At 48.1% G+C, this 543,042-nt stretch overlaps 3 protein-coding genes and 1 long non-coding RNA gene across 10 annotated transcripts; 3 read left to right on the forward strand and 1 right to left on the reverse strand.

The window, feature by feature from the left end:
• Nucleotides 1–416: 416 nt before the first annotated feature.
• Nucleotides 417–270,790, reverse strand: RPS24 (ribosomal protein S24). 4 transcript variants are annotated; one of them, XM_067710394.1, is made up of 7 exons: nt 270,699–270,790; nt 269,109–269,174; nt 268,810–269,019; nt 267,145–267,255; nt 266,480–266,497; nt 264,676–264,697; nt 264,227–264,313 (listed from the first exon to the last, which is right to left on the reverse strand). In XM_067710394.1, the coding sequence occupies exons 1-5, from the start codon at nt 270,699–270,701 to the stop codon at nt 266,492–266,494; spliced, it is 396 nt and encodes a 131-aa protein (XP_067566495.1). In that variant the 5' UTR covers nt 270,702–270,790; the 3' UTR covers nt 264,227–264,313; nt 264,676–264,697; nt 266,480–266,491. The 4 variants fall into 4 exon arrangements, with proteins under 4 accessions (XP_067566496.1, XP_067566495.1, XP_067566497.1 ...); XM_067710396.1 differs by lacking the exon at nt 266,480–266,497; XM_067710395.1 differs by lacking the exons at nt 264,227–264,313; nt 264,676–264,697; nt 266,480–266,497 and adding an exon at nt 417–429.
• A 1,709-nt stretch (nt 270,791–272,499) lies between these two features.
• On the forward strand, nt 272,500–324,050 carry POLR3A (RNA polymerase III subunit A). 2 transcript variants are annotated; one of them, XM_067710397.1, is made up of 32 exons: nt 272,500–272,722; nt 275,641–275,776; nt 276,044–276,181; nt 276,719–276,890; nt 277,023–277,177; nt 281,836–282,075; nt 282,394–282,556; nt 282,733–282,869; nt 284,320–284,423; nt 285,469–285,610; nt 288,025–288,165; nt 289,000–289,069; nt 289,469–289,596; nt 289,805–289,943; nt 291,512–291,676; nt 294,582–294,754; nt 302,219–302,330; nt 303,324–303,442; nt 304,991–305,128; nt 306,932–307,102; nt 308,021–308,134; nt 309,123–309,158; nt 312,707–312,793; nt 312,880–312,962; nt 313,846–314,016; nt 315,143–315,236; nt 315,431–315,523; nt 316,167–316,331; nt 316,834–316,998; nt 317,175–317,306; nt 318,903–319,035; nt 320,908–324,050. In XM_067710397.1, the coding sequence occupies exons 1-32, from the start codon at nt 272,679–272,681 to the stop codon at nt 321,054–321,056; spliced, it is 4,209 nt and encodes a 1,402-aa protein (XP_067566498.1). In that variant the 5' UTR covers nt 272,500–272,678; the 3' UTR covers nt 321,057–324,050. The 2 variants fall into 2 exon arrangements, with proteins under 2 accessions (XP_067566498.1, XP_067566499.1); XM_067710398.1 differs by lacking the exon at nt 309,123–309,158.
• A 33,693-nt stretch (nt 324,051–357,743) lies between these two features.
• DLG5 (discs large MAGUK scaffold protein 5) lies at nt 357,744–478,893 on the forward strand. Of its 3 annotated transcripts, none has more exons than XM_067710400.1 (32): nt 357,749–358,439; nt 403,951–404,019; nt 416,354–416,516; nt 418,336–418,479; nt 419,134–419,317; nt 437,742–438,001; nt 439,246–439,558; nt 443,451–443,635; nt 445,313–445,438; nt 447,819–447,951; nt 448,411–448,538; nt 449,536–449,711; nt 450,049–450,152; nt 451,805–451,897; nt 453,269–454,288; nt 455,107–455,230; nt 455,555–455,699; nt 457,001–457,113; nt 457,754–457,843; nt 458,094–458,244; nt 461,186–461,348; nt 461,467–461,600; nt 462,293–462,439; nt 463,838–464,021; nt 464,611–464,759; nt 465,663–465,833; nt 466,743–466,939; nt 472,903–473,046; nt 473,309–473,436; nt 474,734–474,843; nt 475,553–475,662; nt 477,153–478,893. In XM_067710400.1, the coding sequence occupies exons 1-32, from the start codon at nt 358,136–358,138 to the stop codon at nt 477,254–477,256; spliced, it is 5,766 nt and encodes a 1,921-aa protein (XP_067566501.1). In that variant the 5' UTR covers nt 357,749–358,135; the 3' UTR covers nt 477,257–478,893. The 3 variants fall into 3 exon arrangements, with proteins under 3 accessions (XP_067566500.1, XP_067566501.1, XP_067566502.1); XM_067710401.1 differs by lacking the exon at nt 357,749–358,439 and adding an exon at nt 359,086–359,158; XM_067710399.1 differs by lacking the exon at nt 462,293–462,439 and having other exon boundaries at nt 357,744–358,439.
• Nucleotides 478,894–495,525: 16,632 nt separating this feature from the next.
• On the forward strand, nt 495,526–496,928 carry LOC137208526 (uncharacterized). Its single transcript, XR_010935653.1, has 3 exons — nt 495,526–495,770; nt 496,077–496,243; nt 496,824–496,928. It is a non-coding gene; the product is annotated as an uncharacterized lncRNA (long non-coding RNA).
• Nucleotides 496,929–543,042: the final 46,114 nt, after the last annotated feature.

A 543,042-nucleotide genomic window follows, 5' to 3' on the forward strand; every position in this document is an offset into this window, starting at 1 on the left:
GGGACAACAGTCTCCGGATATGGCAGCTAGAATGGAAGAGGGGACAGTGAGGGGTCACTTCTAGGTCCACATTGCACCCTGGGAGGTTGGAAGCCAAGCCAGGAGGGGAAAAAGGACGTTCTGCCAGACAGAGGCCAGGTGCTGTTCTATTGGGGGACGGGGGCAGTCCCATCTGAGTGGGGACCGTATTTTCCGCATGACACTGGCCGTATTTCTGTAGGGGAGCCCCACGGTGGCCTCGTGATGGAAAAGTTAGGGCTCTGCTGTACTGATATGTCCATCAAATCTGCCCCTGAGGGGAGACATTGTGCCTTCCAGAGCAGAGAACAATGGACACCCAGCTGCGGGTGTGTGTGTGTACATGTGAGCGTTCTCCCAGACATCGTCAAAGGAAGAGATCAATTTAGAGAATTAGAGGCCAGCTCACTTTGCATGGCTTCTAGGAGGCTCGTATGGTAAATAAGGATTCAAGAAAAGAAATGTTGCATCATTCAATTAATTTCAGCCTTGAATCGCAGTGGCTGGGTGGGGATGGGGGGGTGGAATTGCGGGGGGAGTGTAATCAATACCAAGCATTCAGCTTGCTAACATGAAGCACATTTCATACAAAGCTGGACATTTTTCTCCTTGTCATAGAGAATTATCTTAATTATTGTTTCAAGGAACAGCCTTATATAGCATCATCTAGTAGTCCAGGAGGCGGCTCAGAAACTCGTCACTGGAATAATTTATGATTTTTCTTTCTAACATCTTGGTCTTGTTTGATATGCTTGCCATTTCTCCCTGACAGGGAGGTCGATTAAATCACATTTATATTGTAAACGTATGCATTGCTTTTTACCCAAGGCGCTGGATGAAGAGATACAGGGGCCCCGAGGGAGGGAGAAGCCAATCCACTTTCATATTGCAAATTTCTGCTGTTCGGAAGAAATGAATGGTTGCCAGGGAGAACTGGGAATTACTTGAGGATGCAAAATGTTATTTTAGAATCCTTTTGAGAGGGCTTTTTTCCCTCCCCCACCTCTTCCAGAATTTTCACTTCTCTGGCTGCTAATGGAGGTCAGGACCAGTCTCTGTGCAAACGCCGAAGGAATGCACTTCACCGGCATTCTTCAGGGGATCCGCCGGAGCCAAATTTCGTGCTGGCCAACCTTAAGCAGACTGCTTCTCGGCCTCAAAGGAGAGTGGGGGACACGTTTAGAAAAAAGGAGCTATTCACATTTTGCAAAGCACTTCATCCTCCCGTCTGGGCCTAAAGCTGGTTGGATGTGATGGAGGTTTTTGTAAATTACAGAAAGTGTTCAAAATCAAGAGGGGAAAGGTCATTAGCAGAGACCAGGAAGAAGGGACACTGCACCATCATTAACCTAACCGAACTAATTAGGAAACATTCAGGTTTTATAAATTATGCAAGACGCTCAATTTATACTTTTTCAAATTCCTACCATAACATAGATAATGAGGGAACATTTACAGTAACAGCGTAACCTAATCAAGAAACCCTTTCATTAGCATGAAATCTTCCAACACGGTGTTTGCGAGCACAACAAACGGAATTACAGATGTTGGGGGAGGCTGGGGGAGGTGCAGGCTGCGTGTAGGGAAGGTGAAAGGGGGCTGCTGATTTCACTTTTGGCCAGGCCTGTGGTTCTAAGAAACCTCCCCCACCCACCCCCAGCATGAAACAGATCTTCCCCAGGGCTCAGTCTTGCAAAAGGGCCAGAGAGATATATCTGGAAGGTCCCCGTGACTCCCCAGCAGCCCATCCTGGGATGTGAGTCAGCCGGTGGATGATTTATAAGGACCTCTGTCTTGACCCTCTAATCCTGGAAGAGTGATAACCAGGGAGCATGGCAAACCAGCCCTTTCTCCCAGTGGAAATACCCGCCCACCCCCAGAAGGCATGAGTCAGGCTCCTGTTGACAGTACTGTCTTCTGCAAATATTGGACAAACATCTTAAATGCAATTCACCAGGTGACTCTGCCTGGTACTTCTGAGATCACTGCCAGTGGACAGAAGGCAAAGAGCACACTCCAGGCACCAGGAGGAAATCCCAGGACGCAAAGGACATTTTCTGAGATCAAGAGAGCCAGTTGAATCCCTACGGTAAGAACTCACTACCTCCTAGCGAAGTACCTTCCATGTTAATAGTGGCAAAGCCTTTCAAAGGCTCTCATAGGCTGCATACCACGGACGGGGTAGCTTAAACAACAGAAGTTGATCCCTCCCAGTTAGGAGGCTGGGAATTCGAAGATCAAGGTGCCAGCAAGGCAGGTTTCATTCTGAGGCCTCTTCTTATGGCTTAGAGGCACCCACCATCTCACTGTGTGCACACATGACCTCTCTTTGTGTGGGCAGAGAGAGAGGGTGAGAGAGAGAGCAAGCTCTGGTGTGTCTTCTTATAAGGGCACAAATCCCCTCATGAGGGCCCCACTCTCATGACCTCATTTAGCCCTATTTCCGCTCCAAAGGCCCCATTTCCAAATACCATCACTTTAGGGGTTAGGACTTTAACATAGGGATTTGGGGGAGACACAAATATTCAGTCCATAATACCCCCAAAATGGTATGTCTACCCAGAACGTGTGAATGGGACCTTATTTGGACTAAAGGTCTTCCCAGACGTAATGAAATTAAGGATCTTAAGATATCACTCTGGTTCTAACCCTCCAGTGCCAGGGATAACAGCCTGCTCCCCATCCTGCCTTCAGAAACCTGAAGTCGGGGGTACTTTATGCTCACAGATAGAGACCCCTCCCCTCGTTCTTTCTACTGTTTCTTATACAACATGGTTGTATATGACTTCACGATTCTGGTAGCTATCTTTTGGGCAAACCAAGGCACAAACCATGAGATGAACATGGGTGCAATATAGTGGAGCTGTCACATCACTTATTCCAGAACCATTCATGTATTCACTCATCATTCATTCATGCATGTGTGCATTCATTCATTGAACAAGAAATTTTAAGGAACTCCTAAGCATGAGGGTCCATGCTTGGAGCTAAGGGTATGGTGGTGAAAAGACACAGTCCCTACTCTTAAGGAGTTTTCAGACTAGCTTGCACCCAACTTCTACCCACCCAGCCAGGACTCCATTGTGTGGGAAAGGGCCCAGTGGGGGCAAGCCCTGCCTTAGTTCTGAGTTCCTTGAGACCCAAGGGCCTTGTATGAGTCGAAGCCAAGGGCTCTCTGGTTCTGTCCTTCATCCAAGTCTGGCTTCCCCAGCCCTGCAGTCTTCCCAGTGCAGTGGGGATATTTCAAACACCGTCATGGAAATTAACTTTGCTATAACCATTCAGGGCATGAGCTTCAATTACCCAATCTCTGGTTCTCTGGTGCAGGGAAACCCACGACAGTGCAGGAAATGTTTTCCCCCATCATGACCCACATTTCTATATTCCCTCCAGTCATTTGCAAGCAGCAGACTGTAAATTCTGCCAGGAAGAGGCCAGAGGCGATGCTGTCCGCTTTACCTTCATAGCCGTGTGGGAGGGATGGTTCTCGGGCTTCTCCCCTCTGGTTTTACCACTTGCAAAGCAAAGAGAAAGGAGCAAATGTGTCCAAATTACTCCCAAATGTTCCTCTGAAAACCTTAGGCTGACCCTGGCTGCCAATGAATTAGTCGTAGGGTGACAATTTCGTTAGATCTTGGTCAGTGAGCATAAACCTCTGGTTGGAGGGTGGGGTGATGGTGACCCCAGTTTGGGCAAGCTCTCACGCAGATGTTCCCAAACGTCCAGCTGTTTGGCACCAGAATGGCGCATCTGGATAAGAAGCTAGAGGTTTCGTATCCAGCGGTTTGGGGGTCAGGCCAAGATAGTGCCAACGAGGGGCTGGGATAACTGCTTTCTAAAGGCGGTCGTTGGAAGAAGAGCCCGGGCAATCCACACCCAGCCGCAGCTCCCACTGCCCACAGACCCCGTTAGCGGAAAAAAACTTCTGTTTCACAGAGGAGGGAACCAAGGGCCCCAGAGGCCAAAGAAGAAAAGAGCTTAGAATTAACAGATTTGGGATAAGATTATTTTTGAGGCTAGATGGAATGATTCAAGCACCGGGCCTATCCAGTGAGGTCAGCAAGACACAATGACCATCTCCATCCTATGTCAGGGCAAATAGAGGCCAGAAGAGGTGAAGCCCGGGACTCAGGGTCCTGGTCAGTCAGGGTAGAACCAGGTAGGTATTCAGACTCCAGTCCGTTGCTCATACATATACCCCAGTAGCAGCCTCTTCCTACACCAGGCTAGACCGAGCTGGAATGTGTGCCTAGCTCCAAAGGAGATAAGAAAAGTCACACAGCCACATCTGGAAGTCATATCTTAGATATTTCGTGACCATAAGTAAAAATTCAAGGGGAAACATATGTTTTGATTACATCACTTTAGTACCTAAGATTTAATAAGAGGAAGAGGTGAGGGTGTGGAGTGACAGGGAGTATGAGGAAAGAAAGAGGAGAGCAGAGCCAACGTGTGGGGAGAGGCAGGAACATCAGAGAAGGAGGCTGCTCCCTGCAGCTCCATATTATATATAATCACCCTTTGGGCTCAATTCCCATGAGGCCCCACCGGGGTACAAGTCCTGTTTCTGGAGCTCCATGAAAGCCTGTATCCTTCAATAAGCCCCTTCTAAGAGCTGCTTGAGTGGGCCTCTATTCTTGGCAATTAAATGGACCCAACTGAAGGCGTCGGTGACCATCTCCCCTACCAGCCCTTGTCAATGCACAACTTTCATCCTTTCTTCCTCCCAGATGCACATGAGCATCAACCCTCCAATGGACAGCCCTCTCCACTGGGGCCTGTGCCCCGATCCACTCCTAAAGTCATTCGCTGCAGTGTTTTTTCGACAGTTACAACTAACTCGAGTCAAACTCCCCTGATGGTGAGATGCTAGTTGCTGCATCATGGTGGACATAATGCTGTGCTATTGAATTTTTGTTACAGGCCAGGGCTGCAAAGGTGAACAACATTGAAGATGGAACAGAGGGGCAAGCAGAGTCTATTGGTATCCAGAAGAGCTATCAGACAGGGGAGTCAAGGTGGCTTCCCGGAGGGGACGCCGCGGAGATGGACCTTGACGGAATGTCCACTTGTAGGAAGGGTGGGGAGAAGGTGGGAATGGCATAAGGTAAGGGCACAGGACCATGAATGCATCTAGCTCATTTGGAGGATGCTGATGTTTCTTTTCCTACTGACCTCAGCTGGTCTCATCAGCTATCAGCCATGGCCACTAATACCTCTGGGGCACGTGGGTGGTAGGGGACAGGGAGGAAACACAGACATATTTTCTTTCTAATTTCCTGCTTTGCTCCTATCAATTAAAGGCCAATGGTGTCACCAGATGTTATTACTACATGATGAGATATCCTGGGGATGGGGCTCCCTCCGAATTTCACAGATGAGGCTCAGAAAGGTGAAGCAATTTACCTGGTATCACCCAGCAAGATAATGAAATAGCCATAACAAGGATCCATTTTTGCTGACCCCAGACCCCTGGCATCCTCCACTGCACCCTTCTCAGGGCAGCCAGCTGTGAACATCTTTTGATTCTCTCCCCAGTGGACTCTATGGCAAGGGCTTCCAGGGCCTGGCCTTTCATTATTTTTAATGCTGTTTACATATGAGAGAGAGATAAGACACATGGGCAGTCAGAAGGTACAAAAGGGCACCCGGTCAAATTTAAAGCCCTGGGTGCCACAGTGCCCTTCTCTCCCCTCTCTACCTCTCCACCAAACCCCTCTGATGGTTAGGAAAATAACTGAGGCTGTCATATGACTCCCAGCTGAGGGGCTGAGGCTGGGTCAGGGAATTGATGGCCTCTCCTGGCAGTGATGGAGGGGCTGGAGTCAGCCAAGGTTAGAAATGCAATTTCACAGAGGAGTTGAAGATGCGATGGGGAGGGGGCGGGGCGGGAGAGGGGCAGAGAGGAGAGGAGACATCATGGTTGCAGGAGGAGGGAGAGATTCGTGTGGAGAGCTGTTGAGGGCTGGTGGCAGGCTTCCCCAGCCAAGCGTGGGGCTCCCCAGGGAGCCCGTGGGAATATGAACACTCTCTGTTGGTTTCTAGAGAGAGTTCCTTCTTAGGGGACTAGGTTTTCCCTCTTCTAAGTCTCTCTGCCCTTTAAGACTCAGCTCACCTCCCCCAGGAAGCCCCCTTGAGCTCCCTCAAGACTAAGCTCTAAATACCTTCTCTCCACAATCCCATATAATCCCTCTATCTCAGCCCTTATGGCTTGGTACCAGGAGTGTGTGTGTGTGTGTGTGTGTGTGTGTTTCTACATGTGTGTATGTGTCTACATACACATGTGTGTGTGCTGTGTGTTTGTGGGCATGTTATTGTATGTGTGTGTGTCCATGTATTTGTGCATGCCTGTATGTACACAGTAAAATCTCAACACGTGAATGCTGAATGAGTGAATGAATCCATTGAGTGGATGAACTAACAAATGGGCTGTCTCTGGGACACAGCTTGGAGGACGGGACCTGCCTCGCTGACTGTCCACCTCCCCCACTAGGATCTAGCCTCCTGGAGGGTAGGGACTTGGTCTGGACTGCACACCACTGGGAACCCAGAGTCCAGAGCAAGGTATCTCAGCCTCAGCACTACTGCCACTTGGGGCAGATAATTCTTTGCTGTGGGGGCTGTTTTGTGCCCTGCAGAATATTTAGCAGCATCTCCCGCCTCTACACACTTGATGCCAACAGCAGGCCCCGCCTCCCAGTTGTGACAATCAAAAATGTCTCCGACATTGCCAAATGTCCCCTAGAGGGCAAAGGAGCCCCCAGTTGAGAAACATAGAGGGATGGTTGGCACAGGGTCAGCACTAACTAGTATTGATGACTAACTAGCTGGCCTTTCTCAGCCTTGCAGCTACCTCTGGCTTGCCCAGGATGACTGCCAGCCCAGGGGCATGGACTCCTGGATCAGGGGTGAAATGCCAGAAGAGTGTGAGGGCAGGACTTCAGTCCCCGACCTGCAGGATCAGTGGGCAGCACTGCAACAGGATAGGCTGTGGACTCCGGGCTCACCGCTTTCCCCTTGCAGGCAGGAGCCGTCTTTAACATCCTCCCATCCTGGGCCTGGGATATTAAGGATGTCACTTCCTGCCCCAAGTGCTCAGCACCCATGTACCTAACAGGAACTGGATTCCAGCTCTTGAATAGAGAATAAACCATCCCTCACGACCTCTCCGTGGAGCCCACTTATCCAACAGTGCCGGAGGCAACACCCAGTTCCTGTGTGAGCTCAGTTAAACCAGGACAAATCTCTTGGCCTTTTTCCACAACGGCATCCGTCTGAGACCAACGTGGAAATGTCGTCTCATGAAGAGGCTATCAAATTCTCCAATCCCTATGCCACAGTAGGTAACAAGGACGTGACCTGGAGGTTTTTCACTGGTGGGAGAATTGTGATTGTGATTGTGTGTGTGTGTGTGTGTGTGTGTGTGTGTGTGTGTGTATGTACCATCTACCTTCCCCAGGGGGTTAGAAGATTGAGACCAGAGACTGGTGAAGGCAACCAGGACACTGTCCCACAGGTCTTGATGGGAGATGGGTGCAGGGAAACAGTTATTGGCCAAGACAGATAACTGCAGATATACAAGGTAGAATGAAGCTGGAGCATTTTGGAAATTGGACCACCCACCAAGAAAAGTGGAGAACAAGAGAAGTCTAGAGGGCTAAGGGGCTTTCATACATAGTTCCTGCACCAATTGGCATCAGCATGCTGGACACTCTTACTGGACCAAGAATATAAGAACAACGATAGTCATCATTATGGGGCTGAGACAGAGAGGACATTTGAGGACTCGCTCAACTGCATCTGCTGGGTTTTTTCCACTAACTACATTGTTAGTGTTTCAAGGGCAGGGACCAAGGGCCTTATGTTCCATTATCCTCCACAATGCCTTGCATATGGTGCAGAGTGCAGTAAGTATTGTGCATTTGTGGCTGATGGTTAAGATAACCGATGCACATTGACTTAGAAAAGTGGACTTTCAGATAAAACAGTTTGCTCCCTTTAGTTCTCTCACTCAAACCAGATCTGCCTGCTGGTTGCTGGGAGACAAAAACCAAGAGGCAGCTCTGACCATTCTTTCATTCAACAAATAATCCTGAGAACTCCCAGGCCACCTCAACCCTGGCCATACACATCCATGCTCTACAGGGCTCTGGGTGTAAATGATAATAAGACAGAGGGATTTCTTTCCCTCATGGAGCTAAACAAGACCCAGAGCCCTAGGGGCACAGCCACCATTTAGGAGAGAGGATGGATGGAAGAAGGGCCAAGAGGGTACCAGCCTAGCTACTGAGTAATAATCCTTTTGCACAGAATTGGTATACATGCTCATCCCTCTCACTTAAGCTCCCTAAAAGCCCAGGCTGCACACTGCTTCCCAGAACTTCTCCCAACCCTGCCTGCTGTGCTCACCATGCACACCCACCTGCAGAGTTTTCTCCAGCCTCTGGTGGACTAATTTGCCCATATCCCAGCTTGTCCTCAGCCTAACCCATGTGTATACCCAACCAGAAGTCCCCTGCTGTGGCACCAGGGACTCACCAGTGACCACAATCACCCATGGAGACTTGGGTCCCTGAGATTCCCTTAGGTGTGGAAGGGCCCACACCCAGAACAATATTCCCTCTATGGACAATCTGAATAGACCTATAACAAATGAAGAGTTTGAATCAGAAATTTTGAAACTATTTTACAAAGAAAACCTCAGTCCCTGATACCTTCACTGCTATATTCTAAGAATTAATACTAATTCTTCATAAATTCTTCCAAAAAATAAAAGAGGTGAGAATACTTCTCAACTCATTTTATAAAGCTGGTATTACCCTGATACCAAAATCAGACAAAGACATTACAAGAAAAGAAAATTACAGGTTAATACCTCTTACAAATATGGGCACAATAATCCTAAACAAAATACTAGCAAACTGAATCCAGAAAGATATAAAACATATATCCTGCAACATATAAAAAGAGTTATACACCATGACCAAGTGAGACTTATCCCAGTGAGGCAAGGTTGGCTTAACATTCAAAAATCAATTGATCATCATATCAATAGAATACAAATGAAAATCACATGATTATCTCAGCAGACGCAGAAAAAGCATTTGATAAAATCCAGCAGCTTTTCCAGTCAACAAACTAGAAACAGAAGAAAACTTCCTCAACCTGATAAAGGGCACCTATGAAAAATCCAAAAGCTAACATCATACTTAATAGTGAAAGACTTATCTTCCCCATAAGATCAGGAACAAGACAAAGATCTCCATACTCACCATCTGGATTGGAAAGGAAAGAGTAAAACTATTTCTATTTACAGATGAAATAACCTTGTATCTTAAAAAATCCTAATGAATTCACTAAAAAGCTGTTAAAACTAATAAAAAGTTCAGCAAGGTTGTAGGATCCAAGGTCAATATACAAAAGTCAATCCTTTATATACTCACAATGGACAATCCAAAAATGAAATCAAGAAAACAATTCCACTCACAATAGTATCAAAAAGCATAAAATACTTAGAAATAAATTTAACAAAAGAAGTACAAAATTTATACTCTGAAACTATAAAATACTGTTGAGAGAAGACAAATGCGGGGAAAAAAATCTCATGTTCTTAATTTTGTTAAGATGGCAATTTCCTTCAAACTGAGCTACAGATACAGCATAATCCTGATCAGAATTCCAGCTGACTTCTTTGTAGAGCTTGACAAGCTGATTCAAAAATTCATGTAGAATTGCCTGAGACTCAGAATAGCTAGAATAATCTTGAAAAAGAAAAACAAAGTTGGAGGACTCATATTTTTCAATTTCTAATCTTACTACAAAACAACAGTAATCAAGACAGTGTGGTATTGGCACAAGGACAGAGGTATAGATGAATGAAATGGAGAAGCCAGAAACAAACTCATATGTCTACAGTCACTGATTTTAAACAAGGGTGCCGAGACCATTTAATGGGGAAAAGATAGTCTTTTCCACAAATTATGTGTGGACAAGTGGTTAACTATATGCAAAAAATGTAGTTGTACCCCTACCTCATACCATAGACAAAAATTAACTCAAAATTGATCCAATACCTATGTAAGAGCAAAAACTAGAAAACTCTTAGAAGAAAACATAGGGATAAATCTTCATAACCTTGGATTTAGCAAAGAATTCTTAGATATGACACCCAAAGCACAGCAACAGAAGAAATATAGTAGAATTAGACTTTATCAAAATTAAAAAATTTTGTGCTTCAAAGGACACCATTAAGAAAGTGAAAGGACAACCCACACAATGGGGGGGAATATTTGCAAATCATATATATGATAAGGGTTTTTATCTAGAACATACAAAGAAGTCTTAAAACTCAATAATAATAATCTTTTTTTAAAAAACAAATAGCTCAATTGAAAAATGGGTGAAGGATCTGAATAGACACTTCTCCAAAGAGATATACAAATGGCCTATTGGCCTACTGACATGAAAAGATGCACAGTATCATTAGTCATCAAGGAAATGCAAATCCAAACCACAGTGAGATACAACTTCATACCCACTAGGATGGCTAAAATCAAAGTCAGATAGCAACAAGTGTTGACAAGGATGTGGCATAATTGAAGGCTTCATATACTGCTGGTGGGACTATAAAATGGTACAGCTACTTTGGGAAATGGTCTGGCAGTTCCTCAAAAGCTTAAACATAGAGTTATTATATGTCCCAGAAGTTCCACTTCTAGGTAGATACCCAAGAGAAATGAAAACCTATATCCACACAGAAACATGTACAGAAATGTTTATAACAGCATTATTCATAAAAGCCAAAAGGTGGAAACAACTCAAATGTCCATCAACAGCCAAATAGCTAAACAAAATGTGATATATACATATAGTGGAATACTATTCAGCCATAAAATGGAATGAAGAAGTATTGACACAAGGTACAACATGGTTGAACCTTGAAATCATTATGCTAAGTGAAAGAAGATGGTCACAAAAGACCACATTCTATAGGATTTCATTCACATGCAAGTCCAGAATAGGCAAATCTATATATAGAGAAAGTAGATTAGTGGTTTATTAGGGCTGGGGGTGAAGGCCAGGGGTGTGATAGCTAAAGAGTATGGGGTTTCTTTCTGAGGTGATGAAGATTTTCTAAAATTGATTATGACAATGGCTGCACATATTTGTGAGTATACCAAAACCACTGAAGTCTGCACTCTACATGGGTAAATTGTTTGGTACATGAATTATATCTCAAAGTGGGTTTTTTTTAAATCTTAAAAAAAAAAACCTATACGTCCTCTAAAACATTGGATTGGTTAGAATTTTAGAAAAGACATCCTCCAGGACCTGTAGATTATCATACTAAGTGAAGTAAGTCAGACAGAGAGAGACAAATATCATATGATATTACTTATATGCAGAATCTTAAAAAAATGATAAAAATGAACTTATTTACAAAACAGAAACAGACTTACAGACATAGAAAACAAACTTATGATTACAAAAGGGAAAAGATCGGGGGGAGGGATAAATTGGGAGTTTGGGATTGACATATACACACTACTATATTTAAAATAGATAATCAACAAGGACCTACTGTATAGCACAGGGAACTCTGCTCAATAATCTATAATAATCTAAATGGGAAAAGAATTTGAAAAAGAATAAATATATGTATAACTGAGTCACTTTGCTGTACACTTGAAACTAACACAACATTGTAAATCAACTATAGTGCAATTGAAAATAAAAAATAAAATAAAATAAACAAAAACAAAGAAAGAGGGACTTCCCTGGTGGCGCAGTGGTTAAGAATCCGCCTGCCAGGGCTTCCTTGGTGGTGCAGTGGTTGAGAGTCCGCCTGCCGATGCAGGGTACACGGGTTCGTGCCCCGGTTCGGGAAGAGCCCACATGCCGCGGAGCGGCTGGGCCCGTGAGCCATGGCCGCTGAGCCTGCGCGTCCGGAGCCTGTGCTCCACAACGGGAGAGGCCACAACAGTGAGAGGCCCGCATACCGCAAAAAAAAAAAAAAAAAAAAAAAAAGAATCCGCCTGCCAATGCAGGGGACACAGGTTCAATCTCTGGTCCAGGAAGACCCCACATGCCGTGGAGCAACTAAGCCCATGCGCCACAACTACTGAGCCTGTGCTCTAGAGCCCATGAGCCACAGCTACTGAGCCCATGTGCCACAACTACTGAAGCCCACACGCCTAGAGCCTGTGCTCCGCAACAAGAGAAGCCACGGCAACGAGAAGACCACTCACGGCAATGAAGAGTAGCCCCCGCTTGCCACAACTAGAGAAAGCCCGCGCGCAGCAATGAAGACCCAATGCAGGAAAAAAAGAAAGGGAGGGAGGGAGGGAGGAAAGAAAAAAAAAAAAAGACATCCTCCACTGTAACTCTCTCATTTTACAAATGTAGACACTCTGGCCCAGAAAGGGTTGTTAACCGTACCCAGGTCACAGAGCACGTAAGTGAGAGGGCCAGAACTAGAGCTGTGCTCCAACTGCCACAGATTGGAAGCTGCACTAAGCCTCTGACTCAATTTTTCCATTCTCAACCTGGGAGCTCCCCCTCATCCCTTATTCCCCAAACCCCAGCCCTAGTGCATAAGAGAAGAGGATGTGCATAATGGTTCAGGAATTCCAGGGGAGGAGGAACACTGCTCCCTGTAGCATGTTTTGGGAAGTCATTCTTATCTCTGGTGAATCTGATGGCCCCTGTCAGCCTGGGCCTCTGTCCTGGCTCTGCTAAGCCCCAGGATGAAAGCCCAGAGCCTGGGTCTTTCCATCAGCATCTCACAGACTCTCTGGGTTATTGCTTCTGGAGAATGGCTGTGATGGATTGGTGATGACTGGAAGCACTTTACAACCAGCGACGAATCATGCTTAATTCCTCTAGCGTTCATTAGTGTGACGTTAATCCTGATGGACTCATTTGGGGTATGAGGTGAGAGCACTATGCATGCTCAGTTCCCCTGAACAACTCAGGCTGCTGAGTTTCATTCTGGACTAGCTGGGACACTCTTTTCTAAGAGCCACCCAGAGTTCTTCCTCAGGGGGTGGGGATGTGATTGGAAAGATGCTAGTGTCTCATTGTCCCACTAGGGACAGAGTGGAGGAGAGAGGCTTAGGACCCCTAGGTGTGGGTGGGAAGCCAATGCTGTCTGCAGTGAGCTGGCCACAGTCTGGGAAGCCTGCGCATACTGGGGAGCTGCAGGGCTTTGGTGACGAGACACCAGCCTGGACTTAAGCCACAGTGTGGGCTGCAGGACCCACAGCTTCCTGCTTGTATGATGCCCAGGCCCCCAAGGCCTCACTGCCCTGCTCTGGGGTTTGCAGGGGCTCCCCACTATCCACACGGCCCTGTCCAAGCTCCTCCAAGAGCCCTGGACCAGGCAACACCAACCTGGGATGGAATCATGCTGCACCTCTAACCCTGTGTGTAGTTGGAGCAAATTATTTCCACTCCCGGCACCCTGATTCTCTCATTCTGAAAACTGAAATAGATGCTTGTTTGAGAGCAGGGACCAGGTAAGCAACGTAATGAGTGGAGTAGAGGGGACTGGGGAAACTGGGAAATGCAGGCTGTATCTAAAAGATTTTGAAAATTAACAAAATAATAATAATTAACACTCAATGGACCAAACAAAATATCCGCAATGTACATTACCTGGCCCGGGACCACAAACCACCTGGTGACCCCCACTCTAGACATTTCCCAAGGTCCCTTAAAACTCTGATGCTCTATGGTGCTAAAAACAATCTATCACACGAGCCTCCCCCCACCTCCTGCCTCACTCCCTCCCTCACTCCCCTGCCACAGGCTGACTTGTTCACCATGACCCTCTGCGCTAAGCTTGCCACCAACTCTGTTTTTGCACACGTTGTCCACACCCCTTCTCTCTACCAGCTCTCTCCAAACCCTCCCACCCTCCCAGTCCCCGGTCAAGGCTGATCTTGTCCTATTGACCTCCCATGGCCAGAGCAGCCTTTCCCCTTCCTGTTCCACACAGCTGTGCCCCTGCAGATATGGCCTCCAGGGGCTGATTCATCACTGAAGCCTTCTGATAGCACTTGTGTGGACTGCCAGCAATGTGACGGCAGGGACCACGTGCTGGGGCATGCACCAAGATGGCATTGAGGCCCAAGGTGCTGCCCATCACTGTGGCAAGGAAGAGGAAGGGGCACCAAACTCCCATCAGGCAGCTTCCCAGTGTGAGACACGGGTCTGTGTGATCATCTACGTGAGCCCCCTTCACCCTCACAACAGCGTCTGTTCCGTGACTCCCATTTTACTTATGAGAAGACCGAGATCCTAAGAAGACCTAACAGAGACCAAAGGGGATAGTGGTTTAGATCAATATTTGCCTCTGTTTTTTGGAAAAACAAAATGGTCACAAGCTCCTCTTCTCCACTAGAGTAGGGAAAGGGGTGGGAATGGAAGAACGGAATTCTCACTGGGGCAGCCAAAGTCATCAATATCCTGTTTAAGAGGGAAATATGGTTAACAAATTATGACATGTGAAAAAGGGAATGGAAACAACAGCATCCAACTCTCCTTAGCAATCCTTCTCCCACATCATCAAAACATTTTGGCATCTTTAAGATTAAGGCAGGAGACAGCCCCTGGCCTCTAATTGCTCTCAAAGACTGTAGCTAACATGTTATTAAATATGTAAATAATATGAAAGCCAGAAGAGAATTAATATTTCATATATAATGAAGTTAAGATGAATCCTCCTGTGTCTAATTTTCTGTTTTTAAATACATAATGCACTGTGGAGTCCAAAGTGATTCATCATATTTTATATTGGTTAAAGATGTTCAAGGTTTCTCTAAAGCAGCTTCCTAAATGATTAACCTGAATATTATTATGACAAATAGGATTTGTTTTTTAAAAAATTAATTCTATAGTTAATCAGAATGAAAAGCATGGAGTTCTTTGTTGGTGAGCCTACTTTAATGGGGAAAAGGAACTGAGATAGGGGTTACAAATACTAATGCCTACAGGGTCCTGGCAAGTAGATGAATGAGGCCAGCTGGGTGGCAACAGGGAGAGGTGGGGACTGCAGCAAACTGTGAGAGCCCAAGCCCCATCTAGAGGAAGAACCACAGTTGCCCATCAGAAATAGGAGCCAGAAGTTCAGATTTTTTATGTGAAACTTACTGATTTATCAAGTTGGTTCCTAATTCAAATATTTTTAAACATCATGGATTCAAAAGAAGATGATCTGGGGGCTACCAGACTGCCACCTCCAGACTGAGACATGTAGCTTGAGGGAAAGTTGCCACCAAATCCAGGTCCTTTAGGTTCAGTGGAAAGAGTTTGCTCTCACCTTGCCTAGACGGTGAACTAGTGAATATAAAACCTGATTAGCCAGGCTTTGGACAGGGCAATTTGGCAAGATGTGGAGAAAGAGTAAATCCTTCAACCTACCAGTTCTACTTCTAAGAATTCATCCTAAAGAAATAATTAAGAATTGGCCAAACAACAAGGTACTACTATATAGCACAGGGAACTACATTCAATATCTTGTAATAAACTACAATGGAAAAGAATATGAAAAAGAAATACATATATACATACACATATATGTATATAAATATATATATATACACATATATGTATAACTGAATCACTGCTTACACCAGAAACTAACACAACACTGTAAATAAACTATACATCAATTTTTTTAAAAAAGAATTGGCCAAAACTTCAACTATAATCATGTTCTTCATAGTACTGTTTATAATAGCAATGTTGTTGCTAAAAAAAAAAAAAGGAACCAAACTTAAGGTCCAACACTCATACGTGATTACTGAATTATATTATGGTGCACCTAAGAACATTACGTTACAAATATGCAGTCTTTGACAAATATGAACAGGTATTCAAAAACAAATTTTAAAAGCATGGATAAAATATATTTTAGTATAATCATAATATTGTTTTTTTAAATGGACATACATTTAATCTGCCCAGGGAAAAGGTGGGAAGGTGATAGACCATGCAATCATCTCTGGGTGGGTGGTGTAATTGCTAGGTGAATTCCATCTGTTTCTGTTTGCTTGTCTATATCTTGTGAATGATTTCAACTGAACGTTCAGTGCTTCTATATAAAATCAATAAAAGCAATAAACTCCGAATGACACGGTATGATGTAAAGAACACTGGCCTTTGGAAGTTCCCCCATCTATATCCCCATCTTCACTCTGTTGATGACTCTGTGTGGACCAATGAGGGCTTTCACTCCCTGAATGTTACAGTCCTTATCTATGTAATGAATGGTTGAGCTACATCATTTCCAAGGTCCCTCTATAATTTGAGACCACAGTCAAGGGACTTTGGGGACATGGCAGCTCACCTATCTATTTCTTCACAAGAATGATGGACTGCTAGATGGATGCCAAGACTCGGCCTGGGCTATGGACCTGACACTGTTTTCTATGAACACCCAGGTGGGAGGCAGACAGGTATAAGTAAGCATCACTCACCTGTACCTTACCACGCTGTGTTTATACACAGGATTGTATAGAAGCACAGAGGAGGGGCACCTACTTTTAGGACTAGTCAGAGAAGATTTCCCAAAAGAAATGATACTTGAGCTGAGTCATAAAAGATGAGCAGGAATTAGCCATTCAGATAAGGAGACAGAGAAAGGCCTTCCAGGTAAAAGAAAGAGTGCGTACAAAGGTAGAGGTGAGGGTGGGGTGCTGAGGTGGGGGAGAAGAGGCAGGGGCTGATCAAAAAGGTGCTCTGTTCCCTGCTTACGAGTTTGGATTTTAAACTGGGGTGAAGGGAGCCTTAAAGGTTTTAAGAATGAAGGAATTCAGGCTTCCCTGGTGGCTCAGTGGTTGAGAGTCCGCCTGCCGATGCAGGGGACACGGGTTCGTGCCCCGGTCCGGGAGGATCCCACAGGCCACGGAGAGGCCGGGCCCGTGAGCCACGACCACTGAGCCTGCGCGTCCGGAGCCTGTGCTCCGCAACGGGAGAGTCCACAACGGTGAGAGGCCCGCGTACCGCAAAAAAAAAAAAAGAATGAAGGAATTCATATGGCCAGATATTTAGAAATCCCCGTGGCAGCAGAAAGATGGATTGGAGGGAACAGGCACAAAAGAGCCTGTTGCAATGGTCTAGGCTGGAAACGGTGGTGATGGAAGGGTTAGATTTCAGGACCCACTGTGTCGGGGAGGCAGAGGAAAGAAGCTAAGATGACTCCCAGGCTTCTGGCTTTGATGGTTAGTGGATGGGTATGCCATTCACCTGGAAAGGAATTACTGGAGAGAATGCAAATTTGGGGGAAAATCCCACATTAAGTTGTAGGAGTTTATGAAACATCCAAGTGGATGTGTCAACTAGGCAAATGGATGAAAGTAGCTGGAATTCAAAAAAGGTCTAGCTTTGGGATTCATCAAAAGATTGGTTACAGTAAATATGAGGGATGACATGGCCTAAGAGGAGAGAAAAGTGAGCTGTGCCCAGAGCCCGGAAACCACAAGCACAGAGGGACCAGCTGGAGAAAGACGATGAAGATGAAGGAAGCTGAGAAGGAGGATTCAGAGAGGCCAGAGGAGAGTGTGGCAGCAAGGAAGCCCCAGGGGAAGATCATTCCAGGAAGAGGAAACGGGTGTCCAATGCTTCTGCAAGGTCACGTAAGATGAAGCCACTGATGGCTTAGGGGAGGAAGTGGCATCCATGGGGAAGGGAAGAAACTCTCCCAAGAAAACTGGAAGTGTGTGAGATGCGGTGGATGGGCAGGTGTGAGTAACAGGAGATAATGCATGTGCGAGCAACCAGCAAGGGCTGTGTGCCGCCCAGGGCCAGGCACAGAGCTGGGCTCCAGGAAAAGGGACTGGCTTTCTCCCTCTGCTGAGTTCCTACGTAAAAGCACACTCCTCTGTTTCCTGAAATTGTGCCACTGAATCGGGATCACAGGGCAGCAATTCCATCAGGATGCACTCGGGGGTCATGGAAGGAAAAGGGGCCGTGCTGCCAGTTTTCCAGCAGCCTGAGTAAGTGACCTCATCTGGCCCTTCAGGACACGCTTCCCAGCCTTCCAAGAGCACTCGCAGCTGGGAAGACAGCAACGGAAAAGGAGCCCTCCTACAAAACAGTGAAGGGTTTTCCATGCGTGGGAAAGTGGGTCAGGGAAAGTGAAGGACAGAAACCCAGGTCCTGAAAGCCAGTGGGGCACCAGCCCCCTCTCTCCTGCCCTCAGCACTCTCTGCCTCATCTTCTAAATTGGCTCTTACCACCCAGGGGCAGCTGGCTTCCCTGGCATCCTGTTTAGGTGGTCTCAGAACAAGACCTTCAGGAAATCTGAGACAGCTGCTGTTCCAGGCTTCTCCCTTTCTGTCCTGATGCTCCTTCAGCCTCTGCTGGAATAGGGCACCCCCGGAGCAGTGGGAAGAGCTCTCAACCTGGAGTTTCCTAGGCCGGAAATAAACCCACGGCTCCTGTATTGTAGCCAACAATGCTGTTCATCAAACACTTCCAGCTCTCCATCTTCCGGACACACACTAAGATCGCCCACCCTGGCCCCTGAGCTTGGCTGGGGTCAGGTAACCAATGAGTCAATGAGTTGTGAGCAGAAATAAGATGTGCAACTTCCAGGCCAAGCACTTCCTCTCCAGTGTGAGCCCCCCATGGAAGGTCTCTCTTCCCTCTGCCGTGGGAACCTGTAATGCATCAGATGATGGCTGCTTTGACAGCCTAGGTCCCAGAGCAAGCGTGACGAGAAAGCAGAGTCCCAGCCGACCCCAGATGGCTCTGTAACATGAGCATGAACTGAACCTTTGCTGTCTGGAGCCACAGCGGGGTGTTACAGCGGCAAAACCTAGCCTATCCTGATTGATACAGCTTGGCTCCAGGCAACCCTGGACAAGTGGCCTCCCCGCTCTGAGGCCGGCATCCTCACCTGCAAAACTGGGAAGTAACCACCAATCTCCCTGGGACATTGGTGAGGATTCGAGGAGGGGGAGCACACAGATGCACGTAGCAGGCCCTCATGCACGGTAGGTGCGCATTAAAGGAGCTCAACGCCTCCCTGACAGAACTCGGTGCCTCTGGAGCAAGCCAACTCCAGGATCCGTGGAATTCTGACAGCTACACAATCTGTCCTCAGGCTTCCCCTCAGCCCTCCCAGAACACGCTTGCTCTGTCTTCCTTCTGACAGCCATTCAGAGAATTGAGAAATGTGGGGTGCGTGTGTGTGTGTGTGTGTGTGTGTGTGTGTGAGAGAGAGAGAGAGAGAGAGAGAGAGACAGACAGACAGACAGACAGAGACAGAGAAAGACTCAGAGTTGGAGCTACCGTCTGTCAGGCTGTCACATTCCAGCGCCTGTGCTGGGACTTTCACACTCCTTATCAATCAATAACCCTCCTTCCGAGTGTGTGGTGGTCCCACTGCAGGGAAAGAGGAGTGCACTACTGATTGTTTGCCCCGCCTGCCCCATCCATTCGCCACCCTCCACTGCCCTGCTCTGGCCTGGGAGGTGGGCCCTACTGACTGCACCAGCCGCCCTGTGCCATCTGGAGGGAGTCTGGAGGGAGAGGAGAGAGGGTGGGTGTTTCTCCCCCACTCCCTTCTTGCTCAGGCCGCCTCCCGGCCATCACTCCAGGCAACCCTCCTCTGTGAGTCCAGCCCTCACAGCCCTCTGCTGGCACTGTCTCCCAACCCCCGGTCCCTTCAGCCTTGGGGACAGTCATGACGTCCGCTGTCACTAGTCGCTGAGAGCATCATCATCTCTCGTGTGTTCCCCTAACGCTGCCGACAGCACAGTTCTCTCTTCACTGGAACCATCTGGGGTGAATGCTCTGTTTCCTGACAGAGCCCTGAATTCACATCCAGGCCTCTAACACCAGGCCCTGACTCTCCTATGACCCCACCACACCTCTCGGAGCCCCTATGCCTCCCCTTGGCACTGACACCTCCCTGCACCCTTCTTCTGCACATCACAGTCTGGAGGCCCCTCACCTCCACCCCGCTCCCCCAGCATATCAAATGGGGAAGGAGGAGGCCCAGCAGCAGCCGGGGGCACAGCCTCTGCTCTGTGAACCCCCGCTGAGTTGCTCCTCCTGGCTCCCTCCCTGGCCCATGCCCAGACTGGCGAGGTGCCGTGGGGCGCTTCCTCCACTCCGGCTGACCTTGGTGCTCCGGGGTGCCAGGATGCCGGCCCGGCGGTGGCAGGCTGAGAAGGACCTGTGGACACAGATTTTTGGGAACCTCAGAGCCAAGACAGCCCAGGGCCAGGGCGCCCAGCCCTTCTCAGTTTGGGCTTCCTTTGTTTCACTCCGGTTTCTGCTGTGGCAAGTGTGTCAGATCCTTGTCACCCTTAAACCAACAGCGCTCATGGAGCGATGGCCCCCAGTGACCATCAATTACCACAGGCCTGTCACCTTTGAAAACATCGCCAGGCCGGCAGCATCTGCCCTGGTCACCTGCGCCCTGCAGCTGAGCAAACATGGAGTGACCAGAACTGGCCGGGGTCAGCCAGGAGTGGCTTCGTCTTCCTCCCCCTCCACGGCTGATCCCTAAACCAAGGCAACAGAAAGCTGGCCTCCTTGTGAGAAAGGCCTGAAACACTTCCAGGAAAGCAGGTCTCTGAGCAACTCTTGGAGTAAAGGAAACAGTTACTTCGGGAAGAGATTTCTGGGTCGGGCGGGTCTCTGTCACTGTCAGCCATGGGGTCCAGAGCAAGTCCCTCCACTTCCGAGACTTGTCCTCACCCCCATGTCACTGCTAAGGAAGGAAGTCCTGACTCTGAGGCTGGTATAAGGTACACATGCAATAAACAAAATAATGCAAACATTTCCGGAAAGCCTCCTGTGTGCCCAGCCCTGGGCTAAGCACTTTAATTCTACCATGTCATTCCTCTGCCATCCTATGAGGTTTCATGTAGTGATACCTCCATTGGGCAGGGGAAACCAAGGCTCAGTATGGTTAAGTAACTCATCCAAGGTTACACAGCTAAAAAGAATAAAGCTGAGATCCAAACCCTGGAATCTCTGATCCTAGAGCTCTCATGCTTTATTTTTTCATTTATTATTATTTTTTTAATTTTGGATCTCTATGGCTTTCCTTTTTAATTTTTAAGTATGGAAATTTTCAAACATACACAAAAGTAAAAAGAGTAATACAATGGAGCCCCATTGCCCATCACCCAGTTTCAACAATTATCAACATCCTGCTGTTTCTGGTTCACCTATCCCTAACCCCATAACTTGTTTTTTTTTCTTTTGGAGAATTTTAAAACAAATGCCAGGCATGGAATTTCATCAGTAAATAGCTGAGTGAACATCTGCAGAGCCCTTATTCCTCATCATCACTTGACCACCTTGATTACAACTTCGTAAAGGACAGTGAACAATTCAAAAGGCTGGGCTCTTTCTTGAAAGGCAGGGTAGACAGGGCAGGGGCCAAGTCAGACCTGGGCTCAAATCCCAGCCTTGTTACTGTGTCTCTGTAGACCTCTCTGACCATCCAACTCTTCTGTAAAATGGAGATTGTAATTGGAACTTCAGTGACTTGTCATCTAAATGAGATAATGACTGTTGGTGGCCAGGAAATGGGATGGGCTCAGAACACTGGGTTCCCCTACCTAGGCCCAACATATTCATTTCCTAAGGGTGCCACAACAAAGTACCACAAACTGGGTGCCTTAAAACAAGATTCATTCTCTCACAATTTGGAAGCTAGAAGTCCAAAGTCAAGGTACTGGCAGGGTCACGCTCTCACCGAAGGCTCTAGAGGAAGATTTATTACAAGCTTCTCTCTTAGCCTCTGGTGGTTGTTGGCAATCCTTGGCATTCCTTGGCTTGTGGCAGCATAATTTCAGGCTCTGTGTCCCTCTTCACATGGCCTTCCCCTCTGTGTGTGTGTCTGTATTCAAATTCCCCTTTTCCTTAAAGATGCTAGTCATTGGATTAGGGTCCACCCTACTACACTGTAACCTCATCTTAACCTGACCACATCTGCATATAAGGTCACATCTGCAGGTTCTGGGTGGCCGTGAGTGGGAGCGGCAGGGACACAGTGCAGCTCAGGACACTCGAGCTGCCGTCTGCTGCCCAGGGCTGGGCGTGGCTGCCCAGCAGGTCCAGGAAGCAGCTGCTTCTGCTGCTCACCTGAGGCTGAAGAAGTCGACTCCTGGGAAAGGAAAGAAGATTCTCCCTGATACCATTCGCCCTACACCAACCATCCTGGCTCCTAGTTGCTCAGAAAGCAAGCGCTGAGCCCTGGCACTTTGGAGAAGGAAACCCATCCTGCAGGATGTCCACCTGCCGCCTGCTTCCTGCTGCACGCAGAACAAAATCCTGCTCTCTGGCCCTGCCACCCTGGCTGGGCTCACCTCAGCCCGCCCTTTGCTCCCTGCCACCCACCTACGACCTTCCTCAGTCAGTGACCTTCCTTGGGTGCCTGAATGCACTAAGGATGTCTGCCTCTGCACACTCATTCATGCTCTCTGTCTCTGTGACCCTTTGCCTGGGTAATTCTGATCACACCTGGGTCTCATTTTCTCCATCAGCCCCCCATCCTGAAGGCTTCCTGACCCCTTGTGCTAGTCTCTCTTGCAGCGCCCTGCTCTTCCCCTCCAAAGCACTGAGAACAGTATATATTTATTTCATCGTCTGATTACTTGTGTCCTGACGAGATGTGTTTCATCTGCCTTTGTATCCCCAGGACTCAGCACAAAGTCTGCACCTAGCAGGTGCTCAATAAATACATGTTGACTAAATCAATAATGAGGCTACCTCTTCAGAACCATCTAATTGTGCAAGGAGAGAGTTCAGATCAAAGAGAGAGGGGCTTCTCCTCCTGACAAGATAGATCCTCCATCTGGAGGCCATTAACACTCCCTTGTTATAAAGCTCCACCTCCCTGTGGCCTCCACAAGGCTCTAAGCTTGACCTCCGGCATCACACGGAGCCCGCACGCCTCTGCCCATCTCCTCCTTTCCCTCAGGTGATACTGGCTCTCACGGTCCTCCACGTGGGTCTCCTCTTTCCCCAGCAGGGTGGCCCCATGCATCAGGGTCGAGGCCTCAGCCCCCTCTCCACTGCGCCATCTCATCCAAGCCCCTCCCCAGGTTCTACCTCCAGGTCTAAGACCTCACGGGGAGGCATTCCAGGCTGTCAAGGATGGGGGATGCCTCACCCTGAGCCACCACCCCCGGCTGGCCCGGCACTTATCTCAGGCTGGCCTCCCATTGCTGATGTGTAGGGTTCGTGGCTAGAAGCCCTGGATCCGAATCATGAAGTTAGCCGTAGGGTTGGCCCTAGACATGAAGATGAGTGGGAGATGCCCGTGGCCCATGCAGCCGAGGCGTGGGGGCCATGTCACACTGTGACCCGCCCGCACGCAGCATAGGACAGCCTTGCCTCCCCTGCACCCAGCGTTACACTCGATTGATGTTGCTGACTTGGCCGCCGCACAACACAAGGGCTCACGGGAACCATTAGCTAGAACCCTCAAGAGAGAAGGCAAAGAAGCGCCTATCCCTGAGGACAGACTCTGTCTTTTATGATCCAGGTTAGACCAGCAGGGCCTGGCCTGGGCCGAGTTCTACGTTCCTGGGGGAAAGGCCTGCACTCTGATGACTAGGAAGAACCTAGGGGTGTGATCACCCAAACTCAAGGCATGAAAGGGAACTGCCTGCTAGAAACCACGAGCTGGAAAACACAGGTAGCAACATTAGATGTAGCTACCTGCCGGCAGGCAAGTGAGGGATACTCCTGAGACTCCTGACACCTCGACTGGGGAATCGTCTTGGCCAAGTTTCCCAGCAAGGCAGGCTGAGAACCAGGTCTGGCGAGCCCTGGGCTAACTGGCCCCCTGCTCCTGCAGGAAAAGGCACCGGGATCCCACACCAAGCAGGAGGCAGGACAAGCAGAGGAACAGGCAGCACCTTGGTCACACCTGTGCTGCCTCCCTGGAAAGGGTCCCCACCTCCTCTAACCCGACAAGCCCACTTCCCCGTGCTCTGACAGCTGCCCCCGGTGCTCCTCTCTTCCAGCAAATGAAGGTGACCACTGCATGTTAAGAATCTAAAAATCCAAGGAAACAACAAAGAGATCCAGACTTTGGCCCATGCTTAAATAAACAGAACCAGACCTTGCATCCTGGCCTGCACTGTTTCCCTCTTCCCTGGTGACGGCATCTCCAGCCCAGCTCTCTTGCCTTGAGTGTGCCGTGGCTGGCACTGGAAAACCTGGGCTGTTTTGGAAAAGACCCAGCCCTCCCCAGCTGCACCCCTTGGGGCAGATGTGGACGAGTCAGAGCAGGCGTCATGGAAATGTCCCTTCCGCCAGCTGTGCCCCTCCTGCTCACCCCCACGCAGCAGGTCCCTTCTCCCCAGTGTCGCCTGTCTGAAATGGGAGGCCAGCCCTGGAACTTCTCAGTCAGAGAGAATTCTCACTGCTCCAGTGTTGTTTAATTTCTTCTTTCTCTCTCTGTCTCCACTATGAGTAATAACTGGCTCCGATGCCTGCATGAGTCAGCCTTGCTAGAGGCCCAATTAGCTCACCCACATGCACCCATTAACTCTCCCATGGACCCCGGCTATCAGGCAGCAGGCACCTCTCTTCATGAGCCTGGAGCCGGGCACATTCAGAGGCTCCTCCTTCTGTAGCCATACACATCCACTCCATCCCCCTCACCTCCTGCCACTTCCCAGATCCGGCCTCAACACCTCTCTGGACTTGTTCCCACCTTCTAACAGGTCTCCCTGCCTCTGAGAGCAGGTCTGTCCCCTCCCCAGCTGCTTGCAGGGTGACTGTCTGAAACCAGACCTACTCAGGTGACTACCATGCTCAAGAACCTTCCATGGCTCCCCATTGCCCTAAAAAGATAAAATTCACTCTCACTGGACTTGCACCTAATGCCTTCTCTAGAGTCTGGCCTCTTCACCCTCTACAGCCCTCCCCAGAGCTCTTCTTCCCTGAACTAAACACCTAGCCCCACCCCCAGGCTCTGCACTTTTGCTATGGCCAGTCTTCCTCCTGTGAATATACTCTCTTAACAGGTTAATCCAGCCCCTCCCTGCTCAGGCCTGGTTCCCACCCTCCCTCCTCCTGAAAGCCTCCCTCCACTGGCTCTTTCAAGGGCAACTCCGGTTCCTCCAGAAATTCTGTTTCATCTCTGTCACTCTGCCACAGGCACGTTCCAACTGCACTTTCATCTAACTATTTTTTATAGGCTTAATCGTCTTCTCAGCAACATTGTAACCTCTTAGAATAAACCTAAGTAACCAACAATGGGGGACTGTTTAAATAAATTACAGAATATCCACATGATAGACGACTAAGTAACCACTAAAAATAAGTGGCGGGAAGAAAGACTGATATGAAAAGATAATGATTATACATTAATCTTGGGGGAAAAGGGTTACAAAACCAGATGCACCCGGAGTGCCCATTTTTGTTTCCGACATACGCTTGCATAGGAAAATAATCTGAAAGGTTCTACCACAAAATGCTGCTCACTGTTTTTTTTTCACTTGCGTAGTGGGATTATGAGTAATTTTTATTTCTTCTTCTTACTTGTATTTTCAATAGTTAATGTGTATAACCGTATAATAAAAAAACAATAAAACATGTATTTTAAAGATTGGTTGGCTATATATTCTAAAGCATTTTGGAACGAGGCAGGCTAGTTCTTCACCGTTTTCTATGTTCATCACAGGACTGGCCTGCAGAGAACACACACAGTGTGTGTGTGTGTGTGCACGTGTGTGTGTGTGTGTGTGCGCGCGTGTGTGTGTGAGAAAGAGGATGAAAGGCTATGAAGATCTACATCTTTCCATGCTCATCACTCCCAACCCCTTCCTTCCCCACAGGAGGAAGCTGCTGCTGAGACTTCCTCGGGACACGGCCCTCTGCAGGGCGGCCTGCACCCCTAGTCCCAAATCCACACTGCTCAGTAGTGCCTCCTGGCTTTGGAAAAGCTACTTCCCTCCCCCACACTTTCCTTTAGGTTTTTCATCTGTAAAATGGGGGAAAGGACAGTACTAGCCTCTTTTCAGCATCAAAAGAAGCAGCACAAGCAAATTACAGCTCAGGACACAGTAAACATGCAATAAACGTTTGCTGTTGTTACTATAACATAGGCATGTGGCCATTACAATCCTGTAAGTAGGCACTATCACCACCCCCATGTCACACTTAAGGAAAGTAAGAGGATTGGAGAATTTCGCACACACACCCACACACCAACAACAAAACCCAAAAACCTGCTCAAGGCACCGTATCTAGGAGATGGAAGGGCAGAATTCAAATTTGGGTCTGTTCCCTCCATAGCCCCGTGCTTCCAACACTAACTGCTCTGATACTGAGGTATGACGTGACCCAAGGTCACACAACTAGTTGGGGCAGAGCTGGGATTAAAGCCAACATATACTTCAGAAAGTCATGGATCATCATACATCTTTTGTTTTTGTTTTGTTTTGTTTTTGTTTGTTTTTTTAATAGAACTTTATTGGAGTATAATTGCTTCACAATACTGTTAGTTTCTGTTGTACACCAAAGTAAATCAGCCATATGCGTACACATGTCCCCATATCCGCTCCCTCTTGAGCCTCCCTCCCATCTTCCCTATCCCACCCCTCTAGGTCATCGCAAAGCACCGGAGCCGATCACCCTGTGCTATGCTGCTGCTTCCCACTAGCTAGCTATTTTACATTCGGTAGTGTACATACGTTGATGCTACTCTCCTTTGCCCCAGCTTCCCCCTCCCACCCCGTGTCCTCAAGTCCATTCTCTATGTCTACCTCTTTATTCCTGCCCTGCAACTAGGTTCATCAGTACCATTTTTTTTTTAGATTCCATATATATGCATTAGCATACAGTATTTGTTTTTCTCTTTCTGACTTACTTCACTCTGTATGACAGACTCTAGGTCCATCCACCTCACTACAAATAATTCAGTTTCGTTCCTTTTTATGGCTGAGTAATATTCCATTGTATATATGTGCACATCTTCTTTATCCATTCATCTGTCAATGGACATTTAAGTTGATTCCATGTCCTGGCTATTGTAAATAGTGCTGCAATGAACATTGTGGTCCATGACTCTTTTTGAATTACGGTTTTCTCAGGGTATATGCCCAGTAGTCAGATTGCTGGGTCATATGGTAGTTCTATTTTTAGTTTTTTAAGGAAACTCCATACAGTTTTCCATGGTGGTTGTATAAATTTACATTCCCACCAACAGTACACGAGGGTTCCCTTTTCACCACACCCTTTCCAGCATTTATTGTTTCTAGATTTTTTGATAATGGCCATTCTGACCCACGTGAGGTGATACCTCATTGTAGTTTTGGTTTGCATTTCTCTAATAATTAGTGATGTTGAGCAGCTTTTCATGTGCCTCTTGGCCATCTGTATGTCTTCCTTGGTGAAATGTTTATTTAGGTCTTCCGCCCATTTTTTAATTGGACTGTTTGTTTTTTTGATATTGAGCTCCATGAGCTGTTTGTATATTTTGGAGATTAATCCTTTGTCTGTTGTTTCATTTGCAAATATTTTCTCCCATTCTGAGGGTTGTCTTTTTGTCTTGTTTATGGTTTCCTTTGCTGTGCAAATGCTTTTAAGTTTAATTAAGTCCCATTTGTTTATTTTTGGTTTTATTTCTGTTACTCTAGGAGGTGGGTCAAAAAAGATCTTGCTGTGATTTATGTCAAAGAGTGTTTTTCCTATGTTTTCCTCTAAGAGTTTTATAGTGTCTGGTCTTACATTTAGGTCTTTAATCCATCTGGAGTTTGTTTTTGTGTATGGTGTTAGGGAGTGTTCTAATTTCACTCTTTTACGTGTAGCTGTCCAGTTTTCCCAGCACCACTTATTGAAGAGGCTGTCTTTTCTCCATTGTATGTTCTTTCCTCTTGTCGTAATTAGGTAACCATATGTGCGTGGGTTTATCTCTGGGCATTCTATCCTGTACCATTGATCTATATTTCTGTTTTTGTGCCAGTACTATACTGTCTTGATTACTGTACCTTTGTGGTATAGTTTGAAGTTGGGGAGCCTGATTCCTCCAACTCCATTTTTCTTTCTCAAGATTACTTTGGCTATTTGGGGTCTTTTGTGTTTCCATACGAATGGCAAGATTTTTCTGTTCTAATTCTGTGAAGAATGCCATAGGTAGTTTGATAGGGATTGCATCGAATTTGTACATCGCTTTGGGTAGTACAGTCATTTTCACAATATTGATTCTTCCAATCCAAGAACATGGTATATCTCTCCATCTGTTTATGTCACCTTTGATTTCTTTCAACAGTGTTTTATAGTTTTCTGAATACAAGTCTTTCGCCTCCTTAGGCAGGTTTATTCCTAGGTATTTTATTCTTTCTGTTGCAGTGGTAAATGGGAGTGTTTCCTTAATTTCTCTTTCTGATTTTTCATTGTTGGTGTATAGGAATGCCAGAGATTTCTGTGCATTAATTTTGTATCTTGCAACCTTATCAAATTCATTGATTAGTTCTAGTAGTTTTCTGGTGGCATCTTTAGGATTTTCTATGTATAGTATCATGTCATCTGCAAACAGTGACAGTTTTACTTCTTTTCCAATTTGTATTCCTTTTATTTCTTTTTCTTCTCTGATTGCCATGGCTAGGACTTCCAAAACTATGTTGAATAATAGTGGCGAGAGTGGGCATCCTTGTCTTGTTCCTGATCTTAGTGGAAATGCTTTCAGTTTTTCACCATTGAGTATGATGTTTGCTATGGGTTTGTCATATATGGCCTTTATTATGTTGAGGTAGGTTCCCTCTATGCCCATTTTCTGGAGAGATTTATCATAAATTGGTTTTGAATTTTGTCAAAAGCTTTTTCTGCATCTATTGAGATGATCATATGGTTTTTATTCCTTAATTTGCTAATGTCACATATCACATTGATTGATTTGCGTGTATTGAAGAATGCTTGCATCCCTGGGATAAATCTCACTTGATCATGGTGTATGATCCTTTTAATGTGTTGTTGGATTCTGTTTGCTAGTATTTTGTTCAGGATTTTTGCATCTATGTTTATCAGTGATATTGGTCTATAATTTTCTTTTCTTGTGATATCTTTTTCTGGTTTTGGTATCAGGGTGATGGTGGCTTCATAGAATGAATTTGGGAGTGTTTCTCCCTCTGCAATTTTTTGGAAGAGTTTGAGGAGGATCGGTGTTAGGTCTTCTCTAAATGTTCGATAGAATTCACCTGTGAAGCCATCTGGTCCTGGACTTTTGTTTGTTGGAAGATTTTTAATTATGGTTTCAATTTCATTACTTGTGATAGGTCTGTTTATATTTTCTAATTCTTCCTGGTTCAGTCTTGGAAAATCGTATCTTTCCAAGAATTTGTCCATTTCTTCGTGGTTGTCCATTTTATTGGCATCTAGCTGTTTGTAGTAGTCTCTTATAATCCTTTGTATTTCTGCAGCGTCAGAAATATGTTGCATTAAGCCCAACATATACTTCAGAAAGTCATGGACCTTCATACATCTTTTAAAGCATTAACAAAATAATCATTGTCACCCTTTTTGTGGAAAGCTGCTCTTTCAAAAACATGGCTGCCAAGAGCTGATACTGGATTTTCCAGAAATGAGTTTGAACTGTGCCAGATCCCCAAGGGTTGGCTGAAAGGCTGGTGAGCACCATGCTTCAGATGGGGCTCAAGGAAGCACTCCTTTGGGAACCATGGAGCCAAGGGACAAGCAATGCCAGGGCTGGACTCTACAAGACACTGCAGGGGGTAGACACGCCCCCCCGCCCCGCAGTGCCACCTGTTTCTCAGGAGGTCTGCACACAGTTCAGGGTCCATGCAGCCTGCAGGAAGTAAGGAGCCCTCCATGTCAATGGGAAGTGCATGCAGGCTGCCTTTTCAGGCTGGTAGAGGGGCTACGTCTTTATTCAAGAGTCCATCAATGACCACCATGAGAGAACGGTCTTGCTCTGCCACAATGACCTACTCCTGCCCTCAGTTTCTGGCTGCATCAGTCATGGCCAGTCCAGGTTGGTTAGAACATCGGGTTGACTCTGCCGCTGGACCTTTTGGGGCAAGAGAAGGAGCAAATAAGATACCCCTGGGCTTCCCTGGTGGCACAGTGGTTGACAGTCCGCCTGCCGATGCAGGGGACACAGGTTCGTGCCCCGGTCCGGGAAGATCCCACGTGCCGCGGAGCAGCTAGGCCCGTGAGCCATGGTCGCTGAGCCTGCGCGTTCAGAGCCTGTGCTCCGCAACGGGAGAGGCCACAACAGTGAGAGGCCTAAGTACCGCAAAAAAAAGATAGATACCCCTGAGATCTCCTGTGTGAGAAACTGTGAAACAGTGAAATTTGCTTTCCAGCCCCCAGTCACTTCTTGGGACACAGCACTGTTCCCCCCTGCTGCCTACCCCTGCTCTGTCTCCCCAGCTCATTTCTGAAAACCACAGCACAATAGAGTCACACACACACTGTGTGAGCCCAGCCACCAGGGGTCCAGGTCCATGGCCTGGATCCACTCTTGAAGCTTTCTCTCTCACCATTTAACTGTAAGCCTGCCAAATAAATTTCACAGCAACCAGGAGGCGAATGGCTATATACAGTCACGTGTTCCTGAAATACTCTGCTGTCATTCAGGATGCTATACTAGGTATAGGGAAGAAACCTTTCATTTGTCAGACTTTGAGCACCTGATGCGTACAAGACACCAGGAGCAGCCATTCTCGTCCTGTCTGGAAACCTCACCAGGAGGAAGTCAGATGCCACCTCCATCAGTCTTGATACTTCTTGGAGCTACCCTCGGTTGTGAGAACAATGCCCACAGGGGTGTGAACTGCCCACACAACATTAAAGGTTCCCACTTATTAAAATAAAAACTGTGATTTGAGAAGTAAGCTTCGGCACACAGGACATGGGTAACACGTCTTACAATCTGATACACTCGGCATCTTTGCATCTCCTTCTGATGACCAAGTCACCACATTATCATCCTTTCCTGTTTCTCTCACGAAGACAGGAATGTCCTTGTGGGGCAAGTAATTGCTGTTCGCTCCACACTGAACAGCCCAGGGTGCCTGAGTTTCTTCTGTCTCCCCTCACAGTCTGACTCTGCTATTCTGACAGGTTTTCTGATGCCCCAAGAAGGAACCAAAGTACATAATCCCCGCCATCTTCTGGTCATACAAGTCCTATAGTCATCATTTACTCATTCATTCATTCATGCATTCATTCATTTACCAATTCAACAAAGGTTCTCTGATCACCTGCTCTGTACCAGGTTCTAAGGTCTCTGCATAAGAGGTCAGAAACGAATTAAGCCTGTCCCTACTTTCTTCCAGACATGTTTGCTGACCTGTGGAAAACCCACCTAACCTCTCAGACCCTCGGTCTCTTCTTCCACTAAGGTGAAGAATTAGGGTTGGAACAGTCTTTAGAGATGATCTAATTCAAGGGTCAGCAAAATACAGTCCTCTAGCCAAATCTAGCCTTCCATCTGTTTTTGTACAGACTGGAAGCTAAATATGGTTTTCACATTTTTAAATGGTTGAGGGAAAAAAGGAATGTTTCATGACACATGAAAATTGTATGAAATTCAAATTCCAGTGCCATGCTCATTCATTTACCTATCGTCTGTGGCTGCCTGCCTCGCTGCCACAGCAGAACTGAGGACTTGCAAGAGAAATCATATGGCTCACAAAGCCAAAATCACTTTCTTTATAGAAAAAGTTTGCTGGCCCTGCTCTAGTCTGGTGTTACACGATTCATCCAACTCCACCTCCTCCCAAAGCACCAGCTCACCCCAGAGGACCAAAGGTGCATCCCAGCAGGGAACTCTACTCGGTGCTCTGTGGTGACCTAAATGGGAAGGAAACCCAAAAAAGAGGGGATATATGTATACGTACAGCTGGTTCACTTTGCTGTACAGCAGAAACTGACACAGCAGTGTAAAGGAACTATATATGCCAATAAAAAAAAAAAAGGAAAGAAAGAAAGAAAGGAAAGGAAGGGAGGAAGGGAGGGAGGAAGGAAGGAAGGAAGGAAGGAAGGAAAAGAAAGAAACGGAAAGAAAGTAACGGCATCCCAACCCATTACATCAGGAATACCCTGGAGGGGGCTTATTTTATAATCTCATCAAGTAAGGAAACAGACCTCTACTCCCCAAAACACACTGGCCCAGAGTTGGAAGGGGGCTGGTGCATGAAACCACTGGAAGCACTGGCAGCACCCCAAAGTCCTATGCTTTTAGCCACCTACAGAGTAGACAGAAATCAAATAAATAAACTCCTGAATGGACAAGGTAGTTTCAGGTAGGGAAGTTCTGTGAAGGAAACAAGACATGTGGACATGGTTCTGTGGCAGAGAGTACGTTAGATTTGATCATCAGAGATGACGTTTGAGCAGAGAAGGAGCCAGCTTTGAGGACATCTGGAGAAACACCTGCAGACAGAGGGCGCAGCAAGTGCAAAGGCCCTGAGACAACATGGTGAATACTCAATACTCTATCTGGGGTCCCAGGGCCCACTTCCTTCCAGAGGACGTAAAGTGTCAGATATTTGCTCATCAGCCTCCCTTGCAGCCAGCACATGGCTCCTGGAGGCTCCTCAGTTGCATATACTGACCCCAGACTTTGAGTCAGAAATGAGTGACACACAGAAATGGGGGCTGGACAGAATGCAGGCTGGAAAGGGTGTCCCCAGTACAGTGGTCATACTGTCTCTAGCGGGGCAGCTGTGGTTATGGCTCTAGCGGCAGAATCCACATCCAGTGCCAGCACTGTTGGTGGGGGTGGCTGTGGGGCCTGTGCCCGGAAGCAGCCTCTCAGAGGTGCCCTGCAGCATGATTTGGGGCGTGATTTCTAGTTGCATACCCTCTGATCTTAGTTTTCTGGCCCTCCAGGAAATTCACTGCACTCCATAACATTGTTTTATTAAATTTCTTTTCTGCTTACAACACTGGAAGTCACCTTCTGTTGCTTGCTACTCAGAGCCGTGGCTGATACGGGCAAGTATGGCAGAGACAGTAGTGCCCACTGAATATCCACGTGCTCCATTCCACTGCCCAGCCTCCCTTCTGTTTATGTTGGGACGTGTGATTAGTTCTAGCCAACAGACTATGAGCACAGGTGACAAGTGTCATTTGGGAGTCTAATATATTTACCACCATGGCCACTTTGGAAGCTACCAGTTGAGACAGCAGCATCATGAAATGGGGGGAGCCTGGATCCCTGGGTCACCAGATGAAGAAAAGCCCTGCCAGCCCACGTCAGATATTGCATAAAGAAGAAACAGGTGCATAGGAGCTGAGCCACTGAGATTTCGGGGTTTATTTGTTACTGAATCACAGCCCAGTCCATCCTAACTAGTACAGCAAGTTTGAAGATCAGATAAAAAAAAAAAAGGCAGGTGGCATGAAGCATAATGAATGCTGGAAAGAGGAGAATAGGTGGGGAGAATGGTCTGAAATAACATTGAAGTTATTAATAATATGAGAAGTTTTTCATGATTTTATTCTAAGTGTGATGAAAAGGCACTGGAGGGTTTTAAGCAGAACCTGACATAGCCAAACACTGGGGCAGACTGCCTCTCCCACAGCTTTTTGTGGGAATGAGGAGCTTGAGGGGGGGGACGGGGTCTCAGAAGACATCTAATCAACCCTCAGCCACTGTCACACACTCCCCCACTTTGATGCTCTTAAGGAGATACCTGGCCTCTTCTTGCATATTTTCATTGACAGGAAACGCACTTCCTTCTAGGATTCTCATTTTATTCTGGGATTTCCCTGACTGTTTTCATTTTCCTGTAGCCTCTCTCTACTGGTAAACCCCAACAAGTCTGAACACACTCCCCATTCCTCAGAGGTCCCCTCAGAGCTTGCTGCCCTGGTCATGCTCTGCTGAACACACAGCCCCTGGACACTGGTCCCCCGAAGTTTGTCTGTAGGAGAACTGGATTCTGAAAGCGGAGTTAGAGTATGGGCTTATGGATCCAGGATCTCTGCACTGAGAGTATGATCAGCCCAGCAGGAGAGTAGGGCATGCCAGGAGTGGGTTCACACAATCTGTTACGTTCTCATCATGCTCCTCACATGTCCCCTAGAGAGAGCACAGGGAACATCTGAACCTCTGGGCCTGACTGCTTCTGCCTGCCCTTGTCTACATCCCCAGCCTAACCTTCAGCTCCATGAGCTGATGCAGCAGGAATTTATTTACAAGCTCATTATCCCTGTGAATCATGTCCAGCTTGAGTCGGGGCTTAACAAGGAGCTAAGGGGTGGTCCTTCAAACAGCTGTGCCCATGCAGCCTGGGGAGGGGATGGGCCAGGACAAGTAGGGCCTCACTGTGCCAAGAGCCAAGAGGGCAGATGGAAGCAGGGGATGGAAGATGGCTTGTGCCAGCCCTGGGGTTTGTTCTGGCTCCAGCAATTGTAGGGCTTTTCCAAACTCTGGCTTCATTCCAACACAGAGGTCCCAGATGGAAGATCTGGCTTGCAGTCATTCTTGACTTCTAAGTCCCAAAATGTACCAGCGTACTTGAGAGGGTAGAGAAGCAGCAACCCAACATCTTTCTGACTTCTATCTCATCAGGAGTGCCCCTGCTCCACCAGCCCCTAGAGTGGAAGGGTTTATACTATAGTGTTATTCAAATGCAAATGATGACCATTAACTTATCCAAACTTCTCTTACAACCAGCGTTTTATTTGATCACTGCACGTAAGTTTATCCATCTCCATTTGAGAGAAAAGGGTTCAAGGCTCTGAAAGGTGAAGAAAGTGGCCCAAGGTTGACTACAGTAAATGGTACAATCCAAGACTTAAAGCCAAATCCTTAACTCCACATCCACATTAATCCAAATCTTAATACCTGCCTCTGCTTTCTGATCGCCTTCTGAAGTACAGAATGATGCTATAACTGTCACACTTTACTCAGGGAAACAGAAACTCCCCAGATCTTCCGAGCAGAAAGGGATTTAGTTCAAGAAATAGATGCCATGGAAGATTGTTTCCAACACTGGCCATGATTATTCTCCTCCCTGTATCCAAATGATGTGGCTTTGAATTTGGGCTGGTCTTGCAGCTTAGTTTGGTCAACAGAATATGGCAGAAGTGATGCTGCTCCACTTTGAAGCCTAACCTTCAAGAAATCTTGCATTCTTGTACCTGCTTTCTTAGAACACTGCACAGTCACCATGCATACAAGAATGAGAGACCATGTGGAGTACAGACTAGTCATCCCAGTTAAGGTCACTCTGGACCAACCAGTCTGCAGACCACCTTGCACCTGACTTCAGATGCATGAGAGAGCCCAACCAAGACCAGAAGAACCACCCAGCTGAGCTAGCTCAAATCCTGATCCACAACTTTGTGAGCTAAATATATCATTGTTGCTTTAAATGACTAACTTTGGGGGCTACTTGTTATTCAGCAAAAGCCAACTGATACAATACTTACAAAACTTTTGGAACAGCTGAAAAATGAAGGTTATTGGATACTTAAAGAGTGAAGTTTCTCTCCGAGCTTTCAGAAGTAAAGAAGTTGCAGGATCTGCTGGAAGTACTACAGTGCTCACAGATGCTCCCAACATTGTTGACTCATAGGAAAATTCTGAGGTTGTTTTAAAACCTCACATCTGCCAAAGACCACCAATCTAACCACCACCGTTAGAGGACAATGATATGGCTTCTGCTTCTTTCCTTCTGAATCTCAATTACCTCTCATTGAAAGAACCTGGCAACTGTTTAGTACGTGTTCTCTGAAATGCAGTTCTCAGGCTTCCATCCCCTGGTATAGAAAAGAGAGTATGGAAGCAGAAAAGTGAAACTAGGTTGCTACTCTGCCTCAGACATTGCTTCTGAAGATACTTGATATCAGGAAGGACTTCTTTTTCCACTGCTCCCCATTGGCACTAGTTCTACCTTTGGCATCACACAGGCATTACTGGCTCATCATTTCATTCCCATTTAAGGTCTGCAATTAAGGAATGGCTGAATGTTCAGGTACCTGAAATTACAGAAGGATAAGTCCCTTCTGTAATGAAGACAATCCTCAACTTCCACAACTACCACTCTGATGACTCCATTCTTCTCGTGTCTACATCAGCAACTTTGGGATGGACGAAGGTGACAAAATCCACTTCTCCCTATTGTAGAGATGGGGAAACTGGTCCAGGAGCATTGACAAAGCCTAGCGATGACAAGGTAAGAGTAAAGAGCTTGGGACCCTGGGTTTTCTCTCTCTACCTCTAAGTCATTAAGTTATGCTGGGGCCTAATTATAACAGCCCATGTTTGAAACAGACAGAGAGGAAGGATTTGAGGGTTTCCTCCACAGGAAACAGTTCCTCTGAGAATTTGAATTTATGAGAATTTGAAATTCTAAGTGCCTGCAGAATCTCTGCTTTAGCAGGAGGACTCTCTTTCCTGCCTCCCCTCAGGGGTCAACCTCCCCAGGTTGCCTTGGTCTTGACCCTCTTTGAACAATCCCATTCACTCCTATGGATTCAATTTCCACTGAAATACTGATGGCTCCCTGATCTCAGTCTCCAAGCCCATACATCCAACCGCCTATTGACTACTGCTACTTGGACTGCCCACAGGGTCCTCCACCCTGTGGAGGTCCTTCCCTCTAACCCAGCACCAATCACCACCAATTCAGTTGGTGGCATCACCAAGTCACCCAAACCAAGAATTTCCCCATCTCCTAGTTTGATTTCCATAACCAGCTCCCTGCCTGGTCTCTTGGTCTCCAGTCTTGTGTCTCCTCAACCAATGAGTCCCACAGCTGCCAGAGGGAGCTTCCCAATCACACATCTGCCATGACACTTTCTAGATTGAAACACTTTATTAGCAACCTGTGACCTATAGGATAATATCCCAACTTCTTGGTCGGGGATTCAAGGCCTTCCCTGTGCTGATCCCTGCCAATATCTTCAACACTATCAATCTCACATTATCCCCCAGCCACACTGAATTGTCTGGGATACCCAAAGCTGTCAAGGACCCTCATGCCTTTAGTCTGCAACACTCTACCTCCATGCCCTTCTGTCCGGCTTGGTGCTCTTCCTGTGGGCTGTCACAGTACCAGGCTCTTAACATCCCTCTTTGTAATTACCTATTAACTGTATCTACCCCACAAGATTGGAAACTCCATGAAGGCTGAGGCCATACCACCAGATGCATCTTTATATCTCAGTCCCCATTGGGAGTGGACACCTGTAAATGATTGTTAAACAGATCCATGAGCTCCGCCAGAGGCTGTGAAGTTCACGGCAGAGAGCGTGTTCAATCCATCATAACATAATAACAACAGTAATAGCTAAATATTTTTAGCATTTACTTTGGACCGGAGAGTTTACAGGCATTATTAGCACATTTAATCCTCCTCGCAACCTCAAGAGATATTACTGTTATTATCCTGATTTGTAGATTAAAAAACTGAGATTTAAAGAGGTTAAATAACTTGCCCAAATCATTCAGCTAGCATGTGGTGAAATCAGACACTAGTTCTCCATTTGGGATCACACAGGCATTATTAGCTCATTTAATCCTCATTTAAACCCATCCGCAGGCTCCAGCCCTGGGTGATCCCTATGGAGAAAAGAAGATTTCACCTGTATGCCTGCACTTCTCTAGGCTTAAGAATAAAAGGAAGGGACAGAGGTCCTGGATGTGTTGGCTCAATGCTGTGCAATGGGATCTCCTCACACCCTCCCTCACCAGGCTAGCCTAGTGCTCACTCCAAGTCAGGTGGTCCACACCCTTGACCACTAGACATACGGCCTCTATGGTGTATCCCCTTCACAGTAAAGTGATCTCCATCATGACAGGGTGAGGGCCGGGGTGACATGGAATCCTGTCTCCCTCAGTCTCATTGTTAACAAGTACAGTCAGCCTCCATATCCATGGGCTTTGCATCTGCTGATTCAACCAATGGCAGATCGAATAACAGTCTGCAGAGCCCGTGTATATGGAGGGCCAAATGTATACCTTACTCTACAAATATCTGGGGGAAGTGCTTAGCTAATTAAAAAATCTTTCTTGCTGCAGGACTTACCAGAGGCTTTAATATGTCAGTGTACCTTAAACAAAAGATATGTAGCATTTCCTAAACCCACTGGACCACAGTGCTCTTCATTTCCTCAGGCATCTGCCAGGACTAGGGACCCATGGAACACATTTTGGCAGACGCTGATTCCGGGTTCCTATCCCTCCAGAGTCCTGGCTGCACTTGTCTTCATGAGATAAACCAGGTTCTTTCCAATGAATTTTCCCCCCTGCTGCAGTTAACTCAGGTCAGGTTCCATAACTTGCAACAATAGACCTTGACTGAGACACGCCCTCACTTGCTGGCAGAAAGGCCACACCTTGGGCGACTGCTGGGATTTATACTCAGAGGTGGAACATGAGAGAAGGATTTGGGGAGGCCCAAACGGTCAGATGTGGTCATGGCAGACTGCAACTGACACCCACCACTGACAGGTCATCCTCAGAAAAGCATGCTAAAGGGCTCCTAGCTCTTTTTTTGTTTTCCATTTCCTTCCTGATTAGAAATTTGCCATTTTTAAATAAAGAGAACTGTGACTTATGTTTTTGGATTCCTGTGGCTGAGTTCATGTACTTTTGATCTTTCTATCATGTTTCTGGCTGTTACAGAGTTGCCCTTCTTCCAGGATGTTGAGGTAGGGAGTCACAGGTCCCTTCCAATCTCCACTCACCCCAACTCTGATACATACACACACAAGCAACCTACTTCTACCTAATTTCTCCCAAGTCCACTCTCTGAGCTGAGGAAGGGTTTATGGGTAGAGACAGTGCCCATCCTTGACCAGTGAATGCTCCATATTGGTTTCTAGGAGAATCAGAAGCCCTGGCTTGCAGAATATCCCCCCTTCTCCTCACCATGCCCCAACCCCAGGTGAGCTGAAGCTGTGTTTTCTTAGCTGACAGAGCCCATTTAGAATGTGAATGGAGATGGGCTGGTTGCCACCAAAATGTCATCAAGAGTGGGCAGAATTGTACTAGGTTTCTCCAACTCTCCTCCTTTTTTTTTAGAAGAAAACTCTTAGAAGAAAGAGTTAGTGAGTGCTCCAGCTTTGTTCTCCTTTTTCAAGATTGTTTTGTCCATTTGGGGTGCCTTGAAATTCCATATGAATTTTGGGATGGATTATTCCATTTCTGCAAAACACATTCATTGGAATTTTGATACGGAATGACTTGAATCTGTGGATCATTTTGGTACTGTGAACATCTTAACAATATTAAGCTTTCCAATCCATGAACATGATATGTCTTTCCATGTAAGAGTTTTCATTCTTAAGTATTTTTATGCTATTATAAATAAAATTGTTTTTTAAATTTCCTTTTCTATTGTTCATTGTTAGTGTATAGAACCACAACTGATTTTTGTGTGTTGACTTTATTGAGTTTAGGTACTAGTTCTAACAGAATTTTGTGGGATCTTTAGTGTTTTCTACATATAATTCATATCATCTGTGAACAGATATTTTACTTCTTCCTGCTGATTTGGTTGTCTTTATTTTTCTTGCCTAATTGCAGTGACTAGAACTTCTAGTACTGTGTTGAAGAGAAATGGTAAAAGTGAGCCTCCTTACCTTGTTGCTAATCTTAGAGGAAATGCTTTCAGTTTTACACTATTGAGTATATGCTTACTGTGGGTTTTTCATATAAGGCTTTTATAATGTTGAGGTAGTTTTCCTCTATTCTGGTTTGATGAGTGTGTTTATCATAAAAGGGTGTTGAATTTTATCAAATGTTTTTTCTGTGTCAATCGAGATGGTCATGTAGGGTTTTTTACTCTTCATTCTGTTAATGTGGTGTATTACATTGATCCATTTTCATATATAGAACCATCCTTGCATTCCAGGAATAAATCCCACTTGGTCATAGTCTATAATCCTTTAAATATGCTGCTGAATTTAGTTTCTTAGTATTTTATCAAGGATTTTTGCTGCAGTGTTCATAAGGAAACCAGCACATTTTTTAATGAGCATCTCCAATTCTTTGGCATCTCTCCCTCACAAATGCTCTAAAAAAATTTTTAACCTCATAGAAGCCTATTTTCTCTTGATCCATCTACATTCTCCCAAACTATCCCCCTTTTGGCCTTATACTTTTCTCTACCCATTGAAGGCCCCAAGGTTCATTATTTTATCCATTCTCTTGTCAATATTGTTTACTTTTTAACTCTTCTCATTCCTAATAAAACCCCAACCCCATATATATTTTATTCTCTGATATTTTTCACTTCAACGCTTGGGGACACAGAGCATAACTAGAAAAAAATCATATACAACCATGACTGTGAGTGTCATTGTAAATTTGGGGGCTCTAAATTTGAGTGAGCCTCATTATCCTGGTTCTAGTCATTTATTTCTCCCTCTCCCTGCAACTCTCTATAAACTCTACCATGAGCCCTCTTGTGTAAGCAGAAGACCATAATTCCTTGAAAATCAGAAGCATCAGACATTCCCTTTCAGGCCCCATTCATTCCCACCTGAACGCACCCTTGCTTTTTTCCTCCCTCTTCCAATAAGAGAGGTGCTCATTCCTGACCAAAACTATTCCCACCCCTATGTTCTGGATTCTAACCTTGTTGGCCTTCACCAAAAAAACCCACTTTCTTGATGATCCTTTGTAGTAGCCAGACTTCAAAGATACGTCCCACCACCAATGAACTATTCCTTCTGGTATTCAGACCCTTATGCAGCCCCTGCCACACTAAATTTGTCCTGGCCACATATAACTAAGAATGCAATGAAAGTAACTCTACATGACTTCCAAGGCTAGGTCATAAGAACCTTGTGACTTTTGCCCTGAGCCCTTGGGACACTTGATCTTGGGAACCCTGAGCCACCATGTAAGAATTCTATTACTCTGAGACTACCATGCTGTTAGGAAACCCAAGTTAGCTACGTGAAGAGGCCACATGGAGAATAAGTGATGCTGGCTAGATTCCTGGCTGTTCCAGCCACCCCAGCCAAGATGTCAGACGTGAGTAAAGAAGCCATCTTACACATAGAGGACTGAGGTCCCACACAGCCCCAGCCATCTCCTGCTGCAAGTCTCCAAGCCTTTATCTAAATCCTTAATCTCTCTGTAGTATTCCATGCCATGAGCCACTCCGCCTTTCTTGAAATGTTCTCCTTGCCTGGCTCCTCCAGTGCCATTCTCTTCTAGCTTTCTAAGAATCTGACTGCTTGTTCTTAGTCTCCATCAGGGCCTCCTTATCTTCTGCCACCATCTTTGTTATTTTTGTGGGGGAGCATATAGAAGTAATATGTTTTGAACATTCAAAAGATGTAAAAGGGCTTCCCTGGTGGCACAGTGGTTGGGAGTCCACCTGCCAACGCAGGGAACACGGGTTTGTGCCCCGGTCCAGGAGGATCCCACATGCCGCAGAGCGGCTGGGCCCCTGAGCCATGGCCGCTGAGCCTGCGCGTCTGGAGCCTGTGCTCCACACGGGAGAGGCCACAACAGTGAGAGGCCCGCGTACCGCAAAAAAAAAAAAAAAAAAAAAAGATGTAAAAGTGTGTACAGTGAAAAGTTTTCTTGCTCACTCCTATCTCTCAACCACAAGATTCTTCTCCCTGGAGGCAATCAATGTTATCAGCTTTTCAAATATTTGTCCACAGACATATTAGGTATAAACATGCATGTATCTACAAATTCTCCCCCCACTACACACACACACCTTTTTTCCCCACAAGACCAGCAGCATTCTATATACAATAAAATACACCTTGCTTTCTTCACAACAATATATCTTAGAGGTCTTTCCATATCAGTACGTCACAAATGTCTTCATCCCGTCTATTATACCTACCTAGTATACTTTTGTATGCACGTACCTGATTTATCTCATCATCCCTCTTTTTGTGCCTGTTTGGGGTGCTTTCCATCTTTTGCTATTGCAAGCAATGTTGTAATAACTAATCTCATATGCATCATTTTCACATGTGGGAATCTTTCCATAGGATAAATTCTTAGAAGTGGTTAGGTCAAGAGCATTTGCAATGTCAGAAGATATTGCCAAATTTCCCTCCATTGAGCTGTACCATTTCCACTCGCATCACCAATGCATGAGCGACTGTTTCCCCATACAGTGTGTTATCAAACGTTTTGATCTTGGCCAAACTGAGAGATGAAATGATGCCTTAGTGAAACTTTAATTATATTTCTCCTATTATGAATAATGGGGCATCTTTTCTTAGGTGTCAGTAACTCTGTACACCTTGTCCATCTTTCTTCTGTGTTGTTGATCTGTTTTATATTGATTTGTGGAAATTCTTTATATAACAGGGAAATAAATTCTGTCAGTGGAGTTGCAAATACTTCCCAAGTTTGCCTTTTGACTTTGTGTATGTTGGGTTTTGCTGTATGAAAGTTTTGTTTTAATAGTTAAAATTATCAGTCTTTAGTTTTCTGGCTTCTGAGTTGTGTGTTGTGTTTAGAAAGTTTTAAAACTCATGTTTCTGGTACATTTAAGGTTTCATTTTGTTACATTTACACCTTTGTTTCATATGGAATTTATTCTACTATAAAGTATGAGGTATAGGTCCAACTTTTTTTCCAGATGGTACTCCAGTTGCCCCAACCTCATTTATTTGTTTTGTTTGTTTGTTTGTTTTTTGTTTTTTCTTTTTGCGGTACGCGGGCCTGTCACCGTTGTGGCCTCTCCCGTTGCGGAGCACAGGCTCCAGACGCGCAGGCTCAGCGGCCATGGCTCACGGGCCCAGCCACTCCGTGGCATGTGGGATCTTCCCAGACCAGGGCACGAACCCGCATCCCCTGCATCGGCAGGCGGACTCTCAACCACTGCGCCACCAGGGAAGCCCCCAACCCCATTTATTGAATAACACATCTTCCCACTCAATCTGAAATGCCATATTTACCTTAGACAGTATTCTCCTGTATAACTTCTGGAATTACATTTTGTTCCACTGAGCTGTCCGGTACTATGGTTTACTTAGTATCGCTTTATAATACACGTTAATTTCTGATAGGGCTCGTTATCCCTCTTTACTATTCTTTTCCAGAAATTTTGTGGCCATTGTTGCTGTCAAGGAACATGAAGAGTCTGAGGGAGCTTTTACTCTGCTTGCAAAGCCAACAAGTTAGCCTGCCCTGTTTCCTGGATGCTGGCAGAAGATGTGAGGCTTCTGGGTCAGAGACAGAGGACTTTATTACTCACGACAATAGCAACAGTCAGAGGATCAGCGTTTGTGACAGCCCCATGAGCCCCAGCTCTCACAGGGTGTCATGACAAAGTCCAGGTGATGCCTGCACATGCAGCGGGTTGTGTTACAGGAGAAGAAACTGGAGTTTAGGGAACCCAAATCTTCTATAATGGGCAGTAAGCCTGCCTGGGTTTTGCTCCAGAGGGAGACCTTATCTTTATTCTACTGGCCAGTAAGCAAATTTGCCCTGTTCTCCAGAGGGAGACACTACCTCTGCTTTCCAAGTGTGTTCACTACACAAACATCCCTGAAGAGACCGTCTGGAACAGAGGTAGTCACTGCTTCTGCTCACCCGGAAACATGAGAAGCCCGTGGAGAATTGTCTTTTCAACACTTGTTTATTTTTCCATATGAACTTGAGGATCAGTTTGTCTAAAAACAACAAAGGCTTCGTTTTTATGAAGAATCCTACTGAATTCTAAAATTATCTGAGGGAGAAAGGACAATTTTATGATGGGAGTTTTTCCTATCCAAAAACATTCAAATGCTTTTTTGTCCCTTGGAAGCATTTTAATGCTTTCTCCACTTAGATTTTGCACATTTCTTGTTATGTTTATTCCTAGGATTTTTAAATCTTTTTTTGTTGCTATTGTCAATGTTTTCAATTCCCATCTTGTCTCTAATGGGTTGTCATTAATTCCTGCTCTTTAAATGAATGGTTTTCCTCCAGGGTCCCTTCTTGAACTTCTTCTCTTCTTACTAAAAGACTTCCCTGGACAGTCTCATTCTCTCCCAAAACTTCAATGAGCACCTGTCAGCCGATGCCTCTCGTTCTGTCACCTCCAGCCCTGGTCACTTTCAGGAGCTCCTGACGCACATGCTGTGGATGCCCCCTGAGTACCTCACACCCAGCCAGTGGTGAGATTAAACTCCGCCTCCTTCTCCCCAAACCAGCTCCTCCTCTTTCACTCTAGCCTCAGTCAATGGCACCAGCATTCCTCCAGGTGTCTCCCAGCAGAAGGGGGAGGCTTTCCTTCCCCCTCTTTTCCAGTCAGTCGCCAAGTCCTGTCTACTCTTCCTCCTCAATTCCTCTTTAACCTGTGCCCTTACCTCCATCCTCACTGCCATGACCTGAGCTCCTCGCAAATGACTGGGGAGCCCACTAAGTGACCGCTTGATCTTGCATCTCCTCTCTGGTATCAACTCCTATCCTGCTGCAGGAGTGGCCCACAGTTTGGATCACGCCATCTGCCAGAGGTTCCAGGATAATATAGAGACCACCATCCCTCCCCGCCAGCTCGGCATCCCCTGGCCATTAGCGACCTGGCCCCTCCCACCTTCTTGAACTTCAAGTCTTCCATTCCCACGCTATCCTGCACCCATGCATTTGCACATCCCTGTGCCTTAGCCCCAGCCTTCACCTGGAATATCCTAACCCACCATGACCCTCTTTACCCGACTACCTCCTACCCCTCCCTAAGGTTTCAACTCAGACATCAGCTCCTCCAGACTTCCTGACACCCTCATCTGCATGAGATGCTTTCATTCATTCATTTATTTCCTCATTTCAGCAGGCATTTATTTGGTTCCCTACTTGCCAGCTCGGTGCCACAGATACCAAGATGAATTGAGAACACGTCACTGCCCTCTTGGAATTCGCTATCTCAGTTATTGTCATTCAGAATATGGTCTGGAATCAGCATACCAGGGAGCTCAGGCCCCATCTTAGACCTGCTGAAGGCAATCTGCATTTGGACAAGATCCCCAAGTGATTCATGTGCAAAATAATGTTAAGAAGCACTGATCCAGGTGACATCTAAACAGAGAAATACAATAAACACAATAAACGAGGTAAGTGTAACCTTAGAGCAATGCAGAAGGTGTTCTGAGAACATGAGGGGAGAAAACTAACTGAACATGGAGGGAGGGAGGGAGAGGGGGAGGGGCTGGAGAGGTGAGCTCAGGACGGAAAAGCAAGTTGGAGTTGGCAAGAGGGGTCTTCCAGGCAGAGGACACAGCTTGTGCAAAGGCATGGAGGGAGGGAAGTGTGTATGCTGGATTGGGAATGCAAGAACCATTGGGTGCTAAGTGCAAGGTCCTAACAGACTACTGAGAGAAAAAGCACACTCCAGCTTCACTTCCTAACACTCCACCCTAAACTCATGGCCCATCCCTTCAACCACCCACTGCTGGGGGCAGGGTGGGGGGGGCAGGGGTGTAGGTACCACTTCCTCAACTGCCAGGCCAAGGAGCTTAGGCATGCACTATTAAGTCCCTGCCAAATAAAACAGTTTGCATTTCAAAGGCACAATTTGCTGGATTTGAGTGTAAGGTGTCTTCAGCGGGGAACCTGATTAGGGATCACAGTTGTGCAGGCCAGCAGTGACACCAAACCAAACCCAGGCAGAGGCAATTTGAGTGGTGAGGAGAAAACAGATTCCAGAAAGATTTGAGAGGTCAAGTGGTAGGGATGGATGTGGGAACGATGCAAAGAAAGTAGCAGGTATAATTCTCATGACACAGGTTTGTGTTTATTAAAGTAAAAACCAACCAAGGCAGGGGCAATAGGAGAAAGAACCAGCATGGGAGCGAAGTTAATAAGTGCTGGTATTTACTGGTCCAGTGTTGAGCACCAAAATCAGTACTTTGCATGGATTTCCTCGCAGCAGGGACTATTACTGTCCTCAGTTTACTGAGGAGGAAACAGGCACAGAGAAGTTAAATTATTTGTCCAGAATCACACAGCAAGAAGTAGCGGAGCTGGGATCTGAGATCAGGCCATGACCACTTTGTCACCCTACTTTGTGGACTGGCTGCTGACGTGCTGGGAGCTAAGGGCTTGCAGACTTCCAGTGGGAGAAGGATGAGAGGGACAGAGGCTCAGGTGGGCTATCCGGTAGGGTGTCAACCCACAAAGGTTGCCAGATCCCTTGAGTGGATGGACAGGACGATGCAGGAAGTGGATGAGGCCGTGCTAGGGTTGGTGACAATGGGTGGGGCTCCACAACCACAAGGCTTCTCACTGTCCCTTGTGCTGTCATTCGCTGGTTTAGCCAGAACCCAGCATTACGCAGATAACCCAGGAAACTTAGGGACCATCCTCTCCTTCTGGGACCCAGGGCAGAAACTAGGGAGAGCAGGCGATCCTTATCAAAGAAGGGAGACAGACGAGCTGGGGCCAAGCAGGAGACGGGCTTCAGGGGTCAGAAAGCAGACATAATACTTCACAGGCCCTTCACCTCCCACCTCCCACCGCAGGGATTCCACAATAGTGGCACTCTGCCCCCACCCACCCCACCCCAGCTGTGTTGACAGCAAACCCTTTCTGTACTTTCTGACTCAGTAGTAATACTACCTCCAGACCATCATCTTCTCAACTGTAAGACAAAGGCTGTGACACCCTCCTCTCAGTAGGACCAAATGGTCCCTCCACAAAGAAGGTACTAGACAGATTGCAGGGAGTTTCCACATCACTGGCAGTACCCCCAACACCCCGCAGTGGGGAAGGTCTCTTCACTGTGGGTATCAGGGCCAAAGCTAGCCAGGAGAACCAAGGCCCCCGCACTCCCAGCTCAGGCCCCATTGGCTGGGCGTCCAGGCTGGGACTCCTGGCTAGCTGACAAGGGCTCCCCAGGGAGCCCCTGCCTCTCACCTTGGCTGGCAGCCTCAAATATTCATTGAGGGGGGCGGGACAGCTGAGGGGGGAGAGCACAGCCTGAAGGGGCCCCCGCGGTTCAGCCTCAGCCCATTACAGCCGACCTGAAACGGGCCTCAAATTGCCAGAGCTGCTGGTTTTGCAAAGGAAATGCAGAAATTCAAACCTCTATGTGAAATCACCAGGCTTTTAAACGTAGACAACTAATTTATAAATAGTGTAAACACTGGGGCGGCTAGTCTAGTCTAGATCATGTCTAGGATTTGAATTAGGTCTTACGCCACCTCAGCCTTTGGCAAGGACAAGGATGGCACCTGGCCGTGCCTCTGAGTGTGCACGGACACGGCCATGTGTGTTCCTGCATATGAGCATGTGAGCAGGGCATGGCAGCAGAGTCCACAGTGATGCGTGTGTCTCTGTGATCACACTGCAGAGATGTGTTATAGGTAAGCCCGTGAGTGAGCACGTGTGCTCGGTTCTCACGTGCGCATCTGTGAATCGCATGAACAAGCACAGGCTTAAAATGCGCGACAGCACGTGTGACCATGAGCTCCTGTGTTCGTGTGAGTGTGCACATGTGTGTTAATGCACTTGCACGTGCGCTCCAGAGTGGGCCCGTGTTTGCACACGTGAATGAGCCACTACCCCAGAGGGGAGCTGCGAGCACACGGGTGGCCACAGGAGCGCGCTCGGGGACGCGCGTGCGTGTTCGCGCGGCGGGGGCGGCGGCCTTGGCCTTGCGGAAAGCAGAGCCTCCCTCCTACCCCGCCCGGGTGTCCCGCGCCGGTCGGCCGAGAGGAGGGGAGGGGCGGCATGACAGCTGCGCCCCAGGCGCTGCGGGAGGGAGGAGCGCAGCGCGCAGCCGCGGCCATTAGTCACCAGATGTCACCTTCTGCTGCCAAGGCGGCGCCGGGCGCAGACAATGGCCTCGCGGGCCGAGGGGCGGGCCGGGCCGGCCCCCGACCGACCCCAAAGACGCGGCTCTGCTGACACCTACAGCCCCGTGAGCACCCTCGGCCTGCCCCTCTGCGTTCCGCGACGCCGGGCTGCCGCTGCCTAACCCCTTGGCTCTTTGCCTTACTGCCAACCACCTTCTCCACGTCCCCTCCCGTTGTCTGCTTTACGCCTCATTTTTCACGATTTTAGGACAGGTGTCACCTCCTCCAGGAAGCATTTCCTGGCCTGCCCCTCTCTAGTTCTCACAGCCCTCTCCCCCCGCCCCAGCCCCAACTTGGATACCAGTCTTGGGGCCAACGCTGTCCTCCCAGACTGGCTCTGTGAGGTCAGCACAGACTATCCTTTCTTCTCCTGTGTCTGGCACAGCGCCTGGCACTCATGGCTGAGTGCCTGGAGTGACATTTGGTGCCTTCTAATTTGCAGGGGAATCATGCGAGATGTTGAAGATCACTGCCATCCACGCATTGGTGCACTAGACCCTTCACCCCAGAAATCCAACCAGGGAATCACTGAGCTTTTCCCTGGGCACAGATACCCCCCGAAATTAAAGTGGTGGCGTGAGGCTACCTCCTTTGCAGCAGGGGCCTAAGCGGTGGCAGAATTTTGGGGGATCATTTTTAAATGCCCACCACTGCCACGGTCACGGCTTTTGGTACACAGCCTCTGCTCACTGCTGACATTGGGATAGCCAAGCGTGGAGGATGAGGATGCAGGCCCAAAGAATCCTCCTTGGACCTCAGGATCCTAGGCCAGAGGTGCTCAAACTTCCTCCATAAAGGGCCGGAAGGTAATTACGTGAAGACTTTGCCAGCCACTCTTTCTCTGTCACTTATTTTTCCTTATGTAAAAATCACTCTGAGCTCTGAAGCCCTACCAAAATAGGCTGCATTCTGAGTTCTGAGGTCCTACCAAAACAGGCTGCAGGCTGGAGCTGGCCCTAGCTTTGCGATCGTTTGCCGCAGCTGTCCTAGCCCTGCAGGATATCAGTTGCCAGGGAAGCGTGGTAGCATGGCAGAATGCTTGGGTCAGGATCAGGGCCAGACCAACCCAAACTGGGATCCCAGTTCTTACTCCTTGAGCGAATCCCTTCACTGGCCAAGCCTCAGGGGTAAATGAGAATGTCATTAGAACCGACCATGCAGGTTTGCTAGAAGGAGAGCATGGGTTCTAGCACGGTGCCTGGCACGTGGGTACCCGCCAACTGCTGCCCTCCCCCTCCCCTACTGCACTCACCCAGTACATGTGTGTGTGACTGTACACATGCGCGCACGCACGCACACACACACACACACACACACGGCCCTCTAGCAAGAAGAGGCTGACCCATGATCTCTGGAGATATTGCCACAAGGTGAGGATGTCATTCGAGCCAGACAGACTGGGGTTGGAATCCTGGCTGTGTGACCTCCAGCAAAATAGTGAACCTTTCTGAGCCACAGTTTCCCCATTTAAAACCAAGATAATATCAGTACCAACTTCCTGGCATTGTCATGGTGACTCGCTGAAGTTACCAGTAAAGGCACTCAACAGAGCCTGCCATAGGTTAAGCTGGACAAGTGCAACAGTATCATTGTGGCTACTGTGGTGTTCCCTGATGGGAAAGCAGCCTGCTTGAGAAGAGGTATGGATCCTCAGCCCCATGAACAGGGCAGGTGAGGGGCAATGACAAACCAGTCAGGGGAGGCTGCCTAGAGGAGGTGCCAGCACTACCTCAACCCTTGTCTTGGAGTCACCTGGTCTCCTTCAGTCAAAGGAGCAGTGACTGGATGGGAAGGATGGTTGATTTGTGGAGCCATTTATTTCCCTTGGGAAAAAGAAACCCCAGAAACAGTGATAGGGAAGAGGCCTCCATTTCTGATCAGTTGGGATCAGACTAGCTGAAGTGTGCGAGTTAAAAAGCCAGACAACTAGTAGAGTAGTTTTGGTTTGGTTTCTTTCTTTTTTCTTCATTACAAAAGTAATTCTTGTCCATTGCAGAAGATATAGATAAGCCAAAAGAAGAAAACAAGTAACACCCAGTCACACCATAAAGAGACACCATCATTAGAACCTTGCACCAAAGCTCCTCTTAGGCCAAGAAATGGGAAGAAGACCTCAATAGACATTTTTCCAAAGAAGACATACAGATGGCCAACAGGCACATGAAAAGATGCTCAACAGTGCTAATTATCAGAGAAATGCAAAGCAAAATTGTAATGAAGTACCACCTCATAGCGGTCAGAATGGCCATCATCAAAAAGTCTGCAAATAATAAATGCTGGAGACGGTGTGGAGAAAAGGGAACACTCCTACCCTGTTAATAGGACTGTAAATTGGTGCAGCCACTATGGAGAACAGTACAGAGGTTCCTTAAAAAACTAAAAATAGAGTTACCATATGATCCAGCAATCCCACTCCTGGGCATATATCCAGAAAAGACAAAAACTCTAATTCGAAAAGATACATGCACCCCAATGTTCATAGCAGCACTATTTACAATAGCAAAGACATGGAAGCACCCTAAGTGTCCATCAACAGATGAATGGATAAAGAAGATGCGGTGTGTGTATATGTCTCACAATGGAATATTACTCAGCCATAAAAAAGAGTGAAATAATGACATTTACAGCAACATGGATGGACCTAGAGATTATCACACTAAGTGAAGTAAGTCAGACAAAGACAAATATCACATGATATCACTTATATGTGGAATCTAAAAAAAGTTCACTCTGCCAGTGAACTTATTTACAAAACAGAAACAGACTCACAAACATAGAAAACAAACTTATGGTTACCAAAGAGGGAAGAGGAGAGGGATAAATGAGGAGTTTGGGATTAACAGATAAACACTACTATATATAAAATAGATAACCAACAAGGTCCTACTGTATAGCACAGGGAACTATATTCGATGCCTTGTAATAAACTATAATGGAAAAGAATCTGAAAAAGGATATATATATATGTAATATATATACATAGTATATATATATATACTATACATATAAAATATATATATATAAAACTGAATCACTTTGCTGTGTACCAGAAACACAACCTTGTAAATCAACTATACTTCAATTAAAAAAAAAAATGAAGGTTGGCAATAGTGAAAATAAATGATATTCCATTAAATCTAAAAATAAATTAAAATAAAAATGTAAAGTACTATAGCTAAAAAGTCAAATAATCATATTAAAATGGAATTTTGAAACAGTCCCTCTGACTCCTGGGTGGACTTCAGGGGAGAAGGGTGAGATCAGGGAGACCAGTTAGGAAGTCATTGACATAATCCAGGAAAGTGATAATGTTGGCTTGGACAAGGATGGAAGCACTGGAGGTGGTGAGAAACGTCAAGATTCTGGGTGTGTTCTGAAGGCAGAGCCGAAATGATTTCTAAATGGGTCGGATTTGTGGTGTGAGAGAAAGAGCCAAGGGTGACCCTAAGGCCTGTGATCTGAGCTATAGGGATGGAGTTACTTTTACTGCAATTCCAACAAAGGTTCTTCTCCTGCCCGCCCTCCCCACTCCTCTGTGGTATCTGAGAGCTGAAGCACCCCCTGTGCTTGGAAGCCGAGTAGGGCTGGAGGCCATGTGTGGAAGGAGAAGAGGACAAAGTCATATGCCATCCACAGTAGCCCTCACGTTGGATTGGGGAGGATGGGGCATATGTGCCTTTCAAGGTTCACGCCAGATCAAAAAAGTCATACTTTTGGCTTCTTCCATAAGGAATTCTTGGAGATGGGCCTTCTTCCAGCTTACAGAGCCCCACCCCCAAGAACTGCTTTCCAGTTGGGAAGTAATTGAGAATAACTGCTAATATTTCACAGAGATGGCAGAAGCCTCAGCCCCAGCCTCTGGTGAAACAAATTAGAGATGAAGACGAGGTTTAGCCCTGCTTCTCCCTAGCAATTGCAAATAAGATTACGGGGAAAATGTTTCTGCCATGAGGATGGTGTCTGCCTGGAAAAATTTAAATTCATTTTAGGGGCCAAGTGGAGACCCTGGAGCAGGATTCAGGAATCTGGGTCTAGAGTAAGGCTCTAGGATTGACTTGCCCCAAGTCACAGGGCAGCTTTGCCACAACCTGTCTGGGCCTCAGTTTCCAAGTCTGTTAATGGAAAGATGCTGCAGGACTCAGCTCTGGAGCTGGACAGTCATTTCTCTTCCATGTGAGATGCTTTTTGCAGCCAGACAGCCTGGGCCCACCAGCTCAGGCCCACAGAGCTGGGCCATGAGGAGGTGAGGAGAGAGCCGAGAGCACTGGCTGAGAGATCTACGCCTCGCCGCAGCCTTCCCCAGTCTGGCCTAGTTCCTGTATCCGCTTCCACCCCAAGTAGCAAAGGCTGACACTTATTGAGTGATGGGCACTGTTCTAAATTTTCTGTGTCCATTCATTTAACCCTCACAACAACCCTAAGAGGTAGGTACTACTGTTATTCCCATTTTACAGAGGAAGAAAGTGAGGCACAAAGAGGCCAACCGACTTGGCCAAGGCCACAGAGCAAAGCCTGTTGCAGAGCCAGGATAGTGAACCCAGTCTGACTTTCAAACCTGTGCCCCTAACCATCATACCATCCTGCCTTTCAAGGCTTGTGAGTCTCCTTAACTCTGCCCCAGACTTCCAGAGCTGAGGGGGTTTTGGCAGTTAGCCCATAAAAGGATCCCAGACTCTGACATCCCACAGACTTGGGTGTGAATCCGAACTCTACCACTGGTGGCTGCGTGACTGAGCCTGTCTTCACTTGTGTATGTTTTTAAATTGGTTATAGATTTGGCACAGATTTGCTCTAAGGAAGAAAGCAGGCCTGGGTATAAGATACCAGGCCCTGTCTGAGGGTCAGTTCCTCTCCCCTCCTCTGTAGCCCCATCTCCAGCCTGGGGCTAAGGGATGCTCAGGACTCCTTGAAACGCTCTCTCCCTCCTGGCTTCTCTATCGTTTTCCTGACCCAGCACCAAGGCCACCTCCTGCTGAGAAGCCCTCCTATTCCCACTCCTTTTGCCTGTGCATCGGTGCTCCTTCCTGGGCCTCTGTGGCTTCAAGTGTTGCCACCTGCGTGGCTCCCTTTTCCACCCAGAAATGCAGACCGTGGCTAGCTACTTGGTCCTTGGGGGTCCTCCCTTCCCTGTTGCCACTAAAAGTGGTGTTTGAGGAAGACCAAGTCCTTCAGCCTGGCATTCAAGACCTTCCCTACCCCTGCACTCTGGAATGCTGACCTCATTTTGGTAACCTCTCCAGGCTGCATTTTCCCTACACACACAAGAGCCTTTGTCCAAACTGTGCTCCCCCCAGCCCACACCCAGGGGCCAGGAGATGGGGTGGGGGTGGGGGTGAATTCTGAAATAAAGGATATTCTGGCCAGAGCTGCCCTGGGGACAGGCTGTGAAAGAGAGTCCTGAGGCCAAGGCAGAGGGGTCAGGTTACTGGAGAGATAATCTGATTATATCTAGTCAAGGGAGGAGGGGAATGGGGGTGGGGGAGATCCTTGAGCCTAGAAAAATGGAGAAAGAGACAAACCAGGATGCTGAAGCCAGAAGTGGGAGCGGAAAAACAAGAGGACAGAAGAGAACGCAGAAGGAACAAACGGTCCTGGGTTCCAATCCCAGCTCTACCACCTACCTCTACCTGCCAACTGGGTGACCCTGCAAAGGTCACCTAACGTCTCTGAGGCCTAGTGTCTTATTCTAAAGTCAGGCTAACCCACCCGGTGACCCAGGCTTGTTGGGGTGATTCCAAGAGAAAGCATAGGGAAAAAAGAGACCAGGGGCTGTGCTTTCTAAGTGTCTCTTCCCCTTGTCCCCCTCTCCATGCACAGAGCCTTCAAAGTGGGCCCACCCCACCCAGGGGGCTAGCAAGTACCCACACAGCGTCAGCTGGCAGCTGGCCTGTCAGCCTGAGTGAGAATCTGCCCCTGGGGAGGATCCTAATTTAATCAGCTTCACAAATCAGCTCGATGGGCTTAATTGATCTTTTTCACTCCTAATACTGTCACTGTCACTTTCGCGCTCAGCCAGCTGGAGAGGGAGAGGAAACACTGTGAGTACACAGCCGAGGGAGGGAGCTGGAGCACAGGAAGGTGAGAAGGGTGGGGTCGTGGGGAGGGTCAGGACTGACATCCCGAGCCAGAACCTCGTGGACCAACCACACCACACCACACCCACGGTGGCCGTGGTGGGAGTGCTGAGCAGAAGGGCTCCTAGTGAGTCATTGGCTGGAACCTCAGGAAAACCACTCTAGGGCCCCTCTGGGCCTCAGTTTCCTCATCTGTACAGATCAAAGCAATACTCTGCCCTTCACGATTTATTCATTCTGCAAGTGCTTATGGAACGCCTCCATGTCTCAGGCACGTGCTGGGTGTAAGGAACAATGGACGATGGCAAGCCAAAACAAACCTGTTCCGGCCCTCATGGGGTGCTCTAGACAGGCTGTTCTCCCCTGGGTGACTCCCCCCGTGGAGCACATAGACTAATGCGGGGGGCAACTGACATTGATTCAATAGCACATGAACCAATGTCAGATTGCAACAGGGAGGGTAAAAGCTGGAAGAGGAGGTCCATGGTGCCATGGAGGCAGATAACTGGGGGGCTCCCTGAGGAAGCCACGCTTGAGTTGAAATGCAAAGGATGAGGTAGAGTGAGCTCAATGAAGAGGCAGGAGGAATATTCCAGGAAAAAGCCCTGTGTCTTTGACTGAAAACTGAACGCACTTACAGCTGACCGCTGTGGCTAGGGGTGGAAAGCGAGGGGCGTGGGCAAGATGAGGCTAGACCAGGAGCTCCTAACCCAAGCTGGGCTTCCCGAGTTGTTGACATTGCCATAAGGAAAACGTTTTGCGTGGTGATCCGGACCACAGAACACACATGGGTGTACACATATATTACCTGCATATATCAATTTTTTTAAATTGGTTCAACAAAGTTTCTTTTGCCACATTAAATGTGATCCACTCTGAGAGTTTCTATTTCTATTCTCCTGTTCTACTTCTTTGACTTAAGAAATCGCAGGTCACCAACCACTACATTGATTTCCCAGCCCCCTAATGGGCCATGGCTTTAGGTGAAAAGACACTGTGCTTTGCAGGGCCTTGGGGGCTGCGTTCAGGAGCTCTATCTTTACTCCACAAGCAATGGGAAGTCCCAGTTCTCTTCTGCGGGGCAATCCAATGAGACTTGCATTTTGGAAAGGTCTCCCTGGGTGCTTCATGGGAGTCCATTGGAGGGGGCAGGAGTAGAGGCAGGGAGACCAGAGAGGAAGCTGCTAATAGCCAGGAGAGAGATGGCGGCGGCTTGGATTTGACAGTTTTCCAAAGCAAATAAGGTAATAAGTATGAAAATTTTTTGAGCCATTTTATAAAATGTTTCATGAAAAGTTGCACGATGAAACGGCAAAATCTCCAAATCTAGATCCAGGCAACCTGGGTACAAACAGCAGCTGCATCACTTCCCAGTTATATCATCTTGGGGGAATACTTTGCGCCAATGGGTCTCGGTTTGCTAACTGTAAAATGGATCCTAAGAGTCCCTGCCTGCTAGAGCCACTGCCAGGTTTGGATTCAACAGTGCGTATCCACAGCCAAATGCCTGACCTGTAGCAAGAACCCGATAAGTGAGTTATAAATATGAAGAAGAAAAAGCTAGAACTTACTCACTCATCGGTAATGCATCCAGTCCCTGTTCAGTGCTAGGCATGCGGGATATGCTGGGGAATAAAATCACACAGCACCTGCCCTGTGGGAACTCCTGGTCCAAGAGGAATTTCCAGAGCCATAACAGATTTATCAGGGTTGAAACTGATTTTGAATCTCTGACTGAGCTGCCAAGCTCACCTGGTCAAGCTCTCCCATTTACAGGTGAGCAAGCTGAGGCCCAGGCCAGCTAGAGTTCATTTTTAAACAGGTTATACCTTCAGATGAACAGTTATCTGGAGCCTATTACCTGAGCCCAGTTCACTTCTGCAGGGAATTGTGCCCGCCCTGGTATGTCTGGTGCACCTGTGTGGTATCTCTTAAATATACAGCTGCCCACTCATGCCCCAGTCTCCCTCTTGGGGCAGATTTAGGGACAGGCAAGAGCAACAGCAGGCTGTGCAGCCAGAAGCTGGCACAACCGGCTAGGCTGCCTGCTCCCTGCAAGCCAAACTCAAGCGAGTGGACGGGGAGGTGGCTGGGAACTCCCTGACGGTGAGCATCACCACCTCCCCTTACACTTCTGGGGCTCCATTGAATGGCCCTGGGCAGGAGGATACAGGTCTGTACTGCCCACCTTGGGCTGGGCTCTGAGCACCTGCCGGGCATGCAGAGAAAAGGAACAACTTCACCACAGCACCCTCTCGGCAGCCAAGACTCACTGGCCCTGAGCGAGCCATGTGGCCACTGAGCATCAGGCGACTCTAGCTGAGAGCCTGCCAGGTCTGCATCTGACTTTCTCTGCTCTTTGGCCCGATGCCTGGGACTAGAGGAGAGACACTCAGGTGTGTATGGCTGGCTCTGTCTCTCTCCCAATCCCACGGTCTTCACTCCTCCATAGCCATGTGTTAATGTCCCCTCTGTGTCTCTGCCTCCTTGGGTCTCTGAAAGCATCTCTCTGGCCTGTCTCTCTAAGTCCAGACAGATCTCTCGGGCTCTGTCTGTCTCGGGGTGTTTGTCTCTGGCTTGCATCTCTGTGGATGTTTGGGAACGACCCTCTCGGTTGTCCCTGGTGGCTCTCTGTGCATTCTGGATTGCCCTCAGCTTTCATTTTTGTGCTTTCTTGTCTCTGTATTTATCTCTTTCTTTGTGTGGCTGAGTGAGTCTCTCTGTCACCTACCTGGTGTGGGGGAGCGGGAGGTGCCTCTCTCCAGGTCTCAAAGCACCTGCATTTGAGTGAAGGGCTGTCTTTGGAATGAGCCAGTTAGACTGTAAAAGTCACTTCCCTGCCTGCCCATCTGGCCCTCCAGTCCCACCAACACACACCTGCTTCCCTAAGCTTTGTACCAGCAAAACGCCTGGGAGACACTGACTCTGCACTGCAATTCACCCCCCTCCACACTCCTCACAGTCAACGTGCTAATTCTACTGCTCTCAACCAGCCTCAGATGCTGCTCCCACACACCTCAGCTGTGTGACCTTGAGCAAGTTACTTAACCTCTCTGTGCCACCCCCCACCCCCCCAGAGGTTCTCTACACAGCATTATGCTGCCTTCTCAACTGACTCCTCATGTAGAGGATAATCAGCACTAATTACCCTTGGAAGGCCTCTTCATTAAAGGAGGAAAACCTAAATTTGCCACTGTGATCTCCTCTCCCCTCCCCAAGAGGAATCTCTGCACTGGGGCAGTAACAGCGCTCTCTGTATCAGGAGTGGGATCAACCACTTTACCTGGAGAAGAGCCTGGCTGTCTTTCACCTCTTTGCTAAACAAGAGAGAAAGACTTCTTCCTTAAGAAGCTGTTGCTCTGTGAAAAATAAAACTAAATAGAGCCACAGATAGCACACTGACAGTGGGAAAATCTTATTTGATCACCCCGATGCCATGCCTTTCCAAGGGCAGGAGCAAAATGGGAGCAGCCTTATCTGATGGTTTGTGTCTGCAGAGGGAGGAAAATGCCAGCTGGTAATAGGCCTCTACTTGTTTACAGACATCCCCGCAGATGCTCCCAGCATCCAGGAGAGGCCGTGGAGGGTGATGCACGTGGTCTGCGTGGGCAGGCTTTCTGGACCAGGGGGTCTGGGCTACTTGGTCAGCAGAGCTGCAGCGGGCATTTGCGGACACCATGCTCTGGACCAGGGGCTGCACTGAAGCCAAAGACAGACAAGGTCCCTGCCCCTGCCCATGACAGGGAAAGCTTTAGAGCACAGCCTGATACCAGGCACTTGACCTAGGATGCTTCGTTAGTGCTCACAACCTCTAACGACGTGAGAGTTTGTATTAGCCCCCGTTTTACAGATGGAGAAGAGGAGGCACAGCAAGGGTAAGAAACTGGCCAAGAGCCACCCAGTCACCCAGCTAGACTTGAACCCAGGCAGTCTGGTTCCAGAGTCTGTGCTCTCACCTACTGTGGAGTAAATACAGACTAGAAGGTACAGCAGAAAACTGAGCCAGTAAATTCACAGGGTGGGTGCAGGCACCTGTCAGGACTTCTTGGGGATAAAGGGAGGATCCTGCTATCCTCAGGTTTTGGCTCTCCTAATACAATGTCTTAAAATGTCAAAACAGGGTTACCAAAACTGTGGATGGTTTTAACTGTTTACATCTCACAAATTAATGCTTTTAGTCCTCGAAGTACGATGCAATGAAAATTAGACTCTTTCCCAGATAGTTACATTACCTGCAAAAATAATGTGATTTCACAGTGCACTACAAGCACCGTGGGCTGGTAAGGGGACAGAAGAAATTTGGGATGATCATTTCCCTTTGAGGTTGCTTTGAGGCCACTAGTTTGACCGCTTTAGGGGATAATATTGTAAATCCAATCTTGGAGGAATCAGCCCAATTTTGCTAGCTTTGAAGTTGGAGGAAGGCGGCCACGAGCCAGAAATCCAAGGAATGGATTTCTGATCTACCAAGAATGGAATGGGACACTGAAGTGGTAATGAGTTCCCCAGCACTGGAGGTATTTAAGCAGAAGCCAAGGGCCATCTGGCAAAGGTGTTGACAGGAGATTCAAACATCAGATAAGAGCTGGACTAGTTAATTTCTGAGTTTTCTTCCAGCCCTGAAAATCTCAGATACTATTTTGCCTTTGTATTAGAATAGATTCAAGATGTTGCCTTTGGGGGGAAAATAGTAATCAAAATGTAAATACCATGGGAATAATAGATTTGGCCTAATTATCAGCGATTACTCAGAGTTTGTCATTATTTCCGTACAATATATCCCAAAGTTCCGGAAAACAAATCAAAGAAAGTACCACGGGCCAATGCCATTAATAGAAGCAAAACACTTCAAGATGAGAATTTAATTTACTGGGTGAGTTCTTGAGGCACGTTTTTGTTGATGAATATTTATAAAAGTGGGTTAGGCTGGACTTGGTAAAGACTGCAAAAAATTTTAATGCTGTCCCCCTCATTAATTTACTTTTAATGAATGACTTGGTAAAGCGTAACCATTCGTACGTAATGATTTCATTAATGGCTATGGCATATGCAATCGTTTTTTCACACGTTTGAATGTCACTTGAATAAAATGATACCTTAAATTATACAGTATAATAAAGTATGTTTGTTGAAACATGACAAGCTTCTGCCTCTTTGTACTCAGCCTCCAAGGACTCCTTGCATTTGGAATGGCAACAGTTTAACGGAACTGGAGTGATGGATTTCTTCTTCCATATCTGAGGTTTCTCTCAAAACTAGACGCTGCGCTTCCGCCCTAAAAAAACCCTGTGCATGAAAACTTGGTGCCAGAAAGCGCAGTGAGTCCCTCATAACCCTGCAACACCACTCTCCTCGCCTCAGCCCGTAGGATTTGCTTAAAACCGCCCCTCCGAGCAGAGACTCAGCCAGACTATCCCATAAAAAGAGGGCATTTGTGGGCAGGACCCAGCTAGGGGCGGTGCCAGGCCTGGGGAGGGACCAGGTGAGGGGCGTGGTCTGGTGGGTGGAGTCTTGTCTATTGCTTGGTTAGGGAAGGAGCACAGGTGAGAGCTGACTTTCCAGCATTGGTCAAAAGGGCTGCCAGGCCAACATACTTCCTCAAGCTTTGTTGAAGCCAGTTTAGGAGAACAGAGAGGCCTCGTCCTATTTAAAATGGGTACCCTTGATAATTTCTTAGCTTAGTCCTGTGTCTGTTCCCTCAGAGTGCTGATCCAGTTTATAAGTATTTCGTTTAGCTGTTTATTTGTTTAGGGCAGGGACCATACCACTGTGTTCACTATTGAATCCCCACCCCTAGAACGTTAACAAGTGGTCAGAAAAAAAAAATTTTTTTAACATCTTTATTGGAGTATAACTGCTTTACAATAGTGTGTTAGTTTCTGCTTTATAACAAAGTGAATCAGCTATATGTATACATATATCCCCATATCCCCTCCCTCTTGAGCCTCCCTCCCACCCTCCCTATCCCACCCCTCTAGGTGGTCACAAAGCACTGAGCTGATCTCCCTGTGCTATGTGGCTGCTTCCCACTAGCTATCTATTTTACATCTGGTAGTGTATATATGTCCATGCCACTCTCTCACTTTGTCCCAGCTTACCCTTCCCCCTCCCCGTGTCAAGTCCATTCTCTACGTCTGCATCTTTATTCCTGTCCTGCCCCTAAGTTTATCAGAACCTTTTTTTTTTTTAGATTCCATATATATGTGTTAGCATATGGTATTTGTTTTTCTCTGACTTACTTCACTCTGTATGACAGACTCTAGGTCCATCCACCTCACTACAAATAACTCAGTTTTGTTCCTTTTTATGGCTGAGTAATATTCCATTGTATATATGTGCCACATCTTCTTTATTCATTCATCTGTTGATGGACACTTAAGTTGCTTCCATGTCATGGCTATTGTAAATAGAGCTGCAATGAACATTGTGGTACGACTCTTTTTGAATTATGGTTTTCTCAGGGTATATGCTCAGGAGTGGGATTGCTGGGTCATACAGTAGTTCTATTTTTAGTTTTTTAAGGAACCTCCATACTGTTCTCCATAGTGGCTGTATCAATTTACATGGCCACCAACAGTGCAAGAGGGTTCCCTTTTCTCTACACCCTCTCCAGCATTTATTGTTTGTAGATAGAAAATATTTCTTGGCAGAGAGAGAGAGAGAGAGGAAAGGAAGGAAGAAGAGAGCAGAAGAGGGAAGAGGAAGGAAGTGGGGGGAAGGAGTGAGGGAGGGGAAAGGAGGAAGAAAGGCTGACTGAATTAGATTAGAAGCATAAAGCAAAGCAAGCCACTGGCCAAAAAAAGAAATGTTGAGATCAATGTCACGGGCTCTGTGGAGCAGCTGTTTCCCTTCCTGCCACCCTCTGCCACTCCCCAGCAGGGCACAGGCCCCCGCCCCAGGTCTCATCAGCCTTGCTACCCACGATTATTTATTCCCTCCTGTCATGAAAGTGGTCCCAGAAAGGAATAAGGTGTTTGGACAGCAATGAAAACAATACTCTTCTGCAGGTGTACCATGGTATGTGGTTTTCAAAGTGTCTTCCTATCTTTGATCTCCTCAAATTCTTGCCAGTCCAGTCCATCCCACAGGGCTGTTTCATTATTCCCATTTTTTCCAGAGAGAATGGTCTCCATGGAATTAAATGCGGGCTCAAGGTCACAGAGCCAGGAAATGGCTGAACCAAGAAGACTTCACCTCATGTCCTGGATTATGTGGCTGAGCAGCTTTTAATGGTTCTCAGCAGTTTAATAAGTTACCTTTCCCAAGGGTGTTTGCATTTTAAAAGAAAACTAAAAAGATTGGAAAATGTATAATCCAAATGAATGAACTGTGAATAGTAAAATGTCCTATACAAAAGCATGTGTACAGGAAAGACTGACACTGGGGCCGGAGGGACGAGGTGGCCCCAGAAGATTCTCAACACGCAGGCTTTCAGGGTCAAACAGATCTGGGTTCAAATCTCTTACATTCCATTCACTAACCCAGTGATCTGGAACCAGCAGTTTCCATTTTCCGAGTCTCTTTCCTAATCTGTGAAATGAGGATGATAATCCTACCTCAAAAGGGTGACGTGAGACTGGCATGCATAGAAATTGGCACATAGTGGGAGGTCAGCAAAGATTGGCAGCCTTACATGGAGGGTCAGAGGAATAGAACCCATCCCAGTTGGCCTCCACAGGAATCAGGGTGCTGGGTGGAGGTGGGCCTCACTCCCCAGCTCCACAGGGGAAGGGGAAAGGAAGATAGGAGATGACGAGCCCAGGGCTGCTGCTCCAGGGCCATCTCTGTGCCCAGTGCCGGGCTAGACACACTAACCCTCACGCTAATTGCCCAGCTGTTAGGATCAAGCCGGGATAGGAAGGGCTGGGGTACCTACAGCTATGCTGCAGCCCTCATCTCTTCTGAATCCTCCCCCACCTCCTCGAAGAAGATTTATGGAAAGATTAAGGGGCCTTTTTTTTCAATATCTATTAATATTCATGGCAGTCTTCACAGCCATCTGCTTTTAACGATTTTGTTTGCAAAGACCTGAGATTAAAATATGGCCTGCTAGTGCTCTGAAGCATCTGAACTGAAGGCGATAAAACAAAGGCCTTTTCAGGAGCTCCTGATCTGGCCTGTCACTCTACCTGCAGCGGGGGGAGACTAATGACTAGTGGGTGGGAGGGGCAGCGGAGGGGGGTGCCCAGACCTGGCTGAGATTGGATCCAGGGCCAGTGCTCCCCATCAGGCCTGGCAGTGCTCACTGGGGGGGAGTGAACAGCCCCAGCTCCCTCCCCACCACCTTGCACAGGGCCCTGGGGATGAGGGGGCTTAGCTAGGGCAGGAGGAAGATGATGGCTAGAACGTCCAGGAGACTCGGGGCTTTGAGGACTCCCAAACCCTGGGATCAGCAACCTGGAGAGGGGGCTGTCCATACTGGAAATGTCCAGGGGTACAGAAAGGGCAGGGGGAGCCCCTCGCTGTGATGCTGTGCCCCAGACCCATCAGTGTCACACCACACCTCCTCTATACGTCAGTGCAACGCAATCCAAAGCCTGTGTCTCTGTCCGGACTTCAAAGTCAGTCACTTCAATCTGGCTCTGTCTTGGGTGGAACCCAATTTGCCCACCAATATCTTGGGATGCCCGTGGCCAAGCTGGTGTCCTTCTCTTTGCCTCCTCCTGGAGAGGAGTTTCAGTAAGCCGTTAGGGGGTGGCCTGGGGACAAGGGAGGGACCAGCAGTGGCACTCGGGCCAGCATGTGTGACAGTGCAGACTGTGCCCTGCACAACTCCAGGGGGCACCCTTCCTGGCCTCTGTGATGGTCCTGAATAGGCCTCTAGGACCCCACCCCGAGCGATGCCAGGGCTTTCTGCTTTATACTTCATATGTCGAAGCTCCACGCAGGGCTCATTTGACTGAAGGCTCCTGCTGCTTAGGAATGTTTGAAAACCAGCAGAATTCAAGTCACCTCTCTCGTTAGACAGGCACCTCTCCCCTTTGGCTCCTTCGATTCTAGGTTCCATGCTTCCAAAACATCCCCAGCGGGGTAAAGCCCGGTTCCTGGGCAGGCAGGTAGACAGACATGGTGGGTTTCCATGTGCCTGCCCAGCCCCTCCCCATGCCAACAGGGTCACCTCTTAGTCTAACCATCAACCTTCCTGTCCCAGGCTCCCAACCTCTAGGCGTGGAAAGTCACCGTCTTTGTCCGTCCACCTGCCTTTGTGAGCCAAGACCTGACCCACGAGTGCCAGGGAACACCCCCTGCTTCTCCTCACTGGAGAGGACCTCCCCCAGGGACCACATCAGGCCTAAGGGAACAGGTTCTGTTTTCCATCTCCCAAGTCTGGGAAATCCTCCTTGCATTCCCACTCCTGGCCAGCCTGCTTATGATTCTAGAGCAGGGCAGCCTTCCTAAAACACCGCGGATTCCACCTGCCCTGGGCCCCCTCCCCGTGGCCTTCCAACAGGAGTACTGCCTTCCCCAGCCCTCAATGCCCGAGCAATGGAGAGGCAGCTGCCAGCCATGCCCCCTCCTCCGAGCCCTGCTCGGCACCACAGTCCTGTGAGGGCTGAGACCCCACCACTTAGCCAGACCTGATTAGACCAGGCAGGCCCCATCAGGCTCTCTCCCCAGAGAACCCAGGAATGGGGCCAAAGAGCTCTGGGCGCTTGGTCCAGGTGGTGGCAAGCTGAGATCGGTGCCACTTCCAGCATCAGGAAGGAAGGAGAGCAAACCAGGGGTGACAGGTGGGACTCGTCCAGAGCAACCCAGAGGTGAGCCTGAGCGCAAGACTGGCCAGTACTGGTCCAGCTGCTCCTGATGGCCCACTGCCCCCAGCTCCCTGGGGCCCCGAAGACAGCCCATGGAGCCTTCCTGGACCTCCCTGCCCCCGATGGGGCCACTTGGGATGTGTCTCTGTTCCTTGAAGCTAAAGAAAACCAAGGTGGAGGCCTCCAAATATCCGCTCCAGGTCCCCCATTTCTCTGTGACAGTGAGACCCATCCCAGCCCACCCTAAGCCTCCTCTTGGTCTCTGGCTGTGCCCCCTGCCTGGAACACCCACCGTCCCTGCCCCCAAAGGCCTAGCCAGTCCTCACACACTGCCCCCTCCCCAAACAGAAAGCTACCTCCTCCTTGCCTGGCGCTTGGAGACCCCAGCATCTCTTCTGAGACAATCTCTGTACTCCAGGGCCCCCTACTCTCCTTGGAGGGCCAGGGTCAGGAGCGAGCAGGATGCCGACTTCCTGGTCTGTCTTCTAACTCAGGTTTAAATACCCTGAGGCTCCTGGCACTGGGTTTGGCACTCAGTAGACTTTCCTCCAAAAATGTTTCCTCTTTTTGCCTTGAAATGAGTGTGGGCATCTCTCTAGTGCACAATGTGTTGGTTTACCCTCGAGAAGGTCCTAGAATAATATCACTAGGCAGACCCTTGGAGAATGTGTTCAGCTCTCCCATTTTACAGCTGGAGAGACTAAGGCCAGAACCAGATGCCAGGTCTCCCGACCCCACCTGCCTAGGGCCATGACCAGCGCAGTCCTCTGCCTCCAAGGCGCCCCCTCAGGATCACACAGGAGCACACATCACAGAGCAAAGCCCTTGGAGGCTTATTTTGGCAGTTTCTGCCATTAGTCACATCTCTGCCAACCCACCGCCAGGTAATTAAGGAGTCAAGATCCACTGCAAAAAAAAATTAAAATTAAAAAAAAAAAAGAGCCACTGCAGAGAAATGAAATTGGACTTAAAATATTCATTTACATATTCGGTTTGGGAGACAAGAGTAAAAGAAAGTGTGTGTGTGTGTGTGTGTGTGCGCGCGCGTGTGTGTAACTAAGCATGTGTGCAGGTGTGTTCACATGTGACTGTGTATGAGTGACTGTATGTGTCGTGTGTGTGGGAGCACGTGTGTGGTGGGAGACCAGCCTCCTCTCTGGTTCTCCTGCCCTCAGGCCCACCCAGGCCGGCCCACCCTGCACCCTGATTGTCCCTGGCCTTCCTCTCTTCTGATGACATGACTCAGCTGCAGCCTCAGCTTCTACAGGGAAACCCACCCCTGAGAATGAAACACAGGGTCTGTCACCATCAGGACCTGCCTACCTTTCCAGAATCTTCTCCCACCCAAGCCTCACACTACACGTGCAGCATCCAATCACACCAAACATGCAGCATTCATGGGACGCACATGCCCACCGTGCCTCTAAACCTGTTCCCATGCTGTCTTCTCTGCCTGGGATGCGTTCTCCCTCTTTTCATCCAAACTTCAAGGCCCCAACCTCAAATATCACCTCCTCCATGAAGCCTCCCCCAAATGCCAGGCCACTTCCCTGCAGGTAGAGTCAGCCGCTCTGCATGACCCTAAATGACAGCTAGCATTTGGGCAACACTTTACCTGTATTACTGCATTCCATCCTCACAGGGCCCTGAACAAGATGTCCTATCCTCATCCCCAGTTTACAGGTAAGGACACTGCAGCACATAGAGGTTGAATGACTTGCCCGAGGTCACACAGCTATAACACAAGAGTGCCAGGATTCAAACCAGCCAGTCTGGCCCCAGAGCCTGAGCTCTTACGTCCTCCAGCACACTGTCCCCACACACCCACATCACACGGGACATCAGTGCAGTGCAACATGAGCACAAGCAGAAGACGGGCTATGGTCCGCCCACCTGTCTTCCCTGCTACACAGCACAGAACCACTTGCATGCCTGTTTCCCAGCATCCGGCACAGAGCCTGGCGCAATGTGGGGTGTGGAAGGCTTCTAAACAATCAAATGAAAGAAGGAAAACTCACCTGTGTGTGTGCGCGTGTGAGAGACATGTGTACAAGAGGGTGTGCATGGGTGGGAGTCTGTGAAAGAAAATGTGAGGCTACGAATGGGGCTGAGTTTGAGGGGTGTGTCATGGGGACTGAGTGTGAACATATGTGATGATGCTATGGGGCGACGTGTGGAGTGTGTGCTGTGTGTGTGTGTATGAGGGTAGAGGGGAGGGGATGCTTGTGGGGGGGGGCTTTGTGAGGTGGGTCGTGAGAGTGGCATGGACAGTGCGGGTGGAGTGTGAAGGAGTCTGTGCACAGGGCATCCTCAGACACCCTTGGGACCCCTCACGGACAGCTAGAGGCCCATCTCAGCTGCATGAATAGTTAAAGCCCTTAAACTGTGCCGCTTCATCACTGCTATTTTTACAAAGTTGTCACAGAGAAATATCATTTTTCTTCCTCCTTTATTTCATTTTCTTTGGGATATAGTAATTAACAAAAGCCGTTAAATGCCAGCAAAACTGTTTCTTTTGAAGTTTCTACATGGCTGTCACCCGGGAGATAAAGGCAGATTATTCAATCTTGACATTATAATTGTGGATGCCAGATAAAAGCCTGGATTAGACACTTCACAGCCCCACTCGGAGGGGAGGGCGGGAGGGCCGGCGGGAGGGGCGCCGCCAGCAGGGGGAGGGGACAGCTCGCCACGTGGTTGGCTTCTCTTCATTTTGAGTTGGACAGTCCCCAAGTCACACAATGTTAGGGGGGAAGGAAGCATGTTCCACAGCAAGGTGCAGCAGTCCAGGAGTCAGGGGCTGAGCTCCTGAGCCTGGCAGCTTTCCCCCCCGGGGCTCCCCGGGGTAGCCCGCCACACTTGCCTGGCAGGATGCTGCTCACCTGCCAGCCTCGGTGCCCAGCTCCTCGAAGGCGGGGCTGGGTCTTCTCAGTGAGGGTGTCTCCAGCCCTGGCACTGAGGGTGGCACATGGTAGGCACACCTCCTGCTGGAAGGAGCCCCGGGTTCTAGTCCTGACTCACACTCCCTCCCTTTGGCCTGGATTTCGGAGAAGGCAGGGGAGACAAGCGTGTGAGAAAGTCATCTGCCTGCTCCAAGGCCACCTGAGGCCCTCGCAGGCCACCCAAGAGCAGTGCCACCTGTTGCCAGGAGGGGGCGCCAACCAGGGAGAGGCTGGGCAGGGCAGAGCCAGAGGAGGCCCCAGCATGGAGAAGGAGAGGCCCGCTTTTTAGAGGAGGCGGAAGGGCCAGAATCCAGATGCCCCGGAGACTTTGCTCACTCTTAAGACTGGAAGCTTCTAAAGTGCAGGAACCAATATTGTCTGATTTCTCAGGTCAATCCTGAACCAAGATATGACCTTGAAATTCAGTTTATCCAAACTGGGGCTCCCCAGACTCCCTCCAGCCCACAGACGAGCCTTCACTGTGTTAAATAATGATAATGATAATAATAATAATAATATAATTTTTAACTGTTTCAGTCAGGGTCCAGCCAAGAACCAATCAACCACTCTAGGTATTTAAAGCAGAGGGAACTTAACTCAAGGACCGGTTACACAGGGGATGAAAGATGAGTGAGACAACCCAGAGGTTAGCAGCAGCTCTGGAGGAAGGAAGGCAGGAGGCAGGGTGACCAGGGCCCAGAGGCCACAATGACTTGGCTGACCTGGAACCCCGGTAGGTCACAGAGACACGAGCATTGCCAGAGATGGTGCCTGAGTCAGAGAGATGGGGGAGACACCCTGGCTTCTCCTACCTCCCACCCTCTCACCTTCCCATCTCCAACCAGAGCCTCTCACTGACTCCACGCAACCCACCCAGAAGCCTGAAGGAGCCAGTCCCCCAGCATACAGAGCAGAACAGGAGAACGGCGAGGAGGGGACCTGAGGGCAAATTAACCAATGGCCGGCACCCTTGCCAACATTTTTAAATCTTGAGCTGGATTTCCAGCGTCTCGTGAAAAAGAGCAACATCGGGTCTGTGTTCCCAAGTTCCCAGATGCAGCAAACATCTGGGGGTGATAGAGGCCTTCCCCTTCAGAAGGAGCATCCTCTTCTCCAGTCTTTCACAAATTCCATCAGGCCTGCCTTATTTGTTCATGGCACCTGGAGGTACTTCACTGTGCAACTCCTGTTCTAAATCAATGTTCCCATTGTGCAGAGGGAGAAACTGACGCCCAACCAAGGAGAAGTGATTTACCCATGTTTAACACGATGGAACAAGAGCAGAGGCAAGACCAGAGCTTAGACACCCTGGATTATATTTCCTAAGTGCTGAATTGATTAGCAAAGAGCGGAAAGCATTTGTGAAGTAACCGTGTCTGTCAACGGGGAAACGAGTGGCATTTACTGGACCAGCACTGGCAAAACAGCAGCGTAGCTGCTCGTGGTCCCCTGGTCAGTGAGCCTTGTCAGGAGGACGGCAGCAGAAACGCCAGCAGAGATGACCAGGACAGGATCCGGGCGGCAGAGGCTGTTCTGAGCCTGGCGCTGCCACTCAACTGCTGTGTGACCACAGCAAAGTCGCTCTTGGTGCTCTAAATACAAGGAGGAAGGACCAGACGCCCTCCTGGAGCCTTCCCCACTCCACCAGGCTGGGACTCCATTCCCTGAGCAGAGACGGGAGGAAACCATCCTGCTAGAGAAGCCAGCCAAGTGCATGAGGGTCCTTAAAAAGGAAGGTCGAGGGGAGACACTGGGAAACATAAATCTGCTGGCACCGCTCTCTCAGAAAGGGTTTTAATTAATTGTTTTTATACGACATAAGAGCAACTCATTACCGAACAGCTTTGATTTGTGACACCTGCATTATAGATGATTTTTAGATTAACATTTCCCCAATAAAAGGCGTCAGTAGAGAGCTGAGGACGCCCAGAGAAGTATAAAAGGATAATAATATGAAAATACAAATAAACACCAGTCCAGCCTAACAAAGGGGGCTGCTTAATCAATTTTACAATTAATTAAGGCTGCCTGGGGTAGCTGGGGCCCTGGAGGCAACTGGAGGTACTGGGTTGAGGTTCAGGCATCAAAAGCTAGGAAGAGGGGAAGTGTCTGAGGCTTAAGAGAGAGAGACACAAGGAAAATGAAAGATGCTGCCAGGCTTCCCCTTAAGGGGAGAGAAATACTCCTGAGTATTCTTTCTCCCTTTGTTCTCCTGGATTTATCATTTATTCATTCAGTAAGTATTTATAGAGCTCCGATGAGCCCAGGCAAAGGCACCAAGGTGAGAGAGAGTGAGTGGTTCCTTGGAGTTGCTGAGAGCCCCATAGGTCTGGACCAAAGAGTCCAGGGCAAAGCAGTCGAGAAGACTGGAAAGGTAGGCAGGGACTAGACTATAGAGGCCTCTGGAAAATATCAACCACATCTGGACTTATTTTCAGAAGCCGTTTGAAGAGTTTCAAGTATAAGAGACACAGGCTCAGATTTCCATTTTAGGTAGATGCAAGCGGATACTGCACTGGAAGGGTGGAGGGAAGAAAAAGAAGTCACCCAAAGTAAGTCAGACAGAGAAAGACACACACTGTATGATATCACTTACATATGAAATCTAAAAAATGCAACAAACTAGTGAATATAACGAAAAAGCAGCAGACTCACAGATACAGAGAACAACTAGTGGTTACCAGTGGGGAGAGGGAAGCAGGGAGGGGCAATATAGGGGCAGGGGAGTAAGAGGTACAGACTACTATGTATAAAATAAGCTACAAGGGTATATTGTACAGCGCAAGGAATATAGCCAATACTTTATAATAACTATAAATGGAGCATAACCTTTAAAAATTGTGAATCACACTATATTGTACACTTGTAACTTACATAATATAGTACATCAACTATACTTCAGTAAAAAGAGGAGAACACACCAATGTATCACAAAAAACTACTACCTCATAAATTACATTTTCATGAAAAATAACTATTTTCCCGAAAAAAAAGATCACGCAAGCAAGACATGCTGATGCACTGAGTTCAGAGGGAGGTGGCTGAGGTAGGAAACAGACCGATCCCCAGGGAGACCTCAAAGCTGGAGCCCACAGGATTTGCTCCTGGGGATCCAGCAGGAGAGAGGGGACGGGGGCGCGGAGGAGAATGCTGGGGAAGCAGCCATCCGCAGCACAAGGGCTAGGTCCCTGCCCGCGGGGGTCCTAGGTTCTGGTCAGGAGAAACGGGAAGAAGATGCACACAGGGCTGCAGAAAGGATTTCAGAGAGTGCCAGCGGGTGAAGGAAATGGAGCCCAGTGCCATGGTGGGACTCCTGGGGGAGCGCAGTTTGGGGCGGGGCGGTGGGGGAAGGCCTCTCTGAGGAGGTGTCATTTGAAGTAGACCTGAAGAATCAGGAGCCAGCCAGGCCAACGGTGGGGCAAAGGTGGTCCAGGGATCAGTTCAGTAGTTGCAAAGGCCCTGAGGCCGAGGGGGAGAAGGAAGAGGCACCAGGACCGCCCTCGCCCATCTACACCTGCTACTGCTCTCTCAGTTCTGTCTTTGCTTTCCCCCTGGTTGACCAAAGGAGCTGTGAAATTACTATATAAATGAGGACTGGTCTCCTCTATAGACAGAGGCCATGGAGCGTTGATAACCATTTCCCAGGCCTCATTCCAGGCCTTTACACTCTCCTGTGGAGGGATCTGACCCCTCCAGGGGAGTCAGTGGCCGTCTCCATGCCAATGACTTCCTATTTTTATGGATGCCCCAGAACTCATTCCTAAACCCCAGATCCACTTGGGTGTCTCTCAGATATCTCATAACACATCCATCCTCCTAAAGTCAGCTTTTCCCTCTGTGTCCCAATCTCAGTTAAAGACGCCACCATCCATCCAATTGCTCAAAACAGAGACTTAGGAATCGTCTTGTTACTCCCTCTCCCCCATATCCCAGTCCTGTTGGTTCTTCCTCCTTAAAGCTCTTGAGCACATCTTCCTCTTCTTCCACTGCATTCCATTCTACCTATCCTAGCCACCCACACGCCTTACCTAGGTGACTACAACTGCCCCCCTCTCCCCGATCCTCCTCTTATCAGTGCACCCTGCACCCAACAGCCAGAGGAATCCTTCTAAAATGAAAGCCCATCACATGTACCACTGTCCAGAAAGCTTCCAGAGCTTCTCATGCCCTCAGACTAAAGTCCAAACACTGTTACGATGCTCATCAAGGGCTCCTGGAGTCTAGTGTCCCCCTACCCCCTGTAGCACTACGTTGTCCCCTGCTCCCTCCATGCTTTGCTGTCCAGACACAGGGGTCTCCCTTCAGCTCCCAGACTAATGTTGCTCCTCTCATCCGTCTTCTTTCACACCCGTGGTCCCTCAGCCTGGAACATTCCAGGTGCTCTGCCCTGCATCACCCCACCTTACCATGGTCTGGCCACCTTCAACTCCATAGCCCAGGCTGCAATCTCATCAAATACTTCTGCAATTGTTTGCTGAATTGTGTAGATTCCCCCCAGTCTGTAAACTCCACAATCTCAGGGACTATTTCTGCCTTGTTGGCCCCTGTTTTCACAGCACCTGGTGGACCGACCATATTGCTGAATGAATTAATAGATGAATCGAATGATGTCACAGAACACAGTGTGCTATATTCTTACTAGAAGTTTAGATGTTCAATGAGACCAACAAGGAACAGCATCTTCAACATACATCTCACTGGCCAGTTTGCATCCTCACATGTCCCCAGATAAGGTCACTCTCCCAGGATGGGTATTGGTAGTGTGATAGAAGGAAGGGGCGGACCTCCACCTGAGATGCTGCATCGCCTGCTTCCATGAAGCCAGTGGGGGTCATGAGGCCTATAGATTGTCTGCATGGTCTGTGAGCCAGCTGGTTTCTGTCCTCTCCATATTGCCCCAGGCCCCAAGAGGACGTGGCTACCAACAGGGTCTCCTGGCTGGGGGATTTGGGTGCTTTAGCTCCCCTTTGCCTGGTAGGAATGTGAGATACCTGAGTCCTGCCAGGCTGGCCCCACAACAGAGCACCTCCAGCTCACAATTCCACACTGGACCCATTCATAGACCTCAGTGGTAGGGTTAGGGTTTCAGGGTTAGGGTTAGGGTTAGGGTCAGGGTTACAGAAGTGGTTATAGGGAGTCTGCGACCATCAAATCAGCAAGTAGGGGAAAAAGAATGGGGTGGAAGTCAAGGTCAAATACTTGGGTCTTTCAGAAAGGGTGAGATGGCCTGTGCCTGGAGGAATCCAGGAGGGCTTCCTGGAGGAGGCAGGCTTGAGCTGTGCCAGGAAGGATAGGGAGGGTCTGAAAGTAGGAGTTTCCTGATCAAGCTGCTGCTTCCTTCAGCTTCAAAACCTCCCACCAGGAGGAAGCACCTCTGAAGGACAGCTTTCTCCTTCTCATAAGTCCACTGGCAACATAATTACTGATTGTCAGGACAAGAATGGACCACAGTCCACCCATGCATTTTATAAATGAGGAACCTGAGGCCCAGAGAGAGAAGAAAAAAATCATCGTTTTCATTTGAACAAATGCACCCTTTGCATTAGAAATGGGTTTCTTCCAACACACCTGCACAACAGGTGTTATTCTCCTCCATTTAAAGATGAGGGGGCTGAGGTCCAGAGGGGTTACAGGGCTAGTGGAGGTCACATGGGATCTGATAGAACCAGGACTCAAACCCGGGCTGGTATGAGTCCACATCTAACACCCTTGGGTGAATGTTTCTGTCTTTGGTTCTGATTTTTCTGCAGCACAGAAAGAATAATTGGCAGTTGATGTCAAAAATATATGTAGCTATTTTGATTGACGGTACGAACTCAGTGATATACAAACACGGAATGATTCTAATGATTCTCAGTAGCTGCTATCAGCTTTGCTCTGCAAGCCCCAACCCCACAAGCTGGTAGTTGAGGGAGGGGAGGGAGGGATGGAAGAAAACAAACTTGCCAAATAATAGCATCTTCATCCTTGCTGATGATTTTCCTGGTCCCATTTAATATCTGTAGCAGTCACTTTCTAATGATTAAAGAGTATCACTGTCCAGTTCAAAGCCACCTCCTGCATAGCTTCCACGAGCCCCAGCAGCAAGAATGGGAGTGCCCTGCTTGTGAGTGACTGGCTGCCCCTTGGTGGGGAACTGGATACTACCTGCAGCATCCTGTGTAACTCTGGCCACTGGTGTCCTCATCCCAGCTGGCCTCCAGCACTGGGGGAGGCCAGCTGCCAGCTCCTTAGGTGACACTGTAACCCTCTCCACGGCCTCTGACATCAGGAACCTCTCAGTGCATGGCTGCTTCTGCTCCTGGCTCCTGGCAAGTTTGGGGAGAGCGGCATGGCTGTTTCCACTCAGCAAACTCTACTCTTCTCTTCGTACAGAGAAGGGGGCAGAGGACACCTTGCTTCTGCTAAAATGCCCCTCTCTTAGCAAAGCCTGGAGTGGATATTGTAGTGGGGATCACTCACTCTCCACCAAAATTCAATCTCCCCTGACAGAAACACGGCCAGGTCACCATCCAGACCAGGTGTGTCTGCACACTATGCCCCTCGGGCCAGATCAGACCACTGCCTATGTTTGAATGGCCCATGAGCTAAAAATGGTTTTTACATTTCTAAATGGTTGAAAAAAGAAAATATATTCATGACACATGAACATTATATGAAATTCAAATTTTACTGTCCATGAATAAAGTTTTATTGGGATATAGCCATGCCCATCCATTTGCATATTGCCAACGGCTGCTTTCAAGATACAAGGGCAGAGTCAGGTACTTGCAACACAGAGAATATGGCTCTCAAAGCTGAAAATATTTCCTATCTGGCCCTCTACAGAAAACATTTGCTGACCCCAGGTCAGGATTCCCTTTTCCAGCCTCCCTTGCAGCTGGGTGGGCCCATGTGCTAAGCTGTCACCAGTGGAAGTGGAATGGAAGTGATGTAAGATATCGGGGTGCCCCCTCCATGCTCTCTTCCACCTCCGGCTAGAGCCAGGCATGGCAGCCCCTGCCACCGAGACCACAAGAAGGCTCTCAGGGAGGGTGGGGCAGTGGGTCGGAGAACCCCAGTCCCTGAATGACTGGGTCAGAGCTGCCCTGCCAACCTGGGCCGTTCACCTTACACTGTAAGGTGAGAAAGGAAGGAACTTCAATCCTCCTTATGCCACTGCATTATCATGATAGAGCAGCCCGTCCTCACCCTGACCAGTACGGATGTTTATCTCCAGCTGAGCACTTTCTCCAGAGACCTTTACTTTAAAGTCCCAGTCATGTCATTTTAGGATATTGTCCTTGTGCAGGAGGAGATGCACACCATAGATGCGGTTGCGCCCCTCCTCGAATCATCAGTACCCTGTAAACCCGATAAAAGAATTCTTCATCTTAGAGTTCTCCTGTTTATGAGGAAAAGAGGGGCACTAGCTCAATAAGAGAGACTCAGGGAGAGAGACTAGTTCAGTATAAAGCAGGTCCTCACCAGGATCCCAAAACAGAAGGCCAGGAGCAACAAGCTCCATGGAAACCAGCACTGTGAGTCACCCGTCCAAGAGCAGGGGTCTCTTTCATCGCATCCACGCACCTCTCTGCCCTCCTTCTTGGCTGGCCAACTCCCTCCAGCCACTCACAGCTGGCGACCATGATTGGCCCCCAGTCCTAAGTGTAGCTCATCAGCTCTTCCCCCTCCCAGGCTCAGCCTCTTTCTGACACCTCCACCAGTTAGGAGTCAAATTGGCCCATCTTAGGCTTTTGAGTCATAAAACCCAAAGCATACAGTGTAGGGAAGCCTTTGCTTCAAGTGCCCACCTTGGATCAACCAGCTGAGGTCTGGAGGATACAGACACGTGACATAAACTCAGCTGCCACCCACGCAGCATGCATTGGGGGACAGAGGGTTCCCTAAGCCAGGAACTCGACCCCTCTAAGGGGCTGAAGAGTTCCATGACTAAGGGCTTGGACTTGGGGCTAGGATGCCGGGTTCAGCTCCACCTCCTTCTTAGGCAACAATGAGCAAGTTTAGTACATTCATTTTCGCTTCTACGAAATAGGAAACATAACTAAATCACCTGCCTCACAGGGTTGTCAAGAGGATAAAATAAATTAATCCATGTAAAGCACTTAGAACAGTACCTCCTGACACACAGTGAGCTTACAGGGAAGGTGAGTGATTGGAATTATTATTAACATTATCTCTAAAACAAGAAGGAAATAATAAGTCAAGGCTCTATTCCTTTGCTGTAAAACATCTCAGTGTTTGCTCAGTGAATGGTTCAAGTCAGCTTGAGAAAAGCACAATGATTGGGCCACAGGTGCACCTTCCTAAGGAGCCCAGGGTACATGGCCGTCATCTACTGAGGACTCACTCACTCACTCTATGCCCATCCTGTGCTCGGCCCTCTACACACATTAGCCCACTTGCTGGATGACATTCCAAGAGGGTCAATAAGTTGTCCAAATGCACACACTTCAGGCTTAATTCCACTCACTATGTATTTCCATCAGCATGGATAACCCAAAGGGTCCACTGCAGGCCAACTGCTGAGTCCTGCCCATTTGGAGATAAGCCTGCTAAAGACAGAGAAAGGGGTTCCAGGAGCAAGGAGATGGAAGGTAGAGTGATGTGGACAAAATGTGAGGAGGCCCAGAATTGGGAAAGGAAATGCAGCACCATCTTGGGGAAAGCGCCTCGGGCTTGGGGCAGGGGGAATAGGGGACATGGCTATGTGCATGGTCCAATCTCCCCCATCAAGCTATCCAAATGCATGCAGCAGAGTCCCCAGTTAGTAAACAGAGCCCTGGCCTGGAGCAAAGTCAGCAGCCCTGGTTGCCTGTCCCAGCTCTGCCTCCCTGTCTCTGTGTGACCTTGATAGTGAGGCCCCTCTCCCAGGCACAGTAGTCATATGTGGTAGACCAGACGACTCTAAGGCCCTCCTGACTCTGGTCCCACTATGGTGATTTTCTAGTTTCTGTTGTGTTCTTAGGGGCAAGCCGTGAGCACACACCATGCCATGACTTCCATCCCAACCTGGGATCATGGACTTTCACTCCAAAATTTATTGCGTGCTTAAGAGTCATGGGAAAAAAATAATACTATTATCCTCAAAACCCCAGCAGGTCTCTTAATGACTACTCTGCTAATTAGTAGCAGCTGTTAATGAAGTGTGCAGGTACAAGCCTAGCCTCATCAATTAATCCATACATGCTCCTGGGCTGCAGTAATATTTAAAGGAGAAATCAATACCTGGCAGCTGGGCCTGGGGAGGTCGGTCCAGGTGGGCAGGGAAGGTGTAGCATTTCAAGGCATTTGTAACTAAAACAGCTTACGCCTAGAGCACAGTGCAGGGGAGCAGAAACCAGGAGAGCCCTTAAGGGGCACAGGGATCCAGGAATGCCTGCAGAGTTGGGGGCAGAAGGGACGGGGTCGGCAGGGCGAGCTGGCACCTGCTCCCTCCATGGGAAGGTAGAGAGCTCCAGCCAGGCCAGCAGGGGTGTACAGAGGTAACCTCCCTCTCCAATTCATCATATCACAAAATCCACTTACTCCTGCAGGGTGTGGAGGCTAGGGGGCCTACTATTACCTCCTCTCGGCAGATGTAGGGATCAAGGCTCACTCCAAGAGAGACACCATCTTGTCCAAAGATGCAAAGCAAGTGAGAGTAACAATTGCTTTTGTGACCTGTGCTGTGCCAAACAGCCTACACGCATCATCTCATTTGATCCTTACATGTCTATGAGACAAGAACGACTACACCACTGCTTTGGAGATGTAAGTACTGCAGCTTTGAGAAGTTAAAGCCCTGCCTAACAAGGCTGGTCATTGGCAAAGCGGGTGTTCAAACCCAGGCAGCCTGACTTCAGAGCTCATAAACTTAGCACACGTGGGCTCCTGAGCAGCAATAAGCCTTCAGCCCTAGAGAACAAGATCCAAAAACTCCTTTGCGTGATCTACAGCATCTTGCACTCTGGCCCTCTGTATTAGTTTCCTATTGCTGCTATAACAAGGTACCACATACCTACTGGCTTAACACAACATAAATCTACTATCTTGCTGTTCTGGAGGTCAGAAGTCTGAAATGATTTTCACCGCGTTAAAGTCAAAGTGTTGGTGGGACTACATTCCTTCTGGAGGCTCTACGGAAGAATCTGTACTCTTGCCTTTTTCAGCATCTAGAGGCTGCTTGCATTCCTTGGTTAATGGCTTCTTCCACCCAGTCGAAGCCAGCAATCCAGTCACTCCAACCTCTGCTTCCATCACCACATCTCCCTCTCTGACTCTCTTCTTCTGCCCCTGTCTTATAAAGACCCTGTGTTTACATGAGGCCCACTGAAATACTCCAAAATACTTTCCTGAATAATCCTGGATAATAGAGTCCCTTTTGCTCTGTGAGGTAACATAGTCATAGGTTCCAGAGATTAGGACGTGGACACCTTTGGGGGGATACTAGTCTGTATACCATACCGTCTCATCGGCTACTCCTTCCCCTAGGGCCACCCGTGCTCTACCCTCCTCAAACACCTGTATCAGTCAGCATCCAGTCAGAGAGACAATACCATTCCTGGTATTTCAAACAGAGGGAATTTAATATTCCACAGATGATGGAAGAGCTGAAATGCCAAACAGGGGCTGTTGAAGCAACCAAGAAATCAGCAAGAAGCCTTTTCTCACCTTCTCCACTCCACTCACACAGCCACACGCAGCCAAGGTCAGTGGCACCCTCCTCCAAGCTACAGGGAGCTACGTGCCAACGAAACGGCTGAGATCCCTAAGCCTCTGTCTGATCCATGGCGCGTCCCAAGCAATGAGCCCAGAGCCTTGCACAGAACAGGTGCTCAGAGAAAGTCACCTGGGCCAGGGCTCCTCCCTCCACACCAGAGGTGAGAGCACAGCCACAGCCCAGGGCTCCCCAGAAGAGGTCATGGTGTAGGTGAGGCAGGCAAATAAAACGCAGCCACTCAGCAGCTGACTGTCAGCCCCTGAAACCAGGGACTCAGTGTTGAGTGCACTTTGCTGCCCATCACAGGCTCAGGCAACATGGGTCTTACCTTTTCGGAGAAAGCGCTGAGGGAAGAGACCTTGGGCCAGGGCGTGGGGTACATGCTCCGGAGGGCCTGGCAGGAATCTGTGATGCACAGGCTGCTTGAGGGGAGTACCGAGCTGGCTTTCAGCTAAGCCATGGAGTCCACCTTCTTCCCCTATAAGAGACATGGGAAGGCACCATGATTATAATCCTGGGTTAATAACCTTTCCCTGATTGGATGTTATTCCATGGCTCCTCTTCCCCAGCTGCTCATCCTAAGATGTCTGAGAAAGGGGAAAGGAGGAGATTGAAAGAATATGCCCGGGAGGAAGAAGGAAAGGGAGGGGCAGGAGCCGGGAACCAGCCTTTCCCAGTGAGCCTGCGTCAGGGCCGGAGGGGGACACGTACTCTACGATACGTAACTTCACCTCACATCCACCCAGGGGTGCAAGCATCCCCCTCCCTGGCCTGGGGATGATGTCTTACTCCAGGGACCCCTATCCTGGTGAATGACACCACGCGCTAGCACGTCCACCAGCTAGCAGACTACACCACTTGGGGTGGCAGGGAGACGGGCAGGGTCGGGGGGAGGGGGCCTCCGAGCCTCACTTCTCTCCCTAGGGCTCCTCCTTGCACTCTGGTCAGTCTCCAGGCCCTGGCCAGTCTACCTGTCCTCCATCCTGTCCTCAGTGCCACAGCCTTGGTCAGTCTCCTGCCATTCCCTCTGCTGGGTTCCTCCATCGGCCTCCTAACTAGTGTCCCTGTCTCCAGCCTCACCCCTAATCTATTCTTTACATGCTGCCAGGACTGTCTTTTCTGAAATACATCTGGTCATGTCACTCCCTTACCTCAACGCACGACTTCCCGCCACGTCAAGGGGATTCAAGGCCTTCACAGCCTGGCTCCCTCACCCCTCCTCTCCCACCTCCTTCCCTTCTGCCTCAGATCACCCTCCGGGAGACTATCTGTAGGTTCCCTCCCTCCCTCCCTCCCTCCCTCTCTCTCTCTCTCTCTCTCTCTCTCTCACACACACACACACACACACACACACACACACACACACACACACACACACACACACACACACACACACACACACACACACACACACACACACACACACACACACACACACACACACACGACCTATTTACATTTGCTGCTCTCTGTGCCTGGAATTCTCTCCTTCCCCCACCAAATTAGGAAGCTCACCAAATTAGGAATCTTTAAAATACTATTCCAGGGCTTCCCTGGTGGCGCAGTGGTTGAGAGTCTGCCTGCTGATGCAGGGGACACGGGTTCATGCCCCGGTCCGGGAAGATCCCACATGCCGCGGAGCGGCTGGGCCCGTGAGCCATGGCCGCTGAGCCTGCGCGTCCGGAGCCTGCGCGTCCGGAGCCTGCGCATCCAGAGCCTCCGCAACGGGAGAGGCCACGGCAGTGAGAGGCCCATGTACCGCAAAAAAAAAAAAAAAAAAAAAAAAAAATTCTATTCCAAATCTCGAGTCTTTGGAATCACCTTCAAGAGTCACCTCAGATCTGAAGATTCCCCTGTGCTGTCCCCACCCTGACGCCAGCCCCTCCTGCTGCCCCTGTCCTGCTTCTCCACGGGGTCTGTACCTGGTCCCGTCCACGTCAGCTGCACCACCTCCAGGTCTGGCATTTGGGGGAAAGATGGGCAAGGCAATCCCCTGAGAGTGCCCACAGGCATGGCAAGAGCAGGAAGTGGGCTAGGGCAGTGGATGTCCATTCATAACCACTGATTTCCGCTACATGTTCTATCAGGACCCTCCTTCCTTTACTATCCCTGGTCCCATGGGGACCCGAGTAACAGAGAGAAGACAGGAACCAGTCTGGCTGCTCACTGAAGATTAGGAAATGTTACTGATGTCATGATACCTACCAACACCGCGGGAAAACGATATACCCCTTTTCAACGCTATTTCAAAGGATTTCATTTGAACCAAGCCTGTGGATTAGTCAAAAACCCCTTCTCCCTTTGTGCCATTCAGTTCAGCCATGCCATCACCATAACGACTAGCACCCCATGACAAGCCAGGGTCACTGGGGGAGATGAGAGGAGTCAGCCTGCCAGTGTAGCCCTTAGCGTAACTTCAGGACCTATCGGCTCCTTGGAAGCTTGGAGCATCCTGTAATAGTCTCCACTCAGCCACGAGCGTCACACGATCTGCGATGAATCTGGGCTCGGCTGATTCACTCAGCATCTTGCCACTTCAATGTGCCCCATGTCAAGCGATCCAAGAATCATCGACCCAACTGCCACTCATTCAATGATTCTCCAAATATGCACTGAAAGCCTAACAGTTACAGCAGTCCTCCAAGGGCTGGGGGCACAGGAGCAAAGCAAACAGCCGCTCCGTGCCCCCACAGAGCTGGGACTGTAGTGTGGGGGGTCAAAAACGAAGCACTAGTCAACGTGGGGAAGACAGAGAGGTGTGCTCTGGAGAACGAAAAGGCAGAGAAGGCAACAGGAAGGCTTTCTTCTTATTTTGCAAGAAGAAAGGGCAGATTATTCCAAGACCAAGCAAATGGCAGTTTCCCCCATACTCAAGAGTTGAGAAAAAGTAAGATAATAGGGAACAGAGGCCTGTGTTAACAGTGTCCAGTCCTGGACAGTAAGGGAGAAGGAAGTATCACCCCAGGACTGCTGTTCTGTACGTGGAGACCCCAGGATAGGGCACCCCCAGCTCTCACGACACAGTGGTCCGAACAGGCCTCCCCCAGAGCGTGCACAGAAGCACCATCCTGCCCAGCATGCCCGCCCTCACGCACCCCCCGTACAGGCTTCCTTCTCCTCCTTCTCATCCCTCCCAAGCTCTGTGCATCTGTGCCTTTACTCAGGCTGTTCCCTGCCCCTGCAATGACCTTCCTCCCTTCTCCTTCAAATGCCGGCCCGCTCCAGGCTCAACTCAGCGCCAACCCATGAAACTGCTCTGGTCACACCTCTCGTTCCTCTGAGTCCCCAGACTACGGTGCCCTGGTCCCTCCTCTGTAGCGAAGCTATTTGTGAACACGCACCTGGCTGCCCCACCCCGGGGGCACACACACTTAGGACAGTGCATGCAGAGGAGGGAGAAGGGGACAGCATGCAGGGAGGCCCACACCCCACCAGGAACACCATCTCAGCTCATCCTCATGCCGGCAGCACAGGACAGGCAAGTACACGGCCACAGCCCAGCGGCCAGCAGCCATTTGTCCATGTCACACTTGAGTAAAAGGCTGAGCTGAGAGCAAACGGAGCTCTGACTGACTGCAGACCTTCTTCCACTCTGCCATGCTCCCTGATCCCAGGAAGCACTCAACAAATATCTGATGGGTGAACAAGTGTCTGAACAAAGGAACATCTGCCCTGTCCCCTCCCCAGTCCCAGTACCCTCCTCTGCCTCCCCCTAGACACACAGGCCACGCTGGGCTTTGAGTCTCCAGGAAGAGAAGCTCTTCTGGTGCCTTGAGCAGCATCATATCTTGAGGGAGGGCCTTTTTCCAACCACCGAGCTGGCTTCTTAACTCTGTCTCCTAGAGAACTTTCTAGACTCTTCCTCCAACATTGAAAACGGGAGCCTCGTTTTTATGAGGTTCTAAGGCTATACTCAGTGAGAGCCTGGCATCAGCAAGTATCAGACTCAAAAGCCCTTCCAGGTCTAATGGGCCAGCCGTTTGCTCTCACAGAAGGGAGGGGACTCCATCCCAAATACACAGCCAGCAGACAGACCTGACCAGGCCACCCTGCTCCCAGCCTCACACTCCTCCAGCCACGCCTGTGAACAGCTTCCCCCTCTCACTTCCAGTGCTGCTGGGTACACGGTGAGGGAAACTGGACTGTCTTCCTGACCTTGTCCTGTGGCTGGAAGGAAGCAGGCATTGTCTGCGGATCACACGGAAGGTACGGATGCGCAATGTTCATTTGTCAGTTAATACGAGGGAGCTTTTGTCACGCAGCCCAGGGCAGGCAGGCGGGGATGCTCCCTGAGCATAATCAGGCCAGGGCTGTCATTTCACAAGATACGGGGTCACGCTCATGTTAATGGGAGGCACACACATTTCTCACCTATCTGAAGGGAAGCCTGAGAAGGGAATTAATTCTCACAGTGGTGAGGCGTGTTTGATTGCTGCTGGTTCAGAGGAAACCAGCCCCAGCCTGGGGTGAGAGCCTCCCCGCTCCTTCCCACGCTCCTCTTCCCCTCACCACTCCTCAGAGCAGGGCTCAGCCCTCCCTCTGCAGAGCCACCAGAAAATGGGCAGAGAGGAAGCCAGCACAGTCCGGGGATGGAAGAGACAGCAAAATCTGCAAAACGCAGGGGAAGGAGGAGAGGAGGGAGGAGTGACAGGGGACCGCCCCCCACAAAGGGCATCTACATGCCACGTGCAGATCAAGGAAACACGGCTCCCCCACTCCTACACCCTTCTTCCCGACACCCTTCAGTCCAGAGCCCGTCAAACTGTCATCCCCGTCAGAAGTCGTACTTTATTGGGGCATGGCGGCAGAGGTCGGATGTGGGGCAGGAAGGGGTGACTTTTCGCTGCCACCTCTCCCTCATGGGGACTGAAGCCACCTCAGTGGGAGATACTGGGTGATGGTGAGTGCTTCCTGCAGACAACTAGGAATAATACCCCCACCCCTAGCCAAAACTACCCCCCCCCCAGAGGCCCTTAGAGACGAGCCACATGAAACAGAGCGAAATGGACCGGCCTCATGGGTTCCAGCACTAGTCTGCCGCAGAATTAGCAGATCTAGGTGCAAGGCAACATTGGAGGGAAGAAACCTCGTGAAAACGTACCACTCCACCGCCACCCCCAGAGGCAGAGCTGGCGCTGTGCCCCAACCCTGCACAGACTGCGGAAGGCAGCAGAGGAGGGGCAGGGAGGCTTAGGTCTGTTTCCAGGGCCCTGATCTCCAGTGCCCACTGCCAAACTCACCTGGGCCCTCCTGGTCCCAATAGCGCATTAATACAAAAATTCCACTGTAATCTGACTTCCCTTAATATCACCCATCTCAACTCCATCCAAACCAGAAACCCTTGACTCGGGGGCTCCTCCCTCCTGCTCACCCCTCACCCACCCCCCATTTAACACGTCCACTCAGTTAATATCGGGAACCTACTCGGCTGGGCGCTATTCTCACTGTTGGATACACTACCCAAGCCAGAAATGGCCCCTGCCCCCTGATGCTCACAGCCCCATGAGGGGCCCCAGTATAGGACCTGGCAGTGACCACACAGCCGTAAAGTGCTCTGATGAGGGAAAGGCAGAGCACTGCAAGTGTGCAGGAGACAGAAGGAGGGTGCCTCAGGTGGAGGTGGGAGAAGGGAGAAGAGTCTTCCAGGCAGAGGGGAGGGCATCGGCCAGATCCTGACGGTCAGAGCAGCTGAAAGTTTGGTATGGCCAGTGGTTAGCATTGGAGGTGGGGAGTCACGGGGGACAGGTGGCAGCCAGATAAGATATCCAGCCTCCTAAGCCACTCTGAGGAGTTTGGAATTTATCCCAAGAGCAGCGTAGAGTCTTCCAAGGCAGGGGCAGAATCAGATGTGTAATTGAGGGACACTTCTCCGGTGGTGGAGGAGAGCAGAGATTAGCAGGGCCACACAGAGTGGGCCAGATCAGGTCCAAGGTGTTGTCACAGGTGGAGGCAGAGACGGGAGCACGGAGGAGAGGATGGTGAACACAGAGAAGGGGCCCTGAGAAGGTAGAACCTATAGCATGTGGTCTTGAGCAGCCTTGGGGAACGGCAGAAAAGAGGAGTCAGAGATGCTTGCTGATAGTTTCTGAGCACATACTGTGCCAGCCACTGTGATAAGCCCTCATCACCTAATCATCACCATCGCATCTCATCCTACGACAGCTCTGTGAAGCAGACACTGCTATTATCCCCATTTTACACCTGTGGAAACTGAGGCTCGGGGAGATTATCCTCTCTGACTTACCCTAAGTCAAAGGCTAGCAAGTAGGAAGACCAGGATGATTCAGGGTTTGGGGGCAACCAGGTGGATGTGGGTGCTTTTGCCCTGAGAGGGGGCCAGAGGAGGAGCAATGGATCTGGAGAGGCAACAAGGGGTCAGCAATGGCATGCAGTCTGAGGACCTGGAGGGCATCAAGGTGCTGGTGTCTGGCGGGCAGTGGAATGTGTGGGTCTGAAGGTCAAGGGTGTGAGATATGGATTTGGGAGCCTCTGTTTAGAGAAACGAAGCCACAGGAATGGAGGAGGTCTTCCATGGCCCGTGTGTCATGGAAGGAAGTCAAGGACAGAGCCCTGGGAACACACACATGTGTGAGGTAGGCAGAGCAGTACTGGGGAGGAAAGAGTTAGCAGCAGGCCAATCTCAACCTTGACTGGGGAAGAAAAAAAGATGACCCAGTCATACGCCCTCATAATCACTAATGACACAGCCCCTGGCAAACACACTAATGATATTGGCTAGCAGAAGAGTTTTTATCTATGGAATGCTTTTAGCAAGATGTACCCTATCTGTCTAGCACTGCTTATGGTAAACAAACCTGGACCTTATGGATTTATGGGGTACGGCTCCTGGGAAATGTGCGAACTATGTAACTATCAGAGAATAAAATGGAGATATTGCGTGACTGAGATAGCTCCCTCTTTAGTAAGGGCTACCTCACATGTATCACAGATAGACCCCTTTTGATAAATCCGAGCCAGGGTACTTCCGAATGCGGCAAAAAAAAAAAAAAAAAGGTCCTGGGGAGCAGTGCTGGTGGTTCTACACCTCTTGCTTTACCTGTGCCTCACAATTATTCGTATCCTTGCAGTTATTAGTAGAGCTTAACACTGGGTAAGAACTCTGATTCTTAGGAAGCTGATTCTTCAGTCTGACCCCTTGTATTTTGTCTCAAGGACAGAAACTTGCTAAACTTGGCCATGATCTTTTGAATTTTCTGCCCAGCCCCAGGACTGAGCCAGGCTTGAGAAGTGACTACTTGATCTTGCCAATGAATGAACACCTGGGGACGGGACAGAAGCCATGAAGGGCTTTCTAGGCCAGGCTAAAGTGGCATGTTGTCCAAACAGAGGCAGCAAGACGCTACTTAAGGCCTGAATGTAGGGGAATGACAAGGTCAGACTCAAACTCTGGAAAGGCCCCTCGGTCACTGCAGAAACCGCAGAGGAGGAAGCAAGCTTGGGGGCAGAGAGCCCAGATAAGAGCTCAACCAGGAGAAAAATCACAGGGCCCTGGACAGGCCAGTGGCAATGGGAATGAAGAGCAACTGGTGAATTTAAGACCTATTTAGGAATTAGTGTACAGGACTTGGAAATCGATTGGGTCTTTGGCAAGGGGCCGTGAGGAAAGGGGAGCTGAGGTTTCTCACTTGGGTAACTGGGTGGCTAATGGTGCCAGGGATAGAGATGGGGAGCGTGGGGACAGGCAGGCTTGGAGAAGATGAGAGGTCCTGCTTTGAACGTTTCAAGTATCTTTGGAAAATCCTCACAGAGGTAGTTGGATAATGCGGTTCTGAAACTCAAGAGCAATGACTGGGCTGGAGACAGAAAGGTGGACCCCAGGTGGTAGCCGATGCCTTGAGCCAGATGAGATTTCAAAAGAAATGCAAATGGTGAAGAGTGAACAGGCTCAAGCCAAGGACCACCAATGATTGCAAAATGTAGTCCAAAGACCACATGCATCAGATGGCCAGGAGGGTTTGTAAAATGCAGATTCCTGAGCCTGCATGAAAAGCACAAAATCAAAATGTGTGGAGTGTAGGCTATTCTCTCAGTAAGTTTGGCTGTGAATGGAGACCAGGAGGAGAAGACAGAGCTGACAGTGGGGAGGGGTGGATGAAGCAGAAGAACCCCTTTGTGGATATGGAGAAGACAAACATACCTAAATGCTGATGGAATAGTTCAGTAAAGGGAGAGCATGAAGACAGAGCAACGAGGGGCCTTAAGACAGCAGAAAGTGGTGGCATTAGCCTTGGTTGAAAAAGGTCTGGAGAACAAAGACAGGATGGTGGACGATGTCTGAAAATTTAATTGCCACTGCCAGCTGACATCTTCTATTTTCTCTGCAAAGCAGGACATGGGATTAACTGCAAAGAGAGAGTGAGGTGGAGGTGATAGCAGAGATTTATGGAGGGAAAAAAGCAATAGAAGTGAGGCAATACAAATGATGTCCACGGTTCTGATAGTGAGCATACTTCGGCTCAAAATGTATTAAGCAGTTGAGATGATTTTGTCCAGATCAATAGAGCCTAGCCAGAGAAATGTTCTACTTTCTACAATCACCATACTTGTAAGCTTCTAAGTCACATAAAGTAATAGAGCCCATAGTGAATGGACTTTTGCTTCTCCGGTTAGCTCCTAGGAGGGCCCAGATGAGTGACACCACCCCGGATCCAGCAGTCTTAGGAGAGGGGCCAGAGGAGGACTCGCCGCTCCGGAGCACAGGAGTAGGGGTGCTTCTTCTGTACTCAGCCCTAGTCACTCAGAAATGCTTCAGAGAGACAACTCACAACCTCCACAGTTCCAGAAAGCCAAGTCACTGCAAACAGGGGTCATCCCAGCCAAATCCTGATGCACAGAGGATCATGGCAATGGCATCTACCGTAAGTCACGCCCGTTGTGGGGAGAAACGCCCAGATGGTACAACACCCAACTACGGGTCCAGAGGTGGAAGATTCGGAGGAGAGGCAGCTTCTGGCACATCCTTTCCCGCTCTGCTCACAGCTTCCAAATAGAGAGCTCATTTTTTCCTTCTCGAGCGCCTGGTACTGCGTGGTTAACTTCAGCAAAGCCTGCACAGGACCTTGGGCGAATTAAGATGGCTCTGTGGAAATCCCTCAAGTGAACCCAGAAGCCAACCAGCAGCACCAGTGTAGGGGTTCCATGGAGGCTGGACGTTCCGGTGGGTTCCAGTGGCCTGGAGCAGTGTGGTCACCGAGTCTGGCAGCCGGTCTCCCCTTCCTTATGCTTAGAGCCTCCCGAGGAGCTGTTTAATGGAAAGGCCTGCCCCACCCCAAACTCATCTATCAGAATCTCTGGTGTGGAGCCCACCGGTTACACTGATAACCTCCCAACCTTGAGAACCCTGGGCCAGGGCCTGACCCAGACCTGCAAACCAGAAATGCAGAGTCATCAGCATCCAGCCTCGACAGACTCCAGGATGCTGACTCACAGCTCCCAAGGATGAGGACCAAAACCCAAGCGCCAGTGCATTCATTTGCAGATGGCTCTGCTGTCTGACCAGCACATTCTCTCCCCAAGGACTGGCAACAGAGGGGAGCCAGGGGCACCAGGCTCTGATAAGGCCTTCTTCATGACAGAGGCCCAGTGCAGCCATCCCGGGCCCTCCAACATGTGCCCCGGGGACACCCTATTTCCTCTGTTCCTATGGGCTGATAAGGCTCCTTTCTGGAAGCACCACCTTCACACACAGGCAGTCAGTAATTTCCAAGCTTTCCTGGCCCACTGCCTCTTGAAAGGGAATCTGTGTCTTTGCTTTGCTCCATTTTATGGGTTAATGTCTTGGTTGAGTGGTCAGAGGGCCATTGTATCCCCCCGCGTTCAAATTCTTGGGAACACTTCACATGTTTAGAGTACTGCCTCATCCCCCTTCACAGGTAAGGGAACTGAGGCCACCCGAGGTAGGTGTCAAATGCTGCCGGCCACATCAAGGCCACACGGCTTCCTCCTGGGAAAGGTTGGGCTCAGTGACAGTGGAGACAGCCAAGTGGGGAGAGGCTGGAGCCACACTGAGGAGAGCAAGGAGGCCAGGCTTCTAGCTTGGAGACCGGGTGGGTGGAGTGATACTAAGGAGACGGGTGGGAGGAGGGTGTTCAGGTGACTGGGTGGTAGTGAGGAGGGCTGTGCTGCCCCTGGGTCAGCCGGACAATCAACACATTTCCTGAGGACCTTGCTAGGTGCTGCAAGAGGGGCGTGGATGGGGACAGGAATGGACGTGTGCCCGTTCTGACAAAGCTTTCAGAGTGTAACAGGCTTATGATGAACCCTGTTATAATTACCTGTTTTGTACCCGTTCTGGTGAGCATTCATCTGGGCTGTTCTTCCAGGACCATAAGGAGCTCACAGCTGACTAGGTAGTCTGCCTGCAGCTCAGACCTCCCTGTTGAGGGACCCACCCTGCCAGTATCAAGTAAACTATCAATCAAGACTGAGTTTCAGCATAAATCAGCTTAATCCAAAAAGAGAACGTGAGACTCAGATAGCAGAAAAGTCTACGAACAGTGTACTGACTTCAGGTCCGGCTGGATCCAGAAGGTCAGACCACACCCTCTGGACCTCTGTTTGCTCTCCTGCTCTTTGGTTCTCCCTCTGGTCTGTCTCTAGGCTTTGTTTTCCTCTGAGCTGTGTTCACTCTCAGGCACACTCTCTCTACATGTGAGATTCCAAAAGCTCCAGGTTGACAGCATCACAGCCCCAGATCCAGAAAGAGCGAGCTCTCCTCTCCACAACTCCACAAGAATGCCAACATTGGACTAACTTTGCCCTGGACCAATTACAGTGCCAGGGAGAACCTGATGCACTGATTTGCCAGGCCTAGGTCACATGCACACTCTGGAGTTATCACATCCATGCACATGGACTCAGTGGGGATGGAGTAGATTTCCAAGGAAAAGAGTGTTCTATTGCCAGCAGACAATAGATGCCTACTATTGTAATGAGCAGAGCTCCCTGTCTGGACCAAGGGGAGGCAGTGAGGACCAGAGGCCTTCTGGGTCCAGGCCACACCCCAGGAGCAACAGCCCATTCTCCTCCTTGTGGCTGAAGCTGCTTTGCTAGCACCTACAGAGTGCACTCTCCCCGCCAACAGAAGAGACCCCAAAGGTTTTCGGGGTTGGTGTTTGGGGGAGAAGAAAACATGGAAAGAGGAGAAAGATGGGAGAGAGCCACTCCCAGGGCTCTTGGTCCTATTAACAATTACAGCAAGAAGGAGCTGAGTTTGCCAGACATGGTCACGATCAGGAAGAGCCGCAGGTGGGTGGTCTGGGGCAAAGGAGAAAGGGGGTTGTGAGAAAGCAGGTCTGTAGGGAGCAGGACACAAATGGAAGGGAAAGAGGAGCCTTGGAGGAAGACAGAGAAGTGAGGCTGGGCTACGGCTGTGGCCCTTTCAGAATGAGGAAAACAGAAAACTGTTCATAGACCCCACTGCTGCGGAGGAGGGAACCACATGTCTCAGGTTTAGCCCCTGACTTTTAATAAACTTCCTTCCTGGCTAATTAATAGCAGAGTACAGGATGGGGAAAGAGACTGACAGCTAGAAAAAGCCAGGTTAGTGCTGTGACAGCTCAGACTTCCCTCGGGGCCAGCGAGCGCCCTCCTCCACGAAGCCTGCCCTGCACACACTCTCCCCCAGCTCTCGGGAGCCTCCCTCCTCTCAGCTACTAAGCCCACCCTATCTCATCTACTGCTCCTGTGGTTCACGGAAGATGATCTTGTCTCCTCGACTGCATCTTATACCAGTTCACAACACTGCACACATAGGTCAGAATCACCTAGGGCACATGTTAAAAAATGCAGACCCCGGGCCTATCTCGAAGATTCTGATTTGGAAGTCTGAGGGGGTCCCAGGCATCTGTGTTCTCGACAGGCTCCTTGGGGTATCCTGAAGCAGAGCTGAGTTGGAGAACCACAGTCAGAAATACAAGGGTTGCTAAAGCTGAAAGGGAGCTTCTCCTCCATGAAATGAGAGCAACCTACTAGAACAACTTTGATCTGAGGGCCCAGTCCAGGACATGCTGCTTGTTCTTATAAATAAAACTTTATTGAAACATGGCCAGAATCATTCATTCACATCTTGCCTATGGCTGCTTTCAGGTCTTGGCAGAGTTGAGTCCTTGTGGCAGAAACCATATGGCCCAGAAAGCCAAAAATAGTCACTGTCTAGCCCTTTCTGGGGAAAGTCTGCCAGCCCCTGAATTAGAAGGCAATCTCTGAGCTCCAGAAATATGTCTCTTGGTCACAGATTTAGAGACAGAAAGGCCTGCTTCTTCCTCTCTTTGTCTCGTGGTCATGCCACCTCCACTGTTTGGACTGTGTAATGGGCATCTGTTGTTCTACATACTCAGAATCCATTACCTCCTTCTGCAAACAACCTCTTACTTTGGGGAACCCCTTGCCCTGACTGGATGAAATCTTAATACAACTGTCAGTCAAAACACCCTACTTTCTCCTTGGGCATGTGACCCAAGCTGAGCCAATCCCACGCTCTCTCCCTGCAATTTGAACCTTGAGCTGAGAGGAGAACCACTGACAGCCTTTAGATCTCCTTCCACCCACGCATGGAGCCTAAAGAGACAGGCTGGGACCCTGCTCCCAGGTCCCCAGAGCTGCCCTGCTCTGCCCCATCAGGGCTGATTCTTCAGCCTTTTCTGTGGGTCTGTGGGTGGCCCTGACTCCTCCCAAATATTCCTTTTACCATAAGTTAGACGGCGTTTAAACCATATGCTAATACCCAAAAAAGCCCACTTGATGCCACATGCAGGGGTTGGACTAGGCGATGGGGTATGGATCTGCCCATTTCACAGATGGACGCCTGGCCTCTAGAAAGGAAAGGGAACATGGGGACAAGACTCTAGACGTCCTCTGTCCTCACATCTCCTCCTATCACAATGCTACCTACCCCTGCAATCAAAGTCAAGAGCATCAGACAGTGTCAATCCCAAAATCTTTTTAAGAAATTAATAAATACATAACAAGGAGCAGTCCTCACACAGAGAGCAATAATGACAACTCCACAGAAAGAACGAACCCCAACAAGAGCTGTGTGTGTGTGCCATGTAATATCAGGAATCAAAGAGCGTCAAAAGATCAAGTGGGAGGAACATGAAATATGAATGGGATGAAAGACACATTTCTACACACAGAATAATGACTCTAATGAGTTTCCTCACCAAAGTCCCGCATCATAAAGTACAAACGCAGGGAAGGGATTGAGGAGGGGAGCGGGGAGTGCAGGGGGAGGCTTGTGTGTCGAAACGAGATTAGCAGGTGGGTAGGGGAGGAAAAGGCAGAGCAGAAAGAACTGTCTGCGCAGGGCTGTGACCCCCACACCATCACCAGCTTCCCAGGAGGTGCCTCGTGGGCACAGGGGCAGCTGGCAGCCCCCAGGGTACCTGGAGTCCCACCACCCTGTAGCAGATGACCCAGGCCCACGCCAGCCCACCCAGACAGAAGCAGTGTAGGTCCCTCCCGGCCGGCAAAGCCCCTCTGCTGACGTTGGTCACCCAGGTGGGAGCCTGTGTTGGCATTTCCCGGACACTGTACTGTGGAGTTTCCCCAACAGGCCAGGAGCAACTATACATAGGATACATGGCATGCGCTTTAAAGGCAGACAGAGCATGGCCACCAGCCCTGGCGCTGTCACCTCCCGGTGTGGGACTCTGAGCAGGTGACTTGATATGCTCCAACTTCTTCAGCACTACTGGAGGGTTCAGTGGGACAACACACACAAGCCTCTCAGCCCAGTCAGAAACGTCTGCCTTTTTTTGCATCATCAGGCCAACATGCTGGGGAAATAGTAATAATGATAGCAAAACATAAATGGCATTTACTGTGAATCAAGGACTCCACATATACTAGCTCACTTAACCCTCCTGAAAACCTTACAAGATATATATTACTATTATCTCCATTTTACAGAAAAATAAACTGAGGCACAGAGAGGCTAAGCAACTTGTCCAAGGTCACAGAGCTAGTAAGTGGTGGAGGGGGGATTCAAACGCAGGTCGTCTGGTTCCAAAGTCCATGCTCCTAACCCCAAAGGACTGCATGGTACTAAATAAGCCTATCAGAGAAGGGGGCTGGTGAGAGGAAGCATGAGAGGTAGGGACTGGTAAGTCCCACCTAGAAAGAAAGCAGAGCGTGAAGTTGGAGGAGGCTTCTGTTTGCCGTCCTAGACATCACTGAGGAGAGGCAGGTCAGGGACTGGGGCTTCAGAAGATGACCAAGTCCTGGAACTTTTGTGACATCTCAGAGTTGTTCTTTCCCTTGTCCCCTAACTGTTCTGCAGTGATCAGCAACAATGCAGTTAAACTACAAAAGCCCGTGGCTTGTCCAGGAAAGAAGCCGTGGGGTCAGCTGGTGGGGTGGCCGTGGGGGGATGAAACGGACGTCCATACCGCACAGGAGCCAGGGCAGGATGGGCTGGGGCACCAGGCCGGGCTCAGAACTGGGGCAGGCGATCCAAGCCTGTTCTGCTATCAGCATCCCAGCTGCACTTAAATAATCTGGTTGTATAATTATTTGTTTAACTTCACCCAGCTGGCTCTAAGTGAGAAAGTAAACAGATGTACGTCCATCTTGTTTAACTCATGTCCCCAGGTCCTTGGCTTAGAGCCCGGTGCACAGTAGGTACTCAGTGAATATATATTTATTAAATGAATGAGCAAAGAGAATAAGTACAAGCCGGTGTTTCTCAGCCTCAGCACTACTGACATTTGGGGCTGGATAGTCCTTGCTGTAGGGGGCTGTCCTGTGCACTGTAGGATGTTTAGCAGCATCCCTGGCCTCAAACCACTACCTGCCAGTGTTATCTGCTCCCAGACGTAACAACTAAAAATGCCTTCCCACGATGTCTCCTGGGGGAAAAGGGTGCCCCATATTGGGAACCACTAACATATGCCAATATCCTTGGCTAGTGCCATTCACTGAACAAAGGAAGCCAAACTGAACCTACTCATCCAATGGGTAGGAGGAGATCTGAGTACCAGGAGCCAGAAAGGGCTGAGAGAAGGCGGCGTGAAATCAGGGCAACACACGGAACTCCCAGATGATTGGCAAGAACAGAGCCCAGTTTGCCTTTTCATTTGTGAGGCATGGGGGCGACTTGCACCTATTTGAACACACAGAATTGGGGCAGGTGGGGATGAGGAGGGTGGTCAGGTGGAGGAAGACGGACTGAGCCCAGACGCTGGAGTGAGGGCAGAAACAGTCCCCAGCTTGGGCCCGAGAACAGACTGGGCACAAGAAATCCCTACGCACTTCCCAACACAGGGACCTTTGACAGGTGGCCTTGCAGCAGAGACCCTCTCTTGTCTGCACTTTGAAGCCTGCCCTGTGAAATGCAGCCTCGCGCCCAGGAGGCCTGCGGATCAAGGCGGTCTCGGCAGATCTACTCGGAGGGATTAGCCGGTGACATTACAGCTACATGACAGCCTCGTTATTATTACACACACACTCTCCCTGTCTAAGCTTCTGCACCCTGATTTGTTTATTTCTGAAAACTGTTTCCACCAAGGCACCAAGCTGGGCTATGAGAGATAGCATTGACTCAGCCATTTCCCCATCCTCGGCATGAAAGGGTCTAAAAAGAATAATTTAAGCTCCTCTGGAGTGAGATCATTTAATGAATCTTCTCGATGCTAAGAGGTTTTATATGTCTTTTTAAAAACCCTTCCCCAAGCACGGGGCTATGATATTACCTTGGAGAGGGGAGAGATGAAGTGATACACGTATGCACAGCATACGGGGAGGAAGGAGGTGGTTTCCTTGGCAACAGCATCCATGTTCTGGCTTCCCTTGGCTAAATCGGAATACAGTGAAATATCTGCTTTGGGCACCTCTCTTGCGAAGGGAAATGAGTGGTTTTCTATTCAGGCACTCTCACAACCATGGGCCCACAGCTGGGGAGCCATGTTCTGTGAGTCTGACACATTTGATGAGGGCAAGGCAGTTAGCAAGCTGGCAAAAGTCCTCAGTCTTCGTTTGCAAAACCAAACCATCCTTTCCGGAGCCAAAGGATAATGAAAGCAGCAAATACAGGAGGTTCGACTGGCCCAACAGATAGGACTCCATCGCACATGACCTTTGTACATCCACTGTTCTACAACTTTCCAAACATACCCAGCTCAAGATATCAGACTCTGAAAGTCTACACACAACGTGCTTAAAACGAGAATGGCTCAAAGAAAAATGGAGAACTAGCAAAAAATGCCCTCAGCTGGTCTGCTCAAATCTTTGGCAATAAAGAGGTAGCTATGGACCGAAAGCACAGTGCCTGGCACACAGTAGGATGCCAACACCCACATTTGTGGACTTGGAGTCAGACAGACCTGGGTTTTTGCCCTGGCTTCACCGTTAATGTTCCACATGACTTAGTACAAGTTCCATAAGCCCTGGGGCCTCAGTCTGCTCATCTGTAAAGTGGAGATAGAATTGCTGGGAAGATTATATGTGGTGACCCATCAAATGCCTGGCACAAAGGAGGCATTCAGTCATGTTTTCTTCTCACCACCGAGAAACAAGTAGCATCCTGTTTCCTTAGGACAGTGAAATTTACAAAAAACCAGAGCAGTGTCTTAGGGAGCAGGGACAACTTCACCAAAGGAAATCATCTCTTTTCTGTTTGTATATCTTTGTTCCCAAGGTGCTTTTGCAGAGATGAGATGGCCCAGGCTGGGAAGGGTTTGGATAGGCAGTACAGAAGGACCAACTCAGGCCATACTGGAGAACAAGCTACAAGCCTGAGAGGATATAAATGGGCCAAAGAGACTGCAAGCACTGAGGTCCAGGCAGGCCAGTGGTGGACAGCACTGTGGATGCCAGCGGTGGCTGCCAACCAAAGCATCAGCCATCAGCACGGCCAGAGGTGGGGGGCTAAAAGAATGGGGAAGAGGACTGGTTCCTTTTGTCTGGGACATGGTCTTTATTTTATTTTTTTAATATTTATTTTTTAATTTTATTTATTTATTTTGGCTGCATTGGGTCTTAGTTGCAGCATGTGGGATCTTTCGTTGGGGAGCATGGGCTCCAGGGCACCTGGTCTCTGTAGTTGTGGCGTGCAGGTTCCAGAGTGCATGGGCTCTGTAGTTTGCGGCACGCAGGCTCTCTCGTTGAGGTGCACAAGCTCAGTAGTTGTGGCGTGTGGGCTTAGTTGCCCCGCCACATGTGGGATCTTATTTCCCCAACCAGGGATCGAACCCGCGTCCCCTGCATTGGAAGGCAGATTCTTTACCACTGGACCACCAGGGAAGTCCCAGGGGCATGGTCTTTAGAAGCAGATTCTCTATTTGAAGACCCTCACAGAAGATGCCCCATTATTTTTTGTTCTAATATCTCACACCCCTTATTCCTATGAAGGCCTTTCTGGAGGCTCAGTTAAAATCGTGCTTCGATTTAAACATACATATCAGGACCAAAGATTTCCCATTAGAAGCACAGACTTCAGTCCTGATTCCTAGATTGACGCTCTTTCTAGAGACGCTTCTGAATACAGAACTGCATTGTTGTACTGTTCTGATACTTACTGTGTGACCCTGGGCAAAACCTTTTTAAGCCTGTACTTGTGGTCTATGTAATGACCACCTATTCCTAAAGTCACAGGACTGCTATGAAGGTATATTTAACAGGCAGGCAGCACCGTGAGTGCAAATATACCATCTGTGTCTTTATATCTCCTGCTTTAATGTCTTCTGGCCATCTGTGAAACAAGGGTTTGCTACTTAGCTGAAGAATGTACAAGTAGGGGGCTTTTCCCCCAGGGGATGGTGAAAAGGAATTGAAATGCAATAATTTAGAAGTTCCTCTAAGCCAGTCATTTATAAATTTCTGAAAAAGAACATCATTAAAGGGATATTTGCACCATAGATATTAAAATGAATGCTAAACCTACAATAATTAAAACAGTGTGGTACCAGCAAAGAAACTGGCAGACAGAGCAATGAAACAGACTCAGCAGATTTGAAATTTTAATATACTTTTGAGACAGAATTCCATATGGTTGTGGAAAAATATGGAATATCCAGTAAATTATGGTTTGGGATATTGATCAACCCATCAGGGAACAAATTTAAATTCTATCCCTACCTCACACCATATTTCACAATAAATTCAAGATAGGTTAAACATTAAAATAAAAAATCAACCATATTAAGAGAAAATGCAGATTAATGCTTATATTATCTTTGGATTGTGTGCCAGACGTCTTTTATGCCCCTTCTCACATCCTCTCAGCCCACTTTTGCTCTGGCTATGGCTGTAGCAGCCACTATACTAGGTGCGGTGTGCCAACCCCTCACCTCAGCTACACCATCTCTCTCTCTCACTCTCTTGCCCTTGCTCTCTCTTTCTCTCCTCAGCTTCTCTGACACAGCCCTGGGGGGCCCTGGCATTAGCCCACTCAGCCATTCTGGTGTTGCACAAACCTGGAAGTGCAAGGGATTTAACACCCCCTAGGGCAACACCTGGCTTTGGGAGATAAAAGCCTCAGGGAGACAATTTTGGGGCACGTTGCACTCAGTTCCTATAGAGAACCAGCAGGACTGAACCTCCACTTCCCTTGTTTTGGCTTCCCCTCCTTCCCTGTTTCACTCTTTCCAGCCTCCCACTCCTCTTCCCTGGGATCATTTATCAAAATAAACTGCATGTGAACCCTGTCACAAGTTCTGCTTTTGGGCAACCCAGGCCAAGATGACTGGGTAAGGCCTACGCACAGCACTAAATTGAGAAAACATAAAGAAAATGGTCCAGAGATTCACTTTCTTTAAAACGTTAAACTTTTGTACATCAAAATATACCATGTAAACGCTTCCCTTCTCTTCCAGAACAACTTAGGCCAAAACCATTAGTGGGGTCAAGCAAGGTAGACATCCATACAAGGTGGGCAACGATGGGGTGTCAGGGGGCAACAAGGGGTCTCGAAGTCTGAACAGGGCAAAGGGGGCACGCCTGAGAGTGGGATGTGGCCCAGTGGGTGTGTCAGAGCTCACATGCAGTGAAGGGGGCATATGTGAGGGCAGGTGGCCTATGTGGGATGTCAGAGCCCAAGTGGGGTGAGGAGAGCATCTGAGGAGTGGGGGACAGCCCAGAATGGGTTATCACAGCCTGAGTAGAGTGAGGAGATAGCCATGCAGAGGGGTGGGCCACCATGTGGTGCTGTAGCCTCAACAGGATGAGAAGGGCATCTGCACTGAGAGGGAGGGGGGGGGTGTGGTAGGCAGTGACAGTGATGGGAAATTGGTTACATACAAAGTATTGATAAAACAACAAAACATATTGTAGATGATGGGATGGGAGCCAGGTTTCTCACGTCATAGAAGACAGTTACAACAATGGAGAGAGAGAAAGCTAGAATGTACCCCATGGTGTATAGTTGGAATCTGAGACCTTAAACTCATGGTTTTAGGAACATATATATGTTTTCAACATATGTAGATATATAGATATAAATATAGATATAACAACTGTAGATGTAAATGTGTGAATGTATGCTTACATGTTTATGTCCATGAAAGAAAACTGGGAGAAGTGACACCCCAGTGGTAATGAGCACACCTAGGACCCAGGTTTTGGCTTCCAAATACTATTCTCCACTAAAAGGTGCCAGGGTTCCTTCAAGAAATGGCTGATTCCAGGGCTGAGAAGGAACACCTTGGCTTGCCAGAAAACAAGGAAGTACTCAAAGAATGATGGGGACAAAATCAAAAAGACACAGAACCCACTTGAAGGGGCACCTACTGGCCAAGCCGAGGACAACTGGAGCATCAGAATAAACAATGACATTAATGGATTATAGACCATTGCATAAAACAGAAGCCCATGAGTTTATATGATAAAAATATACAAATGAATAAATTGAAAGTTTGAAGAACAAGATATTTACATAGTCTCAAAATATCTCCCCACAAAATATGTACTAATTACAAAGTGGAAAGGTAATTTTACAATGGGGAAACCTGGCAGACACCACCTTGATCAAGTGATCAAAGCTTCACTCTGTAATGAGACCAATCCAAATCATACGTGAGCTGATGGGATGCAGTGAGAACTCCGCATCACTTCTGATGTCCTGCCCAATATGCATAAGCCAGAGCAAACAAGAGGAAACATGAGAAAACGCACGTCGACGGATATTCAACAAAACAACTGGCCTGTGTTTTTCAACAGTGTGAAGGTCATGAAAGCCTAAGGAACTGAGAAGAATAAAGAGACACGACAACTAAGTGAAATACATGATTCTGAACTGGATCCTTCTGCTACAAACGACACTGGGACAATCAGCAAAAGTTGAACGATGTCTGAAGAATAGCTTGTACCCATGTACAAGGCCAGCTTCCTGATTTTGATGGTTGTATTGTGGTCGTGTAGGAGAATGTCCTTGTTGGTAGGGAATACGCACTAAAGTACCCAGGGATGATGGGCATCAGGTCAACAACTTACCCTCCAAAGGGTCTGGGGAAAAAAAGGTCTTTGTACTGCACTTGCAACTTTTCGATAAGCCTGAGAGTATTTCAAAATAAAAGTAAAAAACAAAAAAAAAAACATATAAAAATGTAAAAGACAAACTGGAAAAATGCAAATCATATGGTAGAAAAAGACATATCCTCAACATAAAAACAATCCTTCAAATTGCATTAGAAAAAATATGAATGCTCAGACAGAAAAAAAATGACAAAAGATGAACAAATAATGCCCCAAAATAAATGTCCAATAAACATGAAAAAGTTTACCTTCTCTGGAAACCAGAGAAATGCAAATGAAAATGAGACACTATGATTTTGGGCCCTTCAATTTGCAAAATATATTTTTATATAATAATATCTCATATTGGCAAGAGTGTAAGAAAACAGGTACTTTGATTTACGGCTGGTGGGAGTGTAAATTCACACAATCGTGGAGGACAGTTTAGCAATTTGTATCAAAAGCCTTAAAATTTTGCAAAGCCATTGCCCCAGTAAGTCTATTTCCAGGAATGTCTCCTTAGGAAATAATCACAAATGTTCACAAATATTTATTGCAGGGTTGCTTGTAAAGAGAAATAACTTAATTAAGGGAACAGATAAATTTGCCACAATACATCCAAACAATAGAATACTATGGCAACCATTCAAAATTATTCAATCAAATATTATTTAATGACCCCTGTGCATATAAATGTAGTTGTATTAGCATTAATATTCAAATCCTGGTGGCTCTGAGCTCCCACCTGCATAACTTCAAAGTGTTATCACCTCCCTCTGCAAACCTCCCCCAGTTGTTGCTGGGAGACACTGCAGGTGCCTCACCTGTCCTCAGGAGCAAACCTGACCCGCTCTCCTGCGGAGACTGCCCACCTTGGGAACTGCTCCCTGGCGGCATCCCACACTGCCACTCAGTTCTAGCACCACACTGACACTGTGTTGGACCTGACCCCAAAGCGGACCTCCTTGAGCTCTGAGTCTCACCACGACTTTTATTAATGCTTCTCAGTCAGCTTCTGCCCCATCCCCTCTCCCATCTGGGCCAAAACCCAATTCTTCAGGCCAGACAGGGGTCTCCCTTCTTGTCCCACCCACGTGCCACCCCTCTGGAAAAAAATCTCCAAAATCTCCTCCATTCAACTGCAAAGAAGTAAATTCCCTTCTGCATAGACAACTTCTGGGGGTGGGGAAGGGGAATCAGCAGGTCTACCCCCTGGTCCCAGCTCTGTCTCAGGATGGACACAGGTACAAGTACAGACAAGTGCATGAACAAACAAAAATAAGTAAATAAAAGCCCAGAATGTTACCTACAGAAAAAGGTTACCTGTGTTCATTGCCTTGGGGTGAAAAAAATGAGTGATTTATAATTTTTGTTTGTTTACCTAGATTTCATAAAATTGTCCCTTTAAATCTGTTATTTATTGGAATACAGAATAACTATTATAAAATATGTGTAAGTTTAAAATAGGAACACCCATAACGCAACCATATACCCATCACCCTCCAACTCACTCATATACTCACCCACGTACCCACCACCAGCTGAATGCACTGAACTGACCACACTTTTAGGCCCCTGTATCCCTCCATGATCCCTGTCCCTCCCCTCCCCACAGCAGTAATCACACAGCACCACCCAAAACTTGGCTCTTCTCATTCCTTCGCTCTTCTTTATAATTTTACTATAGTATATGTTTGTACCCCTAAACAGTAATTTTGCATTTGATTTAATTTCCTATAAATAAAATCACACTCCATGTATTCCTCTGAGACTTGCTCTTTTCACTCAACATTCTGTTCCTGAGATATAAACAGGTTGTCTGAAGCTGTGATCCACTCATTCTCCATGGTATGAACACAGGTAAGTTACTAGTCCATTCTACTGTGATGGGCATCTGGGTCATGTCTTTCTATTTTACTATCACTGGTAATGCTGTGTTGACATTCTCATCCACATCTCGCGGAATACATGGATGGCCACAAGATTTTCTAGGTTCTACTCCGAGGAACAGACTTGTGGGACACAGGGTGTGAGCTCCTCTGACTTTTATGGATGATGTCTAATTGCTTCCCATAATGATGGGCCAATTCACTCTCCCTCCACGCCCCAGCAGTATTTAAGTGACAAGACTGGGGTCTGTTTAGGAGGTTCAAAAATGAGGACTGTCTCCACCATGAAGCCCTCCTCAGGCACACCTTCCTTGGCTGCTGGAGTTGCTCTTAGGAACAAAAAGTGATCAAATGGCGCCTGTGTTTTAAAAACACAAGTGGCAATCACGTCCTGCTCTCCCAGCTCACCTTCATTTGTTCCTGGTCCTCTCTGGGCAATCTGAGCCATGTTCTTGGTGGAGTCCTTCGCCCTCCAGAGCCAAAGAAGCATCTCTGAAGTGCCCTGACAGGAGCCCTGGGGTGGGCCAGTCCCTGCCCCCACTCACCAGGTGGCCCTGGGCAGGTCACTTCTTCCTGGGGAGTGAGGCAAGGGGATCGGGCTAGACAGTCTCTGAGGCCCCTTCCACCTCCAAGATGCATGACTAAATCTTCCTGCTGCCTTTGCACCTGCCTGACAACATCAGCCATAAATGAGGCAACCGCTGGGGGCAACCACACTCCTCACCAATGCCCTCCCCCCAATACACCCTGCAAGTTGTGCAGTAGGAAGAGATGGTGATTTCCCAGGGTCACACCTCTGTCTTGCCTTGGCTCAGGGATGAAAGCTACAGGGACCCCCATAGCCCCATCACTCTACCCTGGTTCCCTGAGGTGCTTACTGCCGGGAGCCCCTAGATAGGAGTCCCAAATGAGAACCTTTGTGCCCACCTTCTCTCTTGTTTTCTTCCTTATTGTGTTAAAGAATGGAGTCATCAGACCTCCATCTGAGTCCTGGCTGACTTCTCGGCCTGTGTGATCTTGACCCGATCACTTAACTTCTCTGAACTTCAGTTTCCTCATGCATAAAACGATGACAACAAGGCCTAGTCCATAGCCCTGTTGCGAGGGCAATGATCTCACATATGAGATCACACGCTTGGAGCACTTAGCACAGTGCCTGGCACACAGAACGTGCTCAATACGTAAATAAATACTATTAAAATATGGCTCCCTTTGGACAGTATGGACCCCACCATGGCAAGGTTAACCTGAGCTGGGAGAATTCAGCTCTTCCCAATTTATTACAGAGAAGGATTTTTTGAAACTCCAGCCTGCTGCTCAGCATTGAAGCAAATGGAAAATGGTTTCAGCCTGTCCTTGAGAGGGGGACAGAGCAGCCTGAGGAGGCAGCAGCAAGGACCAAACGGTTGAGACCCACCTAGGGAGGCAGAGGCTCAGGCAGAAACATCCAAGCCCACACGCTTGTCCAAAGAAGCAATACTCCAACACCTCTTACGAAGGCTTTGGTGTTTCATTTAACTGGATTTGATGGAAGGTTTTTTTCTCAGAAATTCTCCTTGCACACTGTGTGTCTCTATCCTAGTACACTGACCACAGTCTGCATGCACAGACACGATGTGTGTGTGTGTGTGTGTGTGTGTGTGTGCGCGCGCGCGCGCACATGCCCATGCAGGAGCACACATGAGCACCCTGGTGGGTCCTCACCCCACCTTATGTAACCACCCTAGTGCAGGGATTGTGTTGGAATCATCCCTGGAGACTAGTCCAGAGGTTTACACATGAGCACACTCAACAAGCACATGTGTTTATCAAGAACCTTCAAGTATTGATTGAACACACACCTACCACGGGCCAGGGGCTTGGTAGGTGCTGGGCGAATAGATGCAACTATGCCTTAACTCCTGACCTCAGGGGCCTCACAATCCAGTGGGAAAGGCAAGCCAAGGTCAACGGTGGTAGCAGCCAAAGCGAGAAAATCCTAGGCAGAAGTAGAGCAAAGGCACGGAGGCCAGAGCTTGCTTCGTGTGTGCAGTGTGGTGAGTTGGCTGGAACCGCTGCAGCTTTGGTTACCCAGAGAGGCTTAACGTGATAGGACTTGAGAAACAGGCTGGGCCTGTAGGTCACCAAAAATAAGGGACTTCTTGAGGCAATATAGACCCATGGAAGGCTTCAATACAATGAACCTATGTTTTAGCACAATCACTCAGGGGCAATATGGAGAATAATTTGAAAATTAAGTGTATAAATAAACAACAAGTTCCTACTGGAGAACTTGTTCCTATAGCACAGAGAACTATATGCAATATCCTGTGATAAACCATAATGGAAAATAATATAGAAAGGAATATATATGTGTATAACTGAATCACTTTGCTGGACAGCAGAAATTAACACAACACTGTAAATCATTATACTTCAATAAAATTTTTTTAAAAATTAAATGTATAAGAGTGGTAAAACTCAATAAAATGATTGAAAGCTGAAGAGAGATTTCAAAAAAGAAGTCAAAAATACAAAGGGAAAAGGAAGAAAAAATGATAAAGCTAGAGGACCAATCCAGGAAGTCTAATATATATAATTATAAGAGTTCCCAGAAAGATAGAACCAAAGAAACAGAGGGAAGGAAGTCATCCAAGAAATAATTTGGGAAAAATTCCCAGAAATAGAGGGCATGAGTTTGTAAACTAAAAGTTCCATTAAGTGCTCAACACAATGGATAAAAATGGAACTTCAGCACAGTCTGAAGGTCAACTTTTAGACTTCTGGCGACAAGAAGGGCCCACAAGCTTTCTCAAGCTTTCACAAGGAAAAAAAAAGCAGGTAATATACTCAGAATTGTGAAGCAGAATGACATTGACTTCTTCACATCACTGGAAACCAAAAGATAATAGTGAAAATTTTCACATTTTAAAAAAAGGAGCCAACTCTCAATACCTAACAAGTGTGATTTTCCAAAAGGCAAAATTTTTGCCTCTCGTGGATTTTTTCTTAAAAGCTATTGGAGGATGTGCTCTGACAAAGCAAAGTTGTAAACTAAAATAGAGGGATACTGAAGATATAGGAAACTCTGACAAAGGAGAGATAGGAAGGGCATCCCTAGGATGGTAGTAAAGGAAGACCGCAAGATGAGGCGATGGCCAGGCATAGGGCACTGCCAGTTCTGAAGGCCCAGGTCAGAGAGTCTGGGTGACACTATTTCAGGACAATGAAATTGATAGAGTGTCTGATGCATGTGAAAGCCTGGGAGAAGGCACAGGCAGCAAAGACTTTGGAGTTGAATTAGTGATCATCACATATATAGGCAAGCCAGCAAAAGAACAAGATAGTTACTAGCTCTGGGGAAAACAAAAGGAAAAGTAAAGTATACTATACGGAAGTAGTTGCCTCCTTAAACAATAAACATACACGAATTTGACAAAATTTAAAAATGGAAACAGCTCACTTATTCAAATGTATACATCCGAATCCTCTTCCCCTCCTTCCTGCTTCACCAGAGTGCCCAGAATGGGCCAAGCCAAACTCAAATACCACCCTCTGTTCATTCCCAAGTAGGCAGTTTCCCTTTCAGGAACAGGAGTTATTTGGCCCCAGTTGGGGGAAAAAAACAAGAAAATAAATTTGAAAAGAGACCTGTAAGACTAAAAGGGAGAAACCTGGTAATTAGCGCTTCAGACAGATAATAAATTCTGAATCTCACAAATAAGGCTTTATGAGTTGAGTGTGCATAATTGATACCCCAGCCTGGAGAGCCTATCAGATCACCTTAATCCCACTTTTTGTCTTATGCATTTTAAATTATGCAGTTCTTTTGAAAACCAGAAATACTGCCTTTGTATAATCAGACAGCTCACTCCACAGGGTGCCAATTTAGGATCTCCACAGTGGGTTTGGCCAGAGATGTTTGCCTTGAAGTCTAGAGATGTGTATGCAGTCAAACCACGGTGATCAGTGCCGGGGCTCAAGTCTGCTCCATTCTGTCTGCATCTGCTGCCTACAGACCTCTCCAAGCCGGCGACTCCACTGGGAGACAGCCATCTGCGGGGCACCAGGCAGAGTGAGAATGGTGCCAAGACTAGGCAGGTGAAAGGCTCAGAATTCTCAGGCTGCTCAGATACTCCCCGAGGATCATGTCCAGCTCCAGCCACCCAGGTGCAGCAGGGAACACAAGCTGGTCACGTCTCAGTTCCACATGCTTCTCACTGCAGACCAGGTATAGGACTTGGCATTCCCCATTCACGATGCCATTTGATCCTAATAACAGCCCTGTGTAGTAGCTGATGCTATTAGACCCATTTCACAGATGAAGAAACTGAGGTTCAAAGAAGCACAGTGCTTTGCCTAAGACCCCACAACTAAGAGGCAGTAGAGCTGGGATTTGAATGCAAGTCTGTCTGACTACAAAGGCCACTTTATTATGCTACTCTCGAGGACATCCTCTGGGCCAGAACCAGGGCTGGGTCCTAGAGATTCAAAGAGAATTAAGATGAGGTCCCCACCCTCAAAAAGCACATCTCATGGGGGAGTCAGGCACATAAACAGTTCCAACATGATATAGGGTTCTCCTTATTAGAGGGCTGGTGAGCACAGGTCCAGAGGAGAATGACCTGGGTGTGACAGTGATGAGTAAGGGGCTGCCCTACCCTTTCCTTGCTGGGACTGACCTGAGAAAGAGTAGACTTGAGGGTGTAGAAATTTGTCTTCAAATCCCTGATAGGCATGGTCATTCTAAGCAACCCCCAAAATTCAACCTGACCCAGTGGGCAGAAATCACAGGAAGGCCAGCTGGCTGTGTGGGAAAAGAGCTGAGCTGGGAGGGGTCGCTTTGCAAGAGTGCAAGGTCCCTGGCATGGAGAAATCTTAGAGCTAAAGCCAGGCGTACTTTGTCAGGAATGTAGCTCAGAAGATTCTCAAGCTGGGAGAAGGGAGCGAGAGTGACTTGTTCTCTGTTCTGATCTATCTTCCCCTTCTCAGAACATCTATTACCACTTTCAGTCATCTGAAAAATTGGAATGATAATAGTCCCTGCCTCACCGAGTGGTTGGGAGGACTAAATGGGAAACTAGGGCTCAGAGCGATTAAGCAATTTGCCCAAAGTCACACTGCACAGGAGCAGGGGAGCAGGGTCCCTTTAACTGCATGGTTTTCCTTTTAAACCAGCAAGGTCATCCCTTCTTCCACAGTGGTCCCATCAGTGTTGCTACTGGTGCTCAAGGTGAGGGAGAAAAAGATTGGAGTTAGGACTCTCTAGCTGGCAACTGACCTATAATCACCATTCATAGATGCTGGCCCAGGCTTGAGCTCACCCTTAGTTTCAAAATTCTGTAGGCTGGTAAAGCAGGAAGACTTGAATCTCAGAAGATATGGTTCATGTCCCACATTTTCCACTTACAGGCTCTATGACTTCAGCCTCTGTTTTCCATCTGTAAAATGGGGATAATAATTCCCACTCTAAAAAAACTGCCAGGGTGAGCATACACTTCCAATGAACAACCTATGTGAAAGCCCTCTATTAACTAATACACTTGACAAATGGAGCGGGGTGGGAAGGGAACCAGTGCACACTGAAATCCTGCTATGTACCACATCACAAGCAGATCCTGAGATGAAGATTCCTGTGAAAGTGAGGTGTTACAAAATTTCTCCTGGGAGAAACCACTAAGGGAGTCGGGGAAGCAAGACAGGGAAGGGGAAGAAGCCACACACTGATATAATTACAGGTGAAGTCTCAGCACGGCCTGGTCCTGCAGGGAGCTCTAGAGGGTAGGTTATACCGCCAAGCTTGCTCGACCTCGAATCAAAGGAGTTAGGTTTCCATACTCCTGCCTCTGTTGGTCATTGCTTATAGGCCACTCTGAGTACACTTCCTGCTCTCAGCACCTCTTGGGTAAAGTTACTGCAATAGCCTAAAAGTGGTCTTCTCAAGAAGCTTGTAACTTTGAGATATTAGGAGAGAAGCCAACAGAAGCCGGGATGGACACACAGAACTCATAAAGGAGATCCAAGGGGATCCAAAGCAGAGAACTGATAGTGTCCACTAGACAGATCCTCAGTATACATGTTCTCCTTTAATAAGTACTCAACTCGGGCTTCCCTGGTGGCGCAGTGGTTGAGAGTCCGCCTGCCGATGCAGGGGACACGGGTTCATGCCCCGGTCTGGGAAGATCCCACATGCCGCGGAGCGGCTGGGCCCGTGAGCCATGGCCGCTGAGCCTCCACGTCCGGAGCTTGTGCTCCGCAACGGGAGAGGCCACAACGGTGAGAGGCCCGCGTACCGCAAAAAAATAAATAAATACTCAACTCAATGAGGAGGATATTATTACTCCACTTAACAGATGAGGACACTAAGACTCAGAAAAGTAACTCACTCAGGAGATCATCTGTAACTACCTCCAAAGCCAGGCTCTCACTGTATTGATTTTACTCTCCTTTCCCTCTGCTTCATCCTCCAGATCCCTCATGGCATTGGTCACCTTGGCCCTGCTCTCCTTCAGGGCGGCATTCAGTTTGCTTATTCCATCAACATCACCAAGGGTCAAGGTACTCATGGAAAGGGAAGAAATGGAGATAGCAGTGTTGATGGTAGAGATCACGACAGTGGTAATGATGAAAACAGTGGTAATTCTGATGGTGATAATACTGGCTGTGGGAGTAGAGGTATTGGGGTGGGGTGGTAGAGGTGGTGAGAGCAATGGAGATGGTGTTGGTGTTAGTGCAGTGGTTAGTAATGGTGGTGGCATAGTGGTAGGGGTGATGATGGTGGTGATGATAATCATGGTTGTGGCCATGGTAGTACCAACATGGTGGAGGTAGCAGAGGTGATGAGAGTGGTGGTGATAGAAGTGATGATGGTGGTGGTGGAGGTGGTGGTGGTAATAATAATGGCAATAATGGCAGTGATGTTATGATGGTGGATATACTGTTTGGGCAGTGATAGCACTGTTGTTATTAGTGATGCCTCGACTATCCAAAAAGATAGAAGACAACCCTTGCCTCCCTGGCTGCATTAGAAAATGGCACCAGTGGGTCCCCACCTGGTGGCCACAGGAAGGCAGAGAAGCCTTCTAAGGGATCGGGGCTAGAAGGAGAACACAGTCTGCCATGATGAGGCTAAGACTGTCCCCCTCAACAGAGCCAGAAGTCTGCGGAGGGGCAGAGGATGACAGAGCCAGCAAGACAGCACAGCAAGTCAGTCACATCATATTTCAGTAACAGCGTGTAACTGCTTGTTAGCAGAGATCTGCTTTCCAACGGCAAATAATAAAATTATGCTTTTTGTGCAGCTAATGAAATGCAAATTGAAGTTGGATGCACATTAATGCAAAGAGTTGAATATCCATTTAATCAGCTCCTCCCTGCAGGGGCCAATGATAAAAATGACAGAGGAATTGCATTGCTAATTCTGGCCTGTCACATCTTATACTCTCCTACCTTGTAAACCCACTACTCCTGTGGCCGACACCTGCCTGCAGGGCCCCAGGTCTATGGATCTGGGTTCTGGGAGCCTGGGAATCCCTTTGGGGGAAAGGGATTAGGCGATTTGATCCAGAGCGGGAGTAGGGAGGCCTGGGGGGGAGTACAATGAAATAGATGAGATCGCTCCTATATTCCCAAAATAAACTGCCACTATACTCGCCTCTGTCCGCCACCAGGCCAGCGTCTCTCCTATGGGGGTGGGTGGGATGATGGTCAGAGTATTTCTTCCTGTGGTAGTAATCAGACATCAATGGTATCATACTGACAGCTAACACGTATCAACTGTTCACTCTGTGCCAGCTACCATGCGTAATTTACATGCATCTGCTCATTCAGTCAGCACCCATAAGGTGGGTACAGTTACTCCTGTTTACAGACAAGGAAAATGAGACTCAGAGAAGTGAAGCGCCTTGCCAAAGGACACACAGCTAGTAAGGGATTTGAACCCAGACGCTATGACTCTGAAGGCCATATTCTTTACTATAGTATCCTGTTTCCTCTGAAGAAAGTGACACTGGGGAAAGAGTCCAGGGCAGACTGCCCGATGCTTGGTGTCCAACAATAGAGGAGCTTGGAGGAAGGAGAGGTGGTCAGGAGTGGAGCTGAAGGAGGTGAGACTAGTGCTGCGGAGTAAAGGACAGGAACAATCTACCTAAATTGAAAGAGGGCCTGGAGGCCATTTCTACCTGGCTCCGAGAGCTGCCCAAACCAGCGATTTCGGGGCAGATGAAGCGACCCAGCCTGTCTGGAGCTAGCAGAGAGGAATCAGGCCAGACGTGCATGCAAGTAAGCCCAGGAGAAGGGCAGTTGGCGCTGATCTGCGAGTCAATGATTCCAGGGACAGCGAGGAAGACAGGTTGGAGAGGACAGAAGGAGCAGTGAGGGCCTGCTACAACGGCAGAGGCCAGAGGTGGTGGGCTGGAGGTGAGGTCCATCTGGGCGCATCCTGTCTGGGCCTCGACTCTGTCATGCCGGAGGAGGGCAAGAAAACGTTCAGGCCTTGGAGTCCTCCCCCTGCCTCTTCCCCAGCACTGAGAACAGCTTTGGCGGGCTCTGAGGGGCTCCAGTGGACATGTGTAAGTGCACCCAAATGATGTTGTGACAAGGGGGTCCTTAACCTTCCTAGAGGCCCTGGAGGTAGGGGTGGGGGCAGGCATGCTGGGGAGCGACACACACTGCCTTCACAAGCCTCTGCCATGACAGCCTGTCTCCGGATCCTGACCGGGCCTGACAGGCTCCTTCCAACTGTCACACCGCTATTCCGGCAGGATTTACCCATAGTCTGGCCTGTGACAGGACACAGATGAGGAGGCGAGAGCTCCCAGCTCTGCTGTAAACAAGGACCGGAGTGAGCCCGCCCCACCAGCTAAAGGGGAGACGCCAGGTCCTCTGAGCCACCCTCCCAGCCCAACTCTGTCATGGCCACACTGATGCCACTCACCGTTCTTATTTCTGCCATTTATTGAGCACCTACTGTGTGCCGGACACTGTACACTCGGCACTCTGTTGCGTCATGACAACAGCAACCCTCTCAGAAAGGGATTCTTACTGAGCCCATTTTACGGTGTAGAAACACAGGCCACCAAATTCACCAAGAAGACGATTCCACTGATTCCAAAGGTCTGTGCTGTGTCATGCTGTGCTCAGCCCTGGGCCAGGCCCTGAGGGGAGCCACAGAAGAAGGATGCACAGTCCCTGCTCTCAGAGACCTTGTGGGTTCATCCGGGGTGACTGTCTTTCAAAAGAGTGAATATCTCCCACGTGCACAGCATCCTGTAGCTTGAAGCACAGCTCAGAAAACAATGCTCAGAGCCACGTGCTCACTATGCTACTGTTGGTGTAAAGCAGAGAGAAATGAATATACGCTTGTGTTTGCTTTAATGTAAACACATTAAAAAGAAACCCTCTGGGACATGAGAAATTGGCAGTGGTGTCTAGCTGGGAAAAAGGAATGCGCAGATGGGGGCAGGGGGGGCAGAGGAGGTTTTTACTCTACCATCCTTTCGTTTTATTTTTATTTTTGAATACACAAATATACCAGCTACGCAAACTTTCAAATAGAGTTTCTAACTGAAAAGGTTAAGCATCCTTTCACATATGTCCACAACAGGGCCGTGACGGGGGCATTCACAGCAAAGGAGCCCGAAGCTCAGAAAGGCTGGACTGTGGGTCAAGCAGCTGGTCAGCAGCCTCATTCCACAGGCACCTGGTCTTAGTGCCGTGCCCAGTGGGGCCAGGCACAGAGTAGTTCTCAGTAAAGAAGACATCATCCCTCTCCCCAGGACATCAGGTGGGAGGACCACGGTAAAGTAATCTTGCTCCCCTAAAAAAGCGCAAAGGTAAAAGAGCTGAACCTCAGAGCCTGCAAGGTTTGGCCAGAAGGGCCCTCGGTAGGAAGGGAGGCTGGGCCAGGGCACACAGACACCGCCACCTTGAGACCCAGCTTCCAGGGGGAGGTCTGACCTCGGCTCCCACTGCCTCCCCAAGAGACACCTCGGCCTCGCTTAGCACCAACGTAACTCCCCAAAAAGCCCCACTGAGGGCATGAAGGGCACCGAGACCAGGAGAGAGAGGTTCTGCTACTGGGAACTTGTTTCCAGGTATCCCATCCACATGCCTGCTGGCCTGTCCACCTTGGCCATGTCCTGACTGCCACCTGGCGTCCTCGCCAGCCCACCCACCAGGAACTGCCCTGACTCCCTGCTCCCAGGTCAGGCTTCTGAGGCTCGTCTCCAGGAAAAACGCACCAATCAGGGTCTGGGGTCCTGCCTGGGTGTGCCTTCCCCTCATAGGCCCACACCCACCCACCCCCTAATGCCAGGCGGTGACAAGTGCTAACTTACAGGAGTCACATGTGGGCAGTATGGGCAGGGCAGGGGTCACTCCCTCTGGGGACACAATGCCTTTGAGTCTGTAATTTATTTTCTTGGCCGTGCCACGTGGCTTGCGGGACCTCTGTTCCCCACCAGGGATTGAACCCGGGCCCACGACAGTGAAAGCATCAAGTCCTAACCACTGGACCTCCAGGGAACTCCCTTGAGTCTATCTTTGATGTGCCCACATGTGATAAGACAGACGTTGAGCTGGGGAACAAGGCAGATGAGAAGGGAGAACGGTTTTCACAGAAGTTTTGAGCTGGGACTTCTCCACCAACGTTCTAGATCCTGGCCTGTGACTGGGGCTCATGAAATAAATGAAACAGTGCTCCCCAGGGCTAGGGGAGACTGGAGTGAAAACGATACATGCAAAAGAGTGTCCTAAGTACATGAGAAGAGCAAGGGAGTGGTGACCACTGGGGATGTCAGGGGGATCTTCCTGAAGGAAGGACGAATAGAGGTGCATTCACCAGGCAGAATAGTGGGGAGGAAACCTCCAGACAAAGGAAACGCGCTTCCTTTCACTGTGATTGTCAAGACCAGGTCTGCACCAGAGAAGCAACACTGTCCACTGTTTATGCAGTGAAGATGTTCTGTATCTGTGCAGCCTAGCATGGTAGCCACTAGCTGTGTGCAGCTCTAGAGCACTTTAAACGTAGCTAGTACACCTGAGGAACTGAAGGTTTACACTTTTTAAGTTTTAATTCATTTAAATGTAAATAGCCACACTACTTAATGCCTAGTGGCTACCATATTGAACATCGAGGTTTTGAAGTTTCCAGAAGAATCAAGGCAAGAAAAGCTGCTGGTGCCCACTAGTCACTTGTTGGCTGTCACAAAAAGAAGAAATCTCTGAGAATTGAGGCTGTCAAGGAAAAGCCTAGTTAAGGAGAGAATGTGAGCATCAGTGAAGTTCTAGACGTCAAACCAAGGTTGGGGTCAAGCTCACCTCACACACGCAAGCCGAACGTGGGTCATCTGGTTTCCGTGAAGCCAAGGACAGTGGCTCTCCCTGAAACCATCAGTCAGCTGAGTTTGGGGTAGCCTGAATTGTCTTTGTTTGGGGCTGTTTGTTTTGAGTGGTGTCATTATTTTATTTTTAAATTACCTATAATGCACCCGTTAAAAATTCCCTAATTACAGATAGGATAAATACATAATTGCAGACTTTTTAAAAGCACGTATTATTTACTCAATGCTCCATAATTACGGTCTTTTCCATGAAAGGTATTATTTCCTGGATGGTCCGTAATCGCTTCTTTGAAGCCGGCTGTGGAAGGCCGAACTGTTCCTGAGATTCAGTTCACAGGTCACTGGTCCCCTTCCATCAGGCAATTTATGAGCCCCCAAGGCCAGCTGTCAGAGCCCAGCAGGCCTGCACCCCCAGGAAGGACTGTGCTCAGCTACTGCACCAGCAGATCGCTCCACCACAAGCACAGGCCAGGCTGAAGAGGGGTGGGGTTTGGGGCTTGAGGTTGAGGTCTCCTGTTTCTCTTTTGATTCTTCTGCTAACACGCAAGATGGTTAGTGGTCGTGAGCTCAGACTTAGGCTTAGGCCGGTAGCCTGGTGTGTCTCCCAGCTCATCACTGACTCACTCTGCAACTTGAGACAAGGGACCTAGTTCAGGTTATACGAAGCAGCCCCTGAGCTCAGGATTTGGGTGAGGTCATCCCAGGAAGTTCAGGTGAGGGAGTGGGAAAGTGTGACAGCAAAGAGGGAAAAACCATACGCGTGTGCATTTGTTCCTACTGTCATGCACACCTTGAGAGACTATAGAAGACACCTCAGAATTGTCCCCTGAGGGCCAAGGAAGCTGGGGTGTTTATCCACCAACTCTTGAGGGCTGTCACCAGGCACATTAACTTCCAGGCACTCCCAGGCTGCCCTGCACATAGGTAACTTGACACAGGAAGCTATTGGCATGTACAGCCACTGTCCACCAAGGCTGCAGGCAACCCTCAGGAAGGACCAAAGGGTTGTGGACAGGCCTGAAGAGTATCTGCTAAAACAAGTTACTTATCCTCTCTCTGCCTAGGCTTTCCCATCTGCCAATGCAAATCAAAATAGTACTTACCACTTAGGTTATGGGGGAGAAAAGGTAATAGGCTGGAAAGGAAAGGCTGGATAAATGGAAGTTACTACTGAATAAACAGAAGTTGCTATTATCGTGAGCGACTACGGACAAGGCTTTTGCTCGGTCCTGGCGTGCTTTCCCCAGGCCTCCATCTGAACTGCCCTTGGCAGCCTAGGGGGCAGCCAGCACCAACGCAGAGAGGCTTTCAGGACTAGGCAAAGACTCACCTCAGGGCCTGCAAAGCCGAACCTGGTGTGATGGCACATCCTTTGCCACACTGCTTTTTTTTTGTTTTTTGCGGTACGCGGACCTCTCACTGCTGTGGCCTCTCCCGTTGCGGAGCACAGGCTCCGGACGCGCAGGCTCAGCGGCCATGGCTCACAGGCCCAGCCGCTCCGTGGCATGTGGGATCCTCCCAGACCAGGGCACGAACCCGTCCCCTGCATCGGCAGGCAGACTCTCAACCACTGCGCCACCAGGGAAGCCTAAGTCAGACACTGTTGGCTAATTCATCATTCCACTCCCTCCTTTATCCCTATACACCCCCAGTTGGCCCAAGAATGAGTGGTTCAGAAAGCAGAATCTGGGTTAGGCTCAGCCAATCACAGTAATTCCATTCTCCTCTCCCCCAAGTGGTTAGTTTACTCATTTGATCCATTTCTAGCCAATGAGATACCAAGGAAGTCATTTGGGAAAACTTTCTTTTCTCTAAAAAAAAAAAAAAAAAAAAAAGATATTCTCTCTTCTGGTTCTGGATAGTGTTGTATGAGGAGTGATGCTTGATGCAGCTGCAGCCATCTCGCACCATGAGGCTACAAACCTGAGGACAAAGAAGTCAGAGGCAGAGTGACAATGGGAAAAATGACAGAATGACAATGGCAGAGCAGATAATAGAAAAATTCAATGCCTCCTCACGTCACTGCGTCCTCATATTGATGAGCCTCAGAACCACCCTAGCTCTGCCATAAACAACAATCAGTGCTTATGCACCACTTATCACGAGCCAGGAGCTGTTCTGATCACTTTGCCTTTATTAATCCATTTAATCCTCACAACAGCCCACTGAGGAAGGGACTACTGGTAGCATCATTTACAGAAGTGAAAACTGAGGCCCAGAAAGATTAAGTAACTAGTTCAAGGTCATAAAGCTAGCAATTATTCTTCCTTATGCAGTCTGGCTTTGGGCGCTGAACTCTTTCTGGTTACAGTAGATGCTGCTACCACTCTACTATTCTTGTAATGTCCAAAAATAAATTTCTGTATCCTTTAAGCCATCTTACTTGGTTCTCCTGTTAAATGCAGCTGAAAGTATCCTAATTGCTACATCTCATTGGGATGAGGAGAAAAAAAGAAAGAAAGAAAAAAAGAAAGAAAGAAAGAAACCCAAAATTTTAAATTAAAGGGGCCAGGATAAGTCTCTGATATGTTTATCAAGAAAGTGGTACCTGGGAGTTTATGTCTCATGCACTCCACTGGCAGGACCCTCCCTTTGTGATGGTAACATGAGTGACAAAGTACTATTGTCACTATGAGGTCAGCTTTGCTATGAGTCAAAATCTGGGCTCACCACTTACGTAGTTCATCTCATTTAATCCTCAAGATGACTCGGCAAGGCAGGTGCTACCACTCCAAGCTCACAAATTAGGAGGTCATAATAATACTACCTAGCATGTATTGAGTTCTTACTCTGTGCCAACCACCAGGCTCGGCACTTTCCAGACCTTTTCTCACTTAATCTTCTCAACAATCCAATAAAGCTATCATCATTTTACAAAGGAGGAAATCAAAGGCTCAGAGAAGCTAAGTATCATGTCCAAGGTCACAAGATGAGAGGGAAAGCTACAACTCATACTTGATCTCCCTCACTCTCAGCTAGGCAGGCTGGGGGTCTGCAACAGGGAGGAAAGGCATGGCCAGAGAACCAGCCACCACCAGCCGAGAAATGGTCAGGGAGCTCAGCCAGCAGGGGCCCAAGTGGCCCTGAGTCCAGAGTGATGGCCATCAGTTACAAGGAGGAAGGAAAGAGAACTTGGTATTAACTGGTACGGCCAACAATGAGGAGGGGTGAGCTCCCCATCGCCAGAAGTATTCAAATGAAGGCTGGGTAAGCATTTGTGCCAGGAGTAGGAGGGTCTCCAAGAGACAGGGATTTTAGCATTCTAGAATTCTGTCCATGTCCGATGTCCAAAGTCATAGAGACCTTGCAGCCTGTGTGTTTCCCGCTTATTCTAGAGGAAGGCCACAGAAGGAGCACTGAACCAGGAGTCCAGCAATCTGGGATTTGCCACTCTGACACTCCCTGGCTCAGGGTTTCCAGACCTCTTCGTGTTGCCTTACTGAGTGCCCATCTGGGCACAGTGCCAGGCATGGCTTTCTGCTGGTACAACAAAGTACAAGAATAAGCTCGAACCTCAAGGGGATTACCATTTAAACACCAGCCTGCAGGGTTTCCAGAGAAATCCATCTACTGTCTAGCAAGCCCTCCCAACCCTGTCTGGGTGTTCAGGCTTGTGAGGGCTGCTCAGGGGTAGAGAGCAGTCATCTTCACCTTGGCTACTCCTCAGGAGGAATCTGAGGCAATTCTCTGTTCCAGCCTCAGTCTTCTCCTCTGTAAAATGGGGGTGTAAACAAGAAGTTCCTAAGGTCATTTCCGGTTCTGCGGTGAAGGATGCCAGAGGTCTACACAGGGTTGCCATATGGTCCCAGACCTTGGGAGAGGGTGAGTACTTCCCTGGCTTCTAAGAGCACACTCTGGGGAGTGGAAAATCATGGGGTCCCCCTGGGCTTTGTCAATCCTTTGTACTCACAAATGGTCTCCAAGACTCACCCAGGAAAATAAGTTTTAAGGTGGTCAGGTTCACTCTTCAACTTCATCACTCTCTCTCTTAGGAAGGCAGCACAGACACAGAAGGACCCAGATTAAGGTCCCTGGCCCCAACCCTTCCTGGGTGTATAATCCTGGGCAAGTCTATGTAAGACAAAGGTAACTTTGGTTTCTCATCTTTGAAATGGGAATATAATATCACATTATCCCACTATTGGGAGGATGAAATGAAGTAAGGCATTAAAGGATCTGACACAGTACGCAAAGCACAGAGCTGGTACTCAGTAAATACCCATTTTCTGCCCACAGGCAAGGGCACAGCTCCCCCCTTCTCCCCATGGCGAAGGGCAGCTGGCCTATGGGCAGCTGCAGGGCCTGCTTTGATGCTGGCCAGGACGGAGGTGACATCCCTGCCCCCAGAGGCAGGACTCCCGCAGTGGGGGAGTCGACTGGGATGCGGCACGTTCTCAGGCCAGATAAAGGACAAAGGAGGGTCCAAGGCAGAGCTGCATCCGCAGTTAGGAAGGGCAGTGCTGTGACAGTGACACAGCACAGCCCACTCTTCTGAGCAATGCCCAAAACAAAAACACACTTGGCCAGAAGAGTGTGCACCACCTAACAATGAGCAAGAATGACTGCAAGGCCCCCAGACCTCTTCCTGACAAATCCTGGACTCCAAATCACAGGAAGATGAGGACAACTATGGAGAGAGGCACGGAGAAGGGACAGTGAAAGGGGGTGCTGGGGTTCATTCAACAGTGATGGAGGACCTGCTCTACTGAAAGAAACCTGCTCCTGGACTAGGAGCTCCCAGTCCAGGAGGGAAACAGGCATGAAAGCAAAGAATCCCAACTCAGGGTGACGAGAGGGAAGCCGGAGGCAAGCAGGAGGCCCAGGAGACAGCAGGCGCCTGGGACGAGGAAGGGCTTCCCAGAAGCATGGTGTCTGAGGGTGACTATGTGAAAAGGCCAAGAAGAAAGGGGAAGGAGAAAGAGAGAGCACGCCAGACGCATCGCAGCCAAGCCGTGAGCGAGCTGGCCTAGAGCCAGCCTCGGGATAAATCATGACTCAGTGCCTGGCTCCTACTATAAATCTGGGAGACAGGCGCACTCTGGAGGGCTGCTGCTCTCTGGGGAGGGCCCCAACTTTGTCACCAGCTAATAGGAAATGCAAACATGTCCGTTTGTGTGTGCAGAGATACGTAAGTCTTCACGCACACACACGCACACACACACGTACTCCAAAAAAGGGCACAGAGCAAAATGGCAATTCGCTGCCGACGGGTCTTTGTGATAAGAAGTCATGAACAGGAGGGGATTCATCTCTGTCTTCAAGGTAGGAATTTCAGGGAACAGACCTGCCCAGTCCAGGCCCAAAGCCACCTCTCTCAGCAACAAGGTACGTTTTGCCCTTGTTGCTTCTCTTAAAGGGAGAGATGAGAGTGTGGGAGAACAGGAGAGTGGAGGCTTGGGAGGCAGACCACTGGGCTTCCAGCCTCAGCTTTTCTAAACTGTTTAGGTGATCTCCCCTGTCTGGGCCTCAGTTTCTTCGTCTGTACATTAAGGATGTTAGTCTAGATCAGCAATGGCAAGGAGCTGTCATTTTACATACCAACCCTAATCAACTGGTAGTGGCTGCCTGGAGCACTCTGAGGAGAAGGATCTGGGGTTTAAGCAGAGACATGATTGATTAGTGATGCCTGCTGTAAGCACAGATAGGAGTAGAGGTGGCATGTGTGCTACTTTCCATCCCTTGCCTCTTAAGCCTTGACATACCGTGAGTCTCTGATCTGACTTAAACTGGGCTTAAATGGAGCTCCAACCTGTGATGGGCCAGAACTAGCTCATACCCAATCATAAGGGCCAACTGTGTATCTCTTCCCAACTCCACATTCAGTGACATCACATTGCTAACTTGAAATCAGCCAGGATGGGAGTATTTACACCGTGGAAACTGGGAAATTATACAAATCAAAGTGTTTTTACCCCCAGAGGACTTGTTGCTAAACATTTATTAGCACACCACTGGCTCTACCCCTCCCCACAGCCCTGGGCAGCTGTGGGGAAAAGAAAATCCAGGCAGTCCCTTCAGTTCTGAGAGCCGCGGATAACCCTTTTCCACTGGCGAGTGACTGGTACCTGCAAGTGCTAAAGTCCAGATCATTCTATCAGAGACTCACAAGTCCCACAATCCACCTTATTCATGATCCTTGTTACTGCTTGTCTCAGTCCACTGGAGCTGCTATAACTGAATACCGCAGGCTTAGTGGCTTACAAATAACATTTATTTCTCACAGTTGGGAGGCGTGGGAAGTCCAAGATCAAGGCACCAGCACATTCAGTGTCTGGTGAGGGCCTGCTTTCAGGTTCACAGACAGCAGTCTTCTCCCTGTGTCCTTGCATGATGGAATGAGTGAGAGAGCTCTCTGGGGTCTCTGTTATAAGGTATTAATCCCATTCATAAGGGCTCTGGTCCCATGATCTAGTCAACTCCCAAAGGCCCCACAAACATTCAGTCCATAGCACTGCTCTTGCTGTACACACCTCCATTCAAGGGTCCACCCCATCTCCCTTGAAAGCATCCAGGCTCTCCTCTTCCAGGAAGCCTTCTCAGACTACTTTAGTTTGCAGTGAGCCCCCCACTGCAAGCTCTCATTTCACTTTCTGTGTTTGTTAGTTCTGGGACGAAAACTACCTCTCTGGAAAAGCTCCTGGGTTCAAAGCCTATGTCTCCTCCTTCTTCAGCACCCACAGTCAATGCCTCATGTTGGTCTGGCCACGAAACAGACGCCCAGGGAGACACCAGCTGTGTCATCCCCTGCCTAAGACCGAGCCCTGAAAAGCCCATAGCCATCATCCCAATCAGACTCTCATTTTCCAAATAGAGAAACTGAGGCCCAGAACAGCACGTACTGCCTGTTGACATCCGAGGAAACTCAAGAACCGAGGTTTCCAGACTCCCCACCACACTGCCTGAGGAGTCCCATTTACAGAAGCAGAGACTGAGGCCCACACAGGGCAAGAGATATATCCAAGTTCACGGCGTGACCCAGTAGCAGAGCCAGGGTCCTAGGTCCCCAGCATCCCTGAGTGGGGCCATGCCCTCTACGCCAGTGCCCCCTGCCTCACCCTGCACTTGGCTCCCATCCTCCCTAACCAGGACTTGACATGTTCAAGGCAGGGCACTGGGGCCCACTCCCACCTCTCTCTCCACCTGCAGCCCTGGAACCCAGCAGAGAGCAAGGCCCCGTCTGGGGGCACAGGCTGCACTCGGGGCGTCTCCTCCCTGCTCTGTCTCCTCAAGCTGCTGCTTAACATGCACACGGGAACCTCAACACTGAGCGTATAGATTTCTCTTTGTCTTTGGTAGTAATTATTAGCTGTCTCGGCGGGTGAATGCAGGCAGAAACAAAGGCAGCAAGGGTTGTAAAACCTTTTATCTCGATCAAGCCGCATTATTTGATAAGGTGCTAAGCTAATAGCAACGCATGTCAAATTGTGTTTAGACAGATCGAGGGGCTGGGAATGGAGGGTATATTTGTCTCCGGAAACGTGCACCTGGAAGGATAAAAAGAAAGGCACACTGATATTCGCAGCCCATGCAGAATGCAGACAGCCCAGCCTCTGGGGCTCATGGCATACAGACTCCCTGGAAAGGGGGTGAAACCAGAGGCTGGGGAGGGAGAGAGCAGGCCCACGTTGTGCTCATTCCCATTCAAGCCCACCTCAGGGCCTCTGCCCTGAGGCCCACGGGCCCACCCCCAGGGGTCAACAGGCAAAGGTGGGATTTGAATCCGGGCTCCCTGGTTCCCAAGCCAGAGCTCTTACCACAAGCATTTATTAAACCCCAAGCACATAAATCTGTCCTGTGCATAACACTGACTCTCACAGACAGAACCTCTACCCACAGGATGTGGCTTGGACCATACAGGATTAGTACTGAATCGTGTGCCGCCTCCGGGGGAGGCTCACAAGGGATAGAAAAGACAAGAAAGGCTTCCTGGAGGACGTGGAGTTTCAGATAGGCCTTGCAGGATGAGAACGGTTTGGAACAAGAACCTGGGAAGAGGCACCCTAACCACCAAGCTCCAAACCCCTTACTGTGAACTCCCAGGTCAATATTTGTCTGTCTCCCTGGATCCTGCCAGGCACCTCCTCTAATCTGCCTTTCCCAGTCCCTACAAGAGACCCTCATCGACCTCAAGATCCCCTGAGCACACCCATTGCTGGCCCCTCTGGGCCCTTTGTGGGCTGCAAGGTGGTAATAGAGCAAGACAAGAAGGGGACAATACAGATGCCACAAATACTTCCCAAAGCCTTAGAAAAACGCTCGCCTTTGAACCAGTGTCTTTATGTCGAGGAATAGTCCCTAAAGAAATAATTAAGAATTGAGCTTCAAGGATGTCCACCACAGGATTGTTTACAATAGCAAAAAAGAAAAAAAAAGAAAAAAAAAGGATGGAAACAACCTTTAACATCCAACAATGCAGGGTGGGTTGGGTTGAGAAAAATACTCCGGACATTCACATGACGCCATTAAGAAGTAATCAATTATCAGAGTCTTAGTTAGGGTGTCTCCCTGGAGCAGACCCAGGACTCGAATGCAGGTACACCTGAATGCGTGGGAGGCGAAAGTAGAGAAGTGGGGAGGTGAGACATGGAAGGCAGTAATGAGGGGTGTGTTTGCAAACCAGCCACCACGGTGGACGGTGGGAGTCTAATTCCTCTGGGTAAACTCTGGGACCAACCTGAAACACTCACCTCAGAGGTGTCCTGCCCAAAGGGCGAGGGAGCCGGAGTATTTATATACCGGCTCCCTGCAAGTCATCGATCGAGGGCTGTTGGAGACAAAAGCATGCATTCCTGCCTGCCACAGGGCAGCTGAGCAGGCCCCTGCAGCTAGAGAAAGTCCTCAGGCCACAAAATGCAGGCGCCAGCAGGTGGAAGGAGGGCCAGCCCTGCACTGAAGTGGCAGGGCCAAGGAGATGTGGGGAGGGCACAATCTGTGTTTCTTACACCGCAGCCCTCAAATTGGGAGAAGCCATGCTAAATGAAGACAAACGTTTCTTTACTTCAGGACATCTCTTGACATACTAGTGTGCATTCGTGAATTTCCAAGAGCTCAACAATACACCTGCCCTGATTTTTTTCCTCCCCAGACACACCTATTAATGTCTCACTGGACTTTAGTGCTGTCCAGAACAGACTTTGGGAAGTGCTGTCACAGCTGCCTTCTTATTAACATGGAGAAGTGAAGAAGGCAAGTTCCTATGGCAGTTGGTCCAAGATGCTCCCATTTTCTTAATGTGTGTGAAAAGAGAGTGACCAGCAATTTCTCTTCTCAGCTTTGATCCTAGAAAAGTATTCTCACCTAGGGAGGCATGTTCAAGAGCATGGAAGGCAGCATTGCAATAGCAAAAAAAAAAAAAAGTGGAAGCAATCTAAAAGCCCATCACCAGGGGGATGGCTAAATAAACTCTGATGTATCTGTGCTAAGGAATTCTACCCAGCAGTTAGAACGAATGAGTTAGAGCTATAAGTAGTGACATGGAGAAAACTCCAAGACTAATAGTTAGGTGACAAAATCAAAGTGCAGAACAATACATACAGCATGATACCATTTCTGTTGAAGAAAAAAACATCTGAACACACTAAAAATAAAACCATGTATCTCTATATGTACAGATATAAATGCGTGTGTGCACTCAGAGAAAGATCAGGAACGATACACATCAAAATTATAACTGTGCCTCTGCGGGAAGGGAAGCTGGGAGGGAGGGGAGATGGTTAGTTTGGTCTGTATTGTGTGAATGTTTCTAACAAGAATGCATTCCTATATTTTATGTGTAATTAAAAATAAATGAAAACGTTTTAAAAAAGAAAAAGGGAAAGCCTGGCACTATATCCACCAAAATACCAAAATATTTACAGGGTTTATCTCTGAGTGCTAGGATTAGGGGTGTTTTTAATTTTCTTCTGTTTGCTTATCTGTATTTTTAAATTTTCTACAAAGAACATGCATGCTTTTGTAATAAGAGGAAAAAAACCTGAAGTAATGTTTAATTAAATACCTACTACACTAGCCTCCGGAGGGGAGAGCTGTCCCTGCCTCTGAGCAAGTTTTGTGTCTTCTTTGCTTGCACCCCTCCCAAGCCATTTTGGACTTCGATTCCAGGGTTCCTAGACATTACATTCTGTGCTGACACCCAAGACTGAGGTGCAGGCTCTCCTAAGGGCCAGCTCTTCCCTCTCTGTGCAACCTTGGGTCCCACGACACCCTCTCTGAGCCTCTGTTTCATCCCCTACCTAACAGGAGTCCTAAGACCCACCCTGCCTTCTCCACACTGCAGCCCAGGAGATGAGAGCTGGGCTCTTCTCGTTTAGAACCCTGTCTTTGTATGCAGGTCACCATTCCAATGGTTGGCAGAAGGAAGAATGACCTGACCAGAGCCATGACCGCCAAGTCCCAGGACCCTGGAGCCTGCCGAGCGGGCTGTGAGCCAGTTTCGGGGAGTCCACAGAATTGAAAGTCAGGTTGCCTGGAGAAACGTGAAGGATGCAAATCAGACACGTGAGCGAGGCCCGGCTGGAGGAACTGTGTCTCCCTCAAAGTGGGGCTCTGAGTGTCAGATTTTCCACTCTATTTCTCTGTAGCATGTTCTGCACATCCCAGCGCTAAAAATAACTGCAGCACATGAAGGGGTTGGGGGAGGCCCCAGAGTGGCTCCAAGAGCCGTTGGAGCTGGCTTAGCATGACAGCTCCCTTCATCTGGGCAGGCCCCCCGCTGCACAGACCCCTCCCCACGACCCTCTCCTCTCCCACCCTCACTCCCCAGACCCACAACTCCTTCCTCCCCTATGACGCCAGGGACCCTGGGAGCTGGCAGCCTGGAAATCACAGGGATGAAAACCCCCAAAGAGGTCATGTGTTTCCCCACCAGGAGGGGTGCAGCCACCCCTAAAGTCCCTAAGGACGACACAGAAGGTCCCCTAAGCCTAAGACTTGTCCCTGAACTCTAATCTGTCAAACGGCCCACAGTCTTCGCGAGCTGGAAAGCTATTCCTGAGTCCAGCTGGGGTCTCTGCTGCTCAGCTGAAGCCACTTCCTCTTGTTCCTATCTCTCCTAGGGATACATAAGGAGGGAAGTGCTGGTTCCAAGTTCAGCTCAAACTGAACATGGGACAGATGTATGGACCAGGGATGTGTACTGTCCCAAGTGCCTGGGACTCCGACACCGAGGCCAAGAGTGAGTTACCAGTCCCTCTGCACCTGAGCGTGAAACTCCAGCCATGTCAGCCAGTTGCGAGGTATCAAAATGCCTTTCCCTCCTCAGCTTTCCCAGTGCCCGCTGCCCACCAACCCAGCCACGAGGATGAACAGTGCATTGTCTGTGCTGGGCCTGGGAGGGCATCAGGAGACACTGCGGCCTGCCAGGCGTCTGTGTCTGCAAAGAGCTCGGGTTTAGTTCAGGGCGCAAGACTGATGCGTGAAAAAGCGACTAACACGGTATGTAACCCATCACAGAGGGAGGCACGGCCGTCACAGCCCACCCAGGGAGGTGAGCCCTGGCTGGGGGTGTCCCTGGAGGAGTGAGTGGAGAGGTCTGAGTAAAAACTGGGATGGGAGAGGCCACGGGTCCTGTGTAGACCAGGGAATGCCGAGGAGAAGGATTCTTTGGGATCCGAGAGAGAGAAAACTGAAAACAGGGTTGCATCCCAGCTACGCAGCCCTTCCTTTGAGTACCAAGGGTAGAGATTTGGACTTTACCGCTTAGGCCACGTTTCTTAAAGAATATTCCAAAAACACGTGTTAAAAAGTGATTTTGTGAAACAAAAGAAGGTGTGTGTGTGTGTGTGTGTGTGTGTGTGTGTGTGTGTTGCAGGGTGGGATGCTATGATTAAATTTGGCAAGCTTTGGCTTAAACCCGAGTGAACCCATCTGTTTACCAAGGATCCTCAGGGCCTTCCATTTATGACACACAGCGTGGGTCCTGAGAAGGGAGGGGTGAAGGAAGCCACGTTTCCCAGATCATTTGACCACAGAGCCCTTTCATCACCGAGCTTCTCGTGGGACTAGAGCTCCAGCAAGCACAGTTGGGAAACGCGGCAGGGCTTGGAAAGCCAGGAGCATAACGGGACCGTCATTTTGGGGTGCGGGTCTGGAAGCCTGTGCAGGCCTGCTGGAGGGAGAGAAGAGAGAGGGGGCAGCAGGCCATGCCTAGAGGAGTCAGAGCTGCAGTGAGGCCAGCCCTAGGGGACCTGGAGGAGCCGCATGACTTCTCCCGGCCTCAGTTTCCTCTCCTGTGGAAGGGGCAGCGGCCCCTCCCTGGGTGGCTGGGAGGACACGGGGGCCTGGGTGGCTGGGACAGTATGGGAAGCTGTGAAATGACTCCCGGCCCAGAGAAGTCTGGGGCTGGTCCCAACACCACTCCGGGAATAGGGGCTGTAATCAAAGTGGGGGGCTTGGGACAGAAGGGCCAGTGATGAATCAGGAGACAGTACGTGAATCTTGGCGTCCCAGGAGACACAACCTAGAACTTGAGATGGGACAATGTTTCCCTCGACTCCTCATCTTCCTATTGTTTCCTGCTCCCCAGCCCCTCTGAGCCTTCTCCTAACAACACAAAGCCTCCGAGGGGACAGAGTGGAGTTTGGAGGGGGAACGCTGGCGTTCCAGGCCCGGCTCTGGCATCTCCATGCTGTGCAGCCCTGGGCAATCCCTTAACTTCTCTGAGCCTCTATTTTCTCAGCTGAGGGGCAGCCAAGGATGACGATAGTGACAAGGACACCTCCGAGGCCTTGCTGTGTGCCAGGCCGTGTTCTGCATGCTGGATGGGGCGGGCTCTGGTATTATCCTCCTATTTTACAGATGTGCAAACTGAGATGCTGGGGAGCGAAGGGAGCTGCCCAAGGTCACACGGTGAGTGAGGAGGTGGGGAGAGCCCTGCCGCGGAAGGCTGCTCCAAGACCTGGATGCGGTGACAGAGAGCAGCGCTCTGGAGACCGGCACTGTCGTCCCCTTACGATGTCACTAGGATGCTGTGGCATCACTAGGATGCTACATTTTCAAAGATGCCCATATGCCACCATCACCAGCCCCCCGGGCTCACTGGCAATACCACCTTGCTCCCCTCCATGAAGAAGCGGGTTCTGTTTCTCTACCCTCTTGAACCAGGGTGGGCCACGACTGCTTTGTCCAGTAGAAAACGGAAACTGGCATGGCCAGTTCAAGGCACAGCCCTTGACTAGCCCAGCTGCCGCCACTTTCTGTACCCTGGAGCCAGCCTCCATGTTAAAATAAAATCTCTTGAAATGTGTGGAGAGAAAAACAAAAGAAAACAGAAACTGCAGGGAGTTGGCGGATTTGATTTTACGACTGTAGCACTGATCATCCGCTTCAGCCTGCTGGACTCTCCACACAGCCGTACATGCTTCAAACTTAGTATTTTATTTTGTAACTAGGACATTTAACGTTATATTATCGTCTCTAATGTGGATACTTTCGTTCAGATGCTCTGTTACGAAGTGCAGCTACCCTGAGCCCACCCTGCTGGGAGAGGCTCAAGTCATGTGGAGGGGCCTGGAGGAGGGGACACTGCCCAGACAGAGAGGCCAGGGACCCTGAGAAGCCGGGCATGGGAGGCAAGTGGCCGTGCCTCAGGTGACCTCCAGCCTGGCCACTACATAAGACCCCAGCTTAGCCCAGTCAACCCATGGAATTGGGCACAATAACAACCAACGGTTCCCAGACACTAAAGGTGGGGATGATGTTAAACTTCAGTAGATAACCAGAACAGATGGCTCCCCCTCCACTTTCAGCTGTAAGAGACAAGGTCACCACAGACATGAGGAAGAGGAGGGAGAGAGACAAGGGGAGGGAGTCAGGGTTACAAGGAGCTGTTCTGCCCTCAGGCCCCAGGCTTGGACTCAGCCTAGCTTAGTGCCCTCAGACACTGGCCTGGTCCTGACTTGGCCCTCGCCCCTCTAGGCTGCCTTCTCCCCTCCTTACATGAGGAGCTGAAATCATGACCCCTGAGGTCCCCTCCAGCTCTTGCATTTCGGATCTCCACCATGGGGGTCATTCCAGCCCTGGTTCTGTCCTGCAGACCCAGAGGCCCTTGGGATGCACCCCCAGCCACCCTGGGCCTCTAAGCCCCCTGGAGAGAGCAGCACTTCAAGCCTCTGGGCCCAGCAAGCCCAGCCCCGCCAGCCAGTGGAGCTGGACAGCAGGAGGCTGTGCCCTACTGACCCGCACACTGATGCACTGTGGCTCTGAGCCTTTGACGGTGCCCTGCCAGGCCCTTGACACAGATGATTCTATTTCATCCTCACAATCATCCAGAGATAGATATTATTATTATCTCATTTTTCAGATGAAGAATCTGAGACTCAGAGATGTTAGGGGACTAGGTCAAAATCACACAGCTATAAATGTGAAGCCAGAATTGAAACCTGGAGGCCTGAGTCCACGGCTCTCCCTCTCATCTACTACGCTAAACCGCCACCAGCGGGCATATGTGAAGACACAAATACCTCATCTGTGCTCCCCACACAACCCCACCGGTACACCTACATGCTCACACACTCGCAGCTACACACACGCATAGGCATAGACCCGTGGGCCCAACACTGACAGTTGCGCATGTATAGACTCCCCTCACACTGGTACACACTGAGCCGTGAAAACCCACATTCACATAGCTGCACACAAACACTCTTACACACACATCTCTACTACACATGTACACACGGACTCAGGCACACATGGCATGTGCTCACACACCGCTACACTTCCAGCCCCATTGGCTCATATGCAGACATCTGCATTCACACATACACACACGCACGCACACACACAAACACTGCACCTTGTTTAATGATGCCCGGGAAATGAGAGTCATTATTTTTATTTTTTTTTTTAAAAAGGGCTCTCAAATGCCAATCAGATTCCAGTGTTTTTTCAGTTCTGAAAGGTTTCACAAGCAAAAGTCGCCCAACAGTGCCACCTGCTGAAGGCCAGCAGTTCTCGTCCTCTCCCTTCTTGCCCCCCCACCCTCATCAGAGACCCTTCCTCAGTTTCCCCCAAAGTGCTCATGATTTGGGAGCTGGGTGGGGGAAGGTGGGGTGGACGCAGATGGGAGAAGACAGGAGGCGCGGAGGCGGGAGAACATGGAGGAGGGGAGAGGGAACTGGGCTTCAGGAACCAGGCAAGAAGAGGGAGATGGAGGGAGGGGTCCCAAGAGAGACAGAGGCAGGTAGAGCAGGTAGGAGGAGAGCCAGACCCAGAGAACGTGAGAGAGAGCACAGAAAAAACCACACCCGGAGGACAAGTCAGGCACGCAGGGAAAGTAGAGAGGGAGCGGGCCGGAGAGACAGGGAGAGAGAAAAAGGAGACGGAAGAAGATAGAGGGGCAGGGCATCAGGATGCGCAGGGCAGGCTGCGAGCAACCCCCAGGACCCACAGATGCAGCGAGCCTCCCTCCACGGGGCGGCAGGGACCTGAGGCTGCCGTCTGTCCTGGAGGCCTGGACACCCATGCCACCCCTGGCTCTCCAAAATGTTTGTGCACCAGCCCCTGCCCCAAAGGGGCTCAGGTCAGGGCGGGGTGACTCTCAACAGGGAAAATTTCTTATGTGAAATATCTGGTCTGGCGTCCAAGAGGCACAAAAACACTGCAGGGGGACTCGCCCAAGGCCACACAGCAGAGTAAGAAGAGTTGGCCTTGTAAGCTTCCAGGGCCTGGGTGCTACCCCACCCCCTTGTCATAGGAGGCCAGGGGGCTGCAGGGGTCCTTGCGCTCTTGTTTCTTGATCGAATCCCTGCAGAAAGAGGGAGCCTGGGATCGAAACCTCCTCTGAGTTGCTCCCAGTTTTCCCTCAGTGGCCCTGGGGACCCCAGCCCACAGCGGCTCTCCAGCACAGCTCACGGGCATACGAGGCCAGGGTGTTACCCTCAAGTCCCCTGTGAGGAGAACAGCCTGCAACACCATCCCGTCTCAGTGATCACCCGGCTGGGGCTCAGGAGGCAGTCAGCGCCGGCAGTCGGCAGAAAGCCACAGACACCCGACTCACCGCAGATCCCCCTTCGCCCTTCCTGAGGGGGACACCGAGCGCAGAGGAGTGGGGGGTGCAGAGGGGATGAGAACCCCGGGCTCCCAAGCCAGCCTGCCAGCTCATCAGCCTCCCCGAAGGAAACCACACCCCAGAAATCCTGAGTCCTGGGCTCCCTCCCGGTGGCAACTGTGGGGACTTCATCCTGCCCTTCTGGGGCCTAAACTCTGGTCCTTCGCTCTCCCAGTAAGACTCTCCCCTCTACAGAAGGACCCGTAGCAGGGAAAATCTCGGGGCAATTCTATTTTTTATGCAGCCTCATGAAGTGTCCCGTAGCTCAGCTACTTTTGTTCACCTTTGTTGAAATGCACAGGACCCTCCCTGCTGCAGAAAGCCAGCTGACAACACAATACAGAGCAGGTGCTGGCTTGCATCTCATTTGCATGTGGTTTGCATATGCATTCTGACTTCTCAAAATACCAGGAAACCCTCCTCCATCCTGTAACTTCTTGGCGTTCACAGTCCCTCCTGACTGACGAGGGCCATTTCAGAGCTGTGAACTTACATTTGCTTAGCTAGAAAAGGAGTTCAACCGTAAACCAGGCAGAACCTAGATTCCTAAATTCCTTAAAAGAGGAATCCTGGCTCCACCCTAGCTCCAAGCAGTCATGCTGCCAGGCCTGACGGCAGCACCCCTCACTGAAAATGCCCTGCTCCTCTGTGCAAGAGTCGGCTCTCTCCGCCTGGAATGCCCTCTCCTCTCCTCCTCTACCTGAAAAATTCCTACTGATCCTTCAAGGCCCAGTTCAAAACGGAACTTGTACAAAGCTTCTGCCTACCTTCTTCCCCCACCCAGCACCACTGAGCAGAACTATTGCCTCTCAGTGGGCCCCAGCACTTCAGCTTATTAACAGCCAACCACTAAAGGAGTGATTGACTACATCACAAAGTGATGGTATTTAGCACATGTCTTTCCTATTAGACTGTGAACTCGTTGAAGGCAGGGACCGTGGGGCATGCATCCATCACAGCACAGCCTACAGTTCCTCGCTTGGGAAAAACGGCTGTTTAATCAACTGTTTGATGAACAAATGAATCATTTATTAGTTTGCTCCAAGGGCCTTCCTGCTCAAACACACTGATTTTCCCCCCATAATGGCTCACCCAGATTAGTTAAATAGCGGTGCTATTCCACTCAATATTTTACAACATGAAACAGCACAGAACAGAGGGCCCTCAGGGATCCAGCTCTGTATAGATCCCCATCTACTTTTGAGCACCCAAGTCTTCACAGACAAAACCCCAAATCAGAGTCTACAATCCCAGGTAGGGCCTTGGGCCCAAACGCAAGTGAGGCAACAGGACCAAGGCTGCTGTTTAAGAAGCAAATAACCAAGGGGGGAAATTTACAGTCAGATAATTGGCAGCTCTGGTGCATAGTCAAAGGCAGTAAATTAAGTGTTTTCCTGTAAATCAAGTTTATGATTTGCACTGGAGATGTAATTGTTAAAACTGTTCATTTTACCCGCAAATAGCAGTTGAAAGAAACCAATTTAGGAGTGACAGATTGGTTTTGATTCTAAATGTAGTGCTAAAACAGTTAATTTTAATAACATCCATTGGACAGGAGTCTGCTTGTTACTTAATATCACAGTCAACAATTTGAAAACTGCACGTTCAGCCACTGCTGCTTCCGCTAAAAATTAATCCTATTTTTCCCCCGAATGGAGGCATTTCTCAGCAGGAAGTGGCATATCCAGGCAGGAGGGCTTTCCTCATTCATGAGGTTAATGGCCTTCCCACCCTGGAGAAGAGAGGCCACAAGAAGGTCAGCTGTGGGCTGGAACAAAAAGTAGGAGTGCCCTTGATGGTAAGCAGCGCCACGGTCAGCCGCTTCTGCCTACACACCCCCAGTGATGGAGAACACGCTCTCTTATTTGCCTCTTTTCTCCCTGGGGCATCTCGGAAGCTGCGGAGACGTCAACTCCATTATCAATGGTCCAGACCTCCAGTAAATGGAAGACAGTCTCCAGGTCTCTGCCTCTCCTCCTTATTCTCCAGGTTAAACACACCCGTGCCCGTGCCCACGGCAGTGTGGTGTGTGGGGAGCACCTTGGGGGCCAGTGGGTATCTATTGGGTAACTCTGAACAAACAGGACAAAGTCTCATCTTCCAGATTTTTCACCATCCCCCTTGTCATCTCAAGACACACCCTCCAGTCTTTCAAATATCCAACCTTGACTTGTGGTGTCCAACACTGAACCCACTATTTTTGTCATAAGCCAATTTGGGTCCTAAGCACACAGGGGACCTACAGCTTCCCAGGATTGGGAAATCTTTTCGCTAAAGGAACTTGTGAACTCTTTCAGTGGCTCGCCCTGATGTTTCACAGGCTCCCAGCTCTGCTCCCAAGAAGGCAGAGCATATTTTAGCATATGCATCAGAATCACCTGGAGGGCTGAGAAAACTGATCGCTGATCACTGGGCCCCACCCCCAGATTCCGATACAGCAAGTCTGGGCACAGCCAGAGAAACTGCATTTCTAGCAAGCTTCCAGGTGATGCTGATGCCGCCTGCCCGCAAACCTCACTCTGAGTAGCACCGATACAGGGGATTTGTATTACTGCCACCGCCTCTGCCCTGTTACAGATGCGGAAGCTGGAGGCCAGAGAAGATGCAAGAGGGAGGACAAACAGCCCCTGGACATCAACACAACATCAGCACCACACCTCCTGGGTCTTACCTCCTACTGTGGGAGAACCGTCCTACCCCAAGGCATTTCCAGGAGCTCCAGATTCCCAGCAAGGAAGGCACACAGATCAGCCCATTTACCCAGCTTTCGTTCAATAATTTCAGAAGGTATTTAAAAAGGAAAACTTTGGAAAAGAAGCAAAAGCCTGTTCATTTTCATGGCCACTGCTTGGAGGAATGGTTCTTCTGGAGCCTAGGAAATCGCTTGTAAGAGTCTATTATAAAGGGAAGCCTAAATCACATTTATGGCTCATACTGTAAGGCAAATGTAGGTATTAAAATTGTTCCTTTTAAATGATAAACACCCACTAAAATGGCGCAATAGAGCCGCATCAAAAACTGTTTTCACCCAAAACTAACTGACTCAGGAAAGGCAGTGAATACTGAATTTGACTGCAGTCCCATTACAGCTGTTGATACAAGGAGTGGGGAGGGACGGGGCGATGGGGCGGTGGAGAGAAATTAGCACATGGAGACCATGTTTGTTTTAGCAACATTCACCACCTTGCCTAGCCCAGCCTTCTCCAAGGTCTGAGAGGTAGAATTTCACCCCAAAAGGGACACTGGCTACTTGTTCTCTCTCCTGGTTTTAGATAGCAGGGCCTCCGTTTTACTGTGCATATCACAATCATTGCAGTTACTATTCTAAGGAAGTAATGGAAGAAATACTTAATCACTCATTCATAATCTCTTAAACATTATTTTTAAGCTGATAGTTGCAAAACAAAATGCAATCTTTCTAACATCTTCAAACAATTACTTGTCGTTTTCCCAGTTTCCATAATAAAAGGAAATGGGGAGAGTGGCAAACTCTGCCTTTGACTTTGGGGAAGATGAAGGACAGAGTTAAAGTAAATTCTGCCCAGAGTTTTCCCATCAAAAAGGAAGATGAGTGCCAAGCCAGAACAAGTGATGGGAAATGGGGACGGGGCTTCTCCTGGTCCACCCCACCCCACCCCCAAAGATAATGTAATGTGGGTCTAATTACCTGAGCTTTGTTAAGCAAATTTGCCTCTGCCCACCCCCTGGAGGAAATAGGGAGACATGCCTACTTTCCTCCCTGCCCCAAGAGACTCAGTAAATGAGGAATCACAGCCAGAAGCCAATTTAGCTCCTCTGAGCATCGTAGTGAGGGCTTAACTCATGATCGATGGATGGATGGATGGATGGATGGATGGATACATAGATGAATGAATGAAAATAGTTTCTTGAGACTTCCATGCCAAGGTAAGGCTCCCCAAATTCTCAGTGTGAAAGGACCACTTTTCATCTGCAATCAATTCATTCTCTAATCTGTTAAAGATACTTCTGTAAAATAAGTTATCATGGTAATGCCAAGCTGCTGTACCAGTGTCTAATTCTTACTCTCAGTTTCTGTAATAAACAGTGTGGAGATGGTGCTGGTCCCAGGGCCAGGCTTGGAGCAGGGCTGCCCTCAGGCTCAGCACTGGGCAAGTCACACACGTTAACCGCCTGTCCTCCAGGCCACTCTCGGAGATGGGTGCTTTCATACCTACTTTCCAGATGGGGAACCTGAGGCCCAGGGATGGTTAGTGAGTCACCAGATTCTAAAAGCTAATGGCTAGAGAGCAAAGCTTTACACCCAGATCTCTCGCACTCCAAGCCTTTGTCTTTTCTAACGCTGGGCTCCAAAGGTGGACTTAAAGGGTGGAGCAGAAGGATAATCTCCCTACTGGTCGGGAAAGGCTCCTCCAAGGACACGAACTCAGCTCAGGAGCGAGGAGAGGAGGGGGACTCTCAGCGGGAGGCAGGGCACCCAGGAATCCAGAGGCAGGAACGTGCTTGGTGTGGGGTGAGGAGGACCACAGAGGAGCCAGAGCAGGTGGGGACAGGAGACAGGGAGCCTGGCCCGTGGCTGGCCTGGTGGCTACCCGCCCTGGGCAGCCGGGCAGGCAACGGCCCTCAGCCCAGAGCAGGGAGTGAGGAAAGAAGTCGGCCCCTGGATCTCTCCCTGTCCCTTGATCCTCACCATGGAGCCCAGCTTTCCCATTTTGAAACCCGCGGAGCGGTAGTTGGCATTAAAAAAATGTAAATCTGACAGGAGACTCTCTCGTCAGGGTATTACTCCTTTACAAGAGTTTTAAGAGACTAGAGGGGTCAGAGCGACTCTCACTTCCCGCTGAGCTGCTTCTGTGAAGCTTTGAGCGCGGAGGACCAAGGGCATAGGGCTGGATGTTCAGAGAGGCCCAAAATGAAAGGAAGGATCAGAGAGTACGTGCCAGCTGCCCCAGCCTGGCTGAGCCGCTCTCTGTGGGCCCCAAGGGACGCAGCAGGGTTCGTTTGGGAAAACCAAGGGCTCCGGCAAAGCCCACGAACAAAATCAGGCCTGGGAAATGCAAGTTAAAATCTCACTACCCTCAGAGGGGAAGGGCCTCACCTCTCTTCTCCCGGACACCCACCCACCTCTGTCATTCAAAGATGCTTCAGGGAGGGGCCTCACAGACCCTGAAAGCAGGGCCTTCCATTCCCCCTGGCCCCCAGGAAACTGCCCTGATCAGAAAGTCCAGAATCTCCTCCCACTGTCTGATGTTACGGCACTTCACTAATACTGAGTGAGGTCCTCTAGGATCAGCCTCTCTGCTAAGGACGGAAATTCCAAGATGCAGGACACCCCACACCTACCCTCAGGATGCTCTCAATCCAAGGGCAGAACAAGTTGTACCACAGAAAGATGGGTGCCTTGTAGAAGGAAGCCCAAGGTTATGGGTAGCCAGAGGAGGGGCCCTAACCCAGCCAGGGAGGGTGGTCAGGGAAGGCTTCCCGGAGGAAGAAGGCATGCCTGAAGTGAGCCCTTCCTGAGCAAAGGAGGGAGGGTGGCATTCCAGGCAAATACATACACACAATAACAACAGCAACAGCTTTGAATAAAAGAGTCAGTTTTCCTTTCCTGATTATGAGAAAGAATTTTCATAGTTTCTTAGAGCGAGAGTTCAAGCTTTTTATTCCCCAGGTAAGGAAACTGAAGCTCAGAGAGGTAAGGCGCTGCACCCAAGGTCACACAGCAAGCTGGAGGTGGGATGGAGGGTCAGAGGCTCCCCAGACTCCCAGGCCAGCTCCTCTCTGACGACCATTTCTGTGACTTGAGCTGTGCTTTCCCCAGCCAGGCATTACCATGTAGAAAGTAGAGAGAAGGCCTCTGGAGGGAGCAGAGGTGCCACTCCCAGGAGCTCCCCTGAGAGAAAGGAACTCAAGGGAGCCAAGCAGTCCTGCTCGGTCCCCAGGGAGCATATCTGATGAGTAAGACATAGGGAGGCAGCACACAAGCAAGTCACAACATTAAGCCCCTCACAGCAAACAGGAGACTGTTGTTTCAACCTTACTGGCCACTCACCTGCCCCCTTCTCCAGAGCCACCCCCCGGAGGAGAGAAGGGCATTGCCAACTCCCCTGGAGAAATCCCAGCACATGCTCCATTCTTAAAATCTGGCTGCTGAGCCAGCCTCATAGGTGGGAGGGAGATAGGTGGGGGCAAACTGGCTGGACTTGGGTACCGGGTGACCCAGTCTAGCCAGGATACCCCACTTCCCTATTTGCTGTGTGGCCTTGGGAGACTTGATAACCACAGCGACAACAATAATAACAACAGCAGCTCACTCTTAGCCCTTAGGAGAAGCCACCTTCTGACAGCAGCTCCCATGACCTCCATGACAACCTGCCAGGCAGGTGCCATTAGCATCCCCATTGCACAGATGAGGACACTGAGGCTCAGAGACACAAGGTTTCTTGCCCCAGGCCACAGAGGTGGGGCGTGGCAGAGCTGGGAATTGAACCCTCTCTTGGCCTCAGTTCTCTGTCCCTGAAGAATGGGGCCGGTCACCTCCTGGGGCTGGAGAGGCAAGGGGCCTGGTCTAGGCACTCACTGGCCTCAGGGGAAGTGAAGCGGGGGAGAGACATGCAGGGGGCACAAAGACAGAGGGCAAGGCCCCTGGACTGGTGGGAGAGAGCACACAGGAGCCAGCAGAGAGGGCTTGCAACATAGGGCATGAGACCCTCAGGGGGCACCCAGAGGAAAAAGTATGCAGTCCGGAGGGATTCTGAGAAGCAAGGCAGGCCAGCAGGGCTGAGCCTCAAAGTGTGAGCAGGTGGGACTCTGATGCACAGGGGCTGCAGGGCGACATTGAGGGGCAAAGGAACAGCACATGCAAAGGCTTGGAGACGGGATGGTCCAGCCGCACAAAACGCTTTAATCTTTGGAGCTCCGGGTGCCAGGATGGGAGCAATGATGCTAGAAAGGTAATAAAAGCAATGGCCACACTTCCAGAACATTCTTACCTACTAGGCACTGTGCCGGGTGCCTGACATCATCTAGTCCTCACCGTAGATGAGAAGGAGATTAGATTACTTGCCCCATCTGACAGGGGCGGAGCCCGAGGTTCACAGAGGTGAGCAGGCTGCCCCAGCTCACGCCGCTGGTCAAGGTCTCTCTGTACCATCACACTGTCCCACCTCCCACTCCAAAAGCAGCGTTCAAGCACAGAGGTTAAAGAGGCAGAAACCGAGGCACAGAAAAGGGAAGGGACCGGCCCAAGGGCACACAGCCAACGTGTGCAGCATTGGGACTCACACCCTTGTCTCCCTTGAGTTCCCTTCTCTCAGGGCCTCTCACCTCGGGAAGAAGGCAGAGGGGGTCCTAGAGGCCCTGTTGCGGCCCACATGCCTGTTTGAGGGTTCGGTGAAGGTGTGTGGAGCAGGCTGGCTGCAACAGCTGAGAACACCATTAGTACCGTCCATGGGGGCCACGGTGAGTGATGGAACCAACCCAGGCAGTGGCTTGGAAAGACGGTCTCATTCCTGCAAATGTGAGAGCTGCCACACTCTCAGCCCGCCACCCCACTCCAGCCAGCACCGCTTGGTCTGGTAGGGAGGGAAGGGCGTCCCACAGAGGTAGGCTGGCCCAGAGCCCCATGTCAGGCAGGGTGACTACATTTCCTGAGGCTCTGCTCTTTGCTGGGCTGGGCCCACCAGCTATGCAGCCTAGTCTAAGCCCTTGCCCGCTCTGGTATTCATGAAAGGACTGGGCCAGATTATCTCATCAACGTCTGCATCCACCCATTCATACATTCACCAAGGGCAATACAGACCACAAGACCCAGACCCTGCTCTCAGATGCCTGTTTTAGTTTTCTAGGGCTGCGATGACAAAGTATTACAAACTGAGTGGTTTAAAACAAAAGAAATTTATTCTCTCACAGTTCTGAAGTCCAAAAGTCTGAAATCAAAGCGTCAGCAGGGCTCTGCTCCCCTCAAAGGCTCTACGGTAGAATCCCTCTTTGCCTCTTCTAGCTTCCGGTAGCTGCCAACAATCCTTGGCATTCCTTGGCTTGTGGCAGCATAACTCCAATCTATGCCTCCGTCTTCATATGGAATTCCTCCCTGTGTCTCCTCTGTGTCTTCAAATCTCTCTCTCTTTATAAAGCACCAGGCATTGGACTTAGGGTCCATCCTATTCCATATGGCCTCACCCTAACCCACTAGGAACTCATCCAAACTTGATTAAATCTGTAAAGACCCTATTTCTACATCGTCAGGTACTGGCGTTAGGACTTCAACATATCTTTTTTTGGAAGGGGTGGGGGGAAACAATTCAACAAACAACAATGCTCAGCCTCCCTCCCTGGAGTCCAGGTTTCCTGGTGCAATGGATAGAGCCCAGCCTGGGTAGGGGAAGGGGGCAGAGCCCTGGGTTCCTATTCTGGTTGTCCCTGACTTCCCAGGTGACCTTATTTATTCATGCATTCAACAGACATTTACTGCGTGCCTAGCCATGTACCTGACAATGTCCTAGGCCCTGGGGCATGCATTAGCCCACAGAACAGTCGCAGTTTCTGCCTTACTAGAGCTCATGGGAGTGGGGAGAGAGACTATAAAGAAATTAACAAGTAATCTGCCCTCCAAACTTTAATTTCCCAAACCTTATACTGAGATACTATCGGGTGGGACTGATCGAGCATGTACTACATAGCAGAACAAGATGACACCAGAAGTCAAGAGGAACTCTGTACCCCAAACTTGATGTGTGATCTTGGGCAAGTCACTTCACTTCTCTGTGCCTTGGATTTTTAATCTGGGAAATGGGGACACTGTGTTCTCATATCCACTAAAAAATATATCATCTATTCTCCATTCCCTGAGAACATGTATGAGCTTGAGTACATGAGGCCTGGGCCCCATCCACAAGCACATTTGAGAACCCTCAACCCTCCAGCCTCATCCCCAGCTCCTCCTCTGTGGCTCTGAAACCTGACCCTGCACTGCTCCCCATGATCTTTCCTGCCTCAGGACATTTGCACATGCTGGTTCTTCCACCCAGTAAACCATCCCCTGGCCCATTTCTTTGCCTGGGTGATTCTTTAAGGTCCAGCTCCACTATAGCCACTTCTGTTAACCTTCCCAGCTCCCACTTCACTCCAGACAGAAATAGCTTCCTCCTCTGCGATATATGTGTGCGTGCGTGTGTATTTAACTGAATTTGAAATAAAAGTTAAAAATGCCTTTGATAAAAATTTTGAACTTTTTTCTAAAGGTATAAAGTAAACAGGAAGTCTCACCTTAACATATGGATCTCCTGCCTTCAATACCCAAACTAGCCCCTGCTAACATTTTGTGTTACTTTCAGGGAAAAAAAAAATTATATAAGTATATACAGTAACAAAAATAGCTGATGAGGACTTACTCTGGTCCCCGCCCTGGTCATGCTTTATGTGTATGAAACACACTGAACCCTCACAACAGCCCTATGATTAGATGCTATTATTAGCTCTGTTGCACAGCCGAGGTGACTAAACCTAGAGAGGTTAAGTGACTTTCCCAAGTCACACAGCTGGTAAGCAGCAGAGCAGGAACTCACACCCCGGTAGGCTGTGTCAAAGGCCACGCTTTCAACAGTCCTTTTTTATAACACAAATGTATTCATATATACACTGCTCTGCTTCTGGCTGTATTTTGCTGAAAATGCAACTCTGAATCTCTCCATGTCAGCACAAAAACAGCTACAGTCTCTCTTGCAGCCACTTGGCATGGAAGCATCACATCTTATATACTCAGACCCCTGATGGACATTTTGGTGGCTTCTAGTTGCTGTTACAAACATTTATTAACACTCAGGCTTGCGTCTATATCTCAATGCACTTTTTCAAACACACATGTGGAATGTGGCCCTGGAACAGCTGGGCCAAAGGTCATGGGCTTTTCAAATTTTGAGAGATGTGGCCAAACCGCCCTCCAAGTGCTTGGGCAAGTTCGCGTTCTCACCAAGGCTGTTGTACCCATAGTGCTGTGTACCCACTTCTCCTAGGATACCAAGGGGAGGGTTAGTCCGTCAGGGTCCCTTCCTGATCTGAGCTCCCCGGGGGGAGGGACTTGTTCTCCTCTGGAACCCCAGAGCACTTGGACCGAGCTCTGGAAAGGTTTGAAAGAAGTCCAGGACCTGTTTAGGGAATCATCTAGAGTCAGTTTCATGTAACAAACAGCAAGAATTTCTTTGGCACCTTCCTTTGGTACAGGAAGCAGAGGCTGATTAAACCCGGGTTCTCAAAATCAAGTGCCTGCAGGCAGGCTGCCTAGAGGAGTGACACGGTCTAGATGAAGGTGATGCTAGGGCGGGCAGCCACAGCTCAGCACCAGCACCGGACACCTGGCAGGAACGCTGGGTCGTGAGCCAGATCTACGATTTTTACAGAAAGCCAGAAACCTGGATTTTTAGGTGAATTTATCCTGATACACAGCAGAACAGCTGGCACGTGAGGACTCCATATTTATTTAATGAATAAAGGAAAGAATGAATGACCCTGAAGCCCGTGTTCTTCCCTCAGCAGCTCAGTCTGGTAGAGGGACCCACCTCTCCAGTAAGAGATGCAAAGCCCTATACCCACTCTGCACAGGTGGGCAGGGCAAGGCCTAAGCTTCCTGCCCTCTGTGTCCCCAGCAGCAGCGGCTCCCAGAACAGGGCTCTCCGGAAGCCATTCCCCTCTCAGCCCAACACACACATACCCGCTATCAAGTAGGTATGTGTTTTCCTGGGGGCTGCAGGGGGAGGAGACAATTCCCTGTTTTGCAAGGTCACTTTGGGTTTAAAATCAGCCTTGTTCAGCAAATCCCACACCCTGATCTCCTCCCCTTCTGAATTCCTTCCCCACCCACCAGCAATTGCACAAGGACATAAATAAGGGAATTAAAAGAATCATCCTCTACAAGTTGAGGGACATTCATCCTGTCTCTCCTGTCAAGAAGGTAGTGATCCTATCTTACTCCAATTACGAATCAGTTGTGAAGACGAATGAATGGTCAGTATGTGGTCCTCATTCCCATGCTTATGTGTTTTGGGTGATCAGGACTGATAGGTGGTGGACAGTGGTGCTGTGGCCAGGGTAGCACCCCAGAAAGTATCAGCTCAGGGACAGAAACTAGGTGTGGCTCTGAGGTTTGCCTTTCAAAGGGACAGCAAGAAGCCCTCAGGGCTGAAGGCACAGAGGAGGTAGGTATGGTTTGGATGTCCTCCAAGAGAAAAACACCTGGCTCAGGAACAGGAGCATGGGGCACCCAGGCAACCTGGAACTCAGCCTCTGTGAAGCTCAGTGGCCCCAAGCAATGCTTCTCAGCTCTCTGGGCCCCAGTTTCCCCATCTATAGAGTAAAGGGCATATTTAGCAAGAGATATCATTTACCACACAAACCAGGCAACTTTTCTATGTTTTGATTAAACCATATGAAATTGCTATCTTATAGATCAAAAATAGTTGGATATTGGCAACCCCACATGATCCAATCTCAGAATAATTACTCCAGGACAATGGGCATAAAGCAGGGCTGTCCTGAGCAAACTGGAGCAAGCGGTCACCCATGGCTCAGGACCACACTGACTGCTTCTCCCCGTTACTTGCAATACAAAGCACCACCCCCTGCCCCCAGCCCCTCTGTCATTAGGCTGAGGTATAAAGATTAAGTTAATGGCGGGCAGAGAAAATCAGCTTTGTTGGCAAATTGTCCCTGATATTTATTTTGAACATTAAAACGAATCATTCCGACTAAAGAGGGCTGCAGTGCGCGGCCCATTAAAATGCATGCATTATGTATAACTCTCCCGGCTTCACCTCCAAGTATTATCAGCCTAAAAAGCAAACATGGTTTTCAAAGCCCCTTGTTTACGACATCCCGAGACAGCTGATTAATGGCCACAGTTTCCAGATCTGAAGGCTTAGTAACCCAAGCTAGAAAATTCAATCTTATTCTAATATAGCTGGGGGGGGGGGGGGGGCGGGGTGGACAGGGGGAGCACAGCAAAATAGGAACAGAGCAGAGCTCTTCAAAGGGACCCAAGCTGAGGGTTGTAGCCATCGGAGCAGCATCAGGAGTCTCTCACTGGGCACTGTATTAGTTTCCTAGGGCTGCTGCAGCTAATGGCCACAAACTTGATGGCTTAAAACAACAGAAATGCATTGTCCCACAGTTCTGAAGGCCAGAAGTCTGGAGCCAAGGTGTCAAGGCCACGCTCCCTCCGACTGCTCTAAAGGGAAATTCCCTTGGCCTCTTCCAGCTTCTGGTGGCTCCTGGAGTTCCCTGACTTGTGGCTGCATCACTCCCATCTCTGCCTCTGTCTTCACATCACCTTCTTCCTTGTGTTTCTGGATTTCTTCTGTCTCTTATGAGGACACCTGTCTTTGGACTTAGGGCCCAGTCCAATTCAGAATGATCTCAGCTTGAGATCCTTATCTTAACTACATCTGCTAAGACCCTTATTCCAAATAAGATCACATCCTGTGGTTCCAGGTAGACACATCTTTTGTGGTGGGGACACCATTCAACCCACTGCAGTTCTCCTTCCATCTCCCAGAGGACTCCCTCTGTTCTTAGGAAGGTCGTGGGACCAACCAGAGCAGCAGATCCTATCAGATCCTAGGAAGCTCTCTGATCTGTCCACATCTGTGCCCTCTCACTGCCATACCCTGGCTCGGGACTTCAGCCGGCCTCCTCACTGGTTCCCTGCTGCCATGCCTACCCCTACAGTGGGTTCCCCACCAGCAGCCGGAGCAGTCCCTCTAAAGAGCCCACCTGACCCTGTCACTCCTCCTCTTGGCCCTCCAAGTCTTCCCAGGGCCAATAACTCTCCTTATCACAGCCAAGAGGGCCTGCCAAGTCTGCCTTCTGACCATCCCGCCAACCATACTCACAGGGCGCATCCTTTACTGGGTCAGTTTGGGCCGCAATGTGCCATTGCCCAGTAGGAATGGTGCACCCCAGTGTCCCTACCTGGATGCCTTGAGATCTCACCTCAATGTCACTTCCTCTGATACAATCAAGTCCCCCACAATCACCACCAGACATCCTTTACTTCTCCTTCATAACATTCATCACACTTACATCATTTGTTAGTGGATTTGCTTAGTTTTCCAATACTTGAATAGGAGAATGTTGATGGGCCTGCCCAAAACCCTACTATAGCATTTACAGAAACTCGCACCACCTTGTCCTCACACAGCTCTGCATGATGGGTCCCACCTGCCTGCATCCTTTCCTCCCCCTGCCTCCCTGATCACTCACTGTCCAGCCATAGCAGCCTCCTCCTCTTCCTCCAGAATGCAAGCCCCTGCCTGCCTCAGGGCCTCTGCACATGCAGTTTGCTCCACCTGAAATGCTCTTCCTCCAGATCTTCCCCATCTGGCCCATTGGCACCAAGCAGGATTAGTTCAAATGGTATCTGTCAGGAGAGATCTTCCCTTAAACCCCCTGTCTAGAACATCCTCCAGACCGATCAATCTTACCCTCCTTTATTGTCTTCATACCAATTATCACTAAAATCATCTCACACCTCTGGTTTCAGGGGGCTTTTCTGCTTTCTGCTTTATTCTCTGTGCTACCCACCTAGTAAGCTACTGAGGACAGGGACCTTGACTGTTTCATTCGCTACTGTATCCCCATCTGTATCCCCAAAGACTTAGGATACTGCTGCCCCAATCCCACCAACATTCGTCGGATAAGTGAATGTTTATCCCAGAGTCTTGCACAGGTCCTAAGACACAGCAAGGCCTTACAAATTCCCTTCATGTAGCTCTCTTTGTTGTGGGTGAAGGAAATACCCTTCCTAGAATTCCTAAGGCCATCTACGTCTTAATCTAAAGTCAGCACTGCCAACTTCACACACACATATACGTACATAATGCTTGGACTCCCACATTCATTCATTTGTCCATTCATTCATTCTGCAAACATTTACTGAGCACTTGCTGTGAGCCAGGCATCGTTCTGGCCCCAGAGGTATGGTGGAGAGCAAGCTGGCCCATCTCTACCCTCTCTGAGATGACACCCCCATTCTGTCAGTGCCTAGCCTAAGCGATTTCCAGGAGGGGAGCAAAGCACTCTCTCTTTCTGAGTCTCAATTTTCTCATCAGCCCAATGGGAAGCAAGATCTGGCCCACTGGCCAGGAAGCCCCAGGGCTGAGCAGGGACAGGGAAACGACCTCTGGAAGGGCAAGGCCCCGGGATGTCCCTGGCCCGTTCCCTCCCCTGCCTCCCAGCTGCCTGCTGACCATGCCCACCCAGGACCTCCACCCAGGACCTGTGGTCCCCCTGGTCTGCACAGGAGCACAAGCCTAGGCCTTAGACACACCTGAGCTCAAACGCAGCTCTGTGAAGGAGCCTGGAAAATCACCTAACCTGGCGAAGCCCGAGTTCCCTCATCTGTAAAACGGGGATAATAACGTCTACAAACTCTGTTGGGGAGGATAGAATGGGACATGCTTCCTAGAGATCCTGTACTCCCCAGGCACTGGGGAATGTTGGTCATTCCCCTGGAATGTCCCCATTCTTCCCTGCTACCTGCCTAACCCCTGTCCATCTCCAAGGCACAGGCCAAGTGCCCCTCCCCAAGAACCCCAGCTACCGCCCTTCACCGTCTCTCCACACTGCTCAACCCTGTCAGCCAACCAATTCTCCTCCTGGGCACACGTTTGGGGCAATGAGCAGACCAGTCCTCAGCATCCCACACAGTGCCTGACACTGGTGGGCACACACTAGGGGCTCAGCGAGGATTTCCACTTATTGCTTGTTCACTGAGCATCTGTTCCTGCTGGGCCCTGTTCCATGTTCTGTGGACAGCAATGATGTGGTCCCCATGCCAGAGGCATCCACAGCCTGGGAAGGACACAGACAAGCTAGCAAATAAACCTCCTGTGCAGAGGTGTAAGCAGAGGCATGGCATATGGAGAAATCGGGGGCCTTCCTAGAGAAGCTGGGCCTTACAGGAGCCACCGTCTTGGCCGAGGGGAAACGTTCGCTTAGTAAGTGTATTCCTGGGAAAGGTCACAGGGATTAGCATTCCTGCTGGCATCTACGTCAGCCTACAGGTCCTAAATCCTGATTTATGATGACTTCTCTAATTGGCAAAGGCTGTTGTTCTGTTCCCAGTTCTTGGTCATGTAATTAAAGACCTGTGAACCAGCACACAAATGGGGTGGGATCACAGGGTCCATTTCAGGGACTCCTTGATGTGGGAAGGAGTGCTGCTGGCCTCAGTCATCCCCTCCTTAACTACGTTTGTTAAGACTAAAATTATACTGCCTCTAAATTTTCCAAAACATTCAAAAGACTCATGTCACATGAGTCTTGAAAGCTCTTTCTTACACAATATCAAAACATTTGGTCGCCTCAGTAGAAGTCATTTTCTCCGTTTGTTAGAGAGGATACTGAGGCCCAGAGAGAAATGCTGGACCCAAGGACCTCTGTGAATCAGGGCTGGGCCAGGACCAGAACTGGGGCTCCCGCGGCCCAGGACAGGATTCCACCCACCGCCTCCGGGGCTCACTCCTGGGCCCCGGAGGGGTTACCCTTGTTGTGAGCACGCACCTTAAACAACCTTAAACAACCTCTCGCCTTCCCCCCACCCGACAGGTGTGCCTTCTCCCCCGACCCAGCAGATGGGGGAGGGCATCCCTTCCACCTTCTGAAGGCCAGGGAGGAAGGCGAGGCGGCGCCAGGGGATAAAAGCCGGGCTCCCAGTGAGCTCTGAGAATTGACGGAGGGTCGGTGCCATGCTGCACTCTATGGAGGCAGTCATTTCACTTACTAACTGTGAATTTGGGACTGCAGCTAGTGCTGCCACTGTGCCTGGGACCCTGCAGGGAGACCACTGGGCTGAGATCTTAGCAGGGCCGCCCCCCCAGAATGCCCTTTGTGGCAAGAACGACAATTGCCTGCTTGTGCTGTCTGCTCTTATCTAGTCATCAAGCCGAGGTCCTACCAGTCATCTCACGGCATCTGTCTTGGAGTTCAGAGGATGGGGGGGAATGCATTTGCACCAACCCCTGCTGGTCCCTGCAGGCCCCAGAGTATGCATCATTAGGACATGTCGCAATACTGGCCAAACCCTGTGCACCTCCAGCTGTAGGGACTCACATGCAACCTGCCCACCGGCGGGAGAATGTCAGCAGCCAGGCCCTCAGACGGCACAAACTCTAACCTCCAGACTGGCGCTCAAGGCTCTATCATTCTCCAACCCCAGTCTGGCTTCCAGCAATCCTGGCTACTCTGTTCCCATTGTCTAAAATCCTATTCCCTTCCCTTCTCTATATATATCCAAGCCCTCTGGCAAATCCCATCCCAGAGTCCTCCTCTACCAAGAAGCTTTCCATGATTGCTGCAGCCCCCTGACCCAACCCAAGCCAGCTCTCTCCTATAAATGGCTGTAAGGTTCCTATCTCTCCCACCCACTTCACACTTATAGGTTTCTTATTCTGCTTTCATTAGTTATCTTTTCATGGAGGTTGATCGTGTGCTTACCTGAGCTATGAGCTCCTAGGGAGCAGGGGCTCTGTTTTACTAGTCTCTGAGTCCCTAGGGGATAGCAGACAGCTTATCACGAAGCGGTTCTCAATATGTATTTGTTGTTTGCCTCTAACTGGGCAGTCAGGCCTTGGTAATTTAGATTCAAAGGAGGAAGGCTGTCTGAATGCCACAGCTGAATTCCAGGATGTCTAAAAAAAAAATGCAGGTCATTCCTGTACATCAGGCCTCTGTCTAGAATTCCCTTCCCGCTCCTCCACCTGGAGAATTCCTGATCTGTCCTCAATGCCCAGTTTGAACATTACCCTCTCCAGAAGCCCCCCCTGAATCCTCTAGGCATACTCATCATGCCCTTCTCATGACTTCTAGACACACCTGGGTTTGAACTCTGTTACGCGTTGCATTACAACCCCTCAAAAAATGTTGGAGTCCTAGCCCCCAGTACCTGCGGATGTGACCTTATTTGGAAACAGGATCTTTGCAGATGATCAAGTGAAGGTGAGCTCATTGGCAAAATATACACACTATTATATGTAAAATAGATAACCAACAAGGACCTACTGTACAGCACAGGGAACTGTACTCAACATCATGTAATAACCTGTGATGGGAAAGAATCTAAAAAAGATATATCTATATAATATTCATATAACTGAATTACTGTGCTGTATACCTGAAACTAACACAATATTGTAAATCAACTATTTTTCAATTATAATTATATATCATGCCAAAAATATATATGTAATTAAAGATGAGGTCATTGGGGTGGGTCCTAATCCCATATGACTGGTGTCCTTATAAAAAGAGGAAATTTGGACACAGAGACAGACATGGACAGAGGGAAGACGATGTGAAGACCCAAAAAGAATGTTAGCCACAAGCCAAGGAGCACCTGGGGCTACCAGGAGCTAGGGGAGAGGCATGGATCAGATCCTCTCCCACGGCCCTCAGAAGAGGCCAACCCTGTGACAAAAAAAAAAAAGGTATGGGGCTTCCCTGGTGGCACAGTGGTTGAGAGTCCGCCTGCCGATGCAGGGGACGTGGGTTTGTGCCCCGGTCCAGGAGGATCCCACATGCCGCGGAGCGGCTGGGCCCGTGAGCCATGGCCGCTGAGCCTGTGCGTCCGGAGCCTGTGCTCCGCAGCGGGAGAGGCCACAGCAGTGAGAGGCCCGTGTACTGCAAAAAAAAAAAAAAAAAAGGTATGTCTCACCATTCTGGAGTCTGGCCTTGATTTCAGACATGTGAGATAGATAATAAATTTCTGTGGCTTAAGCCAGCCAGTTTGTGGTACTTGGCTATGACAGCCCTAGCAAACTCATACAGATTCTGGCTGTGCCTCTTACTGACTGGTTGACCTTAAGGCAATCTAGTTAAGTCCCTGAGTCTCAGTCTCTTTCTCTTTAAAATGGGAACAGCAAATCTACCGCAAACCCCTTTCTCTTTTCCCATCTTCATACATCCAACCAACATTCCCAGCGTCCCTTGATGGTAGGTGTGGCCAGGTGGCTGAGTCCTGGCCAGTGGACGGTGGGTGGAAGTGATATGCCCCAGCTGACCTGCTTCACACAGTCCTCCACACTGGCTCTCGTGTCCCCATCTGCCAGCAGAGAATGGTGAGGCCCTGGGAGGTGGCAGAGCTACAAGAGCCCCTGAGTGACTGCAAGGAGGCCCCACGTGTGGAACACTGCATTATACTAGTACAAGAAAGGCTGAGGTTGCTCACACAGTTACCATACCCTCACCAATAGAAATACTAGTCACGCAGTATTCTCATGAGGATTAGAAAGGTTATGGTTAGGCAGGCAGTTAATAGTAAGTTTCTGATATCACTGCTACTCTTTCTAACTGTCCTATCACCTAACACAGAACCTGGAATAAGTAAGGAAACAAAAAATTCCTAGCAAATTATTGTCAGTTAAAGAGCACCGGCATCACAGGCTCTTGGCTCTAGCCCCACCCCAACCCTTGAAAAAGGCTTAACCCTCTGGGCCTCAGGGTCCTTGCTTATAAAATGAAAGGGTCAAACAGGATTTAAAATTGCCTATATGCTACAGCTCACTAATCAATGAAAGCTTGCTTTCTCCTTGATCAAAGACTCCATCTCGGAATCCTTCTCAACACAGAGCCCTAGATAGCCTCTCCAAATTAATCTGAGTTGCCTCTCTAGGTGATATACATTAGCCATCTCTGACCACCTGAGACGTGATTATGGCACTGACCTGCTTTATTATCTATTCTGAGGACCAGAATCTCAGTCCCCAAACTCAAGCTTACAGGAAGAATCACATTTAGCCTTTTCTACAAATCATTTTAATTTTGAATTCTAGAGGCCTGATCCTGCTGTCTAGAAAAGTAACCCCAGTCACTCATGGCCAGGAGGCCTTCCTCCCAGGCAAAAATTATGCAAAGGTCCCTGGGTCTTAAACAAGGTGTAGGCTTGGGGAACACCTCCAGGCCTCAGCAGTTCTGCATGCTGCAGACACAACCACTGTCCCCAGTCTCAGTCCCTTCAGGTGTTCCACACTCTGCTTCTGTCCCACAGCGGGGTTGGAAACCTTCAGGGAGGCTGAACACCACACAGCCATTCCCCCTGGGCCCTCTGCAGAGAGAAGTGCAGCCCTACTACTGGCAGGCACTCTTTGCTCTGGTCTGGAGACTTCGGGGTTTAGGGTAGGGGGACAGTTTCTTTTCTCTCTTCTCCTGTTTCCCTCAGGGCTCTCCCATCCTCCACCTCCCAGCATCATTGCCTCAAGATAGCTTTAGAAAGAAAAGCCAGGGATGGAATTATCTTCCAGACAACTCTTTCCTCCTGGCCACAGCTACCCGTGAGGGCAGAAAGCCAGGTGCTACTGCCTGATTTGGGGAGAGTGAAAAATATATATATCTGGGACTAAAAAAAATACACAGCCTCAAGCTGAGAAATCTCCTTCCAGTAAAGGCGTCAAGTGTTTTCAGGGCACGAGGGTGCTGTGAAAGCACCGGCAGCTAAGTCCCCTCTGTGGAAGCTTCACCTCGTAGGCTAGGTCCACCTTCCCCTGGATGGTTGGGGTGGAGTCTGCACTGACCTTCAACTTCCCCCAAAACACCAGTGAGAGGTCGAACCGAACACGATGTATGGCAACGTCTTAGGCCACAAGCCCTGATGTCATATCACACCAGGTGTCCCACTCAGGTGGGAGGTGTGTCACGAGTCCTTTTATAATAAACGCCAACATTTGTAACAAGTCACCTCTTTCACAGATGTCACTCTCGCTCCCATTCTGGTATGTTCTCTCGAGGGGAAGCGGAAGCCTCGTCGCATTTTACAGCCACGCCCAGGAAGGTCCACAGGACCCACTGAGAGAGACCCAACAGCCTCAAAGTCAACTGTCTCCACAACAGGGCTGCTCAAATGTACCCCTTAGAGCCAGGGCAGGGACAGGCTCTAATTCGCCCCCAGGATGTCAGCCTACATCAGAACATTAAACATTCTCAGACTGTGGACAGCCACAGAGCTCTGCTTTCTCTCAGTTAAACCAGGTCCCAGATGAACCAGAGTTAACCCAACAGATCAGCTGTTCTAGTTAAAGTAACCGTCTTGGCCGTGCTGAGCCCACATCTTCACCTTTGAAACAGGGGCTAGATTTAGGTGCCATCTCAGTCTTTTCTGGGCCTGTCCCTCTGAGGCTCTCTGTAAGTGACTAGTCACTAAAAATGAGTCCTATGTGGCCCATTCTTCAGCTTGCAGAAGTCCTCCCCGTTTGGTCTGTACACGGCTTGCCAGCAGGCGACAATCTAAATAAGACTGGTATGGGAGACAATGTCCCTAGCCAGGGGCCAGCATGAGGCCACCATCTGCCCATTTCATGGACTAAGGGTCCCAGGACCCACAGGCTCCTGGAGAGCTAAGTGTAGGCTGGAGGCCAAAGGAGGAAGGGCTGGATTCACTGAGTGGTGCCCTGCCCCTGTTCTCATGGAATCACTGTGTCTCAGAGCCCGATAGATGACCCAGTCTGGGGGTCTGTAAATGGAGGAGCATGGAGCACCAGATGCTAGGCCAGGCCTCTTGCATCCACACCACCTGGGAGCTTACAAAGTGATTCTGATTCTATGGGCCTGGAATGGTGCCTGGGAATCTGATTTTTCAAACCCTCAGAGGGTTCTGATACAAGATCTTCACGCACCCTTCTCCAAGAGGAAATTTTCTGGCTTCAGCACACCCAGGGTGTTGGCAGCCTGTGCTTGGGCACCTCTCAGCCTGCCCAGACCTCTGCACTGTGCAGCGTCTTATTTTCTCTGCACATAAAAGCCCTTTCCCTTAGTAAGTGTTATATATAGTGTCATTACTTGGCTCAGAAAGGGTAAGCAAATTGCCCTGGGTTGCCCAGCAGAGTAGATGCAGAATCAGGACCCGAAGTGGGTCCTCCTGCCTCCCAGATCAGTGCCACCACAATTCAACCAGCAGGGCTGGCACGCCTGCTCTATGCCAGGGCCCCAGCCGCCCAGCCGGCTCTGCAGCGCAGGAGGCTGCTTATGTGAACTGACAGCTCTGATCTGCAAAGGCACCCGCTTCTAGCTCAGCCTCTAATAATAGCTCTTCCTCGGAATTCCTCCCGTCTTGGTGGGAGTGGAATATTTAGACATATCAAAGATTCTTTCCCCTTCTTTCATCGAGCCAACAGTGATATGAAAGGAGTACAATGAAAAGACGGGTCTCTGTGACAAGCTTCAGAGAGCAGCCAATTCCCTGACATCCCTCTAGACTCCAATTGACTCCATGCTTCTCTGACAGGAATCAGTGTGGTTACATAACAATAACACCTTCCATGTCTATGGTGCTATTGTGGGGCTTTCGCCAGAGTGCTTTCACAGGCATTAGCTTATTGAGTCCACAAAGCATGAGGGAGGCGGGCAGGGCAGGGATCCTTCTTCCAGTTTACAAATGAGAAAATTGCTGTGCAGAGAGGTTAAGTGACTTGCCTAAGGTCACACGGCAAGTTAGCTGCTAATCACGGAGTCCTCGCAGGCAGGGAGTCTGGACAGCACCGAATTCTACATGGTCTTCCCTGGAAGATGCAAAAGGGCCTTTGCTGGCTGGTGGGCCCCACCTGTCCCACCCACACCTCCTCTCTCCCTCACATTCCCTCCCTACCCTGCGCTCAAGTTACACAGAATTCCTTTCAGTGCCTCCAAACCTGTCATCCTTTTAATACTTCTGTGTCTTTACACATTTTGTTCCCCCCACTGGGCACACCCTCCCTGCTTCCGCTTCCCTGCCCTTATGACCAGCTCCCCCTCATCTTTCTGGACCTAGCTCCTGCACCACAGTCTCCTCCAGGGAGCCTGCCCTGATGCCCACCTGGCTGGGCCAGGTGCCACCCCCCTGCACACACCTGTATAGTGCTGTATCATCATCAGTGACCTCAGAGTCTCTCTCACCAAACTGTGAGCCCCCCTGCATTAGTTCGCTCAGGCTGACATTACAAAGTATCACAGACTGGATGGCTTAAACAATAGAAACTATTTTCTCATAATTCTGAAGGCTGGAAGTCCAAGATCAAGGTGCAGTCGGGGTTGGTTTCTGGTGAGAGCTCTCTTCCTGGCTTATAGCTGCCATTTCTCGCTTCTCACAGGGCCTCTTCTCTGTGTGCTCTTGGAGAGGGAGATCTCTGGTGTGTCCTCCTCTTCCTATAAAAACACCAGTCTTATGGGATTAGGGCCCCACTCTCATAACCTCAGTTAAACTTAACTACCATCTTAAAGGCCCCATCTCCAGATATTGTCACACTGGGGGTTAAAGCTTCAACATATGAATTGGGGGTGAGAGGGGCAACTCAATTCACTTTATAACAACCAGGTCTGGCTCTCTTTCAAGGAGACAGTGTCTAGCCAGGGCCTGGCCCACATGAGGGCTGGACACATGTCCCATGCAGAAGTCCCTGTTTACAAGTGCCTGACACGTCACCCAGCATCTGCTTGACACTCCCCGGATGGGAAGCTCACCATTTCATTCTTGTCAACTCTATCATGACTCTGCGGTAAAGCACAGGAAAGAATAGATAAGGAGATAACAGGTTAAAAAAGATAACACGTGCCCACAAAGCCCAGTTTTTCCTATTGAAGTCATCAAAAAAGTCTATTCCTCATTCCCATTATTTGAAAATAACATCATTCTACCCCTGAGTCTTGGCTCTTCTAGGCTTATCACCCCTAGGCTACCCAACTGCCCAGCAATAGTCTACTCTGACCATCCTCTGACCCACATCCCCCTCCCAGAGAAGTGCACAAGGCCTGGAGAGAACCAGACAGAAGCACCACCCCTCTGGAGCCCCTTCTTCCTCACTGCCAGGGATAAACAGCAGACACTCTTTGGCTCTTGAAGGTTAAAGCAAGGCCAGTCCTCAGAGATGATCTATCTGTTCCCTCATTCAGTGACAAACTGGTACAAAGATCAGCACAGACGCCTCCTCCTCCAGAAAGTGCTCCTGATTGCCTCTTCAATGCTCCTAGGACAGCAGTACTCCCTTCTCATATGTAGCACATATCCCACCTTAGTGTACCTTTTTCCAGTCATCTGTCCCACCACTGGAGGCCCATGAGAGCAGAGTCTGTGTCATGTTCATCTTTCTGCCTCCAGCACCCAGCCCAGCTGGGAGGTCTTCATGCCAAGACCCCAGGATCCACAGTTCCCACTGCAGGGTGCTGCCCCCTTGGCAAGGGTGTGGGCAGGACTGGCCCTTGGAGATGTCACATGGGCCACCTCCCTGTCTAGCCTCTCAAACCCAGGCCGAACCTGGGGCTTCACCACTTAGCCACGGCTGAATTTTGACAAACACTCCAAGAGGTAATGGTTAATTTCACAGAGCCATGAGCGGAGGCTGTTAAAATGTTAATATTATTTAAATTGTTTTACATTTTCGACAGTTTGAGCTGCAAATATAAATGTTTTCCATGCTTTCCACGGAGCTGAGCTCACAAAAATGATTGATGAGGCGTCGACTATGGAATTTCCCACTTTAAATTAAGAAATGCAACGTGAAGGCAATGAGAAAAGTAATACCTGCCATATGCAGCCCCCCTGTGGCTCCAGAGGCCAAATTCCTCTGCATGGGGCCCAGGCCAGGTCACTTGTTCCTCTGGCCCCTAGTGGGCGCCTCACTTCACCTCCCTGCGCCTAACGCCCTCGTCTGGAGCTGACAATAATATCTGCCAGCATGCCTTTCCAAAGATTCCATCGTGGGCTCACATTCAGGGGCGCTGGGTATTTCCTCTGCACTGTCACAGAAGCTCACCGCAATGACCAAGGGGGTGCTATTTTATTCCCATTCTATACAGCGTGTGCACAGTCACATACCCAGAACTGGAGATGCCTTCCTGACATTAAAGCCAGTGCTCTTAGCACCGAAGAGTAAAGTAAAATTAAAAGTGCCTGCATACAATAGTGATAACTAGCAAATGGTGGTCTGCTCCCCGCCCCACGTCCCACCTCCCTCACCTCCACATGGCAACATTCCAAATCCTCTCTGAGGGAGACCCCTCACTCCCTGGGCCTCCGCTTCACCACATCGTAAAACCTCAGTCTGCCAGTTCTAACTCTGGCTAAACCCAAAGGAGGGATGAGCAGCGAGGCAGCCTGCGGGCAGTGTGGGAAACTGCCAGGACTTGTGCTGCCCCCTCTTTCACGTTCCCTGTCAGTCCAGGCCTCAACATCCTCCTCACTGCATAGCCTAGACCCGCCAGCCCCACCTCCAGGTCTCAGAGAAGCTTCCAGCTTGGCCCTGGTCTTGTGCCCACGGGAGAAGCCTGGGTTCCCTGCTCAGACCCAGAGGGACCCCCCTTTTATCCTCTGCCAGGCCCAGCACGGAGTTCAGCGCTGCACAGGCATTGTGTCCCGGGTCTCTGCCGACAAGTCCCCAGCAAAGGAGTTATTATTATTTCTGTGTTGCACGTGAACAAACTGAGACTTGGAGAGGCTAAGCCCAAGGACACACAGCTTGTAAGCAGTGAGGTCTGGTTTTAAATCTCAGTGTTCAAACTCCAAAACACCACACTGCTTCCTCCTGCTGGGATGCCCCCTGGGTCTGAGCCTGTAACCCATGTCACACCTTCAGGGCCTCATCTTAGCCTTATCAGTCATCCTTTATTCATACATTCATCACATCAGTCGTTCATTCACGCAGTGCCTGTTGCAGAGCAGGCCCTGTGCTAAGCCCCGGGGGGGAACACTGGTGGTGGGGCACACTCACTACCTCCCTGCATGTGACGGTCAACAGAGGGTGACAAACAAGTAGGGAAGCAATTGGGGATAGTGTGGTTTGTGCCACGATAGAGGGAAGAACATAAAAAGGACCCTTTAGCCTAGTCTGGCGTATCAGGGAAGGCTCCCTGGAAGAAAATCCATCTAAGCTGGGGTCTGAATGATAAGTAGGAATTAGCCATGCATTGAGGCATGAGATGGTGCACCCACTGAAAGCAAAGCAGGAGCAGAGACCTCAGCATGAGCCGGAGGTACAGGCAGGGGCGAGGGGTAGGAGGGGCCTAGAGAGCTGAGCAGCCCTGCAAGTCAGGCCAAGTAAGGTGTGTGGGCTCTACCCCAAGGCGGGTTTGGATTTTTAAGCTGAGGAGTGAGTGAGCAGACGTGGGGTCCAGAACAGTCCCCCTGGCTACAGTGGGGAGAAGAAACAGAAGCTGGCAAGATGAGGCCAGGGGCAAGCAGGAGCTGCAGCAGTCCCCATGAGCAGCCGTGACATGGGAAAGGGGGCTGGGTTATGGATTCAAGAACAGTTAGCAGGGGGAGCTGAGAGACTGGGGACTGACTGAACTGGGGACCGAGGGGGAGGGAGGTGCCAGGAGGAGCCCGGCTCTGACTGGGGTAATTGGGTGGAGGGAGGGATGGGATCATCCCATGCTGGTGTCCTCAGACCTGCCGTGGCTGGTCTTCTACTGGGCACTGACCCCCAAGTGCACTCCGAGCCTCAGGCTCATCCTCCACCTCCCTGCTGAGCACCTGTCCTCCCAGCCCATCCCCAGGTAGAGAAGGGGGGAGGGGAGGTCCCGGACGTGCACACCTGGGCTGAGTGTGGCTCCAGCACCCTCACAGTGACCAAACCTTCCAATGTCAGGCTCCGCATCTATCGAAGGGCAATAATAACTGTACCTGTTGGTGATGGGGGAGTTCAGGGAGATAAACTACATAAGGCGCTCAGGTCTGCCCGGCACACTGAGCATTCAACAAATGGTGCTCTTGTTATGATCATGGCTCAGCCAACCCTGAAGCTCCTCCTAGGGCCCCTGTAAGGGGAAGGGGTGGCCACGGGCACCTGGCCATGGCCGTGTCCCCTCTCCCTCGCTCCACTTCCCACACACGGCAGTACAGGCTGAGGCCCCTCTCTGGGAGCAGGTCAGGAAGGCCGGCGGAGGGGGATGGCTGTGATGGATGGCTTTCAGCAGCTCTGTGATGCGTCAGATGTTTAACAGAAGTCAGCAGTGTGAGCCGGCCCTTCCCGCAGGGCGGGGTGCGGGTCTGGGGGCTTCCTCACCTTCCTCGCTGATGTTCCCTGATGTTCCGGGAGCGCAGAAGGCACTTAGGTGCTTTGCTGAGGAGGGAGGGAATACCAAATGAAGCTGAGACCTCCTTTCCTCTGCTCTGGCTCCAACAAGGATGCTTTCCTTCAGTAAAGGAGACGGGAGCTGGGCCAGGTGCCCTCAAAGGCAAGAAGGTAGAAAGGAGCTCCGATGCCAGACACCTAGGCCCCTCTTCCTGGCTAGGTGACCTCGGCTTCTTCATCTCTAAAACAGGGATGATAATAATAATAATCCCTACTTGACAGGGCTGTGGTAGGGTTAGATGTGGAAATACACACAACGAACTAGAACAGTACCTGGCTAGCTTTAATAATGGGAAAGAGGGCTTCCCTGGTGTCACAGTGGTTGAGAATCCGCCTGCCAATGCAGGGGACACGGATTCGATCCCTGGTCTGGGAAGATCCCACATGCCACAGAGCAACTAAGGCCGTGCGCCACAACTACTGAGCCTGCGTTCTAGAGCCTGCGAGCTACAGCTACTGAGCCCATGTGCTGCAACTACTGAAGCCCCAGTCTCTAGAGCCTGTGCTCCACAACAAGGGACGCCACTGCAATGAGAAGCCCATGCACCGCGACGAAGAGTAGCCCCCGCTCACCGCAACTAGAGAAAGCCTGCATGCAGCAACGAAGATGCAAAGCAGCCGTAAATAAATAAATAAATAAAAAATAGTGGGAAAGAAACAGGTATGAGGCACTCTAGGCCTCTGTCCTGCCCTACTGCTGACTTGCTGTGTGACCCTGAATAAGTGCCTTGCCCTCTCTGGGCCTGGGTTTCCTCACTCTAGACTGGGGGTGTTGGCCCCCCCAGGGTCCCTCCAGGGCTTTAAGGCTCCTCTCTGCACACAGGCAGGGCCATGCCTGCCTATGACAGACACGGACTCACGCACCTGGGCTCAGCGTGGCTCACCCAGAGAACCGTCTCAATTCTGGTCCCCTCTAAGGCAAACTCATCCTTTGATGAGCAATGATGCCCACATGGTGAAAAGCAACGAAGAAAGGAGGGGCTGCCTTCCATCACCCCCCACCCTTCTCTCCCCCTTTCCCCAGCACGTCCCCCTCCCCTCCCCGCAGGCTGGCTACCCCCAAGCCTTTTCTCTATGCTCCTTGTTCCTCCCATCCCCAAGTCCTTCCCACCCTTCAGGCCCAGTTCAACCCACACCTCCTCCAGGCAGTCTTCTAGCTCAAACTGACACTCCCCTTCCTGGACCCTCCCAGGACAGATGAAGTGGGGCAGGACAGGGCAGAACAGAGTGAGGCAAGGTGGGCTGGACCCACTGACCAGAAGTGACACACCAGAACCAGAGCAGTGGGTAGTGTCTGACAAGCCGTGCGTGGAGATGGGGCAATCCATTACAATATAATAATAGCCGTCCTGCGTGGGGCACAGTTGCCCCACCAGGCACTATCTCAGCCAGCCCTTACAACCCACTTGGATGGGTTAATGGGCAGAGGAGGAAACCTGAGGCTCTGGGGTAGTAAGTCGCACGCGGATTAGAAAGTTAGTAAGTGGCAGAACCAGGATTCCCACTGAGGCCATCACGTCCAGGGCCCACACGGCTAACCACAGTCACAGGCTCTCCAGCCTCCCCCCGCCAGAACCCATGAGGAGCCAAGGCAGGAAGCTCAGAAACACAGCTGGTCCTGGAGGCAGAACTGGTGAGCTCAAGCACAGGGCTTGGTCAAACCATGCCCGCCCTCCTTGATGGGCCCGTTCGTATGAGGGAAATTTTTTCCACTGGGTCTTAACAACCACTCCGCCTCTAACAAATACTGCTGGAGTGATGAACTTAGCAGGCGCTTGAAAATATGTTTCCAAAAGAGCGACGGGCAAGGCTTTGGGCTGCCAGGAAGCCCCCCGGGCACGGTGGTCACCACCCCACACTCCCTTCTCCTCCACCCGCAACAACCTAACCGAGCATCGCCCTGGCCCTAAGGTGGTCTTCTGAGAACCTAAAGACTCTCCCACCCGCGCCGTGGAGGCCCCCAGTGCGGGGGTGTGGGTCCACCCCCGAGCAGCTGATTTCTAACAGCCAACTTCAATTCTCCTTTCTCCCTCTCTGGCACCTCTCTTTCCCCCAGTAAATAGTCCTAAGCTGGCTGTCCTGATAAACTGGGGGCTTGGGTACTTTTTCAAGTGCCTTGGAAATGGAAGCATCTGAGGCCGACAGCTCTCAGTGTTCAATGAGATTATATTTCTTATTTAAATAGCTGATTGGAGGACTGGTCTCAAAGTAAGACGCCATATGCCCGTGGCCTCCTCTGGGCTCCTGGGGAGAAGTAATATTGTTTGGCATTGTACAGCGCAGGAGCCTCTCCTTCGAGCTCCCGCCGCCATTCAGATGCCTCCAGGATTGGAGTGGGGGGAGCCAGCGGGTGGGGGGTGGGGGTGATAAAAGCCTCCTGGTTTAGGGAGCCAGAGATTATGCCTTTCATTCGAGAGCGCCTTCTCTGGGGCTTCCCACCACGCTGGGTGCCGGTTGTCTCCCCTCTCAAAGCGACTGAGAGATAAAAGGCAATGCATTGGCTTCATCCCACGTCCGGGGAGAGCTCAAATCAGCCTTTTGTCAGCGGACGATAAGCGCCACCGTTTTAGGAAGGGTTGTTGTTCAGCTGCTCTGCTGGAAGGGTTCACGCAGGCTCTCCCCTACCTCCCCTGTGCTGTGGTTTCCCTGCCCCGTGTGAGGGCCTGGGGAAGCTGGTGCATGCTTTCTGACGGGGTGCCCGCACCCAGCCCCGAGAGGGAGGCATCATCGTGGGTAGCAGGCAACCCCTGGCCCGCAGGGAAGGGCAAGGTTTGCACTAGACCAAATTCTTCCTAAACTGTGCAGTGCAGACCCTGCGAGGGCCCGAGCTCTTGCTTAGAGCAAATCTGCAGTTAATTGTGTGTCAAAATAACGTATTAGAAACAGCAGCGTCTGGATCATGTGCAATTCTTCTCCTTTCAAGCCTTTGTCTGCCCGGGGCCGAAGGGGCTTGTCAGGGCATCTTTGAGACAGGCTGGTGGCCCCCTGTCAAACGCAGCCCCAGAATCTCAGTGACTGTCCCAGAGCCCCGGGCAAGATAAAAGGCCAGTAGTGGCCTTGAAGGATGCCTGGCTCTGTCCATGGGGCCAGGCGGGGCCGGTGATCTTCGTTACTGGCAGCTGTGGCGCTGAGCCAGGCAGTTTGGTATTCCAGGCACATCCAGCGCCTCGTGCATCCAGGGACCGCAATCAGGTAGCTTATGGGGATGCAAGTCACATCGCCTGGACCATTGCCGCAGTGAACTGATTCATGCTGCTACTCTAAGGCGGGGAGAAGGGACAGCAGGGCCCAGAGATGAACCAGCCTGGTTTTATTACACAGCTGCTGTTTTCAAGCTGGAATATTCCAGCCTCTCCTGCTCCCTCTCTTTCTGCCAAGCCGGCACTGGCTGCCTACCTGCAAAGACAGTGCTCATTCTGGCCCCTGGCTCTGGCTGAACAGTGGCATTATGCGATACATAAAGAGCACCCGGGCAACGGAGACAGGCACGGCTTAACTCGCTCAGTGCCCAGTGGCTTTTGAACACCCCTGCATTCAGCCTTTATCCCCAGCAGCCTGGGGCCTCCCTACCCTTTATTCCCCAGCCCTCCCCATCACAAGCTTCCCTTGGTTCCTACACAGGTCTGCAATGGAGCTGATAGCCATGAAATGAGGGGCACAAAGAAAAGGGGAGACAAGAGCGCTCTCAAACGGGGAAAGACTCCTGGTTGTGGGTAAGGAGACCTGGAATTTGGTCTCAGTTTTGCCATCAACTCACTGGTTGGCCTTGGCAAGTCCCTTCCCAGCTCTGAGTTCCAGGTCTGTGTCTACAAACAAGAGAGATGGGAACAAAGTTCCAGAAGGGCTTTTCCACCTCCGACATTCCATGATTTGGATTCACACAGCTCGATGGCTTCGTTCTGGCCTCACTTATTGATAACAAAGGGTCTTCCACTTTATCAATGATAGTCTCCTGGACTGTGACCTTAAGGCCAGGCCACAGGCCAGGGCAGTCAATGAGTGAAGCAAGTCAGGTGACACCCATGGCACACGGGTGCCCACCTGCCCTGTCTAGAGCAGCAGTCACTTCTTGGCTTTAGCTTGGAGCTGCCTTATAGGGAAAAAAGCCCAGCCTTATGAGGTCTTCCAATTTTTTTAAAAGAAACCAGAAATGTAAACTTTTATGCAAAGTCTCACAATTTTTAAATGTTAGCTCCACTTCTTGCAAACACTAGCCGCTCAGAAGAAGTCCCTATCAGGGACTTATCTGCTTGACAGGCTTTCAAATTGTAAAGTCAGGACCTGATAGGGCTACTGGGTATCTGAACTCCAGGGCCAGCATCATATAGAACCCTGGAGTTGTGCAATGCGGTATTCCTGGGACTGGACAAATTATATTGGGCAAGGATACCCCTTTATGTTTTAAGAAAAAAGAGAAGAGTGGAGAAGAGAAACCAAACTGGGCCCAGTACCTTCAGATCTCCTGCCATCTAACATCCAAGCTAACTCCAGACTGGCCCCTTCCCAGAAGTGAGGGAAATACTCCTATGAAGCCTGCTAAATCTCACCACGTCACTGCCCCTGCCACCCACCCAAGTAGGACCAGACGATGCACCTAGATTCCCAGCACCCACACCTCTGTGTAGCCAAGGAAATGATTCCACCACCTGAGCTCCTACGTGCCCATCCAGACACTGGCTCCCTGCACCTCAGGGCCTTAGTCTCTGAATTCCGCCTTCCTGATGTAAGCCCCCCTCCCAACAGGGGGCACCTCCAAGCAACGCCACATGAGGACCCCAGGACCTGAAAGGGACTGTAGGAGAATTTCAAGCAGACCTCTGCCCAGGGAATCCCAAACTGGCTGTGATGTCCCATCAACTCAGCATATAAAAATACATCCTGAGGAAGACATGCCACATCTTAGTAATATACCTCACGGTCTCTGAAGCCACAAGTTCATATTATTTCAACAAGTATTGAACAACTAATGTTTGCTGGCTGTGAGGAAGAATATTAGGTACAAGGAGCTCCTTGAGGGTCAGGAGAAAAGACAGACTCATACACATGTTCAGTTAGATAATAACCAGGGAGCAGGCAATCTGGGGCTAAAAGCAACCATCCTCTCTGTTGATAGTGGGAACACTATATCACAGCACCAGACATGCTGTCAAAAACGTCTTCACCAGACACAGCATTATCTGTAGGACAAGGATCTGACTGCCATGGGAGGTGAGAGGAGAAGGCGATGATATTTGATCTGTTCTCTAAACAGACACGTGGAGGTAGAGGTAGAGTGCCCCTCCCGACCAAAAAAAAAGAAAAAAGAAAGGCACCAGTGGGAGCCAAGATGGGGGGTGGTATGCAGAAAGTGGAAGGGCTTGGACAGTCCATTGGGTGAGTGGTCTCCAACTCCAGGGTCGCTCAGGCTGGTTGGAGCAGTGAGAACACGGAAGGAGAGTTCAAAAAAAGAAATGAGAGAGGTTGATTAGGGCCCAATCCCAATGGACCCTAGGCAAACAGAAGGGTTTGCATTTTATTCTGTAAGCAATAGGGAGCCAGTGAATGTTCATCGAAGGAAAGATTCCATCAGAACTGGGTTTCAGAACGAGTCTCCGCTAGCTACATGGAGAGCATATTGGAGGCTAGGAGAGTGGCCAGAAGATGAAAACAATAGGCCAGGGAAGAGGATGACAGCCTGAGCCAGGACAGGGATGATGGGATGGAGAAGAGGAGACCGATGTCATAACTGCTATAAAGAAAGAATCCAAATAGCTTGGTAGAGGTTGGACCTTGGGAATAACGATCAAAGATGCCTGCAGCGTCAGGGAGGATGATGGTGCCACCCTCAGAGGAGGAGGAAGAACAGGTTTGGGGGAGAGGAGGATGGTTTTAGACCCATGCTCTGGACAGAGGATTAGTCAAAGACCAATGAGCAATCTCAGGGCTTGGCTGTGTCGGTTGGAGGGTCCCAGAAGAAGAGGTCTGGAGCTGGGGGACACTGGGCAGCAGAATTCCCAAGGGGGCACCATGCGGGAGTCATCGTCCCACCAACACTCCCCATACCCCTGTCCACTGGGCCTGGAGCCAGGATGTGAGCTCCAGTCTCTGGGGACCTGCAAGGCCCTGAGCGCCAGATGGAGACTGTCAATATTTGTCTGACTAAGAGCCCCAACTGGAGACTTAGCAACAGCTCCTCCACGTGTGGTAATCGACATCTTTCGTGGAGGGCTTAGGAGGGGAAACCATCTCAAGTGATGCCACTTCACACACAGCACTTGACATTTCCGAGGCACTCCACAGGCATTAGCTAATTAATCCTTGAGTCTGTTTAGCCCCAAAAGAAATCCCAGAGGCTCCACTTGTACCCCATGGACGGGGAGTTTCACACCCTCCAAGGCTCAGGATACCCAGCATCGGGGAGACAGCCTTGCAGAGAGCCACTCGCCCGCTCCCTCGCTTGCTGGTGACTCCAATGGCTGCCAGGCAAACAGCAAGACAGCCTGAGAAAAGAGGTATTCACTGGGTCACATGCTTCCTGGGGAAGAGATAGGAAGCTGAAGAGAGGGTCGGGAGACCGGCATCTATTCAGCTCGGCCCCTACTAGGTACTCTCACTGTGCACTTTATTTTTCACCCAGCATATTTAGTGTCTGCTCATTCAACACTCAAAACGATCCTGTGAGAGAGATATGTCTTAGGTTGGATTCCCCTCAGGAGTCCCTGAGACAAGGATTCAAGTCCAAGCAGTTTCTTTGGGATGTGATCTCAGGAAGCACCCGTCTGGGAGAGGGAAAGAGAAACAAATAAGGGACAGAGGTCAACAGAGGGCATGCCGTGGAGCACAGCATCCCTGTGGGCAAGGGAGGCTGCATTCCACAGAGCACACCACAGTCGTCCCGCTGAGGGGCCAGGGAGCTAGGGGATTTATCCTCAACTCCCAGCAGTCATGGGTTGAGGGCTGCAACCAGCGAATTAACACCCGCTACACCTGGCCTGTGCCAGGTGTACACTCAAATCAACTCCTTAAGACATATACTCCCAGGAGCCTGCATCAGATGCAGCCAGGTCAGAGTGCACAGGGATGGTCACTGCCAAGAGACACGGACAAAACACCAGCAGCATCCGTTACAACACCACTATTCCTATTTTAATAGATGAGGAAACTGAGGCTCAGAAATGGGACCTACTTGGTCAAGGTCACACAATTAGAAACTGACGGAGCCTAAATTTGAACAAAGTCAGTTTGCCGCCAAAGTCTTGGTTCTTTCCACTGTCTTCCAAGTCTAGCTTTCCTCTTCTCACCCTCTTCCTCCCCATCCTGGAGACATAAAACAAGGGACAGTCCTGTCTGCTGACAATGTTCCCTCTCCCTGAACCAGCCTCTCAGACAACTGACTCTTTCAAGCAGCTTTCCCTGAGATAAAGGATTGATGACACATCTGCCTATTGACAAAGTCTGGAACCAAGCAGGGCACGCTTCCTCGGCAGCATCTATTTCTCCTTTAATTCATTGGATAATGTTGTGAAGTGCGGACCTGCAGGGTTTCAAGGAGCCGTAAATTCCCCATCCTGATGCCACAGCTCGTGCTGCTGGGCTTGTGCTCTGTTTTGCTTGCACAAACCAGTGGTGAGCATTGATCGCCGGCTGGAGGATTGAATTTGGCAGGAAAGATGTCCGTGCATTTGGGAGATTCATTTGCCAAGCACCAAGGACAGCAGTCAGGTGTTGAGGGCAGCAGGCAAACTGGCAACTGTGAGCCAAACCCTCTTTCATAGCTGGTTCACTCTAACCGTGAGAAGAAATACAGCATTTCTCTGCTTTCCACCCCAGAACACACTGTCTTCTCCTCCCCCAGTTAACACTGTCCCATCAGGGTCCGGCCCAGGAGGGAAGCTGGGAGTCAAGGAAGTGGTGGGGTGGCCAGAGGGAAAGAGGAAGGTACCAGGGACCAGGCATGTCCCCTAGGGTGGGGCACATACTTAGCCGGGTTACCAGTGTGGCAGTAGGTAAGGAAAGCCAGCACTGAGCGTCGGATAGGGCCAGCTACAGGTAATGGGCAAGAGGGTGACCAGAAGTCTCAGGCAGGGAAATAGGAAGAGCTCTGGCAGACAGACAGGCAGGCATACTAGCCATTCTCTTTCAAAGGGGTGCTGATGTGGCTTATACTGTTGTCAAAAGGCAGCTGTTAAACTTTCAGGACGTCTACCAGTAGTTGCTAAACACAATCATTAGTAAAAATCAAATTATATAAACTGTAATTAAATAAATTACATTAAGAACAAAGGTAAAAGGAACTCAAAGCTTATTACTTCCTAATTATTTTACTACATCTTACTATTATCTATACTGTTGAATTTATTTATATTTATTGTATCTGTATGATGGAAATTCTCTATCACAGTGGCTGCTGTGCTTCTCTTGAAATTAACCACGCTGGTGGTACTTACACCATGGAATTTGGCAAATAACAAAAGTGTGGGCTCTTTTTCTTTTCCTGAAAAGCCTGTGCGCGCTAGCATTTACCAGCACACTGCTGGTATTTCCAACCCTAAATCAAGCACTTCCTCCCTCCCTGGCACCATGCTAGACACCTCAGGTTTGTTACATGACAAGCTGGGCAGCACACACCTGTATGGCATGTGAGTTGTTACAATAGCAAATCAACTTCACTTTACTTGGTAAATAGCTGCTGTCCCAAGGCCCCTGTGTGTCCTCCTTCCATCCTAGCCATTAGCCCCTACCCCAGTGCCACTGAAGGTTAGCGCCTGAGCCTGCTCTAGCACTGGCTGATGGTCAGTGTTCATGCACTACAAGTTGGCAGTATTTTTACCATAACCTTTGTTTATAACTAACCTATAAGTTAGGTATTATTATCATCCCCATTCTATAGATGAGGAAACTGAGGACCTGAGGAAAAAAACCCAACTCGCCCAGAATCACACGGCTAGCACAAAGCAGAGCTGAGAGGAAGCCTAAATTTGCCAGAGCCCAGTCAGAGTTCCCAGCCACAAGAGCACGCCATTTCTGCATGGAGGTCTGGGGGCTGGTAGCCCAGGCTGGACTGTAAGCCCTGGGAGACAAATAGGGCAAGGTGAGGCTTCTGCTCAGGTCTGCTGCATACGGCCCTGGACTCAGAGGGACCAAGTTAGTGAAACAGTGGGGCTTGTCTCATGAACAAGGCAAACCCTAATTATTAGAATCACACGGCACACCAGAGAGGGCCCACTAGCAAGGGTGTTCTTCGGGTGAGAGCACAGCGATCCAGCCTAGAACTCCTGAGGTCTCATGACAAGACTTGCCTGTGAGGCCAGGGTGGTTCAAGAGGCCTCACAGCTGAGCCACTAGACACTCCTCCCTCCGCTCCCCTTCTCTTCCCTCCCGTCTGCTCTCCTTTCCCCTCCTCCCCTTCCCTTCTGCACCCAGTCTGAGTCCTTGAACAGTGAAGTATAAAATGCCATGACTGCCTTCAGGAAGCTTACACTCTGAGCTTAGGAAAAGCCGCTCATATATATGAGCAATATAAATACTAAATATTTGATGAACACAGCACAGGCGAGGTCACAAAGCCCGTGTTACAGCTGAGAGACAACAGGAAAGCTTCCAGAAGCCGAGGGCCAGATGCCCTCATCTGTTAGACATGTCATCCATTGGACAACACAAAGATTTTTCTATTACTTCAACTCTCAGACATAATGTGTACCATTGTAAGACTGAATCACCAAGTTAGCAGTTTTCTGAAGGAAAAATACTGCTGCGTTAAACATATGTGACAATTATAAGAGCCACCCTGATTTTGGAAATGGAGCATTGTAAGATAGAAAAATATATCCTCATGCTCCAAGGTCACTAGGACAAAGGATACATACAGCAAAGAGTGAATCCCCTCAAAGCTCCCCTTGAGGTTCAGTCATTCAGCCATTTGACAAATATTTACAGTAAGCCCAGTGCTGGAGACACCACACAGAGCAGTAAATGCAGACTTGCTCCCTGCAAGACCTCCCAGCCAAGTGGAGGAGACAGTCATCACATAGTAAAACAAGCATATAAAAATGCACTTATAGGGACTTCCCTGGTGGCGCAGTGGTTAAGAATCCGCCTGCCAATGCAGGCGACACGGGTTCGAGCCCTGGTCCGGGAAGATCCTACATGCCACGGAGCAACTAAGCCCATGCGCCACACTACTGAGCCTGTGCTCTAGAGCCCGCGAGCCACAACTACTGAAGCCCGTGCGCCTAGAGCCCATGCTCCGCAACAAGAGAAGCCACTGCAATGCGAAGCCCGCGCACCGCAATGAAGGGTAGCCCCCGCTCGCTGCAATTAGAGAAAGCCCACGTACAGCAACAAAGACCCAACTCAGCCATAAATAAATTAATATAAATTAATTATTAAAAAAGCATTTTTATGCACTTATAAATAGAAATATACTCTAAGAAAGTGCTGGATGCTATGAGAGAAGTTAAAAAGGAAGGACCCATTGAAATAGGTCATCAGGGAGGGTGGAGGGAGGGTGCTGCAGGGAGAGGGAAAGGCGAGGGGATGCCTTGTGGTGGAGTCTGGTACGCGCACAGTACTGAAAGAAGGTTAGTCCAGGGAGAGCAGAGTGTGGGAAGGAAGCGTATGCAGCACGGAACCAGATGAGAGAGGTCGGCAGAAGCCAGATCAGGCAGAGCTGAATAAGCCATGGCAAGGGGTTGTGATTTTAATCTGAGTGCAACTGGGAGAACTTAGATAAAAGTTTTATGCAGAAAAGTGACATATGCTGATGTAGGTCTTAGATGTACCCTCTGGGCGCTGGATTGAGAACAGACCCATTGGGGGTGGTGGGAAAGGGTGATACAGGGAAACCAGTGACAAGGCTATTGCAGTGACCCAGGTGAGCAGTGGTGGTGCCTGGGACTAGGGTCATGACCACAGAGGAGAAGCTTGATTCAAGATTTGGAGAGCGCCAAGAGTATGTTGTGATTGACTAGGCATGGGGGAGAGAGGGATGCTCTCATGGGCATTGCCCTTGGGTAGGTGGAGTTGCTGTTGACTAAAGAGATGCTGGTATGTACATATAATAGTACATGTGAGGGGAGGTGGAAAAACTGCCAGGACAAGAGTGGTGGAAGCCTTGTGAAGCATCAGGAGAGCCTGAGAGAGTAGGTACTGATGCTGGACTGAACACTTCTTATTTGTTTCCTAATCACAAGACACACAAAGATCTGAGTAGTAACATACAAAATAGATGTTACATGAGCATGTAAGATGAAACAACACAAGTCTGTTGTGGTCCTAGAAGGCTTCACGGAGCAGACAATTTCTCCCCTAGATCTAGAAGGACAAGTAGATTCTAAATAGGTGAGGCGGATTGGGAAGGCATGACCTGACAGAGGGGGCAGTGGAGCAGAGGTGGGCAAATGCAAAATAGGGAGACGTCAGAGCAGTAGTCCATTCCATCTCTCCCCCCTCCCCTGGACGGGACAGCTTTCTCGGGTTGCCTTACCTGGTCCAGGGGTTGCCGGTAGAGCTACACCCTCCCTTTCCTTGGGAAACAGCATGGTTAAGATACAACTGACATACAAGAAACTGCACGTAATTCAAGTACACACTTCAGTAAGTTTTGACATGTACAGACACCCAGGAAGCCATCACTGCAATCAAGATATGAGCATATCCATCCCCTCCAGAAATCTCCTCCTGCCTCTCACTGCCAGCCCCCTGCCCTCCTCCCCCAGCAACTACTGATCTGCTTTCCCTCACTATCAATTCATTTGCATTTGTAGAATTTTATTTAAATGGAATCATATAGTATTACACGTTTTTCCTGCCTTCTTTCACTCAGCATAACTATTTTGAAATCCATCCATGTTATATAGCATGTATCAATAGGTCATTCCTTTTTATTGCTGAGTAGTATTCCATTGTATGGATACACCACTCACGAATGGATATCCATTCATCTGCTGAAGGATATTTGGGTTGTTTCCAGTTGGGGGCCATTACAAACAAAGCTGCCATGAACATTTGTGTACAAGTCTTTGTGTGGACACGTGCTTTCTTTTCTCTTGGGTAAATAGCTAGCTGTGGACTGACTGGATCACATAGTAAGTGTCCGTTTAACTTTATAAGAAACCATCAAACTGTTTTCCAAAATGTTGCAGCATTTTATTTCCCACCAGCAGCATATGAGAGTTCCAGGTCCTTCACATCACCAACACCTGGTGTGATCAGTCTTTTTAATTTTAGCCCCTCTAACAGGATGTGTAGTAGGACCTCACTGTGGTTTTAATTTGCCATTCCTAATGACTAATGAGGCTGAGCATCTTTTCATGTGCTTCTTAGCCATTTGCGTTGTCTTCTTCAGTGAAATGTCTACTTAAATCTTTTGTCTGTTTTTAATTGGTTTGTCTTACTATAATTGAAAGCTCTTTATATGTTACGGATACAAGTCCTTCATCAGATATATGATTTGTATTTATTTTCTCTGTCTGGGGCTTGCCTTTTTAATTTTCTTAACAGTATCACTCAAAGAACAGAAGTTTTTATTTTTGATGAAATCCTATTTATTATTGTTTTTCTTTCATGGATTGTGCTTTCAGTGTCATATTTAAGACGTCTGCCTAAACAAAGGTCACAAAGATTTTCTTCTGCTTTCTTCTAGAAGTTCTATAGTTTTAGGTTTTACATTTATCATCCTAATATGTATATGGTGCAAGTTATGGGTCAAAGTTCATTTGCATATGGATATCCAATTGTACCAGCACCATTTGTTTAAAAAAAAAGACTAGTCTTTCTCCACTGAATTGTCTTTGCACCTCTGTCACCAATCAGTTGTCCATATATATGTAGAACCACTTCTGCACTCCCAATTCCGTTCCATTGATCTATTTGTCAGTCTCGATGCCCACAGCACGCTGTCTTGATTACTATAGCTTAATAATACGCCTTAAAATCAGGCAGTGTTAGTCCTCCAACTTTGCTCATTTTCAAAATTGTTTTGGTTATTCTAAGTCCTTTTCATTTCCATATGAATTGTAGAATCAGCTTGCCAATTTCTACAATTTCCATGCTGCTGCCCACCCCCTCTTTGTACTTGGACCATTTGACAAGTAAACAAATAGGGAAAATCTGAGCTGGGGGTTGGTACCGAAACTCTGAACAAAGCGAGGGCTCAGGAAGACTGAACTGAATGGAAGGAATGCTCTCCCCGTCACCAAGACAGAACAAGGGTGGTTTTGTGCTTCAAACAAAGCATCCCATGGTCAAAGGTGATGGACGCGTGAGCCCTCCACAGCCTGGCCCCTTCCTCTGGGCACGGGGCATTGCCTCTTATTCCTCCATTAGAACACTCTCTCTTCTGCTCTGGGCTTTCCTGGTTGTTTGGTGTAGCTTCTGGCCCTGAGGAGCTCCCAGGCTGTATGCTTCTACATCTGGGTAACCACAGAGTCCAGAACAGAAAAAAAAATGAGCCCTCAGTGGACGCCAAGGGGGAAAGATAGTAAGAAAAGGAAATGGGTATGTACGCTGGGAAATCCAAAGGAATATCAATTGCTGGGCATTGCTTTAGTAGCTATAAAGGCTGTTTGGGGAGTTTTCTAGAAATAGTAATGGCTACTACATAGAATATGCTATGCTCTGTGCTGAGCTTTGCTCTCCATAATTTTCTCATTCAGTCCTCAAAAGCATCCAATAGAGAGGAGTATAATTACATCTATTTTCCAGATGAATCGAGATATGCAGAGGTTGAATAACTTGCCTAAGTCATTGCTTGCAAGTAACAGAACAAGAATCCAGGTCTGTGTGATTCCAAAGCCCACACTCTAGACTGAACCCCAGGATGATTCTGCCTTTAGGGATGAGGAATGGAAAAGCCTCATAAATGTGTACAGTCAGATGAGCATGATTTAATGAGCTGCTACTATGAGCCAGGGTTGTACTCAGGACCATCTGACATAACCATATGTGACACAGCACACAGGGAAGATGACTGACTCTCCTCTAGCCAACTTGGGAAGTCACACCCTGACCAGAGAAGAAAGGCCTTCAGTGACGGATTTGAAAACAGAAAGGAAAGACCTGGGGGTACCAGTCTCTTTGGGAAGAGGGTCATCTGGCAGAATCTTCACCCCTGGAGGCTTCTCAAACCGACTTAAGCACAAAAGAGGATTCACGGTATCCGGCAAGCAGAGATGCTGTAGCTCTGGGCACAGTGGGAATCATTCTCAGCCGGTTCTTTCCAGGTGGCAGCCGTGTGGCCACCCACACCTCTAGGGTTCATTGCCCCTGCTCAGAAACCTCTCTTAAAGAGTTCCAGCAAAAATTCCAAGTCAGACTCTTATTGACTCAAGTAGACTCATTTAGAGCCCATCCATGAGACACTACTGAACCAGTTCTGAGTTCCACGACACTGCTGAGTCAGAGGATAGGAGCCCGCTCAGTCAAACTGCCCTGCCGGAGAGCAGGAGAGTGGAAAATCCCTGAAGGAAAGCAGAGGTACCATGCCAGAATGTGGTCAGCTCAGCAGGCAGAACAACAGATGTACACTCTGACTTCTCCCTGACTCAGACATCCACAGCAGTCCTGCCCAGCCCACAAGGCATCAACCGATAACACTGTGTTTGCTTGGCCGGGCTCTCCTTCCAGTATTGATCTTCACAAAAACATGTGTCTGCATCCAGTTGCTGGATCCTCCTTCCTTGTCCTCTTCCGGCCAATGAAGCCCAAGGTTTGGCACCTACAACTTTCAGAAGGCATGGGCTTCTTTCTACTTTAACAGTGATCCTATTTCAGATTTATATACTCCTGTCCTCCGTACACAGAAATTGTATGTTCTCTCCCAGAATCTGGGCCTGTATTGTGATATGCACCATTAGGGACAATGAGAAGGGCATTTGGAACTAGAAATGTCCCCAACACCTAGACTGAATGGTCACTGTACCCACTGTCCTCTACCGAGTAGCACGTACAGGAAGCCAGGAAGCAATGCTTGGGTTGGCAGCTCTTCATCCCTCGCCAGGTGCCCCTGCAGAGTCATGCCTTATCCCAGGTCCCAAAAGGTCCAAGGGGCTTCTCCAAAAGCTACTGTTGGCTCCAATTAACTGGACAATTTTACACAGGACAGATGAGACCGAGTGAATCTCCAGGACAGCCAGGATAAGGGACCAGGCCCCAAACTCCTAGGTCTTCCCTGGTCCACCACTGCCCAGCCTCCGGGGGCAAAGGAACCCCAAAAGGGGTAAGGCAGGCCCCTCCCTCCCATAAAGAACTGAGTATGTGAGATGTTTCACATGCAGCAGTAACAGCCACTACAGCAAGAAAGGCAAGTTCAAAGGTAACTGGACGAGGGGTTTTAAGCATGGCTGTTCCCGCAGCAAACTGTTTCATGAATACCCATCGGGATCTGTCCATATGGACAGCAGAAGGGCTCCTGCTGTTCTTTTGCTAATAAAAACTGTTGTGATTACATTTCCAGTCCTCTCGGAATGGGGCCTCCGTGGGACCGCAGCGTGGCGTGCTGAGCCGAGAATGTGTCTTCCCAGCTGATAGGCAGCACCCCTCCCTGCTGTGGAGACCAGCACCCTCAGGATGCGGAAGGAGGATCCTCAGGGGAGTTGGGGACGGAACAGGTGTGTGCATGTATCTGTAACTGTGTAGTCTCACACATGCTACGCACACACACAGGAAAATCTTAATTAATGGAACAACCTTCCATAAGTGGTTCCAGTTATTGGCATTTTCCAGTTAATTAGAGGCTAACCTGCGATCGCTTCTTTATTTCACTCTCCTTGTGGAAGTACATTAGTTTACTTTCACCCCTACCCTCATGTCTGAGCTCCAGCTAGCATCTTTGTTGAGAATGGCCTCCCCTACCCCTCCGTTCTCTATCAAAATCCTACCTGTCCTTCCTGCCCTGAGTCAATTTGAATGCTGTCTCCTCCATAAGCCTTTCTTAAATTCCTAGCCTTGGGGGGGGATTTTCCCTCCTGCTTTTTCCTACCCCTCAAAGACTCCTCTTATAAAGCACTTACCACATTCTTATCTTCTCTCCCCTAGGAAGCTCCAGGCTCCTGTAGGTCACTGTCAGGGCCTTGCCTCGGAAGCCCCAGTGCTAGCGACATAGGGTTTGGGATATAATAGGTGCACAATAACTTTTCATTAAATGAATGAACATTCGTTCTTTTTTTTTGCACACGTGAAACTAATATAACATTGTACATCAACTATAGATACAGTTGATGTACAATATTCAATTTGTATTGAACTATATTCAATAGAGTTCAATTTTTTTAAAAACTGAACATTCATTTTTACTGTAATCTGAAAGTTTAGGAGCCTGGGATCGATCAAAATTTAAGACCTCCATAATACTAAAAATTTTTTAGTTTCAAAAACAAATTCCTGCTTTCCATTATTCTCTTCATTCTCATAAAACGATTAAACCTTATTAAAAAGCTCAATTCATTGGGTATGTATTGATCAAGAACATATCCTCTGCACATTCATTCTCTTCCCTTGGATTCGACACACACAAGGTATTCAGAATAGACATACATACATACATAAGTACATACGTACACACAAGTAGATGGGGCATCACTAATTTTTTTAATCTCCAACATACAAAAATTCTTGTTTGCAAAACATATCAGCGAGAAAGCCACTATTCACCTTCTTAAAGAGTTTTTGTTTCACTTAAGGAGCCATCCTGGTGTCCCCGTCAGAGCGGGCTCTCCCACCACATCTGAGGGTTTGTTCATTAACATTAACTGCTTGACTACAAGGGTAAGGAAGCTTCCATTGGCTGTGGGTCTTTGAACTTCACTTGAGCATAATCAAAATGATGATGAAGCACCTCTGAGAGGACTGAGTAAGGCCAACAGGAAAATGAAGTTCTCTTTGCAAAAGCACATCCATTTACACACAGCTTGTTAAAGCAGAGGCTGTAAAGGAGGACTATGCCGCTAAACCAGCCATGTAAACTTACGCTTAGGACTTCACCTCTCTGGGCCTCGACTTCCCCATCTGTTGAGTGAGACCAAGAGGGTTGGTAAGGCAGCTGAGGGCTAGGGCAGGCATTTATCCCTAGAGCATAGTATAAATGGTGCTTCACCAAAAATACTTGGCTGAGTCTATGAAACATCAGTATCCTTGCACATTATTGCCACCAACGATCAGTCATCCCGAGTGCTCACTTTGCTGTGGAAACAACTCCAAAATCTCTGTGGCTCAATGAAACAAAGGTTTATTGCTGCTACTAGAGCCAACTTAAGTCTCAGGAGAGCTCTGCACCACAAAGTCACTCAGGAACTGTGGCTGACAGTCTCCTCTATGTTAGAGCTGCACTACCTAAATGTCTTAGCCTCCTCCATCACTGCAGCAGAGGGAGAGACAGCTGTAAGATCTCCCATGCTTCGGGACTTCCCTGGTGGTCCAGTGGTAAAGAATCCGCCTTGCAATGTAAGGGACGCGGGTTCGATCCCTGGTCAGGGAACTAAGATCCCACATGCCGCGGGGCAACCAAACCCGCATGCCATAACTACTGAGCTTGTGTGCCTCAATTAGAGCCCACAAATTACAGAGCCCACGTGCTCTGGTACCCGCGTGCCACAACTACAGAGACTAAGCACTCTGGAGCCTGCATGGCACAACTAGAGAAGAGAAAACCCGCACGCCACAACTAGAGAGAAGCCTGTGCACCACAATGAAGAGCCCACGTGCCCCAACAAAAGATCCCAAGTACTGCAACTAAGACCCAACGCACCCAAAAATAAATAAAATAAAAATAAAATAAAAGAAGATCTTCCATGCTTCATCCCAGAAGGGATCGCCCTCACTTCTGTTCATAGCCCATGGCCAGAGTAGTCACATGGTTCTAGAGAAGCAGATGGACTATTGGTGATGTGATAGCCTCAGTCTCTGCCACGTCCAAGGACGCTCCCCACTCCTGCTCCCCCCATCTACACAGTCAACTAAGTCACTCCTCCATCTCCTTAGAGTAAAGCCTGACTGTCCTCCATAAGATTGTTCTCCATAAGACAGCCAACGGGGCATCAGTGTCCCCAACCACAGGGCTAATGTCACTAGCGCTTGCCATTCAGTCAACAAAACCCTCCTCTATGGCAAAAAGTGCCTGGTTGGTGCCACTTCCAAACTAAGTCAACCCAGCCATCCCCAGACTTCAGAGCAACCCAACCCCCACTGCCATGGGGCCAACAGGACTGGTCCCCAGCTGCATACCACCTGGGTCTTCTCTACCTCTGGGCCAACGAAGTCACCCAATGACTACACCCACCACTACAAAGGGCTGTCCCAGCCAGACCCCTGCCTCCAGGTCCTATTATCCCTGCCAGTTGCCAGTCTCTGCCCACTGGGAGGCCCTGTGCCTCCCAGCACACACTGGCCATCCCCCTGCCTCAGATGGCAGCCTCCCATGGCAGGTCCTGCTCCCAGGCTACCAAAGTCCTCCCTCTGGTCTAGTCCCCAGTCCTCAGCCCACAGTCCTGGTGGGACAGGGAACAGCTGGAGAGGGGGGCCCATTCACAGCCCATCTGTCCTTTGCGGGATGTTTTTCATATAGTATGTTTTTATTCCTCTTACTTCCTGGTCCATCAGGCCACATTCATCAAGTTCACAATAAAAAGAGGCTGAAGGGAAATGACTGACCTCTCTATCAATAAAGCAGAGAAGTCCCCCCTTTCTATGGCCAGAGGACAGATCTGACCATGAGTCAGGGAAGACATGGGGTGGCTCCCACCTTTTTCCAGTGCCCTCAAGTGAGTCATATCAACTCTGAATGGGTAAGAGAACGAGAGAATGAATGAAAGAATGTCACATGACAGGTGCTTAGTGAATATCCGTTCATTTATTCTTCGTAATGTTGGCTGATGTAACATGTTAGCAGATCCTTGGTCCTGCCAACAGAATTAGACAAGATTGCTGAGAAAAGAACAAGAATCTCCTGTGATAAATATTTTTCAGCATTCATGATGCACCAGGCTGTGTAACACACAGGGTCTTTATTTGCATTAGAGCTTTTGGGCCTCACAACAACCTCGTGAGGTATACGATTCCTACATTCTGATTATTCCTCTAATTCCTATGAGATATTATTCCTATGATTATTCCTACATTACAGGTTGAGCAAACTGAGCTCTGGGGTTTGTTATGAGAACAGCCGAGGTCATCCAGCTAGCAAATGGCAGAGCCAGGCTGTGAGCTCAAGGATCTAAGTGATCTTTGGGGAATGCCCAGTTACAGAATTTGACTGGAATTAAATTCAGTCAGAACTTCTTAGGCTCCTACTGTGTGCTCATGCAGTCTACACTAGGTGAACGTGGAAATGGAGAATATGGAAACGATGAGTCACGATCCCTGCCCTAAAGGAGCTCGCGATCCAGCAGAAAGGATGGTGACAGTGATGCCTCATCCCACACCCACCTGGAAGACACCACAGGTGACAGCTGCAGAAGCACTGGGTAAACAGAAACACTGAACCAAAATGGAGCATCATAGTTGCTATGGCTACCCACAGGGTAACGAGGGGAGCCACATCCCAGCAGAAACCACTAGGGCTCAGAGGGAGGCAGACTGTCCCCTGCTGCCACCCCCACCTCAGAGAGCTGGAGCCAGAGGGTGAGTCAGGAGGGCCTGCCACTCCCGGGGGGCCCGCAGACAACAAACACAGCTTAGGCAGAGTGATGTGTGCCCTCCAACACCATGATGGCTAAAACCCAGAGACGTGGGAGGGACAGTGCGACGCAGCTGTGCCTCCTAAATATAGCCTGACTTCAGCTCCCACAGAGCGGGAGCCAGAGCCACCTTCCAGGGGTGGCTCTAAAAATAAAGATGCAAACAGGCCTAGCACTCCCCTGGGCTGCTCAGGGCCCACAAGTTGGCATCTTCACCTGAGGGGTTGGCAGAGAGGGTGGAAATGAAGCAGTGGACCACCAGCAGACTTCGTGGTCCCTGGGACCCTCATGAGGACACCTGGAACCTGTCTAAAGGACACCTGTCTAAAGAGCTCAACGGGTGAATGAATCAATGTCAGTGACTTCAGGAAGTTCACTAAGCATCTGGATTCATTATTCTCATTTTACAGATGAAGAAACTGAGGCTGCTCAGAGGGGAGACATGACTTGGCCAAGTCACACTAACAGTAAAGAGTAGAGCTGGAACATCATTGCATCTTCCTTGGCCAGACCTGCTGATTTTTACACCCCACAGCCTGTCTTCACCCTCTGCCTCCTCTCTCTTCACTGCCTCCATCAATTGCACCTGCCACCCCTTCACCTTCTCATCCCACCCCTACTAGAGCCCCACACCACCCTAGTCTTCCCCCAACAGGCATAGAAGAGATGTAGGCTGTTAAGCTCCATGAGGGAAGAGATCACGTCTATTTTATTCTTTACTATCCCCTCAGCCTCTAGAATAATGCCAGAATAGAGAAGGCATTCAATATTTGCTGAATAAATAACTCCTCTTCTTTCTCTCATATCAGATCCAATCCATTAAAATTCCCATAGGCTCGACCTTCAAAAAACACCCAGAACGTTTATTAGAATGGCTGAATTAAAAAGACTGACCACACCAAGTGTTGGTGGGGATATGGGGAATTGAAAGTCTCATACGGTGCTGGTGGGAAGGTAAAACAGTACAATCACTTTGGAAAATGGTCTGGCAGTTTCTTACAAAGTTAAATATATGCTTACCATATGATCCGGTTGGTCCACAGCTATTCACCCAAGAGAAAAGAAAGCACAGGTCCACACAAAGACTTGTACACAAATGTTCATAGCAGCTTTATTTGTGATCGCCAAAAACTGAAAACCACCCAAATGTTCATCGTCAGGAGAATGGGTAAACAAAGAGTGGTGTATCCATACAATGGAATGCTACTCAGGAATAAAAATGAATGAACATGCAACAACAACAGAAGGAATGATGCATGCAACAACATGGCTGCAACTCGAAATAATAATGCTGACAACACCACTAATTATTAGATAAATGCAAATCAAATGGACAAAGAACATGTGATATATATATCACAATGGAATATTACTCAGCCATAAAAATAAATGAAATATTGCCATTTGCAGCAACATGGATGGACCTAGATATTATCATACTAAGTGAAATAAGTCAGACAAAGACAAATACCACATGATATCACTTATATGTGGAACCTAAAAAAATAATACAAATGAACTTATTTACAAAATGGAAACAGACTCACAGACAGAAAACAAACTTACGGTTACCAAAGGGGAAAGTGTGGGGGAGGAATAAATTAGGAGTTTGGGATTAACAGATACCCACTACTATATACAAAATAGATAAACAACAAGGTCCTACTGTATAGCACAGGGAACTATTGATATATTCAGTATCTTGTAATAACCTGTAATGAAAAAGAATCTATGTATGTGTGTATGTGTATGTATGTACCTGTATAACTGAATAACTTTGCGGTACACCTGAAACTAACACAATACTGTAAATCAACTATACTTCAATAAAATAATAATAATAATAATGCTGAGTAAAAGAAGTAGAACAAAAAGTATATACTTTTTGTATGATTTCATTGACACAAAATTCTAGAAAATGCAAACTAACCGATAGTGACAGGAAGTTCAGTAGTCGTCTGGGACTTGACTGGTGCTGGGCAAGATGTGATGAGAATGAGCAGGGGGTGGGACGATACAAAGGGCACAATGAAAGTTTTTTAATTATAAATTCATCCATTATCTTGATTACTGTGATGACTTCATGAATATATACATATGTTAAGACATCAAATTGTACCCTATACATGCAGTTTATTGTATGTCAAATATATCTCAATAAAGCTGTTTTTCTTGAGGGTTTTCGGTTCTGTTTTTTTAATATCCAAAATCCAACCATTTCTCACCACCTCCACTGCTAGCCACTCTGATCCAAAGGCTATAGCCACCTGGATGCCTCACTCTGTATGCCCCAGCCCCGCTGAAATTTCTCCTGTACCAGAATATTCCATCCTCTCTGCGGCAGATGCTGTGGTTCCTGCTCACAGATCCACCCACCCACCCCCGGCTACTCTGCTGATTGGCTGATGACAATTCACAGCTGCCCCTCTTCCAGAGACTTGCTCTTGGCTGAGCCACGTCACCTTGCCCGGGAGGTTACAGTTCCATCCCAGGGACACCGACAGCCAATGACTACTTAATATAGGGATACAAAAGTCTAGCCCCCTTGCTCCAAGAGCAGATGATTCCTGCTGCAGAGCCCCACCACCAAGCATCAGGCCAAAGCTAGACTATTTGCAACCACATCCTTGCTCAGCTTCTTCTTTCCTATCCTAATTTACTCCCCACCCGACCCCAGGTTGTACTGAAGAGCACTCCCTGAATAAAGCACAGAAACCTGAATCCCTTCTCAGGCTCTGGGAACCCAGCCAAAGACAGGTGGTGCCAGGGGTGGACCTAGGAAGCAGATCTAAGGATGGGATTCTGGGGTGGATCACTCACGGCCCGGTGGCAGGTAAGAGCTGGGAGTCCAGGGCATGGGATAGCCTTGCACTTGCTGACTTTTGCCTGTGGTGACTGGGATGGGACACAGGTGGAGGGGGAAGCACAGACTCATGAAACATCTGTGGAGTTTCAGTGATACAGAAGAAAGGGTAAGTATATGGGCCATCCAATTGGCTGCTGCCGAACACTCAATGCTTTGAAGAGAGAAAATGGCAAGCTTGGGACAATCAGTCATTAATTTAAAGCAATTATGAGAGGCAGACACCTTCTTCAATGGCATTTAAAGAGTTAGAGAGACCCTCACCTCCTGCAGTTGGACAACAGAGCTAAGACTAGACCCAAGACACAACTGTAAGAGTAGCAGAACTTTGGAGAAAGTTGCTTTCTCAGGCCCAGCAATTCTCATACACCAAGTCAAGACCCTGAGAGGAAGAAGTGGGACCCTGAAATTTGGGATGGAGACATTTAAGTAGATACACTTGAACACCCTGACTCCCCATTTCCCCTGAACCCTGGGTCTGCTGAAAAGCCCTACTCCCCTCTGCTTTAAGTCTGTACAGAAGCCTCAGATGAGGCAGTTGGGACAATGCTAGCCCTCCTTAGGATGTGCCCCCACCTCCTTCCCTGGCCACCAGAGCCATACTAGGACCAAACTACAGCATGGTTCCCTGGGCAAGCGCTCAGTCTGTTGAGAGAGAGAGAGAGAGAGAGAGAGAGAGAGAGAGAGATTATACACCAAAGGAGCTATAAGACCCAGCTAACATGAACCAGCAGAAACCTGAAGAGTATATCTAGAAGTAGGATGCTGAAGAAGGAAAGCTGAATGTAAAGCTGGATTTAAAAGTTTATTATTGGGCTTCCCTGGTGGTGCAGTGGTTGAGAGTCCGCCTGCCGATGCAGGGGACACGGGATTGTGCCCCGGTCCAGGAAGATCCCACATGCCGCGGAGCGGCTGGGCCCATGAACCATGGCCACTGAGCCTGTGCGTCCGGAGCCTGTGCTCCGCAACTGGAGAGGCCACGGCAGTGAGAGGCCCGCGTACCGCAAAAAAAAAAAAAAAAAAAAAAAAAAAAACCAAAAGTTTATTGTTGCCATGGAGGCACTCCTATATCACAGGACTTAACACCCTGGCAAAGAGCCCTAGAGGGTGGTTCTGATGTGCTGCTGGTACGGCTCTTGGAAGCTGCTGTCACAGACTGTAGGGGAAGGGGTCCAAAGACTCAAATGGGACTACTATTTGACCAGCAATGGAGGACATATGTCCCTTAAAACCTAAACCATTTACTCTCTGGCCTTTATAGAAAAAAATTGCTGACCTCTGATGCACGGGGTTGGCTAATAATTATAACATACATAATGCTCCCAGAAGCTAACAAGGTTATTGTTTAATATGTAGAATCGAACTAGATGAAGAATGGATGAGCCCAAAGCCGAGATTAGATACTCCAGTGGAGATTTACATTCCCTTGCCCAGTTTCCAGACTTGAGCCAGTTCTCAGACCCAGAGCTCATTAACTGGTCCCCATAAGACAGATCTTGAAACATTATAGTAAATATATATGGTAGTCATTCCCCACTGGAACTATGATCATTTACTCAAGAGAAAGGAGAATTACAATGGAGAAACGGAATATCCAGACCATTTGGGGGATGTTAGATACAGGATCTAAGCTACCATGGGTATCTTGAGACCCAAAGTCCCATTATGGTTCCTTCATTTTAGTAGAAGCATTTGGGGGTCAGATAAAAAATGGAGTCATGGCCCAGGATCAGTGGTCATTTCTCAGTTCCCAAACATATAATTGGAATATATCTACATAGCAAAGATTCCTCGACAAGTAGAGTAAAAGCTCTTTTAGTACAAAAGGCCAAGTGGAAGTGTCGAAAGCTGCCCACATCCCTGGACCAAGATGGTAAATCAAAGCCATTATCACTTCCCAGGGGAATGGCAGAGATTAGTGTCATCCTCAAAGACTTAAAAATGCAGAGGAGATGGTCCCTATCATATTTCCCATTTAATACACTAGTCTGGCCTCTGTCATGGCAGATAACAGTGAACTACTCCAAGCTTAACCAAATAGTAGCCCCATTTGCAGCTTCGCTGGATGTGGTATCTTAACTAGAGCAAATTAGCATAGCTGCAGGTAAGTGGTAGGCAGCTTTTGATCTGACAAATGCTTTCTTTCCCATACCCAGCAGAAAGGAGGACACAAAACAATTCACATTCACATGGGATGAACAGCAGTATCCATCCACAGTTCTCTGTTCATCCTCTCACAGGACTCTGTTCATTCTCCTTCATTCTGTTATAATATATCCGAGGGGGCCTGAAACATCTAGATATTCCACAGAACATCACTGGCCCACTATATTTATGACATCATGGAAATCAAACCTTTATGAGTAAGCAGTAACAAGAATGATAACAAGTCAGATACAAGTGCCCGAGGTGGGTGCAAAATAAAGCCTACAAAGAATCAGAAATCTTCCAGTCGTTGTTTCTGGAATTTCATGGTCTTGGGGATGCTGGGACACTCATTCCAATATAAAGAGCTAGTTATTGTACCTTGCACCTTCTACCACCCAGAAAGAAGCACAACGCTTTGAAGGCAACATATTTCACACTTGGGAATAATGCTCCAACCCATCTGTCATGTGATACAGGAGGCTACTAGTTTTGAGTAGAGCCCAGAATAAGAAAGTCCCCTGCAGTAGGTTCAGGCTGTGATACAAACAGCACTTCTACCTGGGCCATATGATACAGCATACCTCAAGCAACCAGAGGTATGTGTGGTGGGAAAGACATCTTGAGGAATCTCTGGCAAGTCCTAACAGGAGAGTCACAGGCAGACTTATGGGATTTTGGAGCAAAAGCTTGCAATCTGCAGCAGAGAACTATATACCATTCCAGAACAACTCCTAGCACGCTAATTGGTCCTGGTAGAGACAAGAGTTTTTGATCATGGGACACCAAGGGGCCAGGAGTCTAGAACTATACATTGTGATCTGGGAATGTCAGCAATCCATCAGAAGTTGGAAGTAGTACATCCAGGATCAGGTTCAAACAGGTCCAAGGACAGAAGTAACTGGACAAACAGGAAGCCCATACTCCATGTCACCAAACATATTGGCACCAATGTCTCTCCCTTAGCTCACACCTATGGTCCTATGAGAGGTTCCCAAAGGCCAGGTGATGGAGGAATAAGGAGCCCAAGTTTGGTTCACAGATGTTGGTACAAGCAGAAAATGGACACTGTTGCACTACAGACCCACTCAGGGGACCCTAACAGACAATAGTGAGGAGAGATCCTCCCAATGAACAAAGCTTCAGGCAGGGCATCTGGTCATCCACTTTCTATGGACAAAGAAGTGCTCTGAGGTAAGGACATATGTAGACTGATGGGAAATGGTGAACAGCATGGCTTGTTGGTCAGGAGTCTGGAAGGAACAAGATTGAAGTTCAGGGACAAGGAAGTCTGAGGTAGAGGCAAGCAAATGGGCTTATTGGAGTGGACACAAGGTGTAAAGATCCTTGTGTCATATGTTAACACACACCAGAGATCAGCCCCTGTGAAAGATGAGACAGGATGACTTAGCCAGGCAATGTTAGCTAGCCTCGGTTCTTGACCACCACAAGTTTGCACAACGTGCTCATAAACAAAGTTACCATGGTGGCACAGACTGAGTTATGTATGAATGCAACAGCATAGGCTTCTTCTCACCCAGGTTGATTTAGCTACTATCACTGCTTCCTGGGTTCCTAGATCAGCAGGCACAGGAAGAGTTTCTATACTGTCTGGGGTCGCTGGCCCTCATCACCATAAGGAAGTGTGGCTTGCTTCCATATAAAGGGAGCATGGAGAAATGTGCTTGGAACTCACGTGATCCACTGGATTGTCTCTTGGCATTTCCATGCCTACTGTTATCTATAAGTAGCAGGTATACCAACCACAGCCTGAGGAAGGCATGGTAACCAGGTGCTCAGACCCCTTAGAGAAGAGTGGCTGGGCCACCCCACCTGGCAAGCCACCCAGACCAGCAAAAGTGCTAGCCAAGATAAGAAAAATCTAAAGTAGATAGAAGAGGAGGAAGATAACGATGATCAATTGTGGCCTTGAGACAAGCTACAGCAATAGGGACTGTAGCTTGTCCCACTAACCCCCCTCTTATAAGATTCCCCAGGAATTGTGACCACAGAATTCTGGAGAAGCTGGGACCAGGTGGACTGTACTGAATGTGAGAATCAAGAGGCTCTAAGTGGTGCAAGTGGTGGGCTGTGGTAGACATTGTCAGTGCCCAGCACAGATGCCCTTTACCTGGCCAGGATATGCATCTCCCAACTGCTGTGAATGTTGGCTACCAACAGTCACAGCTGCCCCCCTTCTCCAGAGAATTGTCCTTGGTTGGTGGGAGCTGCTTTGCCCAGAGATTACACAACCCCAGAATGCAGTCCATAGCCAAAGCCTGATTGAATCAGGAGTATAAAAGGTGCTCCTCTTATCTGAAGTGGGGACACTTTGCAGTACGGTTTACACTTCAGGGCCCCATCACCACCTTGTGGATCAGACCTAGGGAAGATTTGACCTCAACTTTTTCACTCCCTCCATTAAAGTATTTCCTAAGAACACTCCCTAATAAATCGCATGGACCTGAACCCCTGTTTCAGGCTCTGCTTCTAGGAAACAAGACCAAGACTTTCTTTTGTCTGTGTCTTATGCATCTTTGAAGCCTCATCACCCAGTATCATTATGCCTAGCAAAAAATAAATGCATGCATGAATGAATGGAACTGGTGCAGCTCAGAAGTCAAATGCTTGGCCGAGGTCACCCACATCTTAAGCAGCCAAGCCTTGAACTTGATTTGAACCTGAACTTCATCTTGATTTTTTGAGGCCAAACTCTGGCACAGTAGTACCTGAATGAATGAATGGCAGAAGGAATTCATGCTTAAACAAAAGTTGTCCTCTAGAAAAAACCATTCTCGGTTCCCATGACTGACCCACTGATACAAATGACTCAAAGTTTTGAAAGCTTTAGGGGGACAAAAACCAGTATTTCTGAACCCCTGCCATGTGCTGGGCACTTTACATGCATTGCATTATTTTATCTTAATAATAATTCTTTCCTAAAAAATTGATTTATAATGGCAAAGCAAATCAGTGCTTGCCTGGGGCTGGGGGTGGAAGGAGGGGATGGACTGCAAAGGGGACACAAGGAAACTCTGGGGTGATGAAAATGTTCTAGACTTTGATTATGCCGGTGGTTAGGTGGGTGGGGGTCACGTGGGTTACATTTGTCAAATCTCATCAATCTGTACACTTCAGATGGGTCTATTTTATTATATGTAAATTATCCATCACTAAAGTTGATTAAAAGAAAAATAATAATAATTCTTTTAGATAGATTTTATTAACATCCCCATCTTACAGATGTTCAACGGGTTGCCAGTAAAACAAAGATCTCAAATGCAAGTGCCTACAAGGACTGGGAAGGTATGAAATAAGCAAAGGGGCCCCAAAGGCCCTTCATTGCTCTGATCATCAGGACGGTACCAAGAGGCCTTCTCCTCCCCTGCCCCAGACAGGACCTCCTCCTACCCCACAATTTTCATGTCCACAAGCCTGGAGACATCCTCAAGGCTTTGGGGAGGACGGGAGGTTTTCTCACAGCTTCCCGAATCTAGTTTGCTTTCTCCAGGGACAGGGGGAAGAGCATTAGAGGCCAAAGAAGGAAAGAGTCCTACCCCCTGACATTGTCATCATTCCTCGTGCCTTTTGGACATCCACATGCTCTGATCTCTTTTATCCCTCAGCTTGGCAAGGTGGGTGTTACTACCTATCTGACAGGTGCAGAAGCCAAGGCTCAGAAAACTTCAATGGCTTGCCCAAGGTATCTCAACGATGTTGCCTGAGTTTCCTGAGACTTCTTCTGGAGCTCTTTTTACAAAGGCACACCGTGTAGAGCTGGAGAAGCCACATTCAGCCCTCCAGCCCAGGACGACCAGCCAGCATCGTATGCCACGTGTGCCTGGGAGCCACAGAGGTTCTGCAGGCCCTCCTGCCCTCACCGTGGGTCCTCGGGGAACCCCTCTAAACACAGCACTGCATGTGCCGGCTTCCACTGTGGCCCTGCTATCTGTCCCCAATCCCCAGCCTGTACTGACAGGTTCATTTGCCTCCTGAAAACCTTGGGCGTTGAAATGGCCGAGGAGGACTCTGTAATCACTGACTGCTGCTGTTGCTAAGAAACAGGCCCTTTAAATTCAATTTACAAAAAAGATAGAGCGAGCGAGCAAGTGAGCGAGAGCGAGAAAGAGATGCTTGAACATCTGGTTCTCCTCCCTGGCTGTCTCCGGTGACTGTGAAAATGAGATAAGTGCATTCCAAGATGGATGCTGGCCCTCTCCAAGCCATTTGCTGACTTTTCTCTAAGCTAATATTTCAGATGAGCTCTGAGTTTGATGGGTTGGAGTGTGGGGGAGTGCCTTTGTGGGAAACTTGGTGGGTCTGAAAGAATCCCAGTCACCTTGTCTCCTCCAGTAACGACTCAGATGCCCCAAGACACTGAACCAACCTGGTTCTTATATCTAGGCCCCCCCACCCCACTTCCACCTTCAGAATAATCATTCCACAGATTTGTATAATCCTCTTCAGCTCACTCAGGATTTTCACACATGTTATGTTAGCTATTGTGGAGGAAATATTATTTTCTGCATATCACAGATGAGGAGGGAAGTACGGCAGTTAGAAAATACACCTGTACCAGGAGTGGAGGGGGCATGAGTCCGATTCCCAGCTCTGCCAAGAACAGGCTCAGCTACTCACTTCCCTCTTTGGGCCTCAGATAACCCAGCTATAAGCTGCAAGGTAGGGTTAGATCATGATTTCCCATAGTGTGTGCTGCAGAGCAATGTTCCATGGGAGGTTACTGGGTGCTGGGTAAAAAAAGAATTCTCTGGTCAAACAAGTTTGGGAAACACTGTGTTTAAGTTAGATAGGTCTCACTGCAAGATTTCTCAGACCTTGAATGCTTTAATGTGCTGTAGCAATCTCCCAGAGCAGCTATCTTGGCTTGGGTTCCCCCAGAAGCAAGCTGAATACACCAGGATTTGAGTGAGAGCAGTTTATTTGGGAGGTGATCCCAGGGAACCCTGGCAGGGAAATAGAGACAGGCAGGGCAAGGAAGGCAGCCATGAAGGAGGAGTTAGCAAGCAAGTTACCTCCATGGGCAACAGGAGCTTCATCCCACTGGGGACCTCTGGAAGATGGTGTGGAACGCATGCCTCAGAGTTATCCCATCGGCAGCAAGGGAGCTGGGGTATTTACACATCAACTGTGGCCCGTCACTGGTTCAGGGCTGCTCCTGCTGGGCTGGGGAGGGGTGTCATTAATTGCCATTAAATGTCCAGTACTTCCTCTTGTTTCCCAGGCACAAGAAGAAAGACCTTAGACAGGGCTGCAGATGCTGGCAGCTGGAAGTCCAGCCCAGTGCCCTGGCTTGGCAGAACCTGGGAGAGACTTGTGGGACCCTGAGAGCAGCTACTGTGGGAGAGAGAGCTGCAGTTTCCAAGGCTGATTCAGTCACAAAACTCTGAGGAGAACAGTTCCCGGGACTCGTGTTCTGTGAACAGTCCATGGAAATATCAAGATAGGAGCTCTCCAAGGGGTGGGCTGCTCTACAAGTCTGAGGCAATAACCTTATAATGACCAAAGAGTCACATTTGCTCACCACCTCCCAAAAGCTGGACAGATGAATCCTCACAGACATGAGACAAGTTTGCCTCTGATCTGTTCCCAGTTCATCCTTCAGCACATTCCACCCAATTTCTGAGACCCTGCCCCCTGACCTAGGTCCTAGTCTGGAGCAGCCCAGCCTGACCACCCACCCATATAGTAAGCTCCTGCTACTATATGCAGGCTTATCATACCCCTACCCCCAGGAGTCACCATCTCTTCCTCGGTTCCTTAGGTCGGCTGGAAACAGGGAAACTATTTTAGAGTGCCCCCTCTACTCACCCCTCTCCTCCCACTGGCCAGCTGGACCGCAAGCCTGATTTTTGAAAACCAAATAACAATACTTATTCTAAGAGAGGTGGTAGCAGGGTGGTTAGGTGCACAGGTGCCCGGAGTCAAATTGTACCTCTACTACTTAACACCTGTGTGGCCTTGAGGAATTTACTTAATGTCTCTGTGCCTCAGCTTTCTCTAAAAGGAATGATAACAATACTTCCCACATAGAATTATTATTACAATGTGTTAGTTATTATTAGAATGTAATGTATGGTGCCCGGGGACAGTAAGTACTCAGGAATGATGTCACTAAGATAGCCATATGATAGCAGCTAATGTTTCTGAGCTCTTATCCCATGCCAGACACTGTGCTAAACACTTTATATGTATTAAATCATATAATCCCAACTATCTACCCACCCACCTATGCTATTATCCTCATTTTACTGATGTGGAAACAAGGTTCAGAATAGCCATGCTGCTGGTCCAAAGGCACTGCATGGGTAAGCAACCAAGAAAAATCTTTTATGTCTCCAGGAATAGTTGCCTGATGGTGGAATCCTGGGCAGTAAGAAGCAAGGGGTGGTGAAGGCTACTGGCGGTGACTTCTAGATGATCAGGGCATGGCCAGTCCTTTCTCTTCCCTCATCCCAGAAAGCTACAGAAAATGCATGGTTCTCCTTGGGCCCCAAGATAAATGCCTGATATTTGGAAGTAGAAGCTTTCCACCTCTGTCCTCTCTGCCTGCCAGAGCTTGGCCTGTGCCATAAGGCCCTCTTCTTCCAGGACGCCTTTTACGATCCTTCCCACACCCAACTGCAAGGTGTCTGCCTCCTTCCCTATTAGAGTACTACCTCAGTGTGACACTCCTTTGGTATATTAACCTCCTGACACCTTCCTTGTGTAAGTCTCTTTGCACTTTTGGTCTCATGAGCAGATACGGCTACCCCACACAGGCAGAGGCACTGCCTTAAGCCCTAGGCTACAATGCCTAGCCCAAGTGGTGTCCGTCAGAGGCACTCAGTAAAGAGTCAAGCATCCTAACACTGAGAGGGAGCTGAGAAATCATCTCTCCCTGCATTTTACAGCGCAGGACACCAACCTGTTTCACCCAGTCAGGAAGTGGAGGAACCAGACTTACACCCAGGACTCTTGACTCCCAGGCTACAGCTCTCACACTGAAGACCTGGAGGACTGTCTCCAGAATGATCTGGGACACTGAACTAATAGGTAATATATCCAACAAGGGACTCCACCCACACACCCACCCCCGACCACCACCATCCATCAGGACACTGAGTCTCCCTCTGGCCCGCTCACTCCTCTTCTCGTGATTTCTCTGCGATTACATCCCAGTAACTGTAGGTCTGCATCCCACCCATGAGACTGAAATGTCAGCCATTAGTCTCCATTCTCCACACTCTTAAATAAGAGAGCCAAGATTAATGAAGCATCGTCTCTCAATCAGAAAGACATTTCAGGCTGTGCCTTTTAAGCCCAGTGAGTTGTACAGATGAATTAATACTGTTTGACCTTTTTATTTTCCACGGGAAGATCTGTGGTGCTCCCCCTACCCCTACACTGTCTGAGCTACCCCTACACTTGCTCCCAGCTACTCTGTTCAGCAGCCGTGAGTGTGGTTCCAGAGGGAGCGTGTCACCTCTCAGCACTGTGGGCAAATTACTCCTGGGAGTAGCTGGGTGAGGGGAAGTAGGCTGATGTAGGTTCTAGGGGCTTCTCAAACTCAATACACCCACACCTAACAAAACACAAGAGACCCACCTCCCTCAACGGGCAGACAGAGGAGGGGCCCCAACAGGCAGGTTTTTCTGAGCCAAGTCCTTGATGTGCAGTGGAGGTCCCAGAGCTAAGTCTGGAGCTAAGCCAGGGAAACATTCAAAACAGCTAACAACAAAGTATGGCACGATCACTGACCAATCAGGGCAGACGCCCACCATGAACCACCATAAGGCCAGCCGGGCACACCCCAGGGGCTATCAGCTGTGGACAGAGCATTCGTTCTTCCCAAGAAATGAAGAAGGTTGGGGTGTTGATCCAGAGAGAGAGTAAGAGTGAACAAAGAGGGAAGAGGATCAGGTAACACAATGGACGGCTAGAAGCCAAGTCATGGAAACAGTCAAGGGACAGTAAATAAAAGAAAGAAACACCTAATCTTAAATTTTAAGTTGTCTGTGTTTTTGCAAAATATAAATCATTGCTTCACAACCCTTCAGTGAAGGCTTCTGCCCACACAAATACCTTGAGAGAATGGTGTGTCTGTCTGTGTGTGTGTGTGTGTCTGTGTGTGATGTAGCAGGGGTGGGAGGGGTATATGGGAAGGGGCTGAATTCTACATCTGATCTCCCACATTTCTGGACAGGAAGGCTTTCTAGAGGAGGGGGCATATGAGCTGGACCTTAAATGATGAGTAGGAGTTTTCTGGTGTGAAGGGCTCTCTCCCCTATGCTTCAGAAGCAAATCTGTTCCTATTTCTACTCAAGTATTAGCAAAGCTTTGTCACTATCTATATGCATCTTTCCCTTTAGGATGTGAGTTCCTTGTTGGAGGGGTCCTGCTTCTTTCATCTCTGTATCCTCAGCACCCAGTACGTGCTCGGCCCAGAATCACTGGCCTGTCTTTCCCACTAGGATATAAATGTATTCAACTAAGACAGTGCTAGAAGGTGAAAGAGAGGCTGATAATAATCATGGTGAGGGAGAGTCCATAAGCAAGATGATGCTGATGAAGGCTATGCTCAAGATAGAAAGTTCCAGAAGATGAAACTGTGGCTGTTGGGTGGTTGGCTAACAATTTCTGGTTCATTCTCTCTTACTTCCTGAGTGAAACTTGTAAATGCTCTGTGTCCATGTAGACCTCATGTCCACTGAATGGACCAGTGTCATCACACGTGCAGTTACACACACCCACAGACACACACACAAACCGATAACAATAATGAGGGTGATGATATGAGTAGATCGGCGTTTGTTACCAAGGTCAGAATCGTAATATTTGGGCTTAGTGGTACAAGTTTCAAAAGGAAGCCAGTACTTGCATTTTTGTTTATTCATTCAGCCAACAGAGCACCTCCTAGGTGCCAGCAGCTGTGCTAGGTGCCAGGATTAAATATATTCCCTTGACCTCAAGGAAAGAAAGCAGTCACTTCATACAGGAATCACATGAGATTTTTCTTGTTTGTGACATGTCATAGGAGCACAGAGAAGGAAAGCAGGAATTGTCAACTAGCTGAACCTGGAAGGAGAGTGGGATCTGGGCGGGAAAGGGAGCAGGGAGGGAGTCTTGGGCAGGGCAGGAGCACAAGTGATCGCCTGCTTTTCCTTGTACTTGGTACCGCTTTTATAACTTGTTAATAAATATTTTTCTGCTTAAAAATAAAAAGCAAATGGCATTTAGAGCCTGGATCAAGATAACGAAAGTTGTAGCGATAGATGAACCACAAAAAGGGGGTGCCCTGGGGAGGTGGCTATGCTTACTGCCTGCAGTGCCCTGTTAAGGAATCTGGACTTTATTCAGCATGAATCCATGGAGGGTTTCTAAGCTTGGTGAGGAGGGAACGGAGGCCAGAGTCAGGGAGCTGGCCATTTCTTTAAGGCTGGGAAGACCTGTTTCCAAGGTAAGCTCCATGGTCCACCCATTGTCCCCAGGGCACCGCCCTCCTGCGCAGACATTAGCGTTTGGGCTGTGTGAGGGCCAGGACACACTTCACTCACATAAAATCATCCTTCTCCTCATTGTTTCCCTTTTCCAATAAGAAACAAAAGCCTCTTGTCTCTACCCACGGTTGTGTCGCTCACGTGTGGCCATCCTAGTGAGACCAGTGCGCTGGGGTGGTCTCCACGTAGATGCCGTGTTAGTGCAGGGTGGAGGGGCAAAGCCGTCCCTACACCTGTCTGAACCCACACCTGGGCAAGCTTTGCATTTCCCAACAGGACAAGGTAGAGCACATCGTCGGGAATGAGTGGATCCACTCAGGAAAACTCCTAGCACTAAAGACAGAGTTAGAAAACCAACCAGCAGGAGGCAAAACCCATTCATAACATGAACAGAACCCAGCCACTCGCCATGCCCCTATGGCTCACTCACAACTGAAACACCCAGTCTAAATGTCTGTCTTATTTGGAGCCGCTTTTATAGCTTGTCAATAAATATTTTCTGTTTGAAAAAGATGTTTTGACTTCCTTACAGGAACGTGTACTCTCCTTATACCAAAAAACCTACAGCTTAATGATTAAATTTTTTAGCAAACTGATAGAAATCCAAAAGGGAAACATATTCTGAAATATGCAAAAACAAGCCTACACACACACGCGCACACACACACGCACACAAAACTCATAGCAGCACACAAGCAACTCCCCAGCTCATTCTCCAGAGCCCCAGAAAACCTCCTTGCCCTTGGCAGCCAGGCCATGGAGGGCCCCCCCAAATCCCCCACCATCTGGCATTTTTGTCTGCAAAGCACAGGCTCTTCTACCCTGGGCTGCCTGCCCACCCTGTGGATGAGGCCAGGCGCTGGCGAGGGCTGCCTGGGCTTTGCCTCCCTGCCATGGTAACCACACACACACACACACACACACACTCTCTCTCTCTCTCTCTCTCTCTCTCTCTCTCTCTCTCTCTCTCTCTCTCTCTCTCTCTCCCTCTCCCTCTCTCTCTCTTTCTCTCTCTTTCTCTCTCTCTCTCAGCCCTGCCTGCCTCCTGGCCCTGCCACAGTGGGCTCAGGCCAGGCCAGCCTTGCCTGTCAGCTCTGTCCTAACCCCACCTTCCCCACACACAAGCCAAAAAGGTACAAATGTAAGGGAGGGGGCCAGGGAGGGAAGACGAAGCCACAGGGCAGCAGCAGGACTGGACGGAGGAAGCAAGGCCCTGAGGGGGGTGTGCAGGCAGGTGGCAGAGAGGGCCTCATTTTCTGGACCATCTGTCCTGAGTGAAGGAAATGCAGCCAGCTCTGCAGGCCAGGGCCCTACTATACAAACACTCACACATGTACATACCCACACACACATATATACACAACTACATGCACACACATATAGACATCCACCCATGCACAAATACCCACAGAATCTTACACACACAAAGATACACTCACACACATCCTCTCCCACATATGCACACATAAATGTACACAAATGGCAACTGCACACACATACACAAACATGCATACCCACCTATATGTAGTCATATACTCACACACGTGCATACACCCAGGCACAGAGATAAACATAACCATATGCACACATGTGCTTAAACTAACACCCATATGTAGTCAAACATGCACAGACTTATGCACATCATCACATACTCCCACATGCCTACATTCTCTCTCACATGCACCCACACACCCGGGCACAAATACATCCAGAGCTCTTTCCCCAGTGTCATCCTGCCAGGCTTTGAGTCCTCTGCCCCCATTCTCTGTACCCCCTTCATACTCCATACCCCTTTCAACCACCCAGCAGTCCTTCAAGGTCACGCCAGACTGCCACTCTTGTCAAGAAAGCAAGGGGTGGCAAAGACTTGATGGGTAAGAGTTTAACACCATGGCGAGAAGTACTGATCACAGTCTTGTTCTGGGGATGCTTAAAATGGAGGGAGAAAGAGAAGGCAACTAACACAATCAAAGAGGGAAGGAGGGGACAAGACCAGTATTTCCAGCTACCTCCAAGGCCTGAGGCACTGTTAACACACTACTTGATTGTCGTAAGGAAGATGACAGGGTGCGCAGACTCAGGGCACTGAGCTGGTTTGAGTCTTGGCTGTACCACACCCTGGCTGCATGATCTTAGCGTCTTAGAATCTCTGAGCTAAGATGGGGATCACACGTTCCTCACCAAAGTATTGTGCAGTCTCATGAGACCACGCCTGGACTGTGGTCACCTGGTGCCTGGCACATGCTAAGAACTCAGTAAATCTTGACTATTTTAATCTCATTAACCATTATCCATATTTCAAAGATTTATTAAAGAACCATAATCCAGGTGAGGGCTCCAGGTTATTTCAAAGTATCTTCTGTTTTGAATGAACCAAAATGGTGTCCATGGGCTAGACTCTTCAATCAGTACTGCCTGGCGGTACTGAACATCCACTGTTACCTGATTATGTTCCCCACATGCAGCCCTGGAGGAGGAATAGCCTCTGTTCCCAGAAAGTTTAGTTTCCCCTAGAGAAGAAAGAGAAGTTTGGAAGCAAACACAATAAAAGGAAATAGATTAAAAATGAAGAAAACAGGGCTTCCCTGGTGGCACAGTGGTTGAGAGTCCGCCTGCCGATGCAGGAGACACGGGTTCGTGCCCCGGCCTGGGAGGATCCCACATGCCGCGGAGCGGCTGGGCCCATGAGCCATGGCCGCTGAGCCTGCGCGTCCGGAGCCTGTGCTCCGCAACGGGAGAGGCCACAACAGTGAGAGGTCCGCGAATCCAAAAAAAAAAAAAACAAACAACCCACAGCCATTTGCACATAAGGAAAATGAGTCTCGGAGAAGCAAAATGAAAATTTGCCCAAAGACACACAGCTCGATAAAGGGCAGAGCAGGGACTTGAGCTCAGGCTTGTCTTGGTGTCAAATCTCATGCTCTTTCCTCTGTACATAAGTGCTCAAGCGACTTCACTTTTAGAGCAAAATATAATCTCTGGCAGATTGGGTGGTGGGTTCCTAGCAAGCATGGTCTAAACCCCTCAGAGTGACTCAAACTTGATGAAAATAAAAAGTCATAGAGAATGGATAAAGAAAATAAAATGAGAAGTTTTAAATTTCTCATCCATAAACAAAGCAAAATACATAAACAACCCAGGAATGGCCCTCGCAGGAGATAACACTATGCATTTTTACAGAAGGACTTACAAGACCTGAATAAATGGGAAGATATGCCGTATTTCTATGTTTGAAGACTGACTATGAAGAAAGTGTTCATTTTTCCAACTTTACACAGAACTTTAACCAATTCTAATAAAAATCCTAAGGGAATTTTTTTTGAACTTGGAAAAATGAGTCTAAGTTTCATATGGAAGAATGAATAAAGTTGGGCAAGAAAATATTGAAAAAAGAAACATAGTGATGGAACTAGGCGTACTGGATATGAAAACTTATTTATACATCTATAAAATTTAAAACGTCAGTATTAGTGCAAGAACACACAGGTCAATAAAACAGTATATGTAGCCGGAAAGAGATATTGGTACATGCGAGAACTTAATATCAAATCAAGGATGCTTCACAAATCAGTGAGAACAGGATGGATGATTCAATAAACAGACCTGGGGAAATTGGATACCTGGGGGGAAATCCTGTTAAGTGTCTCACTTCACAGGGCTTCCCTGGTGGTACAGTGGTTGAGAATCTGCCTGCTAATGCAGGGGACACGGGTTTGAGCCCTGGTCTGGGAGGATCCCACATGCCGCGGAGCAACTAGGCCTGTGAGCCACAACTACTGAGTCTGCGTGTCTGGAGCCTGTGCTCCACCACAAGAGAGGCCGCGGTAGTGACAAGCCCGTGCACCGCGATGAAGAGTGGCCCCCGCTTGCCACAACTGGAGAAAGCCCTCGCACAGAAACGAAGACCCAAAACAGCAAAAATAAATAAATTAATTAATAAACTCCTACCCCCAACATCTTCTTTAAAAAAAAAAAAAAAAAGAGTCTCACTTCACAGCATATATTCAAAAAAGCAAACCTAGGAAGAAATATAACTGAATATTTATCTAACTCCTCTCTAAACACAACTACAAATATTGGGAGGAGCTACAGTAGAAAAGAACAAGATTTAACTATGTACAAATTTGAAACTTCTGAAAGACAAAAATCAACATAAGACAATGGCTGCAGCTGGATGATGTGTACAGGGAGGCGTTCAATATTCTATTCACTCTGCTTTTGTGTATGCTTGAAAATGACCATAGTTAAAAAGAAAGGTTTTTTAAAAACATAAATTTAAAAGGCAAACAACCACAGGGAAAAATACCTTTACCACCCGTATGGCATATAAACATCTTTAAGGTGTAAGGTGCTCTTCCAAAATGACTACCATAAGCATCAGCAGACAGGAAGTGATTGTTTGTGGATTATCTACCCTCTGAGCATCCAATCCCCCTTCCTTCTTCCTCACAGTCCTGGATTCCTATTGAAAATCCACAGGTTCTGGGGATGCTGACTCCATCCCCTGCCCTGAGGAGATCTTGTGACCTGGCTACACCAATCAATTCATCCCATTCCCCAGCCACTGTGATTGGCTTGGAAGGGGCATGTGACCAAGCCAGCCCCAACAGGATGAGCCTCAGGGCTTCTAATAGGAACAGGGACTGAGAAGTTTCTTCTCTCCTGCTGGACTTTAATGGAGCCTCAGAAGCTCTGGGAGAACCCTGGGTACTGGGAGTGGTGAGAAGTCTCTCTGAAATAAAGCCAACGCTGGGAAGCTGAGCCAAGAAGAGATGAGAGAGGGGAGGGCTCTGCGATATTTTTCTGACTCCTGGACCAAGTTTCACCTAAAGCTATACCTACTCCTATATAAATGCAAATGGACAAAAATTCCATTTTTTATGGGCTTCTATTACTTGTAACCAGAAGCAACCAAACTAAAATGAATGCGGTGAATGAGCCTGAATGTGTAGAGACCTCCAAGCGCCCCCCAGCAGGAGGCAGACGGCAGATGTGGCACGTGCTCCACAGGTGGGCAAGGAAGCTCAGCGAGCGCTGGTGTGGGTAGGCTTCCCCTCACTCGGAGGTTCGGGAGGTCTCACCTATGCTCTGGTTCCAGGCTCCCCACAGCGCCCTTCTCTCTCCCTCTCTCTGAGGGAGTAGACTCAGACCACTTGGGCCCCCGGAGTCACCGCAGCAGGCAGCCCTCCCTCAGTAATATAACTTGCTCTGCCCAGGAAGGTGGTGAAACATCTGGGGGCAGGTGCTCTTGGGCTATTTTACTAGGGATCCATAATATGCAATCTGAAGCTTCCTTCCCCTGCCCTGAGTTTGGAAGGCAGATCAGAGACTCTTCCAGAAGAATGCAGCTTCACTGGGGTGGTCAGCATTGCATGGGGGTGACCAAGAGCAGCGGCCAACTCTACCAGCCATCTGGGTGGGACGTCTTCAACTTTACAGGGCCAGAATGGAGCCTTCTCTATACACCCAGAGAGGACCAAACTCAGGGGCAGTTAAATCAAGACACCTGTTGGACAAACCCAGTGGCCAGGTGTGTTCATCCACGGTGGTGGACCTTCCTTTTTAGATCTGGAATGTTCAGGCCCATACGCAGGGTGCCTCCGGGCATCTCAGTCCCCGAAGTGGCCTAATGAGCATGATGTTGGGGCCAGTGAGGACGCTGATCCTCCCCCAGGCGTGGGGAGGCCTGATGGTGTGAACTGCCCCCTGCACAGGGTCTGTGCTGAGAGGCCAGAACCCTCAACGCCCCACCTTCTGTTCCAGGCCCCTGAACTCTGCCCCAAAGTGTATTTACCAAATTTGCTTCTAGAAAGCCCACTTTTTAAGACAGCTCTTTTCCATAATCACTCTTAACTTTTTTTATAATTATTTATTTTCCTAGTTGTTACTTTTGCACTCTTTCTAATTCCATTTTGAACATAATATTTGATAGAGACGAAAGAATCTAACAAATGTGTTAAAATGTATAGTATGAAAATGACCCCCCCACCTCACCACCAAACTTAGAAGCTAGACCATCACCAGTAAGGTGTAACCACCTATCCCATCCCCATACTCTCCCCAACCCAAAGCAGCCAAATCTTGATTTTTGTGTTTATCATTCATTTAAGTTTCGCGTAATTTTTTTCACATGAGAATGATTTATAAAATTGGAATCAAACTCTGTGTAGTCTTCTGTAGACTTGCTTACTTCACTTAATATGTTTCTAAGATGTATTCATGTTGTTCCAAATAGCTAAGGTTTGCTCGTTTTCATTGCTGCCTTCTATTCCTTTGTGTAAATGTCTTCTAATTTATATATCCATTCACCAGTCTACAGACATTTAAGATGTTTGAGTTGTTGGGGGTTTTGTGCTGTACCAAACATGCTCCTAGAAACATTCCTGCATGCATCTCATACAAGAAGCTCTCTGGGCATTGCTGGGTCAGTGTATATTCAAATGTTCAGTTTCACAAGATAAGGTCTAATTGCGTTCCCACATTCTCCCTTTAAGTGTGTGGTTACCTGTATTATTATTCCCCGTTACTCACTCCCCCACCGAAAAGGGGATTGATTATAAATCTCTTCTGATATCGGTGGCACGCAGTGTCTTGCTATAGAGGACACCTCCCTGCCAAGTGACTTGCATTGACTAATGGAACATGAGAAGAAGTGTCAAGTACCTTATCTAAGCAGGAACTCTAAGAGCCATCACAAGGTTCTGCCTTTGCTCTTTTTCCCTCTGCCATGAGATTCTCATGTCCCAGATGGGAGCTCTTCCATCAGTCTGGATCCTAAGATGAAGATACATGGAGCAGAGCTGCAACCAACATAAATGACAAAAGATTTTGAGAAATAAAACTTTGTTGTTATAAGCTGTCTGTTACTGTATCATAATACAGTAAACCTGACTGATACAAGATGTTCCACTAATATTTATTGAGCATTTCCCATATGTCAGGCACGTTCTGGGTTCTGTAAAAGCAATGATGCCCAAGAGAGACAACGTTCGTGGCCTCATGGAGTTCAACCTCTACCAACAAGCATCTGGTCCCAAAGGCTCTAGAGATTTCCTAGTATAACTCTCAGGGACAAACTCATTAGTTAGGCCTCTTTCCACCAGAAGCAACATGCTTGATAAAGAAACATGTTCACTGATTCTCAGAAAGTCCAGAAATTACACTGGAAGCTGGGACAGGACAGATCCAGAAGCAAATAATTTACTCAGGGCCCATTCTTTCTATTCTCTCTGTCTCTCAGCTCTGTTTTCCTCTGTGTTTGTCTTCATTCTCAGACAGCCTCTTCTCTCATGGTGGCAAGCTGGCCACCACTAGATCCAGGGCACTCCTTCATAGCTCTAAGACCACCAATTCAAACAAAGGTCCTGGGCCTGACTCCCAGAGCCAAACTGGGCCACAAGCCCATCCCTGAACCAATCAATGTCCAGGGAGATTAAAATACATTTATTGGCCCAGGCCTGGGTCATGTGCCACTCCTGGACCTGGATGGGATCACCCTACCCAAATTATGTAGGTCAAAAACATGGTAGGGGTGGATGCCCTCAGGAAAAATTAGGGCACTCTTACTAGAAGGGGAAACAGATGCTGGACAGGCAAACCACAAATTTCCCTAAGCAATTTCATTCCCCTTAACAATGGTACACTGGAACTACAGAACTTGGCTTATGAGAGACAGCTGTACATCCCTTCCAAACTCCATATTCAGTGGCATCACATTGGTGTGAAATCACCACCATGAACGTATTTACCTCATAGCAATAGACGAGCACTACACATCAGGGCTTTCATTTTCCCAGAGGTACTTACACATTTACTAACCCACCACTGCCCCAACCCTAAGCTTCCTATTGGTTATAGTTCCAGCTCTGCCCCTGTCACAGTGTCATTTGGACAAGTCCCTGGCCCTCTCTGGGACTTGATTTTTCCCAATTGTAAAGTGAAGAAGTTAAGCTCACTCCTTTTGAAGGTATTCTCCATCTTTGACATCTGTGAGACCCTGAAGTGTGTGCGGGTGTGTGTGTGCACGCGTGTGCGTGCGTGCACACATGCACGGAAGTTTCTATTTGCTTTCTCTGCATCATAAATCACAAATGCAGTCCTTGACTATAAACTCCAATATAATTTGGTGAGCTGTACCTCTTGACTTGGGCTATTAAATCATTTTCCCTCCAAAGGTACACATGTTGTGGCATAAGGAGCAAACTGCTGACAGATGGTGGAGAAAATTCGCAGGCCCATAATTGAGACTTATTTTCATACATACATGCCAGTTTGAAATCTAATTGCCAATAAAATAATACTGTGATACTGCCACATCTAATGCCTCTGCCACTCTCCAAAGTTACACTTGAATCCACTAGTAAATTCTAATCTCCCAGAGAAAAATACTTCCCCCTCTCCGTCGGAAAAGCAGTGCAATAAATCCACGTACGGTAGTTCATTTTCAAATGCGAGCCTCCTTTCCCTGGTCCCCAAACAGCCCTCACTTGGCTAATGTTAGTGCCTGCCTGAGAGCTGTAGATATTCTTTGTTTACTTGACAGAGCAGAGCACAGATGTGGCTTGGCGAGTCTGCAATGAGATCTTTAGCAGAGAAATGCTCTGATGGGCCAGGTTCCTCCCCCTTTTGGAATGACCCAGTACCATGCTTTGGAGATATTTTACCCCAACTGTGGGGAAGTGGCCAGAGACCTGGCACCACCTGCTGAGCAAGGGAAAGTGGAGGAGCCCCGATCTCCCCTCCCTGCTTTTCTATTTTCACCCTCCTGATGAAAAGGTTTGAGGATAGATCGATCCAGATCAATTGGGGCTGTAAATAAAAATGGGCTTTCAGTGGGATGAAGGTGCGCAGGGGCAGGGTTCATTTGTGTCTACTGAAAAACGCAACCTGTCGCCCAAACCACAAGCCTGCTGCTAATAGCAGTAATAGCCATCCTTCACACATCAGAGCTTTGCCTGGTTTACAGAGAAATCGGTATTGCGGGCTGAATCTATGCCAGGTCTGTGCCGGGCTCAGAAAGGGTGTGGTAAATACAGTGAATATGGTCCTTGCCTACACAGTCTTTCCATTAGCCCTGGCAGGTGGATTATTATTTTTCCCATTTTACAGACAGTAAACTGAGGCTCAGAGTGGCTAAGTAATTCTTCCTTCAAGATGCACAGTGATTAGCAGTGGTGAGATTCAAACTCAGACTGTCTGACTTAACTCCAAGTCCAGTTATTTTGTAACAAAGATTAAGTAAGACTAACTACGGAAGGTCTAAAAAGTTCAGTTCCCTTTCTCCCACCCCAGCCCTACCTCCACCTGTGGTCTTAGTTCTTCCACCTGAGAGCACATCTTTCCCACCTCCCACATACAGGTCTTTAAATATTTTGAAGCCTGTTATCACAGTCTCCTGAGGCTTCCTTTTCCCATGCAAAACACACTCAGTTTCTTCAGAAATTCCCCAAATCATCACCTGACATCTAGATCACTACTTCTCAAATGGTAGTGAGCACAGGAAGCATCTAGAGAATTTGCTGAAATGCAAATTTTGACTCAGGAGTTCTGGGTGGGGCCTGAACATCCACATCTCTAATCACCTCCCAGGGGATGCAGATGCTGTTGGTCCATGGACCACACTTTGAGTAGCATCCACAGGGTACAGACCTGCGCTGTACAATGTCGGCAGCCGCTGGCCACATGGGGATATTGAGCACTTGAAGTGTTGCTAGTGCAACGGAGGATCTCAATTTTTATTACACTTAATTTTAATTATTTAAATTTTAAATTTAAAAATAAAAGCAGTATGAAATATTTTCCCACTAAATACACACTTTTGTTTCGGTCTCACTTTGACCATTGAACATTTAGAGTCTGAACTGAGATGTGCTGGAAGTGTAAGGTACACACTGGATTTCAAAGACTTAGCACTTAAGGGGAAAAACAGAATAATATCCATTAATAATTTGCTTATATTGATTACATGCTGAAATGATAATGTTTTGGATAGGTTGGGTTATCTAAAATATAATACTGGCTACTAGAAAATTTTTAATTTTAGACAGATAGATAGACAGATAGACATGGCTTGCATTATATTTCTGTTGCACAGCCTGGTCTAAATCATTCCCCAGCCTGACCACTTTTTTTTTGGCTGAGCTCCATCTCACCAACATTCCACTGATACGTGGTCTAGACACTATACTCAAATTGATACCACCTGAGGTCTATTGGGTTGTTTTGTATGAGTTTGGGGGGCAACCACATCACACCAACCCCTGTGCCTTTTTGGCATGACCTGACATTCATCCAGCTCTCCTCTAGCCCCAACATCTATAGTCTAGATTTATCACTGTTAAGACAGTACAGTTTTCCCTAGTCAGTCTCTCCTGTTTGCTTCAGCCCATTCTTCCTGCCACTAAGGGTCTTCCTTGCATCTTGATTCCATTATTCAACATTTCCTTGTCAGCTTCACAGCTCCCTCATATTTGGTAAGTTTGCCTTCATGTCTTAAACCAGAGCAGCAATTAAATTGTTAAAGGAGAAAGGCCACATCTAGAGATTTATCTCAGACCCCCAGAGCCCTGCTTCCAGAACAACAGCAACCCATTCATCAACACCCTTTGGGTACCACACTTCACTCTACCGTCTGTGCTATCCCCTAAATCCTCTTCTTCCTCTATCTGTAGCAAGGTAAAAGAGCTTGTCCACAGTTCAGCTGCAATTCCATTTCCCAAAAACTTCCACAGGGAAATAACCATGGATGTATGAGAAAATACAGCCAAAAGGAAGTGTGTAACAGTGCTATTTATAATAGAAAATAGTAAGGAACAACTTCTATGATGTCTACAACAGGAATTGGTTAAAATAGAGTATGGTAAGTCCACCTACTGTAATGATCTGCATACATTTTAAAAATGATGTTATAGAAAAATATTTAACGACATGGAAAATTGTCCTCATTATATTTAAGTGCTAAAAGCATGTTACAGAACAGTATGTAAAGAACAATAGTATTTTTAAGTATGTATTTATATGAAGTTGGAAAAAGACTAGTGCAAAAATACATCAAAATGGTAAACATGGTTATCTCTCGATGATGGAATTGAAATCACTTTTATTTTCTATGCCAAGTGCTCTGCTTACATTATCTTGTTTAATACCTGCTGCAACTCTGTGGAACAGGTAAAATCATCTTCATTTTACAAGAAGACCAAAACCAAAGCTCATAGAAGTTATCCAGCCTGTTCCAGGCCCCTCCGGAGGGAGCACAGGGCCATTGGAGATCCAGTCCCTCTGGCTCAGTCCAAGGCTCTTCCCCAAGACCCACAGTCTCCCTCCTATGGGGTAGGGCCTGGAGGGTTCCGTAAGTATGGGATATACAGATTTCAGCCAAATGTCCGATTACAGCCATTACTTATATCTGTGCTTTAAATCTATTCCCCTCTCACCTACTTGAGGACATAGCTTTAGCCATCTTTCCCCTCTCTCCCATTTCATCATATGCCTCCTCACTACTGATCATTCAGTTCAGCATACAAACATGCTCTTATTATTTATTTGTTTATTCATTCATTCATTGGTTTATTTATTTAAAAAAAAAAAAAAAGCCTCTCCTAACCTCACTTTTCCCTCCAGGTACCACCTCATTTCTCTCCTTCCGTTTAGAGCAAAACTCCTTGAAAAGGAGCACAAGGGAGTATTCAACAAATGGTACCAATTTTTAGGAACCCCATCAAACATGGAAACGAGATGACAGGGTGGCCAGCTTTGCAAGACACAATTATCTCATTTGCTGCTCAGAGCCAACGACAGGACATTCTGCCATTTTACTGATGCCCATTTGCGAGGAATAGCTGAACTGGCAGAAGCAGCTTCAAACCCATGGCCCCTGGTTCCCAGAGGACATCTACAGAGAGAATATGAAGAGACTCCCAGGACCCAACCCCCAGAACATACCCCGCCTCTTTTAGAAGAGCAGCAGTGACGGCTCCTCCCCAGGATGAGTATCAAACCCAATCCAGCCTGTTGTGTAAATCATAAGAGTATCATCATTTCGTGCTTTCTGAGCACTTCTGTTACCTGCCTAATGTAAGCGCATAGTCTCTGGCGTCAGACAGATCTGCATTTGAACCCTAGCTCTGTTACTTACCATCTGTATGACCTCGGGAAAGTTTTCTAACCTCTGAACCTCCATTTCCTCAATTGTAAATAAATCGTCATGAATCAACAGAAAAGACAAAAGCACACTGAAAACTTGGTGCCTAGTACATAGATGTCCCTAAAACCGTACTGATTAACAGTAGCTATTGACCCCACAACAGCACTGCACTTCAGGGTAGTGTAGTGGTAGGGTCCCTTTCTGTGGGGACTGGCCCTCCAGACAAATGCCACATTCAATGAGATGTTTCCCTTTTGGTCACCAGCCTATCCCCTGTATAGGGTGAAGCCTCTGGTCTCAAGTCATACAGAAGAACACACAACTCTGTTAGAGTACACTGGGATTAATTCCCATGCAAAAGCTACCATGGGATTATAAGAGCACATTAGGATTGCAGTGACATAATTCAAAAGGATTCTAGCGGGTTGACTCTAATTCAAAAGGATTCTAGGGGGGTTGACTCCTAGGTACTCAAGCTTGTGAAGACTTGGTTATCTCCATAAGACCATGGCTACTCCCAGGTAGCCCCATAAAAGCGACTCCTCTCCAGGGCACACAGTGCTGTCTGAGATCCTGGTATTACACCCAGTGATAGAACTTCCCTCCTGGCCCGGAGCACACAAGGTGGACACAGAACTTGCTCTGCAGAGACCTTCCAGATCAGGCCCCACCATCACTGTGTGCCACACCCTGCCTGGAGGAGTAGGCCTAGTAATTCTTTGCTCTCCCTGGGGATGGGGCTCCTCCCCATCTTCCTCAGCTACATCTAAAGGGGCTATAGAATCTGCAGCAGTCCTCTGTGCTTGCTTTACTGACATCTGGGGAGGGTATATTCTCTGGGCGAGGGCCAACTTGGTTAGAGGAAAAAGGATCTGATCTTGGTTTCTCCTTTGGACTAAGAGAATCCTCTGACTCCATGCTTGAGAAGGAAGGGTCTACCCCTCAGTGCCCACAGCCACCTGCAGACCGCTGTCCCCCTACAAACTTTCAGGAAAGTCTCTTGCTCCTAGCATTCCCCAACCTCATCACCATCTACCATGTTTCCCAAATTGTGTTCCACAGATACTAATCCTACAAAATACTTCACTGACTAGAGGTTCCATGGTCCCATATGTTTGGGAATCACAAATCCTATACCTCCATCCTGCAGATTCATCAGATACAGAGGTCTGTTAAAAACTAGGAGAGGGCTTCCCTGGTGGCGCAGTGGTTGAGAGTCCGCCTGCCAATTCAGGGGACACGGGTTCGTGCCCTGGTCTGGGAAGATCCCACATGCTGCGGAGCGGCTGGGCCCGTGAGCCATGGCCGCTGAGCCTGTGCGTCCAGAGCCTGTGCTCCACAACAGGAGAGGCCACAGCAGTGGGAGGCCCGCGTACCAGGAAAAAAAAAAAAAAAAAAAAAAATTGAAAATCATGTGAGACTATAGAAAATTGATTACTTAATTAAAACTATTTTTAATAACCATCCTTTCTGTTGTCTAACCTCCAAATATTTTTTTAAAGACCTCTATACTTACCGCCTCCACTTTCCTCACCTATAACCCCATCACTCCTCCCCTTTTGCTTTCTGACTTTTCTCCACAACAGTCTCCTAAAGAGCCCCTCTGGAACATTGCCAAGCCAACTGGCACATTTCTGATCCTCTGCATCAGATAATACTGTTGATCACCATTCACTGTTTTAATGGAAAATTTTTAAGTGGTGATGATAGTATAATGAACTCCCATGAATCCATCCCCCAGCGTTGACCATTATCAACTCTCGGCCAATCTTGTTTTATCTATATCCCACTCACTTCTCCCTCCTGTTTTTTTTTTTTTTTACATGTTATATTACATACATCACATTTTCTTAAGTTTTCTAAAATAATTTTTTTCCAATTTGATGAGGAATAGACGCACATTGTGGAAAACATAGAAATTCAGAAAAGTAGCACAATTAGATAAGAATTCCTTAATTTTTTTTTTTTTAGCCCAGGATACCTGCAACCACTATGCCCAGTGGAGGGCCCTGAGTAGCATGACAGTCAAAAGCATGATTCCCTGCGGGATCTCCCGCTGGGTGACCCCTGGGCACAGAGCTTGGCCTCTCAGAGCCTGCTTCACTATTCCAGTAAGTATTCTTTTGGTTGTAAATAATAAAAACCCAGCTCAAATCAACTTAACTAGTTTATGGAATGAGGAAATCCAGAGTGCAATAGTTTCAGGCATGGCTGTTTCTAGGAATTCAAATAATGTCACCTGAGTCATATGTTTCAGGGTTTGGGGTGGGAAAAGTGGGGAAAAACAAGAACTCTGGCTGCACAGTCCACTACATAGAGCCAAAAGCAAAATGCTGGCTCATATTCCCATTACTCAAAATAATCATACTTGATGTTTTAGTATATTTGCTTCATCTCTTTTCCATGCACATTTTATCCTGCTTATCCATGCAAATTCTGAACCAGCCAAGTACTGCATCCTACAAGGTGCAATAAAGAACTGGATATTTTCAACAGCTTCATCACAAGAAGTAACCACTGCACGAATATGTTATTTGCGGTCATTGCAAGTGGATGTCCAGGAAAGCATGTTTGTAATGCCTGCCCTGGCTCTCTAGAGCTGCCATTCTACAGCAGCAGTGCTGCCAATAGAACTTTCTGCAATCACCCATACTGTACAATATGGTAACCATATAAATATTTTGTTCATTCTGATGCTATTATAAATAGAATTGTTTTCTTAATTTCATTTTCAGATTGTTCACTGCTAGTATTTTGTGTTTTGATCTCGTATCCTGTAATCTTGATAAACTGGTTTATTAGTTCTAATAGTTTTTATTAATTCTTTAAATTTTTCTATATATAAAATCATGTGGGGACTTCCCTGGTGGCGCGGTGGTTGAGAGTCCGCCTGCCGATGCAGGGGACACGGGTTTGTACCCCGGTCCGGGAGGATCCCACGTGCCGCAGAGCTGCTGGGCCCGTGAGCCATGGCCGCTGAGCCTGCGCGTCTGGAGCCTGTGCTCCGCAAGGGGAGAGGCCACGGCAGTGAAAGGCCCACGTACCGCAAAAAAAAAAAATCATGTGATCTGCAAATAGACATAGTTTTACTTCTTCCTTTACAAGCTACATTTCCTTTTATTTCTTTTTCTTGCCTAACTGTCCTGGCTAAAATACAAGTGATGAGAGCAGACATCCTTATGTTTTTCCTGATCTTAGAAGGAAAGTGTTCAGTTTTTCACCATTAGGTATGATGCTAGCGGTTGGTTTTTCATGAATGCAGTTTATTAGGTTGAGAGAGTCCCCTTCTGAATATAGCTGCCAAAACAAATTCCCACAAACTTGGTGGCTTAAAACAAAAGAAATGGGGGACTTCCCTGGTGGTCCAGTGGTTAAGACTCCACGCTCCCAATGCAGGGGGTCCGGGTTTGGTCCCTGGTCAGGGAACTAGATCCCACATGCAGGCCACAACTAAGAGTTCACGTGCCACAACTAAAGAGGCTGCCTGCCGCAACTAAGACCCAGTGGAACCAAATAAATAAATAAATAAAATATTTTTTAAAAAGAAAAAAATGTATTCTCTCACAGTTCTGGAGGCCAGAAGTCTGAAATGAAAGTGTCACAGGGCCGTGCTTCTTCCAAAGGCTCTAGAGGAGAATCCTTTGTCACCTCTTCAAGCGTTTGATGATTACAGGCATTCCTTGGCTTGTGGCTGCATCACTCCAATTTCTGCCTCCAACTTCACGTGGACTTCTTCCCTGTGTCTCTGTGTCTTTTCTGTCTCTTAGAAAGATACTCATCATTGGATTTAGGGCCCACTTGGGTAATCCAGAATCATCTCATCTCTAGATCCTCAACTTAATTACATGTACAAAGATACTTTTTCCAAATAAGGTGACATTCACAAATTCTGGGATCTGGACATTTGTGGGGTGGGAGGACCAGCCAACCACTACAGCTTCTATTCCTAATCTGAAATTATGTTTCAAATTCCTAGTATGAAAAAGTGCTGGATTTTGTCAAGTGCTTTTTCTGTGTCTACAGAGATGATCACATGGTTTTTGTCTTTTATTCTATATATTGATATATTACACTGATTGATTTTCAGATGTCAACCAATCTTGCAATCTGGGATAAATCCCACTTGATCATGGTGTATAATCCTTTTTATATGCTGCTGGATTTGATTTACCAGCATCTCGTTTGCATCTATATTCACAAAGGATACTGATCTGTAGTTTTATTTTCTTGTGTTGTCTTTTTCTGGTTTTGGTGTCTAGGTAATAAGGTATCCGGCATCATAGACTGTGTTGAGAAGTGTTCCCTCCTTTCTGCTCTTTGGACGAGTTTGTGATTGGTATTAGTTTCTCTTTAAATATTTGGTAGAATTCACCAGTGACACCATCTGGTCCTGGTATTTTCTTTGTCAGGAATTTAATCACCAATTCAATTTCTACTTGTTATAGGTCTATTCAGATTTTCTATTTCTCTTGAGTCAGTTTTGGTAGTTTGTGTCTTTCTAGGAATTTGTCCATTTCATCTAGATTATCTAATTTGTTGGCATACAGTTGTTCATAGTATTCCCTGACAATCCAGTTTATTTCTGTAAGATCAGTCACCAGCTCTCTTTTGGTTTTAGTCACCTGATTCTTCTCTCTTTCTTTCTTGGTCAGTCTAGTCAAAGGTTTATCAATATTGTTGATCTTTTCAAAGAACCAACTTGCAGTTTCATTGACTTTATTGTTTTTCTATTCTCTATACTAAGTTTACTAAGACTTGTTTCATGGTCCAGCATATAGTTTGAACTGGAAGATGTTCCATGTGTACTTAAGAAGAACATGTATCTTGTTTTTGTTGGATGGAGTGTTCTATAGATCTGTTAGGCCAAGGTGGTTTAGAGTATTGTTCAAACTTAATTTTGTTGATCTTCTGCCTCATATTATCCATTATTGAAAGTGGAGTACTGAAGACCCCCAACTATTATTGTTGAATTATCTATTTCTCACTCTAATTCTCCCAGGGTTTTTTTTTCCTTTCATGTTTTCAAAGTTCTCTTGTTAGGTGCATATATTTTTATACTTGTTATGTCTTCCTGATGGATTGACCTTTTTATCATTATAAAATGTCCTTCTTTGTCTCTAATAACAAGTTCTGTCTTAAAGTCTGCTTTGTCTGATAATAGTATAGCCACACCAGCTCTCTTTTGGTTATTGTTTGCATGGTATATATTTTCCATCCTTAACTTTCAACCTATTTGTATCTTTGAATCTTAAGTGTATCCCTTTTAGATATCCCACAAGTTTATTTTAAAGTAAATATCAGGACTTCTCTGGTGGTCCAGTGGTTAAGACTTTGCCTGCCAATGCAGGGAGTGCGGGTTCGATCCCTGGTCAGGGAGCTAAGATCCCACATGCCTCACGGCCAAAAAACCAAAACATAAAACACAAGCAATATTGTAACAAATTCAATAAAGACTTTAAAAATGGTCCACATCAAAAAAAAATCTTAAAGCAAATACCAAACACCATATCATTTCATCTATAAATCCTTCAGTATGTATCTCTAAAGGATTAGGACTTTAAAAAAAAAAAAAGACACAATATCATCACATCTAAAAAAAAGTTACGTAATTTCTTAATATCAACAAATACCCAATCAGTAATCAGCATTCATTCTTGAAATTCTCACCTCACAGGCTCCTAGACAGTGCTCTCCTGGTCTCCTGCTATATCACTGAGTGCTCTCCTCTTTCCATGGGCTACAATTCTAGCCTAAAACTTCAAAAGTTGTTGCTCTTCCCTAAAATCCTGTCCTCAGCACTCTGATCTGTCTCCACATTCTCTCAGGCATCTCATCCTTTCCTAGGGTAACAACAATCAGCTCAACACAGGAGACATCCAAGACTCCTGTCCTCTTGGTCACCTGCCTACTACCTCCCATAGGTGACAGTTCCCCTTGGCCAACACTACCTGCCTCTGCCAAGTCCTCTCCAATAGATCCTTGGGGTTTCATCTCTCTTAACGCCCCCTACCTGCAGGGAATCCTTGTCACCACATCTCATTATCAGCATGTTCTCAAAATCCTCCTCTCACAGTTCCTTAGGTTTGTACAAGGTTTGGCATCTTATTTGAGTCTTAAAATGTACATGAGGTAGTGGTGGACAACAGAAGTTAATTTAGTTACCAAAGGATGCACAGTTGGTGTAGTTGAGACCCCAATCAGGTCTACCCATCTTCGAGTTGTTCCATTCTGCTTATTAGCAGATGTGAAGTAATTCACCAGCCTTCTGGAGGAAACCAAGATGACTATGCCACAGTCCTTACCTTCCAGGAAATTTTGATGGGAGCCAAGAGGCAAATAGGACAAAAGTCTATTTTGTTAAACAGATTTAAAGCTCAGCAAAGGCAGCAGCAAAAGAAACAAGAGAGGGATTCTCCAGGCAGTTGACGGTGCCATTAGCTATAATACAGTTATCAACGTTGGGCCCTAGGGACTGCATTTAAAAGCTATTCCAATCAGCCATGAAGAAGCAGGACCAAGGGGATCAGCCTAGAAGGCATGGCTTGGATAGGGCAAGAGGGGGAGGAGTCTGAGGTAACAGGAGAAAAGGCTAGGTGAAAGACACTGCGGAGGGTTTGCGCTACCAGGATGATGACTTTGCACTTAATTTAGCAATGGCTGTGTTTCTATTTGTTTAGAAACTTCATGTGATAGAAGCTCGTAAGGCATACTGGTGCAGGGCCTGAGTTTGGCTAAGATCTGAAACTTACTGTTTAAGTTTCTCCACTAATAGACAACTCTTTGTGATGGGCCCTATTCTAAGCACCTCATATACAGTAACTCACTTAATTCTCAAAACTCTATAAGGTCAGTATTTTTATCTCCATATTATAGATGAGAAAAGAGACACAGTGAAGTTAAATATCTTTCTCAAGGTCCTATGGCTAGTAAGTGATGGAGCCAGGGTTCAAACCCAGGCCAGCTGGTCTCAGAGTCTATGCTCTAAACTAATATACTCTACCACTTCCCTACTAGGCCATTCATCCTTGGCCAGCTGCTATACCCATTCTAATTTTGGTTTCCTCATTTCAAACTGAGTCAGTATTCTCTAAAGTCCTTCTCAGGGCAGGAAGGCAGAAGCACATAGTCTGAACTTACTGTTCTTAATGGTAGACCAGCCCTCATCTCCCCTGCCTGATGAGATCCCTGTAAAATGACAGTGAGAGAATTTAAAAGGCATAAACCCAATACGACAAAGAGAACAGATGTGGGACATCAATGGAAAAGGAACTTCATGTATTTCTAGAATACAGACACTGCTGGAAATGGATGGAGTCCGACAGAAGCAGCAGCAGTCCAGAACACATGAGAATGTGGTTACAGACAATTAGGAGGCTGTCTTGCCACGTCCAACCGCAGAGAGGTTCAAGATTCAAGGTTACCAAGTAGGGAGGAGGGTGAGAAGGTAGATCAGGGAATGAACAGAGGGGGTTAACACGAAGCCTTTACAAGGCTCATTACCCCTCCTTTGCCACTCCATGTTCAGTGGGGTCCTACAGCAAAGCGTGCATTGCCCAGCGACAAGGAAGAACGCACTCTCGGGGGCTGGAATGAACTATCTGGGACGACCAAAGACAGCTCATGGGGGTGCTGCAGCCTACACCTATGGCACTCGGGCTCTTCCAGGGTAATAGCTTCCTGTTCACCTACCACAGGGGAACCCTGCAAGCCCTACGTTCTCAGAGCTCCCGAGCTGCTCCTTCTTAAACATGAATGGACAATTCAGAACTGCCAGACATTGAGGCAAGCTGCCAACATGAAAGCAAGAAACGAAGAAATACAGAAAAACAGACCCACAAGGCAACTATGATAATTCAACATAGAGAAGAGCAGAGAGATTCAAGAAGCTACTTCATTCATGAAGCAAGAAACATAAAACATGAAACAAGTACAAGATACAGTGAAAAACAGAGTAAGAAAGGGCTGTTGGAAATTTAAAATGAGATTATCAAAATAGAATTTTCCACAGGAAGGGTTGAAAGGTAAAGTCAAGGAAATTCTCCGTATAGAAAAACAGAGCATATGTACAAAAACAGGAGAAGGAGAGGGGCTTCCCTGGTGGCGCAGTGCTTAAGAATTCGCCTGCCAATGCAGGGGACACAGGTTCGAGCCCTGGTCCGGGAAGATCCCACATGCCGTGGAGCAATTAAGCCCGTGTGCCACAACTACTGAGCCCGCACTCTAGAGCCTACAAGCCACAACTACTGAGCCCACGTGCCGCAACTACTGAAGCCCACCTGCCACAACTACTAAAGCTCGTGCGCCTAGAGCCTGCGCTCTGCAACAAGAGAAGCCACCACAATGAGAAGCCTACGCACCACAACAGAGTAGCCCTCGCTCACCGCAACTAGAGAAAAACTGCAGGCAGCAACGAAGACCCAATGCAGCCAAAAAATTAATTAATTAATTAATTAATTTAAAAAAATACAGGAGAAGGAGAGAATACAGTGCTTAAGAGGTCCAACATTTGGCCAACAGGACTTTGAGAAAGAAAAACGAGAGAAGGACTTCTCCACAGAGGAGTCTTCTGATAGGGACCCAACAGGCATTCCAGGCACAGGGAACAGCACACACAAGACACAGAGGCCTGAGAGTATGAGCTGCTTCTGGAGCTGCAAGCAGTTCTGTGTGACAGAGGATAGAATACCCAAGAGGAAAGGCAGGGAGATGAGATCTCAGAGGTAGAACCTGAAAGGCCTTGAATACCACACAGGAAAGTTTGGTCTTTAACCTGCAGACTTTTGAGGACTTTTTAAGCAGAGAGGCAAGATGATCAGGTTTGCAGCAAGGAAAGATTAGCCTACAGTCCAAAATATGGGAGATGAACTATTCTAGATATCAATGGCTGTGTAACAAATAGCCCCAAACTCTGTGGCTTAAAACAATATTTGCTGGCAAATCTGTAATTTGGACAGGCCTCAGTGGGGACAATAGTCTCTGCTCCATGTGGCATCAGCTGGGGAGACTCAAATGCTGGAAGTGACCCGGTGGCTTGGGGGCTGGAATCACAAAATGGCTGCTGCAGCTCTTACCTCACATCCTTTGGGAAAAGTAAGAGAATGGCTTTCCCTAGATTCCCAACAAATGTCTCATCAAGTCTCATGGAATCTGACTGGGTCACAAATGTACATCCCTGAACCTATCACTGTGGCCCAGGCAATGCAGTACACTGATTGGCCCAGCTTTGGCTACATGCTCTCCCTCCCAACTTGAGCTGGAGAGGAGCCCCACCCTTGCTTGGCTTGAGAATGACAAAGGGGAGCATCTCCAAATGATAAAGCAGAGGAGGAAGGGAGATGGATGCTGGGAAGGCAAACATCAAGTTTGCATGCCTGTCTCCCTGTTCCTCCCCTCCCTGTCTTGCCTGCTCTTCGATAGAAGGAAGCTCCCTGTTCCCATGTCTTGCTGGATGGAAGGAATGCTAATTCCTCTACCTGGAGAGTTCTGTACCCAGAGGGCCATCTACACTCCGCTCAATACAACTGATGAAGCATAATCTAATTAATTCTTAGAGTGAGAGCATCCCTATCAGGTTTTTCCCAAATAGTAATGAATCATTATCAGCCCAAACCTTAACATCTGCTTATTCAATCAATCCATGGCTAGTCACATGCTATTAATGTCCTCTGCACTGTTGCCCCAGTACCAGGCCGCCTGCATCCCCAACCCCCAGAGTCTCATTAGCCTTTGTAGCCAGAGGACCTCAGGCCTGTGAGAGGAAGAGGACTTTATTATGGGCGCTGGGGTGCAGCTTGTTGCAGGGATGGCTGTGTGTGCTGTGAAACAATGACCTACTTCCAACTCTTATAATCAAAGTATCTTGGAACTGAACGGATCTTAAAGCCAAAAGGTCCTCCAGTCTCTTCTTACATACCACTGATGGTGGTGAGCTCATGACCTCACAAGGCAGCACATCTGTTAGAATTTCTAAACATGTGCCCCCATTAATTAGACAATTACACGCAAATTTGAGGCAGCTTGAATGAATATGTCCAATGCAAAGGGTTAAAATAAACAGCAAAGGGACAAAAGGGCAGGAAAAAAAATAAAGCAAGGGGTAAGATTAACATGCAGAAAGGTAGACCAGTCATTCTACAGAAGGCAGACCAGCCATTCTATAGAGCCACAAATTTGACATTAAGCTTCTTTGTGGCCAAAAGGAAGAGGGAACCATTATCAATTACAAATTTACATCAGTGAGAGAGAGAGAGAGAGATCCCAAAAATTGGTTGTTAAAACTACTTGTTATAGAAGCCTGTTTTTCCTCAAAGTGTTTGCTCATCCTGAACCAAAATCTGATTTCTAATTTCTACCTATCAATTCAACTCAAGAGACATTTAAGAAAGCCCCAGTGACTTTTTCACTCCACAAACTTCCAAAGTTTTTCTGTGATGGGAAAGACATTAGACTTTGGGCTCTGGGGGGGCTCATGTTCCCCAACTTCTACCATTTATTACCTGTGTGACTGTAAGCAAATCTCTTAATTCATGTGCCTCAGTTTCCTCATCATAACATGGAAACAACACTGGAGATGCAAATGGTATACAAGCCCCACTTTGCTCCAGGAGGAGTTAGTCCCTCTCTACCCTTCTAACCTTACTGTCAACCATGCCCTTCATAAACTCTCTGCTCAAGGTGAGTCTAGCTTCCTGGTACACCCTCAAATTTCAACTTCTCAGTTTTTCTTTGCAAAAGAAACACTTTTCTTGTGCCTTCCACCTGGAAGGCCTGCCTTCCTACTCCTACCCCCACCTCCACTCTCTAAACCCTGGGCACCCTTCACAGCTCAGCTCACATGGTAGCTCCTACAGGTAATCTACTGTGAGTTCTATGGCTGCGCATCACATTTGTCTTCCCCAAATCCTCAGCTTATATCTGCACCTCCCTCGAGACCAGCATAACCATGCAGAAATTCCTTCCTGTTACTTCTCAGGGAATTTAAATGCTTTTTCAAATCTCAACTCCAAGAAAAATCAAGCAAGAAAACAAGAAAAAAATAGCATAATTCTCCTGTGAAAATTAAAGTGTATCAATATAGAGACTTGACTTGTTCAAAGGAGTCCACCAATGTCAAGTCAGAACCAAGAACAGGAAATGCTGATACATAGAGTTGAAGGTCAGGGTTCACATGAGTCAGTATTGCTCATGGCTGTTGTCATGTTATCAGTGTTTGTTTGAGGCCCATTTTGCTAATGATGGTGAGTTACTCTTGCAAATAAAATAAATAAGTTTTTATGCATAGTATACTTTACATAAATCCTATGAGGGGTGTTCCAAGAAATAACAAGTTTTGGAAGACAAGTACTTCCTTAGTGCTGTCAGCCTTGCTAGGACATCCCAATGTTACATTATTCAAACACTACCCAATAATATTCACTGGCATTTTCCTGTGAAGCCATTATAGGCTGTAGTTCTATTCTACTAACTTAATAGTAAGGGAAGGAAGGGGAAGAGAGGGAGGGGGAGAAAAGAGGCAGGCTCACTTAATAGGTCACCTAGTGAGGAAACCAGCAGTCTCACAGCTCTCACTCATGGGAAGATGGAATAAGAAGTGGTGACCCATGTTTTTTCTTTTCTTCATAGGCATGGAACTAGTCTTCATAGGCATACACACTAGTCTGCAAGTTTGGGCCAAGTCAGACATTGGACTAGTCGGGACTCTTTCAATTGCAAGTGACAGGAATCCAGCTCAAAATGGCTTCATCAGGGCTTCCCTGGTGGCGCAGTGGTTGAGAGTCCGCCTGCCGATGTAGGGGACAGGGGTTCGTGCCGCGGTCCACGAAGATCCCACATGCCGCGGAGCGGTTGGGTCCATGAGCCATGGCCGCTGAGCCTGCGCGTCTGGAGCCTGTGCTCCACAACGGGAGAGGCCACAACAGTGAGAGGCCCGCGACCCGCAAAAAAAAAAAAAAAAAAAAAAGCCTTCATCAAAAACAAATAAATTTATTGTCCTCAGTGAAGTCCGGGATATCTCCTCTCTCTCACTCACTCTCGCTCTCTGTCTCTCCCCCTCTCCCTTTCCCCATCTCTCTTTAGCTCTCATCTCTGCTCCCCTCTTTTGAATTTACCCTCAGGGAGACCGTCTCCCCATGGTAACCTTTGCACGCTTTACCTCCCACCAGCTTAGCAAACACTAAAAAGAGAAATTTTGTAGGAGCAACAAACAAGCAGAAAATGAAAATTTTAAAAACCTTTTACAGTAGCATCACAAAATATAAAATATTTGGGGATGAACATAATGAAAGAGCTCTACACTGAGAATAATACAACATTGCTGAGAGATATGAAAGAAGAACTAAAAACATGGAGAGAGATATCATATTCTTGGATTAGAAGATTCAATATGGATAAGATGTCAACTTTTTCCAAATGGATCTATAGATTTAATGAGGTCCCAATCAAAATCCCAGCATGTTGTTTTTTGAAGAATTGGAAGTGTTATTCTAAAATTCACATGAAAATTCAAAGGACCTAAATAGCAATATATATATATATATATATATATATATATTTCAAAAGAACAAAATTAGAAAATTCATACTGCCTAACTTCAAGGCAGTATGTCAAGGCAGTGTGATATTGAATAAAGAATAGACAGATAAGTGGAACAGAATGAAAAGTCCAAAATGAAAAGTTCTAGAACAGGAAAAGTAACCTACTGTGATAAAAGTCAGACTAGTGATCACCTCTGCTGTGAGCACTGGGGAGTGAGTGGTATTGACTAGAAAGGGACAAGAGGACACTTTCTGGGATTGACTGGAAAAGAGCCTGAGGGACCCTCTTAGGGTGATGGAAATGATCTATACCTTTATTTGGGTGTTAGTTACACAAATGTGTATACAGCTGACCCTTGAACAATGCAGGGCTTAGGGGCACCCCACACAGTAAAAAATCCTTGGTAACTTTATAGCCCTCTGTATCCACAGTCCCACATCCACAGATTCAACAAACCGGAGATGGTGTAGTACTGTGGTACATATTTACTGAAAAAAATCCTTTTATAAGTGGACCTGTGTAGTTCAAACCCATGTTGTTCAAGGGTCAACTGTACATTTGTCAAAACTCTTCAAACCAAACACTGAAGATCTATGCAGTTCAATCTATATAAATTGTATCTCAATGTTAAAAAATTTAAAAGAGAGCTTCTCTATTCTAAGTTCTAATAAGTTCCCAGAGCTGTGTCTCAGTGCACAAATGTGGTCACATGTCCAACCCTGAACTAGTCCCCAGCCAGGGGAAGGGACTAACCTGGTCATCCAGGCCTGAATAATCTGTCCAACCCTGGAGTTTACGCATAGGGTCAGCACCCCAAACCACATGGCCTGGGGTGCTGTATTTCCCAAGTAAAAGTCAGGGTGTTCATCCCTTCACATTCAAGAGGTGGTGAGAAATAAAAGACGGATGGAGGAAGGGAGAGAGGAATTGAGGGGAAGCTGGCATTCAGGCCATTGTGTTCTACCTTTCCCTTCTAACTGCAGTCTCACCTTGAACAGATAAATTAGATAGGTTGAAGGGAAAGCCAAGACCATCCAAAGAAGTAAAGACCCACTTCCCATGTCTACTGGCAGGAGTCTGTAAACCTCCAGGAAAAGCCCCTCATAAGAGCATTCCGGCATGGCAGAGGGTGGTGGCACAGCAGGGTCTGCAGGAAATGGCCAGAGGAATGAGACTGAGGCAGCACCCCTGACTCTCCATCCAGGAGGCGAGCCAAAGAGGGCACACAGAAGTACTGAGAGGGCAGAGGCACAGGATCAAGAAAAAGAGGGCCCCATGGACAGGAACTTTGAGACCCGAGGACAAATGGCCAAAACCATAGACTCCACCAGTACATCACCCAGAAGGCTAGAAGTGACCAGTCATATCCTAGTGGCTAGCAGTCCAGGGGAAGAGCAGACCAGCTCCTGGATATGGAGGACACCTCTCCCCACTGCCATGGGAGCGCACTAAAGCCCTCAAATACCCGGGTGTCATCCTGGAGAGAAGCAAGGGAAGGAATGAAACGGAAAAATCAAGCATTGACTTGAAGAGCTATTCAGAAACCCACAGGGACTATTAAATCAGCTCTGAGAGCAAAATAAAAGGAAGAGTGGGGACATCTGCACTGAGAGGAGACTGAACAGAATGGGAGAGACTGTCACCTGCGTGTTGGGTTTTCCTATTCCCCTGCAGGAAAGGGGCTCGGCAAGAAGGTCAGGTCAATGAAAGCGGCTACCTTTTGGAGCATGCCAAAGTAAAGTGAGAAAAGCTGCAGGTTCCACCACACAGGTCTCATTGAATTTCAGCATCATAAAAGCAAAACTATGTGCCCAGTGTCACACAGATAGTAAAAGCCACAGCTGAGACCTGAAAGAGGTCTGTCATGTGCCAAAGACACATTCTTTCTGCTGCTTTATGCACCCTCCCTGCTTTGGTGCCTTCCGTTGTCTGTCCTGCTGTGTCTGGAATCCTCCCCCCCATCGTCTCCCCCAACCCCAGCCATGCCTTTGTCCTAAGGGATGTTCCTGCCTAAAGTAGCCCCTTCCTGTTTCCCACCTGTCTAGAGGACCGTGGCTCTATGGGCAGAAAGCCCCTGCTCTAAGGCTCGGGCGCAGCCCCAGAAACCGCAGCCTCCAGGCTTCCTAGTCCTCCCCAGCAGCACGCGAGACCTCACTGCAAATGGTCTCCCAGGGTCTGCAGGAACAAAGCCAAACTCCTCAGCCCGACATCCCAAACTAGCCCCCTTCTGGCTCCACGCTGCCTTTCCTCTCGCCCCCACTGTTCTTACACACTCTGGGTGACAACCAGATCTGCCTACTCTTGGTCCCCAAACTCTCACATCTCTGCATCTTCACTTGCCACGCTCCTTGCTCCATTACACCCTCTCTTCCCGCAGGCCCTCCTCAACTGTTCCACCTGAGACTGCCCCCCACCCTCCTCTAACTCCTCCAAAACCCATTCATGGGGAACTGCTGCTGGGTCCAGAGAGTTCTGCAAAACTGACAGAACTGGATTCAAATCTTGCCTGTTAGTTGCTTGACATTGGGCAAGTCACGTTATGTCTTGATACCTCCATTTGGCTCACCTGCAAAACTGGAATGGAAGTGCTTACCTTATAGAGTTGCCCAGTGAGTTAAATAAGATAATGCTTGCCAAGTATGTGGCACATGGCAGGTGTCCCAGAAACGGCAGGTCCCTTTTGCTACATCCTGAAGCTCCTTCTAATTTTACCCTCCTACCCACAAAGGGATAACTCAGTGTAAGTACGTCTCTCCTCGCCTACTTCAGAAGGGTCACTTACATCAGAATACTATGGCACAGGGAAACAAGTGTGGCTTTTAAAAGTATACTTGGAATCAGACAAATCTGAGTTCGAATTTTGGCTAGCCACTTGAGTTGTGTGCCACTAGACATGTTACTTAACCTCTCTGAGCCTCAGTTTGGTGATATGTAAAATGAAGGTAATAAGAATTACTACTTCAAAGGATCATTTCGAGGATTAAATGCATGGGTAGTTGGTTTAGTAGAGTCTGAATTAGTGGGTCACATAAAAAAATCACTTTATTTTCTAAGTACTGCCTTCATCCATGTCCTGATGAATCTAAATTTCCTATTTTGTAATGACATCTCAGGAAGAACCCCTCCCCATCTCCTTTCATTTTCAAAATCTAAATGGAATGTCCAGTGTGATTTAAATTCTCAGTTGCAATCTAATTTAGCTCTCACGTCCTCCCCTTCCTCCCATACTGCCAGGCAACAATCTGAGAGTCATGCCATGAGGGAGGGCACATGCTCTGCTCTTTCACCCATCTCCCCTTCCTGTCCTGGTGCCCTTTCTCCTCTGGAGCTTCTGGGCCACAAAAGGATAGAAAGGAAAAGGGGGACTGATGGACATTTGTGCTGGTAGATAAATATCCCCAGTTCTAACCCCAGGCACAGGGTAGGATTACACTTTCCTGTCCCCATGTGGCTCCCTTTAGCAAATGATATGTGAGCATGGATCCCCCTAGGATGAGTACAGATGGAGAATGGACAGGGAATATACTACATTGTCATAAAGCGCTAAGATTTGGGGCTGTTTGTTACTTAGCATAACCTAGCCTATCTAAATGATACAAGTGGTTAGTGGCTCTTTCACGGTCCAATCTTCACTGTTCTGGTAATAATCTATATGTGGCAGGTCCTAAACTGATCTTGGAATGCATGCATGAGCTCTTCAGGAAACCGTACAGGAAGGAGGGCTCTCCACTACACATCCCCAAGAGCTGCTCCAACCTGATCTCATCTGATCTTTCTCAACTGTCACCCTTGGTGGTCTACCCCAAAGCCTCTTGCTGCTAAACTCCTTTCCCCTGCATCTAGTCTCTTGGATGTGTCTTGGCAGAATGGCTCAAGCCTGGCTGTATTCCAAGATGTCCACTCAACTCTTGAACAACTCATGCAATTTTACTGTGCCAAAATGCTGTACCCTCTCTCCAACCCCATGTCTCTCTCTGTATTCATTTCCTATTGCTGTCATAACAAATTACCAGAAACAGTGACTTAAAACAACACAGAAACCTCACGGTTCTGTAGGTCAGAAGTCCAGCACAGATTTCACTGTGCTAAAATGCAGGTGTCAGCAGGGCTGTGTTCCTTTCTGGAGGCTCTAGGGTAGAATGTTTCCTTTCGTTCCCAGCTTCTAAAAGCCATCTTCATTGCCCGGATCATGGTCCTCTTTCTCCAACTTTAAAGCCAGCAATGGCAAGTCAAGTCCCTTTCATACGTCTAATTTTCTTGCCTCTTTTCCCATCATCCCAGTCATCCTCTCTCTCTCTGAGGACAGCCAGGAAAGGTTCTCCACTTTCAAGGATTCTTGTGATTAATTAGGCCCAGATGGATAATCCAGGATAATCTTGCTATCTCAAGGTCTTTAATCTTAATCAAATCTGCAAAGTCCCTTTTGCCATGTAAGGTAACATTTTCACAGGTTGCTGGAATTAGGACATAGACATATTTGGTGAGGGGGTGGATTTTTCTGTCTACCACACTCTCCAATTATCTTTTCCCCCTGTTCAAATCAGCAGAGGGAGCAGGTTAGCAATTCTCTTGCTAAGGAGAAGTTAAGCCAAGAAATAAGATTCCAATCTTCCTTCATCCAGCACCCCTCCATCTCTATTAGTGATGCTCTTAGAACCTCTTACAAACTCCCTTCTAGCCTCCCCCATAAGAAATGGGAGGGGAGAGCCACATCACCACCCTCCTAGTACTCCCTACCCCCATGAGATAAATTATTTGCATATATAAATATTTCTATTTCCAACAGAAATAAAATGTGAGACATATATATTTTTAGATTTCCTACTAGTCACATTAAAATAAGAAAAAAGAAACAGGTGAAATTAATTGTAATATAATATTTAATTTAACTCAATATATCCAAAATATTATTTCAACATCATATAAAAACTATTAATAAGCTACTTTACATCCTCTTATTGTATTAAACCTTTGCAATCCAGTGTGTAGTATACACTTACAGCACTTCTCAATCTGGACTGGCCACATTTCAAATGCTGAATAATTGCCACCTAGGGCTAGCGGCTACCATATTGAACAGCGCAAGATCTAGACTTTCGTTTGTATAGTTTGGGACAATGTGGGGCCCGGGGCCAGGCTACAGTGATGGATGGAGATAGAAGAGTCCACTTAGTAGCTTCTGGGGGGGTGGTGTACCTCTCTGTTTTTGGTGTTCTTTATAATACAGGTGTTTTCTGCCTCTTACCCCTACCTTTACTTCATCGTGGTCCATTCCCACACAATTCACCATGCTCTTAAACATGTGAAGTGTTTAGTTCAGTGCTTAGTACATAATCTATATTCATATATGTTACTATTATCCTATGTAATGCCAAGTGTAGGGACAGACACACAGTAGGTGCCGAAAAAAGAAGTTGATGAATGAATTGGCTTTTACATAGTCCCCAAGTAGAACTTCCTAACATCCACCAAGTTATACCAATACTAGGCTCAGGGCCAATCACAAAGTAGGACTCACTGAGCACTTCCCCCCTCACGTGTACACAGGGCACTGACCACAGAGGGTGCTCAACAAGAATGCACTTTCACTTCACAGAGAAGTTAGAAGGGAGCGCTACAATCTGGATATGGAAGTTAGATCGTCTTCCTCAAAGTATGAAGCCATAGCCAAGTGAGGAACTTAGAAAGTAGGTGACAGTGAGGACTGTCAAAGCTAAAATCAGTGGCATCTGAAAGGTCACCTCACCCAACTGCTCTGTTGTATAGGTTGGAAAGGTGAGACTTGGAAATAGAAAGGGACTTGCACATCCAGGGAGGCAACCCAAGTCCCCTGACCCGGAACCTAGGGCTCAGATCGGAAATAAAGACTCAGAAATGCTCCCCATGGGACTTCCCTGCTGGTGAGTGGTTAAGACTCCATGCTTCCACTGCAGGGGGTGAGGGTTCGATCCCTGCTCAGGGAAGTTCCACATGTCATTTAGTGTGGCCAAAATAAAGAAAAGAAAGAAAGGAAGGAAGGAAGGAAGGAAGAAAGAAAGAAAGAGAGAGAGAGATGGAGGGAGGGAGGGAGGGAGAAAGAAAGAAAGAAATGCTCCCCATGAATTTTAGTGCAGACAAAAATAAAAATTTCTGGCTTAGGAGGCAGAGGGGTCATGAGAAGTGGGTCTACAAGTTCTCATCTTGACTCTGCCTCCAACTCCCCATGTAATCTTGAGAAAGCCCCTTCCCTTTGGGGTCCCCATCAGGTTCAAGAGGACAAGGAGAAGAATCCAAGCAAATGAGATGCTGCTGAGCTTCTACCAAGCTCAGCCCAAGACCCACTTTTCAAATGGGAAAACTAAGGCCCAGAGATGGGAAGGGACTGATGCAAGATTACCCAGCAAATTAGTGGCAGATCCTCACTTAGGGCTCTTTCTGATATGCCAGGAAGTATCCCCCAGATTACAGCACTCACTTCCTCTTTACTTCTGAGCTCAAAAGCAGGGGCAAGCATCCCTTCTTTGGAAGGCAGAAGGGGCCTAAGTGGCATCTGGAGGACGGGTGGGCAGTCAGCTGACTTTTCTAAGCAGGGCTCTGACACGGGGGAAAAAAATGAAAGTTCAAGGGCCAGGCTGGGACGAGAGCTGGCAGCCAACAATCAGGCCTAGAGAAAAATGCAAATGAAATGCAGCCAAGGAGGAGAAATGTAGAAACCTAAGGCTGGTTCCACCAAGTACACACACACACACACACACACACACACACACACACACTCAGCCTCGCATCCCACGTCATTCAATTCCCCTGCGTGTTCTAAACCTAGATGATCAGATAATAAGAGGTTGAGTGGTATGCATAACATCAAGTTGATTAAATTTGTTTACTGATAATTCTTTCAGGTTCCCATGAATATCGTGTAATTTCCTTGCTGTATTTCAAACAGATTTGGGCTAATGCATTATTGACAGCACCCTTGCAGACCATCTCCACAATGTCATTCAGGATAATTATTTCACAACAGATTTCCAGAGCCCCTGGTTCCTGTTGGGATTCACTTGGGCATAAATTACAGAGCCGAATATTTAATCAGTGTCCCCATTAGAACCCCGTGGCTTATTTTTAGGAGTTGAGGAGGGAGAGGGGGTTGGGAGAGGGTATTTGTATTATTACAGCATGAATATATTTCTTCTGTTCTGGGTGGGGTTTTTTTTTCTCCAAAGCTCAACCAAGCTGAAAAGCAGCCTGAAGCATCCTTGCCTTTTTTAGAAATAAACACAAGCATTAATCTTTTGACTGCATTAAATTAAATATTAGTGTTAACGGATCACATAATGTGAAGTTAAAAAAACAATTAACATTTACACCACATTCTCTCTCTCCTAACCAGTCATTACACAAATTAGTCCCTCTCCTAACTAATAATACCTAACCAATGGCACCTTGGAAAGGTAAGACCAGGAGACAGGGGCTGGATGATTGTTTGGGGCATTTCTTAAGGAGAACTGGGGGAAAGGTGTCAATGGGCAGCCGCTGACCAGACCTGCCTCCCTCTCACGTAGTTCAGCCGTAACTGAGGTGTGATGTACTTGCTCCCTTGCAAGGAATAATCTCAGGGCTAATTAGCGATGCCAAGAGCTGTGCCAGGATCGGGCAGTGTTTACATTTCCAGCTATTTGTGTTGTTCAAGCAACAGAATCAATCAAGCAGCGAGCCTGTGCTGGGCGCCCACTCCCAGCCCACAAGTGATGCCTCGGCTGCCTGCTTTCCACTGCTGTCCAGCTTTGCCACCATCATGCCCAGAAAGCCATCACACCAGGCTGCAGCGGCCCCCTAACTGCCCGTTCCAGCCACCTCCCCAGAGCCCTGCACAGACGGACCTCCTCTGAAGCCTGTGAAGTTGGCCATCACCCCTTCGTTTTAAAAGGGTGTGCCCCTCCGTTTTTCAGACTTCCTTTGACCCCTCTTTTCATGTGAAATTATGTATTACCCACTGCCTGGCCCATCAGAAGCTACCAGACAACACAGGTCCTCTCCTGCCCCTCCTCCTCCTCCTCTGCCCTAACTGCTGATGCCAGCTCTGGCTGCCCTCTCCCACGATGCCTCCCCCACCGCCTAATTCAGACCTAGCCAGCATCCCAGACCCGCTGAGGGGCCTGGTTGTCCACGTCCAGGCTCTCCCTGTACCCCTGGGCTTCCCACCTTACCGCTGCCCGAGACCACAGGTTAATTCATCTCTACTGGCTCCAGGATAAAGTCTCCCACAGCCTTCAAAACCAGCCAACTCTGAGTCACTCACTGCCATACACCCTCTGCTCTAGCCATATTAGGTTCGTCATCATAAATGACTTCTGTCTGCAGGGAAATGAGGTCAGGAGACCTTTCCACCTTCACAAAACCTTACTGTGCACCTAGTTTGCCACAGGGTGGGTGATCTCAAGGAACCCAATCCTGCCCCCCTGCTCTGAGGAGGGAACCGACTGTCTCACTCTGCCTGGGGTTCCTGCTCTGTAAGAATAAAGAGATCTAGTGTACTGGGGGTGATCAGAGAATCTTCGTGGAGGATCAGCATTTGCGCTGGACCTTGGAGAAATAATAGGATTTCAATAGGCAGAGGATTTTCATTTTATTCATTCATCTGTCCTGATTGGCACTTGGCAACGAGAAGAGGCAGAACCTCTCGCAGGGTCCCAGAGGTATCTCACTCCTCTCTATGGAGCAGCAGCAACGGTCCCGGCATGAGGAAGTTGCTCAAGGTCAGCAGCTGCTTGTGACTCGTCTGCTTTACCAAATCTGATTCTTGAATCTGGGACCCTGAGGTCTTTCAGCCTGGGCCAGAAGAGGGTGACACCCATTCCCTGCCCAAGTAATCGGCAACCTCTTTCCACCATTCACTACATGGGATATGGAGCCAGTAAACTGAGTTCCAATCCCAGCTCAGCCATTTACCTGTGATGCCATCCTGGGCAGGGCCTTGGAACAAACAAGCCTCCACTTCTTCATGTGCAGATAGGGGTTCACAATACTCCCCCGTCACAGGCATGCAGACCACGCAGCAAGGAGGGCACAGTGAACCCAGAGCCCTGTGCTCCAGCATAGCCTCATGCCCCCGGCACCTCTGGGGTCCTGGGCTCTGGCATGCAAGGGCCTGGCTGGAGTCCATGGTGAGGCCAGTGCCCTGACTGCCTGGCAAGCACAGCTCTGTCCTCCAGAGCTTCCCTGCTTAGCTCACTCCACAGCCTACGAGCAGGGGCCCTCTGGGCCTCCACATCTCCCTCTCCTTTGCAAGGTGCAAACAGAGGCCTGGAGAGCTGGGCCATTTGCGAGCATGTAACGGTGAACTCCGCCAACACCTGCTGCCACATTCCCCCTCCTCCTCTCTCTCTGGGCACCACACGAGCCTTGCTCGTCTTTGACTTGCAGGCTTGGCTGCCACTACTCCAAGGACCAAAACACCAGAGGGCCAGACAGGCCTGTGGTCCTCTGTTGTTGCTGCTTTTTGCTGTGTTTTCACTTTTTGAGTAGTACATATATATGCTTTAAAAGCTCAAATGGTACCAAAGGGGATACAGTGACCAGTAAGTCCCACTCCCATCCACCTTCAACACCAGTACCTAAAATGCCCTTTCCAAGAGGCATCTCCTATAGCCAGAGATAGCTTACATATATTCACACATATTTATATCTTCTTCACACAAGCTTTAGCATATTATATATACAGTCCTCTACCTTGTTTTTTCACGTACTGTATCTGAGAGACTGGCCCGAATCAATACACACACCTTCTCCTCATTCTTTTGACAGTGCAGAATATGATTGCATGGATGCACCGTAATGTAGTTAACCAATGTCCTAGTTGTGGATCCATAGCTGTTTCCAGTCTGGTGCTTTAAAAAATCAGAGCTGCAGGAAGACCCCCTGCAAACACATCATGGCACACACCAGGTCCACAGTCGGCCCACAGAAGTCATCTATCCAGTCCATGCCCCAGGTACCGCCTCCTCCCATGAAGCCATTGAATACCTTTCCTTTGATGGATAAGTAAACTGTGCCCAGACTTTGTGACTTACCCAATGACGCTCAGCTAACTGATAACAGAGTGAGGAACCCAGGTTTTTCCATTCCAGGAATTATCTGATTTTGCAGTTTAAAAAATCATCCAAATTCTCCACTTTACTGATGGGGAAACCGAGGTCCTTCGGGAAGGAGAACATCTCCTCAGAATCCTAAGGCAGTGGTGCTCAAGCTCAAGCATGAGCATCCCCTTGAGGGCTTGCTGCAACGGTGCTGGGCCCCACCCCCCGAGTTTCTGATTCAGCGACTCTGGCGTGGGCTTTGAGAATCTGTGTTTTTAACATGTTTCCAGGTGACGCTGAAGCTGCTGACACAGAGGCAACTCTTTAAGGACCACTTTCCTAAGGCCTCATGGTGTTGTTTCAGGTGATGCAGGGAAGGCTATGTTCCAGGCCCCCACCCAAGCATCTACCCACCCCGGATCTGAAGAGAGCAACGCTACTTTTTTTATTTTTTATTTTTTTGGCTGTGCCACGTGGCTTGTGGGATCTTAGTTGCCCAACCAGGGACTGAACCTGCGCCCTCAGCAGTAAAAACGCAGAGTCCTAACCACTGGAACACCAGGGAGTTTCCGAATGCTACTTTTTTGTGGTGTGGATAAGATTCGCTTCCTTTTTTTAATTGGTGTTTGATTGCTTAAACGCTGTTCTGTGGAAACAACCAGAATATATCATAGAGAGGCCTTATCATTTGGTGACGGGAAGTTACCTGTCATTTCCCTGGAGCATGGTGGTCAGCCACTGTGTGGGATGGGGTTGGGGGTCAGGGGTGAAGCCCCAGGACATGAGTGATGCTGTCAGAGCAGGAAAAGGACATTTTCAGCCAGTCTCCTCCCTAGTGGACACCCTACATCATACAGAGTGGGGCCCGGTAAGGACGGGTGTCACACCCAAGTGTCTCCCCACAAAGGCAGCATGCATGGCAGTTCCCCACCATGGCTGCACTGCCGGCTCTCCCGCTGCCCTGCAACCTTGGCTCTGACTCACTGTCTCCCTAGAGAGCTGGACTCTGCCCATGGTCTGAACTTGTTGACCAGCTGCCTTAAAGGCAGGGATAGATCCAGCCATCACCGATTCCCTGCTCCCTCACCCACCCCAAGCTCCCAAGCAGACTGTCATCTGAAGATCTGGGCCTGGACTTCCAGGAGTCCAAGCCCCTTTCTCCATACAACAGGAGGACAGAAGCAGCAGTCAATGCAGAAATACACCAGAAATGTGCCAGGTAAGGTTTCAACATCACCATAGTCCACTGCATGGAGATTTTGAAGACCTCTAGCATTTGCCGTTGACATACACCACTTTATGGCTGCCCCACAACCAAGTCTTCTTGAGTCTTCAGGAGGCAGAGCCCTCCTCCCAGTTCAGAAAGCAATGAAGGCCTGACAGTCGTTTAATATTTCCCTACTCGACTGTGCAGCTGAAGTCCAGTATATCACCAAGGAAGAGTGGATCTGATACCCAGGACGTGTAGAGGCACAGAGAGGCAGGGTCAGGAGAGAACACCTGCCAGAGTACAGGCAGCTCCTGTGTCCCCAAGGTGTCAGTGTGTGGCCCCAGGCACATAGCCAGTGAGGTCAGAGGTCGCACAGCTCCACACCAAGCCTTCCCTGCAGCACAGTTCTGACTGTGGTCCTGGTGCCAGCCACCTTACCCTGGCTCCCCAGCTTTCTCTGAGATACCATATTCTTTCAAGAAATTCCTTTCCTACTTAAACCAGCCAGAGTCCATTTCTGTTGCTGGCAACAGTGAACTTGGACTAATGCTCACCCCAATGTCAGAATCCTCTGAAGCCAAGAGGAACATTTGTCCTGAACTTCCATGTCATCAGAACAAGCTAGCCATCCCTGGAGGATTCTGGGGCTTCTACTTAGCTTACTGGCAACAATAATCCCTGTGCTTAAGCACCAATGATATCCTCTTCAAAGCTGTGCCATCCACTATCCTGCCTCACTATCACGATGCACGGGTTGAGGTAGACATGGCAGGTCTTTGTTACTGGCAGGCGAGGTTGAAGGAGAACAAAGGATAGGAAAGCAGAGAGACTGGGACTTAGGGCACATGAGGACATTTTATTCTATTAGCACTACTATTAACGATAATAATAAAAACTGCCTTTCTGAAGAGCTGGCTATGTGCAAGCACTGTGCTAAACACTTCATATACATCATGCAACCCTATAAGGTAGATATTGTGATACGCATTCTGGGAATAAGAAATTAAGTTCAGCAAGGTTAGGTAATCTGCCTAAGGGCATCCAGCTGCTAACTACAGAACTTGGACTTGAATCCAGATCTGTCTAGCTCCAAAGCCAGAATTCTCAGCCATTATACTGAATAGCTTCCCACTGTCCTGCCACTGTCTCTGGACAAGCCATCTAAGCCCCTCTGGCCTCCAGGGTCACCAGCTATGGTAACTGCAACAATGAAGTTTAGATTCTCCAGGAGGAAACTGACTGTCGTTCAGACAAGGTTCTCATGAGCCAAGCTCTGGTGGGGGAAGGAATTTAATTAGAAGCCAGATGTCCTGAAACCCAGCACCTAAGCTTACTGGACAGGTCATATCCAGCCAACCACACAGCCCTGATGTTGCAGCCTCAGCATTAGTAAATCCTCTCTCCTGCTCTTTGGGCTGTCTTAAAGGCAAGATAGCTAGCCAGACAGATGGGTGCGGCCATATTAACTTGGATGCTGATTCACTCGGCCTCCTAATTGAGAAGGATACTAATTACAAAGCTTGGAAAGTGGCAAGTCCTGGTGGCTGGTGGGATCGGCCCATTAAGCTCCTTCCCTTGCCTTGCCCCGGGGGCAGTGTGGAAAGGCGGCACAGAGCACGGGAGTGCTGGCCAGCGAGGGCACATCTCTGCCAGCTGAGGGACGGGGTGGCAGGCACTGCTTGGTATGGAGGGGGCCTGGGTTCCAGGCAGCTCGGTTGGGGGCCCAAATAGCTGACTCGGCCTTTCATGGTGCTCAGAGGAAGTGGAGCCACACCCCACCCTCAGCCCAGTGAGGCCAATTAGAGCATTTACAGTAAAACAAGGGAGGGGATGTACCTCCATCTCCATCTTGCCGAGTTGGCTGAAGGAGCACCTGTGTCATTTCACAGATTAATACTCCACTGAGCAAATTAATCCTTGGGATTTCCCTCACTACCTATGGCTTATAAATTTTAATTGGCTCTAAACCACCACCTGAATTGACGCTAGAGTGTGGTGATGCAAGAAAAGACAACAGGGGCTTCCCTGGTGGCTCAGTGGTTAAGAATCTGCCTGCCTAGGCAGGGGACACGGGTTCAAGCTCTGGTTCAGGAAGATCCCACGTGCCGCGGAGCAACTAAGCCTGTGCGCCACAACTACTGAGCCTGTGCTCTAGAACCCGCAAGCCACAACTACTGAGCCCGTGTGCCGCAATTACTGAAGGCCACACGCCTAGAGCCTATGCTCCACAACAAGAAAAGCCATCGCAATGAGAAGCCTGCACACCACAACGAAGGGTAGCCCCCGCTCGCTGCAACTAGAGAAAGCCCGCGGACAGCAACGAAGAACCAATACAGCCAAAAATAAATAAATAAACAATAAAGTTAGTTTTTAAAAAATCAGAAACAGTGCCAACTACACGTGTAGCTTCTGGAAGAAGGAAGGAGGAAGCACAACATTCCAGGCGCCAAAAGGGTGAGGGAAGGAGGGAATGTCTTTCAGGTGCCCGCAACATTTCCATCTACATTCAAGGGGGCGAGAGGAAAGATGAAGAGGAAGCCCGTGGCCTCCTCTTTGCCTCTGCTTCCCTCATCTTGTCCATGGTTCAAATCCCATGCTCATTCAACACCTCAACAAGCTTTGACTGAGCACCTGGTATGTGCCACTTCCTGGGCTGGGTGGTGGGGAGTCTATGTGCTTAGAGATCACTGGGTTGTAAGAAAGGGAAACCTACTGAAACTCCCTTGATTGTGAAGACGCCCAGGTGTCACAGGGTGGGGAGAGGGCCTTGTGGGAAGTGACAGGGGATCAGACCCATACTCTCTCAGGCTCTGTTACTTTCAGGGGAGTGGGCCTCTCCCTTCCTCTCTACACACCTGCTATGCTCCTCTCTTGCCATAGACTGGCTTCTCATCTTCCAGCACGCAGTCTTCCTTGTAGCCTCCCAAACATGGCAGCCTCAGCTCCATCCCCTAAGCTAACGACCTTCCAACTCAGCTCCTGCAGTTAATGGGCTCAGTCACTGTGTCTCAACTCAAATATCCAGGAGAAAGGAACCAACTGGCCCAGGTTAAGTCTCCTGACCACCTCTGTTCTTGCTAGGTTCACCAATGGCTTCTACGTCTTGAAACTGTCCTTCTTGGCTTCTAGGACTGAGCTTGAGCCATCTTTCCTCTGACTCCTGACTACCCCTCTCCAGCCACTCCCATTGTTTCTACACTCTGCTAGTGGCCTCTGGGCATGGATTCCACTCCACCTATGTACTATCCTTGAAATTGCCATCTAGCACTTTCAGAGGGCTCCACTCTGGCCCTCCTCTGCCACACCCCTCTCTCCCTGTGGTGAGCAGTCCATGGATCCAAGGAGATGTGCCTACCCAGACATGGGGGTTCCCTTCCAGACTAGCACTGTCCAACAGAACATTCCACAGGAATGTTATATAGGCACTGGCCAACGGTAGCCACTAGCTACATGCGGCAAAAAAGCCCTGGAAACACGGCTACTACAGTTAAGGAACTGAAGCTTTTATTTTAATTAATTTTACCTCCCAACTAGTCTCCCAGCCCTGCCTGGCTTCTTTTCTAATCACTCTCCACTCAACAGCAGTCTCGAGTCACTCCCTCGACTATAAAATATCAAGTGACCTCTATCATCTGTATTTCAGAACAAAGTCTAGCTTTTCAGCCTAACAGTTTTTGTAATCCTGCTTCATCTCTCCCTCTTCCTTCCCACTCATTGCACAGTCACACAGCAATGTCTGCACTATGCTCTTCAACAATCCTTGCCTTTCTCACCTCTGTGCCTTGCAAAGACTGTTCCCTCTGCCCAAAGCGATTCTCTACCCTGCACTCACTCCAGTGCTAACAAACTCCTACTGACCCTTCAAGCCCCAGGTGCCCTGTCCCCTCAGCAGCTTCCCTGTGACCTGCCCTGACCCTCTTCTCCTCTCTCCAGCCTAACCATGCCCTCTTCAGTGCCCAGATCCCAAGCCCAGGCCTACATGAGCTTTGGGTAGACCTGGACCTGTGTAGATTTAACACTGAGATGATATCCATACCACTGCTATTTAAATATCAATTTCTCTCAAGGTCCCATATACATGTGAGCACCCCTGGAGACCTCTGCAAAGGAGTGTTTGTCATTTTGCACAAGTGTGTTTGAATCTCATTCTGGAAGGCTAGTGTGCAGGGGGAATTTCATGAGCCCAACTAGCCAGCTGACATTCATTTCTCAACACATACTGGTTATACTCTATTATTTATAAGGTAAAGTGACTTTTTTAACGGAAAAAACCCTTTATTCATGAAAAAAATGCCCCTCTCATCTGCCAGCCAAAAAAGCTCTATAATAGTGGTGTACATATATATTTAGATACAAATCAAGATGGTCTCGGGATTTAACCTCCTAAATCCCATGAGTCTCCTGCAGTGGTTCTCAGAGGGTAATCCCTGGACCAGAGCATCAGCAACACCTGGGAACTTGTTAGATATGCAAATTATCAGCCCTCCTTAGACCTGCTCAACCAGAAACTCTGAGGTGGGGCCCAGCACCTTGTGTTTTAACAAGCCTTCCAGGTGGTTCTGGTCTATTTATGTATTAGAAGAGCTCCTGAAGGTGGGAGCTCTGCCATCCTCAGCTCTCCAAGCCCAGCCCTTGGTCCAGTGCTCTAGAGTGATGGGCCTTCCATAGCTCGATATGTGCGCACTGAATGAACAAATGAATGCATGTGTAAGAGAATGAACAGAAAGTTAAAAACAAATAGAAAAGAAATTGAGCAACAAATGCAAAAAAAAACTAAGAGAATTTCTTGTTAGGTATCCATTCAGACTTTCTGATCCAGTGAGTAGAAAGATAAGTGTGAAAGGACAATGCAGGCATTGCAGACTCCCCCTCAGACCTTCTAGCTCTTCATCCCCATCCCTGCTGTACTGACATCTGAATGGCAACGCTTGGCCACTCCGCCTCTCCAACCCATGTCCCAGGTGAAAACTCCTGTCCAAACAACTTCCTCAAAAAAGAACCCCGGAAGCAAGGGAGCACTTGGTCCTAAATGACCTGTGCAGGACCCATAAATTACTTACTTAATATCATTTACAGAAGGCCAGTTGGTCTCAAGATGAACGGAGCTAATACTGTTCTTGGCACCGAACTTAAAGATTCAAGGCCGGAAATACAAAGGAAGGCCTCTTTCAACTTCCAGACTAGGCTGCTGAATAAAGCTGGAAGGGTGGGATGGGGGAAGAGGGGGCCTATTCGAAAGAGGAATAAAGGTTTCTTTGGTGAAGAAATATTAATCTCAATATTCACATGGTGTTAAAATATATGTTTGAGATCTCCAGAATGAGATGTTCATAAATAGATAAGCTCTAAGTGGATGATTTTTTAGCCTTGATTTTCCTTTACTGAAATATAATTAACACTTCCTGAAACCAGCTAGCTTGGAATAATTTAGTTCAATTGTAAGTATGCAAAACACTTAACAATTAGCTCCATGAAATGAGACCAGCCAGCACTGAGCCGACTTCATTAATGCCCTAAAGTGCATATGCCCTATTATAAGAGCTTTCAGAAATATTGTATAAATCTGAAATGTCCCCATAGAATGGAACGGGGAGGGAGTTTCTGATTATTTTCATTCACTTGAAATCTATGTCTCATAAACACAGCAGTCTGAAAGGTGACAGCAATTGGTTTTAATATTTTTACTGCTGCTTCCAAGGTGGTAAATGAAAAGAAACCAAGGTATTACAATGGGGTCTTTAAACCCAGCATGATTTAACCTGCCATAAAGAGGGGCAGCTTGGGAAGCAGGAAAAGCTCACGGGTTCTCAGAGTCGGGGGCCCTGGGTTCAGCTGTGCAGCCTGGCATACATCCTTCACCTGAGTTTTCCTCTGTAAAGTGGGGATAACAAGGGGTACTATTCAAACAGGTAAACATCAGTGCAGCACGAGGCATTACCAATCAGAATGGATGCTGGCAGTAAAGGATCAGGACTGTGGGCACAGTGGTACGGTCTGCATGCCCCGTACCCTCACCTGGTCACCCTGGTTGAACATCGGAGCAGAATAAGAATACCTCTCTCAGAAGGCTGTTGAAAGCATTACAGGAGATAATGAATGGGACAGGGCTTCAAAGGAGGAAGACTCTTCAAATACTGGAGATTTGAATACTTTTATATTTTTTCCTTCTTTTTCAGACACTGGCCGGAGGCAAAGCCTTCGAGAAGTTAAGATCAACTTAGGCTACTTCCATTTTTTGAAGCTCTGAGTAAAAAATGAAGAATTGCCAAAGCCAGAATTAAAAAAAAAAAAGGGAATTTTTAACATGTACATTTACCAAAATATTGTTTTCACCCATCAATACAAAACAAAATGCAATGCAATGTGATTTGGCTAGTCATAAAATGAAGCCTTTTTGAAGTCATAAAATGAGTTTTTTTATTGAAGTATAGCTGATTTACAATATTGTTCTAGTTTCCGGTGTACAGCAAAGTGATTCTGTTGTATTTTTTTCAGATTATTTTCCATTATAGGTTACTACAAGATATTGAATATAGTTCCCTGCACTATACAGTAAATCCTTGTTGCTTATCTATTTTATATATAGGAGTTTGTTAATCCCATACTTCTAGTTTATTCCTCCCCCCCACCTCTTTGGTAACCATAAGCTTGTTTTCTATGTCTGTGAGTCTGTTTCTGTTTTGTATATAAATTCATTTGCATTATTTTTTAGATTCCACATATAAATGATATATATTTGTCTTAGTCTGACTTACTTCACTTAGTATATTCTGTAGGTCCATCCATGTTGCTGCAAATGGCAATATTTCTTTCTTTTTTATGGCTGAGTAGTACAACATTGTGTGTGTGTGTGTACATTCCCACCAACAGTGTAGGAGGGTTCCGTGTTCTCCATACCCTTTCCAGCATTTATTATTTGTGGACTTTTTGATGATGACCATTCCGACCAGTGTGAGGCAAAGCCTCATTGCGGTTTGGGTTTGCATTTCTCTAATAATTAGTGATGCTGAGCATCTTTTCATTTGCTTGTTTGGCCATCTGTATGTCTTCTTTGTTGAAATGTCTATTTAGGTCTTCTGCCTTTTTTTTTTTTTTTTTGTGGTACGCGGGCCTCTCACTGTTGTGGCCTCTCCCGTTGCGGAGCACAGGCTCCGGACGCGCAGGCTCAGCGGCCATGGCTCACGGGCCCAGCGGCTCCGCGGCATGTGGGATCCTCCTGGACCGGGACACGAACCCGTGTCCCCTGCATCAGCAAGCAGACTCTCAACCACTGCACCACCAGGGAAGCCCCCATTTTTTGATTGGGTTGTTCAGTTTTTAAATATTGAGTTGTCTGAGCCGTTTGTATATTTTGGCTATTAACCCCTTGTTAGTCACATCATAAGCAAATATTTTCTCCCATAGGTTGTCTTTTTGTTTTGTTAATGGTTTCCTTTGCTGTCCAAAAGCTTGTACGTCTGATTAGGTCTCATTTGTTTATTTTTGCTTTTTGCCTTGGGAAACTGATCTAAGAAACTACTACTATGATTTATGTCTGAGAACGTTTTGCCTATGTTTTCAAGTTTTATGGTATCATGTCTTATATTTAGGTCTTTGAGCCATCTTGAGTTTATTTTTGTATATGGTGTGAAAGAGTGTTCTGCTTTCACTAACTTACATGGAGCTGTCCAGCTTTCCCAACACCACTTGCTGAAGAAACTGTCTTTTCTCCATTATACATAAGATGTTACGAAAAAACCCGAACGACTTTTTGGCCAACCCAATACACTCTTGCTTCCTTTGTCATAGATTAACTGACCATAACTGTGTGAGTTTATTTCTGGGCTCTCTATTTTGTTCCACTGATCTATACATGTTTTTGGCCAATACCACAACGAAGCCAGTATACTTGAGAAATATGGAGAACAACAGGTAGTGAAGGCCAGAACAGAGACACAAGTTCAAGACTACAAGATGCACATCTTTTTGTTTTTTTTCTTCAGTCCCACCAGTGGGCTCTGCAACTGTATATGTGACCCTATGGGGTGATGACAGCCAAAGTCCACATCTTAAGCCCTTCACAATTTGGCCTGAGCCAATGTCTCTCCCAGGCCCCTGTGGGACAGGGCCTGGGGGAAGGCAGTCAAAACACCTGGGTCCCCCCACAAACAAGGAAGGTAGCAAGGAGCTGGTTCTACCTCTGGAAAGTCCTGGCTAAAAGCGAATTCTTCCCCACTGCCTGGCCCTAACTCTGTCCATGGGACAGGTCACCTCTCCTCAGGAGAACCAAAAAAACATGAGGCACTGAACACGACCCCCACCAGACAAGAGGGTTCTCCTGGGGAAGAAGGATATGGTGCATCCAAGTCAGGCAGAAGGAGGCAGCGACATTAACTGGGTTAGAATCTACTGAGTGCTGGGCCCATGTCAAGTATTTCTCACGTGTTGAACCCTACTCTATAGATACGGAAACTGAGGCTCAGAGAGGTCAGGTGACTGGCCCAAGATCACATTGCTAATGAGCAGTAAAACTGGTATCCCTGCTCGCATCTTCTACATCAAAGCCCACACTCTCTGCACACACTCATCACACTGCTTATAGAAATGCATTTAAGTGGAAGTACCTAGCACAGTGCCTGGCCTGGAGGAGGTGCTTATCATTGCCTGTGAAATTTGAGTAGAAAATATTAAATAAGGATCTTTTACTGATTTTCTACTGCTGCTGTAACAAATTACCACAAACTTAGTGGCTTAAAACAATACCTATTACCTTACAGTTCTGTGGGTCACAAGTCCAGAATGTGTTGGCAGGGCTGCATGATATCTTGTGGAGGCCCTAAAGGAGAATGTTTCCTGGCCTTCTCCAGCTTCTAGAGGCTGCCCACATTCCTTGGCTCGTGGCTCCTTTCCCCATCTTCAGAGCTAGCAGCAAATCATCTTCAAATCTTTCTGTCTCTCTGAACTTTGCTTCCATCATCATACCTGCTTCTCAAACTCTGTCCCTCTTCCTTCCTTCTTATAAAGACCCTGTGCTGACATTGGGCCCACCCAGATAATCTATTAGATAACCTCCCCACCTCAAGAGCCTTAATTTAACCACTTCTACAAAACCTCTCTTGCCACATAAGGTAACATATTCACAGAGTCCAGATTTAGGATGTGGACATTTTGGGAGGTTCTTTATTCAGCCTACCATAGACTTTAATAAAAGAAATCATAATAGCCATTCCTTCTTTAGAAATTAGCCAAAAGCTTTAGCATATGGTTACAACAAACTTAATTCCAGAATTCCAGGATGAGACTCTATATCAAATATTGGCATTCCTAATCAATAATAATTTAGTGGCTACCACTTACATACTTGGTATTATAAGTGACTTCCAAGAATTGTCTCATTTCACCCCTAAAAAATGCCCTGTGATTTAGACATTTACTTTATTTATTTATGGCTGCATTGGGTCTTCGTTGCTGCGCACCGCTTTCTCTAGTTGCAGTGAGCGGGGGCTACTCTTTGTTGTGGTGCATGGGCTTCTCACTGCGGTGGCTTCTCTTGTTGCAGAGCACAGGCTCTAGGTGCACAGGCTTCAGTACTTGTGGCACATGGGCTCAGTAGTTGTGGCTCACGGGCTCTAGAGCACAAGCTCAGTAGTTGTGGTGAACGGGCTTAGTTGCTCTGTGGCATGTGGGATCTTCCCGGACAAGGGCTGCATTGGCAGGCGGATTCTTAACCACTGCGCCACCAGGGAAGCCTGGTTTAGACATTATTATCCTCAATTTACAAGAGAAACTGAGGCTTTAACAACTGTTTGACTTGGTCAAGGCCAGTCAGTAAATGGTGAAGCTGGGATTTGAACCTGGGCTGTCTGAAGTCGGACTGGCCATCCAGATTGTTGGTTCAGAAATTATGGTCACCAGATAGCCCGTGCATGGAAGAGAACGTGCTCTGGAAAATATAAAGAGAGCCTAATATACTGAAAGGAAGCACAAGGAATACTAAGGAAGCATTTGGGGCCGAATCCTGGTTGTGCCACTTTGAGCTTAATTTCCTCATCTGTAAAATTGGCTTAATAGCACTCCTCTCCTGGGGTTGGTGTGATTAAACAGAGATAATGCATGCAAAGCACTAGTGTTCCATATATGTTAGCTGGGCAAGGAGAAAGGCCAAGCGTTGTCCTAAGAGTCTCAGCACAAGGACTAATACTGGTCAACCTTGAGCCAGTGCGTTCTCCTGTCTGGACCCAAGTCTCCCCCAAGTGAAGTGAAAAAGATAGACTAAACTACTCTCCAAGGCCCTTCTTCCCTGATTTCCTGGGAGAAGACTGTATAGACATCCTCTGACTCCAGACCAAAGGGCTTTGGAGTGCAGCTTCCCAACGCTGCATTCTCATTTCTCAGTCCCAGGGCAGCCTCAGAATGGATGGGAATGTGTAAAAAAGTCTTATAGAATCTTGCTGAGAACCACTCTCCACAGGTACTCTTCAAGGCTCTTCCAGCAGAATCATTTATCAGGCATGTGGAAACATGGCTGTGACTACGGGGTCTGGAGCCTGGTCCCAAGCTGTGTTTTACATGGGCATTAATGACTAGTGTGATCAACCAGGAAAGCTGTTCAAGCTGGCTCTCACAGTTTGTTGATGATGTCATCTGGACAGCTCCTCTGTCCCTAGAAAGAGAAGCTCCACCCCTCACCATCTCACTCCCTTGCAGAGTCCCAAGGCCAAACACAGCAGCCAACAACAGGCAGAGCACTGAAACACATGCAACATAGAAAGAGGCCAAAGCCCTGCCCCAGGTCAAGCAGCAGACTTGCACATCTCATGACTGTCTGATAAGCCACTAATAGGCAATGGGACCTTGGGCAAGTCACTTACCCTCTCTGTGCCTCAATTTTATCAACTATAAAACACAGACAAGGACGTACCTATTCCATAGGGTTGTTGTGAACCTCAAATGAATTTAAAACCCATAAGGTGCTTAGAAAAGTACCCAGCCCACAATAAGCACTATGTTATGATGAGCTACTGTCTCTTTTTAAAACTTGGCTCCGAGCCTCCTAACTCCTATATTCATGCTCTTTCCATGACATCAAAGCACGTCCTTCTGCCAGGTCAGCTCTCTGACACCGCCACGTCTTCTCTCCTTAGCAACAGAGACCACAAGGTCTGCTTTCATTCTCCCAACTCATCCAAAATAGGACCATTCTTTCATCAGTGCTCTCCCTGATGGTTTCTGGGCTCGTTATAACATAAAGGAGTTAGTTATAACAGCCTAGGAGTTAAAAACTCCCAACCAGAAGCTCCTTCTCTATGTAGTGATGCAGGCAATCAGGCAGAGGGAGAAGGCCCTCAACACTTTCCAGAAAGCTGTCCGAGCCTGTTAGTGCCTGTTGGGTTTAAGTCTCCTGGATTCCCAGAGCCAGAGGGAAAGCTGTCCCTTGCTCCCCAGCCCCACCCGATTCTGGTTCACCTCCTTCAAGGAAGCAGGAGTCCTGTATAGATGCAGTAGGACCTGGTTGGCTGTTATGATAGCCAATTAAGGACAATCACCTTGTCATTGTGCCCATTAAAAGCCCTGATACTAAGGCCTTCTTTGATGTCTAACTCTCTCTCTCTCTCTCTCTCTCACACACACACACACACACACACACACAGCTTGCCTCTCCAGCGAAGACACGACCCTGACACAGGAGAGGTCCACAGGAGCGTGGGAGAAAAGGCTGGCAGGGGCAGCCACAGACAAACACAGCCCTGCACAGCCAGCTGGGCCATCAGAGCTCCCAGACACGAACACAGGGTCCTAGTCCATTCGAGCTACTATGGCAAAACACCACATTCCTCGAAGTTCTGGAGGCTGGAAGTCCAAGATCATGGCACTGGCAGTTGAATGAGGGCCATCTTCCCGGCTGCAGGCTTCTCATTCTGTCCTCACATGACAGAAGGGGTGAGGGAGCTCTCTCTGTCTCTAAGGATGTTAATCCCATCCATAAGGGCTCCACCCTCATGACCTAGACACTACCCAAAGGCCAAGCACCTTCTAAAAGCATCACCTTGGGGATTTTAACATATGAATGGGGGGAAGGGGAGTTGTTTGCAGACACACACCTTCAGACTGTAGCACACGGTACAACAACGCAGCCTACAAATAGGTCAAGAGTCTCTGTGACCTAGAATGGGGAACACCACGCAGGGAGGAGCAGGAAGGGGGCCAGGAAGCAGAAATGAAGCCCTCCCTGGGTATGAAAGAGGAAAGTGGGAGGGGCATATCCAGGAACCCCACTCCCCACCCCTCCTTCAAAAATTGAAGTAAGCAGCTGAAGCAAGGGCCACGAGAACATTATTTCCCAGGCACCCCTTGACCAGCGAAATCTGTTTTTCAGAATTTCCAAATTACATAAGAGGGCATTAGGCCTGGGTTCAAATTCAGATTGTGCCACTTACTGGCTGTGTGACCTTCTACAAGAACTTAACCTCTCTGGACTTCAATTTCCTTATCTATAAAATGAATTAAAAACAGAAATTCTCTCATTGGGCTGTCCTCAGGATTGAAAGGGACAAAATATATACCACCCCTTTCACCTGGTCTCTGGTCTACAGTTAGCTTTCAGGAATGGTGCCCAGCACAGCCCTAGCACTGTTAAGCACTCAATAAATACCCGATGAACAAATGCGTGTTTCTTCTTCACTTGTGTGATGGCAGTGACCAGGCCCACTTTTCCAGCCGAGTTCTGGGAATTAAATGAGATTGCACGGGTGAAGTGTTGAGCACAGTGCCAGTTACGTGGGAGCTGCTCGGGAAAGAGTATTACGAGATTCTTGATTAATGTGGATACGTGTCTCTCACCGTGCCCTCCCTTCCTCACGGGCTCAAAATGATGTGAACTCAGAGAGAAACCCACCAGTGAACTGTAGTCTTGTGGGCCTCCCCTGCTCAGAGCCTACAGAAGGCAACTGCCTACTTGGAGAAAACAAGAACACAAAAAAACTGAACCTGGTTCTGCTCTCCTGCCCATGGTCTGAGTGAGACAAATGGCTTCAGCTTGGCCCTCCACAGCAGATGTGTTCAGGCATACCTGCCCTGCCCACATCTCCAGCTGAAGAGGCAGCCCCAAGTGGCCATGTTTGCACCACATGTTCTGTTCTGAATGGACGAGAGATAGATACCTAAGGACATCTAAGTTCACTGGCTAATCAATGACCAATCAGATTTTTTTCTCTCAAGAATTTGGACCACGTTAGACAGTGATGGGCATTTGGGGTTGTGTAGAGTCAAGTTGGTCCTATAGCAAAACCAAGCAAGGAAGGCCAGAGAAGAGGGGTGTGCCAAGCAGAGAAACCATGAGTAAGCAGAGGAATCCTGCCTGCAGAGAGGAAGACAGGAGAGAGGCAAAAAGCAAAGCCCGAGAGATGGAAAACTTGAGACAGAGACAAGCTGCCTCACTCTTGGGGGGCCTCCCAGATCTGATTCCCATGAGCTGGCTGGGCTCACTTTCCACCTAAGAACTCTGTACTGCTCCAGTAATCATGCCCTGCCCTACTACTCCCAGTGTGTGGGCTGGCTCACGTGGACTGCGCTGCATGCAACCCCATGATCCCCACCTACAATAATGATGCCAAAGGGCATCCGCCAAGGAGCAAGGGTGCATCTTTCAGGAGCCTCTTGGCCCTGGTGTAAGGGACCAGACTCCATGGCTGTCTGAATGTCCTTCGCTCCACCCTTCCCAGGGGTCCAAGTCTCAAATGCCTGTAAAGACATTCCCGAGTTCCTGGGCAGTATGCAGATTAGGCAGCCACAGAATTCAGGGTGTTACAGCTCAGCTGTTTTTAGAGATAAGAGGAGATATCTGCAAAAATATTCCTCGAGTTACTGCCCTTCACTGAGAAAGCTTCAGTGCAGCCACAACATGATGGATTGTTTGTTTTGGTCTCCTGGAACTGAAAGAGTCTCCTCCACCAAATATAAATATAACCCTTCAAGGCCACTGCATCATTAGCCCAGCAAGCCACCTGGAGTCAAAACACTTGGATTCAAATTCTGGCTCTGCTACTTACTAACTCTGTGACTTGGAGCAAATAACTTAACCTCTCTGTCACTCAAATTTCTCATCTCCTGGGAGATAGTATCCTACTGGTATGGTTTGGAGAGGATTCAGCAAAATAAGGTATCTAATTAAAAATATTGTAAGAGGTTGTCTATCTGTCTGCCTTTCTTTGTGACTGGCAACAAGCAGGTATTGTCTGGACGGGCAGCTGCTTGGCTGACTGGTTTTAAGAAACCAATTAATGAAAGAAAAACCCACTGAAATGGGAGAAACTCAGGTAAAAGTGTGAATAATGTTTTACATTTTTGTAGGAGTTGATCTTTTAAAATATCGTCTCACAACTACTCTGGGATACAAAGGGAGGCAGAACTACTATCCTCAACTCACAGAAAGCACCTGACTTCCGCACTGCCTTTTCCATCCCTCACCAGGGTGACCCAATTCTGCTTTGTGCCCAGAGGGAACCGAGAGTAGACTCAGGTAGACCAGCTGTCCCTGTCTTGAGCACTGTCTCTTTTCCAAGTTCAAGACTACAGGGGTGTCCGAGAGGACTGGGGGTCTGTTGTTTTGTTTTGTTTTGTTTTGTTGCCCATGCCATGCCTTGTGGGATCTTAGTTCCCTGACCAGGGATAGAACCCGTGCCCCCTGCAGTAGAAGTGCGGAGTCCTAACCACTGTACCGCCAGGCAATTCCGTGGAGCTGCTTCCTTTTGTCCCTGGGCATTCAGAGGGACCCCTGGCTCTGTGGATCTCTGAAAGCCAGGATGGGGAGCCTCTGCCCAATGGAACAACAGATCACTTCTGCCAACCACAGAACCACGCTTAGGTGGACGCAGTTCAGCACCTTTCCCCACAAGTAGACTGGAAGCCACCAGGAATTAAGAGTGAGATCTCTACAAAAAATCTACAAACAATAAATGCTGGAGAGGGTATGGAGAAAAGGGAACCCTCTTGTACTGTTGGTGGGAATGTAAATTGATACAGCCATTATGGAGAACAGTATGAAAGTTCCTTAAAAAACTAAAAATACAACTACCATACACCCAGCAATCCCACTACTGGACATACACCCTGAGAAAACCATAATTCAAAAAGAAACATGTACCACAATGTTCATCGCAGCTCTATTTACAATAATAGCCAGGACATGGAAGCAACCTAAGTGTCCATCGACAGATGAATGGATAAAGAAGATGTGGCACATATATACATATAAATGCAATATTACTCAGCCATAAAAAGAAACGAAATTGAGTTATTTGTAGTGAGGTGGATGGACCTAGAGTCTGTCATACAGAGTGCAGTCAGTCAGAAAGAGAAAAACAAATACCATATGATAACACATACATATGAAATCTAAAAGAAAAAAAATGATTCTGAAGAACCTAGGGGCAGGAAAGGAATAAAGACACAGACGTACAGAATGGACTTGAGGACACGGGGAGGGGGAAGTATAAGCTGGGACGAAGTGAGAGAGTGGTATGGACATATATACACTACCAAATGTAAAACAGATAGCTAGTGGGAAGCAGCCGCATAGCACAGGGAGATCGGTTTGGTGCTTTGTGACCACCTAGAGGGGTGGGACAGGGAGGGTGGGAGGGAGATACAAGAGGGAGGAGATATGGGGATGTATGTATATGTATAGCTGATTCACTCTGTAATAAAGCAGAAACTAACACACCATTGTAAAGCAATTATACTCCAATAAAGCTGTTAAAAAAAAAAAGTAGAAATTAAAAAAAAACTTTTTTAAGACAGTGGGATCTCTAGAAATTGGCTGTCCAAATTCAAAGCCTGCCCCTGTGTGACCTTAGACACTTTGCTTACCCTCCCTAAGCATATTTCCTCCGCTGGAATAGTACTGATCTGATGAGGCAGTTGTGAGAATGAAGTGAAATAATTATTCAAGAAAGTTCAGCCCCGAGGCTGGTGCATGGTAAGGGCCTGACAAACATCGGCCCCCCTCATCCCATAGAGGTGGCTATCTGTGACACCAAGTGCCATTAAACATGCGCATCACATAACCCACTCTCCCAGCCTGCACCAAACTATGAACCCCTTGGGAGCAGGAGCCGTATTTTATTTGTCCTGCTATCCCCCGATTCCCTGCACAAGCTCTGACACAAATTGTAAGAAAGAAGCAACAAATGAATAGGTTCCTTATAGCACCTTCAGCTCTCAAATTGTTTGTCTCTGGTTATCATGAAAATGCATTCTGTGAGTCCACACCTGTCACCTGGGAAAGTCACGGGCCTATGCATGGCCTTGGGACTAGGACTTCTGTCCAACCAAAATGTAATACTCCCATCGTAGATAATGCACATGTAGAAGACTGGAGCCAGGGCAAGTGGGCAGGGACACCCAGCTTCCTCTGAGCCCCAGGAACAGATTCTCAGCTGGGACACTGGCTTCCTGCCAATCTCTCTCAACACAGACAGGAACAAACACGTATTCATATGCACACGCATACACAATCAGGCCAGGGAAGAAAGTCTCCAAGCTGACCTCACCTAGAAGACCCCAATCCTCCTGGACAGTTGGGTAGAGGCCAGGAGTTGTGGGAGTTGGGTCAGGCATGGATCTATAAGGATAACTTGGGGCCCACAGGTGGCTCCTTTTCTCTGAGGGTGTGTCCGGCCATGTGCAAAATGTCAATGCCAGCAGAGATGGATCTACCTAGGCTGCCTACTCAAGGGCTCAGATGGAATCTGGGAACCAGATTCTGAAACAAACTCAGAGGCCACAAAGAAAGCAAAGGGAAGTCACGAATCAAGGAGATTCGGAATTCAGACCAAGAACTGAGCCGAAAGGAAGGTCGTGGTGAGGGCCTTGGGATAGCTGCCTTATCCCAAATAGCTTCCCATCCTCAAATGGTTCCTCCAGGCCACCTCTCCCAGGAGAAGACATAACCATACTTACCTATTGGTGGCATAATGTCAAAGTAGGAAGATACCATGTGATCAGCCACCCCACTCCATCATTCATTCTATGGCGGGATGGATGGCAGTGGGTGAAGGCTTGTTGAAGAGGTGTCAGCCACAACTCTGCAGGAGGACCGGGAGGAGGAAGAGGCCAGGACAGAGACAGGAACCAGCCGGTCTCTTACCATGCCCTACCCTGCATATTAGACCCCAGGAACACAGAACTGTTCCAAGTTCTCAGCATATTCCATGCTATTCCGTGCCTCCATGCCTTTGTTCTTGCTATTCCCTTTCCCCAGGATGCCCTTCTTATATTTCTTACCCTGCTAGTTATTACAATTCAAGACTGAGCTCAAAGATCATTCCCTCCAGGAAGCCTTTCCTGAGTGCCCAAGTGCTTAGAGGTTAGTGAACTAACCTCTAAGACCTCTCCACCCACATCCCTTAGATCTTACCTTTTCATACCGAGATTCTCTCCCTTAGGTCTATGGCCCCCACTGGACCAAGAGCTCCTTGAGGGCAGGCACCATTTTTAGTCACCCTTGGATCCTCAGTACCTATCACAGGACTTGGTGTATAGCAGCTGCTTGATTAAGTGCTTGTTGAGCAAGTCCTCATGACAGAGAAAACACTGGTTTGGACTGTGGAGGTGAGAAGGGAAGGAGAGATGAGGAAGTTAAATACGAGCATAATGAAATCTGGTGGGATGTCCAAGTGGAGACAGAGCCACAGAGAGCTCAGGGCTGCTGACAGAAGCTTGGAGATCTCCCACATGGAAGTGATAATCAGAGGCATTGAAGCATTTGAGCTCTTTGGGTTGGGAGGTGTCTTGCAGGGTAGGAGAGAAGGATGGGAACCCTCATGATGTTCCTAAGATGGTTCCAGTCATACATAAACCCTCACTGTAAATGTGTGCAACAGGATGTCAGGGCCTCAGCTGCTCCTGTGAAGTCATGTGGAGATGCAAAGGAGAGATGAGCTGGAGCCCAAGGACATCCCAAGAAGCAGTGTCACACCTGGAAAGGAGATGTGGCGTGCACCACTCATGGGGCTGAAGGGAGGCCTGCTGCCTCTCTCTGGGGGAATCTTCAGTGATGGATGGTGCTGGCATGAGATGGACTCTGCCCCAAGGACGCCAGCCCCCATCTGTACACAGACCACCAGGTCAGCCATGGCAGCAAGCCAAAATAGAGATGCCTCCCACAACGCTGGCGACTGCTTCCCTAGGACAGCCTGCCTCCGCAGCCCATGGTCCCTGCCTGTGAATTTGAAGGAGTGAGACCCAAGGCTCTGGAGCTGGAGGAGGAATGAGAGAGCCAGCACCACCCCCTCCCCACTTCAATCATCTGAGAAGTGTCTGGCCTACTGCAGGCCAAGGGGAGGGGTTCAATTCAGAGATGAGCCAGTAGTTTTGAACCAGCCTGGACCATAAATGACCATAAAGCTATGGACTCCACTCGAGCTGATGTTAAGGGTAATTTGACATAGTTCAGCAGAAAGCAGTGCCTGGAGAAAAATAAACTCATTTCACTTCTCTATGCCACCAAGTTGACACCTGTCAATAAACCAGTTACACGGAGGCCAGTGTGAAAGCCCCTCTCTGGGCTGACGGGCAAAGGAAAGAGGGAAGAGGTGGAGAGTTCTCAGCTGCCACCTCTGTTTCTCAGTACAACAGAACTTAAGTCAAAACCTCCTCCGTCTTAATTACCAAACAAAAAAATAACCAGACAAGCCTCTCACTGTATGTCTTTATTTACACTGTCATCTGCTCCGGCATTTTAATATCCAAATTTCCGTTGGAAGACAGCTGCCTAGATGTTCACACCCCGTTCTAATGGTTTAATACCCTGGGTACGGGAGCACGGAGGGGGCTGCAAGAAACGAGGGGGGATGAAAGCCGCCACCACACTGAGCACAACTTTAGAACAAATGGGTTTGAATATTCATTAAACAACATTTAATTTAAACACCCAAACTCTGAAAGCAGCAGCATATGGCCTGTTTTATTTTACATAAACTGAATAGGAGGTTGGGCCATTAGCTTCTGCAGACACAATGTTCATCACCAATGAAGAATTCTTTCCTTTGGGGACGTCCCTGCACTGTGCTGGCCCCGCGCCCCACTGCCCCCGCGGGCTCTGAGAGCCAAAGCTGAGGGCTCCCTGGCAGCCCACTAGTGGTGGTACAGCAACAGCAACCAAATACCCATCACCCAACCCATTAGGGGACAGATCAGAGCTTCATCAAGCAAAGGAAGGTTCTGGAGGCCTCCTGGCCCCTTGGTTTACGCCTTGGGAAAGTGGGTTAGACAGAGTTCTGGTCCTCCTGGACTGGGCCTCCTGGGGGCTGGGTGGCAGGATCCAGATGGCATGAACCTGGCCTCTCCTGCCCTTGCAGCGACCATGCTAGGCCCTGAGGCTTCGGATTGTGCACGTTTATACAGAAGGCTCTGGGTACAAAGCTAGATGTGTGTGTCCACACGCTTGTGCATGTGAGCATGTGTAAGTGTGAGCATGTGTGTGCACTTCTGTGGGGGGGGTGTACACATGGCCCCAAGTGTCTGACTTGCATGTGTCCACGAGCACATATATACAGTGTCTCTCTGGGTGTGTCGGCAGCTGGGTATGTGTGTGCATGAACAACAGGTTCACCTGGGAAGTAGGAGGTGTCCTCCATAGCTCTTTGTGCAGGTATGAGGATCCCAGGTGTCTACATCTTCGTATGCACCTATATGCACACATTCTCATAATGTGTGTGCGTGTGTGTGTGTGTGTGTAAGGATTTTGGTTTGGTTTGGTTTTACTCAAGGGTTCTTAACTTGGGGCCCACAGACATCCCCCATGGGGTCCATGGATAGAACGCAGGGGACTGTAAACTTGAATGAGAAAAAATTACATCTTTATTTCACTATCTCTTTTTTAAATTATGAATGGAGACAACACCCCCCAGTAGTCCGATCAGATCCAGTGACTTTGCTACCAACAGAAAGCACAAATATTTTCAAAGAACATCATGGCTATTACAGGTATCCTGTTATGTCCTTTATGCTCACCATGACAACTCTGAATTATACAGTAGTTACTGGATCTGCCACAAGATACTCTTATTATTGCATTAACGAAGAAGCATATATGGGACTTCCCTGGTGGTCCAGTGGTTAAGACTCCGCACTTCCACTGCAGGGGGTGCGGATTCGATCCCTGGCCAGGGAACTAAGAGTCCACATACTGCATGGCGCAGTCAAATAAATTAAGGAAAAAAAAAAAAAAAAGCAGCAGCAGCATATATGGCACTTCATCACAATTTTTAAATATTTTGCTATATGTATTTGAACAGAATTGGTTTTCTTTGTAAGTTCATGTTTTTTATGCATTTATAAATATTCTAGGAAGGAGCCGTTGGTCACCAGCCTACCCAGGAGCGAAGAAAAGGTAAAGGCCCCGAATGCGGGGATGGCATGGAGTCACCTGTGGTCCAGCAAGCAAGCACTCCCAGCAACCCACATGGACGTGTGCATGGCTCACTTAGCAGAGGTGGGACTGGGGCCTTCCCCTCTGAGCAACACACCTCCACCAAGAGGGCACGTATCCACAGGGGAAGGCGGTTAAAAAGTCAGTGACTCTAAAAAGATAGATTTCTCTCCATGGTCCCAATACTGCTAAAAACCATACAGATAGCCCCAGCTTGCCCACTTTCAGGAAGAAAGAGCTCAGAGTGTCTCCTGGGCACTTTTCCTCAAGGCCTTGTGGGATAGAAGGCTTCTCAGAGGGACTCAGGCAGGGCTGTGGAGCATGCGTCCAGCAAAAGCCACACCTGGCTCTCATCATGTTCACTCATGCCTCCTCATCACTGTCTAGCACCTAATTAACAGTTAGGCTTTCTTCAACGACCAGGACAGAAAAGTCAACTCAAACTACCCTAAACTGTAGACAGCATGTGCTAGCCCCCATAACTGGGACAACAGGTGCTCCAGGTAGGTTTGAGCAGGGCTCTGGCTGTTTCCCTGCTAGGCTCCTGGCTCGCCCTGCTGTAAATCTCAACTCTGTCCTCAGGCTGGCTTCCCTCATGACAGCAGAAGGTCTGCAGCAGTTCCAAGCCTCATATTTGCATATCACACCACGTGGAGCAGGAGAGATCTCCTTCCAGCCATCAAACAGAAGCTTTCCAGCCAACTCCAAGTGGCCCAAACTCAATCAGTCACTTTGGCCAGGGGTGATTCCATACACTGATTGGCTTAGGTCTGGGTCACTGCCCATCACCAAGCTATCACTATGGCAGAAGTAGATGCCATACTTTTATTGGCTTAAGCCAGTCAAGACCCCGCCCCCCCACCAAGAAAAACAAGTGGAGAGAGTGGTAGGGGGATAGGATGCCTGGAGAGGCAACTGGAAGGCCCTCCAAGATCTGTCTTTTCATGAACTGCTACGCAGGCATCTCAACTTTCAACCTAACTGGTAGTGCCTGAGGCAGGAGCCATCTTATGCCCTTCTATTCATCAACCCCAAGGTGACCACTAAGAAAAGCATTTCGTACATGAACTCAGTCACCATGGCAGGCCCCCAACCTGCCATCAAGTACAACAGCAGCTGCTCTCAAGTCACTGCCACACAGCCCCCGAGGCTTCTCCTCTCTCCCCCAGAGACCAAAGTCCTTTAATAAGATGCTGTTGGGGAACAGGAAGGCTGCATTCTGTCCCTAACTTAGCGGGGAATTCTTTCGTGGGCCTCAATTTCCCCAAATGATCAAAGAAGGGATTAGACAAACTAAACCTAAAAGTTCTTCTCAGTTGACAGTTCATGCATCACAGCAAGGGGAGAGCTGCTAAACCTTGCCATTTGGTAGACCCAAGAACTCTGATCATCTCCTGTCTGAGATTCTGTCACAGCCTCCCGGCTGGTCTCCCCACTCCACCCCATTCCTGCTCCCCAGCCCAATGCACTCCCACACAGCCACCATTAGGTCGGTCAATCATTCTGACAGTATTTATTTACCCTGCTGAGCTCCAGGTACTGCTCTAGGTGCCAGGATAAAACAGCAATGAACAAATTAGACACACATATTTAAAAAAAGATCCCTGCCTTCATGAAGCTTCCTTTCTAGTAGGCAATCAATAAACAAACAAAAAATTAGAAGTAAATTCTGAGGGCTTCCCTGGTGGCGCAGTGGTTAAGAATCCGCCTGCCAATGCAGGGGACACGGGTTCAAGTCCTGGTCCAGGAAGATCCCATATGCCGCCGAGCAACTAAGCCGGTGCGCCACAACTACTGAGCCTGCACTCTAGAGCCCGCGAGCCACAACTACTGAAGCCCGCATGCCTAGAGCCCTTGCTCCGCAACAAGAGAAGCCACCGCAATGAGAAGCCTACACACTGCAACGAAGAGTATCCTCCACTCGCCATAACTAAAGAAGGCCCGCATGCAGCAACAAAGAGCCAACGCAGCCAAAAATAAATAAAAATCTGTATTAAAAAAAAAAACTAGTAAATGCTGAGAAGAAAATATTAAAGCCAGGAAGGAAATTTGAGGAAGGTTACAATCTTTGATAAGGAGGCCAGAGGAGTCTTGAGCGAAGACCAAAAGGAAGGGAGAGCATGACCTATGAGGTTTGCTGGGGGAAGAGTGGGCCAGGCAGAGGGAACACATGCAAAGGCCCCGGGGCAGGAGCAAGGCTGACAAGCTGGAAGAGCAGAACCAGCAGCTGCGAGGGGAATGATAGACCAGGTTTTGGGCCATGTGGATCATGGAGAGCCTTTTGGCGTCTCCCTGAGTGACATGTGCAGCCCCTAGAGGGTTCTGAACAGAAGGGTGACCTCATCTGACTCTGACTTTCACCTGTACTCCAGCTGCTGCGTGGAAAATAAATCGAAGGGACCAAGGTGTAATCGGAGTGCAACAACAGGATCAAGGCAGTAAAAAGGTAAGAAATGTGGGAGCTTGAACCAGAGGAGCCGTGGAGGTGGTGAAAAGCAGTCAGATCCTGGATATATTCTGAAGGAAGAGCCAAAAGACTTGTGGAGGGACTGGAGATGTGGAGGGTGAGAGAACGAGTCGAGGCCTTTTACCAGGTTTTCAGCCATAGCAAGCAGAGGACGAAGGTGCCATCCACAGGTGGGGAAGGCCAGCAAGGCACAGGGAAAGCTGGGAAAACCGGGGGCTCGGTTTCTAGCCAATGTCCTTTGTAAAAGAAACCATTCCTCTGCTTAACATCTTCCCGTGGCTTACTAGAGCTCCGGCACTACCCGGTCCTGCCCACCCCTCCGGCCTCATTTCCACACACTTCCCAATCCTGGCTCTTCTACCTTTCACAAACCCATCTGCTTTCTCTTGCCTCCAGGTCTTGGCACCTGCTCTTCTCTCACCAGGCTTGCAACTCCAAGCCCCAATTCCCTCATCTGCAAAAAGGTGACAAGGAGTATAGCATCAGATGATTTTCAAGGGACCTTCCAGCTGCAGTGGTCTCCAGTGTGTGGCCTTGGGTTTCTGTGCCCTCCTTGCCTGGTGCCAGGGAAGACTTAGCAGCACTCATAGTCCAGACAAGAGTGCCCCCACTGCAGACTGGGTCACTCGCCGAGGGCCAGCCTGACACAAAATGCCAAGGCCTAAAGAGAAAGCGCTTGGGAGGGATGGAGAAGCCAGATGCCTGTGAGACTCTGAACAGAGGTAGGAGTGACAAACAGCATGGTCTGGAGTAGACAAGAACCCCAAAGCCAATATGCCTTTGCCCAAGCAGAGCCCTTCACCTGGGGTCCTCTTCCCTTCATCCCTGCTCATCCTTCACAGCGGTTCCAGCAAACCTCTTCCCTGAGCTAGTCCACAGTCCCTCCTCTGCATGCCCAGGCTCTTTAGCCATCCATGCAAACAGCACTCAGCTCACAGGCTCAGAACCTCAAAGAGCACCCTAGGCAAGCCCTTTCCTGGGGAGAGTGAGCCCCGGGGGGGGCGGGGGGCGGCAGGCAAGAACTTGACCCACGTCACATGGCTAGTTGGTAGGAAAACCACTCAAACTCTGAGCTCCAGAATGTAAATCCAGGGTCCTCGCCAAGACTCTCCAAACTTTCCTCAAATCCCCTCCCTGAGGAAGCCCTCCTGCTGCCTCAGGCCCCTCCCCTCTGCCAGAAGTTAGTGGTGGACACATTGGTCTTCCCCCCTCACCTTGGGGCTCAAACTTCATCCACTCACCTCCATGCCCACCCATTCCCACTCCTGACTGAGCTGACCTGGAGCCATATGCACCATGGGTGTGTCTTAAACTTTTTATGGAATCAGATCACCAATATACTATTCCCAAGAGCTTCCTGCTGGGGAGACACACTCTTTACCCAGTAGGTTGTATGTGGGAGTTGGGGGGGGGAGCCTGAGGGTCTGTGATCCAGGCCACGCCCCCAGCCCCAGGCTGGCTCCTAAACTAGCCATCTCCTCTCACCTTCAGGATGTGAAGAAGTCAGAGACAGATTCCTTCTCCTCTCTGGCCCTCCCTCACTTTCTGCCCAGGGATGTTATGAGGATTAATGGGATAACAGATGAAGTGCCTCCAAGGAAACAGGCCAAAGTGTTGTTATTAAATTCCAAATTTAGCCCTCGGGATGAGTGAGGCATGACAGATCTGAGCTGGGAGCAATCTCGGCTGCATGGACAGGAAGTCCTGTAAAACCAGAAGCCATGACATATAAGCTTTGGGGGTCAAAGGAAAACTTAAAAAAATCCCACAGGCCTTCACCCAAAGAGCCTCTAGGACATTCCACAAAGTAAGCAGCTAGACTCTGCTTGTATAAAACCAGTGACAAGAAGCTCACGACTCCCCAAGGCAGCCCCTGCCACCTCCCATTAGCTCTGAGTTTTAAAAACTTCCTCCTGACCAGCCAAACCATTCTGCTGCATTTTCCACACTCTGGCACAAATCTCACCCTTTCTCTGCGTGATAGCCTTTCACCAACAGCACCTCTCTTGGCTCATTTCCAATTTAAATACCTCCAGACCTTTCAATTAGGCCTCACAGGCCATTATCTGAAGGCAGGCCACCATCCTGATACTCTTTTCTCAATGGGCTCTACTTCATGGCTTCCAAAAATAACATAACTCCCAGGAGTGGTCCAACAGGACAGGGCAGAACAGGACCCACGCAACATTCCTTCAGTCTAGCTGCCCACTTCTTACAGAGGCAGCTGGAGACAACAATTTGCTTTTTTTTTTAAACATCCAAAGCACACTGTGAAATCATATAATCTTACTCAGGTTTCAGGACATTCCTTGCCATACATATATCTGGCTAGTCATGGCCCCAAAGAACTCCAGAAATGACACCCAAGCTGGGTGGGACCTCCTGGGAACAGAGAACCACAGCATACGGCTGGGCTCAGCCCTTGGAGCCACACTGATCTAAGTTCAAGGCCCAGCTCCACCACGTTACTAAAGGACACCCTCAGCAAATGGCTGAAATGCTTAATTCCAATTTGCTTATCTCTGAGATGGGGATACTACTACTCACCTTGAGGAATTATCGTGAGGACAAGAGAGAATATATATAATGTGCCTAGCACTGCAAATAGTAGGTGTTCAATATGAGAAAGGCATTATTGTTTATATTCACAGTCTCATGGGAGCCCTGACAGCTGTTTCAAAGGACAGAAAATCCAGGAAGTGGCTACACAGAACACTGATTTTCCACAAAGGTGCCAATACAGTTCAGTGGGAAAGCACAGTCTCTTCAACAAGCAGTGCTAGGACAACTGAGAAGCCACATGCCAAAAGAATGAAGTCAGACCCATCCTAACACCAGCTACAAAAATTAACTCAAAATGGATCATAAAACTAAATGTTAGAGCTAAAACTATAAAACTTATAAAAGAAAACATATCCATCTTTGTGACTTTGGGTTAGGCAATGATTTCTTAGCTATAACATCAAAAACACAAGTAAAAGAAAAAAGAAGAGTTTGGAATTCATCAGAATGTAAAACTTTTGCCTTTTAAAGAACACAATCAAGAAAGTGAAAAGACAACCCAAAGAATGGAATACACGCAAAACATATATCTAATAAGAGACATATCTAGAATATATGAAGAATACCTATAACTCAACAAATTGCAGCAAAATGGATGGATCTAGAGAATATCATACTACATGAAGTTAGAGAAAGACAAATATTATACAGTATGACTTATATATGTAATCTAAAACATAATTCAAATGAATCCATATACAAAACAGACTCAAAGAGACAGAAAAAAAAACTTATGGTTACCAAAGCTTGTGGGCGGGGGTGTGCAGTGACGAATTAGGACTATGGGATTAACAGATACAATAAACTACACAGGACTTCCCTGGTGGCGCAGTGGTTAAGAATCCGCCTGCCAACGCAGGGGACATGGGTTCCAGCCCTGGTCCGGGAAGATCCCACATGCCGCGGAGCAACTAAGCCCAGGCACCACAGCTACTGAGCCTGCGCTCTAGAGCCCATGTGCCACAACTACTGAAGCCTGCGTGCCTATAACCTGTGCTCTGCAACAAGAGAAGCCACGACAACGAAAAGCCCGCACACCGCAACGAAGAGCAGCCCCTGCTCGCCGCAACTAGAGAAAGCCCGTGTGCAGCAACGAAGACCCAATGCAGCCTAAATTAATAAATTTATTAAAAAAATAAACTACGCATAAAACAGGTAAGTAACAAGGATTTACTGTACAGCACAGGGAACTATATTCAATATTTTATAATAATCTATAATGGAAATAGTCTGAAAGATAATATATATAACCGAATCACTCTGCTGTACACCTAACACAGTACTGTAAATCAATATTTCAATTTAAAAAAAAGGACAAATAACCCAATTCTAAAATGAGCAACACTAAACACTTTTCTAAACAAGACATACAAACAGCCAACAAGCACATGAAAAGATGCTCAGTGCCATTAATTTTTTTTTTTAATGCGGACCACTTTTAAAGTGTTTATTGAATTTGTTACAATACTGCTTCTGTTCTATGTCTTGGCTTTCTGGCCAGATGCACATGGGATCTCAGCTCCCTGACCAGGGATCAAACCCTCACCCCCTGCATTGGAAGACTCAACCAATGGACCACCAGGGAAGTCCCACCACTGATTATTATCAGATGCAAATCAAAACCTTAATGAGAAACTACTTCATACCCACTTGATGGCTAAAGTCAAAAGTACAGATAATAACAAGTACTGACAAGGATGTGAAGAAATGAGGACCCTCATACACTGCTGGTGGGAACATAAAATGGTGCTGCCTCTGTGGAAGATGGTTTGGCAGCACCTCGAAATGTTAAACACAGAGTTGCCATATGACCTAGGATTCTACTCCTAGGTATTATATATAATCCAAGAGAAAGAAAAGGATATGTCCACACAGAAACTTGCACATGAATGGTCATAGCAGAATTACTCATAAAGCAGAAAAACAGAAACAATTCAAATATCCATCAACTGATGAATGGATAAACAATATATGGTATACCCATACAACTGAATATTATTTGACAATTAAAAGGTATTAACTGTACTGCTGTGTGTCACTACACGGATGAACCTTAAAAACATTATACTAAGTAAAAGAAGCCAGACACAAATCATATAAATGGTATGATTTCATTTACATAAAATGTCCAGAACAGGCTAATCCACAGAGACTTAAAAGCAGATTAGTGGTTTTCAGGGGCCGGGAGGGGAGGAATAGGAGAGACTGCTAATGGTTAAGAGGTTTCTTTTCTGAAGTGATGAAAATGTTCTCAAATTAGATAGTGGTGAGTGTTGCACAACTCTGTGAATATACAAAAAACAACTGAGTTGCATACTTTAAACGGTGAATTTCATGGTCTGTGAATTATAACTCAATAAAGCTCTATTTTTTAAAGGAATGAAGTAACCATACATGCTAAAATATGGATGAAGCTTAAAAACATTAAGTGAAAGAATACAATCACAAAAAGACCACATTCTGTATAATTCCATTTATATGAAATGAGTATGTCCCAAATCGGCAAATCTATAGAGACAGGAAATAGCTTAGTGGTTGCCCAGGGTTAGGGGTAGAGGCTGGAGTAAATGGGGAGTGACTGCTAATAGGCACAGGGTTTCTCTCTAGCATGATGAGAATGTTTAAAAGTTAAGTGGTGATGACAGTTGCACACCTCTGCAAAAATCCTGAAGCCCACTGAATTGTACACTTTAAAAGGATAAAGAGGGCTTCCCTGGTGGCACAGTGGTTAAGAATCTGCCTGCCAACGCAGGTGACAAGGGTTTGAGCCCTGGTCCGGGAAGATCCCACATGCCGCGGAGCAACTAAGCCCGTGCACCACAACTACCGTGCACCACAACTACGGAGCCTGCGCTCTACAGCCCGCGAGCCACACAACTACTAAAGCCCCTCGCACCTAGAGCCCGTGCTCCACAACAAGAGAAGCCACCACAATGAGAAGCCCGTGCACCACAACGAAGAGCAGTTTCTCGCCGCAACTAGAGAAAGCCCACGTGAAGCAACAAAGACCCGATGCAGCCAAAAATAAAATAAAATTTTTAAAAAAAGGATAAATATTTTACCATGTGAATTATATCTCAATAAAGCTATTTTCTTTAATAAAGTTTTTAAAAATAAAGGCTTGGTTGGTTTTTTTTTATATGGTAACATGGTGGTCTGGGAGTGACAAGGAAAGCAAGTCTTAGCAACACGAGGGGCAGCTGCTGTGGACACACCAGCAGCCCCCTGTCTTCATTCCTTCTCAGCAAGTGCTCCCTCAGCCCTGGTTAAGTGGAAAGCGGGCTCCATGAGCTAGCAGGACCAGGAAGGGACCCTTCTCCCAGGCGAGGCCAGTCTCATTCTTGGGAAGTGACAAGTGGGATGCAGAGTCAAATTAATGTTGTTGGATGCTTGGAACGGGAGGGAATGGGAAGCTAGAATGGTAGCCATGGGAAAGAAAGAAGAGCAAAAGAAGCAGGCCTGCAAAGGAGTGGAGTAGACTCACAGAGGGAGAAGGGGGGAAGAGCTGATTTGTACTGCAACACTTTCCATTCCCACTCCCAAGGGGGCCACCAGGACCACCTACATTCTGGTTGTTAGACACCTCCAGCTTTCCAATAAATTCCCCCATTTCCTTGAGAGGCTTCTGTTCAAAGGGTCCCCATAAAGCATCCATTTTCTTCTTCCTTCCACGGCAAAGACTAGAAGATGTCCCCCCAAAGCACTCTCCTCGCCTCTCCCTGGGCTAGAGCTAGGCTACATTCCCCAGCCCCCTTGCAGCAGTGTGTCAGGAGACTAAGTCGCAGCCAATAGAGTAGGAATAGAATGATGTGGGTGACTTCTAGTCAGGCCTTTGTGGAGAATGGGTGCGTCTCCTCTACCTCTTTTTCCCACTCTGCTAGGCAGATGCAAGTGACCGTGAGGCCCTAAAGATGGCAAAGGCACAGGACAGAAGGAAGCTGTGTTCTTGAATTACCACATGCAAAGGAAAGCTTCCTGCTGACCAGGAATACCCTGCCTTCGACTTCTAGGAGAATTAGGAATACGTCTGTATTGTGTTTATGCCAATCACATTCTGCGGGCCTATTTGTTGCAGCAGTTTAGCCTACTCTAAGTAAAATGAGGCGGTGGGGGTTGGCGGGGGGCGGTGGCAGTCTGTCTCCCACCAACATGAAGGAGGGCAGGGTTAGCCCCAAGGGCCAGAACCAGGGTGAAGTACTCCTGGAGTCATAAAAGCGTTAACCCTGCATTACGCCAACCCTGAGTGAACACCTCCTTAGGTTTCACATCCCAAGTGTCTCACCACACCACCCTAGTCCCAGGCCTGTTAGCCCCAGTGGTACTTGGCAACCATCTTGCATAATGGAGCCAACACAGTGAGGAGCAAAGCAAAGAGAGAAATGTTTAGGTCCTGATGACACTGTTGAACCGCTGCATCTACATAAGAAGCCATCTAGATGCAAAGGGGCCTGCAACCTTGAAGGCCCTGTTGCATCTAGATGGCTTCTTATGTAAGCAAATAAATGTCTTAACTGTTCAAGGCAGTTTGAGTTCTCAGTTACCTGCAGATGAAGGCCACCTACCTAATATACCATCTAAACCAAAGACAAAGCTGGCTCAGGGAGCACCAGTAGGAGACATTTAAATTCTTGGCCTCGGGACTTCCCTGGTGGCACAGTGGTTAAGAATCTGCCTGCCAATACAGGGGACACGGGTTTGAGCCCTGGTCCACGAAGATCCCACATGCCGCGGAGCAACTAAGCCCACGCGCCACAACTACTGAGCTTGCGCTCTAGAGCACGTGAGCCACAACTCCTGAAGCCCGCACACCCAGAGCCCGCGCTCTGCAACACGAGAAGCCACTGCAATGAGAAGCCCGCACACCGCAACGAAGAGGAGACCCAGCCCGCCGCAACTAGAGAAAGCCCACGCACAGCAATGAAGACCCAATGCAGCCAAAAATAAATAAATAAATTTTAAAAAATTAAATTCTCAGCCTCTGAGGGAACACTTCTGTACCAGCGACACTCTGTGAGACAGAAAAGGGTAATGAGCTGGACAGCATGGAGAAGCACCCCAGACAACACTACAATGCTCTGTAACCATAAAAACAGAAGGAAAATGGTACTGGGAAAACTGGACAGCCACATGCAAAAGAATGTGGACCTCGTACACCCTACCCAAAAATCAACTCAAAATGGATTAAACACTTGAACAGAAGACCTAAAACCATAAAGCTCCTAGAAGAAAATACAGGCTGTTAAGCTCCTTGACATCAGTCTTGGCAATGATTTTTTTGGATTTGACACCAAAAGCAAAGGCAACAAAAGCAAAAATGAACAAGTGGGACTATATCAAATTAAAAAGCTTCTCCACAGCAAAGGAAACCATCAACAAAATGAAAAGGCAACCTACCGAAAAGGAGAAAGTATTTGCAAACCAAATATCATATAAGGGGTTAATATCCAAAGTATATTAAAAAACTCATGTAATAGCCAAAAAAAAAAAGGCAATCCAATTAAAAAATGGGCAGAGGAACTGAACATTTTTCTGAAAGAAGACACACAAATAACCAAAAGGTACATGAAAAGGTGCTCAACATCACTACTCATCAGGAAAATGCAAATCAAAAACCACAATGAGGTATCACCTCACACCTGTTAGAATGGTTGTCATCAAAATGACAGGAGATAACAAGTGTTGGCAAAAACGTGGAGAAACAGGAACCCTTGTGCATTGTTGGTGGGAATGTAAATTGGTGCAACCGCTACAGAAAATAGCATGGAGGTTCTTCAAAAAATTAAAAATGTAACTACCATATGATCCAGCAATTCCAAACATGGGTATATATCCAAAGGAAATGAAATCACTATCTCAAAGAGGTATCTGCCCTCCCATGTTCACTGCAGCATTATTTACAATAGTCAAGACATAGAAACAACTTAAGTGTCCATGACTGATTAAAAATGTGACACACACACACACACACACACACACACACACACGGAATATTATTCAGCCATAAAAACGGAAATCCTGCCATTTGTGACAATACAGATGGACTTGGGGGTAATATGCTAAGTGAAACAGGTCAGAGAGAAAGACAAACACTGTATGATCTCACTTATATGTGGCATCTAAAACAAACCAAACTCACAGAAACAGAACAGGTTGGTGGTTGCCAGAAGTAGGGGGTGGGTGAAAATGGGTGAAGGTGGTCAAAAGGAACAAACTTCCAGCTGTAAGTTCTGGGGATGTAATGTACAGCATGGTGACTACAGCTAATGATACTGTGTTATATATTTGAAAGTTGCTAAGAGAGTAAATCTTAAAAGTTCTCATCACAAGAAAAAAAATTTGTTAACTATGTGAGATGATAGATGTTAAATAGATTTATTGTGGTGATTTCACAAATATATAGACATATCAAACCATTATGCTGTATACCTGACACTAATACTGTGCTATATGTCAATTACATCTCAATAAAATGGGAAAAAACCCAAACACCTAAGGGTGGAATATTTTCTTTAAAAAAGAGGAGGAGAATATGGCACCTGAGTAGCAAATGGCTCACCTGCAGTCAGGAGGGGAGCCAGCTCAAGGTGAAGAGGCCTCAAAGTCAGTCCTCCCCCACACTGATGAGCTGCGGGACTTGGGAAAAGCCACCTGACCTATGCCTCAGTGGCCTCATCCAAAAACAAGAAAATGGAGCGTTATGTGCATGCAAAACAGAGGTGCCAGATCAACTGAAGAGCTTTCTTTCCTTCTCCAAGGGGGCCTGATGGAAAGAGGCATCTCGTTTAACAAGCTTCCTCCACCAAGGAGAACTGCAGCTTGACAGTGTTTGCCTATTGGGCTGGGCAATTTCTAACCAAGCTCTCTGAACATCGTCGTATAAAGGGGGAGCCAGCAAGAGAGCTGAACCAGACCCTCTCTTTAATTCCCTCTGGCTCTGAGATGAGCACATCTACAGCTCTCTGAAAACACAATTCCAGAAACTAAGTGCCCAGGCAGAGTAGCTCAGCTGGCTGAGCAGTCACCATGAGGTGCTGGACACCAATCCCTTGATTAATGAGGTGAATGCCAGAGCCCCCAACACTGTCACAGCCCCTCCTTCAGAGGCAATGTATTTTCAGAAGAAATACACGCTGCAGCTGAGAGGAGAATAAGGTGTATATCTCCCATTCTTCCAAGCATATGCAGAACAGAAATCTATAGAGGCAAATCCTTGCCTAAAGATCTGGACTTCTTTAAAAAAATCCAACTTGATAGGTTCCACCTTCTGCCTTGTACCAAGGACCTGACAAGGCTTACTTAAATGGATACAGGAGATGGATGTCATGCAGCAGGGCTTACAGCTGCCCTGCAATCCCAGCTCCTTGAGTAGGACAAGCCTATCTCCTCAACTCCCCACAGAAGCATTTTATATGTGGAAAGATGCTGAAAGCCACCTTCTCCGTACCACTCCCTTATCTAACACAAAAGAAAAATGAGGAAAAAAAAAAAGAAAGAAAAACGAGGCCCAAAGAAAAGGGACTTGCCTGAGATCACAAAGCATGGCTGGGGCAGAGCTAAGGCTTGAAGACAGGTTTTGTGACCCAGCACTCCACCCTACTCCCAAACTGTGAAAGAACCAGACAGAGGCGTCACCTAGAGGTAGCACAATGAACTAGAATCGGGCCGCTGGGGTTCAAGCGTTCTTTCTTCCAAAGAAACTGCAAGCCCCTTGGCTGGGGAGCTACAAGAGGAATGCTATTTGCACATGATCTGCAGAGACACTGCAGCACGGATGGGTAGACATTGCCATGCACGTGTGAACAGCAGAAAGCCCTGTAGGTTCAGCTTCCCTACAAGGGACGAATCCTATAAACAAGATTACCACCCCCATTAGACCTTTTCTGAGAAGAAAGAATGACCTCTCCAGTTGATGTGGCACCAGGCTTTTTTCACGCTTCCACCAGGGTAGCAGCCATGACAGCGTAACAGGCAGCATCCAAGTCTGTGCCCACAGTGCCCCCTTGTGGGAGTCTGCATGGCTCATGTGACCTCTCGATTCCACCAAAGGGAAGGGCAGTGATGGGCCAGTCTGCAACACTGCCCTTCCTGGTCTCCACGACTGTGCCCCCTGTAATGTCCTTCTCTACCCCCAACTCAGTGGTTCTCAAACTTCAACCTGCATCAGTACCTCCTAGAGGACATGTTAAAACACAGGTTGCTGGCCCCACAGTTTCAGATTCGGTGGGTCTGGGGTAGGGCCTGAGAAATTGCATTTCTAACAAGTTCCAGGGGGATGCAGATGCTGCCAGTGTCAGACCACATTTGGACAACTACTGCCTTAGCTAATCTCTCTGCACCCATCAAGACTCAGTGCAAATTTTAGCTCCTTACTGGGAAGTTCCACGAATGTCCCCAGGTGTACCACAGGCAGTCAAACCTGCATAACTTTGACCAAATGCACTAATCTCTTTGAGCCTCAATCTCTTCATCTGTAAAACAGGGATAAGAATACCTCCTTCATAGTGGTTATAAAAGGTAAATGAGAGAAATGAGTTCAATACCTGGCACATAGAAAACACTCAATAAATATTAGCTATTCTGTATTACTTTTATTAGCAGTAGTAACCGCAGTATTACTATTTACTTGCCAGCTTCTTAAGGACAGAGACCACATCTCCCTCAGAGACACAGAATTCTCAGAGGCAGAAGGGACATTAGAGACTTTTTAGTCCAGTTTCCCTAACCTAGCTCATCAGTAGCATCACCTGGAAGCTGTTAAAATGTCAGATGCTTCGGTGCCACCCAGAACTAGTAACTCTGGAAACTGGGACAAGAGACATGGGCATTTGCATTTTTAACAAGCCCCCAGGTACCATGCTTGGGACCCATGCATCCAGCCCTTGTATCTCACCTAAACACAGGGAAATGGAGGCCCAGGAAAGGGAAGCCCCCTTGCCCATCCAGGGCCCCAGCCAGCTGTCAGCTGACTAGGGATCAGAAACCAGGTCTCCCAATACCCAGTCTAGTCCTTTTCCCACTAAGCTAGACTGCTTGGATGCCATCTCAACAACCCCTAACCTCCTGCACAAATCCCCTCTCCAACATACATGAGCAGTCCAAGGGCTTAAGTACCCTCCATGCAAAGGAATTCACCATGACAAAGACAGTCAATCCACTGCTGAATATCTTATCTCTAAAGTTTTCTTTTATTCAACCAAAATACTGAACAAAATACATCCTTAGTCCAGCATATAAGGTTCCTCCCTGACCTGTTCCCTGCTGACCCCTCCAGCCTCATTTCCCACCAGAACCTCACTTGTCCCTAACTCCCAACCAGACCGTGGACACAGTTGTTCTGGGGGGTATCACTTCCACAGTGTCTAGCATACAGGAAAGGAAGTTCAAGGGTGAGTGGAAGGGGAAGGACAAATGAAATTGAGGTGTCTTTACTCCCTAGGCTCACACTATAGGGCTCCAAAACTCAGGAAAGCCTCTGCTTTGCCAGCATAAATAAATCAAGTGTCACTGATGAAAGAAATTAAAGATGATACAAACAGATGGAGAGATATACCATGTTCTTGGACTGGAAGAATCAACATTGTGAAAATGACTATACTACCCAAAGCAATCCCTATCAAACTACCAATGACATTTTTCACAGAACTAGAACAAAAAACTTCACAATTTATATAGAAACACAAAAGACCCTGAATAGCCAAAGCAATCTGAAGAAAAACAGACCTGGAGGAATCAAACTCCCTGACTTCAAACTATACTACAAAGCTACAGTAATCAAGGCAGTATGATACAGGCACAAAAACAGAAATACAGATCAATAGAACAGGATACAAAGCCCAGAGATAAACCCACGCACATATGGTCAGCTTATCTTTGATAAAGGAGGCAAGAATATACAATGGAGAAAGGCAGCCTCTTCAGTAAGTGGTGCTGGGAAAACTGAACAGCTACGTGTGAAAGAATGAAATTAGAACACTCCCTAACACCATACACAAAAATAAACTCAAAACGGATTCAAGGCCTAAATGTAAGGCCAGACACTATAAAACTCTTGGAGGAAAACACAGGCACAACACTCTATGACATAAATCACAGCAAGATCCTTTTCGACCCACCTCCTAGAGAAATGGAAATAAAAATAAACAAATGGGAACTAATGAAACTTAAAAGCTTTTGCACAGAAAAGGAAACCATAAACAAGATGAAAAGACAACCCTTAGAATGGGAGAAAATATTTGCAAACAAAGCAACAAAGGATTAATCTCCAAAATATATAAACAGCTCATGCAGCTCAATATCAAAACAACCAACCAAATCCAAAACTGGGCAGAAGACCTAAACATACATTTCTCCAAAGAAGATATACAGATTGCCAACAAACACATGAAAGGATGCTCAACATCACTAATCATTAGAGAAATGCAAATCAAACCTACAATGAGGAGCTTCCCTGGTGGCGCAGTGGTTAAGAATCCGCCTGCCAATGCAGGTAACACAGGTTCAAGCCCTGGTCCAGGAAGATCCCACATGCCGTGGAGCAGCTAAGCCTGCGCACTACAACTACTGAGCCTGTGCTCTAGAGCCTGCAAGCCACAACTACTGAGCCCACACGCCACAACTACCAAAGCCCACGCACCTAGAGCCCGTGCTCCATAACAAGAGAAGCCACCGCAATGGGAAGACCATACACCACGAGAGTAGCCCCCACTCATTTCAACTAGAGAAAGCCCACATGCAGTAATGAAGAACCAATGCAGCCAAAAATAAATAATTAAAAAAAAAAACTACAATGAGGATCACCTCACACCGGTTGGAACCAATGATATGATTAATACTTTTTCTTATAATCTTTAGGAAAATCTGAAACAATTTAGTCCTCAAAGTTACAGATTATCCCTCATTCTTTCTGTGTCCTGTTAAAAAGAAGTACAGTTCTGTATTTCAGTAAGAATTCCGAGATCCCAAATAATATTATTTAAAAAAAAAAAATCTACAAACAATAAGTGCTGGAGAGGGTGTGGAGAAAAGGGAACCCTCTTGCACTGTTGGTGGAAATGTAAATTGATACAGCCACTGTGGAGAACAGTATGGAGGTTCGTTATAAAACTGAAAATAGAACTACCATATGACCCAGAAATCCCACTACTGGGCATACACCCTGAGAAAACCGTAACGAGTCATAGGGGCTCCCGTGGTGGCGCAGTGGTTGAGGGTAAGCCTGCCGATGCAGGGGACACGGGTTCGTGCCCCAGTCCGGGAAGATCCCACATGCCGCGGAGCGGCTGGGCCCGTGAGCCATGGCCACTGAGCCTGCGCGTCCGGAGCCTGTACTCCAGAATGGGAGAGGCCCCAACAGTGAGAGGCCCACATACTGCAAAAAAAAAAAAAAGTCATGTACCACAATGTTCACTGCAGCTCTATTTACAATAGCCAAGACATAGAAGCAACCTAAGTGTCCATCGACAGATGAATGGATAAAGAAGATGTGGCACATATATACAATGGAATATTACTCAGCCATAAAAAGAAACAAAATTGAGTTATTTGTAGTGAGGTGGATGGACCTAGAGTCTGTCATACAGAGTGAAGTAAGTCAGAAAGAGAAAAACAAACACCGTATGCTAACACATGTATATGGAATCTTAAAGAAAAGAAAAAAAGGTTCTGAAGAACCTAGGGGCAGGAGAGGAATAAAGACACAGAGAATTGGACTTGAGGACACATGGAGGGGGAAGGGTAAGCTGGGACGAAGTGAGAGAGTGGCATGGACATATATACACTACCAAATGTAAAATCGATAGCTAGTGAGAAGCAGCTGTATCGCACAGCGAGATCAGCTCGGTGCTTTGCGACCACCTGGGGGTGGGATAGGGAGGGTGGAAGGGAGACGCGAGAGGGAGGGGATATGGGGATATATGTATACATATAGCTGATTCACTTTGTTATACAGCAGAAACTAACACACCATTGTAAAGCAATTATACTCCAATAAAGATGTTAAAAAATCAATCAATCAATCAATCGTCACACCTCTGTGCTCTTGCAGCCAACCTGAAGTCTATTTTTGAAATAGAATTTCTCTTACCAGAAATGCTTTGGGCAACACTCTGCTGGAAGCCACCAGTCACCACAGCGCCTTGCACCTCACTGAGGATGACAAAGCCTACCTGCACTCTGCTCCCACACTCTCCCACCTCATCTCCACTCTTCCCCTGCAGGATGACTGGTGCATCTCCATGTGATCCTTCTCTACTTTCATAGCCCCAGTGAGACACCTGCTCCCGTGTGCCCAGATCAGATCACATTTTACCCCAGTTAGTGTTACTCTTGGAAGACTTTCTCACCTCTGGATTCCCACCACCTAACTTAACATAATTACAGTCTGCTGCTTCATGGTAAGGAGCAGAAACCAGGCCATGAGACCCCGGACAAGGTGCTTAAGCCCCTCTGAGCACTGGGGGCAGGGACAGCTTCTTCACCCATCTCCCGAGCTACCAGAACAGGGACTAGTGCGCACAGCAGGTTCAGTAAATGGGGAATTCAGATGGTCATCTATGACTTGGTTCAGTAACACTACTGGCAACAGGCACCCTAACTACAAGGAGTTAGACAAATACAGTACATAGTAGGTATAGTCTTGCACACCATTATACACCCTGTGGAAGAAAGTTGCTCAATTAACATTTAACAATGGGTAAATGTACAACAAAGACTGCAGTCAGACAACTGCATTCTAATCCCACCCCACTACTTAGTTGCTTAACTGCTCTAAACCCTCTCCAACATGGGTCCAATGAGACCTGCCTCTTAGGATTATTGTACAGATTAAAGGAAGTAATTGTTTATACAGTAACTACCTCAGCTACAAGAGTATGGTGTATTTGTCAAGATGCTACCTTTAAGGAGAGCCCAGAATAATCAAATTGCCATTCAACCTCTTCTTTGGAGGGAAGAGAACAGAGCAGTTAAACGCTGGCTACCTGGGCACATGCAGCTACAAGTGGAACAAAGGGGTGCAGTTCTAAACTTCTCGCCAGACTCTTCCTTGCTACCCTCATGAAGCAACAGCCTCTCACAAGTGCCAAGTTGAGGGAAGGGATGTGCCCTCCCTGACTGTTGATGAGTAAAGTCAACTTTGCATTTCCACGGAGGCTCTTTCAAAGCCTGTTGACAGCAGTATGGTCTGGTTAATGTCAGGGCCGACAAAGTGCTGAATCTCCAATCCTAGAGTTCCACAGCACAACTGTGCACAACTGAACGCTAGTCCTTGCTTCCCGTCACACAGTTGCTCAGCACTTCAGTTTCCAAACTATTCTCACAGATGCTTTATCATCTGAGACTCAAAATAGCCTTGCGTCAGGTCAGCAGAGAAAGTACCCTTGGGGGCCCCAATTTAAAGAGAAGTTAACCCCATCAGGGGACCACGCAACTTGCCCAGACACCCAGCTGGACTAGATGGAAGTTAAGCGGCATGCAGAGGGGACACAAGACCAGAGGGCAGGTGGACAAGGGTGCAGGCTAGCTTGCAGGAGCAGAGGCCACGGGGGATGACAGAACAAACACCTACCCTGAGGCACACAGCCCACCCTCTAACCTTGCCAACTGTCACCATGCAGGAAGGTGGGCCTGCTGTTGATTCTTCTGATAACTCAAGATGCTAGGAATCTGGATCTTCATGTACGGTTTGTCCTATTTTGAAATGCTTTGCTTGTCCAACAAAGCTTACTGACAAGACTGCCAGTTCGTGACGTTTGTAATATCCTAGCCCAGGCAGTTCCCCTAGAAAAACAGGCTCAACCAGAGTTAATCACGATTCCCTTCAAAGAGACTACTGGCTGAATGACTGCAAACTTTGCCCTCCCCGAGCATATCCCAATGGAAAAGCTTACGGACCTTGTGACTTGGTTGCCAAACTTCACCTCATCAGGCTCCCTGCAGCTGTGCCCCGTCTTCACACCAACACCTAGTACCTCACTCTGAAAACCACCTCCTACCCTTCTGTTCTTGCTCCATTGCTTCTTTTAGCCCTGCTCCTGAACTTTGTGACTACAGGCCCCTGGGGTCACCCCCCACCCCCGCCCACCATTTCTCGGCTTCATCTCCTGTCCTGTCCTGAGCCATCCCAAATATAACCTCTCCCAGCATCTTCTGCTTCTTGCCCCTACATGCTGCTCACCAGCCCATCTCTGCACCTGCACAGGCTAGATCAGTCCTGGGGAACTGCATCTCCACCAGGCATGGATGATCTCTGGCCTCCACACACTGCTCATTTAAAAATGCCACTCGCCTCAAATCCCTTAGGGATTCCACACCACCCATTAGCCATTTTGGTGGAAACAGAAGCGTGCAGACCTAAATCCCCCACTCCTCCAAACTCTTCCTATACAAGTAGACCATCTAATCTTATTTCCTGGTCCTATTAAGGGAGCACAAAGCAGATTCCCTAGCAAGGGAACCCACAAGGCCATGGTTTCCACAAACCCAAGTATGCAGCCTCAGCAGAGCCACAAACGGAACTACACCCACCCCGCCCTCTGCACCCTGGGCCAGCAGGTTCAGGCCCCTCACTTACCTGGTCACATCCCTGCCCTCCCAGGCTATAGCTCCTTCTTCAAGTCAAGGCCTCTCACCATGCTCTCTGCAAAATATCCAACCACTCCTTTCTGCAACCCTCACATGCCTTCTGCTATCATGATTCTTGCTTTTTCCTGGTTCCCCTTTCAACCCAACCAGCTAAGCAGTCCTCTACTGCTTCCTGAGTTTTCTCTGAAGCTTTCCATCCACTGACACAGTTCTTAATAGCATTTATAAGCCTGACTCCTACATGGACCCACTTAAGATAGAAACCAATCACACACCAACCTCAGGGAAGAATGACATCCAAAACCCATGAACCATTAATGCCTCTTCTGTCCCCTCCCAAACACCCAAGCTCTCCTACTCATGTTTCTTATCCTCTCAAATGGCACCCCAACCCCCCAGCAACCTTCAAACAACCCCCTCCTCAAATCCCCCAACCCCACACAACTGACCAATAACCCACATTTCAGGTTCTCAACCTTGACGCCTAAAAAAGCCAGTGTGAGAATAAGCATCTGGCAAAGAAAAAGTAGCACTAGATAACCCTCAATGCTTCATAAAACCCACGCACAATCAGATTTACCAAGCAATTACACATTACACACAAATATTCACCACTCTAGAGCCTTTTTCAAATTCCCCACCCACAATAAACCACTCATTTATCACATAAGCACAAGCCCGCAACAGACAAATAACAATTTTGACAGACGCTGTTTACTTCAGGATAAATGATGAGAATGTAATCTAGTAACTTAATTTCTATCAAGGCCAGCAAATTTTTTTTCCGTAACAAAGACTAAGTGGGGTTCTAGTAAAACCAAAAAGGAATTCAGGTTTCAAGAGTCTCTTTCAGAGACTGACCAACTATAATACCAAGTATTAACATGAGCACACCAGACTGGCCCTACATGCTCCCACGCTGCCAATACTCTACACCCTGACATCTTTGTGCCATTAAAGGGAAGGACAAACACCACCCCAACATAGCAAGTTTTCACTGAATGCTTAATGGAACATGTGAACTTGGGCAGCACTCTAAATCTGTTAAACAGCAAACCAATTTTACAGCACTCCCAGTAAACTTCAAATATATTCCAAACAACCAGATATGTAAAAAGTCTTAGTTTATTAACTCTCTCATGAAAAATCTGCACAATCACCACAGACACAGTCACTGCAGAGTCTTTATTCCTTCTGTGAATTAAAGAAAAAGAAAAATTTAGTTAGCAACTGCCTTTAAAAATTAAAGTTCAAAGTCTTCAACAAACCCCAAAATTAATGACACTCATGCAGAACGAACATTAGTAACCTAGACCATATTAAGTTTGTGTGATCTTAAAACAATGTAAGCATCAAGATATAAAACTCACAAACATTCAAGTTAGGGATGAGACAAAAAACAAGTTTTGACAACAAAACCTTGCCACTGCTAGTTTTTAAGGGGCACAACTCTTGAGAGCATTTGTAAATATACTTCTAAATCATTTCACATGCTCTATTTTTAATGACTGTCAACCAAGGAGTCTAGCAATCTAAACGAAAAGCTTGAATTATACCTGTTGTCCAATCTCCAGCTCACTGAATCAGTGGCAGGGAAGGGGGAAAGGAGGGAAGAGGGAAAAGAAACATTTCATTAATAGTCCCTTTTCAAACTCCTAAATAATCTGCATGCAATCAGATACCTTAATGACTATTTTGTTCTTTGCAATTGTATAAAGAGCACTCCCTAGACACACTCACTGATTTTATTCCACCCAATTTTGAGAACAGCCTGCCTGATTACTATGGTTCGTAGGCTGCCACTGCCTACTTACACATGAAGGCGCCTCTGCTTTGCTCAGCAACACCGTGCTGGGCACGCTAGCACCATCAACAGACCTGAGAATCATCGCAGACTGAAGTCTAATTTAACCACAAGGGGAGAGCTCTAAATGATCAAGCAAGTCTTTTAAAACCTGTCTCAGTTCAGTACTTTAAAAGCCACCATTCACAATCAACACGAGTAGTGTGAATTAGTATTTAAAAAGGCAGAACTCAGCTGATGTAAAAAAATTTCAATTGCTCTTCAAACATGAGACTACTCCGTAATTTAAAACAACTCTATTATACCCGAAAGGTGCAACTCCAACATCTGGATTCCAACATCTAAGTTCAAAGGACATTACTATGCCTTTTTTTATTTGAGCCAAAGAATACACGTGCTCATTTATGCATTCCTTTTCCAGCCGCTTTTCAGAGCAGTGCTGGTGAAATGCACTAGTGCAACCTGAAGCAGGAATAGTGATAGCTCAGGTCCCCACAGGGCTAAACTCTGCACGTCGCCGCTGAGCACTAACACACGTAACTCAAAGGCTGAATGAAGAAAACAATGTGTAAAAAAGTTCTTCAGATCTAGATCAGAACACAAATATTGACTGTTTTTCAACTTCTGGAACTTCTGTCAACAAGTATACTAAGCCTCACAGAGGGAGCAGTTATTCTAACTAAGCAGCAAGCAGTTCCTCTGGCAGTCCATTACAACGCCATGGCACCCAGAAGTCAATGGGATTACAGCCCAGAGCAGGCACACCACCGTTTACGGCCTGGTCTGGCGGGGAGTCACGGTGAGAGGAAGCATGTCGGTGAGAGGAAGCATGTCGGTGAGAGGAAGCATGTCGAGCGGTGACCACCACTGTTTCAAAACCTTACTAGTCCCAACCCACTCTCAGCCCACTTTACACGTTACTGCTTTAGGCTGCTCAGATGTGCAAAAGTATTTAAGTACCTGTGGGAAAAGCGTATTTATCAAAGGCTTTGATGTGAATATTCAATTATCTTGGAAATTTTCCAATAAAAAAAAGGGCATCAGGTGGAAAGCTGGAGATCAACTAATAAAAAGCAATGGGACAGTAAAGGAGACAGTAAAAGGCAGCTTTCGGTGTGTGCTCCCGGGACAGAGGCTTTGCCAGATTTTCCGGACCAGTTTATCACCAAAGCTGCCAGAGAATCAACCAATCTCCAGAGTCCCCAAGGGAAAGACTGCTCATGACTGGATGAGTGAATCCTTCCCAAGCCCTGTGTTAAGTAAAGCCATTTCCTGGGTAGGTGGTACTCTGGAACACAGCATTTCCCAAGTGCCAGTTAAAAGCGGCTACCTTCCTCCACTGGGGCACTTCACAACTTAACATGCATTTTTGAGTTTCCAAAATAAACGTCATTTAAAGTTTTTCTCCTTTGCCCATAATATACTACTTTAAACCGCAGCAGTGGTGTTATAATAGACTATACTACAAAACTCTCTTCCGAAAGCCAACATGCAAAGCATCAAAGCAAACTTAGTGAAGGTGATGCATCCCCACACCGTGCTCACAATCTCAGTACCTGCTAGACACTTCATTTCTGATGAACAAGAATTCCAAGAAAGTAGAGGAAAAAGGCAAAAAAAAAAAAAAAAAAAGTTCACAGAACACTTGATTATTTGTTAATTTAACAACCCAACACCTTAATTCCATTCAACTACTTACAATTAGCTAGCAAAGCTGGTAAAAAGCTCATCATTAAAATCACTTAAGTCCTGACTAACTGGAGAGGAAAGCAATGGAGAACTGTGCTACCTCTCCAGCATGCCAGGAAAACATGGGCCACATTGATTCAGCTGCTTCTTCAATCAGTTGTCAATTTTAAGAAAATAAGTCTTGGGAAACTAGATCTGCTCCCCCTTTAACAATCTTTCTAATTAGCAGTAAAATGAAAACTTTCCTGATAGGACTTGCAAGGCACCCACCAGGATCACTCTACCGATCACCGAACCGATGTGGCCCCATGTTGTGCTAATCTGCGAGCTAACAAGGGGTGGGCAAAGCTACTCTACTGAGGTGTTAAGATACTACATTACGTGGCTTCTCAAAACAGGTTACCTTCTGTAATCCAGAAGAAGTCGGAAAAGAAGAAACATTAAGAAAGGTTATTAAGAAAACAAAACCCCACCTTTCTACAAACTAAAAACCTGGAATTGACATTTCTGTATTTCCCTTGATAAACTATACCTTTTTGCCAGCACCAACATTGGCCTTTGCAGTCCCCCTGACTTTCTTCATTCTGTTCTTGCGTTCCTTTCGCTGTTTTCTCGAGGTCTTTTTCTTCTCGTACAGGCCATGCTGAAAAAGAAAGGAATATATATACGTATACACACAGGTGACTTGCAAACATCAACGTCGTTACATACTAATCCGGTAGGGAAAGTGACCAGGCTGGAGCTCAAGAAATACAGCTTCAGAAGTCAACACTCTTCAAAGTACATTTAACAATACTTGTTTGTGCTAAAACAGAAACGGTCATTAAATTGAGATAGCACGAACAGAAAACAGCACGGGAGAAGTGTGCACTCAACGCTCCGTGCATGCTGTTATGGTTCGGAGCCTACAGTTCGCTAGGTCTCCACATTTTCAGGGTCTCTTCCATTTCAACTCCCTGTTTCCTACTCATAGCTGACAGAGGAATCTTTCCCAAGAACTCTACACCCCCCACGGAGACAGCATCCAGCTACTCATCTTCACTCTGCCCACTTCTGCATTTGCTCTTCCTACTGCCTACAGGAATGCTCCCCTATCTTTACAAGGAACTCGGCTTCACTTCACCTCAGCCAGGTCTCCCAGACCACCCAATTAAAAGAGTGCAGGGCTTCCCTGGTGGCGCAGTGTTTGAGAGTCCGCCTGCCGATGCAGGGGACACAGGCTCATGCCCCGGTCTGGGAAGCTCCCACATGCCGCGGAGCGGCTGGGCCCATGAGCCATGGCCGCTGAGCCTGCATGTCCGGAGCCTGTGCTCCACAACAGGAGAGGCCACAACAGTGAGAGGCCCGTGTACCGCAAAAAAAAAAAAAAAAAAAAAAAGAGTGCAGCATCTATCTACCACATACCTATTCAATGGAAAGATTTTACCTAATAGCAAGGAGGAATAAAAGTTAAAAGGGGGCAGACACAAGAACTATTTCAAAGTAACAATTCATTTGCTCATTCACAATTTAGTATATAAGCTAGGGAGTTTGCCCAGTCTACTGCTGTACAGTTGAGCCCTGAACAACTGCACAAATATGGGTGCCAACCCTCAACACAGTTGAATATCTGATTATACCTTACAGCTGGCCCTCCACATCCACACTTCCCTTCGCATCTGTGCAGTCAACCAACCTCGGATCGCTGTAATACAGATTTTACTACTGAAAAAAATCTGCGCGTAAGTGGACCTTCATAATTCTAACCCGTGTTGTTCAACGGTTAACTGTAGGTCATTGTGTAGTGCTTGGTACTCAAGAAGTGATCCAAAAGCTTTCATGGTTCCTGGCAACCTATGGAAGTTAAGCCCAAACTCAGATGTTTGGGAATAAAGATTTCACTTAATTTGGTGCCAACCTACCTGTCTAAACTCATCCCCCTACCTACTTCCAGTTCCTACCTCTAGGAGCACTGCTTTACCTGCTCTTCTAGACCCAGCTCAAATGTCACCTCCTCAAATCCTGCAGACCCCATTCTGAACTCCTGTTCAGAACTATCTGTGCATTTTATCAAAGAACCTTTTCTCTCAACCCCTTAAGAGTTCTTTAGTATGTTGTCCCCCTGCAGACTGCTTGCTTTTGCTCACTCCACTGCACGCACAACACAATGTTACTGAAAAAATGTCTTTAGCAGCTGTTGAACAGATAGGACACCTACTCTTGCAAGCCTGTGTTTGGGCTCATTCTTCTTTGCGTAATCCAAGGAATCGTAAATCATGCCAAAGCCAGTTGTCTTGCCACCACCAAAATGGGTTCGGAATCCGAACACAAAGATGACATCTGGTGTGGTCTTGTACATTTTGGCTAGTTTTTCCCGAATTTCTGTCTTAGGTACTGTTGCCTTCCCAGGATGAAGGACATCGATGACCTAAAAAGATCACCAAGTTTAGTGTTTATTATAATGAAATACATCTTCAAAACTGAATAACAACCAACTTTTGACGTACCCTTCCTTACCATTTGTTTCCGCTGAAGTAGTCGGTTGGTCATGAACTTCCTTGTGCGGATAGTTACCGTGTCGTTCTGAAAACATAACAACGCTCATTAATAAAACTATTCAACCTTTTCTTGACCCGCTGTGATTTTCCAAGAGCTAGAACTGCAATGTCCAAATCAGTAGACCCTGTGGCTATCCATCTGTGGATAATTAATTAAAAATAAACAACATTTAAAACGCAATTCCTCAGCTGCAGGAACCACATTTCAAATATTCAGGAGTCACATGGGTTAGTGGCAAAAAAGCTTCAATAAAAGAAAAAAAATGCACAAATTCCCATCTCCTAACCCACTTAGCACAGTGCCTAACTCACAGGTCACCCCATCACAAAAACAGCATCAAGAAAACACTCAACAGCCACATTCTGAATCTGTCAAGATTTTAAGTCTGGAAACGCCTTACTTCACTTCATTACAGAAATCACTCTGCAGCAAGGTTTCTCAAACCTCTGGTATTTTGGTCCAGAGGGGGGCACTGTCCAGTGCATTTTAGACTGTGGAGCAGCATCTTTGACCTCTAACCACTTGATGCCAGTAGCACCTGCGCTTCCCAGTTGTGACCAAGAATGTATCCAGATTTTGTCAACTGTCCCCTCAGAGGCAAAAAATCACCCCCAGTTAAAGCCTACTTCTCTGGAGTAAAGCTGTGACTCTATAAATGTTATTGTCCCGGCACCCTATTTATTGCATCCTGCACAGATGTGACAAGCATTGCACCACCTCCTTGTAAACTACCCTTCTTGAATGACCAACGCTACACCCCACCAAAAAAACTGTACCCCCTTCTGAATGGCCCCGTTGCTCTTTTACACTATGAGTGACTACCAAGGAATGTGGGCATTCAGCGTGCTTACACTAAAATAATTCACCAAAAAGAAGAGCTCTCATAGTAGATTGACTAATTTTCGACTGCAGTCTGAAAAACCATACCACACTAAGTTCACTTCAACAATATTCGATTCTTGAAAGTAAGGGTCAAGGGAAAAACAGCTCGCAGATAGAGTAGGGTTAAAAACAGGTGAACCTTCTAATGAGCTAATCATGACATGGCAAGCCTTAACGTGGCTCCTCTTCCCGGGGCCTGTTTCCCCCCTGTGAAACAAGAGAATCCATTCCGCTGACAATATTCTAGCTTACACGTGGGAACGGTTTCAGTCGTCGCAACACGCCCGGGCGCTGCCGACACCCTCTTCTCCTCCTGGGCTGCCTTCACCGGCGAACCGCCTACCCCAAATTAAGCGTTCAAGTGCGATGTGTCTCTCCTCACCCTACCCCACCCCACCCCACCCACTAGACTCCACGAAGCCGACAAACGCAGCAGCCGCTCCCGCAGTCCCCATTCCGAGGACTCCGAAGCCCGGCATGTCTGGGTCGACAGCGCAGCCCGGACTCCCCGCCGGCGGCTCCCCGGCCCTCGGCAACCGGCCTCCGTCAGACACAGCCAGGGAAGAGCAATCGGGCTTCGGGCGGCCGTAGTGCTAACGGCGGGACCAGGGGACGGAGGATGGCCCAGATATGCGTTGGATGATCCCTGGATCCGCAAAGACTCACCATAATGGCGGCTGATCTTCAAGCAGCCAGGAAGGAAAAGAGAACTATTTTCCGCCGGCCAATCATATCAACGCTCACGGAAGGACCCCGGGAGACGCCGGCGTGGGGGCGTGGCCAGACCACGAGGCCGACCGCGCTAATGCCTGATTGAAAGTGTATAAGACCTGCTTTCTTCGCTCTTTCGCCACACCCCCGGAACGTGAACGGCCAATCCGGAGGGGGAACAGTTTGGGCCGACCAGGTTTACGCAAGCACGTGTTCCACTTCAATTCGTTATCTTGAACTGTCTCTACTTAAAATTCCGGTAAACCGGATTAAAGTTAATTCCCTTCCAACCGCGTTAGAGGTTGGTAAAGCTCGAAGGCATCCTTGGAGGTCCTCTCGACCAGCCTCCTCATTTTACTGCTAGGGAAACTGCAGAAACCCGGACTCAAACTTTTATTTCAAGTACGCAAAACTGACCGTTTTAATTTATTGCTATTTAATTAATTTATTTTTTCTGAGCTTAGAGAATCTGATTTTCTAATTAAAAATAAAAAATTCTTTAATTTGTCTTTTTCTGAAAAATCTTAATCCCCACAAAAGTGAGCTTTTAATAAGTATCTGCTTGATAGAGAAATTTGTTAGTTTACAGTGAGACATACGTGTAACAATAAAGAACATAAGCATGCAGGTTCAGAGACCGACAAATCAGGTTGCAGGCTTTTGAGAGCGCTGCTATGTGTCTGTTACTTTCTGAGTACTTTTACCCTTATTTTGCCATTTAACCTTCCCACCAACTCTAAGAATTAGGGTACATATTACTTATCCCTTTTATAGATGGGGAAACTATGACAGCACGAGGTTAAGGAACTTTCCCAAGGTCGCTCAACTTTTAAGCAGTAGTGCCTAAACACCCATGGATACTGTGGTTCCAGAATCTTTGTTTTTAACTTCTAGATAATGAAAATCACTCACCAAATCTTCAAAGATATATTAACTGCTGAAATAGGAAAATCTGGTTTGCTTTGCTTTCTGTCTGTGACATGTTTTACTAGTGGGGATCCATAAAGTTTGAAGACAGCATCCCTTAAAATTCAAAAGTGTTGAACCACTTTATTGGTTTCTGTTTAGAGTTTCTCACAAATAGTAAAGAAGTAAGTTTCAGGTTCTGTAGCCCTGAGTCCTATGGTGGAATGGTTTTCTCTCTAGTATCATGCGCTAAGATGTCACACTAGGATCACCTCCCACAGGGTGTGAGGTGTGAGAAAAGAAATTTATTTCCTCAGTACATGAATAATCGCTTCCTATTCTCCCTTCATCTTGTTTCCCTAGCTCAGCATGGCTCACTTTTCACACTAAACCCACAGATTTTCATCTTCTGTTTTTGTAATCAATAATATAAGTTTAATTCTTCTTCTTTTTCAAAATAACTTTGTGAACTGGAGGTGTATGCATGGCCGTGTTTTCTGCCCTGTTTACTTCCTTTCTAGATAATCTAGATGAAGTCCTCTGTTCCTTAGGCAGGTTCATTTTAGCCTCCACCTTTCCTTAAATAATTAGAGGCTCTTAATTAAGATGGTATTGATGTTGATAAGACGATTTTCCATTGTATGCAATTTTTGGCTCTCTGGTTTTCTAAAAGTTTTGAGGCAGGGGGGTTGTAGTTTCTTTGCAGGTGTCAGGTGACAAGAAGAAATGGACCGGAAACCGGACCTTGAAAATACCATGAAGGTTTCGGTACAGTTTCAAGGAGGTGCCGCCAGATGGCAGTGTAGAGAGAAGGCGAAAAGCGGCGTGTTCGGAGCCTCTCTTAACAGACAGAAGCGCCGGCGAGTAGCGGAAGTGGAGGCGGGCACGTGGGGCGAGCTACGGTGGCCGAAAAAATGCCGGGGATGTGTTAGCAACCAGTCAAGAATTAGTCCCGGGCGGGTGCTGTGAGCATCGTATTTCTAATCTAGCTCAGCGAGTCTCGAGGAGGGAGCCCCGGCAGCCGTCACCATGGTGAAGGAGCAGTTCCGGGAGACGGATGTGGCCAAGAAAATGTAAGATGGAGCAAAACTCCCCGAAGAGCAGAGAAATTAGGGGCAGAGGGGTCCGAGGTCAGGGAAGGGTCAGAGGTGAGGTCGGTTGGAAGGGAAGGGCCAGGAATCAGTGGGAGGTGTGGGCACAGTTCAGGAGTATCAGGTTAGATTAATGGATATTGATCGGGCAGAGGGCTTTCACGACCTGGGGAACCCAGGCCAGGGGTGGTTCCTTGGGCGGAGAAGGGGGGATGTGGTGGGAACCTGGGGGATGTGGTGGGAACTTTGGCGATCCGTGCACCATGGGCCGAAGCTCGAGTTCTCCTGAGGTGAGACGATGACCCCTTTCAGCGAATCTTTGGTCATTGCAATGAATGGGAGCGACCTGGGGCGGGGACTCATTTTGCTGCAGAGCACATGACACGGAGGTAGTATTTGCTGACCAAAAGAATGGAGTTGCCAGCTAGAAAGCTGTATCACAGGCAGATGGATAGCAGTCTCAGAAATGAGGCTGTTATTCTGGACCTTCTTCAGAGCTAATTTAGTAGGCCACAACCTCTCCTTAGACCTTCCAGTAGAGAAACAAATCAATCATTCTTGTAGTAGATGCTTAGTGAGGAAGGTACTGTGTTCTGGCCCCGATGATAGACATGAAGATATGAGATGAGTAAGACCTTACTGCCTAGTCTAGCTGGAGAAGGTAGACAAGTCAACTTTGGATAGGACAAGTGCGAGGACAAGGGTAGGCATAGGGGGTTCTGACAGCACAGGTGGGCAAGGGGTTCAGGCAGAACAGCCTTCTTCCAGGAGCCTACAGGAGGGAGAAAGTATAGTGATGAGAAGGAAGTAGATTTGAAGCTTTGTTTCAGAGCCATCTTGAAGGCAGTGAGGAATCTTTTTTTTTCTTTAATTGAAGTGTAGTTGATTTACAATGTTGTGTTAGTTTCAGGTGTACAGTACAGTGATTCAATTATATATATATATTCTCTTTTAGATTCTTTTCCCTTATTGGCTATTACAAAATGTTGAGTATAGTTCCCTGTGCTATACAGTAGGTTCTTGTTGGTTATCTATTTTATATATAGAATGTGTATACTTTAATCTCAAACTCCTAATTTATCTCTTCCTCCCCCCTTTCCCTTTGGGAACCATAAGTTTGTTTTCCATGTCTGTGGGTCTACTTCTGTTTTGTTTTTTAAATATATTTATTTATTTATTTATTTTTGGCTGCATTGGGTCTTTGTTGCTGCACGAGGGCTTTCTCTAGTTGCGTCCACTAGGGGCTACTCTGTTGCGGTGCACGGGCTTCTCATGTTGCAGAGCACGGGCTCAAGGTGCACAAGCTTCAGTAGTTGCTGCACGCGGGCTCAGTAGTTGTGGCTCGTGAGCTCTAGAGCGCAGGCTCAGTTGTTGTGGCTCACGGGCTCTAGGCGCGCGGGCTTCAGTAGTTGGGGCTCGCGGGCTCTGGAGCACAGGCTCAGTAGTTGTGGCGCACGGGCTTAGTTGCTCCGCGGCATGTGGGATCTTCCCGGACCAGGACTCAAACCTGTGTCCCCTGCATTGGCAGGCGGATTCTTAACCAATGCCCCACCAGGAAAGTCCTATTTCTATTTGGTAAATAAGTTTATTTGTATCTTTTTTTCCCCCCACATATAAGCAGTATCATGTGATATTTGTCTTTCTCTGTCTGGCTTACTTCACTTAGGATAATCTCTAGATCCATCTGTGTTGCTGCAAATGGCATTATTTCTTTCATTTTTATGGCTAGTATTTCACTGTGTGGTTGTGTTTGTAAATATATATATATATGCATATATCTGTATATATCTACAGCACATCTTTATCCTTCATCTGTTGATGGACATTTAGGTTGCATCTATGTCTTGGCTATTGTAAATAGTGCTGCAACGAACATTGGGGTGCATGTAGCTTTTCAAATTATAGTTTTCTCGGGATATATGCCCAGGAGTGGGATGGCAGGATCATATGTAGCTCTATTTTTACTTTTTAAAGGAACCTCCATACTGTTCTCTACAGTGGCTGTACCAATTTACATTCCCACCAACAGTGTAGGAGGGTTCCTTTTTCTCCGCACCCTCTCCGGCATTTATTATTTGTAGACTTTTTGATGATGGCCATTCTCTCAGTTTGAGGGGTGTGAAATTGACAGGATTGGTAGGGATGGGTAAGGGAGAAATGAGATTGACACACAGAATTTCTTGGTTGGGCAGTCTTACAGCTGGCTCCCTCTTATTCAGAATTCAGCGGAAATGTCAATTTTCCAGACTTTCTGGCCACACGACATGGTCTCCTCAGACTCTCCTCTACCGCTTCACGTCATTTTCCTCCCCTGCATCTATTCACTTTTGTGTATCTATTTGTTTATTCTCTGTCTTGCCCTCCCTGAAATTGAGCCCCATGTTGTCAGGGAATTCCCTGTCTTATCTAATCTGTATCCTCAGCCCCTGAGGATGGTGCCTGGCACATCATACGTAAACCCCCAGTTTTTTTTGGAAAATGAACAAGGAACAGATTTGGGAGAGAAAGTTCCGGGCTTTGTTTTAGATGTGCTGAGTTTGAGGTGCCTGTTAACTGTCCAGAAGAAGTATCTGTATGGTCTCCAGCTGAGTGGAGATAGCTGGCCTGCAGAGAGAGATTAGACAGACACCACTCAGAAAGAATGTGTAGAATGAAAAAAGTTTGAGGGTTGTAACCCTAGGTAGGGAGAGATGCCAATATTCAAGAGAAGGCAGTAGAAGAGACCACAAAAGAAACTTAAGAGGGAACGAGTCAGCAGGATGAAGTGACATTTAATAATGAGAGAGCAGAGCCTATAGGGAGTTGGAAGGGCAAGGTTGCTTATGGTGGGTCATATGCATAAATGCTATTTTTGGTAAGTGGTTTTGATGTAACTGTTCCCCTATCTCTTTCCATCCCAGAAGCCACATCTGTTTTGGAATGAAGTCAGCTGAGGAGATGCGCCAGCAGGCTCACATCCAGGTTGTGAGTAAGAACCTGTATAGCCAGGACAACAACCATGCCCCACTGCTATATGGGGTGCTTGACCACAGGATGGTAAGACCCCTGCCCTTCCTGGTTCCATGTGTTTTCACTTGCTGATGAAACTGGTGACTTACCAAAGAGGAAGAAGCAAGGGCTTCCTTCCACCTCCCCCATTCCCCTGCGCCTCTCAGGGACGCCAGCCTCCTTTGGTCAGGCAGATGTGAATACCCTGCAGTTTCCCAGGTGATTCTGACTCTGAGTCCCCTGGTCACCTGTGAGGACTGGTCCCACTTTCCTGTCCACTGGTCTCCATTGATTATGGTGTGCTTTTATCCACAGGGTACGAGTGAGAAGGACCGTCCTTGTGAAACCTGTGGGAAGAACTTGGCTGACTGTCTGGGCCACTATGGGTACATTGACTTGGAATTGCCATGTTTTCATGTGGGGTACTTCCGAGCAGTCATAGGTATCTTACAGGTAAGCATGTATGTGTTCATCTCCAAGGTATAAACCTGGGAGTTATTGATCTAGGGACATTAGAGTGAGCTTGGGAATGATGAGTGGTGGGAGATACATGTAGAGAACATTTTTATACTAAAAACAATATTTCATCTTGCAATAAGCTAAATTGCTTAAAAACTCTTTTTCCTTGGTTTTCCTTGAGTAGGTGGTAGATAGGCATTGTAAAAATATTAGTAATTCAAGCAGTACAGAACAGCACAAAAAAGAAAAAATAGTTAACAAAAACGCCACCAGCTGGCTCTGACTATGGCCAGCATTCTGGTGAACATGGGCTGCCTTTGCGTGTCTTCATGTAGATCTGTACATTGTAGCTAAGTGTCCTGGGCAAGGGGTGGTGGTGGCTTTTTTAAAAAAAGAAGAGACTTAGAAAAAAATCTATTACTGGCCAAAGCTCAGGAGATCGTATCAAAAAAGTTTGTTTTAAAGGAATTGAAAGAAAAGACTCTGTCATCCTCTCTTATCCTTTTACCTGTTTTGTTTCATTTTAAAAAGATGATCTGTAAAACCTGCTGCCACATCATGCTGTCCCAGGAGGAGAAGAAGCAGTTTCTGGATTATCTAAAGAGGCCCGGCCTGACTTACCTCCAGAAGCGAGGGCTGAAGAAGAAAATCTCTGATAAATGCCGGAAGAAGAACACATGCCATCATTGTGGCGCCTTTAATGGTGAGTGGATGCACCTCTCATCTTTCGTTGTGGCAGCAGTTTCTGTAACTGCATTTCCTAGACCGCAGCCTCAGGCCAGCCTAACCAAGAACTGATTTTTCCAACCGTGGTAAAATAAATTAACTCTTACAGGTACTGTAAAGAAATGTGGGTTACTGAAGATAATCCATGAGAAATACAAGACCAACAAGAAAGTGGTGGATCCTATCGTGTCAAATTTCCTTCAGTCCTTCGAAACCGCCATCGAGCATAACAAAGAAGTAGAGCCTCTACTGGGGAGGGCACAGGTGAGCCTGGAACGCAAACCTGCCCCCCTCTGCATGGAATGTCCTCTCCCTCCCCCTCTGGGTGCACAGCTTCCTCCAGAATGAGAGGTCCCCTGGAGCTGGATCTCCGGGAGTACTCCACATGACAGCCATCCACCTGGCACTAAGTTCAATGTGCACCAGCCTCGTAACTAACACGTTTTTAATTGTACGGGTAACACGCGTTACATTTTCATTGTAGAAGATTGTAAAATTACAGCTGTGTAGGGCATACACCGAGCGATCCTGTTTCTCACATGCAAAATGACATAGAAGAATTTGTAGGTACTTTACCTGGCACAAACTTAATTAGTAGAATTTTATGAAGTGTCTTGTTCTGAGTTTGATTAGCACTTAAGTCACTTGGTACCTTCTAGAATTGATAGTATACCAAACTAAGAAATTAGTTGAGTGGCTGCTGAGTACCAAACTGTCAGACCTGCGGGGGAATGTCAGGAACTGCAAGGCAGTGGGTCTGTGCTCAGGGATCCCACGGTTTAAATGTGTCGTAGGTCACTAATCTGTGAAAACATAGCCAGTACCATGGGGCACAGTGCCAACTGTCACAGGAATGGCAAGGACAGTGAGTTCAGTGGGAAATCTGGAGGAATATGTCACTTTGGACTTGGTTAGGGGGGACTGTGAAGAAAGGTGTGGTTTGTTCTGGTCCTTAAACTTGAGTAGGGTTTAGAGAGTCAAGGGCAACGAGCTCAGCACGTCCAGGTGGCAGCGTTCAGGCTTGTTCTGAAGCTGAGGTTCTGTTTGAAAGTCCTGAAAGCACCTTGCATGTAGTGACTGCTTTTGCCTTCCAGCACTGTTCCAAGTTCTTTCCGTGGATTGCCTTGTATTTAATCCTCGCAGCAACCATGCGGCAGCGTCGCCCAAGATAACAGTGAGCGGTGGAGGGAGAGTCCTAGCCAAGGCCATCGGAGCATAGCCTGTGCTGTAGGAAGGACGAACAGCTGAGTCTGCTTTCCAGAGGGCATCCCACTCTTGGGGGATGTGGAGCCATTGAGATTTTGAGCAGGGAAGGGACGAGAATTAATAACGAAATTTTAGCAGAGCCTGACTGTTCATCAGAAGACACCATTACAAAAATGAAAAAGCAGGTCACATAGTGGGAGCAAATAGTCACACTTCATCTGTCTGATAAAGGACTCTCATGTCCAGAATATAGGACACAGTTCTTATAAATCAGTAAGGGGGGGAACCCGAATTTTTTTTTTTTTAATTTAATTTTATTTATTTATTTTTGGCTGCACCACACGGCATACAGGATCTTAGTTCCCTGACCAGGGATTGAACCCATTCCTCCAGCAGTGGAAGGGTGGAGTCTTAACCACTGGACCGCCAGGGAAGTCCCAGAAAACCCCGATTTTTGAAAGCAGAAGCAAGACTTGAATTGGCACTTCACAAGAGGTTATATTCAAATGGCCAATCAGTAGATGAAAAGTTCAATGTTGTCACTCATCAGGGAAATACTAATTAAAACTACACACACACAGACCCTCTCAGCAAAATTAAAATGTAAAACAACTGAAAACCGAGTGCTGGCAAGGATCTGAAGCAGCTGGCCCTCCTACATTGATGGTGGCCGTGTGAAACGTTTCCATCACTCCAAACAACAGTTTGGCAATTCCTTATAAAATAAAACCCACACTCACCCTGTGATCCAGCAGCTTTACTCTTAGGTGTATACCCAAGAGAGATGAGTACATATGTCCACAGAAATATCTGTACAAGTATGTTCATTACAGCTTTATTAATAAAAGCCAGAATTCGAAACAGCCCAGATGCCTGTCAACAGGAGAATGTAGAAATTGTCACAGATCTACACAATGGGATAGTATCCCGAAATGAAAGAAATGAGCTGACACACACAGCCTGGCTGAATCTCAGGATCCTGCTGAGAGGAGGCAGCTTTATACAAGAGTACAAAGCGTATGATTCCATTTAGATCAAGTCTAAGAACAGGCAAGACTGATCTGGGGTAAGGGCTTAGTACTGACTGGGAAAGGGGATATCAGGGTATTTTCTGGAGAGAGGGACATATTCTTTATTTGATTTGAATGGTGGTATATGTGTACCAGTGTATACATGTAAAAATTTATCAATCTCTTTAAGATTTGTGCAATTTTCTGTATTTAAATTATGCCTTGATTTGGGGGGTGGGGATGCAAAAAGAAAACAGATCCTGAACCTGGGTAGTGATAGTGGAGCCAGGGGCAGAGTCATCGTATGCAGTCAGAATGGACAGGAATTGATGACCAGCCACTGTAGCGCTGGGTGTGAGAGGGTGGTCAGAGGCGAGCGGGTGCCCATGCGCAAGCATCTGGAAACATGGAAGTTCTCCTGGAAATGGGGGAGGGCATCAGCAGTGCATTCCAGTGGAGGTGTCTTCAAGGCAGTTAGAACTAAGCTCCTGCAGAGGAAGTGAAGGTGCAGGCTGAGAAAGTGGATCTTGTCCTTCTACCGTCATGAGTGTAGAAGAATTCTACCTTCCAGGCTGATGGTTGTGTAGAAAGCAACCAGAAGCCTGGCTGGCAGCCTTGTCAGTGAGCCTGAGGGGTGTCCCAGCTCTCTGGGGTGTGGCCTTACTTGCAGCCTCCCCTGCTGCTCCGAGATCAACCTGCCTGACATCCACTACCACTTTCCCCTGCCAGCTCTCTGCCTGGACCCCTGCGGCCACTGTCCTTACTTGCTGGGGACCGCTTCTCTGCTCCACACACTCTGCAATAGAATTCTCCACTGGGGCCTGGGAGGCATCTTGTTTGGAAAAGTCTCCAAGTGACGAGGCCTAAATGGCTGGGCCCAGGAGGTGACCCCCTCCCACTTAGGAGTCACTTGTCTCACACGTCTAGATTGCCTCTCAGGGTGTCGCCCACTGCCACCCTCTCCCTGTCCGCCCCAGCTCACCTGACCCAGGCGACACCTTAGACGTGGTTTAGGGTGGTGGTTAAGAGCTTTGGCTTTGGGGTCAGACAGACCTGAGATTAGAGCCCAGCTCTGCCGCTTATTTATTCTGTGACCTTAGACATGCGACCCAACCTGGACTTGACAGAAACTCCGGACTCTATCCCCAGAAGACTAACATACATCCATCCCCAATTTTAATACAAATCCAGGGGGTGGTGGACCTGCAGGTAAGAGTGTCTCCATAGATGGCATCATCCCTGCAGACTGAGTGTTAGGCTGCCCTGGCTGATGTCTTTCTAGCCGTGTCATCTCACCACCGCCCGAGGCAGCCACGCTGCATTGCTAGAGAACTCAAGCTGTTAGGGTATTCCGCCGTGTACAAAGCTGAGCCCTGCTCTACCGTCCAGCAGTCCCTGACTCTGCTTCCTGGCACGTAACAGTAAGTCAGCCGCCTCTTCCACGTGCCTCTTGGGATGCAGTTGTTCTGTCACTCTCGGGTAGCTGCTCTTGCTGAGAACTGGTTTCCAGGCTCCTGCCAGTCCTCCTGCCTTCCTTGCCCTCCTGGACGGCCTCCAGCTCCATGACGTTCTCATCTAGGACTGACTGTGGTACTGCAGGTGACATCTGGCCTTCATGCCGTTCTAGAATTCTATTAGTTTTATACTTCCTCCCTGATTGCTTCTGGTGGCAGCGAGGTGCCCATCACTGGGAGACAGGGGTGCTGAGGAGGGGCATTCTTCTCTGGACAGGGACCCAGACCGGATAACCTCTGGAGGGATTCCTAGAAGAACCCAGCTGCACTGCCATCCTCCAGGGCGGGACCACAGAAACTTTTCATTGGCAGTGTTCTAAGAGCAGTAGCTGGCTGTTCAAACGTTTCTTTCTTAACTTTGTTCCCCTTCTCATTAAGTTATTGCATAGCAAATGCTGCTTATAACATATAGTCTCAGTTAAAACCTTTGATCCCAAGAAAATTTAATAACCAGCAACAACACAATCTGACCATTCTTAGCTTTGATGTTTGAATATCTATGATAATTTACATAGTTCTTTTGAGTAAGTTGTTAGAGCCTAGCACTTCTATTAAGTGAAGTTAATACAAAGACAATATAAGTTCACTACAGAAAGTTTAAATGTAAAAAAAGAAGCAAAAAGATGATCATTCCACTCATCTAAAGACAGCTCTGTTCACACCTTGGTAAACCCTTCCATTTCCTCTTTTCTGTATAGATGTACATTTTCCCCCAGATTAGATCACATCATAGACATACTTATCTCATTTACCAATATTTTGTGAACACCTTTCATGGCAGTAGCCACATTTCCGTAGCTTCTTTTTTGTTTTTAATAGCTTCATAGTTTTCCATGTATGGATGTACCATGATTTTATTGACTCAGTCACCTGTCAGGCTGTTTCCAGCTTTTCACCATTAAGAACAGCTTTAGTGAACATCCTTGTAGCTGAATCTTTCTGTTAATTTCTAAAATCATACCCTTTGGAATAATTACGAGGAGTGGAATTGTTGGCTTAAATTATTGGAATAAAAGGCATGAACATTTTTAGGGCCCTTGCAACGTAGCATGTTATCAGAAGTCTCTGTCATCACTTGGGCGTATTATCATTTAAGTGGCAGATAGGTTAGAGGACATGTAGAAGTAAACCTTTGCCTAAGCTGTGGAAAACTAACATGTATCTCCACTCCTTCCTTCCCTCCTTTCCATAGGAAAACTTGAATCCCTTAGTAGTTCTGAATTTATTTAAACGAATCCCAGCTGAAGATGTCCCTCTACTTCTGATGAATCCAGAAGCTGGAAAGCCCTCTGATTTGATTCTCACACGACTCTTAGTGCCTCCTCTGTGTATTAGACCCTCTGTCGTGAGCGATTTGAAGTCTGGCACCAACGAAGATGATCTGACGATGAAATTGACAGAAATCATTTTCCTAAATGATGTCATTAAAAAGGTCAGTGGGGCTTCCCTGGTGGCGCAGTGGTTGAGAGTCCGCCTGCCAATGCAGGGGACTCAGGTTCGTGCCCCGGTCTGGGAGGATCCCACATGCCGCGGAGCGGCTGGGCCCGTGGGCCATGGCCGCTGGGCCTGCGCGTCCGGAGCCTGTGCTCCACAATGGGAGAGGCCACAACAGTGAGAAGCCCGCGTACTGCAAAAAAAAAAAAAAAAAAAAAAAAGGTCAGTGCTTCCCATTAGCATGAAAACAGAAGTGTCTGATGGAGAAAGTCAAATGGACCAGGCTTGTTTCTGTTTATCCTCTGCTTATTCTTAGCATCGGATATCAGGAGCTAAGACCCAGATGATCATGGAAGACTGGGATTTCCTGCAGCTGCAGTGCGCCCTCTACATTAACAGTGAGCTCTCAGGCATTCCCCTCAACATGGCGCCCAAGAAATGGACCAGAGGGTTCGTCCAGCGCCTGAAGGGAAAACAGGGTACGTGTCCAAAGATGTGTGCAGGAGACGGTCTACTGCCTTTATTTCATTTTGGGGAACGTATGTCCAGCTTATCTAGTTGGAGGTCACGGACTCACCTTGGGCTTTCTGGTCACATTGCCCCCAACAGCACACGTTGTACCTTGGAGGCCTGTGATATATTTTTATTTATTTAGGTCGATTTAGAGGCAATCTCTCAGGAAAAAGAGTGGATTTTTCTGGCAGAACAGTCATCTCACCTGACCCCAACCTCCGAATTGATGAGGTAGCTGTGCCAGTTCACGTGGCCAAAATTCTAACTTTCCCTGAGAAGGTGGGTACATTGAGTTGCTCAATATTTTGTCTGAATCCAGTCTTTTGTGTCATGTTCTGAGATTCCAAACAACAGACAGTGGAAAATCCCCAGTAACCCACCTGACCCACAGTTTGGCATGTGTGTTTATCTTTCCAGTTTGCTTCATACATATGTCACCACGTGTAATATCTACAACACGTACAGCCACAGTTGTGTCTGCCTTTATGTATATATACTCAGATATACATTGAACAGACAAGTCTGCAACTTTTTTTTTTCCAAATAATATCATCTTTAACATCTGTCTTAGTTCATACCTCAGGTGTTAAAGTAACTTATGATAAACACAACACCAGTTAATTTTCTTGGGATAGTTATTATTTTTAAAACATTAGAATCAGTGAATCAAAGACTTTGAATATTTTAAGGCTATTGATGCATAACCAGAAAGGCTGTACTGCTTTACACTCAGTTCTTATTCATCATGAGTGTAAACTGGTATTTACAGTAGTTTTTTTTAACCGAGGTGTAGATAATCGAAAGGCCTGGTAACAGGAGGATATTGATTGCCCTTGGCTTTGCCCTTGAGCGTCATAATTAGCCCAAACCACAGAGGCTTCTGGTTAAGCTTGTGTAGAAAGTGTCCTCACTTGAGTTACTGATGATCCAGAATTTCCTTCTCTGAAGTGGTGTCCCATGAGACTGTTGTCCAAGAGGCTACAGGACATGGCCGTACAGACCAGGGCCTATGGTGCTGGTGTCACAACTTTTTTTTTTTTTTTTCCCCCCAGCAACTCTGGTAAACTCTTTTTTTTTTTCTTTTTCTTTTTTTTTTTTTTACATCTTTATTGGCGTATAATTGCTTTATAATGGTATGTTAGTTTCAGCTTCACAACAAAATGAATCAGTTATATATATACATATATTCCCATATCTCTTCCCGCTTGTGTCTCCCTCCCTCCCACCCTCCCTATCCCACCCCTCCAGGCGGTCACAAAGCACCGAGCTGATCTCCCTGTGCTATGCGGCTGCTTCCCACTAGCTATCTACCTTACATTTGGTAGGGTATATATGTCCATGCCTCTTTATCGCTTTGTCACAACTTTTAAACCTTAGAAGCCCATGGAAAATCATTGCAGATGAAGCTGCCACCTGTTTTTAGGATTACAGAATGCTGGAAGGTCCCTATAGATCATTCCAGTCCACTCGTTGAACCACTAGGGAAACCAAAGGCCGGTAAAGGCCTTGGCCCTGTCACCCAGCAAGTGAGTGACCAAGTTCAGACTTGAACCTGGTACCATCCCGTTGTTGTCCTTACACTCAAGACCCTGGCAGCAGGGTGCCTGCAGGTGCCTCTCTTTCTCCTAGGACGAGATAAGGAAAGTAACGACTGAGATCCAGTTCAGTATAGTGTGCTAGCTTCTAGAATTAACAGTGTCTCATTCTGCTTTATAATGTGGTCCGCCAGGTGAACAAGGCAAACATCAACTTTTTGAGGAAGCTGGTTCGAAATGGCCCTGAAGTTCACCCAGGAGCCAATTTCATTCAGCAGAGACACATGCAAATGAAAAGGTAATGCTTTCCCGATCTGGTTGCATGTAACTGTCTTCTCATGACCAAGCTTACTGTCACCATACTTAACACAGAATGCACTCCAAAGTACAATTGTTGTGATATTGTAGCACGTGGAAAATATCTATTTAAATTGCAGTGAGCCTAGGTACATTGCTCGTTTGCTCTGCTTGGCTTGTTGAATGTACGTACAGTGTTCATTTATTCCATAGCATTTAATGTTATTGGATCTAGAAAGACAGAATGCATTGGGATATGAAAGCAGATCATTTTCTATGTCACCTGGGCGCCCTGGGGTTACCTCAGTGTGCTCATGGCCCAGGAGACATGCATTTTGCCCGTTCTGGCTTTTCACAGCGAGATGAGCTGATCACCAGTGCCTTTTTTTTTTTTTTTTTTTTTTTTTGCGGTACGCGGGGCTCTCACTGTTGTGGCCTCTCCCATTGTGGAGCCCAGGCTCCGGACGCGCAGGCTCAGCGGCCATGGCTCACGGGCCCAGCCGCTCCGCGGCATGTGGGATCTTCCCGGACCGGGGCACGAACCCGTGTCCCCTGCATCGGCAGGCGGACTCTCAACCACTGCGCCACCAGGGAAGCCCACCAGTGCCTTTTTATCTCATGAGATTCAGACATATCACCAGGGCCGTGTGGGAGAAGCTGGTTTATTACTCTATTTCTGTGATTCCAAGACATGCTTTTATCATATCTTGACGTTTCTAAAATTAAGATAGATCTTACAAGCAGTTTGTTGTAGTTTAGGGAATTCCCTGCGGGTCCAGTGATTAGGGCTCAGCGCTTTCACTGCTGGGGGCCAGGGTTTGATCCCTGGTCAGGGAACTAAGATCCCACGAGCCATGCGGCTCAGCCAAAAAAATAAAATAAAATAAAATTTTATTGTTGTTGTTGTAGTTTAATTAATGGCGTATGGAGGCACCTTAAATACAATGAAAAGTGATCATTTTAGAGACTGATTCCTGATATGAAGAGGGAGAAACTTGCTGAGGAAACTTTGTTCTCACAGATTATGTCTATTATTGTATGTTAAGGTTTTTGAAATACGGAAACAGAGAAAAGATGGCTCAGGAGCTCAAGTATGGGGACATTGTGGAGAGACACCTCATAGATGGAGACGTGGTTCTGTTCAATCGGCAGCCTTCGCTGCACAAATTGAGCATTATGGCGCATCTGGTGAGCATGAGACTGGTTTTTATTTCTGTTGGGTGGAACTTTGCTGTGTGTGCCATGCTAAATTCCAGACTTCTAAAATTTAAGTTGCCAGTAATCTCAAATTTTCATAACTCTTGGTTTTCCTCTTCTCTCGTTTTTTAGTTTGAGTGAAACTCTTAAATTTCAAACTTCCCTTCAATGTTTTTAATAGTTGTAACATACTATTCATACAACAGTAAAACAGGAACTAATTGAAAATTAGTGTGAAAGTGACTACCGTGATTTCACTTGCAAACAACATATATACATATATGTGTGTGCACAAAGTTATGTAAAATAGATATGGCAGAAAATTGACTTGATTTAAAATAGCATATTAACTAAGGAGCTAAAATGCTTACAGGATTTCTCTTTGCAGTAGTCCTCCAACTAAGACCTTGAACCATATTTTTTGGGGTGGTTTACTTTTTGCAACAGCAGCAGTTCCTTTTTTGGAGATTTAAAATGGAAACAAGATGCAACTTTAATTTGTTGAATATTCATAAATTCTCCTGTCTGCAAAGCCATTAAATCCCTGAGCGTTTGCACACAGTGTTTAAACAGGCTCCTAAGGTAGTGTTTTTCTAGATTCCTTTTTTTAGTAGTTTGTGAAAACATTACATCAATCTTTTTGCTCAGTGGTAGAAATACCAAAGATGCAGTTTATGATTATGGAATTATGATTATTGAGATCTAGGAGGCACACAGAAGCCTTCCCTTTCTGGAAACTTTTGCTTGGCTTTGGGGCATTTTAGCATAGAAATATTTTTGTTTGAAAATTATCAAATATATACAAAAATAGAAAGAGTACTGTGATGAACTCACAGTCCCATCCTCTGTAGTAAGTAATTTTCAAGATTTCGCCACACTAGTTTTCTCTCTCTTTTTTCTTTGTGAACCCAGATGCCATGTCTTTTTTCCATGTGTATTCAGTTTACTTCTGCAAGACACACGTAATTATAGTGCCAGTGTCACACCTCACAAAATGAAGTCATTCCTTGGTGTTGTCTAGTACCCTGTCCATAGTCAGATTTCCCCAAGTGTCTCAGAATCTTTTTGCAACTAGTTTGTTCAAATCAAGATGCAAAGTCTACACATTACGTTTAGCTGATACATGTCTGAAGCCTCTATTGATCTGGTAATGTCCCACCTCCTTCTTTTAATTTCAGTGTCATTGTTGGAAAAAAACAGGTCATTTGTCCTGAAGAATGTCGCATGTTGTCTGTTTGTCTGCCTGTGTGTGGTGTAAGGGTTCCTTCATGCTTCATTTTATTCCTGTAGACTGGAAATTAGCTCTCAAAGGATGATCAGATTCAGGTTCAACTTTTTGGCCAAAATAACTCATAGGTGGTGCTGGCTACTTCCTCTTGCCATATTTCAAGAGACACATGTTGTCTGGCTGGCCCACTTTAGTTATGCTGAGAAGGTTAGGGATTCAGATGCTTCAGCCTGGTGCCTCTCTTGAAATGTCCCTCATTAGCCTTTTCTTTAATGATCTCTTCCATTTATGATCATTGCCTACATTATTTCATTGGGTCACAAAACAGTGATTTTCTAATTTAACATTCCTTTCACATTTAATACCTACCACTCTTGTAATTAATAATTTTCCCTTGTTAATTAGGGCTATTTACTTACCCAAAAAATAGAATTCATAAAGGAAAGGCAGAAGAAGCGTCTAATTCTTTTTCCTTTTTTGTCAGTTTAGGGCATAAAACTTCGGTGCTCAGTTTCTTCCAACTAGGTTGGTTTAGGGGTTTTGTTTGTTTTGGCTTTCCTTTTTTTCAGTGTCATCATGAGTTTTTATTTAGTCAGTGTGTTTTGTTCAATTTCTGCCATTAACCTTTTAATAGCAAATTGTGACATCATTGGCCAGTGGGAACCCCTTTCTCATGGCTTCTGTGTTGATGTTTGCCTCATAGTATTAAAGCAAATTCATTGTGTTGTTTTGATCTAATAAAGCTACTTGAATGAGACCACAAGTGACATGTTACTTGCCAGAACATACTGGAAATATACTTCCTTAAATGTAAAGTGTCCAGTTCTCCAGGAAGCCATTTTTTTTATGTTGAAACTAAGAAGCTTTTATTTTTATTTTTTTATTTTATTTGAATTTTATTTTATTTATTTTTTTATACAGCAGGTTCTTATTAGTTATCCATTTTATACATATTAGTGTATACATGTCAATCCCAATCTCCCAATTCATCACACCACCACCACCCTCCGCTTTCCCCCCTTGGTGTCCATACAGTGTCCATAAGTCAGAAAGAGAAAAACAAATATTGTATATTAACGCATATATGTGGAACCTAGAGAACAAACGTATGGGCACCAAGAAGGTTTTAGATAAAAGACTTAAGTCCTTCTCCTGGTTTGTTTTTTGTATTCCACAGGCCAGGGTCAAACCCCACCGCACCTTCAGATTTAATGAGTGTGTCTGTACACCCTACAACGCGGATTTTGATGGTGATGAAATGAACCTTCATCTTCCTCAAACAGAAGAAGCTAAAGCAGAAGCCCTTGTTCTCATGGGGGTACGTAGGGTGGTGCAGCCCAGCTTCTGAGGAAAAGCGCCTTAAAAGGAGGGAAAGGGGAGCCTGTCCTGTTTGCAAACACCCTGCAGTATATAAGGGAGTTAGTTTCTCTGATAGGTGGGGAGTTGAGCGGAGTGGGTGTCTTCTGACCTGTAATGTGGGTTCCTAAGAGAGTAGATATACATGAGCGCCAGTTATGAAAGGGTAAGAGAAGGGTATAGCAGAAACTTGACTGTTGGCTCTCGTGGTCAGTGACACCTCAGTTAAAAGATTTGAGCAAATGCACTTTGATGCACAGAACCTTCTTTAAATTGGTCAATAATGCACTGAACAAGTAGCACCCATTTTTGCCACTGTGGGCACTCACTACATTTTAATTAAAATCCTGTTGTTCAAACTTAATGTCTGACGCAAGAGAAATTCAACAATTCTGCCATCATTGTAGAGTGTGGAATTGACTGACTTCAGACATAACACAGTGCTACTCATCATTCATTCACAGAAGTAAATTTTCTTTGGAGGAGAGCATTTGTTAATTATAACAACTTATACCCAAAGTGTTCTTTATAGAAACTCAAAACTACTTCATGCAGTATTTGAGTGCAGGAACCTCTGAGGTCAGTCTCGCTGGTAATTTTTCTCTCCCCTTGACAGATTAAGGAATGGAAGTTAGTGACAAAGCTGCGGTTAAGGACCCTAGCTTCCAGCGCTCAGCCTCTTCTTCCTGCTACTCTTCATTTTTTCATAACAGTTCAGAGTCTTTGTGGTGCAGGTCTTTGGGGCTGCATCACGTATCCAAGGATGGCTAACTTACTGGGTTCCTTTTTCCTTCAGACTAAAGCAAATCTTGTAACCCCAAGGAATGGAGAACCACTAATTGCTGCTATTCAGGATTTTCTGACAGGTGGGTTTGTGGAATTCACTTGAAAGGAGACTTTGGAACACGAGGATTCTCATTCACCGTGTTCATGTGTCCACTTGAAAAGCTGTTTCATTGCCTGTGTTTAATTCTGTTGTTTGTTTACTAAGTGTGATTGTGAACCTACTTGAGATGTTTTGCATTGGTGGGTTATTTAGTGAACTCCTGCCATACGCAGGACATTTTTATTTTCTAAGTGCTGGGGCCATGGCGGCCAGTCAAACAAAGTCGCTTTCCCTGTGGAGGTTGGATTCTAGTTGGAGGAGAAAGCCAAGAAGCAGCTGTGTTTTACTGTTACCTCACTCTTTTAGTAATAGTCCACATTTATTTTAAAATTGAAACCTTACGATTTTTCTCACAATTTCGTCGCTTTTCTTTCCTCAGGTGCCTATCTCCTCACTCTTAAGGACACTTTCTTTGACCGAGCCAAGACTTGCCAGATCATTGCTTCAATACTGGTGGGCAAGGATGAGAAAATTAAAGTTCGCCTCCCACCCCCTACAATACTAAAGGTTTGTGCAGGAGCTGTGTGTGTACGCACACATGTGTGTGTGTGTGTGTGTGTGTGTGTGGCTGTATGGACGCACCAGGGGCCTTAGTGTACACATGCTGCTGCGGCTCGGTTGGTGTGTGACCACTGGACCATCTTGCCTCATTTGCATGAAGGGTGGTTGAGACCAGGCTCAGCCCTCCGATGCTCTGGCTTCTTTCCTCCTTCAGCCTGTCACCCTGTGGACGGGAAAGCAGATCTTCAGCGTCATCCTCAGACCCAGCGATGACAATCCAGTGAGGGCCAACCTCCGAACCAAGGGCAAGCAGTACTGTGGCAAAGGAGAAGACCTCTGCGTCAATGATTCCTGTGAGTTAAAGCAATGGGGTGGGGCCGGGGGTCAAGAAAGCAAGTGGCCAACAGTTACCTTCGCTTAGCCTGCAAATCCCAAGTTTCTCTATAGCCTTAGGCAGGAACTTTGTTCTTCAGGGAAATGCAGGTGGTGTTTCTCTAAAAGGTAGAGATCGTGTAGACACATGACCAACCCAAGGATTAGAATGTTCTTCTCGTGTTTTGTCTCAGTTGAGAGACTCTTTTCTACTAATTAATGCAAATTCTTTTCTCTTCCTTTTTTTGTTGTGTTTTTTTTGCCGTACAAAGGTCTCGTTATTTAAGGCATTTAATTTACTATTTTATATCCAAAAACATGTTCATTGCCTAAAAGTGTGACTAAAAAGTATAACTGAAGAGGCTAATTTTTTTAACCTGCCTCACCTGGTCAATGGATGTTTTGATAAAATGAAGATCAGGTGTAACAGTGAGAGGATTTATTTGTTTACTTATTTATTTTTTAATATCTTTATTGGAGTATAATTGCTTTACAATGTGTTAGTTTCTACTGTACAACAAAGTGAATCAGCTGAATGTATACATATATCCCCATAGCTCCTCCCTCTTGAGCCTCCCTCCAGCCCTCCCTATCCCACCCCTCTAGGTGGTCACAAAGCACTGAGCTGATCTCCCTGTGCTATGCAGCTGCTTCCCACTAGCTATCCATTTCACGTTTGGTAGTGTATATATGTTAATGGTACTCTCACAGTGAGAGAATTTAAATGTGAGCCATCTGAGTCCCCTAGACTGATTCAGCCCAAAGTGTGGTCCACACACCAATGCCGTTCAGGCAGCATTTACCTTCTGGGTCCCAGGCTGCTAACAGGCAGTTCCCCAGCAGGCTGCTTTGAGTAGCACTGATTTAGAATGGGTTTTGCTAGCAAGGCCTAGTGACGAGAAGTGGATCTGCAGAGCTCTGTGCTAAAGAACTGAACCGCAGAGTCTCTCTGAGGGTCAAGGGTTTTCTGCTGTCTCATGATGAAGAATAAATGTTTTGAAGGGCACTGATATTTTTTCCCCAGGTTTATAACCATTCTTTTGAAAATATACTCTCTGGTCTTTAATGTATTTTGGCTTCTTGTTTTAGATTATGTTTTGTTTGTTTCTAGATACAAATTTCATTTTGTTGTTTAGGCTTTTCATGATGGTGCCACTGTTAGTCTTCAGTGTCTTAGGTAAATACCAAAGTGCTTTATAAACAACACTTCGTTGAACATGATTGAGTTGATGCTCAAAACATCCCCATGACATCAAGATGGCAAGAGCTTGATACTGTCATCCACAGTTCACAGATAAGGACAATGAGTGTCAACTAGTACCTTTCAGAGTTAGAACTATAGGGTAACTAACTAGACCTTTCATGCTTTTCAGAAGTTCCCAGATTTCTCTTTTTTTCCCTCAAAAAAAATTTTCTTTAAGAGCCTATCTATTTGTTCTGCTTTAACTTTTAATGCGAGAACACATTTTCTCAACTGCCTCAAATTCCTTTTGGAATGAGGCAAAGTAATAATTGTCTGTGTAAGTCCGTGATCGTTGTTTCCTTGCAGACGTCACTATCCAGAACAGCGAGCTGATGACTGGCAGCATGGACAAAGGAACGCTGGGATCAGGATCCAAGAACAATATTTTTTACATTCTGCTGCGAGACTGGGGGCAGAACGAAGCTGCCGATGCGATGTCACGGCTCGCCAGGCTGGCCCCCGTCTACCTGTGTGAGTATCTCAGCATCCTCGTTTTATTGATAGGAGTTATTGGTGTTTCGGGGGTTTCTTTTACTGTTTCATCCCCCTGCCGCACACACATACACACACACAAAGGAAAGGATACTTGTTCCAGGAGAAACTATTTATGCTTTTCTTAATGAAATTAACTTGGTACTGACTAGTTTGGCTGCAGATTTGAATTTGCTTTGCAGTTCTCTTCTCAAAAGCTACAGTAGCTCCCTAACGCCCATCAGATAGGATTGTTACATAAAGGGCCCTTCATGGGCTGCTTCCAAGGTACCTGTGCAAGACTATCACCCTCTGGGTCTTCCACGGTTCAGCCCTACAGGGTTACTCAGTATTTCTCTACGATCCTTGCACTATTCTATTACCTTTGCTTGCTTATGCTTTGAACATACCACAGGCCAGGAGATTTTTTGCATGCCCAAAAACATCTTTAGTCTACTCTTATACTTGACTCTTTGGCTGGGTGTAGAATTCTAGACTGAAGATTATTTTCCCTGAGAATTTTGAAGGGATTGCTCTACTCTGTTGTAGCTTTAAGGGTTGCTGTAAAGTGTATTTCTGTTCTTATTCCCCAATTTTTATATTAGAATTGTCTTTTTTTTTTTAATTGAAGCAATAGTGGATTTACAACGTTGTGCCAGTCTCTGCTGTACAGCACAGTGACTCAGTTCTACACATCTATTTTTTTAACGTTCTTTTTCATTATGATTTATCACAGGATATTAAATATAGTTCCCTGTGCTAGACACATTAGAACCTTGTTGTTTATCCTGAATTGTCTTTTTATTCTGGAAGCTTTGAGACTCCTCTTTGTTTCTGGCATTCTGAAAGTTCACAATGACACAACCTTGTGATGGGTCTGTTGTCACTCATCGCGCTGAGCACTGTATAAGCTCTCTTAATCTGCAACTTGTGTCCTTCAGTTCTGGATATTTTCTTGTACTTTTTCTGATCATTTTCTCCCTTTTACTTTCTCTGTTCTTTCTTTTTTGAATTTCTGTTCATTATCTACTAGAGTTCTTGGACTGATTCTCTCATTTTCCCTGTTGTCCATTTCTTTGTTTCTGGATTCAATTTTATTTTAACAACTTTATTGATTTTTAAAAGTTTTTTTCACTACCATATATTTAATTTCCAACCCAACCATTGTTCTTATTTGCCAGTAGTTCTTTTTTCTTTTTTTGGCTGCATTGGGTCTTCATTGCTGCACATGGACTTTCTCTAGTTGTGGCGAGCAGGGGCTACTCTTCAATGCGGTGAACGGGCTTCTCATTGCAGTGGCTTCTCTTGTAGTGGAGCACGGGCTCTAGGCTCATGGGCTTCAGTAGTTGTGGCACGGGGGCTCAGTAGTTGTGGCTCACAGGCTCTAGAGCACAGGCTCAGTAGTTGTGGCGCACAGGCTTAGTTGCTCTGCAGCATGTGGGGTCTTCCCAGACCAGGGCTTGAACATTTGTCCCCTGCATTGGCAGGCGAATTCTTAACCACTGCGCCACCAGGGAAGTCCCTTGCTGGTAGTTCTTTTCTTTTTCTTTCCTTATTTTAATTTTTTTTTTAAGACTTCCTATTCTTGATCCCCAGATACACCTTCTCTATCACTCTGTCTCCCAGAGGCGTAAGGATCTGGGGCCTGTTTCTTGTAGGCAGACCTCAGAGACATTGCAGGTTCAGTTCCAGACCACCACGATAAAGCAAATACCACAATGAAGCAAGTCACATGAACTGTTTGGTTTCCCAGTGGTTACAGAAGTTGTTTACACTATACTATAGTCTGTTAAGTGTGCAATAGTATTGTGTCTTAAAAAACACTGTACAGGGCTTCCCTGGTGGCACAGTGGTTGAGAGTCCACCTGCCGATGCAGAGGATGCGGGTTCGTGCCCCAGTCCAGGAAGATCCCACATGCTGCGGAGTGGCTGGGCCCGTGAGCCATAGTGGCTGAGCCTGTGCATCCGGAGCCTGTGCTCCGCAACGGGAGAGGCCACAACAGTGAGAGGCCCGCGTACCGCAAAAAAAAAAAAGTACATACCTTAATTACAAATACTTTATCGCTAAAAAATGCTAATCATTTGAGCCTTCAGTGAGTCATAGTAGTCACAGTACAGATCACCATAAAAAATATAATAGTAATGAAAAAGTTTGAAATATTATGAGCATTACCGAAATTTGACACAGAGACACAAAGTAAGCAGATGCTGTTGGAAAAATTGTGCTTTTAGACTTGTTCAACACAAGGTTGCCACAAACCTTCAATTTTTTAAAAACCACAATATCTGTGAAGCACAATAAAACAAGGTATGCCTGTACAAACTTTCCACTGGGTTTCCCTGTTTCCAGCACCTATATTACCTCCCACAGAACCTGAGGATTTTGTTTCTGAGACTTTCCAGACTCATGGCCCTCCTTTCTGCAGCCACTTTTACGCATCCCCTTCCCCACCCTACTAAGCCAGTAACCTCTCATAGGCAGATATAAGGGTTAGGATTACTGTATAGTTCCATCAAAGGTGGAGTTTACATTTGTTTCTTAGTCTCTGTATTTCGGAATAATAATTTCTGAAAGAGAGAATCGGGGCAGAAAGGTCTCTGCGATGCTGAGAACCAGCAATCAGGTGGCCCACTTTCCATAGCTGGCTTTCTCAGGCACTCTTTACTATTTAATGGCTGTCTGCTTTATAGTGTAGTTAGTTGGGACATCACTGTAGGTTGTGAGGTCTCAGAGGAGTTAGTGAGTCTTAGTCATTGTTGTGTAACTCCCTAGAGACTGATACAGAAACATTTTGTTTAATTGGGTTGTAACAAGTTCTCTGAAGGTTTAAACTTGTTTCTGTGCAGCAGGTTGACTAACATCCGTGGCTCTCTCTTCCTGCTCTCCCGGGCAACTATTCTGCAGCTAACCGTGGATTCTCAATTGGGATTGGTGACGTCACACCTGGCCAAGGCCTGCTGAAGGCCAAGTATGAGTTGCTGAATGCTGGCTACAAAAAATGTGATGAGTACATTGAAGCCCTGAACACAGGCAAGCTGCAGCAGCAGCCTGGCTGCACTGCTGAGGAGACCCTGGAGGTGAGTCTGGCTCTTCTGGTCAGTTTAGCCACTTCATCACTGGGTGGCGCTGTAGGCCCTGAGGAGAAGGAGCAGAGGTGAGTGGGAAGGAAAGGCAGTGGCTTTAGCCCATCTCTGTGCTGTGCAGCTTGTGTGTGTTCTAAAGTGGTGAGGGCCTCCCGTTAGATCCATTGCATCTCTTCCAGCATTTCATGTTCTAGGTGGTGAAAACACGGCCGCCTGTTCATTTGGCCACATGGTGCTGCTCTTGCTCCAGCATCACGCTTGGGCCCCTTCTGTACCTGATACTTCAGTGCTTCTGCCCTTCCGGTTTCCAGCATCCTGTGGCTAGAGACTGACACCACAGTTCTTTGAATGGATGGTCTTTGAAAGAGACGTGGATAATTCCTGTCTGAGAGTCACATACCAGTGTGCTGCCCTCTCACATTTGGAGCTAGGTTAGCTGAGAACTGGACCAGCACATGTCACAGTCATAGTTGCCTGAGAGTCCTGCATATTCTCTGAAGCAGCCTGGCTCAGCAGTCTGCCTGCACCAGCGTTTTGCCTGGCTCTCTTCTGCCTCCCCAGTAGCCTGGGGCTCAGAGCTTTAACTCACCTAAGCAGAGAAGAAAGGTTTTTTGAACAGTAAGAAATTTTCTGATGAAATGAACTTTTTAAAGCAGACAGAAAGCAGCGTTGTGTGAGGTGTTCACAGTTAACTCATTCTTTTTGTTTTTTTTTGATTTGTATTGGAGTATAGTTGATTTACAATGTTGTGTCAGTTTCAGGTGTACAGCAGAGTGAATCGGTTATATATATATGTATACATCTCCACTCTTCTTTAGATTATTCTCCCATGCAGGCCACTACAGAGTACTGAGTAGTTCCCTGTGCTCTACAGTAGATCCTTATTAGTTATCTATTTTATACATACCTTTAGCTCATTGTTTTCTTTTCTTTTAAATTCGTTTTATTAGTTATCTGTTTTATACAAATTAGTGTATACATGTCAACCCTAATCTCCCAATTCATCCCACCTCCACCGCTCCCCACACTGCTTTCCCCCCTTGGTGTCCATACGTTTGTTCTCTGCATCTGTGTCTCTATTTCTGTCTTGCAAACTGGTTCATCTGTACCATCTTTCTAGATTCCACATATATGTGTTAACATACGATATTTTTCTCTTTCTGACTTACTTCACACTGTATTACAGTCTCTAGGTCCATCCATGTCTCTAAAAATGACCCAATTTCGTTCCTTTTAATGGCTGAGTAATATTCCATTGTATATATGTACCACATTTTTTTTAACGTCTTTATTAGAGTGTAATTGCTTTACAATAGTGTGTTAGTTTCTGCTTTATAACAAAGTGAATCAGGTATACGTATACATATATCCCCATATCCCCTCCCTCTTTCATCTCTCTCCCACCCTCCCTATCCCACCCCTCTAGGTGGTCACAAAGCCCCAAGCTGATCTCCCTGTGCTATGCGGCTGCTTCCCACTAGCTATCGGTTTTACATTTGGTAGTGTATATATATACATGCCACTCTCTCACTTTGTCCCAGCTTACCCTTCCCCCTCCCCGTGTCCTCAAGTCCATTCTCTAGTCGGTCTGCGTCTTTATTCCCGTCCTGTCCCTAGGTTCTTCATGACCATTTTTTTTTTTTTTTAGATTCCATATATATGTGTTAGCATACGATATTTGTTTTTCTCTTTCTGACTTACTTCACTCTGTATGACAGTCTCTAGGTCCAGCCACGTCTCTACAAATGACCAAATTTCTTTCCTTTTCATGGCTGAGTAATATTCCATTGTATATATGTACCATATCTTCTTTATCCATTCATCTGTCAGTGGACATTTAGGTTGCTTCCATGACCTGGCTAAGTAGTGCTGCAGTGAACATTGGGGTGCATGTGTCTTTTTGAATTATGGTTTTCTCAGGGTATATGCCCAGTAGTGGGATTGCTGGGTCATATGGTAATTCTATTTTTAATTTTTTGAGGAACCTCCATACTGTTCTCCATAGTGGCTGTATCAATTTACAATCCCATCAACAGTGCAAGAGGGTTCCCTTTTCTCTACACCCTCTCCAGCATTTGTTGTTTGTAGATTTTTTGATGATGGCCATTCTGACCAGTGTGAGGTGATACCTCATTGTAGTTTTGATTTGCATTTCTCTAATAATTAGTGATGGTGAGCAGCTTTTCATGTGCCTCTTGGCCATCTGTATGTCGTCTTTGGAGAAATGTCTATTTAGGTCTTCTGCCCATTTTTTCATTGGGTTGTTTGTTTTTTAATATTGAGCTGCATGAGCTGCTTATATATTTTGGAGATTAATCCTTTGTCAGCTTCTTTGTTTGCAAATATTTTCTCCCATTCTGAGGGTTGTCTTTTAGTCTTGTTTATGGTTTCCTTCGCTGTACAGAAGCTTTTAAGTTTCATTAGGTCCCATTTGTTTGTTTTTGTTTTTATTTCCATTACTCTAGGGGGTGGGTCAAAAAAGATCTTGCTGTGATTTATGTCATAGAGTGTTCTTCCTACATGTTCCTCTAAGAGTTTTATAGTGTCCGCTCTTACATTTAGGTCTTTAATCCATTCTGAGTTTATTTTTGTGTATGGTGTTAGGGAGTGTTCCTTTTTTTTTTTTTAATTTATTTATTTAATTTATTTATTTTTGGCTACATTGGGTCCTTGTTGCTGTGCGCATGCTTTCTTGAGTTGCATCGAGCAGGGGCTACTCTTCGTTGTGGTGTGTGGGCTTCTCATTGCAGTGGCTTCTCTTGTTGTGGAGCACGGTCTCTAGGCACACGGGCTTCAGTAGTTGCGGCAAAGTAGTTGTGGCTCGCGGGCTCTAGAGCACAGGCTCGGTAGTTGTGGCTCACGGGCTTAGTTGCTCTGTGGCATGTGGGATCTTCCCAGACCATATATTAACCCTGTGTCCCCTGCATTGGCAGGCAGATTCTTAACCACTGCGCCACTAGAGAAGTCCTAGGGAGTGTTCTAATTTCATTCTTTTACATGTAGCTGTCCAGTTTTCCCAGCAACACTTATTGAAGAGACTGTCTTTTCTCCATTGTATATCCTTACCTCCTTTGTCATAGATTAGTTGACCATAGGTGCGTGGGTTTATCTCTAGGCTTTCTATCCTGTTCCATTGATCTGTATTTCTGTTTTTGTGCCAGTACCATATCGTCTTGATTACTGTAACTTTGTAGTATAGTCTGAAGTCAGAGAGTCGGATTCCTCCAGCTCTGTTTTTTTCCCTCAAGACTGCTTTGGCTCTTCGGGGTCTTTTGTGTCTCCATACAAATTTTAAGATGATTTGTTCTAGTTCCGTAAAAAATGCCATTGGTAATTTGATAGGGATTGCATTGACTCTGTGGATTGCTTTGGGTAGTACAGTCATTTTCACAATATTGATTCTTCCAGTCCAAGAACATGGTATATCTTTCCATCTTTTTGTGTCATCTTTGATTTCTTTCATCAGTGTCTTATAGTTTTCTGAGTACAGGTCTTTTACCTCCTTAGGTAGGTTTATTCCTAGGTATTTTATTCTTTTTGTTGCAATGGTGAATGTGATTGTTTCCTTAATTTCTCTTTTTGATCTTTTGTTGTTAGTGTATAGGAATGCAAGGGATTTCTGTGCATTAATTTTGTATCCTACAACTTTACCAAATTCATTGATTAGTTCTAGCCGTTTTCCCGTGGCATCTTTAGGATTCTGTATGTATAGTATCATGTCATCTGCAAACAGTGACAGTTTTATTTCTTCTTTTCCAATTTGTATTCCTTTTATTTCTTTTTCTACTCTGATTGCCGTGGCTAGGACTTCCAAAACTATGTTGAAAAATAGTGGCGAGAGTGGACATCCTTCTCTTCTTCCTGATCTTAGAGGAAATGCTTTCAGTTTTTCAACATTGTGAATGATGTCTGCTGTGGGTTTGTCACACATGGCCTTTATTATGTTAAGGTAGGTTCCCTCTGTGCCCTGGAGAGTTTTTATCATAAATCGGTGTTGAATTTTGTCAAAAGCTTTTTCTGCATCTATTGATATGATCATATGGTTTTTATCCTTCAGTTTGTTAATATGGTGTATCACATTGATTGATTTGCATATATTGAAGAATCCTTGCATCCCTGGGGTAAATTCCACCTGATCGTGGTGTATGATCCTTTTAATATGTTGTTGGATACTGTTTGCTAGTATTTTGTTGAGGATTTTTGCATCTATATTCATCAATGATATTGGTCTGTAATTTTCTTTTTTTGTAGTATCTTTGTCTGGTTTTGGTATCAGGGTGATGGTGGCCTCATAGAATGAGTTTGGGAGTGCTCCTTCCTCTGCAATTCTTTGGAAGAGTTTGAGAAGGATGGGTGTTAGCTCTTCTCTAAATGTTTGATAGAATTCACCTGTGAAGCCGTCTGGTCCTGGACTTTTGCTTGTTGGAAGATTTTTAATCACAGTTTCAATTTCATTACTTGTGATTGGTCTGTTCATATTTTCTATTTCTTCCTGGTTCAGTCTTGGAAGGTTATACCTTTCTAAGAATTTGTCCGTTTCTTCCAGGTTGTCCATTTTATTGGCATAGAGTTGCTTGTAGTAGTCTCTTAGGATGCTTTGTATTTCTGCGGTGTCTGTTGTAACTTCTCCTTTTTCATTTCTAATTTTATTGATTTGAGTCCTCTCCCTCTTTTTCTTGATGAGTCTGGCTAAAGGTTTATCAATTTTGTTTATCTTCTCAAAGAACCAGCTTTTAGTTTTATTGATCTTTGCTATTGTTTTCTTTGTTTCTATTTCATTTATTTCTGCTCTGATCTTTATGATTATTTTCCTTCTGCTAACTTTGGGTTTTGTTTGTTCTTCTTTCTCTATTTCCTTTAGGTGTAAGGTTAGATTGTTTTTTTGAGATTCTTGTTTCTTGAGGTAGGATTGTATTGCCATAAACTTCCCTCTTAGAACCGCTTTTGCTGCATCCCATAGGTTTTGGGTTGTCGTGTTTTCCTTGTCATTTGTCTCTAGGTGTTTTTTGAATTCCTCTTTGATTTTTTCAGTGATCTCTTGGTCATTTAGTAGCGTACTGTTTAGCCTCCATCTGTTTGTGTTTTTTATGGTTTTTTCCCTGTAATGTATTTCTAATCTCATAGCGTTGTGGTCAGAAAAGATGCTTGATATGATTTCAGTTTTCTTAAACTTGCCGAGGCTTGATTTGTGACCCGAGATGTGATCTATCCTGGAGAATGTTCTGTGTGCACTTGAGAAGAAAGTGTATTCTGCTGTTTTCAGATGGAATGGCCTGTAAATATCAATTAAATCTGTCTGGTCTCTTGTATCATTTAAAGCTTGTGTTTCCTTAGTTTTCTGTCCATTGGTGCAAGTGAGGGGTTAAAGTCCCCCACTATTATTGTGTTACTGTCAATTTCCTCTTTTATAGCTGTTAGCATTTGCCTTATGTATTGAGGTGCTCCTCTGTTGGGTGCGTATATATTTATAATTGTTATATCTTCTTTTTTGATTGATCCCTTGATCATTATGTAGTGTCCTTCCTTGTCTCTTGTAACATTCTTCATTTTAAAGTCTATTTTATCTGATATGAGTATTGCTACTCCAGCTTTCTTTTGATTTCCATTTGCATGGAATATCTTTTTCCATCCCCTCACTTTCAGCGAGTTTTTGTTTCCATTCAGTGAGCCTGTGTCTTTTGCTTGGAGCATTTAATCCATTCACATTTAAAGTAATTATCAATATGTATGTTCCTGTTACCGTTTTCTTAATTGTTTTGGGTTTGTTTTTGTAGGTCCTTTTCTTCTCTTGTGTTTCCCACTTAGAGAAGTTCCTTTAGCATTTGTTGTAGAGCTGGTTGGTGGTGCTGAATTCTCTTAGCTTTTGCTTGTCTGTAAAGCTTTTGATTTCTCAGTTGAATCTGAATGAGATCCTTGCCGGGTAGAATAATCTTTGTTGTAGGTTCTTCCCTTTCATCACTTTAAGTATATCGTGCCACTGCCTTCCAGCTTGTAGAGTTTCTGCTGAGAAATCAACTGTTAACCTTATGGGAGTTCCCTTGTATATTTGTCATTTTTCCCTTGTTGCTTTCAATAATTTTTCTTTGTCTTTAATTTTTGTCAGTTTGATTCCTATGTGTCTCAATGTGTTTCTCCTTGGGTTTATCCTGCCTAGGACTCGCTGCGCTTCCTGGACTTGGATGGCTATTTCTTTTCCCATGTTAGGGAATTTTTCAACTGTAATCTCTTCAAATATTTTCTTGGGTCCTTTCTTTCTCTCTTCTCCTTCTGGGACCCCTATAATGTGAATGTTGGTGCATTTAATGTTGTCCCAGAGGTCTCTTAGGCTGTCTTCATTTCTTTTCATTCTTTACTCTGCTCCTTGGCAATTATTTCTACCATTTTGTCTTTCATTTCATTTATCCATTCTTCTGCCTCAGTTATTCTGCTATTGATTCCTTCTAGTTTATTTTTCATTTCAGTTATTGTATTGTTTATCTCTGTTTGTTTGTTCTTTAATTCTTCTAGGTCTTTGTTAAACATTTCTTGCATCTTTTCGATCTTTGCCTCCATTCTTTTTCCGAGGTCCTGGATCATCTTCACTATCATTATTCTGAATTCTTTTTCTGATAGGTTGCCTATCTCCACTTCATTTAGTTGTTTTTCTGGGGTTTTATCTTGTTCCTTCATTTGGTACATAGTCCTCTGCCTTTTCATTTTGTCTGTCTTTCTGTGAAAGTCATTTTTGTTCCACAGGCTGCAGGATTGTAGTTCTTGCTTCTGCTGTCTGCCCTCTGGTGGATGGCATTTAGCTCATTCTTTATCTCACTAACTCTTAAAGAAAAACAGAGAGAGAGAGAAATGGGTGTTTCTCACATAGAAAATTACCTGAGGCCTCAGCTGTACTCATTTTTAATGGAAGCATGACTCCTAACTGCTTCAGCATTGTAAGTTGTGAGTTGAGAGATGACAATCTGGGTGAGCTCATGGACTGGAATATTCCTATAGAGTCACCCCACAACATACTTAACTGGTGGTAATTCAGGTGTGTTCTTAGCAGAGAGACAAATTTTACAAATAGCACAAGCAATTCTCTTTTACTACATATTACATAATTTGTTATGAAGTATAAGATACTATACTTGTTTAGACACAGTATACACATGCATGAGTATGTACAGTAATTTATATATGGATACATTGCCGTATAGGGTACTGTACCCAAAGCCAAGCAAGCACATTGTACTTTATTGGCCATTTAAAGAATTGCCCAAGGATTGTTTTTTCCTTACATACCGATTATGGCAGCCTGTGGAAGATGTCAGTCTATAGAGACAGGGCATCTTGGTCTTCTAAGGCTCTGAAACCTTTTATCTGCTGGAAATCTGACATCTTGCTGAAATTCTTCACATTTCCTTAAACGTCTCATTGAACTTCGGTAATCACAGAGCCACCACGCATCTCCCTTTCTCCTGCCAGGCTTTGATCCTGAAGGAGCTGTCTGTGATCCGCGACCACGCGGGCAGCGCCTGCCTCCGGGAGCTGGATAAGAGCAACAGCCCCCTCACCATGGCTCTTTGCGGCTCTAAAGGTGAGTGCCCCCCTCCGGCCGCTGCTGTCACTGCACTGCATGTGGGCTGGCTGGTTGTGTTCTAGGAAATGCGAGTCAGAACTTCAGGCCTGGCAATTCCCTGGCGGTCCAGTGGTTAGGACTCTAGGCTTTCACTGCCAGGGCCCAGGTTCAATCCCTGGTCAGGGAACTAAGATCCCACAAGCTGCGCTTCAAAAAAAACAAACTTCAGGCCTTTTGTTTATAAAGGCCTGAAGTTTTTTAAATAATACATAGAGAAAGAGACTTAATTATTTGCATTTTTAGAAGTCCAACTCCTTTGGAGAAACATTGGTCATGTGTGTGGGTTTCTAAGTTTGAGGGTGCTTTGAGTAAACTTGACATTATTTTTTAAAGAAAAGAAAGAAAACCTGCGGATTTTTAAAATAATATGTTTGATGATAATTAAAAACACTTAAATGTCATAGTTAGCCATAACCTGAAAGCATTAGGTTTCATGATACTGCACTCAAATTCAGAACCTCCTGCTTTTCCTGTTTCTGTAAATTTTTGACAGAATAAAGTCCAGTCTCTTTCACCTTGCTGCCTTTCACCCCATATTCTCCTACTCCCTGCTCCTGGTACATACCCCACACTCCTATCCTGTGTCTTTGCTTCCCACTCTCCCACCCACTTTGGAATTCCTCCCCCACGTCTTCTATGTCTACGTCATAATGTCCTCCAGATGTCCAGCTGGTTGCCGCTGCCTTCTGGGAGACTCCTCTGAAAGTCTTTCCTCCAGCCCCAAAGTGCTCATTCGCCCCTGAGCAGCTCTAGCCCTGCTCGGCTTTTCTTGTGTTACTGATAGCTCTACCCTGTGTTGCTCTAGTTCTGACTTTTACTGTCCCTAGACTATGAACTTGTTGAGGATAGGGGGCTGTGCCACGTATTCCTGTTTTATCCCACAGATCTGCTTGCGCTTCATTTAATGTCGTTTTGGTAAATGAATGTTACATTCCTGACCTGCTTCCCCAGGTTCCTTCATTAACATATCACAGATGATTGCCTGTGTGGGACAGCAAGCCATCAGTGGCTCTCGAGTGCCAGATGGCTTTGAAAACAGGTCCTTGCCTCACTTTGAAAAACACTCAAAGGTAAGCAGTAGCGGATGAGGCAGAACTTTGAAGGACAACCTTCAGCAGTGCAGAAGAGAGTCACAGAAGCTCTGGGGCTGCCAACCAAGGGGCTCCTGGAGCTGGTGTATAAGGGTTGCGGCCGCTCGGGGTTATTCCCTCTGCAACCCAAACTTGAGTCCTGTAGAAGGAGCCTTGTTAAACTCAGAGCTGTATAACTTGAGTTTGGACCAAGAGGGTGGATTTCAGATTCCCATCCAACTTACCTTAAGTGTTCAAGTGTTCAAGTGTTCATACATGTGCATTCAATCTGTGTGCTCACTTGGGGGGCACTTACATAAAAGTATAAGGATTTTTAAACAGTGAACACGTAAAACGACCAGGAAATTCCAGGTTTCCCTCTCTGGAATTCTTAAACTCTGCTTGTAAATGACTTCTGGGTTCCATTGGCCCTCGTGGTCTAGACACTAGCGTCAGCAGAGCACAACTTAGAGCAGATTTGGTCACTTAGTAAATTCTGGATGGAGTCAGCTGTTATTTGCACTGAAGCAGAGATGCCCCAGCTGTACCTGCCCGGTGGAACTGTAGGATTTCTGTCCAGCCCCTCCTGGGGAGATAGGACTACTGTACTGAGAATGGACAGATACTCTCTGTATCGGGCGGCCTCAGGAACAACTCAGGTTCTCTGCCCAAGATCAGAAGTCACTAGGGGTCAGGCAACCAGCTGGTCACTGGAGTGGTACCTGACTATGCTCATCTGGCTCATAGTCAAAGCCTGACCAATTAGGAAGAAATACCAGGGATACCCAGTGCTAGCCTTCGGAGTAGATGGTGCCTGCCTAGAAATGCCAGCTGCCCCTTAAAAGAAATAGGGAAGCAGGAGGTTAGCCTGTTCATCTGAGTTGTCCTCCAAGGAACACAGACCTATCCAGATCAAAGGCCATTTGGCATTTCATATGGTGTTTTATATATGTGTGTTTCTTTTACAGGTTTTTTTTTTTTTGAGATACATTTCATTTATCATAATATTCACCCATTTAAAGTATAGAATTCAGCATCTTAGTATGTTCACAGAGTTGTATGATCATCATCACAGTCTAATTTTAGAATATTTTCAACAGCCCCAAAATGAATCCCCATAAACATTAGCAGCACACGGTTATGTTTTGGAGGTGGACAGGTCTGGCCCACAGGAAGGGTGTCTTGGGAGGAGTTGTTTTCCAGGGGAGGCGCAAGCTGTCACAGTCAGCAGGTTGCCCTCTGAGCCGAGGTTGGTAACTGCCTCCCTGGTCTAGGGGTAGCAGCCCAAGCTTTGGTTTCTCTCTCATGAGCCACCTGGCTGCCAGTGGCACCAGCACCAACCCTGGCTGGGGCCTCACCCTCCTTGTCTCTGGTAAGGATGGTCTGGGCTAAATTGTTTCTCCTTTAGGAAAGGACATAAAACGTGAGAGTGCATTGACTGGGTATTTCTAACCTGAAGTTGAGGCATTTTCTGATTTGAATGGGCTTTGGAATTGTGGACCTTGAACTTTTTTGTTAGATTTTTCTTTTTTTCCTACCTCTCTTTAGCTCCCAGCTGCCAAAGGCTTTGTGGCTAACAGCTTTTATTCAGGTTTGACACCAACCGAGTTTTTCTTCCACACGATGGCTGGCCGGGAAGGTCTGGTTGACACAGCCGTGAAGACAGCTGAAACAGGATACATGCAGGTAACCTGAAGAAATGTAGGCCATTAGCAGTGAAGCAGGATGGGGTCTGCAGATCTTGACTGCTGAGTGTTTGCTTATTCTGTACCTGAGCTCTAATTTATCCAGTCTTGGTATTTATAAGGAAAAATTGAGAGATGTATGGTACCCTAGAAATAAACAACCTACAAAGGTAGTATGTTCCAAATCACACAATGTCCTTCGAATGATGAAGACCAGGCCGGAACCACATGTACCAAAGCATTGCTGGAGGAGAGCTTGGACCCAAGTGCATCCCAGGGCACGTCATCGAACCTCACTGAGCCTCTGATTCCTAATACACGGAGGTGGGGTGACAGTACCTACCTCGGGCTCTGCTTCTCACTGTGCAACTATTTATATAACCCATTATTAATATCACTCCAAGGGACTCCAAGAACCTATTCCAGTGCCGCAGGAGGGCTTGGACACACTTGGAGGGCTGGCTTTTTCTCCATTGTATGTACAGGTGTAAGATTGTAGTCTCCGGGGACAGGGCTGAGCTAGACACTCCTCTCTGCCTGTGCTTCTCAGACTGCCGCAGAAGTACCCCTGATGGCAGAGGAGTGAAAACACATCCTACCTTGTTCTTCCATAAGACCACAAGGAAAGGATTTCTCTCCAGTGTCTAATTCTCATTTCTGCTCTGTACTCCATAATCTATGTTTGTTTGTTCTTGATTTTTTGATGTATTTATCTACTTACAACACATGATGAAGTGAACAATCCAAGTTGCTAGGCCATGAACTGCTGTGGCTTTGTGTCCCTTTTCTTCCTACCGTGGATTGAGAAGCACGGCCCTTTGTATACTGGGAAACCAGGACTGATAAACCAGAGATGCGAGTGAGTGAGCCAGAGCACACGAGGCTGATGAGGGCGAAATGGACCCGAGTCAGTACACACCTATTTCCATAACCTCGTCTGGACCTCCTGTAGCATCACTGATAACTGCTTCCCTTTCAATCATCTTTTGATGGGAAATTGCCCTTTAGCTTTGGAGTGTGCTGCTTTTGTCAGAAACCTAACAGCCTGTGAAATGCTTTTACCACTCTTGCCCAAATGTCTGTTGACTTTATTTTTTGTCTTTACCTTTTTTGAAGTGGAGAGTATGGCTTTCCCAGAGCAATGTGTTAGCCTAGAACAAATTAGTTGTGGCATGAGGGATTTTTGTTTTGAAGTTGCCTGGAGCAAGATTTCTTTCTTTTTAACTCCCTGAGCCCCCATCACATTGCTGGCTGGAGTGTTCTGCTGGTGGGAGGTTCTTCTCCCTAAGCAGACTTGAGAAATCACTGCTGCCTGCTGGTTCAAAAGCAATGCCATTCCTGTTCTCTCTTCTTCCCCCTCTGTCCCAGAAGGTGGCCTGCACCTGATCCTCTGTAATTCATATTGAAGTCCACAGGGGTCCTGGATTAAGTTGTGTTTAGAAATGCAAAGCAATTGCATTAATTTATACCTTAGGGAGACAGAGAGGGAAGGCGAAGCAGCCTAGGAAAACAGTGTTTGCAGAGTCCTTCGGGGGTGATGGGGTTTAAATTGCATGTATTCTAAAACACTGAAGTCCTGGAAGCTGGAGCATATTCTAAATCCCACTGCACAGGCTAATGAGGCCCCTGTGGGCCTGTTCTTACAGTCAGGGGACTCTTCTTAAGGGGTTTCTAATAAAATGTTTTTATGTGATTAAAGCGCTGGTAACCTTGAAACTCAGAGTTGCAAATCTCCACCTCTCTATGCGTGACTAGTCTTCTCACAGCAGCTGAGCTTTTGTCTCCTCTCCTCCTTTTCCTTTAGAGGAGGCTCGTAAAGTCCCTGGAAGATCTTTGCTCACAGTATGATCTGACAGTGCGAAGCTCTACAGGCGATATCATCCAGTTCATTTACGGGGGAGATGGCTTAGATCCTGCAGCCATGGAGGGAAAGGATGAACCCTTGGAGTTTAAAAGAGTTCTGGACAACATCAAAGTAAGATTTAGCATCATATCTGTCAGTGTTTTCAAGGCCAGTTCTGTAGAATGGAGGTGCCCTTTGGCATAGCACACAGTTAATGCTGTCATATCTACTCCACCACTGAGTTAATATTTTTCTGTTTGTGTTCCTTTGCATAATTTCCCCCAAGTATTAAAGGAAAAAGAGTTTCTCAATTTCAAAGTCTAGTTATTGGTAGTAATCAAATGCCAATAGAAGAGGGCTTTGTCTTCTTGTCTGTATCTAGTACAGTGTAATAGAGACGGTGTTAAAGCCATGGGTGTGGAGAAGCAGGCGCATTTCACACACTTTAACTGGGGGTATAATTTAGAACAATCTTTTTGAGAGAGAGCTGGACAACACTGATCTGAATTTAAATGTGGGTGCCTTTGACCAACATTTAAATTCCACTTATAGGAATTTGCCCTACAAAAATGATCTAAATGTGCCAAGAATGTCCTTCCAGAATTGTTTACAGCAGACACAGACCATCAGTGGAGGACAGGTCAAAAAATAATACAGACTGCTCCGTCCATTAGCGTGATGTGCAACCATTAAAATTTTAGGGGAAACCCCATGAGCTTGGAGGTGGGGGAATATTTTCACTCTTGAAATTTTGGGCTCTTTTTAAAAAACAACAATTTCTGATTTTAGTGCAAATCTGGGGTGGGGTGAAGGTTGGGGAGAAATGGCATGAAAACCACTGAATAGCCCACAAGCCTTTGTATAAGGTGGAGTATCAGTTTATCCCGTTTTCACCTTCATATTAAAGGTAGAGTCTACAATTTGTTTTGAAAGAAAAAAAACATCACAGGTTGCTAAAAGCTCACTCTGAGTGAGGTTGTTTTGTCTCTTGTAAATCCCTTCCTCCAATACTGCCCCCCACATCCCTCTTATTTCCTTTTGATACCCAAGGCAGTCTTCCCGTGCCAGAGCGAGCCTGCTCTCAGTAAGAATGAGCTGCTCCTGACCGCTGAGTCCATCACGAAGAAGAATGAGTTTCTCTGCTGCCAGGACAGCTTCCTGCAGGTGAGCTCCGTGGGGCCATGCACCCGGCTCTGCTGTCACCAAGGAATTGTTCACCAAGTGCCAGCAGTGCAGTTTATAAGCTGGGAGGGTGTTTATGTAAGAGTGTTTCTTGTTAAAAAATTTAAGACTGGCCCAGGCAGAGTCTCAGCAGTCAACATAAAGAATTTATCTCATGTCTTTCTTAGTTTGTCTTTTGCGCAAGTGTTTCCCTGGTAGAAGAAAAGCGCTTTAGTTAGAGAACTGATTTTTTTTTTAACCCTGTCCCTGTCAACCCCCTACAACCCACTTTTTCATCCTGTGGGCCATCTCCTTCCTCGGTTGTTCTGAATCCCAGTCATTTGTAATAGTAGTAGCATTGTTTTAATGCCATTTATTGTGTCTTATACAATAGATGATGTCATAGCATTTACTTAACACCCTTATCATTTTAAATTGTTTTTTTTTTTCTTACTGTAATGGGTTATAAATGCAGAGTCAGCCTCTTCCATTTTCTTCCAGGGACCTGTTACCTTGACATCCTCTTAAGGTTTTTTCAGTTCATTTTTATTTCACTGACCTGCTCCTTCCTGTTTATAATCATGGTTATGATCAAAAGCAGCGTGGCCAAAACAAAAAGCAAAAGGATACAGGAATCCGTACCTGGTTCCCTTTGTGTACTGATTGGTGATTCAAATATAGCACAAATGTATCCCTTGAAGTATATCAAAAACAAAAATAGTAAAACACGTAAATAAGAATGTTTTAGTTAAAAGCGCTTCACTCCATTCTTTAACATGACAAGATGTGAAAAGGTGAAAAAGAGACGCTTCCAAATCTTAATATATTTAAAATTAAGAGTCTGGCTAGGCTGAGTGCCTTTGTTTTGGTTTTGTTTCTTCACAGCTTTTCCTTTTCTTTTTTTTTTTTTCTTAAGTAACAAATGAGAAGTGTGATTTGATTTTTCTTCACGATTATATTTACTTCTTTATGTTTCTGTTTCTCCTTGAAGACCTTAACTGAGACAGGCTATGAGAAATATAACGAGGTAACGTGCTTACGTGCTGTGGCTGCCGAGCGTGGAGGAGTAGTTCTGCTGCACCCCAGCTGTCTGCCAGGCCCGGGGACCACAGATTTCTGTCCCGGTTCTGGCAAACAGGGCTTCCCTGTTCATCACCTTGGACTGGTCTTTTCTTGTCTTAGGCGTGGTTTGACAGTAACCCCCTGACCAGCAGCACTTGTGGGTTCAATGAGCACTTGTTCAGCCGTCCCCTTGTGCTGTACGCCCCACAGATCACAGGGACACAGAGGTGATTGAACATGTCCTCACCCTCCCGTGGCTCACAATCCGGGCTCAGATTTGCCAAGAGGGTCCGAAATCCACTGGCCAGAGCAGATTTTTCTGAGCTGCTGAAATGTTGTCCGGCCATGGCCCGTGTCAGAGCCGAGGAGACAGAGGCAGCTCCTGGGTGGCGCTGAGCCCTGGCCCTGCCAGAGGCCGACAGCTGTGCTCACAGACGCACTGTGGACTGAGTGTGAGAGTTAGCTGCTGGTCAGTTGTGTGATTAACTGCCTGCCAGCTGCCGTGTTCTGAGTTCCCTTAGTATGCATGGGTTGGTCCAGCTGAATTCTTAGTAGCTTATTTCAGTTTTCATTTCCAAAAAGTGAGCTTTTTTCCTTTTAACCTAACTTCCAGAATATCTGCCCTAACTCTTGTGTAAGGGAAGTCATTCCTTTCAGCAAAGCCACCAGAAGCATGTCCACGTGGGTGGCAGCTGAAAACTGTCCTTTCCAGCACCTGAGCTGGGGAATGGTTTGAGGTGTGTGCTCTTGACTGCTCACGTGTGCGGAGTTTCTCAGATGAAAACCCCCTGGTCTGCTTGGCCTTGGGCTCTGGCATTCGAACGGCAACATCTGGTTAGCCTGTGCCTTGAACACCTGGCAATTGAATGGCAACATCTGGTTCAAGAGGGCTTTCAGAAGTTCGCCCTAAAGGATACAACATAGGCTCAGGGAGGATATCACCCATTTAAAGGAGGTTCTTAATACTGAATAATACAGGGGAAAAATTAAGTGGAAGTGGGTATTATCGCTTTTGAAGATTCACAGTTTTAGGCAGAGCCACACCAGGAGAGACTATCCCACTGCCCTCTCCAGCTCTAATTTCCACCTGTGGTTTGTAATAACTAACTGTATCTGAAAACGTAGCCTCAAGCCTGTAATTAATAAGTAAGCCTGGAGAGTTTCTCTTTAAAGAGTCTCTTGAGAATTTTCAAGTTCTTGTAAATTAGTGAAAGTCCTTTCTTAAATAAAAGTCTTTTCTGCCTAGAATGATGGCTGAGCGGCATGGTAACCCTCCACGTAGTTCCACGCTTTGTCAATGAGGAGAGTTGACCGACAAGGACAGTCATGGGAAACCTGTGTTCATGAGCAAGGGGCAGCCAAGATGTGGTGGATTCCACCCACGTAGCCCCCTGATCACCTGGGCTCCTAGGAGACAGACTGAAATGCTCAGTGGGCAAAGATGACATTGCAGAAAACCCCTGCCCTGAGAGCAGACTGTGGAGAAGGCATTTGACTTTGCAGAGGGGCCTCTTGTCTTGACCAAGCCCCTGACCTTATTCAGCCCGAGTGGCCTCTGCTCTAGAGCAATGCGGCCAGTGCCCTGCCGCCCCACAGGGAGAGCTTGCCAGGCTGGGCAGCAGCTGACTAAGAAGAGCTTGTGGACATGGACCATGTGGACCTCAGAAGTTTTAGTGGTTTGCTTTCAGAAAAGATAGTAGCTAGAAATTGCTCGTTGGTCTAGGGGAGGCTAAAGAGATTTATTTTTGCAGTGTTAGGATAAAACCTGGCTAGTTAAGTGTTAAGCTCTGAGTAGGTCCCTTATGGCAGCAGTCCCCAACCTTTTCAGCACCAGGGAGCAGTTTCGTGGAAGACAGTTTTTCCATGGACGGGGGTGGGGAGGTTCAGGCAGTAATGCGAGCCATGGGGAGCGGCAGGGCAGATGAAGCTTCGCTCGCTCGCCTGCCCGCCCGCCGCTCACCTCCTGCTGTGCGGCCTGGTTCCTAACAGGCCGGGGACTGGTAGCGGTACGTGGCCCAAGGGTCGGGGACCCCTACATTAGAGGATTTTGTTTTTGCAAAAGTGGGCTTCTGTTCAGTCTGCTTTTTGAAACATTTGTTTCAGACAAAACTTGTGATGTTTTCAACTATGTGATATAGATTGAGCAGAGTCTGGGCAGGCGTGCTGGTCTTCCTGGGGCCCCCCAGCCGGCCTCGGAATCAAGGATCAAGACCTCGTGAGGCTTTGCAGCCACTACAGCTGCATCCAGTCCTCAGGCCCGCCTGCTGGTCCCTCCGGGTGTGTGGGTCCGCCCTCAGCCTGCCGCGCGGAGCAGCTGGCTGCCTGTAGTTGGCCAGAGCGCCCTCACAATCTGTCCAGAACCATTGAGGGGAATTATATTCCCTGGAGGGCTGCTGAGGGGAAGTGCGGTCTGTCCACCCTTTCCCACATTCTCAAACATGCCCCTGGATCGAACCAGAGCAGCTGATGAGCAGCCTCAGAAGGACGCTGCTACTGCGCGGGGTGTGCCATTAGCTCCCCTGAGAAGTGCTCTGAGGGTCAGTCCCGCGGTGCTGACCCCCTGGCAGCAGGACATGGATGGGTGTGGTTCATTAAAGCGCACCATACCCTCCGTGAGAACTCCCCGAGAGGAGATGCTAGCTGCTCCTGGTTCTAGGAGTGACCTTGAGGCTGGGTTTATGTCACAGACACACTATAGATTGTAAAGCAGATGGGTTTTCCCCTTAGAGCAGCTTCCAGAAAACTTAGGCCTGTCGTCCCTAGCCGTGCCCTATGGATCTTCCACATGAGGTACTTCTCACCTTTTTCTTGCTCCATTTTGTCATCGTCCCGGGGCGTAGAGTGCTGTTCTTAAATACAATGGGAACAGCAGATATGCCGATGTTTCATTTCCAGCTTTGAGAGTGGTTTCCTGGAGACTTACAAAGTTCTGACTGTGTGGGGGAAGGGAGCATGATGGGGGACCAATGCAGAGCTGGGGGTCAGAGACAAAGCTGGGACTTGGGAGTGTTTCCTTTGAAATGAAGGCAAGTGTTTGAAATGTACATAGTGTCTACAAAACCATACTTCGTAGTATTTAAATTGACCAGAACAACTGCAGAAGAAACCTCAAGAAGTTATCAGTCTAGAGACTAAAAGTACAAGTGGTTCAATTGTACTTACTCTGGGCTGCGTGAATGTGGGCAGCAGGGTGTGCCAGGGGAGAGACGAGAAGGTGGCAAGTGGGAAGGGCTATCCTGCCTTCACTGTATACATATGAAGCATCATCAGGGTAAAAAGGCCTTAGAAACACTAAACCAATGAACGATGTGTCCGGGGTGTGGATGGTGTGTCGTGTTCCTTGGAAAAACATTTTGTAATAGAACCTGTATCCATTTCGTACCCTTTACAGTGTCATGTTTAGCTGCCACTAAAATAGGACGGACTCGTCACGTTACTGAAGTTTACAAAACGAATCATGTAATCCAAATTGCTGAGAAGTATGTATCTGATGTTTGTTGTGTAATCTTTCAGGAGATAAAAAAATTCGTTAAGGAGGTTTCTGAGAAGATCAAGAAAACCCGAGATAAATATGGCATCAACGATAACGGCACAACAGAGGTAACGGCCCTCCCAGATGTGTCAGGACATAGAGGTATTTTCCATTGCTGCCAGCCCTGACTCATACTTGGATTTTTTCCTTCCAGCCCCGGGTGCTGTACCAGTTGGACCGGATCACCCCCACCCAAATAGAAAAGTTTCTGGAGACGTGTAGGGACAAGTACATGAGGTAAGGATGCTAACTGTCTTAGACTGCCAGGCGGTCACGTGGGTCTCTTGTATGCTTCCTGTTTCCCCAGGAAACAAAATCCTGCTCCCACACCGCTTACTAGTCAGTGGGTAGACAGGCTGGGTGCTCCAAGATGTGGAAATAACGGCGAAGAAATTTCCGACTGCCCTCTCCCCACAGAGAAACTACCGATGTGTTTGGCAATTGCCCGCTGCTCTGTCCACCTTCAGTACCATTTGTCAGCAGAGCTCTTAGATCTTCTCCAGTCATCCCACGCTGACCCGGTAGCCACACAGTATTCACTGTCATCATTGAACCCCTCCGAGCATCATGTCCCCTCATCTGCACCTGTAACTGATTTGTGCCAGGTTCTTCCTCTGTCACAAGCCTAGCCTGGGTCCTTGCCAATTCCTTCCTGGCCCTGATGGCATCCGTATTTTTTCTGTTGAAAGGAGATCATCAGAAGCCTCCCCAACAGTTTTTGGTTTTGTCTTTTTTGGCCCCTTTTTTTTTTACCCCCCTTGCATCGTGAGGCTTACAGGATCCTACTTCCAGTTCCCCAGCCAGGGATTGAACCTGGGCCCGCCCGGGCCCTGGCAGTGAAAGTTTGGAGTCCTAACCACTGGACTGCCAGGGAATTCCCTGGTTTTGTCTTTTTAATTGAAGTGTAGTTCATCTACAACACTGTGCAAGTTCCAGGTGCACAACATAGCGATTCGCTATTTCTATATATTGCAAAAGGGTCACCACGGTAAGCCTGGTTACCATCTGCCACCATACAAAGATGTGACATCATCATTGTCTGGATTTCCCACGCTGTGCATTTCATCCCCGTCTCCTTAGCAATTTTCCTGGACATTTCATCCCTACCTTGTCCTTTCAGGGCACAGATGGAGCCAGGTTCTGCCGTGGGCGCACTCTGTGCCCAGAGCATTGGCGAGCCGGGCACCCAGATGACCCTGAAGACTTTCCACTTCGCGGGCGTGGCCTCCATGAACATCACCCTGGGTGTGCCCCGCATCAAAGAGATCATCAACGCTTCCAAGGCCATCAGGTGCCCGCATCCGTGTCCCTCTTGTTCTCACACTCACCTGTCATGATCCTTGAGAAACAGTGTTTCTCTTGGGTGTGTGTGTGTGTGTGTGTGTGTGTGTGTGTGTGTGTGTGTGTGAGAGAGAGAGAGAGAGAAAGAGAGAGATGCTAGCGGGCAGTTTCTCAGACTCCGGAGTGAGGCGTGCTTGTGTTAATCATATCTTGCCTTTTACAAAACCCAAACTGGAAAAAAATAAGTCCAAACTGGATAGAGTCAAAATTGATGCAATGGTTCTTTATGGCCACAAGTCACATGAAAGAGAGAAACCTAAAAAAAATGCCTGGAAAACTTGGAACGATGTGTCAGTGTAGATTTCATCCTTTTGATGTCATTATTCCCAGCCTCACTAGGCCTGACTAACGTGTCTACCACTTGAGCTATGGTCATATTCTGTGACACACTCCCTGTCCGCCCACACCCCCGCCCTGGTGATTTCATGATAGGATTTGTGGGTGATGTGAGACTAGGAAAGACAGAAATACCTTATAGTGCATTCAGTGACAAAATCACGTTTCACCTCTGATCCAAGTCTAACGAAATGACAGTATAACATTAAATGAAAGAAAGCTGTACTTCGTTCTAGAACAGCACCTGTAGACGTCCAGGGTGGTAGGAGTTCTGCCTGCCTCCTCTACGTTGGTCAGATCTCCCAGGAATGTGCGTTCGGGGGATGCTGTCCAGGACAGCGAGGATGGAAGCTCCTAGCTGGTGGTTGGAGGAGGTGGAGGTGTCCTGAAGAGGAGATTGTAGGGGTGGCAGTGGAAGTGGAGGAAGCTGCAGTACACGAAGGGTCAGTTTACTCAGGGAGCAGAACTGAAATAACTACTCATTAGGACCAAAGAGGAAAAGGTAGGTTCGCTTGGCCAGGAAGAATGTTCTGAAAGTCACTCAGTGACTGATCGATTGGGCTGCCTCATGAGCACGTGTATGTGAAGCCCTCAGTGGCGTGCCTGACTCCAGTAAACGCTCAGTAAATTGCGGTTGCTGTTAACATTACAACTGCAAGTGGTACCCGGGCTTAACAAAGCGGTATTCTTCAAACAGCCTCATTCCTTGTGCTGTCATCATTTGCCCTTACTTCCCATAGCACTCCAATCATCACAGCACAGCTGGACAAGGACGACGATGCAGATTACGCTCGCCTCGTGAAAGGGAGAATTGAGAAAACCCTCTTGGGAGAGGTAAGAAGAAATCCCTCTTAATAATAAGAAAACTAAACCAGCAGCGTCGCCAGTAAGCGTAAGAACCACTTGTAGTGGATTTACTAGTCAGTGTGTCCACACTGCTCTGTATCCTTAAAAAAATAGAGTGAGCCTTGTATGCTCTGAGGGAAGGGAAAGTGACTGATGAACATTCTGATCTTTTGACACCACAGATTTCGGAGTATATTGAAGAAGTGTTTCTTCCTGACGATTGCTTTATTCTCGTCAAGCTCTCCCTGGAACGGATCAGACTTCTGAGGCTGGAAGTGAGTCACGTAATTAAATGCGTGGAGGAAGTCATCCTCTTTTAGCCCCAAGATAGGCGCTGATAAACTAGGTCAAGAGCTATGCAAGGCACAGGAAACCCTGCAGAGGCTTTCACTCAGTGTCTGTTCTGTGAGTCTGTTGTACCTTCATGTTTTCTCTCTACGCCTGACCCCAGCACAGACATTGCCACCCAGGGACACACAGGAAATTAGTGGAGGTTTTGTGCAGGCCATAATACCCATTTGCTGTGATAACAGCATTACAGCATCTGGAAGGACTGTAGTGCCAGCAGTGTCTTACTCACCTGTGGGCCCCCAGCACAGTACCTTGCTGGCTCAGAGATGTTTTTGGATGAGTGGATTGACCTGGCTTAATTATCGTTGGTGTTTATGTACAGGTAGCAATGGCAAAAAAAGGGTTGGGGGGTGGGGATCTACTCTTTAACGAATAAGGCAGAGGTATACATTACGGTACATAAATACACAGTATATCTCCAGTATTAAAATATCGTGGTGTGGAGAGAGATGGGGTAAAAATGACTGAAAAGGCTTAGAGGGGCAACGATGTAAAAAGACCAAGAAACACTGGAACCGCAGCCTCCAAACCCTGCTAGTAATGTCCTGGGCGTGCGGTCCCTCGCAGGTGAACGCTGAGACGGTGAGGTATTCCATCTGCATGTCCAAGCTCCGCGTGAAGCCTGGCGACGTGGCCGTGCATGGTGAGGCTGTGGTGTGTGTCACCCCCCGAGAGAACAGCAAGAGCTCCATGTACTACGTGCTGCAGTTTCTGAAAGAGGATCTCCCCAAGGTGAGACACAGGTCACCTCTCCAGGACCGCGTCTGGCCTAATACCTGGAGATGCATAAAGGGAGGGACCGCGCTTACCTCTAACCTGAAGAGTCAGGTGTCAGGAAGCCACAAGGGCGTTGTCACTGCTGAGACTGAGGGTGGCGCCCTGTTTCTTCGTTTCTTTGCTACACCCCTAAGGAGTCAGGCAGGTTCCGGTTTCCTTCTTAGCACTGCCTCACCAACTCTGCCTGTTCGGTTTCTCTTTGTTCTTTCATAAAACTGGTGGTGGAAGGGGGCATGGTCCCCTGAGCTTCTGCTTCCCCCCAACCACTAGAGCAGCACACAGGCACTCCCAAGTTTGGCATGTTGCTGACAATCACCACTGAAAATGAGGTGATCAAGGTCACAAACCCAGGCCATGACGTTCCCAGTTCTGACAGCCACTGTGGTTTCCCAGGCTCCTGGGTGGGTGGGGCCGCAGGCACTGCGGGGTCTGGAGCCTTATCTGTCTGTGAGTCCAGGTGGTGGTGCAGGGCATCCCGGAGGTGTCCCGAGCTGTCATCCACATCGACGAGCAGAGCGGAAAGGAGAAGTACAAGCTCCTGGTGGAGGGTGATAACCTGCGGGCAGTCATGGCCACCCACGGTGTGAAGGGCACCCGAACTACCTCTAACAACACGTATGAGGTACTGCTTACGGCCAGGGGCACCTTGCAGTCGTCCCGTCTCCCTCCTGGCACGCTCCTCCGACCCTGTCGTTTGCTCTTGGTCTGCACTCCCATCTCTGGGGAAGGGCACGGGGTGCCGGGAGCTGCAGGGTAGAGGAGGGCATGGCTGCCTCTGCTCATCCTAGCCCTCCGCAGGTGGAGAAAACCCTGGGCATCGAAGCTGCCCGGACGACTATCATCAACGAAATCCAGTACACGATGGTCAACCATGGCATGAGCATCGACCGGCGGCATGTGATGCTGCTCTCCGACCTCATGACCTACAAGGTTCGTGGGGGCCTGGCAGCCAGGCGTCGCAAACCCAGTTTCGGGAGCACAAAGCTTGTAGGACACATAGCGTGCCCAACTGTGATGACCACCGTTACCCCAAGACAGAAGTACAGTGGTCAGGTTTGGGTGTACTGGTAAAATTCCAGCGTGAAAATTTCAACCTCATGGCAAGAGACAGAGCATGGTTTTTGTCCTTTCTAGAAATTTTATCGTAAAAGAAAACTAGCCATTGCCAAAAGCCCAAGGATTCCATGGCAAACTGAGGTTTATTCCCTGTTAAACCCATTCATCACACTTCTTCTGTAGCCATTTCCAGGTTAAAGAACAAGTTAACATAACCTGAGGGGGGAACTGAGGTTGGTATTTTTGGCCATGCTGGGTCTTCGTTGCTGCGCGCAGCTTTCTCTAGTTGCGGCGAGCGGGGGCTACTCTTCGTTGTGGTGCGCGGACTTCTCATTGCGGTGGCTTCTCTTGTTGGGGAGCACAGGCTCTAGGTGTGCAGGCTTCAGTAGTTGTGGCACGTGGGCTCAGTAGTTGTGGCTCACGGGCTTAGTTGCTCCGCGGCATGTGGGATCTTCCCGGACCAGGGCTTGAACCCATGTCCCCTACATTGGCAAGCGGATTCTTAACCACTGCACCACCAGGGAGGTCCCGAGCATGTCATTTTTATTCTGACTTTTTTCTAACGTTATAAATGTTTTCCATGTTGTTACATAGTTTTATAAATACACTTTTTTAATGATGACATAACATACCTTTAAATGAAAGCATCTAAATTTACATAACTCTTTTTCTACCTTGAGGCTTTTAAATTATTTGAGTTTTGAGTTCTTTGAACCATAAGAAACATCTTCAGAAGTACTCTAACTTTTTTTTTTTTTGCGGTACACTGTTGTGGCCTCTCCTGTTGCGGAGCACAGGCTCCGGACGTGCAGGCTCAGCGGCCATGGCTCACGGGCCCAGCTGCTCTGCGGCATGTGGGATCTTCCCGGACCAGGGCACTAACCCGTGTCCCCTGCGTCGTCAGGCGAACTCTCAACCACTGCGCCACCAGGGAAGCGCAGAAATACTCTAACTTTTAAAAGTTAGATTCTTAATTTTACTTTTCAGGGATTTTTTTTTTTGGCTGCACCATATGGCTTGTGGGATTTTAGTTCCCCGACCAGGGATTGAACCCAGACCCTCAGCAGTGAGAGCGCAGAGTCCTAACCACTGGACCGCCAGGGAATTCCCTACTTTTCAGTTCTTTTATTAATTAATTTTTATTGGAGTATAGTTGATTTACAGTGTTGTGTTAGTTTCTGCTGTACAGCAAAGTGAGTCAGTTATACATACACATATATCCACTCTTGACTTCTCAGTTCTTAATTCTTTGCTCCAGTGGCACCCGGCTGTGAGTGTAGGGATCTGTGTTGTCAGTGGCTGATGGCCTCAGAGGGACACAGGTGGGACACACAGCTGTTAGGATCCTGTTTAAACCTGAGACTGTGACTTGCGGCCCTGCTGATTTTTGCTGCTTCTGTTGAGGGAAGGCGGGGCATGCGTTTTGTAAGTGGCACGAGTACCACTCTGGCTCTCTCTCCCGTGGCGCAGGGTGAAGTCCTGGGCATTACTAGGTTTGGCCTGGCCAAGATGAAGGAGAGCGTGCTGATGCTGGCCTCCTTTGAGAAGACCGCCGACCACCTCTTTGACGCCGCCTACTTCGGGCAGAAGGACTCCGTGTGTGGTAGGTTTGGTGTTCGTAGCAGCCTCCCCAGAGGCCTTTGTGGATGCAGCTTAGACCGTGGCTGGGGCTTCTCAGGAGGTGGAGAAACTGAGCAGGCAGAGCTTTTACCTAAGAATAAAGTCACAGATCATGGAATTGGGACTGACCTATCTTTTATCTCCAGAGCCTGACTGTGGCAGCCTGCATCCCTCACATTTGTAGAAGGCTTCTCTGTCAGTACAGGGAAAGGGTCACCGCTGGGCATGTAGGGATTTTCTAGTCCTCAGAATTACAGTCGGCCACTCCGATCCTGCGCCAGGCACCCGCTGTCCTGACTTCCTGAGCGAGGCAGCCAGCACGCCTGCGCCGGGCACCTTGTATGGCGTCTCAGCACATCAGTGAGGCGCAGGTATCGAACCCTTTCTCGGTGAGAAGACCGAGGGAACTGACTCGCTTGTGGTGAGCGTCTTGCCCTGCACTAGCCTCCTCTCCCACCACACAGCGCCTCTCTGACAGGCCTGGGGGAGAGGGAGCCCGAGGGGCGGCTGTCACAGCAGACCCTTGCCCACTCGGAGTGCCCACTTTGCTCTAGCCTTTCTCGTGCCGCAGCAAGACCCTGTGGCCTGAGGTGGGAGTTGGTGAGGGCCTGGGGCTCCAACAGCGATGCCAGGCCTGGCCTTCGTCCCCGCCGCCAGAGCTCTGCTTCCTAGTGGCCACTTCCCCTCTCACCTCCTTGTGTGGATTGGCCACCCAAGAGGCTGGTCAGGTGGGGCCCCAGTCGGTATACGCCTATTGTTTGCTCCTGAGATTAACTCTTTCTTTCCCAAGGGTCACAGGTTGCAAATAGAGAGAAAGAGAAATTACATAATTCTTTAAGATAATGAAAGGTAAAAGGAAAGAAAAGGGAGCAGAGATTGGGGCCGGAGAAGGGCAAGGCCAAGGCAAAATAAGAGCGAGTCTGCTTGACAGCAGGGCTAAGACCCAGCTCCCCAGCTCTACCACCAGGACGCTGGGCCTGGTCTTTGCTGCTGCCCTGCTGTGGCCCCGCCTGCCGCCCCTTCTCCACCACTGACCCCTCTGGGCACCTAGCGTGGTCACCCTACCCCAACTTTGAAATCTCCTGATCCTTTAAATGTTGTAGCTCAGTGTTGGCCCTTACTACGTGTTGGTTTTTAGTTTGGTTGTTGACCTCTCTGGTGCCCTGATAGCACAAAGCCCAGAACATAGCAGGTACACACTTGCTTATTGTAAAACCAGAAGCCTGACGCAGAGCCCAACATTTAGATCTTAAAAATCTGAAAAGGAGCTCGGAGAATCTGCACTGTCACCTTCCTCCTGTCACTCTGTGAGGGCCCTGCCTTCTGAGTGTCTCTTATTCAGGCTGTGGACTCCGAGGCTGGGGTTCTGTTAAGCCGCCCTGACCCCTGGGCACAGGGAACAAGTCTCTGCTGCTGTCTCCAGGGGGACTGGCATCTGCTTCCTATGATCCCATTTGCTTGTCTCCTGGGCCCTAAGTTAAGGAAGTGCTGGGTGGCAAACTTGGGCTTTCCTGAGCGTCATTCAGTATATCCTTGCTGTCTGAGTGTAGCGCTCATGAAGGTGAGGCCCACACGGTGCCTTTGGCTCAGATGGAGAGACCTCTGCGCCAGCAGTGGGGCTGTGAGTGGGCACTGCCCTTCGCTGGAATTCCCCCAACCCGTCCAGGAGCGCCACGCCACGCCTTCAGCGTCTATAGATGAGGCGTGAAGCGAGCAGCCCGGATTCAATCCGTCGATGTGTAGTGGGGCTGGGACTCCAAGCCCAGTTTCTGACTCCCAAGTCTGTAGTCTCTCTGTCCTGAAAACCTACCCGTGTGTCGAGAAGCCCTCTAACATCCTTTCTGGTTGGTTTCAGGGGTGTCTGAATGCATCATCATGGGGATCCCCATGAACATTGGCACCGGGCTCTTCAAGCTGCTCCACAAGGCTGACAGGGACCCAAGCCCTCCCAGGAGGCCCCTGATCTTCGACACAAACGAATTCCACATCCCCCTTGTCACATAGTCCAGGGAAGAGGGAATCGTTCCTGACCTCGGCTCCTTGTCGTCTGGGAAGGGGCTGGAGGCCAGCAGCTGACTCGTGAGCTTTGTGCTCCCCAGGACCGAGGCCCTGCCATCCCCACCATGCTGGCAGTCAGAGAAGCCCCGGCATCCTAGGAGCAACTCACCCAGTGACCCAGACCACAGCACAGTGCTTGCTGGGGAGAACCGGGATTTGTCTGTTTGTTTGAAACCTAATTAATCTAGGGACAGCTCAGCACCTCCTGCCCACTCCACCTCCCTGCACTTGAGGATCCCCCAGCCCAGAATCTTTGCTCGTTCCCACCTCACCTGTCCCTCTGTCCACTCAGAGAGATGTCCCACCCCGACCGGGAGCCAGGTCTAAGCCCCAGGGCCAGGGCACATTCTCAGTTCTTCCGTTCCCCAGTCATGCTGCAATCTCCAAGTGTGACATACTAATGTAAATATTGTTACTATTATTTATTTGTCCACTTTGAAGAATTTGGAATTTTTATTGTTATTTTAGTTTTCCTTTTGAAACCAAGAAGCTATAGAAACCAAGAAAGCCAGCTTTGAAGCGTCACTGGAAAAACTGGTTAAGCAAATGGGACTGTGTAGGATTTGTAACTGAGCTGAAACTGTCATGAGGCCACGCTGCTCTGAAACATCTTTTGCAGACCTCCCAGCTACCCTCTTTTTGTCTACTTCCGACCCCCATAGTTGGGGCTCAACCTCATGACGAGAGGCAAACCCATCCTTCATGGCCTGGAGACGCCTCGCTGGAGTGCAGGGCCTGCTGAGGTAGGCGCTGTCGTGTACACAGAGATGAAGAGTGAGGCTGGTCCAGACCCACACACCACCTGGGCAGCATCCACACCCTCCTGCGGAAACTGCATGTGTGCCCTGCCACCTGCGGCCGAAGAGCACGCAGCTCAGTTGCAGAGCTGGGGGCCTAGAAAGTGTCCCAGGGGAGTGGCGGGAGCGGGTCCTCCCAGAGGGTGCAAGCAGACACCAGCTCTCGGGGCTGAAATGGTCACCCAGACAGGAAGGGCGAAGGCCTGCACAGGGGTGGGTGCAAGCTAGGGTTGGGGACGCAGCCCAGGTGGCACAGCGGGCTCCTCAAAGAGGAGATCTGTGACAATAGAAAGCACATGTCGGGCTATGAGGAGAGAACCAACGGGGCATCCTGGGAAAACCTATGTTTAACTGCCTGCTTGGGCTTCTGCCAGTGACTGCACTATCACGGGTGGGTTTTTCAAGGCTTATGAGGGGGTTTTGTGCAACATGGGAAAGAAATGTGTGTAGCTTGTCTTCAGAGAGCACAGGGTTTTGCTTCTTCTGGAGACGGTGGTTCTTTGTGCTGAATTTGCTCCTGGGGATTGGCCCAGGGCCACGGAGAAGGAACTGCGGCAGCTGCAGATCTACTCCCTCTGGAGAACGCTCCATGGATCCTGTCCTCCTTCCTTCCCTGCCCAGAGCCAAGTTTTATCGCTCTGGCTCTTCCTTCCCTCCCATGAGGCCTTGGAAAACCAAGGCTGCTTGGTTGGAAGTGAGACAATAGTGAAAAGTGGGGCTTTGACCCTGCTTTCTGGCTCCGTGCACTTGAGAAGGAAGGTCTGCTTCTGAAATGACAGCCTGTTCATCTCCGTGTATCAAGCCACTGGAAGAAACAACAGCACAAACCAAAGAGATGGGCATCTGTTGAGCAAGAAGATGGTTTGGACGATTAAAGAGATGGATGTGGTAAAAGAAAAAGTAGAGGAGAGTCGAAGAATTCAAGCAGTGTAATGTACCTACCTTCTTTGGTCATTCCCTAGTCGACTCCCCAGGTTCTGAGTTAATGCCACTGAGGCACTTAGCGTAACCCTTGGTTCTTGGGTCTGTGTTTGGGATGAGTGCTTTCCCTCCCATACTGACGTGATTTTGAGTTAGGAATTTCTGACCTGAGTGACTTTTCGGCAATGCTCAGGCTTAAATTCTGTTAAAATTAGTTTGATCCCCACGCCCATGAGGTTAACCTACAGACTTCTCTTAGGGTGCCAGTGATGTGAAAAAAGGCCATTTTTCACATTCAGCCCCACCCACACACATCTCTGAACTAAGGTGGCCTGGTTGAAGACGAAGTGTTGAGTCTATTAAAACGCTCAGGGTTGCGCCATGAAGCCTCACCACGGACTCTGCTTCTCTCACCCAACCTGCCAAGAGCCACAGAGCCACACGGCTGGCTTCCTGAAAACTCACCTGGGAAGTAAGCCACAGGCCTGATCAGATCCAGGACTGCTGGAATCCACGTAAGGGCCAGGGAGGGTGGAATTGGGTGGCGGAAGAGAACACCAACGCCCACCTTGCTCTGTTTGACACATACGTGTAGTGGGGGGGGGGGGGCGCCATGGCATCCATGTGCTGCTGTGAGTAATAAAGGCGGTACTGGGACTTCCCTGGCCGTCCAGTGGTTAGGACTGCGCTTTCCATTGCAGGGGGCACGGGTTCCATCCCTGGTCGGGGAACTAAGATCCCGCATGCCACCCGTTGTGGGTGGCCAAAAAAATATTTTTAAATAAAAAAATAAAGGCAGCACCGCCAGGAGCCTCCTCCTGCCTCGGCGAGCACTCCCTGACTCCTGCATGAGACCTGTAATTGCAGTGGCTGCAGGCCCGGGGTCAGGTTCAGGCCAGCACGCGGTTCCGGGAAGGGGCACACCCCCAGTGAGGAGTGAGATACCCTCGTGGTGCTGCCAGCCCTGCTGGGCCCATAGGCAACGCTGACCAGTAAACCCTACTCCAGGTTCCCCACCGTGCATCCCAGGGGTGGGAGTTAAAATTGTCCCTAATGTGACCATCTGCCCTGCCCTGGCCTCGGGCTTTGTGCAAGCGCCGAACTCAAACACCAGGTAGCAGTGTGTTCTCGAGAGTGAGCTCAATAGAAGGTTAGGGTTTTATTCTGGCCTGTTTGGAAGAAATAAGAAAAACACATTTAAATTCCGTCTCATCCATTAACAGACACACGTTTCTGACGGGTGATCTGTCCAGTTCTTGACCCTTTTTCCATCCTACGTACCAGGGGATCGAAATAGCGATTGACTCAGTTACAGTCCCCACCCCATACCCCCCCATTCTCCCCGCTTTGTTCAGGCCTTTGGGGGCGGAAGAGACATTCTGGAGTCTTTCAGAGTCTGTGTCAGAGTTAAATAAATTACAGTGCTGTGTTTCTATTTCAGGGTTTATCCGTTTGTATTCCCATTGATTCATGTCTGATTGAATCTGACACTATGGAATGATTATTTTTCTTGAATTTTTGTTGTCTCTTGGCAGAACTCTCTTTTTCTACCAAAACTCAAAAGAAGAAAACTTGTTATACAAAAAAGTGTAGCAGTTCATCCCTGTGGGTTGTGAAACAGGGTGATTGGGATACATGTGAGCTGTAACTCCCAAGATAATTAATGTTCCCGCCACAAGCCAGCCTCTAGAGGTAAGCAGTGAGCACCCAGCGCCCCCCGCCCACAGTGTAGCTAATTCAAGCCCAGTGGGATGCAGCAAAGTGTCCCCCACACCCGTGGCCTGAAGATGCCACCTGGCCAGGATCAGGTGTCTAGCTTAACTGTTCTTTCATTCATTCGCCTAGTAAAGGCCTCCTGTGTCCACAGTCTTGTCATAGGTACAGCAGTAGACAAAACAGGTAAATCTGATACTAATGCATCTAAAAAGAATTCTTCAGCAGAAGGGGGTGGAGCAAACGATAAAAATGTGTCCAGCACAGGGTAGGGTTAAAGCTGCAAAATTCCATATGACCTAGCAACCCCACTACTGGGCATATATCTAGGGAAAACCATAGTTCAAAATGATATATGCTCCCCAATGTCCATTGCAGCACTATTTACAATAGCCAGGACATGGAAACAACCTAAATGTCCATCAACAGATGAATGGATAAAGAAAATGGGGTGCCCACACACAACGGAATATTACTCAGCCATAAAAATGAACGAAATTGTGCAATTTGCAGAGACGTGGATGGACCTAGAGACTGTCATACAGAGTGAAGTAAGAGAAAAATAGCGTATGTTAATGCATATATGCGGAATCTAGAAAAATGGTAAAGATCTTATTTGCAAAGCAGAAACAGATGTAGAGAAGGGGGTGTGGGATGAATTGGGAGATTGGGATTGACATATATACACTATTGATAACTACGTATAAAATAGATAATTAATGAGAATCTACTGTATAACACAGGGAACTCTACTCAATGCTCTGTGGTGACCTAAATGGGAAGGAAATCCAAAAAAGAGGATATAGATATAGATATATGGCTGATTCACTTTGCTGTACAGCAGAAACTGACACAGCAGTGTAAAGTAACTATACTCCAATTTAAAAAAAAATTTTTTTTTAAATGCAGAATTGAGGGCCTGGCTCCTTTGGGCAGGCTCAGTACATCAGGCCTCACCAGGGCGGAGAATGGTCCCTCTGAGCCAGCCCAGCCCTCAGGTTCCAGCCCTTTCATATAGGCCCTCCATGCCCCATCTGGCCTTCCTTGGGCCTGGATTTTGGAGGGTGTGCCCTGAGCAGAGGATGTGAGCCTGTAGTTACTGGGAAAGGATGCAGCTATCCTTATCCCACCCCCAACATAGAGTTAATAAGTGGATATTATGCTTTTGTTCTGTGCCAGGTGGTGTCCTGAGCCCTCAGAGAAAGTCCCTGCATGCATGGGGTTTACCATCTGATCAGGTTGTCAGGGTCATCTTGTGGTTAAGAACCTGGGTTCAGACTGTCGGAATTCAAATCAAAATTTCCCCTTTTTATCTGGTGGCCTTGGGCTAATGATTTAACCTCTTTGCCTCACTCATTTATAAGATAGGAATGCCATTTATTGGTACCTAACTGATAGGGTCATTGTGAGTTTCAACATGATTATGCATATAAGGTCTTAGTACAGTGCCTGGCACAGAATACATGCTCATTAAGTACGTTTGCAATTATGGTGACTATCACTATTTTTACTGAAAAATGATTTGCGAATTCACAAGTAAAACCCAGTCCTCTGACCCTTTTTAATTCACTCAGATGGAGCTGTCTTTTGCGGCCTTGGAAATAGGGTCTCTCTAGACATAACTCCTGCCTCACTCTCTGCTCAGTCAGATCCCAGGAAGTATTTCACACGAGGGACAAAGAAGGCTAGGGAAGGGAACAGACGTTTGGCAGTCATGTGGCTGAGGGCTTGAACATTTGCATTTAGGCCATGAAGTAAATGTGATCTCATTTGAAGGGTTGTGGGTAGTAAGACCAAAATAACTCAGACTTTTTATACAGAGATGTGGATATTGACATATTTATTTACATAGGTGTATTGTATAACAGGGTGTCCCTCTCTTTAAAAGAGAGGTTGCCATTGAAAAATCATCAGCAAAGAATATATTAAGAAATTGGTAATAATGGCCACCTTTGGGGATAGAAACTGGAAGACTGAAGGGTAGAGGCATGAGGGACTTACTTTCTGCTCCTTTCTACTGTTGTACTTAGGTACTTAAGTACTTAGGTATTGCCTTTTTTATTATTTTTTTTAATCGATATCTGATGGTAAAGGAATCAAGTCATCTCGGAGCAGACTTTGTTCTGGAAAGTGATGAGTGTCCTGTCCTGAAAATAGCTGAGTGATCCCTTCTAGTTATATAAACATAAATCAAGTAGGCACCAGATATTCAGGGAGGAGGACATCGTTATCAGGATAAGTTGACAGAAAAAATCTAAGTTAACACAGCCTTGGGACTTCTCTGGCGGTCTGGTGGTTAAGACTCTGCATTTCCACTGCAGGGGGTCGGGTTCCATCCCTGGTCAGGGAACTGAAATCCCACATGCCGTGAGGCGTGGCCAAAAAAAAAAAAAAAGTTAACACTGCCTTAAATACCTATGATTTTCTTTTCTGACATAAAAAGACCAGAGAGGGCGTTCCAGGATTGATAAAGCAGTTTCACAAAGCTGTGGGGGACCCAGGCCCCTCCCAACCTCCCCTTCCCCAGCCCTAGGATACGGCCCAGCCCTCATTCCTCATGGTCCAAGGTGGCTGCTTGAGCACCAGGCGTTAGAGCCAGAAGAAAGGGGGAAAGAAGCATAGCACTTCCCTTGAAGGAAAGTTCCCAGAAGTTAACTTGGCATTTCTGTTTACATCCCCTCAGCTGGAACTAGACAAACCAAGTTCCCAAGGAGGCTGGGAGATGGTCTTTGGGTTCTGCGTGGCCATGTAGGGGCTTCTGTTAGCAAAAAGCATGGAGAGGAGCAGAAGTGGGCAACAATTGTGTCTGCCTGTGGAGTATCAGGACTTTTTGTTTTTGTTTTTGTTTTTGCTTGACAAAAGTTGGGAAATTTCCCTAAACCCCTCAGAACTGGAATGTTGCTGGGGGGTGCAACCATGGAACCTCTTCCTTTTCAAAAGGGACTGAGACACCACCCCTACCCCCACTGTGCCGGCCCTTCACTCTCCCCTTTCTTTTCCCTTTCTTGCAAATTTTATGCCTGAGTTTTTGTTGTTTAATAATCTGACATTTAAGGGACTTCCCTGGTGGTCCAGTAGCTAAGACTGCACTCCCAATGCAGGGGGCCTAGGTTCGATTCTTGGTCAGGGAACTAGTCCCACATGCCGCAACTAAGAGTTCACATGCCACAACTAAAGATCCTGCACGTGGCAACAAAGATCCTGTGTGCTGCAACTAAGAACCGGGGCAACCAAATAAATAAATATTAAAAAAAAAAATCTGACATTTAAATTAGATCACATTCCTTAGCAGACTGTTCAAAATGTCTCTAGACTGATGGAAAATGTAATGGTCAAGCGTTCATTCAATAAATAACACTGTTTATTGCTCACCTGCTATGCCCTGGCCCCACTACCAGGTGCAGGGTATTGAGTGGTGAACACTTCCATGACTCCTTTCCTTACGGAATTAATGTTGTCACATCACTATCCAGCAGAAATATAATAGAAGCCACATATGTAAGTTAAAATTTTCTAGTATCCACATTTTTTTAATTGTGAACTTAATTTTAATAATCTACATAATTCAACATATCCACAATATTTCAACATGCAATCGATATAAAAATTATGAATGGGGCTTCCCTGGTGGCACAGTGGTTGAGAGTCCGCCTGCCGATGCAGGGGATGTGGGTTCGGGCCCCAGTCCGGGAGGATCCCACATGCCGCGGAGCGGCTGGGCCCGTGAGCCATGGCCGCTGAGCCTGCGTGTCCGGAGCCTGTGCTCCGCAGCGGGAGAGGCCACAACAGTGAGAGGCCTGCGTACTGCAAAAAAAAAAAAAAAAAAAAATGAATGAGGTATTTTACACTCTTCATACTAAGTTTTCAAAATCCAGTGTATGTTTTACTCTTAACAGCACATCTCAAATTTCAAGTTCTCAGAGCCCATATGTGGTTAGGGGATACTGTATTCAGATTGAAAAGCAGTCTGGATGAGACAGTAAACAAATGGACAATTACAAACCGCGCTAAGAATCGAGGAGACAGCTGCAGTGATGGAGAAGGAAGAGGAGGCCTCTGTGAGCAGTGACAAAGCGGATTCCTGAAGGATGAGCAGAGCAAGGGTATGAGCGTTTCCATGCAGAGGGGCCAGTGTGCAGGAAGGCCTGTGGAAGGAGGGAGCCTGGCCCCCCAAGGGCCGCCAGTGGGAGACCAGCCACTTCATCTCCAGGAGCTCTGACCTGGGGTCTGAGCCGAGGCCAGGCCCCAGAGAGTGCCCACGGCCTCCTGTCCCTCCTGAAGCTGCCCACTCAGCTCCTCTACTCACTGTCCGAGGAACTTGCAGTGAATACCTCTTGAGGCTTAAACTCGCCTGAAATCATCTTCTGTTGCCTCTGAACCTGGCCCCAAACCCAAGGCCTATTTTTTTTTTTTTTTTTTTGCCTCACCACACAGCTTATGGGATCTTAGTTCCCCAACCAGGAATTGAACCCGTGCCCTCAGCAGTGAAAGCACAGAGTCCTAATGACTGGACCGCCAGGGAATTGTTCCCAAGGCCTATTTAAAGGTGGATAATCTACGCTCAGAGAGAGGCTAGTGTAGAAGGACTCGTCTCACCGCCTCCTTAGGAAGCTTGTTGGCACAGAGTAACACTTGGTATGCACTCTGTACACTGTGTGCCTTGGACCTGTGCTTCCAAACTTCTCCATTTCCTTGAGGAGGGGAAGCCAGGAGTGAGAAGAATCACGCCACTGCGCCCTCCCGTCTGCACCACCGCTGAAGAACGAGCCGTCACATACCACTTGAGGTTGACATTAGAAATAAAATAAACCGGACTCCCCAGATAGACTCCACCAGTCTCCCAGGTGCTCAAGACAAGTGGTTTTTTCAGCTTTCTGTAAAACAGTACTCAGGGTAGGTATGAATTTGCAGGTTTGCCGATAAATCCATTGGTCCAGCAGAAATACTCCTGGACTCTCCAAGACTCAAGCTGTAGTCCTCACTCTGCCTGACATTAGCAGCACTGCCTTAGGCACGCTGCTTCCTCCTTTTGGTCTCAGTTTCCCAGTCTGTAAAATGGACATTAAACCCTCAGCCATGCCTGTCTGCTTTAATGCATCTTCTGAGGCATCCAGGAAACTGGAAGACTAAACTGTTAGCTGTGCTGCCAGAACACATGGAAGGAGCCGGTCACAACTGATGGAGCCTCCAGTCTTCACCACTTCTTCTCAAACCTCACTCTTAGTCCCTTGGGAGAATTGTCCCAAGACCGCTGTCCCAAGAGCTGGGCCCCAGGAGCCCCAGCCCTTGTGGCGGTGCATGCCACCGCTTATCCTGGCACTCCCTAACCCCTTTCCCTAACCCTGCGCTTAAACCACCGTTTAGCCTACAGAGTTAATTATTTTGCTAATTATATCTCCCCCAGTAGAATGTAAGCTCCAGAAGGACAGGTATTTTTGTTTGTTTTATTTGCTGCTGTAACCCCAATGCTTAGCACAGTACCTGGCATGTAGTAGGTGCTTTAAAAATATTGTGGGTTTTTTGTTGTTTTTTCCGTGCCGCTCAGCATGTGGGATCTTAGTTCCCCAACCAGGGCTAGAACCTGTGCCCCCAGTAGTGGAACTGCAGAGTCCTAACCACTGGACCACCAGGGAATTCCCTAAAAATATTCTTTGAATAAGTGGGGTGGATTCAATCTGAAATTCCCTCTCAGTAGAGTCAGGGAGTGAGGGCCTTGGAGCCCAGCAGGCGTGGACTTGAATCCCTGCTCTGTCACTTTCCAGCTTCCTCGCAGCTGCTCCTCGTCCTGAGCCCCCAGTCCCGTTAAGCATCTCCTGCTTACTGCAGGATCTATTCAGGGACTGCAGGAGCCTGACTGCTGCTTGTCCTTGCACCACTTCCCAAAGGCTCAAGTCCACCTTTGCCGAGGGAGGCCCCCTCGTAGCGCTAGAACCAAGGGCGAGGGGCCCGGACCACCGCCTCCTCCCCTCCTCCCATTTCTGCCTGCAGGCCTGGGCCCCAAGCCTGGCCCCAAACATAAGAGCCGGAGCCAAATGCTTCTAGCATATACCACCGTGGGTGATTTATTTAAGGGTCTCCAAATAATCACTTAAGTGTCACCATGGCAACCAGAAGAGTTGCCATGGAGATTGGAGCAGGAAACGTCCCCATGGAGACCCCTGGGAGACTCTCTAGGAAATCATTACCAGGTGGATGGGGCTTGGGAAAGGGGAGCTGGACAAATAAGGGAGCCCCACAGTTCTGTGTGCTGGCAGGAGAAGGGGGGGTGAAGGGCCAGGGTGGGAAAGACCAGCTTAAAAAGGCAGCAAGTTAATGATCTCCACCGACTCTAAGGGACCCGTGTGGTAAATAACTTCTATTGTATGCACAGAATATATCTGAAAGAAAAGACAGGAAACTAGTAAAAGTGGTGGCTCCCGAGAAGGGGGTGGAGGAGAGAGATTTTTCACTGTATGCTCTTTTGTATATTATTTGAATTTCTTTTATTATAGGTATGTAGATATTAAATATTCCAAAATTAGGGACTTCCCTGGTGGCGCACTGGTTAAGAATCCGCCTGCCAATGCAAGGGACATGGGTTCAAGCCCTCGTCCTGGAAGATCCCACATGCCGCAGAGGAATTAAGCCCGTGCACCACAACTACTGAGCCTGCACTCTAGAGCCCACGAGCCACAATTACTGAGCCCGTGCGCCTAGAGCCCATGCTCCACAACAAAAAGAAGCCACCGCAGTGAGAAGCCCGTGCTTCACAATGAAGAGTAGCCCCCGCTCGCCGCAACTAGAGAGAAAGCCTGCACGCAGCAACAAAGACCCAACACAGCCAAAAATAAATAAATTAATTAACAAAAAATAATGATAAAAGTTTGGTAATGATGTATAATAAAGTTAATCTCAAAAAAAATAAAAGTTCTCATCACAAGAAAGAAAATTGTAATGATGTAAGGTGATGGATGTTAACGAAACTTACTTTAAAAAAAAATTCCAAAATGAAATAAGTTATTTACAGAGCATTTACTATGTTAAATATTTTATATCCTCAAAACAACTCCATAAAGTAGGTATTATCCCCATTACATAGATGGGGAAACTGTGGTTCAGAAAGTGGCCCACAGTCACACAGATCAGCGGGAATCAAACCCAGGGCTCTCCAGCACCCCGAAGCAAGTCTGGATTCTCTGATCTGCCACTGACGTGCTGAGCCCCTTTAGGTAACTGTCACCCCTCTGGACCTCACTTTCCTCACCTATAAAATAGCTTGGCACTTTGGACTGGATGAAGGCAAACGTGATGCTACCTCTGGTATTCTGTGACCACAGCTCTTTAGGAGGATTTCTAAGCGCTCTTATCACAGCCTGTCTCTTCCTTTTCCTCTCCCTCACCCCACTCTCTAATCCCACCCACAGCAGTGGATCTTCAGGGTTCTAAAGGAAACACATAAAGAACTCAGAATGTCAAGCCAGAAGGACTTGGGTTTTTTTTTTTAATTTTTTAAAATTTATTTACTTTTTTTGGCCATGCTACACAGCATGGGGGATCTTAGTTCCCCGACCAGGGACTGAACCCACACCCGCTACAGTGGAAGCGCGGTGTCTTAACCACTGGACCACCAGGGAAATCCCCAGAAGGACTTTTTTTTTTTTTTTTACATCTTTATTGGAGTATAATTGCTTTACATTGGTGTCCCAGAAGGACTTTTGAAGAACCTCTAGATCCTGTCTTAGCAAAGGAGGAGGGTGTGGCTCAAGAGAGGGAAGGCGAGCCACCAGGAAAATGCAAACCCAAACTGAAATCCCTCCGCACACCCATTAAGATGACTGCAGTCAAAAAGACGAAGGGTAACAAGCGTTTGTGAAGCTGAGAAATTGGAACCTTCATACGCTGCTGGTGGGGAAATGGGAAACTTCATACACAGCTGTGTCTTAGCTTGAGCTGCTACAACAAAAACCCACAGGCTGTATGGCTTAGGCAACAGACATTCATTTCTCCCAGTTCTGGACACTGAGAAGTCCTAGATCAAGGTGCTAGCATATTCAGTTCCTCATAAGGGTTGTCATGCTGATTTGCAGACAACCACCTTCTTGCCGAGTCCTCACATGGTGGAGAGAGGAAGCTCTGGTGTCTACTCCTCTTCTTAAAAGGACAGTAATCCCATCATGGGGGCACCACCCTCATGATCTCATCTAAACCTAATTATGTCCCAAAGGCCCCACCTTCTAATATGTTAAGGCTTCGACATATGAATTGTGGGGGGCAGGCAAACATTCAGTCCATAACAAGCCACTTTGGAAAACAAGTCTGGTAGTTGCTCAAAAGGTTAAACATAGGTTTACCACATGACCCAGCAATTCCACACCTAGGTATATCCCCAAGAGAATTCAAAAATATTTTAACACAAAAACTTGTACATGAATGTTCATGGCAGCGTTATCCGTAATAGACAAAAAGTGGAAAGAACCCAGATGTCCATCAGTGGATGAACAGATAAACAAAATGTGACATACTCATAGTGGAGTGTTATTCTGCCACAAAAAGGAATGAAGTACTGACACATGGTACAATGTGGATGATCCTCAAAAACATTACGTGAAAGAAGCCTCTCACAAAGGATCACACACGACCACATATTAAATGATTCTATTTATATGGAATGTCCAGAATAGGGAAATCTATAAAGACAGAAAGTGAATCAGTGGTTGCCTAGGGCTGAGGGGGTAGGAAGGTTGGATGGTGACTGCTAATGGGTATGAGGTTTCTTTTTGGGGTGATGAAAATATTCTAAAATCGATTGCGGTGATAGATGCACAAGTCTGAGTATTCTAAAAGTCACTTCATTGTATACTTTACATGGGTAAATTGTAAGGTGTGTGAATGATATCTCAATAAAGCTGTTTTAAAGAAGAGAGTGAGATGGACTTCCCTGGCAGTCCAGTGGTTAGGACTCGGCGCTTTCACTGCTATGGCCCCGGGTTCAATCCCTGGTCGGGGAACTAAGATCCGGCAAGCTGCGTGGCACAGCTAAATAATAAATTAAAATAAATAAATAAATAAATAGAAGAGAGTGAGAGGGAAATTACTACCCCAAGGTCACACAGCCTTAGTGGCCACTCTAGGATCTGCCTCCTGGCCAGCCTCCTCTCACCCCTTCTGCTCTGTATAAGAGGGGCCAGCAGGGCCTCTAAGGCTGCTTCCGAAATGAGCAGGTGCAAAGTACTGGGGGCTTCATACTGTGCCCTCCTACCCCTGCCCACCAGCCACAGCAGCATTCTTTTTTTTTATTGAAATATAATTGACTTACAATGTATTCGTTTCAGGTGTACAACCTAATGATTCTATATTTTTATACATTATGAAATGATCACAATAAGTCTAATTACCATCTGTCAGCATCAGAGTAGCAGTCTTTAATAAATTGGACAGCCTCAAGATTTCATTTGGAGAAAGAGTTCCACAGCCAAAAGGAATAAAGAGTAAAATTTCAAAACCATCAATGAGAGAAGGTATTAAGGAGGGAAGGCAAAGTGATTAAGACCCTGAGCATCAGCCTTGTAGGAACCATCTCTTCTTATTCTGATGCTTTGACATCATGGGGCCTATGCTGACCCTGAAGAGACTGTGCTTCTCAGGAGTAGCCAATTCCGACAGACAGTAGAGGGCTCTCCAGTGAGTACACCTTCTATGTGCAAACTAGTCAATTCAGAGCCCATACACCAACCATCCTCTTTATCAAGACCTTACAAACTCTCACACTCTAGGTGACTATTTCCCTGTCCTAATCATCCCAGAGCCAGGTATCAGACAACTAGGGGTGGCCCTATGCCCCAGAGCCCACTGAAATTATTCAAACTAGTCAGTCCTATGCCTGTATATTTGTCTCACCTGTGTTTCCTGCAGAAACCACAATAAAGGCTCTTGCCCATGTTCCCTCCGCCATCCTGCCTCCTGACTGACTGACCCTGGTGCTGCCTGGCGTGACCCTGCATGGTGTGGCCCTTCCTCTTGGGAACTGTGAGTAACATACTATCTTTTCTTTCTTTTTTTTTAATTGAGGTTTAACTGACAGATAACATTATATTAGTTTCAGGTGTACAACATAATGATTCAATACTTGTATACAGTCTGCCCTCTGTATCCAAGGGTTCAGCAACCATGGAGTCAACCAACCATGGATCAAAAATATTCACACACAAAAAAATTCCAGAAAGGTCCAAAGAACAGGACTTGAATTTGCTGCACCAGCAATTATTTACATTGCATTTACATTGTATTTACGACTATTTACATGACATTTACATTGTATTAGGTATTATAAGTAATCTACAGATGATTTAAAGTATACGGGAGGGGCTTCCCTGGTGGTCCAGTGGTTGAGAATCTGCCTGCCAATGCAGGGGACACAGGTTCGAGCCTCAGTCCCGGAAGATCCCACATGCCGAGGAGCAACTAAGCCCGTGCACAACTCCTGAGCCTGTGCTCTAGAGCCCGCGAGCCACAACTACTGAGCCATGTGCCACAGCTACTGAAGCCTGCCTGCCTAGAGCCCACGCTCGGCAACAAGAGAAGCCACTGCAATGAGAAGTCTGTGCATGGCAATGGAGAGTAGCCCCCGCTCGCCACAGCTAGAGAAAGCCCGCGCACAGCAACGAAAACGCAACGCAGCCAAATAAATAAATAAATATTTTTTTAATAGATAAATAATAAAGTATACAGGAGGATATGTGTAGGTTATATACAAATGCTATGCCATTTTATATAAGGGACTTGAGCATCCGTGGATTTAGGTATCCTCAGGGGTCCTGGAACCAATCCCCAGGAAATATTGAGGGATGACTGTGTATGCAAAACGATCACCACAATAAGTCTGGTTAACATCTGTCACCATACATAGTTACCAAAAAAAATGTTTTTCTCGTGATGAGGACTATTAAGGTCTACTCCCTTAGCAACTTTTTTTTTTTTTTTTTTGGCCGCGCCACGCAGCTTGTGAGATCTTAATTCCCTGACCAGGGATCAAACCCGAACCCCCGGCAATGGAATCGTGGAGTCCTAACCACTGGACCGCCGGGGAATTCCCTCTTAGCAACTTTTAAGTATGCAATGCAGTATTATGAAGAATAGTCACCGTGCTGTACATGTACTATCTTTTCAATGACAATCGTCTCCTGATCTGCTGGCCTCATCATACCTAAATAAAGTCTACATTTTAAAGCAGGCCTCGTTCTGCTCTAAGCTTGCCTTGGCTCCCTATGACCTCAGGCAAACTCCTTCACCTCCATGCTTCACTTTCCTCATCCATAAACCCGGCTTACCCAGTTACCCACTGTACCTGCCTCAGGGCCCTCATATATAACTGTGTTGTATATATAATTGGCTGTGGTTCGCACAAGGGGGCCATGCTGAAGACCCAAGTGGACACTTCCATCTAGACCCTGCTCTGCTTGCCGATCTATGGATCTGCCAGGAAGAATGAGCATCTAGACCTAATTTGTAAAAAGGCCCAAATGGGTCAGCAGTGGTCCTTCTCCACCTTGCAGGGCTGCCATCAGTACTAAAAGAGGTAAGAGCTGTGAAGCACCTAGCACCTAGTACAGCACCTAGCACTCCAAAAATGGTGTCATTGTGGTCTCTGGAAGGCAGGAGGGGGCTCCTAGGTACTGTGACAACATCAAGGAAGGCGTCCATTCTTTTTTCTTTTAGGGGTGGAGGGCTGTAGGTGTACCTCAAGTTGACTTTATTTAAGTCTCAAAGGAAGATGATCTGAGTTGACACCCAGGCTATGAATTAACAGATATTTGTATGATCACATTCATAGCAGCTTTATTCACAATAGCCAAAAGGTGGAAGGGACCCAAGTGCCCAGTGATGGATGAATGGATAAAGGTGTGGTGTATCTATACAACGGAATACTGCTCATCCATAAAAAGAATGAAATCTTGCCATTTGCAACAACATAGATGGACCCAGCGGGTATTATGCTAAGTGAAATAATTCAAAGAAAGACAAATACTGTATGATTTCACTTACATGTGGAATCTAAAAACAGGGACTTCCTTGGTGGTCCAGTGGTTAAGACTTGGTTCTCCCAATGCAGGGGGCCCGAGTTTGATCCCTGGTCAGGGAACTAGTTCCCGAATGCCGCAACTAAAGATCCGGCATGCTGCAACGAAGATCCCACGTGCTGCACCTAAGACCAGGTGCAGGGAAATAAATAAATAAATATTAAAAAAATAAAAACAGAAACAAATGAACAAATGTAACAAAACAGAAATGGAGTCATAGATACAGAAAACAAATAGGTGGTTGCCAGAGGAGAGGGGGGTTGGGGGAGGAGAGAAAAAGGTGAGGGAAATGAAGAGGTACAAATTTCCAGTTACAAAATAAATGAGTCATGGGTATGAAGTGCACAGTGTAGGGAATACAGTCAATAACAATGTTATAACTTTGTATAGTGACAGAGGACAACTGGACATCATGGTGATCATTTTGAAATGCATGGAAATATGGAATCACTATGTTGTATACCAAGAACTAACATAGTGTTGTAGGTCAATTATGCTTCAAAAACAAACAAACAGGGCTTCCCTGGTGGCGCAGTGGTTGAGAGTCCGACTGCTGATGCAGGGGACGCGGGTTCGTGCCCCAGTCCGGGAAGATCCCACCTGCCGTGGAGCGGCTGGGCCAGTGAGCCATGGCCGCTGAGCCTGCGCGTCCGGAGCCTGTGCTCTGCAACGGGAGAGGCCACAACAGTGAGAGGCCCGCTTACTGCAAAAAACAAACAAACAAACAAACTCATAGAGAAAGAGATCAGACTTGTGGTTTTCAGAGGCAGAGCGTGGGGGAAAGAGAATTGGATGAAGGTGGTCAAAAGTTACAAACTTCCAGTTATAAGATAAATAAGTACTAGGGATGTCATGTACAACATGATAAAGATAATTAACACTGCTGTATGTTATATATGAAAGTTGTTAAGAGTAAATCCTGAGTTCTCATCACAAGGAAAATAATTTCTATTTCTTTAATTTTGTGTCTATATGAGATGATGGACGTTTACTAAACTTACAGAGGAAATCATTTCATCATGTGTGAATCATTTCATCAAGTCAAATCATTATTCTGTACACCTTAAACTTATACAGTGTTGTGTGTCCATTAAATCAATAAAACTGGAGAAAAAAAAGAGAAAGGAAATTCTGACATATGTCTCAACAGGGATGAACATTGAGAACATTATGCTAAGTGAAATAAGCCAGTCGCAATAAGACAAATACTGTATGATTTCTGCTTACAGGATGTACCTAGAGCAGTCAAATTCATAGAGACAGAAAGTACAATTACGGTAGTCAGGGCTTGAGGGGAGTGGGGAATGAGGAATTATTGTCTAATGGATGCAGAGTTTCAGTTTTGCAAGATGAAAGGGTTCTGGAGATCGGCCGCACAAACAACGTCAGTGTATGGAATGCCACTGAACTGTACCCTTAAAGATGGCTAAAATGGTAAATTTATGTTATGTATATTTTATCACAATTTTTTTAAAGGCACAGCCAAGTCGTACTTCCCAACAAATCCATGCACGTGGTAGTGATTACTGTTCCCCATCTTGTCCTATAGCAAAACTGCTCAAGGCAGTGGGAAGTGATCTTTAAAGTGTTTCTCCACTGGTGAGGTCACGACCCTTGTTTAGACTCCCTTGGGATGGTGGGCTAGCACTGTCTGTGACGTGGGTGGGACACTTTGCTCCCCTGCCCACAGCCGCTATAACACTTTTATTTTTGTTTTTCTGTTTTGTTTTGGGTTTTTTTTTTAAGATTTAGTTTTGTTTATTTTGGGCTGTATTGGGTCTTCGTTGCTGCACGTGGGCTTTCTCTAGTTGCGGCAAGCAGGGGCTACTCCACATTGCAGTGCACGGTCTTCCCATTGCGGTGGCTTCTCTTGTCTCGGAGCACAGGCTCTAGGTGCGCGGGCTTCAGTAGTTGTGACGCCTGGGCTTAGTTGCTCCGCAGCATGTGGGATCTTCCCGGACCAGGGATCAAACCCATGTCCCCTGCATTGGCAGGTGGATTCTTATCCACTGCACCACCAGGGAAGTCCCTATTACACTTTAATTACACACACACACACACACACACACACACACACACACACCCTTGTATGTAGGTGCATTTGCTAATAGGACAGGAGAAAACATCTATTTTAATTCGGAGTTCTTTGTCTTCTCCTGAGGCTCAACGTCTTGTTGACCATTTGTTTTCACTTTTCACAAGTTGCCTGTTCTTAACACATGAGATTAACCAGGAGAGCAGGTGGGACCACTTTGTTTCCTAGTCCCATTGGCGTTTCAAACTTCATTGCCCTTGTTTTGATAACTCGCTTTGCCTTAAACCTGAATAAATCAGGTTTATTCATCAGAGTTCCTGGTAACAAGAAATAGAAACCAAATCCTGCTAATGACGTGGAAAAGTTTTGTTTTGTTTTGTTTTTGGAAACATATCAGGCAGCTCACAGAATCATCACGAAGGCTGGAAACCCACAATGAGAAAATTGTGGCAAAGCCCAAGGGCGAATGGCAGCAGAGAGCCAGTTGGGTCTGATTAGGATCCGAGGCACTGTGCCAGTGGGTCTGGTGCTTCCTTAGTCCCTGCTGCCAAAATAAGGAGGGCATGCAGGAGCATGCAGTTGGTCATGACAGCCACCAGGGACCAGGGGACAGGGATAGTGAGGGTCTGTAAGTCCTGCCCTCAGGAATGGGAGGCAAGGAGAAGCCTTCACTCAATGGAGGAAGGGGGGATTTAGATGCTGGGCTGTCCAAAAGGTGATGCCCACCAAGTACTTAACAGGGTACAAAGCATCTTCATGTCCATAAAAATCATGGTCAGTGGTCACCATTTTCTTGAGCTTTGCTATGTAGGGAGCACCCTGCTGAACCTGTTAAATGCTATGTCTGTTAACTCTTGCAATGGTCGTCTGAGGTTGGTATCACTCTCGCTGTTTCATAAATGAAAAAAACAAGTTCTAGGAAAAAACAAAAACAGAAAAAAGAGAAAATGGAGTAGAAGAAATGATCAAATAAATACTTGAAGAAACTTTTCCAAAACTGAGGGACATGCACTTCCAAATTAAAAGGGCCCATTGAGCACCTGACATAATGGATGAAAATAAACGACCCATATCAAGACAAATCGTTATAATTCAGAACATGGAAGACAAAGAGATCTCACCAAAGGGAGAGGGATTAGGTCAGGAATTAAAGTGGCTTGAATGTCTCAACAGAAGCAGTGGAAGTAAGACACTTAAGCAATGCTTTCAAAATTCTGCAGGAATATTACCCACAACTTGGGACTTCCCTGGCGACCCATTGGTTGAAACTCTGCGCTTCTACTGCAGGGGGCACAGGTTTGATCCCTGGTCGGGGAACTAGGATCCCACATGCTGAGTGGCAAGGCCAAAAGAAAAAGAAAAAGAAAGAAAATTACCCACAACTTAAAATTTTATATCCAACCAAACTATCAATCAAGTTTGAAAGTTAAAAAAGAAAAAGTTTATGTCACTTAAATGATCTTTGATCAAAAAAATTTTTTTCATGTACTTTAGAGGCTACTGGAGGATGTGTTTCACCAAAATAAGTTTGTAAACCAAGCAAAAGGCTGAAAACAGGAAAGAGGAATCTGACTCAGGAGAGCGGGTGTAGAGAATCCCCCGGGATGTTGGCGAAGGGAGATTGCCAGATTAAAAACAATACAACAGGCCTAGAGGGCACCCAGCCTAAATCCAGTTAGGTCAGGAAGCTCCAGGAGAGATGGCTTCAAGAAAATGAAATTGGAAGAACATCATCTAAAGGTATTGAGGGGAGATTTCAACAACTGGAAGAGTTTGGCATTGAGTACAAAGAATACTAAGTGAGTTGGGGTGAGGGGGCATGGTTATTAACTCCAGGGAAAATAAAAACTTATGCATGAAAAGAAGAAATCATAGTACATCCCGTAGCTTATAGTGTAAATACATGGGAATAGTGTTTACCTGGAGGTAATAATGTAAACACTGACTGCTGGTCTAACCAAATTATTATATCGTTATATTGGGAGGATGGGGGCCAGGAGGGTGAGTGGGTTTTTGGAGTGGGGAAGACGATAATAAATAGTCCCTGAAACTGAAAAATCGTGAAGTAGTAATAAAACAATATTATCTAGGAAATTATGGCAGATGCCCAAAGAATGAGCCATAAAAATTGAAGGGGGAGGGCTTCCCTGGTGGCGCAGTGGTTGAGAGTCCGCCTGCCGATGCAGGGGACACGGGTTCGTGCCCCAGTCCGGGAAGATCCCACATGCCGCGGAGCGGCTGGGCCCTTGAGCCATGGCCGCTGAGCCTGCGCGTCCGGAGGCTGTGCTCCACAACGGGAGAGGCCACAACAGTGAGAGACCCGCGTACCGCGAAAAAAAAAATGAAATAAAATTGAAAGGGGAGAGCTCTGATGAGGGAGAGTTTTTCATAAATTTTGCACCACTATTTGACTCTTTGAGCTATGTGAATGAATAACTTTAATAAAAATTAAAACTGTGCCCTGATTTCTAACTTAGGATGTACAAGCTGAGGCAGGCAGACACAGGAAGCAATGGTAAAGAGATACAGACGAAGAATCCGGGATCCTAAAAGAAAATTTTAGCTGTAGACAGGGAAGGAAAGAGTACATACAGGTAAAAGGAACAGCAGTACTTCCAGAAACAAGCAGGCTCTGGCTAATATTGTCACCTCTGCAGACTCATCCAGCAAACTGGCACACAGAAGATGACCTTTGAACTTGACCTTCCAGGAGGCAGCCATGTTCTCCAGGGCAGGTAGCATGGGATGGAGGTCCCTGGAACGCAAAGCAGCCATGTCCCCACCCTTTCCTCTGCTCCTCTTCATCCTCTCCTCCTTCCTCCACCAGCCCCTGCTCAGGCCCCTCAGGAATCCTGCCTGGAGGTGAGAACTTTGTGCTCAGACTTGCAGAGATCAAACTGGCTGAAGGGATTAGGGTGCTCCTCAGAGCCAGCAGACAAACCTGGCTTTGCTTTTGCGCCCCACTCCCGCCCCCCACATCCTCTGTCCCCAGTCATGGTCATGTTTGCAGTATCTAGGCAGACAGCTCAGCTGACCCACCTGTGCAGCTTCCCCAGACATTCCTCACCCAGACAGTGGTGCCAGAAGTGAACCTGCAGAGAAAGGGAAGGTATTAGGGTAGAATTAAGGTGAGGAAGTGACTCAGTCCAGCATAAGCCTGCAGGCATCCGGAGAGCTCTCACAAGGCAGTGTGGCCGCTTGCTTCAGCCTTCAAGTCGGCCTGGGAGTGTTGCTGAAATGTGACTCTCCCTGCCCCACTGAGCACTGAGGGTGGGAGGGGAAAGTTGGCTGGGCTCCTGTTCCCTTCCTCCACCCCCAGAGCAGGGGAGGGGGTGGGGTGGGGATGGGCTTGGGGGTCCTTGGATTTTGCATGCTGCATGCCCGCGAGTTTCTTTCTCCTGGACTTGTTTGCTTTATGCAGAGTGGAGCCAGGTTGGAGAGGTGACCCTACGGAGGGGCTGCACCTCCCCCACCCTCAAGGAGCTGCCCACCAAGGGGACCAAGGGTGGGCCTTTGGGGCTTGGTAGGCAGGAACCATCTCCTTGGGGCTCAGAGGAGAGCCCCAGGGAGTGTTCTGTAGAGAGTGCACGTGTCTTGAAGTCAATTCAAATTCAGGTTCCTGACCTTCGTCGAGACACTGGTATACTAGAGACTGTTTCTCCATCAAACAAACCCTGGTAGCCAAGACGACCCCATTAGTTTGTGGTGAAGTCACTCATTCATTCACTCCACAAACACTCTGATATGCCAGAATCTGTGCTCATTTAGCAAGAATTTAAAAAATAAACCACCTCACACACATTAGAATGGCTCCCGTTTAAAAGAAATGTCAATTGACCCTTGAACAACGTGGGTTTGAACCGTGCGGGTCCACTTATATGCAAAAATTTTCAATGTTAAATACTACAGTTACTACACGGTCCATGGTTGGTTGAATCCGAGGATGTAGAGGAACCTGGGGTATGGAGGGCTGACTATAAATTACACAAGGATTAACCCTGTGTTGTTCGAGAGTCATTCTACTTCAATTAAAAATTATAAAAAGAAAAACCCAGAAAATAGCACGTGTTGGCAAGGATGTGGAAATGTGGGAACCCTCGTTCACTGTTGGTGGGGATGGAGAATGATGCAGCCACTGTGGAAAACAGTATCAGCGTTCCTCAAAATATTACACAGAGAATTACCCTATGATCCAGCAATTCTGCTTCTGGGTATATGCCCAAAAGAATTGAAAGCAGGTTCTCAAAGAGATATTTGTACCCCCATGTTCAAAGCAACATTATTCACAATAACCAAGAGGTGGAAACAACCCAAGTGTCCATCAACAGATGACTGGATAAACAAAAGTGGTAAATACATACAGCAGAATACTATCCAGCTGTATAAAGAAGGCAATCCTGTCACATGCTACGCCATGGATGAACCATGAGGACATTACACTGAGTGAAATAAGCCAATTACAAAGGGACAAATATGGTATGATTCCACTTACATGATGTAGTGTACCTGGAGTAGTCAAATTCACAGAGACAGAAGGTAGAATGGTGGTTGCCAGGGGCTGAGGGAAGAGGGGATTGGGAAGCTGTTCCTTAATGGGTGCAGTTTCAGTTTTGCAAGATGAAAAGAGTTGTGGAGATTGAGAGCACACCAATGTGAATATACTTAACACTACGGAACTGTATACTCAATAATGATTAAGATGATAATTTTTGTTATGAACGTTTTAAGCACAATTAAAATAACAATAATTTTAATTTTTTATTTTAGAAAAGAGACACAATTCCTCCACTAACATACTCAGATCTAGCTAGGTAGAGGGACAGGAGCACAGGCACACAACATAACACCTGGCACGTAACAGGTGCCCAGAGACAATTGGTTGAATACTTGGTAGAAAGTGCTGTAAACAAGAATGAACGTATTATAGGGAAGCACACAGGAAGCAGCATTTCATTTTGCTTGGGGTGGGGAGGGGTGGGTTACGGAGGAAAGGACATTTGAGCTGCATTCTCAAATACTGGGTTTGACCAGACCAGAGAATTCTGGTTATCACATCAGTTTTAGGACTTCGGGGAAATTCCCTTTGAGCCTCAGTTTCCTCATGTGTAAAAAGGCAAAAATACCAACACTGTAAGGGTGCAGTGAGGATTAAATGAGAGAATGTATGTCGATAGACTAACGGTAACTGGCACATAATGTACACTCATTTAATGGTAACCTCTAGTATCACTGTTTTTATTGTTCTTATCATCATTATTGCCATTATTGTATTTTGGCCATGTTGGACAATGGTTGTAAGTTAACGCTAAAAAGGTAGGTCCGGGTCAGATTATGAAGAGCCAAATAATCTGACGATTATTTGGGACGAGCCAAAAGTTTGGTCATATTTTTCTATCCATTAGAAGCCTTGGAAGGCTTTCGAGGCAGAGATTTTCTGGGATGTTAAAAACGGATTTGCTTGCGGTTAAGTTTACATATTTACCTTATTTACCTAGGCTGGAGGTGTGGGCTTCTAGGCCATCCCATCTGGGTTTCAATGCACTGTTTACGTGTCAAGGGGCTTTAAGTACCAGTTAATTAGGAGACGTCTGGGAGAAAAGCTCTAGCCTTAAAAAATCAGGAGGAGAGGACCCAGAGAGGAGAATGGCAAAATTATAACTAGAGAAAAAAAGTACTTTGAAACTAACCATGTGGGCATTACAGATAAGTGAACAGATAGTATAACTTGCAGTGTAGAAAGTGGCCTTGTTAAATATGTATTTTACTCTCCAATATTTTGTGTTGGTGGTTATGTCCGTGTGTGTATGTTTGTGTGGTGAGGGAATTAGGCAGATCTGCTTAGAAGTGCTCTTCTGAGCAAGGCCAATCTATGGCAGAGATTGTTCATTGTCCTACAAATCCATTCTCTCTTCGTCCTTAATGATGGAACCCACAGTTTCAGCTGGGCATATGGGCACCAAAAATAAAGACTATATATTTCCTAGTATCACTTGCAGTTAATTGTGTCCATGAGATTAAGTCTGGCCATTGGGAAATAAGAGGAAGTGGCTTGTGTGAATTTCTGAAAGTGTATTCAAAGAAAAGGGGTGAAACTTTCTTTTTCTTTCCTCCTTTTTGTTGGCTAGAATCTAGATGTAATGGCTGGAACTCAAGCAGCCGCCTGGGAGTTTAAGCAGCTCAAGCCCTGTGCAGAGGAGAGTGAGACAATGGAAGGAACGTATACCGTGGAGCACTACACCAGCCTGGTTAGTTGACTAGGGGTCTTCATTTACGTGGGAGAGGAATGCACTTCTATCCTGTTTAACCCACTGTTATTTTGGGGTTTCTGTCACTCACAGCAAAGCATAATCATAAGTGTCATAGTAGCCAATAAACCTTGGGTTTATTCCCTTCAGTGGCCTCTGAACCATTTTTTGCCTTCAGCTTCCCCCAAACTCTCAGCCTGATGAAGCCAGGAAAGTTCAACTGGTGTTACAGGTCTGTTTTAAAGAGACTACCCTGGGCTTCCCTGGTGGCGCAGTGGTTGAGAGTCCGCCTGCCGATGCAGGGGACACGGGTTCGTGCCCCGGTCTGGGAAGATCCCACATGCCGCGGAGGGACTAGGCCCGTGAGCCATGGCTACGGAGCCTGTGCTCCGCAACGGGAGAGGCCACAACAGTGAGAGGCCCGCGTACCGCAAAAAAATAAAAAAATAATAAAGAGACTACCCTGGCCCACTGAGTGGAATGAGCTCCACATGGGAATGCCTATACTTAGGTGCAACCATTTCAGAAAACAGGTATCACCTGGTAACGTTAAAAATCGCATACCCCCATGACTCAAGCAATTCCTCTTAAATATATTAAAGAGATTTGCGTACGCATGCCATAGTACTGTAGGAGGTACATACAGCAAAGACTGGACACAATCCTACTGACCATCAACACAAGAATAGCCAAGTAAATGGGGAGGGGGGTGGTGTTTCTACATTTTTTTTTTTTTTCCAGTACGCGGGCCTCTCACTGTGTGGCCTCTCCCGTTGCAGAGCACAGGCTCCGGACGCGCAGGCTCAGCGGCCATGGCTCAAGGGCCCAGCCGCTCCACGGCGTGTGGGATCTTCCCGGACCGGGGCACGAACCCGTGTCCCCTGCATCGGCAGGCGGACTCTCAACCACTGCGCCACCAGGGAAGCCCCTGGTGGGGGTGGTGTTTATACAATAGAATGGACTACATAGCAGTGAGGAGGAATGAACTACCACCGCAAGCAACAGCACAGGCAAAACTCCAAAAAATCATGTTGCGCAAAAGGAGCACGCCACAGAAGAAAATGTGCAGGTGTAGAAAACTCAAAACCAGGTAACTCTAGACTATGTGTTGTCCAGTGGTATATGCATTCGTGGCTCAACTATAAAGAAAAGCAAGAAACTGGTTCACACCAGATTCAGGACAGAGGTTGGAGGAGGGGAAGAGGCGGTGCGGGGGGGTGATGGTGGGGAACACAGGAGGCCCCTGGGGTTCTGGCAAGGTTCTATTTCATAATTACCCTGGGGAGCTGGAGAGTGGGTGACGATGCGGGTGTTTGCTTTGGAATTATTAAAACTGTACACAATACGTGTTCTGCTGTCTTCTGAATGCGGGAGAGACAGGAAGGGAGGAAGAGTTAAGGCTCTGTTTTGACAGTGCAGGGGAGAGAGGATGAATGCCTTTCCCCCTCTTCCTTCCCCGTCAGCAATAATGACTCATTCCACCACCATTTAGTACTTACTCCATTCTGCCTGAATTACTGTTAGCTGTTAACACGTCTGTCTCCCTCTGTCATTAATTTATTCATTCAGTTGACAATTACTGAAAGTCTCCAAAGTGTCAGCAGGAGGGAGGGGTGACAGGAGGGAGTTAACCAATAAAAATGAGCAAACCCGGCTTCTTTCCTCCCCGCAGCTTGGAGACTTTTCAGGGAGACAGACAAATCTCCAACAGCGTGGCCTCATTTGGTCCTGTGCCTTCGGGGTCTGGGTTCTGATAGAAGTGGCAGCACTGGAGCTGAGGGGGGTGACTATCTGAGGGCCAGAGGGGCCTGCCTGCAGCTCTGCAGGCTCTCTGCCCGCCCAGCACAGCAGCGAGGTGCTCAGGGAGTGTCGGCTGGGGCCGGCATGCTAGTCAGCGGGTAACACAAGTGGCGACGGCTACCCCTAGGAAGGGACTTCAGAGAGTCCCAGGTCTGGGTTCACTGTTTCCCAGACTACAGATGAGATTCACCTGGGGTGGGGTTAAAAATTCAGCACCTCTGCCCTGGAGGGCCTGGCCTTGCAGGTTCTGGGTGGGGTCCCAGGAAACTGGATGTCAAACTCACTTCTCTGGTGTCACATGTACTGGCTAGTGAAATGTACATTCTTCTCTCTTTTGAATGTAAGATGTGTTTCCCCATTTGGGAGGCCCTGAAAGTGACTGGTGGGGTGATTAGCAGGGCAGCCTGGTCATTCCCAGAAAAGTGCTAGACCTGAGGTGGACAGGGTCTTCATTTCTGTCCTCCTGGTATTTCTCTTGGGTTAACAAGTGTTTATGGAGCCAAAAGTAATAAATGAGAGAGAACCCAGCATTTCTCTGACATGTAAATGAATCTTGCTCCCAGCTTTGGAACACCCCAAAGATTCTTCTATGAGCATCTGTGTCCATCTGAAAACATTCAGAGGCAGTACAGCAAGGTGGTGCAGAGTTTACCTCCAGACCTGGGCCCTCATTGCTGCTCTCCTACTTGGTACTCGTGCGACCTTGGGCACATCGTTTGACTGCTCCGTGACTCAGTTTCCCCATTTGTGGTACCTACTTCAGAGGGTTGTTCTGAGGATTAATACAGTCCATACAGAATGGTAACTATTACTATTGTATTTTTCTGGCTTTTGTCTTGCGGTGAGAAGGTGGGGCTAGCCTCGGGTGGAGCCAACCTCAGGAAAGAAGGAATTCATCTGGAGCCAGCTGGCCTCCCGGAATAAAACAGGCTCTCGGAGAGGCTGGGTGGGGCACCCTGAAACCTAGGAGGAAAAACTCCCTGCAGAGGGCAGAGCTCTGTGTACAGGCCACGACTGGCCTTCCCTAGTTGGGAAGCTTCTGTGGCTCCTGGTAACTCACTACTGGGTGGCTTTTTGCCCTCTTTAGGCAGCTTCAGTTTCACCATAGGTATAAGCTGACACCTGTGGGGTTCCTGAACGGGCTCACGTGCTTGCTGTTGGAGTCTGGAAGTCAGAGGGGAGAAACTGAAGACCGAGACTGGTTTCTCAGAGACCTCCAGAGGAGAGGGCTTTGGGTAAGCAGGCACTTTTCCCACCTAGAAGAGGGCTTTGGGTAAGCAGGCACTTTTGCCACCTGGGCTTCGGGTTCTTCCCTTGAGAACAATGAAGGAACTGGACGTGTCGATGCACACACATATGCACAGAACAAGAGGGGAGTGGGTTACGTGGCTGCTGAATTGAGATGAGAGGTGACCCAGGGAGTGGGGGCCTTATCAGGAGGCTTCCCCACTATCTAAGGCAGTTTCCTCCCAAAAGATTCATGCCCCAAATTAGTATCCTATGTTTACAAGTAAGAAAACTGAGTCACAAAGCAATTCAATAATTAGGAGTTGTGGAAACACATGAAGATAACTCAAATGAGAATAAGCAAATGCTATCTACTCTGAGTTTGATGTAACAAGTGAGTCGGCCACCATTGCTTGCTTTTGGTGTGTAGAGAAGGGGTAAAATTTTATAGTGGAAGAAGGGGAAGACTTCAGGTATGCTCTGATTGGAGGCTGTTGGCATGGGGTGGATTAACTAGAAGTAGACATCCTACATGATTGGTTAGGGGGGCATATTTGGCTTGCTCCAGTTGGTCCTAAGTTGTAACTAGATGCAGAATTAGGGAAGCTGTCAGTTATTAAGTCCTGGCTGTTTGAGGCCCATTGCTACAGGGGTTGTTGTTTAGTTTCTGCAGACAGATTGGCTGGTTTTCTAAACTGTTGCTTCAGATTGTGGGTCAGAGTTCTATTTTTATATATGGTTTGGCCATTGTCCATTTGTATACTCAGTCTCTCAGAGGTCTCCATGGCCTTGCACTTAAGCAGCTACCTGTGCCGTGACCTGTTGCCACCAGTGCAGGAATGCCTTGTGAGACTATGCCTGCCTAAACAAGGCCCCCTGCGGAGGGCTTTCCCACCAAGGAACAACTCATAAAACTGCACAGAGCTGGTGGTTCCCAGCTGGAAACTGAAGGCCAGTGTTCCATCCTTTCTAACATGCTGTTTCTGGCATGGGTTCGTTCTCAACACCTTCAAGAGTCTTACCGGGCCATGGGTCCATTTGCATCTGATTTACATGTGTCTGCAGACAGGACAGCTGTTGATTTCTAGCTTATTCTGCAGCAGCTGGATTTCATTCCTCTGAAGGCAAGGTAGTTTTTTAAAAAATAATTTTATTGAAGTATACTTGATTATGTTGTGTTTAATTTCCTCTGTACAGCAAAGTGATTCAGTTACATATATTCATTTTCATGTTCTTTTCCATTATGGTTTATCACAGGATTTTTGTTTTGTTTTCCTTTTTTTTTTAAATAAATTATTTTTGGCTGTATTGGGTCTTTGTTGCTGCGCGCCGGCTTTCTGTAGTTGCAGCGAGCGGGGGCTACTCTTCGTTGCAGTGAGCGGGCCTCTCATTACGGTGGCTTCTTTTGTTGCGAAGCATGGGCTCTGGGTGAACTGGCTTCAGTAGTTGTGGCTTCAGTAGTTGTGGCTCACGGGCTTGAGCGCAGGCTCAGTAGTTGTGGTGCATGGGCTTAGTTGCTCTGCAGCATGTGGAATCTTCCTGGAGCAGGGTTCGAACCCGTGTCCCCTGCATTGGCACGCGGATTCTTTTTTTTTTTAATTATTTATTTATTATTTATTTTTGGCTGCATTGGGTCTTTGTTGCTGCGCACGGGCTTTCCCTAGTTGTGGCGAACAGTGGCTACTCTTCTTTGCGGTGCGTAGGCTTCTCATTGTGGTGGCTTCTCATTGTGGAGCATGAGCTCTAGGTGTGCGGGCTTCAGTCATTGTGGCACATGGGCTCAGTAGTTGCGGCTCACAGGCTCCAGAGCACACGCAGGCTCAGTATTTGTGGCTCACGGGCTTAGTCGCTCCACAGCATGTGGGATCTTCCTGGACCAGGGCTCGAACCCGTGTCCCCTGCATTGGCAGGCGGATTCCTAACCACTGCACCACCAGGGAAGTCCCTATCACAGGATATTGAATATAGTTCCCTGTTCTATACAGTAGGACCTTGTTGTTTATCCATCCTATATATAATAGTTTGCATCTGCTAATCCCAAACTCCCAACTTCCCTCCCCTTGGCAACCACAAGTCTGTTTTCTATGTCTGTGAGTCTCTTTCTGTTTCGTAGATATGTTCATCTGTATTGTATTTTAGGTTCCATATATGAGTGATGGTATGTGTCTTTCTCTTTCTGACTTACTTCACTTAGTATGATAATCGCTAGGTCTACCCATGTTGCTGCAAATGGCATCACTTCATTCTTTTTTAGGGCTGAGTAATATTCCATTGTATATATGTACCACATCTTCTTTATCCATTCATCTGTCAATGGACATTTAGGTTGTTTCCATGTCTTGGCTATTGTAAATAGTGCTGCTATGAACATAGGGGTGCATGTATCTTTTCAAAATATAGTTTTGTCTGGGTATATGCCCAGGAGTAGGATTGCTGGATCATATGGCAACTCTATTTTTATTTTTCTGAGGAACCTCCATACTGTTTTCCATAGTGGCTGCACCAACTTACATTCCCACCAACAGTGTAGGCTACTGTGTTGGCTATTGTAAACAGTGCTGCTATGAACATAGGGGTGCATGTATCTTTTTGAATTATACTTTTGTCCGGGTACATGCCCAGAAGTGGGATTGCAGGATCATATGGCAACTCTATTTTCAGTTTTTTGAGGACCCTCTATACTGTTTTTCATAGTGGCTATACCAATTTACCTTCTGGCAGGGGTGGTTTTGATGCACTGTCAAAAGCTCTTCTGAGGCTTCTCAGCCACTCTCTGACCCTAGAGGTTCTCTCTCCTGCAAGATGGCAGACACACACAGCTAGGAGGGCTAGGAGGGGCCTCAGGTCCCTCGTCTGTAACACAGAGCTGATCGTAGTACTCACTGCCCATAGGTGTAATGGAGAGGAATTGGGGACTGCAGGAGAAGCCTTCAGTATAGTGCCTGGTGTGTACTTAGCACTCAGAAAAGGGGAACAGTCATAGTTTTCTCTTTGACTGGGGTTGTAGTAACCCCAGAGACACTGGGCCTCTCAGACTACAGTCTCTGGTCTAGACCAGAAAGATGGAGGTGCTCCATTAGGGAGTTCCTGAGTGTGACACTGGGCACCAGGAGCAGATGGGCTCCTTTCTAAGGTTCTTAAATGCTTTGAATCTCTGATCTCACTCAGAATTTTGCCCTCTCCTGGTACTTTGGGCAAGCTTTATCACTAAGTATGAGCCTCTCTCAGATGTCTTATTTTAAAATCTTAGGGCATGGGACTTCCCTGGTGGCACAGTGGTTAAGAATCCGCCTGCCAATGCAGGGGACACGGGTTCGATCCCTGGTCCAGGAAGACCCCACATGCCGCGGAGCAACTAAGCCAGTGCACCACAACTACTGAGCCTGTGCTCTAGAGCCCGCGTGTCACAACTACTGAGCCCGTGTGCCACAACTACTGAGCCCGCGTGCCACAACTACTGAAGCCCACACGCCTAGAGCCCATGCTCCGCAACAAGAGAAGCCACCGCCATGAGAATCCCACGCACCGCAACGAAGAGTAGCCCCCGCTCACGGAAACTAGAGAAAGCCTGCATGCAGCAACGAAGACCCAACACAGCCAAAAATAAAAATAAATAAATACATTTAGTAAAAAAAAAAAAAATCTTAGGGCACTTGCCTCTGAGCTATTCCTGAACTAAGAACAAAAACAGTCTGGATGAAAAATGTCTTCATTATTTGAGAAGCTACCAAGAGCCAAGCTTAAGCCGATTTTTTCTCAACAGGTGTAGTTCATTTCATTGTCATAGCATCCTAAAGAGTTGTGTGAAAAGTGGCGTTTTCACAAACATTTCCATTTTCAGCATCCTGGGGGAGTTCATTCTTTTAAGGAACTCTCTAAGGAAGTCCTTTTAAATGTCACATCTCGGATGTTGGGCCACCTGCAATTTCCAGGGTGCAACAGTGAAAGGATCCTAGGAAGGCTTGCTTCTCCACTCACACACATCCAAATGTTGGTACTAGCGCAGTTTGTCCTCACAGACACCCACACTCATGCTGAAACAGCCCTACTCCTGCCCACAACACCTTCACCCTTGTTGTGCATGTGTGCACACGCAAGCTCTCATGTGCACACACTCACTCTTGAAGGCAATCTTGTTTGCCGCCAAAGGAGCCACACACGGGGAGCAGACACCAGGATCTGTTTCTTCTCCAGGGAGCAGCTGCTGCTTAAAGCCCAGGGTCAAGGCTTAAAGCCCAGGGTCAAGACATAAAGCCCAGGGTCAAGAGGCCCCTGGGACCCCAGCTCACTCAGCCTGCAGAGGAGGCCCAGTTTCTAGGTATTTTCCTTTGAAAGCTTTCCCTCCAATTGCTGATGGAGAACTGGGTTCTGTTTTCCAAAGATACCATAAATAATTACTCCCAAAGCAAGTCCTGGCGGAGGAGTAGGTTTCCATCGGTTCATACAACAGGGTTTCTTGGGTGCCTATCACGGGGCAGGCACTCTGGCAGGAACTGGGGGTTCAACAATGAACAGTTGATATTGTTTCTGTCCCTGAAGAGCTCATAGTCTTTGGGGATCTTTAGTCTTCTACTGCTGCCATAATAACATTTTCACAAACTTAGAGCTTTAAAACAACCTGCATTTAAGATCTCACAGCTCTGTAGGTCTGAGGTCCAGATGGCTGGACTGGTTTTCCCCACTCAGGGTCTTGCCAGGGTAAAATCAAGGTGTCGGCCATCTGGGCTCTAATCGGGAGGTTGTGGAAGAATCCAGGCTGGTTCAGATTGTTGGCAGAATCCAGTTCCTTGCTGTTGCAGGACTGCAGTCCCTTTTACTTTGCTAGCTGTTGGCTGGGGACTGCCTTTTGCTCCTTAGACCTTCTCTCTGCCCCCTTTGCATGTGGACTCCTACATCTCAGCTGGCAATGGCATGTCAAATCCTTCTTGTGCTTGGATATCTCTCCGACTTCCCCTTCTATTGCCTCCAGGCTGAGAAAATCCTCTGCTTTGAACGGTTTGTGTGATTAGATTGACCCACCTGGATGATCTAGGCTGCGATCCCCATTTCAAAGTCTGTAACTCTAATCACATCTGCACAGTCCCTTTAGCCGTGTAACATAACACATTTCATATTCAGAGCTTCTGGGGAGTAGGGCATGGACATCTTTGCGAGGGTGCATTCTGTGCACCAAGGGGTTAGAGAGAAGTAAACTGGCAACTTTAGGAATACACATTGATAAATGTTAGTAAAGGGGAGGTAAAACATCGCAGTGATAGCTAGGAGCAGAGGTATCTAGCCCTTTTGAGAGGAGATCAGGAAGGCATGTCTGGCTTCCTAAAGCAGGTAACATTTAAGTTGCAATGTGAAGAATGGGCTCTGTATCAAAGGGTTAAGGCTCCCGGCAGGATTGTGCTTGCAGAAACTGGGAGGGGGCCGTGACCTTCCTCAAGGCTACACTAAGCTGGGGAATGTATTTCTGAGCAGAGTCATCTTTAGTTGGGTCTGGTGGGCCAAGCTTGTAGCAGGGCAGGGCAAGGCAGGAAAGGGTGGGGGTCCTGCTGCTTAGCCCCCCAGGGGGTAGAGGCTTTGCCTGGAGCTCCCAGCCTGTCTCCCATGTGCAGGTGTGAACATCTCTCACGTTGCTTCTGATGCTGGTCCTTTTTCAGATGCTCCCCTTCCCCATCTTTCCATTTTTAGCAGATATTTTTGTGAAGCAGGGCTTCAGTGCAAAACTCTTTTGTTCATTCATTCATTCATTATGTTCGCTTCTTAATTAAAAAGTATCTGTTGAGCACCTACCACATGCCAGGCGTTGTGGGAGGGGAATACAGCAGAGAACAACATAGAAGGGGCCCCTGCCCTTACCTGTCGTCTGAATACAAGTGAAGTAGAAGTCTTTCAGCTGGAGCCCGCACCATTCTTTCAGGAGCCTAGAAACATCTGTCGAAAACCAGTTGCTACATGCTACGGGGAGTCTTTCCTCTCAGATGGATGAGACAATGGAAGCCAAAAGAACAGTGACACATGCCATTGATAGAGCACTAACTCCTCTGATATTATTCTTGATGATAATATCCCTATTTTACAGACAAGGAAACAGACACAGAAAGGTTTACCCAATGTTACCCAGCTAATAAGGGGCAAAGCTGTTATTTAAATCAGGCATTCTGACTGCAGCAGTTGCTCAAGCACTACATTATGCGGTTTATATGCCTGCCACATACTGGGCATTGAGCGAGTGCTTTGTATAAATCCTATCACTGAATCCTCCTAGTAACCCCACCAAAGGGTGATGCTTATTCCCAGTGTTGAGATGCAGAAATGGAGGCTCAGAAAAGTTAAGTAACTAGCTCAGGGATACCTAGGGAGTGAGTGTCAGCATTGGGATCTGAGCTCATGTCTGTCCTGCTCCAAAGTGATTACCCTTTAAAAGGGAGGGAGTGTGGGCGGAGAAGAGGGGTGAAGAGCCACTGTGGAGAGGAAGGAGCCAGTGGGGGAGAGAGAAGACGTTCTCAGGGTGGGGTGAAGCAGAGCAGGGTGGAAGACACTGGAGGAGGTGTGAAGGAAAGGCCTTGGGCTGGCAACAGGAGGTTTAAGGGAGGGGAAAGCAGTTTTCTAGGGGGAGTTGTTTTCGGAAGGCAGATTGCAAAGCACCAACCACGGGCTATGAGGTCCACAAGCATCTGGAGGTTCTGGTGCCAGGCACTGGTTCTTTCCTGAGGACATGAGAGAGGGAAAGGGGGCCTTTGAGAATGGGGAGATGCAGGCCTGTTTTTTGGCAAAGGGGACGGAGGCCTGAGCCATAGCACAGAGGGAGACCGTGTGTGTGTGTGTGTGTGTGTGTGTGTGTGTGTGTGTGTGGCTATGTACATGGAGGGGGTGCAAAGATTCTATCCATAGGACGGAGGGCTGTTCTGAAGGTGGAGAGGTGCTGTTTCTCTAAGATCGGAAGGAGGAAAGGTACGTAAATCTACAGAGAAATTCTTAGGCAGTAGAAGAGTGAGGTGACAGGGTGATTCGTAAAATGGGGACACCCGTCTTTGTCCATTGTGACGAGACTGTATTAGTTTCCTGGGGCTACCTTAACAAATTACCACAAACTGGGGCAGCTTAAAATGACAGAAACCTACTAGCTCACAGTTCTGGAGGCTGGAGGTCAGAAATTAGGGTGTTGGAAGAATTGGTTCCTTCTGGGAGGCTCTGTGGGAGAGTCTCTTCCAGGCCTCTTTCCCCAGCTTCTGGAGGTTGCTGGCAGTCCTTGGCGTTTCTTGGCCTGTAGATGCATCATTCCAACTTCTGTGCCTGTCTTCACAGGGTAGTCTCCCCTGTGTGTGTGTCTGTGTCCAAATTCCCCTCTTCTGTAAGGACACTAGATGTTGGATTAGGGCCCACCTAATCCAATATGACCTTGTTTTAATTTGATTGCATCTGCAAAGAACTTATTTCCAAATCAGGTCACGTTCACAGGTGCTGGGAGTCAGGGCTTGAACGTATCTTTTGGCAGGGACGCAATTCAACGTAGAACAGGGCACAAAGGAGATAGTATGAGAAAAGGTGCCCTGAAGGATATAAAATGGTACAGAAACACGAGGTCATATCAAGGTCACTGGCTAAAGGGCACTTAAGGTCGAATATGTTTATAAAGTAAACAATTTCCTCCAGAATTTATGTTTTGCATAAAACCCCAGAGTTTCCAATAAAGAGTTTGCTGAAAGTAGTCATCTATCAATCTGCAGCCCCTGAGAGAAAGCACTCTTAGCAAATGGACTTCCTCACTGCTTCCCAGGAAGGCTTCCCTGGGCAAAACATCCATGCTCCCCACCACTCTTTTAGGGGTCACTGGGAGATGACGCGTTCCTCCTGCCCTCTCCTATCTCAGGCACCATTTGGACCTAGGAGTTAGTCACAATTTGTTTTAACTACAAACCAAATTAGCCTCCAACTTCTCTTCCTTTCCACCTTCCTCCCACCCCTAGATTTCTAGTTAATCCAGTTAAGAACAGAGGTCCAAGTGCGTACTGAAGAGTGGATGCTTTTGTAGGTGATTTAGGATGTAGGGGAACAGGTGGCCAGAAGGGGGAACCATCTCTCAGGGGCAGGAGTGGGAGGGACAGCAAGGGAGCCTATCTAGACCCCTGGCACTGTGCAATAGCCAGCCTTCCCCTCCCCTAGAACCTCACTCAGCCACAGAAGCCCAGACTACCTAAGCAGGGAGATCTCTGAAAAAAGTTGAGTTCCACCATTTTGGAGTCCATTTTGGGTCATGGAGGCCTTAAAGAATTTGATTAAAGCTATGGACTTCCATCCCAGAAAAATACATACATGTCTACAGAAAAGTGCAGATAATTTCAAAAGCTTCACTGACACCCTCGAGCTTATTCATAACCCCTGGTGGAATACACTCTCCCCACCCTATTTTCCTGAGAAAACTGAGAACAGCCAGGGTAATTGATTTGTTCCCACATTGTGTAGCTATTTAAAGGGAAATCCAAACTGAAGTGCAAACTGCTACTTTTGTTCTAACCACTATATATAGAGATTGTTTCCACTAAATAAAAAAAAGACTCCTCCCCTTACAGAAGCAGACTCCAAGAAAACTTCTTTAGCGGGGAGGACTGGAAGTTGTGGGGTGGGAGTAACAGCAGAAAAGGCACCTGTGGTCCCCAGTGTTTGTAATTGAGCATCATTCAATGGAACGCAGGCATTTGCAATGGCCTTGGGATTTCCACTCTACACTGGCGAGGTGGGGTTATTGGGAGTCATCAGCTGGGATTCCAGCTTTTAAGGACCTCCTCCTGCAGTCAGGAGGTAAGTGGTTATGTGTCCACAAAGGGCTACAATGGAAGGCAGGAGGCATTCTTGGACTTGGAGCCCAACTGTAGATCCTCACTGAGGGTCTCAGGGGAGCAAGCCCATTGATTTACCTTCTCCTGAGACTAGAATGTGGGATGACATCTAGGGAGGACAGCACTTCTCTTGCCAAAAAAATGAACTGGCTCCACTGCAGACCCCACGGCTCTCTTCCTCCTCCAGTAACACATCCCCTCCCCCTCTCCCCAACATCCAAGCCTCTTTAGACACTGGGAACCAACCCATCTAAAATGGGGGTGAGGGGAAAGATCCTGATTAATCGAGTCTCGGGATTATACTGGGACATTTTCTATGTAATAGCTCCTTGGAGTGGGGAAATCTCACAGATTTGGGGGAGGTCTAAATTTGGAGATGGCCAAGTTTAGGGGATGTCCTCTCTATTGTCTCCAGGCCTGATTTTGGAGTTCTCAGATTAGAAGACCCTGGATGGGGGCGGGGCAGGGTTTTGTTTGAGAGGGTCTCCAATAGCTCGGGGTCTGGCCGTGTGCCTGGCCGAGAGGGCTGGGGGTGCGGGCTGCTTCCCGCGAGGCCCCTGACTCCGAATCCCCCACCGCCGGTTCCGCCTGGGCCTCGGAGACCCGGAGAGCCAGCGCGCGCGATGTCCCCGCCTCCGAGGCGGGCCCGGGGCGGGGAGGTGGGGACCCCTCCCCTTCGCCCATCCCCTCGGGGCCGGCCGCCCGGGCGCTTGAAAGGCCGGCCGGGGGAAGGGAGGGGAGGGGACAGAGAGGAGAGGAGAAGAGAAGAGGGCGGAGGGACAGACCGGCGGCGGCGACGCCGGGGCGCGGGCAAGGCGGAGCCGGCGGCGGCCGCGGGGCCCCAGTGAGCCGAGCCGGGGCGAGGCGGCTCCCGAGCCGTCGGGGGGCCTGGCGAAGACGGCCGGGCCACTTTCCTTTCCGAGTTGTAATCGTGTTCGGGGGGCGGCGCCGGGGCCGGCGTTTCGGGGAGAGTTTTCTCGCGGGGCGGGCGGGGGAGCGGCGCGCGCCGAGGGGGAGGGGAGGGGGAGCATGCCCGGCTGGAGCCGGGCCTCGGGGCGCGCCCCGGCCGCCGTCCCCACCTCCGCCTCCTCCTTCTCCTCCTCCGTCTCCTCCTCCTCCTCCTCTTCCAGTCCCGCCGCCGCCGCAACCAACATGGCTGCGCTACTGAGCCCAGGAAGCGGCCGCTGCTGAGCGCCGCTCGCCGCCCGGGCCCCCAGCCCGCCCAGGCCCCGGCCCATGGCCCCCGCGGCCTTGCGGCCCCCGGCGCTCTAGGGCTGCCGCCACCGCTCGCCGCCCCGAGGCGCCCGGGGCCCGTCGCCACCCGCCTGCCTGCCCGCCCGCCTGCGCGCCCGCCGGCCTCCGGGAGTCCGGTAGCCGTCCGGCGGGGCGGGGCGGCCGCCACCATGGAGCCCCAGCGCCGGGAGCTGCTCGCCCAGTGTCAGCAGAGCCTGGCCCAGGCCATGACAGAGGTGGAGGCGGTGCTCGGGCTGCTCGAGGCCGCAGGAGCGCTGAGCCCCGGCGAGCGGCGGCAGCTGGACGAGGAGGCGGGAGGCGCTAAGGCAGAGCTGCTGCTCAAGCTGCTCCTGGCCAAGGAGCGGGACCACTTCCAGGACCTGCGGGCGGCGCTGGAGAAGACGCAGCCTCACCTGCTGCCCATTCTCTACCTGAACGGCGTCGTCGGGCCGCCGCAGCCCGCCGAGGGCGCCGGTGAGTGTGAGACCCCCACCCGGCCTCTCGGATCCGCCTTCCACGACTTCTCTCTCCGGTTCTCCGAGGGGGAAGTCGCGAGGGCCATTCATCTACCTGGCGCCTGCCGCGAGGAGAACCTTCCTTCCTTCAGCCTGCCTGGGGAGGGCCCGGTGCGCGGACCCCCACTTCACACCTCCTCCCCCAATCCCACCCTTGCTGTGAACAATGCCCCGCACTGCAGGCCTTGATCCTCCAGGTACCGCGGCAGCGGGGCCCTCCCGAGACCGCCAGGTCTAGCCGCGGGGCGATCTCGGAGGGATGTTCGTCAGTCCCTTTTCTAAGACTCTTAACCATCCACCAGTCCTTTGAGAGCCTCTGCTAGCCTTCAACCAGTGATAAGGTCTAGAAGAATAGAACCTGGGCCAGGGCCGGTACTTCTGAATTTTGGTCCCTGGCACCCCGTTTCAGGACCACTGGTGCCTTTTCACTTTTTGATTTTCTCAGCTCCCTCTGCCCAAAGCTCAGTCTGTTTGTTCGCCCAGGCTTGTGGTTGATTATGCACAATGCCTGCTAGGTTTCTTTGGAAACTGTGGGCCGGGAAAAGTTGGGGAAGTTGCATTGCACCATGGGAAAATCCTGGTAGTAGCTGCTGGGGCTCAGTTCCCTCCCTAAGGGTGCCGAGCTGCCTGAGGAGGGAAGGCTGGTGACGGCTTCCCTTGGGTGGTGGTGATGGATTTGTGAGTATTCGTAGGCTTGATGTGGCCTGGTTGGGGAGTGTGGAAAGCCAGGCTTTTAGACAAGGAAGCTGAAGAAGAAGGCATAGCACTGAGGAAGGAAGAGCCAGCATTTATTGGGCACCTACTGTTGTGGCAGGCACTCTGCTATATCACGTTCGTTTACCACTCTCTGCGCTATTATTCCTACTTTGCCAGAGAGAAAACTCCAGCTTGGAGTGGTTAAATTGCTCAAAGTATTGGGCACCAGGAGTTTTCAATTATGACCCATTGTTTTATTTAACCCATTTGGAACCAGGAAGCAACAAGTGCTGCTTTTCTATGTCTTGTCCGTGTTTTAAAAGTGAACAGAGAGGGCTGATGAACTGCCTTTAACAACTTGTAGGCCACAGGCTGATGAAACGTGTTTATTTGGCCGTTAAAAGCCTCACTTATTAAGGAGATGATTTTATAAGCTCTTCCTGGTAACAGCTCCATTGGATATTGGCCACCTTTTTTTGGTAGTGAAGGCAACTGGCATACAGAGAGACTAAGCTGCTGGCCACACAGCATATCATTTCATTGATGGCCCTTCTGTCTCCACTTTGGGTTTCTGACTCTTCAGCATTTCTGTTCCTCAAACCTATGCTGTCCCCCAGTTATGATTGTATCTGAGTTGCTGGGCAGCCCAGTCCTCTCCTGGGATGATGCTAAGAGCTGTCAGATGTGGCCTTGAGGATAAGGTCAGAGGGAAATCTCTTCGGGGTAACTTTTTTTTCTTCTTAGTTGCCTTTTTGTCTACCTAGCTCTCTGTGCTTGAAGGAGGAGGTTGATCAAGGAAGCGCAGAAGTTGAGTGCAGACTTAAGTCTTCAATGGGATGTGTTTGAATCAGCACTAGCTTTAATCTCTGGAATAGATAGATGAATTGCCATTAATTAGGGCCCTCCCTTTTCCATGCTTGGTAGAGAAGGTGGGGCCTCACAGAGCTGAAGTTCTGGAAGCTGGTCCTGACATCTAAGGAAAAGATGAAATAGGGTTTGGATTTTATCCTCAAGGGCGGGATTTCAAATCCTAGTTTTACCACAATGCAGAGCTGTGTAGGTTTTCAAGGGAAGTTAAGTTCATTTTAGTTAATACTTTAGGAAAAAATTAGGATAGCATTTGGTCTGGCAAGATGCCATGTAGAGCTTCTGGGGATGAGGGGGTGACACGGTGTGCAAGGGAACCACAGAGCGTTGGGATGTTTTAAAGGATGAATTACTGTGCGGTGGTAGCCAGCTTTTTTTCTGTTAGCCAGGGAGCCCCTTTTATGGCACAAAGCTCAGTGACTAAAAGGACTGCTCAGGTTGAAGGAATGGAAGCACCCGTTTCATCCCTGAGGAGCCGAAGTCAGGGAAACTCAGCCCTGTGTCCTGGCCTTTGCTCTCCCAGCAGGTTCCACTCCGCACACAGGTGCACACCTCTGCCTGTAAGTCAGCCTTAGTGCAAGCGTCTTGTGGGAGCCCCAGAGAGGAACCGGTTGGCTTCCCAAGGATCCGTAGTCTCAAGGGGAGACCCCTTTGTCACTGTTTCTACATCGGAGGTGCTGCCATCGCCCAGTTAGGGGCTCCTTTGATGGATTCCACATCCCATGTGGGCCCCTGGTCTAGAATGCCCGTCCCATGGCTGGCACTTGTGTGCTGTGTGAGTTTGTTGTGCTGCACGCAGATGATGTCTGGCCGCTCCCCACGTGGGGCCTGGAACTGGGAGGAAACTGGCCTAGGTGGTACGGGGCAGTAAGCAAACCAAGCTCATCTGTTCTGCTCAGGCTCAGTTAGAGCCCCAGACGTGTATAACTCGCCATGCTCAGGCCTGGGGTATGAAGGTGAGTAAGAAGACACAGAGTTGTTTTATTTTGGGGGCAGGGGGACTTCTCTACCAGAATTGATAGTACATTGCTATTGAGCCTTTCTATCTTATTGCATACTTGAATATCTCACTTAGTTCTGCGGCACCTAGTGCCTTTTCTGCGTGACGCTGGGTTCCGTTCCCGCCATCTGTGAGCTCTGAGGACAGGCCAGGAGCTGCAGGGCAGAAAGGAGCTGGAGTCTGGCGAAGTGCAGTGCTCCTGATTCCATGTTGGGGGTGGTTTTTCCTGTTACCTGGTTGGGCCCTCCCATTACAGTTTTAGGCCGTTTCCTACATTGGGGAACTCGGGAATTTTGTAGCCTTTCCTTGTCCCAATACGTGCATCTGTAGGGAAGGAGTGAGCCCCTTTGTCCCCACTGGTGGTAGAGAGAGGAGAGAACTGTTCTCCTCTGACTGGCTCAGGTCTCTCGAGTTTCTTCCATGGTAGTACCAGGATCTTGTTTGTTCACTCGGAACCCACGAGGTCCTTTGTTTTTTCTCTTTGATTCAGTTGCTGACATCTGGGTTTTCTCACTTGCAGCTCCTCAACCGCCTGCCCCTGGAGTGAGGGGCCCCTTCCTGGCGCTGAGCCTCAGCGTCCTCATCTGTGAGATGGGGCTGGGGGTGCTGCATGGCCTGTCTCAGCCACTGGGAGGCAAAATGAGATTGGGGAGGCCTGAGGTGCCTGGTCCTGTTCTTGGTGCACGTGGGGCCGGGGTGCGTAGGATGTAATTCCAGCCTGCAGCTGCCTAGTTGGGGGAATGGGACACTCAGGAGAGTGACATTATGAGACAGATCAATTGAGTGATACAAATACAAACAGGCTTTTTCCTCCTTTTGAAGCTCTACTACATGCTTTCCGCAAATACTCTCATCCACCCCTAGTGGCTCTAAGTACCATCTAAGTGTGGAGGGCTCCCCAGACCATTTTCACAACAGGCCTCTCTCGTGGAGCAGAAGTGGCAGAACATGGTGACTGCTGGTGGCACTCTCTACTGCGTGCTCAGAGCTGAGTTTCTCCTCCTCGTCCCCTCTGTGCCTCCTCTTTAGTTTCCTGGAGAGCTGGCTGACTTGGCTTCGCTACAGTTAAGAGGATGGAGACAGTAGTGTTTGCTGGAGAAGCCAAGGAAGGCTTCGAGGAGGGACTGGGGCTTGAGCTGGGTGTTGAAGGGGTACTCTGAGTGTGCAGAGGAAAAGGAGGATGTTCTGGGTGGGAGATGCAAGAACAAACTCCTAGCTGTGAGAGGAGCAGTGTGTTTTCAGGTTGCAGAAATTAGACCAGCCTGAGTGAGCAGGGCATTGGCTCTGGGTGGGTGGAGATGCAGAGGCAATCTGAAGGACCATGATGGCTAGGCGGAGCAAGGGGTTTATACACCACCTGGGGCTGAACTTGTCAGAAGTTAAAGCTGGAGGAATTTTTAAAAAAGAATAACCCCAGGCGTTTCCGGTGGGATGAGTTCAGTTGGCTGCTGATCGTCAGGTGTGGATTATCTATTATTCATTAGAGGTTACCTGGGCCTTTTGTTCTCTCCCTGCTCTCTTCAGGTACCAGCCACCTTTTCTTCATCCACTCTGTCCTTGGTGGTCATAAGTAAAATCTTCAACCATGGTGGTTTTTCTTTTGGTTCTGTTAATTGTGTTGAGAAGGAAGCAGTGGAGGAACTTGAAAGTGATGGTTGAAAAGAGGTTTCTAAGAGAAAGGCAGATTTTATTTATCCCTCTGTGTATTAGTTCAGGCACCCTTATTGCAGGTGACAGAAACTTAGCTCAAACTGTATTAGTCAGAAAAGAGAAACTTATTGTATAATATTCCAAAACCTTGGGATGAATTGGAGTAACTGGCCTTGGGATGATTGATCCTGAATGCTGCGGGCTTTTCCCGTGGGCCTGGAACATGACCTCAGGCCCCTCTTGGCTTCATCTCCACAGCCCCTGACCAGAGAATAAAGGGAGCCGTATCCAGAAAACCAGGCCGAAGAATCTCATGGGAGGATTCTGATTGGCCTGACTAGGGTCACATGTCCGTGTGAGACCCAGTCACCGTGGCTGGGGCTAAAGGACTAAGATGGGCCCAGCAGTGGACCCAACCAATAGGGTAGGGTGATTGGCAGCTCGTACCAGTACCATGTGGTTCTTTAGAATGGGGAGAAGCAGTTCTCCAAAAAAAGAAGAGCAGAAAGGATGTCGTGCAGGTAAAGCAGCAGGTGAATGTCCAGGATGTGGTCTCATCTTGGTGTGATGATGCAGTTAGCAGATGAGGTCATTGCTGGAGTGGGGTGGTTGGAGGTTGTCAGATTTCACTAGGTTTTAGACCTTGAGCAAGGCATTTAACCTTTCTGAACTTATCTCCCTCTCTACAAAATAATGAAAACAGTAACTACTTCACTCTGCTATTTGACGATGCATGGTAGGAGAAAAGGAGCATTTATTAGTGTGGTGAGTAATGCAGCCTGGAACCAGCCTTAGGACCAGAAGCCTGGGATTCTCCTGGTCTGAGGGTTATGGGAGAGCTCCTGGTGAACTGTGCTGAACAGATGTCAGGGTTGCTTTTACTGTGGCTGTGGGTCATCAAGAGTAGAATGTAGTCTCCATGAGCCAAATTCGCTGTTGTATTCCCGATGCCTAGAATGGAGCCTGCCCCAACATGGGCGTTCAGTAAATTTCTTTTGGATGGATGACTAGTCAGCTGTGTGGCGAATGAGTGGTGTGTCCCTGCGTAAGTCCAGATTCTCTTCAGAAATAAGTGCAGATTCTTAAGTGGTGACTTCACAGTGACAGAAGGCTGTGGGAGTGCAGGAAGGCTAGGGTGAGTTCCAGCGGCACACACGGATGTCCCCACCCGCAGTATGTCTGTGATGGAAGCAGGTGGTGTCTGAAGTCTCCATGGTCACCCCTCAGGTACCAGCATTGTGAGACTGGCTGCCAGGAGCCACGCGGAGCGACCACACTGCCTGTGTAGGATTGGAGAGCCCTTCACTTTTTGCACTTAGAATTTGAAAGTCAGCTTGGTGTCCTCGAAAGAGTTTTGGATGGGGATCTGCTCCTAACTGTACAACATCTTGACCTTGGATGAGCCTCTTAACTACCTGGGGCTTGTTTTTTTCCAAGTAGAAGGCTGGAAGAAGTAAAGCTGGAAGAAGTGCAGTGTTGACTGAGGACTTCCTCAGTCCTGTAGGGTTCTCAGTACTTGCAGGGTGGCCTTAGGTCCAAGGAAGCTTGGTGATGGGGTTGGAGTAGATTTCTAAGACATTTCTTCCAGGTCTCTACCATGATTACTATTTTTTAAAATGAATTAACTAATTTATTTTGGGCTGCGTTGGGTCTTCGTTGCTACGTGTGGGCTTTCTCTAGTTGCGGCGAGCGGGGGCTACTCTTCGTTGCGGTGCGCGGGCTTCTCATTGCGGTGGCTTCTCTTGTTGCGGAGCATGGGCTCTAGGCACAAGGGCTCAGTAGTTGTGGCTCGTGGGCTCTAGAGTGCAGGCTCAGTAGTTGTGGCACACGGGTTTAGTTGCTCTGCGGCACGTGGGATCTTCCCAGAGCAGGGCTCGAACCCGTGTCCCCTGCATTGGTAGGCGGATTCTTAACCACGGCGCCACCAGGGAAGTCATGATTACTATTTTTTGATTTAGTGTTAAGTGATTTTCGTACTCTGGCTTTCAATTTCCTGAAAAAGTAAGCAACGTAGGAGTTGTCTTAATTTTTTGTTCCACCTTATTCCAACCACCTATACATTCTGCAGGCCATTTCGAGGGGGTTCTTTATTAATTTCCTGTAGCCTTGGGAAGATGGGAGCCACGGAAGTAGTGGGCATAAAGCAAGAGGACTGAACTCCCTATCAGTCTGTGCAGTAGGGATGCCGAACATGTTCAGCAGAGAAGAATTTTAAACGGGATTGAGTTGGGGAGATACTGCATTTTTTTTTCACCTTTTCCCTGGGGCAGATTGCATATCTCTGAGTTGTGTGTGTCTGTTGATCTTTTTGAGACAGAGCTCCACGAAAGTGCTACAGAACTATTTTAAATTAAATAGATGTTTGGAGTGTTCCATGTTGGCCGTCCAGTTCTAAACCCTTGGTGGGTAATTGTGAGGTGACTGTTGACCTTGATGTTGCTTTTTTTAATACTGTGGTAAGATATACATAGCATAACATTTACCATTTGAACAATTTTTTTCTATTTTTTTAATTGTGGTAAAATATGCATAACATTACAATTACTGTTTTATTTATTTTTAAGTGTACAGTTCAGTGGTATTAAGTACATTCACACTGTTGTGCAACCATCCCTACTATCCATCTCTAGAACTTTTTCTTTTTTTTTTTTTTTTTTTTTTGGCTACGCTGGGTCTTCGTTGCTGCACTCGGGCTTTCTCTAGTTGCGGTGAGCTGGGGCTACTCTTCGTTGCAGCGCACGGGCTTCTCATTGCAGTGGCCTCTACTGTTGGGGAGCACAGACCCCAGAGCGCACGGGCTTCAGTAGTTGTGGCTCGCAGGCTCTAGAGCTCAGGCTCGGTAGTTGTGGCGCACGTGGGCTTAGTTGTCCTGTAGCATGTGGGATCTTCCCGGACCAGGGATCGAACCCGTGTCCCCTGCACTGGCAGGCGGATTCTTAACCACTGGACCACCAGGGAAGTCCCTCTAGAACTTTTTCATCTTTCGAACCTGAAACTCTACCAATTAAACAATAACTCTCCATTTTCCCCTCCCCCCACCCCCTAGCAACCACCATTCTACTTTCTGTCTCTGTGAATTTGACTGCTCTAGGTATCGCATATAAAAATGGAGTCATATAGTATTTGTTATTTTGTGACTGGCTTGTCTTCACTCGGCATAATGTCTTTATGGTTCATCCATGTTATAGCATGTGTCAAAATTTCCTTCCTTTATTTAAAAATTTTTAATTGTAGTAAAGAACACAAAATATAAAATTCACCATCTTAACCATTTTAAGTGTACAGTTCAGTAGTGCTAAGTATATTCACATTGTTGTGTAAGAGATCTCCAGAGCTTTTTCATCTTGCAAAACCAAAACTCTGTCTCCATTAAACAATAACTCCTCATTCCTCCCTCCCCCACCTCTGGGAACCACCATTCTCCTTTCTGTTTCTATGAATTTGTTTACTTTAGATGTCCCGTATAAGTGGAATCACACAGTAGTTGTCTTCTTGTGACTGACTTATTTCACGTAGGGTAATGTGCTCAAGGTTTATCCGTGTTGTGGCATGTGACAGGATTTCTTTCCTTTTTAAGGCTGAATAATATTCCAGTGTATGTATGTACCACATTTTGTTTATCCACTCATCCACCAGTGTACTTTTGGGTTCCTTTCATCTCTTGGCTATTGTGAATAAAACTGCTATGAACATTGGTGCAGAAATATCTCTTTGAGGCCCTACTTTCAGTTCTTTTGATTATATATCCAGGAGTAGAATTACGGATCATGTGGTAATCCTGTGTTTATTTTCTGAGGAATTTCCATACTGTTTGCTTTGAGTTTTAATTAAGGAAATCCCTACTGTCCACAGCACCTTGACTCAGGGGTGAGTGGCCTGGCTGGAGTCCTAGTTCAACATTTTATTGTTTTCTTCTAAAAATTGTGTATTTTTCCCCCAGACTCATTTTGGAAAGCCTTAGCACAATTCCTTTGGACCAGAAATGAAGATTTTAGTTTCAGTAGTCATCTGTGGCTCTTTTGAGGGCAGAAGTTGTTGACCATGGAATCCCAGCAGCATTCATATCTGGCAGCCAGGGGGTGTTCACACATTTTCTTCGTGTTTGCAGTAGTACTAGTATCTCCATCCCCAAAGGCCTCCAAGTATGTTAGTTATTTCCGCTTTGTAGACACTCGCTCCTTACCCCATTCAGGGTTGGTTTGGTTACATAGACTTGAATCCAGGGTTAACTGGCTATCAAGATTTTCTTTAGAAAAACCTAGATCAGCATTTCCCAAGGAAATATCTTCTAAACAGTAGTTTGGTGGGATGTCAATGGTGTTATCTGTAAAAAGGTTCTCTGGTCAAGTACATTTGAGCAGTGTTGGTTTGAGCAGGTCACACAGGCTCCTTTACTGGGAGCCTCTCAAGCACCAGTAAGCCAGTGTGCTTTGGGACTTTACTGGAGGGGTTCACTATGCAGTGTTTCCCAAACTGATTTGACCACAAAACCCTTTTTCGCTGGGCATCTTGCAACATCAGGGTTCTGAGAGGTGTGCTCTTGGGAAACTTCAGCATTAGTGCAGGGAACTGGAACATCAATGTATACCATCGTTTCTCGAATTTTCCCCCAGCTCTTTCATTCAAGGAACCAAAACGTTAAACGTTGCCATTCTTTTGAATTCTGATACCAGCTGAAATGGGCATATGTGATTCTGGGGCTGGTAGATTTTTTTGGATGTGTTGACAATTCAGATGTGTAGTGGATTCTGGGACCAGTAGATGTTTTTGGTGTGTGATCTTGCACAAGATGTTTGACCTCTCTGGGCCTCAGTTTCCCCAGTGTGGCTTAACAAGAATGAAGTCTTGTTCGTGATGGTTATTCTTTGAGATGGTTAAACCTCTTGCGGTCTTCTCTAGAGCTGGGCTTTGGTCCACAGTTGGGGTTTCCAGGGGCACCTTGGAAGGATGTATAGAGACCTGTTCAGGGGTTTGGTGACTGCGGGTCCAGGACAGGTTAGCTCTTGGACAGATCTTTTCTGAGCCCTGGGGAGTTGTTGGGCTGGAGAGCTGGAAGATGGCCTGGAGAGTGATAAGTTATTTCTGGGAAGGTAGGTGATACAGATGGACGACCCGGGTGGCCTGAGCATCATCGCTGTGCTTTGGAGCCCGGGAGTAAGGACACAGAGAGAGAGCTGAGTGTCATGAACCCAGACTTGGGGACCCCCACAACTTTAAATCTTGGCTCTTTAATCTTAGTCTGTGTGACTGTAACAAGGCACTTAACCTCTCTGGGTTTTCTTTTTCGTTATCTATAAAAGGGCTAATATTCTCCTCCTAGGGCTTTGGTGAGGATCGAGGTGATTAATGTGAGGCGAGGGCAAGCTGTTGCTACTGCTTCTGCTCTTGGGGGTAGCCTGCCCTTGAGTAGAGAGCCAATCCCCTTCTCGTCCTTGGAATCAGGAGGTGTCACAGGATACAGAGAGATGCTCAAGGGAGAGTCGAGAGTGTGCATGGACCAGGAAGCCCACATTCCTGAGGCTGCTCAGAACACACTTTCACAGTGCTCTGGTCCTGGAGCCTGCCATTAAGGAGGGCACCACCGTGAGCTGTGAGGAGTTCCGCTCCAAAAGGACCTTGGGAGGAGTTATTTTAAAGGAAAGGAGACTTAGAGGGGCTTGGATGCTTGTTTTCAGATGGACATGGGCAGGTGATGAGACCTGATTCTTTCTGACCCCAGAGAGATGACTGGTAGAAGATACTGGGAGGTAGAATTGAGCTCAAGATAAGGAAGAGGGCTTCCCTGGTGGCGCAGGGGTTAAGAATCCGCCTGCCACTGCAGGGGACACGGGTTCGAGCCCTAGTCTGGGAAATTCCCACCTGCCGCGGAGCAGCTAAGCCCGTGCACCACCACTACTGAGCCTGCGCTCTAGAGCCCGCGAGCCACAACTACCGAAGCCCGCGCGCCTAGAGCCCGTGCTCCACAACAGGAGAGGCCACCGCAGTGAGAAGCCTGCGCACCGCAAGAGTAGCCCCCGCTCAATGCAACTAGAGAAAGCCGCGCGCAGCAACAAAGTCCCTACGCAGCCAAAAATAAATAGTAAATAAATATATTTAAAAAAAGATAAGGAAGAACCGTTCTCCCTTCCTCCTTGCCTTAATTTTATACTATATATTATAAAAAATTTAAACATACGCAGAGATGGAGAGGATAATATAATGAATACCCAGCTCTCCTAATAACTGTTTTCTGTAATTTTTTTTAAAATTATTTGTTTATTTTTGGCTGCGTTGGGTCTTCGTTGCTGCACGAGCTTTCTCTAGTCGTGGCAAGCGGGACCTAGTCTTCGTTGCGGTGCACGGGCTTCTCATTGCGGTGGCTTCTCGTTGCGGAGCACGGGCTCTAGGCACACAGGCTTCAGCAGTTGTGGCACGCAGGCTCAGGAGTTGTGGCTCGCGGACTGTAGAGCGCAGGCTCAGTAGTTGTGGCGCACGGGCTTAGTTGCTCTGTGGCATGTGGGATCTTCCCGGACCACGGCTCGAACCCATGTCCCCTGCGTTAGCAGGCAGATTCTTAACCACTGCGCCACCAGGGAAGTCCCATTTTCTGTAATATTTTGAAACAAATCCCAGACAGCCTATCACTTCCTCCATAAATACTTGAGGAGGTATCTCTAAGAGATAAGGCCTTTAGAAAAAAAATATAACCGGAAGACCAGTTTTACACCCAACAATCTTTTTTTTTTTAACATCTTTATTGGAGTATAATTGCTTTACAACGTTGTGTTACTTTCTGCTGTATAACAAAGTGAATCAGCTATACATATACATATATCCCCATATCCCCTCCCTCTTGCCTCTCCCTCCCACCCTTCCTATCCCAACAACCAACAATATTAATAATTTCTTAATGTCATCTCATATCCAGTTGATACTCAGTTTTCCTTGTTGCAGAAATGCCTCTTTATAGATGGTTTGTTCAAATCAGGATTTTCATAAGGTCCACACGTTGCCTTTAGTTGATGCTGCTTTCTGAGTCTCTTTTAGAATCCCCAGCAGCCCCCGCTTCCCTGGGCCTTTTGTTTAATGTAGAACTTGTTTTAATGGTCTGTGCTATCCAGCTATGGAGTGGACTGTTGTAGGTGGTGACGTCCCTTCCCCGAGAGTCCACATAGATGGTGGGTGAGCATGGGATGGTTACGTTAGAGAATGGGTTGTGGAGTCTGATCGTAAACCCCTTTAGCCTCAGTTTTCTCACAGGGCTGTTGGGAACGATTAAATGAAATAACATATGTGAAATGTAACTGTTCTTTATGAGTTAAATTTTTTTATTTTTGCCTTTTTTTTTTTTTTTTTAAGCTGTGGGATTCTTTTCATTAACCGGACTCTTACATGAAAGCCAGATATATAAGATAGACATGTGCTGTGGTGAACAGGTATGGAGGCCTGGAGCTTGCCCTTTTCCCCATGGACTCCCTGCGGTGCCTCCGCACAGTTCCCTCGGGTTCTCCAGAGTTCTGTGGAACAGGGTTTGAAAACCAGTGTGCTTGGATGCTTTTGTTTTAAGATGCTCTCCATGAAGAGGGAGGTGAAGAGCTACCCAAAGCCTCACCTTCCTTTGCCTGAGCTGAGCTGGGTTGGTGAGTCACAGCTGGACCCAGAGGCTGCTGCCAGTGGCAGCTGTGCTTCCACCAGATACTCTTGTCTTTGTCTGCTTCCTCTGTTTACCTTTGTAGGTTTCCTTTCAGGATAAACCATGCTGTCAAAAATGACAAGTGACCACAGTGCAGCTAATAAAAAAACCATTCTCTGCTACACAAGACAGTGATTGGGAAGGAGCAGAGTGAAATCCCATCAGATGGGGTCAGGTGGGAAGTGGTTACCTTTTCTGAAAACTTCTTCTATTTTTTTTTTTTTTAATAATATCACTGACTGGCCCTACCCCTACATTGCATAAGAGAATTGTTAGTTGTTGTTGCATAGATAAGCCCCTTCCGATATGCAGCCTGCAGGTGGGATTTGTGGAGCTGCCTGTGTGGGAAGCCAGCAGAGATGATCGCTTGTGACTCTGAGCTGCAGCCTCGGTGGCCGTCTCAAGCCAGGGTGTGTTTTTTCTACCCACAGTGTTTTTCTAGGTATGGCCTGTCTCTCCCAGGTGGCTCTCAGGCCTCTTTCTGAGTCAACTTCAGGTTACTTGTCTGGATGGTAACCGTCAGACTCCTTAAGATGGCCTGGGACTCCCAAACGAATGTTCTTGTGTATCATTTTGACCACTGCAAATCTGCTGTCCGAATGTGGTGAAAAATCTGTCCAGCCAATAGTGAGTGATGGGATAACAAACACGTGGGAAGAGACTTAATTGCATTTTTGTTTTTATTTTTTTATTTTTTTATTTTTTTCTTAATTGTGTTTTTATATTCTGATGTAAGAAGTCATACTTTAAAGAAGTATAATGACCTTTTCAATACTCACGATAACCTCTATTCGTCTTGCTCAGGGTAACCTCTCTTTCTTCTCATCTGGCCAGAATTTTCATTTCCTGTTTATGTTTCTTAAGCAGCTTAAGATTGTCGAGTATTGGGGCTGGAAGGGATCTGAGAGACCACTTTGCCCAGACCGCTGATTTTATAAATGAGAAATAGCAGAGTCCAAAGACACAAAGGGACTCCACCAGGCTCTCATAGCATGCCTCGGTGCAGCTGGACGCAGGATCCAGGTTTCTTCCCAGGCCGGGGCTCCTTCCAAGGCATCTACACCAGCCACAGACTGGGCGGGGAGTCTCAGGAGCCTTGACTGGTTTTTCCTGATCCAGGCCTGGCTTTGCAGGCACCAGCCTTTCCAGCATGTAACAGGGCATCGCAGTTCATGGAGTTGTGCTGTAGCTCTCCTTCCTGACCATTGAGAAAAAATCTTTTATCAGACCATGCAGTTGGTATTTATGTTCCACAAATGGGCAGAGTAGACCAAGAGAGGTTTGTCACCTTGCTCAGGGCCTCCAGCTGCTGAGAGGCTGGGCAGGCTTTGGAGTCTTGGTCAGTTTCTTTACAGAATCTGCATTTGTTCTGTATTCTGGGCCATCCTGTGAAGGTCCCCAGTGACATTTCTGTGTCCTGAGCCTTGGACACCCCTCCTCTTCTTCGTGACAGGGTTCATTCATTGAGCAGACATGTTCTGAGCACCTGTCACACAGGGGGTACTCTCTGAATGCAAACATAGGACGTGACGTCTAAATTTAGTGCTGAGTCAGAGAATGGGTGTGATGTTGGCAGGAGGTACCTCCTTGTCTCATTCTTTTTATGACACAGCAAAAACTTCTAGGACTGACTGTGTGGTTTCTTATTGCTTAGTCACGGGACAGAGTTCAAAAAGCAAAATGACGCCACTGAGCCTCTTGCCCCAGAGGAAAAAACCTTTAATAAAGATAAGAGGGTAAAGGCCCTGTGGACACTGAGCCGGCCACCCCCATGGCCAGCCTCGGTGGGAACTGGATCCAGGAAAAAGCAAGAGAATAACAAACCGAAAATGTGCTTGCTCTGGGTCCTTCTCCTGGAAAAAATATAGCTGAACCTGAAGCAGCTTAGAATTTCGGGCCCGTGTGTGAGAGTTTATTATATACGACCGTCTCCTCCGTAAGATGTTAGGGAAAAACCCGAATGAGCTTTTTGGCCAATCCAACATTAAGACTTCCCATGTGAAAATTCAGCAGAGGTGGTCACTGTCTTCTTGCATGAGATCACTCAGCCTTTAGGGTGGAGACCAGGCTGAGTCGGGTCCAAGTTTTATCTGGCCAACTGCCTGTCCGTCTGCCCATCCATCATCCATCCAGTGTGAACCTGGTCAGTGCTCCGACCAGGCGCTGCTGAGTGCTGAGCACGCAGAGGTGAGAAAGACATTAGCCTCGCTCATGAACGACGCCACAGTCCCGTACTGGGCGCCCCGACTTGGGTTTGCTCTTTTAGATGGAAGGTATATCCTATTCTTCCTCAAAGGTTTTCAGTTTTGGTTGCGCTGCCTATTCTGGAGCTTTTAGAAATGCTGGAAGGTCATCAGCTTAGCTTATAGACTTGCTTCTCCTCACCTTCCATTTTGTGGTTTATAGCAGATGACAAGTGTATTTGCAGAAATCTGTAAGATTCTCAAAAGGGTGACAAAGAAGATGACTCCTGCCCACCAGGAGTTTATTGTTTCATTGGAAAGTCCAAGCCCGAGGGAGCAGGTGTCCAGCAGAACAGGTCATGCAGCACAGAGGAGGCCATCTAAAGATCAGTGCACTGTGAGCTGGGTGAGGGTGGGCGGCTGGCAGGCTGGGTGGGCGCTGGACGGGGACAAGGAGGAAGGCAGGCCTGATGAGACAGCGTGCAGAGCAGGGGCAGGAGGCTTGGGAGAAAATCCATTCTGTGAATAGTGGGTCTTCACAGGAATTTGGGGCTTCTGTTTAGGGCATGTACTCAGCAGGCCCTGGGAAAATAGGGTGAGGCCAGCCAGCCCCCGGAAGGCCCAGGGCAAGCCTGGCTGTTGGCGTCCAGTCATTCTCCCTGCATCGGTTCTCTGTGAGGCTGCTTCAGCCCGAGCCTGCCTAGAGGAATAGGCGGGGTTGGCATGGGCTAGAGGGTGGTCGGTAGAATGTGGGAGAGGGCACTGTGGCCAGAGGAGGGTGGTGTAAGGGGGTGTAGACAGACTAGCCTTCTCGGAATCCCCAGAGGTGCCTCGTTGGCTTTCTTTGAGCCCTTAGATGGATTGGAAGGCCTTCTTTTTTCTCCTAAGTTTCAAGTCTGAGAATTACAGCTGGGGTGTTTAGAAATCAGGGTCCCTGAGTCCTCCAGGGAACTTGAAGCCCATTCCCATCTGCTGGCCTTCTCTTTGGGGAGGAGAAGGGAGCAGTTGAGGAGTGAGGTGGCTGAGGAGAAATAAGTGACCATTGCCCTCTAGCTGTGTCCCCATGGCCACCTCACGTAGCCTCACCAAGCCTTATCCTTCTCTCTGTGATGGGACCTGTGACGCCACTGCCTTCCGAGCTGGCGTGAAAGTAGGTGGATGGTGCAGGGAGATGGTGCCATGCACGTAGATCGCTGTGCACTGTGCAGATGGTAGGTGTTTTTATTGCACAGGGTACTTTGTCTGTTACTTTTGTATTTCCTCATTTGACCTCAGCAACCCTTTGGGGGTCCTTACTCCACCTTACAGTGAGGGAACAGGTGGGGAGGGGTCAGGTCACTCAGGAATCCGCTTAGTCGAGGGGTTAAGAGCCTGCGTCCGAGTCAAGAACTGGGTTCAAATCTTGGATCTGCTACTTACTGTGACCGTGGGCAAGTCACTCTCCTTCTGTGCCTTGGTTTCCTCATCTGTGAAATGAGAATAATAGTAAGACCTTGTCTTGTAAGGGTTAAAGGAGTTACTAGTTTTGCAGTGTTGAGAGCAGCCCCTGGCACCCAGGGAGCACTGCGGGAGCATCGGCTAATATTCGTATCATCATTACAATGAAGCGCCACCTTACGCTGTGCCTTCCAGGGCAGGGTGGTTGGTTTGTTCCCCGCTTTGTCCCACACTCGGTGTGGTCTACAAACCAGCGCTGGTCTGCAGACTCTGGGCTCCTGATCCGTGATGAAGTTAGCACAGAGACTGGAATCAGCGTTTAGCAATCTTTAGAGCAATTTGACCTTGCTGGGACGCATTGAACAGGTAAAGACTGCTTCAGGTGCTGTCAGATCACATGGGGCGTCACATGTGGTATGAGCTTCGCATAATAGTCCTTGGTGGTGGCGCTGTGTGATTGCACATAAAGAAGCGAAGTCGGCTGAGAGCCCATCGCTGCCCATTCCTGAGCAGTCGGCTTCCTTGGGAGGCTCCTCCACTGACCACAGCAGGCGGGATCCAGGGCATTTTGCAAGGTGGTTCGTGGTGTTTGTGCTCTAGCAGTCTGTGACAGCTCCAGGGAGTGAGGTTTCCCAGTGGAGATTTTTATTAATGAGCAATTGTTTCCATCAGCGCTACTGACGCTTACTGTGGCAGATGCCTTTCTCGCTGCTCTCCTAGGAGGCATGGTTCTGGCAGGTTTGGTAAGAATCCACAGTGAACCCTCTCCTTTCCCACCTCCTAGGCTGGCAGAAACTAGAAAGCTAGATGATGTCCGTGGACAGCGGGGTGTGGGGATGTGGGAACTCACCCCTGCTGGTGCAGTCGTCCTGGAGCCTCTGGCAGGGCAGCCGCCAAGCCCTGACCCTGCAGCCCCTCTCCTGAGTGTGAATGCCCCAGGCTCCCTCACAAGTTCCCGGAGGGAGGTGAAGGTTCACTGCAGTGCTCCGTGGGTGGCATCCATCCCTGGGAGAGCTGACAGTGCAGTGGTTCCAAGTGACTGATGAGACACACACATGGCAATGGGATGGAGCTTAAAGCATGGTGCTCCTTGAAAAAGTAAGAAGTAGAGTGAGATGGATACTGCAGCGCTGTTATGTAAGTTAACAATACAAAACAATGCCCATTTTTCAAGAACACACACAAAAAGATAGACAAAACAATGGTCGCCTAAGTGCCTGGGGGAGTAGAATTGGAAGGGAAATGGGAATAAAAGGGAATAAATAAGAGAGGGAGGAAAGAAGCATCACTTTTCTGTGGGCTGCTGTCCTTGAGGGAAGGGGCTTCTGCCTGCTCCCGATGGCCGGCTTCTGGTGGTGTGGCGTCTGTGTGTCTTGGCTGAGCTAGCAACCTCAGGCAGATTGCTCACCTGCCAAAAATGGTCTTGGTGAAGAGTTGCCCATGCTGTCGTGGGGCTGTCGCAGTCACCAGCGGGGGAGGGCCAGCTGTAGTGTGTGGAACAGCTGACTCAGTAGGGATGTTTGTAATACTCATCTAGGTGATTGTGGGGGGGTGACCAGCACTCTGTTTAAACATGGCATTGGGAACACGCGTCAGCAGTGCCTGCCAAAACCCGCATTGACATCTTGGCTGTAGTGGGCAGATACGGGTAGTCACCCTTTAAGTCAGTTGATTAGAAAAATAGCTCTGTTCTGTGTATTTATTGAACTTTTGATGTCATGTGCTGCAAGAGAGATGGGGATTTTAGCTTCAGGAAGGTAGAGTCGTGCTCAGACTAAGGAGCAACTTTTTAATTGCCAGCAACCACTGCTTTAGGAAAGGAAATGAGCTCCTGACTGCTGGAAGTATTCAAGCAGAACCTCGGGCGTGGCAGGGAAGGTGTTCCTTCTGTCACGTTCATGGTTGAACTGGATGCCACCTGCAGTCCTTCCTCCTCCAGTTGAACTGGGCTTCATGCTTTAGATCTGATGCCAGTAATTAAAACAAAATGATTCCTTGGTTTTAACATGTAATTCACCATGCTTACGGTAGAGAGTTTAAAAAATGCAGGCGATCAAAAGAATAAGTTGCAGGTGCTTTTACTAACGGGCGGTAACTACTAGGAAGCGTTTTTTAAAAGAGTGAACAAAGGAATCACTTTTTATGGGTGTACAGTATTGCCATGTCAAGATGTATGTCACCGGTTCCCCTTGATTGGAGATTTAGAAATGTCCCACTTTTCAGTATAAGTCATGTCGCGAGGATCTGTGTACTTCTTCATCTCCTCGGGATAAATACCTGGAAGTGGGGCTACTGGGTCAAAGGGTATGGACGATTTTAAGGCTGGTGTTACAAATTGGCAGGCAGATGGCTTTGATTCTGAGTCACTCCTAGGTCTCTCCAGGTGTAGTTTTTGGATCCTTGTCTTCAGAATCCCCTGGGAAGCTTCTGAAAAGTGAAGACTCCCCGCCCCCTCCCTAGGTCTCCTGAAACAGAACCTGGGTGTGGGCTGGTCTCATCTGCAGTTTTACCAGCAGCCGGAAGAGCCTTCGACTCGCTGCCTGGTGCTTCCTCAGGGTCCGAGCCTGCCCAGGGAAGGGAAGCAGAGGAGCTTGTGTGTTCTGTCTCACTTGAGGGAGAGCTGTGATGTACTTGCGGGTCAGGGGGGCAGCAGAGTGGGGAGAGCGCTGTTTAGGGACCTACCTCTAGGTGCCGTTTTCCTTGTCTGTGAAGTGGGAGTCTCAGTGGTGGTTTTTTTTTAGATTTATTTTTTGGCTGTGTTGGGTATTCGTTGCTGCGCCTGGGCTTTCTCTAGTTGTGGCGAGTGGGGGCTACTCTTCATTGTGGTGTGCGGGCCCCCCATTGCGGTGGCTTCCCCCGTTGCGGAGCACGGGCTTCTAGGCACGCAGGCTTCAGTAGTTGCAGCACGTGGGCTTCAGTAGTTGTGGCTCACGGGCTCTAGAGCGCAGCCTCAGTAGTTGTGGCACATGGGCTTAGTTGCTCCGCGGCGTGTGGGATCTTCCCGGACCAGGGATTGAACCCGTGTCCTCTGCATCGGCAGGCGGATTCTTAACCACTGCGCCACCAGGGAAGCCCCGACTCAGTGGTTTTGATGAGCTGAAAGTCTTCTGTCTATGACTACGTATGTGAGTGTTTCTCTCACTGACGTCACAAGGTGAGAAGGAACTCGCAGGGCCGGGCCGGGTCTGGGAAGGGAGCTCTGGGAAAAGTGGGTCAGGACGGAGAGCTCATCTTTCCTTCTCTTCCCCACGGCGACCCAGGGCTGATAAACTGTTGGAGCGGGGTGCTGTTGGCCGAGGCCCCCTCCAGGCCCAGGCGTCTTTCTGTCCAGGTCAGCAAGAGGCGCTGCTTCTGCCCCTGGATTGCTGCTTCCTGTGTGTAGGAGTGAGCCCTGTGTGGGGCTCCCTGCCAGTGTGGGGGCGTGGAGAAGGCCCAGATGTCCCTCCTCAGCACTGTGGCTCCCAGAAGTCACCGATGCTGCCTTTTGCCACAGCTTCACCGTTTGGATGTGCTGCTTCCTAATGGTGGAGTTGGTAGTCCCGACGAACTTGCTCAGGTGTACCCACCCGAGGAGGAGCTCTTTGCCAGGTGTAACCTCCAGGAGGCTACTCTAGGTGGGCTGTTTACCACTTGTCCCTGCAAAGGTCAGGGCTCTGACTATCCTCTGTTTCCTGGTCTGTAAGTCTAGAAGGGACATCATTCATTCACGTATTCAAGCAAACACACTGAGCTGTGGTGGTATCAAGATGAGTGATGTACGTTAGCGAGCAGACAGCAGCGCTGCTGGCTTGGGGACTGGTAAGTCATGCTCTAATGTGGGTAGAGACAAAGTGCCTGGGAAGCACGTCCAAGGAAGGGATTGGTTTTGTCTCATGGAAGGGGGAGCTGGGCTGAGGGTTGGTCTCATGGAGGAGGAAACTTGAGGGCTTTGCGGGTTGAGTAGAAGTCGTCAGGTGATGGGTAGGTAAGTTCCAGGCAGGGGGAGAGAAGCCTGGGGAAGAGCAGCGAGGCAGGAGGCGAGCGTGCTGGGTGACTGTGGGCCCTGTGGTGGCTGGATGGTGGTGTGGTCAGGGAGGGACTGGAGCAGAAGAGCAGGAGAACGAAGCAGGAGCTGGGCCATGGACCTGGCCTCCAGGTCTGCTTTTGGTGCTTCTGAGCCACATGGCTTAGGCGAGGCTTAATGTTTTGGAACCTCGCCTTCCTCCCCTGTGAGATGCAGTAATAAGACCAGCCTTAGAGGGAGTTTTTAAGAGGTGTAATACATATAAAGTATGTAGCCGAGACCTTGGCACAGAATCGGGTACACAGCAAGCGCTGAGTACCTGATTTCCTTCTTTTCAATGCTGGGGTGAGGCTTTTTGACTTGATCCTAATAGGCCGAAGGGAGCCATGGAAGGTTGTAGAGCATGGAATTGACAAGATTATATCTGTTTGCTCAGGTGTCTGTGTGTTTTTAAGGCAGCTTTGGTGATCTGGTGGGGATACTTTTGGGGGTCTGTGGTGGTGAGGCTAGAGACTTGGGCCAAGACTAGGAGGGGTGAGGAGAATCCTCCCTGTCATGGTCTGTTTCCTGCTGCATTTCTTGTGTGCTGGCTCCACCGGGCTGCTAGGATGGCCTGCCTGAGCTCTGGGCAGAGGTTTTGGGGGAGGGGCTAGGGTTTGAAATGTGTCCCCTGAGACAGCTACCCCTAAGGGAGGCTGTTGAACTGGACACTTGCCAAGCGCAAGTCTGGCCTTGAGAAAGTGGGCTGAGTGTCAGGAGAGGGACGGAGCCTGGGCCGGGACAGAGCTTGTGGAAACAGGCCTGCTACAGCAGTGTGGTAGATGGTAGGGATTGCAGATGTTTATTGGCCACTTACAGTGTGTGCCAGGGAGCTTACATGGGTGTCTCATGGGTCATCCCAGCAACCCGAAGGTGAGGGGTTTTTATTTTCCCCATTTTACAGATGAGGGGACTGAGGCCCAGAGAGGGCAAGCTACTTGCCCAGAGTCCCAGCTGATGAGTCAGGATTTCACTTCTGGTGGTTGGGATCCAGAGGGCACACACACTGAGCTGCGGTGGGAAATGGGAGCAGCCTTTGGGGCCGCTAGATTTGTGTGGCGTTTTGGCTGCCAGTTCCTGGTGGCAGATTTCAGTTGCCCACAAGGAAGAGCACTGCGCACGGAGAGCCGGTCCGCGATGGGACGGCTGCCTTAGGAGGTGGTGCGCCCGAGGCTGGGAGGGCCTGCAGGGGTACCTGTCAGGTGCTGCCGGAGCTGGAGGAGACGTGCTGTGTGCCACCCGGCCCTGCCGGCCTTGAGACTTCTTGGCTGGTGCCCAGCGCCCCACATCTTCTCCCCTCACACCCCCGGGAGCTGCGGTTTTGAACTGGGGCTGGAGGTGCGGATGGGATTTGGATGTTCGCAGAGGCAGGCGCCGATACAGCCCCTGGCGTGGAGGCGGGGACAAGCCCACTGCGTCTCAGAGAACGTTGCTTCTGTATCCTGGGTGACTGCAGGGGCCTCAGACATCAGCCCTGGAGGTGGGCACGTAACTGCAGGCTGGTCCACGCGTCGTCAGAGTGCGCGGCGTGGAGCAGGCCGGCGCTCACTTGCTCACTTGCCTCGCTCATCTGCCCAGCATGCTGTGCTTGCCCAGGGCCACAGAATTCCTCTCGCCCAGAATTCCAGGCAGCCTGCCACAGCCAGTTGAGCTGTTCCTGAGCTGCAAATCTCTTTGCCACATCTGGGTAGAAGGAAGATCCTAGGGTTGCTGCCTCTTCCTGGCATGATGCCAGCCTGCCCAGTGACTTGGGGCCAGTGACTTCCCTTCTCAGGTCTTTGCATTTGGTGATTCTGCCCGGCACGGCAGCTTTCTCCACGTCCTCAGCTGCTGCCTCGCCCTCCTAGGCGTGCGCTGGCCTGTCGGGAGCCAGGCCTCGGTGGGGCAGGGGCCTGCGCTTCCTGGGGATCACAGGGCAAGTCCCAGCCTGAAGGGACAGACCGGGGCCAGCCTCATGACTCGTGTGCCCTCAGAAGCTGCTCCTGTGCTGGTGCCAGATGGTGTCATCCGGGGATTGGATTAAAAGGTAACTCTGTTGGCAGGAAGAGCGGCCCTTTCCTGGCTTTAGTAAGCAGGCCGGTGGTGGGCTCTGTGCAGGTCTCCTAGCCCCCGCTCTTGGGTGCCTCTGCCTCTCCTCTCGCTCCCCTCCGGTCCTCTTTCTCCCCCTGCCGGGACAGCCCTCCTCAGATGCGCCTGCACCTCTGTCTCCCTCACTTTGTCGCCAGCCTCCCCTCTCTGGACAGGTTTCAGGATCTTAATGAGCAATTCAGCAGGGTTTGCTTTGCCTTTTCTTCCCCGTCTCTGACAACAGGTCACTCCCTGGCGTGGAAGTGTGGTGGGGCAGGGGGAGATCAGGAGACCGAGCCCAGGCCTTTGGGGAGGTCAAGTGGATGTGGGGAGTGCAGGGCCACCTTGGCCGAAGCGTGGGGGCCGGCTGTGAGCCGTGTGTCTTTTAGAACTGATGGAGGGGCCGTTCTGGTGCCTCGAGGAGACACGAGTCCTGGGAAGAAGGTGCTGTTTTGAAGCTGGCGGGGTCATGGGTGTTTTGGGGGTTGGGGGTGGCAGTCCCACACTCCTGGACCTGCGTAGGCAATCACAGGACTTTTGAGGACCTCTGGGGAACCCCAGAGGGCTGTACTATCTGTGGGTAGTGGAGATGGTGGGAGAGCCCTGCCTGAAAGTTCTACCACCATCAGCTGACCCAGAGGCAAGGGGTTCAGAATATTTTGGTAGAATATTTCTCAGACTTCGTCCCCATGTCTCCCTATCTTCGGACAGGCCCTCGTTTTGGGAATCACATACTTAAAAAAGTTCCTTCTACTGTTAAGAAATGGTACAGTAGACTTTCTCCTTTATTATTCTTTATTTGCCTAAAGTATTAGTTTATTAAGAGACAAAAAATCCTTTTAGAGTATTTTCCCCCTTGGGTAGAATTACAGCATTATATATGCACACATACAGCATCACTCACCTATTTTTAAATCAGCAGCTAAACAGCAATCATTTAGAAAAATTATTTAGGCAGTGGGATTATGAGCCATTTTATCTTTCTTCAAGCTTTTCTGTTTTAAACAAATTTCAAATGGTACTATTTTTTTTTCTGATATTCTGTTTTGTAAATGTTCAGGTATACAAAAAAGTTGAAAGATTAGTACATTAAACATTTGTGTAGTCTTCACCTAGTTTCACCACTGAGTAACAGCCTGGCATGTTTGTTTTCTTTTCATTGTCACTCCATATTTAATTCACGAGATATTTTTCCTGATTCATTTGGAAAAAGTGGTGGATATCGGAAAACTTCACCCCTCAACACTGAAGCGTGCATCACCTGTGAACCAGAACATGCCCCTACATAACTCACCATCATTATCACACCCAGGAATTCAGTGCTGATACAGTAACATTATCTAAGAGGCAGTGCATTTCAGTCTCCCTGATTGTCCTACATATACTTTTTTTTTTTTTTTTTGCGGTACGCGGGCCTCTCACTGTTGTGGCCTCTCCCGTTGCGGAGCACAGGCTCCGGACGCGCAGGCTCGGCGGCCATGGCTCACGGTCCCAGCCGCTCTGCAGCATGTGGGATCTTCCCGGACCGGGGCATGAACCCGTGTCCCGTGCATCAGCAGGCGGATTCTCAACCACTGAGCCACCAGGGAAGCCCCTACATATACTTCTTATAGATTTTTAAATTCTAATAGACGTGTGTTTGGTTGTTATGCTCATGCTCTTTAAAAAAAAACTTGGATTATAAGCTTGATTATCAGCGACTGTCACACCTTTGTTAGAACACATTGTTATAATATAGACGAGTGTACACACACTATGATTGATATCCCTTAGGCAATCTTGGAGTTCTTTTATCTTGGGAGGGGCTTGGGAGATCTGTTCTTTTCTCTTTACAGAATCTGTGGTCTGAACAGTTGAGAGACCTTTCCGGTGTCCCAGTGTGGAGGTCTGCATATGTGTTCTGAAGTTCTTTGGTTTATGAAATCTGACACGTCCAAGTCTGGACATTTTAAACTGTCCTGCTAAATTCTTCTAAGTACCCAGGGCTCAAATGTACCGTTGCCTGGGGTGTTGTAGATAATTCGACATAAAACAGAAAAACCAGAGGCATCTTGTACAGAGCTCAAAACCCCCCGTGGGGTCACTGGCGTCCTCAGCTCTGGGCACCCTCAGAAGGTCTGACTGCTGCAGTGGGGCTGCTGAGGACCAAAGCCCAGCCAGCGGAGAGGAAGGAGGAGAGGTGTGAGCAGTGGGAGGCGAAGGGCAGGGGGAGGTGCCGCAGGGGCCAGTGCAGTTCTGCCCCGTGGAGCCAGGCCGCTCAGCTGGCCCTGGGGTCTGTTGGCTGAGGGCCTGCCTGTACCTCCCGTGGGAAGCAGCTCTGTATTGAGAATGAGCCCTGGAATGGAGCTGGTCAGATGGGCTTTCATCCAGCTGCAGGACTGGCTCATTACTTCCCGTCCCTGAACCCCTGGCCCACTCGTGGGGTTGGAGTGAGGAACCAAGAAGAGAGGTCTGGCGAGTGCTTTGAAATTGTAGAGCAAGCAGGTGGCCCAGCCCTCAAGGTCGTCCGTCTGGGGGGTTGGCAGGCTTCTCACCACTGGGACTGTCACATTGGCACGAGGCAGGCTGGCTCTGGGGTGGGCAAGCTCCGGATGGGGAGGGTGAAAGGAAAGGTGATGTTCCCAAGGAGGAAGGTTGCAGTGTGGGCCCACAGGGAGGGCTTCTTGGACGAGGTCAGGCTTGAGTCCTACTGGATGGGCAGGGTGGAGAACAGGCATAGCACAGGTCAGGGAGCAGAAGAGTCTGGGGCCGCTCTGGCCAGTAGGGGTTCCCTGCCCCAAAGGGGATCTCCCATAACAGACCGGCAGTGAGAGGGCTGCTACAGTTCTGCGTGTTTGGAGGAAAGTGTGACTTAGGATACTGAGTTGTTCTTCCTACCTTATCTCAAAAAAACAAAAACAAAAACTTTATTCTTTGCTGATAGTAAAGCATGTACATTCATGTAGAATATTCAGTTAATGAAGAAGAAAAAAGAAAAGCACACAAAAAATCCCAGAGGCAACCCTGTTAACATTGTGCTGGGGGAAGATGGAGCTTTTATTGTATGCCAAGTATTGTGCCAGATGTTATCTCATTTCATCCTCACAAAAACCCTGGGAGGTGGGTACTTTTATTATCGTTCTTTTATGGGTGAGGCAAGCAAGGCACAGAGAGGTTAAGGAAGGTGCCCTGAGTCACACAGAATGTGTATGAGCTCGGATTCCCAGCAGGCAGGCGGGCTCCAGAGCTCATACGGGTAACGCCTCTGGGATACTGATCGCCCTCGCAGATATCTGACGCGTCTGTATGCACACAGAGACTAGGATTCAGCCTCTGAGTGGGAGATAGAGACCCCAGCCGCCATGCAGTTGGTACGGATAGACATGGCGGTCCTGCACATCTTCTTCCCCAGAGCTCCCTGTATGAAAGCCGCAGTCAGTGGCCTCGGGTTTAGAAACAGGTTTTGTCTACTTGCTCTGGTTACCTGAGGAATAGAGAGGTCAGCCCATCTGCGGGAGGGACCCAAGATAGCCATGTTGGGAAGAGGAGACAGTGGGGAGTGGAGGACGGGATGTTCCAGCTCAGGTCCAGGGGGGCAGGTGGGGCCTGAAACTGCCCTCCCGCTCCCTCCATCTGCCGTTAACCATGTTTCCTCCAGGGAGAATCGGAAAACTAGGTAATGGTGTCTGTAGTGACTTCTAGGCCATAGGCTATGGGTATTTTTTTGGTTATTTCTTACTTGGTCATCTGGGCTGCCTTGGACTTCTGTCCAAGGCATGCAACAGTCTACAGCTGATGCTTCCCTGTGGCATCCAGGGACTGGCTGTGGACTTAGCAGGTCACAGATAGGAGTTGCTGCCCAGCTAGATATGGGATTGGCGGGGGTTGCTGTCTGAGGGGCAGGCACTCCTGGAACCCTTTCTTGCCCCCGCCCTGGCCCGGGGCAGTTATCAGAGCCCTAGCGAGCACCTGGGTTTTCAGGGGGCACTGCAAGAGCTGGCACGGCCTCTCGGGACCTTGTTTTCCCATCCGTACAGCGGGGTTGATGGTGTCTGTTCTCGCTGGGGAGAATAAGTGTTAGGGTTAGGGGAGAATAAGTGGGCTGGTGGCTGAGGGAGATGTGGGTTATTGGGGATCTCTGTTCCACTCGTGTGTTGTGTTCAGTCCCTTCTTGCTCAGATACTGGCAGGTAGGCAAGGTGAGATTTCTTTGTTCTCCAGCTGAAAAGGGCAGAAACCGAGGTTCAGAGAGGGCAGCTCCTGTGGTCACGTGGCCTGCACGCCTGTGTCAGAGGCAGGGCTGAAAACAGGTCTGACCCCCAGGCCGGTATCCTAGCCTGGCAGCGTACAGCATACGGGTCTTGCCATTCTCGTGTTCCTTCACTCAGTTATGCAGCACCGACTGCATTCACTCTGAGAAAAGAGCAGGAAGGTGGCGACACAGGAAGCCAGGTCTCCAGATTCAGCTTTGTTTGCCCTGACTGTGTGGCTTCAGGATGTCTCTGTGGGTCTTTTGTTTGTTCAGCAGTTGTTTATTGAGTACGTATGGTTGCCAGGCCCTGTGAGAGATGCTGGAATTACAGAGGTGGAAGAGGTAACACCGTGGTCTCAGGGAACTCACAGTGGGGTGTGGGAGGTGGCTTGTGAACAGCTAGTGCTAATACAGTGCACAGGTGCAGTGTCCAAGTGGAGCATGGTGGGGCTCTACGAGCTCAGAGGTAGGCAGTCCTGACCCTGCTGGAGCCTCAGTTTCCTCATCTGTCAAATGGGTGTGTTGGATTACTTGATCTTTGGGCTTCCCTTGTGTCTTTTTTTTTTTTTTTTAATTGAAGTATAGTTGATTTACAGTGTTGTTAGTTTCTGGTGTACAGCAGTGATTCGGTTATACATATATATATTTTTCATGTTCTTTTTCATTATAGGTTAATACAAGATACTGAATATAGTTCCCTGTGTTATATAGTAGCACCTTATTGTTTATCTGCCTTCTGTCTTTTACATTCTGTGATTCTTCATGAAAACAGTGTTATCTTGAGGGCTAAAACACACCTAGCGTCAACCGAAATTTTATGTTTAAAGTGGTCCCGGGTCAGACGGAGAGGGAGGAGTCTGTTGTGTTCTGTATCTGTCTTTTCACAAATGATTATTCGTTCTCTGATGTGTCAGATACGTTTGTATGGCCCGGGAGTGCTTTTCGCACAAGCTGGCTTGGCTTATGGCTGTGTGCCAGTGCCAGCAGGCTTCTTATGGGTCACGGGATAGGGGGTGGATTGAGGGCACGTGTCAGATGTGCTCCTGCAGATCTGAGCCAGTACTGAGTGTGAGTCCATTAGCTTGGCGGGGGTGGGGTGGGGTGTGTCCCTTCCCTGAGGAAGTGGCTGCCATCCCTGTTCCCTAAGGCCACGTCTGGCCTGCGGGTGTGTCTGGTGTCTTCCTGAGTCCGGTGCTTGTGGGCACCACAAATACGGACTGTGAGAGGGGGTAAAGTGATCACCGCGGGGCCCTAGCCACCCAGCCAGGCTGCAGAAAGGGGCGGGGCTGGAGCCAGGTCTGAAGGAGGGGCAGGGAGGGGGTGGGGAAGGCTGGAGAGGGCCTGTCCACAAGTCCCCCTTTCCGGGCCTCATGGGCAAGGTTGTACAGGCAGTGAGTGGCAGAGCCGGGATGACTCGTGAATCAGTGTCCTGCATCTTAAAGCTCTGCAGGGAGTGAGCTGTTCAGCAAACCCGTGTGTCATTAAGATGCTGCATTTTAAGGACTTTTTTCATGGTGTCCTGTGGAGTGCTGTGTAGTGGGGACAGGAGGGGAGTGTGGGTGTTGGGCATGATCTGAGGTGGATTGCAGCTCCGTGCTCTGTCCTGTGTGTGAGCGTGGTGGTGGTGGGGAAGGAAGGAAGGGAGAAAGGTGAGCCCCTCACATATGGACGAATCGCCCGAGGTGGCAGACACCCCTAGACTCTCACCTCCTTTCCTCCTCCTGTGAGTCCCTGCTGTGTAACAGGCCCCACTGCGCACTGCTGCAGGGAATGCAGAGATAAATAAAAGCCTCTTCCTTGGGGAGTTCTCAGCAGGACTGGATACTTCATGTGCAGCCCAGTGCACAGTGAAAATGCAGGACCCCTGGCTCGTAAATCATTAACAGATTTAAGACGACAACAGCAGAGCATGAAGCCACGCTCAGGGCCTTGTGACTGTGCAAACCACGCACCTGTGATGGCCAGCCCTGGGCCCCAGTCTCACAGGTACAGCCAGGCCTGCTAGATGTTGGTTAGAACCATAAGGAGGTATAAGCAGGCTGATAGCAGAACAGGTAGTTTCCAGGTGGAGGGATCTGGGAAGGCTCCTTGGAGAGGTCCCACTTAAAGCTGGGCCTGGAGAGATGGCTAGGACCTTGGTACAGGTGGTGGTGATGGTGGAAGTGGGAATGTGTGGGCATAGGCAGGGAGTGATGAGCACATGGCCCATTAGCCTGGCCAGAGGCCTGCATGGTGGGGAGAGCAATGGGAGGGGGGTGCAGACAGGCTGGGCCTAGCCCTTGAGAAACACCCTTGAATGCCAGCCTCAAGGCAGGCTTTCTTCTGTAGCCAGGGATTCCTGGGAGCTTGGAGATGGTGCAGAGCTGGGCCCTGGGAAACGCTCTCGGGAGGTGGTGCTCGCTGGTTTTCCAGTAGCTCGGAATGACTCTGATGTTAAGACACTTGACATTTGTTATTCACTTAATCCTCCCGAACCATTGTGGGTGAGGAAGCGAGGTACAGAGAGGTATCATGTACCTCCTCCATAGTGGCAGGTGGCAGAGCTGGGACCCTGGAGACTCAAGGTGAGTCGGGAGGTGGAAGAAGCAGTTGAGCTGGGAGAGGTGTCCCCAGGATGGTGGCAGTAGCAAGAAGTGACTGGTGAGGGGTTGTGGAGGTAGGTCAGGTGGACATGGGCACCTGAGTGGGTCTCATAGTCAAGAGTGTCCACCAGCCGAAGACATCTGTAGTCCTGGTGGGTGGCCATCCTGCTGCAGCTCAGTGTCAGCAGTGATGGGAGCACCCCACTCTAAGAAGCTGCTTGCCTTTTCTATGGGTAAATCCAGCCACTTTGTACCTTTTGGTGTTTTGGCCTTAAACGGTCTCTGAGTTTTCCCTTTTTCTCATCATCACCGTTTGGCCATGTAAAGATGGTAGTCTGTTCCTCCAGACCTTGTACTGCTTCCTTCTTGCAACTCTTGGTTCTTTCCCACCTCCCTCATTTGTTGTGGTTTTCTGCCAAATACCGTGGTTCAGGTATGGTTAGAACAGCCAAGATAGATGGAACCGACTTTCAGCGTGTCTAGTGGATGCTATTGGGTTTTGGATTTTCCTGCACTTTTAAGATGTTCGTTATCTTTGGCCCCCACCCAGTGGCGGTCAGTAGTGCCCCTCCCCATCGTATGTCCACTGAACCATGTTCCCAGATTTACAAATACCTCCTTGGAGGGCTGTCTTCCTGTATCCTGTGCTCTAAGACCTCATGTGACAAGTTCTAAATTCCTTGTGACCACCTTTCTTCTCCCGCCCCCCACCCCCCGGGGTCAGAGGAAACAATGCTTAGTTTCTGTCCCTCCATTTTTCTAGAGGGACAGAAACGGAGATGAATTAGGCTGCAGCTGACCCTGCTTGACCCCTTCCTGGGTCTGCAAGCCGAATCCTACAGTCTCCCAGCCTGGTAGATGACCTGCCAGAACTTGGTAACTCAACACTACCTTGCTAATTGTCTGCTGAGGTCAGAGCAGCCCTTGTCATCACCCATCCACCAGAACCACAGTCCGCGACTGGGCCAACTGGTTGAGCCACTGTTCTGGGCACTCATGGGAAACAAGTGGCCTTTGTGGTGAGCCAGTGGACAGAGTGGCCATCAGTATGGGGGAGGTGGCTGCACACGCAGGCTACAGGGCTGGGCGGGGCCCTGAGCTGGGAGGCCTACAACAGGCTCCAGTTCTCTTTTTTCTTTTTCTTTTTCTTTTTGCAGTACGCGGGCCTCTCACTGTTGTGGCCTCTCCCGTTGCGGAGCACAGGCTCAGCGGCCACGGCTCTCGGGCCCAGAAGCTCCGGGGCACGAACCCGTGTCCCCTGCATCAGCAGGCGGACTCTCAACCACTGCGCCATCAGGGAAGCCCGGCTCCAGTTTTCTTGATGGTGCAGGGGGCGGAGTTGCAGGGACTGCTTCTCTCCCTTTCTGGTTGCTGTTAAAGGCAGTGTTTCCTGGTGTTTTTATCGTGCCTGTATCAAGAGCCTTCACTGATTCTTCTGCCTGGCCTAGGCCCAGGCCCAGGAGGTCATGATCCTTGAGGGGTTGTGATCCTTCTTCTTGGCTAGGTTTTCATCCTGTCTCCTTGAGATGCAAACACAGAGGGGACACGAGACTTTGGAAGATTGAAATATTTCAATTTTGGCAATTCTTCCTCAGTTATCTTGAGGGAATCTCTCCAGCACTCCCCACCAAACACAAACCCCAAACACACATCTCAGAGGAACTTGGTCAGTATTAGGTGACTTGGTTTAATGAGGTTTAGTGCATCAAACTTGAGAGGAAGATGATTTAGTAACAGGGGCTGGAATGGTTCTTACAGATGTCCTCGCCTCAGAATTTCATCTGCTTGAAGCACACCGATGGTGTAAAGGTGGATTTGGGCACAAGCCTGTCGTTTGAGAGTATTTAAGGAGGCTCCAGTGAATGATCTCAGAATGAAAAAGCTACTGGCTCTTTAAAGTCGTTCCAGAAGAATCGTTAACTAAAACTGTGTCCAACAGCTTTGCCCATGAGTATTAGTAATACTTTTAACCCACTCATCTGATCCTATTCATATGGGAATATGGGAATTGTGCTTTCACTGTTGGCATAGGGGCCCTCCACTGCACATTTTTTTTTTCTTTTGCATATTCTGTCATGTCATTTCCCTCTCCACGACCTTGTAGATCATCTGGAGGGAAACTGCTAACGCTGACTGGGGCATCTACGCAGGAGCTGCAGAAGGGGGGAGCGCTCTTCCCACGTGGACCCAGCCCTGTCATTTGTCTGTGATTGACAGCCAGGGGCAGAGCGAAGAGGCTCTTGCTGCATTTCACCTGCTGGTAATGCAGTTGGCTCTTCCTGCACTTTGTATGTGCTCTGTTATCTGGTGCCCCCGACAGCCCTCCCCACCCGCCTCGCTCATCTTTGATGTTGTTGCCATGGACCAAAAGCTTGGAAAATGAAAGAACAGGTTGTGGACCCAGAATGTTTGCCCCCAAGGAAAGCGCATGTTTGCACAAAATCCTGTCTGACAGTTTCCATTTAAACTAAGAAGTTGGGGGCCCAGCAGGCCCTTGGAAATATGAAAATTGGCACTTTGTTGGGCTGCACGCTGATGGTAGCTCTGTATCTGAGCTCCATCTGTCACTGGAGATTCGCATTTTTCAGATGAAGATCGCTGGCTGGCCACAGGCGACCTCGCCGCTGCCGTAAGCGTGCGTGCTGCGTGTCGCTTCGGAGCCTGCTTGTCTGCCCCTCAAGGTCTCCTCTTTGTTTTTCTGAAATGTGATGAAACGGAACATGCCTTTAAAAATAGATATTTTCTGGAGATGGCCTGACTGGGATTATTGGCCGTGGCGGTCTTATTTCTGCCCCATGAGTCCCTTATCTCATCTTGGCTGATGGGACGCTGGCAAGGGCTGCTTGCATTTTTTTTTTTTCTTTTTATTCTTAATTGTGTTTCCAAAGATATCCCTTTTGATAATTCATTTATTTGTGCACAGGCAAATGAATTCTATAGAATTCATTAACTTAACTTTTAAAGAATTTTTTTTCTGAGTATCAAAGCAGTACTCATTTAAAAAAGAAAAAGAAAGAAAAGATTCCAAAAGTATTCATGGTAGAAAGTGGAGTTCCCTTAAGTATCTGCTGGAGGCCTGAGGGTGGGGAGGAAGGCGGTGGTCTCACACAGTGGTCCTCCGGAGGGTCAGGGACACTCGGGTCATACTGGGGCTGCTGAGTGGGTGGGGGACAGGCAGAGGGAACAGGGTTCGGCTTAGAGGCAGCTCAGGGGGTAGTTAAAGGTCTCAGAGGGCTCAGAGGTCGGTACATCTGGTTCCAAGTCTGGCTGAATAATCTAGGGCGAGTTCCTTCATCTTTCTGAGCTTCAGGGTCCTTGTCTGTAAATTGAGACTGGTAGCAGTACCTCTTTCCTGGAGTGCTGTGAATTTTAAGTAGGATAGCATATTCATTTGACGGTTTTCCACGGCTCTCACTGTGGATGATGTCTGTATTGGAAAGGGCTGTACAGAGCCTGGCACGGTAGCAACTGGATTAGTGTGGTAGGGCTGCCGTAACGAAGTACCACAGACTGGGGGGCTCAACTGACAGCCATCTATTGTCTCACCGTCCTGGAGGCTAGAAGTCCCTGATCAAGGTGTCGGCAGGGTTGGTTTCTCCTGAGACCTGTCTCTCTCCTTGGTTTGTAGATGGCTGTCTTCTCTCTGTGTCCTCACAGGGTCTCTGTGTGTGTGTGCCTGTCTGTGTCCAAATTGGCTCTTCTTAGAAGGATTAGGGCCCACCCTACTGACCTCGTATTAATTTATTAATTACCTCTTTGAAGACCCTTTCTCCAAATACAGTCACATGCTGAGATTCTGGGGGGTTGGGACTTCGACATGTGAATTTTGGAGAGGACACGGTTCAGCCCTTCACAGCAATTATCTCTATTATGCACGGTTCTGTAGTGATGAGGGGCCCTGAAGCTGGCCTTGGCACTGTCTTCAGCTTGCCACGTGACCTGGCTCGGCGTGTCTCCTCTGGACATCTGCAGAACATCAAGGCTGGGCAGTATAGGGGCCCCGTAAGCTCTGAGGAGTCTGGAGTGTAACTGAAAACGGGGATCCAGTACTTACTCTTCAAGCTTTAACTAAGCACGGGCCTTGTGCACGGCAGGTACAGTGATACCGGTGCCGGGGTTTCCTGTGGACGGGAGGACACTGGGCGTGTGCGCTGTCAGGGCTACCTGCAGATGGCCAGTGCTCCAGGAGCTGGTGCGCTTTGCTTTCGTTTGCTACACTCTGTGATTAGGGATGTGGATTTTATTTTTTTTTTTCTCCTTGAACAAAATAGTGAACTATCTTCTCTTGTTATCAAGATCAACTTTCTCTCCTGAGGAATGCCTGTGTGTGAAAGATAGCCCGCATTTGTGCATTTGAAATACTTCTCTGATCGTCTCCCGCATTTCCCGGGGCTGAGTGGGAACAATTTGAAGACAGTGTGTGACCAGATTTTGCCTGAGATGGGGTGTGAGGGAGAGCTCTTCTTTCTGCATTTGAGGGAAGAGTGGCCGTGGGCCCGTTTTCTGAGCGGTGGAGTAGACGACTGGTTATGCACTCAAGCTTAAGGGAAGTGTGAGCACTGGATTTGCTGAAAGAATAGGTGTGAAACTGAAACATGGTGGACGGCTCTGTTGTGGGGGGTTTAGCGAGAAGGATGCTGGCGATGTTTCGTCTTTATCTGGTGGGGTAGGGTGGCTGGCAAAAGGAACACTCACTGCTTGAGTGTGTTGGTGCAGTGGGTCTGTTGCCCAAGGCCCTCCCTCGTGCTCTGGGTGTGACAGCATTTGATACCTGAGTGGATTTCTGCAGGTGAGTGCGTGCAGCTGTCCTTTCTGTAAAACACTGTAAAAGGTGCCTGTGATTTCAGGAATGGACTCTTTTTCACCGGCTTCTGAAGGTCACCTTTTCAAAATCCACAAAAGCATTGTGTAAATAAGGTTGAACCCTTCTGGTGATGTCACCTTATCCAAGAGGAAGGGTGCATAAAAGTGTCCCAGGGCTCTTCTTGGTTGGGAAAATTATCTGCTTGGGGCTGGGCCTCTGAGAGCCTCCCTGAAGGGCCAAACTCTTCTTTACACTGTCTTTCTCAGGGCCTCAGAAGAAGAATAGATGGGAAGAGATCACTGTCTTTTTATTTTTCGTGAGGGCCCTTCTGGTCCTGCCTGTTTAAAGAATGTTAGAGAAACCGGTTGGGTTTTAGAGTTAGTTCTGATCAGTAATCAGTTACAGTAAGCTTGCCAAGGGCTGGGCGCCGTGAAATAGTGCTTCTGTCGGTGGGCTGGCCCTCAGGAGCCACCCAGACCAGGAGTGATGCATGCCTCCTCGTCTTGCCCTCGGCACACATCGCTGGTCCATCCTGGGCTCCCTTCCTGGTGAGCACAGGTGTGGCCTCACACTCCTTAAACACAGCAGGCAGTTGTCACTAGACATAGCAGTCCATTCATGCTGAACCTCTTTCCTTTCCTGGTCTAATCCAAGCCCTGCAATTCTGGTGGAGAAATGACAGCCAATCAATGGCCTTACTTAATTAGCAGAGCATCACTGACTTTTGCCTTCTGTGTCCTGTTGCAGCATTTGGTGTGGCAGAACAGCCCCTCTGACCACTCTCTACCCCATTGCCTTCTAGAAGACTTAATTCTCTTATTCCTCCTGTCTCCCTGAGTGGGCTTTGTGTGTCTCTTGCTGAAATTCGTATTCCTTCTCCTGTCCTCACAGGTCGCACGTCCTAGGATTTTATCCTGTATATGCTTAGAGCAATACTTACTGCGTGGGTGCTGTTCAGGAAGTCCTAGATCTGGCCCTCCCCTTCCCCTCACCTTTTTCTTACCCATGGGCTTCACATTGCCAGTGAGCCGCTCTGGGCTTGTCACTCACATCCTCCAGGCTCTGTGGGGTGAAGTCCCAAGTGGACTGGGTTAGCCTGAACCTTGCTCCCTAGCTCCAGACTCCAGTTTCCGACCGTCAGCAGGCCACCTGCCCAGAGATATCCTTTAGCACCTTCAGCCTGAGCCTCAGCAGTGTCTCCTAATTTCTCTTCAGCAGCCTTCTTCAGTTCTGCACCTCCTTAACTGCAGTACCTTCCGCACACCCCAACCCAGCATCCTCCTCCCGTCCTCCCCACCCCTGCTGTCTCTTGTGTCACCGCTCAGCTTGCACCCCTGACCACTGGTTCAGGGGAGCCCTTGTGGGAGCATCCCAACTGTTTTCTTTACTTCCAGGTCTTCCCTCTTTCCACCTTTCCTATTCACATGCTGGAGACAGTTCCCTGAAGCTCATGCCTGCTCTCTTATTCCTGTGCTCAAAAATCCCAGGCATTTCTGAGTCCCAGGGCTCAGGAGCTGGGGCTTTACGTGATCAAAGTCGTTGTAGGATTGTGTGAAGCTCGGTGAGGTTTGGATCACTCTGAAGGCCCAAAGATTTTGGATTACTTTAATGGCAAGAGGGAGGGAGATAAAGCCCTTGCCTCTCCTCCCACTGCCCCACTGTTGGGTATTTTTTTCCCTCCCAATTGTTTTTTGTGGTAAAATAAACATAAAATTTACCATCTTAACCTTTTTTTTTTTTTTTTTTTTTAGTCCTGCCACATGGTTTGTGGGATCTTAGTTCCCCGACCAGGGATCGAACCCGGGATCTGGCAGTGAAAAAGCTGAGTCCTAACCACTGGACCACCAGGGAAGTCCCAGTCTTAACCATTTTGAGTATACAGTTCAGTGGTTTTAAAAACATTCATAGTGTGCTACCATCACCAGCATCCATCTCCAGAACTCTTTTCATCTTGCAAAACTGAAACTATACCCGTTAAATGGTAACTCCCCATCTCCCCTCCCCACTCCAGCTTCTGGCAACCACTCTTCTACTTTCTCTCTCTAGGATTTTGTCTGCTCTAAGTACGTCATGTAAATGGAATCAAACAGTTTTTGTGTCTCTGTGACTGGCTTATTTCACTTAACATAATGTCTTCAAAATTCATCCACGTTACAGATACATGTCCAAATTTCCTACCGTTTTAAGGCTGAATAATATTTTATTGTATGTAGATATCACATTTTGCTTATCTTTTCATCTATCAGTGGACAGCTGTGTTACTTGTACATTTTAGATATTGTGAATGATGCTGCTAAGAACATGGGTATAGGATTATCTCTTTGAGACCCTCCTTTCAGTTTCTTGGGGTATATGCCCAGAAGTGGATGTATTGGATCGTATAGTAATGCTGTTTTTGATTTTTTGAGAAACTGCTGTACTAGTTTCCACGGTGGCTGTACCATTTTACATTCCCACCAGTAGTGCCCAAGGGTTCCAATTTTTCCACGTCCTCACCAACACTTAACTATTTTCTGGCTTTTTGACAGTAGCCATTCCTGAGTGGTATGAGGTAGCATCTTGTGGGTTTTTTAAAATTTAATTTATTTATTTTATTTATTTTATTTTTGGCTGCATTGGGTCTTCATTGCTGTGTGTGGGCTTTCTCTAGTTGTGGAGAGCAGGGGGCTACTTTTTGTTGTGGTGCACGGGCTTCTCATTGCAGTGGCTTCTCTTGTTGTGGAGCATGGGCTCAGTAGTTGGGGCACATGGGCTCAGTAGTTGTGGCTCATGGGCTCTAGAGCACAGGCTCAGTAGTTGTGGCACAAGGGCTTAGTTGCTCTGTGGCATGTGGGATCTTCCCGGACCAGGGCTCGAACCCGTGTCCCCTGCATTGGCAGGCGGATTCTTAACCACTGCGCTACCAGGGAAGCCCCTTATTGTGGTTTTGATTTGTATTTCCCTAATGACTAGTGATATTGAGCATCTTTTCAGGTGCTTATTGGCTCTTTGTATCTCTTCTCTGGAGAAGCCTCTCAAGTCATGCCTATTTGTGAATCAGGTTTTTTTCCTTGTTGAGTTTTAGGAGTTCTCTATACTGATGTTAATTTCTTATCAGATACACGATTTGCAAATATTATCTGATTCTGTGGGTTGCCTTTTTACTCTGTTGACAGTGTCTTTCCGTGCACAAATTTAACAATTTTCATGAAGTCCAGTATGTCTGTTTTTTTCTTTGGTTGCTGTGTCTCTGATGTCATATCCAAGAAGTCATTGCCAAATTCAATGTCGAAGCTTTGCTCTGTATTTTCTTCTAAGAGTTCTATAGTTTTATTTTTTAAATTAATTAATTCATTCATTTTGGGCTGCGTTGGGTCTTCGTTGCTGCGCGCCGGCTTTCTCTGGTTGCGGCGCGCGGGCTTCTCATTGCGGTGGCTTCTCTTGTTGCGGAGCACAGGCTCTAGGCGCGCAGGCTTCAGTTGTGGCTCGCAGGCTCTAGAGAGCAGGCTTAGTAGCTGTGGTGCACGGGCTTAGTTGCTCTGTGGCATGCGGAATCTTCCCGGACCAGGGATCGAACCTGTGTCCCCTGCATTGGCAGGCGGATTCTTAACCACTGTGCCACCAGGGAAGTCCAGTTCTGTAGTTATAGCTTTTATCTTTAAGACTTTGATTCCTTTTGAGTTAATTTTTGTATGTGGTGTTAGATAAGTGTCCAAATACATCCTTTTGCATGTGGATATCTGCTTTTCCTAGCACAATTTCTTGAAAAGACTGTTCTTTCCTCATTGGATAGTCTTAGCACCTGTCAAAAATTATTTGGCCATTATGCAAAGGTTTGTTTCTGGGCTCTCTGTTCTGTTCCTTTGGTCTTATGTCTGCCTTTAAGCCAGTACCACACTGTTTTGATTAGTGCAGCTTTGTCACCAGTCAGGAAGTATGAGTCCTCCAGCTTTATTCTTCTTTTCCAAGATTGTTTTGGCTATTTGGAGTTCCTTAGTATGTGGCCAGACGAGGGAGAGCCCAGGCCCATCCAGTTTCTGATCCCGTGCCCTTTCACTGTACAGTCACTTTGTACCTCCCACCCCTTGGCAGGGGTCTTAGTAGGTTTAAACTCGGCACGGATATTGGGGCGGGGGAGGTAAGCGGTTCTCTGTGACCTCAGAGTCCTGGGGACACAGACTGAGTTGCCTTGGTGGTGAGTAATAGTCAAGACACCACACGGACCATGTAAGGGGGCGGTGCTGCTGCTGTTGAGGGAAGAGGGGGCAGAACAGCAGCATATTGCTGATGAAGGCAAGACCTCTCCTTTGCAGTGGCCCTCTTTGGCCTTTGTGGACTGGATGTCCCCGTCCTGTCCAGCCTGGGGTGTCACGTCCTCGCCTACTTTCCGGTCTGACCCCGGGGCCTTTGCACTTGCTGTTTTTCTGCCTGGAACAGTCCTCCTCCAGCACTTTGCTTCCTCCAGACTCCTTCAGGTCTCTCTTCAGATGTGGCCTACCAGAGAGACCTCCCCTGGCCCTTGTAGCACAGTAGCCACCTCTCCACCCCGCCCCACTCACCCTGCATTTTACTCGGCTGTAGTGTTCTTCACAGCACTTACTACCTGATGCATTTTGCATTTGTGTATTGGTTTATTTCTCTCCCACCTGCACTCCTCTGAGCTCCATGAGGGCAGGGACTCTGTCTTGTTCTCTGCTGCATCCCTAGTTTGTTCACTAAGCATTTGGTGGCGGAATGGGCTTTGTGTTCCCAGGGCAGACGTGCCTACCAAGGGGTGGTGTCTTGTGCAGAGCGCTGTCAACTTCATCTTTCTTGAAGGGCTGACCCATGCCCATGTTATGTGCAGGTGGCAGTGAGGGTCATGAGAGGGTTGGGGCGTGGCCTGGTGTTATCCCAGCACACAGTGAGCACTCTGGCTTGTTCTGTTTGAATCAGAGAACAAGAGACCCGGAAGAGAGGTGGGCTGAGTTGGAATTGGCCGTGGCCAGGCAGAATGGTGGAAGGGGAGGGGAGGCCTCCCTATCCTGAGTGGAAGAAAACAAAGGCATAGCAAGGCTGGATTCAGGTATTGGGCAGGGACACTCATGGTTGAGGGTCAGATAACAAGAACAAGAGCTAGCGTTTATGGAGCGCTTGTCCGTGTGCCTGGCTCGGTCCTCATTCAGTCCTCATAGCCCACCCTTCCTATTTCATAGACCAGGAAATGAGGCGCAGAAAGTGGAAGCAACTTGCTCAAGGTCACGCAGCTGTTGGTGGCAGGCCTGAGCCCGGGTGGTGTGGCCCAGAGCCTGCACTGGTACCAACACCTGTGATGGTGGAGGGCAGCACATGCTGCTTGGTCACAGTCCGTGCAGGAGGAGGTAGCCTTTTCTCCCTTTACTGAGTCGTGGAGAGGGAGTCCAGATGGAGAGCAGGAGGGAGCCGGTCTGCTGTGACTCCTGGTGCTGGTCAGAAGTTTGTTCCAGGGCACATGCGCCCACCGGGGGATGTCTGGCTGCAGGATTAATGGAAGCGTGGCTGCCTGTGCTGCGCTGTTTCTGTCCCATCTCGGTGTGTCCTCTTTGCTGCTGTGCTTGCGTCATGAGCTCTCGTGAGGGTAGCAGGGCAGTGACACTGCGGCCGGTCCCTCCTGCACTGTCATCTGTTTTGGGGGTGCCTGTCAGGTGTGGCTGTGTTCATTGATGATGAACATGCCCCCCTACATCATTGCATATTAGTAGGAGACTCTTGAAGTCTGTCCCAGTCTCCTCCCCACCCTCTAGGGCATACATGATGGCCGCCCAGCCTCCCTCCCGTGGAGCCCTACAGACCCTGCTTCGGGCTACCTCCTGGGCCTTCTAGGGCAGGTGACAACTGTCCCCCAGCCTGGCCAGGAGGCATCAGCCTCCCTGTGCATGTCAGGGGGAGGATGCTTTCCCACCCTGAGGTGGGCGTGTCAGCTGCTTGAAGCAGGCCTTTCTCGACTGACGCAGCAGGCTTCGTGGCTGCTCCATTCCAGGGCCACGGAATTTCACCCCCTGCTTCCTGAGTATCGGGGGGCTTGTCAGCTTCCAACTGTGGGTCTCAGTGTCCACAGTCTGGGGCCATGTTGTTAAAGGGGAGGAAGCTGAGGCCCTAGGGAGGGGCCTGGCTGCACTGAACCGTGATTCTGTAAGAGGGCTTCCCAGCAGCCAAAGGAGCCACCCTCCCAGCACCTCCCGAGATCCGCAGAAGCCGGGGAGGTGAGCTCAGCACATAGCACTTTCCACCCTCTTGCCTCCTTCTCATGTCTGTGGCTCACGGAGTCGAGTGCCTCTGTACCCAGCACGGTCATGGGCGTTGGGGTGGGCAGGAAGTAGCAGCATGTGTCAGGGCCATAATGCCATGGCTCACACCTCTTTCTTTCTTCCCACTTTTAGTCCCCAAGCCCCACTCAGCTCACAGCGTCGGTTGAGTGTCTCGGTGTGGGGAGGAGCACGGGGAGGGGGAAAGCCTATGCTGGGGGCTCCAGGTTGGGAGGCTCTGGGCAGGGGTGGCCCTGCTCTAATACTTCTCACTTGCACAGGTGGATGGGTTCTGCCTACATCTCCTCCAGGCTGATCTGGCTTCTTGGTGCTTGTCCAAGTCCACCATCCTCCAGGGCCAGCTCCAGGCCCCTTCCTCCGTGAAGTCCCCCCGGACTGCTAGACCTTTAGAGCTGGGCAGCAGTGTTGTGTATAGGGTTCAGGAGCACAGGCTTTGGGCTAGACTGCCTGGGTTTGTATCCTGTTCGCCCCCTTAGTGGCTCTACCATGACCTTAAGCAAGTTACTTGATTTTTCTAACCCTTAGTTTCCTCCTCTGCACAACCGGCGTAATGACAACCTCAGGGTTGGTGTGGGAATTAACTGAGACAACATATGCAGAGTCTAGTACATCCTGGCACTTAGTAGGGCTCAGTGCCTATCAGCTGCTGCTATTATTATTTCTGGTATTGTTGTTTTTAGTGCCATACGGTCTAGCAGTTTGTCATTGTGGACTATGCAGCCTCGTCATTCTGGTGGACAGCTTTCTGAAAGACAGCTTTCAATTTGGGTAACCAAAGGATTGAGGACGGCAGTGTTGGAAGGTCTGGTTTGACTGTAGGAGCAGCAGCTAACACTTTGAGCACTGGCCGTGTCAGGTGCTGTGTCAAGCCCTTTTCGTATTAACTCAGTTGATCCTCCGTGGGGTTAGTACTCCTGTTGTCCCATTTTGCAGATAAGCATATGGAGGCAGGGAGAGGCTGAGTGACTCACCCGAGGGTACACAGCTGCTAAGTGGCAGAGTTGAGAGTTGAACCTAGGCAGGCTGGCAACCTGTTAGTATTCTAGTCACTGCTGCCTCGATTTGCAGACGAGGGCCGTGGGCTCAGAGAGGGGAAGGGACGTCCACAGAGTCTCACAGCAGGTCAGTAGCCTCCTGAGCCCCTGCCTTGTCTTCTTTATACAGCTCGCACGGCTCAGCCACGTGCCAGGACCCCGATGGACACGTGTGGGTGCTAGAGTGACTGGGCACCCTCAGCCGTCCGAGGGTGGTCAGCTCTGAGCTGGAGGATGGTTCCAGGGTGGGACAGGTGGCCTGGTGGTGACTGCTCGCCCCCCCCCCCCCCCCCCCCCACTGCCCAGGCAGCACCTCCCTGCCCAGTCTCACAGCCCCCACTACCCAGGCAGCACCTCCCTGCCCAGTCTCACAGCCCCCACTGCCCAGGCAGCACCTCCCTGCCCAGTCTCACAGCCCCCACTGCCCAGGCAGCACCTCCCTGCCCAGTCTCACAGCCCCCAGGGAAGAGTGGCTTGCTTCTCCCTCCTTCCCCGGTGCTCGCGGGAGGTGCATGTCCTCCCAGCGCCCAGAGCTGTCTCAGGGCAGCGCCACGGGCTGGAGCACAGAGAGGACTCTGCGTGCTGGCTGGAGGCTGGAACAAGCCCCTTGAGCGTCGCGGTTTCATGGGGAGGAAGTGTGAGTCACTGGGGCCTTTACAAGCCCAGGTGAATGGAGGGGTGTGTTAGGGGCCCTGCAGCCGCGGGAGGGGGCCTTGGAGGGCTGGGCGTTCTGTTATCGCCTGGGTGATTTTACTGGAAGTTCTTTGAAGTGGTCTCCATGACCCAGTGGGGCTGAGTCACCGAGTAAACACAATTAGCAGGGGGCAGCCTTTTGGGAACAACACAGACAATGCTTGTGGCCCAGGCCAGTCCCAGAGAGTCTGCCAGCTCTCTCCCAGGGCTTCTGCCATGACTTCCATGTACATGCCACCTGCTGGCTCGGGTCAGCCTTGGTACCTTGCTTTCAGTCCCTGCTGTGGGCTTGTTGGAAATGCGGAGTCTCAGGCCCCACCCTAATCTGCCTAGTCAGAACCTGCACCTTGACCGGGGCCTCAGGTTATTGCTATGGTGGAGAAGCCCCTGTATCATCACTCTGCTTCACATGGCCATGAAAACCGGGGCTCCTGCTCTGCTCTCTTTTTCTTTTTCTTTTTTTTTTTTTTTAATATTTATTTATTTGGCTGCGCTGGGTCTTAGTTGCAGCGTGCGGGATCTTTTTGTTGAGGCATGCGGGACCTAGTTCCCTGACCAGGGATCGAACCCGGGCCCCTTGCATCAGGAATGTGGAGTCTTAACCACTGGACCACCAGGGAAGTCCCTCTGCCCTCATTTTCTGGAAACGTTTCCCAATCATATGACTTTCTCTGGGTCCTCTCTGGACCTCTGCACAGGCTTGTCTGAGTTTGTGGTGACGGTCGTGAGTGGCAGTGCCCTGCTGCCCTGTGGGGCTTGGGGGGAGGCAGTGGGAGCAGAGGAGGTCGGCCCTCGTTCACCCAGGCCTCTGTGTGTGTGATGTGCAGGGTGCGCATTAGGGCCCGGGTCGGGGTGCAGGTGCCTTCAGGGGAGCTCCCACATGGTCAAGGGTGAGGGGCTGTGCGGGGCAGGAGAGCGTGCGCAGTGAGATGGGACCTCTGTCAGGCTCCAGATTGGATTGTGAAATCCCAGGGGTAGATGACGACCGTCCCACCTCTCAGAAGCCATCGCTTTGAAAGGATACTGCGTGACTTCGGAGGAAAGCGACTCCTTTTGCCTTTTCCCGACAGTCCTGACCACACAGGCTTTTTAAGACAACAATAGCTGCAGAGACAAAGCATAACCAAGACAGCGTCGTCTTCGGGGCTTTTTTTCCCCCGAATGACGTCTAAGGCCCTGGGAACATCGTAGAAACTGGGCCTTGTCCAATTTTAACCGTTCCCTGGCACCGCTTCCCCCCCTGGCTCCCAGGAGCCCTGCCAGCCGACTCGGGGGAGGTGATGCCCAGAGATGCCGATAGAGATGTCACACCGCCCCCGGGTCAGGCCCAGAGCCCTGTCAGGATGTGGGGGACAGGGAAGGGGACCAGCACGTGTCAGTTGGCCAGTTGACTCCTCCCAGCCAGGGGGGAGGTGGGAGGAGAGAGAGAAGGGTGTCTGCCAAGTTTAATTAACAGTGGAAACTTGCCATGGGGGAGGAGAGAGATGATTTGAAGGGGAGGGGCGGCTTACTGGAAGATGGGGCGCTGCTGATGCCAGTAGCGAGAAAGAGGCGAGGCGTGCAGGGAGCATCCGCCAGAGTGCTGGCTGTGGTGTCGCCAGCAGGGCTGGGCTGAGCTCACATCTCAGAGGTGTGAGTGGGACAGTGTATTTGTGCCCGCTTTCAAAAACAATCCACCGACACACCAGCCGGCTAGTCTTCCTTGCCCTCACATAACAACAATGAAAAATTATTAAGAAAATGGCTGCTGAGTTTAGAACATAGGCATCGTGTTACATTCTTGTGTTTTGGAGATACCGATGGATTGGCTGAATTGCACCTGACTTTATTTCATGGATCTTTATGCAGTGCTTAATGTTCATGATATGGGAAGAGAGATGCTTTGAGAAGTTTGTGATGCTCACGGTTGAGACAAAAACACAGAGATGTGGAAGGGGCAGCAAGATGAGTAGCGTGGATTGAACTTAAATACAGGCGATATCTCACTGAACACTGCTTACTTATTTTTTAGTAGGATCAAGGACTTTAAGGGCTGCACGGGGTTTTCTGGTTCCGTCTCTTTTCAGGTGATGTGCAGGTGCCACCTCTGATATCTCTGCCAGGTGTGCGTGGAGTGAATGCATATGTCGTGGGAGACCCCGCCACCCAGGTCTTCTCAGACCAAGGCAGCACTGACCCTTAGGCCCCCTTCCTGACCTGCACCCACCAGCTGTGTCTGGGCTGCTGCCGTAGGCCAGTCGAACAAGTTGCATCCCTTTGGACGGTCCTGCCCACTCCCCGAGCCTTCCTCTTCCATCCACGCCAGACACCCAGAGGTTCTTGGAAAATGTGATAATGAGGCCACTGGCCATTCCTGGCCACTGTCCCACTTCTTGCCATTACCAAAGTCCCTTTTTCTGGTTTTCTTTTTTCTCCTCTCACCTTTCATCTCTCTGCCTGTCTGGTGGGTACACCAGCTAGCTCCCCTGCATGCCGACTCTTATGCCAGGGCTGTGTGTTTCCCTCACCTCTGTGTGGTCTTCATCTTTCCCCCGACACCTTCCCCTTCCCTTCGGGGTCTCCCCTGTCCCCTGGTGCACTGCTCCCTCCCTCCCGTCCATGAGTTTCCCTCCTCCTTTCCCTCTCCCCTGCTTACCCCGTCTCTTTATCTCTTTTCTTTCTTTTTTTCCTTCTGAGGGTGTGCAGGTGTAGGGTAGCTAGTCAAGAGTTGACATCGGAGAGAGCCCCTTAAATTTGACCCCGCATTTCTGGTCCTGGAGCCCAAGGTCTCATTAGTTCTCGGCTGCTTTCTGACACCAAAGCCCTAAGTCTCATTCAAAGGCTTTATTGCAAAAATCTCATCTCTGGCTCACTCACTCTGCCCAGTACACACACACCTTCATTGTACAGTTCTTTCGGTTCTAAGAGCAAAACATTGCCTTCTTCCCATTGTCTTGTTTTATTTGACCCACCATCTCTGCATGTTGTGCTTTTTTCGACTCCCATTCAGCCTCTGGGTTGGGGTTCGCCTGCCCTCTTAACTTTTGTGTCATCTGTAGTCTTGATAAGCAAAGCACAGCTTTGTTTCCATTAATCATGGAAAATGTCATCTCTGAAATGGGACAGGGGAAAGGACCTTGTGAGCCATCTGGTTGAACCCCTTCATGTTACAGACTGAGAAACAGAGATCCAGAAAACTGAGGCCACTGGCCAGCTACTCGCACGTGGACGAGAACTGCACTCAGAGCTGGGTTTCTTGACCCAGAGGTTTTTCCTGATGCCGGGCAGGAAACATCCTGGCTTTGAAGATATTTGAATGCAAACCAAACCGTGGTGGTTGTGTGGCTGCCACCAGGAGTTAATAACGAGTGTCAACACCTCCCCCCCCAAAACAAAACAAAACGAAACATAGGGCTTCCCTGGTGGCGCAGTGGTTAAGAATCCTCCTGCCAATGCAGGGAACACGGGTTTGATCCCTGGTCCGGGAAGATCCCACATGCCACGGAGCAACAAAGCCTGCACGCCATTACTACTGGAGCCCGCGCGCCTAGAGCCCGTGCTCTGCAACAAGAGAAGCCACCGCAATGAGAAGCCCACACACCATAACGAAGAGTAGCCCCCACTTGCTGCAACTAGAGAAAGCCTGCACACAGCAATGAAGACCCAACGCAGCCAAAAATAAATAAATATTTAAAAACGAAAAACAAAACATGTTACTCCCTAGCTTTGGTGACAGTGTGATTGCTTATAATTCTATCAGTAACTTTTAATAAGGGAGCAGCCACTGACTAAATTATTAAGGACTGAGCTTGAATACAGTTAGAACCTAAGAGCAGAACAGCTAGGCACAAGGAACGAAGAGTTCACAGATGTTTAACTTAGGCTCTGTTACCCTCTATATGAAAGCCAGAATCACACTGATACAAATCTGTAGGAAATCCCCAGACCCCTTGTTGCCCTGGGGCATGTTGCTCCCTTGCTGAGCCCTTCCCCAGATGTCCCGATAAGAAGCCAGCTGGCTGACTCCAAGCTCCCCTCTGCCCGTGTAGCTCAGTCGGAGGGGGGCCGAAGGTGAGGCGGAAGCACCAAAGACCAGGCCCTGCTGACAGCACCTCCCCTGCCCAGCCTGTGGTTGTGAGGTCTGGTACCCCAGGTGGTGCTGCTTCTCAGCCTGGCGCCGACTGAAGTCATTTGGTCTCACAGTGGTTTGGGGCATAAGATGAGAAATCCCTTTGGGGTTAGTAACAAATGGCCTCTCTTTCTGTCTCCAGGCTCCACGTACAGTGTCTTGTCCATCATGCCCTCAGACTCGGAGAGCAGCAGCTCCCTCAGCAGTGTGGGTGAGTACCACCTTCCTGGGCACCCCTCCTTCCTGGAGGACACCGGCCGCTCGGGGGTCTGGGTATGAGCTGGGGTGGCGCTGGGTGCATGGGGTGGGAGAGTTGGCCTACACCTGTCAGATCATTCATGGAGTCATCTTCTGTTGGTTCCGTTCACATTTCCTCTCATCAGCACGTCCTCTTAATGGAGGAGGGCAGAACGCTGTTCCTGGTGTTAGGAGGGAGGTGCATGACACAGAGGCACCTGTGTCACCATGTTTTCACTTTGTCAGGGCACAGCGCTTCTCAGAGAGCCCTTTGCCTCCGACCCCCAGGCCTCGTAGTACACAGTGACCACTATCCAAGAGACTGGCCCCTTTGGGGGCTGTTGTTTGTGAGCAGGACTGGCCCACTGGGAGTGTTGTCTGGGGCGCAGGAGTGGCCAGTCCATGCCGAATTCGGTGTGTCTCTGGATGTGGGTCCCAGGAGCCCATAGAGGGAGGCTGGCCCTGCTGTCACTTCACTGAAGACGTCCCAGAGGAAGGTTGTCATAGTCTCCCAGTCTTCCCGCGCCTCTGTGGCCCGTCTTGTGTCACATTCCCTCTATTTAATGCCCTAGCGTAGCTCTGTGTCCTGGTTTGACCTTGATGGATGGGTACACCTTCAGTGGTGTGGTGAGTCCTGGAGTTTTTGAGTTGGAAGGGCTCACAGAGGTCATCTGGTCCAATTCTTCCTGTTTCCTCCAGTAGACAGGTGGGGAAATGGACACTCAGAGAAGTTAAGTCTCGTGCCTGAGCTTCTAGAACCTGCCTGGGGCAGGCCTCTTATGTGTTAAGTTGACTCATACGGAACACCTCCAGAGGGCCAGAAGTGGGCTTGCGATATAGCGGTGAATAGGCAGACCTGGTCCCTGTGCTCCTGGATCTTAGGGTCTCCTGGGGAGACAGTCAGATGAGTAGATACAGTAAGTGAGGTCAGAGTGGTGAGAGGGGTACCAGTAGGGGACACTGTATTTGTTTGCTAGGGCTGCCCTAGCAAAGTGCCGTAAACTGAGTGACTTACGCAGTAGAGGTTTATTCTCTCACAGCTCTGGAGGCCAGAGTCTAGAGTCTAAGATCATTGTGCCCTGAAGGCAGCCAGGAGCGGGTCTTTTCCAGGCCTCTTCTCCTGGTTGTGTGCCGGCAACCTCTGACGTTCCTCGGCTTGTAGGTGCATCACCCCAGTCTCTGCCTTCACTTTCACATGGTGTTCTCTCTGTGTGTGTCTCCAAATTCCCTTTTTTAAACAGGACACCATTCACATTGGTTTAGGGGCCCGCCCTACTCCAGTATGACCTCATCTTAACTTGATCATCTCTAAAGACCGAATTTCCAAATAAGGTCACATTCACATTTACTGGGGATTAGGACTTCATCGTCTGTTTTGTGGGGCACAATTCAGCCCCTCGCAGGTCCCCTCGTCCCGTCTAGGGTTCAGGGAGGACTCTGATGGGACCACAGTTCACTTTGTCCTGCCTGCTTGGGTTGGTGAAACACAGGGATTGAATGATGGGGCTGCTGGGATTTTGAACACGGGGCTGGCTTTCAGGAAGTGCATGAGCCGGGCAGGCAGTCAGGATGTGTGGAACGGTAATGTGGGGTTTTGTAAAACGGAGCTGGTTGAGCTCTGAGGGCACCTACCTGTATTGGCCTCACCCTTTTCCGGCTCCATATTCCGCTTGGGAGCGAGGTACAATGATCTGATATCTGACAAACTCATTCACATTGACCCTTCAAGGCTTAAAGTGTTACCTTTCCTAGGAGCATTTGCATTTTAAAAGGAGATTCTAGAGAAAGATAATTGTTTAAACCACAGCAAGTATTGTTAATGGTGGAATTGCAGGCCTGAGTAAGAAGGTATTTTTTTGTGCAGCTGGACCTTCGTATACTTTGGAAGAGCATCCTGTCAGTGACCCACCCTTTGGCCCTTGGGATGGAGGGGTCACCAGTGTCCCCGGATACTTGTTGGCAGGCAGGCTGCGAGCAGAGCTCTACTGTACTTCACTGTCTGGGCCCCTATCTGGGATGCTCAAAGACCTGGTTGCATCCCTTCAGGTCAAAACCTCTCCAGTTCACCGGTAGCCAAGTTTTCCTTCTCTTGCTTTTCTGTGTAGAGTTGACGTTGACCTTGGGGTGAGTAGCCCCATTTTTCTGCAGGCTGACTTGAATGTCCCCGTGGCTGTATTGGCCAGAAGGCCTTTGGCTGCAGCAGTAGGGAATACCTACTCATACTGCCTTAGATAGCAGAGGAATGTGTGATCTCACATGGTAACTGTGCTGAGGGTGGGCTGAGTACATCGGGTGTGGCTTTGTGGGCCTCTGTGTGGTGTCTTCCCTTGGGCTGATGGCAGGGGTCAGCCATCACATCTAGACCTGACAGTGTCCAGGGCTACAGTGTTCGTGGTGGGAGCCTCTAGCCACACGTGGCTATTTAAATTCCAGTGAATTAACGTGAAATAAAATTTAAATCACTAGTTTCAGTAGTTACACTAGCCACATTTCAAGTGTTCTGTTGCAGGGGTTCCCAACACTCAGGCCACGGACCAGTACCAGTCCGCGGCCTGTTAGGAACCGGGCCACACAGCAGGAGGTGAGCAGTGGGCAAGTGAAGCTTCATCTGTATTTACAGCTACTCCCCATTGCTTGCATTACCGCCTGAGCTCCGTCTTCTGTCAGATCAGCGGTGGCATTAGATTCTCATAGGAGCGCGAACTCTACTGTGAACTGCGCATGTGCGGGATCCAGGTTGTGCGCTCCTTATGAGAATCTAATGCCTGATGATCTGAAATGGAGCTGAGGCGGTGATGCTAGTGCTGGGGAGCGGCTGCAAATACAGATTATCGTTAGCAGAGAGGTTTGACTGCACAGAGACCATAATAAATCAATTGCTTGCAGACTCATATCAAAACCCTAGGGCTTCCCTGGTGGCGCAGTGGTTGAGAGTCCGCCTGCTGATGCAGCGGACACGGGTTCATGCCCCAGTCCGGGAAGATCCCACATGCCGCGGAGCGGCTGGACCCGTGAGCCATGGCCGCTGAGCCTGCGCGTCCGGAGCCTGTGCTCCGCAGCGGGAGAGGCCACAACGGTGAGAGGCCCGCGTATCGCAAAAAAAATAAATAAATAAAAATAAAAAAATAAAACCCTATCAGTGGGTCTTCCCTGGTGGCGCAGTGGTTAAGAATCCGCCTGCCAGTGCAGGGTACAGGGGTTCGAGCCCTGGTCCGGGAAGATCCCACATGCCATGGAGCAACTAAGCCCGTGTGCCACAACTACCTAGTCTGTGCAACACAACTACTGAAGCCTGCGCACCTAGAACCCATGCTCCGCAACAAGAGAAGAAGCCTGCGCACCACAACGAAGAGTAGCCCCCGCTTGCTGCAACTAGAGAAAGCCCACGCACAGCAACAAACACCCAACACAGCCATAAATAAATAAAGAAAACAAAAAAACCTCTCAGTGAGTGGCAAGTGAAAACAGGTTCAGGGCTCCCACTAATTCTGCATTATGGTGAGTTGTATAATTACTTCATTATATATTACAGTGTAATAATAATAGAAATAAAGTGCACAATAAATGTAATGAGCTTGAATCATCCCCGAAACCATCTCCCGCCCCCTCCCGCCACCGGTCCGTGGAAAAATTGTCCTCCACTAAGCCGGTCCCTGGTGCCAAAAAGGTTGGGGACCACGGTTCTGTAGCACCTGTGGCTAGTGGCTACCATATTGGACAGATCAGATAAAAGAACATCTCCATCATCACAAATGGTCCAGAGGATGAAAGAGGCTGTCTCCTCTCGTGTCTCCTGATGAGCAAAGAAGCCTTCTCCAGCAGGTCCTCAGCACAGTCCCCAGTCCCCTGTCACTTGTCTGTGCCCAAACCATGGCTCATGCAGTGCGGTCCCTGGACCAGCAGCACCCAGGTACTTGATAGAGATGTAGGTTTCCAGGCTCCAGAAGCTCTGAGGATGGGGCCCAGCATCCATTTTAACAGCCTTCCTGGTTGGAGGTGAGTTGACGTAACCTAGGCCCCGGCAAAAGCACTGGAATGTCTGTGGCTGGCTTGGACCAGCCCCTTGGAGTGGAATGAATGGAGGGTCGTCCATGGCCCACTGCAGCACCTCCTGGAGGAATCCCTCCTGGCTCAGCCTCACCTAATCACGGGCAGAACACTTCTTTTCCTGGCCATCTCAGGCACACACCCCGACCGAGGGGCTGATGAGTCAGATGGAGACTGGCTGTTTCTGTTTGTTAGGTCTTTCTCTATGAACCTAAGGAAAGGCAAGGTCTTATAATAAAAACATCACCTCCACTTTCCCACTTATGTCTCCCTAACCAAGAACGTTTGGGCAAAGAACAGCAAGTTATATTTAGCATAAGAGAAAATTGGTAGGTGGAGCCTTGGGTATGGTATTTTCTCTGCAACAGCTGGTACCTGGTTGCCCCTCCCCTCTTCCCGGCTGGCATTAGGTCCTCAGGTGGTCTGCCCATTTCACCTCTTCAGCCTGACCCTCCTAACAACAGACCGACAGCCTTAAAGTTTGCTGTGTCTTTCCAGGCAATTTTCATCAGCCAAGCACGTGTGGCTTCTTTGAGGCTTGCCCCCACCCCGTGTGGCCTGTTATTTGAGTAACCTGCCTGTGGGTAGGCCCCATGGATCTGCCCAGGGGAGGCACACTCATTTCAGGCAATCGATGTTTTTTTCCTCCCCCGTTCATCCTGATCTAATTGCTCAGGTACCTTTTTTTTTTCTCAACTTGGATAACTGGGGAAGTTTTAAGAAGAGGAGACATTCTTGGGCAGCATTTATAAAATAAGCCTTAAATTTCATGCAGATTGAAGTAACAGGAGAGCTTTCTTATTAAGGAGAGAGATCTGATTTTGTTAGCAGAAGGATCTGGAGGGCTTCCTTCCTATCCCAGCAAAGATTCCTTGAAGGTGCAGCTTCTAGTTGATAGAGGATGGTGGGGTGAATGAGCATGGAGGCAAGGCTGCACCCTGACCCCTTGCCGTCTGACCCTTCCTTCTCTGATCCTTTTGGATCCGGGGCCTGTTTTCTCTCAGTGCATCAGATGGACGGGAGCACCTTGTCCTCTTGGAGCCCGTGCTCGGCACTCGTAGGGATCACGGGGGGCCTGGCTCCAGGCCTTACAGGCTAACCAGGTGTCTTAGTCTGTCCAGGCTGCTATCACAGAACACCACAGACTTGGCAGTTCAGAAACAACACACATTTATTTCTCACAGTTCTGGAAGCTTGGAATTCCAAGATCAAGGCAGCTTCGGTGTCTTGGGGGGCCCGCTTCCTGGTTCATAGATGGTGCCTTCCCGTTGTAACCTCACATGGCAGGAGGGGGAAGAGCTCTCTAGGGTCCCTGTTAGAAGGCCACTGATCCCATTCACGTGGGCTCCACCTTCATGACCTGATCACCTCCCAGAGGCCCCACCTCCTAATTCCACACGGGGTTGGGGGGGTAGGACCTCAACATAGGAATTTGGTGGGGTATACCAACATTCAGACCAGAGCACCAGAGAGAGAAGCGACTGGCCGTTTTGCCTTGTGTAAAACAAGGAGACAGAGGGGAAGGAGCAGCTTTTTCTAACGAGGGGTGTCCAGGAAGCTTCAGGGAGGAGGTGGCCCTCAAGTGGGGTCTTCCAGGAATGGCGCTCTGGATGTAGGAGCAGCTTGGAAGCGACAGGCCATCGTCACCTGTCTTGGTTTGGGTTTCGGCAAACTGACCCTGAGTCAAGGATTCGAGAGCAAGTAGCTTATCTGGAAGGAGATCTGGGAGCTGGGCAAAGCTGCAGCTGCTGCGCTGGAGTCTAACCTCCTTCCAGTCCAAGTCCAGGAGGAGCCCCGCTGCAGTCCTGTGCTGACCAAGTAGGGCATCCCCTGGGCATCAGTGGGCGATGCTTTTAAATGTAGTGGGTATTGGACAGCCGAAAAAACAAGGGATTGATAAGCCACTCTGGCCAGACAGTGCGACTTTGGTCCAGACCAGAGGTTCTCAAACTTTATCAGGCATCAGACTCACCTGGAGGGGAGTGCTGGCTTCTCCCCCAGGGTTCCTGATTCGGTAGGTCTGAGTGGGGCGTGACCTGTGCATTTCCAGTGAAGCTAAGGTGCTTTTGGAAGCACTGGTTCAGGACGTGGGATTGTGTCTCCCCCCGATGGCTCTGGCTCTCCTGGGCTGGAGGCGAGGATGGCTTGGTTTTGCTTGCTGCGGCCTGTGATGACCATGTTCTGCTGTTTTGCTTCTCTCCTGACAGCCAGGGCCTGGAGGAGGCCAGGAAGTTTACCTGGGCATCCCTGCTCCACCCACCTGCCCACTTTGGGCCAGTGCCCATTTTCTCCTTGGCCTCTGGTACCACGGGCCCACAGGGCTCTGAAGCAGAGCTGTGACCCCTCTAGCTGTAAATAAGACTTGGTGGGGGAGTGGCCTTCAGGGTCAGCTGGAGTGTGGTGTGACAAGGGGGCTAAGGACAAAGGGCCTTACAGCCAAGAAGACTGCCAAGCTGCCGGGCTCTGGCTGAGCCTCAGTGGTCTACAGGAAGGCTGCACTTGCATCGGCCAGGGTGTCCGGGAGGAGGAGCCAGGACTCGTGATGGCGAAGGGGCTCTGCTCCCCTTGGCTGCAGTTTTCCTCTTACACCAAGGCCCAGAGGAGTGAGAGCTCTTTGTCCAAACTCCAGGGCCTGTGCCGGCTCTCCTGGCATCTTCCAGCACTCATTTTGGGGCCATTTTAGTCCAGTCCAAATCCCTCAACCCTGGAATCCCATCCTGAACATAAAAATGAAAAAAAAGAAAATCTTTCTTTTCTTAAGTTTTTCTTTTTATTAACTAATTTATTTATCTATTTATTTATTTATTTATGGCTGTGCTGCACGGCTTGCGGGATCTCAGTTCCCCAACCAGGGATTGAACCCAGGCCACAGCAGTGAAAGTGCCGAATCTTAACCACTGGACCGCCAGGGAACTCCCCTGCCTTCTTTTCAAGTGGGTTCCAGATTTGGGAAGGGGAAGGAGTGAAGTGGGGGAGAGTGGAACTCCCCTGCCTTCTTTTCAAGTGGGTTCCAGATTTGGGAAGGGGAAGGAGTGAAGTGGGGGGAGAGTGGACAGTTTTGCATTTGAGTCCCAAAGAACAGCTGCACAAAGATAGAATCTGAGGCTTCTGTGGACAACTCACTTGACGTTAGTTTTGATTTTGCTTGTTCTTGAAAAGGTTTACTATAAACACAGTGACTGGTCGGGGGTGACAAGCCACACCTCTTCGTTGGTCACACCTGTCCTGGGATGGTCACTTCAGTTTAGGGCACCGCAGTGTTGTTGTTTTTTATTTTTTTTAACTTCAGAATTTTTTAAAAGTCATGTTCCGTGAGGTACGAATTACGTACAGTAACATTTATCCTTTTTGGTGTATAGTTCGATGAGTTTTGATGAGCACATTGGTTATTTAACCACTTCCACAATTAAGGTATAGAGCAAATCCTCCACCCTGAAGAATTCCCGTCTGTGACTTTGTAGTCAGCCTTTCTTCCCTCCACCCACAGGCCCTGGCAACCACGGATCTGTCTTCTGCCTCTGTAGTTTTGCCTTTTCCCAAATGTCGTGTAAATGGAAACATATGGCATGTGGCCTTTTGAGTCTGGTTTCTTGCACTCAGCATAGTGCATTCGCGAGTCCCTGTTCCCCTTGCCCTCGTGTGTACCAGTAGTTTGTATGATAGTGCCTTTTTGTTGCTGAGAAGTATTCCGTTGTATGAATATAACACTGTCGTTTATCCATTCAACAGCTGCTATAAACAGTTGTGTGCTAGCTTTTGTGTGAACGTAAATTTTCATTTCTTTTGTGTAAATATCCAGGAGTGGGATTACTGGGTAGTATGGTAAGTGCATGTTTAACTTTATAAAAGACTGTCAAAGTGTTTTCTGCAGTGGCTGTATGATTTCATATTCCCACCAGTAGTGTTTGAGAATTCCAGTTTCTCTGCATCCTTGCCAGCATTTGGTGTTGTCACTTTTTTTTTACTTTAGGTCTTCTGGTAGTGATAAAGGGACTTGGCAGTTGTCTTCAAATACTTGCATGTCTGTTGTTTAGAAGAAGAATTACAGGTGTACCTTGTGGCCTTTGTTTTTTTTTTGTTGTTTTTTTTTTTGGGCTGCGTCGGGTCTTCGTTGCTGCGCTTGGGCTTTCTCTAGTTGTAGTGAGCGGGGGCTACTCTTCGTTGCAGTGTGTGGGCTTCTCATTGCGGTGGCTTCTCATTGTGGATCACGGGCTCTAGGCACGTGGGCTTCACTAGTTGCAGCACGTGGGCTCAGTAGTTGTGGCTCGCAGGCTCAGTAGTTGTGGTGCACGGGCTTAGTTGCTCTGCGGCCTGTGGGATGTTCTGGGATCAGGGATTGAACCTGTGTCCCCTGCTTCGGCAGGCGGATTCTCAACCACTGCACCACCAGGGAAGTCCCTACCTCATGGTCTTGGGTGGGTAGATAGATCTAGGGTCAGTGGGAGAAATACAGATTTTAACTCAGTACGTAGAATAATTACCTGGGGAGAGATGAGATGGGCTCTGCTGTGAAGTAGTGAGCTCCCTCCCTGTGCAGGAGTTCAGACCATCTTGGTAGCTGTTTAGGGGATTCTGGCAACCATTTTCTTGGAAGGACTGCATCATCTTCAAAATGTTTTTCAACCCTGAGATGCAAGGGAAACTTTATTTTTAATTGAATGGGTATGGAAAGGGTTTTCTGCAACACTTGCTGTTATCTTGGAACTTCCTGGCTTAGCACATCTTGGGATTTTTCTTGAGGCCCCCTGTGGCCCTCCTCTGCCCTCTGCCCTCTGCCCTCCTTATTGTGAAAGGACAGGGGTATCCAGGCAGCAGTTTCCCTAAGTCAACCTGCTATTTCATGGATTCACAGGCCTGGACGGCCTCACTTTTTGTGAGTTTCGTGTATGCTCAAGCCTTTGGGGCAGGGGAAGGGAAACAGGAGGCCACTCCCGTCGGGAGGCCGTGCAGGGTAGTGGACGAGGCCCTGGGTCTGGAGGTGAAGCGGGATTTGCGTGGGTATCCTCCGGTTTCCCAGCTGTGCAGTTTTGCTAGACGTCAGTTTCTCACTCGGTGATCACAGCACGTATCTGGGAGGGTACTGTGGGTATTGATGAAGTGAGAACCCAGGTGCGTTTAGCACAGAACCCAGCGCGTAGGCTGTGCTCAGCAAATGACAGCACTCACCTCCCTGTGTGTGTGATTGGCTGCCCCCAGGTCCTACCAGCTGCAGAGCCAGTGGCCTCATCCTGCTGGAGAGAGACAGGGGGCGGTGGCTGTATGTGGTGACAGGTCTGATGACCCCTACTTCTGTCCTGCTGCTGCTTCTCTCTCCAGCCTCCGCAAAAGCCAAGGGCTACATCTTTCTGTTGCTTCATTTTTAAAATGGGGTGGAAATTCTTTATCTCCCTGGAGGCAGATTGCTGGGCCTGGTGGTGCTTTTCAGTTCTGAAATTGAGATCCGATGTTTCTCTGATACTTATTGAACTTGACCGCAGGTCAAGTCGTTCTCAAAGCATGGTCTGGTGTCCCTGAGGTCCTTTCATGGAGCCAGTGAGGTCAGAACTGTTTTCATAATGATCCTGAAGTGACACTTGCTTTTTGCACTCTCGTCCTCACACAGACTCGGCTGTAGAGTGGAGTTTCCTACAGGTTCCATCCACGGTGTGTGATGTTGCTCGGATGTGAGACTCTGGCTGTCTTTATTAAGCCCGATGTCAAACAGCATTACGCAGATGCAAAGCCATGCCATTCTTCTCGCTGTGTTTTCTGTTTTGCGGTAGAGAGTGTAGTTAATTTTTCATGAAAAGCCTTAATGTGAATATGTAACGGGTTTGGTTGTTTTAAAATCAGTAAATATTTTAAAATACCTTTTTAGTTTTAATTTCTCATCTGGTAGATATTGTTAGATGTAACCCCTATAAGCAAAAGCTCTTTGGAGTCCTCAGTCCTTTTTAAGAGTGTAAAGAGGCCCTAAAATCAAACCATTTGAGAACTTTTAGGTTGAGGCCTCGGGCACGTGGGGTCAGGCAGAAGGCACTCCATACGCCATGGTGTCATTTACTGGCTTGGTGACCTGGACCCATTATTTAAGCTTGATAAGGTTTTGTTTGCTGATCTGTAAAATGGGGATAGCAGCAGTATCTTCCTTAAGGGGATGGAATGGGATAATGTATGAAAAGCATCTTGTAAACCGCCAGGCATGGAGTGAGTGCTACTCATGGTTGTCTTTGGGAGGCCGCAAGGCACAGCAGCAGAGAGCACGTGCTCCGAATCCGGGTGCCTGGGCTCTCGTCCAGGGCGCCACTTGCTGTCTGTGGAAGTTTAAGTTGATTCCTTAAGCTTGCTGCGCCTCAGTTTTCTCACCTGTAAAATGGAGATGATAATATTCTTACCACCTGTGGGATCGTTGGGAAGGTTAAATTAATGCCTGGGGCATCTGTGTTGTGTGCTGTTGTGTGGTTGGTTGCGACGTTTACATTGAAATCCTTCTTTTCCGGGTGCTTGTTGGGTCTGTTCATGCCACTGTCTTGGGTTTGTCAGTCCTCCACAGATCGTGTCCCCCCCACCGGGCCCCCCAGGGGCTGGTTAGATGCCGAGTTTTAGTTGTAGGCCTCTCCAGAAGGGGGTGTCAGGCACGTGTCCAGAGGAGGCCCCACATGTCAGACAGCCAGGTAAGTGAGTGCAAATCAGATGGCCGTCGTCGAACTAGAGCTCATAGAAGTGCCTTCATTTGCCAAAGAGGAAGACGTTACACAGCCGCACAGAGCTGTAACCAGCCTGTTTTCCAGAACTCCTGGGGGCAGGGGTAAGGATCCAGGGTCTTTGGGGAAGGGCGAGGGAAGGCTTCTCAGGCTGTGGACTAGAACCCATGGACGGAGGGAGATGCTCAGGGGAAATGGTGATCCTGGGCCTCACCTTAAAGAACATTTTGGCCGCAGAGGTCTGGCCTGAGCATAAGAATCCTGGCTGTTACGGAGGTGCTGGCTTTAAAATAACATGTGTTTCGAGGGGTACTGGATTCAGTGGTTGGCATACCGACATTGGATAACACTGAGCTGGGAGCTCGAGTCTCCTGCCTCAGACCATGGTCTAGCTTGTCACCCACAGTGTCGAATTCTCCATCCTCCCTGCCACTCCTGGAAGATGCAAGGCCACACCTGAGTGCCTGTCTTGGGGGACACTCGGTTTGCACAAGAAAATCAGCCAACAGCGGTCTGCTGGGGGGCAGCGGTCAGGATGACACAGAGTCAGAAGACATTCGTCTTGCCTTTTACACGTTACAGGGCTACTGGGGAGACAGATACTGTGTCCCTGGGGTGAGTCCGCCTCTGGATCACATCCATAAACTGGGATGACTTCTGTGGGTTACTCGGACCCCACTGAGGATCTCTGAGGCTTAGAGGGCTCAGGGGAGCACATGGACGGAGTTAACTATAAAAGCACCATGGATCTGTCTCTTTTTCTGGGACATTTGAGTGAGGTGCATACTTCCTAGAAGCAGATTGGGATCTCGTCAGAGGTGCTGGTGGTGGCCACTGTTCCTTGGTAATAGCATAAGGCATGCGATTCCCTTCAGGACATGTCTAGTCCTAGGGACAAGTGACGAGGGCCTGGTGTGGGCTGGGCAGTCAGAGGTCCTGGGACTTACCTGCACCCCGTCCCACTTACCTTGGCCATGGGCGGCTCTCCCTGTAGCTCCTCCAAGCTGCACACCTGGGCTGGTTGAGCAGGTGCTTTAGGCAGTCGGGCGGCGTGGAGGAGGGAACTGTGTCCAGCCCTGATCAGGGGAAGGCAGGACACGGCCCTTGGGCCCGGCTTTGGAGCTGGCTCCCTCTGTCCTCTGCCAGCTTCTCTGGGAAGCTGTAACTGTGTCTTCCTCTTCGGGCCGTGCCTTCCACCTTGCTCAGGCTGGCCTCTCTGTGCCCAGGGGTGGGTGACAGCTGGTGTTAGCAGAGCAGGCAAGGATGCAAAGATCAGGGCCAAAAACAGTTCCATCCTGGAGGTGCCAAAGCTAGGTTGGAGGGAGAGAGGGGGACCTCGCTCGGGGTCCTCAGCCAGGGCCCAGGTAGTGGATGCTGGAGCCAGACCGCCTGGGCTCTGGTCCCAGCCGTGCCTCTTACACTCTGACTTGGCGGTGTCCTCTGGGAAAGGGGGATGTAACAGGACCCACCGGTAGGGTGGTCGTGAGGAGCGAATGCAAGCTGAGAGCCCAGAACAGCGCCCGGCTGCTGGTGGGAGCCGTGTGAACACGAGTTCTCTTTGTCACCGTCCTCCTGCAGGCACCACTGGGAAGGCGCCGTCCCCACCGCCGCTGCTCACTGACCGGCAAGTGAATGAGAAGGTGGAGAACCTCTCCATTCAGCTGCGGCTGATGACCCGGGAGAGGAATGAGCTGCGGAAGCGCCTGGCCTTCGCCACCCACGGGACCACCTTCGACAAGAGGTGGCGACCGTGCCCCTCCCCCGCCGGCCCGATGGACAGGGTCACCACCCTGATGCCATGGCACCCCCTGCCCCGAGGCGTACCCTTAGCTCCTGAGAGCCCTGCTGCCTGCCCGAGTGTCCTTCCCGCCACCCGCCCGTGTAGGCCTGGATGCGGGGAGCGGGGCGGAGGCTTGTTATGCTTCCTCCAGTTCAAAATCGGAGTCTGTGGCCTGAATCACACAACTTGGGGATTGAGAAGTGTGCGTGGGTGTGTCCATCCTACACTTGGCTCCTGGCACTGGTGTGCTCTTGCTTGCATCTGTGTGCACGCGTGTGTGTGTGGACCGGCCTCACCGCCTTTCTACTGGCCTTGCCGATGGTCATTTGGTGGGTGGTCTGGGCAGCAGCTGGAGGCTCCTGGTCCCACTTGGGTGCCTCCTCGCTGGTTGGTTGGATGGCCCTGACCTTGTCACCAGCCCTTTCCTAGGCCTCTCTGCCTTCCAGCCCTGGAGACAATATGCTTCTCTCTCTGTCCCCTGTTTGCTGCTGTGTGCAGCCCCTGCCCTAATAGAGATAGTCAGTCACCCTGTTGCTGAGCCTTTGACTGGTCTGTCCGTGGGCAAGGGCACTGCTGTCTCCTGGATACCCCGGCCCACTTCATTGCTGAGTGGATCTTTATGTGGTTTGTAAACACGTTAGTTGTTTCCTGCCACGTGTTTGTTTTAGAAAGGGTTGGTCCCACCTGCCTTTTTTGTTATTTTGAAGAAAACCTTTGACCACTTCTTTTGTTGGGATTGAGAGGTAGACGCCAGGGAAGGGTTGGGGCGGTGCTGGCAGGGGTTCCGAGGGGAGCAGCAGCAGGGCTGGTTTAAGCTTTCCTTCAGGAGCATGGGGGGTGTGCGCCTCATCCTGGGGAGGATTTTTCTGGGGTGATGTCGGGGCTCAAAGCCTGCTCCTAGAGGTTGCTTTTATGAGGATGTGTCTCTCAGACAGACAGCTTGAGGGCAGGGCAAGTGAAGACAGTGTGCGAGTGTGTGCCGTCCACATCTGCTTTCATGCCACCGAGGCAGAGTAGTGGCTGCACAGAGATTGGCCCTTTACAGGGAAGGGTTTCTGATGCCTGCTCTAGGGCAGGGGTTCCCAGGCTTGAGCTCGCACCAGGGTCACCTGCAGGGCTTGTTAGAGCACAGATGGCTGGCCATTCCTCCCTCCCTCCTGCGTGTCCGATTTCGGAGGTTGGGGGCTGGCCTGAGAATTTGCATTTCTAACAAGTTCCCAGGTGACTACGGTGCTGCAGGTCTGGGGACTCCTGGTCCTGGCCACTTTTCTCAATCTTGGCTGCACGTTGGAATCCCTTGGGGAGCTGAAAAATGCCCATGTCTGAGTCCTGCCCTGAGGGATGCTGACGTAATTGGTCTGGGCCTTGTCTATTCGTTATGCACCCAAGATTGAGACTCACCGCTCTCAGGAGAGGAGGGGCTTCATCCCAGGGACTGCTGGGCCCCCTGTGCGTGCAGGCCTGGCGTGTGGCCTCCGGGGGGCTCCCAGAGCACAGGAGCACCTTCCCAGCTCTCCCGGCCCACGCAGGGAGTTCAGCAATCAAGGCCCCCCGTCCTGGGGATTCGGATTCTGTTGGTCTGGCTGCGGCCAGGACACCCGGGCTTAGCAGGCACTTGTTGGGGGGCGGAGGGGGGCGTTGGTGTTGGTGGTATGCAGGAGACCAGTGTTCGGGAACTGCTGGGCTGGAGTGACCTAGGACGTGGCTTCCCAGGGAAAGACATTCTTGTCATTGTGATCCCGGGGCCAGTGTTCACTGGGCTGTTTGCCGTCTGGGCCAGGCCCTACCACAGGCTGAATCCGGACTACGAGAGGCTGAAGATCCAGTGTGTGCGGGCCATGTCAGACCTGCAGAGCCTGCAGAACCAGCACACCAACGCCCTGAAGAGGTGCGAGGAGGTGGCCAAGGAGACCGACTTCTACCAGTGAGTGGGGCCTGCCTGGCCAGGGTTCCCAGCGTGCAAGGAACTGCTGCCTCTTGCCAGTCTTCAGTTGTGGACCTGGAGCCTGGGGTTCTGGTCCCATCCTGCCTCTGCCACATAGCAAGCGGTGGGCCTTAAGCACGTGCGTTTGTGGCTTTGGGCCTCAGTTTTCCATACCATCCATTGCCAGCTTCAGAAGCACGGTTGGTAGGAAAGTGGTCGAATGTGTGAGCCAGTAGGCCAGGCAGATCACTGTGGACCTCTGGGTCCCTGCTGGGGCTCTACTGCCACAGGAGAGGCAGATGGGGCATGTTCCCCTTTGGTCTCCTGGTGCCCCTCTGAGGGCATTTGCCTGCCCACCTGCTGACATTTGCCAGGCCTCAGCACTTGGAGGTGCCAGGTCCATGCCAGGTAGGCCATTTCCTTGGCCATTTCCTTGGCCTTCACATGTGTGCCATTGTGGTGTCAGGCTCTTAAAAAAATAGTTTGGGTCTTTCTGGCTTGTGGCTGACAGCAGGCTTTGGCCTGCCTCTGCGCGCTGCTGACCTGTCTGGTGTGCTGGGGGTACTAGGACCTGGAGGGGGTGCCGGTGCCTCGGGTGGGAGTTGGAGGCTGGCTGGGCTCACCTGAGGCTCACTGTGCCGTGTGGGATTTCAGCACGCTCCACAGCCGGCTCCTGAGCGACCAGACCCAGCTGAAGGATGATGTGGACATGCTGAGGCGGGAGAACGGACAGCTGCTACGGGAACGTAACCTGCTCCAGCAGTCGTGGGAGGACATGAAGCGGCTCCACGAGGAGGACCAGAAGGAGATCGGTGACCTCCGGGCCCAGCAGCAGCAGGTAGAACCGCGCTGGGCGGTGCGGGGCGGACCAGACCCAGGTCAGGCATTCACCCACTCACCATCCATTTACCAACCCCCCGCCCCCCCCAACACACACCTACCATCTCATCTACCCACCCACCCACCCACCTGCCCACTCACCTACCTACCTACCTACCGTCTACCTGCCTACCACCCGCCATCCATCCATGCATCTCTCCCCTTATCCACCTACTCATCTGCCACCCATCCATTCCCCCACCCACTGTCCGTCTACCTGCTGACCTACGCACACCCATATTATCCACCCACCCGTGTGTCCATGTGATCACTTAGCAAGTATTTTTGGTGTCAGCCTCCTGTGAGGCATCGGGCCATCTGTGAGCAAACACTCAACCCTTGTTTTCCTGGACTCTGCAATCCAAGGGGGGGATACAGATGTTAATCAAATAACCACACACATTTTGTATTGTTATGAATATCACAAGGGCTACCAAGGAGGAGGTTCTATGTGGTATGTGTGCTGTGTCACAGGAATTCGACTTAGTCTGGGAGCTTTGGGCATCTGTAGCTTCTTTCCTTTGTATGGATTGTGTGAGATTACAGATGGAAAGAAACTTGCAAATATTAAAATTCTGTGCAAATACAAGATGGTAACAGTTACCATCGTTATTTTGGGGTGAGAGTACGTCCTGCTGCCCTTGCTCCTCTCTGCGTTCGAAGTTAGTTTCTTCACTTTGCTCAGCTCCTGTTTCACATTGACAGTAGTGCATGAGGAGCAGGCCATTCAGAACACCGCTTCCTGTGAATGATGTAGGCCAGTGCCTCTTCTCTCGTAGCTTATGGTCTGGAACTGCCTGGGCTGCCCAGGGACGTGGCAGGGACTGATGATGCTCTGTGTCCACAGATGGTTGGACGTTTGGGGTTGGAAGACAGTCCCAGGCAGAGGCAGAGTGTCCTGCTAGCATTGCAGCATGGGTCCGATTAAGCAGAGCCCCTTCCCCATCAGAAACATTTATGGTTCCCCAGTTAAAGCAGGACCATTGGGGCTTGATTGACACAAAGCCAGTATATAACAATCTGAACTCATCTGGTAATTTAGGATGACATTGCCTTTGTTGCTTTTGTTTTCATTTACAGTTAACATTTTTTAAATTGTGAGATTATTGCAAACTTACAGAAGAGTTGCAAATACAGTACAAAGAATTTTTCTCCTGTATCACTCAAGAATAAGTTGCCAACCTGGTGCCTCGTCACCCCTGAACATGTAAATGTGTACTTCTTGCAAACAGGGATATTCTCCTGTATAACAGTGACAGTGACACATCAGGAATTAAGGTTGACATGTACTACTGTCTAATCGTCAGACCCGGGTCAGGTTTTGTCAGTTGTCTCAATAATGTCTTTAATAGGAAAAGGATCCCATTCAGAATAACGCACTGCATTTAGTTGTCCAGTCTCTTTGGTCTCCTTCAGTCTGGAACAGTTCCTCAGGCTGTGACCTGCATGACCTTGACGTTTTGGAAGATTACAGGCTAGTTATTTTCTAGGTTGTCCCTCAACCTGGATTTGTTGGATCCCCATGGTTGGGTGAGTTTTTGCATCTTAGGCAGGAATGTCACAGAAGTGATGCTGCCTTTTTCTCATTGCATCCCGTTGATTGAGACTTGGCTGGATACGACTTATTACTAATGATGTTCACTTTGATCATTTGACTAAGGTGGTGTCTCTAGGCTTCTTCTCCAGTGTAGTGATACTTGTTTTCCCTGTATACACCCCCACACATACACACACACTCATGGTTTCCTGTTTCACTCAGTGGGTTGTATACCACTGTGGCCACGGGGAGCCCCTTCAAGCTTGCTTGTCTGTCTTTTTGACATGTCCCCTCATTCTTTGAGCACTTTCTTGATTTCTGGCACAAGAAGATGTTCCAGGTTCATTTGCTAACTTCCCTGCCCTAGTCCTGGAAATCAAACATTTCTCCTAGGAGTCCTCATTCCTTTTAGTGGAAAATGGTATTTAGAAGCATGATCTGAGTGCTGGGTGTAGTTGATGTGCTCATTGCTCCTGGGTGTAATCGCTCCAGGCCCTCTCAGTGGACAGAATAAGGAATATCTGAGTACACCGCCGCCCCCCCCAGCCCCCCGCCACCACACACACTCACTCATACCTGTTTCCATGTGTCTCTCTCCCTCTTCCTAGTATATTTATACCTTCAATATGTAATATGTATATTGGAAACCATGAGTTCACACTGACATTTCCGGTTCCAGTCCAGTACTACAATATAACAGGGTTCGTTCTTGTTTTCTTCCTTTCCATTTTTGTAACTGTATTTCCTGGTAGTGAGAAACCTGGTTCTGATTATTCTTAATCTCTTTACTTGGTCGGTCTCCCGGGAGTACCTGCCTGCCTTTCCCTCTGCCACCTCCCTCCCACGCCATCCCCGCTTCTGACCCGTTGTGGGACCCCCATGCGCCTATGCAGGGCCCCTCCTCATCCCATGCAGGCTCTGATGGCCACTCTGGGTCACCCCTTGCCCAGTGGAGCCTCCTGCCCTACTCTGCCTTACCAAATGGCTGTAAGGTTAAATAGTTCAAAACGGGGAAGGGCAGCGCTTTCTTCATGTTTTTATACTATTTTTTAAATTGCAAAATTAATATGCATTTTGTGAAAATGGTGGAGTAGAAGGATGTGCTCTCACTCCGTCTTGCGAGAACACCAGAATCACAACTAACTGCTGAACAGTCATCGACAGGAAGATACTGGAACTCACCAAAAAAGATACCCCACATCCAAAGACAAAGGAGAAGCCACAGTGAGACCGTAGGAGGGGCGCAGTCACAATAAAATCAAATCCCGTAACTGCTGGGTGGGTGACTCACAAACTGGAGAACACTTACAGCACAGAAGTCCACCCACTGGAGTGAAGGTTCTGAGCCCCACATCAGGCTTCCGAACCTGGGGGTATGGCAACGGGAGGAGGAATTCCTAGAGAATCAGACTTTGAAGGCTAGCGGGATTTGATTGCAGCAGTTTGACAGGACTGGGGGAAACAGAGACTCCGCTCTCGGAGGTCACACACAAAGTAGTGTGTGCATCGGGACCCAGGAGAAGGGGCAGTGACCCCAGGGGAGACTGAACCAGACCTACCTGCTAGTGTTGGAGGGTCTCCTGCAGAGGCGGGGGGGGGGTGGTTCTGTCTCACCATGAGGACAAGGACACTGGCAGCAGAACTTCTGGGAAGTTCTCCTTGGCCTGAGCCCTCCCAGAGTCCGCCATTAGCCCCCCCAAAGAGCCCACGTAGGCGCCAGTGTTGGGTCGCCTCAGGCCAAACAACCAACAGGGAGGGAACCCAGCCCCACCCATCAGCAGTCAAGGAGATTAAAGTTTTACTGAGCTCTGTCCACTAGAGCCACACCCAGCTCTACCCACCACCAGTCCCTCCCATCAAACCTCTTAGATAGCCTCATCCACCAGAGGGAAGACAGCAGAAGCAAGAGGAGCTACAATCCTGCAGCCCGTGGAACACAAACCACATTCACAGAAAGATAGACAAGATGAAAAGGCAGAGGGCTATGTACCAGATGAAGGAACAAGATAAAACCCCAGAAAAACAACTGAATGAAGTGGAGATAGGCAAACCTTCCAGAAAAAAGAATTCAGAATAATGCTAGTGAAGATGATCCAGGACCTCGGAAAAAGAATGGAGGCAAAGATCGAGAAGATGCAAGAAATGTTTAGCAGGGCTTCCCTGGCGGCGCAGTGGTTGAGAGTCCACCTACTGATGCACGGGACACGGGTTCATGCCCCGGTCCGGAGAGATCACACATGCCACGGAGCGGCTGGGCCCATGAGCCATGGCCGCTGAACCTGTGCGTCCGGAGCCTGTGCTCCGCAACGGGACAGGCCACAGAGGTGAGAGGCCCGTGTAGGGCAAAAAAAAAAAAAAAGAAAAAAGAAAAGAAATGTTTAACAAAGGCCTAGAAGAATTAAAGAACAAACAAACAGAGATGAACAATACAATAACTGAAATGAAAACTACACTAGAAGGAATCAATAGCAGAATAATTGAGGCAGAAGAACATATAAGTGACCTGGAAGACAGAATGGTGGAATTCACTGCTGTGGAACAGAATAAAGAAAAAAGAATGAAGAGAAATGAAGACAGCCTAAGAGACCTCTGGGACAACATTAATTGCACCAACATTCGCATTATAGGGGTCCCAGCAGGAGAAGAGAGAGAGAAAGGACCCGAGAAAATATTTGAAGAGATTATAGTCGAAAACTTCCCTAACATGGGAAAGGAAATTGCCACCCAAGTCCAGGAAGCACAGAGTCCCATACAGGATAAACCCAAGGAGAAACACACCGAGACACATAGTAATCAAATTGGCAAAAGTTAAAGACAAAAATTATTGAAAGCAGCAAGGGAGAAACGGTAAATAACATACAAGGGAACTCCTATAAGGTTAACAGCTGATTTCTCAGCAGAAACTGTACAAGCCAGAAGGGAGTGGCACCATATACTTAAAGTGATGAAAGGGAAGAACCTACAACCAAGATTACTCTACCTGGCAAGGATCTCATTCAGATTCGATGGAGAAATCAAAAGCTTTACAGACAAGCAAAAGCTAAGAGAATTCAGCACCACCAGACTAGCTCTACAACAAATGCTAAAGGAACTTCTCTAAGTGGGAAACACAATAGAAGAAAAGGACCTACAAAAACAAACCCAAAACAATTAAGAAAATGGTCATAGGAACATAACATGTCAATAATTACCTTAAACGTGAATGGATTGACTGCTTCAACCAAAAGACATAGGCTCGCTGAATGGATACAAAAACAAGACCCATATATATGCTGTCTACAAGAGACCCACTTCAGACCTAGGGACACATACAGACTGAAAGTGAGGGGATGGAAAAAGATATTCCATGCAAATGGAAATCAGAAGAAAGCTGAAGTAGCAGTACTCGTATCAGATAAAATAGACTTTAAAATAAAGACTGTTACAAGAGACAAGGAAGGACACTACAATAATGATCAAGGGATCAATCCAAGAAGAAGATATAACAATTATAAGTATATATGCACCCAACATAGGAGCACCTCAATACATAAGGCAAGAGCTAACAGCTATAAAAGAGGAAATCGACAGCAACACAGTAATAGTGGGGGACTTTTAACACCTCACATACACCAATGGACAGATCACCCAAACAGAAAATTAATAAGGAAACACAAGCTTTAAATGACACAATAGACCAGATAGATTTAATTGATATTTATAGGATATTCCATCCAAAAACAGCAGATTACACTTTCTTCTCAAGTGCCCAGGGAACATTCTCCAGGATAGATCACATCTTGGGTCACAAATCAAGCCTGAGTAAATTTAAGAAAATTGAAATCATATCAAGCATCTTTTCTGACCACAATGCTATGGGATTAGAAATGAATTACAGGGGGAAGAAACCGTAAAGAAACACAAACACATGGAGGCGAAACAATACATTACTAAATAAACAATAGATCACTGAAGAAAGCAAAGAGGAAATCAAAAAATACATAGAGACAAATGACAAAACACGACGATCCAAAACTTATGGGATGCAGCAAAAGCAGTTCTAAGAGGGAAGTTTATAGCTATACAAGCCTACCTCAAGAAACAAGAAAAATCTCAAACAATCTAAGCTTACACCTAAAGGAACTAGAGAAAGAAGAACAAACAAAACCCAAAGTTAGCAGAAGGAAAGAAATCATAAAGATCAGAGCAGAAATAAATGAAACAGAAACAAAGAAAACAGTAGCAAAGATCAATAAAACTAAAAGCTCGTTCTGTGAGAAGGTAAACAAAATTGATAAATCATTAGCCAGACTCGTCAAGAAACAGAGGGAGAGGACTCAAATCAATAATATTAGAAATGAAAAAAAAGTTACAGCAGACACTGCAGAAATACAGAGCATCCTAAGAGACTACTACAAGCAACTCTATGCCAATAAAATGGACAACCTGGAAGAAATGGACAAATTCTTAGGAAGGTATAACCTTCCACGACTGAACCAGGAAGAAATAGAAAATATGAACAGACCAATCACAAGTAATGAAATTGAAACTGTGATTAAAAATCTTCCAAGAAACAAAAGTCCAGGACCAGGTGGCTTCACAGGTGAATTCTATCAAACATTCAGAGAAGAGCTAACACCCATCCTTCTCAAACTCTTCCAAAGAATTGCAGAGGAAGGAGCACTCCCAAACTCATTCTATGAGGCCACCATCACCCTGATACCAAAACAAGACAAAGATACTACAAAAAAAGAAAATTACAGACCAATATCATTGATGAATATAGATGCAAAAATCCTCAACAAACTATTAGCAAACAGAATCCTACAACACATTAAAAGGATCATACACCATGATGAAGTGGGATTTACCCCAGGGATGCAAGGATTCTTCAGTATATGCAAATCAATCAATGTGATACACCATATTAACAAACTGAAGGATAAGAACCATATGATCATCTCAATAGATGCAGAAAAAGCTTTTGACAAAATTCAACACCCATTTTATGATAAAAACTCTCCAGAAAGGGGGCACAGAGGGAACCTACCTTAACATAATAAAGGCCATATATGACAAACCCACAGCCAACGTCGTCGTCAGTGGTGAAAAACTGAAACAATTTCCTCTAAGATCAGGAACAAGAGAAGGATGTCCACTCTCGCCACTATTATTCAACATAGTTTTGGAAGTCCTAGCCATGGCACTCAGAGAAGAAGAAAAAGAAATAAAAGTGATACAAATGGGAAAAGAAGAAGTAAAACTGTTTGCAGATGACATGATACTATACATACAGAATCCTAAAGATGCTACCAGAAAACTACTAGAGCTAATCAATGAATTTGGTAAAATTGCAGGATACAAAATTAATGCACAGAAATCTCTTGCATTCCTGTATACAAAATGATGAAAAATCTGTAAGCGAAATTAAGGAAACACTCCCATTTACCATTGCAACAAAAAGAATAAAATACCTAGGAATAAACCTACTTAGGCAGGTAAAAGACCTTTATGCAGAAAACTCTGAGACACTGATGGAAGAAATTAAAGATGATACCAACAGATGGAGAGATACACTGTGTTCTTGGATTGGAAGAATCAATATTGTGCAAATGACTATACTACCCAAAGCAATCTACAGATTCAGTGCAATCTCTATCAAATTACCAATGAAATTTTTGACAGAACTAGAACAAAAAATCTTAAAATTTGTATGGAGACACAAAAGACCCCGAATAGCCAAAGCAGTCTTGAGGGAAAAAAGCAGAGTGGGAGGAATCAGACTCCCTGACTTCAGACTATACTACAAAGCTACAGTAATCAAGACGGTGTGGTACTGGCACAAAAACAGAAATACAGATCAATGAAACAGGATAGAAAGCCCAGAGGTAAACCCAGGCACCTATGGTCAACTAATCTATTGACAAAGGAGGCAAAGATATACAATGGAGAAAAGACAGCCTCTTCAGTAAGTGATGCTGGGAAAACTGGACAGCTACATGTAAAAGAATGGAATTAGAACACTCCCTAACACCATACACAGAAATAAATGCAAAATGGATTAGAGACCTAAATGTAAGACCGGGCACTATAAAAAAAAACTCTTAGAGGAAAACATAGGAAGAACACCCTTTGACATAAATCACAGCAATATCTTTTTTGATCCACCTCCTAGAGTAATGGAAATAATAACAAAAATAAACAAATGGGACCAAATGAAACTTAAAAGCTTTTGCACAGCAAAGGAAACGAAAAGACGAAAAGACACCCCTCAGAATGGGGGAAACTATTTGCAAACAAATCAATGGACAAGGGATTAATCTCCAAAATATAAACAGCTCTTGCAGCTCAATTTTAAAAAAACCAAACAACCCAATCCAAAAATGGGCAGAAGACCTAAATAGACATTTCTCCAAAGAAGACATACACATGGCCAAGAAACACATGAAAAGCTGCTCAACATCACTAATTATTAGAGAAATGCAAATCAAAACTACAATGAGGTATCACCTCACATGGGTCAGAATGGCCATCATCAAAAAATCTACAAACAACAAACGCTGGAGAGGGTGTGGAGAAAAGGCAACCCTCTTGTACTGTTGGTGGGAATGTAAATTGATACAGCCCCTATGGAGAACAGTATGGAGGTTCCTTAAAAAACTAAAAGTAGAATTTCCATATGACCCAGCAATCCCACTACTGGGCATATATCTGGAGAAAACCATAATTCAAAAGGACACATGCACCCCATTGTTCATTGCAGCACTGTTTACAATAGCCAGGTCATGGAAGCAACCTAAATGCCCATCAACAGACCAATGGATAAAGAAGATATGGTACATATATACAATGGAATATTACTCAGCCATAAAAAGGAACGGAATTGGGTCATTTGTAGAGACGTGGATGGATCTAGAGACTGTCATACAGAGTGAAGTAAGTCAGAAAGAGCAAAACAAATGTCGTATATTAACGCATATATGTGGAACCTAGAAAAATGGTACAGATGAACCGGTTCATCACAGTGTTTGGCAGAAATTGAGACACAGATGTAGAGAACAAACATATGGACATCAAGGGGGGAAAGCGGCAGCAGGTGGGGGTGGTGGAGTGATGAATTGGGCGATTGGGATCAATATGTATACACTGATGTGTATAAAATGGCTGACTAAGAACGTGCTGTATAAAGAAATAAAATTCAAAAATTCTATAAAATTATGCATTTTGTAACACAATAAAAGAATCAAGCAATAGAGACATTTAAAAAATAAAAGAATATTCGTGTAGTCTCACTCCACGGAAATAACTAACCATAGCTATGTTACTTTGAAAAGTTTGAGATTTATACCTGTACACATAGAACCCTTTATATCTTGTTAACATATTTGAGAAAATAGAATCACACCGTTCCTTTTGTTGCTAACATTGTTTTTTTGCTGAATATGTCACATCTTTCTATTTCAATACAGATTCTCCTTCCTTGTTTTTAACGGCTGCAGAGTATTGAGTTACATAGGAGCATCATCATTGATTTAACCAGTCTCCTATTGACTGACCCTTGGACTAGTTTCAGTATTTTCCCATTATAAACTATGTTCTGTTGAAAAATGTGTTTCTGTGCCTTATTTTGTTTCTCTGATATTTGTTGAAGCCTTATGTGGAGTACACAGTCCAGGCTCCGTGCAGGCCGCTAAACTGGATATACTTGGAGATAGCTGGCGTCTTGTCCACGAGCCCTCTGAGTAGGGGGTTTGGTTGTGTGTGGGAAGTCTGGTGGTGGGCGTGGGTAGGCCTGGCCCAGCGGTGGTAACGGGAAGGTTCCTGGAAGGGGAGGTGAGTGCAGGCCAGGGCAGCAGGAGTCCAGCTGGGGCAGAAAGCCCCGCAGCACAGCAGGGGCGTCCGCAGCCCACCTGCTGCACCATCTCAGAGAAGCAACTCTCACTCCCACCTTCCTCTCCTCCGCCCTTTAACCTTCCGGCCCTGGAGGGGGCGGGGCGGGGCGGTGCTCTGGGAGCGTTGCTTGAAGGATGAAGTGAGGCACCAAGGAGAAAGTGCTGGACCCGCGTTTCTTCTGGGGGTGGTGGGAATGTTCTGCGGTTAGACAGTGGCAGTTACCGCACAGCTTTGTGGATTCACGACCTTGTGAATATTCCAAAACACATAGAATTGTGCACTTTAAAGGGTGAATTATATGGTATGTGATTTATATCTCAAAATAAAAGGCTCCAGTTACCACTTGGTCATAAAAAACCAAAAACCTGCCCTCTTGAGGCATGATGTTTTATTGCCTCCCATTCTCTGACTTCCCTCAGGACCCAAACAGCTCGTATGCGCATCCAGGCCAAGATGATGGCCTCCTGTCCCCCGCTTCCCGTCCCCCGACAAGTGACCTGGGAAGGCTTTCTCCCCGATGCTTCCATCTCACATCACTCCTCTTCTCCTTTTCCTATAGCGCTGACCCTTGGGGGTGGTAGTTGATTACAGTGGTCAGTGACTTTCCCCGGTTCTCTTCAGCTGGACCAGTGCCCCTTAGCAAGTGGCCTGCGGGCCACCTCAGGGCCCCCCCTCCCAGGAGAGGAGGGCCCAGTGCCTCGGGTGGGTGTGAGGGGTGAGGGGTGTGTCTGAGCTGCCAGGCCACCTGCTCTCCCCAGCCAGCGCCGTAGCATTTTCACCAGGTCTAGGACGGGTGCTGGGCTGTGAAAAGCTCAGGTCTTGGATAGGCCAACAGCCGAGGAAGCAGGGCACATGGGGGTGGCCACAGGTCTCCTCCCTGCAGGCCCTGGGGCCAAAGGTTGACCTCACTGGACAAGGCTGGTTTTGTTGCCTGGTTCCTCCCACGCCTTGTTAACTTGAAGAGGCCCTTGCGGGGGTAAATGGTGCTGTTTGACTTGCATGTTTGCTTGAGGGATTTGTGGGCTCCCAGCCTTCTACATGATTTATCTCAGAGGAAATGAGGCAGCTGTGTGGGAGGGCACCATGGGCCTGGGGCCTGGGACCTCTCCCTCTCCAGAGCAGCAGACAGGTGGTTTTTCTCATGTGTTTGCATGTGTGCGAGCATGCGTGCGTGCGTGCGTGCGTGCATGTGTGTGTGTGTGTGTGGCCAGGGGGAGCACGGTATGGCAGTTCCATCTCCAGGGGACCGCAGTCAGAATGCACCATCTGGATGCCCAAGTGTTCCGGGGCAGAGATGGCCAAGCCTTGGTCGGGGAGCAACGTAGAGGGTAGTTTTGCATCTCCTTTCTTTACAATAATGCATATTCTTTGGTTAAAAAACAACTTCAACGACAGTGAAGTCACCCACCCCCACCTCAGCCCTGGTGTCACTTCCTGGAGGTGACTGACCTCTCTGAACCACTTGGGATATTTCCTTGTGGACATTTGCTATGTCATACTTAACACACAAAGTTTTGTTTTTATTTTCTGCCACCTGCCTTTTTTTTTTTTTAACTGTGCAGTATATCATGGGTCTCCTTGTATTTTCTGTAAATTTGGAGCATACAACAAGATATTTCATAGTTTAGTTGTCAGTAATTTATTAACCCCATTCTGTGTGTGTTGGGAACCTTGGTAGTCTGCACTTTTTCCCGTTACAAATTACTTTTTGATGGGCACCCTTACATATGTCCTTATGTTCCTTTGTGCATGTTTTTCTGAAGTTTGTTTCTTAAAAGGTACAATTGTCAGGTTCAGAGCAGTGCTTTTCTTTTTTTAAAAAAATAGGTTCTGCCAATTTATTGGGGAAACTTAAGGCTCCAGGAAAGTTCCCTCTCCTCCTTCTGGCCTTGTCAGGTGACAAAAAGAGTAAATATACTCTTTTCTTTGGTGATTCATTTCTTTGGTGATTCATGAAAGTTAACTTCTTTTCTCAGATAACCCAAGAAAGGGGTTTCTTAGTCTTCAAAGAGCTTGGCTCTCAGAGAAGCCCAGAGTGTTTCTGACCAGTGTGGAGCAGGATATAAGGACAGCTGTGTTCTTGGCCTCCCTGAGGGGAGCAGCTCAGGCTGTGGCTGTCTTGGTGTGTGGATGGGACCAAACCCTGGGTTTGTGCCTCCCCTGCGTCACTTTCACCCCCTCCTCACAGGCCGGAGGAGAGTCATCTCTAAAGACTGCTGCCTGCATGAGCTGAGAAGTGTATCACCTTTTTCATTTTAGAATTCTGAGCCAGATTTAACTATTCTGTCTCTCAGAGTACTGTTAGCCTCAGCTGGGAAGCTGAACATTTGACTGTTAGTGTGTGTGCGCCTAACTGTCTACCAAGAACATAATCGTGTAATAGTAAAAAGGAAAAATTGTAGGCTGATAGGGGAGTTTTTCAAATCCTCTGGAGTTAACTGTGACTGCGGTTTTCCCAGATTTCTTCAGAGGCTTTTGATTACATTAGCACAGGCATGATTCTCAGCCCTGCTTGTAGAGAAAAGTTGAGAAGTGTTAGGGGCCCCATGAGCCTCTGAATATCCGGGTGCTGTCGTATGGGAAAGAGACTGTTCTTGTGACTCCAGGGCTACGACGAGAGGTTAGGAGTTGAGGAAAATGGGTAGCTCATAAAAAGCGAGGCCTTCTCATGCAGAGCTTTCACCTGTGGAATGGGCAGCTGAGACAGCACAGGGTATCAGTCTGATCTCCCTAGGGTCGCCGCTCCTGATCCCGGACCCTACTGCGTTAGCAGGGCTGGGTTGGGCATCAGAAAGGATCCCAACCTTTCTGATTTTGTTTCTGGGTTTGCTCTGGGATTTTCTCTGATTGACCCTGTCTCACTGGAAAATTGTGGCCCATCCTGGCAGCAGATTCACTCTGCCCTCAGCTGCCTCTGGATTGTCATACAGACCCCATCCAAGCACCTCGCGGTTGGGGCATTTGGGGGCTGCTTCCCAGTGCAGAGAGGCCAAGCCGCAGTGTTGACTGTTGTGGACCAGTGCATGTGGGCTCTGCTGGGCCAGTGCCCGGAACAGGGTTTTTCTTTGCATTGTTTCAAGGCAGTCTTTAAAATTAGGTTTTATTTTATTAATATGTGGGGTGATATTTAATTTATATTTTATTAAATTTTTTTAAAAATTGAAGTATAACTGACATGTAACATTGTATTAGTTTCAGGTGTACTATATTACGATTTGATATTTGTATACATTGTGAAATGATCACCACAGTAAGTCCAGTTAATATACATCAACTTATATAGTTACACATTTTTTTTCTTGTGATGAGAACTAATTTGTTTCTTGTTCTTCTTTTTTCTTCTTCTTCTTTTAAATATTTATTTATCTATTTGGCTGCGCCGGGCCGGGTTGTAGTTGCGGCATGCGGGATCAAACCCAGGCCCCCCTGAACTGGGAGCATGGAGTCTTAACCCCTGGACCACCAGGGAAGTCCCAGAGCTAGTTTGTTCCTTGAATGAAGCTTGGAAGGCTGGACAACTGTGGGAGTGCATTTGGCTGTCTACTCAGGCCTGCCACCTTGTGGGAAACTCTGGGAATGGCAGCAGTGCTTTTGTTCTGTAGTAAACCACAGGGGGCTCGTTTGGAGCCTTGAGCTTCTCACCTGGCTTGGAGATGTTTAGAGAATAAAACATTTGGAGTGATTTTTAATTGGAATGTTTGAGGTACTGCCCACAAGACAGGGCAGTCTGGTCTAGAAGCTGGTTCTTTTCCAGATGTGACCCTGAAGGCAGGAGAGCTCTCCACTGGCGCTCTGTGTCCTGGGCATGTGTGGGCACGTCCTTGTGGGATGCCCTTCTCATCTCTCAGTGGTGGGCACTGTGTCAGCTGATGTCCTTGCTGTCCTCCAACCCTCATTGTCTGCACCTGGACAAATTCAGTGGTCCTCAGTTTGTACTGCACTTGGGGACCCAGTTCTCCTTTGTCTAGTAATTTATGGAAAAGAATAATGTTGTATCTCTATCTTGCAACATATACAAAAATATATTCCAGTAGTTTAAATAAATAGTTTAAAGATTTAAATGTGAAAAGTAAAACTAACACTTTTTAAGAAAACTAATGAGAGAGAGTATCCTCATGATCTCAAGGTAGGAAGGAAAGAATTTCTTAAGTAAAACAACCAAACCACAAACCATAAAGGAAATGATTGATAGATTTTACCACATTAAAATGTGAAATTTTAGTAACAAAGGGCACTCAAGAAGATTTAAAAGCCACATACTGGGAAAAGATATTTGTAATGAATATAACTGGAAAAGGATCAGTACCTGGAATTTAGAAATAAGTTCTGCAGAAAGAAAGGAAGGGAGAGGAAGGGGGAGGGGGGAGGAAGGGGCAGGTGGGGAAGGAAGGAGGAAAGGAAAATAAAGGATATGGACAGGCAATTCATAGAAGAGAAAGTGTGTGTAGTCAGTAAACATAAGGAGAGTTGCTCTGTCTTTCTAGTAATCAGGAAAAGCAAGTTTTTTAAAAAAAAGAGATCTTATTTTTTGTCCGTGAGATTGGCAGTACTTAAAAAAGAAGTCTGATTGTTTCACGATAGCCAAGAGGTGGAAACATCCCCCAAGTATCCTTTGACGAATGAATGGATAAGCAAAATGCAGTACATATAAACAATGGAATATTTTTCATCTTTAAGAAGGAAGGAAATTCTGTCACATACTGCAGCCTGGATGAACCTTGAGGACATTATGCTAAATGAAGTCAGTCAGTCACAAAAAGATAAATACTGTAGGATTCCTTTTATATGATTCTATTTATAAATACTGTATATACCTCTAGATTAGTTGGATTCATAGAAAACAAAGTAGGAGGCTGGCTGCCAGGGGCTGGGGGAGGGGGAACAGCTAATTGTTTAGTGGGGACAGAGTTTCAGTTTTGCAAGATGAAAAAGTTCTGGAAGTTGGTTGCACAACAATGTGAATACACATAACGCTACAGAAATGTATACTTCAGAGGTTGAAGAAGGCTAAGACGGTTATGTGTATTTTATCACAAGTAAAAACTAAAAGAAGAACCTGACCGTATGAAACCTTGGTGAGGATGTGTTGATGACAGTAACTTTCAGAATTCCTGCCCACAGGTGGTGGGATATAAATTGGGATAGCCACCCTGGAGAGCAATTTGCTATCGTCCAATCAGTGGGGAAAAGTCCGTATTCTGATCCTTAGCTCTACTTCAAGGTGTCCACCCTAGAGGAGAATCTCACCGGTGTGGGAGAGGAGACATGTACAGGGTTCACAAGAGTGTCATTTATAACAGCAAAAAAAATGGAGATGAGGTAAACATCTATCCATCAGACTGAGAATGTGTGATGCAGGCATAGAGAACAGACTTGGGGCTGCTAAGGGGGAGGGGGGTGTGGGAGGGGTGGATTGGGAGTTTGGGACTAGCAGATGGAAACTATTACATATAGAATGGATAAACAACAAGGTCCTACTGTATAGCACAGGGAACTATATTCAATATCCTGTGATAAACCATAAAGGAAAACAATGTAAAAAAGAATATATATGTATGGCTGAATCACTCTGTTTGTATAGCAGAAATTAACAGAATGTTGTAAATCAACTAGACTTCAATTTAAAAAGATCTATCCACAATACAAAATAGATAACCAACAACGATCTACTGTATAGCACAGGGAACTATACTCAATATCTTATAATAACCTATAATGGGAAATAATCTAAAAAAGATATATATATATATATGTAAAACTGAATCACTTTGCTGTACACCTGAAACTAACACAACATTGTAAATCAAATATATTTCAATAAAATTTTTTTAAAAATCTAAAAAAAAAAAACCCGTGTGATGTACTCCTACAGTGAAGCACTACCTGCACCACTGACTACACCTCAAAAGCAGCATTGACTAGAAGGAAGCACATGGAACACCATTAGGAACTTTCATGAGTACAGAAGTAGTATAGGTAGAATATTGTGCATGGTGATGGTTGACAGCAAATTTAGGAGAGCAATTCTGGAGGGGAGGAGAGGGGTACTAGATAAGAGAAGGGTGTACTGGGGGCTTTGGCTAAGCACTTGTACTATTTTATATCTTTGGAAAGCAATTTGAGACATGCGACAAGGTAGAGTCGGCCCTCTATATCCGTGGGTTCCACATCTGAGGATTCAACCAACCAGGAATTGGGGGAAAAAAAAAATCCCAGAAAGTTTGAAAGAGCAAACCTTGAATTTGCCTTGCTGACAGCTATATTTACATAGCGTTTTTGTTGTGTTGGGTATTATAAGTAATCTAGAGATGATTTAATGTATAGGGAGGATGTGCGTAGTTCGTATGTAAATACTACACCATGTTATATGAGGGATGTGAGCATTCATGGATTTTGGTATCCGTGGGGCGTCCTGGAACCAGTCCTTAAGATGAGAGCTAAGTGGTGGGTACTTAAAATTCTGTTACCTTATTTGCTGTGCTTTGCTGTATGTTTGGAAGATACTGCATTGTGTCTTTAAGAAGACTTTAAATGATCGAGTGAGGCTAAGTCAGTGGTTTTCTGACTATTTCTCAGCATGCAGTCCTGATCTGCAACAGTGACGCATTTTTATAAAATGGTGAAGATTTTAACCGCCCGAGGAAGCTGTGTACCTATTTTTAAAGTGAGTTTTGTAGTTTGGTGTCCTCGTAAGATTTCCTTTGAAGGAAGGAGTTTTGCTTTAAAAATAAAAAAAAGAAAGGAAAAAGACTAAAAGCCCTGAATGAGCTGATTTCTGAGATTCCCTTTTTCCCCATTAATCTGTAGTCCTAGGAGCTAATGTCTCAGAGGAATGAACTCACTTTCCTTGCCTCTAAAAGATTCTGACATTTGAATTAGCTCTTTCCTGTTAATCGTATTTATTGAGGGCTCACCCTCCCTCCACAGGGAATATTCAGTAGTTCCAGGTTCTGGTTCTCTGGGCTGCAAAGATCTTCTGATAACTCAGGGTCCATGTTGGATGAGCCAGGTGATTCCTGGACTGTTGGACCTGGAACGGTTAAGCAAGCCTTTCTGGCTCAGTCGTGTCATGGGGTGGGGGGGCTGCGGGGGTGCTCCGGAGATATGAGCCCTCAGCCCAAGGGCTCACTCAGATCCCCTGAGGTGCTTAGCAGAAGTCAGCCGGCCCTGACCACCTCTTAACACATCTTGTATTTTGTTCTGTAGAGCAGCACCCTGGGTGAGCATTAGTACCCCCTGTAATTCAGAGTAGAAAGCTCTCTTGCTTAAACCCTCCCATGGTTCCCATCTCACTCAGGATACAGTCTTTGCTGTGAGCCTTGAAACTGTGCCGACTTCTCTGGCCTTTTTATTTTATTTTTTTTAAATCTGCACTCTTAACCTTATACTTTTTTTTTTTTTTTCCGGTACGCGGGCCTCTCACTGTTGTGGCCTCTCCCGTTGCGGAGCACAAGCTCCGGACGCACAGGCTCAGCGGCCATGGCTCACGGGCCCAGCCGCTCCGCGGCACCTTCCCGGACCGGGGCACGAACCCGTGTCCCATGCATCGGCAGGCGGACTCTCAACCACTGTACCACCAGGGAAGCCCTAACCTTATACTTTTTAAAAAGTATATATTTATTTATTAATTTGGTTGTGCCAGGTCTTAGTTGCGGCAGGCGGGCTCCTTAGTTGCGGCATGCATGTGGGATCTAATTCCCTGACCAGCGATTGAACCCGGGCCCCCTGCATTGGGAGCGCGGAGCCTTAACCACTGCCTTCTGGCCATTTTTTTGAATCCACTTCTCCTTGTTCACTGGGTTCCAGTCACTCCTCCCTGCCCTCCTGTTTGTGCCTAGGACATGGCTGGTGATTCCTGCCTCAGGGCCTTTGCACTTTCTCACTCTCTGCCTCATGTGCTCTTGGCTGCTGGTCTTCATTTGCACCCAGGCTCGGAAGTCACCTTCTTAGAAAGACCTCCTCAGGCTGTGGACTCTCTCACAAGCTACTCTGCTGCCCAGAAGTCTCTCTCCAGCTCGTTATCCTGTTTTATTTTTTATTTCCTCGACAGCCCTTATTATGCTCTCAAGTTATTTTATTTGAGAACTGATCTCTGTCTACTGATCTCGGTCTCTGTGTGTTTGTATCGGCCCATCAGGATAAGCGGTCCACAGGCCACCGTCACTGTGTCTGTTCGGCATCACCAGCATTTAGAACAGGGCTAGAAGGTATTAGGTACTTGTGTCAGGGATCCTCAGCATCGCCCTCAGGTTTGGTGATTTGCTAGAAGAACTCACAGGACGTAGCGTATAATCCTACTCACAGCTAAAATCTATTTCAGCCAAAGGGCACAAAGCAAAATCAGCAAAGGGAAGAGGTGCATGGTGTGAAGTCCAGAGGCAATCAGGTGCTAGGTTCCAAGAGTCCTCCCGCTGTGGAGTCTCACAGGACAGACTTAGTTCCCCCAGTACCGAATCGTGACAACACGTGTGAAATGTAGCCAGGGAAGCCCATGAGATGCTCTCTGCCCGGGGCTTTTACTGGGAGCTGGCCACGTAGGAACCCCCTGCTTAGCATGCTCTGAAATTTCAGACTCCCAGAAGAAAGCAGGAGCTGAGCCGGAAGCACACTGTTCGTCCAGTCCAGGCGTGGGGAGCCCTTCCTGTCACTCGGGAAAGTTTTGTATCAGTCCAGGGAACTGCTTACTGTCCACGTTCCCAGACGCCAGCTAAGGGTCAACTTGCAAGCAGGCCTTTCTAAGGATGGGCGTCTCAGGCCTGCTCTGGTGGCTCTCTCCTGTACACTACTTAAGAAACGTTTGTGAACGAATGAATCAACTCAGCGGGGCCTGTGGAATCAGACCTCAAGACCCCTGAAAGCCAGAGGGTGTGACCTCCCCTCCCTTGTCAACAATCCTTCCCCCAGACAGACGGAGGCGAGTTTGTCCTTCCTCCTGCCCTCAGACCTTTGGTAATCGTGGCTCTGTGGTCCCCAGGTGTTGAAGCACAACGGGTCATCAGAAATTCTCAACAAGCTGTATGACACGGCCATGGACAAGCTGGAGGTGGTTAAGAAGGACTATGACGCCCTGCGGAAGAGGTATAGCGAGAAAGTCGCCGTCCACAGCTCGGACCTGAGCCGCCTGGAGCAGCTAGAGGAGGAGAACCAGCGCCTTCTGAAGCAGACGGAGATGCTGACCCAGCAGAGGGACACGGCCATCCAGCTGCAGCACCAGTGCGCCCTCTCCCTGAGGAGGTAGGAGCCTAGGCCGTCAAGGAGGGGAGCGAGCGAGCTGGCCTGTCTCTTGCACTCAGAGAATGGCCAGAGGGCCGAAGCATCCTCTCTGCCGGGGGCCACTCTCCTCTGTGGGCTTGCGGTTACCTATCTGCAAGGCTCTCCGCCACTTTCTGGGGGGGTAAAAAAAAAAAAAAAAAAAAAAGCAATTGAACTTTTTCAATCAAAAATTACTTACGTCCAGGAAACATTTTCCTGACACTGTCTTGGCACTTGTGCTCCTTCCTTTCTTCTTCATCTGAGCGACTCGGGCGTGTTCTGACCATCCTGTGTCTCAGGTCACCCCACAAGCCTCTCCCCTCTGTGTCAGTCACCCACCTGGCAGATAGGAAAGTTAATTGTCCTAGGCATTGTTCTTCTAAAGTCGCACTTTCTGTTAAGGTAGATAATCTGTAGGGATGTGACCCCTGCCCTGCAACAATGTTTCTTAAGGTACGTTCCTGCAGAATACCTGTTCTCTGGGGTGCTTATCAGGTTTATATGAAAAGCGTTCTCTGGCTTTAAAAGGGTTTGGGAATTGCCGGGTTGCACACAAACAGGTGTCTGTGCTGCAGGACTTCTCAGAACCTTTACTCCGATACTGTGCGCTAGAATCTCCCAAGAGGGAACAGAATGCAGTGTTTTTCCCAAACGTCAGTCATCAGAGAGCACACTTTTTTTAAATGGAGCTCTGTGCAGGATTGGTTTCTAAGGAACCCACACTCAGAAATGCTGCTCTAGAGCTGCAGGCTGTAATTTGCAGGGCCGCCTGCATGGCAGGTGCTTCCTGGCCTGGAAGGACCGAGCGGTGCTCTCACGCTAACCTGGTGGCGTTGGGCCAGGCACCTGTGTCTCGAGGCCTTATCCCCTGTATCTGTAAAATGAGGTGCTCAGACTCAACAATTGTTCAGGCCACTTTTGTCTTTCATAGGCTGTGATTCTAGCTTTGTTTTGTTCTTATTTTTAAAGGTAACGTAGCCTGACTGTGGAAGAAATAACACTGTTATTTCCAGTAGAGCAGAGGGCATGAAATTCTCAGTCCATCTTCCAGTATTTGTAAAAGGCTGAGAAAAATTCCCGGTCCAGGGGTCCTGGTCCTTCATCACTTTTCTCCCTTGGGGGTGTGGAGAATGACCGCGTTCAAAACTTCACGCTCGACTGTCCGGCGCGGCAGAGCTGGCTGGGCAGGTCCCCACGCCCTCGTCCTGGTTGCCTCTCTCCGCCAGGTTCGAGGCCATCCACCACGAGCTGAACAAGGCCACGGCCCAGAACAAGGACCTGCAGTGGGAGATGGAGCTGCTGCAGTCGGAGCTGACGGAGTTGAGGACCACACAGGCGAAAACCGCCAAAGAGTCAGAGAAGTACAAGGAGGAGCGGGATGCGGTGTACAGCGAGTACAAGCTCATCATGAGCGAGCGCGACCAGGTCATCTCCGAGCTGGACAAGCTGCAGACCGAGGTGGAGCTGGCCGAGTCCAAGCTCAAGAGCAGCACGTCTGAGAAGCAGGCGGCCAGCGAGGAGATGGAGGCGCTGCGACAGGTAGGAAGGTGGCGAGGGAAAGAGGGCTGTGACGCCCAGGTGTCCAGAGGAGCAGGGAGCAGCCTTCAGCCTGCTGCTGCCTGGGCTATTGGATGCCTCCTGGGTAACTGCTGAGCTCACACACGGTGCACAGCTCTATTCGGGCTGCAGGGGACACAGGTGAGGTTCAGCTGTGGTCCTGGGTGTCCGGAGCTGACGGCTGATGTGATGGTAGATCAGTCTTTTGCTGGAAGTCAGCTCAAGGGCTTGCTCCTTAAGAAGCAAGATCCCAGGGCCACGTTCCCAAAGCCATAGGTACCTTTGGCCTTGTGAGTCCAGAAGGGCACACTCAGTGTTCCTTCACCCCAACATCTGAGGAGTCTGCTCTTTAGAGGGGTGGTCTGGGCTCCTGGGAAGCTGTTCTACTAGGTTGAGCCCAGTACTCTTCTCAAGCCTTGCTCCCTGCGGGGGGGCATGCCTCCAGGGTCAGGGGAGTGGCGCTCAGCAGCATCGGAATTGAGGCACTGAGCTTGACTCCCGAGTGATCAGTGGGGATTCTCTGCATCTTTCCTACCTGACCAGCCAGGCCTCATCAGTGACGCTGCTTACCCCCAAGACCAGGTGCGCCCTGCTGGGGCTTGGACAGGCCTGTGGACTCCCCTCTTTGAGACTGCCTTCCCATTCGGTTAGTTTGTGTGTGGCTCTGTTTCGAGCTGCTGAACTTGATCAGAGCAGACTTTCTTCCCGTCGGAATAGTTCTCTGTTCATACCTCTCCGTTCTACTTGGTGCAGGTCAGTTAGAATGAAGGCTTTAAAACTGGCCTGTGAGAAGTGAAAAGCAAGGTGTTAAAGGTCTGGCAGCTTAGTAAGGGACGGTGTGTGTGTGGATTGTTGAAGCTGGGGCCCTCTGGACCGAGCATGAGGCAGGGCTGATGCCCGAGGGGCGGCCAGGGCCTCGTGGGCCTCTCTGCGGACTGTGATGCTGCCTGATGCCCAGGCCGTGCTGGGGACTGTGTTTGGAGTGTGGACCTCCTCAGCCATGTGACCTCTTACCTCTCCTAGCTCTCTGGGCCTCAGTCTCCTTACCTACAAACTGGAAATGATGACAGCATCTGCTTCACAGTGTGGTCATGATGATCAGATGGTTTAACATTGAAAACACACTTAGGATAATATCTGCATAAAGTAGGAATGATTTGAGTCTTTATTATTAGAATTATTTTTATGCCCATCTGAACCTTACTACCCTGTTAGGATTAGGGTGCATCCTATAAGATTGTTTTCATAGGCAAAAATGGGCCAAACAGCAATAATTTCATACGAAGGGAGTGAGACTTCTCCAGACCATCAAGGTGAAAGCCATTGTGAAAAGGAATATTTTCTTTGATGCAATTTTTAAAAGACTGGAATGAAGAAATTCTTAGTGAGCAAATATAATGCGTTAGGACTTGGTAATTGCCCTGGAGAAAATGTCACCTCACGTTCACATTCTGGTTTGAGAGCTTAATTGTTGGGGAAAATGTTGATACCAAATAACGAAAACAAAATGATGAAGAATAAAACATTAAAAATGCCTGAGTCGGTCAGTAAGCTAAAAAGTCGAGGACAGTGTGTTAAACCCGTAGAAGGTGGTGAGCCTGTGATAGGCCAGCAGCCCCCTGGAGGGGGCTGAGATGATGGATGCCCCCCAGGGAGCAAGGGGGGCAAAGAGCAGTTGTGCTCTTTGTAGGAATGTGGAAGCACAGAGGAGGAGGAAGACCCCCGACTGCCCCGTGGTGCCAGATCTGGTGGCCTGTGTCACCCCCCTCATGTGACATGTGTGCCTCCCGCCTGGAGCCCGGTTCCCGGGCCTCGGCAGGAGTGCCCTGGCAGCGTGTGAAGTCTGCCTGTCAGCTGAGGCAGGAGTCTTCTCTGGGCACCCATCCCAGTCAGCAGGCAAGAGAGGACAGCCCCAGCCCCCCACCCCTGCAGCTTCCAGAACTGAAACCCTCGGCTCCTTCTTTTTTTTTTTTTTTCCCCCAATTTTTTATTTCTAGAGGAAACTCTACCAACATCAAACCACCTCTGGCCAATATCATCTGCTGATATCATCAGCAAATCGTACTAATATAATTCCTGAATTCCAAGATGTACTTTCTCCGCCAATGCACACACATTTCAACATTTCTGAAACCGGTTGATACCTTCTATCTGACGGGTACATTCCATGTGGTCGCTCTTTTTCCTTTTTTTCCTCGGCTCCTTCTTGAGTTTATCTGGCTTCTGGGGCACGACCACTCCCCGCCTGGCCGGAGTAGGTCAGGCCTGTGACCTGGGCCATCCTGGCTCTGAGGTGTGGGCAGGAGGGTCTGATCTCCCCGTGGCCTGCGAGACCCCTGGGGATTGATCCCGCCCCTCTCCAGCAGCCACTTCTTGGTGGTGGTGGCGGGGGGGGGGGGGGGGCAGGGGTTGGCTGAGGTGGTCCTTCAGCCAGGCTAGCTTCCTGGTCTCAGAACTGTCCTCGTTCCGCTCAGCCGGGGCGGTGGTTCTTTTTCCCTCTGACCCGTGGTGGCTTCCTACACTGTCCTCCCTTCTCTCTGTACCTCGCTCTTTATTTACCCTCTTTTCTCTGCCACTGCCCTCCCTCTCCCTGCTTCTCCAGAGTGGGTTGTGCAAAGAGGGGGCAGTCGGGGGGGCCTGTCAGGGTCTTTGCCTCACTCTGGACACCAGGTCAGCTCTGACCCCTCTCTTCCCTGCTTCCCACCTTTCCAAGTGGGCACATCTAGGGGCTTCCTTCACAAGGGCCGGTATCCAGACTCTGACCACGGGCAGGCCAAGTCCACTGAAGGTTCGCCGGCGTCAGGAGGACGTGGTTACCGTCCGGGGCGGCTGGTCCCCCACAGGGAAGCTGTGGGGCGCTGCTGCGTGACACGGAGGTCCTTCCAGATACCAGGTCGCTTCCCAAGACAGACCCTCTGACAGAGCCGCTGTCCCCTAGAAAGCCCAGCTTGGTCACTTGGACGGGCCGGTCTTTCTGCTGCCCCTGAATGCACTTGTATCTCCTATGCCCAGTCCTGCTTGGGGAGCTGAATTTGCTAGAAAGTGGGGGAGCTCTGTGCGAGGGAGGAAGTACTGCGAGAGGTGGAGGCTGAGCAGAGGCGCGTTCTCGTGTTGCCTGTATTTTGCTTCTTCAGGAAGCCTTTGAGCCGGACCAGGAGTTACTCTTGCAGTAGATGCTCACTTTGTCATTTGTCACATTCTTCATTTTTCTGAGGATTATAGAGGCACAGAGGGAGCTTTCTGTATGAGTGCTTCAAAGAGTTTGATTTGCAATTTTAATGGAGCGTGTAACGCTTTGGGGGGGGTCCAGGTGCAAATCCTTTAGATCTCAGCTTTTTAAAGGAACTGAAACACATAGGACTTCACCAGCAAACGTAGTGGTGTGTTTTCAGATTGAGAAATAACTCCATATGCTGGAGTGTAAAAACTGTATTGTAGACGCAGCGGGTGGGGAGCATGGTGACCAGTGCTGCACCCTTCACTGCAGTGGGGCCTCATGTCACGTTTGTCACGAGAGCTCTTTAGGGAGAGGTAGTGGGCTCTCGGCAAAACGTATACCACGTGAGTGGCAGGGCAGGGTCTGGCAGGAGCCCTCCAGGGGCATTCCACCTGGGCCCCTGGTCCTGGCTCTATGTGGCGCTGTGAGAGTTTGGGCGGACCCTAATATAGCATCGCTAGGGGTCTGAACGTGGCTGTGGAACACGTAGTCATGGGGGGCGGGGGCCGGTGTCGGAACGGGCTCTGGCTGAGACCCTAGTGTTTCCCTCCGTCCAGCTCCCGAGAGTCCAGCCCCAGCTCCTATACCAGTCGGAGGGCACTTCTGGGCCAGAAGGCCTGATAACCTTCCCCTCTGCCTGCCGCTCACCCCCGCCAGATCAAAGACACGGTGACAATGGACGTGGGGAGAGCCAACAAGGAGGCTGAAATCCTTCGAAAGCAGTGCAAGGCTCTGTGCCAGGAGCTGAAGGAAGCCCTCCAGGAGGCGGATGTGGCCAAGTGCCGGCGGGACTGGGCCTTCCAGGAGCGGGACAAGATCGTGGCGGAGCGGGACAGCATCCGGTATGGGGCGCCCCGGGGCCACATGGGCTCGGCTCTCCCCGTGGTGCCCTGGGTCTGTGGGAGGGTCGGAGTCATAACCACTTCCTTCCAGGTAAGGTGGGCGTGACCTGGGTCGTCCCTCCTCACCCTAGGTGATGCCCCAGCCTCGCCTCATAGTGAGAATTTTAGCATTTTCCATCATGTCTCGACTTCCCATTTCCCTTCACCCTAGAAGTCCGAGCACATGCTGTGTCCACAGCGTGGACCCCCGTGAAGTGGTATGAGGCCAGGCTTTTTTCTTAGGGGGTTTCTGTTGCAACTGACATTTCAAAAATGTGTTCTTTCAGCCAGTATTCATTGGTCACCTACCGTGTGCCAGGATCTTAGGTCCCTTGAGCAAGGAGACCCTGGGAGAGAAACAACCTTTGAGGCTCCTGGGCACGTGTGATGCCCGTGAGGGGCCGGCACCGCGGGGGCTACAGGCAGCTTCGTGGGACAGGGTGGTCGGGGGGAGGGAGGTGCGTGAACAGTGAATTCGTGGGGGCATGAAGGGAACTGGGGGACGGGTAGGGAGGTCTCCCCAGAAAGCATGGCGTTCATGCTAGAACTAAAGCTCGAGTGGCACTTTTCCAGGTGGAGAAGGGGGGATAGGTGTTGCAGCCTGAGGGACCATCATGAACAAAGGTGTATGGTGAGCTCAGGGCAGAGCTGGGACTGGTTGTGGCATGAGTGGGGTGCGCACTTGGTGAGTCACAGGAGAAGCGGCTGGCAGGGCTCCTGAGGGCAGGTGGTGAGGGCCTGTGAAGGGGAGCCCTGGAGTGTAGACTTGGCCCTTGGCCTGGAATAAAGCCAGGAGAGGCCCTGCTGGTGGTGGTGGTGGTGATGATGATGATGATGGCGATAAGTGAGGACTTGGTCATTGAGAGTTTCTGCAAGATCCCTTGTGGTTGTTTGGAGAGACTGATGTCCACCTGGGCTGGTCAGGAGATGAAGGTTCCGGATTGGAGGAGGTTTGGGGCCATGGAGAAGTGGGGACCAGCCCTCAGGGTCCATCGAGTGGCAGGGTGCCGTTCTGCCGGTGGCACAGAGCACAGCACAGACTCTCCTGCTACCTGGTCACCTGTCCCCACCACCTCTCTGAGTGACTGAGCTGATCCTGGGAGCCCAGAGGCCACACGTCTGTTAGTAGAGAGCTGTTAAGCCTGCACCCCACCTGCACAGGGCTCCGGGCTGCAGAGATGCCTAGGACATGATTTCTGTCCAAGTGGGGGCTCAGTCTAGTTGTGGGCTGGAGGGCATCTCTAGAAAAGCCTGCACGTGGGTAGTGGTGCAGTGTCTGGTCGGTGCTGGGGCACAGGGGCTTGCCAGGTGGGCTGTGCGGGTGGGAGCGTGGTCGTTGACCCCAGACACACTGAGGCTGAACCTGTGGGATGAACACTGTACGTTCAGAAGCGGATGCTCGTTGCCTGGTAACCGTGGGGGTGTCTCCTCTGCCAGGTCCCCAGTGTCCTCTCTGTCCCTGTGTGGGATTGGCCTGGGTGGCCTTGCCTCCAAACTCTCAAGCGCTCCATCTGTGCATCTGGGAGTGAGGCAAGCACCTGGGGTGTTCGGGAGCATGGGCTGCAGGCCTCACTGCAAGCCGTGAGTCCTCTGTCCCCTGCCCCTCACAGTGACCTAGCCCTCTGCCCCCTCTGCCAGGACGCTCTGTGACAACCTGAGGCGGGAGCGGGACCGGGCGGTGAGCGAACTGGCTGAGGCCCTGCGCAGCCTGGATGACACTCGCAAACAGAAGAACGACGTCAGCCGGGAGCTGAAGGAGCTCAAGTACGCTGGGGTGGGCGCCTGCTGGGAGAGCTGGCGCCCGGGAGCGTGGTGTCCGCTTCCGTCAGGTCAGGGCAGCCCCATGAGCAGGGCCTGCAGTCTGTCCCTTCACTCTGCCTTACTCGGTCAGTCCGTAAAATGTGTCCGAGTGTGGCCTCTCTGTTGAGAGTTAATTAGAAATCCTTAGATCAGCACAGAGTGTGGCAGCGGCCCTTTGGTGAGCGAGTCGGGGTGGGCAGGCACTGCATGCCAAGGCTCATCGGAAGGAAGGTCCCTGCCCCGGGCGGTCCACTGGGGGACAGGTAGGCATGTGTCGTCCATTCATTCCCTCCCTCCCTCCCTCCCTCATTCATTCGGCAACTCCACAAGGATTTGCCAGGTGCCTGCTGCGTGGGGGCCAGGCCCCGGGGGAGGCACAAGCCGCCGGGTCCCTGCCCTGTGGGGCTCATAATACACGGAGACAGACCAAAGGCAGGGCCATCCGAGAGACCAGCACGCAGTCGAACAGAATGATGACAGGTTCTGATGCAGCATTTTTGAAGGCGGTTGTGACTACCGCTCAGCGGTCTGTGCTGTTTGGGGTGTCAGACAGCGTCCCCTCAGTTACAGCGCTGCTCCCAGGGGTGTTACTTCAGACTTGGTGGCCCCTAGCAGTGTACTGAAAATACAGGGATCCAAGCTGAAGAAGAGAAATCGGCAGATGCCAATTGGCAGTGCAGTCCAGAGCCAGACTGGGTAGTTGAGAAGCAGCGGCCGTCCGCTTGCTCGTGAGGCTTCCTGAACCGATAGGGTGGTTGGAAGCTGGTGAGCGTGCAAGCCTCGCACACTCGGGGGACGCCTTCCGGAAGTGGGTGACACCTTCCCCTTCTTCCCCGTTCAACAGAACCTCCTAACGTAAGGCAAAGAGCTTCATTGACTCCGTGAAAACCCAGAAGCCCTGGGGCTTGAGCACTCTAAGAAAATCCCTGGGGTTAAGCGGCAGAGGGACAGCTTCTCTCCAGGCACCCAGTTAGGGTCTGGCAGGTGGTGGAATCAAATTAAGGCAAAGCCTGGCGCCTTGGGGGCTTGAGCACGGGAGGAGGTTTTGCACGTTAATTGAGCTGGAGTTGCCTGGAACTTCTAAGAAATGTCAAGTTCCATTTGTTTGTTCATTCAGCATGTTTGTATTTGCACCTTCTCTGAGCTAAGTTCTCTAACCAGTGGGATGCAGGGGAGGGAGTCCTTGCCGCTGCCCGGGAAGCCCCCCGTCTGCAGAAGCAACAGATGTATGTGCCTAGTGGGTGAGAGGTGAGCCGCGTGCGGTGAGCATGAAGTGCAGAGCTGCTTCTCTGTCGGGGAAGAAAGCTTGGAGAAGGACTACCCGTGGGCTGCGTGGCCTCCTAGAGCTGGCCACACATTCTTGAGCACGGTTCAGGCAAAGGTGTGGACATGGGAGCGCGTCCAGTCGAGCAGGAAACAACAGTAGTGAGGGGTGTGGCAGGAACCCACTGGGCAGTGCTGAGGAATTGGAGAGGTCATCTGGGCCCAGGTTCTAGGAAGAAGGATGTTACTGGGGCATGTTAACAGGTTTCTGAGTCTTTTTTCGTCTTCCTCACTGGGTCTTTCTGAGAACTAAAGCTTTTCATTTTGATCGAATCCGATTTGCTGATTTTTATTTTTTTACTTTTAATGGATTGTGTTATGTCTAAGAACCCTTAATCCAGTCCTAGATCTCAAAGATTTTTCTCCTATACTTGCCTTCTAGAAGTTTTTTAGTTTTATATTTAAATCTGTGATAGGTCTTGTGTTAATTTTTATATAAGGTATGGGGTTTAGGTTGAGAGTCTGTTGCCAGGATGTCCTCTTGCTCCAGCATCATTCGTTGAAGACCGTCCTTCCTCTACTGAACCACTTCTGCACCTTTTGTACTTTGTGGGGCTATTCTGGGTCCTCTGCTCTGTTCCGTTGATCCATGTGTCTGTCTTCCTGGCAGTTCCAGATGGTCCTGATTTCTGTAGCCGTATAATAAGTCTTGAAATCAAGTAGAATGATTCCTCCCATTTTATTCTTCATTTTCAAAATGGGTTTCGCTGTTCTAATTCCTTTGCCTTTCTGTGTATATTTTAGAATAGTCTTATCCCTGTCTACAGAAAGTCTTGCTGGCATTTCTGTAAGAATTGCATTAAACCCCTAGATAAATTAGGGGCAATTTTCTGAGACTTAAAAAAAACAAAAACAAAAAAACTATGAAAACTCACTGGTACCCAAGAAGCCTTGGGTTTATGAGGCAGCTGGTGTGAAGTATGAGGGGGGAGGGGAATGGTCCACCTCATTTCCGAGTGGACTTTGGTGGGATGCTTTGCCTCCCAGAGGGCCGTTGCCATGGCTCTCTCTTTGTTCACAGGGAGCAGATGGAATCCCAGTTGGAAAAGGAGGCCCGGTTCCGGCAGCTGATGGCCCATAGCTCCCACGACTCGGCCATTGACACAGACTCCATGGAGTGGGAAACAGAAGTCGTGGAGTTTGAAAGGGAGACGGTAAACCGCCCTTGTGTCTTCTCTTCCCAGCTCTCCTCAACGTGACGGCTTTGGATGGGGGAGGGAAAGGATGGCCCTCTTGCAGGGCCCCCAACTTCATAGCTGCTAGTTGGGAGGTCAGCTTTTTCTCCCAGGGTGTGGATGCATCCTTTCCCTGCACTTGTCCAAGCCCCATGCAGTAGCAGCTTGGTCTCCTGTGTTACCCGGCGGATGCTTGCAGTGCATGGAAAGCAGAGGCAAGAGCAGAGCTCCAGGGGGCTGAGAGAGAGAGAGAGAGTGTGTTTCCAGTGGTGGAAAGGGGATCACAGCCGCTCAGAGGTTTTATCTTGGGGACCACGTGTCCCGTCGGGGTGAAGGGACAGCACCCGCCTCGGAGTGAGTGTCTTGGGGGCGGGTGTAAGAGCCAAATGTTTCTCATCACTGCTGTAAAGTGAGCTGTTGCCACTCTTCTTTTGCCAGGAGGATATTGACTTGAAGGCACTTGGTTTCGATATGGCAGAGGGTGTGAATGAGCCTTGTTTGCCGGGGGACTGTGGCATATTTGTCACTAAAGTGGACAAAGGAAGCATCGCTGATGGCCGCTTACGGTGAGTGTAGTGGGCTCCAGGCTTTGGAGGGAAGGTGGCAGTTTCCCTCTGACCTAATGCAGAGGGCCTGGAGAGCCAGGTGGCGTTTAAATGAACGCATCCCAGGACCTGGGGGCCTCACAGAGGCTGTTGAGGCTTTCAGGCTTAACTGCTAACATTGTTCTTAAAGGCTGCTTGGACTCCGAATCGCCTCTGAATCTGATCTTTCTCCCATCACCAGGTGCTGCCTTTTGCTTCTCTGTGTAGTAAGGGGCTCAGGTGAAGTGTGTGAGAGTCTGGAATGTGCATTGCCTGCTCATCCCATGAAATAGTGATGATAATAATTAGCACCTACATAGTGCTTGGTATTTGCTAAGTTTAAGTACTTCATGTAATTCATTAATCTTTACAATCCCATGAGGTAGGTGCTTCTGTTGCCCCCATTTTACAAATGAGGGCACTGAGGCCCAGAGGGACTACGTCATGCCGCTAGTAAGTGGTAGAGCTAGGGTTTGAAACCAGGCTCCAACCCTTGCCAGCTTAACCACTCCACCTTCCTAGAAGAGGAAACCTTTCTCTTTTCTTTCTTTCTTTCTTTTTTTTTAAAAATAAATTTATTTATTTGTTTGTTTTTATTTTTGGCTGTGCTGGGTCTTCGTTGCTGCGCGCGGGCTTTCTCTAGTTGCCGTGAGCGGGGGCTACTCTTCGTTGCGGAGCACGGGCTCTAGGCGCGCGGGCTTCAGCAGTTGTGGCACGTGGGCTCAGTAGTTGTGGCGCACGGGCTTAGTTGCTCCGCGGCATGTGGGATCTTCCCGGACCAGGGCTCGAACCCGTGTCCCCTGCATTGGCAGGCGGATTCGTAACCACCGTGTACCAGGGAAGCCCCGAGGAAACCTTTCTGAATGTGTTTGTGGGGTACCTGCTTTCTGGTGTTCTGCTCCCCGAATGGGAGCAACAGGGGCCGGCCCCCTGGTCCCAAGGCCTCCGCTGGCAGTGACCTGGCTGTCCCCCTCCTCAGGGTCAATGACTGGCTGTTGAGAATCAACGACGTGGACCTCATCAATAAGGACAAGAAGCAGGCCATGAAGGCGCTCCTCAACGGGGAGGGGGCCATCAACATGGTCGTGCGTCGGAGGAAGTCCCTGGGCGGGAAGGTGGTCACACCGCTGCACATCAACCTGAGTGGGCATAAAGGTAGGGGCTGGGGAGGTGGGCAGGGCACCCTTTTCTCGTACAGAGAGATCGCATGTGTTTTCGGGCAGAACTAGGCGTTGATGTGGTTTCAGTGCAGCCCATGTGCTTCACGCTACGGGGCCGTCTGGGTCCTGGGTCTTGCTTGTCTCTGATTGTTTGATTCGCCAGACCAGACCTGACGCGGTCCCTGGGTGGTGTGACCTGGGCGGGGTGCTGGGATGGACAGGTTGCAGTCTGCCAACATCCTTTTTAAAAGTTTATCTCGTAAAGACAAGATGAGACAACCAGAGGGCCATGCAACCCGGGCAGGGGTTAACCGGGGACCTCTGGTTTGCAGACAGCGGCATCAGCCTGGAGAATGGAGTGTATGCTGCCGCCGTGGTGCCTGGAAGCCCGGCTGCCAAAGAGGGGTCCCTCGCCGTGGGAGACAGGATTGTGGCTGTAAGTCTCAGGGAACCCTTCCTCTGGTTCTAGACTCCCCATCTCCCAGTTCCCATCCTAAGGGCAACTACTTTTAACAGTTCATTGTGTTTTCTCCCCCAAACGTTCAAAACGTATATCTCCCACTTTTTTTTTCTTTTTTAAACTTAGATGTGATCATAGTATACTGTGCTGCTGCTAACCTTGCTTTCTGTTTTTAACAGCGTGCCTTGAGATTCTTCCAGATTCACATCTTTAGATCTGTCTCAGTCATTTCAGTAACTGCATGTTCCTTAGTGGCCTTTGGGCCGGTCTCCTGATGGACAGTCAGGACATTTTTTGCCATTGTAATAGTGCTTCATGGCCACTGCTGTGTCCCGCCACGGGATAGAGTCCCGGGTGGGGGAATTGCTGGATCAGAGGGCATAAGCATTCAACACGTGATGTGATGTCCCTCCTTGTGCTTCAGAGAAGTCCCACCTGCTGTGTTTGGGGGAGCTCATTACTTCACATCTTTGCCAGTGTTTTTCAGATTTGGGGGCGAGCTGGAGTTTGAAAGCAATATGGCCAATACGAAAAACTCTTAAGATGTGGGGAAGTTATAAAGAAAAACAAAACCAACCAAATTAATCTACCACCCCAAGATAATCACTCTGAATATATATATATTTTTAACTTTCAATTTTGAAATAATTATAGAAATAATTATAATTCAGTTATAATGTTAAACAATATTAAAAAGTGAAGTGGCAAAGATAGTACAGAAAGGTCCTACGTACCCATCATCCAGTTAACATCTAATGGTTACATCTTACGTAACTATGAAATCTGTTATCACATTTTGGGATAAAAAACAGGGCTGTCCACCACCACAAAGATCTCCCTCGTGTCACCCCTGTCTGTTGACCCCCGCAGTCCTAAGCATGCCCCCTCCCTGCCGTCATAAGCCCTGGCAGCTACTTTGTTCCCCAGCTCTGTAATTCTGTCGTTTGGAGGATATTGTATGAGTAGAGTCTAGTACTTGCCCGTTTGAGATGGCCTTTTCCACCTGGCTTCGTGCTGTGAGCTCCGTCACGTGGTTGGATGTGCTGATGCTGTGGTCCTTCTCGAAGCCGGGTAGGACTCCATGGTATGGGTGCACCCCAGCCTCACCGTTCACCTATTGCACATACACTTTTAAAAAGCACTGGAACGTGTCTGAGAGGGGTGCGGACAGAGACTCAGGCGTGAGGGGCTGTAGGAGTCTTTGCGATGATACTTCATGTCACGTGGGTCCAGCCTCCCACATCATGATCTTGTTTTCAGTCTCCTCGCGCCCCTGGGGGGGCGTCCGTGTCTGTTTTCCTTTTTGCTCTTGAAGGAGTTCTGAGCCGTGGTCCAGCATCACGCAGCAGGAAGCGGCGGGTCCGGGATGTCCCTCTGGGACCCGTGGTGTTCTGGTCCCAGTCAGTCAAAGTCACTTCCCCAGAGTGCTTTCAAGGCTGTGTGTTTCATTTGCCTCAGAAGCCCCATAACTGGACTTTGAGGGCCTTAACTGGGGAGGGGCTTTCTCTCCTTTGCCAGCTCCAGACGGGGGCACCTTACAGAACAAGGCCCACTGTCCAGCGTGGGTCAGCAGCTAGGCAGAACCCCTATCCTGGTGGTGGGCCTGACGGGCTCTCTGTTGGCCCTAGATCAATGGCATTGCACTGGACAACAAGTCTCTGAATGAGTGTGAATCTCTGCTGCGGAGCTGCCAGGACTCCCTGACCCTCTCCCTCCTGAAGGTAAGGGCCCCCGCCCTTCACTGGCTCTGCTCTCGCCCTCTTTGGGGCAGGCAGAACCCCAGCTCCTTGTACGCAAGCCACTTCTCCACATCACTGGGATCCTTGGAAAAAAGGTCTTGATTTATAAGTGCAAGGTATGCGTGAACCCTGACTGGATCCTGGTTTCAAAACCAAAACCAAAACCAAAAACCCAGAAACAAAAAAACCTAGCTATGAAGGACATTTTGGAGGTGGGGGGTACATTTGGATCTGGACTGGATAATGAGATGATCTTAGGGAATTGTTACTTTTCCTGGGTATAATGATGGTATTGGGGTCATACAGGAGAATGGCCTTATTTGGGAGAAGTGCGTGCTAAAGCTGTTCGGGTGAAATGTCATATTTGTAACTTATTTTCGAATGATCTGCAGTATAAGTAGATACAGACAATTGGGCAAAATATTGTTGAATCTAAATGGGTTTAAGGGCGTTTATTGTACTTCTTATCAGCTTTTCTAAGAAGGTTGGAAAAAGGCTCATCTACTTCATTAAGAGATATTTTAAAAAATTATTTTAAAATTAATAGCCTTTTTGGGGAACAGATTTAGGTTTACAGAAAAGTTGAGTTAGTACAGAGAGTTCTCATATCTTCCGCTCTGTGATATCGATGAGCCAATATTAATACATTAGTATTAACTAAAGTCTGTAGTTAACGTGAGGATCCACTCTTGGGGTTGTACATTCTACGGGTTTAGACAAATGTATAATGACACGTATCCGCCGTTACAGTATCCTGCAGAGTGATTTCAGTGCCCTGAAGAGCCTCTGGGCTTCACCTGTTCATCCCTTCCTCCCCCTCAACCCCCGGCAAACGCTGATCTTTTGACTATCTCTGTAGTTTTGCCTTTTCCAGAACGTCATATAGCTGGACTCACATAGCATGCAGCCTTTTCAGATTGGCTTCTTTCACTTAGTCCTGTGCATTTAAGGTTCCTGCATGTCTTTTGATGGCTTGATAGGTTGTTTCTTTTTATCACTGAATAATATTCCATTGTCTAGGTGTACTGTAAGATGCCTTTAATAGTGAATTTTTTATATTTACATTTAATAATTTTAAAAAATAGGCAGGACACAGTGCAGGTGATTTCAGAAAATGCTCAAAGTCAAGGGAACTTTGTGTCTTTCCTGTGGGTTCCCAGTGGCCTGGCTGTGAGCAAGCGTCACCTGTTGGCGAGGTGTACATGCCTGCACGTCTGTCCATCTGTCCAACTTTGGGGTGTGTGTGGCCCATTCCTGACCATCGCTCTACCTCCAGGGGTGGTTTTTGGTGGCAGCTCCAGGTCGTGCGGTCTCACCGGCTCTCTTCCTCCCTCCTCTGCAACCCCTACTTAGGTGTTCCCTCAGAGCGCGTCGTGGAGCGGCCAGAACATCTTTGAAAACATCAAGGACTCTGATAAGATGCTGAGCTTCCGAGCCCACGGCCCGGAGGTCCAGGCTCAGAATAAACGGAATTTGATGCAGCACAACAACTCCACGCAGACGGACATCTTCTACGCCGACAGGCTGGAGGACAGGAAGGAGTCTGGCCCCCCAGGAGGCAGCAGCTCCTTCCTGCACAAGCCGTTCCCCGGGGGAACCTTCCCCGGCTCCCCCCAGGCCTGTCCCAGCGCCTCCGAGCGTAGCCTGAGCCCCTTCCGCTCGGACGCCTCGGGGGAGCGTGGCTCTGGGCCGGTGGACGTGCGTAGCCGGCGGCCACTGCTGCCCTTCGAGACTGAGGTGGGCCCCTGTGGGGAGGCAGAGGCCCGCCTGGACAAGGCAGAGCCCGAGAATGCCAACAGCGGCGGGACCTGGCCCAAGGCTGTGCTCAGCTCCGCGGCAGGACCCGAGAAGCTCTCCGTTTACAAGAAGCCAAAGCAAAGAAAGTCTATCTTTGACCCAAACACTTTCAAACGCCCCCAGACGCCCCCCAAAATAGACTACCTGCTCCCAGGCCCTGGGCCTGCTTACTCCCCCCTGCCCTCCAAGAGGGTGGGACCTCTGACGCCCCCAAAACCTCCCAGGAGGGGTGACTCTATTAAGTTCCAGCACAAACTGGAAACCAGTTCTGAGTCAGAGGCCACTCTAGTGGGCAGCTCCCCATCCACCAGCCCCCCGAGCGCCCTGCCCCCCGACATGGACCCCGGGGAGCCCATGCACGCCTCGCCCCCTCGCAAGGCCAGGGTCCGCATTGCTTCCAGCTACTACCCTGAAGGGGACGGGGACTCCTCCTACCTGCCGGCCAAGAAGTCCTGTGACGAGGACCTCACCTCCCAGAAGATGGACGAGCTGGGGCAGAAGCGCCGCCGGCCAAAGTCTGCTCCCAGCTTTCGGCCCAAGCTCGCTCCAGTAGTGATCTCTGCTCAGTTCCTGGAGGTAGAGCTCAGCCCTGGAGTGGGTCAGGGGGAGGTGGAGGTGGGGCGGGCCACACAGGGACCTGCGCCCGCCCGCACTGGCATCCCCCAGCTCAGGCTTAGCCCTGGCTCCTTTGCCTCTGCTCTCAGCACCTGCCCGGGAGAAGGGGAGGGGATGGCAGGTGAGTGCCCGCAGGAAGCAGTCTCCCTTTAGGAGATTAGAAAGCAGCCTGGGGTGTGCGTGATAGCGGTAATACGACACCAAGAGGGCAACGCTTCCTTGGGTCTGGGGTTTGATTTGCTTATTGAGCAAGAAGCTTTTGAACTTGTATTGCAATAAACCCAAGTGGCAAGGACCCACCTCAAAGGATTTAGGGAGTCAAGATAGCACGTGTGAATCTGTTAGCCGGCAGCAGGACAGGCCGGCTTGTTTTTGTGGGTGCTGTGGTCATTTCCAGAAGGGAGAGATTGCTGTGAGCAGAACAAATCCCTGCTACTTTCAGCAGACACGGAGCTTCACACGGCTGGGCAGGTTGTGTGGAGTTGCTGCATACGTGTGCCCGATGCACCCATGTGTTCCACCCTCTCTACACACAAAAGCTGTTTATTCGAAAGAACAGATTCTTGCTGTGTGGTTTTCTTCCAAAGTATTTTTGAAGGAAGTTCTTCTCTTCCAGATGTGTAAGGCAACGTGAATGAATAAACGAGTTAACGATCTCTCCCAAATGTCACGTCATGTGTCTGAGTGGGAGAAGCTAGGGCGTAAGGGATAGAAATCGCTTGCAAATGCCTGTGTGTTTCCCTGTTTCCAGCCACTGCCTCTTGCCTTTGGTTCTGCAGGAGCAGAAGAGCGTCCCGGCCAGTGGAGAGCTCTCCCCAGATCTCCAGGAGTGGTCCCCTTACTCGCCAGGGCATTCCAGCCGGCACAGCAACCCCCCCTTCTACCCCAGCAGGGCGTCTGTGGGTGAGCTGGCAGGGCAGGGCCGGGGAGGAGGGTCGATGCGGGCTCCCAGGGCCGCCCAGTCCCAGGGAGAGTGGAGACTGTCATTGCAGGGAGCTGCTGTGTGTCCTCAAAGATCTAGCCACTACTGACCTGTCTGGAGTGTTCAGTCTTCTATCAGTGACATTTTTTAGCTTTTCAGAGTGCTTTCTCCCCATAGCAGCCTGGGAAATGGGAAGCACTGAAGAGGGTTCTCCTGCCTTACAGGTGGAGCAGGGCCAGAAGCTTGCATAGATCTGGGGCTGGCTGGATGCTTTGAGGCCACTGTCTCACCCTGCCCATTTGCAGGCACTGTTCCCCGCAGTATGACCCCGAGCACCACTGTGAGCTCCGTCCTGAGGAACCCCATCTACACCGTGCGCAGCCACAGGGTCGGCCCTTGCAGCTCTCCGCCTGTCCCCAGAGAGGCTGGCCCCCAGGGTTTGCATCCCAGGTATGTGAAGCCACCTGTGCTTCCCTGTACCCCAGCCATCCAAGCCCACCTGGGCATAAGGCCACTGTGTATAGAGGGGTTCCCTTGCCTAGCTGGGAAGAGGCCGGGTAGAGCAGCGCTGGGGCCCCGGGGAAAGGAAACTTTAAGGTCACTCTCTTTATTTACCAGCGTGGAGCTTGAAAAGGTATTTGTAGGACGATGGTAGAGAAGGCAGCTGATAGCTGAGCGCTCACATGCCAGGTACTGTCCTCAGAACTTTATAAGCGTCATCTCACTTGGTCACCAGAGCCACCCTACTATTACTGTCTCTGGTTGATAGATGAGGAACTGAGCCTTAAGAAAATGAATGGATTGGCTCAAGGTCACTCATTCATTCGATTACTTGACAGGTTTTAATAGAGCACAGACTACATGCCGTGGACTGCTATAGTTCTAGAGGGCTACAGTGAAAAATTAAGTAGACAGACTTCATCTCCTGTGGCATTTGTGTTCAAGTGGCCGGGGCCGAGGTGGGGAGTGGGGAACGACCAAAAAAGAGAACAGAGTGATACCAGATGGTGCTGAATGGCCCTAAAGACCCTAAAGTGTTGACAAGCTAGGCTGTGACTTGGAAGAGGGTGGCAAGTTATATTGGGCGGTGGAGAGGGCCCCGTGCAGGGGGATGCTGCCGTGACTAGAAGGCTGAGAAGAGGCCAGTTGTACGACTTGGGGAGGAGCCTCCAGGAAGGAGGGCTGTAGGTGCTGCAGCCCGGGCATCTGAGAATGGTGCAGTGGGCTCCAGGGAGAGAGTAGGGGAGCTTGGCAAAGAGACGGTGAGTCAGGAGGAAGGCCCACATCATAGGGCACAAACCCAGAGTTTGGGTTTTATTTTGAGTACAGTGAAGACCCCTGGAAGGCCCTAAGCAGGCAAGAGATGTAGTCTCACAGCTAGAAGAGGTCATCGTCGGGCCTGAATGCGGGCCAGCCCGACGTGGGCAACGCGGGCTCCCCGCCCTCAGCTCTCCCGTTTCCAGGGACGGGCTCCTCTAGGGAGAGCCTCGGTGCCGTCCTGCCCCTCCGTGCCCGCCCAGGAGGCAGAGCCTCTGTGCGTCCCTGCAGAAAGCCCTCTGTCCCAGTGAGCTTGGTCCTGGCCTGGCGCTTGCAGAGCCCTCTGAGCGTGGCTGCAGGCAGTCACCGTCCTCGGCCGACTGGGAGCCGCTTCTGGGCCTCCCTGAGCTGGCAGAGGGCCTCAGGGTGGCCAGCCACTTGTTATCCTGACCTGGTCCTTCTCCCGAGCCCCTCACTTGTCTGCTTTTCGACAGTGTCCAGCACCAGGGCCGCCTGAGCCTGGATCTGAGCCCCAGGGCCTGCAGCGACTGCTCTGAGATGAGAGCCTCCCACGGGTGCAACTCCCTGCCCTCCAGCGCCCGCCTCGGTAACTGAGCCACTGGCGCCTTCTCGCCAGAGCAGGCAGCAGTCTTTCTTCATCTCTACCCGCATCCTCGTGCCCAGACCTCCTGGCGGCCCACACACACAGCCCCTCTCCCGAGGCCGGCTCCACGCTGCAGCCAGAGCCCTTTCCTGTGGCCTTCCTGCAGCTTCCCACGGTGGCCGTATAGTTGTTCTGGTGACCCCTGGCCCAGGAGCCTTGCTCCCTGACCCTGAGGTCATTCTGGGGGATGTCATGTTGCCGATCACTTACGGAAAACGCACCCCAGAGTCGAGGCTAGCAGTTGTCTCAAAGAGACTCTGGTGGAGCTGCTTCCGGCGTTGTGGACACAAGACCGGCAGTCGCGCCTGTCGCGTGGGGTGCTGTCTCTGTTCGGGGCTGGAAGCGAGACTTGTGGGATGCTGTTCTGAAGCAGCCTAGCCCTGCACGGTTTATTCACGTACTGGGGCTAGGCCTCTGCTTTCCCTGACTGTTCCACATTGAGACCCCCTTGGGGATAAATGGCAGGGCCCACTTTCATTCTGTCATAACCGTGTATGTTTCCTGACTGCTAGGATGGTGGTGAGGGAGTGAGGGGTGCTGTTTAATTGCAGGCCTAAAGTTTTGTCCCCTTGTGGAACCACAGGGTCTTCGAGCAACTTGCAGTTTAAGGCAGAACGCATTAAAATCCCATCAACGCCAAGATATCCGCGGTCTGTCATGGGCTCTGACAGAGGTGAGAACTTCTCAGTGGCCCTTCCCCGTGCTGACACCCTCCGTCCTCAGGGTGGGGTGTCTGGGCACTGCTCACAGTTCACTCCCGGTCTCAGCCATCAGTTATGCTGGCAGGGCCAGGACCCGGGCCCTGGCGGGAGATGCAGGGGGGAGTGTGAGGCACGAGGCACAAGGCACCCGCACGCATGGCCGTGCGTCCGGGCTGCGGGAGCGGAGGTGCAGGCCCGGCCCTCACCCACCCCTCTCGGCAGGCTCGCTGTCCCACTCGGAGTGCAGCACTCCCCCGCAGTCTCCTCTGAATGTCGAAGGCCTGTCCTCCTGTAGCCCATCCCAGACCTCAGCCGCCACATTGCCCAGGATTGCCGTCAACCCCGCGGCCCTCGGGGAGCGCAGAAAGGACAGGTGAGTGGGCACAGGGGAGGATGGCGCGCTGCTGTAGCGGGCCAGCGCTCGGCCGCGCCCTCGGCCCCGGGCGTGGTGCGGTTTGGGGAGTTCCGACAGAGTTGACCTCCGGCGAGGCTGCAGGCGTTTGGGTCGCCTAGCATCCCCTGGTGTCTTGCTCCAGGACGTCACGAGGAAGTCCTGTGGACACGTGATGCAGGAGGAGGGGCGCACGTGGATGGCCAGTTGGAGGAGCAGGGTGAGCTCCTTCCACTGAGTGCCCACGGGAGGAGGGGGGCTCCAGCACGTGATGCTGGGGACGACCTGACAGTGACCGTGATGGAGTGATGCCGTTCACTGCTCCCCAGGCCCTTGCTTAAGCACGTTCCACGTAATAAGTCGTGAAGTCCTCACATAACCCTGTGATCAGCGGCATCGTCATCGGCCCCATTTTAAAGATGAGGAAACTGAGGCCAGAAAGTTGGAGTGGTCTGTCTGTGGTCACATGGTTAGTGACTGGCCTATACTAATTAGAATCAGGACTCTTTTTTTTTTTGAACTTTTGACTGCACCACGCAACATGCGGGATCTTAGTTCCCCAACCAGGAATCAAACCCCTGCCCCCTGCAGTGGAAGAGTGGAGTCTTAACCACTGGACCACCAGGGAAGTCCCAGGACTCCTTCTTACCCTTTTCTTTTTGGCCCCAGAACACAGCTGTATCGCTTGCTCCCTCCCCCCGCCCCCCAAGCTTTTTATTGTGAGATAAAATACACATAGGAAGAGAGTGTGTGAAGCATACATGTACAGCTTAGCCGTTTATTGGTTCATTTTGAAATGCAGGCCGATCTCAGCTGTCAGTCCAGACGTGCCTCCTCTCAGGGCTGGTCCCTTCCTGCACAAGCTCTGCACGTTCCTCATCCACCTCTGGTGTTCTTCAGAGTGGGATTTACCAGATCGTATCTATCTATTTAAAGGGTTCTGTCTAGATCCTAGTGGGAGATTGGATTAAACTTGAACTTACCTGTATCTAGTCACTTAGGATCTAGGACTAGAGCTACTCTCCTCCACTTACATCCAGAAAGCTGAGGACCCTTGTAGCTGCAAGCCATGGGAGAGACGCTGCTGGGTGGGCCCATAGTTAAGAAAATCTCATTTACGATCTGAACCTGTAAGACAGCACACCTGGCAAGTGTAAACTGGAGAACAGAGCGTACCCATAACCGCCAAGGCGCCTGGGCCCCCAGGGGAGTCAGCACAGTTCGCGTGGATGTGTTCATGATGGCCTCACCTGCATCGTGCAGACAGGAGCACAAACCGGCCCTGGGGGTGTGAGGTTTTACCGAACCCCCAGCTCAGGTCACTGAGAGAACAAGACTTTCCCCCCACTGAAGGGGGCTCCTTAGAAGCAGAAGGGGCCTTATCACATGCGGTTCAGACATCCCCTTAGCTTTCTCCGCGGTGCACAGAGAACCGGTGTGTGTGTGTGAGCGAGTGTGTGCGTCAGTGTCGGTGATTCCTGCCTTCACAGCGCTTAGGTGACATAAATTTTAACGTGTGTGACCTGACTGAAGAATGGGTTACTTACTAAAAATAGTCCCTCTTTTGCTCAGTCTCAAGTTAACTATCGTTATAGAAAACTGGGAAAACTAGAAAAGTAGAAAGGAAAAAAGTCACATAATCTCATCAACCCGAGGTTCAGTTGCTGTTATTTCACCTTCTGAGGTGTGTGTGTATGTATATATACAGTTTAAATACATGCTTTATTTATGTTGTTTTACATACATAAACTTCCTCCTTAATGTTATGTTTTAAGCTGTTTGTAGTGTTAAGTATACTTTATGAACTTCTTTTACAAAGCAGCCTTATTGTTCTGACAAAACTCTTGTGCATATTATAAAAATTTTAAATCATTCGGGGGATTAAAAAGTAAGGATTCCCTCCCAAAGGGCCCCCCTCTGCCTGCCTGCCCTTCAGCACGTGGACCACCCCCCCACCCCCCCACCCCTCCCTGACATGTGCTCTGGAGGAGGGAGCCCTCGGGGGTGGTGCTCTGCTTGTCCCCTCCCCTGGCCTTTGGCTGCAGTCTTGTCCTGAGGAGGAGCTCGGGCAGCATGCAGCGGGGGTCCTGGCGGCTCGGGGTCACTTAACTGTCTGTCTGTCTGTCTGTCTGTCACGTTCCAGGCGTCTGTGGTTGTCTTCCTCCCCCGATCACCCCCGCTCTGCTTTCTAACCTTTTGCACCTTCCAGATGCCTCCACCACCACAGATCCCTCCTGAGACTGCCTGTGGCTGCCAGGCCCAGGTCCTCCTCCCTGAGGAGCGTGAGGTTGGCCCGACAGGAGGTCCCCACCCCAGCCCCCCCTGCGCCCCTTATCCCCCGCGGTGCGGTGGGCGGCTCCCCGGGGCCAGTGGGTGCATGGTGCCGCCTTGCTCCCAGCCTCCCCGCTCCCTTTTTAGTGCCTCCGGTTTGCAGCAGCTTAATCTCATGATCACTTTGCATCCTCCTGTGTCCTGGTAAATATAAAAACTGATATTTAATGTTGCCCCTTCTTGGGTGAATATCACCCCAGAAAGCAGTCCTTTTGCCCCAAGGGCGTCTTGAGACCCCATTGGAGGTTTGTACGTTGCACATTGTGAGGCCACTCCTCTCCTGTTAGGGAAACCTGCGTGCCTTTTCCCCGCGCATATCAGTGTTTATAGTTCACACAGACCCTTCTTGGTGTCTTTGGGACTGGGTGCTTCTGTGTCCATCCGCGGGTGGGGGGTCGTGTCTGTATTGCATGGGGTTGTGTATCACCGTCGTACAAAGGTGGACTTCATCGTGTTCCCATCCAGCTGTGTCATCATAGGAGCGTCTGTGCCCCCTGGCCCTTTCTGCGTAGTGATTGCATGCCTGACCTCAGATCTTCCCCAGACCTTTCCTTTGAGCCTGAGTCCCCAAAACTGTTGGCTCTCTTCCAAGGCCCTACGTGGAGGAGCCACGCCATGTGAAGCTGCAGAAGGGCTCGGAGCCGCTGGGCATCTCCATCGTGAGCGGGGAGAAGGGCGGTGTCTACGTCTCCAAGGTGACCGGGGGGAGCATCGCTCACCAGGCCGGCCTTGAGTACGGGGACCAGTTACTTGAGGTGAGCGGGAGCTGCCGTCCTCTCCCTCCTCTCCTCTCCTCTCCTCCCTTCCTGAGTCCCCAGGCCCTCCTCCACGCCCTCCTCTGCCATCACTGAGCCCGCTCCTGGTGTCTCCTAGTTCAATGGCATAAACCTGCGGAGCGCCACGGAGCAGCAGGCCCGGCTCATCATCGGGCAGCAGTGCGACACCATCACCATCCTGGCCCAGTACAACCCACACATGCACCAGCTGAGCGGCCACTCCCGGTCCAGGTGAGGCCCTGGCCTCCTAGGGGGCATGGGGGCCGCAGGAAGAGAGACGGGTGCGGCAGGTGCGTGGCTCGCTGTGGGGAGACCTACGTGCCAGCTGCAAGTTCTGGGGATTCTGCTGCCATGAGAGAGGAGTTGACCAGCCCTGGGTTTTGGAGAAGGGACATATGGAGGGATGGTTTTCCCTCCTGAAATAGGGTGTGGAAACGGGTGGCTGGGTCCCGCGTGCAGCAGGAAGCCCCGGCATGGGTATGTGGAGCAGGCAGGAGCTGCGGCCCTGGGCGGATGCTCCCACAGAGTGGTCTGGCCCCACTCCACGAGCAGACACTGGACACCTGCCCCCGTCTGCCTCTGTGCTGTGGGTGGCAGGACAGGTGAGGAAAGGGTGAGACGTGCCCCTGCCATGCAGCGCCTGTGAAGGGAAGGGCTGAAATGCACATGCAGAGGAAAAGAGAACAGTGAATTCACGGGTCGCCAGGCTGACCCCTTTGCAGAGGATCCCCGAGTTGAGGACAGGCAGATCCTGCAGCTGGGTGACCGAGTCCAGGCTCCTGAGGCGCCTGCTCTCCTCAGGGTTCGGGTCACAGAGCTGCGTGACCTGGTCCTTGTTCACGTCCCAGACCTGGTCGCCACCAGAGATGGGGTGGCTCCGGCCGGCTGCATGCTACTCCTCACTCTTCCTGTCCTGTCCCCAGCTCCCACCTGGACCCTGTCAGTCCCCACTCCACTCTCCAGGGCAGCAGTGCCACCACCCCGGAGCATCCCTCTGTCATTGACCCACTGATGGAGCAGGACGAGGGCCCTGGCACACCCCCGGCCAAGCAGAGCACCCCCGGCTCCAGGTCAGCAGATGCATGCCACAAGCCTTCCATCCGTGCACTTGGCTGAGCGGGGTGGGTCCGGGGGGCCATTGTTGGGGCCCAAGCACATCCTCTGGGGGACGTGGGTCCCAGCGCCACCCTGCGCTGCAGCCGGCACACCGGCTTGTCAGAATTTGGGGTGGCGAGCACGCCAGTCCTTTTTTCCTCCCTCCGTCCTGCCCTCTCTCCCTTTTTTTCTCTTCGTTTTCTCACTTGACTTATTCTTAGTTCTGCCTTTTTTCTTTCTCTCCTCCTTTTCTCACTCACTTGTTTTCTGGTTCTGTCCTTAGACAGAATCCCACGGTCATCCCCCAGCCAGGCCCCGGGCTCTGGCCATCAACAGCGGTGTTGCCCCCAAGGAGCTCTAGGTTTGAGGGTGGCAGACCAGTGTCCAGGCATGTGCAGCACGGCCGGAGTGCTGGGAGGGGCGCCAGGGGCCGCAATGGAACAGTCATGAGGAGCATGGCAGGGCAGTGACAGCTAAGTCACAGCTCATCACGGGATGAGCAGGGGTTAGCCGTGCAAAGGGCGGGCGTGAAGAGATGTCCGGAGGAGGGAGCGGCATTAGTGTGGGCAGGAGCTGGCGGGGAGGTGGGGGAGGGTCACACAGGCTGGGTCCTGAGGCAGTCACTCTTCAGTCTTGGACAGAGCCCTTTCTCGGGTTCGACTTTAATGAACTGTTCACAGAAGTTTGAGGCTGGAAGCTGGGACATCTTCAGGGCTTTCCTACTTGTGACCGTTCACTGTGCCCATTATGGCTACACTTACCTGCAGCAAAATTTTCGTCACCAGCTGGCTCCCCCGCTGAGGTCCTGCTCATTCGGTTCTGTTGCTGTCCCGTCTCCTTCACTCAGTTTGTTTGCCAGCCTTTCAGTGTCCCTGTGCTGTGAGTTCCTTGAGGCAAGGGGCCCTGCTTCTTGGTTTAGTGCCATCTGGGCCATAGAAGCTGCTCAGTAAACATTTGCTGGATGAGTTGTGCCCTGGCTGGTGAGCCTGGCTCTGCAGTTCTCTGCAGAAGAATAGAGTTAGGAAAACAAGTGCAGTCCAGGTGGGCAAGACATAGCCCATGGTGTGTGATGGACAGCTGGGCTGGAAAGCAGGGGTGTTGATGTCCACTCTGTTCCCAAGTGGCTTTGTGACCCGGGGTCACGTGTTCACCTCTACCAAACCTCAGCATCCTGCCTACAAACCGGGTCACTAGAACTAGAGGCTGTGTCGGCCCGCCTCCCGGCTCCTGTGGTTCTGAGAGCTCGTGAGACCGTGGCGGGGTTGGGGGGGGGGGCAGCAGAAAACGGTTAGGGCGTCACCACTGTTTCATCTTTCTCATGTCTTCCTCCCTCCCTGTGCACAATTGAAGAGCTTCATTTTCCTCCCCATAAGGATGGTGGGAGATGCCACCAAGAAGACCCCAGAACCACGAGTTGTTTTCATCAAGAAGTCCCAGCTGGAGCTTGGCGTGCACTTATGTGGTGGGAACCTGCATGGGGTGTTCGTGGCCGAGGTGGAGGACGACAGTCCTGCCAAGGGCCCCGACGGCCTAGTGCCTGGGGACCTCGTCCTTGAGGTGAGTTCTGCGCCCTCTGAGCAGCAGCCGGGCTGCTCTCCGCCCGCACGTCGGGCTTGCCGCCGTCTCAGTTGGCACAGGAGGTGGAGGAGCACAGCCTCTGCTGGCGACCGCTGTGTGTGGGTGTTGGATGCTGCCCAGACCCCTACTGGGTAGATCATGGGGAAGCGGGCAGGGGGGCCCCGGCTTGGGCACTGGTGTCCGAAGGGGAGATGCTCTGCTGTTGTCAGTGGGAGGACTCAGGACTGGTCTGATGGCGAGGGCCATCTCCCGCTCATTGGGTCTCCTGTTGGGTGGGGGAGGTGGGTCCTAGGTACTCAAAGATAGCAAGGAGCATAAGCAAGGTGAAGGGCTGTGTTTCCAATAAGCCTTACTTGCGAGGGGACTAGAACAGGGTTTCTCCTGGGAGCAGCTGTTGAGGGTAGAGCAGACACTCAACAGAGGACTCAGCCTTACCTGCGGAGGTGGGGCAGATGGATGCCCAGTGAACGGGATGCTGAGTCTCACCCTTACCCTACACCTGGCCTCTCGCGGGTGCCCAAGATGCCCAGCTTCTGCCCTCTGACCCCAGTCCTCCGTCTCTGGGTAGTACGGTAGTCTGGACGTGCGCAACAAGACAGTGGAGGAGGTCTATGTGGAGATGCTGAAGCCCAAGGACAGTGTCCGCCTGAAGGTGCAGTACCGCCCTGAGGAGTTCACCAAGGTCAAGGGCCTGCCTGGCGACAGCTTCTATATCAGGTACCAGTGGCCAGGGTTGCCGGGGACTTGGGGCTAGGGGAGGGGCTTTTGGTGAAGGCTGTTCCCTGTGAATGTCCCCATGTTTCTTGCCCCCAAAGGGTGGGGCCGTGAGCATTATTACTTGGGCCCCAAATTGGAAGCTCACGATGAGATGCTTATGACTTAGAAAAACCCTCGAAAGCTCCCAGGGCCAGATGGGCTCCCTCTTTAGGGTTTAGGGCCTGGTGGGGAAGTTTGAGACCACAGAGCCTCACTTTCCTGTGGGCTAGGCTCCTCTCCCGGTCTCCTCTGACCCAGGTCTGCAGATCCCTCTGCAGCGTGTGTGGGTGTCAAGGCATCCACGGTACCCCGAAGTACTATATGTAGTGTGTGTCTGAGGCAGGCTTCGGGCGTTTTCCGGGAGGTGCTCAGCTTTCTTCATGTCCCCTAAGATCTGAGGCCACACGAGAATGGAAAGCACTGATCGACCGTGTACCGTGAGGTGGGGTGGGGGTCCCTGTCTCTAGGGAACCCCTCCTCAGTTGAGGATGGCATGTTTCCCTTCCGGGAAGTTTCTAGTCTGTAGGAACCGTCAGCCTTGCCTCAGGGGAGGGACGCCAATGGGAAAGGCCCATCTGGAATGGAGATAATGGCCTTGGTCCTTGGCAAGAAGTCTTTTATGTGATGGGCATGAGGCAGCCCTTGTCTCCAGGGAGCCTGGTCTCAGGGGAGGAAAGGGCAGTCTCTGTCCTGTCATGTAGAGCCTGGGCTCCCCTCTTTGGGAACCACTGCTAGGCTGGGGCGAGGCTGGACCTGATCAGCCTCTGGGGTCTGGGGAAAGTTCAGAGCAGGAGAGCGGCTCTAGGAGAATGGCTGTAAAGGGCAGCCAGCGGCCTGACCTGCCCTCTCCACTGCCCGGTCCAGGGCCCTCTATGAGCGGCTGGCAGAGGTGGAGCATGAGCTGAGCTTTAAGAAAGATGACATCCTCTACGTGGATGACACCTTGCCCCAGGGCTCATTTGGGTCCTGGATGGCCTGGCAGCTGGATGAGAATGCCCAGAAGATCCAGCGCGGGCAGATCCCCAGCAAATACGTGTGAGTGTTCTCGAGTCTGGGCCTGGGGCTGGGGCGGGCGGCACCTGCGGGGATGCCCCATGGGATGCGGGCTGGGGCTCATGGGGGTTTATACTGATGCTCGTATCAGCTTCTGGTCTGTACGTTTTGCCACGATTGCTTGTCCAAAAAGCAATTTTGGTCCTAGTGTAGGTCAGTGCTGTACTTAAGTCAGTGCTATACAGAAGCACAGGGGCAACTTAGGAGACAGCACTTTTTTGTTTTTAACAGGTTTGTTGAGACATGATTCACATACCATACAATTTACCCAGAGTGTACAGTTCACTGGCTTTTAGTATTTTCACAGATGTGCAACCATCACCGTAGTCGATTTGAGAACATTTTCGTCGCCTCAGGAAGAAGACCCGTTAGCTGCCCCGCCTTGTCTTTCTGTCTGCCCTGCCCCCTCCTGTCAACCCTGAGCGACCACTGATCGTTCTGTCTCTGTAGACTTCCCTGTCTGGACTTTCACGTGAATGGAGTCATATAGCACGTGGTCTTTTGTGACTGGCTCCTTATCCTTGGCGTGATGTTTTTCAAGGTTTTTCCTGTGTTACAGTGTCTATCTGTGCTTCGTTCCTCTTGGTGGCAGGAGGCATAACTTGTAGCGGTCATGCGTGAAGGCTGTCTTAGCAGCTCCTTCTGACCCTCGTCTGACTCTAGGAGGTGGCCCTGTATTCTGAGAGCTTGCCCAGCACTGGTGTGTGTGTATCACCCTCACAGCAGTGGCACCATGGCGTCCTCAGTAGCGTGGGTGGTGAAGCGGCCAGGAAACCTGTAGAGAATGTGGGAGGAGCCTGGAGCCCCAGCTCTGGCTCTCCTCGCGGCTGGGCATGTGGGGAGGTGATGGTCCCTGGGCCCTCCGCAGCGCTGCTGTACTCTTGTCCACAGGATGGACCAAGAATTCTCCCGGAGGCTCAGCATGTCTGAAGTCAAGGATGACAACACCACCGCAAAGACGCTCTCGGCGGCTGCACGCAGGTCCTTCTTTCGAAGGAAACATAAGCATAAACGCAGCGGGTCCAAAGATGGGAGAGACCTCCTTGCCTTGGACACCTTTTCCAACGACTCCATTCCACTCTTTGAAGGCAAGTGGCTGGGCTGGCTTTCTCCAGCAGGCTCGCAGGATGAGGTGTGCTGTTGACCACAGGAGCCTCACCACAGTGACTTAAACAAGATAGAAGTTTGCTTTGCTTTCACACATAACTGATCCAGGGATGTGTGTCTGGGTTGGGATGGCGGTGCTACTGTCTTCAGAGTGTCTACCACCTGTAGGGTGTGGCTTCCATCCTCAAGGTCTTCCCGTGGTCATTGCAGCTTCTGCCATCACGTCCACGTTCAGGCAGCAGGGAGGAGGAAGGGGCACGGCAAAAGTGTGCCTCTTTAAACAGCTTACCTGGAAACCCCACCCTTGGTCTCCCACTTATTCCTCATTGGCCGCTCAGTCTGCGAGGGAGGCTGAGAAGGCAGGACTTTCACTGGTGACCTGCTGGCTTCAGTAATGCAGGTTCTGTTAGTAAGGAATAAAGGAAAGATGGGTATTGGGTGCGCAAAATGCAGTCTCTGCCCAGTGCATTGCTTCCAGTTTGTTTTGGGGTTATTACTGGCTGCTTGCTGGTGACCAAGGGCCACTGTGCAGATCTTTGGCCGTGTTTGGCCTTACTCCTGTGTGTGTCCATTCTTTTTTTCTTATTTTTTTGGCCGTGTTGGGTCTTCATTGCGGCGCACGGGCTTTCTCTAGTTGCAACGCGCGGACTTCTCACGGCGGTGGCTTCTCTTGTTGCGGAGCACAGGCTCTAGGCGTGTGGGCTTCAGTAGTTGTGGTGCGTGGGCTCAGTAGTTGTGGCTTACGGGCTCTTGAGCACAGGCTTGGTAGTTGTGGCGCACGGGCTTAGTTGCTCCGTGGCATGTGGGACCTTCCTGGTCCAGGGATCCGACCCGCGTCCCCTGCATTGGCAGGCAGATACTTAACCACGGCGCCACCAGGGAAGTCCCCTCCTGTGTCCATTCTTCCAAGATCCTCCCAGGGCCAGGTGCTGACCCGGTCCTGGAGTTGCGTATTAGGCAGCATCAGACATCCTTCGGCAGATTGCCCCGTGGAAGGGTTCATTTGTCCTGTGAAGCAGGAGCCTCCTGTGAATGCTGCTCCGAGGACCCCCGTGTGTGTCCACTGTCCCAGAAGGTGTGCCTTCCCTGCTGGCAGGGTGTGGAGGTGGCAGAGGGCCTCAGAAGGTGGGACATCTGGTTTCCTCCTCCTCTCTTTCCTTATTTATTGTTTCAGTTAGGGCCTTAGTCACAGTGAGTTGAGTGAGTCCCACCTTTGTTCATGGCCCACAGGTCACTGTCAGTGAGGACAGGGGTTGGCAAGCCATAGCCTGTGGGTCAAGTCTGGCTGTTTTTATATGGCCTTTGAGCTAAGAGTAGGTTTTTACATTTTTAAATGTAAAATAGACTCTTCACGTTTTGGCAGTAATAGTTGCTTGATTCTCCCTTCCCTTTTCTTCCGTAGACACCATCTCTTGTGTATTTGGTGTATGTCTAGTGGATGTCTTTGGAAAACAGCCATATGTCTAGTCTTCCTTTCAGTTCTTCAGTGGGTTGTTTTTTTTTTTTTTTCTTTCATTATGTATTTTGAAGTGGTCTTTAAATTGTTATTTCTAAATTGTTATATCTTACTGTTAAATTGACTCATCATTATGTCCTTCTTTATGTCTAGAAATGTTTCTGGCCTTAAAGTCTATTTTGTTTAAGTATTATTAACACATCAGCTTTCTTTTGGTTAGTGTTTGCATAGTTTGCCTTTTTCCATCCTTTTATACTTTTCTGTAGATTTATATTTACGTGGCTCTGCAGGCAGCATGTAGGGTTTTTTCAACCCACTGTGATACTTCATCTTTTTTCATTTTATTGAGATATAAATATGTATAGAAAAGCGCACATACATCTACAGAAAAGTGTACATCCCGAGGCGTTTTCACAACTTGAACACACCTGTGACAATCTTTCTCGTTTAATCAGAGTATTTAATCACTGATTAAATCATGACTGATATATTTACCGTCTTCCAGTTTTTTTTCTGTTGTCCTGCCTGTTTTATGTTCCCTTCACTTCCTTTTCTTCCTTTTGGATTAATCAAGCATTTTTATTATTCTGTCCCCCCATTTGTTAGTTTTTAGGTAATCATTTTGTTTTACTGTGTGGTGGTGGCGGGGGGGTAGATTCCAGCAACCCTCATGATATATATCTCTGACCTACTGCTAACATGAATCATTGCTTTGACCGCTTCTCTATTAATTCTAAAACATCAGAGCACTGTGACGACTTCTTTACCTCCCCCCCACCTTTTGCATTATCATTTTCATTTTACATATATTTTAAATCCAACAGTGTTACTGATTTGCATGTCAGTTATTCACTTATATTTATCCTCTCCATTATTCTTCATTCCTTCCTGCAATTCTCTTTCCTTCTGATCTTTTCTTTCAGCTGAACACTCCCTTCAGCATTTCTTTTTTTTCCATCTTAATTGAGATATAACTGGCACATACTATTGTGCGAGTTTAAGGTGTACAGGATGATAATTTGATAGGTGTATATGTTGCAAATGGTTTACCACAATAAGGTTAGTTTAACACATCCTTTACCTCATATAACTACCATTTTCTCGATGTTATGGTGACCTTCAGCATTTCTTGTAATGCAGGTTTGTTGGTGACAAATTCTCTATTTTTTTGTTTTTTTGGTCTATTTTCCCATCATTTTGGAGATTTTTCACTGGATATAGAATTTTAGATTGGTAGATGTTTTACTTACGCATTTTAAAGATATAATTCATTGTCTTCTGGCTTTCATTGTGTATCTGTTTCCTGGGGCTGCTGTAACAAATGTCACAAGCTTTGTGGTCAGCGCAGCATACATTTATTCTCTCACAGTTCTGGAAGCCAGAAGTCCAAAATCAGTACCACTGGGCCAAGATCAAGGTGCTGGCAGGTCCACACTCCCGTGGAGGCTCTAGGGGGGAATCCGTCAGGTCCGTTGGTCTGTAGTGTTGTTCAAATGCTGTTTCCTTATTGATCTTCTGTCTGGTTGTACTATCCATAACTGAAAGTGGGGTATTGAAGTCCCCTGCTAATACTGTGTTGGTGTCTGTTTCTCCCTTCAGTTTCATCAGTGTTCACTTCACTTATCTGGGAAGTCTGATGTTGGGTGCATATATGTTTATGATCGTTGTATCTGTCTGGAGAAGTGACCCTTTTATCATGCTATAATGTGCTTCTTTGTCTCTTGTGGCAGTTTTTGTCTTAAAATCTATTTTGTCTGATACAGCTGTGGTCACCCCTGCTCTCTTTAGGTGCCCGTTTGCATGAATTATTTTTTTTCCTATCCTTTCACTTTTAGCCTATGAATGACCTTAGAGCTTAGGTGAGTCTCTTGTAGACAGCATATAATTGGATCTTTTTTATTTATGCATTCAGCCAATCTACGTCATTTAATTGGGGCATTTAATCCATTTATATTTAAAGTAATTACTGATATGGAAGGACTTACTATTGCCATTTTGTTAGTTGTTTTCTGTATGTCTTGTTGCTTTTTTGTCTATCTTTTCCTCCTTGGCTGCTGCCTTCTGTATTTCATTGATTTTTAAAAAATTTTTATAGTGACATGTTTTGATTCCCTTCTCGTTTCCCTTTGTGTATATTTTATAGATACTTTATTTTTGGTTACCACTGCAGTTACATAAAACATCTTAAGGTTATAACAATTCATTGTAAACTGATGGTAGCTTAATTTCAATCCTGTATAAAAACTCTACTTTACATCTCTGGGATCCTGACCCCCCACCCCCTTTATGTTATGGATGATACCAATTACATCCTTTTTACATTATGTGAACATTAGCGTAGTTTTATTATTACCTTTATGCTTTTGGTTTTAATATCTATACCAGTTTTAAAAGCAGTTTTCATAACTACATTAGGTTACTTCCAGATTGTCTATTTGTCTGTGTATTTACCCTTCCCAGGGAGTTTTTTATTTTCTCTGGACCTCTGACTCTTGTTGGATTTAGTGCTTGCGAGATGCTCTGTAGCCCCCCTATGATTCTGTAACTATGAGGACTTCCGACAGAGCAGATTATTCGGGGAGGAAAAGGAATCTTCTAAATTGGTGCCCCTCAGTGTGGAATGTTAATAATCATTAGGGGAGGAGATGATTCTGTTCAAGTTAAGTTGAAGACATAGTGACTTAGTGTCCGTACACAGGGAAATGGATAAATAGGTGCAGGGCATCCATCCCGTAGGGTGTTCAGAAGGAGTTAGGGAGATCAATGTGCATCACCAGGGACGCGGTTCGGAAGCATAAGACTGAGTAGAAGAGGGAGTTGCGGAATGTTGCACGTGTCCTGTATTTTTGCATGTATCATGATACAAAAATGTATCTTGTCATTTTTGTTGAGCACGTGGACGTACATAAACATAGTTTCTAGGTGTTTTGAGCCTGTAAAAGTCAACATGTGAGAATGACACCTGGAAGAGGATGTACTTTATATCCTTATAACCAACTGTGACGGTGGTTATGAGGAAACTGTTGATGACCAGGACTGGAGAAGAGGTGTTGGAGAGGATGCCTGGCTTTATCTGTAATGTTCAAAGTTTTAAAAGAGGGGGTGTTTTTATCTCTTCCTGGAGGAAGTTCTTTGCCCTGGGACTCCACAGAGCCTTCAGTCACAAGTATGCGGGGGTCTTGGACAGTGAATGTGATCACCAAACCCTCCCCCTGCTTTAATAACGGATCACCTGGTCACCAGGTTGAGAAATGCTGTATAGGAAGCGATATAGACGTGCCTGGATAATCATCAGACCAAAAAAATGTGTGCGCTTCTGCCTGTGAGCTCGGCGTTTGTGGAGCCGAGCACCGCCCTGTGTGTTCACCTCTAAAGCTCTGCCATCTGGTCCGTCTTCCTTCATCTCCTAGTCACGGGCCTTCCGGGCCGGACCTCTCGTTGACCCTTCCTCACAAGCCCACCTCAGGCGACCCTCCCCTCAGCTCTGCCCCTCCTCATCGCCACTCCCACCCCCCGAGGGTGAGGCTTCTTGTCCCGCTGCCTGGAGCTGGCAGGCAACTCTTGTATGGTTGTCTTGTTTCTTACCTGTTGCCGTCGGTGAGCCTGGTTAGAGCATGAGCTCTGCAGTGGCAGGGACTGTGCTTTCTAATCTTTTTAAAAGTGCTTCCGAGATGCCGGCATAGCGATTGGTACAGGGGAGGTGCCAAGAAGATATTTGCTTGCTGGTTTTTAGGAGGTCACTTCCTGCAAGGATTTTTTTATTCATTTGGTGGAAGGGGAGGTTTTTACTACGTGTATCAACTAGGATATTGGTTTGACTGCTGTAACTGAGACCAGACAACAATGGCTGAAGTGTGATAAGAAGCTTATTTCCCTGCCACATAAAAGTCTGAGCTGGTGGGGGGAATCCCTGGGAGGCAGCTCTGTTTTGGGGATCATAAGGGAGCCAGGACCCTTCTGTCCTGTGGTTCTGTCATTTCCTGAGGGTTGTTCTCATCTGCAGGATCAGAGCTGGCTCACTGCACCCGGTCCTGTCCATTTCAGCTCACGGGAAGGGGGAGAGTTTGCTCACCCCACGGGGCAGGCCTGGGTCACATGACCACACCTACCTCAGGGGAGGTTGCCTCTCTAGAGAGCAGAGAATATATACTAGGGGTGAGGGGAGGGCGCATTGGACACACACGGAAGCATTTGAGTGGGATGAAGTGCTGCAGTGTCTTGGGTGTCCGTGGAGCAGGGACACTCTGCTGGACTCCAGGAGCGGCCGGGCCCCGGTGTGCCTGGGGTATGGGACTCTCAGTGCTACAACTGGGCAAGTCCCAGACAAACCAGGGTGAGCTGGGTAGCTGGCTCCGGATTTGTGGAGTGAAGGAGGTGGGCCTCCCTGGGGTAAAAGCAAGGTCAGGGGAGCCGTGGGTCCCCAGCCCCTCCCCTTCCTCCCTCTGCTCCAGGTGGGTGTCCGTGACACTGCTCCCCTCTCTCCCTCAGATTCGGTGAGCCTTGCCTATCAGCGGGTCCAGAAGGTGGACTGCACCTCCCTGAGGCCCGTCTTGATCCTGGGGCCTTTACTGGATGTGGTGAAAGAAATGCTCGTGAACGAGGTGCCCGGCAAGTTCTGCAGATGCCCCCTTGGTAAGGGATGCCCGTGTGCCTGCTGGGCTGTGTCTGTCCCTGTGTTTGTGTTCCTCCCCCTGTTCCCGGGCATGGATCCCAGGATGTTTCAGTGTCCCCTGGACTTGGCTCAGATCAGTGTGCAGCCTCTGGTTCTTTGTCCGGGAGCGAGGACAGCAGGGCTGGGTTCCTAAAGTCTCTTCTGCGCAGCGTTCTTCCTGGCACGTGCAGTGACGGCTCATGGTACCAGGGCATTCCTGATTCCTGTGTCTGTGCTTTGCAGAGGTGATGAAGGCCTCCCAGCAGGCCATCGAGCGGGGCGTCAAAGACTGCCTGTTTGTCGACTATAAGCGGAGGAGTGGCCACTTTGATGTGACCACAGTGGCTTCCATAAAGGAGATCACAGAAAAGGTACCTGTTGCTTCAGACCAAGGGATGGGAGCGCCTCTCTGAGTCCGGGGTTTGGACCCCAGTGCGTGTCCGCGCTCTGTACCTTTGCACATCTGCCCTGCATGTCTCTCGGACCTTCATGAGCTCGCCTGTGTCCCGTTAGTCTGAGTTAACCTACAGGGGGCTGGCCCCCGTTGCTTCTTGTGCTTCCGCTTTCGTGAGTAGGAAGCTAGTCCTGGGCAGAAGTCGCCCTGTGCGTGTGTCACCTCTCCCTCTCTGAGGGGCTCTGACGAGAGCTTTGAACTCTAGGAAAGGCCCCTCGCAGGGGTTTCTACAACAGGGTCCCAGAATGCCTCTGCTGAGCTTGTGTGCTGAGCTGATGTGCCTCATTCTAGGGACAGGGGCACGACTTCCATCAGGGCCACGACCCTGCAAGGATAAGAGCCGTTGCCACGTGCCTTTAGGCTTGTGAACACGCTGGGGTCTGTTTGCCAGGTAGTATGAGGGGAAGTGGGGAAATCTTTTGGAAAAGCGTCCCTCACAAGCCTGAGGATGTGGGCGCTTTCTGGGCTGCATCCTTCCTGGGTGGTCAGTTTACCCCGCCAGGCTTTGGATCCCTCCTGTTACGTGAGGGAGTTGACTTCTTACAGCTGTCAGTGCAGACTGCCCGGTTAAAGTGGACGAGCCCCAGTCAAGGGTGCCCCGGGACGTCAGGAAGCCTGCCAAAGGGTGGACCCCCTCAGTGGAGCTTTCGGGGTGCCCGTGGCCTGCCTTTGGCTCGTACTCTGCCTGGAGGCTCGTACTCTGCCTGGAGGCTCAGGGGATTCATGGGATGCATTTCGGTCACAGCCATGCAAAGACCCACACTCCCCTCCCCTGCTTCAGCCCCCCGCCGAGTCTCCGCATCTTCTTTTGCCTGGACTGGCGGAAGTAAGGTTTCTGGGGCCAGGTGGGGTAGCGCTTTAGGAAGCGCTTTCCTGTATCTGGGTGAAGGCAGGAAAGGGAGTTTGGAGTAGGGTCGTCCAGACCCCGCTTGGCCCTGGTTCCCAGCCTGGACCATCATCACAGCTGACGGCTTGTGGGGAGAGATTTTCCCAGATGAGGTTTCCCCTCCATGTATCATGTGTGGTCTTAACGAAAGACTGGTTTTGCTGCCTCGTTCGTTGGTAGAACCTTGTATGTTCACTTACAGGGCAAGGCAGGGCAGTGTCAGGGGAGGGGTGGGGCCCATCGGTGGCAGAGGAAGGCTGGAGTGTCCAGTGCTCCCGAGGCCCCGGCCACGCACCTGCCCAGGTGTTCACTCTCTCCCTCCCCCCAGAACCGGCACTGTCTCCTGGACGTCGCCCCCCACGCCATTGAGCGGCTGCACCACATGCACATCTACCCCATCGTCATCTTCATCCACTACAAGAGCGCCAAACACATCAAGTAGGTGACAGGCTCCTCGGGGGCTTGGCTTGGGGCCTTGCTGGGGAGGTGCTGCTGGCTCAAAGCCGTGGGGTGGGGGGCCCCTTGGCCTTGAAATAGGCATCCCATGTCGGAGCGGCCTTCCCCCTCGAGCCCCCATCTCACACTGAGCCAGGCATGTGAACCCAGCACAGCCCTCCCTCCACACCACTCTCCGTGCTTTTTGGATGCTGCCGCCGCTCCCTGAGTAGGTCCAGCTTTTCTGTCTCCCCTCCTGACTCCCAGCCCCTTTCCCCTTCTCCTGCCTCTCAGCTGGGCACTCACAACAGCACAGGAACTGGGTGGCCTGGCCTGGGTCCAGCCCTGCCAGGAGCTGCCTCGTGATGTGGATGGGGCTCTGCTCCCACTGGGCTTGAGTTTCTGTGCAGGTTGGGCTAACGGCTTGCCAAGGTCCTCTTCCACTTTGCCTTCCTGTGCTTCCGGGCTTCTGATACCTGCACTCGGGCGCCAGCTGAGGTGTCTGGTCTCTGTGTGCATACACTGGGGTTCCCACCTTGCCCCTCTCTGCCCGGAGCTCCCCGTGGAGCCTGCAGGCTGTGCTTTACCAGGGGGAGCCCATGGGGGCCCTGTGGTGGTGGAGACCCCTGTTACTCTGGGCAGAGAAGCAAAGAGGTGGGAGGGCCGGGGGGGAGGTGAGAAGCTCAGCCTGGTTCCCTGGATGTCCCAACAGGGAGCAGAGAGACCCCATCTACCTGAAGGACAAGGTGACTCAGAGGCATTCCAAAGAGCAGTTTGAGACGGCTCAGAAGATTGAGCAGGAGTACAGCAGGTTCTTCACAGGTAGGTGTGCGTCAGGCCTGCAGAGGAGGAGCAGGCGGCGGGGACGGATGCAGGCTTCCCAAGGACGTCCTTCCTAGAAGTGGTAACAGCCCGCACTTCCGGGGTGCCCGGTGGATGCTGTCACAGTGAGCACTTTCATCACAGCTGGTCTGATGGCAGGCCCAGGGCAGCTTCAGGAAGTTGCAGGTCCAAAGGTAAAGTCCACTAATTCTGGCCTTGGGTCACAGTCTGGCTCTGTGTGGCGGCTGCACAGGCGCCCTGTAGCACAGCTCCAGCGTTCCCTGGGCGGGTAGCACGGCGGTGGTGGCCGTGACCATCTGTCCCCAGCGCCTTCCAGGTCAGGCCAGTTTTGCGGTGAAGTTTGAAGATAAGCTGCACCTTCACTATCTCTGGTCTTTGAAACAAAGCAAACCAGGAGAAGCAGGGTTCCAGTTGACCAACTGCCATTTCACTTTGTGACTTTCAACCTCTTCCATAAAATCAGTCATTTGTAGGGGGCATAATAACACCGTGGCCACAGAGAGGTGGAGACAGTGATTTTAATTGACTTGTGGAGAGTGTTGTGATCTAGTTCGGTGCTTCTCATGCAACATTTGGCCTCAAAACCCAGCCTCGGTGCTTCTGTCTACGTATGCGTCATGTGTGTTTGTGTTTTAATTTCCAGTCCATTACAGACCAGTATTTCAGTCAGATACATTAACAAGTACTAGAGAAGAGAACATTAAAAACTCCAAAACTTAACAAAATAAAAGCCTTGACTTTTTGTAAGATTCAACAGATGTAAAATTACTCTGTCACATTTCCATAGCAGTTTCTAAACCCTCGCTGTCCATTTCTGTGGCAAGCAGCCAGCGCTCGGCGCTGTTCCGTGGATCCCACAGAGAGCCCTGGTCTAGTGTCTGCCGGGCTGTGGTGCTGAAAGCCTGCAGAGCAGGCCTGAGCCAGAGCTGGAGACATTCCATCATCTTTGCTGGGAATCTTCTCTGGGCCATGGGATGCCCAGCTTCCGAGACCCAACCTTGTCACCTGTAGAATCCTGCTGCCGATCGGACCATCACAACACAGCCCAGACTGCCTTCCAGTGTGCTGGGACTCCCCATTGCATGACTAGGCAAAGCAGCCCAGAGCATCATTGCAGTGGGGCCTGGCCATTCATGTGTGTGGTCAGATCCTGTCATCCCTGTTACAGGGACCAGGGCAGCCTGGCAAAATGGGACACCAGCCTTCATTTGAGTGTAAAATTTTAACATCCTATGGAACAGTTGCCGAGAGGGATAGGTAAAAAGCCGAAGTGATTTGCACTCAACTCTTTATTTTTTCTTTTCCCATTTCTCACTGATGGAAGAGAGTGAGAGGCGGGCGTGGGGCAGGAGGGCCAGGTAGCTCAAAACAGGCAGAACGCCAGGAAGAGTAAAAGATGTGTTTATTTGCCTTCACCCTGGGGTCTTCCTCTGGGCCAATGACGTGTGTGTTTGGGGGCTCTCTTGCAGGGGTCGTCCAGGGAGGAGCCCTGTCGAGCATTTGCGCTCAGATCTTGGCAATGGTCAATCAAGAGCAGAATAAAGTCCTGTGGATCCCAGCCAGCCCTCTCTAGGACTCGGTGCTGGGGACGGCTGCAGCTTGGCCGCCGGCGTGACTGCCGGGCTCAGCTCTCTTTAGCGACTAAAGATAGACGCCTCTGTATATAAACGCGAAGGGGAAGGATCCATGAAGCAGGACTCCAGAAGCACCTCCTTTGTAGACAGAGGGCCGCAGACTCTATTCCTCTCACTCGTGCGCTGTAAGACAGAAGACTCTGTAGAGGGGCTCGACACCAACCTTTCTCGTAGCCAGCTCATCAGAGATGCTGCAAAGAGAACCTTTCAGATCACAAGTTTACAAGCCTTTTCTAAGTATTCGGTTGTTTATGTTTACTTGAACGGCTCCATGTTGTCGCTGCCCAGCCCCTGCCCTCTTCCTCACTGTCGCTTTGGTGTTGGTTTTGTGCCTGTTTTCAGCGAGACGACTCTGGAGCCTCGCTGGGGGCCGCTTTGCTTTGGGAGGTTCTTGTCAGTGGGACCAGAGCTTTGACAAACTTCATGCTCCTTGGTGGTACCTCTCCTGGAAGGACCTGCGAGTGCGGATGCTTCGACCGTCGGCGGGCGCGGAACCAGTGCCTTTGTGGGGCAGACTCTCCGGCGGCAGTGTATTCCCCTCCTGCACAGAGGAGGGCGACCTGGGCCCGTCTCGCGGACACGCCCCTCAGACTTCGTGTCCGGCCCTCTGCGTCCTCTTCTCGTCCACCTGCATCCATGATTCCAGCGTTCTCTCTGGCCCTCGGAGCTTCACGGGTTCACTGTGACACAGCCGGTTCCAGGCAGGGTGTTAGGCTGGGGCTGATGCATGCCACTGGGTCCTCTTTAGGTTCTGTGAACAGTGACAGCCTTTACCAGTGCAGATTTTGCAGGGTAATTCCTAAGCGCTCTAGAGTGGGGCGGGCACATCAGCTCTACTTGATATAAAAACATTCGTGTTTCAGACTTTGAGCAGAGAACCCTTACGGAAGCTTAAGAATTAGTGCAGTCACTGTCAAAACTCAAAAAAAGAGGAACCGGGATCTATCTAGTTTTGGCTCCAGCGCTTACAGCATGAGCAGTGCTCCACGGGGATGGCTTTGTTTGGGGTTTGTGTGGGTTTTTTTGTTTTTTTTTTTTCTACCGCTTCTGACGCTGGATGTTTCTGGCTGAAGGTTTGATCTGGTTCCTCCTTAAACTGTGCGTCCTCTTAATAATAGGTACTGTACGGGGCTCCGGGTAAGTGTCACTGGGGTAGGACCTCTATTTTAATACTGTTCCTAACATTTCATTTTACTAGCAAGAAATCGCTGATTTCATTTTATTCTTTGTAATTCTAGACACTAGATTATAGTTTAGCCATAGTGACATTTTTTTAAAAAAGGGATATATTTTCTTGCACAGTTGTTCGAAAAGAGACACGTTTCAGTCCTCAGTGCTGCCCTTCGTTTCACAGGTACACGCGTTCTGGCTCAGACAACTGGGACCCCCTGCAGGCTGTCGAGGGGTCTCACTGGCGCCCTGCGGGGCTGCTGCTCTGGGCGGCGGGGGTGGGACGGTGATGGTACAGTGTGCACAGGTACTGTTCGGACAGACTGGGATTTTCTGTACTAAAACCTTCCTTTGTATCAAAAGTTAAACAGACTTTAGTACAATAAATAAAGGTCAATTTCTGTAACTTGTTGTGGTGAGGAGACCTGCATTCATTGAGTTTCCACCTTTCTCGCCTCCTGCCCTCTCTCTGTTGCTAAGTTTGAGGCCGCCTTCCTCCCCTGCGGCAGGTGGCTGGAATCGCCGCCACGTGAGGTTCTCGCCAGCTCTCACGATGGCCAGGAGCCCCTCTTAGCTGTGGCCTCAGCCCCTCTGACTCCCTCCTTCCCTCCCATGTGTCCCTCTGTCCAGCAGAGCTGTGGGTAGTGCGTGCGGCCAGGCAGCTGATTTGTGCAAGATTCAGATCCTGCCCTGGGGGCTCCCATTCGGATATGCAGGTTTGGGCTGGGCCGAGAAAAGCAAAGGGGGTTTGAAGGACGCCAGTGTCCCCTCGTGTTCTCAGTCAAGTCCCTGTCTGCCAGGGGGTGAGGCCCAGACCGGGCCCCCGGGGTGAAGAAGGCCGAGCCTGGCCCAGGGGCTATAGTGCGAGACCACCCACGGCTCTCCTGGGTAGCCACTCTGGGCCTGAAAGTCTGTTCCAGGGTGGCAGGAAGGCTGGGAGAAGTGGCCAGGAGGCCCAGGTCAGAGCAGAGCCCTCCTCCTCTGCTCTGTTTGCTCGGAGGAGCTTGAGGGCAGACTCTCCTGGAAAAGCCTCACGCCGCGCAGGGGCCGACTCGGCGCCAGTGCCTCCCTGGTCATGGCCCACGGGTGCAGCTCCACTGTGGACCCTGCAGTTCTCACCTGCTGGTCCCTCTGGCCTTGCCTGCAGCCACAGGAGTCGCCGAGCTGCGTCGGACTGTGGCCGTGGAGAGGAGGGGAGGGCCTGTGCAGCCGGCCGGGTCCCAAGCCCGCCGCTCCTCGGCCTGCGTGAAGCCAGCCATAGGGTCGCCTACATCTTCTTGACAAACTCAGCACTGACCTTGGGGGAGGAGGGCGTGCGCCACGGCCTGGATCCTGTGACCCACCCAACAAATGCTCGTTTGAGGACATGGTTTCTTTTAAAAGAGGTCCATGAGGATGCCAAAGCCACGGCAGCCCACACTTGTTGCGTTATGAGTGATTTTTATTTTCTTCTTTAGACTTTTCTGTACTTTCCAAGTTTTCTGCGGGAAACGTGGTTTTCTTTTACAATTGCAGGGTAAAACTGCTACGCCTCTTCAAACAGAGGGCAGTTAGGTCGCTGAGCTCATAGACTGCTTGTTTCTGGATGCACTGAGGCCTTGCAGGGCTGCCCCTTGGACACCGCTGAGTGGCACTGGGTTGGGCGGGTGTGCAGTTGTGTTTGTCTCTAAACCGTGCAGAGCCCAGGCAGGGGCTGGAGGTGCGCAGCCTTTGCCCCCAGTTGGTGTCTGTCGTACACAGGCTCAGATCCTTCTGGAAAGGCACAGCTGACTTTCATCTCCAGCCTTGAGGCCTTGGACAGATCTCGCCTGGGCCTCCAAAGACAGTGCAGACGAGATGACCTCTGAGGCCCCCTCCCATGCTGACACCTGAGTTATGGGCGCGGAGTGGGACTTCCCTCCTGGCCTTGCAGAGCCTGAGCAAAACCCCAGCTCTGGGAGCCTCGGCACACGTGACTTTCTGAGACTGGAGGAGTCCTTGACGCCTAATGTGCAGGAGCAGAAGCCGAAGGGGTCTGGACCGGGAGCCAAACACTGGCCCAAAGTCCTGGGCCTCTCTGGCCGGAACAAGGCTCTGAGGCTGACCAAAGTGGCTGGACAACTGGAGTTTGGGGCTGGGAAGCTGAGCTGCCGCCCCTCTCGGGGTTGACAGGGCAGAGGGCCACCCGGGTCACGGATGCCAAGGACGGACGGAGAGAAATAACGAGGAATTGCCGGGTGGGGTGCAGAGCAAGCATGATCTCACAGCTGGGAGTGTGGCTGGCATGGAGGCGACCATCTTCTTGCAGGGGATGGGGCTCCGAGGCCCGAGCCTGGACAGCCGGGCCTTCTCCCCTGCACCCTTCTGCTGCTCTTCTCCCTGTGGCTTTCCTGGACCTTATTTCAATCATGCATGCTCTTTTTTTCATGTGCTCATACCTTCCAGAATGTAGTCTCTGGCTTCTTGATGGTTTTCCCCTTCAGTTCTCCTTGCTATTATGAGTTTATATCATTTTTTTCAACCGTGAAATGTGTCATACATACGGAAGAGCATATACAGTATAAATATACGGTCTAAAGAATAATAAAATGGACAGTGCGTCCACTGTTAAGGAACACTACCACTACTGTAGAAGCCATCTTAACACCCAACAGTAGCTGAATTCTCCACCTTTTCCCCCAAAGTGAGCACTGTACTGACTTGTGGTTTAATGATTTCCTTGCTTTTTTCTATTTTCACCCCCAGTGGAGGTGTTTTGAAACAATGTCGTGTGTGGTTTTGAAAACACTGGGCCTCAAGCACACACTGAGCTATGAGGGCACAGGGCAGCACTGCCACTGTTTGATGACATTCGCCAGACAATATAATGGGCTCTCCGGGGCAGGGCGAGCCTCCGCTTCCCTGGGAACTTTGAAGAGCCCTTTCCCCTTGGGGAAGTCAGTGAGCAGGGACTTGAATGAGTCCTGGGGCGTGTGGCCGTGCCGTGTCTGGCAGAAATATGGTCAGAGGGCGTGGACCGCTGACTGCAGTTTTCAGGCTCACCACAGCCATCCTCTGGATTTCAGCAGTAAGCCAAAGCTGAGCACGTCTGTGGGAGGAAATGCTGGTTCCTCTTGCTGATCTGGAGAGCAGGAAGGTCTCCAGCGCATGTCGATAAAAGCGTAGGAGAAATAAGACCCGGGGCCGGGATCACCTTAACGTTCTGTTCTTAGCCGAGCCCTATGAAACGAGCAGAGGCTTTGGTGCTAACAGCTCGGGACGTTTCTGTCTTGAGTCCCTGCTCCAGACCAGACTTCTTGTCCTTTTGGTCTGGTGCCAGCCCTCGTCCTGGTACCTCCTCTACTTTCCTGAGAATTTCCTGGGAGTTTGCTTGATTTCTTTCTTTGACTTTCCTCTCCTCTCTTTTGATGGATCGCCTGTTTCTTGTGCTGCTTGTGAGGAGAAAGGATTAACCCCTGATCCGAATTCTTTCTTCAGAGGAAGATGACTCCATTTACCTTCTCTTAGGAGTGTTTTCTAGAGAAGTTCTGGATTAAGAAAAAGGCAAGGTCTGTATCCACCATGGTGGATGGTCTGCTGATCGGTGCATCTGGGTTGGGAGGCCTGAGGGTCAAAGTAAACTAACAGATAAACTTGCTGTCGGGTTTCCCCCTCGTCCCCCCTCCTTTCTGGAGCTTCCGTTATTTATATGTTGCACACCCTGGACAGAGTCCCTCAATTTCTGACCTCCTATTGGCATCATTTCGTCATTTTGCTCTTTTTTGGAGGGGATTCACTCAGCTGTATCTTTCGAGCCTTTCTGTTGAGTTGTTCAGCTTTTGCTATCCGGTTTTTGATTTCCAAGAACTCTTTCTGAATGTCATTTTTTTATATCATTCTATGCTTGTTTCTTGGATATAATATCTTCTCACACCTGAAGACAGATATTTTTTCTTCTCACGTAATTCTAATTCCTCCAAGGTTTAAGGTTTTTTTATTTGCTGGTAGCTTATTTATTTATTTATTTATTTATTTTGTGGTCTGGGGGAGACCAGGACTGGGGATACCTTGTCTTGTATATTAGCGCTTTAACCTCAGGTATCAGGTAATCCTTTTGTGTCAGCTAATGATTAATCATGGGCATTTAATTTAATGGTCCAGAACAAATGGGGAGGTGTGTAGTCTGAGTTTCTCTAGAGTGGCCTGGTTGGGCTGCTCACTGGGGAATCCTAGTGATGGTCTCCTTAGGTCTGCCTTCCGATTCCCCACAGGAGTCCTTCCACTCCTGATGGGATGGGTCGGCCTGGCAGCATCCCTGAGCCCACTGGGGAAGAAGGCGGGGTGACTCTTTGCATTCAGGATTCAGTACGGCAGCATCCAGTCCCTTAGTCCTTTTCTCTTCAGTATGGTATCAGTTCTCTGATCTGTGCCTGGTGTCCCTAGTCCAGGAATCCTCTCTTACATTCTCCAGGCAAAAAAAACTCCCGGCTTCTTCAGCGTTGAGGGCAGTGCGGTAGCCCTGTAGCTTGGATTGAATCATGCCTGCCCAGATTATCCAGGGTGCTCCCTTACTCTCTTCTTTTAAATTTATTTATTTTTTGGCTGTGTTGAGTCTTCGTTGCTGTGCACACAGGCTTTCTCTAGTTGTGGTGAGCGGGGCTACTCTTCATTGCGGTGCGCAGGCTTTTCATTGCGGTGGCTTCTCTTGTTGCGGAGCACGGGCTGTAGGCACACGGGCTTCAGTAGTTGTGGCACGCGGGCTCAGTAGTTGTGGCTCGTGGGCTCTAGAGCGCAAGCTCAGTAGTTGTGGCACACAGGCTTAGTTGCTCCACGGCATGTGGGATCTTCCCGGACCAGGGCTCCAACCCATGTCCCTTGCATTGCCAGGTGGCTTCTTTTTTTTTTTTTTTTTAAAGAAGGTGTTGGGCGTAGAGTTTATTAATTAATTAATTAATTTTTGCTGTGTTGGGTCTTCGTTTCTGTGCGAGGGCTTTCTCTAGTTGTGGCAAGCGGGGGCCACTCTTCATCGCGGTGCACAGGCCTCTCACTGTCGCGGCCTCTCTTGCTGCGGAGCACAGGCTCCAGACGCGCAGGCTCAGTAGTTGTGGCTTACGGGCCCAGTTGCTCCGCGGCATGTGGGATCCTCCCAGGCCAGGGCTCGAACCCGTGTCCCCTGCATTGGCAGGCAGATTCTCAACCATTGCGCCACCAGGGAAGCCCCCAGGCGGATTCTTAATCACTGCGCCACCAGGGAAGCCCAGCCCTTACTCTTAATGTTGACTGATCGGGGCTTTAATCACATCTGCAAAATGCCTTCACGGTAACACACAGCTCAGTGTTTAACTGAATAACAGGACTGTGGCCTTGTCAAACTGACACACCAAAAGAACTGTCCCAGTGGGTTTACCAATAACTTACCTAACCAGTTCCCAACAAATGGGCGTTCAGATTAAGTTTACTGTTGTTGTGTTTGTGTATAGACTCACTTAACTTGATAGAAGCTTCTCTGTTGGGTTTATGGCTTACAGATAGGACATCAAGGCTTTGGGCAGGTTATAGGAGATTGCCCCAGCCCTTTCTTTTTGCCACGTTGCCTTTGGGATAAAAGCAGACTTGTGCTTAGTTTGGAGATGATCTTAGCTTCTCACAGATGCTACCTGCTCTGAGGAAGTTAACCATCTAAGAAGCTGCTTTATGCCTACTTGTCAAAGATGGACAGAGATGCCCTGAGGACTAAGCGACTGTGGGACTAAGAAGAGGGGCTGGCCGGCCCAGATGCCCACATGCAGACTCGACTGGAGGGTTCTGTGGGGCCAGGCTGCCCCCGAGCACGTCATGGGGTGTGCATCTCAGGACACACAATGATAATGAACAGAATCAAACAAAACCTGCTTTGAGCCCAGCAACGGTGTGTGCTGGTGTTGGTTCTGCATGGAAATAAAAATGATAAATCTAAACTTGCAAGACGTTTTGCTAGAAATGACAGTGGCTATTTTTGACCAACAGCTTATTTTTATTAAGATGATCTGCTCATAATTAGAGTGAAGCTAATATATGTTTAATTTGGGCATTTTACAAGTTTACATTTTCCTTGAAGTACAGTAAGTTGTTTTTACATTTTTGTGTTTGAAATACGTTAAATACTTCTGATAACATTTTATGATTTCTAAACAACTCCCTTGTTCCTAAAAACCAGCGTATTTTTTAAAGTTAGCTTTTGTGACATCCTGTGTCATCTCTTGTTTCTGTGTGTTGCAGGGTCTAGACTAAGCGAGTGACTCTCTAGGATGCTACTGCTTGAGGTCATCTTCATTTATGGGAAGTACAATTGATTAAAACCAAAAATCTCAGAGTTGAATCTGAAAGGCGTGTGTCTGTACACGAAGGTCCTTGTTTCAGGTCACAGCCCAGGTAATTGGCCCTTAAAAATGCAGAACATGGGATGGAAGCCCATCAGAAGAGCTTCTCTGGGTCCCTCGCAGGCTGCACACTCGTTTCCCCAACAGTCCAAGGTTGAGGGCCCAGGGATTGGGGAACTCTAGACTATTGGCCTCCGTGCCAGAGCAGGGCTTCATCCTTCAGTCCTGTAATAGCAGGCTTGACCTCCTGTGGGTTATATGGGTTATATGACGCTCTTGACGCTGCTGGTATCCCCAAGAGGTCAGGCATTACTGCTTACTATCCGGCGACCCAGTCAGCAAGAGGCGGAGCGACAGCCTTAGTGTCTCATGCCCGTCTCTGGGGTCCGCGCTTTTAGCCGCGGCTCGCGCCCGTCTCTGGAGCTCCTTTAAGCAGCGCTCTTAATCCCCTCCCCGCGCACCAGGAAACAAAGAGGGAAGAAAAAGTCTCTTGCTTCTTCGGCAGGTCCAGACTTTTCCCCGGACTCCTTCCCAGCCAGCCGTGGCGCACTAACCCCCTGCAGCCTGTGTTCACGCGGCCAACCCCAGTCCTCTCCTTGCGCTCCGACCGAAGCCGGAGCCTCAACTCCCAGCCCCGCCCGCCCCGGCGGGGCAGCAGACAAGCCTCTCAGGCTGGTGAGTGCCGGTCGGCCCTGATCCTCTGTGCTGGAATCTCTCCGCTTTGCCCTCCGCACCCCTGTTGCTGTGCTCTCCTCCGCGGCTGCGAAGCTCCCCGCTTCCGCCACCCGCAGTCTCCGCCCGCGAAGGGGCTTCCTAGTGTGTGGACACTTTTCCTCCTTCACAGCTCCCTCCCGCTGGTGCAGGTCCCGTCCCTATCCTTTTGTCTCTGTTTATTCTTTTTTCTTTTGCTCTACCCAGGTACGTGGGGAGTTTCTTGCCTTTTGGGAGGTCTGAGGTCTTCTGCCAGCATTCAGTAGGTGTTCTGTAGGAGTTGTTCCACGTGTAGATGTATTTCTGGTGTATCTGTGGGGAAGAAGGTGATCCCCGCGTCTTACTCTTCCGCCATCTTCCCGGAAGTTCCTGTGCTCCTTTTGAGGCCAGGTGCGGGCTCCCTATCCCTTGTCAGCCTTTCCACCCCGAGACAGAAATAAGTGTAGGAGAGGTGAGATCCTTGGTAAGGGCAAGTGAGTCTCTCTGATCTCTAGGTATCCAGTCAGAAGCTCTCCTAGTTGTACGGCACAGCCATGGGCAACTAGATGGATGAAGAGCTAAGATGTCCTGAGGAAGCAGTAATAATAGCAATGAAGGCAGTTATGTGGGCCTTATCATGTGCCAGGTACTTCCCTAAGTAGTTCATATGTATTCACCTCCAACCCTATTTGGTAGATACTATTATCCCCATTTACAGATGAGGAAACTGAGGAACACAGAAGCTGAGAAACTTGCTTAACTGACCAGTGGCAATGCCAGAGTCTGTGTTCTTAACTTCTCTTTTGGAACACCTGCCAGGCAATTGAGAAGGTGGTCATTCCCAACCCAGACCCGGGTGCCTGGGCCAGGCCCGGGAGGAGGTCCCGAGAAGTAGGTGGTTGTGCTAATCCAGCAAAGGACAAAGCTTGGCCAAGGGAAGTGGGAGCCGGAGGAAACAGCAACCAAGCAGGAGCGGGAGGCTATCCTCAAACTCAGCTGGTCCTGCTCCAGAGTCATGCTTGACTGTGGGGCATGTGATCCCCCGGGGCAGTTCTCTGCTGGCTGGCTGATGCCATGGCTGGAGGCCTGAGATAGCCAGCCTTGCCAACGTCCACCTCCAACATGGAAGCAGGCCCGGCATTGGTCATTAGGGAAGGGCCAGAGAGGCTGTGACCCCATGCCCTGGTCATTGTGGCCCAATCTGCGGACAGAAGTATCTATTCAGTTAGGACAGTGACACCAGTACTTAAAATGTCATCTCACGAGAGGACCTCAGCTTTTGAAACTTGCCAAGCTTGATGGCCTCTTCCCTCCCACTCCTCTGGCCCTCGCCCCCCGTGGACAATTAGGAAGTAGAGATGATCCATTTCCAGAGTGGACATCATTGACTGTGAAAGAGGTAGGCTCCTTAAAAATCCTTTTAAGGAATTATTTTCAAGAAATTCTTTTTTTAAGAATTTAACTAGAAGGGACTGCTAGAAATATACCGTCAGTTGCCTAGTGGAGTATATGTATTTTTCAAATGTCTTATCAACAAAGCTGCAATTTTCAGGTGACCTGCTACTGCTGTGTGTAGGTAGGAGCTCAAGTTAGGACCTTTGCTTGGGGGAAAACCTCCCAAGAAAGAAGCCCCTCTTAGCTGTGTCCATGTGAGATCAGTGGCAGCCTTGCCTCTGTGTGTATAAAAGGTCTCGAACAAAACTTCCAGGCTTCCAGGGACCAGGTGCTTCAATGTGCATTCCTCTGGGGAGGCAAGTTACTTGGATTTGCCCTTAGGCTTAAGCCTCTGCAGCAGAAAGTCACTGTGAAGAAAGGCTCTCCAGGGAGATGATGTCATGATGAGGGCTCTGGCTGGCCCCAAGGACAAGCTGAGGACACGACAGAGCCGCTGAGGGTACATGGGATCTTGGTATCTGCTTGTGACCTTGGTGGAGATCTGAAGCATCAGGAACACCATCTTATTTGTGGGCAAGAGTGTGTTACTGTTCGGGGTCAGTGGTCAGAGGCAACAGTGTATAGAAGCAGCAGAAGTCATGCAAGCTAAAAATGGCAGCTGATTCCTGATTCTCGCCCCCAGGAAGCTGGGGAAAACAGGCTGAGCAACCTCGGGATTCTTGGGCAACTTTAGGGTGGTAGTTGGAAGAGATCCTGGGCAGGCCTACTAATCTGGAAAGCAAAAGGTCAGGCGTAGGTCTACATAAAAATGCTCCAATAAAATGTACTGCCACCCTGATTTCATAGAGCAAGCCAAATGCTCACACAGAGGTAAGAGATAGGTTCCCCGAGTCCCTGGGCTATCCTCTGAAGACTTTGCACGGTTCAGCCCTACAGCAAACCCTGATGATGAATCCTAAGACTTTTTAGGGAGACATGATGCTGGGCTTCAAACATCTGAAGGACCATTAGAACCGGGCCCAAGGAGAGAAGTTCCGAGAGGGAGAGGAGATTTCTGCTCAGCGTGGGGAAGAGCTTCCCGGCCACCGCGCCTGTTTCATGGTGCAGCGCAGCGCTGAGACCCCAGGCCGGGTGATGGCTGGCCTGTGAATCAGCTAGGCCACGTGCTCCCAATACTGCCGGCCTCACCCTGGGCCCATTCCTGGCTGGGTTTTCAGGTTGCCACTCCCAACCTATACACAAAAGTAGTCTGGGGAATCACAACAGCTCCAGACCCCATTCCCCAGATGTTCCTCCATGACTCCTTTCAGGTGGAAGGACCCCATGTCCAGGATGACATGGGACCCTTCTGTCTGCTCTCTGGGCTCCCCAGTCCCCAGGGCAGGACTGCTTCCATCAAAGGAAACCCAAGATGAGGCAGACTTCAAATTCTCTCCTGCATTGACTCTTGGGAATGCATGTTTGGGTCCCTGAAGATAAACCCTGTTGGGAGAGGCTGAGAACACAGCCTAGGATGACCAGTTAGTGCCTACTTCTTAAAAATGACTTAATGAAGTCTTAATGACACTCCTTGGAAGTAAGAGAAAAGCAGCAAAGAGGATTGTTGGTATGTTTCCACCCAAGGCTACCTTCTAGAGAGAAACTCAAAGAATGACTGACACCTGCTGTCCTGGCTTCCTTAATAAGCCTGACTAAACTACTCGTATGAAATTAGTGGGAATTCTGACGTAGCTTAAGGTATGTATATTGAGTAAATCATTTGAATTTTCTCTTTTGTATGAAGCATTGAAATATTGCTGAAAACAGACATCCCTCGTAGATGCCAGAACTTACTCTTTCTTTCAAGCCAAGGGAGTTGGTGTTAAAAAGGGTTCTGCCTCTGAATCACTGTGACCTTGATAAAGTCACCCCAGTTCTTTGGGTCTCGGTTTTCCCATCTGTAAAAATAGAGTTTGGGGAAAGGGAACATGGAAGACTCCCCCTAAGTGAGCAGTCAGCCTCGTGAGGAGTCCTTGACGATGTGGAGTCTGGGGAGGAGCCCGTCGCCAAACTGATGCCGATTGCCCACCGGCTCAGGGGCTGCTCGCCCTTCGGATAGGGTGGCTGGCACTCTGTGTGATGGTAGTGATGCCTGTTGGCCTGGACTGAGATGGGTTGAGTTGGGGTCATGGAGAAAGTCGTTCGGGGTTGAGCTGGGTCTCAGAATAGGGTCTGCCTGTAGCAGCTGCACTCTGACTAGGGCTGGGCCTCCCTCCTGCATCCCCTGTGCTTGGCTCCAGAGCCTTAGAGCAGAGCTGGCACTCCGCTCTCTCCCTTCCCAAGGCCTTATTGCAGTAGGGGCGAGTCTTCCACTTCACTGGCTAATTTCTTCCTAAGGTCCAGTGGGCTGAATGAGAGTCTGATTATGACTCCTACACTTTTTCACGACTTAAGACACAATTTTGTGAAAATAAAAGCACTTCCCTGCCCAAGTTATACTGACCGGCAAAAAATTATTTCTGATCCATGATACATTTTGAATTAAACATTACCCCTCTGAACTTATAACAATATGGCCTGAGTGAGCTTCAATTTCTGATTCTTTTTGAAATTGGATTTTTTTTTTAAATCACAGAGATAATATATGCTTACTGTGGAGCATTCAAATAACACAAAAGAGTATAGTGTGAAGAAGCAAAGTCTCCCTTTGTTTCCAGAACCTTCCAGGACGGCTAGGCCCGTGAGCCATGGCCGCTGAGCCTGCGCGTCCGGAGCCTGTGCTCCGCAACGGGAGAGGCTGCAACGGTGAGAGGCCCGCGTACCGCAAAAAAAAAAAAAAAAGCTTTTATCAGAACGCCAATATAAAAATTATATGTGCCTCTGATATAGAAAAAAGGAGAAATTGTCATTTAATGGGGTTTTTGCGACATTGCCATTCCATGTCCTAAAGCGCTATGTGATATTCTTACCATCCCTCTTGATGTCTCCTCTGTACGCCCTGCTGGTTAAGTGCAGAGCCTCCAGGTCTCATTCTCTGATGGTCCGGACCCCGCTTGGAACACCTGTCCCTTCACACTGTTTCCAGAGCACCTCACCCGTTATCTCTGTGATGGCTAGTGATGGTTCAGATCTGTTTGAATTTTTTTATACCATTACTTTAATTTAAAAAAAAGCTTAGGATCCCTAGTTTATATCATAGTTGAGAATATTTAACAACACCTCATCTGTATAAAGATTCTTTTACCTAGCAACCTCAGTTGTCTGAAACAGTCAAAAAAAGGAAAAGGAAAAAAGCAGTGAAAACAGATGCCAAAAGCCCATGCAGTAAACTTCATGACACTGCATTAAAAAATCCCAAACCCTTCCAGGTAGAAGTGTGTTTGAAATAGGCCTTGACCTGTGGGCATAGCATCTAGTAAAATGACAGGAAATGAGAAGAAGTGTCTGGTGGTGACTGTCAGAAGCCCAGCTCTCTAGACTGTTCCATCTCTTAGACAGCCTGTCTTCACACTGGGCTGGGTGGACCGGGTTGTTATTTATCGCCTAAATCCGCATTGCCTCTTCCATCCAGAGACCCACTCAGCCCTGGTTGATGGTGCAGATTTGGATTAGAGAATCCTTCCTTGTCATGTCCCACCCTCCCTGGTTCCTAACTGGCCCTTCCAAGTGCCAGTCATTGCTCTTATTCATTGAAGACCTGCATGTGCTGGGCACAGGGGAACAAAGGTGAATAAGACATGGTCCCTGTCCCGAGGAGCTCGCAGCCTTGTGGGGAGAGAGGCCTGCCACGCAGCTATGCGTGGATGCCTGAGTGCCGTGGTAGAGCTCTGTTGAGGATTGTTCCCATTCAGGGATTTTCTAGCTGTCCTGTTTATGCTGGATATGGGACAAGGGCGGGCCCTAGGGCCACGATGGCTCCTACAGGCAGGATCCCTGAGTGCTTCTGGGCAGAGGTTCTGTCACAAGACGAGTGATAAGCAGGAGATGGGGTGGGCAGCTCCTGGAACCAAGGGCCTGTGAGGCAGTGGGCAAGTGTTGTAGCCCATCTCTGCAGAGAGAGCCCCTCCTTGCCAGCATTATTTGAGGTGCTGGGGGCCATGGTAGTTGAAAGAATACAGAAATGGGGCAAGATGATGGATTGCTTGTCTGGGGAAAGGGATTCCTGTGAGTTGGGTGAGTTTTGGTCAAATATAATGAGCCATTAAGAATAGTAAGAACTCGAGATGAAGAGCCCAAGGGCCCATGCTTAACCCCAACAGACATTCTCTACAGAAAGATGAGATCAACTTTCTCGCTCAAAAATGTGCCCGTGCACTTTGGCAGAGATTGGCTGTGGGGTTTGGAGCACATAGCCACATGCATACCACCCCTACAAAGCAGGAAGGTAGTTTAGATGCCAGCATTTGGGGTTGACTCTTGGGTTTTTGTTTTCGTTTTTTTTTGGTTGGCAAACAATATTCTTTTTTTTTTTTGGCTGCGTTGGGTCTTCGTTGCTGCGCGCGGGCTTTCTGTAGTTGGGGCGAGCGCGGGCTACTCTTCATTGCGGTGCGTGGGCTTCTCATTGCGGTGGCTTCTCTTGTTGCGGAGCATGGGCTCTAGGCATGCGGGCTCCAGTAGTTGTGGCGTGTGGGCTCAGCAGTGGTGGCTTGCGGGTTCTAGAGCGCAGGCTCAGTAGTTGTGGAGCACGGGCTTAGTTGCTCTGCGGCATCTTCCTGGACCATGGCTTGAACCTTTGTCCCCTGCATCGGCAGGTGGGTTCTTAACCACTGCGCCACCAGGTAAGGCTGGCAAACAATATTCTAAGGACAAAGAATTGGAATGGCTGTAAGGAAAGGTTTTCTAATAGAAATGTTTGAAAATGGTGCAGGATTCCTTGAGAGGTACTGAGCTTTCTATCCCTGTAGGGATTTAGGTGTAGTCAAACAGTGGATGGGAAGAGTAGGGCAATTAATAAGTTTGAGCTTCCCCACCAAACTTAGATCTAAAATTAAAATCCTATATACAGCCTTGAGAGGACACTCTAATTTACCTACTGTTAGAAAGGATTCCTTTTCAGGATTAAGCATGGGAAGCAAACACATTGTTGAGATAATAAAGGATTCTCTACCTGACATGCAGGAGACTTCTTGTTCTAGGAGTTACTTCCTAAAATAACCAACTTGGAATATTTGTTCATCTAGTAAAGTATTATCCTTATCAAATAGTATTTATAAATAAAAAGTGCTGTGCTTGCTGTTACATAGAAAGGAATATCTGCCTTCTAGAAGCTTGTGTTTTAAAGCAAACTTTTTTGAAGACTGGAAATGTTTTCTTTTTTTTTTCAAGTTCAAATGTGTACCAGAAGGCTACTTTTGGACTTGGGCTTCTGAAAGATTGAGCACGTGGCTCAAACCCCGGTGAGGGTTCTCTCTTCTCCTTCTCCTACCTGCCTGCCTTGAACGTGGACTTACAGAGCTGGGAAACTGAAGGTTATACTGGGCTGGGGGAGCGGGTGTCACTCCACTGCTTCTGGATGGACCTTTCTGTGTTGCCTGGGTAACGCAGCATCCAGCTGACATTTTGATGGAGCACCGACTATGCCAGCCTCTCTTCCGAGTACTCAGGAGGCAAGGGCCCTGGCTTTACGATCCTGGAAGCTATCTGAGGCTGGTGATGCCAGAGGGTCCATCACCATACACAGAGTCGTGGTGGACACTCAGCCAATCCATGGCATTTTTCTCTTGAGGTTGGGGAAGAGTATCTTCAGATAAAACTTCAGTTTAGGTTGCCTAATCAGGAGATTAGGAGGAGTGCAGAAGACAACTAGATGCCTAGCTGAATGCATCTGCTTTTCTCCTCTAGGTCTGAGACATGTATCAGGAGCTGAATAGGGCCTCAACCCAGATCTAAGTCTTGGGGCAGGATATGGAGCTACTGACATTTGTATAAAAGGACCTGAGATCCAATCTGGGCAAGACCCATCGAAGAGAAGGAGAAATTGTAAGGGAAAGGGGGTTGTCTTTTGAGAGTGGAGTTCAGATATCCCTGGCAATGCCCCTGCACCCTAAAGAGTGAGTGGAATAGCATCAGCCAGCAGAGGTCTGGGTACCATCGTGAACAGCAACGTCTGTGAGACTGAAATCCATGGAGAGGGGAAGGAGAATTTAAGATGGGTAGATGGGACGTCTTCGGGCAGAGGGGGCTTTTAGCTTTCTTTTGCTTTGTACAAGAAAGTCACTTGAGGCACTCAATGAACCTTCACTGAGGGGAATCGAGGCAACTGGCTTTGTGCTCGGGTGGAAGGAGCTAGGATACAAAGATGAACAAGGCGTAGTCTCTGCCCGAGCCCTTTGGTGAGGCAGGCGTTACAAAACATGGGAAAATGGCTACACTCGAGCCCTGTGAGAGAGAAACTTGCAGAGAAAGCCTAGCAAAGCCTCACATTTAAGCTCAAACTTAAACACAGTCAAATTGGCCAGGCAGAGTGGGGATGGGCCAGTGGAACAGCTGGTACACAGATCTGTTCTCATGGAGGAGCAAGGTGCCTTGAAGAATTATGTCTAGAGAGCTGGAACCAAGGGCCCAGGAGAGAGGGGAAGAGAGGGGTAGACATAGGGACAAGATTTGGAAGTGCATTCCATAGGCTATCATTTGGAAAACTATTGCAGTTTTAAAATGAGCATGGCAGGATTAGATTTTTTTTTGGGGGGGGGGTGTCTTCCCAATGGATTAGAGATGAGTGACGCTGGGTCAGAGGGAGGAACCAGTTAGGAAGCTACTGGTAAGACAAGAATAAATTGAGTGTTCCTAATGATGACACCTCGGTGATGAATCTATTTAGAAATGCAATATCTTATGGATTCGGGGTGGCTGGCAAACTTTTTCTTCCTTCCCTGTGGTTTCCTGGCAGTTCTTCCTTTCTGACCTTTTTTCTTCCCTTATTTTCTCTTAGTTTTTCCTGATACATAAGCATTAAAAACAAAGATTTTCGGGCTTCCCTGGTGGCGCAGTGGTTGGGGGTCCGCCTGCCAAGGCGGGGGGCACGGGTTCATGTCCCGGTCCGGGGGGATCCTGCGTGCCACGGGGCGGCTGGCCCCGTGGGCCGTGGCCGCTGGGCCTGTGCGTCCGGAGCCTGTGTTCTGCGGTGGGAGAGGCCACGGTGGTGAGAGGCCTGCGTACCGCAAAGGAAAGGAAAAAAAAAAAAAGGGGGGAAAGAAACCCCAAAAAACCAAAGAATTTTCCTCTGAGAAATCCTGCTTTCAACCCATTTAAATATATAGTGATTCTACTCTCAGAGTAGTTGCTCATTATAGTCTTGATTTTGTTTGCTGCTTGAGAAGAGACTTTTAGACTTCTGTTTTCTTGTCATGTATCTTGTTTTAGTGTTGTTGAGACTTCATTTATTTATGACTAGGTCTGTAATTATAGCCTCAAAAGATTGTTGCATTTTGGAATTTGCAATTTTCTGTGGTCTGATACTTAGTTCTTGAGTCCTTTTTAACAGTATTGCGTGCATATGGTCAAAACCCAAACATTCTGAAGAACATCCAGTTCAGATATGCCTCCCTTGCTCACTCTTGGGACTCAGCCCCCAGTCCTGTCCCCTTCCCCAGAGGCCGCCATGTCTCAATGAGAACTGCTTATGTTTCCAGGGAATTCTTCAAGAGAGAGTACATGCAAGTAGCAACAAGCAGATGTGTGCCCGAATTCCTTGGTTACCTAACTGGCGTTTTTGTTTGTTTCAGTTGCTGATGTCTATCCTGCCTTCACACCTGAGTGGGCCCTCTGGGCCCCGGGCTCCAGGAGGTCAGACAAAGGCAAACTCCTTCCTGGGAGATAGGAAGTGGTGGTTGGAAGAGGTCAGGTAGACTTCCCAGCTAAAGTATGTTTGAAATAGGCCTTGACCTGTGGGCATAGCATCTAGTAAAATGACAGGAAATGAGAAGAAGTGTCTGGTGGTGACTGTCAGAAGCCCAGCTCTCTAGACTGTTCCATCTCTTAGACAGCCTGTCTTCACACTGGGCTGGGTGGACCGGGTTGTTATTTATCGCCTAAATCCGCATTGCCTCTTCCATCCAGAGACCCACTCAGCCCTGGTTGATGGTGCAGATTTGGATTAGAGAATCCTTCCTTGTCATGTCCCACCCTCCCTGGTTCCTAACTGGCCCTTCCAAGTGCCAGTCATTGCTCTTATTCATTGAAGACCTGCATGTGCTGGGCACAGGGGAACAAAGGTGAATAAGACATGGTCCCTGTCCCGAGGAGCTCGCAGCCTTGTGGGGAGAGAGGCCTGCCACGCAGCTATGCGTGGATGCCTGAGTGCCGTGGTAGAGCTCTGTTGAGGATTGTTCCCATTCAGGGATTTTCTAGCTGTCCTGTTTATGCTGGATATGGGACAAGGGCGGGCCCTAGGGCCATGATGGCTCCTACAGGCAGGATCCCTGAGTGCTTCTGGGCAGAGGTTCTGTCACAAGATGAGTGACAACCAGGAGATAGGCAGTGGGCAAGTGTTGTAGCCCATCTCTGTAGAGAGAGTCCCTCCTTGCCAGCATTATTTGAGCTGGTGGGGGCCATGGTAGTTGAAAGAAGGTAGAAATGGGGCAAGGTGGTGAATTGCTTGTCTGGGGAAAGGGATTCCTGTGAGTTGAGTGAATTTTGGTCAAAGACACCCCTTTGAGACAGGTAATTCTGCTGTGATGCCCTAGTCGGTGCGGGGGGTGGGGGGTGTCTCCCAAGGGCTCACCGGCCTTATTGGTTTGTGTCTTTTCTTCTCTTTTTAAAAGTCACTTTTGGGACCCCAAAGGACAAGGACCATCAAAAGGGGACACTGACTGTGATGACAGAAAATTACTTCCATCTGACTGAGCCAGTTTTAGAAGTTTTCACAGGGAAGCTAAAACTTCCTGGATGACAAATGAGACAAGTGAGAAGGGTTTGCTGCACCAACAGTGAGGCTGGGTGGGAGGGGTAGTGAGGGGAGGGCAGTGCAGGTAGAAAGGCCAGGAGGGCCAGGGCGTTGATGGGGTCAGGAAGGAGCCCAGCTTTAAGGATGGTGGGACAAAAGCATGTAGAAGGGAGAAGGTGGGATAATTAACGGTGACAGACAGAAATGTGGCATTTTCCCTAGGAGTCGAAGAATTTCACGGCGATGGGTGAGGGGACTTATACAATCACATTTGTGTTTCAGAAAAGCTCATGCCAGGTTAGAGCTAATGTTTGTCTATTTCAGAACTCAAAATGCTCCTTCCTGGAACTCCCTGCTTCCTCCCTTCTCTTCCTGGCCTCCATATCTGTAAACATTGTTTTGAAAGGCTACGCACAGTGTGCTGTTTGGGCTCAAGGGGCCAAGTCCAGCGGCAGGAGGAACATCACTTCAGAGACTCCACAGGAGACAAGGTATGATAATAACAGAAGAGACGGGGTCTGTGGTGCCCCTTCAAGGTTGGGGTGGCAGCCGGGCAGGCACTCTGCCATTAGCATTTGGAGTGGGAAGAGGCCTTGAACCCGAGCTGATACCGCCTAGCTGCATTTCAACTCCTTCAGGCTGTCACTTTCTAGAGGCCCTGTGCTCTGGGCTTAGCTCTCCGAGCACATAGCATCATCAGCTCAGTCATGGCAAAAACCTTCATGGAAACCACAGTGGATCAGGGTGGGAAAAGGCTGCATGGGAAAAACAGTTGGTATCATAGGGTAACTTGTAGCTGACAAGTGTGGGGAGAAAACATAAGCCAAGGGGTGGGGACCTGTGAGCCCTGAGAAGGGGTGCTGCCATCAGTGCCATGCCCATTTCGGGGTCTCGGTGGCTGTGGGTAGAGGGTTCAGAGCCTGCCCCGTCTCAGGGCTCTCTCTTCTCCTCCTCCCACATGGCTGCCTTGAACGTGGACTTGCAGAGTCGGGGATTTGTAGGTTATGCTGGGCCGGGGGAGCGGCTGTCACTCCATTGCCTCTGGACGGACCCTGCTGTGTTGTCGCCCAGGTCATACATCCTCCAGTTGGCTTTCTGATGGAGCACTGACAGTGTGCCAGGGTCTTTTCTAAGAGCTGAAGATACAAGGGCCCATGAATCAGACACGAGCCTGCCCTTGAGTTGCTGACAGCTCCCTGATGATCCCGGTGCTAGGAGGGTTCATCACCCTCACACAGAGAGCCATGGGGAGCGCTCAGCCTCTGTCGAGACCGGAATGCGCACTTCATTTAGAGATGAGCTCCCAGCAAAAACAGGCCTTTTCCAGAGCATCACTGTCATCTTCTGTAAGCGTGAGATCGCAGACAGGTGTATATGTTATTTATGGAATCGCTCAGTGTGGTTTAAAATGATGCATGGGAATTGGCAGGGATTTAGTGGTTACTCTCAGGGAGGGAGGGACTAGACTAGGGGAGGGGCGCACAGTTCTTAATTCTGCTGCATAACAGGAGCAGTGGGTACCCCAGAGCGGGGGCATCTTGTAGCTGAAAAGAGTGGGGGAAGGTATAAGCCAAGGGGTAGATTGTTCCTTTCAGTGTGTCACCGCCTGGGCTTGAGCTCATCTTTAACAGGGCTTTACCTGTGGGATCCTTGTGAGGCCTAGCTTGTGGGTGGGTCCTGTACAGAGAGATTTCATTTGCTTCTGCCCGGTAACCTAGGGACATCATCGGCTCAGTGTCAATTTTTTGAGTTCCCCAAATATGAGGGGAGTGTGTATTTCAACTCCAAAGTCTGAGTCCTAGACCTTGGTTAAGAATTCTCTGGGGACTGTCTTCCCGTGTGAACTTTTCTAATTTCCCCTTTATCTGAGAGTAAGTATTGCTTTTAGAGAGTCCCAATTTTCTGTGTCTGTGTGAGGAGGGTCTTGGTCCCAGCACGCCCTGGCAAGGCCAGAGGCTCTGTCTCCTCTCCCTGCATGGGCACTGAAGGTCAAGCTTCCTAAAACATAGCCCTTCCTACCACATTCTCCCACCTTAGGCAGCTACATACGGCAGCTGCTCATGGTCAGCGCTCTGGAATTCTGTTCCCTTGGTGCTCCAGCCCCTGGGGGTGTTTCCCTTACCTTCTTGCAAGCTCAGCTATGCATTAAAATTAAGTTTTCTAAATTACACCCAACATTTTCTAGGTGTTTTGTTACAGAAAGCTCTTCTGGTTATCGTGTTTGCCCTCACGCCAGAATAGAAGCCTCATGGGCACCGGCATCTTACTTTAAAAAAAAAAAAAAAAAGATCTGAACCATAAGAGTAAAATAGTTGGGTCTGCTAGAGTTAGGTAGGGGTGTGTGGGCATTCATACTCAGTATTTTTCAGTTTGTTAAAACATTTCCTACTCAGTAAACAAAGGGATCCTACTTCATATCGAAGGCCCCTTTCTGTTTCCAATTAGGAAGAGCTTTAAGTCTGTGAGCAAGCTTCCCCCTGCAGCAGGAACGGTAGGATTCTTTGGTGTGAGCAGTGTTTCAAGGCTCAGGACAAGAAGCTTGGCTTTGTGGATACAGGGCAATAGAAGTTACAGGCAAAGTCACCGGGACCTTAGCCCCTTATCTCTGGCTGAAGGCGTGGGAGCTGATTCAGCACGCATCACCGGGTATACATTCAACTGTCCAAGAAGTAACCAGCTCTTCTTGTCATATGGGCCATCTCTCCATCAATATGGGGTGTGACCATTTGGGGAAATGACGGCAAACCCTCATCCTACTCGCAGCTTCAGCATCAGAGTGTACCCTGGTGGCCAGGTGGGAATAAGTGGCAGAATTAATTTGATTGCTACTTCCTTCCTTCTTCTGATCCCTCCTGTCTTCACTTTATTCAGGGCAGGTAAATAAAACTCCTAAAGAGACTAAAGGCATCCAAGGAGACACAGAGTCAGGATAGTTAGATGTGGCATCTCTGGGAATACTACCATCTCTCAGGTATGTTTGGGAGGTCTGCAGGGAATCATCTTTTTTCTTAAAACTGTGAGGACACACTGCTTGACTAGCAATTAAGAGGAAAATCAAGCCCTGTTGATTTCAGATTGCCCTCTAAGTGGCTGCTTTTAAATGCATGTGTTATACACATTCCCATAAAAAGTTCAGGAAAGGGTATCATGAACAAGGGAAATTGAAACACATACTTCAGTGATAGAAGTTAAAAAAAAAACATGCAGGAGATCATCTCTATTCATTTTAAATGACTGCAAAAACAGCTCTGGTGAGCTCACTGCTAAGAAAACGTCTTCAAGGTTGAATTTGGGAGTTTCAATTCACTTAAATATCTTGGAATTGTTGCCCATTTCTCCCAGGACCTTGTTGCTCCTGTCTGCCCACCTCTGGTCCTCGTTTCCCCTTCTTCGTTTCCCATGTTTTCTTCTTGGTGAAGCCTTTCCAGACAGAGGGAGCAGCATGTGGAAAGTCAGGAGAGCTTCTCCGTGGTCTCACATCACCTTCCTAGGGGACGTCTTCTGTGTTTTAACACAGCTGCCATTGGGAAGACTGTTTCCTCCTCCTAGTGGCTGAGGTTTTGGGGTTGAAGACGATTTCCCAAATATCAGTTTGCTTTCTAGCAGATGGCAATTGGCACTTATCTCGTAGGGCCAGGTCTGCCCTCCCCCTCCTTCCATTCCACTGAAGCCAGCCCCTCAATCACTTAGGACTCAGATCCAGTCCGACCTTCTCCAGGGTCCAGGAGCATTGCCCCCAGCTGTGCCTCCTCTCATAGGGATTTCACCGTTCTGAGAAGTGGCATCGCTTTTATTGTCTGCACCACTCATTTCACTCAAGGGACCCTTGACCGGAGGACAGTTGTGGCCTCTGGGAACACTGTTCTCTTCAGACAAGTCTGCCATTTGGGGAGGAACATGAGTGGAGTGGAGGAGAAGTAAGGGGATATCCACACGACAGCGAGTCACTCGAGCAGAATACTTTCTAGAGAGCAACACAGTGACAAATGTCACAGCCAGCCCCCCACCCGCACCTCCGGGTTGCTCATTTGTAGACACAACAGACCCTGCCTGACTCAACTAGTTTCACCTCTGTCTCTTCTCTCTTGAGATCCTAAATTTAATTCTCCAGAGGGAGGGAACACTTTCATCTTTTACATTCCTTTGACACCTAACACAGCGTTGGGTGTGCCAGAGGTTACCAACAAATGCATCCTGAATGAATGAATGAATGAATGAGAGCTCTGTGTACCAATGAAGACCTGTATTCCTCAATTCCCAGGCATCAGGTGACCATCTCAACATCCATAGTTTTTTTTTTAATCACCTCAAATCCAGGATGTCTCAAATTCTCCTCTTCTGTTTTTCTCCTTCGAATCTGCCCTCCTTCCTGACTTTCCCAGAAGAACCCTCAATCATTTTGGAATCCTTCCTCTCTTGGTACCTAAATCACCAAAGCGCATCGAGTTGATTATTTTCTTTTGCTTCCATACAGCCACAGCCTAGGTTCAGGCTCTTATCACCCAAGCCCGGACTCTTGTAAAAAGGTTTCTGTTTCATTGCCTTGTACAATTCAACTGGGCTGATCTTCCTAAAACATTTCTTTATGCAAGTCACTCAACCACATTTAAAAAATAAAAACACTGACGGCTCCCATAACCAGCGAAATGCCATTCAGATGCCTAAGCCTGCACTCAAGGCCTCCCCAGTCTGACTAGCTGGTTCCTAGCGTCTCTCTCTCTACCTTTACTTTGCAAAAGTTCCTGTCTGGCTGCACTGGTTTGCTCACTGGCTCCCCCAGCAGGTCTCTGGCATTCTTACATCTCTTTCTTACATCTCATCCTGCCACACCGCCCTTTTTGTTGGGTCTTTCCAAAGGCTGCCCTGGTCAAGGCTCAGCAAGTTCAGGTCCCATCTCTTTAACCCCTTTAGCGCCAGCCACTTGCAAAGACCACAGGCTATTTACCCTTGAAGTTTTTGAAGCTTAACCTTCAGGACCCCACACTCCCAAGCTCTGGGCCTTATTTTATATTTGTAATCTTACGTTTTCTTAGAGAAGATCTCCCAATTTTATAAACTTCCAGCCTCCACCAAACCCACACCCATCTCTGCTCCTGACCATGGGAAACTCATTTGCTGTGTAACTGATCACAGCAAATGAGGAACTGTGGGGCTGAGTTTGCTTACAAGTGTCTTATTACAATAGGACTGGAACTTCTGGAAGCTCAGAGCTCACAGTCTCCTATTTCTTTTACTTCCCTTTGGATCAAAGCCCCAAGAGTGTGTTGACATATATTTTGTGCAAAATTTAAGAGCTCCTGGATGGAGCAGAGACATGGACGATTTTGCCCTTGGCAACAAGGGACATATTGTTGGGAAGATTAAGTACACATGATTATGAAAGGAGGAGGGAAGGTAAGTACCATAAGAGAACTACACATAGTGCACTCCCGGGCCTGGTGTTGTACCCGCAGTATCCTCACACCCCAGCAGGGCATCCTGGATATGCTGGGAGGGGGCAGATCAGCAGCCAGGCCTCAAGACTGACAGTAAGGTAGTCGGGGGAGGCTGAGCTACTTCCTGGTGCTGGGCCCACCACCCTCCAACCCTGGACCCCTCCACAGTAGCTCATGAGGTCCTGTGTCCCTGGCCTTGCCAGCCAGCTCCTTCCTGGCTTCCCCAGCAACTCGTGGTCGAGGTCAAAGTGTTTCCCAGGCTAACTTGCCAACGTGCCGGGCTTTTAGGAGAGCACTTACTGCTTTTGCTTTTGTTTCTCAATCCCGTTCTGTGCCCATGCATCGATTTGGGTTTGTAAAATCAGTGAAACCAAAACACCAAATCTCTACAGTTTTCGTTGGACAGACACAAAAAGGGGAGAGAACTTGGGGAGAGGCCCTATGTGTGTGGGGTTTTGAAGTTAAGCTTCATTAGCTTCAAGGCTGTAGCCTCTAGTCAACCTCGTTCTTCCTCCTGAGCTAAACTGTTCCTCTTTTTCCTTGATTTGAAACCCCTCACTATCATCTCTTTGAAGAGTTCCCTTTGCTACAGATGCTGAATCCCCATTTCAAGTGGAAAGAAATATAAGGAGAAGCTGTGGCTTGCTGTCTTGCTTGGGAGTCAGGAAATCAGTTTCCTTTCCTGAAAAATTGGTGCTTATGCTGCCTTCTACTAGGGAAGTGGAAGTCTGATGTCACCCATCAGCTCCTTTCTCTGCTTGCACTGCCAAGAAGCTCAGAGCTGCATTTTGTGCGCAGTTAGTTAACTCCAGTCCCCTGAGGCTAATTCTTTGGGATTTTACTTCTCTACTCCCTCTCTACCACCTGGCTCCCCCGGCACTGCCCCCCCCCCCATTTTGTGTTAACAGGCTTTGGTTCTGTTATATTTTAATAGGTTTATATAGGTCAGTTTGAAGCTTTTGCTGAATCCTTATTTCACCATTCCCCATGCCTTTTCATATACTCCCTTTATGAGAAACCTGGGCCCACCCCCAGCTGGGGACCCATGGTGGCATAGCTTTCTTCCCTTCAGGACTGAGGAGGGTTTTCTCCTCGGCAGTGGCTTCTCCTGGTGGCTCCTTCCATGCCTGACAGCAGCTCTGAGGCCTTCTTCCGACCCAGCTTCTGTAAAACAGCTTTAGGAGGCTTTTGCGTTTGTAGGACCCATGTTAGGCCCTGGCTCCCTAAACCCTTGAAAGGACTGCCTGTTTCCCTTTCTCCCCATCTCCCAGCCTCTTTCCTGCCTTGAGGGGGAGAAGAGCACCGTGAGGGCTTCTTTGTAAGCCCTTCTTCCTTGCCTTCCTGTCTCTACTGGTGACTTGGGCCTGGGAGGCGGGGCCAGTCTCAGCAGGCCTGGTTACCCTGGCAACCTGGGTGGGGCTAAAGCCTACCAATGGTTGAGAGTTATTCAAAAACTTTCAGTTGGTCCGCACCGGTTAGAAAGGTTGCCAGGGCAGCAACTCTAACTGCATTTCACAGATGAGGGGCGTGGCTTGATCAGAGTCATTCAAGCTGGGATTAAAATGAAGAGAGTGTATCACACTATCTGCCATGATAGCTCCAGTATCACCTCCTGCTGTAAATTGGAAATGCCAGGCCTGAGTAAATCTCAGATTTGCACTTACCAGATGGCCAAACATGGCCTTATTCTGATCCAGGAGAAAAATCTAATGCCACAGTCCACTTAGGACAAGTCTTCCAAAGTGTGGACTTGAGGTTGCCTGAGTCAGAATTATCTAGAATGCTTGTTTCAAATGTCAAGTCCCAGGCCCCCTACCTACTCCTGGGGATGGGCCTGGGAAGATGAGTTTTTAAACAATCCTCCCAGGTGACTGCTGTTTTGAGGACCACAGATTTGGGGGATGATATATCTGCATATATAGATATGCAGGGATGAGCAGAAGATTATAATATTTACAGTTACTTTTTAAAGATCAATTTTATTGAGGTCTGATTTACATACAATAAAATATGACTATTTAAAATGTACAGTTTGAAGGGCTTTGACAGATGTTTCCACTTTTGTAACCAGCATCACAATCCAGGTAGAGGACTTTTCCCTCGTTCAGTCATTCCCCACCATTCACCCCCAGCCCTAGACCCACTGATCTGCTCTCCGGTCCAACGAATTAGCTTTACCCTTTCTAGAGCTTCCTATAAGTAGAATTATGCAGTGTGTCCTCTTTTGTGTCTGACTTCTTTTTTTTTTTTTTTTTTTTTTGCGGTACGCGGGCCTCTCACTGCCGTGGCCCCTCCCATTGCGGAGCACAGGCTCCGGACGCGCAGGCTCAGCAGCCATGGCTCACGGGCCCAGCCGCTCCGCGGCATGTGGGATCTTCCCAGACCAGGGCACGAACCCGCGTCCCCTGCATCGGCAGGCAGACTCTCAACCACTGCGCCACCAGGGAAGCCCGTGTCTAACTTCTTTGCTTAGCATGATGTTTTTGAGATTCATTCTTGTTGAATTTGGCAATAGTTTGTTCCTTTTTATGGCTGAGTGATAGTCCATTGTTTGGATATACAAGACTCCGTTTATACATTCACTTGATTTGGTTTGGGTTGTTTCCAAATATTGGCTATTATGAATAAAGTTGTTATAACCATTCTGCAGTCCATCCAAAGTCAATTTTTGTGTATGGTATGAGGAAAGGATTGAGTTTCCCTTTTTTTCCCCTCAACTAGTAAAGGTGTATAGTTGTTCCTGCACCATTTATTGAAAACACTCTCCTTTCCCCCATTGAAAGTCAATTGACCATATTTGAATGGAGTCCATTTCTGAACTTTATGTTCCGTCAATCAAATGACTTACCCTTAAGCCAATCCCCCACATTGTTTTGTATTTTTTTAAATAATTTACTTATTTTTGGCTGCGTTGGGTCTTGGTTGCTGCGCGCGTGCTTTCTCTAGTTGCGGCGAGCGGGGGCAACTCTTCGTTGTGGTGCGCGGGCTTCTCATGACGGTGGTTTCTCTTGTTGCGGAGCACGGGCTCTAGGCGCACGCGCTGGCTCAGTAGTTGTGGCACGTGGGCTCAGTTGCTCCGCAGCACGTGGGATCTTCCCGGACCAGGGCTTGAACCTGTGTTCCCTGCATTGGCAGGCGGATTCTTAACCACTGCGCCACCAGGGAAGTCCACCCCCCACCCCCACCCCCACCCCCACATTGTTGATTATGTAGCTTTATAATAAAACTTAAAATCAGGTACTGTGAGTCCTTCAAATTCTATTTTAGATTTTTTGCATTTCCATGTAAATTTTAGAGTCAGTTTATCAGTTTCTACAAAAAGGCTGCTGAGATGTTGATAGGGATTACATTGAATCTGTAGATCAATTTGGGGAAAATTGACATTTGGTAATATCAAGTCTTTTAATCCATAAATATGGTATATCTATTTATTCAAGTCTTTTTAAATTTTAGGATTGCTTTGTAGGTTTTCAATGTGCAAATCTTGCGTATATAGTTTTGGCTGTTCTTATATCATTTTCCAGTTGTTTGTTGCTGGTATTAGTATATGGAAATACTATTGATTTTTGTTTATTGACCTTGTATCCTGCGACCTTGCTAAACCCTTATTAATTCCAGTAGCTTTGTGATATTTTGAGACCAATGAAATATCTCCTTTTTTTCATACTTTTAGCATCCATTGAAAGGTTTTGCCAGCAATAATTATTACCATGGTATTTCCCAAATGATTTTCTATTTTCATTTCTTCTACATGTATAAATTGGAATTTTACTGAAAGGAAGAGCTAGCCCTTCTCCTTCATGTATTCATTATAACAGTGTGGACTCATGGATATTTATTTCATTCTATGGGTTATAATCCATTATTACTATTATATTTTGTTATTTAAAATATCCCTGACCTGACCTTTGGGTGCTCCTTTAATTTGCCTCCTGACAACTTGACATGCTCCCATCATATATGTGATTTGGATTTTTCTTTTCACTAACTGATTTTCCCCCTGGTTATGGGTAGCACTTTCTTTCTTCTTCATATGCCTAATTTTTTATTGCGTATGGCATTTTAAATCTTGTGTTTAGTAGTGCTTTATTTTGTTGCATTACTTTAAAGAGTGTTTGGTTTTGTTGTAACAGGCAGTTAAGATGGTTCATATCAATCCTTTTCAAGCTTATTCTTTAAGTTTTAAAGGGCAGGTCTAGATTTTCCTGTACTGTAGGGTTATTTTAGCCACACTATTAGGACATGACACTTATGTGATTTCTACTAAATCCCCTATGTATTCAAGAAAGTTCCTCCACCTATTGTAGGAGTTAAAATGATTCCCAGCCTTGTGTGAGGTCTGAGAATTGTTTGGCTTAGAGCTCCCTGGAAAATTGTCTTTCCTTGTTAGTTGTTTTCTACCAACCTCATTGAGTTTTACCCTATGCATGCTCAGATTTGTACTCAGCCAAAGATTTAGACTCCTCTGCAGATTTTTGGAGCTCTTTCTCTGCAAAGCTCTCTCCTCTCCAGGACTCTGCCTTGCGAATTCTAACTGCTTCAGCCTCTCCATGTAGTAAAAGCTCATAATGGTCTTCATTTGCATTTCTTTGATGGCTAATGATGTTCAACATCTTTTTATGTGCTTATTTGTCATCTTTATATGTTCTTTGCTGCAACATTTCTTCATGTCTTTTGCCAATTTTCTAATGGGATTATTTGGCTTTTTTATTGTTGAACTTTGAGCATTCTTTATATATTTAGAGATGAGTCCTTTGTCAGATATGTGATTTACAAAAGTTTCTCCCAGTCTATAGCTTATCTTTTCATCCCTTTATCAAAAGTTTTTCATTTTGTTAAGTCCTGTTTATGAATTTTTTTCTTTTGTGAATTGTCATGTCTAAGGACTCTTTTTTGGTGTTATGTCTAAGAAGTCTTCACCAAGCTCCAAGTGCTGAAGATTTTCTTCTGTTTTCTTCTAGAAGTCTTATAGTCTTACATTTAAATCTATGACCCATTTTGAGTTACTTTGCACATAAGATGTGAGGTTTAGGTCGAGGTTCATTTTTTTTTTTTCCTATGGGTGTCTTTTAGGTGCTCCAGCACCATTTGTTGAAAAGACCATCCTTCCTGCATTAGATTGCTTTGACATTGAAAAAAAGCATTTGGCTGTACTTGTATGGAGTTATTTCTGGGAGCTCTATTCTGTTCCATTGATTTTTGTGTCTGTTACTCCAACAATATCACACAGTCCTGATTACTGAGCTATGTAATCAGTCTTGAAATTGGGCAGAGTTATTTCTCCCACTTTATTCATCATTTCCAAAACTGTTTTAGCCATTCTAATTCCTTGGCCTTTCCATATACATTTTAGAATAACTTGTCTATATCTGAAAAAAATCTTCCTGAGATCTGGATAGGAATTTCTCTCTATCTATCTATCTGTCTCAACACTGTGTTGAGTGTACTAATCCATGAACATGCTATGTCTATTTATTTAGAACATTCTTAATTTTTTTATCAGCATTTTCTGTTTTATATTCAGTCCTGTATGTTTGTTATATTTACACTCAAGTATTTAATTTTTTTTTTTTTTTTTTTTTTGCGGTACGCGGGCCTCTCACTGTTGTGGCCTCTCCCGCTGCGGAGCACAGGCTCCGGACGCGCAGGCTCAGCGGCCATGGCTCACGGGCTCAGCCGCTCCGCGGCATGTGGGATCTTCCCGGACTGGGGCACGAACCCGTGTCCCCTGCATCGGCAGGCGGACTCTCAACCACTGCGCCACCAGGGAAGCCCTACAATTGATTTTTATAAGTTGAACTTGTATCTTACAGTCTTACTATTAGCTCTAGGAGATGGGCGTTGTTTTTTGTTGGTTTTGCTTTGGTATCTTGCCTAGGTTTTCTATGTAGATTATTATGTCATCTGCAGATGTTCTGTTTTTCAGCTTTATTACAGTATAATCTCAAATTAAAATTGTATATATTTAAAGTGCATGATGTGATGATTTGACATACTTATACTTTGTGAAATGGTTACCACAATCAAGTCAACACAACCATTACCTCATATGGTTACCTTTGTTGCTGTTGTGAGAATGCTATAAGTTTACTCTCTTAGCAGATTTTAAGTACACAACGTAGTGTTGTTAAATGTATTCACCATGCTGTACCACGCTCAGATCCCTAGAGTTTATTCATCGTATAATGGCAGGCTTGTATCCTTTGACCAGCATCTTTCCATCTGCCCCTGGTAACCACTATTCTACTCTGTTTTTATGAGTGCAACTTTTTTTTGAAGTTTTCATGTATAAGAGAAATCATATGGTATTTGTCTTTCTCTGTCTTACTTATTTCACTTAGCATAGTGCCATTGAGGTTCATCCATGTTGCCACAAATGGCAATATTTCATTCCTTTTTTATGGATGAGTAATTTTCCGTGGTATATGTTATACCACAATTTCTTTATTCACTTATCCATCGATGGACACTTAGGTTGTTTGCATGTCTTGACTATTGTAAATAATGCTGCAAAGAACATGGGACACGTACATGTTTTCAAGTTAGTGTTTTTTTCTCTTTGGATAAATACCCAGAAGTGGAATTGCTGGATTATATGGTGGTAGTTTTGAGAAAACTCCGTACTATGTTTCATAGTGGTTGCAGCAGTTTACCTTCCCACCAACAATACTCAAGGTTCCCTTTTCTCCACATCCTCACCAACACTTATTTCATGTCTTTTTGATGATAACCATTCTGACAGGGGTGAGGTGTTATCTCATTGTGGTTTTGATTTCCCTCATGATTAATGTTGTTGAGCATCTTTTCATGTATTTGTTGGCCATCTGTGTCTTTTTTGGAAGAAAGTCTATTCGGATCTTCTGCCCATTTTAAAATCAGATTGTTTGTTTTTTACGACTGAATTGTATGAGTTCTTTATATATTTTAGATATTAGCTTCGTATCAGATATATGATTTGCAAATATCTTCTCCCATTCAGTAGGTTGCCTTTTCATTGTATTGATGGTTTCCTTTGCTGTGAAGAAGCATTTTAGCTTGATGTAGTCCTACTTGTTTATTTTTGCTTTTATTGCTCATGCTTTTGGTGTGACATCCAAAATATCATTGCCAAGACCATTGTCAAGGAGCTTTGTCCTTACGTTGTCTTCTAGGAGTTTTGTGGTTTCAGTATTATGTTTAAATCTTTAATCCATTTTGAATTAATTCTTGTGAGTAATGTAAGATAGGGGTCCAATTTTATTCTTTGGCATGTGGTTATCCAGTTTTCCCAATGTCATTTATTGAAGAGCTTCTCCTTTCCCCATTGAGTATTCTTGGCTCTCTTGTCAAATATTAGTTGACTATATATGTAAGGGTTTATTTCTGAGCTCTTGATTTTGTTCCATTTGTCTTTGTATCTATTGTGATGCCAGTGCCACACTGTTTTGATTACTATAGCTTTGTAATATAGTTTGAAATTAGAAAGTGTGTTGTTCTTTTTCCTCAAGATATTTTGGTTATTTGTGGTCTTTTGTGATTCCACACAAATTTTTGGATTTTTTTCCATTTCTGTGAAAAATGCCATTGAAATTTTGTTAGGGGTTACATAAATCTATAGATGGCTTTAGGTAGTAGGGAAATTTTAACAATATTAATTCTTCTGATTAATGAACATGGGATATCTTTCCATTTGTTTGTGTCTTCAATTTCTTTCACCAAAGTCTTGTTGTTTTCAGTGTACAGATCTTTTACCTCCTTGGTTGAATTTATTCCTATCTTATTGCTTTTGATATGACTATGAATGGGATTGCTTTCTTTATTTCTTTCTCAGATATTTCATTGTTAGTGTACAGAAATGAAACTGATTTCTGTATGTTGATTTTGTATCCTGCAGCTTTACTGGATTCGTGTATTCTTTGTCTTTTTTGGTGGGGTCTTTAGGGTTTTTTATAAATAAGATCATATCACCTGCAAACAGAGACAGTTTTACCCCCTTCTTTCTGATTTGGATACATTTTATTTCTTTTTCTTGCCTAATTGTTCTGACTAGGACTTCCAGTACTATGTTAACGCGAAGTGGTGATAGTGGGCATCCTTGTCTTGTTCCTGATCTTGGAGGAAAATCTTTCAACTTTTTGCCATTGAGTGTGATGTTAGCTGTGGACTTGTGATATATGGCCTTTATTATGTTGAGGTATGTTCCTTCCATACCCAATTTGTTGAGGGTTTTTATAATGGAAGGGTATTGAATATTGTCAGATGCTTTTTCTGCATCTATTGAGATGATTTTACATATTTTATTAGTTGGTGTATCACATTTATTGATTTGCATGTGTTGAGCCATCCTTGCATCCCAGGGATAAATCCAGCTTGATCATGGCATATGATCCTTTTAATGTGCTATTGAATTTGATTTGTCAATATTTTGTTGAGAACTTTTGTACCTATATTTATCAGGGATGTTGGTCTCTAGTTTTCTTTTTTCCTTGTAGTATCCTTATATGGCTTGGTATCAGATTTCATTCTGGCTTCATAAAATGAGTTTGGGAGTGTTCCCTTCTGTTCAGTTTTCTTGGAAGAGTTTGAGAAGCATTGGCATTAATTTTTCTTCAAACGTTTGGTAGAATTTGCCAGTGAAACCATCTGGTCCTGGGCTTTTCTTTGTTGGGAGGTTTGTGATTACTGATTAGATCTTCTAACTCATTATTGGTCTGTTCATATATTCTGTTTCTTCATTATTCACCCTTAGAAGGTTGCATATTTCTGGAAAGTATTCCACCTTTCTAGGTTTTCCAATTCATTGGTATATAATTGTTCATAGTAGTCTTAGGATCATTAGTATTTCCATGGTACCAGTTGTAATGTCTCCTGTTTCATTTCTGATTTTATTTATGTGCATCTTTTCTCTCTTTTTTCTTAGTCTAGCTAAAGGTTTGTTAATTTTATCATTTCCAAAAAAAAAGCAGCACCCCAGTTCTTTATTAAGAAGTTCCCCTTGGACTTCTCTGGCGCTCCAGTGGTTAAGACTCCCGTGCAGGGGGCACGGGTTCAATCCCTGGTTGGGGAACTAAGATCCTACATGCTGCAGGGCATGGCCAGAAAAAAAAGAAAGGGCTCAATAAATGTTAGCTGTTACTATTTTTTTAAAAAACAAAGTTCCGGGCTTCCCTGGTGGCGCAGTGGTTGAGAGTCTGCCTGCCGATGCAGGGGACGCGGGTTCGTGCCCCGGTCCAGGAAGATCCCACATGCCGTGGAGTAGCTAGGCCCGTGAGCCATGGCCGCTGAGCCTGCGCGTCCAGAGCCTGTGCTCCGCAACGGGAGAGGCCACAACAGTGAGAGGCCCGCGTACTGCAGAAAAAAAAAAAAAAAAAATGTTCCCCTCTATTCTTAGTATTCTGAGAGTTTTTATCATGAATGAGTATTGAATTTTGTCAAATGCTTTTTCTGCACCAGTAGATCTGATCATATAGTTTTTCTTCTTTAGCCTGTCAGTATGGTGGATTGCGTTGACTTTCAAATATTGAGCCAGCTTTGTATCCCTGGAATAAACCCTACTTGGTCATGGTGTATAATTTTTTTAACATATTATTGAATTCCCTTTGTTCATATTTTGTTAAGGATTTTTGAAGGATATTGATCTTTTTTTTGGCAATGTGTTTGTTTTGTTTTGGCATCAGAATAATACTAACTTGATAAAATGAAGTTGGATCTTGAAGAGCTATATGCACCCCTCTATTCATTGTAGTATTATTTACAATAGCCAAGATATGGAAACAAACTAAATGTCCATTGTTGGATGAATGGATAAAAAAATTATATTTATATATACAATGGAATATTATTCAGCTATAAAAAAGAAATCCTGCCATTTGCAACAACGTGGATCAGCCTGGAGGATGTTATGCTAAGTGAAATCATCCAGACACAAAAAGACAAATATTGCATCATCTCATTTATATGTGGATTTTAAGAAAGTAGAACTAATAGAAGCAGAACGTAGAATGATAGTTGCCAGGGACTGGGGGCTTAAGGAAATGGGGAGATGTTGGTCAGACGATACAAACTTTCAGTTATGAGATGAAATAAGTTCTGAGGATCTAATGTACAGCACGGTGACCACAGTTAACAATACTCTGAAATATGCTATAAGAGTAGACCTTAAGTGTTCTTACCCACACACACACCAAAGGTAACTATGTAAGGTGATGGGTGTGTTAATTAAATTGGTTGTGGTAATCATTTCACTGTGTATGCATGTATCAAATTATCATGTTGTACACTTTGAATATATACAATTTTTATTTGTCAATTATACCTTAGTAAAGCTGGAAAAAATGAATTGGCAAGTTTTCTCATCTTCTCTTTTCTGGAAGAGATTGTGTAGAACTGGTGTTAATTCTTAAGTGTTTGGCGGAATTCAGTGGTGAAGCCATCTGTGCCTGGAAATTTGTTTTTGGGAGTTTTAAAATTATGAGTTCGAGTTCCTTAATAGTTACAGGGCTATTCAAATTATCTGTACTGTATTGGGTGACTTGTGGTAGTTTGTGCTTTTCAAGGAATTGGTCCATTTCACCTGAGTTGTCAAATTCATGTGTGTGGAGTTGTTTGTAGTATTTCCTTATTATTTTTTGATGTCTGCTGAGTCTGTAGTGATATCGTCTGTTTCATTCCTGATACGGATAATATATGTCTTCTCTCTTTTTTTCTTTGTCAGTATTGCTAGATGTTTGTTGATTTTTATTGAGCTTTTCAAAGAGCCAGGTTTTGTGTCATTGATTTTCTATGTTTTTTGTTTTCAATTTCATTTATTTCTGCTATTATTATTATTATTTTCTTCCTTCTGCTTGCGTTTGGTTTACTTTGCTCTTCTATTTTTAGTTTCTTGTTATGGGACATTAAACTATTGATTTGAGGCTTTTCCTAAACGTAGACATTTTATTTAGTGCTGTAAATTTTTCTATCAGCACCAGTTTAGCTGCATCACACAAATTTGGGTTATATTTGTATTTCCACTGTCATTCAGTCTAGTGTTCATCCTTTGGGCCAAGGGTCAGTAAACCTCAGTATAGGGACAGATAGTAAATACCTTAGGGTTTGTGGGACTATGATCTATGTCACTCCTACTCGTCTTTTTCTTTTCCTTATAACATTTAAAAAACATAAACTTATTTTTTAGAGCAGTTTTAGGCTCACAGCAAAGTTGAGAGAAGGGTACAGAGATTTCCCATATAGCTCCTGCCCCCACATTATCAACATCCCTGACCAGAGTGGTACATTTGCTACAATTGGTGGGCCTACACTGACACATCATTATCATCCAGAGTTCATAGTTTACAGGAGGGTTCAGTCTTGGCTTTGTATATTCTATGGGCTTGGACAAATGTATAATGACGTGTGTTATAGTATTAAACAGAGTAGTTTCACTGCCCTAAAAATCCCCTGTGCTCTGCCTACTCTTCACTCCCTCCCCTCAACCCTGGCAACCATGAATACTTTTATTGTCTCCATAGCATTGCTTCTTCCAGAATGTCATACAGTTAGAATCATATAGTACGTAGCCTTTTCAGATTGGCTTCTTTCACTTGGTAATTAATATATGTTTAAGATACGTCCTTGTCTTTTCGCAGCTTGATAGTCCATTTCTTTTTGGCTGAGTGACATTCAGTTTTCAGATATACCAGGCAGTTTATTTGTCCAGGTACTCAGGGGCAACTTGGTTGCTTCCAGGTTTTAGCAATTATGAATAACGTTTCTATAAACATCTGTGTGCAGGTTTTTGTGTGGACACAAGTATTCAGTTCCTTTCAGTAGGAACATAATTGCTGGATCATGTGGTAAAGTATAATTAGTTTTGTTAGGAACTGCCAAACTGTCTTCCAAGGTGTCTGTCTCATCATTCTACGTTCCCAGCAGCAGTGAATGAGAGTTCCTGTTGCTCCACATCCTCACCAATGTTTGGTGTTGTCAGTGTTCTTGATTTTGGCCATTCTAATAAGTGTATAACGTTTTAAAACTGTAAAACAATTCTTAGCTTGCACACTATACAAAAACTGGCTTGTGGAGCTATAGTTTGCCAGCCTCTGCTTTAGACCCGTTTCCCACCATTCACTTCCTGAGTATGTCTATAGCCTAGAATGCTACATGTCCTGGCTGCGCTTTTTTTTACTACTACTACTACTACTACTACTACTACTACACACACACACACACACACAGAGTTAATGCCTTACTTCTTCCAATTTCTCTACAGCTTTCTCTTTTTCCAGGACTCATTTCAATTCTTACCACGACTTTCATGAAATTTGTTCTGTCTGATTCATTCTACACCTGACTCTCTTTCAGAAAACTTACTGCATATAATTTTCCTAACATTATTTTATGCTCAGTGCATACTGCCATGATTTAGCACGTTACTGTTCCAGGTATCTTAATTTATTCCTGCAACTAGATTGTAGGTCCCTGGAGAGCTAAGATTTGTCCTAGCAACTGCAATGATAACAATGCTTTGTTTTAAGACAACCCTTTCTGGTTTATAAAGTGTTCTTGTGGCCTTTTTCTTTTTAGTTCATCAGGAGAACCTTATGAAGCAGTCTGGGCAAGGACTTTTATCTCTAGTTGACAAATGAAGAAACTAAGGCTCCGACAGTTGACATTGTCCAAGGCTCATGACTGGTAAATGACAGATGTAGAGTCCAGTGTCGGCCACTTGCTGCGCCAGCACCCTGACACCCAGCAGTGGACGGGCACCCGAGTACCCTTGGCCCAGCCTGTTGAACGAATGCCTGATGCTGAGAGTCTTTGCCCATTTCCCTGGCGGTGTCATCGAGTCCCCCACATCCATACCTCTACTTCCTCCGCGCTTCCCCTGCTCTGTTTTCTGCTACTATTATTTTACAGAGAATTTGGGCTGTCACCCTCTAGGAAGAGATTCTCAAAGTAGGAACCTCGATCCTTTCATGTTTGGAAAATTTTTCTCCAGAGAAAGAGGATTCAGCCTGAAGCGTGCTCATTACTGGGAACTGTTCTTGGCTAGAAGAAGGCCACATTCCAGGGGAAGCCTTATGCCCCCGGGATGTTTTACAGCTGCCCCGAGGAGAGACCTTCCCCACTGTCACCATGTCCTCCATGGGAGCCTACAGAGGGTGGGGGGCTGGGCCTGTTGGGGTCTGGCACAGGAAACTGCCTCTTTCATAGTGTGGTCTCTGCATTAACAGAGGAGATGTTGGTGGAAAAACTAGGGATGGGGTTTTCACAGCGTCAGCAAGCAATTTGGCCAACACGGGAGTGAAGGCAGGCCTGATCACCTCTGCTCTGCAGCAAACACCCTGTACCTGTCCCCACAGTGAGCCCAAATGCCTTACACTTAGAGGAAGGTCTTCAGCTTGCGCCTGGGGTTTCAGAATGACCATTTTCCCTCTGGACGCCCTAAGCCCAGGCCTGGACCTGCCTGGAGAGGGGGCAGTGGCCTTGCTCTTTCCATGCAGGCGTGGCTCCCATAGGCTTGCCCACCTCCACCCCAACCCCGGAGCCAGAGGACAGCCTGGGCAAGATAACCGGCCCTGCTGGCCATAAGTCCAGCTCCCAAAGGTAGGACTTTAAAAGGAGAAGCTTGGGGAGTTCCCTGATGGTCCAGTGGTTAGGACTCGGCACTTTCACTGCCATGGCCCTGGATTCAGTCCCCTGTTGGGGAACTAAGATCCCACAAGCTGCGTGGCGTGGCCAAAAAAAATAAAAGGAGAAGCTTGTCTGGACTCAGGCAAGGAGGCTCCCTGGAGCACATGACAGACATACTCAGGTCCTGGGGGGCCCTTTCTTTGGGGCTCAGCTGTTATATATATATATATATATTTTTTTTTAATTTAATTTAATTTTTATTTTTGGCTGCATTGGGTCTTCATTGCTGCGTGTGGTCTTTCTCTAGTGGCGAGTGGGGGCTACTCTTCCTTGCGGTGCGAGGGCTTCTCCCTGCGGTGGCTTCTCTTGCTGCAGAGCACGGGCTCTAGGTGCACGGGCTTCAGTAGTTGTGGCACGTGGGCTCAGTAGTTGTGGCTCACGGGCTCTAGAGCACAGGCTCAGTATTTGTGGTGCAGGGGCTTCGTTGCTCTGCGGCATGTGGGATCTTCCCGGAGCAGGGCTCGAACCCATGTCCCCTGCATTGGCAGGCGGACTCCCAACCACTGTGCCACCAGGGAAGTCCTCAGCAGTTATATTAATTCAAAGAGAACACAGCGTCCTGCCTGGAGAAACTCATTTTCCTTTAAGGTCTCTTCCTTTGTTCAATCCTCTACAATCCATTGTTTCACTCATTCGAGTCTTCCTGACTACCTCCTCCTGGAAGTCTCTGAGGGCTGAAGACTTCGGGGGGAATAAATAATAAACGACGCTACTGAGTGCTGAGTGCAGGCGACACCGTTCTAGGTGCCTACCTCGCATTAACTCAACCCTCACGACAACATCCTGAGGCAGACACTCCACTTAATCTGGATTTTCGGAGGAGCGCTGCCTGCCTACCAAAGCACGCAGTAGGGCAGGAGCCTGGAGTGGAGCTCAGGCCTGTGCTCCTGACCCCCACCTTCTACTGTGCCTCCAATTTGTACGTCAGTCGGGGAGATTAGGTGCACACAGAGAAACCAAGCCTGGCTGGGATAATCATCAAATGGATTTCTGAAGGCTAAGGGGGGCTCGTGAAATCTCTGAGAGGGTGGGCTCTGGCTGGATCTGATCCCATTTCTGCCCCTAAGCGCTCGGGAAGACAATGTTTCTCAGCCCACCTTTCAGTTAGGCCAGTGGAAGATGGCGGGAAATGATGTACAGCACTTCCAGGCCTGGTCCTAAAAGTTCTCGCCAGATCTTCGGCTTTCACTCTCATGGGAGAGGGAGTCTGGGACAGGGAGCCACACTGTAGAAGCAGCTGGGCCCTGAGTCACCGCTGGGTCAAGTGCTGCCCCGTGAGCTGCCCAGCCTGCATGGACCTGCGTGTGATTGGGAAATAAACTCATTGCGTGAGCTGCTGAGAGGTCAGGGTTTGTTTTCTGGAATGACCTAGCCTATTCTGACCAATAAAGCTAGAAGACTAGGCTTGGGGCCTTCATACTCAGACACAATGCCCTAAATCATATTCCAAAGCTGCTGCCGTGGAGATATCAATGCTACCGCTGCCGGCGTAGATAGACTGACTTACATGACCGTCACTGGGACACCAACCAGTGGACACTGTGGATGGTGCCTCTGCTGGGCCGCGTCTGGAGAGCGGGGGCTGCCCCCCACCTGCTCGAGTAGTGGAGTCTGCACAGCCTAGATGATTATGATGTGGTAGTCCTGCCCTCAAAGGGCTAACTGTCCAGTTGGAGGAGTGAGAACTCATAAAAGACCACTGTAACAGAAAAGGAGGTGGTGAGTCTGTGAGAGAAGAGAGATGCTGGACTCTGATTCCTGCAAAGAGAGAAGCTTTTAGGTCAGGATGAGTGACATATGTGCTCTTGGGTTTCTGGGATATTGTCTAAATCTGTGTCAAATTAAGTCACTATCTTCTGTAATTTAAGAACCTAAGGAAAAATATTGAAGATAAAAATGGGCACAGGAATTATATTTATTAACAACAACAGAAAGTCCCTACAACCCCAAACTCAGTGTATGTATAGATATGGATGTACGCACTTCACCCTGCTCTCTAAGTTCATCGTTAACTTCCTCCCCTTCCGGACAGCCTTATTTGGCAGAGTGAAGTGAAAGGCAACTTTATTTGTTGTTGTGACTCATTGCATTTTTTCAGGTCTTTTATTAATGAACCCAAAGTGCTACTCTTTTTCTATCAGTACTTTCATTAATGACACAATAACAACAACATCATCAGTGGCTCTACTACTATTCTTGATCGTCACTTATTGCGTTCAGTGTCTGTTAAGAGTTCTGAAAAAAAAATTCCATGTTGTTAAAATGCTCTTTCAGACAGGTTTAATGGCTAAGACGGAGGGCTGTTAACATTGACTTCCCCACACACATTCTTGTTTTTTTGTACTCACTAATCATTCATTCTGAGGTCTATTTCCCTGGTTAATAACATAAAACATTGCATTCATTAGTAACCATTTAAAATATAATCCCTGACACAATTATCACCATATTAATTTCATACTTTTGTAATATGCTTGTGTTCCCAAATCTTCCTGGGTCCCTTGAAGGTTGCTATTCTGCAGGTCTTAAGAAAGCACAGCAAAAGGTTGGAAACCAGTTTTATGGAGCCTAAATAAATTATGGTACATCTCCCAGTGGAATACTACATATTTGTAGAAAATAGTGAGGGGATGGTTCATGTTCTGATAAGGAATGATCTCCAAGATATATTAAGAAAGAGCCAAGCACAGAACAGAGTACAGAGAATGCTCCCATTTCTGGTGTAAAGGAGGTGTTAGAACATGTGTTAGCTTGCAAAAGCATGAAATACCTCTGGGTGGATGCATACAAGAATGAGGAAACATTTATTGCCTGTTGGGGCAGGGGGAACTTGTGTGGCTGAGAGGCTGGGTTGAGGGGGAGAATTTTCAAAGTATCTGCTTTATTTTTACACCCTAAATACTTCAGTGTGTATTTGCTAAGTGTGAGACCTTCTCTTACGTAACCACCATGCAATGATAAAAATCTGGAAATTTAGCATGAATGTACTATCATCCAATCCACAGTCCATATTTTCGTAATTTCAGCTGTCTCAATAATGACTTAATAGCCATTTTTTCCCCGAGTCTAAGACTCAACTCAGGAGCATATGTTGCATTTAATGTCCTTTAATGTGTATTTTAGTTTCCTTTAATTTGGAGGGCTTCCTATGCCATTCTTTTTTGTCAACAGCGGCAGTGGTTAAGCCTCTTTAAGCAGCTTCTCAGGAATGCTGAGACATTGCCTAGATGGAGGCAAGTCGGAGCTAGAATAGCAGAGCCTGAGGGATGGCTGTCAGCTTCAGCCTAGTTTGTGGCCTAATATGTGGAACCCTTTTGAGGACTCCTTGGAATAGTGGAGTTGTTCTGGAGAGGGTGAGAATATGCTCCTGGTGCACAGGGATGGGTGAGTGGGCTTCAGGCCTCATAAATTGGGTCCAAGTGGAAATTTCACCTTGTTCTGAGGGCACAGGCTGGTGAGGCTAGGTGGCATTCAGATTACATTCTTAGGCACGTTTATAAGGGGAGGCTGTCTATACTTCTCATTAGAATATTTTTTAGGCTTTTTATTATGTGACATTTTAAACACATATAAAAGCAGAGAAAACAGCTTAATGAACCCCCACGTACGTACTCATCACCTGGCTTCGACAATTATCCTTCTTCCATTGAGCTCTCCTTCTCCTTTTTTCCCATGAAAAATTTTAAGTAACATCCCCCATACGTCTTATCTTTTTACCTTCAAATACTTCAGAATATATTTCCAACAGATAAAGGATTTTTTCAAAACAGGACATGCTACCACTTCAATATCACATCTAGTGAATTAATAATATTGTCTTAATAAAATCTAGTATCAATGCACATTCCATTTACAGTCTCTCATGAATGTCTTTTTGCAGTTGGTTTATTTGTACTGAGATCTGAATAAGAAGCCATTCTGATGTGGTCCTACAGGACAGCAGTGGAGGAAAATACTCCCACTGGGTAGAACTTCACCCAGTGCAACTGGCTCCTCATTTGCCTGAAATTAGAGGTGACCAGAGGTATGGATCTACTCTGATTCATGGGCAGTGGCTAATGGTTTGGCTGGCTGGTCAGGGACTTGGAAAGGACACAGTTAAATCATCACAGTGGGGAGGTTCTGGGGAAAAGGTGTGTGAATAGATATCTTTGAATGACCACAGAATGTGAAGGTCTGTGTCCCCATAGTCGCCTAAGAGTAATTATACAAGAGAAATACTTTGATAATCAGGTGGATAAAATCATCTGTTCTCCGGATGTTAGTTAGTTTCTTTCCCCAGCAACCTCTGTCCTTACAAAGGGCTCATGATCAAAGTGGCCAAGGCAGCAGTGATGGAGACTGTGCATAGGCTCCACAACATGCACTGTCCCCCTCCTAAAGTCTCTGTCTACAGTCACTGCTGAGAGGCCAACCCGCCAACAGCAAAGACCAACACTGAGCCCCCAACATAGCACCATTCTCCGGGAGAATCAGTGAGCAACCTCCTCCATGTAAGGGGTGGTATTTTAATCTCATTGACACAGACACCTACTTTTTTTTTTTTTTTTTTTTGCGGTACGCGGGCCTCTCACTGTTGTGGCCTCTCCCGTTGCGGAGCACAGGCTCCGGACGCGCAGGCTCAGCGGCCATGGCTCACGGGCCCAGCCGCTCTGCGGCATGTGGGATCTTCCCGGACCGGGGCACGAACCCGCGTCCCCCGCATCGGCAGGCGGACTCTCAACCACTGCGCCACCAGGGAAGCCCCAGACACCTACTTTTGATATAGATTTGCTTTTCCTGCCTGCAATATTTTTTTCCCAAACTGGTATCCATGCACTGACAAAATACCTTATTCACCAAGATGTTATTCCACCTTGCATTACTTGTGACCGAGGAACACATTTTACAGCCGATGAAGTACAGCACTGAGCTCGTGTTCATGGAAGTCACTGGTCTACCGCATCGTCTTGACTACCGTAGCTTTATAGGAAGACTTGAAAATCTAGGAAGACTTGAAAATCAGGTAGTGTAAGTCGTCCTACTTTGTTCTTCCCTTAAATAGTTTTCTGGCTATTCTAGATTCTTTGCATTTTCTTATAACTTTTAAAATAAACTTGTCAATTTCTACCCAAAAAAACCCTGCTGGGATTTGAATGGGATTATGTTGAATCTGTAGGTGAATTTTGAGCGAACCGACATCTTAACAATACTGAGTCTTCCAACCCATGCACAGGGCATAGCCCTCTATTTATTTGTCGTCTTTACTTTCTCTTAGCAATGTATTGCAGTTTTTTGGTATACAAGGTCTTGTGCACCCATTCTGTTAAATTCATTCCTAATTATTGTATGGTTTGTGATGCTACTGTGGCTTCGGGCTGGGCTTCCAGAAGGGCTATGACTTCTACTTGGACTGATGCTGGGGCTGCTTTGACTCTGGCTCCTGGCCGACTGCCGCTGTGTCCAGGCTCTTTTGCTTCCTCCATCACTTTATTGTTCGGTTCCTTAGACAAGTTTCCTCTTCTCTTACAGATATGTTACTTTCGCCATCGCCTTCAATATAGTCTGGTTCAATAGTAGCTTCATCAGTTTCTCTAGTTAAGTTGGAGGAAGGTCAAGAGGAGTGGCTTAGCTGGGGTTAGGCTGGATAGCATTCCTGCCAATTTGCCCGTTACTCTGCACATTTTCAATCTGTGTCTGGTGGGTTAAGAATATGTTTTATGTAATGTACTGCTACTTGATTCTTTGTCGTTCCTTGCTTCCAAGATGTGCTTCTCATGATCCTTATGAGGATTTTTATCTACAGATTTTGTCTCTTCACTTGAGCATTTAGTGCCATAAGTGGCTTGTGATCATAAATTTTTTAATTTTTATTTATTTTTTTTTGTTTGCGGTACGCGGGCCTCTCACTGCTGTGGCCTCTCCTGTTGCGGAGCACAGGCTCCGGACGCGCAGGCTCAGCGGCCATGGCTCACGGGCCCAGCCGCTCCACGGCATGTGGGATCTTCCTGGACCGGGGCACGAACCTGTGTCCCCTGCATCGGCAGGCGGACTCTCAACCACTGCACCACCAGGGAAGCCTGTGATCATGAATCTTTTTTTGTCTCCTGTGGGAATAGAAATACTTTTTGGGGGAATGTTCTATTCTTTTTTAGGCAACTCTTTCTTCTCCCTCAGCTTATTTTTCTGTTGACATGCAGGAGCTATAGGGTTTTGTTCTTTTTTTAATAGATTGAGAAAGTTTCCTTCTATTCCAATATTTTGCTGAGAGTGTTTTTTTAAATCATAAACAGTTGTTTAATTTTGTTAAGTTTTGTTCATGTCTCTGTTGGTATCATGATTTTTGTCTTTTATTCTGTTAATTTCTCTTTTATTCTGTTAAATTCTGTTAATTTTTCTCTTTCCTTCTGTTTTTCTCCTTTATTCTGTTATTCTGTTTTATTCTGTTAATTACACTGATTTTTTTTCAGATGTTAAGCCAACTCTGGATTCCTGGGATAAACCCCACTAAGTCACATGTAGTATCCTTGTTATATTTTGCTGGATTCAATTTGCTAATGTTTTGTTAAGGATTTATGGTCATGAGAGATATTAACCTGGAGTTTACTTTTCTTATAATAACTTTTTTTCTTATCAGGATAATGTTGGCATCATAAAATGGATGTGGGAAGTATACCCTTCACCTCTTTTATGAAAGTGATAGTGTAAGATTGGTGTTATTTCCTTAAATGTTTGATAGATTTCACCAGGGAAGCCATCTGGGCTATTTTTTTCTTTTCCTTTTTCAAAAGAATTCAATTTTTTCGTAGACATAGTATCATTTAGATGATCTCTCTTAAGTCAGTTTTTATAATTTGCCCCTTTGAAGGAATTAGGTAATTTCATTATGTTGATGAATTTGGGGGCATAAATTTGTTTATATTATTCATTTTTATCATGCTAATGTTTGTAGGACCTGTAGTTTTGATTCCTCTTTAACTTCTGATTTTGGGTTTTTCCTTGGTAAGTCTAGAGGTTTATGAATTTTATCACTTTTTTTTTTTTTTTTGCGGTACGCGGGCCTCTCACTGTTGTGGTCTCTCCCGCTGCGGAGCGCAGGCTCCGGACGTGCAGGCTCAGCAGCCGTGGCTTACGGGCCCAGCCGCTCCGCAGTATGTGGGATCCTCCCGGACCGGGGCAGAAACCCGTGTCCCCTGCATAGACAGGCGGACTCTCAACCACTGCGCCACCAGGGAAGCCCTATCACATTTTTTAAAGACCGCTTTTGGTTTAATTGGTTTATGCTACTGATTGTGAATTTTCTATTTCATTATTCTTATTCTTGCCTTCATTTTCTACTTTATTTATTTTGGGCTTAAGCTGCTCTTTTCTTTCTACTCCCTTGCTATGGAAGCCTAGATGGTTGCTTTTAGACCTTCTTCCTTCTAAGCACGGCTTCACCTATTCTACAATTTCTTTTTCTTTTACAGTCCTACTTGTGTCTGTTCCTGGGAGGGCACTGAGGAATTTGAAAACCTGAGCAGCTGTAGCCCCCTCCATTGTGTCTCTTCATCAGATGTTTAAAAGGGTTTTGTGACCATAAAGTTTTGGACTATTTAAAACCAATTAAGTGTGGATTTTTAGGTAATTTCTTACTGAATCTACCAATTGTATCCTTCTCCATAATAAGAGCTCGAGCAGTTGACAGTGTTCTGGAGGAAGAAGCTTTGTGTTTCAGATTTTGTCTTCTCTCTCCTGCATCAGAAAAGTTGTTGCTCAAAAGGGCCTCTCATGTCAGCCTCCTTTTTCTCTTCTAGTTTTCTTCATGTGAAATAGCATAAGCTCTAGCTGTATCCAAGTTTTTCTGGTGTGCATTAAGGAAACTATCTCTTCATACTCATCAGTTTTGTTAGAGAAGTGGGCTTCTGGATTTGGTTCCAATTCAGCAGGATTAAGAAGTGGAAATATATTGAAATGAGGATAAAGGGCATTTAAAATGATATCAGAAATCCTATTTGGTGAAATAAGGGCAAATTAGTTTCTTCACCATTTCCCCCACATCCCATTTTAAAACAGGTGGCCTTTTAAAGACACATGTTTTTGTGGCAATGGGCACTTGATACATTAGCCTTCCTGGACTTTCTCAGCCGGGATACAAACCCCGCCAAGTGACCTGGGGGTGTTTCCCCTGAGTCAATTTAGCAATTAAATATGGAGAGGAGATGGATAATCTTATAGTCTACAGATGTCAGAGGCTTCCTTCTCACCCTTTCTCTCTGTATTTTCAGTTTATAAGTCTTTTTGAAAAACGTTTGGGCTTCCATTTCCAGGATATAGAAATTTGCAAGAGATCATTACTGTCTTTGTGACAATGCAAGTAATCTGGATGAACTGCAAAATCTTAGTTGTTAAAAATCCACCAGAATTTAAAATGAACTAAACTCCAGAGTGGAAAGAGCCCTTGCTGGGAGAGTGAGACATGAGACTGCTTTCGTCAAAGCGGTATGACGGATAGAAGAGCAGACCCACCATAGACAGGGGATTTTTGAATGTGCATTGAGAAACTAGCTGAACAAGCTAAAATTTCCATGAGCTGGCATGATGTATTAAAATCCCATCCCCAAACTTAGATGCTAAATGGCATCTATCTGCCAATCCTTATCTGTAGGGCTTCACTAACTGCATGACCGTGGCCTGGTGAAGGTGAAGGACAGGAAATGAGGGTGGACAGAGATTTCTTTTGGAGCACTCACCTATTGTCTCCTTCTAAGTCTTCACTGAGTACAAAACAGCAGGGACAGGAAGGAAGATAGGGGGAGAACCCCTCAAGGCACACATGCCCACCAATTCTTTACCAGTGAGCACACAGTCGAAGGTAGAAGACATGTGAAAAAGCAGGAAGATGTGACCCATAATCAAGAGGAAAGAATAGCCAATTGCAACAGAACCAGGAATGACCCAGATGTTGGAATCAGCAGACAAAATCTTTAAGTATTGTAACTGTGTTGAAGTATTTACTGGAAAAGATGGGCAAAATGAATGAAAAAGTGGGAAGTTTCCACAGAGAATCTGAAGCCCTATAAAAGAATGAAATGGAAATTCTAGAACCGAAATGAAAATTTTAATTGAAGGTCTTACCAGCAGACTAGATATAGCAGAAGAAAAGATCAGAAACTTGAAGACAGGTTAATAAAATTTATCCAAACTAATGCATAAGGAGAGAAAAAGTAAATTGAATTTAAATTAAATTTTAAGTTATAGTAGAGTTTCAGAGAACAGTAGGACAACATAAAACACGATAGTATATACATATTTGGAGTCCTTCAAAGAGAGAAGAGAGAAAACGGGGCAGAGGGAATATCTGAAGGGATTGTGCTTGAGAATTTCTAAAAATTAATGAGAAATACTAATATATTAATTTGCAGATTTTAGAAGCCCATGAAAACCTAAGTAGAATAAATATAAGGAGGGACTTCCCCGGTGGCTCAGTGGTTAAGAATCTGCCTGCCAATGCTGGGGACACGGGTTTGAGCCCTGGTCCAGGAAGATCCCACATGCCGCGGAGCAACTAAGCCTGTGCACCACAAATACTGAGCCTGCGCACTAGAGCCCCCAAGCCACAGCTACTGAGTACACACGCCTATAGCCTGTGCTTCACAACAAGAGAAGCCACCGCAAGGAGAAGCCCGTGCATGGCAACGAAGAGCAGCCCCCGCTCAGCCGCAACTAGAGAAAGCCCACATGCAGCAACAAAGACCCGACGCAGCCAAAAATAAAATTAATTAATTAAAAAAAACAATAAGTATAAGGAAAACCACACCAAGGCTCATCATAGTCAAACTGCTGAAAACCAAAATTAAAGAGAATATCTTAAGTACAGAGAAATAGGACACATACATTTAAGAATACAATAATAATCATGGCTGACATCTAATAAAAAAAGCAGTAGAATCCAGAAGACATTGGAATAGCTTCTTTAAAATGCTGAAAGAAAAAAATCATTCAAAACACATACTTCAGAAATGAAAAAACAGGGCTTCCCTGGTGGCGCAGTGTTGAGAGTCTGCCTGCCGATGCAGGGGACACGGGTTCGTGCTCCGGTCCGGGAAGATCCCACATGCCGCGGAGCGGCTGGGCCCATGAGCCATGGCCACTGAGCCTGCGTGCCCGGAGCCTGTGCTCCGCAACGGGAGAGGCCACAGCAGTGAGAGTCCCGCGTACGGCAAAAAAAAAAAAAAAAAAAGAAAAAAAATGAAAAAACAGTTAAAGACATTTTCCCACATAAAAAAGCTGAGAGAACTTGGCTGTAGTAGACTTTTATTACAAGAAATCATGAAGTTCTCAGGCTAAAGGGAAATGATTTTTACAGGAAACACAATTTTTCCTCATTATTATAGTATGATTGGCATCTTTGCATATACTTATTTGTCTGGACTGCTGAATATTTTCCTAGGATTTATACTCTAAAGTGGAATTACTAAGGACAAAGAATATGATTAGAAATGTTATGTTACAACAACAGGAGCTACTAGTAAGCTGATCTATCTCTTTGCCAATTTTTCCTCAGTACAGTCAGGGCTAATGTCAGTCTGAACTCACTGTGAGTTATAAGTTTAAGGAAGCTTATAATTGCAAATAAAGTGTATCAGTCTTATTTCCTTTACCACTTCAGAAAAGTCTTCAACTGAGTAGGCAGGTACAGACAACACTTTAAGACAATGGTCCTCAACTCCCTTTGCACATTACCATCTCCTGTTTCATAGGAGTATTATTAATTCTTAATACATGAATGTTTTAATGTGAATTAATATGAGTTCAGTTTAATATGAATCCTCAGGGACAGTCATGGGCATCTATATATCTATATTTTAAAAAACTCTCAGCTGGGCTTCCCTGGTGGCGCAGTGGTTGAGAGTTCGCCTGCCGATGCAGGGGATGCGGGTTCGTGCCCCGGTCCGGGAAGATCCCACATGCTGCGGAGCAGCTGGGCCCGTGAGCCATGGCCGCTGAGCCTGCGTGTCCGGAGCCTGTGCTCCGCAACGGGAGAGGCCACAACAGTGAGAGGCCCGCGTACCGCAAAAAAAAAAAAAAAAAAAATTGTCAGCTAATTCCAATGTGTAGCCAGGCTTAAAGGACCACTGTTTTAAAATTTTAAAATGTTTGGTCAGTGTCTAGTAGCCAAATGAATTTTAACTGTTGACCTGTTAAGTACCTTTGATCTTTGCTTTCTCAGGACTTGGATTTACTTCTGATCATGGTTATACTTCAAAACTAAGGTTGACGGATAAAATATAAGATGCTCAGTTCAATTTGAATTTCAGATTAAACAGCCAATAATTTTTTAGAGAAAGTAAGTCCCTTGTATTGCAGGTGGCATGCTTATCCTAAAAATTACTGGTTGTTTATCTGAAATTCAAATTTAACTGGATATTTTGTATTTTTATTTGCTAAATCTGGCTGCGCTTATCATAGTTTTACTTCAGGATAAAACCTGATTTTCTGTGGCATTCCCCTGCTCTTATCGAGGGCTGGTGTTGGGACTCTCTGTTTTCTGAAGAGGTTTGTGTTTATAATAAGTTTCAGCTTCAGATTCTCTCTGCTCAGGACAGAAAGCTACATTCATCAGCCTCCTGAAATCAGTCCACAGAGAAACTTTCCACACACTCCATGAGGTCTTGGTGGCCCCTTGGCTTGGCCTAATGTCTGTGTGGGAAGCTTTTACTTGGTGGAGGAGAAGGTTCCTAATGGCCATTAGGTATGCAATCCCCTCTTTAGACATAGAGAAAGAATCTTCTAGCACTTCTGCCTGCCAGTGAACAGAACATGTGCTATGGAGTAGGCTTTTGTTCAGACAGCAGTCCCCGGAACCCGTTAGCTATGAGTAGGTAAGGGGAGCTGATGCCCATTACCCCAGGAAAAGGGTACAACAGGGCATGTTGTTTGTTTTGCTTTGTTTTTGAGTGTGTGTGTGCATGTTTAGAAAATGCTTCTTTTCCCTCTAGTAGTAAATCGCAGAGGGGGTAGACCAAATTGTACGAGCTGCCCCGGGGTAGGCGGGAGGTGGTGGGGCTCCTGTGTGTAGGCTATTTAGACCTTAAGTTCAGTGGCTCCCTGAAACTTGAAGGTAGGGGGACCTGGTGAGGTCAAATGACACGGCCCTGCCCACGGCATTCTGGTAGGGAGGAACCCCAAGGGATCCAAAAAGAGACCAGCCAGAAAGGAAAGGGGAGTCTGGAAGCCCTGTTGGATTCAGAGGCCCCCACCCCCAGAGTGATTTGATGAATGATAGCTAAGTGCGTGGATGAGAACTACAGAAGTGAAGTCTCAGAGCCAGTAAGAGCATCATGCCACCAGCAGACCCAACCTTGTAGGATTGACTTTCAATAGCGACACCTTGTGGCGGCCTCTAGCAATGGCAGCAGAGAGCTGAGCTTTTTTCCTTGTCCACCGAGTGCCAGGAAGCAGCACCCAAGGAGTAGGATTCTTAGTGCAGGGGAGGAGGGAGGGCTCCAGAAGGAGAGCCTGGACTTCCGGTAGAGAAGGGTAGGCGGATGCTTAGGCAGTTATGGCAGGTGGTATACTGGGTCCACATCCTAGTTATGCCTCTGTGAGGAGTTGGCCAGTTACTGCATCTCTTTCTGCCAGTTTCTTTATCTGCAGAACGAGGATAATAGTACCTATCTCCTGAGGTTGCTGTGAGGGTTAAATGAGTTAATGCATTTAACTAATGCTAGAATAGTGCCTGGCACATAGTGAGTGCTCAGGAAATTGTGCGGGCTGATGATATTGTTGTTAGGAGAGATACAAAGAGATGAGATGAAACTGGTGCCCAGGTGAGCTGACGCCATAACAAGCTCAGAGGCAGAAGCCTTGATTCTCACTTCACAGATGATGCAGCTGACGTTCAGAGAACGAAAGTGACTTACTTGTTGAAGAGGCTGTCGCATGATTTGATGGACATGATTTGAACTCTGGTCCTCTGATCTGACCTGTGTTTCCTGAAAGCTTGAAATTACCTACCCTAAACACCAGGTCTCTGCGATTCTTCAGGCGTGATTGGAGTCAGATCCAAAGCTATTTTAATGGCAAATGAACCTGAAGCTGAAGTGAACCACACAGAAGAAAAAAAGCCCCATTTATATCACCTCTGATTTTTTTCCCCTTGATCCATTGTTTCTATTCCATCTTCAGTGCTTCTGCCTTAGTGTAACCCTCATCTCTCACCTGGACGCTGTAGTCATCTCCTAACTGGTTTTCCTCCTCCTGGCCCTTCTCCCCTCCACACATCTAGAAGGGTGGTCTTTCTAAACTGTACCCGCCTCTCGAGGCTTCCAGTGTCTGCACACCTCCTCTGAGACTGTCCAGACTGTTGAACTGTGTGCAATCAAACCCCAGTCTCCTCAGCTTCTTTTCCTGCTACTGTCGCAAGAGCAGGTTCTCTTTCTTTCTGTAACCAAAGCATTTGGACCCTTCTACAGTACCACTCACTGTGTTATATTTTCACTGTTGTTTGCGCTCAGTGGTTCCAGGAGACTGTGAATTCATTGATGGCAGAGATCATATCTTATCTGCTGGTGTCCCTCAGTGGCGGGCACGGCACCAGGTTAGGAAGTGTTGATGAACGGGACACGTCACCCTTGGGCTCATTTAGGATACAGAGGTGGCCCCTCCTTGAGTTTAGGGTCAAACGCAGCTCTTCAGTGCATCATGAGTAGTATGAAAGGGATGGGAAGAAAATAAGTGACCCTTATATACTATATTGATGTGCCAATTCTATATATTTTAAGAAACCTAAAACATTGCAGTTTGGTCTATATAAGAGCTCTCTAGTCAACAAGCAAAACAAACAAAAAATCTATCATTGCCAGAATTTACTGAGGTACTTGGTGGTGATATCAGCAACAGTTCAAGTTGGAAAGCTTAGGCAGGTCCCAAATGGCAGTGAGAAGCCAGAACCCTGGGGTACCCTGAGGGTTTCTCTGGGCATGCTGGGGTGCCCGTAGCAACCCAGCCAGTCTGCTAACCAGACTACCTGGCTTCAATCCAAGCTTAGTTGCACCGGCTGTGTGACTTTGGACAACGTCCTCAGCCTCTCTGTGACAATTTACTTGGCTATAAAATGGGGATGATAATAGCACCCCTCTTAGCGTTATTGTGAGGTGTTAATATCTACAAAGTTCTCAGAACAATGTCTGGCAAGTAGTAAGCGCTACACACATGTTAGCTCTTATTACTGCCAACCCGGGAAGCTCAGTGCTGTTTTTCTGAAAACTGGGTATCGTAAGATCAGACCTGTCCCCCGAGTAGACTAGTTCATGAGTAAATGTGCCCCCTTTTCTCGGTCTGTCCCTTGCCTCACCACCTTTGCTTCTCGTGGTGTAGCTGAGAGTGCTTTGGGTTTTAAGACAGGAGGGGACCCTGGTTGTCGCCTATCAACTGTGTGAACTTGAGCAGTTCTTTCGTCTCTTGGGGCCCAGGGTCTTCTGCTAAATGAGATGGTTGGACTCAGGTGATTGCTAAGGATTTCCAGCTTGGGATTCTTTGATGCTTCAGCTCTTCTCTCCACTGCTGCCTCAGAGCTGACCATTCATCAACCCCTTAAAGAGAGCGGGAGGGGGACCCCCCCATCTGCTGCGGCCGAGGGACCCTCAAGAGTGCCAGGCTCCACATCACACCGTAGAGATGTGATCCCAGATGCTCAGCCTGTGCGTCCTGCCTCCCAGTCTGGGTTCTGCTGGTGCAGAGGATCCAAGGGTTCCTAATGCGTTAGGTGATGATCACTCCTCGGGTGTCCAGTGTGGGATTGGGGGATCTCGTCCAGTTGCCAGCTAAGCAACATTTCAGCAAGACTAATGTTGCTTAACTGGTAACTGATGGCAGCCCGTACGGGACTGAGACTGGCCTCTTGCTTGATGTGCGCTCCTCAGATGTATAGCACAGGGCTGGGTGCACTGTAAATGTTCACTAAATATTTTTGAGTAATGGTAATAAGCCAGAGGTAGGATGTGGCTGCTGCGAAACCTAATGTCCTCTCAGGCCGCATTAATAGAAGCATGTTAAGTAGAATGAGGGAGGTGATAACCTCACTGTTGCATGCTGTAGAGACCTTATCTGTCGAGCTAAGTTTCGTTTTGATTACCCACTAAGGCTGCATGAGAGCTGGTGCTTGCCTTTTTTGCTACTGTGTTGCCAATAAGAACATTGCACCTGTCAGATACCAGGCTTGCAATAAATCTGTTGCCGGCCGGACAGGGGGACATCTTGTTCTCCTTCAGGATTGCAAGGAGGGTTGCCGGCCTCATGAAGCGCAGCAGAAGTAATTCGTGGGTATCTAACCCACCTACACAGCAAACCCTGAGAATCTTCCCCAAATATCCGAATAATGCACATCTGTGTTTTCTCCTGCCTAGCTAACATCCATTCCCCCTTTTAGTCACAGTATCCTGACTTTATTTGGGGAATCCCATTGAGGACAACCCTGTGGGACTAGTTGATTCCGTTGAGTACAGCCTTGGTGGGACCATTTCTCAAGGAGCCCTGGGCTCCCCGTCTCAGAGTGACACACAACTCGGGCTAGGTTTTTCCAGAGCGGTGGCTCTCACAGCATGGATTCCGGGCCAGCAGCACCAGCCCTGCTTAGGAGCTTATTAGACATGCAAAATTCTGGAGTCCTACCTCAGAATCAGACACTTTGGGTGTAGAGCCCAGCAACCTGTGTTTTAGCAAGCCCTGCAGGGCGTTCTGATGTTAAAGTGGGTCTTATCGTTATCTGAGGGTTGACTCTTGATTCCACCCAAACGCTGAAATCAGTTGGCACCACGTTTTCCACCGGTGGGGAGCGGGGTGTAGGGGCTTGGGGGTGTGTGACCCTCAAGACACTGCCCAAAGGCAGAAATAGAGACCCAGATGTGGAGGACAAACGTATGGACACCAAGAAGGGAAAGCGGCGGGGGATGGTGGTGGTGGGATGAACTGGGAGATTGGGATTGACATGCATACACTGATGTGGATAAAATGGATGACTAATAAGAGCCTGCTGTATAAAAGATAAATTTAAAAAAAGACACTGCCCAGGGGTTTTTGCTCCTAAGATCTCTGGAACCTGTCCTGTCAGGGACCCAAGTCTTCAGATTTTCTTCAATTCTATGAGCTTCCCCATCACCAAATAAGTTCTTTAATTTCTTTCTTTTTTAACAAAAATGTGCTTCTAGTTAGCTAGAGTCAATTTCTGTTTCTTAGAATCAAAGAGCCCACTGACACTGGATGGGAAAGATTTGGTCAGATGACTCATGGGTCCCTTCCAGCCTGGCACATGCTGAATGAATGAGTCAATAAATGACGGATTGATGGAATTGAACCAGATCTCCTCTAGTCTGAGCTCCAAGAGAAAGTAAAATTAGGGCAGGGGAAAAAAAAAAAAAAAAGAAGGTGAAGAGTGTGACTCGGTACAGATTCCAGCCAGAATCAGAAGTGTCTTGCCTAGACCAGGATTTTCGAAAAAGCACTGGGAAACCTGCCCCACCGAGAGCTTGTTTGTTGACTGGCCAGTGACCTTAGGAAAGTCGTGTAACCTCCCTAGGTCCCATTTTTCTCTCTCTGAAGGAGAGGATTATTCTGTGCTCTTTGCTCATCCCTCTTCTGTAGCTAAATTAAAATGCCTGTGTGACTAAGAGCAGCCTTGGGGAGGCCCACGTGGATGCTGCCTGTTGGGCTGTGAGCGATTTGACGAAGCAGCCTCCATCTTGGTAACCAGGGCCAGATGCTTCAGTGCAGACCCTGCTGACTCATGAACAGCCCTACCTTCCCGAGGGCTGGGCTGGGGTCAGCTCTGAGCCAGTACCATCTGCCTTCCCAGAAGCGCCCTGCTGGGGTGGTGCGGTGGAGTGTAGGCAGGAGGAATAGATATTTAGGGAGAGCACACAGGGGTTCTGAAGGATGGGGAGTTTTTGTAGCTGGTGTGAAAATTTATTGGAAGTGAGACTTTTCTAAGGAGAAATTGGATAAATGAGTGTCTACACATGGAATTCAGAAGGGTTGCGAAACTCACAGACATTTGGAACAGGAAGTGTTCAAAAGCGCCAGTTCACGATGTTTTCATGGCTGTTTGGGGGCCGTCTGGGGGCTGGAGAACCAACCAAAGTCAGGAACCTGACAGCACTGGGGTTTGGAAGGATGGGCTAACAGCTCTCCTATCTTTGTGCCCTTTGGTGCTCCGTCCGCCTCTCTCACCTTCTCTTTGCCTCTCTGTCATTCTTCCTGGCCTCCCAGCCTTCCGGTTTCAGCTTCTTATTTCTGCGTGCTGCCTTCTCTGCAAGAACCCATTTTGGTTGCGAATGACTGACACCCAATCATAACAACTTGGGGACCCAGAGAGGCTTTATTGGCTCTTGGAATCAAGTCCTAAATTTGAACAACCAAATCTTCCAAAGGGGAGGATGCAGCTAGACTTCAGGAATGGCTGGAACCAGGGCTTGAATCTGCTGGCAGTCTCATCGTTGCTTTTCTCTGTGTGATGGTTTCACTGTCTCTCGGCACTGACTAGCTTCTGCCACGTTGTGCATGGGAGATATGGCTGCCAGCAGGGCCCTTGGCTCCTCTTTTGCAGGTCCCACTACTGGAGAGGGGCAACTTTTACTTTCTGGATCCCAAGTTGAATTAAATAGGAAACTCAACTGACTAAAAATCATAGCTTAAAATCATGACTGTCCTAGCTCTGCCAGTGACCGCTGTGTGACCTTGCAAAATTTACTTTGCCTCTCTGAACAGCAGTTTTCTTATCTGAGGAATGGGGATGAACACAGTTCCCAGATCAGAGGCAGTTATCGCCTAGTAGTTGGGAGTAGAGAGGCTCTGGGGCCAGACTGCCCTGCTCCAATCCTAGTTTTCCTACTTAGAAGCAGTGTGACCTTGGGCTGGTCCCTCAACCTCTGGGTGCCCTAGCTTCCTCATCTCTAAATAGGGACAAAAATAGCACTTACTCGTGGGGATGTTTGAGGATTAAATGAGTTCGTGCACCTAAAGAATGTGGAGTAACGAGTGTATCTCCCAAGCCGTCAGTGCTGCCATCTGTTCCTTGCTGCCTCCCTCCCTAGCTCCTGATGACATTTTTTCAGGGTCTTTCCATGGCTGCTGCTTAAGTGGAATAGACGGTGACTGGTGAGCCATCCTCTCCTCCGCTGGTTGCCACTCTACTCCTCTCTCTGCTACTCAAGAACATGAGTAAGAACCAAGATGTTCTTACAGAAATAAATTTGAATCTTCTAATTTACATTTTAAAAGTAATCATTCTTGAGCCTTGGTTCCCTACTATTTTTATTTATTTATTTTTTTGCGGTATGCGGGCCTCTCACTGTTGTGGCCTCTCCTGTTACGGAGCACAGGTTCCGGACACGCAGGCTCAGCAGCCATGGTTCACGGGCCCAGCCGCTCCGCGGTATGTGAGATCTTCCCGGACCGGGGCACGAACCCGTGTGCCCTGCATCGGCAGGCGGACTCTCAACCACTGCGCCACCAGGGAAGCCCTCCCTATTATTAACGGATTGCTTTTAAGGATGGATTCTGAGCACTGTGTCAAGTGCTCCACATCCATTATTTAATTTAATTGTCACAACAACACAGCAAGGCAGGTGTTCTTAACCCTCTTTTACAGATTCAGAAAATGCACCTCAGAGAAGAACAGTAACTTGCTAGGGGTCACACGTCTGGCTTAACGGAGAAGCTGAGATTCAAACCTCCTTGTCCAGCTCCAAAGCCCATGTGTATGCTCAGCTCCTGTCTTAGACGCACCTTCTGCTGGAGGCTGAGCCAGGCCCTCCCATCTGCCTGTCTCTCCTCTCTACTCTGAGTCGCAGTCCTTGTTTGCACATAAGCTGATCCTCTGCTGGCTGGGGCTTCGTCTTGTTCACCTTTGCCCTCCTTTGGCCTGACAGCTTTCCCCAACTAGATGATAGACGTTGCGTGCCGTACGTTGTGCCTTCAATCTCCATCCCCCTCACATCCCTCCCAGAGGTCAGGGGGCATGGCAAGGGCTCTGAAAAAGCCCCCTGACTCTGGAGACTTGGGTGGAGGAGGCAGATGAAAAGGAGCGTGTCAGTCCCGCTCCCCTCCAGGCGATGGCGCCAGTCTGCAGGCCAGGCCTGGTCCCGGAGCCGCTGTCCCTGGCTTGGAGCGGGCAGCACAGCCCCAAGCCTCCTCAGGGCCCCCATCTGGAGAAGCACCAGTTATTGGCATTATCCGTGGGATGAGCGGCAAGGAGAGAGACCCAGGGGAGCAGCAAGACAGTAGCATGGAGTGCGACCCTTCGTGAGCCCCACCCTGAAGTGCAGCGAGGGCTCAGGGCTCCTGCTTTCTTGGGGACAGCCAGGATGGCTGTGCAGCCCCAGCCCTGCCGTACTCGGGGAGCTGGGCCACTCTGGCCTGGGCGTCAGGACTTTTCTAAGCCTGAGATGCTCTGAGCACAGCCTGCACCCTGAACGCAGATAGTAAGAAACAATAACTGAGGCCTATCCCAGCCCGGGGCTGGGGATGTGCAGAGGGTGGGATGGGGGGAGGACCCTTGGACCCAGGCCCCCAATCACAAAGGGCCACAGATTAGGCTTGAGACATAACCTCCAAATCGGAGCATGTGTGCGATGAGGGAGCTCCCCTGACAGGGTACATGACAGGCCAAAACAAGTCCAGTTGTTAAATATGAACACTTACGATGGACCATCATTTTTGTAAGGCAGTTATCACATGTCTTCATGTTTGTGCATGCCAGAGGCCTCAGAATGGAAGAGGCCTGGGCCTCCACCCGCCTCTCAAAGCCCAGGGCGCTCAGTGTCCCCTCCCCTGCCTTCGTTCTGCACAGGCAAACCTGAGGCCCTGGGCCCTTGCCCGATTGGTCTTCCCTCACATGGCAGGAGGGAACTATGTAACTCCAAGGTCCCCTGTATCTCTATTTCCTTAAAAAATAAAATGCAGAACCCTTCTCAGAGATGTGGAGCTTCTGAGAGTCACCTAAGTTAGGACTACTATTCATCCATTCACTCATTCGGGAATGACTGGTCACTGCCATGTGCCAGGCCCCCTGTCAGGGGCTGAACCCGACAGATACTGCTTCAGTGAGATCTGAGGTTTAGTGGGGGAAACAGACAATTGAGAAGGCAATCGCCACACGGTATGAGAAGTGCTCCAATGGGGGAAGTACACATGGAATATCAAGGAGAGCTTCCTGGAGGAGGAGGCACCTAAGGTGAGGGGAAATTAGCCAGGCTTGAGAAGTGAGGGGTGGAGTTGGACAGAGGACTTCAGAGCCTCCTTGTTTAGCTGGGGCAAGGCCTGCCTCTTTCTCCTCCCTTCTTGGCCACTCTCATTGCAGGGACCCATGACCTGGGACGGCAGGAAGTCTGTTTCCATCTGTCCATGTCACTGCAGTGTCTTGTGCAGAAGGGTCAAGAATCTTATAAAAGCTGTCGGCCCTCTCCACAGGAAAAATGTATCCCTATGAGTCCACCCCCAACTCGGCGCGCACTGCAGGGGTCCGCGGTGCACACGCTATGAAGGTAGGAGATAGTAATAGCTGCCAGTAATAACGATAGCTGCCAGTAATAACGATAGCTGCTGCTTATCAACGCTTCCCATGCCAGCTTGGACTTTCCGTACATGAACCATGCACGTGGGTTATATGTGTGAGCCTTTGTGAGCCATCTACATATGGAAGAGCACGTGGCTACTGAGGGGAGGGGACGAATGCTGTCATGGGCTCCCCAGACCTAGCTGAGCCCCAAAGCAACCTCAGGCCTCCTGTGCAAACCTGGACTGAGTTCATGTCCTCTCTGGTCCTCAGTGTTTGTCAGTGAGGAGGCTGGGCCAGACCACCCCTAAGGGTCCATCCAGCGAAACAGTCTGCAGAGATGCAGAGGGCAGAGAAAAAAAGGAGGAGAGCAAGGTTAGTGATGACGGGGGAAGATGGGGACCTGGTCCAAGATCTGACTCCCTAAGGGACCCAAATCCCACTAATCCTCTTCAGCAATGATTCTCAGCCCCAAGGAGAGTGTGGTCCTTAGTGGCAGTGACTCAAAATCACTGAGGGCCTTTTGCAAACGAGCACACTCTCCGCCACTCAATGGTAGGGATGCTCCTTCTTGGGGGGTCAGCCACAGGTATCACAAACAATAAAGGTGGACTCCAGCCCCAGGCTCTGTGAAATCCTGGAAGGACCCTTAAATCTAATCGAAAACCTTACTGAACACCTTGCCTGCCCAAACCTAGGTCTGGTGACCATTGTTCACTGTTTGCAATGTTATTAATATTCACAAAATGCCCCGCAATCCTCCCCACCCACAATTTCATCTTCCTTCCCTTTGCAATGTTTCCCATCTCCTGCCCTTCTCCCCGACCCAAGGCAAGGAAAAATTTAACGAGCACCCACTGTGCGCCAGGCACTGTGTTAAGTGCGCATCGTCTCTTTGAAGGGCTCTGTGAGGCTGTGTCATCATCATCACAGTAATCTGAGACACAGGAAGTTTAAGTAGCTGGTCTGAGGTCACACTTAAGGAGTGGCAGAGCCCAGATGCAAAGCCAGGGCTGTGAGACTCTACTGGAGAGATTTCTTTTGGTTTTTACTGTCCCTTGTGTTGATCTGACATCGCTAGTGTTCTGCTTCTGACTTAAGGTTGGTGGTGATGTCTTCCCCAGGAGACTGGGCGGTCCACATTTTGTTCCTCTTGCGCTTGCCCTTCTGCCTAATAAAGCTGGGGGAGCCCAAACATCCCCAAGAGAACCACAGGCAAGTCAACTGCTTGTAGCCTCCACCTTTGGCTCAGGGCCAGCCCCTCCCAGGCACAGCAGGACTCAGACGTTGGGATGAAGGAGACTGAGAACAGTGGGTGGAAATGGACGTGTTTCTTCCTGTTGGCATCGTTCCCTGGGTGTGGGGAGGACTGAGGAGGAAAGGTAGGAGAGGAAGGAGTGTGTCCTCCGAGCATCAGACTAGCTCAGCGAGCTTGTCTGTGTCTTCTCCAGGCCCATAATGATGGCCCTGTACTGTCAGACAAGAGAGAGGCCCAGCGACACCCAGGGAGCAGGTGTTCCTGGGGCCATGGAGTCCTTACCTTCCTTTTGGGGAGCCTTCCTATCTTGATCAAGACTCGCTCTCCCTGTCTTTTAGGAAGGGAGTGATAACCCATTCACGACACAGAACAAGTGGTAGTCAATGCCTAACAGCTCGCTGCTCCCCAGGGGTGCGGAGGGGCAAGGGGGAGTTGCATTTCAACTCTAAAGTTAAGGGAATGGCCTCCACGGGTGGAATATCAAGTGTCAGTGAGTGGCTTGGGGGAGCGTTATCCTGCGGCTGAACGCTCTTGCTGCTGATGTTCTCAAAATATGTTTATTTAGGGCTTCCCTGGTGGCACAGTGGTTGAGAGTCCGCCTGCCGATGCAGGGGACGCGGGTTCGTGCCCTGGTCCGGGAAGGTCCCACATGCCGCAGAGCGGCTGGGCCCGTGAGCCATGGCTGCTGAGCCTGCGCGTCCGGAACCTGTGCTCTGCAACGGGAGAGGCCAAAACAGTGAGAGGCCCGTGTACCACAAAAAAAAAAAAAAAAAAAAAAATGTGTGTGTGTGTGTGTGTGTGTGTGTTTATTTAGCTTTTAGGTTTAATTTACAAATGCCTACCTTCAGGCCCATACTCAATGGATTCTCACCAGACTCTCCCAATCTCCTTGATCACTGACTTCTGGTATCCCTGTGCTCTGGAAACCCCTCCCTGGCTCCTCCACGGGTGTCTCCATTAGCGAGTAAGATCCCCATCCAAATCTCCATTGTTGGGGGCTTGGTTCTGGGGGCCACCCAGTCCGAGATCCCAGGCCCAACAGGGACAGAGGGGTGTGACTTGGGGAGACCACGACCACTGCCCTTTTCTGATGTCAGCCCCAAAGCCTTGGTTTCATCCCTAGTATGTTGTCTGTAGTATGGACCACACCTCCAGGTCATCAGAACACCTTCTGCTTGGCAATCCACACAGGCAGTGTGCTCCAGTGGAAAGAGCACTGAACTCAGAGTAAGGAAACCTGGGTTTGAGTCTCATCCCTGTCCACCATCTTTCTATCATGTGACCTTGAGCAAGTTCTTACACATTTTGGGCTCTCAATTTCTGCTCTTGACCCACTTTGAGAGAATCAAAGGAGATAATAAAAGTAAAAGTACTTTCAAACTGAATAGGGCTTATGTTGGCTAGGATGCTTTCACTGACCAAGTAAAAGAAAGCAAAATTCAAACTGGCTTACATAATAAAGGAGATATATTGGCTCCTATAATTGGGAAGTCCAAAGACTGGGCGGGTGTTGGCACCATGGCTTCTCTGTGCTTCTCTCAGCTCTGTCCTCCCCCTGGTGCTGGCTTCATCCCGAGGCTCGGACTGAGGTGGCTGCAGGAAGCCTTGTTCTCACTACAGCCACAGATAAAGAGATCCTTGAGGAGGGAGAAGTTTCCCCAAGTCATCCACCACCTGCCCTTGTAGATCCCAGGTCTGAATGGGGTCATGTGCCTGTCATGGTCTCTGGGGAGGCCCCCCAGCAAGTAGCACTCCTTATCTCCATCTGAGTCATTCAAATTTTGATATATAAAACAAAAGAGTGGGACTTCCCTGGTGGCGCAGTGGTTAAGAATCCGCCTGCCAATGCAGGGGACATGGGTTCGAGCCCTGGCCCAGGAAGATCCCACATGCTGCGGAGCAGCTAAGTGCATGCGCCACAACTACTGAGCCTGCGCTTAGAGCCCGTGAGCCACAACTATTGAGCATATGTGCCACAACTACTGAAGCCCACACGCCTAGAGCCCTGCTCTGTAATGAGAAGCCAATGCAATGAGAAACCCGAGCACTGCAATGAAGAGTAGCCCCTGCTCGACATAACTAGAAAAAGCCCGCGCGCAACAATGAAGTCCCAACACAGCCATAAATAAATAAACAAATAAATAAAATAAATCATCCTTCTTAAAAAAAAAGAACAAACAAAAAAACCAAAAGAGTAAAATGCTACCTTTAGTCCTGTATTCTTGGAGGCTATAACCTAGTGTAAGGGCATAGCGGACCTGCTTCCGGAAAGCTGCTGTGCCCTTCCCTGGGATTCCCAGGTCATGGCTGAAGCTCCAGTAGCCATATTGTGGCCTTGAGGGTAGAAGCCACCTTCCAAGGATGGCAGAACAGAAGGACTGAAGGAGCCTGAGCCTCTGATCATTTCAAGGAACTGCCACACCAGCTTGAGCTGTCTGTCTCTGACTTCTTTTATGTAGAAGAATAAAACATTAGTCTATTTAAGCCACTGGGCTTAAAAAACTACGTACCCCTGGGCACATTTTTAAGTTGACATCCAGAATTTTTGATACGTTTAAATAGTTGCAAAGGATGTAATTCTGACTTATTGAAACTGTTAACATTCTAAAACTGTCACATCACTTTAAAATGTATTTAAAGACATTAAATTTCATAGTAATCTGATATCATCATCTATTTAAAAATACATGAACAAACTCTATGTATCTTACAGAATTTCTTTCTAACATTTTTTATGCTTGAAAGTCTTATAGATTACATCTTGTGTCTCTGCAATAAAATTAAACACACACACGAATTAAAATATTTTTTATTTCTTGTGATCATATATCTCCAAAGATTGAATATGTGACCTGGATTGAGCCATATTATAAATTTTTAAATTAATTAATTTATGGATGCATTGGGTCTTCATTGCTTCGCGCGGGCTTTCTCTAGCTGCGGCGAGCGGGGGGCTACTCATCGTTGCGGTGCGTGGGCTTCTCATTGCGGTGGCTTCTCTTGTTGCAGAGCACGGACTCTAGGCATGCGGGCTTCAGTAGTTGTTATTACAATTTTAATGAATATACAATTGAGCAAAACAATATTAGTGGGACTTCCCTGGTGGCACAGTGGTTAAGAATCCGCCTGCCGACGCAAGGGACACGGGTTTGATCCCTGGTCTGGGAAGCTCCCACATGCTGTGGAGCAACTAAGCCCGCGCGCCACACTACTGAGCTTGCGTGCCTCAACTAGAGAGCCTGTGTGCCACAAACTACAGAGCCCATGCGCCCTGAAGCCTGCACGCCACAACCAGAGAAAACCCGCACACCACAACTAGAGAGAAGCCCACGTGTTGCAAGAAAGATCCCGCATGCCTCAACAAAAATCCCACGTGCCGCAAGTAAGACCTGATGCAGCCAAAAGTAAATAAGTTATATAAATAAATAATAAATAAATCTTAAAAAAAAGAGGTAAGCACTAGGAAGCTTTGCTCACATAAGCAAGTAAACAGGAATGGACATATTTTATTATAAAGTTGTCATATATATAATTCTTTGAACTTTTTATGAGTTACATGCTTAAAAATCACTTGATATATCATCAAAAACCATTTTTAACATTATGTCAGCTAATAGTTTGACTAAGTCCTCAAGTTTTGTTGAAAGCGAAGAATTAGGAATCATTGATTTGCAAAGGATTTGCAACCCAATCATTAGAGTAATTCATGTTCTCAATTCCTGGGAATTATATCAAAAAGGCTATGTACCAAGACCTATGAAATGACTATAAATTACCGTCTCATTCCTTTACAGAGGGACATTTGTTTAAACTGATATTCACAAAAAGAGCTGGGAAATATCCAAACATAAATTTCAGTTTACCTTTATCATCATAATATTTTTGATGAAATGCTTTTGTCTCAGTGAAAGCTTTAAACATATTTTCATCTAAACCTTGGAAAAGGTTCATCAGATATCCTAGGTGGCAAAGCTAGTTCTCACTGCCAAACCAATTAACCAAGTCAAGTTTACTTATTTTGAAATATGACACACATTCAGAGAAGTTCACTACATAAAACTTTATGGGTCAATAAACAGCAAACACACGTAATTATTGCTCTTTGCCATCATCCTGGAAGCCCACTTCATGCTTCTTCCGACTTACACTGCCCTCCCTTTGTCCTAGTGGATTCCACTATCCTGACTTTATGGTAACCATGCTTTTCTTTTTTATAATTATTCCATGTACATACTCACCCTTGAACAATACAGTATTGCTTAATTCTGATTTTTTATAAATAGAACCTTACTGTATGTTTTTTAAAAATGTGTGTCTTAACATTATGTTTGAGAAATTCATGCATATAATTATATGCAATGGTGGTCTGCTACATTTTCATTTTGGTATAGTTGTCCATTGTACGAAGTTATCACAATATATTTATCCATTCTGCTGTTAATGAACATTTGAGTAATTTCCATTTGGGGATTACAAGAATCATGTTTCTATGAATAGGCATTTTGTTCCACCTAGGAATAGAATTGCTGAGTTCTAGCGTATGCCTATCTTCAATTACAGTATGTAGTGCCAACCTGTTTTCCAAAGTGGTCGCACCAGAATTATACCCCTGCTCTCATTATGAGAGTTCCTGTTGCTTCACATCCTCACCCACACTTGGATTCATCAGTTCAAGCCGTACACATTCGTACATTTTTGTATCTCTTGTATATTTGTCATTCTTCGTACTTTTGCACTTCTTGTACATTCTGTTGGGTATATAGTGATGTCGCACAGTGATTTTAATTTGCATCTCTCTGATATTGAATGGGGCTGAGCTCCTGTGAATTTCTTGTTCAAGACTCTTGCCATTTTTCTACTGGAATGTTTGTTTCTTGCCGTTTTGTAGGAGTTCTTTTTGTATTTTGGATATGATCCCATCATCAGTTGTATGTGTTGCAAAGATCTTCTCCCTCTCGGTGGTTTGCCTTTCCAACTTTTTTTTTTTTTTTTTTTTTTTTGCGGTACGCGGCCCTCTCACTGTTGTGGCCTCTTCCATTGCGGAGCAGAGGCTCCGGACGCACAGGCTCAGCGGCCATGGCTCACGGGCCCAGCCGCTCCGCGGCACGTGGGATCTTCCCGGACCGGGGCACGAACCTGTGTCCCCTGAATCGGCAGGCGGACTCTCAATCATTGTGCCACTAGGGAAGCCCCTTTCCAACTTTTAAATGGTTGTTTTTGGTGAAAATGTTCTTAATTTAACGGGGTCTGAATAGCGATCTTTCCCTTATTTGTTACTGCTTTTCGTGTCCCGATAAGGAAATTTTCTCCTACACTGGATCCATGAAGACAGTCTCCCATATTATCTTCTAGAAGCTTTATTGTTTTCTTTTACATTCAGGTATAGAATACACCTGGAGTTGATTTTTGTATGAGGTGTGAAGTAAGTGTTGTTTAACAACCCCCTCCTGTACAGATATCCAATATTCCAGTTTTATTTATCAAAATATTGTCCCTTTCCCACTCTTTTATAGAGCCACATTTGTTAAATTGTGTGTGTGTGTCTCTGTGTGTATGTGTGTGTGTGTGTGTGCACATTGCAAGGTATATGGATTCTCTGTTCTATTCTTTGGATCTATTTGTTCAAACCTGTGTCAAAACACTGTTTTAATTACGGTGCTTTTATAACAAATCTTGATGTTAAGTAGAGTGTGTTCCCCCAACTTCTTCTTGAACACCTTGGCTATTGTGTTAATTTAGGTTCTCCAAGAAGGTATTAAAAATTAATAAATAACTTTTATTAAGGGAAATGTTTATATGAGAGAAAATAGGGAGGGAGCTTGCTAAGGCTAGGAGAACTGTCAGACTATGACACAAGTCTGATTCCAAGTAAAGCGAAGAGAAGATTGGCAGGAATCTTTCTAGGCTACTGTGCAGTCAAAGAAAGTCTTGACCAGATTATTGGGGATTCCTAGAGCCAAAGGTGTGCCTTAGAAGGGTCCTGTGTCTCCCAAGAATAGGTCTGCTTTGTTATCCCTGAATGCATTCACTGATTGGCTGGGACAAGCCCACGAGAGGTGTGGCCTCAGCACAGACTTGGTGATGAATCTCCAAACAGTAGCTGGGGCCTTTGGTCAATTACTCTCCCTATAGTTGGAGGTCTCTAAGATACAGTCATGACTAATACAGTCTACCCTTGTGGTGGGCAGATCTACTTCTCCAGCTGGGTTTAGAAAAGAGCTCCTATAAGTTTCCCTATTAAGATTTGATCAAGATTACATTAAATCTGTGGATCAGTTTGGGAAGAATTATCTTTCAAATCTAGGTCTCCCAATTCATGAACCTGGTATACAGCTTTGTTGATTTGCATCTTCTTATATTTATCTTCGTAGTGTTTCGTCGTGTTCTGCAAGGTCTTTTAGTTTGTTAGATTAATTCCTAGATATTTGATTT

This window comes from Pseudorca crassidens, chromosome 16, assembly GCF_039906515.1.
Source record: "Pseudorca crassidens isolate mPseCra1 chromosome 16, mPseCra1.hap1, whole genome shotgun sequence".
NCBI classification, from domain to species: domain Eukaryota; kingdom Metazoa; phylum Chordata; class Mammalia; order Artiodactyla; family Delphinidae; genus Pseudorca; species Pseudorca crassidens.

Coding starts and splice junctions, on each gene's coding strand:
- RPS24 (XM_067710393.1), bottom strand. Junction 269,020..269,108: donor TACTTCAGCGGAAACAAATG/GTAAGGAAGGGT, acceptor TGATCTTTTTAG/GTCATCGATGTCCTTCATCC. Junction 267,256..268,809: donor CCAAACACAGGCTTGCAAGA/GTAGGTGTCCTA, acceptor TTTCTTTTTCAG/CATGGCCTGTACGAGAAGAA.
- POLR3A (XM_067710397.1), top strand. CDS start 272,679: ATGGTGAAGGAGCAGTTCCGGGAGACGGATGTGGCCAAGAAAAT. Junction 302,331..303,323: donor GGCTCTTTGCGGCTCTAAAG/GTGAGTGCCCCC, acceptor CTGCTTCCCCAG/GTTCCTTCATTAACATATCA. Junction 312,963..313,845: donor TGTAGGGACAAGTACATGAG/GTAAGGATGCTA, acceptor TTGTCCTTTCAG/GGCACAGATGGAGCCAGGTT.
- DLG5 (XM_067710400.1), top strand. CDS start 358,136: ATGGAGCCCCAGCGCCGGGAGCTGCTCGCCCAGTGTCAGCAGAGCCTG. Junction 461,601..462,292: donor AGCGGCCACTCCCGGTCCAG/GTGAGGCCCTGG, acceptor TCCTGTCCCCAG/CTCCCACCTGGACCCTGTCA. Junction 462,440..463,837: donor CAGAGCACCCCCGGCTCCAG/GTCAGCAGATGC, acceptor CCTCCCCATAAG/GATGGTGGGAGATGCCACCA.